The sequence below is a fragment of the Pinus tabuliformis genome, chromosome 1_1, assembly GCF_031772625.1.
Source record: "Pinus tabuliformis cultivar Carrire ecotype Pingquan chromosome 1_1, CPIR1, whole genome shotgun sequence".
NCBI lineage: Eukaryota > Viridiplantae > Streptophyta > Pinopsida > Pinales > Pinaceae > Pinus > Pinus tabuliformis.
This window is the reverse complement of record NC_142297.1, coordinates 689,109,846-689,686,561: the sequence shown is the minus strand read 5'-3', so window position 1 is coordinate 689,686,561 and position 576,716 is coordinate 689,109,846. Positions and strand designations below refer to the sequence as shown.

At 39.5% G+C, this 576,716-nt stretch overlaps 2 long non-coding RNA genes across 5 annotated transcripts in view; both read right to left on the bottom strand.

Moving 5' to 3' along the window:
* LOC149215290 (uncharacterized) overlaps positions 1 to 18,299 on the bottom strand; it is a 278,730-nt gene extending 260,431 nt beyond the window's left edge. The window contains exons 1-3 of the long non-coding RNA XR_016250469.1: positions 18,221 to 18,299; positions 18,063 to 18,141; positions 17,776 to 17,914 (exon numbers count right to left, since the gene is read on the bottom strand). This is a non-coding gene — a long non-coding RNA (uncharacterized LOC149215290). The remainder of the gene's footprint in view (positions 1 to 17,775; positions 17,915 to 18,062; positions 18,142 to 18,220) is intronic.
* A 223,211-nt stretch (positions 18,300 to 241,510) lies between these two features.
* Positions 241,511 to 534,387, bottom strand: LOC149215289 (uncharacterized). Of its 4 annotated transcripts, none has more exons than XR_016250467.1 (7): positions 534,080 to 534,387; positions 533,796 to 533,818; positions 533,583 to 533,672; positions 533,426 to 533,497; positions 533,263 to 533,341; positions 532,976 to 533,114; positions 241,511 to 241,563 (listed from the first exon to the last, which is right to left on the bottom strand). It is a non-coding gene; the product is annotated as an uncharacterized LOC149215289 (long non-coding RNA). The 4 variants fall into 4 exon arrangements; XR_016250468.1 differs by having other exon boundaries at positions 533,267 to 533,341; positions 534,080 to 534,386; XR_016250466.1 differs by having other exon boundaries at positions 533,421 to 533,497; positions 534,080 to 534,380.
* Positions 534,388 to 576,716: the final 42,329 nt, after the last annotated feature.

Sequence of the window (576,716 nt, the reverse complement as noted above, 5' to 3'; positions counted from 1 at the left end):
AACCCCTTGAGCCCCGAGCAGTTAATCAAAGAAAATCACAAAAAGGCAAAAGGTATTAAAGGAGGGTGGAAAAATCAAGGTCGAAGCACCTCATGTTCCATGATTGCTCCCTCCTACACATTATAAACCCAAGTGTGGGTTTCCCTCTTATTAGCTACCCTTGTACCCCAGCATGTCACCCAGGGCTACCCCTTCTCATTCATTCATTCTATTTGTCACGTGCCACCACCTCTCGAACAATGTACCTTGACTATATTACCCCCTTTAGAAGTAGAAACCACCTAATAGGATTATTGGTTAACCCCATTTGGAATTAGGAGGCATTGGCACATCTCAAAGCCCATTATGGAAGGGCAAGCCATTATGAAGTCCCCACCTGTGGTCCATGATTAGGTTGGTTCATTTACTCGATTTCTCCAATGACTTGTTGTACTGGAAGACTAGGGGACGCATTGCATCTTATGCAGGATTGCAGATGGTTTCCATCTTGGGTTTGGTCTCCCTATACGGGGTCCTAATCCTCCAAAGGGCTACATTGGCACATGTAGGGTGAGCGTTGAGAGCCATGGGCCTCCATAGCAGAAGATTACAATCCATGGATTCCCACATCCATTCAGAGATTGCTCATGGTTCACTTATGGGATGAGAAGGAAGCACTTGATCCATTATGCCCAGCCAGCTCCAAATCTACACCATACACTTGGGAGGTGATCCACAACTTCCACGATGATGTGGCATCACCCACACCATCATCCTAGCCCTTGAGGGAACCCTACAGGTATCTTCGATTTGTTTGGAGACCCATGAGGACACTTGTGTGCCCCCAGATGTTATTTCGAGCACCAGAGGTTATTACAAGGGGCCAACCCCTTGCACATTGCTTTTGAGGGTCCTTGTCTTCATTATGGCACCCATGGACCTCATTAGGCTTCTTAGAGGGCCCTACAACATGCATAGATTATTATTTGACCTCTTGAGAGTCTTATCTTTTCATTTATGAGCTAGTTTGGTGGGCTTGTCACCAAACGTTGTATTATTAGAACATTGTCTTATTTTTAGGGCTTATGTAAGCCAAGGAGGCTAATTCGAACTCCTAAGTTGTGTATAAATACAAGTGAGGTGAGATCATTTCTCATCATCACTTTGGATTGGATCACTCTCTTGTTCAAAGAATTTCGCACTTTTTTCTGGAGGATGAATTAGAACTTTTATGGATGAATTTTGATGTATGGTTGTTGGTCTATCTTCTCTTGGAGCTTCTCTATTATCATATTCGAATGGTTGGATATACTGTACTGCATGTAAGTAATGCAATACGCAATTTTGATGTTATTCTTGTTATTTTTTTCATATATGTTGGACTGGGATTTCAGTTGTTTTAGGGCTAATTGTTGCATGCAGTTATTGCTTAATATTGTGGAATTGTCTCTATTATAACGTTCCCTCCATGTATGGGCCATGTAGTGTGAGTGAAATATCCTAGGGGTAAAATTTGACCTCGGTAAGAAATTCCTCTTTTGCATTTGAAGTATAAAAGCTACAAGATTGCTTTCACTTGACCTAGAGGGTTTGTGAAGTAATTTTGAGGCCTCCTTGATTGGGAACCAAGAAATATTACACATAATCAACATAGACTCCATTCTCCCAAGGATTAGGGCATTGATCTGCCAAGAGTGGTCATCAAATTCTTATTCTTTCACCTTTTCCAAGTCTATTACCATCGGGATGCCTAGGGCATCAATTTCCTGACAAGTTAGGCACTAATAAAATTCGATCTCCCAGGATCTCCTGCGTTGGGACTTCCCCTAAGGACTTAGGGTTCTAGGAGGGGCACTACTTGAAAGACAGATTTGAAATAGCATGTCCATTCTCCCTTTACCATACATAGCACCTTCAACAACACATTATAAGCCCTTGATACTATCTCTATTCTTCGGGTTCAACTTCCATTGGTTCATTGGGATTTGGTGCTCTCTTATCTACATATTTGAGTAGGGCAAAAAAACATTGCCCTGGAGGTTCATGTAGCTAGAACAATGGAAAGGCATAATATGGCCACAATGAAAGAATATAAGGTCAACATGCAAAAGATGGTCGAGACATAATTTAGCACGTGGGCAAAAGCCAAGCATGATCTCCACCCTACTCATTAGCCATCACCCAGTTCCAAAGTACTTGATGCTCCATCTCATCAAAAGGAACCCTTGCATGTCCCAACCCTAATTAGTGACAAACCACCACATCTTAAGGGGTAAATTAAATGCTATAATATTTAAATCAAGCTTTGACCCTTGAGCTATGCACCAAAACACAAATCATTATAAAAAATGTAAAAGGTGCACCAAAGAGGTGGGAAAAGAAGGACAAGCAAGGTAATTCATGCATCCATGATTGCTCCCTACATTACATCTATGCACTCAAGATGTGGACTCTCATTAGTTGGTCTCCTAACCATGGCACTTGGCCATGAATGTTCTTCCTTTCCATTGTCACTTATTTATAGCATTGCCTATTGATTGAATGGTTAACCTTAGAAATGCCACCTCCACTTGGGGGCTAGAAGAACCTAATAGGGTTGAATGCTTAGCCACCCCTACAAAAGTAGGGAACACCTTTAATGGACTTGATCTAGTAAAATATTTCAAGGTGATCCTAGTTTGAAGTATTAATATGCCCTAAGCGCTTCAGTATGGTCCACTTAGATGCATTTATGATCTTAGTCTCTAATGAGTGGTTGCTTTCACTAGAATTTGAGTTGATTTTGATAGGTTATCCAAAGCATAAGAGGTCTTGAGGGCACCCCACTCCACATAATTCCCAAGCCATATCCTACATTCTAGAGAGCATGATGGCATAACAGACGCAATGTTGCCCACTTTTGGCAGAGCGTTATGCGTTTTGATGACTTGGGCAATTAATTTGCATCCCAGAGCAGCCCAAGGAGCTAGAACATTGGGCTTCGCTTGCCTAGCATGGAGGATCTTTGGTGATGTACCAATGGAAAAAACATGCCCCAAGTTGGCCATCACTCTACTTGATGGGCATGCCATGATCCAGGGCTCAAAGGAGGATAGTTATTCTTGGTATGGTTGAGGACGTCTTGTTGCACCCAATGGAGCCCTAACGCTAGAGATACAAGGCACCACATTTCTCACTTGAAACCCATGGAGATGATGTCTGGCACCCACAGCTGCATTTTCGACCCTTGGCGCTGCTTTGATGTGTGATTTGGGGATTTCCCTCAGATGGAGGATGATCATGATGCTTGAAGACATTTTTGAGCCTTGTCTTTGCCTTGATGGAGCATTTTGATCCCTAAAACAATATGAAGTCATCTCATCTTGAGGTCTACGTCACACACATTTATGCTTATCTTCGCATATTATATTATAAAGCTAGTGGGTTGGCTTGTAACCCGATTTTACTTTTGACCACTGAAAAATCAAACTTGCGTAAGGGCTTTTAATTAGAAATTAGAAGAAGTAGACCTCATATAAAAAGAGAATCACCAAATTCATTTTGTTTTTATTTGATTTCAAAGGATAAATAATTAAATTATTTAAGTGACTTAGAATATAATCTCAATTGAGGATTAGGATTTAATTCTAGCCATTGATCACTTAGGAGATTAGGGTTAGTGATTTTGTCTTAATGAAATTATAAAATAAGCCTAAGGGAAAGGTGAAGACACGACAATTGTTGAGGAAGCAAATTTTTTAGGAGAAAGAGGCTAATTTAGACTAAAGAGAAATAAGAAGAATTGCAACAGGGAATTTTAGAAGAAATCTAAGGGGAATCCAAGTTGAGGGCAAAGGGAGGCCAAGTCAGATGAATAGGAGGGCCAAATATATAGAGGCAAAATTTCTTAAGTGCGAAAGGGTCATACGAGGGAAAAGAGGGGCCAAATCGCTGGTGAGGGAGGCTTAATTTTCTTGAGGTTGAGTTTCTTCAGTAGTGCAAATTTCCACAGTCCCATTTTTCATTTTTCCCAATAGTTGTAATTTTCTATGTATTCTCTATTGGCGTAAGCCCAAATTTTGGGGAGGAAATTAATATGAAAGAAGATTGCTTTGAGAAACAATTTGATGTTGTAGCGTGATTGATTTCCCTAGTTTACTTCCGTTTCATTTTATTTTCCGAGTTAGTATACCATCATGTTTTATTTTATTAACAATTTCAAAAATATTTGAGATAAATATTTTCTGGTTCTTAATAAATTTTTAAAGTAAAGTAAAGTAAATTAGATCTGGGAAAAAAGAATTTAGCACCCTTCCCTTTATATAAAATAGGCAAGGGAGGAAAACATAAAACATGAACTAAGTCCATACAAGTAACCAATAAGGCAAACCCATATTGAGCACTATAGTATACACAATACAAGGATAACAAGTGTCATACTTGGGTTCCATTTTGTGGGTAATATCCATAGGAGAATTTTTTTCTCCAGGATGGTCCTCAGCCGACAGTAAGCAGCCCCTTGCAGCGATCAGCTAGCTCATTGTGCCATTTCTCCGCCACCTGAGCTAGCCATGTGGTCCTTCGACCATCTGCCATGATCGTATGTTTGAAGGTGGGCCTCTCGAATCTAAAGGTTTGCCTTGACATTTTGAAATAGAGTATTGTAGTTTGCTTGTCATGGACACTTCTGATCATGGATTAACAGGGGGATTCGGCTGAAAGGATGGGCTAGGTCCGTGCTTCTGTCCCCTACACCCCTTTTAGGAATTAACCGTGGATTCTAGTCCTGTGGGATCTCATTTACTGATCATTTTGTTTCAAGGATGGTATTCCACGAATAACCCTGATTTTGGTTGTGTGGTCCCACTCCCTTATCCGCTTATATTACCCTCTTTCTATCATTATCACCCCATCCATATTTTCTCCCACCTGGGTCCACATCCCTCCACCGAGTCCACATATGGTTAGCTTGCCCCTTCCCCTTGCCCACACCTTGGGTCATGGTCCAAAATGAAGCCCAAAAGTTGATGTATCTTAAAAGAAAGTGAAAAGTATATATGACCACATTCAACAAGAAAAGTACCACAAAATGCAAAGATGGTCGGGACAAAAGCATTTAACTCGTGGGAAAAAGCCAATACATGAACTCTACCCCATTATCATGGCCATCAGCCTGGTTCCTACAAGTTTTATAAGCCTCCCTCATCATATAGGAACCCATGATTGTCCCGACCCTTGGTGGGCAATGAACCACCCCACCTTAAAAGGGGGAATTCACTGTTATATCTTATACATCATGCTCTAACCACTTGAGCCCTGAGCAGTTAATCAAAGAAAATCACAAAAAGGCAAAAGGTATTAAAGGAGGGTGGAAAAATCAAGGTCGGGGCACCTCATGTACCATGATTGCTCCCTCCTACACATTATAAACCCAAGTGTGGGCTTCCCTCTTATTAGCTACTCTTGTACCCCAACATGTGACCGAGGGTTGCCCCTTCTCATTCCCTACTTCATTCACCTATCCGTCACGTGCCACCACCTCTTGAAGGATGTACCTTGACTATATTATCCCCTTTAGAAGTAGAAACCACCTAATAGGATTATTGGTTAACTCCATTTCGAATTAAGAGGCGTTGGCACATCTCGAAGCCCATTATGGAAGGGAAGGCCACTATGAAGTCCCCACTTGTGGTCCATGATTAGGTACGCTCATTTACTAGATTTCTCTAATGACTTGTCGTACTGGAAGGCTACAAGACGCATTGGATCTTATGCAAGAATGCAGATGGTTTCCATCTTGGGTTTGGTCTCTCTATACGGGGTCCTAATCCTCTAGAGGGCTACATTGGCACATGTAGGGCGAGCGTTGACAGCCATTGGCCTCCACAATAGAAGATTACAATCGATGGATCCCCACATCCATCAGAGATTTCTCATGGTTCACTTATGGGACGAGGTGGATGCACTTGATCCATCATGCGCAGCCAGTCGCATATCTACACCATACACTTGGGAGTTGGGAGATGATTCAAGACTTCCACGATGATGTGGCATCACCCACACCATCATCCTAGCCCTTGAGGGACGCCTACAAGTATCTTTGATTTGTTTGGAGACCCATGAGGACACTTGTGTTCCCCCAGATGTTATTTGGAACACCACAAGTTATTACAAGGAGCCAACCCCTTGCCCATTGCTTTTGAGGGTCCTTGTCTTCATTATGGCACCCATGGACCTCATTAGGCCTCTTAAAGTGCCCTACGACATGCATAGATTATTATTTGACCTCTTGAGAGGCTTATCTTTTCATTTATGAGCTAGTTTGGTGGGCTTGTCACCAAACGTTGTATTATTATAACATTATCTTATTTTTAGGGCTTATGTAAGCCAAGGAGGCTAATTCGAACTCTTAAGTTGTGTATAAATACAAGTGAGGTGAGATCATTTCTCATCATCACTTTGGATTGCATTTCTCTCTTCTTTAGAGAATTTCGCACTTTTCTGGAGGATGAATTGGAGCTTTTATGGATGAATTTTGATGTATGGTTGTTGGTTTATCTTCTCTTGGAGATTCTCTATTGTCATTTGTGAATTGTTGGATATACTCTACTGCATGTAAGTACGAAATTTTGATGTTATTCTTGTTACTTTTTGTCATATATGCTAGATTGGGATTTTAGTTGTTTTAGGGCTAATTGTTGCATGTAGTTATTGCTTATTATTGTGGAATTATCTCTATTATAATGTTCCCTCCATGTATGGGCCATGTAGTGTGAGCAAAATATCCTAGGGCTAAAATTTGAACTCGATAAGCAATTCCTCTTGTGCATTTGCAGTGTAAAAGCTGCAAAATTGCTTTCACTTGACCTAGAGGGTTTGTGAAGTAATTTTGAGGCCTCCTTGATTGGGAACCAATAAATATTACACATAATCAACATAGAATCCATTCTCCCAAGGATTAAGGCACTAATCTGCCAAGGGTGGTCACCAAAACTCTTATTCTTTCACCTTTTTCCAAGTCTAGTCCCATTGGGGTGCCTAGGGCATCAATTTCCTAACAAGTTAGGCACTAAACAAATTCAATCTCCTAGGATATCCTGCGTTGGCCTTTCCTCTACCCCTCCTCCAAATTTGAAGACGTTCCAACGGTGGAGTTGGGAGAAAATCCAGCCCTAGCTCCGAGACCAAAACTTGCCCTGCCATCCCCAAGGCTAGCACTTCCCAGGGTCAAACCAACATCTTGAGAAATTATGTTTTCTTTGATCCTCTCCCCACCTTGTCTAGGGTAAGAATATCATTGGTTGCTACATTCCTTCCTCATACCCTAGACTGGGTCCACTTAGCCCCGTGTGGTCCCACTCTTTTGAAAGACCATCCTTCAAGAACCATCCTAAATACCAATTCTAACAAGGATTTTAGGGATTGGGAAACTCCTTGACACTTCTTATCCCATAAACCTAACCCTCAAATCCTCTCCTCCTTTCCCTAGATTACCTAGTACCTTGTTTACAAAGCAACCAAACTTTATCCTTCAAATTCTGGAAAAGGGATATTTGGGTCCCTCATATCCATTGACTTATCCTTCATTAGTGACACCACACATGCCGAGTCTCCTCCCATCGGTGAAATTCCATAAATAGAAGGGAGCCTTAGTTGTGGTGACAATGGACTAAGACTCCATTTGTTGCCCTTGGCCTAGCGTTTGCCCTTTAGGAATTCCCTTTAGGTCCCCTGCTAGTTTGATCGGTAAGAGTACATCCAAGCATGATCCTCCTTGGGCCCAATGCCCCCTCCTCTAAGATGGTGCACTCTCCAACACATTGCTAGACCAACACCACTCCCTCCACATGGTGTTTCACTCTCCAAGTGTCCTCATTTAAGGCATTCCTCCCCTAGTTATGTATCACATGCCCTTTTCTGCCCAAAACACCTCAACATGTGTGTCAAGGTAGTTATTATGTGCCAATGCTTCTCAACATATGAGTCTAGGTCCACGCTCAACCTCTATGAAGTATGCTCCTCGACCCAAGCGTCCTCAAGTCTAGTCTCCAAACTCCATAGGGCTAGGTGCCTAGAACTCCTCCTTCGAGCTAGGTATCTCTCGTAATCAAGCAAATGACCTCCCCATTGTGTGCACCCAATGGATTAGTCATAATGTTGATTAGGATAACAACCTCCCAAGTAAATGCATCATGCTAGCACTCTAAACAAGGTCAATCATCCACCCAAACTAAGCCATCCATATGTCCATCAAGCATCTCCTAAGAACTAGGAGACCTAGCACTCTCCTAGCTATGTGAAAACACTTTTGGAATAACCCCAAAAGCTAACAAAGCACTAATGAAAGAATTTAGAAGGTCAAAAGACAGGCAAGGATAAGAAATCTCCCATGAAAGAAATAGAAAAAGGGTAAGAAGGGAATTTCCCAAGAGTAATTCAAATCCACTAACAGTGGCTTCAACCCAAAAGGAGCCATCCAAAGGATGAACTACATTGACACTCATCATAGAGAAATGACATAGTAACCAAAATTATAACAAAATAACGTGTGACCTAACCTACTTCCCACTCTTCAAGGGATATCTTGGCTAAAGAGATAACATAAATAACTTAGGGTCCAATGGAAATATGAAGAAAAGGAAAATTTTGGCCAAAAATAGAGGTTGACAAGGTTGTATTTGTTCTTGTTTTAGAGTCTCTAGCTACACGCTTCACATTTTTGCATATGTGATTCTAAAAGAACAGAAAATAGTTCACTTCCTTAATTCCATTCATGTGAGCCTTATTACACTATTCTAGCGCATAAAATAAAAATAGAGAGGTGTTACCCACCAAAATGGGTAACCCTAACAAATAAAATGTTCTCCTATTTTGGATATTTGACCAGCCAACAACCCTACACATTAGCTTGACGATGATGATATGTCAGCTCCTCCACCATCTGCACCAGTAACTATACTTGTCATTATCCAGCACTCCTCTTGAATGATGGGATACCACTCAACAAGTACTTTGATCATTTTGCAATTTGGTTCTTTTACTTAGTGTTCTGGGCATTTAGCATGGAGAAAGGGGTGATCTAGATGATTGACCAATATCGGCTATAAAGTTGTTTTCTCACTTTACTAAGGGGGTTAATTTGTATCCCTAGTCCAATGGGACTTCCCCTAAGGACTTAGGGTTCTAGGAGGGGCACTACTTGGAAGACCTAGATTTGAAATAGCATGTTCATTCTCCCTTTACCATACATAACACCTTCCAAAACACATTATAAGCCCTTGATACTATCTCTATTCTTTGCATTCAACTGCCATTGCTTCATTGGGATTTGGTGCTCTCTTATCTACATATTTGAGTAGAGCCAAAAAGCATTGCCTTGGAGGTTGATGAAGCTAAAAGAATGGAAAGGCATAATATGGCCACAATGAACAAAAATAAGATCAAAATATAAAAGATGGCCGAGACATAATTTAGCGCGTGGGCAAAAGCCAAGCATGATCTCCACCCTCCTCATTAGCCATAGCCCAGTTCCAAAGTACTTGATGCTCCATCTCATCAAAAGGAACCCTTACATGTCCCAACCCTAATTAGTGACAAACCACCACATCTTAAGGGGTAAATTAAATGCTATATTATAAAAATCAAGCATTGACCCTTGAGCTATGCACCAAAACACATATCATTATATAAAAAAGTAAAAGGTGCACCAAAGGGGTGGGAAAAGAAGGACAAGAAAGGTAACTCATGCATCCATGATTGCTCCCTCCATTACATCTATACACTCAAGATGAGGACTCTCATTAGTTGGTCTCTTGACCATGGCACTTGGCCATGAATGTTCTTCCTTTCCATTGTCACTTATTTACACCAATGCCTATTGATTGAATGGTTAACCTTAGAAATGCCACCTCCCCTTGGGGGCTAGAAGCACCTAAAAGGGTTGAATACTTAGCCATCCCTACAAATGTAGGGAACACCTTTAATGGACTTGGTCTAGTAAAATATTTCAAGGTGATCCCAGTTTGAAGTATTAATATGGCCCTAAACGCTTCAGTATGATCCACTTAGATGCATTTATGATCTTAGTCTCTAATGAGTGGTTGCTTTCACTTGACTTTGAGTTGATTTTGACAGGTTATCCAAAGCATTAGAGGTCTTGAGGGCACCCCACTCCACATAAATCCCAGGCCATATCCTACATTCTAGAGAGCATGATGACATAACAGATGCAATGTTGCCCACTTTTGGCAGAGCGTTAGGTGTTTTGATGACTTGGGCAATTAATTTGCATCCTAGAGCAGCCCAAGGCACTAGAACATTGGGCTTCTCTTGCCTAGCATGGAGGATCTTTGGTGATGTACCAATGGACAAAGCATGCCCCCAAGTTGGCCTTCACTCTACTTGATGGGCATGCCATGATCCAGGGCTCAAAGGAGGATGGTTATTCTTGCTATGATTGAGGACGTCTTGTTGCACCCGATGGAGCCCTAACGCTAGAGATACGAGGCACCACATTTCTCACCTGAAACCCATGGAGATGATGTCTGGCACCCACAGCTAGATTTTCAACCCTTGGAGCTACTTTGATGTGTGATTTGGGGATTTCCCTGAGATGGATGATGATCATGATGCTTGAAGACATTTTTGAGCCTCTCTTTGCCTTAATGGAGCATTTTGATCCCTAAAACAATATGAATTCATCACCTTTTTAGGTCTACGTCACACGCATTTATGCTTATTTTGGCATATTATGTTATAAAGCTAGTGGGTTGGCTTGTAACCCAATCTTACTTTTGTCCACTGAAAAATCAAACTTGCGTAGGGGCTTTTAATGAGAAATTAGAAGAAGTAGACCTCACATAAATAGAGAATCACCTTTTTCATTTTGTGTTTATTTGATTTCTAAGGATAAATAATTAAATTATCGAAGTGACTTAGAATATAATCTCAATTGAGGATTAGGATTTAATTCTAGCCATTGATCACTTAGGAGATTAGGGTTGGTGATTTTGTCTTAATGAAATTATAAAATAAGCCTAAGGGAAAGGTGAAGACACAACAATTGTTGAGGAAGCGGTTTTCTTAAGAGAAAGAGGCTAATTTAGACTGAAGAGAAGTAAGAAGAATTGCAACAGGGAATTTCAGAAGAAATTTCAGGGGAATCCAAGTTGATGTCAGAGAGAGGCCAAGTCAGATGAATAGGAGGGGCAAAATATACAGAAGCCAAATTTCTTAAGTGCGCAAGGGTCATACGAGGGAAAAGAGAGGGGCCAAATTGTTGGTGAGGGAGGCTTAATTTTCTTGAGGTTGAGTTTCTTCAATAGTGCAAATTTCCACATGCGCATTTTTCATAGTAGGATCGAGTTCCAAGTTACAAATAGTTGTAATTTTCTAAGTATTCTCTATGGCCCTAAGCCCCAAGTTTGGGGAGGAAATTAACATGAAAGAGGATTGCGTTGGGAACAAATTTGATGTTGTAGTGTGATTGATTTCCCTAGTTTACTTCCGTTGCATTTTATTTTCTGAGTTAGTATACCATCAAATTTATTTTATCAACAATTTCATAAATATTTGAGATAAATATTTTCTGGGTTTTTAATATATTTTTAAAGTAAAGTAAATCAGATCTGGGATAAAAGAATTTAACACCTTTCCCTTTATATAAAATAGGCAAGGGAGGAAAATATAAAACATGAACTAAGTCCATACAAGTAATCAACAAGGCAAACCCATATTGAGCACTATAGTATACACAATACAAGAATAACAAGTGTCATACTTGGGTTCTATAAAAACCCAATGTGGTACATGTTACCCACCATTTTGTGGGTAATATCCCTAGGAGAAATTTTTTCTGCGAGATGGTCCTCTACCAGCAGCGAGTAGCCCCTTGCATCCATCATCTAGTTCATTACGCCATTTCTCCGCCACTTGAGTCAACCATGTGGTCCCTCGACCATTTGCCATGATCATATGTTTGAAGGTGGGCCTCCCGAATCTAAAGGTATGCCTTGTCATTTTGAAATTGAGTATTGTAGTTTGCTTGTCTTGGACACTTCTGGCCATGGATTAATGGGGGGATTCAGTAGAAAGGATGGGCTAGGTCTGTGCTTTTGTCCCCTACACCCCTTTTAGGAATTAACCTTGGATTCTAGTCCCGTGGGATCTCTTTTACTGATCATTTTGTTTCAGGGATGGTATTTCATGGGAAACCCTGATTTTTGTTGCGTGGTCCCACTCCCTTATCTGCTTATATTACCCTTTTTCCATTCATTATCAACCCATCCATCTTTTCTCCCACCTGGGTCCACATCCCTCCATCGAGTCCACGTAGAGTTAGCTCGCCCCTTTCCCTTGCCCACACCTTGTGTCATGGCTTGGAATGAAGCCCAGAGGTTGATGCAACTGAAAAGAAAGTTAAAAGCATATATGGCCACATTCAACGGGAAAAGTACCTAAAAATGCAAAAGATGGTCAGGACAAAAGCATTTAGCATGTGGGAAAAAGACAATACTTGAGCTCTACCCCATTATCATGGCCATCAGCCTGGTTCCTACAAGTTCTATGAGCCTCCCTCATCATATAGGAACCCATGATTGTCCTGACCCCTGGTGGGCAATGAACCGCCCCACCTTAAAAGGGGGAATTCACTGCTATATCTTATACATCATGCTCTAACCCCTTGAGCCCCGAGCAGTATTACTTGCTTCATGGGTTTCATGAGCAAGAGATTTTATTTTTGAGTCAACACTCCCATTGAGAGTCTTCAGGAATTATTTGTCATCTAGTCATAAAATGATAGTCATTGTCATGTAATGAAGTCATGTTACACTTTGTAAAATTTCAAATTTGTCTATGTAAAGTATCCTCCAAGACCTTGTCACTTATCCTCTTCAAGTCGACCCAACCACAAGTGATCATGTCGACCTAAAGGACATGATGAAAGGTGTATATATAAGCCAAACTCTACCTCACTTGAAGGAAAGCAACTCAACAAGCATTTGATCAAGAAGAAGTGCGAAGAAGGTATAGCGAAGGAGATTCTTCTAGGTATTGCGAAGTAGGGTTTCTTCTGGGGTAAGCGAAGGAGAGATTCTTCTGGGGCAGCAAAGAGGAAAGGTTGCTTCTGGGCAAGCGGAGAGGAGGTTTCTTCTGGGCAAGCGAAGGAAAAGTTTCTTCAGGGGCAGCAAAAGAAGGATTCTTCTAGGTGACCGAGATAGAGATCTATAGATTGAGTTTCTCTAGAGAAGATCAGTGAAAGCCTAGAGACCGAGAATCTCTAGAGGAAACCGAGAAGGAGCAGTGTGAAGAATAGAGACCGAGTTTCTCTAAAAGGAGTTGAGGAAAGCAGTTCGAGATCAAGAAGAAAGTCGAGGAAGGGAAGAGGCAAAATATCAAGGTTAGTGACGAGGATACTAGAGTCAAGGTTCTGTGTCATGGTATCGATACATGTCAATTGAAGTTCTAGAAGAAGAATTTTGATCGGGTTTTCCTCTCAAGAGGTGAGAGGTTTTGGCCCTGGCTGATAAGCCTACATACTATGCCACTTGTCTTTTATTGTGCATACTGGTAATTGTCTTGATGAAAAAAACATTATAATAGCATAACAAAGAAAAGACTATAAGCTAAGAAGTAAAAGTATATCACAAGCAATTATCAACCAGAGAAATCCTTTAACTATCCTTGCCCTAGATTTCTCAACAAAGAGTCCATTGCAATGTTGAGATAGGAGAATTTGCAGTGGAACATATTTTAAAGTTAGACCCTGAAAACACTGATACTTATGTACTACTGTCAAACACCCATGGTGCTACAAGAAAGTGAATAATGCAGCAACGGTGATCCAGGTGGATGTTGGAGGCCACCCACCTATCCCATTTAGACCCCCACAACTGTCTCTTTCAGTTTTTCAGTTTCATTAGTTGTAGCACAATTTACTATTTTTAGCAGTTTTTCGGATCCTGAACTTCCGGAGCCGTTTTGAGGCCCTAAACGACATTTTTTGGGAAATTTGGGAGCAACATGGGTCCATGGATTGATGTTGCTCTTCCCAAAGTTGTAGTGCTCAGATAGATCTTTCTAACGAGCTATTGTACGCGTCAAATAATGATCATGTGCCAAAGTTACGACCCCGAGAAGTTGATGTACCAACTTACCCAAAATGGGCCCACAATTTGGCATTTCATCTTCTAGGGTTAGGTTTTGGGATGTTAAGGGTTTTCCATTGTTTCTCAACAATAAATAGGCCTTCGAGCCTCATTGTCACACAATTCAGAGGCATGTAGCTACCACATCTCTTCTCAAAGATAAGCTACCACCGCCCTAGCTGGTTTATTTCCATTTCTGTTTGTAAGCATATTTCAGTATTTTACATTAATGAAATGAAGTATTATTTCCACTGCATATCGGTATTTATGGTTATCTCTGTAATTTGATGCATTCCTATTTACATCTGGATCAAAGGGTGAGCAAAATGATGAAATCCAAGCATTTAAGAAAGACTCCTAGATGTGGCTGGATTGAGGTCAATAGAGGAGATGTGTCACACCCAGGGACTGAGGAAATATATGCAATGTTGGAGAGCTCAACTATGCAGCAGAAAGGCAACAAGATATGTACCTAACACAACCTTTGTTTTGTGTGAGATGGAACAATTGGAAAAAAAAACAAAATCCAAGACAAGGAACAATTGCTTTTGTTGGTGGTTTCAAGCATTTGGCAATTCAGGATGCAGGAATCCATAATATAAGAGCTTATATAAAGCTTTACAAATTGGCTTACGTTACTAAAGGCATTGTATGATGTTTGACATTTGTAGCTTCACAACGGGGATACATTACTCCATTGTACGAATAATTTGATTCGTTAGAAATCTACTACAATGATCGCTCATGCATATCAAATCATCTGGTTATACCCAAATGGATAGGGTGATGAGGCCTTGGAACTCTTTTGGTAAATGCAACACGAAAGATTGAGAACTAGTTTTGTTACAATTGTTGTTGTTCTCGCAGTGTGTGTGACTGGGGGGTATCTGCAACTTGGGCAGGACAAAGTAGTCATGAACATGTTTCGGAGCTTATGTTTTCATAGTGGCATTATGTGCAGTCTAGAGAAGTGAACAAAACGGGAGGTCCTACTCCTTGTATAGACTAGGTTGGGGTGCTACTGAAGGTGGATTTTGGTCAAAACAAGTGCTATCAGCTCAAGCAGATGCTACACTAACTACCACCTTATGTGAACTTTTTCCACATGTCCTTGGCAAAGATGCTTTTGACCTCAAAATCTCAATTTACAAAATGCTAGGAGAAAATGCTTTAAACAATTGTTTTAATGCAGCAATGTCTGGACATTTAAAAAAAAGTCACACATTTTAAAATATTAATACAGTGAAACTTGTTATTACATTGTGAATGGTCCAGGAGACCATAATCTCATGCAAGTAGCAAGAAGAATGAAACCCTATCCAAGGTTCTCTCTGATGAGCATTTTGGGTACTGAGAAGGAAGTCAAATATTTGAAGCAGTTTCATAGCTCAAGAGGCTCTTGATTCAATCAAGAAGAAGATACCAGCCATGATCATCAAACTGGACTTATCAAAATCCTATGATAGAGTAGACTCAGTTGTTGTTACTCCACATACAAGTTTTGAGCCTCTTAACTAACATCCTGATAGAGTAATGCTACTCTACGACCACTTACGTAGTATTGATAAATGGCTCTCCCACACATTTCTCTAAACCTGGAAAAGGATTAAGACAAGGTTGTCCTTTGTCTTACGTTTGTGGGTGGCAGAAGGCCTGAGAAGTACCTGAATAATCTAAAAGTAGACAGGAACTTCAAAGGAGCACAGTTAACACCATTCCCCAACAGTTCTCACATGTTTGTAGATGATTTTCTGTTTGGAATGGGAGCAGTCAAAGAAACAAAGTGCATAGGGAAAGCAATAGAACATTATTGCTTCCTAATGAGGATGGAAATCAGTCTAGACAAATTTACTATAATTATGTATCAGGTTAGTGATTATAGATAAGAAAGGATCAAGGCTTCATTGCATTACCATGTCAAAAAAAAATGATGATTCTATGAAGTACCTAGGTTCCCACCTAATAAAAAGGGATATAAAACTAAATCTGTGATGCAAAAGGTCCAGGACACTGACATTAATAAATATTGTGATAGAGGTAACCCCATTTCATTGGATGGCATGGCTATATACCTAAAGGGATCCTCAACAACATTAGGAAGGTCTTTTTTAGATATTTATAGGCTGGAAAAATAAACGGAGGTATTCCCCTAGTTTCCAAAACCCAAGAAAAAAATGGGGAAGTAGGGGATTGAAGGTAATACCCATTTTATCCAATGATCATGCTGCAAAAATATTTGGAGGATCATGTCTACTAAAGAGATTTGACAATCATTTATGGAAAAGAATATATTGACGATTGAACTGGGACAATTGATGGAAACATATTTGCTCCTAGGAGACAATCTCAACTAATTAGTAGGAAATGTACAAGGGGAGCGAATCAGAAGAGACCCTTGGATTGGAGGTCTAGAGGTGCCCAGGTTATCTCAACAAGTCATAAATTTCCTTCATGATAGAAACTTACACTTCCTAGCAGAGATGTTTATAGTCAAGAACAAGTTAATTGGTGGATAGTAGGCTAGAAGAAGGCTAATGATTTGGGGATTCAGGCAGATTCAGGCCCATATAATAGAGGCAAGATGCAAATGCACTAAATTAAACCTTCAACCAGAGTACATGAGCAATCTAACAGAGTTCTCTGGACAACAAACAAGGAGGTTTATATGAAGTGAAAGTTGGATATGATAGCCTTGAGGACCCATAATGATCAAATGTGGAGATGACACTTTATGGAAATTTCATGCTACTAGGATATTTCTATGGCTTTCCTTGAAGAACAAAATCTTAACATGGGATTATCTACAAAAATGATCATAGCAGGGTCCTGGACTTTATTTCCTCTGGAAATAGAATAGAGGAAACATAAATCATGTTCTCCTTAATTTACCAAGAAATGACAGGAGGAAAAGGAAAGTGAGAAGGAGAATTGGTATATGAGGCTCTGGAAGCATGGTTGGAGGATAAAAGGGTCCTACATAAATTTTGATAAGGCAGAGAAGTCAAAAAAGAGGGCAGTCAGGGAACCTACAGATCAACTCCAACAGTCCTTATGACTATTTTGACAGTGCTACTAACAAAAAAAATCCAAACACATGTGGGGCAGGAGGCAGCCTAGTGATCTCTAATAAGCATGGAATCATTTTGAATGTGATCTGGCACAGGGCACTAACAATTTCACAGAGATTACTGCATCCACCATTCTAATGACCATAGCATAAGAAACAGGATTAAATGATATCAACATTTATGGGAATTCCAAATTAGTGGTGGACCATGGAATCACTGAATGCAGAAGAAAGATAAGTTTTGGACTGCATGGCTGTCTTAAACTAGCAGAAGCTATGAAAACCAATTTTAACTCTATACAGTATCGGTTTCATGATACAACTCCTACGGCTCTATGCTATTCTCTACCAATGTGGAATCCCATTATCCACTATATAGACATGCATAACTAAAAGTTTAAAGCTCGCCTGAACTATATAAAAATTAGAAAAGAAAAATAACAACATCGATATACATAACTAAAAGTTTAAAGCTCGTCCGAAATATATAGATTAGAAAATAAATTCAACAACATACAAATTAAATCGCCTAGCCAATGGATAAAAATGAAAAGGGAAAAGACATCCAACCGAAAACATACAACCAAAACAATGTGTACATACATGACAGAGGCTCGTGATATTCTTCAGCAGGCTTGTATCCATGACTCCTTCCAAAAGCTCGAACGATAAGAGTACTTTTAGCGCTCCATACAAATTAGTGCAGCCTCTTAACTAACAAAACCATATCTGGTGATCTATCCTGAAAAAAGAATGCGAGCAGAAGAGGAAATATGGAAAAAATTAATGTTAAAAGTCATCATCTAATATGTACCAGCAAAGACTACGAGATACCGACATCAATGAATGTTTTCGTCTCTTTAGGAAAGCGAGAGTTGAAAGGTCCGTACCTTCCTTACTCCTTATAATGCACGAAAGGTGTACGAACAACTGTTCGCCGGATAAAAGACAAATCAGGTGCCTGTCGACCTGTTAACAATATTAGTAAACGAGATTAGTGAATGTTTTTTCTGTCTTGGAAACCGAGAAATAAAGGATCGTCGTTTACCTTACGTAATGATGAAGCAAAAGGCGTACGAGCATCCTCCAGCACTTTGCCTGTCCGGCCTGTCAAGCTGACTCCACCTGTTACAATATTGTTAAGTAAACCGAGAATGGTGAATGTTTTATGTCTTGGAAACCGAGAATTAAAAGACGTAAGTTGGCTTACCTTCCCTAATGATGAAACCAAAAGGTGTACGAGCATCCTTTGGCACGTTCGTATCCTGTCCTGCGTTGCAATCTTGTTTTCCCATATTCACAGCAAACCATATATACACCATTTAAGAAATATGTGAACACCGCCCCTGAGGCAGATTGAGTCAAATAAACATAAGACAGGTATAGAAACCAAAGTTTCTCGTGTCATAAGCCTTCCTTTCACCCGTTGCAAACCCTCCCTTTCACCTGTGGCAAAATTATTAACCAGATCAAAACCCAAATGCAAGAATTGCCAAAAGAAAAATAAAAGCATTATCTCTATGGTTAAAGGCCTTGCAATTCCCACAGCTTCACTGTGATGTAAAAATAATGAAGACAGTCGGTTTAATGATTAGGGCTCTATGCAGCTAAAACCAGAAGATAACTATTAACCATTATCTACTATGAAGCTTCTCACTGTACAGATTTATCAATAAAAACTACCTAAATTTAAAAACAAACCCATACCTGCCTTCCACTCCAATGGGCAACATTCTTTTTCAATTCTCCTGCTCTACATTACAACAACAAAATAAAATCACCAGGGCAATTGATGCAAACAAGCAGGGCAAAAGAAAGAAGGATGAATTACAATAAAAACATAAAAGAACACACAAATTACAGTCAAAAGGGAACAGCAAATTAAAATTATAAAATCCAAGATGCATGGCCATGCAAAAGAAACAAACATCCACAGAAATAAAATAAAATAAAAAAAGAGGCAAGCCAATGCAATGTAAAGAAGCAGAAGAAGAGATGAAAATCTGGACATGTTTGGCATGCGAAAACGTTTTATATAATCTTCCTTTCAAACGGTCAAGGCGCTTTGAGATGATAGCTTATAGCTTTTTGGTATGATAAGGGGTCAGGCATTCCATCCGCATGCATTTCAAATTTTCAATTGAGTACACAAAATAGAGGATCCTCTTGTAAATATTCCTTCTTTCTCTCTTTCAGCCAGCTTCTGTAAAAAAAACTTTTCCTCTGGTTTTGGTTTTGTTTTTTTCAGCGTCTCTGCTCCATTATTTGTTTTTCAATATATTTATTTGGTTTTAAATTATAAATATTTTTATTTAATTTTTTTATATTTTTAACTATCAATTTTTTTTATTAATTTTCATTTAGTTTTAAATTATAAATTATTTAATTTTAAATTATAAATATTTTATTTAATTTGTAATATTTTAATTAATAAAATGGTTTTTTTATTTTAAAACTTTTATTTAATTTTTAATATATTTAAACTTTCCAAAAATATTGTTAAAGTGTAAAAAACATTTTTAATATTTGAATTTATGAAATTATCATTAATAAAAGAAAAACCGAGTATATTTAACATTGTCGTAGAGGTATGTTTAATTATTAAAAATTGAGAGAGTTGTTTTATTTTTTTTTATAAACTATTTTGTATCTCAATAAAAATAAAAAAGTTTGTTTGTTTTTTTTCTTTTTCTTTTTATAGATGTATATTTATTTTAAATATTTGGAGATTAATAAATTAGATTTTTTAAAATATTTTGAAATTAACTAATTAGATTTTCTCAATATATTATTATTATAGTTAAGATGAATATAAAAACATTAAAATTGTATATATATATATATATATATATATATGCATTTTAATTTTTTGATATAGATTAAAAAAGTTTAGAAATCTTTTTTTAATAGTAATAAAAATAAGAGATTATAGATTTCCACATCATAATTTTAGAGGTCATTGCTGATTGTATTTTACCAGCATTGTATTCAAGGTTTCCGTGGACATTCTATCTCTTTCTAATGACCAATTAAAGCACAATGATTACAAAAGAGGGCATGAAAGTTTAAATAGGTATTTTCTAATTATTCTACTTCAATTGGTCTTTGGTCTTTAACTGGTTCAACTGGTCCTTGAGGATGGGTAGAGTGTCCCCTCAAACTTTGGACACAATCCTAGCAAAATGCATACAATAATGACCTCCAAAAACAACACTATTACAATAATAAAAAATTGAGAATTCATAATTTAGAAAGGATTATTGTCAGATATAATATGTCTGAAGAGACTCCAACCTATATATTGGGAAACAAATTATTCACTAAATCATTCAAACTAAAATCTTTCAACAAAATTTTAGAAATCTTAAAACATTTTAATTTGTATATTTATCATAAAAAATATATGTTTTTAAACTAATAAAGTTATATTCTAGTGTTTAAATTTAAAATAACAATAATAATAATAATTTATATATTTATAATTAAAAAAATCATATTTTTTATATAATAAAAATGTTTTAATGAGCATTATATCTATATTTATTTTTTAAATTTTATTAATGGATAAAAAACACTTTTTATATAAATTTATTAATCATTATGAAAAAGACATTTAAAAAAAATATATTAAAATAATTTGAGAATATAAGTATTAACCTTGTTATATTTTAATGTAGTTATTATTCCCTGTCAAGATAAGATTTTAGCAAGTGATTTTCTTGTTAATCACTATTAGTTTAGTATTGACCAATGCAATGTATAATATTTAATTTTGAAAAAAATATGTATTTTTCAATATATATATATATTTCAAAAATGGACTTGAAGGTCTTATTGCAACATTAACACACCATAATTTATAGATATGGTTGTAATATTTACACATGGTTTTTAAATATTTGTGGAGAAATTGTTTGTTTTTAAGCAATATAGAAAACCATCCAAAAATAAATCTTTGAAAATAGCTCATTCTCAAATAAATAACATGTTTAATATCAATTACTTTCCGTCATAATTTAAGTAAAATTTTACATTAAAAAAAACTTATAATGCAGAAATACAAAAAGCATGAAAAATGTAAATCAACACCTATTATTTAATATGCAAAAAGGTTATATATAATGAAATGAAATGATATTTCAAGGTCCATTAGACTAAAAATAGTCTATAAAACCATTAGTTCCCTGTTTTTTGCTTTTTGCAAATATTCTCATTACTTTTTCTGATGTGTTTGAATACATCGCATTCTAAAATGAATTACAAAATGAAATATTTTTCAATTCCATATATTTTCCGTTTCAAATAAGTCAAAACGCTTTAAACTAATAAATTATAACTTTTTGGTGATAACGGAGCCACCCATTCCATACGCATGCATTTCAAAGTTTGAATTCTCTGCACGATATAGATGAAAGCGCTCTTATAAATATCTTTGGCCAGCTTTTGTTGGGTTTGATTTTATTTTTGATATGAGAGTATTTATTTGGTTTTAAATTATTAATGTTTTAATTTAATTTTTAATATTTTTAATCGTAAAAAAACATTTTAAATTATAAAAAACAAATTTTTGTTTTTTAATATATTTTATTATTAAAAAAATTATAAATATTTTTATTTGATTTTTGATATTTTTAATATTAAAAATTTGTATTTAATTTTTAATTGTAAAAATTTATTTGATTATTAATATATTGGAATTTATAAAAAAAATGGTGCTAAAAAAGAAGACAAATCCAATATCTTGGTTGTAAAAAATTTATTTTATTTTTAATATATTTGAATTTATTAAAAGATTTATTGAAAAAAAAATTAAAATTTTTAAAGTTTTATTAAGAAAAAAGAAAAACCAAGTATGGATAACATTGTAGTAGAGATCTTGGATAGGGTGATCGGTATGCAAAAGAGGGGGAGGTGGGTTGCCACTACTTCTTTAAGTCAAATGGCTGAGGACGTGGCAACATGCTCCCATAACCAAACTTTATATGTTGTCACGTTGAGGAGCCTCAATCAAGGACTTAGTTAGCCCTAGTATTATGCCGATCTATGCCATTTGTATTGAATCTAGTTTGAAATGCTAGGCCATGGCTAGTCTCGCTCGTGCAAAGTGTAATTATCATTCCTTTTTATCTTCCACCTCCCTCCTGAAATTTTACTTATTCCCCTTCTCATTCTTGACTAGCTCAAGTTTTGGGTTGTTATGGTCATTACATTTTATGTGTGCCCATGCAAATCGTTTTGTGGGCACTAGTTGGCCCACTTTCGTGAGCTTTAGCTAGACCTAGCTCTCTCGCCCTGCTCCCCCTCCTGTTCTCCTCTAATTGGAAAATCCTACTTCCATGGACGACGACTCTAAAACATGGCACACTGAGCAATTGTTTCCATTATCACTCCAAAGTGCCATGCACGTTGTTAACCTTGTAGTGAATCCTTCAAGCGCATATGGGGTGAACCTCTCCAAACATCAATAAACTTTTGTCGGAATTGGCTTCTATTCTAATTTTAATCCCCTCCATAGTCTTATTTTCATTTTGGCTTGTGTTCTTTCTCCAGTCTCATCTTTGGATTCTCCTGAGTCTGATTTCATTCCCTACAACCTACCTTCTTTTGCGGCCTAGTTATCCTTCTTTGGCTTACCCTTGTTACTCTCATATACTTGTTGTGTATATCTATTGGTGTGTCAATCACGTCGCCCCTGACTTCTCCCATTATTGTCAAATTCAATCCTTTGGTTGGCTTCTGCCCACCCCTGCTTTTCATACTATGTAGTTATCTTTGGTCTTTAGCCACTTGCTCTTGTTCCCATCCTATTGTTGCCATTGATGTGTGTTGGATATGTGTTGTTGGTTGGAATTAATGTCAACCTGGTTGCTTGGGTTGCAAGTGAGTTGGTTATGCATGTGTATGTATGGTTGCAGATGGATACTAGCATGAATATGTGGGGATGGAGCAGTGATTTGCAAGTGATACATAAAGAGTGCGAGTAGAGGTTGTCATGGTCTTTATGTTCATGTTGTTGTTATTGAATTGGATGATGGTGTGTTGTAGTTGCCTTGATGATTAGTTGTGTAGTTGTGTTGCATGGTCAATACAAAGTAGAGATATGATGATCTCCTTGATCATCTTGTTGCATACAGGTGTTGATGGATGCTACAGGGTTTAGAGTTAAGGAGCCTTATTGATTAGGTCTCCATGTCCCAGAGTAGGTCCACATGTTGATGCTATGATATATAGGGCTTGGAGATGAATTGAGATGGTTATACAGGTGTTGGAGGATGTCTGATAGGTACTGGAGCTACATACTAATGGCAGAGATGTTCTAGAGAAGTTTGATGGCCCAGATGTTTAGTATGGATGTTGGTTGGCATCCTAATCAACCTAGTTTTACTTGTGATGGTGTTGGTGATATGGTAGTGACTTGGTGAAGTGTTGTAGAGGTGTGAGTGACTTTCAGAGGTCCTACTGAGGCTTTTCAAGCTTTGGAAGAAGGTTGAGTAGAACTTGAGCTGATTTCAATGATTTTTGACCATCGTCTACCCCAATCACATGGGTGATGGGTCATGGGAGCAACTGAAAAGCTTCAGTCACTGGAAAACATGCCTATGGGTGCTTCTGAAGGTTCCAGTCGCATGGAACCAATGTGACTAGGGGATTTCACAAGTTTTTCTCCGCATTCCTCGCGCTACTCAATTGATTTTTGTGTTGTGGCGGTGTTCTTGATCGAAATTTTTCGACGTATGGTCAAAAAAGTTCTTGGAGCCTCTAGAAGTTGAACAAGGTTGAAGATATCAAAGGGTTAGTGGAGTTAGTGGTTGATTTGGTCAAAAAGCCTATCTCAACTAAATCTGAAGCGTGTGAAAAGAATTGTTTAGTGATCCATAACCTGTAACATTTACTAAGTGACTTAACAAAGAAAAATGATAAATAGAGGAAGGGTTTGAGTCTATTGGGTTGGTGGTCTTGAGAGTGTGTGAGTATGCCATTGTGAGGCATTGTGAGAGAGCAGAGATTGCAACAACTGCTTACATTGTTTTGCAGAGTTTTATCAGAGAATTGTGTGCAAAAATCAGAGATAGAGTTGAGAAGAAGATTCAAAATTTGTGTGTTGTTTGTGGCAGAAAATTGGGAGCTTGTGGTGTATTTGAGAGCAGTGTTTTGGTGTGAGAAGAAGTGAAGAAATAACTCTCTCCAGGACAAAGTTCTTGATTTAGATTTGTTGTGAAAAATGATGGTGTTGTTGGGTTGCTCATGTTGGGTAGATTGAGAACCTAGTATGAAACATTTATGAAACGTGGTTTGCATGGATGAATTGAAGGAGTGGAAGCTTTAGAGTAGATAGTGATTTGGCAGATTCTGTAGAAGGAAGATATTTTTCCATCCAGTTGGAGTTGGATAGTCCAATAGTAGTTGGGAGAGGATCGTTGGTCGTGGGAGCTTCCAGCGGATATATTTTCGTAGATCTGTGAGAGAAACAATATTCATGTCTAATATGTGTCATCATATTGTAAAGGAAGTTGAGTCTACCGGCTAATGGATGTAATTTAATCCATGTAAAATTTGTTCAACATATTAATAAAATAATTGAGTAGTGCAACAGTAGTAGGGTGGTTTTCTCCCGAAAGGGTTTCCACCATAAATACTTGTGTTCTTATGTGTGCATGTTTGTGTTGATGTTTCTCATGTTTATTATTTTATGAGTTATTGTTGCTTTATATTTTTTATAAACTAATATGGTGGATGTGTGTGGCTATTTGATATTGTGGTAAAAAGTTTTTAAAATTGATATAAAGGCCATCACTACTGATTCACCCCCCCCAAGTAGTGAACACATTTCCAACACCTATGTGGTTGTTATTTCTTGGAATTCTGCTCTCCCCCTTTGCCTTGGACCTTTGGATTATATCCTGTTGATGCCTCAAAAATCGCTGCAACAACATTGGGGATAACCACCCGGTCCGGACCTTAGTACAGCTCCTTTTCCGTTTGGAATAGTGGCTCCGACTGGGGATAATGGGACTAGTTTCCCAAAAGTGGATAAACGGGGTGAATGGATGATTTATTAACTAAGCTAGTGATGGGCGAATAACTAAATCTATTAACAAGAACACAAGACTTATGACCTATCCCAGGAACCTATTGAGCTTTAAAGTGTAGCGCTTGATGGTCTGTGTCTATAGACAGGCATATAGATGACTCCATCTAACAGACATGGATATTATTTCATTCAAGATTACTGTGCCTAAATAGTTAAGCAAAGCGATTAAAGCGATATTACTACACTCATCATTTATATCATCGACACATACATGGTTAAAAGAAAAGAATACCATAAAACATCCAATAGTGGAAGGAATATAGAACTGCTGCTAAAGCACATGCATATAATCAATAATAGCAAGGATAATCAAATAACAATTCACATGAAATGAATGAATTCAGACATAGATAGAAATACCATATAAGCTGCTTTGACACTCCCAATATCAATCGCTACTTGTAATTCTTTCTTCAACGCAGAAACATTTTCCATACAAAGACAATAATGCACAATTGCATAAAAAGCTTCCTTATCGAATTAAGAACAACTAGTCCAGTTTCATAAAAGAATATGACTGAAGCACAATAGTGCAACTTCAGCCTTTAAGTCAGGTACAAAGCTTTACGACCCTTTCCAAAACAATGAAAGGGTCTATAAATACTGAATTAATCTATCTATCTATAAAACAGAAATCCTACTTAATTGGTATCAGTAAATCTTGATCCTATTTTTCTTCAGCGATCTGGCAGTCGGCAGCATGATTCATCAAGTAGGCTGCTTGCCTTTAAATATGAGCTGACTTATCGCAAGCATTGGCTCTACTTCAGGTGGTTTGTTGAGGCGCGAGCTGAGCTGGGTGGCATAGGTGGCATCCTGAATATCGGGAATAATATACCCGATTGCATCTGTTAGGCACTTGAGGGTGGCTCTCTGTGTGTGCGGCTTTACCAGGAAGAACCAATATGTGTCCCAAGTTAAACTGTTAATCCCAGCGATTAACCTCCCCTTTTCTTCCAAATCTGGATAACATGATTGCTCCAACGTTTTCATTGTTGTCAACTTTCCTGGTGTGCATTGGGAAATCATGTTTGATAAGTAGAGAGTGTTATTGACCAATTCAACTAAATTGCTAGAAGTTGATTTACATCTTGAAACCGCCCTCTCTGCTTTCATTAACTGGGACTGCCATTCAGTGAAGAGTATATCTTTGTGAGATTCTAAGATCCTGGGTAAATTGGCCATTTGTCCTTGGTCAGAATCTTTCCAGTCGAGAAATGCATCTATCGTTTCTTCAGCTTGATCCAATTCAGTCCTGGCCTTGTCTACTTGCTTACTTATAGATGTCGTTAATTCACATAGTGGCTCTGCCTGGGCTATTTGTTGACACAGAAGCTTAATTTGGGATATTACTGCAGTATTTATTTGTAATGCTTCTGCTCTAAATTCAGCCACTTGTGGAACGCCCTTTGTTTTCTCGAGTTGTGATGATAATTGAGCAATTTGCTCATCTTTTGTTTTCATCATTTGCTCGTTCGTTGCCTTCAATTGTGCCAATGCCTCTCATAATTCTTTCTGTTTTTGGATTGCGCTTTGGTCAATCCTTTGTTTTTCTGCCTGCAATTGTTGTGTTAGTTGACTGTTCACTTGCTGCTGTGTCAACAATTGCTGCTCTGCCTGCTCCGCTTTCTGCTTTGCTTCAGTTAACTGTGCCTGTAATGAGAAAATCTCCTGATCCTTTGTTTTCAGTAAAAGGCTTACCTCCGATGCCTTGTCTATTGTCGTTGCCGAATAAGCTCCTGCATACTGTGATAGTTTTGTCAGGTCATCAAAGGGGTCAAATTCCTCCTTCCAAACTACATTGCCCCTGACAGTTTGCTCTGGGAAAAGGGAAGGTTGATCAATCCTTCTTCTTTTCCTTTGTCGTTTAACCGCGCCTTTATGCCTTGGGCTGTAGAAAACATCCAGGGGAGGAATATCTTCTACCTGAAGAATGATTTGGTCGGAGGGGTCCTTTGGTATTACCTCTACCTCTTTAGAAATGGGTGGGCCACTCGTTCCACTTAGAACCTGTGGTGAAGTGATATCCTGTGTATCCGTTACCTTTGAAGTGTCTGTGTCCTTTGATCATTCCAAACCACTGATAATGGAATCAAATTGCTTCCATTCCTGGAGCAATTTAGGGTCAATATGAGTATCTATATTGACATCAATGGTGGTTTGTTTTTCCTTTTCACCTTGGGTCTCCTTCTGCACTTTTTCTTGCTCTCTCTTCTGCCTTTCCTCCTGCTCTCTCTTCTGCTTTTGCTCTTGTTCTTTCCTCTGCTTTTCCTCTTTCTCTCTTCTCTGCTTTTCCTCTTGTTCTTTCTTCCGATTTTCCTCCTGTGGCTTCTCTTGTTCTTTCGTTATAACTGGAGGTTCCTTTGACTATTGTCGATCAGGCTCGCTTGACGATGTCGCTGGGGTTGTTGCTAATAAATCTAGAGGCAGAGTTTGCAACCTCTGTTCTCTAAGTTTATTAAATTCAGTCAACCCTTCATCATTATATTTCACTTTGGCGAATGCTTTAACCGGATTTATTGTCTCAGCTGAAGAGAACAGGTCGTCAAACATATCTTCTTTATGATCAAAGTTTGTCAATTTGGTCTGTTCTAGTGCAGTATAGGAAACTTTGTTTGGATCAAACTGCCTATTTGGGAGAGTCGCTAGAGTTAATGATTTAATCTTTGTGGCTTCCTTTTTTGCATGTTTGAGATCATGCAAAGTATAGACACCACATCTCAAGGGAAAAGAGGGCCAGCCCTACTTCTTATTTTTCTTGAGAGTTTGTGTAACACTCTCAGCCATAATTTGGTAAGAGATTTCTCTTGCCAACAGTTTATCTGGTATGTATAAAGGGAGAACATAAGGTTCGTCTTGGCTACCGAAATCTCTTATATAAGTGAATTTCTCCTCCCCGAACCATCTACCTATTGAGGTTAAATCAATTCCGGCTTGATAAGAAATTTTTGGAGCGGGTTTATCAAAAATAGAATAATAAACAGGTAACATAAAGCCATTGCAGACTTGGTACAAATGGTGCTTATAAGATGATTTCCATAACTTATGATGATATATGTGAATAGGCATGGGGTCTTGTGGTTTCCACCTCCAGCCGAGCACGGGAAATTCAGAATTGAAACACAATGTATCTAAAATATATGCATTGTAATAGAATGGGGGGATTATCCTTTCGGAGATGCGAGTCTTACTCCTAAAGTCAAGAAGAGTTGTGGCTAGTTTATCTGAGAGAATAGTGGCCCAATCCATTATTACACTGTTGCATGCTGCTTCCATTAGGGGAACCATTTCTATAGTGAAATTAGCAGAGTCGTGCAATCCCCATAATCTACACATCATTATTCCAGCGTAGCAATAAGAAGAAGCTAGGGAATCAACCGAGTACTTACCAGAAGATTCATGTTTGTGCTTTGCCGGATTTTGTCTCCAATCCCGGATGGGTTCGGATTCAACTTCGTTCTCGATTGAGAATTTTTCCAGGAACGCCTTATTGTATATCTTCTCTGGCTCAGGCAAATGATACATTTGCCTTAGATCATCCGCCCTGAATGACCCGAAAATTCTCCCGTCTCTGGTGCTGAAGGTTCTATCCAGGACTGGGATTTCCTCAATTGCCCACCGCACTACATCAGTATATGGGAGAATTTGTTCCCTAGCTGCTATCCCATGAAGGAAAGAGTCAGCTAAGTCCTTTAGAGTACCCTCCGATTTCCGAGTTAAATCTACAGTGGCTTGTACTATTGTTGCTGCTGGTTCTTCGGCTTCAATCAGGTTGTAGGTACCTTGTCAAGTAGTTATGACGAGACCCGAACATGTAGTATTAGATATCAATCCCTTCTTTTTGTCAGCGACAACTTGTCCTGCAGCTGGCGCAATGGAAGCGCCTGTGGTCTTCTTGGATTTCTTCCCCATTTTGCTTGAGCTTTCTCCTTTGGATGAATTCTGCACAGAGGCGAAAATAAACGTAGCACAAAGAAATGGCAATGAAAACTTCAAAGTGATGAGATATATTGACTGATGCGTAAAAAAGGATTAGCTTTTAAAATGGGCGCATATACAATCCATGGGAGGATTTTAGGACTTACGATCACATTAAATGGCCATTTAAAACCTGCCAATCTTAAATGCCCATTATATCATTAATCGGCCAAATGATTCATTTAAGCGTGCTGTGGATGTTTTGGCGGTTGCGCGCAGGTGAATCATTGTTGGGCGGATCAAGCCTTTAATATGAAATAAATCGTAATATCCCTTTATTCCAACGGTTTTTTTAAATCTGCATTTTATCGCAATCGGCGATCGGGGCAAACTTAAACCTTTTATATTGCCATCTTTTGGAAACCCCGATAGCCGATAGCGATATCGCATCGCATCAGGAGTATTGGCATCATATGAGATATGTATTGTATATCGCCGATCGTCGATATCGCATCGCATCGGGGCCAATGGCATGGGGGCGCTTTAAAATGTGCATCGAGTATTGCTGATTGCCGATTGCGATATCGCATCGGCGGAAACCAATATGTCACTTATTTGTGTTCTCTATGTCATTGCGATATGCGATCTTGTGATCGCTTCATCGCAATGATAAAAGATTGTTTTATTTGATCAAAATGGGTTTTTCAAAAGGTTTTTATATAATGTTTTCATTTGGTTATCGGACCTTTTTGAATAATACAATATTGATACCAATTAACTTCTAAAGGGACCTATTTCATATGATAATTTTGTAAATAGAGATGATATGAAATGGGGGGGGGTTGTTGTAGAGCACAACAATTGGCGGTTCGCTGGAAGAACCAGTTATCTCTGAAAAGTATAGAAATACTTAAACTTTTTCAAAATAGAGTTCTAATCAAAGGGGAAAATTCTAATATAATTAGGTATATATGCATTCCAAGTAAAATGAATCTATTTTTGCTAATTTCCTCTCTTTTTTAAGAAAATAGATACATTCTAAGTTTTAAATAGGCCTCTATTGGTTTATAATGATAAAACAGAAAACTTTTCCAAATCAGCTTTATAGTGAACTCTTCTGTCATAGGTAGAGCCTCTGCTGCCAGCAAACGTTTATAGTTTCGACAAGGATACCTTTTAACCATGATATTGTCCATTGTTCCATCCAATTAAGAGTGTGATTAACAGAATGAATTCAAAACATGTTTTCATATTTTGTATTCCATTTCCTTTTTCTGTTATTGATAAGATAAAAAGCCATTGTCCTGGTTTGGTGGCCAGCTATTGACAATGCCATTCACTGGTAGTAATCTAACCGAACAAGTTGGCTCGTGATGAGACCCCTTGTCTTATAATTCTAAGCCATTACCCTGTTTTGGTATGCAGTATTGGTAATGTCGGTTAAACTATTTCCCTATGAACATGGTAAGCAGGCTTGTAATAAGACCTCTTATCTTTAATATCAGATATTTTAGAATTACACTCTGAGTAATCATAGACTTTAGTGAATGGGATGAACAATCTTCTCCTTAAGAGTAAATGGATGACAGGGTAAGAGTTGAAGATGCTGAAATTGGATTAGCTTCTATCTTGATATTGATAACCTTTTGAGACCAATTTGAAAACAGAAAATGATTTACAATACTTCTAAACTTTGAGAGGAGTTCACAAAACTTGAAATGTGGTTTCAGAATACAATGATACCTAATTTCCTAGAAATTATCTCTTTTGGTTGTGAGCTCTATTATTTAAAAGCAAATATCCATACTACTTCTGTGGGACAACTTTTCAAACGCAACAAAAGGTCAATGGAAGATACCTTACAACTTTATTTCCTAAAGATTCTACAAACTATAAAGCTCTATTAAACTAAAAAAAGGAGAAGGGGTTACCTTCTCAATTAAAGAATTTTTTCAAGATAAGGCCATTAACAGGGAGAGAATCTCTCAAACCTGATAAATTTTGCAATATAAAGGTCAAATGGCCTATCTTTTCACAGATCTGAAATGGTCCAAGCCACATCTTCTGGAACTAGGTGTGTTTACCCTTGTCCTCATGGGCTTTGTCCCATTTCAGAACTAAATCACCGACTTGGAATTGTTTTGAACCGGATGAGACTGAATCAAAAGCTGTTTTGATGATTTGTTGATGTTTGGCATGAGTAACCCTGACTTTTTCTCTTTCTTCTTCTAGTTTTAGAATTTGATCATGTCTAAGCTGAATAGAAGAAGAAGGAGTTTCTTCAATGAACTGTACTAGGGCTAAATAAGGAAGAACAAGATTTGTGGGTAGTACTGCTTCTTTTCCATACACAAGATTGAACGGAGGAGATCCTATAGAAGCTTTATGTGTTATCCTATCAGCCCCTAATGCAAACATTAAGGATTTGTGCCAGTTTTTATGATTCTGTTCGATAGTTCGCTTAATGATTTTGATCAGATTTTTATTAATAGACTCTGCTAAACCATTACCCTGGGGATAGTAATTAGCAGAATATTTTAATTTAAATCCTCTTTTAATAGCAAAATCAAACATATCATTTCCTGAGAAATAGGATGCATTATAAAAAACAAGAGCATTTGGGACACCAAACCTGGTAATGATGAATTGGTCTATGAATTCAATGATTGCTTCAGAATTTGCTGTCTTCAAAGGAATTGCCTCAACCCACTTAGTAAAATAATCGGTAGCAGTAAGGATATACTTATGCTGTTTGGAAGAAGGTGGAGTAATCTCCCCAATGATGTCCAATCCCCATTGCTCAAATGGTTGTTCAATGTTGACTGGTTGCAAAGGGAAAGCTGGTTTTCGTTGTCTTCCACTAGAAGTTTGACAATTGCGGCATTTCATTACATACTCGTGGGCATCTCTAAACAGAGTTGGCCAATAGTATCCAGCATGAATAATTTTGTGAGTTGTTGTGTCAGCTCCAAAATGTCCTCCTGCTGGTCCATCATGTAACTCCTGCAAAACCTTTTGTGCTTCAGGTTTCTCAAGGCATCTTAATAAGATTGAATCATAATTCTGTCTAAAAAGCACATCATCAATAATTGTGAAATTTTTCGCTTTTAACCTTATGGCCCTTTTTTTTTTGTAAGACAGGTTAGGAGGTGCATATCCATTTTTCAAATAAAATATTAAATCTGCATATTGTGACTCAGAGTCAGTAATACTTATCTGATTGATTTCTTCAGTTTGATCTGTATCACCTGATTCTGGGATGTTGGATGCTCTTGCCAATAACCTGCAAAAACCTTGGCCCCTAACAATCTATGCTGGCCTAATTTCCAAGTCGTATTCTTGAAGCGTTGTGACCCAATTTCCCTTTTTTCACCCAGTTCTTTTTGGATTAATAGTTTCCTAACTGCAGGGAAAGGAACTATAACTTTTGTGTGGGTTTTCAAAAGGAAGGGTCTATAATGTTTGACTTCTTTAAATACAGCAAAGGCTTGTTTTTCTACCTCGGAGTAATTCAATTCAGCACCCTGAAGATTTGAGCTAAAAAATGAAATGGGTGCTTCCAGATTGTGATCATTTAGTTGCGTGAGTACTGCAGCATAAGATAAGTTGGATGCGATGGTATACAATGTAAAATGATTAGAAAAATTTGGAGTATTTAAGGCTGGGGCATTGATTATTGATTGCTTGATTAGATCAAACGCTTCTTTTTCCGCTGATCCCCACTTAAAGACTGAATTCTTCTTGATCATAGTTTGAAGTGGCAAAATAATCTGAGAAAAGTCTGGAAAAAATCTTTTAACAAAATTGATTTGGCCTAAAAATGACTGCATGGATTTCTTATTATGCGGGAAAGGGATTTCGGAGATTTCTTTGATCCGATTAGGATCAATATAAATGCCATTTTTAGACACAATAAAGCCTAAGAGCTTTCCTTGGTCAAGAGCGAAGAAAGATTTTTTAGGGTTAAGAGAAATACCATATCTTTTGCAGCGTTGAAAGATTTGACTTAGGTCATGCAAATGATTAGACCTCTCTTTAGAGAATACAATAATATCATCTAGATAGACGACCACTGTTCTATTAATCATCCCTCTAAAAGCTGTATCCATCGCTCTTTGGAATGTTGCCCCTGCATTAATAAGTCCGAAGGGCATTTTTTGATATGCATATGTTCCCTATTTGGTTCTGAATGTGGTTTTAAGCTGGTCATCAGGATGGACCAAAACTTGGTTATATCCTGAGAAACCGTCTAAAAAGGACATTAATTCAGAGCCTGCTACTGATTGGAGTATTTGCTCCATGGTAGGTAATGGGAAATTGTCTTTTAAGCTTGCTTTGTTCAAATTTCTGAAATCAATACAAATCCGAATGTCGCCATTTTTCTTTCTGACTGGCACCATATTGGAGACCCAGTTTGAATGTCGGACTGGAAAAATAATCTTGGCTTTCAAGAGTTTGTTAAGTTCAGTATTTATTTGACTCTCTAAAATTGGATGTATTTTTCTTAACTTCTGTTGAATTGGTTTCTGATTGGGAAGCAATGGGATGGTATGCTGGATAATGGATGTATCATATGTCTTCAAATCATCATATTTCCAAGCAAAAACCTGTTTATTTTTCCTTAACAGTTTAATGAATGCCTCTTTCTCTTCGAAGGAAAGTCCTAATCCTAAATTAATATTTTGAGGAGCTTGCTCAGTACCTAGATTTATCAATTCAAACCTTAGGGTAGAGCTTTGGAGCTTTGCATTAGTCACAGGTTTAAACCTGTCTTTGATATCATAAAGATCCTCAAGCTTTACCACTGGCTTAGGGATTGAATTTTCCTGAGGCGTTTCTTTCATTTGTAGATCATGGTCATTTTCCTCAATAATTTGATCGTCATAGGACTTTTCAGAAGTTAGAAATTGTAAAATGTCCTCATCATGGTTGAATACTCTCCAATTAGTGACATTGTCAGGAATTGAGGGCCTAAAAAGCAATTCTACGGAAAATCTATCTGGGGTGTAGTCTTCAGAAGGTAGGAGATTGGAAGCTACATTGGCTAGGAGATCGGCTGCCGAGTTTTGAGACCTAGGGATGGAGGAAATGTTGAATGCGGAAAAGTGCGAGGTAAGTTCTTGTACTAGCGATTGATAATGCTTGAGGCGATTTGAAAGACAATGGATTGCATTTCTCACCTGTTTAACAATAATTTCAGAATCGCCGAATACTTTAAGATATTGCACTTTAAGGCCGATTGCTTTATATAGTCCCTGGACTAAGGCTTCATATTCAGCTGTATTGTTAGTGCATTCAAATTCTAGCCTACATGACAGCATTGTCTTTTCTCCTTGTGGACTAACCAAAATACATCCTGCTCCTGAGCCCTCACTAGACTTGGACCCATCGAAATATAAAGACCAAAATAAAGAAGTATTAACAATTGTATTTACAATTTTCTTAGTAACATTGAAACATCTTGATCGATCTGTTTGTGAAAAATTTTTGATCTGAGATGTAGAGTGGTTTACTGAGAACGGAGAGGGTTGGGCAACGAAGTTGCCAAAAAATGACTCTGATGAATAATTCCCCAAAATGTTGTTGTTGAATGCTACCGGCTGGTTTTCTTGTTTGAATTCTGTAAATGTATGGGTCATATGTTTTTCCCGATCGATCCTTATTTGATTTGGCTTACCCTTGTAGGGAAGCCACATATGTGACCAATCAGTGGAAATATACCCATGCAATTTTTCAGACCAATCCCTACTCAAAATTAAACTGTAAAATTCAGGTATATCGACTATTAGGATGTCAATCCTTTGTACTACTCTGGGATCAGCAGACAACCTGATAGTTACGAAATTAATTTCTCCCACAACCTGCACTTTGGTCCTGTCCAACTGTACAATATGGATAGCAGACTTCTGGGGTTCAATGTTCAGTTTAGAACAAACTGAAGCTGGCATTATGTTAGAAGATGCCCCAGAGTCAATCAAACAGTTGTGCAGGTTTCTGTTATAGATCTCATAGGTTAGAAGGAAGGGTGGAGTATGAGAACTTGATCTATCTCCAATCAGAACTGAATTGGTAGCTTCAACCATACCGAGGGGAGGTTGGCCTGAATCATTAGCAGCTTTAGCACTGGGAAGAGGTGTATAAGGAACAACATTCAATTCTTTAAGAAGTAATTTCTGTTGATGCTTTAATTTACTAAGTTCAAACATAGTAATGTTTGCTTTAGTTTTCTTCATGTCATCAACAATGTTATACTCCATTGAATCGGATACCACTAATGTTTTAGATGTTGAAGGAGTATTAGAAGTTGAAGGCTGGTTTTGGGGAACTGCTACAGGTGATTTCTTTGCAGGTATTTTTTCTTTGGTTGTAGCGGCACCTGCACTCCTTTTCTTTGACATTACCTGAACAGGTTCAGAAGTACTTTTGCTCCTAGTAGTGACCGGGAATGCTTCTTCTTCATTATCGGTATCGGAGTTGGGGAGTATAAAATCCCACATTCCATGACATTCTACTACTTCTTCTTCATCATCAGTTGGTGAGATTGTTTCCTCTTCCTCTTCTTCTTCTTGCTCTGAATCTGCATTAGATATGACATTTGGTGGCTTTGATTCATTTCTCTTATAAGTCCTAAAGGGTCTTTTGGTTGAGGTTTCAGCTACTTGTTTCTTTATTTCAACCATTTCATTTGATAAATTTTTTAGGACTTTTTGCAAACCCTCCATGTCGTATGGGTCTTTTGGGGTTTTCTTTCTTGAGTCCTCTTTGAAAGAGACTTTTTTGGCTTTTCTGTCTTCTAGAGCAACTTTCTTTTCTAGAGCATTAATGCGTTTCTCCACAGCAAGTGCTTCTTTCATGTTTTCGGCTAAGGTAGGTTTCCCAGCCCTATCTACAAAAATGGCTATATTGGCAGGTAGGGCGGTGATATACCATTCGCTTCGAATTTGTTCACTTGGTTTGGAGGCTGTAGGGATTTTATTCAGGAGTTTATTGAAGCGGGCATTAAATTCCTTAATTGGTTCCCTATGCTCTATTCCCAGATTGGAGAGATCGTTTATTAGGGTAGCCAAAGACCTATCATCTCCATATTTGGTAAGAAACTACTCTTGGCAAGTGTTCCAACTGGTAATTGAACCAGAAGGTAAAGAAAAATACCAGGATCCTGCTGATCCTTGCAAGGTATATGGAAAAATTCTAACAACAACATCTTGTTCTGTTACTCCTTTCAAGTTGACTGCCAACATGAAATTATTAATGTGTTCCTCAGCCTAGGTCCCATCATCTGGATTAAATTTGGGTAGCCATTTTTCAGGAGCATCTGGTAATGGATGCAATGGTGCAGGCATATTGACTGCACCAGGTCTGGTCCATGGGTCTGCCATTATAATAGCAATAGTGGTTGATACTACCGCTGGAATTCCAGATGTCTGGGAAGGAAACAATATTGAGGAGTTAGCAAGTTGGGATGTTATAGTACCTAATCCCTGGTGAACAACGATATGTAATGGGGAAGTGGACGGTTGACTTTGCAGAGGGGAAGATGCAATGGAGGATGTGGATGAAAGCTCTTCACTGTCAGATCCTTCAGTATATTTCTTTGCCTTTTTCCTTTTGGGTAAAGGGAACTCAGTAGGTTCAATACTGAGCTTTTCGCTCTGAAGTCTGGTGAGAGGGTGAGGTAAATTGAACTGCGAAGTCGCACTTCTTTGTGATACGTCAGATTTCTGTGGTGAAATCGAGAAGCTCTGAAGTTTGTGGATAAGAGACTGGACTTCAGGTGATTCAAGACTTAATTGTTCTGGAGTATGATGGGTTTGAGCAGTGGTAGTTGATTCCTCTTCTTCTCGTTTGGATACTGGAGAACCAGCATACAATTGGGAAGAACGAGGAGATATGGAGGGAGAATTACTCTTAGAATGGCCTGCAGATTTGGGTTTATTTGCCATTCACAGTTGAGGCCCTCCTTCTAGTGCCAAAAATGTTGATGCCTCGAAAATCGCTGCAACAACATTGGGGATAACCACCTGGTCCGGACCTTAGTACAGCTCCTTTTCCGTTTGGAATAGTGGCTCCGACTGGGGATAATAGGACTAGTTTCCCAAAAGTGGATAAACGGGGTGAATGGATGATTTATTAACTAAGCTAGTGATGGGCGAATAACTAAATCTATTAACAAGAATACAAGAATTATGACCTATCCCGGGAACCTATTGAGCTTTAAAGTGTAGCGCTTGATGGTCTATGTCTATAGACAGGCATATAGATGACTCCATCTAACAGACATGGATATTATTTCATTCAAGATTACTGTGCCTAAATAGTTAAGCAAAGCGATTAAAGCGATATTACTACACTCATCATTTATATCATCGACACATACATGGTTAAAAGAAAAGCATACCATAAAACATCCAATAGTGGAAGGAATATAGAACTGTTGTTAAAGCACATGCATATAATCAATAATAGCAAGGATAATCAAATAACAATTCACATGAAAGGAATGAATTCAGACATAGATAGAAATACCATATGAGCTGCTTTGACACTCCCAATATCAATCGCTACTTGTAATTCTTTCTTCAACGCAGAAACATTTTCCATACAAAGACAATAATGTACAATTGCATAAAAAGCTTCCTTATCGAATTAAGAACAACTAGTCCAGTTTCATAAAAGAATATGACTGAAGCACAATAGTGCAACTTCAGCCTTTAAGTCAGGTACAAAACTTTACGACCCTTTCCAAAACAATTAAAGGGTCTATAAATACTGAATTAATCTATCTATCTATAAAACAGAAATCCTACTTAATTGGTATCAGTAAATCTTGATCCTATTTTTCTTCAGCGATCTGGCAGTCGGCGACATGATTCATCAAGTAGGCTGCTTGCCTTTAAATCTGAGCTGACTTATCGCAAGCATTGGCTCTACTTCAGGTGGTTTGTTGAGGCATGAGCTGAGCTGGGCGGCATAGGTGGCATCCTGAATATCGGGAATAATATACCCGATTGCATCTGTTAGGCACTTGAGGGCGGCTCTCTGTGTGTGTGGCTTTACCAGGAAGAACCAATATGTGTCCCAAGTTAAACTGTTAATCCCAGCGATTAACCTCCCCTTTTCTTCTAGATCTGGATAACATGATTGCTCCAACGTTTTCATTGTTGTCAACTTTCCTGGTGTGCATTGGGAAATCATGTTTGATAAGTAGAGAGTGTTATTGACCAATTCAACTAAATTGCTAGAAGTTGATTTACATCTTGAAACCGCCCTCTCTGCTTTCATTAACTGGGACTGCCATTCAGTGAAGAGTATATCTTTGTGTGATTCTAAGATCCTGGGTAAATTGGCCGCTTGTCCTTGGTCAGAATCTTGCCAGTCGAGAAATGCAGCTATCGTTTCTTCAGCTTGATCCAATTCAGTCCTGGCCTTGTCTACTTGCTTACTTATAGATGCCGTTAATTCACATAGTGGCTCTGCCTGGGCTATTTGTTGACACAGAAGCTTAATTTGGGATATTAATGCAGTATTTATTTGTAATGCTTCTGCTCTAAATTCAGCCACTTGTGGAACGCCCTTTGTTTTCTCGAGCTGTGATGATAATTGAGCAATTTGCTCATCTTTTTTTTTCACCATTTGCTCGTTCGTTGCCTTCAATTGTGCCAATGCCTCTGATAATTCTTTCTGTTTCTAGATTGCGCTTTGGTCAATCCTTTGTTTTTCTGCCTGCAATTGTTGTGTTAGTTGACTGTTCACTTGCTGTTGTGTCAACAATTGCTTCTCTGCCTGCTCCGCTTTCTGCTTTGCTTCAGTTAACTGTGCCTGTAATGAGAAAATCTCCTGATCCTTTGTTTTCAGTAAAAGGCTTACCTCCGATGCCTTGTCTATTATCGCTGTCGAATAAGATCCTGCATACTGTGATAGTTTTGTCAGGTCATCGGAGGGGTCAAATTCCTCCTTCCAAACTACATTGCCCCTGACAGTTTGCTCTGGGAAAAGGGAAGGTTGATCAGTCCTTCTTCTTTTCCTTTGTCGTTTAACTACCGCTTTATGCCTTGGGCTGTAGAAAACATCCAGGGGAGGAATATCTTCTACCTGCAGAATGATTTGGTCGGAGGGGTCCTTTGGTATTACCTCTACCTCTTTAGAAATGGGTGGGCCGCTCGTTCCACTTAGAACCTGTGGTGAAGTGATATCCTGTGTATCCGTTACCTTTGAAGTGTCTGTGTCCTTTGAGCATTCCAAACCACTGATAATGGAATCAAATTGCTTCCATTCCTGGAGCAATTTAGGGTCAATATGAGTATCTATATTGACATCAATGGTGGTTTGTTTTTCCTTTTCAGCTTGGGTCTCCTTCTGCACTTTTTCTTGCTCTCTCTTCTGCCTTTCCTCCTCCTCTCTCTTCTGCTTTTCCTCTTGTTCTTTCCTCTGCTTTTCCTCTTTCTCTCTTCTCTGCTTTTCCTCTTGTTCTTTCTTCCGATTTTCCTCCTGTGGCTTCTCTTGTTCTTTCGTTATAACTGGAGGTTCCTTTGACTGTTGCCGATCAGGCTCGCTTGACGATGTCGCTGGGGTTGTTGCTAATAAATCTAGAGGCAGAGTTTGCAACCTCTGTTCTCTAAGTTTATTAAATTCAGTCAACCCTTCATCATTATATTTCACTTTGGCGAATGCTTTAACCTGATTTATTGTCTCAGCTGAAGAGAACAGGTCGTCAAACATATCTTCTTTATGATCAAATTTTGTTAATTTGGCCTGTTCTAGTGCAGTATAGGCAACTTTGTTTGGATCAAACTGCCTATTTGGGAGAGTCGCCAGAGTTAATTATTTAATCTTCGTGGCTTCCTTTTCTGCATGTTTGAGATCATGCAGAGTATAGACACCACATCTCAAGGGAAAATAGGGCCAGCCCTGCTTCTTATTTTTCTTGAGAGTCTGTGTAACACTCTCAGCCATAATCTGGTAAGAGATTTCTCTTGCCAACAGTTTATCTGGTATGTATAAAGGGAGAACATGAGGTTCGGCTTGGCTACCGAAATCTCTTATATAAGTGAATTTCTCCTCCCCGAACCATCTACCTGTTGAGGTTAAATCAATTCCGGCTTGATAAGAAATCTTTGGAGCGGGTTTATCAAAAATAGAATAATAAACAGGTAACATAAAGCCATTGCAGACTTGGTACAAATGGTGCTTATAAGAGGATTTCCATAACTTCTGATGATATAAGTGAATAGGCATGGGGTCTTATGGTTTCCACCTCCAGCCGAGCATGGGAAATTCAGAATTGAAACACAATGTATCTAAAATATATGCACTGTAATAGAATGGGGGGATTATCCTTTCGGAGATGCGAGTCTTACTCCTAAAGTCAAGAAGAGTTGTGGCTAGTTTATCTGAGAGAATAGTGGCCCAATCCATTATTACACTGTTGCATGCTGCTTCCATTAGGGGAACCATTTCTATAGTGAAATTAGCAGAGTCATGCAATCCCCATAATCTACACATCATTATTCCAGCGTAGTAATAAGGAGAAGCTAGGGAATCAACCGAGTACTTACCGGAAGATTCATGTTTGTGCTTTGCCGGATTTTGTCTCCAATCCCGAATGGGTTCGGATTCAACTTCATTCTCATTTGAGAATTTTTCCAGGAACGCCTTATTGTATATCTTCTCTGGCTCAGGCAAATGATACATTTGCCTTAGATCATCCGCCCTGAATGACCCGAAAATTCTCCCATCTCTGGTGCTGAAGGTTCTATCCAGGACTGGGATTTCCTCAATTGCCCACCGCACTACATCAGTATATGGGAGATTTTTTTCCCTAGCTGCTATCCGATGAAGGAAAGAGTCAGCTAAGTCCTTTAGAGTACCCTCTGATTTCCGAGTTAAATCTACAGTGGCTTGTACTATTGTTGCTGCTGGTTCTTCAACTTCAATCAGGTTGTAGGTACCTTGCCAAGTAGTTCTGACGAGATCCGAACATGTAGTATCAGATATCAATCCCTTCTTTTTGTCAGCGACAGCTTCTGTGGTCTTCTTGGATTTCTTCCCCATTTTGCTTGAGCTTTCTCCTTTGGATGAATTCTGCACAGAGGCGAAAATAAACGTAACACAGAGAAATGGCAATGAAAACTTCAAAGTGATGAGATATATTGACTGATGCGTAATAAGGGATTAGCTTTTAAAATGGGCGTAGATACAATCCATGGGAGGATTTTAGGACTTACGATCACATTAAATGGCCATTTAAAACCTGCCAATCTTAAATGCCCATTATATCATTAATCGGCCGCATGATTCATTTAAGCGTGCTGTGGATGTTTTGGCGGTTGCGCGCAGGTGAATCATTGTTGGACGGATCAAGCCTTTAATATGAAATAAATCGTAATATCCCTTTATTCCAATGGTTTTTTGAAATCTGCACTTTATCGGAATCGGCGATCGGGGCAAACTTAAACCTTTTATATTGCCATCTTTTGGAAACCCCGATAGCCGATAGTGATATCGCATCACATCGGGAGTATTGACATCATATGAGATATGTATTGTATATCGCCGATCGCCGATATCGCATCGCATGGGGGCCAATGGCATGGGGGCGCTTTAAAATGTGCATCGAATATTGCCGATTGCCAATTGCGATATCGCATCGGCGGAAACCAATATGTCACTTATTTGTGTTCTCTATGTCATTGCGATATGTGATCTTGCGATCGCTTCATCGCAATGATAAAAGATTGTTTTATTTGATCAAAATGGGTTTTTCAAAAGGTTTTTATATAATGTTTTCATTTGGTTATCAGACCTTTTTGAATAATAAAATATTGATACCAATTAACTTCTAAAGGGACCCATTTCATATGATAATTTTGTAAATAGAGATGATATGAAATGGGGGGGGTTGTTGTAGAGCACAACATGTCCTTATGTTGTTGCTTTTCCCATGGCCCGACAACGGGCACTTGTTCGCAAAGGTGAAGCATATTATTAGGAGTATGCCTCTTAGGGCCACTCCCGAACTCACCAACACTTGGAAGAAATTACTGCCAAATTCCAAGATCTCAACCCTAAACCCATTCAGGAAGAATTCGCCCGCCTAGAACATGAAGAAGCCTCGACATGGCAACAAATCTGACATAGGGATTCTCACTAAGCTAGCTGACTAGGTTCCAAATGTGGGCCACACTGGAGGTAACTTCAACCAATACATGTACACCATCAACCTATACTTGCACTTGAAGTTTCTCTTGGGTAGCATTTTAATGAATCGTTTTGAGCACAGAGAAAATATATTTCACTCTGTGGAACACCTCCATCGACACCCAATGCTTGGATCATATTAACCACCACTTGGGTATTCCTCCTCCGAATAGTAGAAACCCCAACAATAGTGAAGTCTCAATTCAAGTTGTCGCTACTGATTCAAATCCCTCTACTTAATTCCTCTATGGTAATTTTGTATTTTGATCTTATAATCTATTTTGTCGGCCTACTCAACCTGAATTAGTGCACTCATCTTATTCTTTTAGTTTCTATGACTATTTTCATATCTAACGTCTCTCCATGTAGAATGCAAATTTGGAGATGGTAGGCTAGCTGGTGAAATACTGACGTAAACTTGTTTACTCTTTCATGTACATTTCCATTTAGAAGGCGATAAAAATAAATGAAACAAACATGCTAGTACATTATCAAGGGAAGAGGAAGGGAGTGGAATAAGGTAAAACTTAGTATAAATAATATTGTAACAAAAGAATATTTTGTTATTAAGGAAAGAGGAAAGAGTGAAATTTTATTTTATTAATAAAATATTTTGTATTTAATTAAAAAAAAAAGGGGAAAAGGCTACCAATAAAATTTTAAGGAGTAAGGTTTGTTAATAGAAATAGTTATTTGATTTTTTACTATATATAATTTTATTATAGGTGAAAAAAGAAGAAGAAGAAGAAGAGAAAGTGTGTAAAGTATTTTAGTATCGAAGTGAACAAAAGAGAATTTTGAGTATTTATGTTGTACTCATTTTAAGATTAACAAATTACATGTTATCAATATTTTATTTTTAAATATTTGTTATAGTTAAGATGAATGTGAAAATTATAAATTCAAATTCAAATGTATTATTTTTGATATAATACAGTTGTATTTTACGTTTTTTTATATAGATTAAAAAAGAAATTTTAATGTTTAGAATTATATATATATATATATATATATATAATACCATGTTTTTAGTATAATAAAGTATTATCTATATTTTTGGTATAATAAAGTTTTTGTTTTTTGTTTTTTGTTTTTTTTTGTTTTTGAATTAGTCTACTTCTATATTGATACAAAATATTTTTACATAGAGGCAGCGGCCTCGAGAAGTCTAGCCCAGAGAGGTGGCGTACTCACATTACATAGCTGAAAATTGACCCAAAAAGACTAGCTAATGACTGACTAGAACCAGGACCATGACTAGTGCATAGAGACAGAATACAACATTGTCAAAACTGTAGACTGACCAGAGGACCAAAACGACTTGACTGAGCTTATACATATGAACAGGGGAGCGCTGCCCAGGTCAAAGCTGTAATCTAAGTCGTAAAGCAACTATACCCTTAACTTTGAACAAACAGGGAAACTACAACCAAAGAACGAAGACCTGGTTATGCATCATGAGCAGTGGAAGGCGCTTCTTCCACGATTCGACATCCAAAACTAAAGGGATCATCATCATCGGAGGGATGGCCCTCTTTGCTTGAGGAACCGCCTTCAATTGGAACACTCGGACTCGCCTGAGTTTGCATATCCTAGGAGGCAGTACCACCTGGAGCCTTATTCTGCTGGCTGTGAAACTGAGAAGAGCCAGGCGACTCTTCTGCCCTTGTCTCCATAGTCGCTCCTAGAGTGGTAGCCACCAAACCAACTATACCCTCGTGCAGCTCAATAGTAACAGAAGCAATGAAAGAGTGATTACTGAGAGTGCAGGGGATTTGAAAACGGGTCGTATGAGCGTGAGTACTATGAGAGATCGACGGTAAAACATGCTTCCCCCGACCTTGTCCATGACCTCTCCTAGTAGCTGGATGGCGATCAGAGCCGAAGCCTGAGGAGCAAGAAGAGGAGTCCGTGGTTGAGGAGGAGGGCTGGCGGATGGGTCGCCCACGGGAGCTTCCCCTTCTGCAGCCCATTCTTTGGCACAGTTTAGGCATGTTGAACAGAGCAGAAGGAGCAGAACAAGCAGCAAACCTTTGCAGGCCGGGAGAGACTGAAAGGGGGAGAGCAACCTCGCGCGAAGGAGCGCTGAGAATGACGGAGGACAAGCAGCACTTAAAGTTGCAGGAAGGACTTTGGAAAGCCAGAAGTCCCAGCTGAGAATCAACACCGCATTCCTGAGCGCAGCGAATTCCTGGACTGACCCGAGAGCAGAGCGTTGCGGCAACGAGGAAGCAAAACATTCGCGGGGGAGGAACAGTGAAGAACTGGAGGAGCGCCATAACATAAGAGCCAGAATGCCGGTATGGGATGTCGAGCTGCATTAACGCAACATTGAAGGAGCTTTCAGAGAGAACGAAGGCTTGTAGCATGTGAGGCCAGATGGTGTCGGGAATGAACCACGCGCCAGCCCATCCAGCCGTCTTCATACCATGATCTGTACTACACACCTGCATCCAGGATTTTGCTATAATAAAGTTATATTTTAATGTTTAAATTTATTTATAAATGTAAGGGATAATATATTTATATTTTGTTATTAAAATTATATATGTGAGAGAGGGTGTAAGCTTGAGATTATTTTATTTATCTTTATATTATTTTATTTTATTTTAATTATTAAAATTATATGTGTGAGAGTGTGCGTGAGTTTGAGATTATTTTATTTATATTTATATTATTATTTTTTAAATTTTATTGAAAAATATAAAATTTAAATGAAAAAAATATTAATGGATAAAAAAACAATTTTACATGTATGTTTTTATCATAGTATTTGTGAAAAATTACAATTTAAAAAAAATCAAAATCAAAATTTTATTAATTTAAAAAATTAGTTTGAAAATATAATTTTGTATTTCATTATATTTTAACATATTTGTTTATGAATCAAATTGTTTTATATTATTAATTTCTCAAGTGATTTTAATTTAATTAATTTGGTGAACAACTCATTTGTGGGTTAATCAAGTCTCTGAAAACATGTTGTAACTGAACCCTTTGTGACAATTGTTGGAAATAATACTGAGAGGGGGGGTGAATCAGTATTATCAGATCAATCAAACTTTTCAATGCTCAGAAACATATACGCTACTTCAGTTAGGTGAAACAGCGTGTACACGCTACTGTGATTAAGTAAAACAGCGTATAAGAAGAAAACTCATAATTTAGTTAGCTTATTCTTCAGTTAAGTTCATCAGGACATTATTCACCACATTAACAGTAAGCAGGTGCAGTATAACAGAACAGATCAAAAACCACACACATGAACACCAAGATATAAGGTGGAAACCCAATGTGGGTGAAAACCACCTGCTGCAAGTTGTCTCTATCTTTCTTTAATAAGAAACTTCAGTTTACAATATTTTTGTACTGGTGCAGCCTTGTACCAGTACGCAGGCTACAACCTGCAGAAGGCTACAACCTTCTCTCGTTCTCCAAACTTCCTTGGAAGGGAGCTCCAACCCCCTTTGCTCTTGTACTAGCCAAGATACTAGTACGTAGGTGCTGGCCTACAATCTTCTTTCTTTCAGGTACCACCTTTCATACATTTTCAGACTGGATATTCCTGAAGCACATCATTCAATCTGTAGAACCCAATTCATTCAACTTTCATAATAGATCCATGAAGCATAAAACAACCAATACTAGAATTATCAAACTTTGAATCACTGAACCACTGAACCCTGTCAATCACCAGATACCAGAACCCAGAGCAGTCTACAGAACTCTGCAATAACAGTCAGATCCAACTGCAAACCCAAAATTCAAGCTTTAAGAGATATACGCTACTTCAATGAGCGAAACCCGCGTGTACACGCGTTTTTACTTAAGCCAATCTGCGTACAGATCTAAAAATAGATTCTCTCAACTTGCAGCTGTACCAGACATCAGTTAGATCCAGAACATAATATTGCGACAGTATGCAGATCTAGAAATACGCATAATCAACCATATCATAATAGAGCATTTCAAACCATTAGATCCCGATTTGTTCTTAGATCTAGTCTTCCATCCGCCGATGTGATTTCTCCTTAGCTCATATCAAGCAACCCGAACCCTGCATATCAGATCTCTTTCTCTCTTAGATATTCAAGCCTTGTCGAAAGATGAAATTGCCTAATGATCTTCTTCTCCTTATATAGTCTTAGGCCTAGCTCAATACCAAGAGCCAAAACCATAGAAACACAATACCATCAACTTCAAAACTAGGGATCGACACGCCCGTCGAGACACAATGGTCCGAAATCATAGGCACAACTTCCAAGGACTAACCACCATGGACCAAAGATACTTTTCCACATACACGCGCTTTTTCTGAATCCAACTGGCGTGTACACGCGACTTGGGCTTAACGAACATGCGTATATGGACTTCCTTGGCATGCTGTACTAAGATCTGTCTTCTGATTAAGTTGCCATCACCTGTACCAACCTCTGAGCACCTGTACCATCCTCTGAGTGAGTTGCCATCAAGGACAACATTTGAATCATAATGCCAACAATCTCCCCCTTTGGACTTGATGGCAACCACCACACCAAGTCACTCTCCCCCTTTGACATCAAGGGCAAAGGGCTGTGCTCCCCCTGAGGACATGCTGATACCTCTGCTTGGCTGTGCTGATTCGTGCTCCCCCTGACAGTAGGCCAGATCTGCAAAAGATGTTCTTCAACAAGAACCAAGACTTATACACCATAAGGGACCGTCCTATCACCAAAAGACTCAATACATACATCCATACTCCCTACCAAGAGGGGACATATCAGAAACAACCAATTATATTACAGCATTCATCCCAGGCATAGTGGGGAAACCAACATAGGCCGTTACATGACCTTGACACTATAAAAGAAATATGACAAGAGAGATACATGACATAGAGACAACAGATCTAGACCAAGACTTAGGAAAGGCACCAGCAGCATCTGATAAACATCTTGTTAGATCAGCAACCAGGATTTCTTTCTGAGCTCCTTCTCCTGAAACCAACAACCAAAACATCTGAATGCCAACAATGCTTTATGAGACTTTTAAGCTGCTCCCCCTGAACCTGTGCCTGTTGCACTCCCTGAAACTGTGCCTGAAGAATTCTGACGTTCCCATTGCTGTTCAGAACTCCAGAGTTTTCCCTTGCTGTTCAGAACTTCATATACGCGATTTTTCCTGTATAAAACAGCGTATGTACGCGGATATACTTTCTGCAACAAGCGTCCAACATATACGCGACTTACCCATCATGAAACCGCGTGTATACGCGCATATCCCTTCCGTAACCTGCGTATACCAACTTTTCTGTAGAACAAACAAACTTCAACAACAGGATGAAGCATCAACTACTCCCAGCTTTTGTCTGAGATATTCAAAAGTTTCCCTGGGCAGTGGTTTTGTGAGAATATCAGCAACTTGCTCCTTAGAAGGAACATACTCCAACTTGACCTTCTGCTCAAGCACTTGTTCCCAAAGAAAATGGTACTTGATTGGTATGTGCTTGGTCTTTGAGTGCATGACTAGATTCTTTGAAATGTTGATTGCACTTGTATTATCACATAAGATAGAGACAGGTGGAGTGCAAGTGATTTGAAAGTCCTGCAAGGTCTGCATCATCCAAAGAAGTTGTGTGCAACAAGATGCTGCAGCCACATATTCTGCTTCAGCTGTAGATAAGGCAATCGAACTTTGTTTCTTGCTGAACCAAGATACTAATCTGGAACCCATGAAGAAAGCACCACCACTTGTGCTTTTCCTATCATCCACACTTCCAGCCCAATCTGCATCTGTGTAAGCATGAAGAGTGAGATCTGTATTTCTAGGATACCATAAGCCATAGTTTTGGGTCCCTTGAAGATATTTGAAGATTCTTTTGACTGCCTGAAGATGAGTTTCCTTTGGGTTGGCTTGAAATCTTCCAACCATTCCTACTGCATGTGTAATATCTGGTCGAGTACCTGTCAAATAAAGCAAACTCCCAATCATGGATCTATAAGTGGGTTGGTGAACTGCTGCTGATTCATCATTTGCACTGAGGCTGCATCCTGTAACCATGGGTGTACATACTGGCTTTGACTCTTCCATGCCATACTTCTTCAAGATCTGCTTGAGGTATTTGGTTTGAGACAAGAAGATACCTCCTTCATTTTGTTGGATTTGCAATCCAAGAAAATATGTCAATTCTCCAAGAAGTGACATTTCGAATTCTTTCTGCATAACCAAGGCAAAGTTCTGACTCATAGTCTCTTCATTGCTGCCAAAAATAATATCATCTACATAAACAACAAGAATTAGCAATTTGTTATTTTCAACTTTTATATAGAGATTGCTATCTGCTGATCCTTTTGAAAAGCCTTGTTGGTGAAGATATTTGTCCAACCGATAGTACCAAGCCCTTGGAGCTTGTTTGAGTCCATAGAGTGCCTTTTTCAATCTGCATACAAGGTTTGGATCATTCCCAAGAATGAAACCATCTGGCTGCTCAATATATACTTCCTCTTCTAAGTCTCCATTCAGGAAGGCTGATTTCACGTCCATTTGAAATACCTTGAAGTTTTGAAAGCTTGAGAGAGCAAGGAACATTCGGATGGCCTCAAGTCTTGCCACAGGAGCAAAGGTCTCTTCAAAATCTATTCCTTCTTGCTGTGCATACCCTTTACAAACAAGTCTGGCCTTGTTTCTAATTACTTCTCCATTTTCATTTAATTTATTCTTGAAGACCCATTTTGTTCCTATTACATTCTTATCTTTTGGTCTAGGAACTAATTCCCAAGTGTTGTTTTTTTCGATTTGCTCAAGTTCTTCATCCATTGCTTTGACCCAACATTCATCTTTGCATGCCTCTTTCACATTTTGTGGTTCAGTGGAGGAGAGTAATGCCAAGTAGCTTGAAGCTTCTGCAAGTGTCCTTCTTGTTTGTACTCCTGCTTCTTTCTGCCCCACAATCTGAGTTTCTGGATGATTCTTTTGAACATATCTGGATGGAGTCTTCTCTTCCGTTCTTGTCTGCTCCTCTGGTTCTTCTTGAGATTCTTCTTCTTCTTGAGGTTCTTCTTCTTCATTATTTTGCCTTTGAGAGTAACCTTCATCTTCTTCAATGTCTTCATGATGAACTTGCCTAGGAATATATCCCTTCTCATCAACCACTATATCAATACTGTCAACAATTCTGCCAAGTCTTTTATTGTAGCACTTGTATGCTTTGCTATGTGGAGAATAACCAAGAAGAATGCCCTCATCTGCTCTAGGTTCAAGTTTGCCAAGTTGCTCATCAGTATTCTTGATATAACATTTGCTCCCAAAGATTTTGAAGTGCTTCACGGAAGGAGTTTTACCACTCCAAAGCTCATGAGGTGTTTGAGTGCTGTTTACTCGGACATTTGTTTTGTTAAGAATAATAACAGCAGCATGTGCAGCTTCACCCCAGAAGGTTGCAGGAGTACCTGATTCATCGAGCATAGCACGAGCCATTTGTTGGATAGTTCTGTTCATTCTTTCCACAACCCCATTTTGCTGAGGAGTTCTAGCTGTAGAGAATTCTCTTCTTATCCCATGTTCATCGCAGAAATCGAAAAATTCATTTGATGTGAACTCCCCACCTCTGTCAGATCTGAGGCACTTAATTTTGTGTCCTGATTCATTTTCAGCCAATGCTTTGAAGGATTTGAATTTTTCGAATGCTTCATCTTTGTGCTTCATAAGCCCTAACCAAACAAACCTTGAGAAATCATCAATGAATAATATCAGATATTCTTCTCCTCGAGGTGTCCTTTTCCTAAATGGACCACATACATCTGTATGGACTAGCTCAAGAGGCAAGCTAGCTGATCCTTCCTTTTCTGGAAAGTTAGTTCTGGTTTGCTTTCCAAACTGACAAGATTTGCATATGGTGTTGTCTGGAATTTTGATATCTGGAAGATCGCGAACTGCCTGATATTTGCATGCTTTCCTTATTTGTGAGAAACTTAGATGTCCCAACCTTCGATGCCATAACCAGTGCTCTTCATCCTTGCTAAGATAGCATTGTTGTTGTCCTTCTTCAAATATGTACAGATTATTTGGAGTTCTTTTGCCCTTGAGAACTGTTTTTCCTGTATCAAGATCACGAACAAGACATCCATTCGATCTAAAAATAACCTCGGTTTTTTGATCACACATCTGACTGACACTTAGAAGATTATGCTTCAATCCATCAACATATAAAACATTTCCAGCCTTGACCTTTTCTTTCAAAGGAGCAATACCTTTTCCTTTTATAGTTGTAGGAGTATCATTTCCAAAAGAAACTTTCTTTCCCTTTTCTAAAGTAGAATAAGATTCAAGTTTTTCTTTATCACCTGTCATATGTTTCGAACATCCACTGTCAATGTACCATAGATTTTCCTGTCCTTCTGCATAAAATGCTATCCCACATCTTTCTGTTTGAGGTTCCTTTATTCTCCATGTTTTGGTGCTCGTGGCTTGTTCCTTTTTCTCCTGAAACCTGCTCCTGCATTCAGAGTCTTTATGACCAAAATTATTGCAAATAGAACATTCAACTTCATTTTCAAGAACCGAAAAGTTGTTATAGGTCCTTTTTGTAATCCCTGTCATACTTCTTTGTTTTTGAGCTTCCCTAGTCATGATTGTTTTATATGCAACACATTGAGCTGCTCTGTGACCAAAGTTGTGGCAAGAAAAGCATTGTCCATTGAAGAAGCTTCTGCGGTTATTGAATCTACCAGCCAACTGATTGTAATTTCTATTTTCATCTATTCTTGAGCCAAACTGAGAAGATTTTACCTGTGGTTGGTTGTAGCTTTTGTTCATCCTTAAGGAGGATTGTCCCTGATAGTTTCTGTTTGTAATTCGTCCCTGCTTTACCTGATTATCTTCATTGTTCTTCCGCTCATTTCTTCTTGCTGCATCAAGATAACTTTTTGAGGTGGATGCTTGAGAGGTTTCTCCATTGTAGCCCAAACCTGTCTTGTTTAGAGGAGACCGCTGCACACTGATAATCTCATCCAAAGTTTCAGATCCTTTGACAAATTTAAGATTAATAGCCTTTGTTTTCTCAATTTCTTTTCTGAGACCAACAATTTCACCTTCTAGTTTTTCAAGATGTTTTTCCTTTTCATCAATTTGAAATTGCAAAGTATCAATGATCACATTCTTTTCTTCTATGCCTCTCTTGAGTCTAGTGATTTCATTATAGAGATTATCCACATCTACAGCATCCTCATAATCATCATCTTCAAATGCCATTAACAGCTTATATTTATTACCTTGTTCATCTTCATCACTGTTTGATAAGCCATCACTATCTTCATGGGTGTAGTAGCTTTTCTTATTTGCACTTTGTTTCTTGTTCCATCTAGCAGGTTCTTTTCCTTTATCCTTATAAGGACATTTTGCAGCATAATGACCTACTCTCCCACAAGCAAAGCATTTGAAAGGTAGCTTACCTCTGAACCTTCCAGAACCCCTTTGAAGATTTCTGACAAAATTTGATTCTTCTTCCTCTTCTTCTGGAACATGGCTTGCTTCATAGTAATCTTCTTTTCCTGATGCCTTAAAAGCAGCTTCCCTTCTGTCAGATGGACCTCCCTTTCTCATTTCATAAGCGGTTAGAATTCCATGTAGCTGAGACATAGTGAGAACACAGAGATTTTCTTTTTCTTCTATTGCAGATACTTTAGATTCAAACTTGGGGGATAATGATCTTAGAATCTTTTGAACTACTATAGTTTCTCTTATTTCTTCACCCAAATTTTTCATACAATTAACAATCTCATCTACCCGAAGAAAATAATTAGCCACACTTTCATCATTATACATCTTGAGAGTCTCATATTGAATCCTGAGAGTTTGAAGTTTAGCTTGCTTTACCTGTTCATCTCCTTCATAGCTAGTGATCATTTTGTCCCATATTTCTTTTGCTGATTTGAAGTGCATGACCTTCATGAATTCTGTTTGAGATATACTTCCTAATAGAGTACTGACTGCTTTTGCATTTGTTTCATACTTCTTTTTCTCAGCTGGATCTGTAGGAGTAGCTGAAGGAAAAGCATAGCCTGTTTCTACAATGTTCCAAACTTCTGTACCAAGAGATTGAAGATATGCAGTAACTCTTACCTTCCAATAATTGAAATTTGTCCCATCAAAAATCGGTGGCCTGATTGATGCTTCTTTCTCGTAGCTGCTCATGATGAATGATCTACCTTCAAGCGATCAAGCTTCTCTGAAGGACCTGCTCTGATACCAATTGTTGGAAATAATACTGAGAGGGGGGGTGAATCAGTATTATCAGATCAATCAAACTTTTCAATGCTCAGAAACATATACGCTACTTCAGTTAGGTGAAACAGCGTGTACACGCTACTGTGATTAAGTAAAACAACGTATAAGAAGAAAACTCATAATTTAGTTAGCTTATTCTTCAGTTAAGTTCATCAGGACATTATTCACCACATTAACAGTAAGCAGGTGCAGTATAACAGAACAGATCAAAAACCACACACATGAACACCAAGATATAAGGTGGAAACCCAATGTGGGTGAAAACCACCTGCTGCAAGTTGTCTCTATCTTTCTTTAATAAGAAACTTCAGTTTACAATATTTTTGTACTGGTGCAGCCTTGTACCAGTACGCAGGCTACAACCTGCAGAAGGCTACAACCTTCTCTCGTTCTCCAAACTTCCTTGGAAGGGAGCTCCAACCCCCTTTGCTCTTGTACTAGCCAAGATACTAGTACGTAGGTGCTGGCCTACAATCTTCTTTCTTTCAGGTACCACCTTTCATACATTTTCAGACTGGATATTCCTGAAGCACATCATTCAATCTGTAGAACCCAATTCATTCAACTTTCATAATAGATCCATGAAGCATAAAACAACCAATACTAGAATTATCAAACTTTGAATCACTGAACCACTGAACCCTGTCAATCACCAGATACCAGAACCCAGAGCAGTCTACAGAACTCTGCAATAACAGTTAGATCCAACTGCAAACCCAAAATTCAAGCTTTAAGAGATATACGCTACTTCAATGAGCGAAACCCGCGTGTACACGCGTTTTTACTTAAGCCAATCTGCGTACAGATCTAAAAATAGATTCTCTCAACTTGCAGCTGTACCAGACATCAGTTAGATCCAGAACATAATATTGCGACAGTATGCAGATCTAGAAATACGCATAATCAACCATATCATAATAGAGCATTTCAAACCATTAGATCCCGATTTGTTCTTAGATCTAGTCTTCCATCCGCCGATGTGATTTCTCCTTAGCTCATATCAAGCAACCCGAACCCTGCATATCAGATCTCTTTCTCTCTTAGATATTCAAGCCTTGTCGAAAGATGAAATTGCCTAATGATCTTCTTCTCCTTATATAGTCTTAGGCCTAGCTCAATACCAAGAGCCAAAACCATAGAAACACAATACCATCAACTTCAAAACTAGGGATCGACACGCCCGTCGAGACACAATGGTCCGAAATCATAGGCACAACTTCCAAGGACTAACCACCATGGACCAAAGATACTTTTCCACATACACGCGCTTTTTCTGAATCCAACTGGCGTGTACACGCGACTTGGGCTTAACGAACATGCGTATATGGACTTCCTTGGCATGCTGTACTAAGATCTGTCTTCTGATTAAGTTGCCATCACCTGTACCAACCTCTGAGCACCTGTACCATCCTCTGAGTGAGTTGCCATCAAGGACAACATTTGAATCATAATGCCAACAACAATTATAGGAAAAAAACTCATTTTAATTATGTATTTAATAGTAATTATAAGATACTTATTTTTTTTAATGTAGCTATAATTCTCTCTATATAAAGAATATACATTTAAATACAAATAATATATATGTCCATTAATTAATTGAATATTATATAAATATGTAATAATGTATATGTTAAAAGATATTGTGAATATGTTTTCTATTTGTGCTTAAGAAAGTAACATTTGTATATGGTAAATATTTATTTTGATCTTACACATAAATATCAATCAAGAACCATTTACAATTCCTTTATTATTAATTTTCTAAATTACAAGTGTCATTATGTCCACATTTTTAAGGTAAGTATGTAGATAAAATTTGCACAAAATACTTACATGATATTATATTTATCATTTGTGGTTATTTATATCAGCAATGTATATTCTTTGGAATCATGGTTTTCAATGGTGTTTTACACAATTCACACATGCATTAAAAAATAAAAATAAAAATTATTTTTAAAATAATATTAATTTTAATATTGAATTAAATTGTTGTATTAAAGGTCCTTATATTATGTCCACACATTTTAAAAATTGAGTCTTCTTTTTTTGGCATTTTTTATTTATTTATTTATTTTCATGTTGAACTCTAAACATCTTGTCTCATCTCATCCTTTCATTATTTTATCAATTCCTCTCATTATATTTCCAGGGTTTTATGAACAAATCACTAAAAAAATTATAAGTCAAGCTTGACATTAAGAGAAGATGCTTTGGTAACATTTTAAAAAATCAACTTGCAAATGGATGTTTGGTTTCCTTACTTCTCTTCCACTTGGGTTTGACTTATACATTACTAATAATATCATCAAATCAAAGCTTATTATCCACAAATTTTGCACACTGCCTTATATAGCTATTTCTACATTACTAGTAATGTTATTAACAAAAGTCTCCATTACAAATTATTTTTATAGCTACAAGCCCACCCATAGTTTCAAAATTGTAGATAATTTCTAATATATCTTACTTATGATATTTTTGTACCAATGGAAATTATAACACAATTGTCGATCATAATATAGTCATTTAATTATGACATTTTTCATAATTTTAAAAGATGTAAAAGGCTATATTTACAATAAATTTGACAATTTTCAAAGGTTAATGCAAATCTATGTTGGAAATAAGGGAAAACCTTTAAATGGAAGTTACAACATGTAAACATTGTTGTTATGTTACATAAGTCCATAAAGGAAGGTGGCAGTTGTTGCAATGAGGTATGAGGAAACCCTAGCTAAGGAGGAGGAGGATGTCCAACTAGTGGACTGCTTTGAGCACATTAATGAAAGTGTCAAGTCTTTTGTACCCTAAAGGACTTTTAAACAAAGGCCTTGGAGTTATGTGTTAGAGTAATGTTGTTGGTGACCCAAGGGGTCCTACAAACTTGCCTTATAAAAAATTAGGCTTTGCAAACTTGATGGTAAAGCATGTCACAATAGTTTAATTGGTTAAAGTCAAAATGCACATTTTGTCATTAATGGTGGGAAGGAGGTGATCCATGTGAAGGAGTATCTTAGTTTTGGATCCAAACCTAGAGGAGTTAATGGAATTTCTAGCAAGGATGAGTTTTCAAATCATACGACCCTCTTGGCAGTCAAAGGGAATTTATTTATGGTGATCATATGTTGTGGATATCGAGAAAGGAGTCAAGTGCAATGTGAGCTATAAGACTCTAGTGGTAGTTGATTCTATGAGGGAAGGGGGTTTTGTTGGAGGTTGTCTAGATTTTTTTTGTTTTATTATAAGGGTACCCTTAAACTTGAAATTTTTTAGGAAGACTTCAGTTCTAGGGCCAAAAAATTAAAGAAGGTGATCAAGAAAAAATATAATAGGGTAGGGATGGTTGTTAGAGAGGATATATAAGTTAGTCAGGTCTTGTCACTTGTCAGGAAAGCCCTTATTCATCATTAAGTATGTATATACCAAAGGCTTCTTAAATAGTTGGATGCAAACATTTTAGGCTCTTATTATTAGGCATGAACCTTGATTCCATATCTTAATCAAATGTTGGATAAGATTTTTCAATTTAGAGGTGGATGCCATGATCATTTTAGGAAGTAAATGGTTTTGAGAATCACATTTTTTATCCATGAAATATTGGCTTCCACATTTTAACTTGCCGTTAAGTTGGCCAACGGGTCCCCACATGGGTCAATGTTTTTGTTTTTCCTTTAGAATTTTGGGATGATTAATTCCCAAGTGAAATGGGGAATTCTTTCGGTAAGAACATGATGGTGGATACATACATAAATAATGTTTCCTACATGGTTGCCTTGGTTTTGGTGGAAGTTGGTCTTAAGGAGGCTTTAGCTGACAACATGGACTTTTTTGTGGGTTATATTATATTTACACACAAACCATAAAATATTTTAATGTCCCCGTTTGTTATCTCCATTTTCATTGTTATGAATAAGTTGTTATAGATTACTCAATTACATGGCAAAGTCCACCCATAGTTTTATTTATTGGATTTATTTGGATGGTAAGGTCGCCTATGGTTTTGTTTATTTAAATAGAAAATGTGTAGTCTTAGAATTGAAGTACACATCATGATGCTTTTAAATTCAACGGTATGCAATTTAAAAATGGTAAAGTGGAATATTTTAGTGAAATGGTATCTATGCTAGAGCATTGAAAGTGTATGCACCTCCATGTAACAGAGTGACTCGAGGTAGGTTGTAAATAAATATAATATTTGATGAAATTTTTCATTTTCCTCGATGAAGGTGTATGGTATCATTTTTTCTATACCATTTATTAAATATTATGTGGGGTTGTGTTTGCATTTTCAAATTGAAGCAACTTAAAAGTAATTGTGTGTGTGTGTATGCCTATATGTAGGTCAAAAGGAATCACCATGAAATTAAAGGTATCATATTACATCACCATGTTCATCTTCACCTCATCTTCCTCTGAAATATGCACTTAATAAAACCCAAGCCTTAAATCCAACTTTGAGAGCACCTTGGCCTTACAAAATTCCTCAAAACAGCCATGAAAAGTGGTAGATGGATACCAAGTCCTTATTGTTTACTTGTAAGACGCCAAATAGTCTAGGTACATCCCCAATTCCTGTGTGTTCTTCTTCTAGAATAGTATCAAGACACCATATGAGGACCTTGAAGGTTGTATTAAACTTATATAAATTAACTTTGTCGATTGTCTTCTTCACTTATGGTTGGGTGCACTTTGTTGCTTAGCTTGGTTTATTGTCACCAAGTTGGACCAAGTGAACCTCCTATGCCTTCATCTCGGCCTTAATTCATTTCATCTCCCTTTGTTCCATGGAAACCTATGATCCATGTGCTTCTTGTTGAATCCTACTCTGATACCATGTGTCCCACCTACATAATTCTAGCTCAAGTCATCATGATACTTCATCTTCCCTAGTTGTGTGGCATGATGGTCATACATCTTAGTGACCTGGGTAGCTCAAGCCATACACACCTAGAATATGCCTCGCGCTTGCACTTAGTCTTATTACAAGTTTTATCTCTTATATTTACTTTCTTTAAACCTAATTTCTCACTGTAAAGAAACAAACATACACCGTGCAACAAAATATACAAAAGTAAATAAAGTTATTACGACTTGGGAAGTCCAAATTGGCCTAAAACCCATGTTTTTACAAAGAATATAGCAAGGAGCCAAGATCGTACAAATAATATAACCCTATAGTTATGTGACTCCCAAACACAAGTTTGTGTCATCAACAATGTAAAATTTGAAACGAGAACTGTAAACTCAAAATGAGAACTCTAGCCAAGAAACCTAGGAAAAACATGAAAAACAACACGAAAACGAAAAACATTGATAATGGAATAATATATATATATATATATATATTCAGGGTAATTTTTCAACATTCTTAAAAATGGCAGTAAAAGCTAATAAAAACCATATTTCTGTGCAAAAAACACCATGAAAACAAAAAGTGTTAATATTGAAATAACATCATTTTTCTTTAGGATTGACACAGACCTATAGGAAAAATAAAATAAAACAAAAAATTAAACAATTATTTAAATAAATAAAAATGAAAAATACAAAAAACAAAAATTTAAATATTGAAAAAATAAAAACACAAAAAGTTTCAAAAATAATAAGAAGTAAACAAAAATGTATTATATTAAAACAAAAATATATATATATATATATATATATATATATATATATATATATATATATATATATATATAATTTAAAAGTATGACAAAATAAAAAAACATATAATAATAATAATAATAAAATGATGCAAAAAAACACTTAATTTAAAAAAAAAAAAAAGAATACCCAAAATAAAAATTATAAAAAAAAAGATAATTTAAAAAATAAATAAATAAAAACATTAAAATAAATGAATAATACATTATAATAATATTAAAAAAAAAACCTACCCAATTTTTTTTAAAATAAAAGTAAAACATTACAAAAATTAATTATAAAAATTAAAAAAAAACCATTAAAAAAACACATAAAAATCAATAAAAAAACATTAAAAAAATAAAACATTAAAAAATAAACAATTTAAAAAAAATAATTAAAAAAACCATATAAAAAACTATAAAATTAAAATTATTGCTCTATGTGGCCGGGGCGAGGGAGGACCTCCCATGTCCTGCTGGTCTAACCGTCGGGGTGGGCGGGGTAACCGGAGCTGCAACCAACCCCCCCCCCCTTCCCTGCCCACTCCTCTGGCCCACCCCGACGACCAAACGGGCCTAGGGCGGGGAGGCTCGATTCTCTGAATCAGGCCTCCCCCACCCTCGCCCCACTGGGGCATAATTTCCCCCCTCCTCCCCTTCCCTGCCCACTCCATCGGCCCACCCAGTCGACCAAACGGGCCCAGGGCAGGGAGGCTCAATTCTCAGAATCAGGTCTCCCCCACCCTCGCCCCATTGGGGCATTATTTTTTTATTTTTTTATAAGTTTTTTTTATGATATATATATATATATATATATATATATATATATATATATATATATATATATATAACAAAGTCGATTACTGGATTTTTATTCCAAAAAAAAGAAAAGGAGGGAGACATGCTCCCATTACATCAAGCTAAAATGGGTGAAGGCATCTTGGAAGAGAAACAAAGGGGCCAACAGTCCTTAGCTTCCAAACTCTTCCCCTTTTGTTTATGAGATTACTAATTGTACTATCCTTATAAATACTTACATACTGATTCAACAACAATTTACACTTACAAAACATAAAGAGCTAGTAGCGGAAAGACTTAATAGTATTGATATGCTTGAGGCATTTATAATTTTTTTTTTTTTACTGCGGGTTCCTGATGGTGTTGAGGCCAATTCTTGTTGCTTTGAACGTTGGAGTTTTCTCTGATTTGACTAATAAGTAAGCTCTGCAGATAATTAATCGTTTCCTCCAAATGCGTGCATTTGTGTTTTAACGCAGACATATCTTTCCTTTGTTCTTATATTTGTCTCTTTAGAAAGGGATTCTCATATTTTGCTTCATATTTGTAATCTTTGACCGTTTCTCTGACCTGCTCAATCATGATTTTGTTTGCTCAACAAACTGCACACTTTTTGCACTTTGGAACATTTGCAAGCAGATTCTGGTCCATATTTTGGAGGAAGAGGGTTTTATATGCTTTTGTTTGTTTGTTATTTTTTAATTGTTTTATATGTTTTTTTATGTGTTTTTATTTTTACTTCAACTTTTTTACTATTTTTTTCTTTTTCTTTTTCTTTTTTTAATTTAAAAAAGTAGTTTCAATGTTTTTTTTAATGCTTGTATTACTTTTAATTTTTACTTTTTAGATTTAATGCCGATTTTTTATGTTTTTAGTTTTTGTTTTTAAGGGTTTTTTTGTTTTTGTCTTTGTTTTTTAATTGTATTTTTATTTTATTTTATTAATTTACTTAAAAGTTGATGTGAAACATCTTTTTTTTTTCTCGAAAAAAAAAACTTCAAATTTTATAACTTTTTGATATAAAATTCATAAAATTTCCTATTAAAAAAAAATAAAAAATTGTATTTATTTAACATGTCATTTTTAGTGAAAAGATATGCAAAGTTTATATTTTTCGTCAGTGTTTAAAATTATTATTTTAGTGACAATTATTTTATGTGTATTGAAGTATTAATTAACGATATATAAATATATAAAAAAATCCTAACCTCAAAATATTAATGTTAATGAAAAACACGAAGATGAATAAGACAACTTAAAAAATGATTAAATAATCAACATTTAGAAAGAAAATTGTGTATACTTAAGACATAAGAAAATTTAAAGTGTCAAAAATATGCCTTCAAATTTTTTATGTTTTTCAAAATCCAAGAAAGTCACCAACATTTAAAAAAAATAATCCACAATTAATATATTAGAAAATTTAACGTGTTAAAAATAAACCTGATAAAAGAAGTGGTTGATGTTTCATCAACACTTTTCAAAATCGGCATGAAAATCATCAACATTGTAAAAAAATTGTTCACATTTGATACATAAAAAAATTAGAGTGTCAAAAATATGCTCCAAAAAAAAAGATGTTTTGAATCAACACTTTTCAAAATAGATTGATTTTTTTGCTACCTCAAAAAAATGGATAATTGATACGGTTCCCATTTCAAAGTTTACATTGTTCATCTCTGATGTATGATACTCATACAAGATTGTTTACATGACCCCACAAGGCCAACTTGTACTCCACTAGGCTGGAGCACACAAAGAGGTTCCAAATGTGTGAACTTTCCCTCTCCTTCCTTCTTTGCTCATCCAAGACTCACACCATGTGAACTTAGCCTTCCTTTCTTATGGTCATGTGTACCTCTTGTGTGGGCCCTTGACTTGTGCAACTTGCCACTTGTGACTTGTTGAATGATCTCCTCACCACTCATTCCACTTACATATATACAAGTGTGAAGCTTGGTTGGAACAACCAATGCACCTCTTTCCATTTATTGATCGTATCACCTCTGCACACCCACATATTATTGGTTGTTGGATTTCTTTGACTAATGACCCAACATCAATTTTCAATCCGGGGTCTGTAGACTTCGAGGTGCAACACTGGAAATGCCAGAGAAAGACCTTGAAAACCTGCAAATCAAATCCTTACCCTGACTTGTTCATCAACACCCTTCTATGTTCTTGCAAACACTATCAAACTCTTGATCTAGTTCCTAAAAATAAATCTGGCATTTTATTAGAAACAAACCCTAATTAACAATCAACTGTAAATATAATCATTAACTTCTTAATTAACTGAGCAAACCAAACATAAAGATTGTCTTGACAAACTGGAAAAATGGAAGAGTGAAAACCCTATACAATCCAAGCACTTATAATGCTAATCAGAGCACTTAAATCATAATGAATGATAAAACCCTATTTAAGAATCTACCACTCTTGTTTTATCCCCACTCAACTCTATGTGAAATCAAAACAAATTCAAGGATGGACTCAAATATGCCTAAGGTACTATTGATTTAACCAAATGCATTAATTGGAAAGATAAATATTGTATGTATAAAGAAAAATATCCTACTCAAACTTGCAAACGCACTCCAAAAAATGGCCTACCTCAATCAATCATAAATGAAAAAAAACATATATTACCAATGCACATGCAAAGAAGGAACCAACGGAAAAGTACTATGAAACCCTAGAGATGCAAATAAATATCATGCAAACAACTATTCAAAACAAGGCTATAGGTATATAGTTCAAATGATTAAATATACAAGTGTAGAAATTCTCACTGTAGATAAACTGATTATGTAATGTATTAAAGAAAAATACTTAATCTACTTCTACAATCAAACTTGCAGAAGCTTAATCAAATTTGAGCAAGATCAAACAGAACACATATAACATAGAAGAAGATTCAATCACACATGAAACACAGAAGAATACTCTGGGGAAAGCCTCAACTACAAACCCCGCTATCTGTATTATCATACAAGTGGAAATATCTCAGGATTACACAAAGCTTTAGCTCTCAAGCTATCCAGCTCTCAGTGCAATCCCTCACTGTTGCTCATAGATAGAATAGACAACACATATGCCTTCTACTCTGTCCTCCAAACCTCCTATTTCCTTGCACAGTTTCTCCTGGGTCCTCCAGCTGTAACCTGTGTGATTCTCGCCTCACACACTACTCTAACCTCTGTAGTAATTTTGCAATCCTCAAGGAATGAATTCCTTCTGCATGCAAGAGATATTCACATGGGAATATTCTAGCAACTAATAGTACACTGTCTCTGCCTTTAATCTCAACTAGGTCTTTGTCTGAACTGACATGCATGAGTTATTTATGAGAGAATATTCAGTTATCTAGAGAACACTAGTTGCATGCATGCATGCATTAACTGACTGAACTCACAATTAGTTCCACAAATTGTTTGGAACTAATTTAATTGGACTTAACTCAGTTAACTGAGCTAACTAATTGCAACTCAAATACAACTCATCAATATCTCCTTAATTAAGGGATAACTTCCTCAATCAAAGGGATAACTGTTGCATGTCTTCCCAAAGACTTCATGTTTGAATTTCTTCAACTAATTAACTCAAGATGAATTAATTAATTATTTTTCAAACAGTTGGTGAGACTAAATTCGAATTTTAATTCTCAATTTTAATTCAAGGACAAATTAAAATTGGAATATATATTGAAATGTTATCTATAGCAATGTTATTTTTAGCATTTCTTATTGCTATTTTCAACACTTGCTCTAAAAAAGAAAGGGATTATTTGTCACCTTGATCCTATCTCTATGGAACTCGAATTTACACTTTGACAATGCCTTAGTCAAAGTGACAGTAGCTTGCTCCTCGGTCGAAATATACTGCAACAACATGATCCTCCTCGCCATACAGTCCCTGAGATGATGATACTAAATGTCGATATGCTTGGACCTGTCATGAAATACTAGATTCTTGAAGAGTTTGATACAACTCTGATTATCACAATAGATCACAGTTGGATCCATCCTCTAATTAAAAAAACCAACTAGAATTTTCCGCATCCAAATGGCCTCACATGCTGCCTGAATTGAATCCATGTATTCATCCTCTGTTGAGCTGAGTGCAACCGACCTCTGTTTCCTGCTGTACCAAGAAATTGCAGTTGAACCAAGGTTGAAAATTCCTCCTGATGTGCTCTTCCGTTCTAATGGACTCCCTGCCCAATCTACATCTGTGAAGCCCTGTAGCTTCACTCCCTCTGACCATATGTACCATAATCCATACTGAGATGTGCCTCTGAGGTATCTCAAAACATGCTTAGTTGCCTTCCAAAATAGCTTGGTAGGCTGAACCATAGCTTGACTTAGCTGGTTCACCACATAGCACAAATTTGGTCACGTGTTCACTAAGTACATCAGTGAACCCACAATTTGCCGATACACAGTAGCTTCGACTACTTCTCCTGAAGTAGCATCCTCCTTCCTCCAATTACCTGCTAGAGGAGTCTGCATGGGCTTGCACTTTCCATGTGGAATATCCTGAGTATCTCATTGGCATACTTGCCTTGATACACAAACACTTCCCCATCCTTCTGCCACACTTCCATGCCTAGAAAGTAGTGCATGAGACCCATGTATTTCATCTCGAACTCTCTTGCAAGGTCCTCCTTGCAAGACATGATCAACTAATCATCACCTGTCAATATCAGATCATCAACATAAAGACCAATGATCAACTGCTTACTTTCCACCATGATGTGGTACAAGTTCGCATCCGCTTCACTCTTTGTGAAGCCCAACTCGATGAAGTAGTTGTCGATCCTGGTGTACCAAGCACGAGGTGCTTGCTTAAGCTTGTACAAAGCTCTCTTGAGTCGGCACACATGCGACTCATGATTGAAGGTCTCAAAACCTTCTGGCTCCTCTATGTACACCTCTTCCTCAATCTTGCCATTGAAGAATGCAGTCTTCACATCCATTTGATGGATCTTCCAACCCATCTGTGCTGATAGTGCCAGCATCGATATGATAGATGAGTACCTTGCTACAGGAGAAAAGGTCTCATCATAATCGATCCCCTCGACCTATGAGAAACCACAGGCAACAAACCTTGCCTTATGTTTCTCCACACTGCCATCAACAGCATGCTTTACCTTGTAAAGCCTACGGGAACTCACAATTGACTTTCTCTCCAGCCTTGGGACAACATCCCAAACACTTTTCCAAACTATGGAATCATCCTCCTCCACCATAGCATCAGCCCAAACTGGTTGCTGCACTGCTTCCTCAAAGGAAGATGGTTCGGTCTCTACACATTCCCCACCAAGGGCCATGTAACCAGTGTACTGGTCAGGGGACCTCCTCTGTCTGCGATGAGAAAATGGCTCTCTCACAATCTCTTTCGCATCCATCAAAAATCTGTTAGCCTCCCTTGTGTGTTTCTACCCCTCTCTGGAAGATTCTGCATGAGTGGATGTCTCCACTCCTGGAACCTCTGCATGTGCCTGCTCCGCATCAGTCTGACGCTCCTCCTCCTTAGGAACCAAAAGCTCCTCCTCTGCCTGCAACTTGAGCTCCCTCTCAAGGGAAACTTGCATGGTCTTCAGCTCATCAAACTTAAGATCTCTGCGAACCACTGTCCTCTGACTGGTAGGCAAATACACCTGATAGTTGTGAGGAGTATCAGTGTACCCCACAAGTATCCCCAAATCTGCTGTCAGCTCTAGCTTATTCCGGGCATCCTTGGTCACATGGCAATAAACCGATGAGCCAAAGATTCTGAAGTGACCCATATCTGGTCTCTTCCCGAAGAAATCTTCCTCTGGTGTCTTCATCCCAATTATGCAATGCAGGCTTCTATTCTGCAAGTAAACCACTGTGTTGCATGCCTTAGCCCACAAATAAAGTGGTAGGCCTTGGTCATGCAGCGTCGCCTGAGCTGCCACAATCGTTCTATTTTTCCTCTCGGCCACCCCATTCTGTTGTGGGTTATGAAGTGGCGTCAACTCCTATTTAATTCCTTCTACTGCACAGAAGTCCTTAAACTCTTGAGAGACATACTCTCCACCGTTACGCAAGTTTACCTTTTGGAATTCTGGTAGAAATTTGCTGCATAATCCTCAAGGCCCCATGATGCAAGTGGCCCAACTGTCTATGCCATAACTCGCCAATATCTTGGCTTTGCACCAGTTCTTCTTTGGAACTCAATGCAGCACAGTCATCTACCTCCAGCTTGTAGAGATTCTTCACTCGAATCCCAATCCTCTTGGTCTAACCCGTGGCTATGTGTCTCAGGAATGCCTTTCCTTTACTGAAGACTACATCATAGCCTTTGTCTTCCAACATCGCAACCGATACCAAGTTTTTCTTCAGTCCAGGCAAATGCTTTACATCAGTTAGGGTGAGAGGAGCTCCATGCTCCCTCTGAAACACAATCGTACCTTCACCTGAAACACAATACTTTCCATCATCGCCCATCTCTATGTGCATTTGGAGGTCTTTCTCCTCCAAGGTACTAAATAAATCTTATCGTCGGTCATGTGGAATGAGGATCCACTGTTCAGGTACCAAACACAACCCACCATCGATGAAACCATGCATGCGATGAGGGTAAAATCCATTTCGAACTGTGAGGCCAGTGCCTCACCTTCTGATCCTTTCGAGGATCCCTTCTTGGATTTCTTCAATGGACAATTATTTGCATAAATGGCCCACCTCATGACAATTAAATCATCTCACTTTAGATTTGTCAATCTTCTTCTCTACATGGGAAGAACCCAATTTGGAATGGGAAGATTTCCCTTTCCCTTTCTGTACCTTACTTACTAAGGCTAGATTTTCTTCATCATCATGCTTAGATGAAGAACCATCTCTAGTGCTTCTTCTGATCTCCTCCTGCATCAGATCTAACCACAGTCGTTCCCAATCTGGCAGTTTCTCTCTTCCATTCACTGAGTCCTGGTAGCTATGCCAGCTCTTAGGAAGACCGAGGAGAGAAAGAATCACCATATCATCATCGGTTGTCATGATTCCTACACTTCCAATCTCATCTCTGTAGGTGGTGAGCTTGTTTAGACATGTAGAGATTGTGTCGCCCTTTTCACACTTGATTTTCCGAAGCTTGTCCTTCAGCGCTAGCTTCCTCTGGTCACTGATGTTCTGATATAGGTCCTTCAATGTCTTCCACATTGAAAATGGAGTCTCCTTCCCATGGAGACTCGAGACAATATGGTCTCGAACTCCCTCTAGAAGAATCCTCCTCGCTCTCGCCACACATTTCTTCCATTCCGCCAATTCTTGGGCATTAGTTGCTGCTAGCTTGGGAACTTCTTGATCAATGAAGTCCTTCAAACCATTGTCTTCTAATACCGCTTCCATTCGATCCTTCCATGCTATGTAATTGGAGTTGCCATCTAGGGAATACTCGAGTCTCAAGCCATTGAACGCCATTGGTGAACTTTGAGATGTGATAAGAAATCGATTTTGTACCTACAATCAAGAACTTCAAACATCTCCCTTCTCCCTTCTTTGTATATTGTTCTCCGCTTTGATCACCTTTGATTAGATACCATGTAGAAATTCTCATTGTAGATTAAACTGATTATGCAATGTACTAAAGCAAAATACTTAATCTACTTCTACAATCAAACTTGCGGAAGCTTAATCAATTTTTAGCAAGATCAAACAAAACAAATATAACATAGAAAAAGATTCAATCACACATGAAACACAAAAGAATACTCTGGGGAAAGCCTCATCTAAAAACCTCACTATTTGTATTATCATACAAGTGGAAATATCTCAGGATTACACAAAGCTTTAGCTCTCAAGCTATTCAGCTCTCAGTACAATCCCTCACTGTTGCTCATAGACAGAATAGGCAACACATATGCCTTCTTCTCTGTCCTCCAAGCCTCCTATTTCCTTGTGCAGTTTATCCTGGGTCCTCCAACTGTAACCTGTGTGATTCTCACCTTACACACTACTCTAACCTCTGTAGTAACTGCGCAATCCTCAAGGAATGAATTCCTTCTGCATGTAAGAGATATTCACATGGGAATATTCTAGCAACTGATAGTACACTGTCCCTGCCTTTAATCTCAACTGGGTCTTTGTCTGAACTAACATGCATGAGTTATTTATGAGAGAATATTCAATTATTTGGAGAACACTAGTTGCATACATGCATGCATGCATTAACTGACTAAACTCACAATTAGTTCCACAAACTGTTTGGAACGCATTTAATTGGACTTAACTCAATTAATTGAGTTAACTAATTACAACTCAAATATAACTCATCCTTATCTCCTTAATTAAGGGATAACTTCCTCAATCAAAGGGATAATTGTTGCATGTCTTCACAAAGACTTCATGTTTGAATTTCTTCAACTAATTAACTTATGATGAATTAATTAATTATTTTTCAAACAACTAGTGAGACTAAATTTTCATTTTAATTCAAGGACAAATTAAAATTGGAATATATCCTGAAATGTTATCTATAGCAATGCTATTTTTAACATTTCTATTTTTAGCATTTCTTGTTTCTATTTTCAACACCAAGCTCTTATAAATCGAATCAACAACTATGATTAGATATACAACATTAGTGAATTGAACAACCACACAAATAAAATATGCATGATTTGTTTCTTATCAATGCAAAATGAATCAAATAATATCATAGGGATTTCATGTAAAACTCAACTCAAATGGTGGTTCCAAATCACACTTTTAATATTTTGTAACTAGGGTTATTATGGTAACAAGCTTTAGATCAAATAAATATAAATCAAGACAGAATACTCTTCAACCCTCGATAGGCCTATTACCTCGTTCAATGATAACTGAAGGTCTTGTTATATCATTTCCAACCCAATGTACTATTTAGACAAAAGGTATCAAGTGCCCATAAATCTGCTCTACCTATACTGTGATAGAGGCTTTAGGGTTTGAGAGGTCTCTAGCTCTTGTGTCAATATTGACTCAAGAGTTGTATATCTAGATATTTCTTTACGATATCTTTGTATCACTACTTCATTAAAATACCACAAATCTTCAACAAGACTGAAACCTTAAGATAAAAATCACATCAAGTGTTGGAAAAATAAATCACCTCTAAGAATGCAAAAAAGTCTTACTATAACTTAAGGTTTATGTTCACATAGTTAAATATATATAATATTTTCAAAGATATTTATCACACTTATAAATTCAATCTTCTAGATCTCGTCGTCCTGATCGTAGTGGTGTGAACGGTTCGTCAAACCGAGTTCATATGTGAAAGTTAGAAGCAATCAAAGTTCGGTTGACTTTTGCTCACTGGGCAGGCTTAAGGAGGCCACAATTTGGACAAAATCTGGCCACCAGATTTCGGCCGACCTAGGCCATATTTCGAGTGAATTTGTGGCCTGGTTAGTTTGACTCATTTGGTCAAATTTTAAAATTTTCGAAAAAAAGGCCTTGTGATTAATTAATATATATATATATATATATATAAGGGAGGTGGTGGGCCACCACCCCCACCACCCCACACCTCATATAAAAATACATAATAATTTGAAGGGTGGGTGGTAGTTGGACCCACGGCCGGCGGGAGGGCTGTCCCCGCCCACATGGCGGCCCCATGTGACAAAAACTATGGTCAACACACTTAATGCGCCTCCCAAAAAAAACGTTTAAGCCACCACCAAATGCGCGTTGTTCCTCGTACCAACATTACTGGAGTTATGGGGGTGGGCCACCCAATGCGGACCCGACCTCCATTTCAAATTCATTTTAATCTAAAAAATAGTAATGTAATAAAAATAGAGTGGTGCGAGATTTGACCCCCTAACCCCTCCTCAACCATTTTCCATCTTTACCACTATGCCAAACTAACTACATGGGAATATCTGCCTGGAGAAACTTATATAAACCCACTTTTCTCAGTGCACGGGGGAGATGGAGGAACCAGGAGCGGGTATGGATTTTGAGACAGAGGAGGCAGAACCCTGACACGCATTTCAAGGCATAATATTCTTTGATGTTTTGTCATGTTATGTTTTGAGATCCCTTTGTTGTATGTTGATGGGATACTCATGTTGTCATCATGTATGTTTGCATTGAGGTCCCTTTTATGCCATGTTGGCAGGGTGCTCATCATGCATGAGTTTGTGTCATATTGATAGGAGTCTTTTGACTGAGAGTTCTTGTAGTGGAACATCTCTTGGAGCCACTCCTGCATGAGGGCATTTTCCTTGTATGATAACAACATCACCTCTATGTACATCATCACTATTGACAGCACTTAATGTAGCGCCCTACACCATCTTGACACCGGGGCCCCGAGACGTAGTCCCTCCTGGATGAACTTCATTATCAACGTCTTGTTATTTCATGTGCTGATGATTATCACGTTCCTCTTCTTAACAACATGCAAATGTATTCATTTATGTTCTTTTAAAAATGCAATTTAACACATCACGAAAGTCAAAGGTCTTGGAAGGTTCCTTTGTCAACCCGGACCTGGATCAAGTGGTATCAGAGCGGTCTTTGCATGGATGTGAATTGCAGCGTGAACACTGGAATATGCAGCGACAGAGGATGAAAAAGCGATGTACAAGACCATGCTCAAAATTTCCAAAAGGGTGGAAATAATGTATGAAACTCCACAGAAAGAGACAGAGGAAAAGGAGTGATTGCAACTTCAGTTGTGAGCCACGGAAGAGGCCTCGGAAGAACTGAAGCACAACAAACATAATCCTCAAACAGAGAACCTTGAATTGAAGATGCGTCTACATGAAGAGAAAGAAGAGAAACAAAGTTTGCTACGACAGCGACAAGCAAAGGACGAGGCCTTGGAAAAGCTGCAGCGTGACCCATGTGAGGTAAAATGTAATTCTTTGAATTCATATATGTGTCCTGATGATGATTTTGCTGTTTTTGAAAATCATACCATAGGAACTGGCTCCAAACTGTTGAAGAGAATGGGGTATGAAGGAAAAGGCTTGGGAATTAATGGCCAAGGCATTGTCAACCCCATCAAAGTGAAGGAATTACCTTGTGAGGCAGGACTTGGGTATGTCAGAAAGGAAGTTGGGGAATGTGCCGAGACAACTAGCGAACCACCAACAACAGATGATGAGAAGCCCTCATCAGTTCTTTCCAAATTGACAGAGGAGGTAAAAGATGTTGATTTCCTTTCGGTTTCATCTTCACATAGTATGATTTTTGTTGGATATTTGGAGATCCCAATTACAGGGACAAACATGAGGCTCCTTTCAAGGATGAGGCACGAGGAGGAAGAGCAACTTGGTTTTAATAACCAAGGCATAGCTCAACCATTGGAGGTTGTGTAGAGACCTCAATTTGCAGGCGTGGGATACACCAAAGGACAATGCTTGAAGGTGTCAGATTCTTCCGAGACATCGTCGAAATCATCGAGGAAAGAGAATGATGGGAAAACATCCCCATCATTCCATGACAGTTTCCATTGCAGGGAAAGAGTTGAGACAAGCTCTCATCGCCATCCTTACACCAGAGACAACAAGGAAAGGTATAACCACTCTCAACATTTGAATGTTCATTTCGATTATAATCATGTTTTTAATGATGAACGTAAAACATGGCATCAAAAAACATGTACCTTTTGTGGATTACATAAGCATACATTTTCTAAGTGTTGGAAAAGAATGGCAGCACACAAAAGGAGGAGGTGTGAAATACCCTCTCAACAACAAGTAAAGAAACATGTTAAACAGATATGGAGGAAGAATACCTAGTGCAGTCATCGTGACAGAAGTGGCCATCAAAGAGCCACTTGTTGGAGGCTCCATCCAGAGCAGCGCCTTAGAAAAAAAGTGTCGGTGCATGAACCAGGTGAAACAGTTTTTCGACTGTCGAATGCGCCACAAGGAGGCGACCCATTCACCTTGATAAGTGAAAAATGGTTTCCAAATTTGTTGTCTTGTCATGGTCATGCTTTGGTAAATCATTTGTTGCATTTTAAAATGTAAAAGTGATGATGTGTTTTCCATCACTTGTTCAACAGCAATGATGTTTGTTATTATTTTGAGTTGCATTTTACACTATGAGAGTGATGTTGTGTTTTCATCACGTGTCAAAGAAAATATTGTTTTGCCTTATTGTTGTAAATCATGTGTTGCAGTGATGATGTGTTTTCCATCACTTGTTGAAGCAACAATGGTATGTTGGCCTTGTTTTCGTAGCTGGGGTATTGCGTCCATCTTGTTGTAGATTTGACCACCGAGTATGTTTTATAAACTCGTGACAAGTCTGGGACGCTTGGGTCATTAGTTGGTCATGAAAGTCAAGCATGTATTTTGCAAAACAATGTACTAGAGGTTGCAGGTGTCGACTCATTTCTTAAGGCTCCGAAGAACAAAGGTGAAGGAGATGGAAGCGACACTGTTTAGGACGCTTGTGATGCAGACAAGGTACATAGAAGTTGCAGATTGTTTGTCATGATTTTGGAGGACTAAAAGCTCCTCAGTGAGGAGGATTGATCTAGGTGACTCCAAAGACACACACAAGACAAAGAGGGCTTATGAATGCTCAAAAATCAAAGTGATCAGAATGATTTCAGACCATGACCAAAGCGTAGATGTCGTCGTCCTAATCGCAGCAGTGTGAACGGTTCGTCAAACCGAGTTCGTATGCGAAAGTTAGAAGCAGTCAATGTTCGGTTGACTTTTGTTTACTGGGCAGGCTTAAGGAGGCTGCAATTTGGACAAAATCCAGCCACCGGATTCCAGCCAACCTGGGCTAGATTCTGGGTTAATTTGTGGCCTGGTTAGTTTGACTCCTTCAGTCAAATTTTAAAATTAAAAAAAAAGGCCTTGTGATTAATTAAAATTAAAAAATATATATAAAAGGGAGGTGGTGGGCCACCACCCCCACCACCCCACACCTCATATAACAATATGTAATAATTTGAGGGGCTGGTGGGAGTTGGACCCACGGCGAGTGGGAGGGCCGGCCCTGCCCACGTGGCGGCCCCATGTGACAAAAACTACGGTCAACACACTTAATGTGCCTCCAAAAAAAAATGTTTAAACCACCACCAAATGCGCGTCATTGCTTGTACCAGCGTTATGTGAGTTATGGGGTGGGCCGCCCAATGCGGACCTGATCCCCCATTCAAATTCATTTCAATTTAAAAAAATAGTAATGTAATAAAAATAGGGAGGGGCGAGATTTTACCCCCTGACCCCTCCTCAACCATTTTCCATCTTTACCACTATGCCAAACTAATTACATGGGAATATCCCCCCGAATAAACTTATATAAACCCATTTTTCGGAGTCCACGGGGGAGATGGAGGAACCAGGAGCAGGCACGAATTTTGAGACAGAGGAGGCAAAATATTCTTTGACGCCCGAAGATTCTCCAGGGAGGTAAAAATTATTTTTGTCAGAATATAACCAAGTTTATAGTCAATTTTCTCAGTTTTTTGCAAGGAAAGCTATGGCGAGGTTGGATTCGCCTTTTGTGCAGCAGTTTTACAGATTCCCAGCAGAGGATAATCTTTGTGGAATCTTCTAGATTCCTTGGAGGCCGAAATTCGCCAAAAATAGAATGCAGCCAACTTCATACTCATTTTTCTCAGAATTCTGCAAGGAACCCGATGGCGCAGTCAGTTTCCTGATTTGAGCAGCAGATTTGCAAAGGACCTGGAGGATGGAATCTTTGAGGAATCTAGGGGGAATCTAAAAGATTCCTTAAGCCCCAGATTCACACTTTCTCAGAATTCATAAATTCGACAGTTGATTTTGCACTATTCAATGCCACAAATCTGATGGTGTGTTCAGATTTTTCATTTTCTCATTCTATTCTTTGGCCACTTTTCTAAGTGGAGTGCAGGTGTCAGCATTTATGTGCGAGCAACCATTTCCATACGATTGATGTCGTGAGATCGATGGCACGAACAACTTTAGCAGTTTGACATTCGCTTCTTCAGATGGCCCCTGGATGTGAGGTATATGCAGTGTGTTCATGTACTTCTTTTGCTATGCATTGTGTTGCACAGATCCCTGTTGATGTTGGATGTGGGATCTTGTTTCTTACTTGTTTTCATGATTCCTGCTTGATGTGACACAGAATCATCTGTGTGATGTACTTGTTGTCATGATTCGTCATGTTATGTTTTGAGATCCTTTGATGGGATACTCATGTTGTCGTCATGTATGTTTTCATTGAGGTCCCTTTTATGCCATGTTGGCGAGATGCTCATCATGCATGAGTTTGTGTCATACTAATAGGAGTCTTTTGACTGAGAGTTCCTCTAGTGGAACATCTCTTGGAGCCACTCCTGAATGAGGGAACTTTCCTTATATGATAGTGACATCACCTCTATGTACATCATCACTATCGATAGCACTTAATGCAGTGGCCTACACCATCTTGACACTGAGGCCCGGAGACATAGTCTCTCTTGGATGAACTCCATTATTAACGTCTTATTATTTCATGTGTTGATGATTGTCATGTTCCTCTTCTTTACAGCATGCAGATGTATTCATTTATGTTCTTTTAAAAATGAAATTTAACACATCATGAAAGTCAAATATCTTGGAAGGGTCCTTCGTCATACCCGGACCTGGATCACTAAACCAACAACATGACAATACTATAGTATTTCTAGCTAGGCACAAGGTCGTAACTTACTTTATATAGATATTTCAATACATAACAGGTTATAACAAAGCTAATCCAATAAAAAACAAAATAGATGAAAGATCATAATAATTTTCCATTGATAGAAGTATGGTGTAGTCACGATCTGAATAAAGGAATCACAGATCTGGTGCATGAGAAACTTTAGCAAATAGTTCCTCTATCTTCGACCTAGAACTGACTATAGTCAAGGTAGGTGCACTTTTACTTCAAACTAACTTAAAAAATATCTCTAACAAATGTATACCATACTATTTAACCACTAGCCCTCATGGCACTTCAATGATCAAAGCATCCAACGTGTTGATTTCCTTAGTGCAAGATTTCTATAGAGAGTACAGGAATTGTGTAACCCCTTGTTAATGAATTGTAAAAATCATAATCCTTGGAAAATACACAGAAGCAAAGGAATTTTATTAAAAATACATATTTACCTTCTCACTTATAAATAAAATACAAGTTGAGCAAAAATATTCGTAATTGCACCAAAAAGGATGTGGAAGTGCGAGGTAAAGGTTCAAAATTAGTGGAATAAGGGAAGGAAGAAGGGTAGTGTAAGGAAAAACATACAACAATTTGTGGTCTTGACATCTCCCCTAGCATAATTCATTTGGGTGTCCTCACACACAAAAAAATTGTCGCTCCCATATAAAAACCAAAATTTGCAATTTCTCTCTCCTTTGTCATTTCTTTATCTGAATATTAATCTCTAAACCTAAGGATTGAATCTCCTTCAATTTTCTTTTAAGATTCTTTCTATTGGTCTTTAAGTAGGTAGAGTGTATCCTCTACTTCTTAGTCTTGTCCTTCAATTCTTCTAGTTCCTTCAACAATTCTTCATTCCCGGTTCTCAAGGTGGAATTTTTTGATTTCAGAAAACGGTCAAGGACTTCAGTCACCTTGACTTATTCTTCTAGATCCTTAATTGCACTTTTGTCTTTGGCTCTCCTTAATAAGAATTTAAATGGTATTGATTCTCCGTAATCTCCAAAGGGCTCACTCATTTGACTACCACCAAGGTCATCCATAGATAGTTGCATCCACCTGGTCTGAAAAATCTTCTCTCTTAGTCACAAACTCCTTCCTATGGACAGACATTTTGTCACTCATTGTACACTTCGCCTCCTTAGCCATAGGGATTTGTAGGATTTTCAATAAGGTTACTTTGTGCTTCTCCTGACATACATAATTCTTCATTCATGTGTGGTTCATGCTCTACATTAGTTTCATGACCTGACATAGAGATTTGGGGTGTCATATTTGATGATGGGATCTTTACAGAAGAAGAAGCATGCTCTGCTTTCAACTTTCAGCACCCCCCTAACTATTCTGCAAGTCAGATCTGGTGTCGATACCTTTGGTAGCATGCCCTTCTTTGCTCCTTCATCATTTAATTTAGAAGACCCATGTTGTCCTTTTACACTAACTTCTTTGTCTTGAACAGGATTCAAACTAGAGCTTCTCATTTTTAATATGGAACCCTCATCTGATTGTTTTTAAACATTAATGGTTTGAATAGGGTTTCCAAATTCATGACAAACAAGAAAATCACTCCAGCTTGAACCTATTTTGTCCAATTCATTTAGAAGCCAGTATTTTATTTAGACTATAATGATATAATTAGTACCGTACTTGCACAACAAAATTCTTCTGCACACCTCTTAGAATTTTTCTTAAGCTATTAAGAAGGAGGGAAAGTAATAAGTTGACCTAATTCAAAGTGGAGGAGTAGTTGAATATGGTACAAAGAGTTCATGGAGTAGTGACCCTCACACGTCAAGAATTTTTGTAGCACGTAGAGAATGTTTTCCATTTTTCGACGATGAAAGACCTTGGTACTCCCTATTTCCAATTAACTTTATAAGTCAGGTCGGTGATGAAATGTTGCCATGTGCCACATTCTACCTCTACGTTCTTAAATCATTCTTCACCCTCATAGGGACGCCCCATTTCCTAAGAGATAGATTGTTTAAAAACTCTCATCCCCAAATTCCCAATCATCTCCACCTTTCCATTGAAATTTTCGGCAAAGGCCTCACAATTTTTGTATCAGACCCATCAAACTTATGCAAAAAGGGAAACCACTCGACAACCTATAAAATAGTCAAACTATAATTGTATTTGGGAGTTTCCTCCAACTCCCTCGTTGACCATGGTTCTATTCTCAATTTCGTCATAGTGTCACCCTTCACATTTTACCAACAACTAAAAATAAAATAAGTGCAACAACAATCAACCACAATCATGCACTAAATATATCACTTTGAATATCACGACCACCAATAACTGGGAATAAACATGGTGACAATGGACCACGCTCTTGCACTATGGAAAACACAAGTCACATTGTTGGGATTGCAATATGGCACTATAAAAACAGAATTCATGCTATTGGGATCACAATTCGAAACTTATTAAAAATAATCACCACCAGAAAGCTTTGGTTGATAGGGTAGCAGTAATGATACAAGTATCAAATGATTAAGGGTAACGAGATAGTACATAGGAACAGAAGTGGATAGTGGGATTGTACATAGCAAGGGAAGTGGGTAGTATGGATAATCAAATTAGGGAAGTTACGATTATTCACATAACAACTTCTAGGCTTGATATAATGATGAAAAATGGACAGGGAGGAATCATTACCTTGCACCCTAGTCCTTAATGATTACAACATATAAATATCGAACAATTGTATTATTAAAGATGGAAATTTGATAAATGTTTAAGATTTTAATCATAATTCCAATGCTTTATGTATTATCAAGCTTTCATGTTAAAAAAACAAAAGTCACATGAGTTACCAAAATATTTAATGATGATAATAATCAAATTGGATGGAACCCTGCAAGCAATCTTGCACTGCCAATAATGTTGCTGCAGTCTGCTACACACATAGAAATGATAGAATTCTCTTTGCACTGATTGATTGTCTAGGAGAAAATACCTGTTGATTTACCTCTATGTTGGATCTTTTCTTATGTCATACTGATATTATTTTCCTTTCAAGAAAATAATTTGATGTCAGGGCTTCGAAAAGTGTTGTCATGGATTATAAAGGAGCACTAATATAAAAAGAATGGCAGAAAATTTAGAAATAGAGGGAGAAAAGATAAAGGGAATAGGGACAAATGTATAAGAATAGCAGGGTATAATTCAAGGAAATACAAAGGGGAAGACATGATTAGGGGCAAGGGAAATTTTAGATAAAGAATGGATGGAATATAAAAGATGGGTGGATATAATAGGGGCAGGGGTATAATGAAATGAGAAAGAGAGGAATATAACTAGGGAGTTACATATATATAGAGGGGAAGATATAATAGGGACAAGGTTAAGTAAAGAGAATGGGAGGAATATTGAGAGGGAAATATGGAGTGGACGAAAGAAGAGGGGCAAGGAAAGATTGACAAGAAAGGGAGTGTATTAAAAATGAAATAAGAGAGGAAGATAGAAAAGGGGAAGGGGTAGATTTGAATAAGAATGGGAAGAAATACATAATAGGTAGAAAGAGAGGGGAAAAAAGAAGTGAGTAGGGAATAGATCCAAACAAGGTTACCCAATTTTGAAAATAATGACTCCTCTATACGACAATAACGTTGATCACCCGTGAAAGAAAAATAACTACAGTGGGAGAATTATGCTAGTTGTATGAAAATAAGGCAGATTGACCGCCCCAGGGAAATATGGAGTGGACGAAAGAAGAGGGGCAAGTAAAGATTGACAAGAAAGGGAGTGTATTAAAAATGAAATCAGAGAGGAAGATAGAAAAGGGGAAGGGGTAGATTTGAATAAGAATGGGAAGAAATACATAATAGGTAGAAAGAGAGGCGAAAAAAGAAGTGAGTAGGGAATAGATCCAAACAAAGTTACCCAATTTTGAAAATAATGACTCCTCTATACGGCAGTAACGTTGATCACCCGTGAAAGAAAAATAACTACAATGGGAGAATTATGCTAGTTGTATGAAAATAAGGCAGATTGACTGCCCCAAACTTGGTAAGGGAAATATTCTTGTAGAGCAATGTAACTTGCCACTAGGATTAGCTTTATCTACCTGCTTCTTCTTAGTGACAAATCAAACTACATAGAAAATCAATTAGCTCTCCCATTTTATTAGATCATGAAAGAGAGATTATGCCCACTAGTGCCTTGGTTTTGAAGCAATCCTTTGTATAGCCACACTATCAAGATGGTTTTCATGATTACACATCATTTTTTTTCTCTTTACTTATTTTTTGTTTTCTTTTTTTAGATCATGAAAGAGAGATTATGCCCACTAGTGCCTTGGTTTTGAAGCAATCCTTTGTATAGCCACACTAGCAAGATGGTTTTCATGATTACACATTATTTTTTTCTCTTTACTTATTTTTTGTTTTTTTTGTTTTTTTTTTTTAAATGTTGTTGTTGTTTATTTATTTATTTGTTTTTATTTTTATTATTTTTTATTTATTTATTTTTTCCCGAAGGAAAATAAACAGGTCAAGAAATTCTCATAGTAGGTTGGAAGTCCTTCCTCCCCACCATTTCCAAATTTGATTTCTACTTGCTATTGGATGAACTTGTCCCTAGTAATGTGTTGCTAATAAGGTTTGAGTCTATGCCCATTTACCAGGAAAATGGTCCCCTGCTCATAAATGGTTTTTACTTCAACAACTCCTTTCTCAAAAGCTTGAACTACCTTGTATGGTCCCAACCAATGTGTATGAAATTTCCCTTTAAAATTTTTGAACTTGGAATCATAAAGGAGCACCCAATCACCTGGTTGGAACTGCTTTTTCTTTATTAGTTTATCATGCCATTTACTACGTTGCAGTTAAATTAAAATAGTCTGATGGAAAACACCTCTCCTTGTCCCATCAAGCTCACTAAACTGCAATAGATGTTGTTGTAGTGCCTCAGAGAGGTCTAATCCCAGCTAGACTACAATTCTAAATGTTTTGATTTTTAACTCTATTGGTAAAAATACATGCTTTCTATATACTAGCTTGTACGGTGTGTGCCCAATATTGTTTCTCCAAGTAGCTTTGTATGCCCAAAAATCTAAAGAAGTTTGACTGCCCAATATTTTTTATGAATACGCACTGTGTTTGTTGTTGAGATTTTCTGTTTTAAATAAAATAGGCAAAAATCCTAGTGTGTGACAACAATAGAAATTTGTTGTTGGATTAGCTCCAGGTTATTGGGAGAGAATTAATGCATCCTAAATTTGATGTGAGAGGCAGTTAGATTCTCCTTGCTATAAAATAGGTATCCATACGGATAGTTTGGTGTGGTGAGAGTTTCTGAGGATTTGATTAATTATGTAATCTCCTGTTTGATTAATAAAGATCGCCGATGCCTATGTTTGGTGGACGTAGCCCAGAATGGTTGGGTGAACCACGTTAAACCCTGTGTCTATTTTATGATGTATATTTGCTGTTGTTTGTCTTTTGGTTTAGCTGTAAACTCCAACAATTGGTATCAGAGCATGTTGGAGGCTTGGCGCAGCGGAGGAGGTCCTGCATGTAACATGTGTTTGTGTGGTTGACCGAGTGCTGCATACTGCGTGGAGGAGGAGCATATATAACCTGCGTTGCTGATCGCTGAGTTTGCTTATGCGTATGTCCTTTTGCTGCATGGAGAATGGTTGGAGGTGTGTTGGACCGCTGTTTAAACCTACATATAGTTTGCTGAGCCCGCGTATGACCATTGCATGCTGATGCGTGGAGTCCAGGTGCTGGCAGCAACATCAAGCGTTTACAGAAGTAGCGTTAATGAGTGGGACTTACACGGTTTTTTTTTTTAACTGTTCAAATACCAAAGCTGTTGATGGCTATTATAAATCCACGCTGTAATCGAATGTCATAGAGAAGCTGCGTGGAGCACTGGTGGTATTCGATTGATTGTTGGTGGTGGAGACCTGGTGGTGGAGACCTGCATGGAGGTTGTTTACCAAACCTGCGTGGAATTCCATTGATTGTTGGTGCGTGGTGCTGGCAGCGTGCGTGGATCATTGCTGGTGAGTGGTATTCCACTGGTGCGTGGATCATTGCTGATGCGTGGAGTCCCGGAGCTGGTGCTGCGTTGAAGAACGCTGGTATAAGTTTATTGTTTACTGCGCACCGTTTGGCTGCTGCTTTGGATATGTGTAATGCCAGAACACGCAGGTAACACAAATTGGTGAGTGCGTTTTTTTGTCGTTTTCTATTAGTTTCCTAATTGGCGCGGGTTATACCATAACAGTCGTGCCAATCAACTGAAATGGCGCAGATCCTATTAAATTAAGTGCGCCAATGTGCTGATCAGCGCGTATTTGAGAGGTATTCTTGCGCCATTTTGTCAACACTTAGAGTGTTTTTTAAAAGGCACGGTTCTTGTGGTCATCAACAAGCGCCATTTGTTTTTTAAATTGAAATCTGAGATTTAAACAGCAAAGAAAAGGGGGTTGTTTTTTTTTTTTAATAAAGGCGAAGGTAAACTGAGGCATAGGCATTTATTGAGATTCAATTTTAAAAAAAAAAAAAATTGAAATTGGAGATTCTTTGTTTTAGACGAGATGGCGAAAACTCAGAGTGCCCGATTTGAAATCGAGAAATTTAACGACAAAAATAATTTCGAGATCTGGAAGGTAAAGATGCATGATCTCCTGGTACAGCAGGGCGTGGCAAAGGCGTTGTTGGGCAGATCCAAACTGCCTTACCCCGTGACAGATGATGAGTGGAATGAATTGGATGGAAGAGCCTTGAGCGGAATTCGGTTGTGTTTGGCTGATGATGTTTTATTTAACATCGTGTCAGAGAAGACTGCAGCTGGTTTGTGGACGAAGTTGGAGAAGCTGTATATGACGAAATCCTTGAAAAATCGGATTCTCCTGAAGCGGCAGCTATACAGTCTGCGAATGAAGGAAGGTACTTCCATTACTGACCATTTGAATGTTTTTAATACTTTAATGGTGCAATTAGAAAGCATAGAAGTAAAAATTGAAGCTGAGGATAAAGCCATAACTTTATTGTGCTCGTTGCCTGAGTCGTGGGATCATTTTGTGATGTCTATAAATCTTAGTTCATCCGAAACCATTGAATTTGATGATGTCGTCGGAGCTTTGTTCTTCGAGGAGACCAGGAAGCGGTCGAATGCTGACACCTCTACATTAGAGGCAATGATGGCTAGAGGTCGTTCTAGAGAAAGACGCTCTGGTAAGCGCAGCGATTCGCGTTCAAAGTCCATGGGGAAGAAGAGTAAAGTCAAGTGCTGGTTCTGCGGCAAATCAGTGCATTTGAAGAAGGATAGCTGGAAGCGACAACAAACTTCTAAGGAAGCTTCATCGGCAGAAAAGAAGGAAGCGAACACGATTGATACAGGTTCAGCATCTGGTTCAGGTATGAGCGACGAAGTCTTATCAGTTAATTTGTCAAATCATGATCAACATTGGTTGCTAGATTCCGGTGCATCAAACCACATGTGTATTCATAGAGACTGGTTTAAGACATATAGATCAGTGAATGATGGAGTCGTGTACATGGGTAATGATGTCACATCTAATATTGTGGGAATAGGGAGTATACAGCTGCAAATGTTTGATGGGACAACCAAAATGTTAACTGATGTAAGACATGTACCAGATTTAAGAAAAAATCTAATTTCACTGGGGGCACTTGATACAAATGGATATAAAACTGTCATTCAAGGTGGAGTAATGAAAATTTACAAAGGTATTTTACTAGTAATGAAAGCTAAGAAAGTAGGAAATCTATTTCAGTTAGAAGGAAGAACAGGGTCAGTTCATGTGTCTACGGTGTCTGAACAGGACAGTAGTTCCATTCACCTATGGCATCAGAGGTTGGGCCATATGAGCGAAAGAGGGTTAAAGATTTTGGCTGATCGCAAGTTACTTCCTAATCTAAGATCTGGAAAGTTAGATTTCTGTAAACATTGTCTGTTTGGCAAACAAAGTAAACAAAAGTTTAAAACAGGCAAACATACTAGTAAGGGAATACTTGATTATATCCATTCAGATGTTTTGGGTCCAGCACCTACAACCTCGTATGGTGGCTTGTCTTATTTTGTATCATTTATTGATGACTTTTCTAGGAAAGTATGGGTCTACATGTTGAAAAGGAAGTCTGATGTGTTTTTAGTTTTCAAGCAGTTTAGAGCATTGGTAGAAAACAACATTGGTAGAACAATAAAATGTTTAAGAACTTACAATGGTGGTGAGTTTACTTCAAAGGAGTTTGACAGCTATTGCAAGGATGCAGGGATCGAGAGACATAAGACCACGGTTTATACTCCTCAGCAGAATGGAGTTGCTGAACGCATGAACAAGACTCTTCTAGAGAGAGCAAGGAGTATACTGAGTAACGTCGGGTTGCAAAAGGAGTTGTGGACGGAAGCGGTGGAAACAGCTTATTATGTTATAAACCGATCTCCATCAACAGCGATAGCCTGCAAGATTCCGCAAGAGGTATGGAAAGGACATCCTTGTGACTATTCTAAACTCAGAGTGTTTGGTTGTGATGCATATGCTCTAGTGCCTAAACATCAGTGAACTAAATTAGGTCCAAAATCGAAAAGGTATGTCTTTGTTGGGTATGGTGATGGAACAAAGGGATTTAGATTGTGGGATCCTACTACCCGCAAAATCATCATCAACAGAGATGTAAAGTTTGATGAATCCTCTCTTGTACAGTTAGATGTAGATAATAAATTGAAATAGGATATTGTATCTGATATTCAGCACATTTAGTTTGACAACACTTTTGATGATAGTCATGATGACCATAGTTCAGATTCTAGTCATGAACAGGTTTCAGAGTCAGATTATGAACAGGGTTCAGATGGAGGTCATGAACAGGTCTCAGATGGCGATCATGAAGAAGTTCCTACAGATGGTAGACAACCAATTGTGGAAGCACCAGAAACATCCTTAAGGAGGTCTACAAGGATCAAACGTCCTCCGAGAAGGTATGATGATTATGTTACTTCAGTTGCTTTGACCGCTAACGATGATGAACCTTTGTGTTATCAGGAAGCTGTAGAAGGTTCAAAGAGTGACAAATGGAAAGCAGCTATGAAGGAAGAAATGATGGTCTTAGGTAAGAATGGCACATGGGATCTGGTTGAAATTCCCAAAGGCAGGAAAACTGTGGGATGTAAATGGGTTTTCAAGGTGAAACGGGGTGTGAATGATTCAGAGGACAGATACAAAGCAAGGCTGGTTGCAAAAGGATTTTCTCAGAAAGTTGGCATAGACTTTCATGAGATATTTTCACCAGTTGTTAAAATTGTTTCAATTAGAATTGTGTTAGCGTTAGTTGCTTTGCTTGATTTAGAATTACAGCAACTAGATGTTAAGACTGCATTTTTACATGGTGATTTAGATGAGGAAATTTATATGGAACAACCGGAAGGGTTTTTTCAGCATCGCAATAAGAAATTTGTCTGCAAGCTCAAGAAATCATTATATGGCCTGAAGCAGTCGCCTCGGCAGTGGTATAAGAAGTTTGATTCTTTCATGTTGAGTCAGAAATATGTAAGAAGTGAATATGATCATTGTGTTTACTTTAAGCAGTTAAGTAATGACATGTTCATTATCTTAGTGTTCTATGTTGACGATATGCTTTTAGCAAGCAAAAGCATTGAAGAAATCAACAGGTTGAAGACTCAGATGGCAAGGACGTTTGATATGAAAGATCTAGGAGCAGCAAGACAGATTTTGGGCATGGAGATTTTCAGAGACAGGGGCAATGGTAAGTTGTGTCTATCACAACAGAAGTATGTTGAGAAAATACTTTTGAGGTTTGGTATGAACAATGTGAAGCCTGTGTCAGTCCCTTTAGCTTCCCATTTCAAGCTTTCTTCGAGTTTATGTCCTAATTCAGATGAAGAAAAGGAATTTATGTCTCAAGTTCCATATGCCAATGTAGTAGGATGTTTGATGTATGCGATGGTGTGTACGCGACCAAATATTTCACATGTAGTTGGGGTTGTCAGAAGGTATATGGCAAATCCGGGTAAAGAACACTGGTCAGCAGTGAAATGGGTGCTTCGGTATTTGAGAGGCACAAGTAGTTATTGTATTACTTACAATAAGAGTAGTGAATCTGTTTGCGGATATGTTGATTCTGATTTTGCAGATGATTTGGATAAGAGAAGGTCAACTTCAGGGTATGTCTTTACTCTTGCAGGTGGAGCTATTAGCTGGATGTCAAAGCTACAAAACATTGTTGCTTTATCCACTACTGAAGCAGAATACATTGCTACTTCGCATGCTTGCAAAGAGGCGGTTTGGTTGAAAGGTTTGCTTGGTGAATTTGGTAGGTTACAGGACAACATCAGGTTACTTTGTGATAGTCAAAGTGCAATACATTTGGCTAAGAATCCGGCCTATCATAGTAAATCAAAGCATATTCCAATTAAGTACCATTTTGTAAGACAGGTTATCATAGAAAGGGGAGTCTCTCTTGAAAAGGTGCATACAAAGGAAAACTGTGCAGACATGTTCACGAAACCAGTTTTGTTAGAGAAGCTACACTGGTGTTTGGCTTCTCTTGGCTTGCATAAAAGATAAAATAATAAACAAACAGTGCATCAGGCTAATTGTTGTCAAGGTGGAGATTGTTGAGATTTTCCGTTTTAAATAAAATAGGCAAAAATCCCAGTGTGTGACAACAATAGAAATTTGTTGTTGGATTAGCTCCAGGTTATTGGGAGAGAATTAATGCATCCTAAATTTGACGTGAGAGGCAGTTAGATTCTCCTTGCTATAAAATAGGTATCCATACGGATAGTTTGGTGTGGTGAGAGTTTATGAGGATTTGATTAATTATGTAATCTCCTGTTTGATTAAGAAAGATCGTCGATGCCTATGTTTGGTGGACGTAGCCCAGAATGGTTGGGTGAACCACGTTAAACCCTGTGTCTATTTTATGATGTATATTTGCTGTTGTTTGTCTTTTGGTTTAGCTGTAAACTCCAACATTTGTAAGGATGGCTCCTATCACCTTTATTGTAGACTCGACCTATGCATTGGCATGTGGATGATATAGAGAAGACTTAAGGAGCCTAGTCCCTTATTGATCTATAATGCATTTCACTAGATTAGAGGTAAATTGTGATCCATGGTTAGTAACAACCTCTCTAAGAACACCATATCTAATAAAATTTTCATCAAATAGAAAATTAAAAACAAACTTCTCAGTAGCACAAGGAGCAATTATATCTTCTTCCCATTTTGTTACAAAATCAGTGCAAACTAAGATATAACTCTTGTTTAATAATGTAAATGCAATGGTCCAATGAAATTAATGGCCCATGTTTCAAAGGGATTTATCATTACCTGTGGACACAAGGGAATTTCATCAACTTGCATGGTTCGACCCATTCGCTGACAATTGTCACATCAACTAGCATATTATTTGGCATCCTTGAGGAGTGATGGCAAAAAATAGTATGCATGAAGGACTTTGCATGACGTTCTTTTTTTTGTGAAATGACCCCCACAGGTTTCATCGTGGGCTTCTATCAAGTTCTCAAACACATCTTCCTCTCGTACACATCTATGAATAATCAAATCAGGTCCAACGTAAAATATCTCTCCTTGGATCCAGGAGTAGGAAACATTGTTTCTAACAATTCTCTTCTTTTCCCTAGTAGATAGGTGAGGTGGTGTCTTCCTTGTAACAAGATAATTTGCTATATCTAAATACCATGGTGAGTTAGTCAAAACAACAAATAAATGTTCATCAGGAAATGAATCATCTACAAGAATCGTTTGACCTAGATTATTTACTCTAGAAAGATAGTTAACTACAACATTAGATTTACCAAGTCTATAGTTAATAGTAATATTAAGTAACCCTACCATTAGTCAAAGGTTTATTCATTATATAGTTTATTGCAAAGTGATCAGTGTGAACGAAAACTTCATACCCTGTTACGTAGTGCCTGCATTGATTGATAGAAAAAAATACAACTAAAATTTCCTTTCTATTATCACGTAGTTTAACTCAGTAGGTGACAAATTTTTACTGGCAAAATACATAGCATAAGACAACTATTTTTCTTCTTGTCTTATGGTTTCTCCAACAACAGTATCCGAGGAATCAAAGGAGATTTGGAAAGGAAGGGACCAATTATGTCCCCTCAGGATGGGTGCCTTAATCAGTTTCTCCTTTAATTCCTTGAAAGCGCGTTGTCAAGCATCAACCTAAAGAAGTTAGTGTCTTTAACTAAAAACAAAAAAAGAGGAGAAGTTATCCTAGAAAAATACTTAATGAATCTCCAGAAATATCTCACATGGCTAAGAAAACCTATCACTTCTGTTTGAGATTTGGGCACTGGCAGGGGTATAATGATCTCAACCTTTGGAGAGTCCACCTGTATACCCTTACTATAAACGAGGTGTCCAAGGACTACCCTCTCTTTACACATTATTCTACATTTATTATTACTCCAAGAAGGGCATGCCTCTTAGCACATGATCGACACCTTCAAATTCCAAAGGGTGTTATAAAAAGAATCACCAAATACAGAGAAATCATCCATTTAAACCTCTACACAATCAAGATAAGCAAAGGTAGCTAAAATTTCTCGCTAAAAGGTAGGAGAGGAATTACACAATCTAAAAGGAAGCACCCTATAGGCAAATGTTCCCCACAAACAAATGAAAGTGGTGTTATCTTGATCTTTGGGCACAATCTATATTTTGTTGTAACCACTAAAGTCATCTAGAAAAGAGAAGTACTTATTTCCCACTAGGGAATCTAGTGCATGATCGATATATGGGAGTGGGAATTAATATTTGAGAGTGGCCTTATTTAATTCTCGATAGTCAACAAAATTTTTCCATATCCCATCTTTCTTTGAGATGACTACCAATGGGGAGACCCAATGGCTATCAAAAATCAGATAGATGAAGCAGGCATCTATGAGTTTTTTAAGCTCTTCCTTTACAATGTTGCGGAGCGCGGGGTTCATTCGAAGTTGAGGCTGTCAGACAGACCAAGATTGATCTTGAATATAGATATGGTGGGTGCAAGTATCAAGAGGGATTCCCTTCATGTATTCATACCTCCAAGTGAATGCACCTAAGTAATCTTGCAGCATTTTAATCGGCTGCTCTCATTGAGATGGTTCAAGTTCAAGATCAATATATATAGATTTTCTCGAACTCACCTAAACAAGTTCAACATTGGGCTTGTGAGTGTATGTGGTGGCTACTAAATTCTGTAGTGGTGACAAGGTTTGTATATCACAACTCTCTTGAAAGCTTGGACTAAAAATATGACAAAATAATCTATAATTTTTCATAGTGTCCTAGTTGAGAAGAAAGTCACAAGATGGACTCTCCTCAGTACACTTTTTAAACTAATGTACCTGATCTATAACAGAGAGAGACTGAGTTTCCTCGTCATTACTACTATGATCTAACCATAGAGTGTCATTAATCTCATAAATGGATCTAGCAAGCTACTAAAGGACGACCTTCTTCCTTGATTCCCTAAGTGAAATAAACATATCATTTGAGCAATAATCGATATAAGCATCAAGCGTGGCGAGCCATGGTCATCCCATAATCAAAGGATGTCCCTCGATTGAGATGGTTGATTAGATGTATACAGTGTATGGTAAGACTAATGTGATGGCATAGGGTATGAAAAATGAGGATGTGAAGGCCCTCTCCATCCTTGTTTCCAAGTGGGAGACTGGCCAAACTGTTGGGGATACCCTTGTTTCCATGGTAGAGAATAATTCCAATTTTGATAAGAGTGTTGTGGTGGACCATGAAAACTAGGAAAATAAGGTTCATGATATGAATGCATACATGTACTTACCAGTTGTCATTATTTCCTCACTCCCATCTCTGCAACGATTCAAGTATCAAATTCTCCTCCTCAAAAGTTGCTTTCAAACTAGGTATGGAGGGACATTCTTTCGTAATATTTTTACCTACATAAATAACACAACTTTTAGAGACATCTGCGGAGAAATAATGTAATGTATGCTTCTTTCTACATTTTGGGAAAAAAAAAATGCAACTTTTTCTTCTTCTATTTTCTTTTGAAATTTTGAAGTATCTAACTCCAAACTAAATTTTTGCATTAATTCAGCTCCAATATTATCCATTTTATGCTCAAATTCAATTCGAATAGCAACAGTGGCTCTAGATTTGATATCTATAAAATATTTTCCTCTTAATCCCATACCATATCTGGATTGATTGCGTGAATATTTCCTACATAAATCACAAATTTGTTTAAAATTTAGATGGGATATATCTCCTTGTCCCAATAAATTCAAAGTATTAATTGAATCATCCAAAATTCCATATAAAAATAGAGTTATGATTGTGCTAAAACCTAATATGTGTTTGGATCAATGGAGTTTATATAAGAACCTTTTGAGATAATCCTCAAAACTTTCATCGTCACATTATGTCATCCTAAAAATCTCATCCTGCAATTCACAATTTTTAAAATACTCCTGATATTTTCCAAAAAATTTCTCTTCATCTCATATCAGGTACATATGGTATTTCCCCCCAGCCCCATAAACTAGCGCAAGGTTGTGTCCTTAAGGGTAGTGGGGAAAATTTTTAATTCCTGGGCATCTAATGAATAATCATAACTCCTACACAATATATCAAATTTGAGAATAAAAGCATCCGGATCTTCATGCACCTTACCGTGAAAATGAGAGAGAACCAATGGCAGATTTTTTTTCCACTTTTAAAATAGCATCAGGATCCACGATAAAAAAATATAAAGGTGATCTCTCCCTGTGGGGTGTTCAATCCAACTCCTTCACCAATGCCATCTTCATGATCTTCCATATATTTTCCTCTAAGTAGATTGTACCCTGTATTATATGAAGGTTGATTGTTTTGTGAAGACCCAACTACATGGGGAGAATTAGCTGCAAAATGTACCTTATTTTCCCCTATTGGTTGAGAAATACCCAAACTATTGTTTCTGTAGTCCAAATGCAGAGTACCAACCTCGTTAGTTTAATTGTACCTGAAGTTTTTAACTATAGCATGTTCAACATGAGAAAAAGGGATTTCCAAATTATCAGTTTTTCCTCTACCATTCCTAGGTTTTAGACCTCTACCCCTCATAGTCATTCATATTGAAAAACAAAAATGCAATAAAAAATCTAAGTAAATACCGTAAAAACACTTGCTAGACTGCAGTAATTCAAATCTAATCAAATGTTGTAGCTATTTCAATAAAAAACATACCTACAACAATCCCTTAGCAATGAAAATTAACCCTCCTAAAGAGAAACAAACATAGGCACACCTACTGGAAAAAATAACACATAACCTTACCTCTAATGTTGAAAATAATTCACTCAAAATTTCTAGAATCTTTTCATAGTGCCTCCTCAATAACGATGCCAGCAATTTGGTTGTAGTATTCTTTTGACTAATGACCCAACATTAGCTGTCAATTCGGGGTTTGTACACTTCGAGGTATGGCACTGGAAATGACCAAGAAAGACCTTGAAAACAAATCCCTACTCTAACTTGGTCATAAACACCCTTCTAGGTTCCTGCAAACACTGTCAAACTCCTAAGTTCCTAAAAATCACTCTAGAAGTTTATTAGGAATAAACCTTAATTAATAATCAACTCTAAATCTAATCATTAACTTCTTAATCAACTCAGAAAAGCAAACATAAAGACTGTCTTGAAAAACTAGAAAATGCAAGAGTGAAAATCCTACACAATACAACAACTTCTAATGTCAAGCAGAGCACTCAAATCAAAATGAATGATAAAACCCTATTTGAGAATCCTACACTCTTGTTCTATCCCCACTCAACTTTGTGTGAAATCAAAATAAATTCAAGAATGGACTCAAATATGCCTAAGGTATTGTTGAATTAACCAAATGCATTAACTGGAAAGATAGACACAATATGCATAAAGAAAAATATCATCTCTCAAACTTACAAACACACTCCAACAAATGACCTACTTCAATCAAACACAAATGCAGAAAAATTTATATTACCAATGCACATGCAAAGAAGACATTAGAGGCAAAGTACTTTCTATCCCTAGAGATGCAAATCAATATCTTGCAAACAACTGTGCAAAACAAGGCTACATGTATATAGTTCAAATGATTAAAGTTTCCTTCTTCTAATAGTCCTTTTGTGCAATCATTGTTCATCAAATTCTATAAGTGCATTCCTCACATAAATGTAGATCATTGTTTTAAATTATCATGTTTAATTAATGAATTTTGTATCCATGGGATTGGAGTATGAATATATACACATGGAACTTGGAAGGATGGGTGTTGAATGAGACATACCATTCTATTGTGAACCATATGTCATTTATTGGTGAAGCTTCATCCTTAACACTTCTTATATATATATATATATATATATATATATATATATATATATATATATATATATATATAAGAGGAGCATTGCATATTTTAGTTGAATTTCAACCAAAGGTACATTGAGTTGGTTTACTTTTGTTATCCAAACATTAAATAATAAGTTGTTTATCATAGTTCAATTCATCTAAACACAAGTGCAAATATTTAGCAATCAATAACACCATCTCAGGAAGCCAAAGGAGGATGAATAGCTAAATTATCATTGTTCATATTTGAGCGTGGAGTTATAATTGCAATTCAAAGTTGAATTGGCTCATAATTTTTATGTTGAGTTTGTCACTATTATATTGGGTTGGTTCCATTGAGAATAGAGACATGAAACATAATGAATTTGAATATTCTATTAGATAAGTAATTCCAACATTGTCTACAAGTATAAAATTGATCATATCAGTTGTTGGAATCTTATATTGACAATAGGTATCCACTAGATGTGCATTAAGCACATGATAAAAAGGAATAGGGTGTATAGGTAACTGTGTGATTGGAAACCCATTAGAAGGAGTCAATTGGTAAGAAAATGAATTTTAATTAATTAATATTTTATTTGTTGATTGGAATATTGTAGATTATATAATTTTGCAGAGATATCTACACAAAAACTTATAATCTAAAATATATTCCTTAAATTAATTATAAAGGAAGAGAACTTGATGCTAGACTAAGAATATATATAAGAGGTTATTTTCATTGAGTATCCATGTCCATGAAGACAATGAGTTTTAATTCTACAATTTACAAATTGTATGGTATCAAATCAATTAAAACTAGAAAAACTTTGAAGAGAATGCAAACTCGACATGGATAAAATGAAAAAATAAAATTTTGGAAGATTACCAATCAAATAATGTTTAGCTTTAAGAAGTGAACAAACAATTGAAGAAAAAGGTATGGATTTTCCAAAAGAATGGAAAAGATGGAGAAGAACCTTGATATCTTTACAAGGATGTTTCCATTCCTAAATAACCAATTAGATGAATTCCAAGACTCCCACATTACTATTATGGTATATTGGGACAAGAGTAGAATGCAACTTGTGTGATTAGGGGAGAAGGTCATTCAATTATATATCTAGTAGGAGAATAGGCTCGCTTAGATGATGAATCGCCTATAACAATATTTTGTAGAGAAGGAAGAAGCATTAGAAAGGCTCTAGGAAGTTTCCAAGAACATCGACAAGTAAATCCACCTTTCATTACCACTACTAGAGCTAGCACCATAATGAACTATTTCCATGACCATTAGGCGATGTTTGTGACCAATATCTAAACCTGCAAAGTAGATAGAACCTCCACATCACCAAGTAGGTAGATTTTAGGAATGGTTGAGTTTTCCTTTGTCAAATGATCCAATCACAATTAGCTATTTTGATCTATTGTTAGACACTATGTGATTAGAATCCAATGTGTTATATCATTTATTAAATATTGTGTGGGTTTGTGTATGTATTTTCAAATTGAAGAAACTTAAATGTAATTCTCTGTGTGTGTATGCGTAGGTAAAAAAGGAATCACCAAGAACTTAAAGTTATCATATTGCATCACCATGTTTGTCTTCACCTTGTCTTCCTCTGCAATCTGCACTTAATAAAACCCATGCTTTAAATCCAACTTTGATAGCACCTTTGCCTTAGTCAATTCGTCAAAAGATCCACGAAAATTGGTAGGTTGATACTAACTCTTCATTTTATACTTGTTCAAATACCAATAATATAGGTACATCCTCAATTCATGTGTGGTATTCTTCTTCTATAATAGGAGCAGGGAACCATATGAGGACCTTGAAGGATATATGAAAATTATGTAAATTAACTCTATCGATCATCTTCTTCACTTATGGTTGGGTACTCTTTTCTAATTAGCTTGGTTTATTGTCACCAAGTTGGAAAAACTGAGCCTCATATGCCTCCATATTAACCTTAATTCATTCCATCTCCCTTTGTTCCCTCGAAACCTATGATCCATGTGCTTCTTGTGGAATCCTATTATGATACCATGTGTCACATCAATAGAAGTCTAGCTCAAGTCATCATGATACTTCATCTTCCCTAGTTGTGTGGTACAATGGTCATACATCATAGTGAGTTGGGTAGCTCAAGCAATACACACCTAGACTATGCCTCACACTCACACTTATTCTTAACAAGTGTTATCTCTTATATTTACTTTCTTTAAACTCAAATGTTCCATGAAAAAAACAAACATACACCATGCAACAAAATATACAATTCTAAACAAGTTCTTATGACTCGGGAAGCCCAAATTGGCCTAAAACCCATGTTTTTACAAAGAATATAGCAAGGAGACAAAGATCGTACAAATAATATAACCTTATAGTAATGCAACTCCCAAACACAATTTTGTGTCATCTCTCATGTACAATAATCATACAAGATAGTTTATAAGACCCCACACATCCAACATGTACTCCACTAGATTGGAGCACACAAAGAGGTGCCAAATGTGCGAACTTCCCCTCTCCTTCCTTCTTTTCTCATCCAAGATTCACACCATGTGAAATTTTCCTTCGTTTCCTATGGTTGTGTGCACCTCTTGTGTGAGATCTTGACTTGTGCAACTTGCCACTTGTGACTTGTCGAATGATCTCCTCAGCACTCATTCCACTTAGATACATGGGAGTGTGCAACTTGGTTGGAACAACATGTCGTTAAAAAAAAATGCACCTCTTTCCATCCATTGATCATATCACCTCTCCGCACCCACATACCTTCCAACCAACATTACATATTGCTTGGTCTTTTCATGTTAATGTTTGGTACCACCTCCTAGTGCGCTCCCATTATGGCAATGGTCCAACTTGGTAACTTCATGGTGCACCCATTGCCCAAGGTAATCAACATATCCAAACTTATCCCTAAGATGAAGTAAGAGAACCTAGTCCATGGAACTCACTCTCCCTAAATGTTTTGTGACTTTCCAATATTGTATGTTGTGTGGGTAGGAACCTGGACTTGGAGTGGGACGTCATACAATTTTCCTCTCATTTATGTTTAATTAATGAATTGTATATCCATGGGATTGGAGGATGAATATATACACATGAAACGTGGAAGTGTTAGAAAATTATATATTACAGAGCAATGGAACACATAAACACAAAAAACGCATAAAACAAGAGAGACACAGATATATGTGGTTCACCCAGTTTGGGCTACGTCCACAGAGAAACAACCAGTCCTTCTTTTATTATATTATCCAACAAACTAAAGAGATATAACCTACAACAGATCTGCTCTAACTGCCTCTTCTTTCTCAATCTCCTCTCTCTTCCTCACTCATAATACAGATATATATAGACGCAATACAATTCCCTCATATATAGTGAGGGGTTGCCTTCTAGGGAAAAAAACCCTAAATTAAACATAACTTCTACCGTCAGATCTCCGCTTAATGAACGGCCCAGACTGACTAGAAATTACTATACTTTTACAAGGCAATTTTACATCTATTCTTAGCTTCGGGGGCACTGCCCCTGAAACCCCCCACCTTGGGGGGGCTCCCCAAAGGTCGCAGTCGCCCCCACCTGGATGCCCCCTGCAGCGAACATTTTACGGGTGGCGTTGTCGCCCCATTTCAACTGGGGTCCAATGCAGCAATACCTTTGAGTACAGAAGATAATTAGGCTCCACACCCAACAATCTCCCACTTGGAGACTGATTATAGCAACTCCACCGCTGCTTCATTTGCCGGACAATGACTCCTCTTTGGACCTGGCTATTTCCCATCTTCTTCATCAGACTTGAAGACCAATTGAAACTGAGTAGATTCTCAGTTTCGCCCTGGTTACAACTTTTGTTAGCATATCTGTAGGATTCTGGCTAGTGTGTATCTTGTCCAGCTTCAATTGTCCATCTTCCAATGTTGACCGTATGAAATGGTACTTGAGCTGTATATGTTTAGTCTTGGAATGAAATGCAGAGTTCTTTGCAAGATGTATGGCACTTTGGCTGTCACTGTATAACCTGCCCAACTCCTTCTTCTTACCCAATTCATCCAGAAACCTTTGTAACCAAATCATTTCTTTACTAGCCTTTGTAGGAGCAACATACTCTACTTCTGTTGTTGAAAGTGCATCAACACTTTGGATTTTTGAAACCCAACTGACAGCTGTTCCACCTACAATAAATACATATCCTGTAGTGCTCCTCGTGTTATCTCTGTCACCTGCCATATTTGCATCAACATATCCCTGTAGAGCAATGTTTGAACCACCAAAACATAATGCTTGATTTGTGGTACCTCTCAAATACCTGAGAATCCACTTCACCGCCATCCAATGTTCTTTTCCTGGATTGGTCATGTACCTGCTTACAACTCCCACTGCATTTGCAATATCAGGCGTTGTGTAGACCATTGCATACATTAAGCTTCCAATTGCTGATGCATATGGAACTTTAGACATATGAGCCATTTCTTCCTGAGTCTTGGGACACGCCTCCTTACTTAATTTGAAATGGCTAGCCAAAGGTATACTAAATAGTTTTGCATTCTGCATATTAAACCTTTTCAACACCTTTTCTATGTACTCACTTTGAGATAATGTTAATTTTCGATTCTTCCTGTCTCTAGTTATTCTCGTACCAAGGATTTGTTTTGCAGCACCCAAATCCTTCATTGCAAATGAGTTTGTCAATTTCCTTTTGAGCACATTTATTTCCTGCATGTTATAACCTACAACAAGCATGTCATCTACATACAATAACAATATAATATAGCTGCCATCATTTTGCCTTTTGAGATAAAAACAATGATTAGAGTGACACCTAGTATAACCTTGTTCAGACATAAACCTATCAAATTTTAGATACCATTGCCTTGGAGTCTGTTTTAAGCCATACAAGATCTTCTTCAACCTGCACACTAGTTTCTCCTTCCCTTTTACCTCATATCCTTGTGGCTGCTGCATAGATATCTCTTCTTCCAAATCCCCATGGAGAAACATTGTCTTTACATCTAACTGCTCAAGATGCAAATCTTCAGCTTCTACTAGACTTAAAATAGTTCTGTTTGAAGTCATTTTCACAACAGGAGAAAATATCTCATCAAAGTCTATACCTTTCTTGTGTGCAAACCCCTTCACCACAAGTCTAGCTTTGTACCTTTGTTTTCCTCCATCTTCTTCCTTCAGCCTGTAAACCCATTTATTCTGCAATGTTGTTTTACCTGCAGGCAACCTGACTAAGTCCCAAGTCTATTTATGTCTTAAGGAGTCCATCTCTTCTTTCATGGCTTGCTCCCACTTCTTCCTGGTTTCTACCTGCACTGCTTCTTCATAACATTCTGGTTCATCAGAATCAGTCAACAATACATAATATAATGAAGGAGAGTATCGTTCAGGGGGTCTACTTATCCTGGTATATCTTCTAACACCACTTTCAGGTGTTTGAGGTGCTTGTTGCTATTGTGGTTGTTGTTCTAGTTGTTGATCATTATGATTTTCAGGCACCATCACTTTTCCTGTGATATCATCAAGCACTGTGTATTCTCTGTTTTCTTTTTCCTGTTTCTTTTCTTGCAACTGATTTTTATACAAGACCATTTAATTGAGTATTACATCTCTGCTCCTAATGATTTTGTGATTTTCATAATCGCATAAGCGATAACCAAAATCATTAACACCATATCCAATAAAGGTACATTTCTTTGATTTTGCCTCAAGCTTTGTTCCATTTTCTTTATTAATGTGGACAAAGGCTTCATAACCAAAAGTTTTTAAAAATGAGTAGTTTACCTTTTTACCTGTCCATGCCTCCTTTGGAATACCACCATCCAAGGAACTTGAAGGCCCTCTGTTTATTAGATAAATAGTAGTGTCTACAACATATGCCCAAAATTGTAAAGGTAATCTTGCATGCAATCTCATGCACCTTGCATGCTCCATGATTGCCCTGTTCATCCTTTCTGACACACCATTTCCTTGTGGTGTTCCTGGAACTGTCTTCTCTCTGTGAATTCCATTCTCTGAACAGTACCTATCAAACTCTTTGCTGCAATATTCACCTCCGTTATTTGATTTGAGACACTTCAACCTTTTCCCTGTCTCATTTTCAACCAAAGCTTTCCATTTCTTGAAAGTATCAAATACATTAGATTTATTTCGAATACAATAAATCCAGGTTTTTCTGGTTGCATCATCAATAAAAGTAACATAATAACGAGAGCCACCAAGAGATGATACTTGAGCAGGTCCCCATACATCTGTATGCACAAGCTCTAATTTTTCGCTCTTCTTTTCTTTCCCAACTCTAAGGAATCTAACTCTCTTCTGTTTTCCATAAACACAATTCTCACAGAATTTTAAATCAACATGCTTCAAACCTAGCAACAAATTTCTTGAGTGAAGAATCTGCATCCCCTTCTCACTCATGTGCCTGAGCCTATGATGCCACAATGTTGTATCTTCTCCTGTAGAGGTTAAAGCATTAACAAAATTAGAAATACCATTGCATAAATACAATGTACCAACCTTTCCTCCTTTCGCTATTACCAGGGATCCTTTAGTGACCTTCCAGGTTTAGTCTATGAAAGTAGTTACGCAACCTTCACCTCCCAACTGCCCTATTGAAATCAGCTTTTTCTTCAGATCTAGAACATGCCTTACCTCCTTCAATGGCCACTAATTTCCATTTTGTTGTTTTACGGAAACTGTACCCATTCCAATGATTTTATAGGGTTTATCATCACCCAATTGAACATGTCCAAAATCTCCTTGAGCATAATCATGAAAATGTTTCTTATCAGGTGTGGCATGGAATGAGGCCCCTGAATCTACCACCCAGGCATCAATAATATTTTCTAGTGAAAGAATCAAAGCATCTTGCAACACATCACCTGTTACATTTGCTTCATGATTAGTTTCTTGTTGCGCGTCTCCTTCTTTTCCCTTCCGAGACTTGCAGTCTTTCTTCAGGTGTCCTTTCTTCCCGTATTTCTAGCACACTATCCACGATTTGGACTTGGATCTTCCTTTTCTTGACTTACTGTGATATCCTGGGCTCTTTCCTCTTTCCATTTTTCTTCCCCTAGTCTCTGCAATCAAAGCATTACCTGATGTCTCATCGGAGCTTTTCCATCACATTTCCTCGCTAAGGATTGCACCGACAACATCATCAAACTTTAAAGTACTAGATCCAGAGACAGAGTTACTAATGGCCATAACTAAACCATTCCAACTTTCTGGCAATGAGCATAGAAATAACAGAGCCCTAACTTCATCATCAAAATTTACCCCTACAGAACTTAACTGACTTGTAACTGTATTAAAATCATTTAAATGGTCTGCAATAGATCCACCTTCTGACTTCTTCATATTAAAGAAACACTTCATAAGAAATACCTTATTTCAGGCCGAGGGTTTTTCATATAGTTTGGCCAATGCCGACATTAAACCCTCTATTGTCGTTTCCTTTAAAATATTAAATGCTACCGATGCCGCTAGGCACAGCCGTATTGTTCCAAGTGCCTTTCTGTTGAGAATATCCCATTCTGTGTATGTCATACTCATCGGCTTCTTTGTCTTTCCGCTCAATGGTAGGTACAGATCTCTCTGATACAAATAATCTTCCATCTGCATCTTCCACAACTGGTATTTTTGGCCGTTGAATTTTTCGACCCTAAACCTACCATCTTCTGCCATTGCTCCCACTCGAACCAGGAACCCTTCTCTCCTGCGAGTTTATCAGCCAAATAGACCTTCAACTCTGATACCAATTGTTAGAAAATTATATATTACAAAGCAATGGAACACATAAAATATTGCAGAAATATAAACACAGAAAATGTATAAAACAAGAGAGACACAGAAATACGTGGTTCACCCAGTTTGGGCTACGTCGGCGGAGAAACAACCAATCCTTCTTTTATTATATTATCGAGCAAACTGAAGAGATACAACCTACAACAGATCTGCTGTAACTCCCTCTTCTTTCTTAATCTTCTCTCTCTTCCTCACTCAAAATACAGATCTACATAGACGCAATACAATTCCCTCATATATAGTGAGGGGTTGCCTTCTAGGGCAAAAAACCCTAAATTAAACATAACTTCTACAGTCAGATCTCCGCCTAATGAATGGCTCAGATTGACTAGAAATTACTATACTTTTACAAGGCAATTTTACATCTATTCTTAGCTTCGGGGGCGCTGCCCCCGAAACCCCCCACCAGGGGGGGGGGCTCCCCAAAGGTCGCAGCCACCCCCCCTGGACCCCCTTTGCAGCGAATATTTTACGGGTGGCGTTGCCGCCCCATTTTGAACTGGGGTCCAATACGACAATACCTTTGAATACAGAAGATAATCAGGCTCCACACCCAACATGAAGGATGGGTGTTGAATGAGACATACCATTCTATTGTGAACCATATGTCATTTATTGGTGAAGCTTCATATGCATATTTTAGTTAAATTGCAACCAAAGGTACATTGATTTGGTTTTATTTTGTTATCCAAACATTATGTACTAAGTTGTTTATCATTGTTGATTTCATCTAAACACAAGGGAATAAATTTAGAAATCAATAACACCATCTCAGGAAGCCAAATAAGGATGAATGACTAAAATATCCTTGTTCATATTTGGGTATAGAGTTCCAATTGCAATTCAAAGTTGAATTGGCTCATCATTTTTATGTTGAATTTTTCACTATTACATTGAGTTGGTTTAGTGCATTTGAATATTCTATTAGATAAGTGATTTTAACATTGCCTACAAGTATAAAATTGACTATGAATCTTATATTGACCAAAAGGTCTCCACTAGATGTGCATTAAGCACATGAGAAAAAGGAATAGGGTGTGTAGGTAACCCATCTTATTAGAAACCCCTTTGAATGAGTCATTTGGTAAGAAATTGAATTTTAATTAATTAATATTGTATTTGTTGATTGGAATACAATATATAATGTTGTAGAGAGATCTACACACAAACTTATAATTTATAATAAAGCCCTCAAATCAATTATGAAGGGAGATAACTTGACGCTAGACTAAGGATATAGACAAGAGGTTAATTTCATTGAGAATCCATGTTCATGAAGAAAGTGGGTTGTAATTATACCATTTACAAACTGTATGGTATCAAAGCAATCACAACTGGAAAAACTTTGAAGAAAATGAAAACTTGGCATAGATAAAATGAAGAAAGAAAGCTTGGAATATTATCACTCAAATAATGTTTAGCTTTAACAAGAGAACAAACACTTGAACCAAAAGGTGTGGATTTATAACCAAATAATGGAAAATATGGGGAAGAACCTTGATATCTTCACAAGGATGTTTCCATTTCTAAAGAACCAAGTAGATGAATTCCAAGACTCCCTCATTAATATTATGATAGATTGGTATAAGAGTAGAATGAAAATTGTGCAATTAGGGGAGAAGGTCATTCAATTAGATAGATAGTAGGAGGATAGGCTCACCTAGATGATGAATCACCTATAACAAGAGTTTGTAGAGAAGAAAGAAGCATTATCAAGGCTATAGGAAATTGCTAAGTGCATCAACAAGTAAAGCCACCTTTCATTACCACTACTAGAACTAACACCATAATAAATTATTTACATGATCGTTGGGAAATGTTTGTGACCACTATCTAAACCTGCAATGTATATAGAACCTTCACATCTCCAAGTGGGTAGAGCTAAGGACCGATTGAGTGTTCATCGCACTAATATAGTTTATTTTTCCTCCGTCAAATGATTTAATCAATGATTAGTTGTTTTGATTTGTTTTTAGACACTATGTGATTAGAAGACAATGCACTCATTTATTCAAATAGCTCCCTATATGTTGTGTTAATTATTGTATGGATCGAATCCATACCCCTGTAGTGTAGTTTGTGTGACAATGAACTATGGTAATCTTGCTGGTATGTACGTATGCACAATATGTAATATGGTGTGATTTTAATTTTCATCTCATTTACAGAGAATAACAATGCAATTAGAGGTCGTATTGAGTGTTGTGCATACACCTATATGTGCAATATGCATACGAAAAACATAGCATAATGAATAAAATTCGATTAGTAGTGAGAGAAGCTCGATGTATGCACTTGTGTAGAGAACATTATGCAAAAATCTGTGTGGAATTTTCCAAGATATGCGAGAGTTGCAAATAACATAAGAATTGCAATGGCAACGGTGAAAGTGGAGTGACCAAGCTTCATGGATGGTTGACTGTGACAAAAATATATGTAAGTTTTTCCCTGTGGTAAGATACATTACTTGGAATTTGAAACAAAATGTGTCAATGAAGTTTTAAAACATAGAAAAATCTAGTAAGCCCTAGGGTCTATGGATAAAACACTAGAGCTAGACCTAGATCGATGATTCTGCGAAATGAAGAAACCATAGCTCATGCAAGGAAGGGAAGGAAAGAAACATGGATTAATGGCAATAGTGAGGATGAGGATGACGAATTTTCAGATGTATTTATATAATTTCTGCAGAAGGAAATGATTGAGAGGGAGTTAACAAATATCCTACAATCCTTATATCAAAAGATAAGTACCTTATACCTTTATTCCTTGAATTTTGGTAAGCATGTTGTATTTGTATCTTTTGCTTGATTTTAATTGTTTCTTCCATAACCTCCTAACAAGGGCTAGAGGTATATCATGAAGGATTCCAAGGCTCTAGTAGCAATTGGAAGCATTTGGAAGAACAAATCAAATTTTGTGATAAGAGGATTCTCACAAAGTGATTTGTGTTCAAGAGGAAGAAATTGTACTAACATCTATAATCGTTCTTGATGACCAGAAGGGCTGCCAATTCAAATGGATCAGGAATACCAACAAGTATGGAGGATTTCATCATGAAGAGTGATGTTGAGGCCAGAAGTTAGTAGTGAGCCCCAATTAGATCTACAAGATCAAGTATGAGGTATATGGCAACATAAAGAAGTACAAAGAGAGATTCAAGGATTCTCCCAGGAAGATGGAGAGGACTAGGAGGAGACATTTTTTCTAGTTGTTAGGTACAATTATATTAGAATGATCATTTCTATTGCTTCTATTATGGGTTGAAAATTACATCAAGTGGATGTGGAGACCACTCTCCTCAATGGAATAAATAGCAAGAAGTGTACATGGAAAAACCTCTAGCCTTTAATGTGCATGAGAGGGAGTCTCATGTTTTCAAAATAAAGAAGGTTTTGTATGGACCTCAAGCATAGTGAAATATTTCTTGGTCAAAGGAAGTATCTTATTACGATTCTTCAAAGATTTAGGATGATTGACAGTAAGTTTGTTGCCATTACCATGGTTACCAATATGAAGAAGCTGAGTGTTAGAGGAAGCACTCAGTCAAAGTGACCAGAAAGTAGGTTTTGTACATCGTATGTTGAGGTACTGACCTAGTACAATTGATTGAGATATGTTTCATATGATCACGTACAACTATTGGAATATATAAATTCAGATTGGTTAGAGAATGAAGAAGATAGGAAAAGCACATTAAGATGATGATTTAGCTTGGGTTTTGCTACGATGAGGAGAAAGTTGACAGTACTGAAGCAAGATATATCGCAGCTTGGTTGACGATTTATGAAGCAGTGTGGCCTCAGAAGCTACTCACAGGATTGTTTGATTTGGTCAAAGCACATGGTACCATTAAATCTAGGACATGGTATAGAAATGATTTCTTTGGATCCAATGTATTTATATGGTTAAGAATTTTGTTAACATTCTCATAAAGCCTCTGTCCCAGTATGAAGTTTGTATACGTCAAGGACAAGCTTGGACTAGTTGACAATGCTTCCCTTGGTTAAAGGAAGCGTTTATATTGTAGCATCAAGGGGTGGATATTCTCCTCATTTCATGTGTATTAGTTAGGATCCATGTAATGTGGCTAGGGAGATTGGCCTAGTGAGCATCAATGCTCAAACTTCTCCCTCAGTCGGGGGTTTTCTCACCATATTGCTAAGGGTTGCTTGGTTAGTGGGTTGAGTGAGTGTCTTATAGCATCAGGCGAGTGATTTTTCATTCAATAGTATGTAATGACATGTGGGAATGGTAAATGGGCCCAGGGTTTCACCATTTTATAGGGGGTGCCTGACATGGTTCCAAGTGATGACTTGGTGGGTTGGTGAAATAAGGACTAGTCTTGTGTTAGGGGGTGCCTAACTAGCCAATGGGTAATTGGTTCGTGGGTGAGTAGATCCTTTACAAAGGGGATGTGTTTAATGGGTGATTAGATACCTTTGCATGATGTTGATGCAGGATGTTTTCCACGTGGTTTTGGTATAGAACATGAAGTGGATGGATAAATCAACATAGCTAGCTCATTTAACCTTTTCTTCGGATGGATAAATTTTTCAACAACGAGGACATCTTAAGAAGTCAAAGTGAATACCTCCCTAGCTAAGAGGGAGTGTTGAATTTCGGTAGTTGCAGTCAATATTCATTTATTGTATAATCCCACAAAAGAAAAAGAAAAAGAAAATTACAAATTCAAATTCAAGTCAGCTCCAAATAATAGAGGGAAAAACTAAATTTTAAAAATATTTGACCACCAAAATTTCAAGTCGGCCAAGCTAGAGACAACTAATTCAACCTCCATCATTCATTATATATTTTCATTTGTCCTCAACCATCTGGACACAAAAAATTTGGATTATCTCAAGCTCTAATTTTTTTGTTCACGTGTGTGAAGGAGAGAGAGATAAACCTGAGGAAAGAGGCCGAGCTTCTCCAAGATGAATTTCTGTGGCAGATCACTTTTCTGACCAGTGTAGACCTCATAAGTGTGGCCCACAGGATTTAACCGACTGACCTAAATTTTTTGAGGAGGCTTCTAGGTAGAAGACTGAACATTCTTCTAGGAAGTAACAAGAGACCGAAATTCGATCGATCTTTGGCAGTTTAATCGTAGGTTGACTAGGGCATTTTTATGGGAAGTTTCACTAGGTTTTATGTGTGCTAATTAGTGGTCATTTTGACTTTGTTTGAATGGAATATTAGATTTTATCTCTTGTTGAATTGAACAATATCTCATAACAAAAGTTTGTTGGGTCTTTCCCTAGTTAGGGTTTTCCGAGGGTAAAAATTTGTGGCTCTTCTGTTTGGTTGTCTATTCATAATCCTACTCTCATTTTTATTTTATTGTTGTGATTCTCTATGTATAATTTATTAATGATGAATGTGACATGAGATGAATTGGTTAAAGAATCATTGGAAATTAATTATCAGATTAAGAAATCATGAAAAATCAACATGGAATCAGAGCCAGGTTGAAAAGCAACCAAGTTGGGAAAATTTTAAGATAAATTGTTTTAAGTTGCTGAGATCTGTAACTAGCTAATATCTATATTTTGAAAAGGATTCTACTCTAAAAGTAAGCTGATCTAACCAATAATGTTGGAATGGTTTGCGTAAAATATACAACTTAAGGAAAAGTTGAGTTTCTATTTCTTCCTCGGAGGAGGACGAAAGCGACAAGGTATGTGGTTGTTATGGTTCTATCTTGATATAGTTTGGATGCGAGTCTGGATAAGGTTTGCGACTCGTTAAATCGGGATTTGATATAAATGTGTTAAAATCAATGGCCTGGTTAATCACACATGGTGATTAATAGCTTAGATCAGATGTTTGGATCATTCTGGAGATTGTTCCCATAATCTTAATTTATTTTAGTGTAAATTCACATTGACCTGACTTTGTGGTATGTGAATACGTAATGTATCGATCAAGCGCAGTCTAATGATTCGATGCACACAGGTATTGATCTGGCTCAATGCTTCTTGTGGATTCCATTGGCACAACTCTTGAACTACGATCTTGTTGTAATGTTTTATGTCTCTATTCCACTGATTCCGAGGCATGATTTGGAAATGAAAATATACCAAATCTAATGAGTGATTAGGGTTTTAGTTTGTGTCGTGCAATGAAGTCAAGTGGAGGTGAGTGATTAAGTGCAATCATAATTCATTTTATCTCCCTTTGTTACTTCAAAACGTGTGATCCATGTGCTTCTTGTTGAATCCTACTATGATACCATGTGTCGCATCGACAAAAGTCTTGCACAAGTCATCATGATACTTTGTGTTCCCTAATTGTGTGGCACGATGGTCATACATCTTAGTGACTTGGGTAGCTCGAGCCAAACACACCTAGAATATGCCTCACACTCACACTTAGTCTTATTACAAGTGTTATCTCTTATATTTACTTTTTAAAACTAATTGTTCCATGCAAATAAGAAAACATACACCATGCAACAAAATATACAAAAGTAAACAAGTTCTTATGAATTGGGAATCCCAAATTGGCTTACAACCCATGTTTTACCAAGAATATAGCAAGGAGCTAAATCTCATACAAATAATATAACCCTACAATCATGTGACTCCCAAACACAATTTTGTGTCATCTATGATGTACAATAGTCATAGAAGATTGTTTACATGATCTCGTGCATTGAGCATGTACTCCAATGCAGTGGAGAACACATAGAGATACCAAATGTATGAAATTCCCCTCCCATTCCTTCTTTTCTCATCTAAGACTCACACTATGTGAACTTTGATTTCCTTTACTGTGGTCATGCTCACCTCTTGTGCGAGATCTTGACTTGTGCAACTTACCACTTGCGACTTGCCGAATGATCTCCTCATCACTTGTTTCACTTACATATATAGGATTCTATGGCTTGGTTGGAACAAAATGTTGTTACAACTAATGCACCTATTTCCATCCAATGATCGTATCACCTCTCCACACCCACATACCCACCAACCAACATGGCATATTGCTTGGTCTTGTCGTGTTAGTGTTCTATGCCACCTCCTAATGTGCTCCCATCATGAAAATGGTCCAACTTGGTAACTACATGGTGCACCCATGTCCCCAAGGTAATCAACATATACAAACTTACACCTAAGATGAGGGAAAAACACCTAGTCCATGCAACTCACTCTCCCTAAATTTTATGCAACTTGCAAACATGGTTTGTTGTGTGGGCATGCACTTGGACTTGGAGTGGGAGACCATACAATTTCCTCTCATTTATGTTTAATTAATTAATTGTATATCCATGGGAGTGGAGTATGAATATATACATAGGGAACTTAGAAGTATTGTGAGCAATGTGTCATTTATTGGTGAAGCTTCATCCCTAACACTTATTTTATTTTAGAATATATATATATATATATAGCATGAGGAGCATTGCATATTTTAGTTAAATTGGAACCAAAGGTTAATTGAGTTGGTTTTTTTTTTTATCCAGACATTTCATAGTAAGATTGTATCATTTTTCATTTCATTTAAACACAACTGTAAAGATTATGCAATCAATAACACCATCTCAGGAAACCAAAGAAGGATCAATGACTAAATTATTCTTGTTCATATTTGAGTGTAAAGTTCCAATTGCAATTCAAAGTTGAATTGGCTCATCATGTTTATGTTGATTTTGTCACTATTATATTGAGTTGGTTCCATTGAGTATATAGACGTGAACGATAATGCATTTGAAAATTCTATTAGATAAGTGATTCTGACATTGCCTACAAGCATAAAATTGACCATATGAATTGTTGGAATCTCATATTTGACCAAGAGGTATCCACTAGATGTGCATTAAGCACATGATAAAAAGGAATAGGGTGTGTAGGTAAACCATGTGATTGGAAACCCATTAGAAGGAGTCAATTGGTAAGAAATTGAATTTTAATTAATCAATATTGTATTTGTTGATTGGAATATTATGTATATAATGTTGTAGAGAGATTTGCACACAAACTTATAATCTATAATAGATCCCTTAAATCAGTTATGCAGGGAGAGAAATTGACACAAGACTAAGAATATAAATAAGAGGTTAATTTCGTTGAGGGTCCATGTCAATGAAGCAAGTGGGTTGTACTTCTACATTTACGAATTGTATGGTATCAAAACAATTACAACTCGAAAAACTTTGAAGAGCATGCAAACTTGGCATGGATAAAATGAAAAAAGAAAGGTTCAAATATTTTCAGTCAATTAATGTTTAACTTTAAGAAGAGAACAAACACTTGAAGCGGAAGGTATGGATTTATGACCAAATAATGGAAAATATTAAAAAGAATCTTGATATCTTGACAAGGTTGTTGCCATTTCTAAAGAACTAATTATATTAATTCCAAGGCTTACTCATTATTATTATGGTATATTAGGACAAGAGTAGAATGCAACCTGTGCAATTAGAGGAGACGATTATTCAATTAGATGGCTAGTATGAGGATAGACTAACTTAGATGATGAATCACCTACAACAAGATTTTGTAGAGAAGGAATAAGCATTAGCAAAGCTATATGAAGTTGCCAAGAAAATCGAGAAGTAAAGGCACATTTCATTACCACTACTAGAACTAGCACCATGATTGAGAGAACTTTGGTGAGCTCACTTTCCTTAGACATTTATCAAGTACCTTTTGGTGAGTTTCAAAATCATACCAAAGGAATTGGTTCCAAGTTGTTAAGGAAGATGGGATATCATGTACAAGGACTAAGTAAGAGAATACAAATAATCATTGTAAGGACACAACAATAACAATAGTGGGCTTCTATGGGGCATAAGAATAACAATATGAGGTCTACATGTGTACAACAATAACAACAGTGGGCTACACTAACAATACCAATAAAGGGGATACACTAGCATTATAGGGACCTAACATGCCCCTCTCCTTCAAAAAGGTGTTGTCCTCAATGCTTAAGTAGTTTTGGATGCTTCTATATAAAATTCTCATCCTCCCACGTGGAATATTCAACACGTAAGTTCTTCCACTTAATGAGATACTCTAAAATTTATTGATTTCATAGTTTTCTGGATCTTGTTTCTGTGACTTATTTAGGCTCCAATATGTTTTTTAATTCTTCGTCAAGTTCTGGAAATATTGTTTGAATTGGGAGATTGTCGCCGATAACCTTCTCTAAGCATGAAACATGGAAAACTGGGTGTACTCGGGAAGATGTAGGCAACTGCAATTTGTATGCCATAGTATCAATCTTTTGCAACACCTTGTAAGGAAAAATGTACTTGGGTGATAATTTATTATCTTTCTTAGTTTGCTTGAGGGACATTTGTTTGTATGGTTGTAGCCGTAAAAATACCCAGTCGACTAAATCAAAACTTCTTTCACTACGATGTTGATCAACCTGTTGTTTCAATTGATTATGCACCTGAGTGAGGTTATCCTTTAAGAGTTGGAGAACTTATTGTTGATGCTCGATGTGATCTTCCACTGGTTGAACCTTAGAATTTTCCCTTAAATATGATGTGATAGATGGTGGATGATATCCATAAAGTGCCATAAATGGGGTCATTTTTGCTACAGTATGGAAGGAAGTGTTATACCACCATTAAGCCAGAGGTAACCACTTTACCCATTGTGTTTGTTTATTAGATAAAAAGCAATGAAGATATCCTTCCAAACATTTTTTCACTATCTCATTTTCCCATCAGATTAAGGATGATAAGATGATCTATGAGCTAATCGAGTACCTAGACAAGAAAATAATTCCATCCAAAAATTTCCAGTGAAAATGGGATCTCTATCGCTTACAATAATCTTTGGGTTTGCATGTACCTTTTGAATTGTTTCCATAAAAGCAGTAGCAATTGTACTAGCTTTAAATGGATGAGATAATGCACAAAAGTGTGCATACTTGGTAAGTATATCAACTACCACCGTGATGACACTCTTTCCTTCAAACTTGGGTAATATTGTGATAAAATCCATTAATACCTCCTCCCAACATTGACTTGGAATGGATAAAGGTTGTAACAAACCTAGGGCATTAATTGTCTCAACTTTATTTTGTTTCAAAACCAAACATTCCACCACAAACTTCTAAATATATGATTTAAGGTCATCCAAAAAAAAAATTCTTGACCATGTGGTAAGTTTTTAAAAATCCTGAGTGCCCTCCTAAGGGGGAGGTGTGCAATTCCAAAAGATTTTTTTTTTCTAATTGGGAATTCTTACATAGATATAAGCGATCTATGTACCACAATGAATCATATTTCCAGATAAATGTATCAGATGTATTGGGATCTTGCTGCAACCTTTGAATGAGTATCCACACCTCTTCATCATTCTTCCATTCATCCCTTGCTTTAGTTATCCAATCAAGTTGGATAATAAAAATGGAACATAGCAATGTTTCCACATCCTCGTCCATTCTTGAGAGTGCATCTACAATAAAATTTTGCTTCCATTTTTTGGAGATAATTTCAAAGTCATAACCCAACATCTTGGTGACCCATTTTTTCTACTCTTCTGAAGATAATATTTATTCCAAAAAGTATTGAAGACTATAGTGATATGTTTTTGCCTTGAAGAATCTTCCCATTAGGCGAGTTAGCCATTTCTTTAGTGCATGTAGTATTTCCAACATTTCCTTCTCATAAATAGGCTTGTGTAAATACTTTCCCTTTATTGGAAGACTTTTAAAAGTAATGGGTATTCCTTCTTGCATTAAAACAACACCAATTCCATTTCCCAAGGCTTCACATTCCACAATAAAGGTTTTTGTGAAATCTAGTGTAGCTAAGACCGGTGCTTGGCACATTGCCTCTTTAAGATATTCAAAGGCCTTAGTTGCTTCTGGAGTCTAAGAAAATGCATCTTTCTTCAGTAATATTGTTAGAGGCGTTTCTATTCTCCCATAAATCTTAACAAACTTGTGATAATACCCTGTCAACCCAAGAAATCCTTGAAGATGATTTAGGGTTGTGGGGATTTTCCATTCCTTAATAGATTTAATTTTGTCAAGGTCTACCATAACATCATCATGAGATACAATATGACTCAAATATTCCACCTACTATACAACAAAGAAGCATTTGGATTTTTTTGCATATAATTGTTTCTCCTCCAATAGTTTGAGTACCCTGTCAACATGTTGAACATGATCCTTCCAAGACTTGTTGTAGATTAGTATATCATCAAAAAATACTAACACAAATTTTCTAAGAAAGGGTTTGAAAATGGAATTAATCAAATCTTGAAATGTGGAAGGTGCATTAGTAAGGCCAAAAGGCATGAACCAAAATCCATAATGACCTTCATATGTTTTTTGGAATGTCTTCAGTCTTCATTCTAATTTGATGATATCCTCAGCGAAGATCCAACTTGGTGAAGTAAATTTCTCCATGTAATTCATCCAAAAATTCATTAATGACAGGAATGAGAAATTTATCTTTAATAGTGATCTTGTTGGTCTCCCTATAATCTGTACACATACACCATGATCCATCCTTCTTGGGCACCAATACTACTGGAGCAAAGAAATAACTTTGACTAGGTTGAATTATATTGGCCTCTAGCATTTTTGCAACCATACGTTCAATTTCACTCTTTTGGGCATAGGGATATCTGTAAGGCCTTATGTTTGGAGGAACACTTTCTGGAATCAATTGAATAGCATGATCATAATCACAAATAGGTGGGATGCCTTTAGTAGTCTCAAATACCTTGGAATGATTGTCCAAGACTTTTTGGATATCTAGAGAAATAGTGATAATAATTGTGCAATTATGCCCCATTTCTCTTTCTTCAAAATATTTTTCATGCCATTAGAGCTAATTATCTTCCTTGGTTTCCCTGTGTTACCCCTTAATTCGATTTCCTTTCCTTCCCAAAAAAAATCATGAAAAGTTCTTGAAAATTAAAAGCTATTGTCCCTAAAGATTGTAACCATTGGACTCCTAGTACAACATCAACACCACCCATTGGAATGGAAAGCATTGAAATATTAAATATGTAGCCCCCCCATGGTTAGATTGATATTATGGCACTTTCCAGAGCAATTTATAGTTTCTCCACTAGAAACTATCACTTGACACTCTCGTGGTGGATATAGAAAGAAATTTACTTTCTTGGCCATCTTACAATGAATAAAATTATGGGTACTACCCGAATCAATCAACAATATTACCTTTTTCTTCTTGATGTATCCTTTTATCTTGAGAGTTTGAGGAGTGGTAATTCCCGCCAATGCATTAAAAGACATGTTTGGATTCATTTCTTCATTCTCTAGGGTTGGTTATTGGTGTATATCCTCTTCTTTTGATGTTTCATGTTACTTTTCTTCCTCCCCTTCACAATATATGTAAAATAATTCATTCTCAACACACTTATGACCTTTATTGTATTTTCTATCACAACTATAACAAAGCCCTTTTTCTCTTTCTTCCTCCAAAAAAATTGGTGTCAACCTTTTAGGTTGTGGAAGCCTAGAAGGAACAACACTCCCCTCTTTATAGTTGTGAGTGGTAGACTTCCTTGTTGCCATAATTTTGCTTTCAACTTTTCTTGTCACCTTGAATGCCTTCTCCAATGAATTAGGTTCCCAAAGGTGAGCCTCAGATGGATGTTATCCTTTAAAGTTCCTATGTAGACATCAATCCTATGCTCCTATGGAATATCATTTACCTTGATATTCACCATTGAACCCTTTTGTTTGAGATTTATCAATTGGCTAAAGAAGGTATTTCTCTTTGTATCCTCATAATGTGCTACCAATTCTTCCACAAAAATTGTCTAAGTGACAATTGATTTAAGAGAACAAAGCCATCGATACCACACAAATTTATTTTGTTCTAAATATAAAGATGCAATGCGTAGCTTTTGAGTGTTTTACACATTATGTATATCAAATAATTGCTCCATCTACAGTATCCATGTTACCAGATCCTTGCTATCAAACTTCCTCATATCAATCTTTGGAATGTGGTTAGTCTTCAACCCACTATTGGAGTCTCTAAAATCAAAATACGTATTCCTTTTATCATCATCATGATTTTCATGGAGTACCTTGTCACCACTAGGAAGCATTTCTTCCAGCAACTTTGTCAAACCTTCCTTCAAATCTTCAAGGTTTATTTTCATTTCTATTTTGAAACCATCCTTCAAACCTTCCATCTTAAGATGCATTCCATCCTTCAAATATTCCATGTCTGCTTTTAAACCATTCTTCAAGCCATCCATCTTAGCTTCCATTTCGTTTTTGGTTATTCTTTGCGAGAGCGAAATTTGTTTCACTTAGTCTCATAATTTTGATATATCATGTTGCATTTCTTCCTCTTCTTCATGTGTCATAGTAGAGTTTTCTGGTTTCTTAGTAGGTGTGTTCATTTTTTTGCTTTGAGGCATTTTTGAATCAAATAACGATATCTATGCTTCATTATTCCCTTTAAATCACTTCAAACTATTTTTTCAAACAAAAGTTATGCAAAATCTTAAAAAATTACACACATTTTTCTTGCTTTTTAGGAGTTCAATATTGAAATTATTGTATCTTTGTAATTTCATCTCTTTAAGGTCTGGAATTTCGTCCTGTGATATCCCTCTAAGTCTTCTTTCCAATGCCACAAGTTAGATCAAAATTTGATTCTTCAAGGTAAATTTATGCCAAATGTCCCACAATGGTCTGATTATGGACAGGTTCAATAGAGTGAACTTGTACGAAATTCCACGTGTCACTGTTTCCATTTTAGGCCCTAAATTGATACATGAGAAACTACAGTCCGTTCAATTTCTTTCGATTTTTACCAAATTCAAATCCGATGCTTGAATAGAAAGTTATGACGATTTTTCCTCACTCAGTTGTTTAAGACTAAATTTTGGAGCATGTAGAAACCCTAACTTCTTCGGCCCGTATCTCAGAAAATATAGAAACTGAGATCTGAAATTTCTACACGAAGTTCAATACAATTTTGGCTCCACGTGGTTTTAATTTCAGCTTCTAAAGCTTAGTATAAAAAAAGTTATAACAAAAATTTCAAGATGGCCTGTTTGAAGCAGCGAAACCCTATAATCCAAAGATTTGATACCAAATGTTGTGCAACCAGCTCACAAAATAGAATAAAAGATAGATCAACGACTTAAAAATTAGCTTCTTCGAGGGGGGTATCTCCTTTACATTACATAAATGAGTAATTCTTGAATGATACAAATTACTAGACCTCCTTGCTATATATAGGAGTCTAAGGGGTCACAATATAATTAAAGCCTAAATAACAATAATAATGTAAGGACAAAAGCATAACAATAGTGGGATTTTATGGGGCATAAAAATAATAATATGGGGTCTACATGAGTACAACAATAACAATAGGGGACTACATTGACAATAACAATAAAGGGACTACAATAGTATTATAGGGACTTAACAATCATAAGCCCCATTATACTTGAACTAAGGGTCAAACATGAAGGCCTACATTTTCGATGGTGGAAAGAAAAGAACATGAACAAAAAGACTACATTTGTGAAGGAAAAAAACGTGGAAAAATTTCCCTACCCATCAAAAGAAATGTAACAATAAATGAAGATGGCATCATATTACCACTTCATCCTTCTTGTTGTAGATTATAGAAGGGAAACAATGAGAAAAGTGAAAAATCTCAAGCTACACTATGACTCAGAAGGTGTGGCAAGCCAATCGACCCAAGGAGCAAGAAGAAAGAAGGAAAAGAGGTATGCCTCAAGTAAGACATCCTTTATTTGTCATTGCTACATGAAAAAGGGCCATATCATTGCTAGCAGTTGGTACTCAAAGCAAGGTTCCTTCTATGGGTAGAAAATCCATCATGTAGCATCTTACTGGGAGAAGCAAGCTACCTGCCACAACCTAAATTGATGCGTTGAGAGGTGCTCTACAATCCACTACGGGGGAGATGTGTAGGCATTCGATGTAATGTAAGAAAGATTGTATGTCAACATTTTTAAAATGTTCAAAAAATATATATAAATAGAAAAAAACAGAACAAAATTAAAACGTTGGATTCATATGTTTTAATTGCACTGAGTGGTCAACAGGAAAATCAAATATTGTAGTCTTATTTTGGAAGGAGCTAATAAATTGAGATTTGAAGTGGATGATTTTCCAGGCACAAGACTTGCATAAATTTTGGTGGGTAGTAACCACTAGTAAGTCTACACCTTCACAATTTTACTCCTATAGAAATGTCGAGGAAAACATAAATAATAGTGGGAGGTGGCTCCTGATAAGTATATTTATTTACATTTGATTTCTATCCATTTTTTATGCAAAGACTTGCTTAAATTATGGTGGGAAGTAAGTGATGGTAAATATGTTATTTATGCGAGTATGCTTTATTTTCAAAGATTTTATTTTTGGATTAAAAATCACTACACAAATATCTAAAAATCATGCATGAATATTGGAACCATATCCATAAAATATGTAATGCAATTATGTACCTGACATTATATTATGCAAAGACTACAATAATACCTTCAAGTTACGATCCAATAAATATGTAAAGACTACAGTAAGACATTTTTGTAGAGATGAAGTGTTGTGCTAGCACGTGCACCAATAGAGAGTTATTTTAGGCTAGAAGTAATTAATCCCAATGAAAAGTGGGTAGTCCCCACTTCATTTCATGGAATTGTTGTTGATGGCACATCCTTTTGGGATCTCACTGATCAAGAACACTAGAATTTGACTTGAGCTTCAATGGATACCAAGATGGACCATCTCCAAGTTTGAGAATGAAAGGGATTTGCATGTTGAATATGGGAATGAGTTCTAATTGAAGAGTTTAGATCTAGAGATTGCTCATAGTTGAGATCCAGTGAGTTGATTTATACATTGTGGGAATAAGCGAGCTAAGAACAAAAGTTGGAGATATATCCAGTATCCTTAGTCACAATCCAAATATTGAGCTACAATCAAAGTCGTGTTCTAGAGAAGTAGATAGAATGCACATTAATCCAAATTGGTCCTTTAAGATTTTGGAGACCAAAAGTTATCTTAATGTGGAGTGTGGTCTAAAATGAATCCAAACAAGCAAATGATTGTAAGAATTATTACTTGAAAATGTAATTTGGTAATTAAATAAGGTTAGATAAAATATAAAAGATAATGCAATGCAAAGTTAAATTAGATAAGTGTGCCCTGGATGCGGGTGTTAGATAGGATGGGACGGGCGTGGGCGGCAGGCCACATGTCGGCCACAGGCCATCACGTGGCAGACGTCGGAGGCATAGGTAATGCAAGCGGCTGGTATAAGGTGACGCTGCAGAGCATAGTAAATGCCCTGCACGGCAATTCGGCTCAAGCGGAGGTTGCAGTTATGGCGGGTGAGCTCCAAGGTAAGGCAGTTGAGGCTATAAACAATGTTGCAGCGTATGGTCAGGGAATGTTGATGGCTCTTCCTTCAGGTAGGTCTTTGCAATTCCGCTTTCCCTGCCTCTCCGTCTCCTCCGGGATATCCTCTGTTATGAAACCAGCTCAAGAAAAGATAGAAAAGAGAGATCAACGCCTTAGAATTCAGCCTCTTCGAGGGGGCAACCTCCTTTACATTACATAAATGAACAATTCTTGGATGATACAAATGAAAATACCTCCTTTCTATATATAGGAGTCTAAGTGGTCCCAATACAATCAAAGCCTACATAACAATAATATTGTAGGGCACAACAGTAACAATGGTGGGATTCTATGTGGCATAATAGTAACAATATGGGCACTACATGGGTACATCAATATAATAAGTGGGTTATACTAATAACAATAAGGGGTTACACTAGTAGTATAGGGGCCTAACATGCCCCTCTCCTTCAAAAAGCGTTGTCCTCAACGCTTGAGTAGTTCTTGATGCTTCTATATAAAACTCTTGTCCTCCCATGTGGAATATTCAGCGGGTAAGTTCTTCCACTTGATGAGATACTCTGAAATTGATCGATTTCGTAGCTGTCGGGTTCTTGTTTCTATGACTGCTCCAGGTTCCAATATGATTTTTCCTTCCTCTTCAATTTCTGGCAATATTGCTTGAATTGGGATCTTTTGCAACTTTTGAATAAGTGGCCATACTTCTTCATTCTTCTTCCATTCATCCGTTGCTTCGTTTATCCAATTTGGTTGGATAATATAAATAGCACAAAACAATGCTTCCACATCCTCATCCTTGAAGCATCTTCCGATTCGGTAAGGTCGCCATTTTTTAAGTGCATGTAGTATTGCCAACATTTCCTTCTCATAAATAGCTTGCTTGAGATGTAGGTGTAAAAATACCCAATCACTCACATCAAAACATTTTTCACTATGATGTTGATCTACCTGTTGTTTCATTTGATTTTGCACCGAAGTGGCGTTATCCTTTAAAAGTTGGAGAACTTGTTGTTGATGCTCGATATGATCTTTCTCTACTTGAACCTTTTTCTTCTTGATATGTACTTCTATCTTTTGAGGAGCGGTAATTTCTTCCAGTCCTTTACAAGATATGGTCGGATTCATTTCTTGATGCTCGATGTGATCTTTCACTTCTTGAACATTTTTCTTCTTGATGTGTCCTTCTATCTTGATAGTTTGAGGAGTGGTAATTTCATCCATTGAATTACAAGATATGGTTGGATTCATTTCTTCTTTCTCGATGTGATCTTTCACTTCTTGCACCTTTTTCTTCTTGATATGTCCTTCTATCTTAAGAGTTTGAGGAGTGGTAATTCTTGCCAATGCTTTACAAGATATGGTCTGATTCATTTCTTCTTTCTCTGGGGTGGTGTCCTGACGTATATCCTCCTCTTTTGATGTTTCTTGATCCTTTTCTTCCTCCTCTTCATATTCTATGTAAAATAATTTCTTCTCAGCACACCTATGACCTTTAGTGCATTTGCTATCACAATTGTAACAAAGCCCTTTTTCTCTTTTTTCTTCCAATTGTTGTGGTGTAACCCTTGTAGGTTGTGGAAGGCTAGGAGAAACAACACTTCCATCTTTATAGTTGTGAGGGGTATGCTTCCTGGTTTCCATAATTTTGCTTTCCATTATGTCACAAAGCCCTTTTACTCTTTCCAATTGTTGTGGTGTTGCTCTAAAGAAGGTGTTGCTCTTTATATCCTCATAATGTGCTATCATTTCCTCCGTGAAAATTGACCACGTAACAAGTTTTTTACGAGAACAAAGCCCTTTGTACCATAAAAATTGTTCTGGTTCTAAATATGAAGATGCAATACATACCTTTTGTAACAGTTGTACACCATGTATATCAAAATATTGCTCCATCTGAAGTATCCAATTTACTGGATCCTTGCCATCAAACTTCCTCATCTTGTTTTTTCTTGATTTTAGGAGCTCTACCTTGAAACGACTGTAACTCTGTACTTTCGGATCTTTAAGTTCTGAAATTGTGACCTGTAGTAGCCCTCTATGTCCTCTTTCCAATGCCACAAGTATGATCCAAATTGGATTCTCTAAGAAAAAGTTATGCACAATCTCCCGCAGTGACCTGATTATAGACTAGTTCAGTAGAGCGAACTTGTATGAAGTGCCACGTGTCACTGTTTCAACCTTTGACTCTAAAAAATATATAAACAGAAACTAAAGTCCGTCCTCTTTCTGTAACTTCTTACGAAATTTCAATCCGATGCTCAGAAAGAAAGTTATGATGATTTTCCCCAGGTCACCTATTTTGAGTGTAATTCAGGAGTCTGCAAAAAGACCAAATTCCGCAGATAATATCTTCGAAAATATCATGCGAAAAGATCTGAAATTCGGACCCAAGGTTCAGCGTCAATTCTTCTCAAATGGGTTTTTTTTTGCGACTTCTGAAACGTCACAGAAAAAAAGTTATAGCGAAAATGCCACGATGACCTGTTTGGAGCAGCGAAACCCTAGAATCCAAAGCTCTGATACCAAATGTTATGAAACCAGCTCAAGAAAAGATAGAAAAGAGAGATCAACGCCTTAGAATTCAGCCTCTTCGAGGGGGCAACCTCCTTTACATTACATAAATGAACAATTCTTGGATGATACAAATGAAAATACCTCCTTTCTATATATAGGAGTCTAAGTGGTCCCAATACAATCAAAGCCTACATAACAATAATATTGTAGGGCACAACAGTAACAATGGTGGGCTTCTATGTGGCATAATAGTAACAATATGGGCACTACATGGGTACATCAATATAATAAGTGGGTTATACTAATAACAATAAGGGGTTACACTAGTAGTATAGGGGCCTAACATCCTCTCTATTTGTCTGGCTCATTCCGCAATCTGTTCCGACAGCTGGTTGTTTGGATTATTTCGTGGTCTATTTGAATTTCCTCTCCTTGACCCCTGGAAGAATGGTGAGACCTCGACAACGCCTGCTTAGCCGTCGAGGCACTTCCAGAGGAGGAACCTCTCGCAGTCACGAGGCGGATAATTCTGTCCATTGTTGTCATTGCAATAACTTACGCTCCATTGGAGCTAATCCCCTTCACTCCAGTCAATTCATGGACGCGGGTGCATCGAGCTCGGCTGCCTTGCCTGCCTTTGGCTCTGCTATCTTCAATTTTAGCAGTTCCATGAATAACCCACAGATTAGTGCGCATGTTTCGGTCCTGTTCATTGAAAATTCCCAGGAAGACAATGACTCCCTGGATGAACATGGGCAGAGGAAGGCTAAGAGCAAGATGCAAGAAGCAAAGGTTCCTGAAACTAATCCGGAGAAGGAGGTTAAAGATCCTGTCTCAGACCTGGAAAATGTATTGAAAAGCAGGCTTGATCAGAGGGATAGAACCAGCGAAGCAAAAAACATTGCTCCCACTGCTGCTGAAAGGGAAGCTTACGGTTGGTGCCAGGTAGAGGAGGTGCAAATGGATGAATAGTGATGCCCGAGCTCAAGGTTCACATGGCTCTTCTGTCTGGTCTTCTGGTCTCTTTTGCTGTCTGTTTTGGCTTAGTTTTGGCATCAATGCTTTGTGTTGGTTACTGTTAGTCTCCCCTCTGAAAACTTCATTAATGGGTTGGTTACTGTTAGTCTCCCCTGCGTGGGATAATCTGGATTTCTGGTTGGCGCCCCTGCCTGGGCTAGCTCTTTTGGATGGTTTCGCTTCTCTGTTTGGTGCCCCTGCGTGGGCTAGTTTTTTTATTAGCCTCAACTGCTCTTGGATGATATTCCCAGAGCCTGGTTCTCTCTGTTTTATCATGATGTAAATTTTGTCTACTGTACATAATATATTAACATAGTTTTTACCGAGAAAAAAAAAATTAGATAAGTGTGAGGAAAAATAACGAATTAAACAAAAGTAGAAAATGGAAATATTAGAGAAAAGGCTAAGGAATTGGAAATAAAAGGTCAAGTTTGTTGGCTTCCCACGCTTCCCACTCTCTCTAATTCTTCTTGTAATTTCACTCTCAAAGGGATTTTTTTTCTATTGATGGATGGCCAAGGAGAGGAGGATGTGCAAAAAACCTACCTAATTGCATTGTAAATATGACTGTCAAAATATGACTAAGTAAACTATTTGATGTTGTTTCTATTCATTTGTTTCCTTTCATGTTTCCCCATGTGAAATCAAATGTCAATGTGTGATGGGAGTTCCTTGTGGCTACGTTGATTGTTGTTCTTGAGTTATTGGTGTTTCTTTGTGTCTAAAATGTTGTTGTAATTGGATCGATTGATGACAAAAATGAAATTTGTTTACCATATTACATTATATTTCGTTAGAAATTCATTTTCCATGAACATTTTGTGATAAACAACATGATCAGGTGCTCAAGTTTATGCTAAAAAGTCAAAGTGTTAGAATCTTGTTAAACTCGACTTCACATCAAAAATCCATTCATTCTAAATCCAACGGTTTGAACGACACTCAAATCTGATCTCATATGAAAACATTAGAGCAAGTAAAAGTTCAAGTTTGACTTGTCTACATGCCAGGATTGGATGACGTGGCAAAGGTCTTAGCGAATGAGGAGGCACTAAGTGGCAGGCTGCCATTGGCCCTTACATATCGCAGGTCGCAAGTGGATCGGGTTAAGAATTGGCCCTAAGCAGTGCTGATTGCGATTTGCGATATCACATACCACAATTGCAGAAAAGAAAGGTATTATAGAAATCAGCCTCGACAAGTTGGGTTGCGATGCGATATCGCAATCACATATTGCAAGAAAAACAAGGTCGCAATATTTAAGACCCTGGTTCTTTGCCGATTACGATGAGCGATAAGTTCCCAGACATAATACACTATAGGTTATGATTTAATATCTCATCGGATCCGCAATATTGCATTCGCAAATCACCCATTTCTACTCACAGACCATAAGAGCCCGCAACACTTGCTGATTGTGATTTACGATACGACCAACAGGTTATGGACCATGACGCGATGAAATATTCACTCAGTTAGTGGATTTTGGAGCGAATTTGTGGGTTTTTGTCAGTTTTGGAGCAATTTGTGGAACAAATAGTGGGAGAACTAGGAGAAGTCATAACTTCTTAGTTCTTATCCAAATTGGATGCAAAAAGAGGCTAGATGGCCATTTCTAAGTATTATGAACTCATTGAGACATGTTTTAGAGGCATTTGAGTATTGAAAACACACGTTTGTTGTCATTTCGAGCATAATAGAGAGGCCCAAGCATTGGAAGCTGGACCAAGGAGACTAGCCCAGGAGGGGTGAACTCCTTGTCAAATATCTGTGTTATGTGTTGTATTTTGATGTTCTTTATTGTTATTTTGTTGTTGTTCAACATATGTTTTATGTTAAATTGTTTATAACATTTACATAAGAACCTCTCATGGGAACCAGTTAATTAAGCAAACATGGTGAATCCTTAAGCACTTGATAATCAAATGATAAGAAAATGATAACCATATTGGGTTTTATTCTGAATGGGGAATTAGCACAACATTACTAATCTGCTCCATTTCAAATCAAGTTGGTATCAGAGCACTAGTTTTTGTTTACTAGATTTGCTTTGTGAAAGAAGGATTTAATTGTTTGCAAGTTTTTGTTAGGCTAACAAGGTTAAAACTCAAAAGAGGAGAAGGAAAGTTGGTTGGAAGCCCTGAAGTTGGGTTAAGTGGAAGAAGAGAAAGGTTTCCAAAGTCTTCTACACTAGTACATCCTCAAGTTGCAGAAGTTGTAGTTGATTCTTTAGAGACCATGTCTCATGAAGGAGAACCTACCATAACCAATGATGAAAGATCATTTAGAAAGTCTTTCTTTGATATGACAGAGATGGTGAAGGTCCTCTATGAAGAGAGGAATAACAGATTGCAAGGAGAAAGTTCCAAACCCCCCAAAGGAGAAGGTTCTTTAGGAGGAGGTAATGGGAATGGAGACAAGCCTCCACCTTCTCCACCATCTTCTTCATCTTCTACTTCAAAAGCTTCTTCACACTCTTCCACTAATACAACCCTTACTCATACTCATCATCATTCTGCAAAAGGAACTCATAAATCACCTTTTCTAAAGCTTGATGTTAAATTCGAGTTGCCTAAGTACAATGGAGAAGTGAATGCAGAAAAGATGGATAACTGGATTTTCCAGTTGGAGGTGTATCGTAGAATTCAGAACCTTCAAGAGGATGATGTCAAAATTCAGTTGGATTCATTGAGAATGGAGGGTGAAACACTTGTATGGTGGGAATCAAGGACTCAAGACGAGATCAAAAAACATGGTAATATCTCTATTACTTGGTCTGATTTCATTGTTGCTATAAAAAAATAATTCTACCCTTTAGCCAATATGCAAAAATCTATCATGAATTGGAAAAATTTCACACAGTTAAAAGGTAAAAATGTGCAAGAGTATACTCAAGATTTTAGGAGAATATCTCTTATGCTAGGAGTAGACTTGCAGTCACAAGATACTTTGCTGAAATATATAGGAGGTTTTCATATCTATCTTCGACACACCAGTCTTATGTTTAATCCCACGAATCTTGATGAGGTTTGTGTTCAAGCTACACACCTCGAAGAAATAGGGAAAAATGTACAAGAAGAAGGTAAGAAGAAGCCATTCCAGAGTGGTGGAAAAGGAAATAATTTTAAAGGAAAGTAGAAGAAAAATGCTTTTTTTAAGAAAGAAGGGGAGAAACCCATGTGCAAGAATTGTTCCAAAGAGGGTCATGATGAAGCACATTGCTGGAAGCTTCATCCTGAATTAAGACTGAAGAAATTTAACAATAAAGGGAGACAAAAGACCAATGTTGTTGTACAACAAGACTTGGGTTCTGACTCAGGTGATGAATCAAAGATTGCAGCCACAGTCACTAAGGGAAAAGTCGTGGCAAAAGCAAGAAAAGAGGAAGTTGTGGCAAGCACCAACGCAACAAATAACTCCAACAACATTTCAAATGAGGAAAACAGAATTGAGTTGTTCCATATCCGAGTTATTTCCAAACACACCAAGATTGATACGTTGTTTGACAGTGGATCTCAGGAAAATTTAATTTCTACAGACTTGGTCAAGAAATTGAATCTGGAAACCGTGCCTCATCATAAACCGTATCCATTGGGTTGGATAACCAAGGATGAAAATCTTCAACTCACAAGGAAATGCATTTTCAAGTTTGCTATTATTGCCAATTTCATTGATGAAGTCGAATTAGATGTAGTGCCACTGGATATTTTTGGAATTGTGTTGGGAAGCCCGTATCTGTATGACAGGAAAGTTGTTTTCTGTATATTTGAGAACAAATATTATTTGTTTAAAGATGGAGTGGAGTATATTGTGAGAGCCCATCACAGGAAGCTTAATCTGTCTTTGGCAAGCGCAGGGCAAATGAAGCGACTGGTCAATTCCAACAAGAATCTCGTGCTCCTTATGATCAAGTAGAAGAATGACACAGAGCAGGAATCCTTTGTAAGATGTGACGTGAACCTGAAAGCCGAATTGGTTGATGTGGTCAATCAATATGGAGACATGTTTCAAGAACTAAAGGGATTGCCACCAAAAAGGGGAATTCAACATGAAATTCAACTACAACGAGATTGTCCATTCCCAAACATCGGTATGTATCAAATGACAATTCTGGAAAGTTTAGAAATTAAGAAACAATTCTAGGAATTGTTAGATAAAGGTGTAATTCGTCCCTCTACTTCACCATGTGGTTCACCAATTGTTTTGGTACCCAAGAAAGATCGAACCTGGTGCATGTGTGTAGATTATCGAGATTTGAATAAAATTACCTTAAAAAATCGATACCCACTACCCAGAATAGATGATTTGCTAGATTAGTTGAAGAATTCAAAATATTTCACTAAATTAGACTTGAGAAGTGGATATCATCAAGTTAGAATAATTGAGGAGGATATTTGGAAGACTGCTTTTAAAACCAAACAGGGATTGTTTGAGTGGCTGGTTATGCCTTTCAGTATTTGCAACGCTCCAACTACATTAATGAGAGTTATGAATAATGTTTTAAGATCCTTTCTTGATGAGTTTGTAATTGTCTATTTAGATGATATTTTGATATTCAGCAAATCATAAGAAGAGCATGTCAAGCATGTGAGGAAAGTGTTGGATGCCTTGAAAAAAGGACAATTATTTATGAAGATGTTTAAATGTGAATTCAGGAAAACTTCCTTAGTGTATTTGGGCCACATAGTTGGAGGAGGTGAGTTGAATATTGACCCCTCTAAAGTTTCGGTCATTGTGAATTGGCTAATACCCAAATCAATCACAGAAGTAAGGAGTTTCCTGGGAGCAACACAATACTAGAGGAAGTTCATTTCCAATTTCTCTTCCATAGCATCTCCACTACATGCTTTGACTAGCGTGAGGGTTGTCTTCTAGTGGGGAGGCAAACAAAAAAAAATAATTCAATGCTTTAAAACAAAATATCAGTTCAACCCCAGTTTTAGCGTTACCGGATTTGAAACAACCATTTGAAATACAAACAGATGCAAGTGACTACACCATGGGTGCAGTTCTTTTACAACATGGTAAGCCCATTTCATTTCATTATGAGATTTTTAATGGTGTTGTTATTAATTATCCTACATATGATAAAGAGCTTTACACATTGGTGCAAAGTGTAAAGAAATGGAAGCATTACTTGATGGGTAAAGAAACCATTATTCAGACTAATCATCAACCTTTGCAATATCTGCAATCTCAAAGAAAATTGTAGCAACCAAGGCACTTTCATTGGATGGAATTTTTAAAGAAATTCCACTTGGTAAAAAGGTATAAGAAAGGTATAAGCAACAAGTTTGTTGATGTACTTTCTAAGCCTATAGTTTGTATAACTACTTTACTCAAGCATCATTTTGTTTTACATGAAAGTTATGTTTAGAAAAATACATGCTTTCAAGATGTATATTCAAGATTGAGTCAAAGGAATCAAGTGGAGGAATTTTTTTACCATTTGCATCATAATGTATTGTATCATCTTGGTAAGAAGAATGTTGATACTGATAGTAACATGGACAAGGCCAATGAGTTCATTGGACGACTCCAAATGGTACATCAAACAGTGCAAGAACAACTTGAAAAGGTTAAAGGCAAGTATCGTGGAGATCACAAGTTCCAATTCAGTGATCGATGGATCGAGATTGGAAAGGTGAGGGAATTGTACCCTCACTTGCTGGTCAATTGAAAGTGTTTTTTTGGGGTCCAAATGACTTCCAGTGGGGAGGAATAATCAGGTGTTAAAGTTTATTCTCAAATAACAAAGTGTCAGAATTTTGTTAAACTCATCTTTAGATCAAAGAGCTCGTCATTCTAAATCCAATGGTGCAAACGACACTCAAATCCGAGCTCATATGCAACAGTTAGAGCAAGTCAAATATCAAGTTTGACTTGTCTACATGACAAGATTGGATGATGTGGCAAAGGTCTCAGTGAATGAGGAGGCACCAAGTGGCAGGCCACCATTGGCCCTCGCATATCGCATATCGCAGGACACAGGTGGATCGGGTTAAGAATCGGCCCCCAGGCGGTGCCGATTGTGATTTGCGATATCACATATCGCAATCGCATGAAAGGAAGGCCGCAAACTTTAAGACCCTGGTTCTCCGCCGGTTGCGATGAGCGATAAGTTCCTAGACACGATACACTATAGGTTGCAATTTAATATCCTGTCGGATCTGCAATATCGCAATCACAAATCCCCGTTTCTATTCACAGACCATAAGAGGTCGCAACACTTTCCAATTGCAATACGACCGACAAGTTAGGCCCACAATGTGACGAAATATTTTGGAGCGAATTTGTGGGTTTTTGTCAATTTTGGAGTAATTTGTGGAACAAATAGTGGGAGAACTAGGAGAAGTCATAACTTCTTCAGTTCTTATCCAAATTGGATGCAAAAAGAGGCTAGATGGCCATTTTTTAGTATTTTGAACTCATTGAGACAGGTTTCAGAGGCATTTGAGCATTGTAAACACACTTTTGTTGTAATGTTGAGCCTAATAGAGAGGCCCAAGCATTGGAAGCTGGACCATGGAGATGTAGCCCAGGAGGGGTGAAATCATCATCAAATCACTGTGTTGTGTGTTGTATTTTGATGTTCTTTGTTGTTATTTTGATGTTGTTCAACATATGTTTTATGTTAAATTGTTTATAACATTTACATAAGAACCTCCCATGAGAATCAATTAATTAAGCAAACATGGTGAATCCTTAAGCTCTTGATAAGAAAATGATAAGCATCTTGGGTTTTATTTTGAATGGAGAATTAGCACAACATTACTAATTTGCTCCATTTCAGATCACAACAATTTTGTAATCACACTCCTCCATTCTTGTTGAATTTTGAAATCAATGAATGCGATAATTTTTTTTGTTTTAAATTCTTAGTTAAGTTTCCATTCTCAACCCTTGGATATAAAAATTCGTTGTTTAAAGTAAATAATTCACCATTCTATGAGGCTACTGGTTGTAAATTAATTAACTCAAGGAGATCATTAGTTGTTGGATAGTCAAATAGTTAATTCCCCAAGCTAGAGTGTCATATACATCACCCCAATCAAAATTATAGTTTCAAAATTGGCTAAAGGTTGATGGTGGTTGTCCATAAACTGTACATAGACTCAAGATATGTAGGTTATAAATAGGTGAGTAAGTTGTATTATATCTCATTCATGTCGGACAATATGGCTAGTAGTGTAAAGTTCACTATTCACTAATTGGTGGATGAGCCATGATTATCACTTCACAATTTTTAGTGTTTTTCATACAATTATATCAATGATGATATATTTTAATTAGTGCAACCATTCCATATGTTTAATCAGTGACCATCCCTCAAGGGTTTTATATAATAAAGCCAACTCATAGTATATGGTAATTTATATTCCTCTCTCATTATTTTAAACAATTACCATCTGAATAGGTATTAATTAGTTGCCATGGTTGACATGTTTTGAAACATTGTCTTTTTGTTTGCTTATGTAATGATTGATACAAAGTTGGATTGAAGTATGAGTATACATTTAAAAAAATAAAAATATCATTTTATTATGAATGCACTTTGAATTAAATGTCATTTATTTGCTTCATCTTTAGTATTTTTTATATATAGAAAGGAGTATTATTTCTATTGAAACTCAATATAATAATGGTACATTCAAGTTTAGTTTTTTTTAAATAGATCATAACATATTTAATAAGTTGGTAGTATTATTTATTTTGTGTGGAAACAATGAGTGATTGTGCAATCAATAAACACCATCTCAAGGATCCAAAGAAGTATGGATGACATAATTAACCTTATTCATATTCGACAGTAAAGTCATTACCATTTGTATTTGAATTTACTTGTCAATGTGATGTTAAACTTGTCATATAGTATTGAATCGATTCAATTTGTAAATTTCATTTAAGTTTAAAATATTATAATAGGTATATTTACAATAAATTTTAAAATTTGTTTATAATTAATGTTTATTTTTATTAGTTTAGGGTAGTTTAAATGGTAATTAAAATATTGTGAATTTCGAGAAAATTAAAAGATATGAGTTTTAAATTTGTTTAGTTGTGATATATAGTAGATCTTAAAAATTTATTAATAGCTACATGTCAAACACATTATTAAATTTTTATGGAATATATATATATATATATATATATATATATATAAAATTTATTATCTATATATATATATCTATATATATATATATTATATTTAAATTATTAAATATTTCCTTTATCAATATGGAAAAGAATAAAAAATAATTGAAATATATGTATGTTTTAATATGCGTATATGTTTTAATATATAAAAGATTTAACATCAAGATTAATTTAAATTATTATATTTTATGGTGTGTAATATAATTTGATACTAAAGATTGATTTTAAAATAGTCAAAGATTAATGTTAAAGAGATTTGGTTGATGAATTATTTTTTAATATTTATAAAAAACAGTAAATATTACTATTTCACATTAATTTGTAAAAAACGAGATATACAAATATTATAATTTTTTTAATATTGAATTATTATGTATAGTATATATATAAATATTATGAATTTTTTAATATTAAATTATTATGTATTTTATTTTTTTTAGTGCAATATTTTTGAAATTTGAAAAAATTATTATATAAGTATAAGAGGTTGTTTTTAAATTTTGTTTTGAATGTATAAATGGATTCAATGCTCTAAAAACTCTTGAACTTTTAAATTGTGTGGAACATATCTCATTAATCCGTGCAAGAAGTTGAGAAAATTAATTGGAAAATATTCCTTAGAAAAGAATGTAAATATAGAATAGTTAGACCATGTTAAGTAAGAGTTGTATTTTGTATTATGAAGTATTTCTAGCTTTTTTACAAGAAAGAGTGAGTAATCAACTTTGAACAAACCTAAGAGGAAATAAATGAAGAAATATAGTTTACAATAAGTAATCAATATCAATAAATATTTTCTTGAATAAGCATCACTAATCAATAGTTATGTGTTCTCATGTTGTGCATTTCCACGCTCCTTCCTTGTTGGGTGCACCTTCTTCTATGGGCATGGAATCCAAGGTTGTAGCAACTTCTTTATGTTTAAGTGAAAGTCTCCTCACTTTCTTCACTCAATTGGGGGAGTCTTAATGTAAAGATTGTTTATAAATGTATTTTGCTAGTGCTAGGAGGTGACCTTGGAATTTACTATTTATGTAGTAGTGACCTTGTGCATGATATGCTAAGAGATATGTTTTTTTTTTTTAACACAGTCAGTTACTTTTTATATATTGCAAAAAAGGGGAAAGGAAGCTAGTTCCTTGTACAATTTGAGGAGGGATGGGTCAAAGTAGAGCACAACAGGGAGCGCAATCCCCATAGCTACTTTAACAACCCTGTTTCTTAAAAACTTCAAACAATACAAAATGTGACTTGAAGAGACCAAACCTACACTTGACATTGAAACAACAGATTTAACCAAAAACCCGCACTTAAATTTGGAAAAGGCGGACAATAAAACATACACACGGGGCTAAAGTTCCGCTTTTCCACAACCTCGGCGCAGATATCGAAACTCACCTTTATTAGGCTCAATCTCCACTGAAGATTGCCTTCGTCAAATTTGACGGACACCACCTAGCACCGAGCTTTCAACCTACATGTCTCTCTACTGTCGTCGATCCCCACGCAATAGATCCAACGACGATCAAGGATTTCAGGTGGGCAAACCACGCGGATAATACCCGCTCGATAAAGCGGTATTCTCACCCCCCATGCTTGCTACGTGTCCAACAGTGAGTGGAATCGGGGGGTTCCCTCCTGAAACCACTTACCGCTTAATCACCTCCCGATAAACCACTCCTGCATATTCCCGCCTTTTCTCTTTGACTAAGTCTCGCACAAGTTAGCGCCCGATGACCCTTGATTTGCCTCCATCGAGTTCCTTTCCCGATACTTCTGTTGTCATTCCTTATCCGTTGATCTCCAGATCCAACGAATCCTGTGCGAGGGTTCTTCATCTGTCTCCTCATGCTATCATTGCGGCAAATCTTCAATGTTTTGTGGTTTTTGGTTCTAATGTAGTGGTCTCTGTTGAAGGGAAACTTGCTGCTGTTGAATGCCTTACTGTCTCAGGTTGCCTGGAAGCTTGGGTAGGCGAACTTGGAGACCTAACTGTTACTTGCAATACCTTTACGGTCCAGGCGTTCATGGTTGACACGGCTAAAGCCGACCTCACCCAAAAGAGGAGAACAGATGAAATCTTGTTTCTTCATATAGTGTAGCTTGTTGGGATTATGAGAGTCGAATGCTCTAAGCAAGGTTGATTACAGTTGAGAACCTCTGATGACATATATTCTCTGCTTTCCTCATGCAATCTCCATCTTGAATGATGTTTTGATTCTTCTTTTTTATTCCCCCCTGTAAAATTTCTTGTGATATTCTTCAAATCTATATCTTATTTCTCGATCCTCATACTGGGTGTGGGGTCATGGTATACTTTCTTCATAAACTTCATTATTGTCTTTGACAATCCCAATTGGTCTGTTAATTGCTTTATTGGCATGGCTATCAACGTCCTTATTTTGATTTCTTAGGACATGCTTTATGGTTATTTTTCCCAGGCTTTCAAAGCTTTTTCTGATCCTTTGATAGATTTTGTTGATGGCTATCTCTGCAACTTGGCTCCAAGTTTTCGCTAGGATCTTGCCTAGATTTCGCTTTTGGTCTTTGAAAATGCATTTGTTTCAGGCTAACCAAATTTGCCAACACAGGATTGAAGGGAGGCATTTCCATATCCTATTTATTGTTGCCTTTTTTTCTTTGTATATGGGTAGCTTTTATCCCAGTTTTTATGAAGAGTTGTCAACTGAATTGTTGGATTTATGTTTATTTCCAAAGGACTTGTTGCCTATTTCCAACACTCTCTCGCCACCATATAGTTAATGAAGAGGTGTTGGATTGATTCTTCCTCCTTTTGACACATGAAACTTTTTGAGGGCCCTTGTATTCCTTTTTTTTTTAATTTTCAGAGGTAAGAATTTTACCTTTGAGAAGTGTCCATGTAAAGAATTTAATTTTGGGCAGACTCTCTGAATTCCAAGCTGCCTTCCAAAGGCTCTAGTCATTTTGATTGTGGAGTTTTTGTAGGAGGTTGTACCCCGATTTCACTGTGTAATCCCCTCCATTTGGATCCCAAACAAAGTCATCTTGCTCTTCTATGTTTATGGGGGTGGCCCCTGCCAGCTTTTTCCAACTTACTTTTTAGTCTTGGTGGTGTTGCCAGCTTTTTCCATCTTACCCAGTTATTCTGATCCCAATCCGAAATAGAATAAAGAGTGTTAAAAGTTTTATCTTCCATCCATATCTGAAGTCCCCTTAACTTTTGTTGCTGATTTAAGGGATTTTCCCCCATTATTTTATCCTCCCAAATAGAAATTGTTTTTCCATTCCCTGGATTTTTGGATATTTGATCTCTAATGAGAGGAATTATCCTTTTAACCAATTTCCATATTTGGGTGCATGGCCTGTCTGGAATAGTTTCAGTGAGCATCTTTGTTCTATGACAATTTAAGTATTTCATTGTTAGTACTTTTGACCACCAGTGGCCATTCCCATTTATCATTCTCCATATAATTTTTGTCCCTAGAGCAATGTTCATTAGTCCTGGCAGTCATATTGCTATACCTCCTTTTTCATAGGGAAGAGTAACTTGCTCCCATTTAACAAGGTTATTCTTGCTTTCCTCCTTGCCAGAGAAAGCTTCTAATTATCAGTTCCATTTTCTTGTGGGCACTTGCCGGAGCCATAATGATTGCATACTTATATATAGGCAAGGCCGAGAGAAGTGCTTTAATCAAAGTCACTCTTCCTGCTAGGTTGAGCCACATCACTCCCCAATTCTGAATTTTTCCCTTCATTTTCTCTACTTGCTTGTTCCAGACTTCTAATTTTACCACTTCCTTTGCTAAGGGCAGCCCAAGATAAGTGAAGTGGCTCTAATTTATTTGTAGAGGTATTTCTAGTATTTGTGAGATACATTGCATTGTTTTTGTTGGGGTATTCCAGCTGTATATTCTGCATTTGGAGTTGTTTAAGATTCCTCCTGAAGCTAGAAGAAATTCATCCAAGACTTTTTTGAATCATTTTTCTATAATGCAGGATGCCCCACCTATGAGAAGGGTATCATCTGCAAAGAGAGAATGGTTTATATCTTTGACTCCTCTCGATATTTGGATCCCTGTTATTTTTTTCTCTTTTCTTTGATTTTCTAGCATAGCACTCAGCGATTCAGCCATGATGATGTACAAGAATGGGAAAAGTGGATAGCCTTGCCTCTGCCCTCAAGTGCTTTGGAAAAATTTACTTGGCTGACCATTGATTAAAGGAGCTATCCAAGGAGATTATTTTCGCTCTTCTCAAAGCAGCCCCCCACATTAAGGATTGGTGGGAAACCTACTACGGGCAGAAGGATGAAAGTATGACCTCACTATTTTCAGCCGCACCCACTTGGAATTCATTTTGGGATGCCGTCAAGGAGCAGTACTACCCTGTCAAAAGCTATGAGGACAAATACATAAAGTGGACCACGTTGCGGTAGGGAAGGGACCAAGATGTGCCGGAGTTCACCAACATTTTTCATACCCTTCGCACATAGTTGGGTATCAAGGATTATGAGCTACATTTGGTACTCAAATACCGTGGTTTCCTACACAGATACATCTAGGAAGAGATGGAGTTCATGAACATCTCCTTGCTCGACATGACGTACCGATACGCTGTCAAAATTGAGCAGAAGTTCAAACAGAAGAAGCGAGACTTTGGATCTGCGAATCCGAAGACCAAAGGACAAAGCCAAGGTGGGGTGACCCAAGACAACTCGTCGAAGCCACAAGAAAAGAACAACACCACGAAGTTGAAGAAGGACACCAGAAAGTGGTGCGAGTTCCATAAGAGCCCCACTCACAACACAAGTGAGTGGCGGACCAAGCAGTCGCTGGTGGCCGAATTGAAGGCTTCAAAATCAGTTGCATGTTCCGACACTGAGTCAGAACTAGACAAGGGGAATGGCAAAGGGAAGAAAATCATTGATGCGAAGCCCAGCGCCACTGTTGCCACGCCAAGGTCCAGAAGAATGAGCCCAAAGATCCAGAGGAGGGGGAGCGTCTTTTCCACTCACATATGTGGTGAAGGGTTCACCGTTGCAATTCATTGTTGATAGTGGGAGCCAAAAGAACCTCATTTTAGCAGAGGTCGTGTAGCGGTTAGGCCTACCGACTACACCACACCCGCAGCCATATAGTATCGGGTGGCTTCACCAAGGACGATATCTCCGAGTTCGCCAGCAGTGTCGCCTTCCTTATAGTATCAAACCCTTCACAGACGAGGTATTGTGTGATGTTACACCTCTAGATGTTTGTGATGTACTATTAGGCCAACCATACTTGTGGAGGCGACATGTTGTGTATGAGTGAAGGCCTCGTGCTATCATTATTTCTTTGTGTAATTCATTATATAGGATACCGGAGGTAGCCCCACGTACCACCACCTCTTTGATCACTGCCAAGAAAGTCAGCAAGCTCATCTACCAGACTAGGAAATTCATTTTCTATCTGGTTTTCTCCCAAAGTAAGGGGAAGATCATCACCACATCCATGAACCCCGCGAAGGTTTCCTCCACGCAACAACAATAGAAAAGGGATATATTCATGACAGAACATAGGAACAACTTCTCCTCACCCACAGGGGTACCACACAAGCTTCAGGTGGGCAACAAAGTCTGGTTGCATCTGTAGAAAGAACGCCTTACAAGAGCCCATCAGAAGCCTCGACCACACCGAGATGGTCCTTACACCATTACCAAGGCTGTGGGAAATAATTCTTTGGAGCACAACATTCCTCCATTCCTTCCTAAGGGGGGAGGAATGATCCAGGTGGATGTTGGTGGCCACCCACCTATCCCACTTGGACCCCCACAACTATCTCTTTCATTTTTTCATTTTCCGTAATTGTAGCACAATTTACTATTTTTAGCAGTTTTTTGGGTCCTGAACTTCCGAAGCCGTTTTGAGGCTCTAAACGACGTTTTTTGGGAAATCTAGGAGCAACATGGGTCCATGGACCGATGTCACTCTTCCCAAAGTTGTAGTGCTCAGATAGATCTTTCTAACAAGCTATTGTACGCATCAAACGAAGATCAGGTGCCAAATTTACAACCCCGGGAAGTTGATGTACCAACTTACCCAAAACGACGCCCACAATTTGGCGTTTCATCTTCTAGGGTTAGGTTTTGGGATGTTAAGGATTTTCCATTGTTTCTCAACAATAAATAGGCCTTGGAGCCTCATTGTAACACAATTCAGAGGCATGTAGCCGCCACATCTCTTCTCAGAGATAAGCTACCATCGCCCTAGCTGGTTTATTTCCATTTCTATCTGTAAGCATATTTCAGTATTTTACATTAATGAAATGAAGTATTATTTCCATTACATCTATGTTTTTATGGTTATCTCTCTAATTTGTTGCATTCCTGTTTAAATCCGGATCACTTATGAGACTGTGTTCAGGGCTGTTCTCACCATCAATTCCTGATCCGACCAACCAAGGAAGGTGTCGATCGGTTCTCCTTCTTCATCTGGTATGACCACCACTGATTTTCTAGTAACATCCTTCTCTGCACAGAAGTATGCTGGTACAATTTCTTTAGGGCCTCCCACATCTCATTTGTTGTTTCCTTCTCGACAATGTGTGGTACTCCATGGTCCTTGACCCCGTTAAGGATGATGCTCTTGGCCCTCGCCATTGCCTCCTCGTACTTGTCGCTATCATCTAGGTCAACTGGGATCGTTATTGTCCTCAAGGCGAAGTGCTTGACATGATTTCTGTTAAGTACGAAAAAGATTTTGGCCTTCCAGACTTCGAAGTTTGAGGCTCCATCTAGTCTGTCCTGGTCTCTTACTCCATGTAGTGCCATGCTGATCTTCTACTTCCCTCCTGGAATTTCTCGATGTGACTCCCTCTGAGCCTTGATTTCCCTCCTAGAAACCCTTCTACTGAGATGCCCCCTACTCTAATCATTTTTGCAACTGCACCACTGATCCAGATTTCATGGCTAGAAACCCTTGGTAGCAACTCCCTCCTCCTTGGCCTTGCCCTATTAGGTATTGTTTTGACTACAGTACCCCACCATCTCCACTCTGCAACTTACCCACAGCCTCCTAAACCCCAACAACCAGAAGGTGAGAGCTCCTAGGATTTGCGTAGTCCCGACACCGACAAACTAGCTCCCTCAGCCAATTGTGTCAGCCCTCCTGGCCTCTGTGTGAGCTTAACCTTGCCTCCTTCAGCATCTACATAGCCTCTTCTTGGCTTGAACTTGATGACATAGGCACTGCGTCACCCCTTCCTTGCTTCTTTGATACTAGGAACAACTTCTATCACTCGAGACAACTGTTTTCTGCTACTGCTGCTTTGCTCTACTGATGTCCTCAGTTCTCCTATGATCTGCAACCACACTCTGATACCATGTTGAAGTTTCTAAGTCTAATAGTTAGAAACCCTCCATCCACTTTACTGATTTATTCCTACCTACTTATCCTATTAATTAACAAGTTATTTACCATGTAAATACTAAAAATAAATACAAGTGCATGCTCAACACATTACAGATCATCAACTGAAGGAAACATAAACAAGCACACAAATGACACCGTTATTTTTGGACTAATGTCCCTGAAAAAACCCAATGCGGGAAAAATGGTGCAACTATTTGAGGGTTTTATTATTAAGCATTTCTTTTCTGAGTACACTAGGTGCCAAACTGGCTAACCCGACAGATATAAAAAATCGGCAGCAATACCTCTCTTCAGAAACAGGTATTCGAAAGCTTGCTCCACGAAATCCCTCTCCAGCCCAATCTAAAGCTCAGCATCAGCCTGAAACCTTATGCGTCAGCCTAGGCTCTGCGTAGCCTCTTTGGCTCTCTACGTAACTCCTGCAGGCTCTGCGTGGATGACGCAGGTCCTTCTGGCTTTGCGCAGTCTCTATTGCCTCTGTGTGGCTCCCTCTGGCTCTGCATCTGCCTCTCTCTACTTTTGTGCTGGTCTCTTGGCACTTTCCCTACCTCTCTGCCTCGTACTCACTACCCCTCGTTACAACTAATCACTAATTCTATCTCTCTTAGCAAACCCCTCTCTGGAGAATAGAATGACTCATCACTCTGGTGTGTTCTCCGGCTGACCCTCAAGCCTCTTCTTATACTTTTCTTACTAGCCATTACTAGCTGCTATGACTAGCTGCTCTGGCTAGAGCTTATAGCATAGATATATGATATTGCATTTCTACGTGTCACTTTTCGCATCAATACGTCCTCGCCCTCCTTATGTCAGGCGAGCCCTACGTCCTTGCCATAGAATCTGTAATTACGCTTTAGCATCGTATGGGATCTCCGCTCTCATAATGGATCGTACCAGAATCTCGTATATAGAGAATTTGAAAACATGACTATCAATTAAGGGCCATTCAAATACTTTCCTGGGGCTTCTCTTTGAGGGGAAGAATTGACAAATCAACGACCGAGATTAAGTCCCTAATCGATGGCTAAGATTAGATCTGGCTTGATCCATGTCTTTTGGACCATTCTAACACAATTTTATATTAATATTTTAATTTACCTAAGTTTAGACTTAGGGAGTCCTTTAAAAATATTAATTATTTAATATCTCCCAAACTGTTTATAATCTACCCAAACCCTTTCTGGTATTGGAGATCTCATGTGCCCTAATCTCTCCACCAAATTTCGTAGCTAGAGCACATCTGATGCTACCCCAAATCAACATTGTCCGCTTCTTATGTTTATCAATTTCCTTACAACACATTGTTCTGAAGGAGGCTTACTTTTTCCCATACAATTATCAATTAGCTCCTGGATTCCTTCTACTGCCTTCTTATCCCACAACACCTTCATACAAGTTTTCAAAAAAGTAGCCAATGGCAAGGGATCCACGTCCTGTACTTCACTATTTTCAGCCGATTTCTCTTTACTTCCTGATGTAGAAGCTTCAACAAATTCTTCTTGGCCTCCATAAAATTTTCTCTAGCCCTATTGAGATCAAAGATGACCTCCTTCTCAGTAGCCTTACGCATTCATCCTTTGGTTTCTGGCTGCTTTCCTTTATCTACTGATGTGGCCATACCACTTTGTGTTATGATATTGATGCTATGGTCCTCTTCGCGAGACTCCACCCTCATCATCTATATGTTTTGTGTAGGTTGTTGTGTCTTTTTCTCCTGCATTTTGGCTATCAGCACCATGAAGTCTTCTATCACATGATCAAATTGTCTGCAATATTGACATGATGGATGTGTTGGGTTCTGAAAGTCGTGTGCAAAATGTCCTGCTTCACCACAATATAACAAATGATTTGTCCACGACTTCTTCCAGCCCCCCCTCCTCTTCCTCTTCCACGGCCCTAGAATCCTTCACGCGCCACACCTGTACCCTGATCCTGAGGCCGATTTTCTGCTTGCTTTCGATATGTAGGGGTATGCTCCATCATCAATTCATAGCTTCAGAAATTTCTCTCATCATACCCAACCGATTTACAGAAAGTAAAGAGAAATTGTTGCGGAGTCTGTACAAACTTTTGTAAGAGGTGAAAATTGTTAGTTGCATGCTTCCTGGCTATCTTGTAGATAACAAACCATAATGGTACCCCCGCACTTGGTCTCGCAATGTTTTCAGGATTCAAAGGCATAAGACCTCCTCTGATCAAATAATTCTGATAAACAGGGTAATGATCCTTATCATGTCCCTTATCTTTACATTTTATGCACCAAACTTCAACGCGCACCTCAGTATGAGAATCCTTTCCGGTCTTCAAGCTCTGTAACTCCATGTGTAGACTTTCCAGCTGCGACTGAATCTGTTGTAATTCGACGTTCATATCCTGCACTGGAGAGGCTTCCAACCTCATCGCGATCTCCACAGCCTTTGCTTGCGTTCCTATCTTCTGCTGTGATAATGGTAATCTCAGATGAGGCAACAAAGAAGCAATGTACCAATCTCTGTGTTGATCATCCATGATCTTCATATTAGCCTGCCGGATTAGGAATTTTATCCTCCAATCAAAATCCCATGAGGACTCATTTACCCTCTATTGTATTTCCTTAAACTTGGTTACAAACTATGCCTGAGACTTAGGCTTTTTAAATTCATTGTTCAGAGCTCGTTGAGTCTCCGTTGTCATTGCTCCAGGTCTATCAGTATAGAACTTAATGTACCAAGTCAATGCTCTATCCTACAACGTTGTACCAATTGCGCTTTCTTCATATTATCATCTGTAATATGTTGCGCTGTCCATACAACATCCCTAACAAACCAGAATTGTTCAGGGTCTTCACTTACTACCCCTTTAAAGATCGACATCTTCATTGTGTTCGCCATGTTGAATGGTTGACTCGGAGGTGGAGGTGGAGGTAGAGGTGTAGGTGTAGGTGTATGTGGCAGAGGTGGGGGTGGTGGTGGAGTGGATGGATGGGGTATTCCTAGGATACCCTGGCTTACTAACTGTAGCGCACTTCATAGTGTACTCAGAATAGTTCCTTCGTTGTTGCTGGAAGAGGATCCTAATAGCGAACTGTATTCGTAGCTTGATTCTTCATTTCTTCTGAATGGTTTTCTGCTTCTGTAGTACCAAACATCAAGGTAATGGCATAAACAAATTTTCACACAACAAAGTCTTAATCCAAGTTTTTATGGATTTTAAATACTTATCTCGTGGTCCCTTGAAGAACTTGCGCTCTGCTTCACTATAGCTGATAGGTGTATCGATCGCAAGCTCAGTGATGCATCCTCCTAAGATATGATCAATCTAGTGATCAACGACCCGCGTGATGTTATTTTCTGAATCTTCCAAGCTCTTCTCCTGTTCTAGAGTCCACACAATAGGGTTGTCAAGCCTCCACATACGTTGACTGTTCACTAATTTGGATAGCCACTCGTGCAATTCACAAAGAAATAAACAAAAAAATGCTTTTGTCTCGTCTGTGTATAGGTATTTATTCAACCACTATTCCTTTGTTGTTCTCCTAAGCTGCAACTGAGTGCAACTTTTGATCGATCCACTTCTCGATTTCCTTCTTAGTAGAAAACCATTTATTCGACATCACACATTCCTTAGATAGATCCTGGTCCCAACAACAAACATTTTTTGGCTTGATGGGGCCTAACCCATGGTCAGCGTTATCTACACCAACCAACAAAAGCCTAACTATTGGCCCTTTCGGCAACAACCCGCGTAGTGCAGGCTACAATCTCACCCAAAGCAGTATTGGGGGATGCTAGAACTAGGTTTCTACATTCAGAGGCCTGTGTGATGTGTTCCTCCAGTCCTTATGGCTTAGATCTACCTTCATGCACCTTTAACCCTTTCGAACAGATAACTACTGCAAATATATCTAAATAGCTTCCAAATCTTCACGAAGGTTCCTAATTATACTTATCATGCATAAATATTACAGATCTAATACTTTCGCGTAGTAAACAAACATTAATTCATGTAAATCATAACACAAAGTGAAGATACATAAACTTTGAAAAAGTAAATAATAAGACACAGATGCATCGAAATCAACTCAAAACAATCTTTATTAAGTATAATTGTTTAATATAGACTTCTCTTCCTTGTGTACTCAGCTGCAGGGGCCCATGCACTCAGCCTGCGGACTTACCAAAGTCTTTTCGCACTCAGTTGCAGGAGCCTTCCCCTTTCGCCTAATTACAAGAAACATACCTTTCCTGTCTTAGCACCTTTCCCTTAAACAATTCTTCACGAAAATTTACCTTCTAAGACTCGCTATGACTCATCTATATATAACATTTGATTTACAATACCATGGTTCACGGACCATGGGCGGGTCTCAGAACCACTCTATCACCTACCCACCTAAGGGACTAAAGTCCCTTTGAATCATACTAGCTTCATGCTCTGCTTCCATATTTCACAGAGACTTTACATTTGTTACAAAAAGATATTCTAGATTAACCCAAAACTTGACCAAAATGACCCCAGGGACCCCATCCCAACAATTATATTCCCCCCACTACAATTGAAAGGTATGAACCTAGGAAGGAAAAACAAAGTAAATCTTGCTTAGTATAACTAGCCATAGGGACAGAAACAAAAGTAACAAAGATCAACAAAAAATGTCTAGGATCTAATGACGTACTAATTGGGATGGACTTGTTACAGTGCCATTAAGTAATTCTGTATTTTCTAGAGAAATCTTTTACTTGTATTAAATATGAGGGAGAGAACGATATGGTTAAAGGATTACCAAGAGTTATTTGAGTGAGGTATATTTCTACCTTGCAGCTGAAGAAATGTGCTTGTAAAGGTTGCCAATTTTTTTGTCAAAATCTTAGCTGAAAACAAGCAAAAACCATCCTTAGAGGACTACCCTATATTACAACAATTCAAAGATTTTTTTCTTGAGCACATACCAGGACTGCCCCCAAGAAGAGATATAGATTCTACTATTGGTCTCATTCCTGGAGTTGTTTCGGTGCCTAAATATCCTTACAATATGAGTGTTCCTGAGTTAACGGAATTGAAGATTCAATTACAAGAGCTGTTGGATAAAAGGTACATGAGGCCTAGTGTGACCCCATGGGGAGCACCAATGTTATTTTTCAAAAGGAAGGATGGGAAAATGAGGCTTTGTATTGATTATAGACAACTAAATAAAATCATAATTAAAAACAAATATTACCTACCAAGGACTAATGATTTGTTTGATAAAGTTCAAGGATCGTCAATCCTTTCAAAAATTGATTTAAAGTCAGGATATCATCAAATAAGGATCAAGGATGAAGACATACACAAGAAAACATTTATAACAAGATATGGATGCTATGAGTTTGTAGTACTACAATTTCGACTCACTAATGCAATATCAACTTTCTTGTGCTTGATGAATAGTGTGTTGAGTCCTTATTTTGACAAATTTGTTATAGCATTTATCGATGATATTCTAGTTTACTCTAAGATTAAATAAGAACATGATCAATGCTTGGAGATTGTTCTTCAAACACTTAGACAGAATGAGTTGTAAGCCAAGTTTATAAAATACTCATTCTATCAAGAACAAATTCAATATTTGGATCATGTGGTGTCAAAAGAAGGAATTGTTGAAGATCGAGAAAAAAATAAAGCTATTGTGGAGTTGTCAGTGCCTAAATATGTAGTTGATGTGAGATCATTTATGGGGATTACATGCTATTATAGAGGGTTTTCTAAGATGGTCTATCCTATTACTTCCCTGCAGAAGAAGGGAATAAAATTTGAGTGGAACAAAAAATGTCAGGACAACTTTGAGAAGTTGAAGTAATTATTAACAACAACTCCTATCCTAAAACTAGTTGATCCAAATAAACAATTTGTTGTGTGCATGGATTCTTGCAAGGAAGGTTTGGGAGGTGTTTTGATGCAGGATGGACTTGTAATCAGTTATGAGTCTAGAAAGATCAAGGACCATGAGAAGAATTATGCTACACGTGATTTAGAATTGACATCCATAATACATGCTTTAAAAATGTGGAGACACTACTTGATTGGGAGAAAATTTCAACTAAGCACAAACAAAGTAAGCCTTAAATACATTTATGATTAGCCTAATATAAATGCAAGACAAGCTAGTTTTTTATCCTTTATTAGTGAGTATGATTTTGAAATTGTGCACAATAAACATGAGGAAAAATAAAATTGTTGATGCCTCAAGCATAAAAGTACATCAGATTTGCATACTTTCAGAAACTAATTGGCAAATAGAACTTATTAAAATGATAAAAACATCCGTAGAGTATATAAGGAGTATTTATAGATCAAAAGGAAATTGTAGAAAAGTGAAGAATTAGGTGAAAATGAGACTGAATTTTCACTAAATAATGTAGATCTATTGCTGTTTAAAGGTATAATTTACATACCAAATGAACCAAAATTGAAATTTTTTGTGTTAGATGAATTGCATAAAACCCCACAACTGGTCACCCTAGTTATCAAAGGCTAATAACAATGTTAAAAGGAAATATTACTATTAGCCAAACATGAAGTTGAGACAACATAATACATGGCTAAATGTTTAGAATTCTAACAAGTAAAGGCATCTCACAACCATCCAATAGGTTTACTGCAACCATTACCAATTTCAGAATGGAAATGGGAAACCATATCCATGGATTTCATTACTAGTTTGCCGAAAGCCAGGAAATAACATGATTCGATAATGGTAGTGGTAGATAAGCTTAATAAAGTTTCATACTTTATTCCTATTAAGTCTACTTTCAAAATTATCAACATAGCATATATCTTTACGAAGGAGATATTTAGGCTTCATGGTATGCCAGAAATAGTAATTTCAAATCGTGATGCGAAATTTACTTCAAAATTTTGGAAGGGATTGTTTGAAGGAATTAGAATAGAGCTAAATTTTAGTACAACTTATCATCCTTAAACTGTTGGGAAAATAGAAAGGACTAACTAGGTTTTATAGGACACGTTGAGAATGCATGCTATGGACAAACCAACAAAATGAGAAGATTAGCTTCAGTTGGTTGAGTTTTATTATAACAACATGTACCAAACTTCATTAAATATGAGTCCCTTTGAGGTGCGTTATGGCAGAAAATGCAAAGTACCTTTGAGTTGGGAGCATCCTGAAGATCGATTAGTGTTATTGCCAGATATGTTTAAGGAGATGGAAAAAGTAGTTAAACAAGTCAGACAAAACTCGAAAACAACACAAGACCATCAAAAGAGCTATGCAAATTTCAAAATAATAACAAAAATTTCAATGTAGGAGATAATGTATATTTGAAAATGAAACCCAAGAAGAGCACACTTAGACTTGGAAGTTGTGCTAAGTTATCACATAGATATTTTTGGCCTTTTGAAGTCCTAACCAAAGTTGTACCTATTGCTTATCATATTTCCCTTCCAACAAACACGAAATTTCACAATGTTTTTCATGTGTATTTACTAAAGAATTATGTGCATGATCCAACTCACATTATTTATTGGAATGTTGTACATGTGGAACCTGAGGGAGAGTTTTTAGCAAAAACATTGTGCATTATATATGAAAGGGAAGTCATGATATAGAATAGAGATATAGCACAACTAGAAACATTTTAATCCAGAAGAGGAAACATGGCAGTTAGAGGATGCTTTCAAACAAGCATATCCATATTTGTTTTAATAAACTAGAATATGTTCCAGAAAGACATTGATCAGACACTGGGGCAATGTCAAATTTAAGTTGGGGAGGATGTGATATCCCCTAGCTCGATGTTATGTAATTAGATGTGCATTTGTGTTTTTCTGGTTTAATGTATTGGTCTAAAAGACATTTGAAAATTTTAATTATCAGTAATTTACTACCCATAATAATTGATTGTAAATTTGTAATTATGATGCTTTAATTTTATAAGTAAATAAAATATGGAAAATTAATTTTTGAGTACAAATGGATGAAAGGGTTGAGGCTGCAATGTAACATCCCTGAATAAAAACATGTAATTAATTAGATTAATCTTGCAATTTATAATCAACATGCAAGTTGTCAACTAATTAACATCAAAGTTCAAAACTATAAGTAGGGATACTTACCTGTGTTTTCCGGGTTGAATGCTAGTTGAAGTCTTCTAACTGCAACAAGGTTTTGGGGACGACTCTCCACCCAACCATAGGCTCAATTGCGCAAGGACTTGCTACAACTGGCCACCCTCGAGCCCTCAATCAACGTACTACTGCCAGTGACTCCTCTGTCTTAGAACACCATTCTCCCAAGAGAATGAATGATAGAATCTTAGAATGATGGATGCCTCTCATCTTCCTCACCATCTATTAAATAGAGCAAACATTAGAAGGGGAACCACATGCACCCAATCCATGTGTCAACATGCAACTTTATTGCTTTCTTGTTTTATTTCTTTTGTTTTTACTTTTTGATAGCTTTACTGATTTTTACTGTTTTCTTGTTTTATTTCTATTTATATTTATTTAGAGCTTTAGTATTGTTATTTATTATTTTATTATTATTTATTATTTATTTACTATTACTATTTTTTATTTATTTTCTTGTATTTTAATATTATATTATATTATATTATTATTTATTATTTATTATTAAGGGACATTACATGCAAATTGTTGTGGAATATTTATTTCCCATCAATAAGTCCTAGGCATCTAATCTGGATGATTATATTTATTTGAGGAATTATGATATTGGCCAATTAATTGTTTCCCTAAAAGATAAAGAGTTGTCTTTAGGAGTGGGAAACAAAAGCTTATTATTGATTTGATAACTACCTACCACCTGTTGGTAAGATGGAGGCAACTATTAACCACTAAAAGAAGTTGAAAAATATATAGGTTTGGTCTTCATCATGACATGTGTAATTGTTATTTTATGTAATTGATGAAAAGAAGAAAAACAAAAATTATTATAGTGCTTGTCTCATGGGTTTCATGAGCAAGGAATTTTATTTTAGTGATGGCTCCCATTGTGAGCCTTTAGGATTTGTCATCTAGTCATAAAATTAAATTTGAGTCCATGTCATGTATGAAGGACTCTTCTTGTGCATATTACACTTGTGTATGTGTCAATAGAAATGTCAAGTAACCCTCCAAGATCGAGCTCAAGAATTAACCTCAAGTCAGCTTCTAAATGGAATTAATTGTCTCCTCTAACAGTCATGTCGTCTCACCTACATGACAGGTCGACTAATTACCTTGGGAAACAACTATATATAGTGCAGTGCGTCTTCATTTCAGGGCAAAATATTTGGTGATCAAGTCTCAAGCAGAAAAGTACAAAGTAGAGTAAGGAAGTAAAAAGGATCAGTGAAGGAAGAAGGAAGGAAGAAGGAGGATCAACGAAAGTCTAAACTCCAAGCCTTAGGTCTCTTTTAGGGTATTGTAGCTTTCACATATGCGAAGAGAAGGGTAACCATATACTGTAATAAGGTTGAGTTTCAAAAGCAATTAGATTGAAGTCATAGGGAAGGCCGAGTTACCGATGAAGTATCCTCCACCTCAATTGTAGTAAATCAGGCATTGTCATCTACAATTGCAAGGGTTCTGATATAGGGCTGAAATGTTGCAAGCCTAAAACAGAGGAAAATAAGCCAAAATTTGAAAGGAAAACGAAGCGGAAGGAAGGAGCAGGAATTTGACCATAATTTGTTGAAGAGGGAAAGATAGGAAGCTTGGTATATTGGTCTTGTAGAGGTCTAATAGGTCGAGGGTCTTGGTTTTGGTATTCGTCAATTGGAACCTCTATAAGAAGAAGAATTTTGTTTGGGTTTTCCTCTCAAAGAGTGAGGGGTTTTGGCCCTGGTTGATAGCCTATATTTTGTGTCTCTTGTCTCTTTATGGTGTATGCATCAGTAGCTATTTGGTGAAGAGAACACTAATAACCTAAGTAAAAGAATATCCTAATCTAAAGAAGTAAAAATCACTCACACGAAGTTACTAATAGAAGAGAAATCACATAATTACTATGCCCTAGATTTCTTAACATGGTATCAGTGCTAGGGTGACTAAGTCAAGGAAGGGAATTTTTTCAAGGGACACTCAAGGATAAAATCTCAAGAAAGGCATCAAAGAGAAGATCATCTTCAAGTAAAAAAGTTTACAAAGAAGTATTAGGATCATCATCAAAGAAAAAAAGGCCAAAACCCTACGTCTATTGAAGTTGAAAGGATCTACAAATCAAGTTAAAGTTTTTTGAAGTCTATTCATCCAAAGGAATCTAGAGATGTTTTCATCAAGACTCTAAGGTGATCTCTCTCAAGCAAGATCCTTACCATTGAAGACATCATCATCATCAAAATATCCATGGGACCTCCCTCTCTGTAGGATCAAAGATCATTATTGAAGAAAACTATCTTCATCAAAAGGAAGTTTTTTATCCTCTATATCATCATCAACATCAAGGAAGAAACAAGAAGAAGGATCATTCTATCAAGTAATTATATCTGTCAAAATGTCTCTTGTTGGCATTATGATGAATGTGTTGTACTTGATGGCAACCCTCTTGTAGCAGGACAACTCACTTATACATGGTAACTAGATGAATCTTCACAAGAGATATCAGATGTGACATTAATACATGGTAGTTGTGTTAACAGATGTGATGCAAGGTTTTTTGTGGAGCAAGTTAACATTATAATATAGGTGTTGTCCTTGATGATGAAGATCAAAGTACTACAGGTTAACAGTATTGAATCATAGTTCAGGCTCACAGAATGGAAGAAAAAGAGTTATATGCAGGTTTACCTTGACCAAGATGCGTATATACGCAGGTTCATTGAGCAGAAGATGCGTATGCATATACACGCACTTTCATGCAAGGAAAAGCGCGTACATGTCGGAAACTAAGTTTTTGGTCCATGGTATTTGGACCATGGTATTTTGGTATTGGTCCATGGTATTTGGTCCGAGGTATTGACCCCAGGCATTTAGACCAAGGTATTGGTTCTAAGTGGTTTTGGACCATGGTATTGAGTAAGGCCTAAGACTATAAAAGGAGGAGAAGATCATTAGGCAAAGGCAATGAGAAAGTCTCGAATATCTGATAAAGTATGAGATCCAATATGCAGGTTATGGGTTTATAATGCTTTGCTTGATCTGAGCCAAGGAGGAATCTCAGCGGTAGATGGAGCACAAGATCTAATGATGGATCGGGATCTTATGGCTTGGAATGAATCATATCTATATGGTTTGATCATGCTTATTCTTGATCTGTATATTTACGCATGTAGTGTTCTGTAAATACTATGACCTGGGTATAACTCAAGTCTGGAATCACTGCAAATTATGAATGAATATTTACAGATGTATACGCTGGTTGAATTTGATAAAAGCGTGTATATACATAGGTTAGATACATCTAAGTAGCGTATACTATATGAACTATGATATTTGAAGTTACAGGTGGTTCTGGTTGTTGATGCAAAGTTCTGAGTTCTGGCGACTGTTTACTGGTGTCTGTATTCTGCATATTCAGATTGGTTGATTGTGTTGAGCTTTAGTATTGATGGATGAGGATCATAATGACTTATATTTATGTGATCTAATAGACTGGATCTGGTTGCTAACACATGTATTATCCTGTAGTATGTAAAGATCTGGGTATGTCTGAATTCGGGAAGTGCAGCGAAGTTACAAGTAAGTATTTGATGATATATACGCTGGTTCGCTTTGGTGAAGTTGCGTATACATGCTAGTTCGGCTCTTCCGAGTAGGGTATGCACTCTGATGCATTATTTTTGATGATATAGTTGGCTTTGAATATTGTTGCAGAGTTCTGTGTTCTGGTAACTATGTTTTGATGACAGGGTTTCAGTGATTCAGTATTGGGTGATTGGTTGATGCAGTAGTTGTGATTGATTTTGAGCTTCAATGTTGTTGATGGGTCCAGTATGTAAATTGGATGAAACATGGCCTTCATATTATGGTGTTATGCTTCAGGAGTATCCAGTATGAAAATTTATGAAACGTGGTCCCTGGAAGAAAAGAGAAGGTTGTAGCCTTCTGTAGGTCAGCACCTACGTACTAGTACATCAGCTAGTACAAGAGCTAAGGGGGTTGTAGCTCCCTTCCAGGAGAAGCTGGAGAACAAGAGAAGGTTGTAGCCTTCTGCAGGTAGAAGTCGGCGTACTAGTATAAGACTGCACCAGTACAGAAATATTGTAGAAAGAAGTTTCTTATTAAAAGAAGGTAGAGACGAATTGCAGCAGGTGGTTTTCACCCACATTGGGTTTCCACCTTACATCATGGTGTTCATGTGTGATTCTTATGTGTGATGATCTGTTCTGTTTTACTACACCTGTTTACTGTTCATATGGTTCTGATGCACTAATTAAATATCAACATTTAATGGATTAACTAAATCATAAGTTTACTGGATATACGCTAGTTGCATTAGACACAGTTGCATGTACACATGAGTTCCCTTAACTGAAGTAGCGTATATGAATCTGAGTATGGAAATGAAAAAGTAATTGATTTGATAATACTGATTCACCCCCCCCCCAGTATCACTTCCAACAATTGGTATCAGAGCAGGTCCTTTGGTAGAAGCTTGATCGCTTGAAGGAGATCCGTAGAATAATGGGAAAGAAGCTAAAGAAGAAAGCGCCTCATAAGAAGAAGACATCTAAGAGGAACTATGAAAATGGAAGAATCGATTGGGGAATATGTGGAAGCAACACTTCAGATTCAAAGTCATCTCAGAATGAAGATGAACAAGCAAAAGAACTATCAGGTATTGTTGGAAATAATACTGAGAGGGGGGTGAATCAATATTATCAAATCAATTATTTTTCATTTCACAATCAGATTTGTATACACTACTTCAGTTATGGGAAACTACGTATATACGCTACTGTGTCTAAAGCAACCAGGGTATATCAGTAAACTTATGATTCATTAAATGTTGATTTTTAATTAGTGCATCAGAACTTCATTAACCATAAGAACAGTAAACAGGTGCAGTAAAACAGAACAGATCACACACATGGACACAAGATATAAGGTGGAAACCCAATGTGGGTGAAAACCACTTGTTGCAATTCATCTCTATCTTCTTTTTAATAAGAAACTTCTTTTTACAATATTTCTATACTGGTGCAGTCTTATACCAGTACACAAGCTTATACTTGCAGAAGGCTACAACCTTCTCTCGTTCTCCAGCTTCTCCTGGAAGGGAGCTACAACCCCCTTAGCTCTTGTACTAGCTGATGTACTAGTACGTGGGTGCTGACCTATATAAGGCTACAACCTTCTCTTTCTTCCAGGGACCACGTTTCATAAATTTTTCAGACTGGATCCATCAATAACATTAAGCAAACATCAAATATATCTGTATCAACCAATCTCCTTTGCTTCAATCAAAACTGAATCAAACAATTACTTCTCTGAATGGTGTAACCAGAATACATTAAGTAGTAACCAGAAACCAATCCTGAACCCAGAACACTGCAGCAATAAACATAAGTAGCTAAAACATATTTCATGAGACGTATGCTACTTCAATATGTAGAAACCTGCGTGCATACGCTGCTATATTAAGGCCAACCAGTGTATACGATGTTTTGACTTACTAAACCAACGTGTATATGCACCTTTGATGTGCCAAACTTGCGTACAGATCTATAAAAGATAATTTACCCTTTTCACTTATTCAGACATCAGTTATACCCAGATTATCAGATTTATAGATCAAATCATGCGCCAAATATAACAGATCAAAATTACACAAAGATACTACTATTCAAGCCTTAAGATCTTGACCCATTAATAGAACTTATCCATCTTTTAGCGCTCAGGTTCCTCCTTGGTTCAGATCCAGCTATGCACCATAACCCAATTCTAGATCTTGCTATTCATAAGATATTCAATACTTGAGTGAATTTGCCTAATGATCTTCTTCTCCTTTTATAATCTTAGGCCTTACTTAATACCATGGACCAAAACCACTTAGAACCATTACCTTGGACCAATTACCTGGGTTCAACACTTCAGACGAGATACCATGGTGCAAAACCATAGGTTCAAATACCAAGGATTAAATATCATGGACCTGTTGTGCTCTACAACAACCCCCCATTTCATATCATTTTTATTCACAAAACTATCATATGAAATGGGTCCCTTTAGAGTTTGATTGGTATCAATATTGTATTATTTAAAAAGGTCCGAAAACCAAATGAAAACATTATAAAAAACCTTTTTGAAAAACCTATTTTGATCAAATAAATCAATCTTTTATCATTGCGATAAAGCGATCGCAAGATCGCATATCGCAATGACATAAGGAACATAAGTAAGTGGCACATTGGTTTCTGCCGATGCGATATCGCTATCGGCTATTGGCAATACTCTATGCACATCCTTTAAGCGTCCCCAGGCCATTCCCCCGATGCGATGCGATATCGCTATCGGCAATCGGCGATATACTATCCATGTCTCATGTAATGCCAATACTCCCGATGCGCTGCGATATCACTATCGGCGATCGGGGTTTCAAAAGGTGTCAATATAAGAGGTTTAAGCTTTCCCCGATGGCTGATTGCGATAAAGCGCAGATTTCAAAAAGCCGTTAAAATGGAGGGATATTACGATCAATTCATATTAAAATCTTGATCTGTCAAGCAATGATTCACCTGCGCTCAACCGCCAAAACATCTATAACACACTTAAACAAATCATTCGGCTGATTAATGGTATAATGGGCATTTAAGGATTGGCAGGTTTTAAACGGCCATTTAATGAAATTGTAAGTCCTAAAATCTTCCTATGGATTGTATCTGCGGCCATTTTAAAAGTTAATCTCTCACCACGCATCGGTCAATATATCTCATCACATTGAAGTTTTCATTGCCAATTCTCTGTGTTACGTTTATCTTCACTTCTGTGCAAAATTCATCCAAAGAAGAAAACTCAAGCAAAATGGGGAAGAAATCTAAGAAGACCACAGGCACTTCCGTTGCGCCAGCCGCATGACAAGTTGTTGTTGATCCCTCAAACAAAAAGAAAGGATTGATTTTCGGATACTACATGTTCCGGTCTCGGCAGAACTACTTGGCAAAGTACCTACAACTTGATTGAAGTCGAAGAACCTAAAGTGACAACAGTACAAGCTACTGCAGATTCAACTCGGAAATATGATGGCACTCTAAAGGACTTAGCTGACTCCTTCCTTCATCGGATAGCAGCTAGGGAACAAATTCTTCCATATACAGATGTAGTGCGGTGGGCAATTGAGGAAATTCCAATCATGGATAGAACCTTCAGCACCAGAGACGGGAGAATTTTCGGGTCATTCAAGGTTGATGATTTAAGGCAAATGTATCATTTGCCTGAGCCATAGAAGAAATACAATAAGGCGTTCCTGGAGAAATTCCGGAATAAGAACGAAGTTGAATCCGAACCCATCCGAGATTGGAGACAAAATCCGGCAAAGCACAAACATGAATCTTCCGGTAAGTACTCGGTTGATTCCCTGGCTTCTCCTTATTGCTACGCTAGAATAATGATGTGTAGATTGCATGATTCTTCTAATTTCACTATAGAAATGGTTCCCTTAATGGAAGTGACATGCAACAGTATAATAATGGATTGGGCCACTATTCTCTCAGATAAAATAGCCACAGCTGTTCTTGAGTTTAGGAATAAGACCCGCATTTCTGAAAGGATAATTCCCCCATTTTATTACAGTGCCTATATTTTAGATACCTTGTGTTTTAATTCTGAATTTCCCATGCTCGGCTGGAGATGGACGCCACAAGACTCCATGCCTATTCACATATACCATCAGAAATTATGGAAATCCTCTTACAAGCACCATTTGTATCAAGTCTGCAATGGCTTTATGTTGCCTATTTATTATTCTATTTTTGATAAACCTATCCCTAAGATTTCCTACCAAGCTGGGATTGATTTAACAGCAGTAGGGAGATGGTTTGGGGAGGAGATGTTCACTTATATAAGAGTTTTCGGTAGCCAAGCCGAACCTCATGTCCTCCCTTTATACATACCTGATAAACTGCTGGCAAGGGAAATCGCTTGCCAGATCATTGCTGAGAGTGTCACACAGACTCTCAAGAAGAATAAGAAGCAGGGCTGGCCCTCTTTTCCTTTGAGATGCGGTGTCTATAACTTGCATGATCTCAAACATGCAGAAAAGGAAGCTACGAAGATTAAATCATTAACTCTGGAAACTCTCCCTAATAGGCAATTTGATCCAAGCAAAGTTGCCTATATTGCACTAGAACAGGCCAAGTTGTCAAAATTTGATCATAAATAAGATATGTTTGATGACCTGTTCTCCTCCGCTGAGACAATAATGCAGGTTAAGGCATTTGCTAGAATGAAATATCAAGATGAAGGGTTGGTCGAGTTTAACATACTTAGAGAACAGAGGTTGCAAACTCTGCCTCTAGATCTATTAGCAACAACCCCAACAACATTGACAAGCGAGCCTGAACGACAACAGTCAAAAGAGCCTCCAGTTACAACAATAGAACCAGAAAATCCATAGGAGGAAACTCAGGCTACAGAGCAGAAGAAAGTGCAGGAAGAGACCCAGATGAAAGAGCAGAAACAGACCACCACTGAAGTTAATGTGGATACTCATATTGACCCAAAATTACTCCAGGAATGGCAACAATTGGACTCTATTATCAGTGGTTTGGAATGTTCAAAGGACACTGAAACTTCAAAGGCAACAGACACACAGGAAACCACTTCACCACATGTTCTGAGTGGAACCAGCGGCCCACCCATGTCAAAATAGGTAGAGATAATACCAAAATATCCTTCCAATCAAATCATTTTGCAAGTAGAAGAGATTCCTCCCTTGGATGTCTTCTACAGCCCAAGGCATAAAGTTGTAGTTAAACGGCAAAGGAAAAGAAGAAGGACTGATCAACCTTCCCCTTTCCCAGAACAGACGGTCACGGGCAATGTGGTTTGGAAGGAGGAATTTGACCCCTCCAATGACCTGACAAAACTGTCACAATATGCTGGAGCCTATTCGGCAGCGACAATAGATAAGGCATCGGAGGTGAGCCTTTTGCTGAAAACAAAGGATCAAGAAATTTTCTTGTTACAGGCACAGCTGACTGAAGCAAAGCAGAAAGCGGAGCAGCAATTGTTGACGCAACAACAATTAAACAGTAAACTAACTCAACAATTGCAGGCAGAAAAACAAAGGATTGACCACAGCGCAATCCAGAAGCAGAAAGAATTATCAGAGGCATTGGCACAATTAAAGGCAGCGAATGAGAAAATGGTGAAAACAAAAGATGAGCAATTTTCTCAATTATCAGCACAGCTCGAGAAAACAAAGGGCGTTCCACAAGTGGCTGAATTCAGAGTAGAAGCACTACAAATAAATACTGCATTAATAGCCCAAATTAAGCTTCTATGTCAACAAATCGCCCAGGCAGAGCCACTATGTGAATTAACGGCATCCATAAGTAATAAAGTAGACAAGGCCAGGACTGAATTGGATCAAGCTGAAGAAACGATAGCTGCATTTCTCGACTGGCAAGATACTGATCAAGGACAAGCGGCGAATTTACCAAGAATTTTAGAGGCACATAAAGATATACTTTTTAGAGAATGGCAGTCCCAGTTAATGAAAGCAGAGAGGGAAGTTTCAAGATGCAAATCAACTTCAAGCAATTTAGTTGAATTAGTCAATAACACTCTCTACTTATCAAACATGATTTCCCAATGCACACCAGGAAAATTGACAACAATGAAAAAATGTTATCCAGATTTGGAGGAAAAGGGGAGATTAATTGCTGGGATTAACAGTTTAACCTCGGACACCTATTGGTTCTTCTTGGTAAAACCACACACACACAGAGCCACCCTCAAGTGCCTTACGGATGCAATCGGGTATATTATCCCCGATATTCAGGATGCCACCTATGCCGCCCAGCTCAGTTCTCGCCTCAACAGACCACCCGAAGTGGAGCCGATGCTTGCGATAAGTCAGCTTAGATTTAAAGGAAAACATCCTACTTGATGATTCATGCCGCTGACTGCCAGATTGCTGAAGAAAATAGGATCAAAATCAATTGATGCCAATTAAGTAGGATTTCAGTTTCTTAGATAGTTAGATTAATTAAGTATTTATAGACCCTTTCATTGTTTTGGAAAGGGTCGTAAAGTTTTGTACCTGACTTAAAGACTGAAGTTGTACTATTGTGCTTCAGCCATATTCTTTTATGAAACTGGACCAGTGATTCTAAATTTGACAAGGAAGCTTTTATGCAATTGTGCACTATTGTCTTTGTTTGAAAGTGTTTCTGCGTTGAAGGAAGAATCACAAGTAGCGATTGATATTGGGAGTGTCTAGCAGCTCATATGGTACTTTTATCTATGTCTGAATTCATTCCTTTCATATGAATTGTTATTTGATTATCTTTGCTATTATCGAATATATGTATGTGCTTTAACAACAGTTCTGTATTCCTTCCACTATTGGATGTTTATGGTGTGCTTTTATTTTAATCATATATGTGTCGATGATATAAATGATAAGTGTAGTAATATTGCTTTAATCGCTTTGCTTAACTATTTAAGCAAAGTAATCCTTGAATGAAATAATGTCCATGTCTGTTAGATGGAGTCATCTATATGCCTGTCCATAGACACAGATCATCAAGCGCTACACTTCAAAGCTCAATAGTTCCCGGGATAAGTCATAGTTCTTGTATTTTTGTTGATAGATTTAGTTATTCGCCCATCATTAGATTAGTCAATCAATTATCCATTCATCCCGTTTATCCATTGCTGGGAAACTGGTCCCATTATCCCCAGTCGGAGCCACCATTCCAAACGGAAAAGGAGCTGTACTAAGGTCCGGACCGGGTGGTTATCCCCCAATGTTGTTGCAGCGATTTTCGGGGCATCAACAGGACCAAAAATAAGTTTTCCCACATGTACATGCTTTTCCTTGCATGAAATTGCGTGCATACATATACGCGCCTTTTGATCGTCAATCCCGTGTGTATATGCGACTTGGTTAAGAGGAACCTGTGTATATATCTTTTTCTTTCATTCTGAGAGCCTGAACTGTGATCTGTCATTTGAGTGAGTTGCCATCAAGGACAACACTTGTGTCATAATGCCAAAAATCTCCCCCTTTGGACTTGATGGCAACCCCAAGTCACTCAAATCCCGACGGCCTCCAAACCAAGTGAACAAATTCGAAGCGAATGGTATATAACCGCCCTACCTGCCAATATAGCCATTTTTGTAGATAGGGCTGGGAAACCTACCTTAGCCGAAAATATGAAAGAAGCACTTGATCTGGAGAAACGTATTAATGCTCTAGAAAAGAAAGCTGCTCTGGAAGACAGAAAAGCCAAAAAAGTCTCTTTTAAAGATGACTCAAGGAAGAAAACCCCAAAAGACCCATATGACATGGAGGGTTTGCAAAAAGTCCTAAAAACTTTGTCAAATGAAATGGTTGAAATAAAGAAACAGGTAGCCGAAACCTCAACCAAAAGACCCTTTAGGACTTATACGAAAACTGAACCAAAGCCACCGAATGTCATATCTAATGCAGATTCAGAGGAAGAAGAAGAGGAAGACGAAACAATCTTACCAACTGATGATGAAGAAGAAGTAGTAGAATGTCATGGAATATGGAATTTTATACTCCCCAACTCTGATACCGATAATGAAGAAGAAGTGTTCCCGGTCACTACTAGGAGTAAAAGTACTTCCGAACCTGTTTAGGAAACGTCAAAGAAAAGGAGTGCAGGAGCTGCTACAACAAAGGAAAAACTACCTGCAAAGAAATCACCTGCAACATTTCCCCAAGACCAACCTTCAACTTCTAATACTCCTTCAACATCTAAAACGTTAGTGGTATCAGATTCAATGGATTACAATATTGTTGATGACATGAAGAAAACTAAAGCAAACATTACTATGTTTGAACTTAGTACATTAAAACATCAGCAGAAATTGCTTCTCAAAGAATTGAATGTTGTTCCTTCTTCACCTCTTCCCAGTGCTAAAGCTGCTAATGGTTCAGGGCAAACTCCTCCAGGTATGGTTGAAGCTACCGATGCGGTTCTGATTGGAGATAGATCAAACTCTCATACTCCACCTTTCCTTCTAACCTATGAGATCTACAACAGAAACCTACACAACTGTTTGATTGACTCAGGGGCATCTTCTAACATAATGCCAACTTCAGTTTGTTCCAAACTGAACATTGAACCCCAGAAGTATGCTATTCATATTGTACAGTTGGACAGGACTAAAGTACAGGTTGTGGGAGAGATTAATTCCGTAACTATCAGGTTATCTGCTGATCCCATAATAGTACAAAGGATTGATATCCTAATAGTCGATATACCTGAATTTTACGGTTTAATCTTGAGTAGGGATTGGTCTGAAAAACTGCATGGGTATATTTCTACTGATTGGTCACATATGTGGCTTCCCTATAAGGGTAAGCCAAATCAAATAAGGATTGATCAAGAAAAACATATGATCCATACAGTTACCGAATTTGAACAAGAAAACCAACCTGTAGCATTTAATAACAACATTTTGGGGAATTATTCATCTGAGTCATTCTTTGGTAACTTTACTGCCCAGTTATCCCCTTTCTCAGTGAACCATTTTACATCTCAGATTGAGAATTTTTCACAAACAGATAGGTCTAGATGTTTCAATGATACTGAGAAAACTGTAAATAAAATTGTTAATACTTCTTTATTTTGGTCGTTATATTTCGATGGGTCCAAATCTAGTGAGGGCTCAGGAGCAGGATGTATTCTGGTAAATCCACAAGGAGAAAAAAAATGTTGTCCTGTAGGCTAGAATTTGAATGCACTAATAATACAACAGAGTATGAAGCCTTATTCCAAGGACTGTATAAAGCAATCGGCCTAAAAGTGCAATATTTAAAGGTATTCGGCGATTCTGAAATTATTATCAAACAGGTGAGAAATACAATTCATTGTCTTTCAAATCATCTTAAACATTATCAATCGCTAGTACAAGAACTCACCTCACACTTTTCGGCATTCAATATTTCCTCCATCCCTAGGTCTCAAAACTCGGCAGCCGACTTGCTAGCCAATGTAGCTTCCAAGCTCCTACCTTCTGAAGACTATAGCCCAGATAGATTTTCAGTAGAATTACTTTTTAGGCCATCAATTCCTGACAATGTCACTAATTGGAGAGTATTCAACCATAATGAGGATATTTTAAAATTCTTAACTTCTGAAAAGTCCTATGATAATCAAATTATTGAGGAAAATGAGCATGACTTTCAAATGAGAGAAACACCTCAGGAAAATTCAATCACTAAGCCTGTGGTAAAGCTGGAGGATATTTATGATATTAAAGACAGGTTTAAACCTGTGACTAATACAAAGCTCCAAAGTTCTACCCTAAGGTTTGAGTTGATAAATCTTGGCACTGAACAAACTCCTCAAAACATTAATTTAGGATTAGGACTTTCCTTGAAAGAGAAAGAGGCATTCATTAAACTGTTAAGAAAAAATAAACAGGGTTTTGCTTGGAAATATGATGATTTAAAGACATATGATACATCCATTATCCAGCATACCATTCCAGTGTTTCTCGATTAGAAACCAATTCAGCGGAAGTTAAAAAAAATACATCCAAGTTTAGAGAGTCAAATAAAAACTGAACTTAACAAACTCTTGAAAGCCAAGATTATTTTTCCAGTCCGACACTCAAACTGGGTCTCCAATATGGTGCCAGTCAGAAAGAAAAATGGCGACATTCAGATTTGTATTGATTTCAGAAATTTGAACAAAGCGAGCTTAAAAGACAATTTCCCATTACCTACCATGGAGCAAATACTCCAATCAGTAGCAGGCTATGAACTAATGTCTTTTCTAGACGGTTTCTCAAGATATAACCAAGTTTTGGTTCATCCTTATGACCAGCTTAAAACCACATTCAGAACAAAATGGGGAACATATGCATATCAGAAAATGCCCTTCGGACTTATTAATGCAGGAGCAACATTCCAAAGAGCGATGGATATAGCTTTTAAAGGGTTAATTAATAGAACAGTAGTCGTCTATCTTGATGATATTATTGTATTCTCTAAAGAGAGGTCCAATCATTTGCATGATCTAAATCAAATCTTTCAACGCTACAAAAGATATGGTATTTCTCTTAACCCTAAAAAATCTTTCTTTGCTCTTGACCAAGGAAAGATCTTAGGCTTTATCGTGTCTAAAGATGGCATTTGTATTGATCCTGATCGGATCAAAGAAATCTCTGAAATCCATTTCCCACATAATAAGAAATCCATGCAGTCATTTTTAGGCCAAATCAATTTTGTTAAAATATTTGTTCCAGATTTTTCTCAAATTATTTTGCCACTTCAAACTATGATCAAGAAAAATTTAGTCTTTAAGTGGGGATCAACAGAAAAAGAAGCGTTTGATTTAATCAAGCAATCAATAATCAATGCCCCAACCTTAAATACTCCCAATTTTTCTAATCATTTTACATTATACACTATCGCATCCACCTCGTCTTATGCAGCAATACTCACGCAGCTCAACGATCACAATTTGGAAGCACCCATTTCATTTTTTAGTTCAAATCTTCAGGGTGTTGAATTGAATTACTCCGAAGTAGAAAAACAAGCCTTTGTTGTATTTAAAGCGGTCAAACATTATAGACCCTTCCTTTTGAAAACCCACACAAAATTTATAGTTCCTTTCCCTGCAGTTAGGCAACTATTAATCCAAAGAGAACTGGGTGAAAAAAGGGCAAACTGGGTCACAACGCTTCAAGAATATGACTTAGAAATTAAGCCAGCAAAGATTGTTAGGGGCCAAGGTTTTTGCAGGTTATTGGCAGGAGCATCCAACATTCCAGAATCAAGTGATACAGATCAAACTGAAGAAGTTAACCAGATAAGTGTTACTGATTCTGAGTCTCAATATGCAGATTTAATATTTTATTTGAAAAATGGTTATGCACCTCCTAACCTATCTTACAAGAACAAAAGGGCCATTAGGTTAAAAGCGAAAATTTTTACAATTATTGATAATGTGCTTTTTAAGCAGAATTATGATTCAATCTTATTAAGATGCCTTGAGAAACCTGAAGCACAAAAGGTTTTGCAGGAGTTACATGATGGACCAGCAGGAGGACATTTTGGAGCTGACACAACAGCTCACAAAATTATTCATGCTGGGTACTATTGGCCCACTTTGTTTAGAGATGCCCACGAGTATGTAAGGAAATGCCTCAATTGTCAAACTTCTAGTGGAAGACAACGTAAACCAGATTTCCCTCTGCAACCAGTCAACATTGAACAACCATTTGAGCAATGGGGATTGTACATCATTCGGGAAATTACTCCACCTTCTTCCAAACAGCATAAGTATATCCTTACTACCACCGATTATTTTCCTAAGTGGGTTGAGGCAATTCCTTTGAAAACAACAAATTCTGAAGCAATCATTGAATTCATAGACCAATTCATCATTACCAGGTTTGGTGTCCCAAATGCTCTTGTTTTTGATAATGCATCTTATTTCTCAGGCAATGCTATGTTTTATTTCGCTATTAAAAGAGGATTTAAATTGAAATATTCTGCTAATTACTACCCCCAGGGTAATGGTTTAGCAGAGTCTACTAATAAAAATCTGATCAAAATCATTAAGCGAACTATCGAACAGAATCATAAAAACTGGCACAAATCCTTATGTTTGCATTATGGGATGATAGGATAACACAAAAATCTTCTATAGGATCTTCTCCGTTCAACCTTGTGTATGTAAAAGAAGCAGTACTACCCACAAATCTTGTTCTTCCTTCTCTAGCCCTAGTTCAGTTCATTGAGGAAAGTCCTTCTTCTTCTATTCAGCTTAGACATGATCAAATTTTAAAACTAGAAGAGGAAAGAGAAAAATCCAGGGTTATTCATGCCAAACATCAGCAAATCATCAAGGCAGCTTTTGATTCAGTCTCATCCAGTTCAAAACAATTTCAAGTCGGTGATTTAGTTCTGAAATGGGAAAAAGCCCATGAGGACAAGGGAAAACACACCAAGTTCCAGAAGATGTGGCTTGGACCATTTCAGATCTGCGAGAAGATAGGCCATTCGACCTTTATATTGCAAGATTTATCAGGTTTGAGAGATTCTCTCCCTGTTAATGGCCTTATCTTAAAGAAATTCTTTAATTGAGGAGGTAACCCCTTCTCCTTTTTAGTTTAATAGAGTTTTGTAGTTTGTAGGATTTTTAGAAAATAAAGTTGTAAGGTATCCTCCATTGACCTTTGCTGTGTTTGAAAACTTGATCCACAGAAGTAGTATGATATTTGCTTTTAAAATAATAGAAGTCTTAACCAAAAGGGATAATTTCTAGGAAACTAGGTATCATTGTATTCTGAAACCACACTTCAAGTTTTGTGACCTCCTCTCAAAGTTTAGAAGTATTGTAAATCATTTTCTGTTTTCAAATTGGTCACAAAAGGTTATCAATATCAAGATAGAAGCTAATCCAGATTCAGCATCTTCAACTCTTACCCTGTCATCCATCTACTCTTAAGGAGAAAATTGTCCATCCCATTCACCAAAGTTTATGATTACTCAGAGTGTAATTCTAAAAATTTGATATAAAAGATAAGAGGTCTTATTACAAGCCGGCTTACCATGACCATAGGGAAATAGTTTAACCGACATTACCAATACTGCATACCATAACAGGGTAATGGCTTAAGAATTATAAGACAAGGGGTCTCATCACGAGCCAGCTTGTTCAGTTAAATTATTACCAGTGAATGGCATTGTCAACAGCTGGCTACCAAACCAGGACAATGGCTTTTTATCTTATCAATAACAGAAAAAGGAAAAGAAATACAAAATATGAAAACATATTTTGAATTCATTATGTTAATCACACTCTTAAATTGGATGGGACAATGGACAATAACATGGTTAAAAGGTATCCCTGTCGAAACTGTGAACGTTTGCTGGCAGCAGAGGCTCTACCTATGACAGACAAGTTCACTATAAAAGCTGATTTGGAAAGGTTTTCTGTTTTATCATTATAAACCAATAAAGGCCTATTTAAAACTTAGAATGTATCTATTTTCTTAAAAAAGAGAGGAAATTAGAAAAATAGTTTCATTTTACTCGGAATGCATTTATACCTAGTTATATTAGAATTTTCCCCTTTGATTAGAACTCTATTTTGAAAAAGTTTAAGTATTTCTATACTTTTCAGAGATAACTGTTTCTTCCAACGAATCGCCAATTGTTGTGCTCTACAACAACCTCCCAATTCATATCATTTTTATTCACAAAACTATCATATGAAATGGGTCCCTTTAGAGTTTGATTGGTATCAATATTGTATTATTTAAAAAGGTCCGAAAACCAAATGAAAACATTATAAAAAACCTTTTTGAAAAACCCATTTTGATCAAATCAATCAATCTTTTATCATTGCGATAAAGCGATCGCAAGATCGCATATTGCAATGACATAAGGAACATAAGTAAGTGGCACATTGGTTTCCGCCGATGCGATATCACTATCGGCTATCGGCAATACTCTATGCACATCCTTTAAGCGCCCCTAGGCCATTCCCCCGATGCGATGCGATATCGCTATCGGCGATATACTATCCATGTCTCATGTAATGCCAATACTCCTGATGCGCTGCGATATCGCTATCGGCGATCGGGGTTTCAAAAGGTGTCAATATAAGAGGTTTAAGCTTTCCCCGATGGCCGATTGCGATAAAGCGCAGATTTCAAAAAGCCGTTAAAATGGAGGGATATTACGATCAATTCATATTAAAAGCTTGATCTGTCAAGCAATGATTCACCTGCGCTCAACCGCCAAAACATCTATAACACGCTTAAACAAATCATTCGGCCGATTAATGGTATAATGGGCATTTAAGGATTGGCAGGTTTTAAACGGCCATTTAATGAAATTGTAAGTCCTAAAATCTTCCTATGGATTGTATCCGCGGCCATTTTAAAAGTTAATCTCTCACCACGCATCGGTCAATATATCTCATCACATTGAAGTTTTCATTGCCAATTCTCTGTGTTACGTTTATCTTCACTTCTATGCAGAATTCATCCAAAGAAGAAAACTCAAGAAAAATGGGGAAGAAATCTAAGAAGACCACAGGCGCTTCCGTTGCGCCAGCCGCAGGACAAGCTGTCGCTGATCCCTCAAACAAAAAGAAAGGATTGATTTCGGATACTACATTTTCCGGTCTCAGCAGAACTACTTGGCAAAGTACCTACAACTTGATTGAAGTCGAAGAACCTAAAGTGACAACAATACAAGCTACTGCAGATTCAACTCGGAAATCTGATGGCACTCTAAAGGACTTAGCTGACTCCGTCCTTCATCGGATAGCAGCTAGGGAACAAATTCTTCCATATACAGATGTAGTGCGGTGGGAAATTGAGGAAATTCCAATCATGGATAGAACCTTCAGCACCAGAGACGGGAGAATTTTCGGGTCATTCAAGGCTGATGATTTAAGGAAAATGTATCATTTGCCTGAGCCAGAGAAGAAATACAATAAGGTGTTCCTGTAGAAATTCCGGAATGAGAACGAAGTTGAATCCGAACCCATCCGGGATTGGAGACAAAATCCGGCAAAGCACAAACATGAATCTTCCGGTAAGTACTCGGTTGATTCCCTGGCTTCTCCTTATTGCTACACTGGAATAATGATGTGTAGATTGTGGGGATTGCATGATTCTTCTAATTTCACTATAGAAATGGTTCCCTTAATGGAAGCGGCATGCAACAGTATAATAATGGATTGGGCTGCTATTCTCTCAGATAAACTAGCCACAACTGTTCTTGAGTTTAGGAATAAGACCCGCATTTCTGAAAGGATAATTCCCCCATTTTATTACAGTGCCTATATTTTAGATACCTTGTGTTTTAATTCTGAATTTCCCGTGCTCGGCTGGAGATGGACGCCACAAGACGCCATGCCTATTCACATATACCATCAGAAATTATGGAAATCCTATTACAAGCACCATTTGTATCAAGTCTGCAATGGCTTTATGTTGCCTATTTATTATTCTATTTTTGATAAACCTATCCTTAAGATTTCCTACCAAGCTTGGATTGATTTAACAGCAGTAGGGAGATGGTTCAAGGAGGAGAAGTTCACTTATATAAGAGTTTTCGGTAGCCAAGCCGAACCTCATGTCCTCCCTTTATACATACCTGATAAACTGCTGGCAAGGGAAATCGCTTACCAGATCATTGTTGAGAGTGTCACACAGACTCTCAAGAAGAATAAGAAGCAGGGCTGGCCCTCTTTTCCTTTGAGATGCGGTGTCTATACCTTGCATTATCTCAAACATGCAGAAAAGGAAGCTACGAAGATTAATTCATTAACTCTGGCAACTCTCCCTAATAGGCAATTTGATCCAAGCAAAGTTGCCTATAATGCACTAGAACAGGCCAAGTTGTCAAAATTTGATCATAAAGAAGATATGTTTGATGACCTGTTCTCCTCCGCTGAGTCAATAATGCAGGTTAAGGCAATTGCTAGAATGAAATATCAAGATGAAGGGTTGGTCGAGTTTAACAGACTTAGAGAACAGAGGTTGCAAACTCTGCCTCTAGATCTATTAGCAACAACCCCAACAACATTGACAAGCGAGCCTGAACGAAAATAGTCAAAAGAGCCTCCAGTTACAACAATAGAACCAGAAAAGCCACAGGAGGAAACTCAGGCTACAGAGCAGAAGAAAGTGCAGGAAGAGACCCAGATGAAAGAGCAGAAACAGACCACCACTGAAGTTAACGTGGATACTCATATTGACCCAAAATTTCTCCAGGAAAGGTAGCAATTTGACTCTATTATCAGTGGTTTGGAATGTTCAAAGGACACTGAAACTTCAAAGGCAACAAACACAAGAAACCACTTCACCACAGGTTCTGAGTGGAACCAGCGGCCCACCCATGTCAAAATAGGTAGAGATAATACCAAAAGATCCCTCCGATCAAATCATTTTGCAAGTAGAAGAGATTCCTCCCTTGGATGTCTTCTACAGCCCAAGGCATAAAGCTGTAGTTAAACGGCAAAGGAAAAGAAGAAGGACTGATCAACCTTCCCTTTTCCCAGAACAGACGGTCACGGGCAATGTGGTTTGGAAGGAGGAATTTGACCCCTCCGATGACCTGACAAAACTTTCACAATATGCTGGAGCCTATTCGGCAGCGACAATAGATAAGGCATCGGAGGTGAGTCTTTTGCTGAAAACAAAGGATCAGTAAATTTTCTTGTTACAGGCACAGCTGGCTGAAGCAAAGCAGAAAGCGGAGCAGCAATTGTTGACGCAACATCAATTAAACAGTCAACTAACTCAACAATTGCAGGTAGAAAAACAAAGGATTGACCACAGCGCAATCCATAATCAGAAAGAATTATCAGAGGCATTGGCACTATTAAAGGCAGCGAATGAGCAAATGGTGAAAACAAAAGATGAGAAAATTGCTCAATTATCAGCACATCTCGAGAAATCAAAGGGCTTTCCACAAGTGGCTGAATTCAGAGTAGAAGCACTACAGATAAATACTGCATTAATAGCCCAAATTAAGCTTCTATGTCAACAAATCGCCCAGGCAGAGCCACTATGTGAATTAACGGCATCCATAAGTAATAAAGTAGACAAGGCCAGGACTGAATTGGATCAAGCTGAAGAAACGATAGCTGCATTTCTCGACTGGCAAGACACTGATCAAGGACAAGCGACGAATTTACCAAGAATTTTAGAGGCACATAAAGATATACTTTTTAGAGAATGGCAGTCCCAGTTAATGAAAGCAGTGAGGGCAGTTTCAAGATGAAAATCAACTTCAAGCAATTTAGTTGAATTAGTCAATAACACTCTCTACTATCAAACATGATTTCCCAATGCACACCAGGAAAATTGACAACAATGAAAACATTGGAGCAATCATGTTATCCAGATTTAGAGGAAAAGGGGAGATTAATTGTTGGGATTAACAGTTTAACCTGGGACACCTATTGGTTCTTCTTGGTAAAACCACACACACAGAGAGCCGCCCTCAAGTGCCTTACGGATGCAATCGGGTATATTATCCCCGATATTCAGGATGCCACCTATGCCGCCCAGCTCAGCTCTCGCCTCAATAGACCACCCGAAGTGGAGCCGATTCTTGCGATAAGTCAGCTTAGATTTAAAGACAAACAACCTACTTGATTATTCATGCCGTCGACTGCCAGATTGCTGAAGAAAATAGGATCAAAATCAATTGATGCCAATTAAGTAGGATTTTAGTTTCTTAGATAGTTAGATTAATTAAGTATTTATAGACACTTTCATTGTTTTGGAATGGGGCGTAAAGTTTTGTACCTGACTTAAAGACTGAAGTTGCACTATTGTGCTTCAGCCATATTCTTTTATGAAACTGGACCAGTTATTCTAAATTTGATAAGGAAGATTTTATGCAATTGTGCACTATTGTCTTTGTTTGAAAGTGTTTTTGCGTTGAAGGAAGAATCACAAGTAGCGATTGATATTGGGAGTGTCTAGCAGCTCATATGGTACTTTTATCTATGTCTGAATTCATTCCTTTCATATGAATTGTTATTTGATTATCTTTGCTATTATCGAATATATGTATGTGCTTTAACAACAGTTCTGTATTCCTTCCACTATTGGATGTTTATGGTGTGCTTTTATTTTAATCATATATGTGTCGATGATATAAATGATAAGTGTAGTAATATTGCTTTAATCGCTTTGCTTAACTATTTACGCAAAGTAATCCTTGAATGAAATAATGTCCATGTCTGTTAGATGGAGTCATCTATATGCCTGTCCATAGACACAGATCATCAAGCGCTACACTTCAAAGCTCAATAGTTCCCGGGATAAGTCATGGTTCTTGTATTTTTGTTGATAGATTTAGTTATTCGCCCATCATTAGATTAGTCAATCAATTATCCATTCATCCCGTTTATCCATTGCTAGGAAACTGGTCCCATTATCCCCAGTCGGAGCCACCATTCCAAACAGAAAAGGAGCTGTACTAAGGTCCGGACCGGGTGGTTATCCCCCAATGTTGTTGCAGCGATTTTCGAGGCATCAACAGGACCAAAAATAAGTTTTCCCACATGTACATGCTTTTCCTTGCATGAAATTGCGTGCATACGTATACGCGCCTTTTGATCGTCAATCCCGCGTGTATATGCGACTTGGTTAAGAGGAACCTGTGTATATATCTTTTTCTTTCATTCTAAGAGCCTGAACTGTGATCTGTCATTTGAGTGAGTTGCCATCAAGGACAACACTTGTGTCATAATGCCAAAAATCTCCCCCTTTGGACTTGATGGCAACCCCAAGTCACTCAAAGTCATTCTCCCCCTTTGTCATCAAGTGCAAAGGGTTATGATCCCCCTGAGTACATGCTGAAATCTCTGCTCTGCTGTGCTGTCCATGCTCCCCCTGACTGTAGGCAAGGTCTGCAAGAAGATGTTCTACAAGAAGAACCATGACTTTATACATCATAAATGACCTTCCTATCACCAAAGACTCATACATACATCCATCTCCGAACCAAGTGGGGATATACCAATATTGACTCATCCACCCAACCAAGTGGGGATACACCAAAAGTTTACACATGATAAAACAAGAACATTACAGCATGCATCCTAGGCATAGTGGGGAAACCAAAATAGGCCGTTACATGACCTTGAAGAAATACATGACATAGAGACGAAATATCTACAACAAGACTATGATAGTCATCAACAACTATCATCAACAACATTTGTCAATCATCATTCAAACCAACAACCATGTTCTCCTTCTACACCTGTTCCACCTAAAACCAAAACACCGTGAACTTGAACCAAGATCTTCTAAGATAATTCCAACAATGCATTAATAGAAGTATATATGCTCCCCCTGAACTTGTGCCAGATGGTCTTTGTCAGACCCATATCAGACTCTTTTCAACCTGAGCCTGGCCCACTGTTTGTCTTCAAACCAACATATACACGACTATATCCACATAAACCGGCATATGTACAAGGATTCTCCTTATTAAACTTGCGTACAACCACTTTTCTCTGAAACAGACAAGTTTCAACAGCAAGATGATGCATCAACTACTCCCAGCTTCTGTCTGAGGTATTCAAATGTCTCCCTGGGCAGTGGTTTGGTGAGTATATCAACAACCTGTTCCTTGGAGGGAACATACTCCAATTTGACCTTTTGTTCAAGCACTTGTTCTCGGAGAAAATGATATTTGATAGGTATGTGCTTGGTCTTTGAATGCATGACTGGATTTTTTGAAATACTGATTGCACTTGTATTATCACATAAAATGGAGATAGGTGGAGTACAAGTGATTTGAAGATATTGCAAAGTTTCCATCATCTAGAGGAGTTGTGTGCAGCAAGAGGCAAAAACCACATATTCCGCTTCAGTTGTAGATAAAGCAATTGAACTTTGTTTCTTGCTGAACCAAGATACTAATCTGGAACCCATAAAGAATGCACCACCACTAGTGCTTTTTCTGTCATCTATGCTTCCTGCCTAATCTGCATTTGTATATGCATGAAGTGCGAGATATGTATCTTGAGGATACCATAAGCCATAATTTTGTGTTCCTTGAAGATATTTGAAAATCCTCTTAATTGCCTGAAGGTGTGCTTCCTTTGGATTTGCCTGGAATCTTCCAACTATTCCCACTGCATGCATGATGTCTGGTCGGGTACCTGTTAGATAGAGCAAACTACCAATCATGGATCTATAGGTTGGTTGATGTACTGCTACTGATTCATCATTTGCGCTGAGGCTACATCCTGTTACCATAGGGGTACATACTGGTTTCAAATTCTCCATCCCATATTTCTTCAAGATCTGCTTGAGATACTTGGTTTGTGATAGAAAAATATCATATTTGTTTTGTTGGACTTGTAACCCAAGAAAATATGTGAGCTCACCAAGTAAGGACATTTCAAATTCTTTCTGCATCACCAAAGCAAAGTTTTGACTCATGGTTCCTTCACTGCTACCAAAGATGATCTCGTCAACATATACAACAAGTATTAGCAATTTATTATTATCAATTTTTATATATAGATTGCTATTTGTTGATCCTTTTGAAAAACCTTGTTGATGGAGATATTTGTCCAACCGAAAATACCAAGCCCTTGGAGCCTGTTTAAGACCATAGAGAGCCCTTTTGAGTCTGCATACAAGTTTTGGATCATTCCCAAGGATGACTCCATCTGGTTTCTCAATATACACTTCTTCTTCTAAGTCTCCATTTAGAAAAGCAGATTTCACATCCATTTGATATACTTTGAACTTCTGAAAGCTAGAAAGAGAAAGGAACATTCTTATAGCATCAAGTCTAGCAACTGGTGCAAAAGTTTCTTCAAATTCTATGCCTTCTTGTTGAGCATACCCTTTACAAACAAGTCTGGCCTTGTTTCTAATAACATCTCCATTTTCATTCAACTTATTTTTGAATATCCATTTTGTCCCTATGACATTCTTATCATTTGGTCTTGGAACCAACTCCCAAGTGTTATTCTTTTCAATCTGGTCAAGTTCTTCATTCATGGCCTTGAACCAGCATTCACCTTTGCATGCTTCACTTACATTTCGTGGTTCAGTGGAGGAGAGCAATGCTAGATAGCTTGAAGCTTCTGAAATAGTTCTTCTTGTTTGTACACCTGCCTCTTTCTGCCCCAAAATTTGAGTTTCTGGATGATTCTTCTGGACATACCTGGATGGAGTCTTTTCTTCTACCCTTATCTGTTCTTCTGGTGCCTCATATGTTTCTTCTTCATCATAAGTCTGATTTGATGTTGAAGGATAGTCCTCATCATCTTCGAAATCTTCAGATTTTATCTGCCTAGGATTGTTTCCTTCTTCATCAACCACTACATCAATACTTTCAACAATTTTTCCAAGTCTTTTATTGTAACACTTATATCCTTTGTTGTGGGGAGAGTAACCAAGGAGAATGCCTTCTTCTGCTCTAGGTTCAAACTTGCCAAGGTTTTCATCAGTCCTTTTGATGTAACATTTGCTTCCAAAAATTTTGAAGTATTTTACCGTAGGAGTCTTACCATACCAAAATTCATGAGGATTCTGAGTGCTGTTCACCCGGACGTTTGTCTTGTTGAGAATAGTAATGGCAGCAAATGCAGCTTCACCCCAGAAGGTTGCAGGAGTTCCAGAATCATAAAGAATAGCATGAGCCATTTGTTGAACTTGTTAGTGTCAGTCTTTCTAGCCTTCCTATAGTGATCAAATATGCTCTTACAAAGCGTTCTCAGAGTGTCAAGGTCAAATTTTGTCATTTCAGTGAGTCTTCAAGCAAAATTTGGTCACTAGGCATTAGGTCTAGGGTTTGCCCAAATGTCAGTCCATGTCATCATTCAGCTGAGTCTATCATCATTCATAGGGTTTTCATTATCATGTCAGTGTCTAATGAGTCGTTTTACATCTTGTTCATGCTTCAGTTGTGCCTAGGCAAGGTCATTTCCCTCTCCTAGGGTTTTGAAGGCAATTTCTCTTGGATGGTCAAATCACCGGCAAAACTTGTTTCCTGATGTTCATACACCTTTCCCTATCCTTAAAGTACCTTATCAAACACTTCCCATCCCTTAGATCCGCCAAATTCCTCATTTTTGCACAAACCCTAGTTTCTAGCTACAACCTGGCAATTTTCTAGGTTTGGCCTGTGTTTTGCCCTTTTCGACCCCTTCCCCTCACTCAATCTCTGAGATTCCACTTTCCCCTGCTTCCTAACATCCCTCCCCACTCCCAAAAATTTCCCCAAGAATTTAGAAGCCCCCTATCCCCTTCATTTCGCTCCATTTCGACAAAATCCCTTGTTTCACACATCGGGACAAGTTGCACTCAAATGATGTTTCAGAGCAATAAAATATGAATTTTGGAAAAATGAGAGAGGTATTGTTCCATAACATGCCAAAGAAGAAAAACCTCCTTCACTTTTTGCACAGGTGTCATGGTTTTAGAGAAATGCCAAAATTACAGTCGCCGGATCCAAGGAGTTTGGCCAAGGCACAAAAACGGAAAAAGAAGACCAATCCACTCCGTATCTTGGCTGAGGCTTCACTCAAAGATCATGGAACTCAATAGCCTAGCCACAGCTCAAATCCCAAAAAAATTTGAGAATTTTGGGTAATTTTGGCAATTTTTGGAAATTTACAGGTTTTGGCTCCTCAACGGGTCTCACCCCCGGTGAGACCCTTTGTCATCGTAGCTCCGTTTTGCAAAAACTCAACATTTCTAGATTTTTCATGCAAAGTTACACATGCCTATGGATGGACTTGAGTTTTTATGGGGTTTTGGGCCTCCAGAAGGTCAAAATACATGCAAAATTTGACTTTCTGCCCCTTTTTGAGTTGCAGAAACCAGTCTTGGGAGAATTAAGTTTTGACAGGGCAAATGACCTCCAAATCCAAAATTTCTGGTTGGGTTGGAAAGTAGACTCATAGAACTTTCCAACGAGCTATCCTGCACCTCATTTTGACACCGGGAAGGCCTCCAAACAGGGCTCCAAATTGCGCGACCCGTTGAGGAAGATGTGCGCGACCCGTTGAGGGAACTTTGCCAGATTTGACCAGTTCAGCCCAGAAAACGCAGTTTAGCTCCAGTTTGACTTTCTGAGGTGGATGGTGATCCTCTTAACTGTACTTGTGGCACTTTTTGGATACTTTTACTCTTGTTTAACTCTTCTAGAAGATTCTCTCATGTAAAGGGTAAAAATTGAATGTATGGATTGGTTTCCTAGCTTATAGAGGCAAGTTGTTTTGACTGCCTAGATTTTAGTGCTCAGTTTAGAATTAGTTGAAACAGCTCCTAGAAGGATGAGCTCGACCCCTAGAGGCAAGGGAAGAGGTTGGCTTGCCTATATTATGTATTTTCTTAATCATTTTCAGAGGTTGGAAGGTTGGACTCTTGAGGGAGAAGCTATCACTGTATTATTTCACTTGTATCTCTGCAATTTTTGGCTAAGGAAGACCAGGGTTTTGCAGTCATCTTTGGGATTCTTGTGGACTCATGTGTTGATGGTGTGTTTCTCCATGTTATTGTAAGCTTTGTTATGTGATTCATTTCCTTTCTTTACTGCTGCACATTAAACAAATGAAGTGATAAGGTATGAATTCATGCTAGCCATGCTCTGCTTTTAAATTTGTTTAATTTCAATGTTTTCTACTGTCTAAAGGGAATTCAAATCCATTTTTTTCTCTCTTTAGCCTTCTTATCTTTCCTCCTTATCATCCATTTCAGTTAAAGACATCAATACATGTTCCTACCTTGCCCCAAAGACCCCCCTGCAGAAACTGTGTCAAATCCCCGCACCCTAAATTGCAGCTCCTCAATTTGCCACCAAAAACCCCAAAAAACCCCAAATCAACCTTCAAATCAGTTTACTAGCCTAATATCAGTGTTACCTTGATTGGTCATCTCTTCCTATTGAAAATTTACCGAGATTGACCGGAGAGAGCCTTCTCCTGCCCCGTAGGGCTAGCTACGAGGCTGAATGGTTTGATGTAGCTTTGAGATTTTCCTTTTCAGCCTGAGGTGAAATTTCAAGTGCTAACAGAACTGTTCTGTTCATCCTTTCTACGTCGTTGCAGTAGAGAATTCCCTTCTTATTCCATGTTCTTCACAAAAATCGAAAAATTCATCCAAGGTAAATTCCCCTCCTCGATCAGACCTAAGGAATTTGATTCTACGATATGATTCGTTTTCAACCAAGGCTTTGAATGCTTTGAAATTTTCAAAAGCTTCGTCTTTATGCTTCAGGAGTCTTATCCAACACATCCTGGAAAAGTTGTCAATGAATAATATGAAGTATTCTTCTCATCGAGGTGACCTTTTCCTGGATGGACCACATACATCAGTATGGACAAGTTCAAGTGGCTTACTAGCTGATCCTTCCTTCTTAGGGAAATTAGTTCTGGTTTGCTTGCCAAACTGACATGATTTGCATAGTGTATTGTCTGGAATTCTGATGTCAGGGAGATCACGAACCGCCTGATATTTGCATGCTTTCCTTATCTGAGAGAAACTTAGATGCCCCAATATTCTGTGCCATAGCCAGTGTTCATCATTCTTGCTTAGATAGCATTGTTGTTGTCCTCCCTTGAGTATGTATAAATTATTTTGAGTTCTTATGCCTTTGATCATTGTTTCTCCTGTATCAAGCTCACGAACAATACATTCATTTGATCGAAATATTACCTCATTTCCTTGATCACACATTTGACTGACACTCAATATATTATGCTTTAAGCCATCAACATACATAACATTTCCAGCTTTGACCTTTTCTTTCAAAAGAACAAAACCTTTACCTTTTATGAGTGCAGGGGTGTCATTTCCAAATGAGACCTTCCTTTCCTTTTCTAAGGCACTATATGGCTGAATTTTTTCTTTATCACCCGTCATATGTTTCGAGCATCCACTGTCGATGTACCACTGATTTTCCTGTCCTTCCGTGTATAAGGCTATACCACATCTTTCTGGTTGTGGTTCTTTCTTTTTCCATGTTTTGGGACTTAATGAAGCTTGCTCCTTCTGAGTTGTTTTCCGAAACCTACTCCTGCATTCAGAATCTTCATGACCGAAGTTATTACAAATAGAACATTCTATTTCATTTTCAAGAGCAGAAAAGTTATTGTAGGTCCTTTTCATGACCCCAGTCACACTCCTTTGATTTCGTGCTTCTCTAGTCATGATGGTCATGTAGGCAACACATTGAGCTACTTTGTGTCCAGAGTTATGACTAGAGAAACATTGGCCATTGAAGAAATTCCTGCAATTATCAAACCTACCATCCAGGTGTTTGTAGTTTCCATAGACATTCATTCTTGAGGCAAATTGAGAATGATTTACCTGCGGTTGGTTGTAGCTTCTGTTCATCCTTGAAGTTGATTGCCCCTAATTTACTTGGTGATCTATGTTCATCCTTGAAGTCGATTGACCCTGATTTACCTAGTGATCTGCTTTATGCCTTTGCTGTTGCTTGTCAACCTGTTCACTTCTCCTTGCTGCATCAAGATAACTTTTGGAGGTGGATGGCTTCTGTGCTTGAGACGCTTCTTCAGAATATCCAAGACCTGTCTTGATCAGAGGAGAATGTTGCACTTTGATAATCTCATTTAAAGTTTCATATCCTTTAGCAAATCTAAGATTAAGAGCTTTTGTTTTCTCAATATCTTTTCTAAGTCCCACAATTTCACATTCTAACTTTTCATTGTGTTTTTCCTTTTCAACAAGTTGGAATGTCAGAGTATCTATGATCATACTCTTTTCTTCTAAACATATTTTAAGCTTAGAAATTTCTTCATAGAGATCATCTTCATCTATAGCATCCAAGAAATCATCATCTTCATAAGCCATCAAAAGTCTATAATCATTACATTGTTCATCTTCATCACTAATTGAAAATCCATCACTGTCTTCATGAATATAATAGCTCTTCTTACTTACATTATGTTTTATGTTCCATCTAACTGGTTCCTTACCTTTGTCAAGCTTATCTTTATGAGGACACTTGGCTGCATAATGACCGACTCTTCCACAAGCAAAGCATTTGAAAGGTAGCTTACCTCTGAATCTTCCAGAACCTCGTTGAAGGTTCTTGACAAAGTTTGATTCTTCCTCTCCTTCTGACATATGTCCTGACTCATTGTAATCTCCTTTTCCTGAAGCTTTGAATGTGACTTCTGTCCTGTTTGATGGTCCCCCTTTTCTCATTTCGAAAGCAGTTAGGATTCCGTGCAGCTGTGACATGGTAATGCTCTGTAGATTTTCCTTTTCTTCTATGGCAGAAACTTTTGATTCAAACTTAGAAGACAAAGATCTTAGAACCTTTTCAACCAAGGTAACTTCTTTTATTTCTTCACCCAAGTTTTTCATATGATTAACAATCTCATCTATACGTAAGAAATAATTAGCCACACTTTCATCATTGTGCATACTGAGATTTTCATATTGAATTCTGAGAGTTTGAAGTTTTGCACGTTTTACCTGATCGTCTCCTTCATAGCTCAGAATGATCTTGTCCCATATTTCTTTTGCGGTTTTGAGCTGCATAACCTTGACGAATTCTGATTGAGATAAACTCCCTAATAGAGTATTGACAACCTTTGCATTTGTTTCATACTGCTTCTTACCAGTCATATCTATAGGAGTCGCTGATGGAAATGTGTATCCTGCTTCCACGATATCCCAAACTTCTGTACCAAGAGATTGAAGATAGGCTATGATTCTTACCTTCCAATAGACGAAGTTGCTCCCATCAAGGATTGGTGGCCTGATAGATTACTCTTTTTCATAGTTTCTCATGATGATAGATCTTCCTTTAAGTGATCAAGATTCTTCTCAAGGAACTTCTCTGATACCAATTGTTGGAAATAATACTGAGAGGGGGGGGGGTGAATCAATATTATCAAATCAATTATTTTTCATTTCACAATCAGATTTGTATACGCTACTTAAGTTATGGGAAACTGCGTATATACGCTACTGTGTCTAAAGCAACCAGTGTATATCAGTAAACTTATGATTCAATGTTGATTTTTAATCAGTGCATTAGAACTTCATTAACCATAAGAACAGTAAACAAGTGCAATAAAATAGAACAGATCACACACATGGACACAAGATATAAGGTGGAAACCCAATGTGGGTGAAAACCACCTGCTGCAATTCATCTCTATCTTCTTTTTAATAAGAAACTTCTTTTTACAATATTTTTGTACTGGTGCAGTCTTATACCAGTACACAGGCTTCTACCTGCAGAAGGCTACAACCTTCTCTCGTTCTCCAGCTTCTCCTGGAAGGGAGCTACAACCCCCTTAGCTCTTGTACTAGCTGATGTACTAGTACGTAGGTGCTGACCTACAAAAGGCTACAACCTTCTCTTTCTTCCAGGGACCATGTTTCATAAATTTTTCAGACTGGATCCATCAATAACATTAATAAAACATCAAATATATTTGTATCAACCAATCTCCTTTGCTTCAATCAAAACTGAATCAAACAATTACTTCTCTAAATGCTGTAACCAGAATGCATTAAGCAGTAACCAGAAACCAATCCTGAACCCAGAACACTGTAGCAATAAACAGAAGTAGCTAAAACATATTTCATGAGACGTACGCTACTTCAATATGTAGAAACCCGCGTGCATACGCTGCTGTATTAAGTCCAACCAGCGTATACGCTGTTTTGACGTACTGAACCAGCGTGTATACGCGCCTTTGATGTGTCGAACCTGCGTACATATCTATAAAAGATAATTTACCCTTTTCACTTATTCAGACATCAGTTATACCCAGATTATCAGATTTATAGATCAAATCATGCGCCAAATATAATAGATCAAAATTACACAAAGATACTACTATTCAAGCCTTAAGATCTTGACCCATCAATAGAACTTATCCATCTTTTAGCACTCAGGTTCCTCCTTAGTTCAGATCCAGCTATGCACCATAACCCAATTCTAGATCTTGCTATTCATAAAATATTCAATACTTGAGTGAATTTGCCTAATGATCTTCTCCTCCTTTTATAGTCTTAGGCCTTACTCAATACCATGGACCAAAACCACTTAGAACCATTACCTTGGACCAATTACCTAGGTTCAACACTTCGGACGAGATACCATGGTCCAAAACCATAGGTTCAAATACCAAGGACTAAATATCATGGACCAAAAATAAGTTTTCCCACATGTACGCGCTTTTCCTTGCATGAAAGTGCGTGCATACGTATACGTGCCTTTTGATCGTCAATCCCGCGTGTATACGTGACTTGGCTAAGAGGAACCTGCGTATATCTCTTTTTCTTTCATTCTGAGAGCCTGAACTGTGATCTGTCATTTGAGTGAGTTGCCATCAAGGACAACACTTGTGTCATAATGCCAACAGGTATGAGTTTGTTATCCTCTAGTGATACATTTCTCCATCCACTTGAAGATGATAGCGAAACAATTGAACTTGCTCTTATGGGTGAGGGTGAAAGATATCAAATAGAGACAAAATTTAAAAGGCTTACGGACAAAATTAAAGATCAACAAGATCTATTGGACAAAAGGGAATGTGCCTCCAAAGAAGAAGCTACCAAACTAAAGGCTCAACTAGAGGAAGGAAACAAAATAAGGAAGCTATTCAAGGAAAAGAAAGATCAATGTCAAAAGCTACAAGATGAAGTGACATCATTAAGAAATGACGTAAATGAAAGGAGTACAACAATCAAGAAACTCAGAGAAAGATCCAGTTAATATGAAAGTCTTGAAGCTAAGATCCTCTCGCTAAAAGAAGATCTTGAAGAATCAAATAAGCAGAATAAATAACTACTCGAAGCTCTTGAAAAACAAGAAAACGAAGTTCTTGAATTAAGACATCAGTCGGAAGAAGGAAGAAAAGCTGAAGGAATCATGAAGAAGCAGTATCTTGAAAAGGAAGAACAACATCAGGTTGAGGTAAATATTCTAAATGATAAATTAGAAGAAAAGGATAAGCTCTTACGATTTCAAGATAGTACTAAGATCTTGGATGATATTCTTAGTAGTCAAAGGTCTCCTACTACCAAAACTGGTCTTGGTTTTCATGAATCTGTTGAAGGTGAATCTAGTTCACAAAGTAAGACAAGGGACTCTAATGCAAAATCTGAAATTCTCAACAAGGAAATGAGAGGTCAATCCCATCAACAACCAAGGAAAGAAATTCTTCAAAGAAAATCTTTTACTCCTAACTATGGAAGTGACAGTCGGTCATTTCCTCAATTGAATAATGTTGAATGTTATGTATGTCATAATTTTGGACATGTTGCAGCCAGATGCAGAAGAAGAATGGTTCAAGACCATCACACAAAAGGATCATCACGCTCCAAGTACTTTAAGGGATATTGTTTTTCTTGCAATATGTTTGGTCACAAAGCCATTGACTACTATAGAAGGAATATAAAACATATGAGATGTTATGCATGTAACAAGCTTGGACATATAGCAAAGGAATGCAGGAACAAAGTACAGGCACCATACCAAAAGGAGAAAACATTATCACACTTGAAGATATGGAAGAAGAAGGAAGTACAGTCAGAACGATGTGGCACAACACAATGTACAGACATAACAGAATCAGAGGGAGTTGAAAGTGTGAAACTTCAGTGTTCTAAATCTCATACGCAAGTTTCATGAAGAGAAGCCGCGTATATACGCGAGTTAGTCACTGCACAGTCGCGTATATGATAGTTTGAGGAAAAACAGTGGGACAGGCTCAGGAGAAAGCGTCTGATATGATTCAGTCCATTATTTGCTCGGTTTGATAATGGTTACAATCTGTTGATGATGTGTGGAAATGTCTTGATGCTAACTTGATGATGATGATGCCTTGATACTTCTTGTTGATATATGCATAATCAGATTTGACAGTAAACAGATGGCACAGGTTCAAGGGGAGCTTATGCCTTGAATAATGCATTGTTGGCATTATGGTTAGAAGTCCTTGGTGACGATGCTTATATGGCTAAGTGATACGTCTTGCTATGATATGGTTATGAGTTGTCCATGACAAAATCTCATATGATTCTTGGGGTTACATACTTGGTGTTTAGATCAGATTTGTGGTTGATTCTCTGATGATGCATATATGTTGCTTACATGGTAATCTTCATAAGGATAAGGAGAAGTACAAAGCTTGAATACACAACTTCATTACTTGATGATGAGTCACTCATATGATGTTGTCATCATATGCATAAAGATCATGATGCAAGATTTCTATAGTTCTTATCAAGAAGTCTTGAAAAAAGATCTTGAGCTCAAGGTTTGCTAGATACATAGTGATATATACAGTATGCTAGATACATGAAGTTGCATTGTTGGTTGGCCAAGATAATGGAGTTATTGCAGATCACATGAAGACATAACTATTTGAAGACATGATGATGATGAGTTCTTACCTATATAATGATAGGTTGATACTCACATATGTTGATTGATGCTTATCAGATGTGGGATGTTTCCAAGTAATGATACATGGATGGTATAAAATATCATGCAGATCTTGATGATGATGTGATGACTATGATGTTTTTCACATATGATATAATGTGAATGATTTTGTATGACATATGCAGAATTGATTCATGGAAGGTTATGACAATGCTCAAGATCAAGAGGATGAATTGATGCAGACATACCTTGTCACAGGTTGATGTTACCTACACTAATGGACATATACAGGTTGTTGGTCTGGATGCTGTTGACAGATGCTTATGGAGCAGATCATACATTGTGTATGATAGTTGCTGATGATTATCATGGTCTTGTTTAGGTATTTGGTCTCTGTTATAAATGTCATGTATATCATTCAATGTAAAGGTCATATCAAGACCCATGATGTAATAGTTTGTCTCTGTCTATTGTAGTCATGTGTTGAATCCCTTTTGCTCATATGATGTAATTTCTACCCCCACTATGCCTGGGATGGATGATGTAATGTTCTTGTTTTATCATGCATAAGCTTTTGGTGTATCCCCACTTAGTTGGGTGGATGAGTCAATATTGGTATATCCCCAATTGGTTGGGTGGATGAGTCAAGTGTATCCTCACTTGATTGGGAAATTGATGCATGTATAAGTCATTGGTGATAGGAAGGTCATTCTCACTTGGTTGAGTTGTAGAATTGTGTTATTCTCTTGAAAAATATTTTTGCAGACTTGGCATGTGCTCAGGGGGAGCATGGACGGATTGGTACATCTTGGCACATACAAAGGGGGAGCTTAATCAGAGATTTCAACATTCACTCAGGAGTAGTATGGACAACAGAATGTATATCAAGGGAGAGAAGATCTTGGTCTGCCCTTTGCCCTTGATGTCAAAGGGGGAGAGTGACTTGGTGTTGTTATTGCCATCAAATCCAAAGGGGGAGATTGTTGGCATTATGATGAATGTGTTGTACTTGATGGAAACCCTCTTGTAGCAGAACAACTCACTTATACATGGTAACTAGATGAATCTTCACAAGAGATATCAGATGTGACATTAATACATGGTAGTTGTGTTAATAGATGTGATGCAAGGTAGTTCAAAGGAAATGACAGTTCTCAGTGGAGCAAGTTAACATTATAATACAGGTGTTGTCCTTGATGATGAAGATCAAAGTACTACAGGTTAACAATATTGAATCACAGTTCAGGCTCACAGAATGGAAGAAAAATAGTTATACGCAGGTTTACCTTGACCAAGTTGCGTATATATACAGGTTCATTGAGCATAAGACGCGTATGCATATACACGCACTTTCACGCAAGGAAAAGCACGTACATGTCGGAAACTAAGTTTTTGGTCCATGGTATTTGGACCATGGTATTTTGGTATTGGTCCATGGTATTTGGTCCGAGGTATTGACCCCAGGTATTTGGACCAAGGTATTGGTTCTAAGTGGTTTTGGACCATGGTATTGAGTAAGGCCTAAGACTATAAAAGGAGGAGAAGATCATTAGGCAAAGGCACTGAGAAATTCTCAAATATCTGATAAAGTATGAGATCTAGTATGCAAGTTATGGGTTTATAATGCTTTTCTTGATTTGAGCCAAGGAGGAATCTCAGCGGTAGATGGAGGACAAGATCTAATGATGGATCGGGGTCTTATGGCTTGGAATGAATCATCTCTATATGGTTTGATCATGCTTATTCTTGATCTGTATATTGACGCGTGTAGTGTTCTGTAAATACTATGACCTAGGTATAACTCAAGTCTGGAATCACTGCAAATTATGAACGAATATTTACAGATGTATACGCTGGTTGACTTTGATAAAAGCACGTGTATAGGCAGGTTAGATACATCTAAGTAGCATATACCATATGAACTATGATATTTGAAGTTACAGGTGGTTCTGGTTGTTGATGCAAAGTTTTGAGTTTTGGTGACTGTTTACTGGTGTCTGTATTCTGCATATTCAAATTGGTTGATTGTGTTGAGCTTCAGTGTTGATGGATGAGGATCATAATGACTTATCTTTATGTGATCTAATAGATTGGATCTAGTTTCTAACACACGTATTATCCTATAGTATGTAAAGATCTAGGTATGTCTGAAGTCGGGAAGTGCAGCGAAGTTATAAGTAAGTATTTGATGACATATACGTTGGTTCGCTTTGGTGAAGTTGCGTATACATGCTGGTTCGACTCTTCCAAGTAGGGTATGCACTCTGATGCATGATTTTTGATGATACAGTTGGCTCTGAATATTGTTGCAGAGTTCTGTGTTCTGCTCTGTGTTCTGGTAACTATATTTTGATGACAGGGTTTCAGTGATTCAGTATTGGGTGATTGGTTGATGCAGTAGTTGTGATTGATTTTGAGCTTCAATGTTGTTGATGGGTCCAATATGAAAATTGGATGAAACGTGGCCTTAATATTATGGTGTTATGCTTCAGGAGTATCCAGTATGAAAATTTATGAAACGTGGTCCTTGGAAGAAAAGAGAAGGTTGTAGCCTTCTGTAGGTTAGCACCTACGTACTAGTACATCAGCTAGTACAAGAGTTAAGGGGGTTGTAGCTCCCTTCCAGGAGAAGCTGGAGAATGAGAGATGGTTGTATCCTTCTACAGGTAGAAGCCTGTGTACTGGTATAAGACTGCACCAGTACAGAAATATTGTAAAAATAAGTTTCTTATTAAAAGAAGGTAGAGACATATTGTAGCAGGTGGTTTTCACCCACATTGGGTTTCCACCTTACATCATGGTGTTCATGTGTGCTTCTTGTGTGTGATAATCTGTTCTATTTTACTGCACCTGTTTACTTTTCAAATGGTTCAGATGCACTAATTAAAGATCAACATTTAATGGATTAACTGAATCATAAGTTTACTGAATATACGCTAGTTTTATTAGACACAGTTGCGTGTACACGCGGGTTCCCTTAACTGAAGTAGCGTATATGAATCTGAGTATGGAAATGAAAAAGTAATTGATTTGATGATACTGATTCACCCCCCCCAGTATTATTTCCAACATCTCATTCCAAGGAAAGCAACAAACTGGTTGGGGCTTCAAACTATCTTGCATGGAAGAAAAGGACAGATCCGAATCTCATTGAAAATGAGGTGATGGAACATGTCAAAGGATCTATCACAAAACCAAGAGAAGAATATGCTCAAGCTCTTGCCAAGTATATGAAAGGGGAATTTAGGGATTAAAGGATTCTCATAAAATCCATCAAGGATCCTCTCATCCCATAAGTTTTTAAACTCAAAACTTCAAAACAGATCTATGACAAACTCATAGAGTTGTATTCCGTAAGCACTGCTAGAGAAGTCATCTCATTAAGGAAATAACTCTACAAGTTGAAGATGTCTAGGGAATATGGAATAACCTCACACTTTATAAGGATATCTGAGATCCAGGATCAACTACAAGATCTGGGAGAATGAATTTTTGATAGTGGAATGGCTACAATGGTATTAAATGTACTATCAGAGGAGTGGGGTAACTTTACTTCAATTATTTATGGGAAGAAATAAGCTACTCCATTCCAGGATCTATGGTCACTATGTAAGATTGAAGAATCTAGACTAAAGTCCAAATTTGATATGGGAGTAGGTGAGAAAATCAAGCTTATGCTGCAATGACAAGAAGAAAGGGACAATTTGGAAAGTTTGGTCCTCATAAAAAGAAGAAGAGCATGGCTAAAATTCAATGTTATGGGTGTCAAGAATATGGACACTACAAAAGAGGTTATCCTAAGGTCAAGAAGGACAACGAGAGAGGAAGAGAAGAAGCCCATATTGCCAAAGAAGTAGAGAAAGATGAAAATAAAAAGTCCAAGATAGAAGAAGTAAGATATCTCTACTATGACTAAGATAGTCTTCCTCACCTAAGTTCTTTTCAAGTTCCTAAGTCTTCTATTGTAAGATATGGTTGTCATGGTTCACTAAATGGGATGCATCAAGGCATCATATAAGCATTGGAAGCAAGAACTCGAGACATCATCATAGAGAAGCATGAAAGATGGTTAAAATCTACGGACGTCAAGGATATAGCTCTTGGGAATCTCATTGGAAACAAAAATGGAAAGGTAATCTAGTACAAGGTTAATCATACATCCGTCAAAAGGAAACATCTACTGATGGGGATACTCTAAATCCTCAAGATTCTCTAGTGGAATCTTCATCGAAAGATTCATCAAGAATTCCAAACTTGTGGAATTCATGATATGATGGTATGATGACGTAAAAGTGAAGCAGATCAAGGGATTGAAGGTCTTTCAATCAAGGAAGCTGTTGTAGGGAGTCTGGATGACCCAAAGGAAAAATGAGGTATGTATGCTTACATTTGATATTGTGGAAGTCATTTCATATGGTTACATGTAACATGGATCAATGCTCTATATTGAGAAGCATAATCAAAAGAAAGGATATCCTCCCTCGAAGGAATGCAAGATTGCACGGGTCACACATTCACTAGATGAAATCAACATAATATGTACTCATATAAAGTATGAGGAAAACAATTGAGGAACTCTGATTGAAAGCTCCTGGGAATGTTGCGTCTGAAGAAAGGAAGGAAGAGATCATGAAATATGTAACCATGGTAAATAAATCAACATATGAAAGACCAAGAATATTTGACTAGGATATCTCCATGAAAGATATGAAGACTCTGATGGAGTTTGAAAAGGAAAGAAACCCTTGAAAATATATATCTTTGAGAGATGTATCGATATGTATGCAGGATGTTGATGCAAACTACAAGATGTCATGATGAAAGACCATAACAAAGGAAATTTTGATTTTAATGTTCATTCCTTTATTTTTGAACAAATATCTAGATGGGTTTATGTAGGGTTGTCGAGGCAAGATCTATGGATATCTTCCACCATCGATGCACATGCAATAGGATGAAATATCCTTAAGTAAACATGGCATGAAGAAAGCAACATGGAATGAAGGAAGGCCATATATGGACTGATGGACCACTTTCCGATAATGACATGGATGACTCATGGATGAAAGTGATGGATGGTCGATCCCCCATGTAGAAGTCCCAAACATGAAGATTCCTAGATAATGAAAAGAATTTCATGACATCATGAGGAGGAGTTCTTCAAGCAACTAGTTGTCCCATTATCTCCACCCGAGGAGTTGTTGTAGGTACCTAACTAAGAGGGAGCCTGGAAACAAGTCTCTTACTTGGAAGAATCTTGGAAATTCCTAATCCAAGAGGGAGCTTAGGTACATTCCTTCTATAGGAATGAGTACATTCCTTTATTGGAATAGATATGTCCTCCCTGATTAAGAGGGAGAGATAGACACATCATTCTTGTCTTCACTTGGGAAGACAAATTGGAGGATTGGGTAAACATCTGGCATCTGATACTCTTTGAGGATGAGTTAGGGTATCCAAGATAAGAGTAGTCGTATATGACTGATATTCTTTGAGGACCCAAGTGGGGTATGTTCCAAGAGATACAATGATGAGGGTGTCTATACATCATTGGTCTGTTCTTAGATCTCATGGAGAGATATAGTTGTTAGTCAAGGCCTTGCTATGTGACAATGTTGGTTGATATGATGCTATACATATGGCTTACCAATCCGACTCTTCTTATGAGAAATTATTTAGATTTAGAATGACCAAGTACCATTATGAATACCTCCTTAGTTAAGAGGGAGTGTTGAAAAGTAACTAGGTTCAATCTTCATAATGACATGTGTAATTGTGATTTTATGTAATTGATGAAAAGAAGAAAAATAAAAATTATTATAGTGCTTGTCTCATGGGTTTCATGAGCACGGAATTTTATTTTAGTGATGGCTTCCATTGTGAGCCTTTAGGATTTTTCATCTAGTCATAAAAGTCAATTTGAGTCTATGTCATGTATGAAGGACCCTTCTGGAGAATTATATACTTGTGTATGAGTCAATAGAAACGTCAAGTAGCCCTCCAAGACTAAGCAAAAGCATTAACCTCAAGTCGGCTTCTAAATGGAATTAATTGTCTCCTCCAACAATCACTTTAGCTCACCTAAATGACAGGTCAGCTAATTAGCTCGAGAAACAACTATATATAGTGCAGTGCGTCTTCATTCTAGGACATAATTTTCGGTGATCAAGTCTGAAGTAGAAAAGTGTGAAGTATATTAAGGAAGTCAAAAGGATCAACAAAGGAAGAAGGAGGATTAAAAAATGTCTAAACTCCAAGTCTTGGGTTTGTTTTAGGGTATTGTAGTTGTCACATATGCGAAGAGGAGGGTAACCATATGCTGAAATAAGGATGAGCTTCAAAATCAATCAGATTAAAGTCATAAGGAAGGCCAAGTTATCAAAGAAGTATCCTCCACCTCAAGTGTAATAAATTAGGGATTGTCATCTACAATTGCAAGGGTTCTGATTTAGGGCTGAAATATTGTAGGCCTGAAACAGAGGAAAAGAAGCTGAAATATGAAAGGAAATCGAAGTAGAAGGGAGGAGCAAGCAATTGACCATCATTAATTCAAGAGGGAAAGATAGAGAGCTTGGTGTCTTGGTCTTAGAGAGGTCTAATAGGTCAATGGTATTGGTGTTGGTATTTATCAATTGGAATCTCTATAAGAAGAAGCATTTGTTTGAGTTTTCCTCTCAAAGAGTGAGAGGTTTTGGCCCTGGATAATAGTCTATATTTTTTGTCTCTTGTCTCTTTATGGTGTATGCATTGGTAGTTGCTTTATGAAGAAGAACATTAATAACCTAAGTAAAAGAAGATCCTAATCTAAAGAAGTAAAAATCAATCACAAGCAGTTACTAATAGAAGAGAAATCACATAATTACTATGCCCTAGATTTCTCAACAATAGAGTGGTATATGGGAATGGATAAAAATCTTATGTTTTACTTTCTTTTGTATCATTATGAGAGCATAAGAGTTTGAAGGGAAGCAAGAAATAGAGACATAAATAAATTGCAGACCTATTATGCTCTCGGGGGGGTACTATCTGTTTAGCAGTGTCAAGGTTAGGAGGAGCCAAGTACTTAACTATTAATTTTCCAGATAAATATTTCAAGATGGTATCTCTACTTTCAACATTTATTTTTTGATAAAAGGAAATATTTGAATTCTGTTTTGTTTCTCAGATCATATCTAGTGGAAAAAGAAAGAAAAAAATCAATCGTATGTTTACCTGTAGTTTTTGGAAGTTGTTGTACTATGTAACAACCCCCCCATTTATAGGGAGTAATAGTTAATATTTGAAATATAAATGGGGACCCTTTTTAAATTTTAGCCTTTGAAAATAAATGCTAACTCTAAAAATTTTCCTTAAAACCTTTAGATTGCAACCCATACTTAAAACTTTCATCACAAATCGCATTTCACAGTTTTCCATGTGACAATTATAAACATCCTAAAGAAAATCCTGAAATGCGATATGCGATAAAGCCCCACTGCGATTTTCCGATCATGACACTCTAAGAATATGCAATCGCACTTCGCAAGTCGCAACTTAATAAAGCATTCCATTGTGTCATCCCTTAAAAATTGTGAACTGCAATATTGCGATGTTTCACAATCGCATTTTGCATTATCTCCAAGCAATGCTATATTGCAAAGTTCGAAAGTTGCGATGCAGCAAATAAGGCGTGAAGCATGGGAAGTTACTAAGTTTTAATAAAATATTAAGTGGGTTGACATAGCAATTATGGTTTAGCAACTCGAGGAGAGAAGTTGATGTTTTCAAGTTATGGCTAGTTAACACAGAGATTGCATTTAAAATCTTCCCACGATTCAAGTCATTTCAAAGAGTTCTCAGCCTTAATTGCCCTCTATTGTGTGCGCTGATATATCTCTGTTTCATTTCAAGGAAGCTTCAAGAGATGTCCTTATGAAAAGTAATGCAAAATAAGAAGCAACAGAGTGTTTCGGAGCCTGAGGTTTCAGAGATGTCGCCCATATTTGTTGATACAGTTTGCAGTGCTGATGGAGGAGTAAGAGCGTGGGAAGTCATCTACAACAGGCTTGAAGATGAACGGCCTAAAATTACAGTCACCAAGGCAACACACTCAATGTATGTTCATATATATGGACTTTCTAATCTCATGAATCTCCAAAAGTTATTGAAAATCATTCTAAGGTATTTGGAGAGATGCTTGGATCTTTTCCAATTACTTGAGATCATGACCTTGCTACTCATTTGCAACTAGGAGTTATAATACCTAACACTGGACCTTACGTATACACATATGCAGTTAAATTGAGTATATGATACAAGAAATGCTAGAGTTTGACATAATTCAACCTAGTGAAATTTATTTCTCTTCACCAGTTCTATTGGCTTATAAAAAATAAGATTCATGGCATATGTGTCAAGAATATAGAGAGCTCAAAAACATTACCATTGAATATAAGTTTCATATTCCTATTGTTAAAGACACACATAAATAAGCAAGATATGAAGATAAAACGTGACATTACATATTATTCACAAGGGTATACTGTTATACATTCTCTAATGACCCTTGGTTTCCATATTCCAAGTGGTCTCTTGGAGTCCAGTGACTATTCTTATTCCACACCAACCATTAGCGGATTAAATGTCCAACATTTCCCGCTTAATCTGAAGGGGTATATATGAGTCCAAGAAGAGAGTTGTAATACAAAAATGCATGGTACGAATAAGATTAATGTGATATATGAAATTATGGCATAAGGTGGGAGGACTCTAGGTCTCAATTGATAATGGTTTATGGATTACCACCAACATTGGAACACTTAGTGCAGTTGCTGGAACTCTTCCAGTTCTCACTAGAAGCTGAAGTATTATGTTAGAGGAACTGCTCCCTATTTTGTGAAAAGGAAGACTTTTGGGCCTCAAACTAGAATTCTTAGTGTGACTCCCAGAATAGTGCCAAATCTGACAAAAAGTCGTTAGTATTCTGCTAGAGGAAATGTCCCTAATGATTTGAAGAGGGAGACCATCAACTAGAAAATGGAAGTCTCAACCTGTGGAAAAAAGGGAGAACCTCAACCTAAAAAGGGAGGTCTCAACCTATGGTGGTGTAAGGAAGGCCACCAACCAAAGGCATGATCAAGGGATTTCGTGTCTCTGGCTACAACTTTGAATCTGGGTATCACTGACTCTAGTTGTAGGCTCAAGAAACAATTTCAGGTTGTGGCTCAAACTTGTTTCATATATCTTTTAAATTTGTAGATGACCATCAATTCCCCCAGTGTCAGATATAAAGTGAGAAGATGAAGAGATCTCAACTGTAAGAATTTTCAATATTCTAGTAACAATTCTATGGTATGATCAGAATATATTTTTGGTTGTTGAAGCCCATTACCAAGAAGTGATCCATCCAAGGTGAATCTTCATTCTTGCACGAGGCTTTTTTCTGAAGCATCTTTTTGAGTGATGAGTATGCTGACCACAATGCTCACACAAATGAAGATTAAAGCAATGATCTTTCACATGGCCAGCTCTGTGACAATGTTGGAATCTAACAATATGTTGTGGAGGAGAAAGAGGAGCAGATGAAGATGAGCCACTTTGAAGAAATCCGACACATTGAAATTAGATTGGCTTTGAGTAATTTGGAGTATGAAAGGATACATGCTTGTCATATCCAAGGCTAGTTTTGTTCCTGTTACTAACAACTTCTCCCTGAGGTCTAATAATGAGCTTGGGAAGTGAAACCTAAAATTTTGCATCTTTATGCAAAATCACTCCTAAAATTAGCACTTGTTGGGGATGAACCTCAACTTTACTGACTTGATCACTTGCTAGTTTTTTATGGGTGTCCGTTTCAACCTCAATTCGAGGATTTTTAGAACAAAACCAAGTTCAGAATTATGCCTTTTCTATTGTGTCTCATCTCACTAGAACTGATATTCTAGTTGCAAAAAAAAATCTCTTCATGTGCATTTTGGGGATGGACTTTAATGTTGAAAATAGTGTCTTTTCAAATGTTTACTTGTTAATTTTTCTTAGGGCTAGCTTGTTATTTGTTTTAGATAATTTCATTTCATTGTTTACACATTGAGTTCACCCCATAACATCACAACATTATTCAACAACATATGAAATTATATAGAAAGAACAGTATCATCATCAATGCAAAGGAACATAAAGGAACAATAGAAGAAAATCATTCACACATAGAGACACGAGGATTGGTTAGATACCAGGATAAAACCCACAATGGGGAAAACCCTTTCAAATTCTTCTTCTTATTAGATTGTCATCGAATGTTTCAGCAAAGAGAGAATACAATGGTCCATATCTTCAACCACAAACCTATCCAGCAAAATCAACTAAACAAAATCCTTGAGATGAACCCAACAATTCTAATAATCAAAACCCTGATTCAGAAGCCAGTGATCAAATTTCATTGTTTGCGGTCAACTGCTTAATTCTGCAGTCAACTGAAAAAATCAAACCCTAGTTTCAAACCACACACAGACAGTGTATGTGTGTGCCTTTGAAAGCCTCCAATAGCACTTATGAGCCTGTGTGTCTATGGTTGCAACTAAAATATGTCTTTGTCATCCCTGGAAATGGAAACCAAAACTCTAAATCCCATGTGCGAGTTTCAGACCCTGCAATTTTAGACCTGTATGAACCAATCTTTGTGAACTGCCTTAGACATGTGCAAGCCAAACCAAAGAAAGTATAATGATAATTTTGATGTCAAAATGAGGGTCTCTTAACTTGTATTTATAGCCATCCGAGGGTGTATAAACTCTCTTTTGGAATGACCTATCCTTTTGTGCATGTGTGGGTTTTTCTTAAAAAATACAGTTTCCCTTGTCCAAATTAAGCGCTTTAATGGTCAAAATTGGTCCTCTCGAAAAGAGGAATCTAGTCCCTTGGTTGGAATTTGTCACTAAGCTGCCAAAAATTAACATTAGCATCCCATCAACAGTGGAGAGTATCAAATATTAGAGGAAATTTGATTTTAAAAAGCTAACATTGAATTTCCAAGTCATAATGTGTAAGCCAATCAAAATCCTTTAAATTTTAAAAGAGATATAGGTATGACTAGGCACCAACAAATTTTTAGTAATATAATTTACCTACTTTAAGCGTGAATGGTGCCCAAGTGACTCAAAACTATATTAAATATTTAAAATAAAAATAATATATTAATCTATAAAAGTTATAATATCGAGAATATTTTTAATGAAGGGTAAAATGGGTTTAGTGGTTTTTATTGAAGGGTAAATCATGGGGTGTTAAATAAATAAATTTAAATGTAAAATATTAAATTTAAATTTTATTAAATCTTGTGTTAATAAATTAATTTAAATATAAAAAATATATAAACAATTATTTTAATAAAGGTGCATTTATTTGGGTAATTTAAATTTAAATTTAAGTGTTAGATCTACTTTTATTATTGTTATTAATATTATTATTATATTAAATCTTGTGGTAGAGTATATTTTTTCCCGAGGAAAATGGAGCGCGTAATTTCTATTAAAAAGAAAATAGAGATTACATGTTGTAGATGCCGTAGGCATATGCAGTAGTGTGGCAAAAAACCACTTACAATAACCAATACTTCAGGGAAGTATGCAGATAAAGCCCTCAGACAGGGCATCCAGAAACAGGGTATGTAAACCCCGACAGGAGTAAACTCCTACTCTAATCAAGCTAATAAAAACAGTATATAAACGGTAGTTCAAAAACCCTCAAACAGGGCAGCAAGAAGAATGAATCGTAAACCCCAACAGGAGGATACCCCAACCCATCTCAAGCAAAAATAAACAGAAAATAAAATAGAAAAATAACAATGGCATTTGGAGAATGTGTAGAAAGTTCAGAATGACCGCCAGGACAAAAGGAGAGGCACGAAATGGGAAGGGGCAGCCAAGGTAGCCACACCCCCCACCCCCTCAACTCTCCTGCTGTGTAGAAGCCAGAGGAAGATACCGCCCATGTCCAGAGTAGCCATAGAAAAACCAACCAGAAACAGCCATTGAAGAGACGGCACGAATCGGTGCAGAGACAAACTCCACACCACAGATCCCTCAACGCTTCCAATAACTGTCCAGGTAAGCCATCGAAAAACCAAAAAAAGAAACCCACAGCTCAGCAGGGGAGCCCATCAGGGCCCAACTAGAGCAGAGGCGTTTCTGTTCCGGGGGCAGAGGCGGCTGGGGCAGCCACCTCGCCCCCACTAGGCCAAGCAAGCCCCCGCCCCCGCACCAAAGTTTAGCACAGACTAGGAAGGTCCTTCAAACCGAGAGTCCGGAAAGAGCCGAAATCTGCCGAAGCCCAGAAGTGAAAGAAAGAAACTCCGCCTCCTCCCAAAAACAGAGCACGTAACCGGAACTTCTGCTTATAATGAAAGCAGGGCAGGCTCACCAAACCGGGGACAGCAGACAAAGAACAAATCCGCGCAGTGGTGAAGAGAGCAGCCTGAGTGAAAAGTAGCAAAGGTTGAAGACCGTCCGCACCACCGGCAACCGGAACCGTAACAACCCCTCCGACGCAGCAACCCCAGCAAAGGAGAGTCACCAAGCAAAGGGCGACGGAAGCCCCACCTGGGGCAAGCCCAGCCGCCGCAGGCGTAGCAGCAGAACCAGAGCCGACAAGAACCCTAGCTCCTCCCGCGCACCGTTCACTCAGCTCTGGTAGAGTATATATATATATATATATATATATATATGACTATTTTTTATAATAGTGAGGCTTATTTGGGTAATATAAATATAAGTATAAATTTAAATTTTATTAAATCGTGTGCGCATATATATATAAACATGACATTTATCTAAGTAATTTTGATAAAAGTAAAATAATAAAAATGATATATCAAAAAATTGTCAACATAGAGTTATTTTATTGATTTATTATTTTTTTTTTGGCTATTTTTGAGTTGAAATTTCCTTTAATGGTATTCACTAACTCTAATACTTCATCAAATTTGGCCATTGTGTTAGCAAAAATTAAAGGCCTCTCCTGAGAAAAATCTTCCCACAACGGACTTAATATAGAAGCAAAGTAGGCACATAACATAAATGTGGTTCTTAAAATCGTTTGACAGCGAAAAATAGGTGCAACAATGGAACTAAGACTTTCCAACTAGTATACAAAGGAATTACTATTTTTTCAAATATCACAATTGGAAAATTGAGAAATTTTATAGGATTACCCTTCTCTCAATAGTCTCAAATTTAAGTCCTATGAACTTTGGCATACCTAACATAGAAATAAATATGCATCTTGACTTGTAACAAGCTCCAACAACAAGAATATAGAAGACCTTGTACTTGAATAAGAAATTGAAAAATTATAATGGGACTAGCACCAAAGGGTAATCCTAATGAAACTATTGCTTCTCAATTGGAAAATGATGACCTTAATTCCATGGAGATGGAGACTGTAATGATGGTTGAATGATCTGATTTGTTGCAATATCCTTTTAATTTGATTGTTAAGGGAAAAGTTAACCATGCTAGTTTCCACTATTTGTTCCAATCTATTCTTTACATCCTCAAAATTATATCCCTTCCTTGTTACTGGTTTGTAAACAAGGTGTTTCAATTTGTCATTATGGAAGATCAACGGAGAGGACAACTCAATTTGTCAAACAATAAGGTTGTTGGGTGGCTGGCAACACGACGTACGAGATTAGCAGATTCTAGGAAGTAATCACCCAATGGATATTGCACACATATGAACTTCATGTTGGAATTTCTAAGTTTAACCTGTTAGAAATTCTTCTTGTACTATCTGATTTATTTCTTCCTACTTGTTCAATTACTTAACAAGTTATTTACCATGTAAATATTAAAAATAAATACAAGTACAATATCAACACATATAGATCATCAACTGAAAGTAAACAAGCACACAAGTGACACCATTGTTTTTGGACTAATGTCCCCGGAAAAACCCAATGCGGGAAAATTGGTGCAGCTATTCAGAGGGTTTTATTATTATGCAGTTTTAGAATACAACCTGGGTGCCAGAAATGGCTCACCCAACAGAGAATTCCCTCAGCAGTAGTACCTCTCAGTTGGAGATAGATATTCTGACTAAATCACCGGATGAAAAATCCCAAAGCAACAATGCAACTTTTTTTGCTCTGCGTTACTCTCTGGGCTCTGCGTTAGCTTCTGGAGCCTCTACGTCAGTCCTTAGACCCTCTATGTCTCACACAGTGGCCCTCTCTAGCTCTTTGCAGCTCCTGGATACCTCTGCGTGGCCATTGGTTGCCTCTGTGTAGCCTCTAACTGGCTCTGCGTCAACCTTTCCCAACTCTGCGTTGATCCTTCTGGTACTAACTTTTCCTCTCTACTATGTATTCACTTCCCTTCAACTGCAACTCAGATTACTCACTTGATTTCCTCAGCAAACTCTGACCCAGAAAATCGAATTCTTGATCTCCCTTGGTGTGTTCTCCAACTGACCCTCAAGCCTCCTCTTATACTTTTCTCGTTGGTCCATCAATGGCTGAGATTAAATCTCTAATCAATGGCTAAGATTATATTTGGCTTGATCCATGACTTTTGGACCATTCTAACCCAGTTTTATATTAATACCCATTAATATTTTATTTTTCCTAAGTTTAGACTTAGGAACTTCATTAAAAATATTAATTGTTTTAATATCTCCCAAACCGGTTAGAATATGCCCAAACCCTTTCTGGGTCTTGGATATCTCATGTGCTTTAGCCTCTCCACCAATTTTCATGGCTAGAGCACATTCGATGCTACCCAAAATCAACACTTCATGATTCAACACATTTCTTGGGCTTCGACTTCACAACTAGGAAACAACTATCAAGTCACTGCTTTCGGGTCTATACCGAAGTTCATAAACAATGTAAGGAATAAATTCACAAACAAAATGTTAGGCCCCTATACTACTATTGTAACCCCTTATTGTTATTAGCACAACCCACTTATTATATTGATGTACCCATGTAGTGCCCATATTGTTACTTTTGTGTCCCATAGAAACCCACTATTGTTATTATTGTGCCCTTACATTATTATTTTTATATAGGCTCTGATTATATTATGACCCCTTAGACTCCTATATAAGAAAGGAGGTCTTTTCATTTGTATCATCCAAGAATTGTTCATTTATGTAATGTAAAGGAGGTTTCCCCCTCGAAGACGCTGAATTCTAAGGCGTTGATCTATCTTTTCTATCTTTTTCTTGAGCTGGTTTCATAACATTCGGTATCAGAGCTTCGTATTCTAGGGTTTCGCTGCTCCAAACAGGTCATCGTGGAATTTTCGCTATAACTTTTTTTCTGCGATGTTTCAGAAGCTAAAAAAAAACCCATTTGATAAGACATCATGATTATCCTCGGGTCCGAATTTCAGAGCTGTTCGTGCTATATTTGCGGAGGTATGATATGAGGAAGTTGGTCTTCTTATAGACTCCTAAATTTCATTCCAAACAGGTGACCTGGGGAAAACCATCATAACTTTCTCTCTGAGCATAGGATTGAAATTTCGTAAGAAGGTACAAAAAGAGGACGGACTGTAGTTTCTTGTATATATTTTTCAGAGCCAAAGGTCGAAACAGTGACACGTGGCACTTCATACAAGGTCGCTCTTCTGGAAAGGTCTATAATCAGGTCATCTTGGGAGATTGTGCATAACTCTTTCTTGGAGAATCCAATTTGGATCAAACTCATGGCATTAGAAAGAGGAAATAGAGGTCTACTACAGGTTGCAATTTCAGAACTTAAATATTCGACAGTACAGAGTTACAGTGATTTCAAGATCGAGCTCCTAAAATCAAGAAAAATCAAGATGAGGAAGTTTGATGGTAAGGATCCGGTAAATTGGATACTTCAGATGGAGCAATATTTTTTTTTTTTTTAACACGATCGGATACTTTTCTATTATAAAAAACTGCTAATAGCAAGTGCTGATACAAAGAGTGAGGGAGGAAGAAGAAGAGAAGTCCAAAATGGGTGCGCAGACCCTGACTTCTTGAGAGTAAACTTAAAAAGGATTGATTGAAATAAGAAGCGGCTGTATTGCCTTACAAAAAGACCTGCGAGTAAGCAAAATTTACTGGACATTTGATTGATTACCAAAACTGGTTGACAGAGTCTTCGATCTGAGGTTCCTTCTTGATGCTTGCTTTGGTAGATGCCTCAGCTTGCATGCTCTGAGTGATATTTTTGATGTGAGATATGGCCTCTTCCATGTGATTACATTTTTCTTTTAGGCTCTCGATCTCGGCTCTTTGTTTTTCCAGTTTCTTTCTCTTTGATCGACTATCAGCCTGAAAGTCTTCTTTGAGTTCATTGAAATGTTTAATGAACCTGGCTATCATGAAGCAATGCTGTTTGCAGAGCGTGCAGGTGTTGTTGCCAAGCACACGGTCCAGCGGGTTCTCAGGTTGGTCTCTGCCTTCCTGATTCTCGTTCTGCATTCTGTTTTCTGAAGTCTCCGCCATGGCTAGGGAGCTGAAAGAGAAGAGGACAGCCGTGGAGGAGAAGAGAGTCAGCGACAAATAAACCTGAAGATAACAAAAGTTATACCTGAATCCTTTAGAGGGGAAGCGCGCTTCAATGATGCTCAGGGAACTGCCTCGCTTGTTGCAGAGCTTCTGGATCCGAGTGTGTGAAGAAAAAGAAGATCTCACTGAAGAAATGAGCTGGAATCGACCACTGTTGCTGCCAAACTCCTGAGGCTGGGTGCCAGAAGCTGATTCTTTCCTTTGCTGCCGAAGAGGAGGAGTGAATCTGAGATGGGCAAGATGGGGGAGGATTTGAAGCTTGGGGGGACAAGGCTGCTGTCTATTTCTATTGCAGTGAGTTTCCAGGAGCAGGGGGCCGAACACTACTCCTCTGCTTTGCTTCCGTGAGGGCGAGAGAGTTCTGGGATGAGCGAGGGGAGTGGGAAGTTTATAGAGCATCCAGGTGGGCTGAGCGAGCAGGTGGTACGGGATGTATTCATGGATTTGGGCAGGCTCTAAATCATACATAAGATCCTTGATGCAGTCAATAAGGATTGCGAAGGGACATATACCAGAATTCCCAGAGATGGAATCACGTGGTACATGATGAGATCGGATCTCTAGAGCGAGCCAGAATGCATACTGAGAGGGAGATGAATCACAGTTCTCGAGGGGGCGGGTTGAGATCAGTTTGTCCAGATTGAGGCAGAAAAAGTCTAGATATGCATGATAACTGAAGTGACTTGGGTTCAGAAGTGTACTGATGATGTTGTTCAAAGAATTTGTCGAACAGCTTAGACTGCTAAGGAATTGCTTTAACATAGATGCGCTCATTTTCTCTGATTTGTCCACTCTGTCTGCTGACGGCCTTAGAGGCTAAAAAATCCGCTTCAGTGTTGTTGTCCCTTAAAACATGCTTGAACGTCGTATCTCCCATATTTCTGAGATTGTCCTGTATCCTGAGCTTTATATTGTTAAGGGCTGCTTTATTAAAATCTGCTCCCGAGACCAAGGCTGCTATAATGATGGCCGAGTCCCCCAAAATAATTGCATTTCTGATTCCCAGCCTATTCAGAATGGAGGTGCCAAGGAGGCTGTACGCTTCAGCCACGTTGTTAGAAACTTTCCCCAGACCCCATTCGTAGCTTACGATAGTTTTTCCACAATGATTTTTTATGATACCCCCTGCTCCAGCCTTCCCTGGGTTATTCTTGGAAGCACCATCGAAATGCAGAGTAGGACGCTTCTGATCTACTATCCACTGGTTAACCTCTTCCTTGGATCCTCTGAGTTTCCAGTGCATCCTTTTCTTATGTGCTTTTGTTTGGAAATGTAGATTGTTGGTGTAACTGAGGCTGAATTTGTTGTACCAATCCATCTCTTCTTGATGCCAGCTTGACTGATCTGGGAGGGCGATGAGGTTTGTGCTTATTGTTTCAGAGATGATGGCTGTTGTTTTAGCTAGGATACTGGCCATGATAGGCTTTTTGTTGTTGAAGACGTAGTTGTTCCTAGCTAGCCAAATTTGCCAACATAGAGTGGCTGGAATGCATTTCCACAATCTGTTGATATTATGTTTGCCTTTCTTGGGGAAGGGATAACATTTCCCCCAATTTTTCTGAAGAGAGGAGATCTGGTCGAAGCTTTCACTGATTTCCATGGGGCTTGTCACTTGTTTCCAGCAGCTTTGAGCGAAGGGGCAGAGAAGGAAAATATGCTGAATGGTTTCCTCCTCGGCTCGACAGAAGCAACATATTGATGGTCCCAAAATACCTCTTTTTCTTAGGTTCTCAACAGTAAGGGTCTTACCCTTAAGGAGAGTCCAATTAAAATGTTTGATCTTTGGGAGACACTCTGATTTCTAGATAGTTGTGTAAAGGTTCCAGTTTGCTGTTTGAGTAGTGGCCTGTAAAGCTTTGTACCCCTCTTTTACCGTGAATTTACCTCCACTGGGATCCCAAATATACCTGTCTTCAACCCCTATATTAGTAGGCGCAGAACCAGAGAGAGAGGACTTGAGATTGGACCAGAGATCTCTGAGGTCGTTGGGAAGTTGAAGGTCCTTCCAGTCTTGCCAATTGTTATGATTCCATGTTGATATATCGAACAAGGTGGTTAGGTTTCTTTCATCCATCCAGATCTGCAGAGGTCGGAGGGCTTGGAGTAGATTTCTCGGCTTAGAGCCCATAATTCTGTCTGACCAAATATTAATATCCTTACCATTTCCAGGGAGTTTGGATGTGTTTTCTCTGAATTGGGGAAGCACTTTTTTAATGAGTTTCCACACCGGGGTGCAGGGTCTTTCAGCTATTGGTTCAGAAAGAAGATTAGAGTTCGGGCCACTGAGATATTTCCTTTTTATGACCTCCACCCACCACGATCCTTTGCCAGTTAGAATTCTCCAGATCAATTTAAAACCCAAAGCCTGATTGGAGAGGCTCGGGATTTTGATGGATAGCCCTCCCTTTTCATATGGTAAGGTTACCTGATCCCATTTGACAAGGCTAAATTTCTTGGTCTCCTGTTTTCCTCCCTGCTAGAGGAAACTTCGCAAGATGAGTTCCATGTGTTTATGAATGCTTGCCGGGGCCATTGTGACCACATATTGGTAGATTGGAAGAGCAGAGAGGATGGCCTTAATAAGAATCGATCTGCCTGCCAAGTTCAGCCAAGACACTCCCCAACTCTGAAGGAGGCCTCTCATCTTTTCTATGTGTTTGACCCAAATCTCAGCCTTGACTGATTCTTTAGCTAGAGGCAGACCTAAATAAGAGAAGAAACTCCAGTTCCTTTGCACTGGGATGTCCAGGATCAAGGATATTCTTTGCCGGATTTGGAGAGGGACATTCCAGGTATAGATCTTGCATTTTCTGTTGTTCAGCTTCCCTCCTGAGACTGCTAAAAATGCATCCAACACTTTCTTGAATCTTTTTGCCATTAAGCTGGAAGCTCCCCCAATGAGAAGGGTGTCATCCGCGAAGAGCGAATGGTTGATCTCTTTGGTCCCTCTTTCTATGCGAATTCCAGTGATCTCTTTTTGCCTGCGGAGGTTTTCTAGATGAATACTCAGAGTCTCAGCAATAATGATGTATAGGAAGGGGGAGAGAGGACAACCTTGTCTCAGCCCTCTAGAGCTTCTAAAATAATTGCTGGGGCGACCATTGATCAAGGGAGCGGTCCAAGGGTTGGAGATGCACCCATTGATAATGCTTATGAAGTTTTTTGAAATCCCGAATTTTTTGAGAACTGCTGTTAAAAAAGGGTGGTCGACTCTATCAAAAGCATTTGCCATGTCGAGTTTGATTATCATTCCTCTTTCTCCTCTGTTGAAGCTGTTGTGGATAGCTTCTTGGATCAAGATGACGTTGTCAGTGATTTGCTTGCTCGCGACGAAACCTCCCTGGTTCTCAGATATTAAGTGAGGGAGAAGATTTTTGAGCCTATTGGCTAGAATTTTGGTTACAATCTTGTAAGAAACATTACATAGGGATATGGGGCGGAACCTGTCAAAAGAGAGAGGATTCGCTTCCTTAGGGATAAGAGCTATGTGCGAAGACTTGGTATTTTCTCCCATCTTGTGATTTTTGAATACATTCTTTACCATCCGCACAAAGTCTTTTTTGATTGTTTCCCAATGATTTCGATAGAAGGCGACCGTGAACCCATCCGGACCCGGGGCCTTGTCCTGCTGCATACTGAAGGTTGCTGCTCGGATTTCCTCTTCTGTGATGTCCTGATCTAACTCTTTATTTTGAGAATCTGATATTTTTCTCTCTACTGCACTAAGAAAGTCGGAGCTGTCCGTTTGCTGAGGAGCAGTAGAAAGAAGAGATTTAAAATGGTTGTATGCTGCTTCTTTAATTTCTTCTTGGTCACTAATCTCTTTTCCCTCAACCTCTATTTTGTCTATCTGGTTTCCAGCTCGCCTGAGCTTTATATTGTTGTGAAAAAAAGATGAATTTTTGTCTCCGGCTTTCAGCCAAAGACAGCGGGATTTCTGTCTTTGATCCTCTTCCTCTGCTCTATTCTGTCGATAGAGTTCCCTGTACATTTCTTTTTCATGGTCTAAATCTTCACTTGTATATTGTGTGTTTTCTTTAGCCTTATTCCACTGCTCCATCTTCATGAGTAGATCTGATTTTTTTTTTTTTTCCAAAATCGTTGCTTCCTTTGCCCACTGTTTGATGGCTGCTCTTAGGAATTTTAACTTTGTTTCCCATATGTAGTAAGGCGATCCGTTTACTTCCTTGGCCCACTGATTTTGGATGAGAGTGCTAAATTCTTCTTGAAGATCCCATATTTTGTTATATTTGAAAGGGAGAGGCCCCAAGTTTCTGCCTTTGTCCAGATTTAAAATCACAGGTTTGTGATCGGAGGCCGAAGCATGAATTAATTGGCTCTTAATAGACTGGAAACTTGCAGCGATTCCTTCCTGAAGTAAAAATCTATCCAATCTCTCTTTAATATTGAAGGAGCCAGTTCTTTTGTTACTCCATGTATATTTCCCGTTGGATAGGGGAATATCCATCAGATTGTGTGACTGTATTATGGATTCTAGCATGTCTCTTGAGGGGTCTGCGTGGTAGTTTCCTCCCAACTTTTCTTCCACATTTCTTATTACATTCAGGTCTCCTCCAAGAATTATGTTCCTATTTTGCACGGATTGAAGGTCTGAGGATATGGAGTCCCAACAGCGGCCTTTGTCCCTGTAATGATTTGGGGCATATATGTTGTATATATAGTAGATTTCCTGAGATCCTTTGTTTTTCAAATCTGTTCTTACCCACCAGTTGCAAAATTGAGAATTGATGATTTCCCATTTATTCTTATTCCATATTGTTCCTATTCCTCCTGAGGCACCTTCTGAGCCTGTTGATACACCTGTGAAGTTTTTGAAGTTTTGGATTTGATTTTGAAAGTCTTGTGCCAAAAGTTTGGTCTCCTGGATGAGGAGAAGGTCTCGCTGCTCCTGTTTTAATAAATCCCTGATTGCTTTTAGTTTTAAGGGAGAGCCCATCCCCCTACAGTTCCAAGAGACCAAGATCATTATTTACCATTTGTTGGGTGAGGTCCACTCCTCTCCTTTGCTTTTTCTCCGCTTCCTTTCAGCTTGCCTAGGTATGAGTCCATTGGTTGCTGCGCTCCCGTTGCCATCTCTTTTGCAGCTGTTTCATCTCTGAGCTCTTTGTTTGACTTTCGGCCAGCTTTTCTCGGGGGATCTGTGGATTGACTAGCTTCTTTCGATTTATTTCTGGTGAGGATTCTCTCTATGGTTGGAGGGGGGGAAGGCAGGGGGATCATGTGGGTGGAAGAGGTAGTTGCTCGGGGGGAAGAGGGAGGGGAAGAAGGTTCTTCAACTGACAAGGATTCGAAGGGATTGGAGGATGAAGGGAATGCTGAGCTGGGAGGGGGAGGTGGAGGGGGAGGGAGGGGTTCTGGAGGGGGTTTAGAGCTGGGTCCTTGGGAAGAGGAAGGCTTTTTACTTTTTACTGGTTCCCATGAGCCTTCAGGATTTTCCTCATTGTCAACAGATTCATTTATTTTTGACTTACTACATCTATTTGCGAAATGACAATACTCGTGGCATACCTTGCATTTGAAGGGAAGCTGCTCGTAGTCCAGCTGCTGGATATGCGTCCATTGGTCTACCTTGATCTTGATGGCTTCCGGCAGACCTTTCCCTAGGTCTACTTCCACGCAGATCCTCGCACACGCATGCATGTTCTCCCTTGGCTCAGATCTGTCGATGTATTTGCCTACTGCGTTCCCTATTGCCTTTACTGATTCGTCTCCCCAACAGTGGAGCGGCAAATGGGGGAGCCGGACCCAAACTGGAACTGCATTTGGAATGTCCATTTCCGGATCAAAGTCCGGAGTCCATCTATTCAAGTAAAGACCTCTTGAATCCATGAAGTAGGGGCCGTTTCTGAATATGAGGTTCTTGTCTTCTTTCGTTTCAAAGAGGAATGTGAAATAGCCTCTTCCGCAGAATCTGATGGCTATCTTCCCTTGTATCATCGCGCTCCAGTTGCGCTCTACCCATTTCTGGACTGATCTCGGAGAGGGCCAGAGACCAGTGAACTGGCCTACTAGCCCTCTTTCCGCGAGTATTATTGCTGACTTCCTTGGAAGGGATGGGGGGAGATTTACCTCAGGAATTTCATCGAGTTTTTTTATGAACTTGGTCACTGTGGGACGGGGTCTGGGGTTAGCTGATTCAGAAAAGAGAGTAGCGAAGATTTCCTCATTGTTCTCAGAGTCTGGAGGGGGGGGAGCGAGCCCGGCCATTCAAAAGGTGAATGGCCAGCGGGGGATAGCGAAAGGAGACCAGCGCGGGGCTAGAGACAGGGGCTGGGCCCCAACGAGAGCAGGGACCAGCGAAACAGTCCAAGGAGGGGATCGAGCAGCCCTGCCAGGCAGGGCCTGGGGAGCAGGAACAGGCACGCGGGAAGCAGGTTCAAAAATCGCCAGCTTGACTACATTGTCTTTGGTAGTGTAGGAACACCCAGATGGAGCAATATTTTGATCTACATGGTGTACCACTATTACAAAAGGTATGTATTGCATCTTCATATTTAGAACCAGATCAATTTTTATGGTATGAAGGGCTTTTTTCTCGTAAAAAACTTGTTACATGGTCAGTTTTCAAGGAGGAAATGATAGCACATTATGAGGATACAAAGAGCAACACCTTCTTTAGAGTAACACCACAACAATTGGAAAGAGTAAAAGGGCTTTGTGACATAATGGAAAGAAAAATTATGGAAACCAAGAAGCATACCCCTCACAACTATAAATATGGAAGTGTTGTTTCTCCTAGCCTTCCACAACCTACAAGGGTTACACCACAACAATTAGAAGAAAAAAGAAAAAAAGGGCTTTGTTACAATTGTGATAGAAAATGCACTAAAGGTCATAAGTGTGCTGAGAAGAAATTATTTTACATAGAATATGAAGAGGAGGAAGAAAAGGATCAAGAAACATCAAAAGAAGAAGATATACGCCAGGACCCCACCCCAGAGAAAGAAGAAATGAATCAGACCATATCTTGCAAAGCATTGGCAAGAATTACCACTCCTCAAACTCTCAAGATAGAACGACATATCAAGAAGAAAAAGGTGCAAGAAGTGAAAGATCACATCGAGAAAGAAGAAATTAATCCAACCATATCTTGTAATTCATTGGTCGAAATTACCACTCCTCAAACTATCAAGATAGAAGGACATATCAAGAAGAAAAATGTTCAAGAAGTGAAAGATCACATCGAGCATCAAGAAATGAATCTGACCATATCTTGTAAAGGATTGGAAGAAATTACCACTCCTAAAACTCTAGAGATAGAAGGACATATCAAGAAGAAAAAGGTTCAAGCAGTGAAAGATCACATCGAGCATCAACAACAAGTTCTCCAACTTTTAAAGGATAACGCCACTTCGGTGAAAAATCAAATGAAACAACAGGTAGATCAACATCGTAGTGAAAAGTGTTTTGATGTAGGTGATTGGGTATTTTTACTGCTACATCTCAAGCAAGCTATTTATGAGAAGGAAATGTTGGCAATACTACATGCACTTAAAAAATGGCGACCTTACCGAATGGGAAGACTCTTCAAGGATGAGGATGTGGAAGCATTGTTTTGTGCTATTTCTATTATCCAACCAGATTGGATAAACGAAGCAAGGGATGAATGGAAGAAGGACGAAGAAGTATGGACACTTATTTAAGATCCCAATTCAAACAATATTTCCAGAAATTGAAGAGGAAGGAAAGATCATATTGGAACCTGGAGCAGTCACTGAAACAAGAACCCGACAGCTACGAAATCAATCAATTTCAGAGTATCTCATTAAGTGGAAGAACTTACCCGCTGAAGATTCCACATGGGAGGACAAGAATTTTATACAGAAGCATCAAGAACTACTCAAGCGTTGAGGACAACACTTTCTGAAGGAGAGGGGCATGTTAGGCCCCTATACTACTATTGTAACCCCTTATTGTTATTAGTACAACCCACTTATTATATTGATGTACCCATGTAGTGCCCATATTGTTACTATTGTGCCCCATAGAAGCCCACTATTGTTATTATTGTGCCCTTACATTATTATTTTTATGTAGGCTCTGATTATATTATGACCCCTTAGACTCCTATATATAGAAAGGAGGTCTTTTCATTTGTATCATCCAAGAATTGTTCATTTATGTAATGTAAAGGAGGTTGCCTCCTCGAAGAGGCTGAATTCTAAGGCGTTGATCTATCTTTTCTATCTTTTTCTTGAGCTGGTTTCATAACACAAAACTTCAAATAAACTCACAGAGAATATATACCAACGCATAGAGAATTCAAAGCAATCTGACATTCAACACTGAGTAATGAGGACTAGCATATATATGTAAATAGAAAAAATCCAATTCATTGCTCAAAGCATTCACAGGATTATGAATCAATGTCGAGAGTCTTCACACTTTGACTTTCAATAACACACATAGAATAGACAACATGTTATCCTTGTTAATGAGAGTTTGTTGCGTAGAGGGAATTCATACATAGAATACTGCTAGTCTCCTAGTCTTTGGTCGATGGCCATCAAGGTAAAACCATATATTATTTTATTTTATTTTTTGAAATTTTGTTCTTCTTTAATATCCAACTCATTCAGTGAGAAATTGGGTGGGTGACATTCTCCTAAAATGCCTCTCTTTCTCTATGTTAGTGTCTCTCTCTAACGTTCCCACTAAAGACACAAGATGTTAACTCTTATGATAGGGCATTGCTATGCATAGGAAAGATAGCAACAACTTTTATGAGGAACTTTTTTTAATACTATAACGCACACTGCAACAATTTTGATGAGGGGAAAACAAATGTTGCAGAGAAAGAGCATTGACAATGCAGGCACAAAATATTAATAATCCTAGGCATCATAGATTAATGGGAGCGAAGATTTCTCACGTTTATTGCTGCAGGAAACAAAGGTGCAAAGAGCTAGGCAGAGGGATGATCATATTTAGTAGAGGAAAATAAGCAAAGAAAGACCAAAAACCCATTCTTAGGAAAGATATGGTTAAGAAACTAATTGGATTTTTCAACAAACCTTGCACTCTGATACCATGTTAAACACACACACAGATAAGAAAGATATGAAAGATAAAACATGCCATTGCATACTTATTCACAAAGGTACATTTATACATTATCTAATGACCCTTCGTTTCCATATTCTAAGCGATCTCTTGGACTCCAGTGACTATTCATATTCCACACCAAATTTTAGCAGATTAGGTTTCCAACACCTACCATTGATGAATTATTAGATAAGTTGTAAGGAGCAATTTTTTTAACCAAGTTGTATCTTTAATTTGAATATTATCAAATCAAAATGAGGAAAGAAGACATCTCCAAAAAGAACTTTAGAACACATGAAGGTTACTATGAGTTTTCGGTGATGTTGTTTGACCTTACTAAAGCACCCTCTCATTTCAAAGCTTAATGGATTTTATTTTCAAACCCTTTCTCAGAAAATCTGAATTAGAATTTTCTAAAGATATACTAATCTATAACAAGCCTTAGGAAGAGCATGTACAATAGGTTTAAATGGCCTTAGAAGTAAAAGATAAACAATTATATGCAAAACCTTCCAATTGTGCCTTCAAGGTTCAAGAAGTGGAATATTTGGGTCATATTGTATCTCACGAAAGTATCAAAGTGGACCCTAACAAAATTAAAACTATGATGGATTGCCCTATTCCAAAATCCTTGACAAATATTATAAGGTTATTAAGATTGATGGGATATTACCACAAGTTTTCCAAGAATTATGGTCAAATATAAGCACCTCTAATTACGTTATTAAAAAATGAAGTATTTTCTTGAACTTAAAAAACAAACAAAAATTTTAAAAAAACTTGAGGCTATGTGTACTATTGTTATCCTAGTGATGCCTAACTTCAAAAAAACCTTCTTATGGAGTGCAATTCCTTAGGGCATGACATTGGTGTAGTTTTAATGTAATAAGGAAGACCCCTTACCTTTGGAAGCCATCAATATTAAAGCTTACTCATACCAATGGATGAAAATGAAATGTAGCACTGCATGCAGTTAAGAAATGACACTTTTAACTAATAGAAATAGAGAGTCAAGGTAACAATATATCATGATAATTTGAACTATTTCTTGAAATAATGATTATCTTCAAAAGAGAAACAAAAATGGGTTACAAAGATGTCACGTTATGACTTTGAAATTATTTACAAAAAAGGAAAAAAATGTGGTGACAAACATACTTTCAAGGAAAGAAAATGTAGAGGACATACTTTGTACTATTTCCATTCCACAATATGATTGAATGGAAGAAACAAGGTTAAAATGGAAATAGGATCAAAAGGCATGTGAGATCATTTAACAACTACAAAAGGACCCGTCTACATTAAATAGGTTTGTGTAGAAGAATGATTCACTATCGTATTAGGATCACCTATAATATGTAAAAAAACCTCAACTAAAATAGGTTATTTGAATTGCACACTTCCCCTATAAGAGGGAATTCAAGATTCTTAAACACTTACCTTAGGATCAAGAAAGATTTTTTCTAGGAAGTGTTAAGACTATGAGTCCCTAGACAATCACAAAGTTCGAGAATACACTCGTAGTTATTATCTTGATGAGGCATGATGATCCACTGATGAGTTGTCAATATGATCTATATCTAGATCTAGAAGATCTAGAATGGTCATTGATGTATTATAAATTCAGACATTAAGATAAATACAAAATAAAGGCTTTAAGCCTTTTTTTAGTTCACTTGTTTTGTCTCGCAGATATTAATTCTTAACATGGTATCAAAGCCATGGCAAGAAAAGATGTGATAGGATACAACTTAATATTTATCAAAGTGAGTTTCTAAGAGATAATGAAAATATTAGAATTGGATTGGTTAAAAATGGTTTGAGATATGATTTTCTTATTTGAGATCATGTTTTGTTTCAAGATCTATGGATGTGCAATAGATGTGAAGAATTGAGAATATGGACACCTTTATATTTTACAAGTTGCCTATATTTCTTGATCAAATGCCCCAGAGTCCTCGTGTTCTATACATTCGGCTACTTGGCACCATTTTGTAATCTATTAAGCTAGACTTCACATTTTTGGAATCAAATCCTAAACTACAAGATCAAGTCACGAGAGAGCCACATGAGTTTTTTGGCAACAACATGTGCCCACAGATCTACACTAACAATCGTCTAAATATGCATAACTGGATCATTGAAAAATGTTGTGATAGTCATTCATAATCATGGGTTTTAATGAAATCACTTAGTGTTGGGCACAAATCAAAACTTCAGGTTTAAGATATGATATTTGAGGGCATGAGAACTGAGCAAGAGATTTAACAACTGTGTTATTTCACTTGGTATGTGTGACAGTGGATCTGTGCATTACAAGGCCCCATGTTTTCCATCTGATAATTTCATGGATAGTACCATGCTCCATTTCTTAATCAGTATGTCAATGTTGTTACTTTACTTCTTGTTGCATAATTTACAAGAAGTGATGAGGTGTAATAGGTCAAGTAAAAAACAAGTGAAAGACAAAGTCTATTAAATCTATTGTGTGCACTAATTGTAATATCCCGTTTGAGAGATATTCCCAAAAATCCCAGTAAACTCCAACCAAATACGCACAAATAATATAATAATCGGGAAACTCAAAATGATAAAAATAACAGTGGTGCAACATGTAATAATGTAAACATGAGATATAAGCAGATACTCGAGAAATGCGGAGAGAAATGCTAAGCTATTTTATTATACTAAGTAATGGAATGAGTACAGGAGGTGATCAGAAGGATGGCACCTCGACTTGCACTAGGCAAGTGAAGAAATACACTCAGAATAGCAAAGGAATGGCCTCTCTCTGAACTACATGGATGTTACCGGAGAACCACCGTGCTGTTGCTAGTACTGGAAATCAAATGAGGATTTGGGGTTGTTCCTCTCCTTAGAAAATGTTGAAACTTTGGAATCTGCCTCTACTCAGAAAACCTAGAAAAACCCAGAAAGCTTTTCTGAAATGGCCGACCCCCGAAAATCGCCCCCTTGGGGAATCACGCAGTCCCTCAAGGCCCTACGCTGCCACTGAGTAGAATCCACCAAAATACTGCCTGGAACTTTGCCAAACTCCTCCAATATGCAAGAGCTGATCCCTTGCTCAATATGCCAGCTCAACTCCTCCACAAATCCTCAACCCAGAACTATCCCCAGAAGAATTGCGTCCCTCTCTCTCAAGTCTTCGCAGTCCTCCAATGCTCAACTCCACCCAAATGCCAAAGATCAAAACTACTGCAAAATATTGCTGAAAATACCTTGCCCAAGTAGGCACTCGTAGTCCCCCGGGGCTAAGGGTGAGATCTCTGAACGGAGACACTCTGTGCACTAAACAGTGTTGCAGACAGGCTAAACAACCATCGTGCTCCAAGTCGAAGTGACTAGCTCAAATGCTCATAATCGAATGACAAAATGAGGAGGCTCTTCTCTCCTTTATAGCATTGGCCTCTCTCAATCCCAAGGCTCACCTCCTCCAACGTAATCTCCTCTTGCCACGTGTTCCTTTTCCCATCTGCGTAGTCCCTCCAAGTGTTTACATGGGCCCCATCTCTGTGTGGTCCTTTGGCCCCCTTGGCTCCCCTTTAAGTCACAACGTTGTGCTACTAGGAAGTGAATTTTATTATAAAAGTGAGTTATGTCCCCTTTTCCTCACCTTTTTATTTACAAATAACTATAGAAGGCAAAATTGAACAAAATCGAATATTCCAATTAGCCATGGCTAATTAGGAATATTACAGTATTCCCCGGCGAAATGTTGCTTGTCCTCAAGCAACTGAAGTGATGGATGCTGAAAAATTTTCTCGCTCTCCCAAGGGGCATCCTCATCCGGCAAATTCTTCCACCTCACCAAGAATTCCCGGATTGACCTGTTCCGTAGCTGCCTCTCCCTGGTATCAATAATAGCCTCTGGCTGCAACACCAAATGCCCCTCATCACCCGTGGGTGGTAGCTCATCTGTCACTGTCACATGCTGCCCCAATGCCTTCTTTAGGCATGACACATGAAAGACGTTATGAATCTTGCTACCTTGGGGCAGCTCGAACTTGTACACAACCTGTCCAATCCTGCGTATCACCGTGTATGGCCCATAAAAGCGGGGCTTGAGCTTCTTAGCCCCATTCTTCTTCAGTGACGACTGTTGGTATGGTTGTAATCGTAGGTAGACCAAGTCCCCTACCTCAAACTGTCTCTCCACCCGACCCCTGTCAGCATACAGCGTTTGTTGGTTCTGCGTTGTAGCCATATTATCCTTGAGAGCTCGGAGAATATCCTAACTCTCTTGGATCCTGTTAGTGTCAGTCTTTCTAGCCTTCCTCCAGTGATCAAATATGCTCTTACAAAGTGGTCTCAGAGTGTCAAGGTCAAATTTTGTCATTTCAAAGAGTTTTCAAGCAAAATTTGGTCACTAGGCATTAGGTCTAGGGTTTGCTTTTACTCCTTCTAAAGTTGTCCAAATGTTGGTCCATGTCACCAATCAGCTGAGTTTATCGTCATTCATAGGGTTTTCATTATCATGACAGTGTCTAATGAGTCATTCTACACCTTGTTCATGCTTCAGTTGCACCTAGGCAAGGTCATTTCCCTCTCCTAGGGTTTTGAAAGCTAATTTCTCTTGAATGGTCAAATCATTAGCAAAACTTGTATCCAGATGTTCATACACCTTCCCCTATCCTTCATGTACCTTATCAAACACTTCCCATCACTGAGATCCCCAAAATTCCTCATTTTTCCACAAACCCTAGTTTCTTGCTACAACTTGGCAATTTTCTAGGTTTGGCTTGTGTTTTGCCCTTTTGGACCCCTTCCCCTCACTCAATCTCTGAGATTCCACTTTCCCCTGCTTCCTAACATCCCTCCCCACTCCCAAAAATTTCCCCAAGAATTTAGAAGCCCCCTATCCTCTTCATTTCGCTTGATTTCCACGAAATTTCTTGTTTCACACATCGGGATCAGTTTCACTGAAAAGATGTTTCAGAGCAATCAAAGATGAATTTGGGAAAACTGAGAGAGGTTTTTGTCCACAAGAGGCCAAGGAAGAAAAATATCCTTCTCTTTTTGCACAGGTGTCATGGTTTTAAAGAAATGTTAAAAATACAATCGCCAGATCCAAGGAGGTTGGCCAAGGCACTAAAACGACGGAAAAGGCCCGATCTACTCCAAATTTTGGCCAAAGCCTCTTTGATTGAGCATGGTACTTGATTGGGGATTCCCAGCCCAAATTTCAAGAAATTTGGAGAAAATTTTGTCACTTGTGAATTTTTGGGCAAAAAACAGGTTTTCTCCACCAACACGTCGCGCGCCGCGCGCGACCCTTTCGATGGGCAACTCCATTTCGGGAAAACTCAGCATTTTTGGATTTTTCATGCAAAGATACACCTGCTCAGCAATTACCAAGAGATTTCATCAAATTTTGAGCCTCCAGAAGGTCAAAAAACAAGCAAAAAATGACTTTCTGCCACCTTTTTGACACACAGGAAGCAGTCTTGGGAGATTGCAATTTTGGAGGGGCAAATGGCCACCAAATTCAGAAATTCCACTTGGGTTGGAAAGTAGACATCTAGACCTTTCCAACAAGCCCACTTTTGCCTCATTTGGACACCTGTAAGTGCCTCAAAAGCAGCTCCAAAGGCACGCGACGTGTTCAGGATCAGGGCGCGATGTGTTGGGCAGTTTTCACAGAAATTCACCTACAGCTCAGCAAAATGCAGTTTTGACTGGATTTGACTTTTTGGAGTAGATTTTGATCTTCCTTGTTGTAAATGATGTAAATTTATGATATTTTGACACTTATTTATCTCTTCTAGAAGATTCATTCATGAGATAGGCAAAAATTTAATGAATGAATTGGTTTCCTAGCTTATAGAGGCAAGTTGTTTTGACTACCTAGTTTTCAGTGCTCAGTTTGGAATTGGTTGAAACAGTTCCTAGGATAGTGAGCTCGACCCCTAGAGGCAAGGAAAGATGTTAGATTGCCTATATTATGTACTTTCTTGGTCATTTTCATGGTTGGACTCTTGAGGGAGAAAGCTTTCTATTGTATCGCTCATTGTATCTCTGCAATTTTGGCAAAGGAAGAAAGACCAGGGTTTTGCTGTCCTTTTTGGGATTCCTGTGGTTACATGTATTGATGGTGTGTTTCTCTTTGTACTTGTAATTTTTTTATGTGAATCGTCTCCTTACTTTTCTTTCTGCAAATTAGGCAAATGAAGTGTTAAAGTAGAATTCATGATTGTCATGCTCTGCTTTTAAGTTTGCTTAATATTTATGTTTTCATCTGTCTAAAGAGAACTCTTGAAGGTTTCTTGCTCTCTTTAGCTCCTCACCGGTCATTCCTATCCATTCACTTAATTCAAAGGCATCAATACAGTCTCCTACCTTTCCCCAAAGAACCTCCTGCAAAATCTGTGTCCAATCCCCGCACCCAAAATTGCCTTTCCCTGATTTTCCACCAAAATCCCAAAAATCTCAAATCAAACCTTTTTATCAGTTTACTAGCCTAAAATCAGTGTTTCCTCATTGGTTATCTCGCCCGTTGAAGATCTTTACCGAGATAGACCGGAGAGAGCCCTCTCCTGCCCCGTAGGGCTAGCTACGAGGCTAAGTGGTTTGATGTTGCCTTGAAGTTTACCTTTCTCAGCCTGAGGTGAAATTTCAAGCACTAACAGATCCAAATCTTGGCTCTCGGAGCCTTGCTAGCACCAAACATCACGTCATCAAAAGATAACGGATGATATCCATACAAAGCATAAAATGGTGACATACCAATGGACATGTGATGTGTTGTGTTGTGGCAGTACTCCCCCAGATGCAGCCACTTCAGCCATGCTCGATGTTTCCCACTGACACAGTTACGCAAGTATCCCTCCAGCCACTTGTTAACTATCTCTGTTTGCCCATTCGTCTATGGGTGATAACTAGTACTCGGTGTCAACTTCGTCCCCACCAACCAAAAAAGCTCATACCAAAATCCGCCCATGAAACGGTTGTCCCTGTCACTGGTGATGGTCTTGGGAAGACCATGTAACCTGAAAATCTCTCTGAAGAATAGCTCGACCACCTGTGCTGCTGTGTAGTGTGCGGATATGGCAAAAAAGTGTGAGTATTTTGTCAGCCGATCAACGACGACAAAGATGCAGCCCTTGCCCTGTACCATGGGCAACCTTGTGATGAAGTTCATCGAAATACACTCCCATTTCCCCTCCGGGATGGGAAGAGGCTGCAATAGTCCTGTTGGATGGTTCATCTCCCCCTTGTTCCTCTGGCAAACATCGCACTCCCAGACATGCTGGAGTACGTCCTCCTTGAGGCCCTTCCATGAGAACCTCTCTCTAATGGCCCTGTAGGTTTTGGTAAACCCGTGATGACCTTCCAATGGTGAATCATGTGACGCCTAAGGTATCTTCTTCTTGAGCTGAGATCCCTCAGTCAAGAAGATCTGGTCCCTGTAGTAGATGATCTCATCGACCACCCTGTACCTGTCATCCGCCACCTGCCCATCCAGAATCTCACATGCAAATCTATCCTTGGAGTACTCTACTAGGAGTCGAGCCCTCCAGTCTACGTCTAAGATCATAAGAGACAACGTGGCTGGTCTACGTTAAAGGGCATATGCTACCACGTTGTTCTTACCCTTGACATACTCAATGTCAAAGTCATACACTTGGATCTTACTGATCCACTTCTGCTGCCTCTCCTGTAGCTGCTTCTGCTCCAAAAAGAACTTGAGGCTGTTGTGATCAGTCCTCACCCTGAACCTGTTACCCACCAAATATTGCCGGTACTTGGCCAATGCATGCATGATGGCCAGCATCTCCTTGTCGTATATAGAATACAACCTCTCGCGCGGAAGGAGCTTCCAGCTCTCAAAGGCTATAGGGTGACCTCCCTGCATCAACAATGCGCCGATCCCCTCTCCCGACGCATCACACTCCAAAACAAATGGTTGCGTAAAATCCGGCAATGCAAGCACTGGGCAGCTGCTCATAACCTCCTTGAGCCTGTCAAAGGCTCGCTACGCTGTATTCGACCAACTGAATGCCCCCTTCCTCGTCAAATCTTTCAGGGGTGCAGCAAGCTGTGAGAAACCCTTGACGAACTTCTGGTAGTAAGTGCAAATGCCAATGAATCCTCGAAGTTCTGTCACGTTTCTCGGCTTCGGCCAATCTCTGATGACCCTGATCTTCTCCTCGTGGACCCACACTCCGTCCACCCCTATGATGTGTCCCAAGTATAACATCTCCATCAAACCAAACTCACACTTGGAGAGCTTGGCATAGAACTGCTGCTCCTCCAAGATGCGCAATACTGTCTCGATGTGCTGGGATGCTCCTCCCAAGTCCTGCTGTAAATGAGGATATCATCAAAGAATACCAACACAAACTTCCTTAAGTGACTGTGGAAGATGTGATTCATTCAAGACTGAAATGTAGCTGGGGCGTTGGTTAGTCTGAAGGGCATCACCAAAAACTCAAAGTGCCCATAGTGACACCTGAAGGTGGTCTTGGGAATGTCCTATTCCCTCACGCGAATCTGATGGTACCCAGATCTCAAATCAATCTTTGAGAAGAACCGTGCTCCTCTCAGCTCATCCATCAACTCATCGATCCTGGGTATGGGGTACCTGTTCTTCAGTGTCTTCTTGTTCAGGGCCCTGTAGTCAATGCACATCCTTAATGTGTCGTCCTTTTTCTTCACCAGCACCATGGAAGAAGCAAAAGGGCTTGTGCTCAGCCTAATGTGCCCAAGAGCTAGCAACTCCTCTATGTGTGTTGTCTCTGTATCTTCTCATGCCTCCCTGTCTTCTCATCATCCCACTCCATCTCTAGGGCCTTCCAATCTGTAGTGACCTTCCCTAGAGTGATAAGCCACTGAACACCCAATACTATGTTGTTGTCCGGAATATTGACCATGAAGAAGCGGTCAGTCAGTGTGTAGGTGCCCATCGTCACTGATAACTCTGGAACATAATGAGCACACACCATGGTATGATCTCCTGGGACCAAAACTGAAAACCCATCGAAGCTCTCTGTTGGTATACCTCTCCACTCAAACATCTGTGCATCGATGAAGTTGTGGGTGGCCCCACTGTCAACCAAAACTGATACTCGCTGGCCACGTACTGTCCCCCATACACGTAGCGTCAAATACTTGGGGACTCCTCGCAATGCTGCAAGGGCTCCTCCAGCAGGTGCAAAAGCTGCACCACCTGCTGCTGGTGGTGGAGGCAGCAAGGGGCCCTGCACGGCATGACTATCTCCTGCCTCCACATCATCCTCCTCATCCTCTTCCCCGCTACTCTCGGAGAAAACCTCAATAAAATGTGCTTTGCCAGCAGCACATCTATGTCCTGGTGCCCACGGCTCCTGACAGGTGAAGCACAACTGCTTCTTCTTCAACTCCCTCCTAGCGTCATCATCAATCTATGCTCATCCTGGATTCCCCTTCGGAGGCAGAATCCTCACATCCTTCCCCTTGGGCTGGAAAGCATGTCGCTGGGGGTAAGGTGTTCGGGTCCTGAGTAAGACATCCTGTAAGTCCGGAGTCCTGCTAATAGCATCCTGAAGTGTGGTTGGTCTAGCGGACCTGACTAGACCTCGAAGTGTCTCTGTTAACCCCTCAACATACATATAGATCCTCCATGCCGTGGATAGATCTGGCACCATCACTGAAACCCTCAAAAAGTCTTCTATGTAGGTCTTTGGGCTCCCTGTCTGTTTGAGCCTTGTCATCTCAACAAAGTGTTGTTCTTGATCCCTCCGGTCGAACCTCTCCATCAATCTCCTGGTGAACTCGGCGTACATCGTCACTGTGGAATGCCCGAGTGTAACCATCCCATGGAACCACCAATCCTGGGCCTCACCATCCAAATGTAATGTTGCCACCTTGATGGCCTCTGCCTCCGACATCTGGTTAAGCTGGAAATAGATGTCCAGCTTCTCCACCCAAGACCTTTCCGAACTGTTTGATGAACCATCAAACATAGGCAAGTGGAATCTACTAGTTGTGTGGTGGGTGTCTCCATCGTGATAATGTTGGTGTCCTCTATGATGGTGATGGGGTCTACTATCCCGCTGGAGCTGAACAAAATCTTTGAATGAAAGAGCATCCCTGAACTCCTGCCCATAGGCCTTGTACTCTGCAAAATAATCGCCCATATGACCGGGCTTTGCCTCCTGCTGGGCTCCAGCGCCCGTGTCCGCTCCTAGGAAAGTGGGCATGGTAGAGAGTGTAGGGGCATGTGAGGCTATCTGCGGAGTAATATCATGTTGAGTGGCACCCTGCTCTGGAAAATGGTGAGATGTACCCGATCCCTCACCAACGTGGAAAACCCGTGGGTTCTCACGCTGTCTAGCCTCCACTGTTGTGAATCTCTACCCCATCACGTCAATCTGCCTTGACAGATCCTGCATTGATTTGAGGAGCATGTCTGCAAATCTCCTCCCGTCCTCATCTTCCATCGGATCCTCCTGCTCTGCGTCCACCACAGGCTCCTCCTGTTCTGCGTCCACCACCGGAACACAGTCTCCCTCTCCGTAGGTGTTCTACAACCTACACCCAGTGTCTCTGTATCTCCTACCTCTATAACAGATGTAGGGTTTTTCCCTGGTGTCATAGATTGCTAGCTCCACAGGTTGAGCCAAATCTATGCTCTGATACCACTGTAATATCTTGTTTCAGAGATATTCCCCAAAATCCCAGTAAACTCCAACCAAATACGCACAAATAATATAATAACCAGGAAACACAAAATGATAAAAATAACAGTGGTGTAACATGTAATAATGTAAACATGAGATATAAGTAGATACTCGGGAAATGCAGAGAGAAATGCTAAGCCATTTTATTATACTGAGTAATGGAATGAGTATAGGAGGTGATCAGAAGGATGGCACCTTGACTTGCACCAGGAAAGTGAAGAAATACACTCAGAATAGCAAAGGAATGGCCTCTCTCTGAACTGCGTGGACGCTGCTGGAGAACTGCCATGCTGCTGCTACTATTGGAAATCAAATGAGGATTTGGGGTTGTTCCCCTCCTCAAAAAATGTTGAAACTCTGGAATCTGCCTCTACTAAGAAAACCCAGTAAAACCCAGAAAACTTTTCTGAAATGGCTGACCCTCGAAAATCCCCCCCTTGGGAATCACGCAATCCCTCAAGGCCCTGCGCTGCCACTGAGTAGAATCCACCAAAATACTGCTTGGAACTCTGCCAAACTCCTCTACTATGCAAGAGTTGATCCCTTTCTCAATATCCCAACTCAACTCCTCCACAAATCCTCAACTCGGAATTGTCCCCAGAAGAACTGCGTCCCTCTCTCTCAAGTCTGCGCAGTCCTCCAATGCTCAGCTCCACCCTAATGCCAAAGATCAAAACTACTACAAAAGACTGTTGAAAATACCTTGCCCAAGTAGGCACTTGAATTCCCCCAGGGCTAAGGGTGAGATCTCCGAACGGAGACACTCAGTGCACTAAACAGTGCTGCAGACAGGCTAAACAGCCAGCGTGCTCCAAGTCGAAGTGACTAGCTCAAATGCTCATAATCGAATGACAAAATGAGGAGGCTCCTCTCTCCTTTATAGCATTGGCCTCTCTCAATCCCAAGGCTCACCTCCTCCAACGTAATCTCCTCTTGCCACGTGTTCCTTTTCCCATCTGCGCAATCCCTCCAAATGTCTGTGTGGGCCCCATCTCTGCGTGGTCCTTTGGCCCCCTTGGCTCCCCTTTAAGTCACAACGTTGTGCTACTAGGAAGTGACTTTTATTCTAAAAGTGAGTTATGTCCCCTTTTCCTCACCTTTTTATTTACAAATAACTATAGAAGGCAAAATTGAGCAAAATCGAATATTCCAATTAGCCATGGCTAATTAGGAATATTACACTAATATGGTTGCAATTTGTGTATATTGAGCTCACCAATTAAATATTAGCCATCTCCTATTCAGAATTTATAATTCAATGGTTTAAAATATGTTGTTGTTATCATCAAGTTACATGAAGGACGGATTTAAGTTTCAATCAAACTAATTTCACTTCTTGATCCATTAATCAATCTACACAAGATATCTACCCATATTTGCAAAATTGATTTATGGAGAATCACATTGTTTGAAGATCTAAAGATATAGTCCCCCATTTTAGATCTATCTTGGTGTGTTGATGGGTCTATTCTCAATCTAGTCCATGAAAAATAGTTTTACATCTTGTAGGGCTGAGAAATTTAGAGCCATCTCTCCAAACCCCTTCTCATATATTTGTTTTTGGAGAGCTATTAATATGTTGTGTGATTTTTTCATTGGGTGTTGGTCAATGCTAAGGTTGGGAAGAAGTTGGCTGACACTCTCAAGCGAAAAAGAGAGCCATCGAATGGATCGTCCTTGGAGGAAATAAAATATTGTCAAAATAGGCCATGATATGGTACCCATAGCTAAGGCCACAAGATTGAGTAGGAGGAGGAACCAACACTCTATGAATTTCATTCAGTTTCTCTCCTCACAATTTATTCTCTTAATGCATCTATCAGCTGATTCTCCCATGTTCTTAACCACTATTATTGTTTCTTTGAACAAGCTAGATGAATTGCTAGGTGGAACTTGATCCAAGGCATCGAAAAAAGACAACAATCTACTCACCTATGCTGTCCAAAAACTACAAGTCATCCACATAGATTTGATTAAGGCTTGGTAACAACCAAACACATAAGAGGAGCTTCGCTATTTTTGGTGGAAACCTTTCGAAGTCATTAAAATTCAGTGTCTTAATGATATCAAATTCTGTCGTGGTGGCTAGTCCAAATGTTGGAGGTGCTCCAAAAGAATTAGAACTCGATTGCCTAAATGGGTCGTTTGACTCGTGCACTAATCAGATTTGATGTTGTTTGCTAATTCACTAGCCTGATATTTGATGAGTTGATTGAAGAATGGCAAAAGAACATGCCACAATGCAAGGTGTTCAAGGAACTATAATAAATTCATTGTAGTTTATAAATTTAGTTTGATCATGACATGTTCGGAATCTTTCTTTCCAACCATAGAAATTCACTTGCAGAATTGAAGCCAAACCAGGTATGTAAAATTCCCATGAGCAACATTTAGACTATTTTGAATTTCTCATACAGGTTCAAGTCTAGAGCCATGTAATGGGGAGGTAGTTCAGATCTGTGATTAGCCTAATAATGATTAAAAAAAGAGAAAAAAAAAGGAGTGTAAACTTTTGATATTGTCATAAGTTAAAGGTTGAAAGTTAGTTCAAGCAAATCTTGGAATAAAGATAGTAGAGATATGATATCCTTGTAGTCCTCTTATTATACATCATTGTAATATAATCATAATTTTATCTTTGCTCCTTGTCCTAGACCATCCCGAAACTGAATATGGGGTGTAAGGACATTTTTCATTGTGTACAAGTTTAGAGGAGTGATTGTGAATTTGGTTTAAGTAAGATGAAAATAAAATCAAAGTGATTGGAGCATTGTAGGGTAAAGCATCAAACCCTTTCAAGTCAAATGGTGATGTAACAAAAACTACCTGAAATAGAATAAGGGGGTCAACTAAGTCAAGTAAGTCATCGAACTTTAGGGTGCATGATTGAGAATGTTGATTTGGGGTAGCATCGGATGTGCTCTATCCATGAAATTTGGTGGAGAGGTTGGGGCACATGAGATCTCCAATACCAGGAAAGGTTTTGGGCAGATTCTAAACAGTTCAGGAGATATTAAAATAATTAATATTTTTAATGGAGTCCCTAAGTCTAAAATTAGGGAAATTAAAATATTAATGTGGATTAATATAAAACTGTGTTAGAATGGTCCAAAAGACATGGATCAAGCCAGATCTAATCTTAGCCATTGATTAGGGACTTAATCTTGGTTGTTGATATGTCAACAAGAAAATTATAAGAGGAGGCTTGAGGGTCACTTGGAGAACACACCAGATGATCAGTCATTCTATTCCCTAGAGCGGGGTTTGCTAAGAGAGATAGAATCAGTGATCGGAGTTGCAGCTGAGGGGCATTGAGTACAGAGAGACAGAGAGGCAGAGATAGTGCCGAGAGATCAATGCAGGAACCAGAAAGAGTGACGTAGTAGCAGCCAGGGCTCATGCAGGGCCACGCAGAGGCAGCCAGGAGCTGTGCAATTCTTCAGAGAGCCCAGCGTTGCTGACGCAGAGGGCCAGAAGGCTGACGCAAGGCCTCCTGAGGCTAACGTAGACCCATTCAGGGTGACGCAAGGCCAACGTAGGGCAGAGAGAGGGTGATGTTGGGGTTTCTGGGGCAGATTGGAGTTGAGGAGCTGCCGGAGGGTTTATCCGGGGTTTAAGGCGGGACATTTCTCTAAGACTGAGAGGTACTACTACTAAGGGAATTCTCTGTTGGGTAAGCTGGATTTGGCACTGAGATTGTACTCTGAAATTGCTTAATAAGAAAACCCTCAGATAGCTGCACCGATTTCTCGCATTGGGTTTTTCCGGGGACATTGTTCCAAAAATAACGGTGTCATTTTGTGTGCTTGTTTATGTTTCCTTTAGTTGATGATTTGTAATATGTTGAGCATGCACTAGTGTTTATTTTCAGTATTTACATTGTAAATAACTTGTTAAGTAATGGAACAAGTAGGTAGGAATAAATCAGTAAAGTGCATGGAGGGTTTCTAACTGGTAGACTTAGAAACTTCAACATATAATACTCAAGACCTAAAGTAACATAACATTAAATGAGTGTGATCAAGCGAGTATGACCAGCAAGCATGTCAAAGGAAAAATAGGTAAAGGTAGATTACATCTACTAAATGTCTCTCAAGAAATTAAATATTTGCAAGAGTGCAACCATGAATTGCACAATAAAATTAAACTAATTTAGTGGAAATTGCAACAAAATCCAAACCATAATTAAACAAATGGCTAACACGCTAGCAACTGTAGAAGATCCTGAAAGAAAAATAGATTTGAAGGATCAATTACTTGATTCTCTTCAAACTAAATCAAGCAAAAAACAAGATTAGATTGATGATATGATTAATGTAGCTTCTACAATGAAGGTGGATGCAATTTGTGATACAAAAGATCTAATAGAAAAGGTCAATATATCTTGTGATACACATGAATTCATCCAGACAATTGATGCAAGTTGTGACACAAAAGAGATCACAAGAAAGTGATGCAACTGTGATACATAGGACCTTATTCAAAAGCTTGATGCAACATGCAATATAGTTGAAATAATGGCAAAAGTTGATGTAACTTGTGATACTAGGTGATTGATGCACAAAGTGATACAAATGACTTAATTGAATCAATGAATCAGACAAAGGGTATTAACAAGAGTAGAAATTGTGAAGAAGAAAAATAACAATAAAATGGTATTTCTAGGATGGCTATCAAACATTGGGAAGAAATCCCATTGAAAAAAATTGATATGAATTGGGCTACACTAAAGATGATAACTTTGATATTCCAAATTACTCCAAACCAATTCAATTTATGAGTTCAGAATTTCTAGATGAAATTGAAAGTATTGATAGAAAGTGCCAACATTGTCAGTGTTAATTTGGTAGTCCAGGGACAAATTCCCTCCTTTGGAAAACCTTTCTTATCAATAAAGACCCCTTCTATCCCTTGGAATAATTTAATTTGGTTAAGGGAAAATACATTTTTAATGTGGAATCCCATATGTGCACAAAAGGACAGGTCAACCATAAAGAGAAATTGGACACCCTTAGAAGCTTATAAATACAAGTCACGTGACCCTCATTTGGACATTATCATCAAGCATATTCTTCTTCTCTCTTCTTTGGTTTGGCTTGCACATATCTGAAGTAGTTAGGGAAATTGGTTTGTATAGGTCTGAAATTGCAGGGTCTGAGATCACATGTGTGGTTTAGGGTTTTTGGTTTGTAGCCACAACATTGGAACAAAAAAATTTTGGTCGTAGAAACATGCATACAAGGTGCTCCCCGCGGTTGGAGCATTTCAGCCGCACACATGTTTTCTCTCTCCATGCGGCTAGGACCTAGGGTTTCTTTTGAGAGTTGATTGTAGGATGGGAATGTTAACTCTAATTAGTATTGTTGCTAGGCTCATATCTTGGATATTGTTTAGTTGATTTTGTTGGATATATTTGTGATTGAAGAATTGAAATATTGTACTCTTTGTTGAACATTTTATGATAGTCTAATAAGAAGAAGAATTCAAAAGGGTTTTCCCCCTTATGGGTTTTTTCCTTGGTCTTTGACCAAACCTGGTGTCTCTTATTTGTCTCTTATTGTTCATTGCATTTGTTGTTCTATATACAATTGCTATTGATCATTGGAATATTAAATTGTTTTTGAAAGATTGCTAATTAAAGATAAGAAATGGGCTAAAGTGATTGTAATAACATAGAATGGTGGTAAAATTAACAATAAGAGAAACTATCACATGAAGAATCATTGTTTTTCTCTCCATCCTCGTCTTCATTGTGGGAAGACAAATCACCTATCATAAAGATGTAAAAATCAAAAGAAGGCTAAAAATACAACCAATTATGGACGGATAAATTCCTGGAGATGGAATAAAGAAGTGAAAAAATTGCATTAGTCTTACAGTATAGGCAAGATAAAGGTAAATAAAAAGCTTCATGAAGAAATGAACAAAGCAAAAGTTTTCAACCAATTATTCCAATTTTTTTTTACAATACTCTCCACATTTGGGGGGGGGGGGGGGGGGGGGGAGGATGATAAAATAAACTCTCTTGCACCTTTAAAGGGGGGGATTAAATTGATGAAGTAAAATTGGTTAGCGGTCATCCAAAAACCACCACATTATTGAAAGAAAATTGGTTAGTAGTCATCCAAAAACCACCACTTTATTCAAAGTAGTTTGGTTAGTGGTAAACCATAAACCATCAGTTTCCATGGAAGATGGTTAGTGTTGAACCAAAAAAACCACCACTGAAACAATCCAAAGCCCCAGCTTGGATCCTTTCAAGAATCAACTATTGGAAAACTTCTCTCATTGCACTTGATAAGTGGAAACATCAATTATCAAGCTTCAAGTTTTGAAGTCTAATTAGTCAAATAGATTAACACCCAATCAACAACGAGGAATTCTAGCATAACAATTGGTTTGTTCAACAATCATTTCAATGTATATGTTCAGACATAATAGTTGGTCCCTTTTAGGTATTCAAATATTGGAATTTTTAAGGCATATCTTCATTAAAACTCAATTCAATAGTTTTATATTGAAGATGACAAGGATTATTGGTGCATGGGTTGTTCAATTATTCAAACTTGTGATTGAGGGGGGAATCTTACACTGTGAGCTCCTGGAAAATCACAAAGTTTGATAACACACTTGTAATTTTTATCTTGATGAGATGCCATGATGATCCACTAACGAGTTGTCAATGTGATCTAGATCTAGAATGGTTATTGATGTATTATAAATTTTCACATTGAGACCAATAAAGTATAACATAAGGGCTCTACACCATTTTCACTAGTTCACTTGTTTTGTCTTGCCCATGTTAATTCTTAACAGAAAGATCTTAAAACTAATGTCCAAAATTTTGTTACCGAATGTTTGATTTTCCCACAAAATAAGGGAAAGAAAATTGAAACCTCGGGTCATCTACAACCAGTAGCTATACCAAGAGGTCTTAATGGATTTTATTACAAGTATACGAAACTTTGAAGGAAAGAATGTCATTATGGTAGTAGTGGATTAACTCAGAAACTATGCCCATTTTTGCCCCCTTTCTCATCCCTTTTAAAGAAATTACAATAGCTACAACATTCATGAAAACAATTCAGAAGCTACATGAAAATCCCAAGATTATTGTAAGTATACATATCAAAATTTCACTAGTGATATTTTTATTGAATTATTTTCTTGTTTTGCTACTCAATTGGCTTGTAGCTCCTCTTACCATCCTCAATCTAGTGGACAAACTAAGATTGTAAATAAATGTCTAAAAAGGTATCTCCCTATCTTTGCATATGATAACATAATGGGTGAAGTGGTTACCTTTGACATAATGGTGGTACAAGACATCCTTCCACACTTCATAAAAATTTCCCCATTTATGTCATGTTATGGCTATCATTCTCTATCCATCACATCACCCTTGAGAGAGAGAAATAGAAGTTTCAAATAGTGGAAGATCACAAAGAGCATCAAAAAGAGGTTCTCCAACTATTGAAGGTCAACTTGGATAAAACATAAAATATGATGAAGCAACATACAAAATGTCACAGAGAAAGAGAATTTGAAGTGGGAAACTAGGTAGTTTTGTGGCTCTAACCATATAAATAGATGTCCCTCAAGCAACAAAAGACAATAAATTAACATCCAAGTATTATGGTCCCTACAATGTGTTGTAGAGGATTGGAAGTATGGCTTACAAATTGGAGTTGTCTCCATCTTCACATGTACATCTAGTCTTCCATGTTTCTTGCTTAAAGGTAGTTGGTGACCAGATCCCAATTTATACTATTTTACTAAAGATTAACGAAGAGGAGCATATCGTAATAGAACTAGAAACGATCCTTGAAACATGAATAAAAGCATTTGCAAAATTGAGCAATCACTAGACACCTTATCAAATAGAAGAACCTTCTAGTAGAAGAGACAACATGGGAAGATGAGTTCATGCAAAAATATCCACAACTAATCAAGTGTTGAGGGAAACACTTGTTTAAAATAGATGAGCATCTTAAGCCCTTGATATTGGATTACTACATTTCTATTGTTATATTAGTGTTGTCCTTATTCATCGGTTGGGCCCTTTAATAGTTGGCTAGACCCTTAATTGTAATTGTACCTTTTATCTCTTATATACCAAACAAAGTTAGCTTTAAAGATCATTTCATCTTATGCATTTTTTGTATTATAAAAGAGGGTTGGCCTCTCAAAGAGGTATATCATTCATTATTATATCTCCTTCTCTAGGTGTAGAGTTAGTTATCTTTCTATTTATATGCTATTTAAGTGTTTTGGGCATGGCATAAACTCTCTACTTGTGTCAAGATATATATCATACATATTGTTTCATTAGACCAATTTGGTTTGAGCCTCATAATGCAAAGTTGACTACTATAATAACTTTCATATATTGATGATAAGGAAAAGAAAGGGCGGTTAAAGGCATTCTAAGGCCCCTATCTAACAAACAAATTCTAGCCTTCATGCCAAGAAATGCTTCAACAAGAGTTGTTAGTTATTTGGGACACAAATTGAGCATCCAAGGTGAAGGGCTAAATGTTAAAACACTTTCTAGTCTTGCAAGGGTGTAAATGTCTATCCTAGATGAAGTGACAAGGTTCCTACCCCAATAGCAAGTTAGCTTTTCTGGCCTAGTATTATAGCCAATGGGCTAGCATGGTATGATTAAATATATTGGGATGGATTATGAAATAGCCTACATATTGACATAAGCCCTTGTTATCTCATAGCTTGGTGCAGACAAACCAACACAATTGACATAAAAATATATATTTATTAATAATGAATATAAGTTGACAGTTTACAGGATGAGAGGCCTCGACATGATCTCTTATCATGCCCCGTGCCTTAATTAACTAAATCGTTTACAAAACACAATTTTTTTATATAACATTGACTTCCTCCCAAAAAGATGCTTTTTCCTCAAAGCATACGTAACGACGGACGTTGTTGACGAAATGCTTCAGTTTCCCAAGAAGCTTCTTCTTCTGGTAAGTCCTTCCACTTGATCAGGTACTCTTTGATTACTTGTGATCAGAGCTTCTTTTCCCTGGTGGATATGATACCTTTTGGCTCTAAAATGACCCTTCCTTCATCATCTAAGGATGGAAGTGTTGTTTGTCTGATTGATGGTCACCAAGTGCCCTTTTAAGGCTAGATACATGGAAGACTTTGTGAACACGACTTTTATCCAGAAGGCTTAAACTATATGCAATTTGGCTGATCTTTTTGTTGATCTAGTATGGTCCATTGAACTTTGGTGCCAATTTAGTTTTTCCTTTTTGTTTCAAAGACAACTGTTTGTATGGTTGGAGCTTGACAAATACCCATTCTCCAACTTCAAATTCTCTTTTGATTCTGTTTCAGTCAGCTTGTTGCTTCATACGATTTCTTGCATTATTTAAATTTTCTTTTAGGGTTTGGACAATTTTTTGGATTTCTTCTAGTTGGTTTTTAATAGTTGGTAGATTTGTTTGGATGGTAGCTAGATCCTTCCATTTCAGAGGTTCATACCCATACAAAGCTTGGAATGGAGTCATTGTTGCTTAAGTATGGTAAGTAGAATTATACCACCATTCAACGAGATGCAACCACTAAAACCACTTATTTTGTTTTATTGTGGTGTAACAACATAGATAGGTTTCCAAACATTTATTGACAACCTTTGTTCATCCATATTTTTGAGGGTGGTAAGTGGAACTCATATTTAGGTAGGTTCCTATATTGTTGAACAATTCCTTCCAGAAATTACCCTTAAATTTGGCATCTCTATCACTCAATGATTTTCGGAAAACCGTGTAATTTATAAATATTCTTACAAAATATCTCAACGATTTGTTTACCCGAGTCTGATTTCTTCATTGCAATAAAGTGAGCGTCTTTGATGAGTTTGTCGACTACTATGAAAATCTTATCCTTGCCATTGGATACAAGTAATCCATCAATAAATTCCATTGATATTTCTGCCCATTTTTTATTCAAAATGTTTAGGGGGTGAAGTAATCTAAGTGTCATAATATTTTCACTTTTATTTCTTTGACATTTGTCACATTCTGCTACATATTTCTGAATATCGCAACTCATCCCCTTCCAAAAGAATGATTGACATGCATTGTAGTAAGTTTTAAAGAATCCTACATGTCTGATTGATAGTGAACCATGTGACTCCTTGAGTATATTGGATTTAAACTTGGAGTTTGAATTCAGATAGATTCTTCCTTTGTACCATAGAATATTGTTCTTCCATTCAAATTTTGAGTTGTCTGGAAGGTTATTAATTATCGCAGTTATTCTTGGATCCTTGGCATACTCACTTTGAATCTCATTAAGACATTCAGGAACAAAAACTAAGACTGCAAGTAATGTTGGTTCTTCGCCCTTCCTAGACAGGGCATCTACTACTACATTGTCCTTTCCCTTTTTATGCAATATCTCCATGTCAAAGGAAACAAAATTTTCAATCCATTTTTGTTGTTCTTCGGAAAGTGTTTTTTATTGGAGGAGGTGTTGGAGACTGTTATGGTCTATTCGAATGGAGAACTTAGTTCCCAAAAGATATTGTCTCCACTTTGCCAGTGCGTGCATAATAGCGGGCATTTCCTTGTTGTAGGTGGATTTAAGACGTTCTCGTTTATTGAGCTTCCTGCTTTGAAAATCTATTGGATGCCCCTCTTGCATTAATACTACACCTATACCGAACTCGGAAGCATCACACTCAATGATAATTGGTTTAGAGAAATCTGGAGTTGCCAATACCGATTCATTAGACATAACTTCCTTCAATTCTTCAAAAGACCTTCCTGCTTCCTCATTCCATTGAAATGAATTCTTCTTTAAAAGGTTTATTATAGGTGCAGTTATATGTGCATAGTTTTTAATAAATCTTTGGTAATATCCTGTCAATCCTACGAACCCTCTTAGCTTGGATATAGTAACTGGTTTGGTCCATTCCTTTATAGCCTTAATTTTATTAAGGTCCAATTTTACTCCTTCATGGGATATTATGAGTCTGTGATATTCTACTTCTTCCTTCCCAAAGGTGCATTTGGATTTCTTGGAGTAAAATTGATGCTCTTCCAGTAGTGTAGCCACTTTATCTAGATGTTGTAGATGCTCCTTCCAAGTTTTACTGTAAATTAAATATCATCAAAGAATACTAATACAAACTTCATAAGATATGAACATAATAACTTGTTCGTGGTGGCTTGGAAATTTGTTGGAGCATTGGTTAATCCAAAGGGCATTACTTTAAATTCGTAGTGACCTTCGTGTGTTCGGAATGCAGTTTTTGGTAAGTCTTCCAACCTGATTCTGATTTGGTAACAGCCTAACCTTAAATCCAATTTTGAGAAGTCTTTTGCCCCATGTAGTTCATTCAACATTTCATCTATAAAGGGAATTGGTAATTTGTTTTTAATCGTTATTTTGTTTAATCCTCTATAGCCAATGCATAGCTTGAACGATCCATCCTTCTTCCTTACCAATATAGCTAGAGCAACATACAAACTCTTACTTTTTGAGATGATCCCACATTTTAAAAGGTCTTGGATTAATCTCTCAATTTAAGCCTTTTGGTGATGCGGATATTGATATGGTTTGATGTTGACGAGGTCTGATCCTGCTTTGACTTCTATTGTATGCTTGATTTCCCTGTTAGGAGGCATTTTCATGGGTAGGTCTTGGAATATTTTTTTGTGCTTTTGAATTAGCTCTTGCACTTCTGGTGACTCTTTGATGAAAGGAGATTTTGGGGGTATACCAATTTCCTCTTTCTTTATAAATTTTCGATCCTGAGGCCTATGGGTTATGGACCACAAACCTATCGGAAGCGTTTATTTGAGGCCTTAAGCCTTTAAACCCATAACCACACTTCATATCGGAACCACATGAATACACGCGAAAACATGGAAACCTGAGTCGAAACACATAAGGCCGGATTTCAAATATTTTACATCCGCGTTCATAAATATTAGCGGGTCCGCTCTCGGTCCATCTCCTTTCCGCGGCACCGTCCTTCGCATTCCTTGATTGTCGATCACTGATCAATCAGGACCGTTGATCTTTCGCTCAATCCGACAGTTGTCGCTTAGCGTGATCAATCAACTTGCGCGACAATCTTCCACCATCGATCAACTCCTTTTGATTCGACAACTGTTAGGGATTTCGAGTGGACAAGTAGCACGAGGATTAACCTCCTGAAAAGCGGTTTCCTCTCTCCTCCTCGTTGCTACATGTCACTTGATGAGTGGAATCGGGTGCTCACCCTTCAATACCACTTACCACTTTTCGCTCACCCAAAATACCACTTCCACTGTTGCGAAACAACTTTCCTCGCGAATTAACTTCTATGCTCTTCCACCATGCGATGACCGTTGATTTCTTCCATCGGACAGTTCCGATGGTTCCTCTGTATTTTGATCTGGACCGTTGATCTCTGAGATCCAATGAATCCTATGCATTCTCTCATTCGTCCGCCATTTGATGGATTCTGCGCTTAAATCCAGTTCCTCTGCCATATACCATTTCATACACGACATAACAATTAATTCGTTTACCTTTAGATCACTGTCGATCCTCATAGTGATTGATGGTCGATCAATACTACAACATGCGTACTCAAACTGTTCAAGAAATACAACACACAGGCATACAATATCAACACTGAACACACTTTTCTATTATATACAGACGATTACAAGCTAAGGCATTATAACCTTAGAACAAACTCCCTCTCGACTACATTGTATCTATCTCTGTTACACAATTTCTACTATTCGCTATCTATCCCTCTCACACACAAATACTCTCTTTTTATAAGAAATTACAACAGTCGTGGATCATTTAAGATGCACAATTTCTTCCCACAATCACTCAACAAACCCCTAAACTCTCTATACGCATACATGCATATGGCATATTACATTTAATTAAGTCTTCAAGAGACTTTATCCATTCCATCATTTACTCTGTTTTGAACAAAATTTGTCCCCTATTTTGCTCCGATGGTCCACGTCCTCCTTGCTCCGCTTTGGATTCCTCTTTTAATTAAGAGTGCTCGGATGCTCCTGCATCAGACTCCTGAGGCAAAAAATTTATGACCTCTTGGTCATATGCTTCTCCTTATCCTTAGAAATTCTACCCACTTCTCAATGGAATTGCCTTCATGATCTTCTGTGAGCTGCAACCAACCTCTGCAGTAACAGTCTTCTCTGCTACATGATACCTCACCAAGCTTTCTCTTCTGAGCATAGTCTATTGGCATCCTTCTAGTTCTCTTCTCTAGAACCAATTGAGCACTCCTTGCTCTAGGTTGCTGCAAGTATTCTCACCTTTCGCTGCCGCTATCTGCACGACAGTAAAGCCCATAAATTCACCATACTTCAACAACTGTACCTCTTCTCCTTCTACTTGCAAAATCTTCCTCCTTCTCACAGGAAATCTTCTTCCCTTTCCCTGCTCTGATACCAAATGATGAAAGGAGATTTTGGGGGTATACCAATTTCCCCTTTCTTTATAAATTTTCGATCTTGAGGCCTATGGCTTATGGACCACAAACCTATTGGAAGCGTTTATTTTAGGCCTTAAGCCTTTAAACCCGGAACCACACTTCATATCGGAACCACAGGAGTACACACAGAAACATGGAAACCCGACCCAAAACACATAAGGCCAGACTTCAAATATTTTACACCCGCGTTCATAAATATCAGCAGGTCCACTCTCGGTCCATCTCCTTTCTGCTGCACTGTCCTTCGCATTCCCTGATTTCCGATCACCAATCAAATCAGAACCGTTGATCTACCGCTCGATCCAACGGTTGTCGCTTAGCGTGATCAATCAACTTGCGCGACAATCTTCCACCGTCGATCAACTCCTTTCAATCCGATGACTGTTAGGGATTTCGGGTGGACAAGTAGCACGAGGATTAACCGCCTGAAAAGCGGTTTCCTCTCTCCTCCTCGCTGCTATGTGTCGCTTGATGAGTGGAATCGGGTGCTCACCCTTCAATACCACTTACCACTTTTTGCTCGCCCAAAATACCACTTCCACTGTTGTGAAACCACTTTCCTCGCGAATTAACTTCTGCGCTCTTCCACCATGCGATGACCATTGATTTCTTCCATCAGATGGTTCGTACGGTTCCTTTAGGTTCCTCTGTATTTTGATCTGGGCTGTTGATCTCTGAGATCCAACAGATCCTATGCATTATCTCATTCATCCGCCATTTGATGGATTTTGTGCTTAAATCTAGTTCCTCTGCCATATACCATTTCACACACGACATAACAATTAATTCGTTTATCTTTAGATCGCCATCGATCCTCGTAGTGATCGATGGTCGATTAATACTACAACACGCATACTCAGACTGTTCAAGAAATACAACACAAAGGCATACAATATCAACATTGAACACACTTTTCTATTATATACAGACGATTACAAGCTAAGGCATTTTAGCCTTAGAATAAACTCCCTCTCGACTACATTGTATCTATCTCTGTTACACAATTTCTATTATTCGCTCTCTATCCCTCTCACACACATAGACTCTCTTTTTATAAGAGATTACAACAGTCGTGGATCATTTAAGATGCACGATTTCTTCCCACAATCACTCAACAAACCCCTAAACTCTCTATACGCATACATGCATATGGCAGATTACATTTAATTAAGTCTTCGAGAGACTTTATCCATTCCATCATTTACTCTGTTTTAAATAGAATTTGTCCCCTGTTTTGCTCTGATGGTCCACGTCCTCCTTGCTCCGATTTGGTTTCCTCTTTTGATTAAGAGTGCTCGGATGCTCCTGCATCACTCTTCGTTGATCACTTTTGTAGGTGACATTGTACTACATAGGCTGGTGCTTCTTTTCGAATCATTTTCATCATCTGGGATGATGACACAATTTGATTTTCTAGTGCTTGGAATCTGTATAACTTGTGCCTCTGCCCTTCCCATTTAAAGCTTATAAACTGCTTTTGATGGTTGGCAGAGTAAGTGCCTAGGGTTTGTAGCCATTGGATACCTAAGACCACATCTACTCCTAATGTTACAGTTTAGAATGAAGATTCTAAATTAAAGTCTTGAATCTGCAATTTGACCTTACGACATTTCCCTACCTTTTCAATCTTCTTACCGTCGGTTACCATCACCTTCATGTTGGACATGGGAAATGTGAAGATGTTGAGTCTCTTTGCCATGGTTGAGTCTTAAAAATTGTGGGTGCTACTGGTGTCGATGAGAACCATTACATTTTTCTTCTTGATATGCCCTTTTAATTTTAAAGTTTGGGGTTGTGATATACCTGTCATAGCCGATAATGACACTTGCGGAATGCTTTCGTCATCTAGATCTGGAGAGAATTATTGGGCATCTTCCATTCCTTCTATGTCTGATTCATCATTGTTTGAATCATTAGTTGCTTCACAGTTATATAGGTTCTTTGTCTCTTTCCCTTTAACACACCTATGTTTAGGGTCCCACTTTTTTCCACAGTGTTTGCACTTGCCCTATTTCATCCTTTGTATTTCCACGTTGGATTTTTCTCCTTCACGAAGATGTGGTGGAACATATTTTGTATTATCCGTATTTGCAGATTGGGGAAATCTTCGTCTCAAGTATACTTTTTCCGACTTTTACCACAGTATCTTTTCAAAAAGAATCAATGATTTTTTCTTTTTGTCTTGCTACTTCTATCGACGTAATATCATGAAGCTCAAGTTCTACTTGTAGATAGGTTTTAAGTCTAGAGATGTACGATTGGATTAGACGAGATTCTGATAACCCCAGTACTCGTGTTGCTAAGGTCTCCCATTCTCGAGTGGATTCATCCACATCTCCTTTTTGTCGCAATCTGATGAGTGTTAAAAAGAACTCTTCTTTTTTGACACCTTGGAACCTTTTAAAGAACGCATCCTTAAGTTTTCTCCAACTGATAGCGAGTGTCGTCTTCTTCCACCACTTATACCAATTATATGCTTCGCCTTCCATTTTCATGGAAGTGTGCCTAATATTTTCGTCAACATTGTCAATATCATAAATTTCAAAATATTCTCTTGCTTTATTGAGCCACATAATGCTGCATTTTTCGTTACCGTCGAACTTGGGTAGCTTGATTTTTTCTCTTCGTTGATACATTGCTAACAGTGGAATGAAAAGAGGGTATTGATTGTAAATGAATTCCAGAGCTGCTTATTTTGAAAATTCGCGTTACTATTTTCTTGATGGTGCATGGATGATTTTTTTGGACACTCAGTTTTTTCATAAGAATTCGCTGAATGTGATGAATTGTGTTGTTGATTACCTTCAACATCTTGGAATATTTGTTCAGGTGTAATCTTCATCCTGTCAGAAAATAGCGGTTAGTATTGTCATTCTCTGATTATGATTTATTTTGGATTTGGTATGGTTCTGTCCGAGATGTTTTTCAATCTGATTTGTAGTATCCTGAAGCTTCTTGATATTGTCGGAATGTCTGGTAACCTTACTCTTGAGATTGATAAATTTTTGGTTAAAATTATCAGAATGGCTAGTAATCGTATTCTCAAGATCAATTAATTTTTTGCTGAAATCAGTCATTGTCATCGACGACATTGAACGGGTTTGTGGGGGTGTATATTTGTCTGCTAGTTTAAGCTTTCTTCCTTAAGGCTTTTTTTTTTTTATAATATCTTTTTTTAAATATTAATAAATTGTATAGTTATAAACTATATAATAATTAGTTAAAGTTAATTTATGTATAGTCATAAACTATATATTAATCGATTAAAATTTAATTAATTGAACTATAGATGTAAACTATATATTTCGTACGGACATTAAGTGGAGAGGGACAGGGTTCTGGGCAGAAGGAAGTCAAAGGTGAATTGATGACGGAGAGCTGAAACCTGGAAGGCTTGACAACGGAGGAAAAAAAACGGGGAGGTAAAAATAACGAACAAGTATGTGAATGGGTTGGAAAATTGGAGGGGCCGACAGGGTCACGGTAGCACAACAACGAAGAACGTAGGAACAACGATCAACGTGAACTCATTGTTGACAGCAGAAGGCACGATGGATGCGCACGACAGGGGATGCTGTCAACGAAGCAGGAATGAATGCGGTTGAGCAGAGAAATAGAAAGCAGAGGTGTTTGTGAAAGCTAAAGAATCTGTGACTGCACAACAGTGAGCCAACGAGATACTTGCTCTGATACCAGATGGTGTAGACAAACCAACGCAATTGACATAAAAATATGTATTTATTAATAATGAATATAAATTGACCGTTTACATTTACAAGGTGAGAGGCCCGGGTGTGATCTCTGATCATGCCGTGTGACCTAATTAGCTAAATCATTTACAAAATACTAAATTTTTATATAGCATAGCCTCAACTCAACATGGCATTCAAACAAGAATATTTGTAGTTAAGTGGTGAATGCTCTATTGGCCAGTAATTACCAATATATAGATTTTGCTATGATGAGTATTTCATATCATATTTATGTTACTTTTATTTGATGAGATCATGTGTTTTAATTTTAATTTTTAAAATGTATCCACATGTGTTGAGGATTAGCATGTCAATTGTGCTTAGCATGAGTGATTAAAATAAATATTGTTATCCTCTCCACTTGAGTTCAATTCTGTAATATTCTTAACCCGAAAGATTCCTCAAACCCGAGCAAAAACTCCAACCAAATATGTGCAAATGATATAATAACCCAGAAATGATAAAATAACAGTGGAACAACATATAATAATGTAAACCAGAAATATAAGCAGATACACAAGAAATGCAGCGAGAGAATGTTAAGCCATTTTATTACACTGAGCAATGAGTACAAGAGGTGATCAGACAGATGGCACCTTGACTTGCACAAGGCAAGTGAAGAAATACTCTTAGAATGACAAGAATGGCCTCTCTGCGTGGATGTTGTTGCTATGCTGCTGCTGCTGCTAGGAAACAAATGATGATTTGGGGCTGCTCCCCTCCTCGGAAAAAGCTGAAACTTTGGATTCGGGCTCTACTCAAGAAACCCAAAAAAACTCAGAAAGCTTTCCTGGAATGGCCGACCCCCGAAAAATGCCCCTTTGGGGTTCTGCGCAGTTCCTCAATGCCCTGCGCTGCCACTGAAGAAAACCCCTCTAAACTCTGCCTGAAACACTGCCTGAAACCCGACCAAAAATCCTCCAATGAGACAAGAGTTGGACCCCTGCTCAATTACCCAACATAAATCCACTTGCAAAACCCCACTCTAGCACTACAACCAAAAAGAACTATGTCCCTCTCCAAGCGCTGCGTAGTCCTCCAAAACGCTGATGAAACTGCTGCGGAAATGTTGATAAAACTACTGCTGAAATCCCGATGGAAATACCTTGCCCGAGCAGGCACTCGAAGTCCCCCGGGGCTAAGGGTGAGATCTCCGAACGGAGACACTCAATGCACTAAACAGTGTTGCAGACTAGCTAAACAACTAGCGTGCTCTGAAGTCAAAACGACTAGCTCAAAATGCACATAACTGAATGATCCAAAATGAGGGGGCTCCTCTCTATTTTATAGCCTCTGCCTCTCACAATCCCTAGGCTCACCTCCTCCTGCGTGATTTTCCTCTTGCCATGTGTTCTTCCCTCCTGCGTAGTCCCTCCATGTGTCTACGTGGGCCCCATTTCTGCATCCCCCTTTGGCCCCCTTGGCTCCTCCTTACGTCACAACGTTGTGCTACTAGGAAGTGACTTTTTATTCTTAAAGTGAGTTATGTCCCCCCGTCCTCACTTTTTTTATTTATAAATAATTATAGAAGGCAAAAATTGGGCAAAATCGAATATTCCAATTAGCCATGGCTAATTAGGAATATTACAGTCTCCCCTGGAAAAATGTTGCGTGTCCTCAAGCAACTGAAGTGATGGATGCTGCAAGATCTTCTCACTCTCCCAAGTGGCATCCTCATCCAGCAAATTCTTCCAACTCACCAAGAATTCCCGGACCGTCCTGCTCCACGGCTGCCTCTCCGTGGTATCAATGATAGCCTCCGGCTGCAATACCAAATGCCCCTCGTCATCCATGGGTGGTAGCTCATCTGTCACTATCACCTGCTACCCCAATGCCTTTTCAGGCATGATACATGAAAAATGTTATGAATCTTGCTGCCTTGGGGCAGCTCCAACTCATATGCAACCTGTCCAACCCTGCGTATCACCCTGTACGACCCATAAAAGCGGGGCTTAAGCTTCTCAACCCCCTTCTGCTTTAGTGACGACTGTTGGTATGGCTGTAACCGTAGGTAGACCATGTCCCCTACCTCGAACTGTCTCTCCACCCGACCCCTGTCGGCATATAGCTTCTGCTGGTTTTGTGCTGTAGCCATGTTATCCTTGAGAGCTCGAAGAATATCCTGACTCTCTTGGATCCATATCTTGGCTCTAGAAGCCTTGCTATTACTAAACATCACGCAGCAAAGGATAAAGGATGATACCCATATAAAGCATAGAATGGTGACATACCAATGGACATGTGATGTGAAGTATTGTAGCAGTACTCCCCTAGATGCAGCCACCTCAACCATGCTCGTTGCTGCCCACTGACATAGTTACGCAAGTAGCCCTCTAGCCACTTGTTAACTATCTCTGTCTGCCCATCCATCTGTGGGTGATAACTAGTACTCAGTGTCAACTCCGTCCCCATCAACCAGAAAAGCTCCTGCCAAAACCCGCCCATGAAACGACTGTCCCTATCACTGACGATGGTCTTAGGAAGACCATGTAGCCTGAAGATCTCTCTAAAGAACAACTCGGCCACCTGTGCTGCTGTATAATGTGCGGATATGGAAAAAAAGTGTGCGTACTTTGTCAGTCGGTCAACGACGACAAAGATGCAATCCTTGCCCTGTACCATGGGCAACCCTGTGATGAAGTCCATCGAAATACTCTCCCATTTCCCCCCCGGAATGGGAAGAGGCTGCAATAATCCCGTGGGATGGCTCATCTCTCCCTTGTTCCTCTGGCAAACATCGCACTCTCGGATGTGCCAGAGTACGTCCTCCTTGAGGCCCTTCCATGAGAACCTCTCCCTAATGGCCCTGTAGGTTTTGGTAAACCTCTGATGTCCTGCCAACGATGAATCATGTGATGCCTGGAGTATCTTCTTCTTGAGCTGAGACCCCTCAGTCAAGAAGATCCGGTCCCTGTAATAGATGATCTCATCGACCACCCTATACCTGTCATCTGCCACCTGCCCATCCAGAACCTCACATGCAAACCTGTCTTTGGAGTACTCTAATAAGAGTCGAGCCCTCCAGTCTGTATCCAAGCTCATAAGAGACAACGTGGCTGGTCGACGTGAAAGGGCATCTGCTACCACGTTGTTCTTACCCTTGACATACTCAATGTCAAAGTCATATGCTTGGATCTTGCTGATCCACTTATTCTGCCTCTCCTGTAGCTGCTTCTGCTCCAAAAAGAACTTGAGGTTGTTGTGATCAGTCCTCACCCTGAACCTGTTACCCACCAGATACTGCTGGTACTTAGCCAATGCATGCATGATGGCCAGCATCTCCTTGTCGTATATAGAATAAAACCTCTCGTGCGGAAGGAGCTTTCGGCTCTCAAAGGCTATAGGTTGACCTCCTTGCATCAACACTGCGCCGATCCCTTCTCCCGACGCATCACACTCCAAAACAAAAGGCTGCGTAAAATCTGGCAACACAAGCACTAGGTAGCTGCTCATAACCTCCTTGAACCTGTCAAAGGCTCGCTGCACTATATCTGACCAACTGAAAGCCCCCTTCCTCGTCAAATCTGTCAGGGGTGCAGCAAGCTGTGAGAAAACTTTGACGAACTTCCGATAGTAAGTAGAAATTCCAATGAATCCTCGAAGTTCCGTCACATTTCTCGGCTCCGGCCATTCTCTGATGGCCCTGATCTTCTCCTCGTGGACTCTCACTCCGTCCACTCCTATGATGTGTCCCAGATACAACATCTCTGTCAACCCAAACTCACACTTGGAGAGTTTGGCATAGAACTGCTGCTCCTGTAAGATATGCAATACCGTCTCAATGTGCCGGAGATGCTCCTCCCAAGTCCTGCTGTAAATGAGAATGTCATCAAAGAATACCAACACAAACTTCCTTAGGTGACTACGGAAGATGTGATTCATGCAGGACTAAAATGTAGCGGGGGCGTTGGTTAGACCAAAAGGCATCACCAAGAACTCAAAGTGCCCATAGTGACACCTGAAGGCGGTCTTGGGAATGTACTGCTCCCTCACGCGAATCTGATGGTACCCAGATCTCAAATCAATCTTTGAGAAGAATCGTGCTCCCCTCAACTCGTCCATCAACTCATCGATCCTGGGTATTGGGTACCTGTTCTTCAGGGTCTTCTTGTTCAGGGCCCTGTAGTCAATGCACATCCTTAATGTACCGTCCTTCTTCACCAACACCACGAAAAAGCAAAAGGACTTGTGCTCGGTCGAATGTGCCCAAGAGCCAGCAAATCCTGGATAGCCCACTCAATCTCATCCTGATAGGCCTTGGGGTGCCTATAGTGGGTGGTGATTATTGCCTGGATGCCCTGCTCAAGCTCGATAGTGTGCTCAAACCCCCGATCCGGTGGCTGTCTTGGTGGAATCTCTCCAAACACTATGGCATACCGATCAAGGATGGACTGGATCTCTAGGTGTACCGTCCGCCCTTTAGTCCCTGCCTCTGATGCACGCAGCTCCACTGTGCACTCTATGTCTCCCTTCCGGAAGACTGCCTCCATCCAGTGAGCCGACACAGTCTGAGGCGGATATGTGTGCTGTCCTCGTATCTTCTCATGCCTCCCTGTCTTCTCATCATCCCACTCCATCTCTAGGGTCTTCCAATCTGTCGTGACCTTCCCTAGAGTAATAAGCCATTGAACACCCAGTGTCATGTTGGTGTCCGGAATATTGACCATGAAAAAGTGGTCAGTCAATGTGTAGGTGCCCATCGTTACTGAAAGCTCTGGAACATAACGAGCACAGGTCATGGTCTGATCACCTGGGACCAATATTGAAAACCCATCAAAGCTCTCTGTCTGAATACCTCTCCGTTCAACCATCTGTGCATCGATGAAGTTGTGGGTTGCCCCACTGTCAACCAAAACTAATACGCGCTGGCCATGTACTGTCCCTCGTATGTGTAGCGTCAGATACTTGGGAACTCCTCGCAATGCTGCAAGGGCCCCTTCGGTGGGTGCAAAAGATGCACCACTTGCTGCTGGCGGTGGAGGTGGCAAAGGTCCCCGTATGGCATGGCTATCTCCAGCCTCCACATCCTCCTTGTCATCTTCTTCTCCACTGCTCTCGGAGAAGACCTCAATAAAATGTGCTTTGCCAGCAGCACATCTATGTCCTGGTGCCGATGGCTCTTGACAGGTGAAGCACAACTGCTTCTTCTTCAGCTCCCTCCTGGCATCGTCGTCAAGATGTGCTCGTCTTGGATTCCCCTTTGGAGAAGGAATCCTCACATCCTTCCCCTTAGACTGAAAAGTCTGTCTCTGGGGTTAAGGTGTCCGGGTCCTGGGTAAGACATCTTGTAAGTCTTGGGTCCTGCTGATCGAGTCTTGGAGTGTGGCTGGTTTAGTGGATTGGACTAAACCCCGAAGTGGCTTTGCTAACCCCTCAACATACATATAGACCCTCCATGCCGTGGATAGGTCTGGCACCATCACGGAGACCCTCAAGAAATTTGCAATGTAGGTCTCTGGGCTCCCTGTCTGTTTGAGCCTTGTCAGCTCAACGAAATGTTGCTCTGGATCCCTCCGATCAAATCGCTCCATCAATCTCTTGGTAAACTCAGCATATGTCGTCACCGTGGAGTGCCCCAGTGTAACCATCCCATGAAACCACCAATCCTGGGCCTCGCCATCCAAATGCAATGTTGCTACCTTGATGGCCTCTGCCTCCAACATCTGGTTAAGCTGGAAATAAATGTCCAGCTTCTCCACCCAAGACTTTGCCGAACTGTTTGATGAGCCATCAAACGTAGGCAAGTGGAATCTACTCGCTGCACGGTGGGTGTCTCCATCATGGTAATGCCAATACCCTTTGTGATGGTCGCGGGGTCTGCTATCCCGTTGGAGCTGAACAAAATCTCTGAATGAGAGGGCTTCCCTGAACTTCTGCCCATAGGCCTGGTACTTTGCAAAATAATCGCCCATATGTCCGGGTTCTGCCTCCTGCTGGGCTACAGCCCCCGTGTCTGCTCCTAAGAAAGTGGGCATGGTAGAGCGTGTAGGGGCATGTGAGTCCACCTGCTGCGCAATATCACGCTGCTCTGGCAAGTGATGGGATGCACTTGATCCCTCACCAATCTGAAAAACTCGTGGGTTCTCACGTTGTCTAGCCTCTACTGTCGTGAATCTCTGCCCCATCACCTCAATCCGCCTCGACAGATCCTGCACTGATTTGAGGAGCATATCTGCAAATCTCTTCCCGTCCTCGTCGGCCATTTGTTCTGCGTCCACTACTGGCTCTCTCTGTTCTGCGTCTACCACAGGCTCCTCCTGTTTTGCATCCACCAAAGGAACACAGTCTCCCCCCCATAGGTATTCTCCAACGTACATCCAGTGTCTTTGTACTTCCTACCTCTGTAACAAATGTAGGGGTTTTCCCTTGGTGTGATAGATTGCTAGCTCCATAGGCTGAGCTAGATCTATGCTCTGATACCACTGTAATATTCCTAACCCGAAAGATTCCTCAAACCCTAGCAAAAACTCCAACCAAATATGTGCAAATGATATAATAACCCAAAAATGATAAAATAACAGTGGAACAACATATAATAATGTAAACCGGAAATATAAACAAATACACAAGAAATGCAGTGAGAAAATGTTAAGCCATTTTATTATACTGAGCAATAAAATGAGTACAAGAGGTGATCAGACAGATGGCACCTCGACTTGCACAAGGAAAGTGAAGAAATACTCTTAGAATGACAAGAATGGCCTCTTTGCGTGGATGCTGCTGCTGCTAGGAAACAAATGATGATTTGGGGCTGTTCCCCTCCTTGGAAAAAGCTGAAACTTTGGATTCGGGCTCTACTCAAGAAACCCAGAAAAACCCAGAAAGCTTTCCTGGAATGGCTGACCCCTGAAAAACGCCCCCTTGGGGTTCTGCGTAGTTCCTCAATGTCCTGCGCTGCCACTGAAGAAAACCCCTCTAAACTCTGCCTGAAACCTGGCCAAAAATCCTCCAATGAGACAAGAGCTGGACCCCTGCTCAATTACCCAGCATAAATCCACCTGCAAAACCCCACTCCAGCACTACAACCAAAAAGAACTGCGTCCCTTTCCAAGTGTTGCGCAGTCCTCCAAAACGCTGATGAAACTACTGCCGAAACGCTGATAAAACTACTGCTGAAATCCCGATGGAAATACCTTGCCCGAGCAGGCACTCGAAGTCCCCCGGGGCTAAGGGTGAGATCTCCGAACAGAGACACTCAATGCACTAAACAGTGTTGCAGACTAGCTAAACAGCTAGCATGCTCCGAAGTCGAAACGACTAGCTCAAAATGCACATAACTGAATGATCCAAAATGAGGGGGCTCCTCTCTATTTTATAGCCTCTGCCTCTCACAATCCCTAGGCTCACCTCCTCCTGCGTGATTCTCCTCTTGCCATGTGTTCTTCCCTCCTGCACAGTCCCTCCATGTGTCTGTGGGGGCCCCATTTCTGCATCCCCCTTTGCCCCCCTTGGCTCCTCCTTAAGTCACAACGTTGTGCTACTAGGAAGTGACTTTTTATTCGTAAAGTGAGTTATGTCCCCCCGTCCTCACCTTTTTTATTTATAAAAACTATAGAAGGCAAAAATTGGGCAAAATCGAATATTCCAATTAGCCATGGCTAATTAGGAATATTACAAATTCCTATATGAGACAAGTTGAGCTCATAATGAATATTACTTGTATTTCTCATATAGAATATAAAGATATTTCTCATGGAATATATATATATATATATATATATATATTCCATGAGAATATATATATATATATATATATATTCTCATGGAATATATATATATTGGGTGGTTGGAAGGAACAATTGTTATCTTCCCCATATAGATTTTATTTCCACAAGTGACATGTTGAACCCATGTCTTTGAAACTTGTTGTACATTCACGAACCCTATGAAATATCCTACCTTTGCTTATCAGCTGGAGGGTGAGGTGTTTTGTTACATGGAAAAAAATGGTAAGGAATAGTATACTATAATTATGTGTGATCACATAAAAATTGCTTTGTAATGTTTTCAGCTCTGGAAATTCGGGGAAACCTTACACAACACAGAGGCCTAGTAGCAAAGAAAATAAAATCCTAAGCTCGTAAAAAGAACCCCATTATTAAAAAAAACAAGCCAAATACATCACAAAGCATAAGCCAAATACATCACAAAACATATATTGAAGCTTGATGTCTTAATCATGTTAGAAACTTATCATATCTACTAATAATTGGCCTACAACCAAGAACAATAGATAGCACGAATTCTTGATGCCCATGCTCTATTAGATCTCGATTAGAAAATGACATATGAATTAGCATTTTATCAAAGTTATTTTGTAAGTTTTGAAGTACTTGTGAACAATCTTGTTATAAAGCAATGTTGTGAAAACCTTTTTCTTCACATTATATCCTCAGAAGATGGGTTATGTTGATACATCTTGATTTCCAATGCAAATAATGTGAAATATTGTGCAGTTCACTAAAAGCATCCTTAACTTATTTTCCATTTACTGTGATAAAAAGCAATTTAATGTCACATCCATCCAAAACTAAGGGTTATTGGCTGCCATTGTTTCCAGGATGGTCAATTATTCTTGGCAGTCTGCAGTTCACTAAACACATCCTTAACTTCGCTTCCAGGATGATCAATTATTCATGGTAGTGTGCAGTTCACTAAAAACATCCTTAACTTATTTTCCATTTACTGATAGAAGCAATTTAATGTCACATCCATTCAAGACTAAAGGTTATTATTGGCTGTCATTGCTTCCGGGATGATCAATTATTCTTGGCAGTAAGAAAGTTTTCTGATCATGGCCCACAGAAATTTCAGATCTATTTTATCAAGGAGAAAAATCAGGTTTTAGGTAGAATATAAGACCTCCAGGTGGGGTTCCATGTCTACTTCCTCCACTTGAGTTGAGGAACATTGGGTTGCAATTGTATTGGCCACCTTCCCAAGACAGAAAAAGTATTTAAAAAGTGCAAAATGACATTCTTCTACAACAGTTCCTTGGGGCTAACTACGGTTTCCATTTGTATAAGTACCTTGGATAAGGCAAAGAAGCACCAGAGCATATAATAGCCCCTTAGATAGCCGCAAAGTTTAGCTCCATCAACGCAACCATCCACCCAATGCATGTTGCAGATGGAAAGGCCATTAGTCACATAGTCAAATCCAATAAAGTCCCTCACAATACCACCTGTTATTGCAGCTAGCAGTTCGGTCGACCTCCATCCAGATATCTTCGAGGACACCTTATATAGTAGACATGTGATCACTAAAGCATGCACAGTACATTAGGCCATTTTTCTGCAAGTGAGCATTTTGCTGATTGCAAAGAAAACCATTTTAATAATTGTACACCGATAGTGTATATATAAAATTGTTTAGCCATGTAAATTTTCAAAACATTTTCCATTTAAAGAGCTAAGCTTTTTGAACAAGACTGATCTTGTACCAGAGACTTCCTCCCATCGTATTATCCTTGCCTCGTGAATATAAATCATCGTCATTCTATTGGATTGTCTTCAGGTTGTAAGCAATCTATAATTGTACAGGATGGAACTCTCCATAGCCAAAGCTACAATAACTTACAATATCACTCTTGGAAGCAAAGATATCTTGTGGGCCTCAGTCATTAATTTCAAAGCCATGATAGAAACCACAATCTTCTGTCACATAAGCTACCTTATCTACATTAGACTCACATAGTGAATCATGAATATGGGAATTAGCATCGACATTCTAACAGTAATACTCTCCTCTATAGAAACCTTCAGCTCCAAAAACCACCTTCTTTGATCTTCTTAATATAGATGAACAAATTCTAAAATGCTTATATTTCAAAAGATCATTTATTATAAGATTTCAATAAGCTTGCACATTAATCAATGAGGGCTAACAGAGGCTCCACCGTTCCTTTGTAACTTTTCTGCATCTACAGAATTCTGTCATGACTCATGCCTGTCATCACTGGTGTTCCTCCCACGAGACCAAGAAAGTGGATTTGATACCACTGTCATGAGTCCAAATTGTCATAGATGGTAAGATTATAGGAGCAACTGATAAATAGCACTACAACAGAAGGCGTAGTTAGGCCAAGTTTAACAGTGATATAAAAACAGCAGTAGATTAAACTGTGATGAAAGTAGATTCCATAACAACAGTAACTTCATTGATTACAACAGTAAATTAAACAAACAGATTAGAGAATACTTATCAGCAATTAGTTCAGCACCCAAAACAACTAAATGCTAGTTATTCCACATAGAGAACCTCCAAAATTGAACATGTATAGAAGAACATACATAAATATTGACCAAAAAACAGTTTGTAGTCTGATATCATATAACTAAAACAATCAACGCAGGACAAAGACTTCCCAAAGAAGGCATAACGGCAACAGACACCCATAATATCCAAGGGCAGCTTAGACGTCCAGTCAACCACAGTTTAGTCTCCCACCAGCTACCTCCAATAACCAAAATCCCCGCATAACTCCTATAAAACAAGAGGTCCTATTTAGAACTCATTGACTCCTTATGGATTCATCTCTTGCATGTGAAATAAATGGTTTCCAGATTAAATTCACCTAGTGGCCTTATTTATAACCTTAAGATTTATGTTTAACCCATTTCTTACTCCAGATGGGATATATATTATAACGGGGATTTTGGCTATTGGAGATCCTATTTAGAACTCATTGACTCCTTATGAATTCATCTCTTGAATGTGAAATAAATGGTTTCCAGATTAAATTCACCTATTCGCCTTATTTATAGCCTTAAGATTTATGTTTAACCCTTTGCTTCCGCCAAATGGGATATATATTATAACTTATTCTATAACTGTGGTTTAATATCCTTAGAGATATTCTACTCTAAGGCTACCGTATAGCCCATTCAACACAAAATTGGGCCGTCATAATTTATTTTATTTATCACAGCACACGGGCATTTGCATTTTATTTCAACCAGAAAACATTACATGGTCTTTTGGTATCATAGGAGATTAGATATTGTTGAAGATGCAAGTTACTTCGTTTTACTACTTATTGAGCATTCCTAATTACCAAAAACAAAACACAAAAGATTTCTTAAACAATTACATTTTACTAAACGAAAAAACATGAGACCTCCCAAGGTGTTTCTGCGTCCAAAATAGACTAAACTAAAAGGAGGGAGTTGTTCAACAATCAAACATACCTTGTGATAAAAAGAAACAGTATTCTTAATTGGTAGGCACAGTTTTATAATTCATGGTGGTTGTCATATGTAGGTTAAGGTCAAACGCTGGCAGGTGTATCATACATTGAACTTAAAAGTAATGCATGATAAATCATACACCTCTTTATCAGCTAGTACAAGTCTGTAGTCTAAAATATCACCCTTGACCTCAAGTCAGAAAAAGTGCTGACAATAAGGTCGTTGCATTATTATTTACTACATTTTCGTAACTCTATAATAAAAATGATAGTGCTACATCCTTCTCCAGAAAAGCCTGTTGCTGTGAAATTTTTGGAATAAGACACAAATTATGTTAACCTCCACTAGAGAGAACCCAAGAGTATGTCAAGTATTCATAGTATTCCAGCAGAAATGTGAATTACGAAAATTTTGCATACCTTCAAATTTGACCCTAACATACACAGATTTGATAAACAACATGAAGAGAAGAGTTTCATTTTTTAAGGTGCCGTGGCTTCAATCTTCAGTGGGATTTTGACCTTCCAAAAAATAACTGCTTTCCTGGAAATAATTTTTTTTCCTAGTTACATTTATCCTATTCACAGAAGTGGTCACAATGGATGATGCTCTAACTCAAGTTATCCTACATGATCACGCTGATGCCAAATGCACAATTTCCCGGCAATATAGGCATTCTCCACAAATTATAAGCCCTTCAGTCAGACAGCCAATGTGAAATCTATGGATGCATGGAAGGCATATAATTTGTTCCCCAGGCAAAAGCTGTTCCAAACAAACAGTGCAACCCTCCAGATCTGATTCTACATTTTCATTTCCAGAATCTTTGACTTTGGTTGACCTTGGAATAAAAGCTTCTCTCTGCAAGCTGCAAATGGCCATCTTTGTAAGCGCTGGTGGCTCTGAGCCACTCTGCAATGAAAAGTCCTATTCCATGAATTCCTCAGACGCACTAATCCTGGAAGCCAGCAAGTTTCTTACATCAGCTGGCCGGCTTTCTGCATCAGTAAAATAGATCTGTTCATCGATTGCAGCATAGTTATCAACTCTTCTTTCAGCTGAGGGAATGCTTCTCGTCCTGCTGACCTGGACAGTCATTATTTCCCATGTTAATAAAAAAATGTTACATTGATGAAAAAGGCACTGCGCTGTATTGCCAGCACAAACAAGATAACTACATTCTATCAAACGGTTTAGCTGACCTGTTGCTCAAAAGTGATGATGCTCTAAATTTCAAATTAAGGCGATCTCTGGCATGCATAATTTCTCCTGGTAAAATTTTGTATTTGATTGCTTACTCCGAAAATGTACTCAGAAGTCTGTGTGAGACACCATTTTTATGACTGGAAGCTTCTATGCTGGACTCATTATAAATCCTAGAATTGCTTGAACGTCCCTCACAAAGTGGCACTTAATGATCCTGCATATGAATTCAATTTAAATTTGAATCATCTATAAAAAATGGTCATGATAAATGTCATGTTCAATTCTATTAGTTACGAATGACAAGAAGCTACTCTGCTTGTTCATCAATTAAGAGATGGTTAAGTAAACAGGCACACTGTAATCATAAACACAAATATAGCATGTCATTAAACAGTACTGGATGGCTGTCTTCAGAAACATCATGGCAGGTGGAATTTGTGCTATGAATTAGCTGGATCACTTCTTTATTTGTTGGCAATAGAAAGCATCATAACAATTCAAGTTATATTTGTATGTGCTTTTTCTTTACTTTTGAGGTACACTCACTGAATGCAGTTAGCTTACATATTGAGTTTTGGCCACTCTCTGAGGAGCAGGGAAAAACATAGCCAGGATGTAGTCGCAAGTTTTTAAGAATTTCGCAGTAAAGCAAACTCAATCACGCATTTCAAACCATTAAGTATATACCATAATAACCATGTTCGCAAAGATAGAAAAATGATAGAACCAAAACAAGGTAACAAACCAACAGATAGAAATCTGGCCCAAGGGCTATGGCTGATAATCATTAAGAAAGAAGAAAAAAATGCCAAGGCACCAAATATCAACATCATAATGCTAAACGAAATGTAAATCGGTAATCCACTGAGCTAACTTGAAAAAGGAGAAACTGCAAGTCGACTAATTGAAGTCTGAAAGAGCCATCTCATTGCTACAGTGCTGCTGACTACAGCCAAAAAAATTATTCAAACGGCATTTTCTGGGCCAGTTACTCTCATTGGCTACCATAATATATATGTTGTACCTTGTATCTGTTTATGACTCCATTGGAGGTACATTTTTAAATCCATCTTTGCAAAAGGATGCTATTCAATATCTGGATGTTGCACGTAAATGGAATCAAAATGGTATGAGCGAACCAAATCTCTACATATTGTCATGGATTGCATTAATCACAATGAGCATCTTCCCTTATCTATGTATGTATGTAGAACATAAATTTTGAAATACCCTTTTTCTTCTTGTGCTCATATTTATAACCTGGAAGCATGGGGAGGAACCTAGCTTCCAATTAGTGACCAGGGTATAATTCAATCCATCCCATCCCCACCTGCATATTCCTAGACATCTCATCAGATTCCACTAATTTTAATGAGCATCTTCTCTTAACTTTCATCTTGTGCTCAGAAAAGAGTACGTATCTAGAACCTGGAAGCATGCAGAAAACCTACCTTCGACTTAGTGACCAGACTGTAATTCAATCCTTCCCATTCTCGCCTGCATATTCCTATAAGTCTCATCTGGTTCCACTAATTTTAGAGATCATCTTCCCTTAAATTTCATCTTGTGCTTAGGAAAATGTACATATTTAAAACATGGAAGCATGATGAAGACCTAATGTCCACTCCGTGACCAAATTGTACTTTAATCCAACCCATTTTAGTTCTCAAGAATAAGTGCTATTGGCTTCATTTTATAAAAACATGGCACCAGAAATGCTGTTGTTCAGGTCAATGTGAAATTTAAATGCAGCATCTCTATATATCGATCATAAATTTGTGAACCAAGTGTACCGCCTTCAAATGAGGAACATTCTGAAATATTGACACTTACAATAGTCCAGATTGTTCATTACAAGTAGAAAGTCCCTACGATAGTTGTACAAAAGATGTTTTAACTTTAGAGTTAATCCTCTGCATATTGAGACTGTCTTCAAGATTATTTTATGTCTGATAAGATTCAGATACATAGAGACAATCACATACAACTGAGATCTAGTTCTTCAATCTGCACTGGGACTAGACTTACAGGACATGAAGAAAGATAACAATGAGAATACAATAGGAGTGAAGTTTAAATGACAAAACCAAAACAAAGAGACAGAGACAAAGAGGTATTAGAATTGTAGTAAGTCTTGTGAAAAATAGGTGACCCGATTCCTACTGCAGCAAACTAATGATATTTCTCCTATTTGTTGAATTCCTTAAACAAATTACTAGCAGTTTTCTACAGCAAATATCAAAATACATACTCTGCAGCCTACAAGATAAATACTGTGGAAACTAAATACAACACTGGAGAGAAATAAACACACACACATTTAAACAGTTGTTTTTGGACAATGTCCACGGAAAAACCCAATGTGGGAAAACTGGTGCAGCAGCTGAGGGTTTTATTATTCAACAGTAGTTTTTGAGTACAAATCGTTGGATGCCCAAACTGGCTATCCGATACAGAGAAAAAATGGCAAAGAGTTAGTGAGAAAAATATCACACTGATTCAGGAGATCCAACACTGATCAAGGGCTGGTAGCAGGCTCCACGCTGCCTCTGCATAGCGTTTGCATCAATCCTACACAGATCTGTGTCACATTGGTTGGGCTCTATGTCACCTTCTCTGCTGATCTCCTACTATCTGGAAATTCGACCTTCTAGCCCTCTAGTGTCACACGGCTTCTGGCACTGGATCTCGACTCTCCCAGTTGGATTTCGAACTCCCTCTAAAGCTTTGGTTTGCCTCTGCGTGGCACTACGCTGCCTCACTGAACTGGTATATGCCCTCTCTTCTTTGCACTCTTTGGATCTGGAAAACTCTCCTCTGGACTACTATCTGTGCCCCTCACTGCAAGAAGATCACTCGATCTCACTCCGGCAACTCAATGCTGCTACTCTTGAGAAATTCGATCTCTGATCTCTCATTCGATGTGTTCTAGAAATGCCCATCAAGCTCCTTATAATCTTTCGTTGGAGCACCAATGGCCAAGATTAGAACATAATCAAAGGATAATATTAACTGGGAGTTGATCCTTCTCTTCTTCTAGAAGATACACACCAGATTTAGTTAATACCCTATAATTAACTAGATTTCCTAAGTTTACACTTAGGGAACCATTTAAAAAGAGTTAATTATTTTAATTAAACCATCTCTAGGTGGAATTTTCCCAAACGTTTTCTTGGTATTGGAGAATGCACATGTCTTAGCATCTCTACAAATCTCGAGGCAAGAGCACATCCGATGCTACAAAAATCAACACTCCCTCTTAGCGAGGAATGTGCTCTAGTGTTGCAACCCATTGAAGCATCACTCTGTCTCTACACCATCTCCTATTGCACTGCTGATGTATGACTCTACTGCCCACCAACTACTGCGCAACTTTGAATGAGTTACATTTGTATTGTTGTTGGCCCTACTGAACTGCTTCCAGCACTGCATCTACATTGCAACCCTCTCTAGCTGCTGCTGTTGCAACTGCAACAATTGCAATGGAAAAGCAACCAAAATACTGAACCAACTGTTTTCAATATGATGCATCAGTTGTCTGAGTTCTGACTGCTGGTAGCCTCTGCGTTGCTGTTGACTTTGCTATGTGCCAATTGCACAACTTCCAACTCTGTGTCGTGCTGTTTAAAATCTAAAAGCTACTAGCTATTGCATTTGTCACTCTGGCACCTGACTGCACCAACTGTCATTGTTCCATCCTGCTACTGTTGACTATGGGCTCCCGTAGCAAGGTCTTGATCCAAGGGTGGACTCCTCAAGGATCCTGGCCATCTTGTAGCTCTTTGGGGCTACAACTCCAGATCACCCCACCTCACCCATGGAGGCATCTTGACAATCACGACAAACTCTTACTCCAATCTCGAGGACAACCTGTCGATCTCAATGGATGCAGCTTGCTGATCCTACCTCTCCTATTTTTCCTTCTTTCCGAGAGGACACTGAGTGTTGTAGTGGCCCAACTCGCCACACCTGAAGCACTTGATCTTTGAAATGTCCTTTTTTATTCTGCATTGCTCTTGCTGCCCCTTTGACGTAAGGGCCACATCCTCCTCTTCCTTCACTTCTTTTGTCCAACTGCTACTACTGGCACTGATTGTGGCCTTCACTAGATCATGCCTCATCTCCTCCTGGTGCAGATCAGTCCACACACGTTCCCAATCTGGCAGTTGTTCTCTGCCTAGTATGCTTTGGACGAAAACTTGCCAATCTTCTGAAATGCTATTTAGCGCTAATTGTACAAACTCTGAGAGCTGGGGCGTTGTCCCTACTGAGCTGGTCCTAGACATCTTGAAGCCTCGTAAGGAAGGGATCCACACGCTCCCCTTTTTGCATCCTCGTGCAACCTTCATCACTGCGGCAAATTTGGCAAAGAAAACAATTCCCCCAGCAATAACTGCCCTTCTTTGATCCAGAAACTGCTACCGTTGTTGCTGTCGACATTGCTATGGCTGTTGCTCCCAATTTTCATCCTCCTGACGCTATTCTTCCAGTAATTGCTGCAAAATAACTGCATCCTAGTTGAAGATCTGCTCTGCAAAGAAAAATACCTTTCTCCCTTTTGCCTCTAGAAAGCTCGATCTGGAGAATCGAATTTCTCTGTCGCCTCAGAGAAATCGATCTCACCAAAACTTCGACTTTCTTGGCCCAAGGACTACGCTGCCTCGGGGTTTCAAACTTATGCCTCTGCAATAATTTTGAACTCCCTCTTCCTTTCTGCAATTGAGCTCTTCTGCTCACAATTTGTGCGTCCATACCATGTGAAAAATTTGTGCCCTGATTCCCACTGCAGCAAATTGATGATATTTCTCCTATTTGTTAAATTCCTTAAAGAAATTACTTGTATTTTTCTACAACAAATATCGAAATACATACACTGCATCCTACACAAAATAAATATTGCGGAAACTAAATACAACACTGGAGAGAAATAAACACACACACATTTACACAATTGTTTTTAGACAATGTCCCCGGAAAAACCCAATGTGGGAAAACCGATGCAACAACTAAGGGTTTTATTATTAAGCAGTAGCTTCTGAGTACAAATCATTGGATGCCCAAACTTGCTATCTGATACAGAGAAAAATTGGCAAAGAGTTAGTGAGAAAAATCTCACATTGATTCGGGAGATCCGACACTGAGAAGGAGCTGGCTGGCAGGCCCCACGCTGCCTCCGCATCCATCCTACATAGATCTGCGTCATACTAGCTGGGATCTGCGTCACCTTCTCTGCTGATCTCCTACTATCTGGAAATTCTACCTTCTACCCCTCTGGTCTCACACCTCGGCTTCTGGCACTAGATCTCGACTCTCCTAGCTGGATTTCGAATTCCCTCTGAAGCTCTGCGTTGCCTCACTGAATTGCTCTATGCCCTCTCTGCTTTGCACTCTTCAACTCTGGAAAACTCTCCTCCAGACTACTATCCCTGCCCCTCATTGCAAGAAGATCACTCGATCTCACTCCAACAACTCAACGCTGCTACTCTTAAGAAATTCGATCTCTCATTTGATGTGTTCTCCAAGTGCCCATCAAGCTCCTTCTTATAATCTCTCGTTGGAGCACCATCGGCCAAGATTAAAACATAATCAAAGGCTACGATTAACTGGGAGTTGATCCTCATCTTCTTCTAAAAGATACACACCAGATTTAATTCATACCCTTTAATTAACCAGATTAGGTTTAGACTTAGGGAACCATTTAAAAAAAGTTAATTATTTTAATTAAATCATCTCTAGGTGGAATTTTCCCAAACAATTTCTTGGTATTGGAGAATGCACATGTCTTAGCATCTCTACAAATCTCGAGGCAAGAGCACATCTGATGCTACAAAAATCAACACTCCCTCTTAGCGAGGAATGTGCTCTAGTGTTGCAACCCACAGAAGCATCACTCTGTCTCTGCACCATCTCCTGTTGCGCTCCTCATGTATGGATCTACTGCCCACCAACTACTGCGCAACTCTGATATGAGTTACATTTCCATTGTTGTTGGCCCTGCTGAACTGCTTCCAACACTGCATCTGCATTGCAACCCTCTCTAACTGTTGCTGCCGCAACTGCAACAACTGCAACGGAAAAGCATCCAAAATACTGAACCAACTATGTTCAGTATGATGTATTTGTCGTTTGAGTTCTGGCCACTACTAGCCTTTGCGCTGTCACTGAAGCCTCTGCGTTGCTGCTAACTCTGATTTGTGTCAACTGCACAACTGCTAACTCTGCTCTGCGCTGTTCAGAATCCGACCGCTACTAGCTACTGCATTTGTCACTCTGGCACCTGACTGCACCAACTGTCACTGGTCCATCCTGCTACTGCCGACTATGGGCTCCTGTAGCAAGGTCTTGATCCAAGATTATTATATGTGAGAGTTCTTGATTTCAGTAGCATCGGATGTGCTCTTGCCTCGATATTTTGCTAGGAAAATCATGGCAAACTCTTCCTCCAGTCTGGAGGATAACCTGTCAATCTCAGCGAATGCATCTTGTTGATCCTGCTTCTCCTCTTTGTCCTTCTTTCTGAGAGGACATTGAGCGCTGGAGTGGCCTAGCTAGCCACAACCTCAAGCACTTGATCTTCAAAATGTCCTTCTTTATTCTGTGCTGCTCCTGCTGCCCCTTTGACGCAAGGGACACGTCTTCCTCTTCCTTCATTACTTTCATCCCACTGCCACTGATTGTGGCCTTCACCAGATCATGCCTCATCTCCTCTTGTTGCAGATCAACCTACACACATTCCCAATCTGGTAGTTTTTCTTTGCCTAAGATGCTCTAGACGAAAACTTGCCAATCCTTTGAAATGCTATCCAGCGCTAATCGTACAAACTCTGAGGGTTGGGGTGTTGTACCTACTAAAGCAAGCTGGTCTTAGACATCCTGAAGCCTTGTAAGGAAGGGATCCACACACTCCCCTTTTTGCATCCTCGTGCAGCCTTCATCACTGCGGAAAATTTGGCAAAGACAACAATTCCCCTAGCAATAGTTTCCTTCTTTGATACAAAAACTATTGTCACTGCTGCTGCCGACATTGCTGCAGACTGCAGTCGCTGCTCCCAATTTTGCTCCTCCTGATGCTATTCTGCCAACAACTGCTGCAAAATAACTGCGTCCCAACTGAAGATATGCTCTGCAAGGAAAAATACGCTGCTTCCTTCTGCCTTTGGAAAGCTTCAATCTGTAGAATCAAATTTCTCTGTTGACTCACTTAGAGAAATCGATCTCACTCAAAGCTTTGACCTTCTTGGCCCAAGGACTGCGCTGCCTCTGGAATTTTGAATTTCTGCCTTTGTAGTAATTTCGAATTCCCTCTTTCTTTCTGCAACTGAGCTCTTCTACTCACGATCTATGCTCTAATACCATGTGAAAAATCGGTGACCTAATTCCTTCTGCAACAAACTGATGATATTTCTCCTATTTGTTAAATTCCTTAAGCAAATTACTTGTAGTTTTCTACAACAAATATCGAAATACATACACTGCAGCCTACACAAAATAAATACTGCATAAACTAAATATAGCACTGGAGAGAAATAAAAACACACATTTGCACAGTTGTTTTTGGACAATGTCCCCGGAAAACCCAATGTGGGAAAATCGGTACAGCTGCCAAGGGTTTTATTATTAAGCAGTAGTTTCTAAGTACAAATTGTTGGATGCCCAAACTGGCTATCCGATATAAAGAAAAACTGGCAAAGAGTTAGTGATTAAAATTAAACACTGATACGACAGATTTGACCCTGATTAGGGGTTGGTTGGCGGGCCCCATGTTGCCTCTGTGTAGCTTCTATGTCAGTCCTACGCAAATCTGCACCACACTAGCTAGGCTCTATGTCACTTCTCTGCCGATCTCCTGCTATCTAGAAATTCGATCTTCTGGCCCTCCGGTCTCACACCCAGGCTTCTGGCACTAGATCTCGACTCTCCCATCTGGATTTCAAACTCCCTCTGAAGCTCTGCGCTGCCTTTGTGTAGTACTGCATTGTCTCACTGAACTGCTCTATGCCCTCTCTACTTTGCATTCTCCGGATCTGGAAAAATCTCCTCCGGACTACTATCCCTGCCCCTCACTACAAGAAGATCACTGGATCTCACTCCGGCAACTCAATGCTGCTACTCTTGAGAAATTCGATCTTTGATCTCTCATTCGATGTGTTCTCCAAGTGCCCATCAAGCTCCTTCTTATAATATCTCGTTCGAGCACCAATGGCCAAGATTAAAACATAATCAAAGGCTAAGATTAACTGGGAGTTGATCCTTGTCTTATTCTAGAAGATACACACCAAATTTAATTAATACCCTTTAATTAACCATATTTCCTAAGTTTAGACTTAGGGAACCATTTAAAAAAAGTTAATTATTTTAATTAAATCATCTCTAGGTGGAATTTTCCCAAATGATTTCTGGGTATTGGAGAATGCATGTGTCTTAGCCTCACTACAAAATATCGAGGCAAGAGCACATCCGATGCTACTGAAATCAACAACTCTCACATATAATAATCAAGAGTAAACCCATAACACTATAAATGTAGGTGTCATTGCACCCTAACATTCATCATTTCAAAGTAACCCAGGAAATTACATTAGGTGGACAAATGATTACATGACATGGTGACTTTATGATCAAAATGGTTTCCAGACACCTCATATACATCGATGTTAAGAGCGGGAAATAATCATACATGACATGATGACTTTATGATCAAAATGGTTTCTAGACACCTCATATACATCAATGTTACGAGTGGGAAATAATCATAGGTTGGCTTCGCCATAAATGCTAACCTACATAGGAAGAAGCTTGACCCTAACACTAAAGAAACACTAACACGCAGAATAAGTCACTGCATTCGCCGAATTTAATCCATGATGTTCAAAATTAGAAAAAATTCAAGGGTAGCCGAATAAGTTCATTTAAATATAGTGATTAAATTCATTTGAGTTTGAAATTCAGTGATCAAACTCATTTAAATTCAAACGTAGAATTATATTTCCTCAAACTTACAGCTGGACTTTGTCCCAAATTTTATCACATCATTTGGCATTAACGATTTTCTTCCTAACTTCATGGCCATCAAACATGAACACAACCATGAACTATGTGACTTAGTCAATTCAACCACATGTCAATGACTAGAGGATCATTAACATGGCACCAAGTCAAGATTACCATCATGACACTAGCGCATCCCCTAAAGAAAGGGGGCGTGATAAGACAACTTTTGAGACCACAAGTCAACCACTAAAGGAATTAACAAATGACCACTTATATATTTGACCAAGTAAATATTACATCCTAAAATTCTTGTTATTAATATTCATATGGGAAATATGTTGTCAACATGGCCAAATAAATCAATGTTCCACCAAGTTTCCAAGATGGAGGGGTGTGGGAATGGGGAGACAAGTAAGGGGATGTTTCCCTAGACGCCCAAATTTTAGGGAAGTTTAGGTCAATGGGGGGACATCAGAGTGTGAGTGTGTCTATATATATATATATATTATGAACAAGATTCAAATTCAAATTCAATAATGAAATACATTGATTCATACATCATAAATGTTTAATGCAATAGAAATAGTAAAATATTGTATACATTGATTTAAATTCATCATTCATTATTCTAGAATCAGATTAGTACTAAGGAAATAACTAGATATGAAAGTCCAAAGACTTGAACAATAAACTGAAATTTTGTTGCAATACCCCACACCTGTACACAATGTTAATATAAGTACTTGTTATTAGGCTGGTGAATTGGATGTATACTACAGGCATGCGTGCCTATGTGTTTATGATATGCGGCCTGAGTGCCCATATGGATATGTTATATATTGTGGGGCCAATGTGCCTAGGCATAGGTGTCAACCTTGGTTAAGTGGCCAGAGGGCCTGGATTGTAATACAATGTATTTGTAACTATTTTAATAATAATAAAAGAAACTGGTTGCAGAACCTACTCCACAGTAAGAGTATGGGGGCGTGCAACTCCATAGAGACAGGCAATAGTGTGTTGGCAAAAAATTTGGGGAAAAGGGCACCTGGCGCCCACGTGGCTTCAGGAGCACCACATGGCAGAGAGAGCCATGCAATGGGAAAAGTATATATAAATACTTAACCCTAGCATTATGGGGATGACTCATTATCATTATGATGACGATTATAGTTCAAGACTTCCTGGTTGGCTCTAAGGCCCCCTAGAAGGTGGGAATTGCAAAGTGATTATAGGGTCCCGGGGAAGGATGTGCCACTTGGGCGCAAGTTCGGGCGAAGTAGCTGAAATGTTCCTGGATGGTTGTAAGGCGCCACTTGGGTGCAGTTTTGGGGGAAGCAACTGAGATGTTCCTGGTTGGCCATAAGGCGCCACTTGGACGCAAGTTCGAGGGAAGCAACTACGATGTTCCTGGTTGCTTTGTAAGGCATCATTTGGGTGTAGGTTCAAGGCTGTTAAATTGGCAACTAGGGCCAAACTCCATGTGGGTCAGCTTATTTATGGCAGGTGATATTTTTATTGGATCCCTCTCGTCGAGAGGTGTAGGATTGATCCAAAGATCATCCGATTCCGATAAGTATTTATGGAGATATGAATTTATTTTGTTTATGTAATTATTATCAAGCCGACCAACTCTTATGTAGGCTCTAGAAGCCCAGCCGACGTGTCTATTCAACCTCTACGTTTTTAGTATAAATAGAGGAGGATTTGAAGTCATTTGGTAACTCACTTCAAGTGATCTCCTCTCCACGTCTTGGGTTTTTGGAGAAGGAGATTCACACTAGATTACGCCGGCCTAGTATGATGCCCTAACGGAGAACGCAGTCATGAACTTATACGCTGTTCTAAGCAGCCCTAATCGCAGTTAATGGATGCCTTTATATAGAGGATCATATACGCTGTTCATAAAGGATTATATACGTTGTTGTCAAAGCGCAGTTCATAGAGTATCTTACACGCAGATAATGATGACACGCAGCCATACGCTGGGAACGCAATATATATATGCTTCACTGTAGAAATATTATGGAGCACAATATATATATATATATATATATATATATATATATATGCGTTGTTCTTAAGGAACTTACACACTGTAAGATAAATGGTGGACGCTGTAATAAAAGGACACAGTCAACCGCAGTCATAATTCCACAGTCCTGAGGTGTAGCTGGAGTTATGTATACGCTGTGCAATCATACGCTGGGTAGTCATGTCATACATTGCAGTTATGGTTATATACATTTGCTGGACAGTCCTGTACACATCGCAGAGGTTATATATATACACGCAGAGGTCCTGTACACATCACAGAGGTTATCTATATTCACGTAGAGGATGCCAAAGACTCTTATATATACTCACATGTCTCTTATGTATATTTGCTGAGGCCGCAGAGGTTTTTCGCTTTTGTATATGGTCTCGCATTCGTCTCTCTTTTGTATATGGTCTCGCATTCGCATGATATCCCTAGTTATAATGGCATATGATCACAATACTGTGATGGTATATGATATTGCTCTGGTGTGAAAACTGATACAAAGATGTATGGCATCAACGTTATATAACAGGTTCTCAATATGTATGATCTTGCTCCAGTTGTATATAGGGTCTTAATATGTATGTGGTCTTGATATGTATGGTCTTTATATATACGCTAGACTGTACATACGATGGGCAGTAATCGCTGGACAATATACGCTATAGTACATAAGTTATATATATACACTGGACACATATATATAACGCAGTCTTGGGCAGCAACATGATATATTGTGGATGGGCTATACAACGAATACATGGAGCATGGGCAGTAGCATGATGGGTAGCACTATGAGATCATGTGCATGGGCAGCACAATGATACGTTAGCAGGGGCAGCATCATGATGATGATGCACATTAGTTTGAGCAGTGTTATGATGGATAAGATCATGGACATGGACAGCCGCATGAGGTAGTATGCAGTGGTGCATCTATAAGACCAAATGCAGCACGATGATAGGTGAAGGAGTCACCTTGAGAATCAGTTGAAGCAGAATGTCTTCAACTGATCTCATCGCTATACGAAATGATCTATGCTAGATCTAGATAAGTCAAAGTGTTGACTTCTGTTGTAAATGTACTATCTCTCTCTCTCTCTCTCTGCTGAACTTTGAAGATAAAAGAAGATTTGATCAAAGGGTTTCCCCACACATTGTGGGGTTTGTCCCTGGCTCGCGCCATATCTTGTGTCCTCTTGTCTTGGCTTGTCTTCTGCGATTTTATATTTATGTTCTATCTGCAGTTTATTGTAATGTTGATGTGATTGCTAACTATGAAAATTTAAATAAATTGCTCTAGCATAGAACATACCTAAACTTAACATGGTATCAGAGCTGAGGTGAAGACAATGCCCAAGCAAGAGTGAAAGAGCAATCACCAAAGATAGTTGGGACAAGACAGAAGGATCAATGGGTTCCTCATAATTCACCTAGGGTGAAGTCAAAGCAGAAAATGTTATCAGAATGGCGCAGCGGAAGATTTTGATGGTCCATCTTAAGATCACTTCATTGGGAAGTTCGGATCTAAGGGTGGAAGAAAAGGCGGATGCCTTGTTGAAATAAGTTCGGCCGTTATACGAAGGAGTGTCCGCATGGCAGAGACACATCTCTTGATGAAGATAACAATCATTCCTGGGACATCTTCAATGATCAAAAGGAATGACTGGTAATGCAGGTCATCAAGGAAATGGTCGACTCTTCCACAAAAGCAAGGAACCCCTAAATCTCTTTTATGTACCTGATCGCAAGAAGAACCTGATGTCCATCTCAGAAATGGAAGTCAAAGGTTACAGGATGGCACTTATCAATGGAAAGGTACGTGTTTGAAAATAGATCTTTCAAAGATGTTTTTGAGTTCAGGGTTGTATCAAGTTATAGGAAGTCCACTGGGGACCATGTCCATTGACTCAGCACCGGAGGTCTGTGAGTCAGATGGTGACTTGGATGCCTGAATTCAAAAGGAAGCATGAAGGTACATGTCTGAAATGTACCGAAGGAAAATATTATAAGGGGACCATTCCCCTCATGCAGCAGGTCCACAGGCTTGGAACAACCCAAGGAGTTTGAGACTCATGATTAGGAATCTCATGTATACAGGTGGAAGAAAGCCCTCTATGGCTTGAAGCAAAACACCTCGGGCGTAGTATGAGAGGATTGATAGCTATCTAATGCAGCTGAGATTCACTAGGAGTGAAACCGATCCAAACCATTACTCGAAGGTTGTGGATGATACACCTCTCATACCGGCACCTATGTCTGACGGGTGCAGACCCTCTCATTTGTAGAAGACAGAGGGAGTTGGATTCTGAATATGGGAAGATAAACTGCTAGCCTGTGACTACCTCGAGGATCTTAACTTTCAAAGGTTATATGGTAGTGATGTCGGACTTGATTTGGGAAATGCCTCTGTGTTTCTAAAACTCATTCGTGTTGATGTTCTTGGTGAACTTTCGTCCAGACATATGTTTTGCAGTTAGCATGGTGAGCTCATATTTGGTTGAGCCTCACTGGATTGGTGCCAAGAATATTTCGAGATATCTTCAGGGCACAATCTCTCATGGATTGAGATACACTGCCAGAAATATGAAACCACATGATTATTCGAATGATGAGTGGGCAGTATGGAGGATCTCTAGAGCACTTCTCAGTGCTGTTTCTCTTTGAAATCTGCCTCGATATCCTGGATGAGCAGGAAGCAGAAGTCGGTGACTCTGAGCACCACCAAGGTAGAATACATTGCTGATAGTATGGCCTTCTGTGAGGCAGTCTGGTTGCTGAAGCTCTTCAGTGAGCTGTTTGTACACATGATGAATACCACTGTGATTCTCTGTGACAACCAGAGATGGGATTCGATTATTGAGGAATCCCGTATTTGACAATTGCTCCAGCAGATAGACATCAAATACTGCCTTATCTGGGATATGGTAAGTTGATGATCAAGGAAGCTCCATCGCACTGAGATGATGTACAGGACAAAGCCCTGAGGAAAGATCAAATTTGTGATTTTCCCGAACGACTTGGAGTCGTCGAGAGACCTTTGTAAAAGGGTCCTGCATGTTGCATACATTGAGCTCTGGGAGCTCTGGGGGCCTTGCAGTTCTACTAGAGCAACATACGACCACAAGGTGACTCACCCTCCCCTGGTGGTGCGCACTGGAACAAGATGATTCGCTCTCTTGTGGGACAAGATGATTCGCTCTCTTGTGGAACAGGATGATTTGCTCTCCTGTGTAGCAGGATTGATGTGTTCTCCTGTGAGGCCTGGATTGATGTGTTCTCCATGGCGGCCTGGATTGATGTGTTCTCCATGGCGATTGTAGCAGGATTGATGTGTTCTCCTGTGAGGACAAGATTGATTAAGTTCTCCTATCGAGGCATCCTACCCATGCAGTCTGGGACTCATGGGAAGTACCTCTCATCTGATCAATGAGCAAGGAAATGAAGTTAGGGACCATAGTAGTACCGATGGACACATCGTTGTATCTACCGTACTCCCTACGCTAGGATGTACTCCATTGATCTGGGATCAATGATACTAGTCTGGGACCAGTGGTAGGAGTTGTACATACTATGATGCTGACTTCGGGTCGGCTGAGACTGGTCTGGGACCAGTGGTACATACTCCGAGACTGACTTCGTGTCAGTGCAGGACTGGTCTGGGACCAGTGAGAGTCGTACATACTATGATGCTGACTTTGGGTCGGTTGAGACTGGTCTGGGACCAGTGTTACGCACTCTGAGTCTGACTTTGGGTCAGTGGAGAATGGTATGAGACATTCTCGATCAATTCTTCTTCTTCATAGTTCAGTAGAGCTGAGCAGAGCAGAGCTAGCAGAGCCAACAGAGCTGAGCAGAGCAGAGCTAGCAGAGCCAACAGAGCTGAGCAGAGCAGAGCTAGCAGAGCCAGCAGAGCTGAGCAGAGCCAACAGAGCTGAGCAAAGCAGAGCAGAGCTAGCAGAGCCAACAGAGCTGAGCAGAGCAGAGCTAGCAGAGCCAGCAGAGTTGAGTAGAGCAAAGCAAAGCCAGCAGAGCTGAGCAGAGTAGAGCAGAGCCAACAGAGCTGAGCAAAGATGGGCAGAGCAGTGCAGGGCACTGATGGCAGAGATAGTACAGTCGGACATATGGATCAACAGATGGAGTTCCCCCTAGTTGAGAGGGAGTGTTAAATTGGAAACTAGGGCCAAACTCCATGTGGGTCAGCTTATTTATGGCAGGTGATATTTTTATTGGATCCCTCTCGTCGAGAGGTGTAGGATTGATCCAAAGATCATCTGAATTCGATAAGTATTTATGGAGATATGAATTTATTTTGTTTATGTAATTATTATCAAGCCGACCAGCTCTTATGTAGGCTCTAGAAGCCCAGCCGACGTGTCTATTCAACCTCTACGTTTTTAGTATAAATAGAGGAGGATTTGAAGTCATTTGGTAACTCACTTCAAGTGATCTCCTCTCCACGTCTTGGGTTTTTGGAGAAGGAGATTCACACTAGATTACGCCGGCCTAGTATGATGCCCTAACGGAGAACGCAGTCATGAACTTATACGCTGTTCTAAGCAGCCCTAATCGCAGTTAATGGATGCCTTTATATAGAGGATCATATACGATGTTCATAAAGGATTATATACGTTGTTTTCAAAGCACAGTTCATAGAGTATCTTACACGCAAATAATGATGACACGCAACCATACGCTGGGAACGCAATATATATATGCTTCGCTGTAGAAATATTATGGAGCACAATATATATATATATATATATATATATATATATATCTGTGTGTGTGTTGTTCTTAAGGAACTTACACGCTGTAAGATAAATGGTGGACGCTGTAATAAAAGGACACAGTCAACCGCAGTCATAATTCCACAGTCCTGAGGTGTAGCTGGAGTTATGTATACGCTGTGCAATCATACGCTGGGCAGTCATGTCATACATTGCAGTTATGGTTATATACATTCGCTGGACAGTCCTGTACACATCGCAGAGGTTATATATATACACGCAGAGGTCCTGTACACATCGCAGAGGTTATCTATATTCACGTAGAGGATGCCAAAGACTCTTATATATACTCACAGATGTCTCTTATGTATATTCGCTGAGGCCGCAGAGGTTTTTCGCTTTGGTATATGGTCTCGCATTCGTCTCTCTAATGTGGTATGGCATTCGCATGATATCCCTAGTTATAATGGCATATGATCACAATACTGTGATGGTATATGATATTGCTCTGGTGTGAAAACTGATACAAAGATGTATGGCATCAACGTTATATAACAGGTTCTCGATATGTATGATCTTGCTCCAGTTGTATATAGGGTCTTAATATGTATGTGGTCTTGATATGTATGGTCTTTATATATACGCTAGACTGTACATACGATGGGCAGTAATCGCTGGACAATATACGCTATAGTACATAAGTTATATATATACACTGGACACATATATATAACGCAGTCTTGGGCAGCAACATGATATATTGTGGATGGGCTGTACAACGAATACATGGAGCATGGGCAGTAGCATGATGGGTAGCACTATGAGATCATGTGCATGGGCAGCACAATGATACGTTAGCAGGGGCAGCATCATGATGATGATGCACATTAGTTTGAGCAGTGTTATGATGGATAAGATCATGGACATGGACAGCCACATGAGGTAGTAGGCAGTGGTGCATCTATAAGACCAAATGCAGCACGATGATAGGTGAAGGAGTCACCTTGAGAATCAGTTGAAGCAGAATGTCTTCAACTGATCTCATCGCTATACGAAATGATCTATGCTAGATCTAGATAAGTCAAAGTGTTGACTTCTGTTGTAAATGTACTATCTCTCTCTCTCTCTCTCTGCTGAACTTTGAAGATAAAAGAAGATTTGATCAAAGGGTTTCCCCACACATTGTGGGGTTTGTCCCTGGCTCGCGCCATATCTTGTGTCCTCTTGTCTTGGCTTGTCTTCTGCGATTTTATATTTATGTTCTATCTGCAGTTTATTGTAATGTTGATGTGATTGCTAACTATGAAAATTTAAATAAATTGCTCTAGCATAGAACATACCTAAACTTAACATGGTATCAGAGCTGAGGTGAAGACAATGCCCAAGCAAGAGTGAAAGAGCAATCACCAAAGATAGTTGGGACAAGACAGAAGGATCAATGGGTTCCTCATAATTCACCTAGGGTGAAGTCAAAGCAGAAAATGTTATTAGAATGGCGCAGCGGAAGATTTTGATGGTCCATCTTAAGATCACTTCATTGGGAAGTTCGGATCTAAGGGTGGAAGAAAAGGCGGATGCCTTGTTGAAATAAGTTCGGCCGTTATACGAAGGAGTGTCCGCATGGCAGAGACACATCTCTTGATGAAGATAACAATCATTCCTGGGACATATTCAATGATCAAAAGGAATGACTGGTAATGCAGGTCATCAAGGAAATGGTCGACTCTTCCACAAAAGCAAGGAACCCCTAAATCTCTTTTATGTACCTGATCGCAAGAAGAACCTGATGTCCATCTCAGAAATGGAAGTCAAAGGTTACAGGATGGCACTTATCAATGGAAAGGTACGTGTTTGAAAATAGATCTTTCAAAGATGTTTTTGAGTTCAGGGTTGTATCAAGTTATAGGAAGTCCACTGGGGACCATGTCCATTGACTCAGCTCCGGAGGTCTGTGAGTCAGATGGTGACTTGGATGCCTGAATTCAAAAGGAAGCATGAAGGTACATGTTTGAAATGTACCGAAGGAAAATATTATAAGGGGACCATTCCCCTCTTACAGCAGGTCCATAGGCTTGGAACAACCCAAGGAGTTTGAGACTCATGATTAGGAATCTCATGTATACAGGTGGAAAAAAGCCCTTTATGGCTTGAAGCAAATCACCTCGGGCGTAGTATGAGAGGATTGATAGCTATCTAATGCAGCTGAGATTCACTAGGAGTGAAACCGATCCAAACAATTACTTGAAGGTTGTGGATGATACACCTCTCATACCGGCACCTATGTCTGACGGGTGCAGACCCTCTCATTTGTAGAACACAGAGGGAGTTGGATTCTGAATATGGGAAGATAAACTGCTAGCCTGTGACTACCTCGAGGATCTTAACTTTCAAAGGTTATATGATAGTGATGTCGGACTTGATTTGGGAAATGCCTCTGTGTTTCTAAAACTCATTCGTGTTGATGTTCTTGGTGAACTTTCGTCCAGACATATGTTTTGCAGTTAGCATGGTGAGCTCATATTTGGTTGAGCCTCACTGGATTGGTGCCCAGAATATTTCGAGATATCTTCAGGGCACATTCTCTCATGGATTGAGATACACTGCCAGAAATATGAAACCACATGATTATTCGAATGATGAGTGGGCAATATGGAGGATCTCTAGAGCACTTCTCAGTGCTGTTTCTCTTTGAAATCTGCCTCGATATCCTGGATGAGCAGGAAGCAGAAGTCGGTGACTTTGAGCACCACCAAGGTAGAATAAATTGCTGATAGTATGGCCTTCTGTGAGGCAGTCTGGTTGCTGAAGCTCTTCAGTGAGCTGTTTGTACACATGATGAATACCACTGTGATTCTCTGTGACAACCAGAGATGGGATTTGATTATTGAGGAATCCCGTATTTGACAACTGCTCCAGCAGATAGACATCAAATACTGCCTTATCTGGGATATGGTAAGTTGATGATCAAGGAAGCTCCATCGCACTGAGATGATGTACAGGACAAAGCCCTGAGGAAAGATCAAATTTGTGATTTTCCCGAACGACTTGGAGTCGTCGAGAGACCTTTGTAAAAGGGTCCTGCATGTTGCATACATTGAGCTCTGGGAGCTCTGGGGGCCTTGCAGTTCTACTAGAGCAACATACGACCACAAGGTGACTCACCCTCCCCTGGTGGTGCGCACTGGAACAAGATGATTCGCTCTCTTGTGGGACAAGATGATTCGCTCTCTTGTGGAACAGGATGATTTGCTCTCCTGTGTAGCAGGATTGATGTGTTCTCCTGTGAGGCCTGGATTGATGTGTTCTCCATGGCGGCCTGGATTGATGTGTTCTCCATGGCGATTGTAGCAGGATTGATGTGTTCTCCTGTGAGGACAAGATTGATTAAGTTCTCCTATCGAGGCATCCTACCCATGCAGTCTGGGACTCATGGGAAGTACCTCTCATCTGATCAATGAGCAAGGAAATGAAGTTAGGGACCATAGTAGTACCGATGGACACATCGTTGTATCTACCGTACTCCCTACGCTAGGATGTACTCCATTGATCTGGGATCAATGATACTAGTCTGGGACCAGTGGTAGGAGTTGTACATACTATGATGCTGACTTCGGGTCGGCTGAGACTGGTCTAGGACCAGTGGTACATACTCCGAGACTGACTTCGTGTCAGTGCAGGACTGGTCTGGGACCAGTGAGAGTCGTACATACTATGATGCTGACTTTGGGTCGGTTGAGACTGGTCTGGGACCAGTGTTACGCACTCTGAGTCTGACTTTGGGTCAGTGGAGAATGGTATGAGACATTCTCGATCAATTCTTCTTCTTCATAGTTCAGTAGAGCTGAGCAGAGAAAAGCTAGCAGAGCCAACAGAGCTGAGCAGAGCAGAGCTAGCAGAGCCAACAGAGTTGAGCAGAGCAGAGCTAGCAGAGCCAGCAGAGCTGAGCAGAGCCAACAGAGCTGAGCAAAGCAGAGCAGAGCTAGCAGAGCCAATAGAGCTGAGCAGAGCAGAGCTAGCAGAGCCAGCAGAGTTGAGTAGAGCAAAGCAAAGCCAGCAGAGCTGAGCAGAGTAGAGCAGAGCCAACAGAGCTGAGCAAATATGGGCAGAGCAGTGCAGGGCACTGATGGCAGAGATAGTACAGTTGGACATATGGATCAACAGATGGAGTTCCCTCTAGTTGAGAGGGAGTGTTAAATTGGAAACTAGGGCCAAACTCCATGTGGGTCAGCTTATTTATGGCAGGTGATATTTTTATTGGATCCCTCTCGTCGAGAGGTGTAGGATTGATCCAAAGATCATCTGAAATCGATAAGTATTTATGGAGATATGAATTTATTTTGTTTATGTAATTATTATCAAGCCGACCAGCTCTTATGTAGGCTCTAGAAGCCCAGCCGACGTGTCTATTCAACCTCTACGTTTTTAGTATAAATAGAGGAGGATTTGAAGTCATTTGGTAACTCACTTCAAGTGATCTCCTCTCCACGTCTTGGGTTTTTGGAGAAGGAGATTCACACTAGATTACGCCGGCCTAGTATGATGCCCTAACGGAGAACGCAGTCATGAACTTATACGCTGTTCTAAGCAGCCCTAATCGCAGTTAATGGATGCCTTTATATAGAGGATCATATACGATGTTCATAAAGGATTATATACGTTGTTTTCAAAGCACAGTTCATAGAGTATCTTACACGCAAATAATGATGACACGCAACCATACGCTGGGAACGCAATATATATATGCTTCGCTGTAGAAATATTATGGAGCACAATATATATATATATATATATATATATATATATATCTGTGTGTGTGTTGTTCTTAAGGAACTTACACGCTGTAAGATAAATGGTGGACGCTGTAATAAAAGGACACAGTCAACCGCAGTCATAATTCCACAGTCCTGAGGTGTAGCTGGAGTTATGTATACGCTGTGCAATCATACGCTGGGCAGTCATGTCATACATTGCAGTTATGGTTATATACATTCGCTGGACAGTCCTGTACACATCGCAGAGGTTATATATATACACGCAGAGGTCCTGTACACATCGCAGAGGTTATCTATATTCACGTAGAGGATGCCAAAGACTCTTATATATACTCACAGATGTCTCTTATGTATATTCGCTGAGGCCGCAGAGGTTTTTCGCTTTGGTATATGGTCTCGCATTCGTCTCTCTAATGTGGTATGGCATTCGCATGATATCCCTAGTTATAATGGCATATGATCACAATACTGTGATGGTATATGATATTGCTCTGGTGTGAAAACTGATACAAAGATGTATGGCATCAACGTTATATAACAGGTTCTCAATATGTATGATCTTGCTCCAGTTGTATATAGGGTCTTAATATGTATGTGGTCTTGATATGTATGGTCTTTATATATACGCTAGACTGTACATACGATGGGCAGTAATCGCTGGACAATATACGCTATAGTACATAAGTTATATATATACGCTGGACACATATATATAACGCAGTCTTGGGCAGCAACATGATATATTGTGGATGGGCTGTACAACGAATACATGGAGCATGGGCAGTAGCATGATGGGCAGCACTATGAGATCATGTGCATGGGCAGCACAATGATACATTAGCAGGGGCAGCAGCATGATGATGATGCACATTAGTTTGAGCAGTGTTATGATGGATAAGATCATGGACATGGACAGCCGCATGAGGTAGTATGCAGTGGTGCATCTATAAGACCAAATGCAGCACGATGATAGGTGAAGGAGTCACCTTGAGAATCAGTTGAAGCAGAATGTCTTCAACTGATCTCATCGCTATACGAAATGATCTATGCTAGATCTAGATAAGTCAAAGTGTTGACTTCTGTTGTAAATGTACTATCTCTCTCTCTCTCTCTCTCTCTCTCTCTCTCTGCTGAACTTTGAAGATAAAAGAAGATTTGATCAAAGGGTTTCCCCACACATTGTGGGGTTTGTCCCTGGCTCGCGCCATATCTTGTGTCCTCTTGTCTTGGCTTGTCTTCTGCGATTTTATATTTATGTTCTATCTGCAGTTTATTGTAATGTTGATGTGATTGCTAACTATGAAAATTTAAATAAATTGTTCTAGCATAGAACATACCTAAACTTAACAAAGGCAAACAAAGTTGTGTCGGTTTTATGGCCTGGAGGGTGCTTGGAACCCTGGAGTGACATGGATATGGGTTGGCACCTTGGTAGTTAGTCTGGAGGGTGCTTAGAACCTTCCATAGCATGACTGTTGGGTTGGCACCTTGGCCATGGTGTTTGGATGTTTTTCGGTTATTGTTACCCGTGGAGTTGCAACCCTAGCTCAGGGGTGATCCGTGGTTGAAATTGATGAACCACGTGAACTATGGCAGGGCGGAATGTGGAGAGCCCACAACTAGTCAATATTCTTACACACATAAGTGCTTTATTCAAATATATTGTGTCAAATATTGATTTTTTGTTTTGCAACCCTAGAATCGGGGTTCTGAATAATGGTGTGCATTTATGTGTTTGAGTATATATTTTTGTGTTTTTATGTTTATGCTTGAGTTTGTACTTCTATATATATGTGTGTGTGTGTGTGCGCACGTCGATGTATGTTTTTATGCTTCTGTTTGAGTTTGTACTTCTATATATATATTGTTGGGTATTCGTGAATAAAAGGTTACTTTGCTTGATGCAGAGTATTTTGGTTAATGTTTTCTTGATTTATCGAATTATGCATGGGAACCCTAGATTCAGGGGGTCATAATAATGTAATTAATTATTTATTAATTCCAATGTGCATCATAATTACGGGTTGTGTATTGGGTTTGCAATTAATTATAATGGTTAATTGTAATTTTAATTTTAATGGATTCGAGTTAGGGTTACTATCTAGGATTTAAGGGCTTTGGCTATGGGTTGGGGTTTGTCACTGAAAATCATGGACTAAATAAGCTTCCATAGGAATATCAGTAAAATTAAGTGATGGAATTCAAGTTGTGGAAACACAATGTTTCCTGGTTGGAGGCTGGGGACATTTCAAATGGTAACAAAGCCCAATTACAACACTAGGTTTGAATTGGGGCGAAATTTACAAAATGACTATCACATGCTTGATGAAAAGGTATATGCTGGAATGAACATAAATCTGGTATTTTTTCAGAGCAAATGCCATCAAGGAATAATTATCAGAATTTGAGGAAGTTATGGGTCAAAATTTGATGGTTTCGAGCTTGGTTGGGTCGAATTTGGGGGCCAGATTGAAGGATTACATGTTGTTAATCAACTGTTTGATAAAATCCCCAATGACATGAATGGTGTAAACTCACTTAGGAATCAGATTACAGGTACCAAGGAAGACTTGGTGGTAGTTGATTTGATTTAATTACAGAGTCATTAGATGAAATTGACTAATTCTAGCCTCAGAGGGCTACAAGTCAAGTGTCAACACCGTCTCCTGAATAGGGGGTTTAATTTTGTTAATATATATATATCTATATCTATATCTATCTATATATATATATATATATATATATCTATTAAAATATGGTTAGATATAAAAATTATGGAAACCTCCCCATAATATTGTAGCAACTGATGTTATTTATTCTATTTGTTAATTTAATTAAACAAATTATTTGTTGTGTGATACGACAAATATCGAAACAAATACACTGCAGACTTCATAAAAAAAATACTGCGGAAAGAATAAAAATGCTAGAAGAATAGATGCACACACACAAATAGACAATTATTTTTGGACTAAGTCCCCAGAAAAACCCAAATCGGGAAAACCGGTGCAACAACTGAGGGCTTTAAGATTATGCAGTAGTAAATCTGAGTACAAGACTATGGATGCTCAAATCTAGCAATCCATACAGAGAAATGACTAACAATAAATCTACTGAGAAAAATCTCACTCCCACAGGTGATCCGACACTGACCTTGGCTCAAGTTGAGCTGCTCTCTGTTGCCTCTTCGCAGTCACTGCGTCCCACAACTGGGAACTACTTCCCTCTTGCTATTTGATCAGCTGTTGTCTGGAAGATGGACTCTCTTGGCCTCTAGACTCTCTCTCCAGATTCTGGCTCGGAATCACTGCTTCTCCCTAGCAAAATACGAAATCCCCTCTGAAACACTGCGTTGCCTCTCTGTGGCACTCACTGCCTCTCTGCAATGCACTCATCGGAACTGGAAAATCTCACTCCGGCCTCACTATCCCTGACCCTCTCTCTTTGCTTCAAGCTCACAAGCTCTCTCTCCGGAAACTCAGTGCTGCTACTCTGGAAATCGAACTGCTAGTGTGTTATCTCCAAGCCCCATCGAGTTTCTTCTTATAATCTTTCGTTGAGACATCAACGACCACGATTAAAACTTAATCGATGGCTAAGATTAACTAGAACTTGATCCGAGCCTTTTTCTAGAAGATTCTCACCATGACTTAATTAATACCCTTTAATTACTCATATTTCCTAAGTTTAGACTTAGGAAACATTAAAAAACAATTAATTATTTTAATTAAGTCATCTCTAGGTGGAATTTCCAGAAATGATTTTTGGGTTTTGGAAATCTCATGTATTCTAGATTCTCTTAAAAATTTCAAGGTTATAACACATCCGATGCTACAAAAACTAACACTCCCTCTTAGTGAGGAATGTGTTCTAGCACTGCAACCCACTGAAGCAACACCCTGTCTCTGCACCACCTCCTGTCACGCTGCTGATGTATGGCTGCTCTGCCCATCACAACTGCACAACTCTGATATGAGCTGCATTTTTGCTACCGCCGACCCTGCTAAACTGTTGTCAACTATTGCATCTGCACTGTAACTCCCTCTCATCTACTGCTACTGCAATCGCAACATCTTCAGCTAAGAAATATCCAACACACTGAACCAACTGTGGTTTGTGTGAAGCATTTGTCACCAGAGTGCTGACTGCTGCTAGATTCTGTGTTGTCACTGAAGCCTTTGCGTTGTTGTTGACTTTGCACTATGCCAACTGCACTACTGCCAACTCTGCTCTCCATTGCTCAGTCTTAGACTGCTACTAGCTACTGTATTTATCACTCTGGCATCTGACTGCATCAACTACCACTAGTCCATCCCGCTACTGCGTGCTATGGGCTCCTTTAGCAAGGTGTTGATTCATGAGGTGGACCTCCTCTTTGTCCTTCTTTCTGAGATGACATTGAGTGCTGTAGTGACCAAGTTCCCCACATCTAAAGCATTTGACCTTGGAAAAGTCCTTCTTCCTTCGCTGCTCCTGCTACCCCTTTGATGCGAGGGCCACATTCTCTTCTTCCGTCACTTGCTTCGTCCCACTGCTACTACTGCTGCCATTGATGGTGCTCTTCACCAAATCTTGCCTCATCTCCTCCTACTGCAGATCAACCCACATCCGATCCCACTTTGGCAACTTGTCTCTGCTCAGAATACTCTGGATGAAGACTTGCCAGCCTTTGGAAACATTGTTCAAAGCTAACTGCACCAATTTTATAGGTTAGGGTGTTGATCCTACTGCAAATAGCTAGTCTCAGACATCCTGAAGCCTAGTGAGGAAAGGGTCTATGTGCTCCCCTTTTTGCATCTTGGTACATCTCAGGTTCTCCTCAAGATACATCTTTTGTTGCTCGGAAGATCCTTGGTATGGCATAGCAAGAGCTTCCTACATCTCCTTGGAGATATCTTTTCCAGCTATGTGAGACACCACATGATCTCGAACCCCATCGAGAATCAACCTTTTCCCTTTTCCCATCTCCTTCTTGTAGGCCTTCTTCTGATCTGGATCGTGGGGAATAGCTACCATGTTATCAATGTAGGCCTTGAGATCATATTCATCTAGAAGATAGGAAATTCTTGCCTTCCAAATCACATAGTTGGAGGCTCCGTCCAATAGATCCCGATCTCTCAGCCCTGTTGATGCCATCTCTACAAAAATTTGAACTCCTCCACTTCTCCTCTGCACAGCTGCTGACTGGCTCTACGCACTCCCTGTTGGAGTGGGCAAATGTGCTCCTAACTACTGCTGCTCTGCAGTGAGAAATCGAACTATTGGACTATAAGTTCTCTGAGGAAAGAATTCCCTTAGTGTGTGCTCTTCCTTCCTCTTGATGCCATTTTGCACCAGCAAACTGCTGCAAAATAATTGCGTCCCAGCTGAATATCTGCTCTGCAAGGTAATTACTACTTCTATCTCTGCCTCTGGTAGTATTTGATTTGGAAAATTTATTCTTTGTCGACTCTCTCAGAGAAATAAACTTTTCCTCAAAAACTGACCCTTCTGGTGTGCTACGATGAATATTGAAACAAATACACTACAACCTTCAAAAAAAAAATATTGTGGAAGAAATAAAAATGTTGGAAGAATAGATGCACACACACACACACACAAATACACAGTTATTTTTAGACTAAGTCCCTGGAAAAACCAAATGTGCTCCTAACTACTGCTGCTCTGCAGTGAGAAATCGAACTATTGGACTATAAGTTCTCTGAGGAAAGAATTCCCTTAGTGTGTGCTCTTCCTTCCTCTTGATGCCATTTTGCACCAGCAAACTGCTGCAAAATAATTGCGTCCCAGCTGAATATCTGCTCTGCAAGGTAATTACTACTTCTATCTCTGCCTCTGGTAGTATTTGATTTGGAAAATTTATTCTTTGTCGACTCTCTCAGAGAAATAAACTTTTCCTCAAAAACTGACCCTCTTGGTGTGCTATGATGAATATTGAAACAAATACACTACAACCTTCAAAAAACAAATATTGCGGAAGAAATAAAAATGTTGGAAGAATAGATGCACACACACACACACACAAATACACAGTTATTTTTAGACTAAGTCCCTGGAAAAACCCCAACTCGGGAAAACCGGTGCAGCAACCGAGGGTTTTAATATTATTGTTAAACACAATAATGGTAGGGACAAAATATGAAGGATAAGCATTCAATTGCGTCTATTATTCACATGATATACTTTTATAATACATTCTGATGACCCTTGGTTTCCATATACCAAGTGATCTCTTGGACTCCCTTTGACTATTTACATTCCACACCAACCCTTAGAGGATTAGGTGTCCAACATCCTATTAATCCAAAGGGGTATGTATGAGTCCAAGAAGAGAGTTGTAATACAAAATGTGCAAAAATGCATGGCAGCACTAGGCTGAATGTGCTCTCTGAAATGTTCGCATAAGGTGGTGGTTTAAGGATTGTAAAAATTCCTAATCCTCAAGGAACCCCTATTGCAGCAAATCTGAATCTACTTCACCTACTTGATTTTAATACATTATCAAGTTATTTTTCTGAATACTGAAGCAAATTACTTCTGCAGCCTACACTACTTATTTGATTACATGAAACAAGGAAATAGAGAAAAGAACAAGATACATAGGACACTTATTTTTGGACACAATAGTCCCTGGAAAAACCCAATGTGGGAAAACCTGTGCAGCAGTTCTGAGGGTTTGTTATTATGCAGGAGAAATATCTGAATACAAATCTAGGATGCTCATCTAGCAATCCTTTACAGAGAAAATACTGGTGGAAAATTTGAGTGAGTTTTACCGTAAGTTACCAGAAAACGGATACGGGAACAGGGTTTGAAACGGATACAACAAATTTTCATAAAATCTGGATACGATACGGCAGGAAACGACACATAATATATATATATATATATATATATATATTAAAAATAAAAAATTCATAGTACCATTCATATTTCAAAATTTAGATTATCATCTATGATCTATCATGATTCATCATCATCAATTCAAGTTTCAACATATGCCATATGCCATAGACATTCAACATTGCCATCATCATTAACGATTATTATAACATTCATGATTCAAGTTTCAAGTTTCAAGTTTGAATATATCATCAAGTTTTTGTTTCAAATTTCAAACATCAAGTTATCTAATATCAACATGACAAGTTACACAAACACCACCATTACCAAAATTAATAATGCATACTAATTACTACATAGTACAAAGTACAAAATGAACTATGACTAGTAGTCTACTATCATTACTCATAATTCATATGGTTGTTCAAAAGTTTAAAAGTTAAAACACCATCATAAATTACATTTACATATCATCAAATATGTCTTCATTCATGCCACTATAATGTTCCACTTCCACATCCTCTCTAGAAGTGGCACTGGGAACATTGCTGCCATGTCCACTTGAAGATCCACCTATTTCTGGTGATGGCTCCGAATCAAACAAGTTCATATGAGACATGGCATTCAATGTCATATCCAAGTCAGGCAACTCTGGTTCCACGTCCGATAATTTGGTGGGTCCAAATTTGTATTCATCTCTCTTGTGTGACAGAAGGCGAAGGTTTGAATGAACATACACTAGTTCCTCAGCCTTCTTAGAGCCCAATCTGTTTTGCCTCACTGAATGGATGAAGCCGTATGTACTCCAGTTCCTTTCTGCTGAAGAAGAACTAGCAACCTGTGACAAGATCTTGATGGCCAATTTTTGGATATGTGGAAGTGCCCCACCATAGAAGTTCCACTACTCAATTGGACTTAATCTGCTCTTGTCTCGCATACACTCAATATCACAACCCCAACCCTCTGATCCCACAAAATGAGAAAACTGTGCACGAATCCGAAGCCCAATTTCAGGATCTACCGAAAGCTTTCTAAAAGCATTTTTAATTCCTTCTGCGACTTCTAGGTCTTTGTTTGGTGTGCTTCTTTCTGGATCACGTAGCAACTTTGCAACATAATATTTTGGATTCATTGCATAGGCTAAAAGGTGCAATGGGGTGGTCATCTTGTTCCAACTTTTGGTCAATATATCTTTTACTTCTCTGTAAAAGATTTCATCTGGGTCATTCTCCTTGGCATTTATAACCAACCTTATCTTCTCTATCATGGAATCAATGCCCTCATACACCTCTCCCAGATTAGGCATATCTGTGTCAAACATACGGAGCAAATCCACAATTGGCTTAGTAAATGCCAAGAGGTACTCCACCTTATCCCACCATTCATCATCAACAACCAACCGTTTCATTGCTTGTGCTCTATCAGATTGGGATTGCCTCCATTGATTCCAAAGAGAACTGCATACCATTGATTGTAATGCATCTTTCACCTGCATGAGCCTTGTTAAGACTATGATGTGAGAAGCAAATCGAGTCTCAACAACTTGCAGGTGTCAAATTGCCAATGTTTCAAATTTCAATCAATTTGAAAAATCATAATTTGATTGAATAACCTATTATGATTCACGAATCATGACATTTGAGAATCCAATTTAGATATTTGAATTTAGAGTCAGAAATTAGAATTTATGAAATATTTAATAAACTTTAAACTTTAAAGTATAGGTACCTTAAGGAGCTCCAACTTAGCAAATTCCCTGTAGATGCCTTGGGACATGTGGTGGTTTGTGATAAAGGCTTGAATTTCTTTTGCCTCTTCAAAAATAACTCGAATCCACTCAATTTGCTTCCCCAACTTTCTCAACATGAGGTTCAATGAATGCACAGCACAAGAGGTCCAAAAAATGTGTTGATATTTGCCTTCAACAATTAGGCTTGCTGCTCTACACACCGTTGCATTGTCAGTTATTACCTGGACAACATTTTTAGACCCCACCAATTCAATTGCTTCAATCAAGATGTTAGCAATGAATTGAGAATCTTTCATCTGCCCCTCACAATCCACTGTCTTCAAAAACATTGCCCCATGTGGGCTCTGAGCAATCATATTGATCAAAGGCCTATTTCTTTGATCTTTCCATCCATCAGAAATGATGGACACCCCTGAAATGAGCCATGGATCACGAATGGGGGCTAATTTAGCCTTCAAATCTAACTTTTGAGCACTCAACAATGTGGTGCGTATCTTCTCATATCCAGGGCTCTTGTACCCTCTTAGGGCTTCATTCAAACTTTTTACCATCTTTGCCCAGTAAAGGAGATCACACAAGGTTAAAGGGAAGGCCATTTGCATAAATGCATTGGGCTACAACTATATCTGCTATCTCTCGAGCATCATTATTAAAACTTTTCTCAAGCGTTCCCAAATTTGACCGCTTTGACCCAACAATTCCATGAGAATAAAGTGGAGGCTTTGATGAAGATGCTCCCAACCTTGTTGGGTGTATTAAATGGGAGGCAGGATTTGCTTCATTTGCTTTAGCATCTGCCTCGTCTTGTTCTCTCTGATATTTTGCAATTTTTACCTTGCTTAAACCATTTCCATCTGTCCCGTTCCCTTTAGGTGGGCCACTACATATTCAAACCCCATTGTTTCTTAATGCAAGCAAATGTGCTTTAACCCGTGTGTATTACCCCTTAAACTCCTTTTTACACTCACTGCAAACCCATGCCAATGATCCACCTCCTTGGATCTTCCAGACAGTAGTCACATATTTCCAAAGTGGTGACTTTGGATCAACTTTATGGGTTGATTCAATTTCCTGCGCCACTTCCTCTGCCTCATGAATGGCTGAACTTGAAGTTGCCATGAATGATGATGATGTAAATGAAACTGAAAAAAGAAAATTGACAAATATCAGATATGTATTTAAAAAATTTTATTTGGTCATTTTTGGATGTTAATAAAATTATCTCATCATTTATTTATAATATATATGCCTTTCTCTTTACTCTGTTCCATCATTATTAGTTATTATTCCAATAACTACAAAAATGAGTGAAATCTGTGATAAACAGTTTGCAATTTCTAAGTCTTGAACGCAGTGAATTGTGACTGTGATTGAATCTTTTTTATGCCATTCTAACAACTGAAAACTTAAAAGTTATAAATCGTGATGACTCTGGAGTCTGGAGGCAATGCAACAGTCACTTTCCCTAGGAGGAACCAGCAGACAAAGATTCTGATCTCAAGCATGTTAAAAAAAAAGAAAGGCACTGGAATCTGGATCAAGGTTCCATGACATATATTTTGAATTTTCTATAAATAAACATATATTTATTTATGACATATTTGCAAGTCTAGGATAGGCTAGGAGAAAAGAGTGCAGACTCCAGAGTACAAGCAGATGCACACATAATGTACAAGTATTTATAGATGGTGATTTGGTCTTGGTGCATCTCATGAAAGAGCATTATCCCAAAGTAGCTTATGACAGGTTAAATGTGAAGAAGATCAAATTGTATAGAAACAAAATGAAGTTTGGTGATAATGCTTCCAAATTTAGTTGCTAGAGGAGTTTGATGTTTCACCCATTTTTGGTTTTGTAGATATATATGAGTATAGGGAAGGTGAGACTGTTCCAGAAGATGAAGATTCATTGGGTGAAGGAAGCACATGCATATTGGCATAGACAGTAGCTAGTTGAGATTGAGCGAATGCTAGATGACAAAGTATTTAAGATGTGCAGCAGGAAATACATTGTCTGGTGAAGTAGAGATATCCATAGTTGGGTGGTCTGATTTTAGGGAAAGCATAGGATTGCCAAACCCTGCTACAAACATGCATTCAAGATAGGAAATTGATCTAAAAGGAATCAAGGATATGTTTTATGATTAGAGTCATCATAAAAGAAGATTGCCACATTTAAATGCCTTTTTGAGAGAGATGACATTCTTGCAAAACTTGCTAAGCACAAATAGGATGGACAGTATTTTGAAAGTGATATATGACATATGTATTCTGAAGTATCAGTTGCCTGCAATTTTTAATAGCTTTCCTTTATCTGTGCAGATTTGTACATCAATTAAGGTCCTCATAAAGACTCTAAGCTGGAAACATTTTTCAAGTTTCAACAACTGTTTAAACTTTAGTGGGATGCACTGTACAGTGTAGATTAAATGTTCTATCTCATCTAAAACTGCAGAGTAGTTGTGTTCAGAACTGCAACAAGAACAGAAGCCTTGCTCTTAACAGAGCTTGACAAACAGTATGTTCAAACTTCAAACGCTTGCAGTATGAACATCAAAAAATTGCTAAATTCTATTAGGAGGCTGGAGAGTTCGACCCATATAAACTTTTTCCCCTTGTATGGGAAGTACTAAACTAGAGATATCCCCTACTAGATAAATGAATTGAAAAGGCTTATTTTACAAAATGCTTTACCATTGTTTGCAAAAAAGTTCAAAACTATCAGTTTCTTTTGTTGCAAAGATTAATGGAAAGTAACAAAATCCAAGACCTGAGTAAGATTCCAGGGATATATCATTCTTGTTCTTTAATCACTGCTCACACCACTTGCTGAACGCTGGTTTAGGCATGATGATTTTGATCCCTCTAACCCTAGTCAAGATCATTTTCCAATGTGGATTAAGTTTATGAATATGTTAGACAAGGCTAAATCTGTGTAAAGTCGATGGCAGAATTGTTGGGCAACGTTTCTCATATGTGATCAAGGTTTTCATCAAAAATGGGTAACCAGCCCCCTCCTGCCCCACCCAACATTGAAGCATTTAACTTGTTAATGGAGGTCAGAAATTTGTACCAAAGATGTTGTATTTGATTTATCATAAGACTTGTTTTGCCTATCAAGCACTTGATCACTATGGCAAGGATTGCCTCCACCAAAAGATGTTGAAAGTTATAAAGGCATTGAGTGGAAACAAATTTTGTAATGGGAAATTCCTGTGCCCAGCAATGGAAAAAATTCTATTAAATAGAATGCTTCCTTTAACTATTAATATCAGCAAATGTGCATTGGGCGTTAACGGTTACATACAACCAAAACAGGCTGCTAATGCCGCAGAAAGCAAGAAATCATTGCATTTAGAGATGAATCGAAAGATAGAGAGACAAAGATTATCAGTTGTGTACCAACGATGCCGGCAGGTTCAGTAACTCTCAGCGGCGGCAGTGAACTCAGCGGCGGCAGTGACTCAGCATTCACTCAGCAAACTTAGCGGCGGCAGTGAACTCAGCACTCACTCAACACTCTTGTCGTTTAAGAATTAGGTTAGGGTAGAATGAAATTATAAACTGTGACCCGTAAAGTTAAAAGTTATAACTTCAAAACTTAAAAACTTAAAAACTTAAATTCTGAAAATCTGTTCCCGGCAGGCAAGGTATCAGCGACCAAAAACGTTTTGAAATTTTGAAAAAACGTATCATGATTTGCTGAAACGTATTTTTTTTTAAACGGAAGGGTTTTTTCAGGAAAACGCCTGAAAAACGGCTAGGAAAAAAAGGCACGTTTCCAAATCAGAAAACGGCACCCGAAATGTTTTTCCCCATTTTTTTGCCGTTTCTGCTGTGCATACGTATCCAAAATGTAAAACGGCGTTTTGGCTGTTCAGGCAGCCGTTTCCGGTAACTTAGGTTTTACCTCACTTCACCCGACAGAATTCTAGCTAATCGGCACAAGACTAGCTAACCCTGACTATTTCTGTGATGGCTCTGCATCACCTTCTCTACCCTTTGCGTCAACTCTCCTGGCTGTTCCGACAGTTTAGGCAGTTCGGGCTATTCTAGCAGTTCTGGATTCTGCGTGACATGCAACTTTTCTGCGTCAACTCTCTTGGCTACTGCGCTGTCTCTGTGTCATCTCTCCCGATAGTTTCGGCTGTTCCGACAGTTCTGGATTCTGCGTGATAGGTAACTTTTTTGCGTCACCTCTCCCGGCTTCTGCGCTACCTCTCTGCAAGCTCTCTCTGCCTCTCTGTCAGTATTCTCCGGAAATTCCTTCTCCCAGATTCTCACTGCCCCTCTGCTGCAAGATATCCCAAATTGATTTTCCTCCTGAGAACTTCTCACCTCTGAAAATCGATTTCCTCAATCTCTCTATGTGTTTCTAAATGAACCCCAAGCGTCCTTCTTATACTTTTCCTGTTGAGACTTCAACGACCGAGATTAAGTCTCTAATCAATGGCTAAGATTAAAACATGACTTAATCCACCTTCTAGATCATTCTCACCCATATTTTGATTAATACCCATTAATATTTTAATTTTCCTAAGTTTAGACTTAGGAACCCCATTAAAAATATTAATTATTTTAATAAAATACAATCCGAGTGGAATTTCACCAAACAGTTTCTAGGTTCTTTAGGACTCATGTGCTTTAGCCTGTCCACCAATTTTCATGGCTAGAGCACATCTGATGCTACCAAAAACTAACACTCCCTCTTAGCAAGGAATGTTCTCTGGCAACAATGTCCAACTACATGTTGCTCTGTCTCTGAAGCACATCCTTTCCGCACTGTCGCTGCCACCAACACCGTGTTGTTGCTGCCCATGACACTGCCACTGCCACTGTTGGATCTGTAATACAACTCCCTCTCAAATGTTGCATCTGCTATGCTGCTAGCACTATGACCGCTAACATCCAAAATTAATTGAACTTAATTGTGTTCAACATAATACCATGAATGTTGGAATCTGAATGCTACTAGTCACTAACCATCTGAATCTCTTGCGCTGCTACCGACTTCTACACTGCTGCCAACCTTGCTCTGCGCTGATCAGTCTCTGGTCTCCGGCTACTGCATCTGACCTCCAAACAATCAACTGCATCATCTGACACTAAGTCCATCTCGCTACTGCTGAATCTTGGGCTCTCGTAGCAACAAATTGATCCAAGAGGTGGACTCCTCAAGGATCCTGCCCACATGTAGTCTTCCCGACTATAGCTCAATATCACCCCATCTCCCTCCTGGATATGCTGGGAACTCATGGAAAACTCGTCTTCATCAATATTTGTTGGGGAAGCCTTAAGATCATGTTTCTCATCCTTATCCTTTTTCTTCAAAGGACACTGGGATGCATAGTGGCCCATCTTGCCACAACTGAACCATTTCACCTTCGAAATGTCCCTTTGATGCTAGAGTTGTGTTCTCCTCCTCCTCCTTCCTCTTCGTGCCACTCCCACTGCTGCCATTGAGGTTGACCTTGACCAGGTCCCTCCTTAATTCTTCTTGTTGAAGAGCTGCCCACATCTCCTCTAATTAAGGTAGTCTTTCACTGCCCAATATGCTTTGGACAAAGACTTGCCATTCTTTCGAGACTTTATTCAAGGCTATCCTCACCATCGCGGTTGACTGAGGAGTGGACCCGCAAGAAGCTTGTCTCTGGTATCTTGAAGATGTTGAATATAGGAGTTAATCCCTTCTCCCTTTTGCATCAAAGTCCGCTTCAACTTTTGTTCTAGGTACATCTTTCGTTGTTCAGAAGAGCCTTCATACAGTGAAGACAAGGCTTCCCACATCTCTTGGGTTTTATCCTTGCCCTGCAAGTGTGAGACCACATGATCTCGAACTCCATCGAGAATGAGCCTCTTCGCCTTCCCTTGCTCGGCCTTGTACTTCTTCCTTTGATCGTTGTCAGCAGGAACAACTACAACACTTTTGACGTAGGCTTCGAGATCATATTCCTCGAGAACAGCTAAGATTTTGGTCTTCCATATGACGTAGTTGGAAGCACCTTCCAACCTGTCCTAATCTCTAAGCCCATGCGATGCCATCTCATCCAACTGTTGAACTGATTCCTCTAGTCACTGCTTAACGTTGCTCAGTTGCTTAGCAAGTGAGAAATTCGAACTTTCTGGTGGAAAGTTCTCTGAGGAGAAAATTCCCCTTCTACGTTTCTTCGTTCTTTTCTAGCAGATTTCTACCCTGACAGAAACTATGCCCTTCAAGCATTGCGCTGAGGCTCTGCGTCACTCCCTCTGCCTCTGCAAACTTTCACAAACTGGAAATCGTACCTTTGTCGTCTCACTCAGAGATATATTTCCTCAGATCTGCTTCCCAAAAAAGACTGCGCAATCCCTTCAAGGGGATTTGAATCGCTGCCAAGTGCAACTTTCGGCCTCACCAACACTTGATATGCTCATCCTGTTTCAAAATCAATGCTCTGATACCATGTGAAAATTCCTAATCCTCAAGGAACCCCTGCTGCAGCAAATCTGAATCTACTTCATCTACTTGATTTTAATACATTATCAAGTTATTCTTCTGAATACTGAAGCAAATTACTTCTGCAGCCTAGACTACTTAAATTTGATTACATGAAACAAGGAAACAAAACAAAGAACAAGATACATAGGACACACTTATTTTTAGACACAATAGTCCCTGGAAAAACCCAATGCGGGAAAATCGATGCAGCAATTCTGAGGGTTTATTATTATGCAAGAGAAATATCTGAATACAAATCTAGGATGCTCATCTAGCAATCCTTTACAGAGGAAATACTGGCGGAAAATTTGAGTGAGTTTTACCTCACTTCACCCAGTAAAATTCCTGCTGATCCGGCACAAGACTGGCTAACCCCGACTATTTTTGTGTTGGCTCTACGCTAGCCTTGTTTCACCTTCTCTGCCCCCTGTGTCAGCTCTCTTGGCTGTTCTGGCACTTCTGGATTCTGTGTGACAGGCAACTTTTCTATGTCGGCTCTCCCGGCTACTGCACCGCCTCTACATCAGCTCTCCTGGCAGTTTCGGCAGTTCCCAACAATTTCGGTTGTTCCGACAGTTCTGGATTTTGCGTGATAGGCAACTTTTCTGCGTTAGCTCTCCCGACTTTTGCGCTGCCTCTCTGCAAGCTCTCTCTGCCTCCTTGTCAGTATTCTCCAAAAAGTCCTTCTCCCAGATTCTCACTGCCCCTCTTCTGCAAGATCTCCCCAATCGATTTTCCTCCTGAGAACTTCTCATCTTAAAAAATCGATTTCCTCAATTTCTCTGTGTTTCTAAATGAACCGCAAGCCTCCTTCTTATACTTTTCCTGTTGGGACTTCAACGACCGAGATTAATTCTCTAATCAACTGCTAAGATTAAAACATGACTTGATCCGTCTTCTAGATCATTCTCACCCATATTTTGATTAATACCCATTAATATTTAATTTTCCTAAGTTTAGACTTAGGAACCCCATTAAAAATATTAATTATTTTAATAAAATACAATTCGGGTGGAATTTCACCAAACAGTTTTTGGGTTCTTTAGAACTCATGTGCCTTAGCCTCTCCACCAATTTTCATGGCTAGAGCACATCCAATGCTACCAAAAACTAACAAGGATGACCACCAACACTGGAACACTTAGTGCAGTTCCTGAAACTCTTCCAAATCTAGTAAGAAGCTGAAGTCTTCTGCTAGAGGAAGTGATCCTAATGTTTTGAAGAGGGAGACCTTCAACTTGGAAAGGGAGGTCTCACCCCGCATAAAAAGGGAGAACCTCAACCTAAAAAGGGAGGTCTCAACCTATGGTGGTTTAAGGATGACCACCAACTCTGGAATCTTTAATGCAATTCCTGGAACTCTTCCAAAATTGGCAAGAAGTTGAAGTCTTCTGCTAGAGCAAGTGTCCCCAATTATTTGGAGGGAGGTCTCAACCCTGCATAGATGGTTTAAGGTCGACCACCAACCGAAGGCATGCTCAGGGGAACCTTTGTCTCTGGCTACAACTCTGAATCTGGTATGGCAGGTTGTGGCTCAGGCTCGCTTGATTTGGCTTTGAAGCTTGTATATGACCATCACTTCCCCCCTGCAAGATACAAGGTGAGAAGATGGTGAAAACTCAATTGCAAGACTTTTCAATATTCGAGAACAAATCCTGTTGTATGAGAAAAATATCTTCTTGGTTGTTGAAGGCCATTGCTAAGAAGCGATCCATCCAAGAAACTCTTCCAAATCTGGCAAGAAGCTGAAGTCTTCTGCTAGAGGAAGTGATCCTAATGTTTTGAAGAGGGAGACCTTCAACCTGGAAAGGGAGGTCTCACCCCACATAAAAAGTGAGAACCTTAACCTCAAAAGGGAGGTCTCAACCTGTGGTGGTTTAAGGATGACCACCAACTATGGAATTTTTAATGCAATTCTGGGAACTCTTCCAAAACTCGCAAGAAGCCGAAGTCTTCTGTTAGAGCAAGTGTACCCAATTATTTGAAGGGAGGTCTTAACCCCGCATAGATGGTTTAAGGCTGACCACCAACCGAAGGCATGCTTAGGGGCATCTTTATCTCTGCCTACAACTCTGAATCTGGCATGGCAGGTTGTGGCTTAGACTCGCTTGATTTGGCTTTGAAGCTTGTATATGACCATCACTTCCCCTCTCCCCCTCGTCAGATACAAGGTGACAAGATGGCGAAAACTCAACTGCAAGACTTTTCAATATTTGAGAACAAATCCTATTGTATGAGCGAAATATCTTCTTGGTTGTTGAAGCCCATTACCAAGAAGAGATCCATCCAAGATGAATCTTTGTTCTTGCAGGAGGCTTGTTTCTGAAGAATCTGTTTGAATGATGAGTGGTTTTATGACAATGGTCACATGGATGAAGATCAAAACAGTGATCTTTCATATGGCCAGCTCGGTCACAATGTTGGCATTTAACAACTTTTGGCTGTTGTGGAAGGAGTAGAATCTAAAAGAGTTGAAGATAAACCATCATGAAGAAATCCATCGCTTTGAAATTTGATTGGCTTGGTATAGTCCGGAATATGAAAGGACACATCCCTGTCATATCCAAGACATGTTCTTTGTTTATTGCTGACAAGAACTTCCCAAGGTCTGATGATGGGCTTGGGAAGTGGGACCTGAACTTCTGCATATTTCTGTACATATTCTTGAAATGGGTACTAAATCTGAATTAACCTCGGGTTTATTGATTTGATGTAGCTGCTTGGATTCTCTCTCAATCTTACAAAGAGAATTGTTCTGAACAAAAACAAGTTCAAAATTATGTTTATGCATCTTGCACACAAATCTGAATGTCCGTCAAAGTAACTTTGCTCACTTTTAATGTATCAGGAGTAGTAGACGATATAAGAGTCTTTAGGAACTCTAATACTTCATTAATTTTGGCCATTTTTATTGAACAAATCATGTGAATCTCACAAATAATTTCTCACCCACGAGTAGCATATGGCCTGTAAACAATGCATCTTTATAAACAATGGCAACAGATCTCTATAAACAATCACACCATGTCTTACTTTCAACATATGACCTCATTTAATTTCCACTCATCGCAAGAATTAGTGCAAGACTTTAATCAAGATTTGAAAATCTTTGATACCAATGCGCTCTGATACCAGCACATTGTGTTCTTCAATTTCCAGCTCTACCTATGACTTTATTCCTTACACTAGTCCTCCAACTCCAACAATATGCAATATTGCACTCGACCTTCTGATGGGGACTTTGATTGCTATTCTCGCTCTAGTGGAGATTGCACGTTTTCCTGATGGGGAAAACCGATGCAGCTATTTGAGGGTTTTAACTATTAAGCAGTTTCAGAATACAATCTGGGTGCCAAACCGGCTCACCCAAAAGAGAAAAATATCGACAGTAGTACATCTCCTTTGGAGACAGATGCTCCGGCTGAAACCCTGGATAAACACTTCGGCAGCTACTCAGCTCCAATCTGCTCCATGAAAACCCCAGCATCAGCCTCTAGGGACTGCGTTAGCCCTTTCTGGCCCAGCGTCTGCGCAACGTCACTCTGGCTTGGCCTGCGTCAATCTCTGGAGGCACTGTGTCAGCCCTTAGAGCCTCTGTGTCACCCACGCTGGCTCTCTGAGGCACTACGCAACTCCTTGCTGCCTCTGCGTGAGCCCTGGCTGGCTCTGCATGAACCTTTGGCTCACTCTGCGTCCCTCTCTCCCAGCTACTGTGTTGATCCTCTCGGTACTCTCTCCCTCTCTGCTTCTGTATTCACTGCCCCTGCCCCTCAGATGCAACTCTGATCACTCTCTTAACCTCCTCAGCAAACCCTGCCCCAGAAAGTCAAAATCTTGATCGACTCGGTGTGTTCTCCAAGTGACCCTCAAGCCCCCTTTTATACTTTTCTCGTTGAGAATTCAACGGCTGAGATTAAGTTCCTAATCAACGGCTAAGATTAATTCTGGCTTGATCCATGACTTTTGGACCATTCTAACACAGTTTTATATTAATACGCATTAATATTTTATTTTCCCTAAGTCTAAACTTAGGGACTCTTTTAAAAATATTAATTATTTTAATATCTCTCAAACTCGTTAGAATTTGCTCAAACCATTTCTGGGTATTAGAGATCTCATGTTCCTTAGCCTCTCCACCAATTTTCGAGGCTAGAGCACATCCGATGCTACCCCAAATCAACATCCGACACTGACCTTGGCTTAAGATAACCTAGGAGATAGCTCAAACGGAGAGAGTCGGGATTAGTGTGACAGCTCCTTCTCTAAGTTCCCTGCCACCAACCACACCTTGTGGGGTTGAAGGCTTTTTCTCACTGACTTGTAGGTAGGTGCAGGCGGCAGGGTCAACAACACATAAATCACACTTTCGATTCTGACCTTTTTTTTATGTGTTAGTTTAGTTTTGTATTTATTAGGTTAGCGTATGTGCAAATTTTTTTTTTAGGTTTCATTTGATTTCTTAGATTTAGTTTATTTTTTGATTTTATTTTTGTAGCTTATGAATATATGTTTTAAATTTTATTAAATTAACCTTATAATCGTAAGTCATTAGATTTCATTTTTTCAATCTTTGATTTTCATTTGTGTGTTCATTTTTTTTAGGTAGGTAGCGTTAATTTTTGTTTTCATGAAAAGTGTTATGTTTTGATTTAATTAAAACCATAAAATTCTATAAAAATTTCTAAAAAATAAAAATAATAAAAAATAAAAATAGAAAGTTTAAGCTTATCACATTTAAAAGAAGTTCCATTGTCAAATTTAAAAAAATTTATTGTGCTAAGGTTAAAATTTGAAAGAAATTTTTTATGGTATCAGCATTTCATTTTACTATAGTTAAATGTGCTTAAATTTTTATCTGGAGTTTAACTATTGGAAAGTGATAAATTTCCTAGATTTGGAATTTCAAGCATAATCATTTTAAATTCTAGCTGGTTAGCATTTAAATTTTATGGTTATTTAAAGCATTTGCATCTCTTGAAATTTAATTGCTAAGACATTGTGCTTCTATAGAAAAATCTTTCGTTATTGCTTGAATTATATAATGCTCGTTACATATAAGATATTTTACAAATTTTTCAAGCAATCATTAATCATTTCATAAGCAGCAACAGCAGCTAATTGATTACCTTGGATCATTAACTCCATAAGGCACTGGTGTTAATCATTTAAAATTTAATCAAGTTCTAAGTTTCGCTAACCTTAATCAAGTATTCGATTGCTTTGCTGTGTCTCCCAAACCAACTGGTTTCCAGTTGGTTCTCTTTTATCCCATAGGGCCTACCCCCTTAGCCTACTATAGGGAGACGACTTAAACGGAGAGATCGGGGATCAGGGTGACAGCCCCCTGTCTGAGCGTTGTCGCAGTGCCTAAACACTCTGTGCGACAACAGGACCAACTAACTCTTAGTTTATAGAATCTAAAAGAGCCCACTATCTTTTTAATTTCTAAAGTCATTTTATAGAATATTTTACTTGTAGGGTTTTTCTTGGGTTTGTGCCTCTTTAAAATCTCAAATTTATTTCTAAATATTGTGCAAAAATTTGTTTAAATATGGCTAATAGAGGGTTGTTAGATCTGTAGAATATTATTGTAGATTTGTAAATATCAATTTTTTTTAATTCATTGGGCTTTTGGGTATTTCATATTTTTGTATATACATGCTTTGGGGTTTTTCTATCTTTTGTTTGTGTAGGAACAAATCTGAAAATTGTAGGTGAATTTTGTGGATTCCAGAGAGAGATCTAAGCCTCGGAGGGCATTTCTATTTTGTTTGCAAGTTGAAGATAAATTTCAAGAAGATCGTGGGCAAATATTTTTAGGGCCTTGAGGCCCTATGCTAGCCATCTCCAGTGTCTTTCTCGGCCTCCCTTTCAACCTTACGGCCTTCCCTCTTTCACCAAAATTCTTTCACTAATTTTTCCTAAATTTTTTCCTAAAAATTTCCCTAAAATAATTTAACAATTTTTAACAAAGTTTTTCACAAAAAAATTTTGAGTTGAGGATTTTCAGTGATTCGGGAAGCATATGTTCAGGTGTCTTCAAGCCCCTAGGGGCTGAATGGTGCACAACCTCTAACCTTTCCTCATTTCATTTTGAAAGCAAGGTTAATATTGGCATAGATTTGCAATTAGCCAGAGTTTAGAAACATATTTAATTTACATTTTTACCGCGTCGATCTGGAATAATTCTCACCCAGCCATCTGATACAGACATTCTCTTAATATTTCTTTTTGAATCGTCTACAGATGCTAGAGATTTATATTGAATATACCAGTCATTGGGTAAAGCTTCTTTATCATAATGAACACCTTCAACTTGAGCATTGCTCACCCCTACAGTAACACAATCTTTCAGAACTGGCTGTCTTTACTTAGGATGCTTTCCTTAGTCTATGACTGGTGGATGGGACCATCTGAAGAGGATAGATTTCCAGGTATTGTACCTATACGGGCATGTTCATAACTGTTATGCCTGGTATCGAAAATTTCTGCTATGCATGGAGTATTAAGACCATGACGGAATAACGGGGCTAATCCAATTCTTATAGAGGTTATCTTCGGTAACTTTTGCAAACAGATTTCTGAAAATTGTTTCATTGTTGTTCATTAATTTATTTATGAGTTTTTAGATCAAATACATCAACATATCAGAAAGAATTAAACTCAGAATTTTTCTGAATGTAGCAGCAGAGTTAATTTACATTTTCACTGTTGTATAATTGCAGAAATAGGAGTTAGCTACAATAACTTTTGCAAACAAATTTCTGAAAGTTGTTTTACTGTTGTTCAATAGTTTATTTTTGAGTTTTTTAAATCAAATACATCAATAGATCATAAAGAATTAAACTCAGAAATTTTTTGAATTGCTGTTATCCGTTTGTCATTTAAAATTTTCTGTTGTTATACATACAAATTTCTGAATATTGCATGGTTACAGGATTACTGTTTTAGAATATATTGTTGGTTTTAACATTTGATGTAAGAGCATATTACTAGACTGACATTTCATTAATGTGATTTGAGTTTAAAACATTTAGTTTAATTTCTGAAGTTCATTTGTTTTTTACATGCTTATGCAAGTAGGACTAATCTAGTTTTACTTATGCATCTAATGATCTTGATTGAGTATCTCATATAAATGAATTTTTAAATTTAAAGATGTTTTATTCCAACATTTTACATTTCAGTCCATTGTGCATTTAAGTAACTATTTGTGTTGCAGTGCTGGTATAAGTACCTGCTTTCACATTTAGATCACCACCTTTCTGAGCCTTAAGTAACATTTAAGACATATTTCAAAAATAATTTTAGGTCCTCATTTACCTAAAATTAACCAATTCCCTGCATTTCACATAGTTTTAAATTTCGCATTTGCATATGAGACAGTCGAGTCTTTTCAGCAGCAGTTTCTCATCCTTTACTTGAACCTTATTTTCTTCGCAAGATAGTTGACTCCACAAGGCACTGGTATCACTTTCTTCAAATCATTTTGGATCCTTAAAATCTTGCGCAATCTAAAACAAGTATTGGTTGCTTAGCTGTGTCTCCCAGGTTGGTTGGTTCCCCTTTAGTCTGCTATTGGGAAACAACTCAAATAGAGTGGTTGGGGATCAGTGTGATAGCCCCCGATCTGTGTTGTTGTCGTGGTGCCTAGACATTCTATGCGACAACAGGATCAATGATAAGGTATAAAGTGATTCCCAAGGCCCATTCAAGGAGAGGCTCAATTAAAGCTTTGAGAAAGAAAAATCTCTCCAAGAAGGACCTAAGAGGAAGACCTAGACCTAGGGTTAAAGATATTCGATAATAATAATGAGTATGCCTAAGATCAAGGCTTCCTAGGAGAGGCAAGACCTATCTCGGGGCTTTGCAAGGTGATTCTTTTTCAAAATAAGGTTTTCACTTCAATAGAGAGACCTAGAAAGAAATCCAAGCGAGACCTAGGGTTTTTGAATAATTTCGGGAGGAAGTCCTCCAATATGATCACTAGGTCAAGCAAGGGTAGAGAAAGGGTCAAGAATGATTGCTATGAAGGCGTGTTAGTTTTTAATGAGTTTGGTAGTAGTGGACAAGTGTTCTAGTCTATAATTGTGTCAAAGGGGCTAAGGAACATGAGATATTCAATGGAGATTAAATTGTGGACATTTAGACTCCAATGAGAGATAATAAGAGTAGGTTGAAGGGGATTGGAAAAGACACAGAAAACATTTGAGTAGTTCGTCTACCTAGTTGCAACATTCAGAAGGGCACAATTGAAGCTAGGAAAGCATCAAGGAGAGGGAGTAGAAGATATTTGGGAGCAGAGATTTCGGAGGAATATTTCCTCAGTATTTCCAGTGTCCAAGAGATAGGAAAGAGGAGGTCGTAGAGAGCAAAGTGAGTTAGCCACATTCCCAGTTAAGCAGAAGGAATTTCCAAGAAAGTACAAGTTGCTCAGAGAGGGCCACGTTGATTGTAGAGGGAGACATTTTGTCTCTAATATATTTCGCCAGTTGAGATTAGTATATTGTGGGAGGTATGACAGTTTGGCAACCAATTGTAAAATTTCTCAAGTGTTGCATAGTAATAAAACCCTCATTTGCTGCTTTGGTTTTCCCTTCGAGGTTTTTCTAGGGACAATTGTCCAAAAATAACGGTGTTATTTTTTGTGTGTGCATCTATTTCTCAGTTCCCTATTTTTATATTCTGCAGCGTTTGTAATTGTGAAAATGCAATAGTGATTTAATCATTATTTTCCGAATAATAATTCAGAAGAAAAATAATCTACAGTAGATAGAAGATTAAATTTCAGTGTATTGCATTCAAGGATTTTTCACATCAACGTTGATTGAAAGAAAACTTTTTTTCACACTCGATCAATCAATTGCTTGCTCAATCGAGTCAACTCTTTATCACTAATTCATTAGAGCAATTCATTATTAGAGATAGATCACCCCCCATCTTTTAAGGAACTTGTTTCATAGTAGCATATGTATATAGACACATATATAGTATTTTTTTTAAAGTAAAAACCCTACTACAATTTGAGATGATCAATGATCGTAGGGGGGAGGAGAAGGGGTAAAAAACTAATCGAGGATTTATCTCCTCCATATATGTGGGATATATAGTTTGTGACTTCTTTAAAATGGGAAATAAGGAAGGGTGATATTGACCACCACATGTCGTTGAGAATTCGGTAGTAGTTGTCATTTGTGTTACAAAGCTCACCTTGTAACACATTAGGATGACTTGGATAATGAGTTGAGTTGAATATTGGAAAATGGTTGTGGTTTTATAGTACACATACAAAATTTTCCAACATATGATGATCAAAACTAGAAGATCAACCAATGTTTCAAATACGTTGTGGAGCTACCTTTACAATGTTGAGAAATCTAGGGGCAGCAAGTGTAGGTGATTTCTCTTACTTTGATAACTGTTTGTGGTGTATTTTTACTTCATTAGATTAACTTCTTCTTTTGTTATTTACCATTAGTGTTTTCTTCATCAAACAACTACGAAACCATAAAGAAAAATAAGACAAAGTACACAAGATTTAGGGGATCAGCCAGGGCCAAAACCTCTCCAATCTAAGAGGAAAACCCACAAGAATTCTTCTTCTTATAGAATCTTCAATTGACGAATTCCAAGACCTAGACCCTTGACCAAGGCTCCTCCAAGACCAAGTCAATCTTGCCTCTTTTTTCCAAGTCACATTAGATACTTCTTCCTTGTCTTCAACTTCGCCCTTCCAATACCTTCACTGCAACTTCAACCTATTTTTCTGCAATTTTGACTTGCCTGAAACTTCTGCAATTTTCGGCCCTTGCTTTAGAAACCCTAGTACACACGTTTGCAATGATGAAGTCAGATTTAAGTGGTTTCTCTCCTTCGCTTGTGTTGGACACTTCTTGTGAATTCGGCTAACAAAAATACTCCTTTCTTGGGCTATATCTCGACTCCTTCAAGGTATGCAATACCTTACTGCAGAAACCCTAGCTGCAGTCACATGTGTGAGATGAATGACCCAAAAAATATGCTTGAATACTTCGATCTTGTTCTTCCTTTTACTCACCACTCAAGAGGCTTCCTTTCTTCCTTATTCAAAATTCTTTTCTTGACATGAATGCTTGATAGTTGCTCCTTGAATGAGGTCGAGTCCTCTTATATATATAGAATCCTTACCCATGCTTGTAGGCCAACTTGACATAGCACCTAGGCCAACATGTCCTTTTGATAAGTAGACTTGCCTCTTTTGGAGGTCAATTTGATTGTGGCCCATAGACAAGGTCTTAGAGGGTCTTTTTACTCTATCTTTGACTCAAATAATTTCTTTTAAATATGTAACATGCCCTAATTGGGTCTTTCATACATGACAATGACTTAATGACTTGTAGACCCAATCACAATCCCTAGTGTAATGTTCCCAATTTTTGTGAGTGCAAAATTCACTAAGGAGTTTTGCCAATTTTTTGTGATATTAAATAAAAGGGAGAAAATATTATTTTGTGGGAGAAAAGTGGAAATTATTATTTTAGTGAAGAATGGCGGCAAAGTAATATTTTATTAGTGAAAGGTGCGGACCACCAAGAGAGGACTAGCAATTATAAATAGAGCTTGGAGGCCTCCATTTGGTATCTTTGATCATTTGACAATACAACATTAGTTCGCTTGAGTTTCTTAGCTAAGACAACCATGTTGTTTAGCACAAGGAATTTCAGAGTGGGAATTCCACCCTCATTTCGGAGAAATTCGAGTCTCCCTAATGAGGCAATTTGGGGAGCTAAATTTAGAGTTTCCATTGGGCATATTTGCAAGTTATTTCAGCTGGGCTAAGTTGAGAGAATTCTTGGGGCCGAAATTCTACATTTCTGGAAGTGCACAGGGGTTGGAGGAATAGAGGTTGGGGAGAGATAAAGGTAGGAGATTGGAGGTATTGCTCAGGGGAGAATTTAGCCAAAGTTGGTAGAAATTTCCAGTGGTGAATTTGGGCTTAATTCAGCAGTATTAGTTTTGTGGGGCGTTCTTTGGCCAAATTGGGCAATTTGCACTTATTGGGGGTCACCGAGGATTGGTGGATTTGGCCAAAACCCTTTCTGGGTTTTTGTGGGTTTATTGAGAGGAGTCTATGGATAATTTTACAGAATTTTTCAGGCGATATTCAAACCTGAAATCCTAATTCTTATAGTAGGGCGAATTGCTAGTTCGCTGGGGAATTTGCACTATTTTGTGGGTTCGACTTTGGCTTGGAGATAGGCCAAACCCTTTCTGGTTTTTTTTGGGTTTTGGGCAAGGAGCACTCCCCTAATTTTATAGAATTTTCTAGGCACTCTAGAGTAGGAAAATCAGGGGGCGAAGTCAAGCAGCAGTGCAGTTTTGGAGCATCAACGCAGTTTTCTAGAAGAGCTTGCTATTATAGTTGTTGAGCTTTTTCATATTCATCACCTGGTGCTTGTAGCTTGCCTTGTGCAAACCCAAGTGCATTTTCTCCAACTCATTAGTACCACAATACTATTATTAATAAAATCTTGGCCAGTTTATGGATTTGCAGATATTTCTAGTTTATGTGTATGCATTTTTGAAAATTTCTCTGTTATTATCTTTGCTTGACTTTGTTATCATTGTAAAATTCCCATTAGGAATATTACAGTGGTATCAGAGCATGATCTTGGCCAGTTGTGGAGTATCCAACAAGATCATGGAATATTTGGGCATGTATGCAGTGTGATGGGTGAACTATAGACAAACCCATGGCTCAAGGAGAGTGAGTATCATTGAGGGAAAAATGACTCTCACCCACTTTGATGGTTCAGGTAGGAGTTCTGTCAGAAAATGGGTACAAGAATTGGACACATATTTCAAGCTAAACCCCATGAGGGAGGCAGAACTATTAGACATGCCACTTTGCACTTGGATGGAGATGTTAAAGAATTGTGGTACCGAGGGCTGATCCCTTTGGGTCATGTACGTATCACATCCTACAAAGAGTTCACAGAGAGGCTCGTGGAGAGATTTGACCAAAAGGACACCAGACCCCCTCAAAGGGAGTGGATAGGATGAGGAAAACTAGAGGATAAGACCAAGGGACATTTCTACTGGTGGAGACCGAGCTTTAGATGTCAGAAGTTCGAGTAGGAGGTTGAGCAGCAGGAAACGCAAGATGGTGAAGGCACATCGATATGTTGATTTGGGGTAGCATCGGATGTGCTCTAGCCATGAAATTGGTGGAGAGGCTAAAGCACATGAGATCTCCAATACTTAGAAATGGTTTGGACAGAATCTAACCAGTTTGGGAGATATTAAAATAATTAATATTTTTAATGGAGTCCCTAAGTCTAAACTTAGGGAAAATAAAATATTAATGTGAATTAATATAAAACTGAGTTGAATGGTCCAAAAGTCATGGATCAAGCCAGATCTAATCTTAGCCAGTTATTAGGGACTTTATCTCGGCCGTTGAATTGTCAACGAGAAAGGTATAAGAGGAAGCCTGAGGAGAGCCAGCGTGGGTGACGCAGAGGCTCCAGAGGCTTACGCAGGGCTAGTTGGGCTGATGTTGGGCTAACGCTGGGCCAGAGAGGCTGACGCAGTCCCTAGAGGCAGATGTTGGGAGATTTCGTGGTGCAGATTGGAGCTGAGAGCTGTGGGATTGTTCATCCGGGGTTTTTAGCCGGAATATCTGTCTCCGACTGAGAGATACTACTACCGAGAGCATTCTTTGTTGGGTGAGCCATTTCTGGCACCCAGATTGTATTCTAAAACTGTTTAATAATAAAACCCTCAGATCGCTGCACCGATTTTCCCGCATTGGGTTTTTCCGGGGACATTAGTCCAAAAATAACGGTGTCACTTGTGTGCTTGTTTTTCCTTCAATTGATGATCTGTATGTGTTGAGACTGTACTTGTATTTATTTTCAGTATTTACATGGTAAATAACTTGTTAATTAATAGAACAAGTAGGAAGAAATAAATCAGAAAGTACAGGAAGGATTTCTAACAGTTAGACTTAGAAATTCCAACATGGTATCAGAGCGTGGTTGCAGATCACAGGAGAACTGAGGGCATCAGCCGAGTAGAGCAGCAGCAACAGAAACAACTGTCCTGAGTGACAGAAGTTGTTCCTAGTGGAAAAGCAGCAAGGAAGGGGTGACACAGTGGCTGCGTCATCAAGTTTGAGCCAAGAGAAGGATCAACGCAGTGGTAGAAAGGAGCAAACCTGACCTATGCAGTGCCCGGTCATCTTTCCCAGTCAGGAAGGATTGATGCCCGTGGCTAGGAGGTGTGGATTTTTCTGATACCGGGATTGTGCAGAGTCTAGAGGCTCTAACCTTCAATTTGTTGAGGCATAGGAGGCTGTGGAGAAGTTGCGGAGTGAAGCTGGGGGGTACTGTGGTTAGAACAGTACCTAACAAGACAAGACCAAGGAGGAGGGAGTTGCTACTGAGGATTTCTAGCCAAGAAATCCAGATCAGTGGTGCAACTAGAATAATGATCGGAGTGGGGGCATCTCGACATTGGCAGAGGGATTTCTAGGAGGGAAATTGAAGCTCAGAAGAAGTCACACAAAGAACTTCCAGGAGGGAAGTAGAGAGACTCGAAAGAGTCGAAAGAGGAGTAGCAAGATGGTAGTGAATAGAGTAAAAGATCAAGATAGACTGGACAGAGCCTCAAACTTCGTAGTCTGGAAGGCCAGGATCTTGTCCATTCTAGATAGGAATCGTCTCAAGGACTTCGCCTTGAAAACGATAGCGATCCCAGTTGACCCAGTTGAGAACGATAAGTACAAGGAGGCAATGGCGAGTGCCAAGAGCATCATCCTTGACGAGGTAAGGACCATGTAGTACCACACATTGCCGAAAAGGACATGGCAAATGCGATGTGGAGGCCCTGACGAAATTGTATCAGCATACTTCCGTGCAGAGGAAGATGCTACTAAAAAATAACTGTGGTCATATCAGATGCAGAAAGGAGAACAGATCGACATCTTCCTTGGTCCACTGATGGAGATCCGGGATCAACTGACTTCCATAGGGGCCATGCCGAATCAGGAATTATTGGTGAGGACCGCATTGAACGTAGTCTCAGAGGACTGGGAGGTATTTGTCCAGAGCATACTAGGCAGATCGACCCTTCTAGATTGGGAGGAACTGTGGGTGGCTCTTCATCAGGAAGAGATCAGAAGGCTAAGTAAGGCAGGAAGCAGCGGCAAGGGGGTCAGAATCAAGGAGGAGGAAGAGGAGGATGTTGCCCTAGCATCTGAGGGAAAGTAGGAGAAACAAAAGAAGAAGGACCTCTCCAAGGTCAAATGCTTTTGTGGGGAACTGGGTCATTATGCGAGCTAGTGTCCGAGGAAGACGAACAAGGGAGAGGCTCTTGAGACCAAGGTTGCGCCAGCAAGGGCGGAAAAAGAAGTGGAGACAGATGATGACTATGCCATGAGTGCTCATGCACCTTGTGAGAGGAAGCGGGCAGACATCGAGTTGTAGTCAGATGGACTACAGGCGATGAGGGGCAGGATCATCGAGGTACCCAACCTCTTGGATTATACCTTGCGACGGGAGCCCCGAAGAGGAGTAGCAGAACTGACGAAGATGTCAGAGTTGGGAGATCAGTTACTTACTTCTCAGTAACTGAGTTGCAGTGCAACAGTTAGCAGTGGCAGCTCTATGGGCAACACGATGCGGCATGATGAGAGGGATTACAATGCAGATGCAGCAGTGGCAGTGGCAGGGCCATGGGTAGCAGAACAGATGCAGAGGGAGTTGTTGTACAAATGCAGCAGTGGCATTGGCAGGGCCATGGGTAGCAGTACATGATACAACAGTGAAAAGGATGTTGGGCAACAGGCCTAACATCAGTACAAGGACCGATGCCAAATGATCAGGGTGATGCTTAGTAAGGAGTATTACTAGAGCACAGTCCTCGCTAAGAGGGAGTGTTGATTTGGTGTAGCATCGAATGTGCTCTAGCCACAAAAATTGGTGAAGAGGCTAAAGCACATGAGATCTCCAATTCCCAGAAATGGTTTGGACAAAATCTCAGCAGTTTGGGAGATATTAAAATAATTAATATTTTTAATGGTGTACCTAAGTCTAAACTTTGGGAAAATAAAATATTAATGTGAATTAATATAAAACTGAGTTAGAATGGTCCAAAAGTCATGGATCAAGGCAGATCTAATCTTAGTCATTGATTAGGGACTTAATCTCAACCATTGAATTGTCAACGAGAAAAGTATAAGAGGAGGCTTGAGGGTCACTTGGAGAACACATCGAGTTGATCAAGAATTCGATTTTCTGGGGCAGGGCTTGCTGAGGAAATCGAAGGAGTGATTAGAGTTGTAGCTGAGGGGCAGTGAATATAGAAGCATAGAGACAGAGAGGGTACCGGGAGCATCAACGCAGAAGCCGGGAGAGAGGGATGTAGAGCCAGCTAGAGGCCACGCAGAGGCAACCAGAAGGCACACAGAGGTAGCCAGGGGCTGCGCAGTGCCTGAGGAGAGCCAGTGTGGGTGACGCAGAGGCTCCAGAGGTTGACGCAGGGCTAACGTTGGGCCAGAGAGGCTGAAGCAGTCCCTAGAGGCAGACGCTGGGAGATTTCGTGGGGCAGATTGGAGCTAAGAGTTGTGGGATTGTTCATCCGGGGTTTTTAGCTGGAATATCTGTCTCCAACTAAGAGGTACTACTGCCAAGAGCATTCTCTGTTGGGTGAGTCATTTCTGGCACCCAGATTGTATTCTGAAACTGCTTAATAATAAAACCCTCAGACCGCTGCATCATTTTTCCCGCATTGGATTTTTCCAGGGACATTAGTCCAAAAATAATGGTGTCACTTGTGTGCTTGTTTTTCCTTCAATTGATGATCTGTATGTGTTGAGAATGTACTTGTATTTATTTTCAGTATTTACATGGTAAATAACTTGTTAATTAACAAAACAAGTAGGAAGAAATAAATCAGAAAGTACAGGAAGGATTTCTAACAGTTAGACTTAGAAATTCCAACACGATATACCCGGTGTGGCAGATAAGTCACCATTGTTGGAGGCCTCTTTGGTAGCTCCAACTGACACCTCGGTTGAGGGAGTAGAGAATACACTCGGAGGGACATCTATTGATGCGCTCCCAACAATTGATGAGGTACCTAGTCTTATGAACTAGTTTCTAGATGATGGCTGCCCACATCAGGCTGATGAGGTGCCTGGAGGCACACTTGTCATTAAGGAGGTACCAGAAGAGACGGAGGGGTCCAAAGCGGTGACCGATTTTACAGAGGATAGATGCCCTCCACAGTTTCATCAATTCCGGGTTAGCCTTCTAGCATTGAGAAAGAAGGCCACGATAGTGTGAGAGGCCATTCTACAGCAAAACGAGGAGTTGGAGGGCATGAAAGAGATTTGTAATGAGTCAACGGCCAAACTGACTCGCGTTGGAGAACGGTTGGGTTCCCTAATGGTTCAGTTGGAGTGCACATTGGAGCAATGGGGCAACCATACTCAGACATTACAGGCCAATAGCACTAGCAGGTTACCACTACACATTGGAGAGGGAGAGGCAGAGTCACCTCGACATATTATATGTATTGACAAGGCTGGTGAGATGAGGTGACATGAGTTGCGCAGGGTCCATCTTTGGCAGGATGGAGGGTTAGTTCCATGTACGAGAGCTTATGCTCTTAATCCTTCCCTTGGGGTTGGATGGCGAGAGATATTGAGTTGGTATCTGGTGGAGCTGGCTAGGAGGTTAGATGCATCCATGGCCACTACTCAGCGGAGGCTATGGATTACCGGAGGAGCTCGAGGGCTAGACTGTTGTTGGGATCCAGGTGGGATTCTCCATCACATCGTAGAGTTGGTTGGTCATGGTAGCAACTACGTGATGGACTCGGTGGTTGGGTGCACACACCTTTTCATAGCCCCTTGAGAGTTCCTAACAACACTAGTGACAAGATGGATTGGCAGAGGAGCAGGCAGATTTCATGAGTTGTCATGGCATGTTGGGTTGACATGGGATCGTAGGATGGTTAGACTACTATGGAAGGAGTTGGTAGGAGGAGGTGGCATCGTCAGGCCACCAGACAGGGCATCATATGGAGATAGTGCTTTCTCGTAGATGTATTGAGCACTAGAGCTATTGAGGTTCGACATGGTAGCATTAGTCTCGATTGCATGTGAGGAGTTGAGCCACATAGGTGTACCCGAGAAGATGAGGAGGTGTAGATCACATCGTGGTGGGTGTACTAGCAGAGTGGTGGATGCATGGGCACATATGGGATGGCCTATGGTACATGGTGGCATGGCACGAAGTGTTGATATCTAGTGGTGCATGAAGTTGTGGCACGGAGTTCAAGGTTATGTAGTGGAGTGTTGGGGTGTGTATTTGTGTGCAGCAGAGCATGATGATTCACAACAGTTTATTGAGGTGTTTTCGCCAGAGAGATCTCCTGATGAGGGCGTCAGGAAATCCATTAGGTTTGGCACACTCAAATTTGGAGAGAGAGTTGATCATAGGATTGACCGTGAGCTTCCCTTTATCACTCACCAACATTGCAAAATGATTTCGGGGACTATGATACCGTTCCTTGATGCTCTCATTGCGAGCAACATAACCCAGGAGGTTCATCTCAGACAGTTGGATGGGGCACGGTGCATCATGAGAGAGGATTTCCAGTTGTGGAATATGGCAAGGTGCGGGTTGGTGGATGAAAGCTTGGGGGTATAGACGTAACACTTGCATGCACTTGAGCCCACACTCAGGGAGAGGCATGACCCCCTTTGGGTGAGACATTCCGAGGTGTCTCTGGTGCATCCACAACAGTTTGTGGACCTTACATGTAGGCGAATGTTTAGACTCCAGGCGGTGTTGGGGAGTGCTTTCAGGGGGAAGGATGATAGATCCCACTGCGTGGGATGGCCAACGCATGGAAGGTTCGTCTGCACCAGATTGGTTCATGATGTAAGGAGGCCATATATCAATTGCACGTAGAGGCTTGAGATGTGGTACGGGTTGGCGCCAACAGCTGTCAGGACCTTGGGTGTGACGCATGGGAGACTGTTGAAACCTCCATTGTATGGCAAAGTAGATTTATCCTGTTGTTGTTGAGGATTGAGATTTACAGTGCATGGGTAGACATTGACATCATGGAGATACCTGGGCAGGATAAGCTTGGCCTTCATAGATATCCCACCATCAGGTTTCGAGAGGGGAGGATATAGTATGAGCATGATGGGAAGTTTGTCATAGTCAGAGTGGCGCAGCGTCAACATCGTGGCACCCTTTTGAGACTAGCATGAGATCTGGGTACAACAGGATTTGGCGATTCATCTACCCTCAGGGGTAAGCTGCTTTCTACAGGGGGAGATCATTCAGATATTCCATTGGAATTTGGTGATTCGCTGTTGACATGGGGATCATCACTGGTATGGCAGGATGTTCAACAACGAGGAATGGTTCAGTGGCACATTTAGGACCTAAGTTGCACGAAACGGGAAACGCGGAAGCGAAACGAAACGGGGAAGCGAAACGAAACGCGATTTTGGGGGAAACGCATATATATGTGCAATCATGATTACATAAACATTTAAACATTAAGATTAAATTTACATCACATTTACTATGGTGTTTTTTTGGGGAAACGTGGCACGTACGGCCTGGAAACGCGTTTCCGGCCGTACGGCCAAGTTTCCGTTTCGGGAAACGTGGCCGTAGAAACGCGTTTCCAGTACGGTACGCGGAAATTCCGTTTCGTTTCCGTACGGAAACGGACTGTAGTTTCCTGCAACTTAGTTTAGGACCCTAGCATTGGCTAGGCCAATGTTTGGAGCAACAAGAAATTCATTGAGGACAAGCAATTTTTGGCAGAGAGGATTGTAATGTTCCCAATTTTTGTGAGTGCAAAATTCACTAAGGAGATTTGCCAATTTTTTGTGATATTAAATAAAAAGGAGAAAATATTATTTTGTGGGAGAAAAGAGGAAATTATTATTTTAATGAAAAATGGCGGCAAAGTAATATTTTATTAGTGGAAGGTGGGGACCACCAAGGGAGAGGACTAGCAATGATAAATAGAGCTTGGAGGCCTCCATTTGGTATTTTTTATCATTAGCCAATTCAACATTAGTTCTCTTGAGCTGCTTAGCCAAGACAATGATGGTGTTCAGCACAAGGAATTTCCGAGCGGGAATTCCACCCTCATTTCGAAGAGCTTGGAGTGTCTCCCTAGTGAGGAAATTTGGGGAGCTCAATTTAAAGTTTCCATTGGGCATATTTGCAAGTTATTTCAGCTGGGCTGAGTTGAGAGAATTCTTGAGGCCGAAATTCTACATTTCTGGAAGTGCACAGGGGTTGGAGGAATGGAGGAATAAAGGTAGGAGATTGGAGGTATTCCTCAAAGGAGAATTTAGCCAAAGTTGAGGAGATTTGCAGTGGTGGATTTGGGCTTAATTCAGCAGTATTAGTTTTGTGGGGCGTTTTCTGGCCAAATTGGGCAATTTGCACTTAATGGGGGTTGCCGAGGATTGGTGGATTCTGTTATCATAAAATCAACCCCTGATAGGCTGCTGACTAGGAAGACCTTGTGTAACTCTTTCAAACCAACTTTTGGTTGAGGCTTAGCCTCCTCAACCTAAGAGGGCTCTCTCACTAGGTTAAAGATTTTTGGTAAAGATTAGATGGCTAACTCTACGAAACAAGTGAAGCAATGTGAATGGTTGAACACAATCAATAAACATCCATTGGGCTTATGGAGTCAAGAAATGCTTCAGTATGACAATAATATTAACTTTGCATGGAAGTCAGGGCATCTGGAATTCAACATATCCGTAACACATCAGAAATATGTGGGAAGACATAGTCTACAAATACATGAAGGAAGTTAGAGCATTGCCAATGAGTTCTAAGTAATCATGCATTCATACTACTGCAAGCAAATAAAAAGAGGACAACCATAGGACAATTAAAACATTGAACTCTTTCTGAATCCTGAGAAGCAAAGCCAAATCACTGTATTATATTAAAACATAGTCTTACAGAATAGCACAGTATGAGTGTTCTTTGAAAAATTTCCAACCTTTAGTGCATTACATCTTCTCCCATATATAGAGTTCATTACATGACTTAGATTCCTTCCTCCAGCATGAGGGGAATTCGAATTCTACTTGACATGACACCTATTGACACTTTAAACAAACTATTAATTACAATTGACTGTTAACTGGCAGTTCAAGAGACCTAATACAACTAGGAGTGTAACTCCTTATTATGATTAAAACAACCTTATCTAGGAATTAAACATTCCTTTTGACACCTATAACTCCATGAATTCGAATTTGATGATGCCCATAACCCTCCAGCTGGCCTTTAATAACTTCTCCTTCATCTGTCCTGAAAACTAGGAGACTGTTCCCTGCTCTGTTCTGGATGAAAAATAGGTGTTGGGACAGAGCTCGTATCTCCTCATCAAAAATATATTTTGAAAAACTGAAGGAGGCTTTTGTAGACCACTCGGTGCTGAACAAAAACCTCTCTTGGTTTTTTGCAATACCTTTCCTACTGCCCAGAAACTGTCTTTGAATATCAGATGTAAACTGGAAAATTCTGATTTGTGAAAAACTGCTCCTACAGCAGTTTCGTAGCGCAAGTTGATTCATCAATTTCTCCCAGATCATAATGAATTTGAAGAAACTGAAAGAGGTTTTTGTAGTTCAGTATGTTAGGAATAAAAACCTTTTTCAATTTTCCAAAATATGCTTTCAGTTGCTCTAGAGACCTCCTGGAAGTTGACTACTTAAAAGAGTTTTTCTGCTGAAAAAGGTTGCTTCAGTGACTTTGTAGCGCAAGGTTTGGTATGTGTATATGTCTTCATTTCTTGAATTTACCTTTTGATTAGGGCTCAAACCTTCTCAAGTGATCTTATTACACCTCTGCAACAACATCCCTTTCAAAATAATCCCCTTTTTCTTTCAAGATAGATCCTCAAAAAACAAAACTGTCACCTTCAGCAGTTTCGTAGCGCGCTACGAAATTGCTGTGTGAGTCAAAAACACAGTTTTTTTTTTGTCTTTCTGGGGATTTTTCGACGGCTTCACCATATGCTAATAGGCCATACAAAACTGACATCATCCATCCAAAAACAAAAAGGTAAGTTCTACATCAAAATTGTATTAAGACTCCTCACTTACTGTGTGGTTTATTTTAGCTAAGGATGCCCTTCAGGTTTACTCAGTTGAATCCATGTCTTCAATTTGCCTCTTCATCACTTTGATGTTGGGTCTGAGCCTGTTATTAATCCATCTGATGTATCTTGCCTCCTTAATAGCAGGGACGGTCCAAGTGAAATATTGAGCTTTTCTGCTCACTGCTTGAGGTTTTGAATTTTTCTCATGTTCCCACTCAGCCTTCATTTTGTTGAAGTTGACCTTTTCAGTTGCATGTCTTCTTGCCCTTTTCTCAAGTCTGGCGATTTCATGCTTGGCAAGCTTCAACTTCTCCTTAACCTCCTCAAAGCTCCGTCTTTCTTCTTGAGTGCTAACTGCCTTGTTTCTGTCATTCTTGTGCATTGGTGATGATATTTCCTTAGCCCTAGGGCTAAGTCCTGTTTCAGCTCTTGTGATATCTTCCTTTCTTCTGACATTTTCTCCTTTGAAATCGCTTTAGATAAAACAAGCTGGAAGAAAATGCCTTGCTTAATTGAGGAGCTGCCTCGCTTGAATTTGATGAAGATTTTTGATCTCTGCTCACCATGGGCTTGTTTACTCAAACTAAGAATTGTATCAAATGTCTATTGCATGAACACGACCAAGATCAACATGAATATGTCCAGGATCAATTAACCCTTCCCTTTTTTTTGAAATTTGAAATCACTGTGGACAAATGACCCCTAACAAATCTAATGATGGATATGAATGGTTGCATGTAAGTGATAAGGTTCATGGACTGACACCTGATGATGAAAATCTAACAAATTCTAGTGGATTTGACAGCTAGACAAGATTTAACAGGAAACCCCGATTTCGTAGCGCGCTACGAAAACTCCTAGACACGAATCCCTGATTTCGTAGCGCATCCAGTGTATTTTCAGAGTTTTGTGCTACGAAAACTCTTAGACAGTTTCGTAGCGCCTTCCAAATTTTAAAATGACCAGATACACGAAATTTTTGAAATGATATGGGATTTATAAGGGGTAAAACAAGGTTGTTGACTTTTATTTAATAGTGGAAACAAGACTCCAACTCTATGATTTAGACTCTAAAACAAAAAACAATAAAAATGACTTGACCAAGACTAACACAAAAACTTTGGAAGCATGCGGGTTGTCCAAAATTTTAGAAAGCTTTTTTTAGTGATAACAGATTCAACCAAAACCCCTTCTAGGTTTTTGTGGGTTTATTAAGAGGATTCTATAGACAATTTTACAGAATTTTTCAGGCGATATTAGGACCTGAAATCCTAATTCTTATAGCAGGGCGAATTGCTAGTTAGCTGGGGAATTTACACCATTTTGTGGGTTCGACTTTGGCTTGGAGATAGGCCAAACCGTTTCTGGGTTTTTTTGGGTTTTGGGCAACAAGCACTCTTAATTTTCTAGAATTTTTTCTGGGTAATCTAGAGTCGGGAAATCAGGGGGCGAAGTCAAGCAACAGTGGAGTTTTGGAGCAGCAACGCAGTTTTATAGAGGAGCTTGCTATTATAGTTGTTGAGCTTTCTTGTATTCATCACCTGGTGCTTGTAGCTTGCCTTGTGCAAGCCCAGGTGCATTTTCTCCAACTCATTTGTACCACAACTTTTTTTTTTTTATCTATTAGACTAACCTAAGTACCCACGGGGGATTTGAACTGGTGACCTATCGCAAGGAATGCCTTAACAGCGCACCCATTCACCGTCAATCCAAAGCCCCATGGGCTGTACCACAACACTATTATTAATGAAATCTTGGCCAGTTTGTGGATTTGGAGATATTTCTAGTTTATGTGTATGTATTTTTGAAAAATTCTATGCTATTATTTTTGCATGACTTTGTTATCATTGTAAAATTTCCATTAGGAATATTATAGTGGTATCAAAGCATGATCTTGGGCAGTTGTGGAGTATCCAGCAAGATCATGGAAGATTTGGGCATGTATGTACTATGATGGGTGAACTATAGACAAACCCATGGCTCAAGGGAGAGTGAGTATCATTGAGGGAAAAATGACTCTCACCCACTTTGATGGTTCAACTAGGAGTTCTATCAAAAAATGGGTAAAAGAATTGGACACATATTTTTGGCTAAACCCCATGAGGGAGGGAGACGCTATTAGACATGCTACTTTGCACTTGGATGGAGATGCTATGGAATGGTGGTACTGAGGGTTGATCCCTTTGGGTCATGTATGTATCACATCCTACAAAGAGTTCACAGAGAGGCTAATGGAGTGATTTGACCGAAAGGACACCAGACCCCCTCAAAGGGAGTGGAGAGGACGAGGAAAGCTAGAGGATGAGGCCAGGGGGCATTTCTACTGGTGGACACTGGGCTTTAGATGTCAGAACCTCGAGGAGGAAGTTGAGCAGGAGGACATGCAGGATGGTGAGGGGCACATCAATATACCCGGTGTGGCGCATAAGTCACCATTGTTGGAGGCCTCTTTGGTAGCTCCAGCTGACACCTCGGTTGAGGGAGTAGAGCATACACTCGGAGGGCCATCTATTGATGAGATGCCAACAGTTGATGAGGTACCCAGTGCTATGACCCAGTTTCTAGATGATGGCCGCCCACAACAGGTTGATGAGGTGCCTGGAGGCACACTTGTCATTGAGGAGGTACCAGAAGAGACAGAGGGGTTCAGAGCAGTGACCGATTTTACAGAGGATAGCTGCCCTACACAATTTCATCAGTTCCGGGCTAGCCTTCTAGCGTTGAGAAAGAAAGCCACAATAGTGTGAGAGGCCATTCTACAACAGAACGAGGAGCTGGAGGGCATGAGAGCGATTTGTGTTGAGTCAATGGCCAAACTGACTCGCGTTGGGGAACGATTGGGTTCCCTAATGGTTCAGTTGGAGTGCACATTAGAACAATGGGGCAACCCTACTTAGACATTACAGGCCAGTAGCACTAGCAGGTTACCACTACACGTTGGAGAGGGAGAGGCAAAGTCACATCGACATATTTTATGTGTCGACCAGGATGGTGAGATGAGACGACATGAGTTGTGCAGGGTGCATCCTTGGCAAGATGGAGGGTTAGTTCCATGTACGGGAGTTTACGCTCGCAATCCTTCCCTTGGGGTTGGATGGCGAGAGATATTGAGTTGGTATCTGGTGGAGCTGGCTAGGAGGTTAGATGCATCCATGGCCACAACTCAATGGAGGCTCTGGATTACCAGAAGAGCTCGAGGGCCAGACTGTTGTTGGGATCCAGGTGGGATTCTCCATCACATCGTAGAGTCGGTAGGTCATGGTAGCAGCTACATGATGGCCTCCGTGGTTGGGTGCACACACCTTTTCATAGCCCCTTGAGAGTTCTTGACAACACTAGGGACAAGATGGATTGGCAGAGGAGCAGGCAGATTTCATGAGTTGTCATGGCATCTTGGGTTGACCTGGGATCATAGGATGGTTATATTACTCTGGCAGGAGTTGGTAGGAGGAGGTGCCATCGTCAGGCCATTGGGCAGGGCATCATATGGAAACAGTGCTTTCCCATTGATGTATTGGGCACTAGAGCTACAGAGGTTTGACATGGTAGCGATAGTCTCGATTGCATGTGAGGAGTTGAGACACATAGGTGTACCTGGGAAGATGAGGAGGTGTAGATCACATCGTGGTGGGTGTACTAGCAGAGTGGTGGATGCATTGTCACATAATTATGGCTTATGGTACATGGTGGCATGGCACTGAGCATTGATATCCAGTGGTGCATGAAGTTGTGCCATAGAGTTCAGGGCTATGTAGTGGAGTGTTGGGGTGTGTATTTGTGTGCAATAGAGCATGATGATGCACAACAGTTTATTGAGGTGTTTTCGCCAAAGAGATCTCCTGATGAGGGCTTCAAGAAATCCATTGGGTTTGGCACACTCAAATTTGGAGAGCGAGTTGATCATAGGGTCGACCGTGAGCTTCCCTTTATCGCTCACAAGCATTGCACACTGATGTCGGGGACTTTGATACCGTTCCTTGATGCTCTCATTGCGAGCAACAAAACCCAGGAGGTTCATCTGAGACAGTTGGACGAGGCACGGTGCATCATGAGAGAGGATTTCCAGCTGTGGAATATGGGCAAGGTGCGGGTTGGTGGATGCAAGCTTGGGGGTAGTCCAATTTTCTGTAGAGGTAACACTTGCAGTCCCACACTCAGGGATAGGCATGACCCCCTTTGGGTGAGACATTCTGAGGTGTCTCAGGAGCATCCACAACAGTTTGTGGACCTTACATGCAAGCCAATGTTTAGACTCCAAGCAGTGTTGGGGAGCGCTTTCAAGAGGCAGGATGATAGATCCCACTGCGTCGTATGGCTGGTGCAGAGCAGGTTCGTTTGCACCAGATTGGTTCGTGATGTAAGGAGGCCATATATCGATTGCACGCATGGGCTTGAGATGTGTTACGGGTTGGCACCAACAGCTGTCAAGACTATACCGCAGCCATTCTGGTTGTGGGATCCAGGGATTGATTTGATTGATGTGACACTCCATTCTATGATGAGTAGGTTCATGAGAGAGAGTGATCTAGTTCGCCTTAGGTGTGACACATGGGAGATTGTTGAAACCTCCATTGTATGGTGAAGTAGATTTATGCTGTTATTGCTCAGGATTGAGATTTACAGTGGATGGGTAGACATTGACATCATGGAGATGCCTGGGCAGGATAAGCTTGGCCTTCACAGATATCCCACCATCAGGTTTCGAGAGGGGAGGATACAGTCTGAGCATGATGGGAAGTTTGTCATAGTCAGAGTGGTGCAACGTCAGCATGGTGGCACCCTTCTGAGACTAGCATGCGATCTGGGTACAACAGGATTTAGCGATTCATCTACCCTCAGGGGTAAGCTGCTTTCTACAGGGGGAGATCATTCAGATATTCGATTGGAATCTAGTGATTCATTGTTGACATGGGGATCGTCACTAGTATGGCAGGATGTTCAACAACGAGGAGTGGTTCAGTGGCACATTTGGGACCCTAGCATTGGCTAGGCCAATGTTTGGAGCAGTAGGATATTGCTTGAGGACAAGCAATTTTTGGCGGGGAGGACTGTAATGTTCCCAATTTTTGCGAGTGCAAAATTCACTAAGGAGTTTTGCCCATTTTTTGTGATATTAAATAAAAAGGAGAAAATATTATTTTGTGGGAGAAAAGTGGAAATATTTATTTTAATGAAGAATGGCGACAAAGTAATATTTTATTATTGGAAGGTGGGGACCACCAAGGGAGAGGACTAAAAATTATAAATAGAGCTTGGAGGCCTCCATTTGGTATCTTTGATCATTTGACAATTCAACATTAGTTCTCTTGAGCTGCTTAGCCAAGACAACTGTGTTGTTCAACACAAGGAATTTTTGAGCGGGAATTCCACTTTAATTTCGGGGAACTTCGAGTATATCCCTAGTGAGGCAATTTGGGGAGCTCAATTTAGAGTTTCCATTGGGCATATTTGCAAGTTATTTCAGCTGGGCTGAGTTGAGAGAATTATTGGGGTCGAAATTCTACATTATTTGAAGTGCACAAGGGTTGGAGGAATAAAGGTTGAGGAGAGATAAAGGTCGGAGATTGGAGGTATTGCTCAGGGGAGAATTTAGCCAAAGTTGGTAGAAATTTCTAGTGGTGGATTTTGGCTTAATTAAATAGTATTAGTTTTGTGGGGCGTTTTCTAACCAAATTGGGCAATTTGCACATATTGGGGGTCACTGGGGATTTGTGGATTCAGCCAAAAAACTTTCTTGGTTTTTGTGGGTTTATTGAGAGGAGTCTATAGCAAATTTTACAAAAAAATTTGGGCGATATTCGTACTTGAAATCCTAATTCTTATAGCAGTGCGAATTGCTAGTTAGCTGGGGAATTTGCACCATTTTGTGGGTTTGAATTTGGCTTGGAGATAGGCCAAAGCCTTTCTGGGTTTTGGGCAAGGAGCACTCTTTTAATTTTATAGAATTTTCTGGGCACTCTAGTGTGGGAAAATCAGGGGGCGAAGTCAAGCAACAATGCAGTTTTGGAGCAACAACGCAGTTTTCTAGAGGATCTTGCTATTATAGTTGTTCAGCTTTCTTGTATTCACCACTTGGTGCTTGTAGCTTGCCTTGTTCAAGCCCAGGTGCATTTTCTCCAACTCAGTTGTACCACAACACTATTATTAATAAAATCTTGGCCAGTTTGTGGATTTGGAGATATTTCTAGTTTATGTGTATGCATTTTTGAAAAAATCTATGTTATTATATTTGCTTGAATTTGTTATCAATGTAAAATTTCCATTAGGAATATTACACCTAGGAGATCACAATGGGATCTTGACCTAAAAATAAATTTTCTTGAGCATTAAACCCATGCCTCAAGAACAACAATAAATTTATTTTCTCTCATTACATCAAATACATAAAATCATGATTACATATGTCATTATGAAGACCGAACCCAGTTACATATTTCAACATACAAAACTCTTGTTAGTGATATTTTTATCTCCTCTTCAAAACATGATCTCTCTTAGGAGAATGAAAAATCTTAAGAACACTTTTGAACAATCTCTTTTTAATAGTTAGAGTGTTATATATGAGCTCATGATTGCTTTCGAATAGTGAACTTTCAAATAATTAACTTGATGGACTAATCGAAACTAGACTGGAAGATAGACCTTGTGATCATCTGACTCACTCAAATGCTCATGATTTTTTTAGTTCTCTATTGAGAAGAGTAGTCTCTTGCTCATGATTGATCATCAAACCACTAAGCAGTTTTTATATTGCAAATATGTTATTAAAAGTTAGAACCCTACCAAAATTAATCAATAGATATATTTGTTTCCACAAAATATAGGGCTTTGGAAAGGGGTAGCCTACAAGGCTAGAACTAGACGAAGTGACAACAATGGGGTAGTGGCCCATTGTCATCATAGCCAAAGCCCCTTGATTTTTACTGATTTTCATCGATGAGAGGGGTCCCAATAAGTTAGAGGACCACCTAAGAGATATTGTAGGATTAAGGTGGAAGGTGGCCAAAGGCTTCCAAAGGAAATGATCAACTTAAGTACAACGTTCCACACAAGAAATGAGGCAATTCACTTTCCTTGCAAAGCCCTAGAAAAAGATATCTACAACCTAGGGTTTGATTGATTGGTTGAGAGTCGGGGTGACCCAAGGCTATGATGCTAAGAAAATGTTTCAAAGGATGATTTTCAACAAAACAAAGGTGCATAAAACCCTTAAATATGCCCCTAAGTTGAAGCAAGACTAGGCTAGGGTTTACCATAGGACAAACAACTACGAAAAATAAATTTATGGATAAGATTGAAGTGGATGCCCACCCAAAAGAAGATATTTTGTGGCAAATACACTCCTATGTTTATGTGACAATTCCTTGAAATGCAACAACCAGAATTAATTCTCCTAACTGATTATTTCGTTTATTAATTTTCTTATTAATATCGAATTAATCACATTGCAATTTCTTCACAAATAAAAATAAACGTTGCAGAAATAAAAACGTTGCAGACTGAGAATTGCTAGCACGTACACAAAAATTATTACACTATTATTATTGGACAAATGTCCCCAAAAAAACCCAATGTGGGAAAACCGGTGCATCAGTGAGGGTTTTTATTATTATGCAACAACAAAAATTTTGAGTACAATAAAATGTCGCCAAACTGGCGATTCTACCCAAGAGAAAAATATGAGAAAAATATACTGAGGGATTTTACCCTCTCCAACCTGTCCCGACACCTGAATTCCTCTGAAAAGCTAGTCGTCCAAACCTTCTGCGTAGGCCCTAGGTCACCTCTGTGCAGACCCTCTCACGCTCAGCGTGGAATTGTTGCCAATCAAGTCGTCCTTCCTATTGCTGACTGGTAAATTGTCTCTCTGACACTCTGGAAAATCTTCCCAGCCTCTTGAACAAAAAAATGACCTTCCCTTTAGCCCAATCGAATTGCTTTGCTAAAGCAACTACGCAGTTCCTATGCTGCGAAATGGAGAATAATTTCGACCTCCTCTTTTTTACTCTTCGGAACTAGAAACTCCTCCAAAATATTGCTATGCTGCCCCTCTACCACTTGCTACTCACCCACTGGCTCGATCTCCACTGTTGAATCACTCCTGCTACTGGAAATTTAAACTGCCTTGGCAACTGAGTATTTGCACTGGTGTGTCCACCATCTACCCATCGACCTCTTCTTATAATCTCTAGTTGGGACTCCAACGACCACAATTAAAACTTAATTGATGGTCAAGATCATCTCCAATTCTATCCGTATGAGCTTCTAGAGAATTCTCACATTTCTCAATCAATTACTATTAATTAACCATTTTTCCTAAGTTAGACTTAGGAAAATTTTCATTATGGTCAATTAATTTAATTGAGCCATCTCTATGTGGAATTTCCAGAAACAAGTTCTGGGTTTTGTAGAACTCATGTGTTTTAGCCTCTCCACAAATTTTCAAGACTATAACACCATCCTCTAGTGCTACACAATTGTCACAACACTCCGCCTTTGTAATATCCTCCAACCATTCTGCTGATGTTTGACAACTGTAGTTGCCTACTACAATTATCTGTCACTCACTGCTACTAGCCTCTGCACTGTACACTGACAAATTTGCGCTGCTATTAACTTTGCACCAAGCCTTCTGCTCTGCTATCAACATTGCTCTGCGCTTCTCAGCATCTGACTGCCACCGGTATACAACGATCAATCTGGAATTTGGTTACATCAACTGACACTGATCCTCCTGCTACTAAACACTGTGGGCCCTCATAGCAAGGTAATGATCCATGAGGAAACACCATCTGATGCTCGCCTCACCGAATCTTGCCCAAATCTCTACGCAACTCTAGGAATAAAGCTCCATATTGCCCCACCTCACTCCTGGAGGTATAGCTGCAAACATGGCAAAATCTTCTTCCAACCTGCACAACAACTTGTCTATCTCTGTGGATGCTGCCACTTGATCCTACTTCTCCCACTTGTCCTTCTTCCTTTGAGGACACTAAGTACTGTAGTGGCCAAACTCACCACAACTGAAACAATTGAACTTGGACAGATCCTTATTCTTCTTCTTCTCTCCCTGCGAGCCTTGTCCCTGACTGCGACCTTTTGTTTTCCCCTTTGATGTAAGGGCCACATTGTCTTCCTCCTTCACACATTTCGATCTCTTTCTGTTGTTGCCATTGATGGATACCTTCACTATAGTTCGCCTCATCTCTTCCTACTGTAGGTATGGCCACATCTTGTCCCATCTTGGTAATCTATCTCGTCCCAAAATGCATTGGACGAAGATTTCCCATTCCTCAGAGATACTATTCAGGGCCAAACGCAAAATCTCTGTATCTGGAAGTGCTTCTCCTACAGGTCCAAGCTCATCCTGAATATCCCGAATTTTGGTGAGAAAGGGATCAATGTCCTCACCCTTCTGCATCCTGGTGTTTATTAGCTTTTCCTTCAGGAACATCTTCCACTTGTCAAGTTTGGTTATGTTCTACGCTAGAGCAATTTATTTCAATTTTCACAGTTAGCTCAATATCTTTTCCAGATTAGCAATCACATCAGCATTAAAGTAAACTGCAGATAGAACATAAATATAAATCGCAGAAGACAAGCCAAGACAAGAGGACACAAGATGTGGTGTTGGCCAGGGACAAACCCCAATGTGGGGAAAACCTTGATCAATTCTTCTTATATGTTCTTCAATAGTTCAACAGAGAGAGAGAGAGAGATAGTAAATTTGCAACAAAAGTCAACACTTCGACTTTCTAGATAAGAGAATCGATCATCTCTACATGAGATCAGTTGAATACATGCTGCTTTAACTGATTCTCCAAGGTGACTCCTTCACCTATCATTGTGCTACATCTCATCCATGTTCTGCACCTCACCATGCTGCACCATCCCACAACATCATACCATGTTCCTTAGCCGCACCATGCTGCTCCACTGCTGAGTTGTACCTCATCACACTGTACACAACTTGCTGCTCTTAATCATCATGCTGCTGCACTAGCTATCACTGCTCATTCAATGCTCTTCCTTCATACAGTCAACAATGCAGGTCTTCAAGGTGAGGCTCTACCACTTGAGCGATCCTTAGATAAAACTGTGTTGCTGGCTATGGCCTACGACCTAGCCTAGTAGCAGGTTAAGCCTATGATTATTAAGTCCAACAAGATTGACTCAATCTGAATATACACAAGGACATTTTTCTTCATTGTAATGAAAACATTATAAATTGTCCTCATGAACAGCCTCATCACTGCACTGTCATCACATTTCTATGACACAGTCTTTGATGTTGTCATGATGACTGGTTAGGGCACTTCTTGGTTGTAGCTTAGGGATCCAAATAGCCCTAAAATAGCAACCTCTAGTTCCTCCTTATTGCAGATTCTACTGCCCCTCAAAAATAACATTAACTTGCCCAAATAGTCCTTAAATAGGCCACACTGTCACCTACAACAATGTGGCATTATGACAACTACTTAGATGACTGTAACAGGTCTCTTAGAGCTGCGTATAAGGTCTTCTTGATGCGGAATAAGGGTTGCACATAACAGTGGCTAGGGCATCATCCTAAATTGTGTCTAAGACCTTTCTGTGACAGCGTTTAGGAGGAGCTTCTTCAGGCAGCATATAGGTCCTCCCTTGACTCCGTATAAGTCTCCTTCAACTGCGGATATAGGGTTGTATTTAGACCTTCTTTTGCTGCGTAATAGGACCTGCGGTAGGGCTCCTTCCAATTGCGTCTATGCCTCTTTTGTGACTGCGGCTAGGGCTCCTTACAATTGCGGCTATGCCTCTTTTGTGACTGTGGCTAGGGCTTATTAAGGCCTCCTTTATACAATGTATAAGGATCCTCCTTGACTGCATCTATAGGGCTTGCATCTAGATGTCGAGTGTATCGCTGAAGCTTGATCTTCATTAGGGCAGGGTGGAGGTCTCCTTCATGACAGCGTATAGGATAGGGCATCCTCTAGGGCAGTATATCCTCTTTAGGTCTCTCCTCCCACCTTTAGATATGATATGTCCCAATAGTTTTCCCTCTTCCAGACCAAAGAGTATCTTTTTGGGATTTAAAGAAATCCCAAATTTTCTACATTTGATAAATACTCTTCGCAGGTGGTCTAGGTGTTCATTGTCATATTTAGAGAAGACTGTGATGTCATCTTGGTATACTACTAGGATGTCATGGATCTCCTTTGCAAAAGCTATATCCATAGCTCTTTTAGATGTGGCACCTGCATTCATTAATCCAAAAGGCATCTTCAAATACATGAAGGTACCCCAAGGAGTAGTAAATGCAGTTTTGGCTTGGTCCACTAGTTGAACTAAGATCTGGTTATACCTAGAGAATCCATCTAATAGTGAAATCCTGGATGAGCCTACTACCCTCTACAGGATATGGTCCATTTTTGGTAGAGGATAGTTATCTTTTAGTAAGACCTTGTTTAAATTTCTAAAATCTACACAAAGTCTAATTTCACCAGTCTTTTTCCTAGTAGTTACTAAGTTTGAAATCCAACCTGAGTATCTAATGGGGGCTATAATTTGGGCATCAAACATTCTTTTAACTTCTTTCTCATTAGAGGGCATAAGAACTGGATTTATTCTCCTAAGTTTTTGTTTGAAAGGTTTATGATATTTTTTTAGAGGTATTTTGTGTTGGATTATGTTGGTGTCATAAGATTTTAAGTCTTCATAACTCCATGCAAATACATTCTGGAACTCTTTAAACAGGTTGATGTATTTAACCTTTTCCTCTAGAGGTAAAGTTTTTGATATTTTAATGAGTTTTGGTTTATCCTCAGTTCCTATGTTAACCTCTTCTATGTCAGCTATCATAGGTTCCATTTTGGGTTTCCTAGCTACATCATTAGAGTCAAACAAATCTTCTAAAGGGACTAATCCCTTAGGCAAAAAATTATTTTTAAGATTAAGAATTTCGGGATCATCATTCATTATTTCTTCAATCTCTACATTCTCTAAACTATCTATTTCTACTTTAGTAAATTTAGTTTGTTTATCTATATCTAAAATATTTACATCTATGTTACTTTCTATATTATTGTCTACTGTACAGTCTGTATCTATCTTACAATTTTGAAACTCACCTTCATTGTCCATGAAACCATAAATCTGAGAATCCTGGGAGAAAATCTGCCAATACTTGAGGTTGTCTGGTATAACAGGCCTATGTCTGACTTTTGCAGTGTACTGATGGTTGGGTTGAAATGGCAATTTATAGGTGCTAGCAAAAGTGGCCAGACTGTGGGCCTCCATGTTTTGCTTTCTAAGAACGGCAACAAAGTTTGTTTCTAGGAGGTCTTTGATCAAGTCTAGCATAGTTTCCCTATATTGACCAAGTTTGAGATTGTTTACAGAGTATTCACCATTAATCTGTTTAATAATCAGCTCTGAGTCTCCCATGATGGATACTCTTTTGGCTCCAAGTTTTCTAACCAATTGTAACCCTAAAATTAGGGCTTCATATTCAACAATGTTATTGGTACACTTGAAGTTCAATCTGAAAGCATGTTACTCAGCATGATTATTCTCCATACTATGGATCCACACTCCTGCACCAACCCCTAACCTATTGACAGATCCATCAAATACTAGATGCCATATTGACTCATGAAAAATGTTCTCACTGTCAGTTGTTTTGTATTTCAAGTCTTGAGCTGTGATTTCCTTATTGTCATGTTCTACATTGTATAAGATAAAAGAGTCCATATCTAAATGCATGGAGTATAAGGGAAAGTTTTGTGGTTTTTCATCACTACTCACCATGTATTTCATCAAGGTCTCTCTATATAGTTTTCTTGGTTGGCCAAAAACAGATATAGTGGCATAAGACATATCTAACTACAAGGATCCCTGCAATTTTTCTCCCCATGAGCGAGATAGCAGTATTCCATATTTGGGTGGGATGTCTGCAACTACTATGTCCATTAGAATAATCTTTGCAGAGCACTGGACAAGAGTTACAGATAGGTCCTTGATCAAACCAAGGCATTTAACTTGGTTAGAGTCAAAAGAAAACAAATCCTTATATGGTCTGCTAATGTCTAGGTTCAGTCTCTCCATGATTTCCTTCGGCATCAAATTATGGGATGCCCCTGAGTCTAACGTAGCATTATGCAATATTTTGTCATGAATGTTCAGGCTAATGTAGAAAGGAGGAACTCCCTTGGCCTCAGGGCCAAACAATAATTCAGGGTGATCATCATTCAAGTTAACAACATCCTCTCCCTCTCCTATGTTTAAAGTTCCAGTTATCTATGACCTATAGGATTCATTCTTTACTAGTTCGGTCAAGGGAACTCATATCTTTAATTTTTCTATTTCAGTTTTGATGTTGAAAGGGAGATGACCTTTGTTTGTTTGATTTAGATCTTCCTTAACATGTGCAATTTGTGTGTTCTTATCCTGTTTCTCAGTACTAGGCATTTCAGTCTGTGCTTTTACTGTTTTGCCTTGATTTCTCTTATTTTGATTGATTTAAGTAATTGTCTCTGTTTGAGTTTTAGTGGAGGCTATATCTACAATTTTAGGGGTAGAAGTCTCTGGTGTTCCCCTAGGGAGGATTTGTAACACTTTGGTAACTGGAGCTTCTTTTATTATCGTAGTCTAGGTCTAGATGGATCTTTTAATGGGAGTCTCATTGTTCTTTTTACTTCTTAAGCTATATTGTTTGTGTACCTCATATATAGCTAACTCATATCCCTGTTTAAAATCAAAGGATTCACTAGATTCTAACTGCAATTGTTGCAGCATATATAACTCTTGTTCTTCTTGAGTAAGAAAAACAGTGTCTTCATCTTTGGTTTCTAGTAAGTTTATCTGGGTGTCATCCTCTCCTTCTTGGTCTTGTGGATCCTCAGCATAGTTCTCTTGGAAGGGGGGCCTAATCAGCTAATCTGGTATAGCATTATTTCTAGTGTTAGGGTTCTTCCTAAAGTTGGGGTTTCTTATTGGGGGTGGTTGTTGATTATCCCATTAATTTTTTCTCTCCATGTTTTCTAATCTATCCATTATTCTCTCTAAATTCTTAGCTAAAATATCTACCTTTCCATTTGAAGTGGAAGTTTCCTTTTTAAATACAACTTTCTTATCATTTCTCATTCGGGTTTTCTTGGCTAATAGGTTGGCCTCTACACTAATAGCATTTCTTTGCATTTGTTCCAGTGTTTCATGGTTTCTTTCCCTTAACTGGTATGACATGTCAGCGTCAAAACCATTAGGGAATTTAATTAATGCTAGGTCAGGTGGAGGCTTAATAATGGCTGGAATTGCATTGTAGATACTATTGAACCTAGTGTAATAGTCCTGAACTGACTCATTAGGAGCTCTTCTAATGTTTTCATATTCATAAGGTATATGCAATGGGTTTTTCTTTCTCTCCCATCTATCAATGAATAATCTATGAAAATTAGCTAAATCTGCAATATGGTTGGCAGGAAAGGCTTTGAACCATTTCTTGACATCCCCAGTTAAATTTTGGGCAAACAACCTCATTTGGACATCTTCTTCATCTATCTCGATTCTCATGCAACTCAAAAAAGTTAGACATCTTGTTTACATGCCGCTGGGCAATGTACTAACCAGTAGCGTCAAACAGGAAGATTTTACTCTAATAGTTTATGGGCATGGCATGGAGTTGTGCAGGTGAATCTAGAGGTGCATATCAGTTTGCCATAGCTGTGATTCTAGTTTGACTAGGGGGTAAAGTTGTGGTGCTTGAGGAAGGACCTGAACTGGATGGAGGTAAACGAGATGATGGTGAGGATGGTTGATGAATTACTGGTTTAGATGATTGGGCTGCGAATACTATTGGTGAGGTGGTAGTAAAATAAGGTGTATTTACAATGAGTGAAGTTTGTGCAGAAACTTCAGGGGCAGCAGTAGTAAGGGCAGTTATTTCAACAGATTGTTGAAGGTAAGAATCACCTATATTACTTATCAATTTAGAGGCCCAAGCTTCTATCTTGTCAAAAGTCTCGATGACAAATTTATCTAAATCTGAATGAATAATCCTTTTTGATTCAATGAGTTGAACAAACTCAGGGTCTAAGACCGTTTCATGGATTGCATTCTCAGATTTACTTCTAAATAATGAGAGGTCAAATGACAAATCAAAAGGGATTTCCTCTAAAGTTAACAACTCCTTAGGGAGTGAATTAGCTCTAACTAACTAGCTACTACTTGCATGAGTTTCTGCTCTTTTGGGTTTTCTTAGAATTCTGTCTGGCTCATCAACTATAGTTGCAAGGTTTGGATTTGGGTTTGCCCTAGTATAGTGAATCTTCTTGGGAGCTAGAATTCTAACATTTTAACTGTTTTTTATGAAATTTTTCGAGATTAACTTCAGAAGATGACCTTAAGGGGCTTAAGATGAAATTTAAGGTTTCCTTAAAGTTTTATGAGACTGAGGATCGAAGTCCCCAGTATGGTCGCCAGAAATGTTATCACTCTGATATTTCTTTCGAAGTTAATGAAGGAAGAAAAGTCAAAGGTAACCACAAACCACTTTTGGAGATCAGGACCTACCCTTCTTGATGTTAGAGAGGGCTTTATAATTTAACTTTGTTTTAGTTAAGATGATTTTAGGCTAGTTATTGTTTGCACTTGGGTTTTGGTTTGAATTTGGGTCATAAGATCACTTTACTTAGATGAAAAGAGGTATGTTTTTACCATTGGGCTATGGAGTCGAATGTCAGACAAACAAGACTGGATTCAGTTCTAAAAATAATGTCTACAGGGCAATATAGATAAGTTACTGCAGATCTCAAAGGCTAAATGGTGAAATGGTTTCAAATCGGATCTAGGGAGAAATTAAGGGTTCCCTAGGCCGGACTCTGGAAGGAATGAAAGAAGTCAACCGGGATGGGAGAGAAATTAAGGGTTCTCAAATCCGGGTATCAGAGGAAAACATGTAAATGACTAATTGTGCAAAACAGAGTGTACTTAAACAAATTCTGAGTGATATCTCTAGTTAATTCATTCAAATTTAGAACACATTTAAGATTATGAAACACATAAGAAGGTAACAAAATCAAACAAAGAAGATACTTCATTGCAAATGGCTCATCTCATGAATCCTGTAGTGAAATGCTTTTATTACTTGCTCCACTCTGTTGACTTGAAAATGGTACAATCACCCTTAGGTTTTAAGATCAAAATAACTCTACAAATGTAAAATAATCCACCATAATACTTCGAATTATGAAGTATTTATACAAAAAGGATTTACAAAATATCTCAAACTACATTGAGAACTAATCTAGGAAAAAGAAATATTTTCATGCAAGAAGATAGAGACAGCTATTGAACTGCTACTTGTTGTCCCCGTTATTTAGGTTTTGTTGGCTATGTTCATTGATCTTTTGCCCTTTAAGTTGCTTGGGTGTTTGGTCTTCACGCTGGATGTTCTGTTTTACTTTAACCTTTCATCTGATACACTCTAACCTTGCTGACCTGTCAATATCCTTTTACTGTGTTGTTTCACTTTTTACTGTACATTTATATTTTCACTGTGTATTTACTACATTAAATCATTGAGTTTTTCCCATATTTCCTCATCTGGTAATTGGATATTGATCATTTTTCGGTATATCTCATCTGCCTCTTTGTATTTGGCAAAAGTTGGTTTATTGACAAAAAGGTGTTTTACCTCATGTTGGAGGTAAAACAAGTTTTCAAAAGTTTGGTAAAGTACTTTGCCTATTTGTATACCCTTCATGGATGAAGTGTTTACCTGATCTCTGGCTATTTCCCTGATCTTCTTATTTTAATCCTCATGTGTCATTAACTTATCATTTATAACTAAGGGATTAGGTAATCCCTTTTCCTTAAAAAGTTCGAACTTAGCCATGAACCTGTCAACGGCTAGTTGCATGGTTTGACACTTATCCTCCAAGTTCAACATCAAATTCCTTTTGGTGAGGACTTTCCTGACTCCAAAATTGTACATGTCCTGTCAGGTATCTCAAGTTCTTGCAGCTTCCTTTGGCATATCTCCAATTTCTTCCATGACTTTCTGAATGGCTTCTGTATCCTGCTTTATCAAATCAATCTGTTCAAAAATAACCTAAATGGATGGCCAAATATCATTGACAGAGTTAATGATATTGGCCCACAGTTGCTCTTTAGGCTTACCTATAGGTTCACCCAGTGTCAGTTCTTTTTATAGGCTTTTGATTCTTTTAGTCATCCTTATAGCCTTTTGTTGTTCTTCTTTATGCATGATTTGGGCAAGTCTGCAATTTGTCTCTAGGCTGGTGACTTTCTCTTTAAGTTTGTTCATCTCATTGGTCTGAATGGATGTTTCTTCCATCGCTTTGACCAACTTGTTTGTTTCATCACTTGTGGAGGCTGTTGTTGTTGATATTGTTGCTGATGTAGACGGTGCAGATGTCGGTAGTGCAGTGGCCATTGGAGCAGTGGGAGCTAATGATGCTACCAAGGTAGAAGGTACAACTGTGGTCACTGTTGGAATGACAGTTGCAGGAGCATTATCCAGACTAGCTTGTTTGAGTTGCATCAAGCTATCTAATTTGTTCTCCATCTCCTTTAAATGGTCATTCAGTTGCAGCACTAAGTCCATCATTTCCTCATGATTGGTCTAGCTTTCGAAGACTTCCTTCCTTTGTGGGTGTTGTAAATGAGGCAATTTGAGTTGTTTCTTGAGAGCTGTAATGTCCTCATTCTTCTTTTTGATTAGTTTCTCTGTGGCCTTAACATCACTTGGGTCATGGCCAAGTTCAATGATCAAGTCCTCCAAGGATTTTATCCTGGTGTCTTTGGCCTGTGAGGAGGCCTTCTCCAGCTTGAATTGCGCTGTCATATTATCCAATGAATCTTTTAGCTTAAAAGCATCCATGGCCTTTTCTGTGAGCGTGGAGTGAATCATTTCTCCAACTTGTTTGTGAAACTCTATCTGATCAATTGGATGAACATCCCTGGCCAACACTTCAAAATTTGTCTTCTCTAGTCTGCTGAGGTCTTTGGTTGATGTACAGTGGGCTGCAAAAATGATACTTGCATTTTCCTTGATTTGATGTCAAAGGTTGACATCAGTCTGGTCTGATTTGGCAGTGTAAGCTTGACATATTGGGCATATGTCTCTGCCTTTAATTTTTCATTCCTCATCTTTATCTCTTTGAATCTATCTTTGATGTCCTTTTCCTTGTCAACTGGCTTGACATAGAAAGAAACCTCCATATTTTGTTGTTTCTCTATCATCTGTGTGTTGGAGGTTGATGGCCGTTGTGTTTCACCTGATGCAATTGTTTTAGTTGTTTACTTCTCTGCCCCATTGCGTCAGTGTCAGTTATTTCCTTTGAAGAAATGTTCTCCTTCTGTTCAAAGACAAGATTCAAATTGGGCCTCTTGCTTGGCTCAAACAGCTCATCAGTAATCTCCATAGTAGAGCTAGATGCCTCCTCCCTGTTCCTCTTAGGATTCTTCTCTTCATTGGCTGGGGTCTGTATGACAAGAGGAATGTTCATTGGCTCCCCTTGTTCTGGAACCCGCAAGAAAGAGTTGTGATCAAATTGTCTTTCCTGATCAATGAGTGCGTTCTCTACATCCACAACACTGTTGTCCATATCAATCAAGGTGTTCTCCACCCACTCATCTTGGTTAGCAAACTGTTCAATGTCAGGTCTTGAGTGGTGGATGTATGCTCCCAACTTGACCCTGAGTCTAAGCTTGTTTATGACTCCATGAGGGTCATAGTGCCACATGAAACTGTTTCTGAATTTCATTTGTTGAAGTAACTTGTCGGCCTCTGATCTAGCCTCTCTGTTGTTGCAAATGAATGGGCCCATTTGGTTTTTCACTTTGAACTGGGTTTTCTTCCTATAAGCTAGGAAGTGGACCTCATCAGAGTTGATGGTTTGTTTGAAGTATTCAAGAGCAAATATCCTCATAGGGAGGTAATTTGGAAAACTTATAGGGTGCTAGCTCCCAACCATAAATTCTGATCTCAGTGTGGTTTTGGTACAAGTAACAATCTCCCACCTTGCTGTTCCTGGCCAATTGCAGTACTCTCTTGATCTCTGGGCTGATTCTAGGCTGAGTCTTAGAAGTCAGCATGTTCATGACTGGGTACACAAAGGAGTCTATGAAATCTTTATAGGTGAATGTTGTGGAAAACTTATGGACCAAGGGTGTCCAGTAGATGATTGATCTCTCCTTTCCATTGGTGTCCAATTTCTGGATTCTCACAGGGAACTTGTCTGTCTGGTAATACAAAAACATATAAAACAACACTGAAGAATATTTGAAAACTCTTTCAGTGGGCAATCTGGTGAGTTGTTCATGCATTCTGTCTGCAATGAATTGAGCATAATTAATAGCAGGAGGCTTGCCTGGAGTGAAAATGGATAGGAAGGCCATGATGACCTCATCCACATGCTCATCTGATGTGTATCCTAGGATGCATGACAGCATGGTGATTATGTGCTTTCCAGTCTCTGAAAAAATAGTGGCAGCATAGGGTGGAGTGACTTTAGGAGTATGGCGTTCCTCAATGATGAAGTTCTGGAAAATATGTTTAATTTTGACTGGGTCTAGTGTGATGTACAGGTCCAACAGATCTCCAATGGAGAGAGGGGTTTGATTAGGGATAGGCTGGATTTGAAGCATCCGGTTGATTGACTCAGGTGTAATGGTGAATAATAACTCATGGTTTAGGGCAACAATAGCCCTTTGGCTAGGGATATAGTAGGCATGACAAAAATGTACAATTGTTTAGAAAATCTTCGACAAAATCACATAACCAATCTTTTTTCGACGCGTTTCGAACCAACCAGTGTGGCTCAACTTGTCCTGACGATGAGCCACACTGGTTGGTTCGAAACGCGTCGACAAAAGATTGGTTATGTGATTTTGCCGAAGATTTTCTAAACAATGTTATGGATCACAGAAGTCTAAATTCCTTAAAAATGTACAATGTCTGGGAATGGGTGAACTACTTGGGAAAATTGGATTCCCAAAGGTGAATGTCATCTAAATGGTTTAGAAACCTATCCTTACTCCAGCAGTGGATTTTTAGAAGGTGGCCTGGAGTAGCAGTGTCTTTAATTTGGAAATCCTTGTCTGCTAGGGACAAATGGTTGATGTCCAGGTGAGGGGTTGATATAGGTCTAACATCCAGAGAGGTCTGGGCATCCATCTTTGTGATAAAATGTGGGAATTGGGCTTATACAGCTTGTGGAAATGGAGTCTGGACAACTCTGGTACAGGGATAGGGTAATGGCAATTTGCAGGATAGGGATTTTGGTATTTGGGGGGAAATACTCTCAATTCAAGGAAAATTTATTAAATTCAATTACTTTAATGTTTGAATTTTCTATATACTTTTGAATTTGAGAGGGTTGTCTGTGGTTTGTTGTCAAATACTTGGAGTTTGAGGTTCAGACTGTAAATTGGTTTTGATGATGGCTGCAGAGGGTTCTATGGCTTCAGTCGCGCGTTGGAGGGCTGAACTGGGCTTTTAGTGCTTGTTCAGGAGGCAATTGGTGGTTAGAACGGGTTGTAGAAGCTAGGGGGGCACAGGAAAGCTTAGGATGCTTTAGCAGAGCAAATGAGCGAAAAGGGTGAAACTGGGGGTCTGCGGGCTTTTAATCAAGAATGGTTAGAAAATGGCGCGAGATTAAATTAGTGAACAGTGAGCGATTTTTGCTTTTGGTGGGGAGGTGGTTTCGGGGGCCATCGCACTGCTTTTGAGCAATGGATGGTTTTTTTCCCAAGAGCATGCGACTTAACGCGGTGCTGCCATGTAACCTAAGGGGGCCCGAGCAATACCGCCCACATCGCATGCTCTCAGGTAGGTAAAGGTCAGGAGATGAATGGATGACGGCCGTAGGATCTGGGGGTGCAAGATCCAACGACCATCGCATGGTGGAGTTGCGCGGCAGGAAATGGGGGCAGATATTAGCGGGGCCCAGGGGTTAATTACACTTAAGTGTAATTAATCAATGGATAATTGCAGTGTTAAACTGTAATGCGGGTTTATGGAGTAGAACCGGGGTTAAACTGCAGAGGGGTTTACTTAACCGCACCAAGGGGGTTTGTTAAAGGGATTATAATGAGAAAAGTGAATTTGCGGGGTTAGATGGGTTTGGTGGAGGTTTAACTTTATAAAGCGGAGGGGGGAATAATAATTAGGATAAGAGGTTTCAGTGGCTTTTTAGGAAAATTAATCAAGGGAAAGTGATTTTTTGCATGGGAAAGGATTTCACGCTAGGGAAAAAGGGTTCTTGGGTAGGGGAATGAGTTTGGACTCTGGAGGGTATTTTGCTAGGGAATTGTGTGAAACCAAGGGGTAGGAGTCAAAATCAAGGAAAAGGGGCTTGCATAAGAAATGAAGGGGTAAAAGGGGAAACTAGTAAGTATGTAGTGGGGGTGAAACGGAATGAGGGGAAGTTAGCGAAATGAACTTGTGAACATCCTTTTGCTTCCATAACTGCTCCTGCACACTGAAACACATAATTAAACATGATAAGTATGCTTTTGTTTAAATGAACTTTGTACTTTCTGCAACCTTCCTTCTACTTACCCTAACATTTTTTCTTCACTTTGTTGGGTGCATTTAAGCTAGCAGACCCTTTCCTTTCCTTTTTCTTTTGAAAAGTAAACTATCTACTTCTAACCTTATGTCTTCCAATGGCTCAATTAAGCTTATGAGCACATTTTATTTCTGTACCTATCTACTGATCTACCAAGATTAAATAATTTGGCCAGATCTTTATTCTCTAACTATAAAAAGGAAATTTAAAGCATGAAGTAGTTAAGATTAAACAGTTTGACTATCATGGGTTGTGGCATGTATGACAAGCTGCACACAACCATTATTTTAGACAGTAAAGTAAAGAGTAGTGGCACTTGGACTTGCACACTTTCATGATCTGTTTTTGTTTGGGGTTCATATTTCTTCATTTTTTGATCTTTTCTTATTCTTTTTGTCCTTTGATATTTCTTTTAGGACATACCCTCTTCACATTTTTTAATTTTAATATGGAGAACATTTGCAGAAAGTAAAGGTATGTACAATATTATAAGACTCAACCATAGTCAATTCAAAATTATGAATCCTATTATTATAGGACCCTAATAGGTGGAAGCGATGACCCCCAAGAGTTAGGAAACTTCGACCCAATATCTTTCTGCGCAGACCCATAAATTGGCAACTGTTGTTGCACTAGAAATATTGTGAATGACCCTCTCTGGTGCCCAAAATTGCCTGAAAATGCAACTGTAGTTTCTCCCAAAAATACTCAACCAAACCTAGAAAGGAATCTGCCCCAAAGCAACAACCCGAAAAACCCACAAAATGGTGCAATCACCCGTTGAATAATAAAATGTATTGTTGAATCAAAAGGGGATTTCTGTCCTGAATATTGCCCGGAAAATTCTACAAATTTAACCCCCAGACTCCTCTCAACAAACCCACAAAAACCCAGAAAGGGTTTTGCCTGGTTTTGACCCCAGAATTTCGGCCTCCCAAGAGACACGTCCTCCTCTAATTGCTGAAAGGTACGGTCTGCCTATAACTATAGAAAGAGCCCTCCAAAACACTCCAAAATAATTGAGATAATCTTTCCCAAACTACCCCTTATCTCTCCCAGCAAATACTCGCTCCATTAACTGACCCACAAATTCCCACGTGTGCCCAGTGAGAAGCTTCTGCACTAGCCCTAGGTGCTGCAACTCATACTACTCTCAAACAACAAGCTCTTGCTCCCAAAATCCCCCAAAAGACTAGTTTCTCCCTGTATTTCCTTCAAAATTTCCTCCCGCAATTGAACCCTGGAAGACCTTTAAAAAGCTCCTGCATGTTCCTCTACTACGGCCTTTTGAAGTACGCATTGGCTGAGTGACAATTGAGATTATTGCCCTGAATATGCTCTAGCACTCCTCTGGAATGGTAGAATGGAACGTCACTAGGGTGGCACTCATAGTCCATCGAAGAGAGGGTGAGTTCTCTGCTTGGAGAGCTCGTTGCTAAAAAACAAGTGACTCAGCTAAACCGTTCGAGCAACTAAGATTGAGTGCAATAGGCAAAAGACACTAAATGAGGATGGTCCTCCTCTATTTATAACTCGTGAGCCTCTTTTCCCATGTGGGCCCCCTCCAACTAGCAATTTGAACCTCTCTCTAGCCATTCAAACTTCCCTCTAAAGTGGTGCATATTTCCTCATGTGGGTGGCCCCCACGCTTGGCCAATAAGACATTTCGGCCCCCATTTTCCTCCGTGGGTCTCTCTCCAAAATTCCCATGGGTCCCATGCTCCCAAAATTGTCAAAATTGTAGAATAGATAAACATGTAACAAATTAATTTAAGAAGGGACATTACAGTCCTGCCCTCCCAAATGTTGCTTGTCCCCAAGCAACTTCAGTGCTAGATGCTCACGTATGTGTTCACCCTCCTAGGCGGCATCCTCATTTGGCAAGTTCCTCCAATGCACCAAAATTTGCTTGTCCTCAAGCAATGCCTGAACAAGAAAACTTCACGAGGGTACCAAATGTGCCATTGGATCGTCCTTGATCGTTGTACTATCCTATAGTGAAGGAGTCCCTTGATACTAGGATTCCAAGCCAACCTGATCAATGTGAAGAACCTCTTTCTCCACTCACTATCCTGCTAGATATGGGTGTTAGAACCATCTGCCTATCGCCAATAAGTAGAGCATCCTGACGATGTAAAACTCTGTCCAAATCCTCATGAAGTTGCTCTACCGAATAATCCACCTCATGCACTCTGATTGTGGGCCCTGTTGTCGCCCAGATTGTACAGGCACTGTGACAACACTCAAGACGGGGGTTATCACTCAGATCCCTGCCCACTCCGTTCTAGCTATCTCCCAACAACAGGCTATTGGGGGTAGTCCCTAAGGAAAGTAAGTTGAGAAATCAAATTACCTGCGAGACACAGATGAGTCGTGGCTATTGGGGGTAGTCCCTAAGGAAAGTAAGTTGAGAAATCAAATTACCTGCGAGACACAGATGAGTCGCCTAGCCAATTGGTTGGAATTAAGCAACATTATGATTTATGATTATATTAGATTTTCTATTATAAGACTAGTGCTTTAATGGAGTCACAAATTCTTGCTTCTTACGAATTGAAACCAAATGACTAGATGGACACCCGCTGCTTGAATGATTAACTAACTTATATGATGTGCAAATTTCAACAATATACCAAGATACCAAGATACTCAAGATGTCAAATTCCAATAGTAGTCAATAAAGATGTTGATCACAGATTTATAACAATGTATCTCAGCAATAAATATATAGAAAATTCAGACTTGAACAATGTTATAGCAGCAGTAAGAAAACGCTAAACCACCAATGCTTATGCTTTCTGAAGATATATCTTTCAGTAAAATTTGAGATCTGAAGTATAATTTGCAGCATTAAATTAATCCACAAATTAACAAATAGTGATGTTAGCACCAATGCCCAAAAATGCCTAAAAATAGTAAAAATTGCCAAACTTGAAAAAAATCAATTTTTAGGATTTTTTTAGGGCTTGACTAAGAAAATTTCAGATCTGATATACTTATTTCAGCAGTGAAATAGTGACAAATCAGCAAGATAAAATTGCCAAAAATAAATAACCAATATTTTCAGAAATGGCAAAATACACTAAAACTTGAAAATTTCCAATTTGAGGGGTTTACGAGAGTTTGAGGCAGCAATTTTCAGAACTGATAAGTTTATAACAGCGGTATATTTATGACAGATCAACAAACTAAAAATACTACAAAATATCACCACGATGTATAAAAATAGAATATTGCCGAAAAAAATGAAAACTCAAATCTTTTAGACTTTAATTAGGATGTGATTCAAAAATGTTCAGATTTGATTTTTTTACAGTTATGCAAAAATTTCCAGCAAGATAAAATGTCATATCTAAGTCAATGCCCAAGAGAAAAGAAATTGCGAAAACGAGGATTTTGCAATTCTAAACAATTTTAACCATATAGAATTTGATTTTAGGGCATAATTATTTGTGATTTAATTGTTGTAATGCAATTGAAGCAAAATGAAGGTTTGGAGGTCAAACCCTAGGCCCAAGGCCTTGAATATCCCACCGTTGAAATTTTGGGATTACTTTAACACTTACTAGATATAAATTTTGAGACCTTAATCCTGCAAAACCGTCAAGTATTTAACCTTAGAACTTCAGCTTAGGGTTTCAACTTTCAGGTCCATTTTGGGGCAAAAGAGGCCAAGAATTGGAGAACAAGGATAAGGAAAGAAAATTTGTGGGGATAAAAGGGCTGAAATGATAGACCAAGGACTGAAATGGCAAGATGAGGCCAAAAATTGAAAACCCATGTCTAAAAAATTTCTAGATCTGAATTTTGCCATCAAATCTTCAGTAAATGGAGCTGCAAAATTGTCTAGTGACTAGATCTTACCCTCAAGGGCCTAGATCTGGCTCTTCTCTCACTTGAACCATTTATCCAACCTGCAAAAAATGAAAATAAAAACACCCAAACCCCAAATATATACAAAATAGATCTAAAACCCCGACCCAAGTTTAAAAAATAATTTACAAAAATATACATGGGTTTTGAAATGGATTTTGAGAAAATTATTTTTTTAATACTTTTTTTACTTGAAAGAATCACTAAAATGCTTCAGAAAAATTATGATTCACTATAGCCCAAGCGAAGATTAAATAAAGCATATAAAAACTAGAGATCCAAGAAATAGTGATTCTTGCCCAAGTTTGTGAATTTGGAGGCCAAGGACTGAAGTACCTGCAAAGATTGTATTTATCTTAAAAAATAATCTGTTGGATCACATGGGAAATCAAACCACCTAATATTAGCTCAAAATTATCAATAGCATGATTTTATCTCCATCTAATGAAAAACAGATCTTACTGATATTCAACACAACATAGAGATGTCCGTAGTCAACACATACCACAAATCAATAAGCAAGAACACCTTGAATTGTACCCCAAAGTCTTTTATTATGATAGAAAAAATAGTTCCCAGCGGGACAATAGTTTACACAATGTTTCAGCAATAATTCTAGCCAGAGATCAAGATCACTAGAGACTCAAATGACTCTCTAATTTATAAATAAATTCTCCACATGGAAAAATAATGGCTAGTTTATTTGATCCTTGTCAAAATAATCTTGGCCGTTGATAAATACTTCAAGATCTTTTAATCTCGGCCCTTGATTTCTTACTTTTGAGGAATTTTCGAATTTATCATTTAATTTACTTTTAATTAGCTCAAAATTAATTATTTAGAGCTAATTTCCTCAAAAATTTGACGGACTTAACCACCAAAGTCCAAGGGTCTAATTTTTTTTGAAAAAGACAATATTCCCTTGGTGTCAGACCTTTAAAAATTGATTCTTTCAAGACCCATGAATTTTTCCATTTGGAGAATTTATTTTCCTAGACAATTTAATTTTGACTCTAATTAATTAATTTTCTAGTTTAGGATTTTAATTTTGTTTTTTCAACTGTGATTCACGGTTACTGAGTGGCCACTACATCTACAGATAATAATCCGACCATATCCACCTGAAGCGATCTACCCATCGGCTTATCTAGTCGGGCCTAACCCCAAGGGCATCGAGGAGATTTGACCCCGTGACCTCCCAATTGGAAAGGTACTTAGCAATGGGAACTTGACCAATTGAGCTATCGCTTGGGGCTATAGGATTTTAATTTTATTTTGCCAAAAAACAATTTAATTTACACATGAGAGGATTAATTATTTTTTCCAACCCTCTAATACATACGATTTTTCGTTTACAAGACTCAAAGAGGGAATACACATTCGTCTTAGACCCCCAGGACACATAACCCATTTGAAACTCAATATGATCTAGTAAACCAAGTGATTTGTAATAAAATAATTTAGCCAATTAGCTTAAAATATTCCCAACCCACTTTTACATCATACTCGACTAAAACACTAGGACTCACCTAATAATTTGACAATAAATTTCACCCTAGCTTTGGGGGCTTAAGCTGAAGGGTAAAAACTCTTCTGATTCGCCTATCGAAAAACACAAGTAATTAGTGATGTTAAAAAACCTCCTAGGATGGAATTCGTCATCAAATTATAGGCTTACCTAAGTTGTTACATAGACTCATGGTTTTACTAATATCATTTACAATATATAACTTGTAGAATGGGATGACTATGACACATAGACTGCTAATAAGTGATCTGATCCTTGTTGAAAAAATTGGTACTTCCACTTCCCCAAAACTTTGGCAATTTGAGTGCAACAGGTCCTTGAAGATACAACTCAATCACTATGCGGATGAAGTCTCTCATGCATGAGCTCCTCCTGAAATCCTCTTGTTGACCAACCTGCCATGCTAATGAAGTCTCCCATGCCATTAGTGAATCACTGAAACTCGATCGAAAATATGGATGACCCTCCCCTGTAGAAACCAACTCACCCCCATGGATAGTTGAACTGCTAAGTACTGTGACACTAGGGCTCCATGCCCATCGCAGCAAGAAACTATCGTGTTGACCCGACGCCACCCTAATCATCACTAATTGTCTAGCATGCAAGCCTCCTCTTGCATAACTCTCGGCCACAATCTATGCGATGATCGAGGTTAGGCCCAACCTGCCAAAGCGCCTCAATAGTACTAGCGCCTATCACTCCATGGCTGGCCCCAATTTTGATCAACAATCTGCCTCATCCTATGGTGAGGGCTTAGGTGACTCCCTATGTGTCTGCCTGTGAATGAATCAGTTCGCCTGTTATCCTGATAAGGCTCACTAAGGATTGGAGTATCCCACCAATCCACTGGATCCCTGGATCCCATAACCATACTGGAGGTCCACAACCCCCAATCCTCTCTGCCTACCGTTGTGATATGCTGCTAGCTGTTGGGACCCCTCTGTGTCCCATCTCTGACTCTTGTAGGTATCTAATAGGTAGGCACCGAGGGGTCACTTAGATCACACAATAGGATCTCCACCCCTACCAAATCACACAACAGGATCTGTTGCCAGCTCCTGATGATGTGCCCGAGTATTGCCGGAAGCCTAGGCACCATCTTGTGAACAAGGGCTACCATCCCCCACACCTCATGCTCACCTAATGCCTTGAGCCATCCAACTGAAAAAGCACCATGCAACTCCCTCTCGGTCACCTCCCCAAGTGTGAGCCCAGGGGTGGAACATAGGCTACCCCAACAATCAACCACGCCATCCCTAAGCTTGTATCCATCAACTTGTGCACCTACCAAATGTCTCAACTGGAGAGTCTCCTTCCACTGACTAGGGTGAGCCTCCCTTGTCCTGTTGCGTCAATGGAAAGTGTAAATGGGCAACAACGAAACACTCTGCGTATGTAAGCAACACCGAAGGAGGATGGTTATGATCAAGAGTCCGTCAGAATGCTCAAGAGTAATCCTACGGACGCCCCACTCTCTATCTCGGATCTGCTGATAACCCCCTTCAAGCCCTGTCTCCCTTAAACATGGTGTCCCCATATGCTCAACAATGTCCTCATCGATCTAGGTGGGCTGCATCCAATGGTACATGTAATGCCCCTGTACATAAGTCTCCTTGGAGGCAACGCTCCAAGCGCCCACTAGGCTGCATCATCTGCCACTGCATACCACCCAGTATCGTTGCACTCCTCCACATGCCCATGTACGCCACAACCTGTCCCTGTACACCACTGGATACTCCTAGCTATGGCTATACCATCCTGTACCGTCTTGTGTCACTGCACCTATCACTCCCCGCATGTACTCAATGTGATGTGAGGCACTCCCCCTCCACAACGCAGTGCAACATACTGTCACACTACCCCATGCATCCCCATGCCCATCTGTAGACCACTGCTCCACGCTATATTCTCCTACCCATCCATGGATGTGATGGCCTAAAGATGTGTCCATATGCGTCGGCTCACACTCGACATGTATCATCACCTCCACTGTTGCATCACCATGCTCTTCGATGAAGGGATCTCCCCTCCAAATCCTCCCTGAGGGGCCTAAGAAGTGAATCTCTCTAGGTACTGGTAGTGATGCCACTACTTCTCTGCTCCTCAGTGTCCTTTGTGCCCTACACAAATGTGAGGAATCCCCAGCGCCATACAAGGCATTATCTGGTGGGGCCTGCCAATGCCACCTCCTTTGACAAAACTCCTTCCAGAGTATGTTGGTCATCCTATGATCCCATGTACAACCATCATACCAAAACGACCTAGGGAGTCTGTCCATAAACTGGTTGGCCAGTAGTGTTGACTGAGACTCCCCTAGCTAATGTGTGTGCTCAACCGGTAGGCCAACTACACCACCATAGTCGTAGTCAACTGACATATCTAGGGAATGATAGATAGTCCCTTGTGGATCCCAATGCCAGTCTGGGCTTCTAGTATCCCCAATGCCTGAAATCTCTTGTTGAGCTTCACGCCGGTCCACTACCATCTCCATAGCCCACTCCACCGGGTACCAACTCAAAATCTCTTGCCATCCAACCCCAAGAGACGGATTGAATGTACAAACTCCCATACGCAGGACAAGCCCTCCATCCTGCGAATGCTGCACCTTGTGTCGCTCATGTCGCCTCATCTCATCAGCCCGGTCAACACATAAAATATGTCGAGGTGGCTCTGCCTCTCTCTCTCCAAGGTGTAAAGGTAAACTATTGATGCTACAAGCCCCATCTATGTATGTTTGAAGAGGGTTGCTCTGATGCTCTAATGTGCACTCTAGTTGTACCATTAGGGAATCCAACTGTTCCCCAATGCAAGTCAGTTTGGTTGCTGACTCGACACAAACCATTCTCATGCCCTCCAGCTCCTCGTTTTGCTATAGAATGGCCTCTCCTATTGTCGCGGCCTTCTCTCTCTATGCTAGAACGTTGACCTGGAATTGATGAAATTGCCATGGGTATCTATCACCTATAGACTCGATCACAGCTCTGGATACCTTAGCAACTATCGGCATCTCATCCAGGGGTGGCACCTCCTCAACAAAGGGCTCTATGTGTGTAGGCTCTATCCTCTCCACCAAGGTGTCAACTAGGGCTATCAAAGAGGTCTCTAATAATGGTGATTCGTGTGCCACACGAGTAGATTGATGTGCTCCTCACCATCCTGTGGGCTCTCAGCATCATGCTCAACCTCCTCCTCAGGCTCCTGATATCTAAAGCCAGGTCTCCACCAGCGAAAATGCCTGCTGGTCTCACCCTCTAACTGTCCCTGTCCTGCCCGCTCCTTTTCAGGAGATCTGGTACCCTGATTCTATCAAATTTCCCCACATGATGTAGATGGCTCATGGCCTACTCACCTCTAGAGTTTCTGTTGTAAGGGTGAGGATGGGTCTGGTCTGTCACCCTCCTCAACTAGGCCAACCTCTCATCGTCCCAATGGATTCCACCCCAGAATTTCTGCATACCAAATCTCCCTTGAGCCATGGGTTTGTCTCCAGTTTCCCCCGTCACTGGGAACTCATACCGAAGTCTCCCATGCTCTTGTTGGCTACCCATAGGAGGGAAAAGATCAAAGCTTTGATACCACTGTAATGTCCCAAATTGAATTTTATAGCTAATAACAGACACATGAACTAGGCTACAACAAATGGAATCACAAATATGCATGCACCATCAAAAACATCAAGAAACTGGGCAAACAAGCTGACCCATTTTATTAAATTATGAGTTGTAACTGTAAGGAGTACATATAGCAAGGAGTAAGTGAACCTGGGCTTTCATAAGCAAGCTAGAGCAACCCAAGTGGAAGAGATGACCCCTAAGAGTTAGGAAACTTTGGCCCATTATCCTTTTGCGCAAACCTAGAAATTGGTAGTTGTTGTTGCACTGGAAATGCTGAGACTGACCCTATGTGATGCCCGAAATCACCTGAAAATGCAACTATAGCTTCTCCAAAAAAAACTCAACCAAACCCAGAAAGGAATCTTCCCCAAACCAGCCACCTGGAAAACACACAAAATAGTGTAATCATCGGCTGAATAATAAAATGTACTGCTGAACCAAAAGCGGATTTTAAGCCTGAATACTGCCTAGAAAATTCTGCAAATTTAACCCTAGATTCCTCTCAACAAACCCACAAAAACCCATAAAGGGTTTGGCTTGGTTTTGACCTCAAAAATTCAGCCTCCCAAGAGCCATGTCCTCCTCCCAACTACTGAAAGGTACAGTCTGCCTATAATTCTAAAATAGCTGAAATAATATTCCCTGAACTACCTCTTATCTCTCCTAGCAAACACTCACTCCACGAACTAACCCACAAATTCCGATGTGTGCCCATTGAGAAGCTTTTGCGCTGACCTTGGGTGTTGCAACTCACACTACTCTCAAACAACAAGCTCCTGCTCCCAAAATCCCCCAAAAGACTAGTGTCTCCCTGTACTTCCTTCACCAAAAATTCCTTCGGCAATTGCACCTCGGAAGACCCTTGAAAAAGATCTTGCGTGTTCCTCTACTCTGTCCTGAAGTACGCATTGGCTAAGTGGCAACTGAGATTAATGCCCTGAACATGCTCCAACACTCCTTCAAAATGGTAGAATGGAACCTCATTAGGGTGGCACTCGTAGTCCACCGAAGAGAGGGTGAGTTTTCCACTTGGAGAGCTCATTCCTAAACCATTCCTAAACAACAAGTGACTCAGCTAAATAGCTCGAGCAACTAAGATTGAGTTTGATAGGCAAAAGATACCAAATGAGGTTGGGCATCCTCTATTTATAACTCGTGAGCCTCTTTTCCCATTTGGGATCCATCCAACTAGCAATTCGACCCTCTCTCTCTAGCCATTCGAACATCCCTCAAAAGTGGTGCGTATTTCCTCATGTGGGTGGCCCCCATGCTTGGCCAACAAGACATTTTGGCCCCCATTTTCCTTCGTGGGTCCGTCACCAAAATTACCATGGGTCCCATGCTCCCAAAATTGTCAAAATTGTAGAATGGATAAACCTGTAACAAATTAATTTAAGAAGGGACATTACAAAAATTTTTCTAAGAAGGCAAAAATCTAGATGCCCTAGCACCAAAATTCAAGTAATTATCTATGCAATGGATAATGGAATTTTCATGGGAAAGCTAGTAAAAGTTCACCACTAGGATATTCATTCACATGTTATTCATGAGCAATGCATGCAATGGTGATATATAGATAGCATTCAATAACTTATCAACAAATTAGGGCACATTAACAAGCCTTAGATTCGACACATTTCATACATTAGACATACAAGATAAATATTCAACAATAGGTACACTTACAAGATAACATGCAAAAAAATTCCATCCATTTGATCCAAAAAATAGCTCCACAGTTAAACAAATCAGCTCCAAATGTCAAAATGCATTAACTGATCTGAATTCTCCACAAGAAATAAAGGTCAAATTATTTCAAGATGCTGAATTACACAAGTTATGATGGTGATTTGCTACAACGAATGATTCCTCTACTTATATGAGGAATTTGACTTCTAATTTTAGCCAAATGTCCCACAAAATTATAAAATAATGCTACAACCACAAGCTAGGTTACAAGCCAACCTAGTAGCCAAGACAAAACTCATAAGTCAGCCCACACGTTTGAGTCATAGGGCTGACTTAGCTGACATCATCCATGTGTAGGATGCCATAAGGCATGCGTTGAGGGCTACAAGTTCCAAGATGTGAGCAGAAGCCCTCTAAAACTGTATCCTAAGGGTTGGCCCTTAGGTCTCTGTCAATGCTCCTTTGAGGACCCCAACTTTCATCTTGGGGCACAAAAATGGTCTCATGGGTTTCTAGGTGGTCAAAGCTCCTATCTCTACTCCAACATTAAGGGCTCCTAAGGTGGTGCAAGCCTCCATGTCTCAAGGTGTGAGACCATCCTACTTTGGGCCTTGGATCAACTACCATCCCTCTAAGAGTTCTAAGCTGGTTAGGGGCATGTTAGGTCCAGGTGCATCATCCCAAAATCTCATCAATGAAGGGAAAAGTGTTGGAATGTTGTGGGTGTTGGAGGTGCCCAAAGATGTGTACAATGCTCTACAACTGCTTGGACTCCCATGGCTCTCAATGCTTGACCTGTGGGTGTCAATATATCCCTCTAAAGGACCTAGTGATGTTGCATGAAGTGGGGACGAAGTGGGGACGTTTTTTTGAAAGCGAAGCGTCCCGGAAGAACCTATTATATATATATATCTATATATATATATATATATATATATATATATATATCATTGCATTTATATTTAAAAAACATCTAGAGTGCCAAATTAGTTGCTGAATATATCAAAGCATGCATATTGTACACAAATCATGATAGAAATGGCATGCATAGTACATTAATGATTAATTATTTGAGCATCAACCATCTAGAATCTAGATTCCTCTCCTCTTGTCTATCCTTTGCCTCTACCTCAATTCTTTCAGAAAATTAGTCAACATTGCCCAATTTTGATCAAAATACCTAATCCAAGACTTATAATATGGTAGAAAAATCTTAACATGCCTAATCAATGATTTTGACTAGAGTGAAGGGTACATTTTTGTTAAGGCCATGACAAAGGTTAACAATCAACACCACCAACACTGGGGTACATATAAGGCTTGGTGCTCTTGATTAAATGCCAATCATACACCCTCATACATAATATAATCTAATGGAATGCCACAATCCCATTAATCCTGAAATGATGAATACTGTTAAGTCTGTTGAATTTTGAATGGGATATGAAATTCTATTTTCTCCATATAAAGTTCGATGAGGTTCGAAGCACTCTCAGACATATTGATTCATTTCATGGTAGTGTTAAAAATTTATGTAAAAGGATGAAAATGAAAGAGAAAGTAGAATCCCACTTTTAAGAATTTATGTAACGGCCTATTTATAAAATTAATATTAAATAAATTTTAATAAATAAATTATATTAATCAAATTAATAAAATAATAAAAATAAACAAATGATAAAGTATAAGGAAAGTTAATTAAAAATCAATATACCCTTTTAAAAAAGAAATATACATGACACGACATGGGAAGGGTGTCATGAGGAAATGAAGCGGTGGGTGCTGGAGGAAGGATGGCCACCACCAAGAATCAGTTTATAAACCAGAAGGAAGAATTTGGGAAGGGGGATCGGAAGGAAGAAGGAAGGGGATACGGAAGAAGTAAACTTGAGTTACCTACGGAAGGAGAGCTGGTTGTTCTGAGGTTTCTGGGCACAAGGGAACAGTCTGCTTCAGCTGAGAAGCTTACTGGATTGAGTAGCGAGGTTCTGCTCAATCTGGCTGGGTGGTTTCGGTCTTTTGGTAAACAGGAGCAAACTGGAAGGGTTCTGAAACATTCTCATCTGCAGCAGACATTCGCAGCAGACCAAGTAAGTACTTATCATTGATTCAAGCAATTAGTTATATGAAGTTTTGCATAAATTAGAACAGAAATTTTCTTAAAGTTTCATACTCTGTTTAAAATAGATAGACAGTTTCTGTTTAAAATAGATAGACAGTTCAGTAAATCATTATAGAATCAGAAATGGTCCTTTACATCAGCTGAGACCTTACATTTGGTATCAGAGCCAGGTTAGAACCCTGTGAGACCTTACAGGCCCATTAAATATCGTTTTCAAACTTCTGTATTTTAACCAGCCCCAATTATTTTGTTTCTAATTTATGAAATGCAATTATGTAGTGACTTCTACATTTCCTTGTTTGTATTTTTTCTGTCACTGTATTACAGTGGAATGTCTATCAAAGAGGAGGACTGTATATAGAATTGTTGAAATTTTTCTGACATCTTAACTAGAATTATCATAACTGCCTTGTATATATCCGTTGGGCATGCAATAAGAAAATTTATATCGTTAATAAAGAAGCTTAGCTTTGGGAAGTGACCTTCTTCTATGTGACCAACTTATCAGAAACGAGAAACAAGCTCAGAATGGGAAATCATAACTCTGAAGTTTCACAATAAGCAACATTTTAGGGTTTTAATACGCCTGCAAGAATAAAGTAAAAATTGCAAAGCATTCAAATTTATAATATTGAAATGAGATAGCGTATTCATATTTAGAACATTATTCATATCCGCAACAGAAAGTCTTCAACTATGCAAATATCAAAATGTTCACTATTTAGTTGAACAGAAATAAAATCTTTCTCCCCCAACACTGGCGAAAGTTCATTTTCCCTCATAGCATCAATCCTTCCATGGTCGCTCTTTGGCTTCACAATTTCATTACAATGTTTCCTCTCCAATTCTTCTACGGGTTTCTGCGGACCCAGATTCTTTTGCTCCACTTCCAAGGTTTTCTGTGCAATTTTCTGCCCAATCATTCTTATCTTGCTTTTAAGGCTCCGCACATATTCTTGAACTTTAGCCTGATCTTCTATATGCCCTAACTTCAAAACTTCAGATCTCATTTCTAGAATTTCCAGATCATCCAGAGCATACTCCATTGTTGAACCTTTTTTTTTTGTCATTCCATTAGCTCCACAGTCATAATAAAGCATGCACCAAAGTAACCTAGCTTGACCTTGTGGAGTAGCGCTTCGTTCTGGTGGATGCCATGGATGAGATTGAGGCGTGCAATTTCATATGCCAGTGTCAATTCCCTCTCCTTGTGTATTTTTTTTCACTCTGTTCGTGTAGGAGTTTGTCAGACATCCACATGTCGTGTTGCAAATTTAATCGATGTCGAAGGAGATGAATCTCTGTCTCCTTCTCCATCTGAACTTCCATGACCCGCTTCAAGTCCGCGGCATATTTCTAAGAAGTCCTCGGTCTTGCGTATAGATGTTTATTCATTTGCCACGGTAGGCCGACCCACGATTGATTCAAGGTCTCAAGGCCACCGAAAGGACTCTTCAACTATGCTCACGCGGCTAATTGAACACACTACATATTTTCTGAAGGTTACCAGAATAACTGACCTATCTTAACATACTGCTCCGCATATAAAATACGAATGTGGAATGGAGACGCAGGGTAGAGAGGAAATGGAATTAGGGTTTCATCGCTGTCAGTCGTATCAGATGGCATGCCTACGTTTCAGAAGCAGCTCTCCACGCGTGAAGCCACTCTCCACCCGTCAAACGCTCATAAATAATAATCAAATTCTCGTTTCAAAAACAGCTCTCCACGCGTCAAACACTCATGAATAAGTTAGGTAAGATTCTCAGCGTTTTCAAAACCTCCTGGCTCATGGGGTGAGGCTAATATTAATAAAATTATATTAAAAAATGCTCTGACAACTATTAATTAAAAAAAACGATTAGGTCGTTTCGTTTCTGGTAAAGCTACGAAAGCCCACTTCCACACAACCGCACTATCGTTTTGGAAAGGAAAATAATCAAAAGTCAAAGCCATACTTACACTTGCAATCCATTCTAGTAGCCTACCACGTAGATACCTAAATTTTCAAGAAAATTACATTAAAAAAAAAATGTGACCAATTTTTCAAGAAAATTACATTTAAAAATTAACGTAATTATGAGATTGACCGTTGTAATTTATATCGATTAGAATCATAAATTTAACTTGTGTAATTTATATGTTTTAAAAATTATTTTTATACTATTAAATTTATTTATGTTAAAAAAAAAAAAAACATTACAATTTTATTATAATATTTCTATAAGAAGTTATATTTATTATAATTTAGTTATAAATTAAGAGCAAAAATAATTATTTTTTTTAGTGAAAGAATATAGAAAATTGTCAACATTGATGTAACAAATTTAATTCGGCCTCTTGATGATTTTAGCTAACTCATAATTTTTTTGTATGGAATTTATTAATGTTGGCATAATGTCTTGTATAATAAAATTTATATATATTTTATTTGCACGAGGCGATTTTGATTGTTTGATTATTTGGGGATTTTGATTTATGCCTAACTAAATAAAAACATAGTATAAATCTGATATACGAGTTAGTGGATAATGTTTACTAAGAGAATAAATATTATGAATGAAACTTAGAAAAATTTGCGGTTTATAAGGACTCATGCATTAAAATAAGTACTATTACGCATTAGGATAGAAAAACCCTGCATTAGGACAAGGAGGTCACGAGACCACCCTCCTTGACCTTGGTACCAGTAAGATCTGCCTAGTAGATAAAAATAGCAAAAAAAACTATACCCATTTATAAATGTGAAATTGCAAAAAAAAAAAAAAAAAAACTATATGTCAAATCCGAATATATACCTCAATTTTTTATAAAATTTTATTATGTATATAGGAAACATTACAATGGTAAGGACATATGAGCGACGACGACGTGATCAGGCAACATCACTGTCATTAATGCCACCACCATCGTCATCATCATCTCCATCGCCACCACCATCATCATCTTCATTGAGACCATCACCAATGCCAACGGCTCCAGCACCGGACTTGACCATGATAATGAACTCATTGAAAGCCTTATTGGAAACATTAAAAAGGTCAACCATGGCTAAGACCAAAGAAGAACTCCAACCCTTAGCAACCAATTCCGCTGAACCAAAGAATTTTGAGTATAAAGGATCAAAGGAAGATATTTCTAGGGAGCTTCAAAAAATTAAACTCCCAGAATTTTCAGGAGGTCGAGCTGGAGAACGTGCTGAGGCATGGTTAGAAGGAACAAACAGATGCTTTAAATTAAGAGAACATTCTTCTTCTGCAAAAACAAAAATTGTTGTATTTCAATTAAAGGAAAGCGCCTTGATTTGGTGGGGAAATCTGGAAAAACAACTACACCTCACAACGGATAATGTTCCTTGGGAAATGTTCGAGGAAAGATTCCGCGCAAAGTATTTACCTCCATACTTTCAACAACAACAAGCCAGAGCCTTTCATACATTAGTTCAAGGTAATAAAACAGTGGAGGAATATGAGATAAGGTTTATGGAACTTGTGAAATACATTCACTACTTAGATTCTGATTAACGTCAGGCTTAACGCTTCATATTTGGGTTAAGTCCTCGCATCAGGGCCTTGGTGAGCATGTGGAAACCATCATCAGTAGTTGAGGCGGTAGAATGTGGCCGTTATGCAAAAGAACATCTAAGAATCAAAAAGGATGTAGGGCCAGCAAAACCTTCACAACCAGGACTTCCAGGAAAGACTCCCCGAAATTTCTTCAGGGGAGGTAGCTCAAGGCCACCTTATGGTAATAGATTTATCCCAAGAAATGTTGGAACAAGAGCTCCCATGGCAGTTAATACTATAGCCACTGAATCATCAAACACCAGTCCATGGAAATCTCATGGAACTGCTAATAGAGGAAGAAATTTGAGAGGAAGCAACATAAGAGGACGAAGCTCTTTATCTAGAAATTCACGTCCTGATTCAAGAGGACCAACACAGGTTAACTGTTGGGGATGTGGAGGACCGCATATTCAACGTGATTGTCTAGAAGCTTCATCGAGTATATTACATAGGACTGGAAAGGAACCAATATCAAATAATCAAGGCAATCATAGAATTCATGCATTAGTCAACAACGACCAAGCAGCACATCAATCCACTGTAGTGGAATCTTCAGGTATTATTAATTGTATAAAACTCAAAATATTATTTGATACTGGTGCCATAGATAGTTTCATTTTGTCATATGCATTAAACAAATGTGGGTTGGTAACTCGCAGACAAAATGATTTCAGACAGGTAGAAATGGCCTCAGGAGACCTCCAATCCGTAGACTTAAGTGTGGATCAATGCAAAATTGACCTAGGGGTCTGTTCGACTAAATTAAAAGTTTATGTCACAGCCTTAGGAACTTATGATCTTGTCATAGGTATGGATTGGCTAGAAGCTCATCAAGCTTGGGTAGACTGTTATGGGAAAAGAATTCTAGGTATAAATGATGAAGGAGAAGCGATCCAAATTCAAGGAATCAAGAGAAAAGTATCTTTACGCTACATATCAGCAATGAAAATGAAGCGTTGCTTAAGAAAAGGTTGTCAAGCATATGTAATTCAAGAAGTAAGTAAAGAAAAATGACCATCCTTAGAACAATATCCGGTGTTAGCCGAATTTCCGGATGTATTTCCAAAGGAACTACCAGGATTACCCCCTGAAAGAGAGCTAGATCTCACAATAGAATTGAAACCTGGTACTCAACCAATCTCTAAAACACCTTATAGAATGACAGCTCCAGAACTTCAAGAATTACAAATTCAATTGAAGGAACTATTGGATATAGGACATATTCGACCCAGTATATCACCTTGGGGTGCTCCTGTAATTTTTGTCAAGAAGAAAGATGGATCCTTAAGATTATGCATAGATTATCGAGACTTGAATCGAGCTACGATAAAGAATTGATATCCTATGCCTCGAATTGATGATCTTTTCGATCAAATGAAAGGAGCTGCTGTCTTTTCAAAAATTGATCTTCGATTAGGCTATCATCAGCTAAGGATTTCTGAAAGTGATATTTCTAAGACTGCATTCCGAACACGTTTTGGACATTACGAATTTACTGTGGTACTATTTGGATTAACAAATGCACCAACGATATTCATGAATCTTATGAACAGCGTTTTCCGCAAATATCTTGATCAATTTGTACAAGTCTTTTTAGATGATATACTCATCTATTCCAAGAATGAGAAAGAGCATGAAGATCATTTACGAATAGTGTTGTCCTGCCTCAGAAAACATCAGTTGTATGGAAAATTATCCAAGTGTTCGTTCTTTCAAGAAAAGATTCATTACTTAGGTCATATCATATCAGGTGAAGGGATCTCAGTAGACCCTGAAAAGGTAAAAGCAATCATGGAATGGCCAATACCGAAAAACGCACATGAAGTACGAAGTTTCATGGGTTTAGCTGGTTACTACCAAAGATTTGTGGAAGGATTCTCCAAAATTGCAAAGCCGATTACAACCCTTCAACGTAAAGATGTTAAGTATGAATGGACTGAGGAATGTAATAAAGCATTCTCTGAACTCAAAAGAATACTGACCACTGAACCAATCTTAAGAGTCCCTGACATGGACAAAGATTTTACGGTATGTACCGATGCATCCAAACATGGGTTAGCTGCAGTATTAATGCAGGATAGAAGAGTAATAGCATATGTTTCAAGAAAGTTAAAGCCTCATGAAGAACTCTGTTATGAAACCAGCTCACAAAAAGATAGAAAAGAGAGATCCACGCCTTATAATTCAGCCTCTTCGAGGGGGCAACCTCCTTTACATTACATAAATGAACAATTCTTGGATGATACAAATGAAAATACCTCCTTTCTATATATAGGAGTCTAAGTGGTCCCAATACAATCAAAGCCTACATAACAATAATATTGTAGGGCACAACAGTAACAATGGTGGGCTTCTATGTGGCATAATAGTAACAATATGGGCACTACATGGGTACATCAATATAATAAGTGGGTTATACTAATAACAATAAGGGGTTACACTAGTAGTATAGGTATAGGGGCCTAACATGCCCCTCTCCTTCAAAAAGCGTTGTCCTCAACGCTTGCGTAGTTCTTGTTGCTTCTATATAAAATTCTTGTCCTCCCATGTGGAATATTCAGCGGGTAAGTTCTTCCACTTGATGAGATACTCTGAAATTGATCGATTTCGTAGCTGTCGGGTTCTTGTTTCTGTGACTGCTCCAGGTTCCAATATGATTTTTCCTTCCTCTTCAATTTCTGGCAATATTGCTTTAATTGGAATCTTTTCCAACTTTTGAATAAGTGGCTATACTTCTTCATTCTTCTTCCATTCATCCGTTGCTTCGTTTATCCAATTTGGTTGGATAATATAAATAGCACAAAACAATGCTTCCACATCCTCATCCTTGAAGCGTCTTCCCATTCGGTAAGGTCGCCATTTTTTAAGTGCATGTAGTATTGCCAACATTTCCTTCTCATAAATAGCTTGCTTGAGATGTAGCAGTAAAAATACCCAATCACTCACATCAAAACATTTTTCACTACGATGTTGATCTACCTGTTGTTTCATTTGATTTTGCACCGAAGTGGCGTTATCCTTTAAAAGTTGGAGAACTTGTTGTTGATGCTCAATATGATCTTTCTCTACTTGAACCTTTTTCTTCTTGATATGTCCTTCTATCTTTTGAGGAGTGGTAATTTCTTCCAGTCCTTTACAATATATGGTCGGATTCATTTCTTGATGCTCGATATGATCTTTCACTTCTTGAACATTTTTCTTCTTGATGTGTCCTTCTATCTTGATAGTTTGAGGAGTGGTAATTTCATCCATTGAATTACAAGATATGGTTGGATTCATTTCTTCTTTCTCGATGTGATCTTTCACTTCTTGCACCTTTTTCTTCTTGATATGTCCTTCTATCTTGAGAGTTTGAGGAGTGGTAATTCTTGCCAATGCTTTACAAGATATGGTCTGATTCATTTCTTCTTTCTCTGGGGTGGTGTCCTGACGTATATCCTCTTCTTTTGATGTTTCTTGATCCTTTTCTTCCTCCTCTTCATATTCTATGTAAAATAATTTCTTCTCAGCACACCTATGACCTTTAGTGCATTTGCTATCACAATTGTAACAAAGCCCTTTTTCTCTTTTTTCTTCCAATTGCTGTGGTGTAACCCTTGTAGGTTGTGGAAGGCTGGGAGAAACAACACTTCCATCTTTATAGTTGTGAGGGGTATGCTTCCTGGTTTCCATAATTTTGCTTTCCATTATGTCACAAAGCCCTTTTACTCTTTCCAATTGTTGTGGTGTTGCTCTAAAGAAGGTGTTGCTCTTTATATCCTCATAATGTGCTATCATTTCCTCCGTGAAAATTGACCATGTAACAAGTTTTTTACGAGAACAAAGCCCTTTGTACCATAAAAATTGATCTGGTTCTAAATATGAAGATGCAATACATACCTTTTGTAACAGTTGTACACCATGTATATCAAAATATTGCTCCATCTGAAGTATCCAATTTACCGGATCCTTGCCATCAAACTTCGTCATCTTGCTTTTTCTTGATTTTAGGAGCTCTACCTTGAAACGACTGTAACTCTGTACTTTCGGATCTTTAAGTTCTGAACTTGTGACCTGTAGTAGCCCTTTGTGTCCTCTTTCCAATGCCACAAGTCTGATCCAAATTGGATTCTCCAAGAAAAAGTTATGCACAATCTCCCGCAGTGACCTGATTATAGACTAGTTCAGTAGAGCGAACTTGTACGGCGTGCCACGAGTCACTGTTTCGACCTTTGGATCTAAAAAACACCCACAACAAACTACAGTCTGTCCTCTTTCTGTACCTTCTTACGAAACTTCAATCTGATCCCCAGAGATAAAGTTATGATGATTTTCCCCAGGTCACCTGTTTTGAATGTAATTCAGGAGTCTGCAAAAAGACCAACTTCCTCAGATAATATCTCCGCAAATATCGCGCGAAAAGTTCTGAAATTCGGAGCCAAGATTCAGCGCGATTTCTTCTCAAATGGGTTTTTTTTTGCGACTTCTGAAACGTCACAGAAAAAAAGTTATAGCGAAAATGCCACGATGACTTGTTTGGAGCAGCGAAACCCTAGAATCCAAAGCTCTGATACCAAATGTTATGAAACCAGCTCACAAAAAGATAGAAAAGAGAGATCCACGCCTTATAATTCAGCCTCTTCGAGGGGGCAACCTCCTTTACATTACATAAATGAACAATTCTTGGATGATACAAATGAAAATACCTCCTTTCTATATATAGGAGTCTAAGTGGTCCCAATACAATCAAAGCCTACATAACAATAATATTGTAGGGCACAACAGTAACAATGGTGGGCTTCTATGTGGCATAATAGTAACAATATGGGCACTACATGGGTACATCAATATAATAAGTGGGTTATACTAATAACAATAAGGGGTTACACTAGTAGTATAGGGGCCTAACAAACTCTATGCTACTCATGATTTAGAGTTAGCTGCTGTAATACTAGCTTTAAAGATTTGGAGACACTATCTAGTGGGGCGAAATTTTACACTTAAAAGCGACCATCAAAGTCTTCAATATTTATTCACCCAAAGAGACTTAAATTCCAGACAAAGACGATGGAGTGAATTCCTAAGTGAGTATGACTTTGGAATATCATATATTAAGGGAAAAGAAAATGTAGTAGCAGATGCTTTAAGCAGAAGACCACGAATATTTTCTCTCATACCTATCAAAGTAGACTTAAGGCAACGAGTACTAGAATATCTCATAAAAGATAGCTGGTATTTAAAGGTGAGATCTAGTCTTGAGAGTAAAAAGCCAAAAGAATCTAAGTTTGAAGGATATGAACTAGAAGATGATGGAATCTTACGATTCCATGGAAGGATGTATATTCCTGATAATAGGGATCTTCGAGACACTATCCTTAAAGAAGCCCACAGAGCAGTGTATTGTGCACATCTTGGAGTAAAGAAAATGTATGCGGATACCAAGAAACTCTTCTTCTGGTCGGGCATGAAACATGATATCGTTCAATTCATTGCAAGATGTTTGGAATGTCAACAAGTAAAAGCAGATCATTGTCATCTAGCGGGTCCTTTAAAAGCTCACAACATTCCTATGACCAAATGGGAGATTATTTCTATGGATTTTATCACTGGGCTACCTCTTACTTCTCAAAGACACAATGCCATTTTGGTAGTAGTGGATAAATTAACGAAAAGCGCCCATTTCATTCCCGTAAGAGATACTTATGACGTTACTGACGTAGCTCGAGTATTCATAAATGAAATTATCAAATTTCATGGAGTACCTAAGAAGATTATATCAGATAGAGATTCTCGATTCACTTCAAGATTCTGGACTTGCATGCAGTCAGCCTTAGGAACTCAATTAAATTTAAGCACAGCTTATCATCCTGAAACTGATGGGCAAACAGAAAGGGTAAATCAAATACTTGAAGATATGTTGATGATGTATGTTATGGATCAGCAATCACAATGGGAAAAGTACATATCCTTAGTCAAATTTGCGTACAATAACAGTTCCCACAGTTCAATTTGAATGCCTCCATTTGAAGCATTATACATCAGAACACCGTTAAGTTGGGACAGGTTAGAAGATCGAGTGATAACAGGACCAGAATTAATCCAAGAAATGGAAGAGAAGGTAAAACAAATTAGACAGTAGTTAAAGGAAGCACATGATAGACAAAAGAGTTATGTTGATGCTCACAGAACTAATAGGAAGTATGAAGTAGGGGATCAGGTTTTCATCCGTGTCAAACCAAATAAAAGTACTATCCGATTCGGAAAAGGGACAAAATTATCACCCCGATTTATTGGACCATTTAAAGTCATGGAAAGAGTTGGACCTGTCGCCTATCGTCTTGCACTGCCACCTCACTTGCATAAAGTTCATAATGTATTTCATGTATCCGTATTAAGACATTATGTAGTTGATCAATCTCATAACCTTCAATGGAAGGAACTGCAGGTATCGGACGAAGGTATCATATTGGTCGAACCATTACGTACACTGGAACGTAGGGTTCGACAGATCAGAAATCCTCTAGTAGACCAAGTTAAGGTCCAATGGGACAAGTATAGTCCTGGATCAACTACTTGAGAAGATACAAAAATTATATGTCAAAAATACCCCAACTTGTGTCAATTTTGAAGAACTTTAAACCATGTTTTTTATATATTTACTTTACTTTAAATAAGAGAGACTCAGAACCATTTTGAAATGATCATATATAAACGTAAAATTTTATGTTTGTTTAATTCCGCTAGTACGTGGAACATGTTATTGATCCTACTAAATTATAGTTATCAAAATAAAGTTTAAATATTTGAGTAATTTTGCTTCTGATGGGAATTAAGATATATTATTTTGTTTCATTATGCATATCAATATGATTGATGAGATAAGAAATCAAAGAATGATTACATTTTAATATGAAAGTTAATAACATGAATAGAATATGGCAAAGTATGTTACACTGTAATTGACATGTGTGAATTATACATAAGCTATTTGTTTTTTTTTAATATGTTAAATGCACATTTTATAAATGCATGTACAAGTGTTTATGATTGTAGATAATATCTGTTCCCAAAATGACTGTGTGATGACAAAAACCTCATAACAATTAAGGCTCAAAGAAATTCCATGATAGGGTATTAACCCTGATTCTACTGGGAGGGGTGGAGGTGTTGCCCACAGTGTATCCTCCGAAACTTGGAGTCATGAGAGGACTGTGCGAGTCACCCTCCCCTAGACATGTGATGATGACTGCCAGATGCCTACTAAGGATCAGGTTGATATAATCGACGTTGTCACCCTTGGAGTTTATAAATGGTTAGGCCAGTATAACTAACGCCATGACGTACTCCAGTAGAGGACAAATAGGATGGGAGCGGAAGAGATTAGGAAGGATAGGATGATTTTGTAATAGTTGGGGAACCTAATGAAATAAAACATGATCACTAAAGTTATAAACCTAAAGTATTCAAAACACCAAAATTTGTAGTGCTCTTACATTAAGTAAGAACTTAACCTCAACACATAATCCTAAGAAAAATGTACTAATTGCTATCATGAATATTCTTATAAGATAAAACTCTAATTTCAGGACGAAGTTTCCTGAAGGAGGGTGTATGTAACGACCTATTTATAAAAGTAATATTAAATAAATTTTAATAAATAAATTATATTAATCAAATTAATAAAATAATAAAAATAAACTAATGATAAAGTATAAGGAAAGTTAATTAAAAATCAATATACCCTTTAAAAAAAGAAATATACATGACACGACATGGGAAGGGTGTCGTGAGGAAATGAAGCGGTGGGTGCTGGAGGAAGGACAACCACCGCCAAGAATCAATTTATAAACCAGAAGGAATAATTTGGGAAGGGGGATCGGAAGGAAGAAGGAAGAAGGAAGGGGATACGGAAGAAGTAAACTTGAGTTACCTACGGAAGGAGAGCAGGTTGTTCTGAAGTTTTTGGGCATGGGGGAACAGTCTGCTTCAACTGAGAAGATTACTGGATTGAGTAGCAAGGTTCTGCTCAGTTTGGCTGGGTGGTTTCGGTCTTTCGGTAAACGGGAGCAAACTGGAAGGGTTCTGAAACATTCTCATCCGCAGCAGACCAAGTAAGTACTTATCATTGATTCAAGCAATTAGTTATATGAAGTTTTGCATAAATTTTAGAACGGAAATTTTCTTAAAATTTCATACTCTGTTTAAAATAGATAGACAGTTTCTGTTTAAAATAGATAGACAGTTCAGTAAATCATTATAGAATCAGAAATGGTCCTTTACATCAGCTGAGACCTTACAATTTAACATTACAATTAAGGAGCATCTAGGAAGCGTCTAAGGAGCATCAAGGGAGCACCTTGGGAGCGTCTGGGAAGCATGGTTCCTTTCATAATGGTTTGAAAATTTAGGAAAAAGCCTCATTGAACCATATGAGTGATTTCTAGAACCATCACAGTTTAGGTTTGCAGAACTATGGTTTGGAACTATCATAGTTCTAAAAGTCCAAGAATCCTGAATTTTGGTCCAAACTGTGGTTTCGCCTAACACTGCCCATGGATCCATCAGGGATGTGAATCCACCTCCTAAACTAGGGGGGTTACGGTTTTTGCAACACTGGGACCTAGACCCCTGTTAAGTTTCCTAGGCCATGATGTGGAACCACCTGTTAATCACACACAATATCTAGTGCTGCAACCTTCACCATTAGGTACAATAATCACTTTTGCATCCAAGTGACCAAGCCTATAAGTAAAGGTTAATTTAACACTTCAAATAAGGCTTCCCTTCCAAAATTAGGGCTTTGAACTCGCAATGGTGTTACCTCCCTAGGTTCTTTGGCTAATGGACAACCCTATTAGGTGTTTCCAGTCCCTAAGGGGAGAAGACATGTCCTTGGTCCACCCTTCAATCGATAAGTGTCATTCAATAATAATGATGGAATAGAGGGGAGAAAACTTCATGGCCAAGTGCCATGGTCAAAGGGACCAACATGATGGGTATCATCATCCTGAGCGTATATTTGTGAGGAGGGAGCAATCATGGATGCATGAGATACAACTCGTCCTTTGTTTTTCCACCCCTCTTGTGCGCCTTTTACTTTTTCTTGATTTTTATTTGTATTACCGCTCTTAACCCAAAGGTTAGAACTTGCTTTGTATGATGTATAGCAGTTATTACTCCCTTAATGATGAGGCACCTCATCGCTCATCAGGGATTGGGACATGCAAGGGTTCCTTTTCTTTTGATGTGGTAGGCCAACATTGTCCCAAGAATCAGGTGATGGCCATATGAGTGAGGTAAAGCTCATGCTAGGCCTTTGCCCATGTGCTAATATGTATGTCCCAACCATCTTTTGCATTTTAATATTCTTTTGTTTTACATTATGGTGAGGGAACAAGATCAAGGTCAAAACCCCTATTTCTTCCAAGTCACCCCATAATCCATGATAAATGCCCAAATACAAACAAGCATAAGCATCCAATTGCAAAATGAATAAAGTACCTTTTGATCAGAATCCCAACTTCCAACATGCGCTCTCGCCAAATGGGTGAGGAATATATGACTGATGTAGTTGGTGGAGATATGAATCGCACATTGTCATTGGCTAGTGTTGGCTTTCAGGGGCTACTGGCTAGCCGTCTCAAAGAGATGATAGAAGAAAATTTTCTTCTATTGGGTCACCCACTTTCGGTGGGTAACATTTGGCTCCAACTGGGACATGCGCTCACCGTAGAGCACGTGATCCATGTACTCGAACGGGGAGTTCATGATAACTTTAGCAATCTCCTGGGATGTAGACCTATAACCTGCACATTGCAACAAACTTGTTTGGGAGCATTTGCACTGGGCATAGCGTATTGCCCATGTTTTATATGAAAATAATAAATTCATATAGAAAGTAAATTTATGTAATCTAATCCATATGAGAACATGAGATGGATGATATTAGCATGCTTAAGAATATGCATAGCATCTACACTACCATGCATTACTAGAATACAATGCAAGAGTTAAGTATAGTCATGCAACCAATGTAACCAATATACCATTAGATCAATATAACAACACTTGCCCTGATGACTCATTATGAAGCTGGGAAACCAAATATCACTTCCCCTTTGCAAGATTTGTATGATGAATCATCAGGGTGGAAGTTGTTGCTTTTTCATAGGATCTTCTAACTGATAATTACATATGATTTCTTACTTCAATATTTTCTTGAATTTAAATTTATCATAAAGTAATTACACAAATATCTCAACAATAGAAACAAAATGCCAATAGGATCATAAAGAGACAATCAAACAAGAGACACAAGAATTTACCCGAGGAAAACCCACTTGGGGAAAAACTCAACAACATTTTTCTTAGAGCAATCATTAAGTTTAACAAAGATACATCTAAATATTCTAGCCAAGAACAAGGTCAACCTAACCAACAATATTGCTATGGTCAAACTTGGTCAAATTGCCCAGATATAGGTCTGCCCATAATTTGGCCCTCTATCAAAGATATAGGTATGCTCATATTCTGTCCTCTGCCCAAGAAATGAGTCTGCTAAGATTCGGTCCTCTGCCTAAGAACTCGTTTGCCTCAAAGATTCGATCTACTCATAAAATGACTATTTTCTACCTCAGAGATTTTAGTCTTCCTTAGATTTCATCCTTCTTCTCTACCTCAGATGATCTGAATTTCCTATACAGATGATGGTCGAACAATATACCAAGATTTTTATTATATAACAATATACCAAGACTTTTATTATAAAACAATATACCAATGCGCTAGAGCTTGGAAGTTTAAGAGTTTCAAGAACCCTTTTGTATTATGGTGGAAACAAAGCCTGTAAACCAACGAGAGTGGGAAACTTTAGAGGCCAATTGTGAAGGAATTACTCAACCTTTTTGCAAGCAGTCTTTTGCAGTGGATTCTAGAGAGTGAGTAGTGTTAGAAAACCAAAAAGGCAAAAATATTTTCATGTGTTAACAACTACTTGTGATATTATATATTCTTATTATCTTTCCTTATGTTCTTCTTTTATCTTCTTCTCAGCAAGCAATCATCAAACAAAAGAATGAATATCAATAACACCAGAGGTAGGAACTTAGCGAGGGCTAAAACCCCTAAAAAGGGGAAAATCCAGTCAAACTCTCCCACTAGAATATTCAAATCAAATTGAGACAAACCAAGACCTTAGACCTGACCAAAAGACCTTCCTCCACCAAGTCAACCTTCTAAGATGATTAACCAAGCACCAGAATTCAAACTGCTTCAAGTCAAAATTTTAGCCACTAACTTTAGAATTTCGGCCCTACTGCAGCCTTGCAACTTCGTCCCTCCAACAACTTTATAATTTCGCATGTGAGTCAAAAGAGAGAGAAAATAGTATCCAAAATTCTTCACTAGGGTTTCTTCTTCTTCACTAGAGTTTTTCTCCTTCTTCCAAGAATTTTGTACTCCCTTTTCCTCTCCAACAACTACAGATTGAACTTATTATGAATGTGTTCCAAATGAGGTCGAGTTGTTGCCTTTATATAGTGGATTTTGTCTTCTGATGAGATTGACTTGTCTATGCTGAGGCTGACTTGGTGGAGGAGGCCTAAATGGCTCTGTTGACCACTACGTGTCAACTACCCATAGTAGTACACCCCCTTTTTCGCGAAAGGGATAGTGCTTGATCGACGTGTTCGTGCCATTCGACAGTGATCGTCGACTCGATCATGTTATGTTGTAAACCCAGTCTGCATGTGTAAATTTGTAAATAATCTTAGCAGATCTGAGTCATGTATGTAAATTGCCTAGGCAAACCTAATTTTCTAGTGATAATCTATGTTCCAGAAGTTTTTTGTCTCACCAATCCATGATTGGCAGAGTTTTTCTTCAGCCTAACCCCAAAGCCAGAATGGCTTTTGTCATTGGAATCTTAGGGGAATCCTAGTGTGCTTTGAGTTTATGTAAAAGTAATTTGGAAATAATCCTAATTATTTGGTTAGGTTACTACAAATTGCTTGATCTGCTAGATTATAGTTGTGTGGCAGAACTGGGTGGTCTATGAGGGTCTATGTCAAATGGGTTTTCCCCCTTGAGATGTAAAATTGACAAGTCCTAAGTCCTAGGTCCTAGGTGATTTTTCCAAAGGCTAAGTTCGAGAATCCAAAAATAAAAAATTAAAATAATAAAAAAATTAAAAAATTAAAAATAACTAAAAAATAGAAAAATAAATTAAAAAATAAAATAAAATAATAATAAGTCAAAATTTTGAGAAAATAAATGCAAGTTTTTAATTTTTTAATATATTAAAATGCATTTAAAATTTTGACGGATGAGATTGAAAGGGATTTTGATCCTCATCGATGGTCGAGATTAGTTTGACATGGATCACTCGAACTAGTCATTGGGAATTTTTCCTTTAAATAGGGTGTTAGGAGTCATTTGAGATCATTCGATTTGTGAGTCTTGTGCTAAAAAAAGCTCTCTTGTAGTCATTTTTTGTGCAATAAAGAAAGACTTTGGGGTTGAAAATCTTGTTGGTGTTACTCTTCTGGAAATGTTGTAAGAGGTTTTATTTTTCTGCATAATTTTATTTTTAGCCATTGATAATAGCTTGATGAATATTGATTTAGGCACAGGTATCTTGTCTAGTCACTGGGGTCTAAATGATAGTTTAATTTCTGAAATATAATGGCAGGTATCTCCATTTGATCTGAATTTCTCTGTTGTTTTCTCCCTCTATGTTAATGGTTGATTTAAGTTGTGCAGGATATCCTTAGTTTTGAGTTTACCGGGCGTTAGGGGAAGTTCTCGGCTGAACCAGCCAACTCTCGGATTGCGTTTTCTGAAAGAGCCCAACCAGTTTATGATCCTGGGCTTATCATTTGAATTTTTCTGGTGAATGCACGAAGGGTTTTTTGAAGCACGTCATCTTATATTCAAAATCTTTAAAAAAAATTGTGGCAAACTGACAAATCTGGCTATTTAGATCTTTTAAACTGTGAATATTGTAATTATTTAGCTGGATTTTAGGGTTTTTAGTTTCATTCCTGCATATATTTTTCTGGGTGCTTGTTTTTGTTATTGCAGGTTGCAGGTTGGAAGAGAACATTTTATCTGAAGCCAGATCTAGGCCCTGGAGGGTAAGATCTGGCCTCAGGATCAGCTTTGGCAAGAATAGTTATCCCAAATTTTGAAAATTCTTCAAGGTTTCCATCAGGCAATCTGAAGCAGGAAGGGTTTAAAATTTCAATCAAGTTTCCGAACTACAAGTCTGCTACCTGCGTTTTCATTTTTTTACTGTTGCTTGGGGTTTTATTGAAAAAATCCAAAGTACTTGTGTGAAATCTGTTTTCTGGAATTCGGATATTCTTCTAAGGGTTTCAGATTGTTTTTATCGTTTTGGCAGATTTAGAAATTTTTGTTGAAATTTGGTACCGGAGGACAGGTGGTTCCCTTAGGCTTTGATCTTTGGCCTAGGGAAAAGTGTCCAAAAGAATTTAATTTTTCTCCTAAAGTGACTTTATAATTTTATAAAGTTAAATCTAATTTAAAAGTGATTTTAAGTGATAAAGTTATTAAGTCTAATTTTAAAGTGACTTATAAAGTCAATGAAAAATTAGAAAGGAAAAGTGACTTTGGAAATAAATGACTAAGTGGGTCTTTATTAAAGTGGGGTGAATTAAAAAATAGAAAGTGAGATTTAAATGAGCATTTAATCTCAGCCATTGATCTAAATCTATTTCAGCCATTGGATTTAGAGAACACCCAAAAGTCACTTGGATCACCCAAAAGTCACTTGGAGTTATATTAAAAGAGGAAAAGGAGGAAAAGGTCATTCATTCTTTCATGAGCAGATTGGGAGAAGGAGAGCAAGAGAGCAAGAGAGATTTCTGAGCAGGGAGGAGAAGAAGACAACAGCTTGGCACACATTCCAAGGCAGCAGTTGAGCAGATTTTTACAGCTGATTCAGCACATAGTGAAAGACAGATTTTTGCACAAAATCGAGGAGCAGTTTGCTGATTTTTCTGCACACAAAACGGAGGTCGTACAACATTTATTGCTGTCCTGTTTGCTGTAATTTCTAGATTGCTGTGAGGCACGAGAAAGGAGATAAGTTGTAAATTTGCTTGCTGATTTTTTGCTGAATAATTCTCACTGTAAAAAGGCAATTTTCAGAAATAAAGAAGAGCTCTCAAACTGGTTTTCCCCAAGAGTTGTAGGGGGTTTTTCTAGGGTCAAGTTGACCAAAAATATCAGTGTTTTAATGTGTTTTAATGGCTGTTTTTGATTGCTGATTTTTAATTCTGCAATTTCCAGCATTCTGAAAAAATTTCAGAATTTGTGTTTTCAGCAATATTTATTTTTTTCAGTCTGTTAAATGTATGGTTATAGGAATGGGCATTTAACTACATGGGAGAAATAAGGAGAAACTGAAAACCGGGGTGGGAAAACAGAGATTTTTACATGGTATCAGAGCTTGAGCGCTGAAGGGCAGTTTGGGACAGCAAAAGGAAAAATTACAGTTGCTGATTTTTCACTCAGAAAATTCCAGCAAGCTGATTTTTTCATAAACAACAGTTTTATCTTTACTACAACAGTGCTATTTTTCAGTTTTAGGACAGCAGGATGTCATTGGGACTGAGGGTGGAGGATAAGCTGGATGGGCATATAAATTACAGCGTTTGGAAGGAGAGAATGCAGAGTATCTTTGAGGAGGCAGAAGTCTGGGATATCATGGTGCATACCGCACAGAACCCTGTTGTTGTGCCCACTAATGTTACTCAGTTGGATGAGTATAAAAAGAAGAACAATAAGGGTAAGAGGCTGATTCTAGACGGAATCAAAGACCATTGCATTCCTCATGTGAGAGGAAAGAGCAATGCCCATGAGATGTGGACAGCATTGTCCAATCTCTACCAGAGTACCAATGAGAACCGGAAGATGGTCCTGAAGAAGAAGCTGAAGAACATTAAGATGGGGAATGATAGTGGAGCTGGATATCTCACAAAGATTACCAATGTGAAAGATGAGTTGGCAGCAATTGGAGAGGCCATTCCATCCACTGAGTTGGTGCGTATTGCAGTGAATGGCCTCCCCCGTTCATGGTTGAACTTTGCCGATGGGGTTTGTGCACGTGAGACCCTTCCCACATGGGAGAGGTTTTGGGATGATTGCATTCAGACAGAGATCAGGAAAGGTCAGCTTGGGGCAGCCAAGCCAGTTGAGCAGGATGAGGATGTAGCACTGGTGGCAGGAGGCAAGAAAGGCAAAGGGAAGAAGCAAGCTTCCACAAGCTGTGGTGGGGGCAAAGGCAAAGGTAAAGGTAAACAGGGGAACACACAGAAGGACTATTCCAAGGTGAAGTGTTGGAATTGTCAAAAGATGGGACACTATGCAGTTGTGTGTCCGGAGAAGAAGAAGAAGGGGAAGAACTAGGACGTGGCAGCTTCAGCAGAGATTGAGGACTTTGCTGGTCGTTTTGACCGAGAGTTTGCGTTCACTACGTGTGAGTCCTCTAGTGCAGGATCACCTGCCACACAGGTTCAGAGGGAGCATGCTTTTCCCTCGATTAGCGGAGCATCTACAGGTATCTGGTATGTGGACAGTGGGGCTTCACGTCACATGACAGGAGTCCGTGAGTACTTCTCAGAGCTTTCAGAGAGTGGTACTGATATTGAGGTAGTACTCGGTGATGACAGAGTTGTTAGAGCAGTCGAGGTGGGGACAGTGACATTTCAGAGGGAGTCCAAACCTCCCTTGAAGGTGTCAGAGGTTCTTTATGTGCCAGGGATGAGGAAAAACCTCATATCCGTCTCAGCTTTGGAGGACAGAGGATATGAGGTACTGTTCAGGGGAGGACAGGTGTTGATGTATCCCAGGGGCGCTCCAGCTGATTCAGCTAGAGTGATAGGTGTACACCATGCAAAGGTGTACAAGTTTGCATTTCACCCCCTTTTGGCATTGAGCAGTAGTACCGACAGCAGAGCTAGCAGTTCTGAGCTGTGTGATATTTGGCACCGCAGGATGGGACATATGTATCATGGAGCCTTGAGGACATTGCGGGAGATCACTACAGGTGTGCCAGATTTCAGTACTGATCACTTTGATACTTGCAGAGGTTGTGCAATGGGCAAGTTTGCCAAATCCCCTTTTCCCAGCAGTGACAGCAGAGCGACTGGGATACTTGATTTGATTCATTCCGATGTGAGCGGTCGGATGTCTCATGTTTCCTTGAGTGGATATGAGTACTATGTCTTATTCATTGATGATCACTCCAGGAGGACCTGGATTTATTTTTTGAAGACCAAGAGTGAGGTCTTCAAGCAGTTTCAGGAGTTCAGAGCTCTTGTGGAGACTCAGACAGGTCGAAAGATCAAGTCCTTGAGGTCGGACAATGGAGGAGAGTACACCCTTGGAGAGTTTGTTGACTATTGTGCGGAGGCAGGCATTAGGAGGGAGTTCACTGTTCCTTACAACCCCCAGCAGAACGGGGTTGCGGAGAGGAAGAACAGATCCATCATAGGGGCTGCCAAAGCCATGTTACATGATTAGGGGTTGCCATTGTTCTTGTGGGCAGAGGCCTACAACACAGCTGTTTACTTGCAGAACAGGAGTCTGCATCGTGCCTTGGGGCACATGACTCCAGAGGAGGCTTTCTGTGGGAATAAGCCTGATCTTGGTCATCTTCATATCTTTGGATGCATTACATACTCTTATATACCCAAGGAGAAGAGGACCAAACTAGAGCCCACCGCAGAGAAGGGTATCTTTGTGGGCTACAGTGAGACCTCAAAGGCCTTTCGGATTTACATCCCTGCACAAAGGAGAGTTGTTGTCAGACGGGATGTGAAGTTCGAGGAGGACAGGGCCTTTAGGAGGTCACGGGAGTTAGAGTATCTGGATCAGCCAGACCCTCAGCAGCAGTTGAGTCAGTCGCAGGGATCCAGTGGGCAGGGATCAGGAGGATCCGGAGGTACATCTATGAGGATGTCAGGTCCATCAATGAGCAGTGGCTCGCCGAGCTAGAGGGGTGGTGCTCCGGGCAGCATGCAGAGTAGTTCACAGAGCAGTTCACTAGGGAGTCCACTGATGGACAGTTCACACGGTACCTCAGCATCTACAGGTTCAGGTGCAGGCAGGAGGACAGCAGACAGACAGTCAGGAGTTTAGGCTACTGATGATGATGAGGAGGAGGAGTTTCATTCTCCGGTGGGAGAAGTGCGCTCAGGGAAGAGGAAGCCCAAGTGGCTTCAGGACACCTTGAGAGATGCCACATCTGTTGCTGAGCCGAAGAGGCCGGTCAGAGAGAGTAGACCACCTGAGAGGTTTTGTAGCTATATGGCGATGGTTACCAGCATCCTTGACTCTGAGCCTTCTAGCTATGAGGAGGCAGCTAGCCAGCAGGTCTGGAGAGAGGCCATGCAGGAGGAGTATTCTTCTATCATGAAGAATGATGTTTGGGAGGTGGTGCCGAGGCCTGAGGGCAAATCCGTGGTTACTTCCAGATGGCTTTACAAGGTAAAGCATGCTGCAGATGGCAGCATTGAGAAATTCAAAGCGAGGTTTGTGGCTAGAGGGTTCTCCCAGGTAGAGGGAGTTGATTATGAGGAGACCTTCGCTCCCGTGGCTCGATATACTTCGATCCGCTCCATTATATCGATAACAGCAGAGATGGGTTGGAAGATCCACCAGATGGATGTGAAGACCGCATTTCTCAACGGCTTCATACAGGAGGAGGTGTACATTGAGCAGCCACAGGGCTTTGAGGTGCATGGGAAGGAGTCCCATGTGTGCAGATTGAAGAAGGCCCTTTATGGCCTGAAGCAAGCTCCCAGAGCTTGGTACTCCAGGATAGATGCATACTTGCAGGGGATGGGTTTCACAAAGAGTGAGGCAAATCCGAACCTTTACTTTATTGTGATTGGTGAGGAGCCTCTCATTCTGGTGCTGTATGTGGATGACTTGATCATTACAGGTGCAGAGAGACTCATAGAGCACTGCAAGAGAGATCTTGCAGCGGAGTTTGAGATGAAGGACATCGGCTTGATGCATTACTTTTTGGGTTTGGAGGTGTGGCAGGAGGAGGGGCATTTCTTCCTGGGGCAGGGGAAGTATATTGTGGACATCCTTAGCAGATTCCACATGGAGGATTGTAGACCCATGTCGACACCGATGATCACCAACTGGAAGAAGCTTCATGCTTCGGATTCCGAGTTGGTGGATTCCACATTGTACAGGCAGCTGATTGGTTCCTTGATGTATTTGGTCAACACTAGACCAGATATCTGTTTTGCAGTCAACACGATGAGTCAGTTTATGTGTGAGCCTAGGAAGGTTCACTGGGTGGCTGCAAAACACATTTTGCGGTACTTGCAGGGGACAGTGGATTATGGTCTGGACTACAGGCAGGGAGATGGAGTGAGATTGGCAGGATACACTGATTCTGACTGAGCAGGTTGTGCTTCTGATAGGAAGAGCACTTCAGGGTGTTGTTTTGGGTTGGGTTCAGCAGTAGTGTCATGGTTCATCCGGAAGCAGCAGTCAGTAGCACTGAGTTCAGCGGAAGCAGAGTATATGGCAGCCAGTCTAGCTAGTTGTGAGGCCATCTGGCTTCGCAAGATGTTGTTTGGCTTATTTGGTCAGCCGTTGAGACCTTCAGTGATTTATTGTGATAATCAGAGTTGCATTAAACTCACGGAGAATCCAGTATTTCATGATAGGTCAAAGCATATCGGGATCAGATATCATTTCATCAGAGACTATGTTCAGAAGGGAGTTGTGAAACTTGAGTATATTTTCACTGATGAGCAGGTTGCAGATATTCTTACCAAAGCCTTACCACGGGGCAAGCATGTCTACTTCAGAGACAAGATGGGTGTGGTGAGGAACACCTTCCTCGGTAAGAGGGAGTGTTGAAATTTGGTACCGGAGGACAGGTGGTTCCCTTAGGCTTTGATCTTTGGCCTAGGGAAAAGTGTCCAAAAGAATTTAATTTTTCTCCTAAAGTGACTTTATAATTTTATAAAGTTAAATCTAATTTAAAAGTGACTTTAAGTGATAAAGTTATTAAGTCTAATTTTAAAGTGACTTTTATAAAGTCAATGAAAAATTAGAAAGGAAAAGTGACTTTGGAAATAAATGACTAAGTGGGTCTTTATTAAAGTGGGGTGAATTAAAAAATAGAAAGTGACATTTAAATGAGCATTTAATCTCAGCCATTGATCTAAATCTATTTCAGCCATTGGATTTAGAGAACACCCAAAAGTCACTTGGAGTTATATTAAAGGAGGAAAAGTAGGAAAAGGTCATTCATTCTTTCATGAGCAGATTGGGAGAAGGAGAGCAAGAGAGCAAGAGATATTCTAAGCAGGGAGGAGAAGGAGACAGCAGCTTGGCACACATTCCAAGGCAGCAGTTGAGCAGATTTGTACAGCTGATTCAGCACATAGTGAAAGGCAAATTTTTGCACAAAATCGAGGAGCAGTTTGCTGATTTTTCTGCACACAAAACGGAGGCCGTACAGCATTTATTGCTGTCCTGTTTGCTGTAATTTCCAGATTGCTGTGAGGCACGGGAAATGAGATAAGTTGTAAATTTGCTTGCTGATTTTTTGTTGAATAATTCTCACTGTAAAAAGGCAATTTTCAGAAATAAAGAAGAGCTCTCAAACTGGTTTTCCCCAAGAGTTGTAGGGGGTTTTTCCAGGGTCAAGTTGACCAAAAATATCAGTGTTTTAATGTGTTTTAATGGTTGTTTTTAATTTCTGATTTTTAATTCTGCAATTTCTAGCATTCTGAAAAATTTCCAGAATTTGTGTTTTCAGCAATATTTATTTTTTTCAGTCTGTTAAATGTATGGTTATGGGAATGGGCATTTAACTACATGGGAGAAATAAGGAGAAACTGAAAACCGGGGTAGGAAAACAGAGATTTTTACAATTTTTCTTTGCTGTTGTAACCACCCTCGTTTTCTACGCTAACCTGCAAACGAATTGCCAAACGATATCCACCTACCAAAACCAACCAGCGCTTCCCTTCTTTCCTCATGTGACCCTTGTTGTCTCCCTACCTGCGTGCATCCCTCCCATCCTCGGCCTTCAAGTCGACCCCGTAGCACATAGCCTCCTCGACTCCCTCGGCTCCCTCACGTTTTCTCTCCCTCACGCACCCCTGCATACAATAAGCAAACAACAAACTCGTTCCTTTTTTTTTTTATTTAGCGTATGTGTATTTGGGTTATGTTTAGTTTTCCATTTCTTTTATATATCCATTTTAATTTAGTTTGGGGTTTAGATATATTCAATTTCCATTTTATTTTTCTTAGATCTTTATTTGGTTTAGATTTAGATAAGATCAATATTTGGGGTTACAAAAAAAAGTAAAAAGTTTTAAATTTTAATGGGTTCATATTTTGTTTTGATTTTTTTAGATTTATTTGATTTTAGGATTTAATAATTTTAAGTTTCATTTAGTTTAGTTTATTTTAGTTTGAATAGTTTTAAGTTTCATTTATTTTAGTTTTATTAGGATTTTAGTTTTCTTTTATTTTTAGAAAATAAAAATAAATAAATAAAAATATTTAAAAATTAAACAATTTTGAAAAGCTTAACTAAAAAAATTGAACATTCATTTTTTGGAATCTCTTGTGGTATTTATGTTCCATTTCTCTATAGATAAATGCACTTAAATGTTTATTTAAAATTGGCTATATGAAAGTGGTATTTCGTTAGCATTTAAATTGTATGGTTGTCTAATGTATTCAATCTATAAAAAATTTAATTGTTGGATCATTATTAAAGCGTTGAGTTTATTGAACATCTTGCATTGCTTGGGATATTTCGATGATAAATGATTGTTTTACAAGGTTCATATTTCTTCATCATTTAATCATTAACTCCGTTAGGCACTAGTACATTAATTTCTAAAATCAATCAATTGTCTTGCTGTGTCTCCCAACCCAACTGCTCCACAGTTGGTGTTCCTTTATCCTATAGGGCCTACCCCCTTAGCCTCGGGAGACGGCTTAAATGGAGAGATTGGGGATCAGGGTGACAGCCCCCGGTTTGAGCGTTGTCGTGACAATCTGTGCGACAACAGGCTCAGTTTACATAAAAATAAATATCTTTCTTGATAAAAAAGCCCAAGCACGGCCTATTACATGATGAGATAGACAAGGACTCTTGACATAAACCCTAGAAGCCTACAATGAAGACTTTGACCTATTAATCATTGACACAAGCATGAAACCCATGCTTTAATAATTCAATTTCTTTTACGATAAAATTCCTTGTTTGTTTGACAAATACATTACATTATGACTCAAATGTAATTATGAAGACCGACACTAGTTACATTCTTCAACACTCCATATATATAGAGGTACATGGAAGATCTCAAAATGATATGCTATATGAAGATTTATAGCACACGTAGTGCTACAGATTAGATACCTGACCAGGGTATCTAATGGGTGGGACTAAGATGTGTTCCAAGCTTTGGCCACTCTAGGTACCATCAAGCTTCAACTCTATCACCAACCCATGGATCTAGGTGTGTATCCAAGGTCAGAGCTTCAAGACCAATGCCACCCTCCCTACTTCGGGAGACATCATCACAGGTCGGGAAGATGTCCTCCCAAGCATCTTGTCGCCCCAAGATGCTTCATCTCTCCCAAATATATTCACCAATCCAAGCAGCTTCAAAAGTTCAACCTTCTTACGGAAAGATCTTGTACAATCACAATCCTAATTAACAACAAACTTTCAAATATATATACAAGTTAGCACAAACCTTTGGGATTTTCAAATATATTGATGTTGTTTAGGTTATTATCAAACATATCTATGTCAGAAGTTATCTTCTTTGACTTCTTCTTCAACAACCAACTCAACCTCAATACTTCTTTCAAAACATCCAAGTTTTGTTCACAACTTTATTGATCATAAATAGCCATTAACAGTGATTCAAATATTCTCCGATTTCAAACATCCTCATGCCTCTTTATCGAGTCATTCACTTTTCTTCAAGCTCCTCAACCAGGGAGATATACACTTTCCTTTATCCAAGGACTAGTTCATCAACTATCTTATTATTCTAGTCATACAGGCTCTTCCTTTTGCATCAACAATTCAACGGAGCATTTAGATCTTTCAAAATTTCATCATTCCCTCACATGGTAACAGGATTATCTTTAATGTCATGAGGTTCTCATAATTCCCTCTTTTAATCATGCTCCACATCATTATCAAATTATCATCAAATATGAGGTAAGCATCTTCATCATTTTGAAGATTATGTACCTGTAAACCTTTAACAACAAGTACAACCAAACACAAATATGTATGTACAAGACCATGAAGTCAAGCATGTCATTATAATAAATCAAATTTTAGACATTCAAGACCTAAACCTAGTTAGGATTTATAATCAATCAAGAGTTTCATCCAATAGACTTCTTGCAGTGAAATTTACTAGGGTTTCTTCATAAACCCTTGATTTCATCATCAAAACTAAATCATATGAATAGTTGAAAACATGATGCTTCTAGGGTTTTATCATCATGCCCTATAATATCAACTACTAGGGTTTTGTTACAAAAACCTAGATTTCAAAAAATAGATCATGAATATCAACAATCAAGTTAGCATACCATCATTTCATCTTTAGGGTTCCATTATTATTTCCTAGAAACTTATAAACGAAGAGTACAAGATAGAGAGAGGACAGAAAGACGTCTAAAGGAAGCTTGATGTTGGCCCATGCATTGCTGACACAGAGGCAGCACAGTCCTTGAGGGGAAGTTGAGTTTCCTGCTAAGGGAAGTCGAAATTCAGTTGTTGTTGATTTGTGGTAGCATTGGATGTGTTCTAGCCATGAAATTTGATGGAGAGGTTGGGGCACATGAGATCTCCAATACCCAGAAAGGGTTTGGGTAGATTCTAAATAGTTTAGGAGATATTAAAATAATTAATATTTTTTATGGAGTCCCTAAGTCTAAACTTAGGGAAATTAAAATATTAATGTGGATTAATATAAAAATGTGTTAGAATGGTCCAAAAGAAATGGATCAAGCCATAACTAATCTTAGCCTTCGATTAGCGACTTAATCTCGGCCATTGATATGTCAACGAGAAAAGTATAAGAGGAGGCTTGAGGGTCACTTAGAGAGTACACCAGATGATCAGTCATTCTATTTTCTATAGCGGAGTTTGCTAAGAGAGATAGAATCAGTGATCGAAGTTGCAGCGGAAGGGCAGTGAGTACAGAGAGATAGAGAGGCAAAGATAGTGCCAGGAGATTAGCACAGGAGCCAGAGAGCGACGCAGTAGCAGCCAGGGCTCACGCAAGGCCATGTAGAGGCATCTAGGAGCTGCACAGTGCTTCAGAGAGGCTAGCGCAATGTTTTAAAACTCTGGCTCGGACTCCGACTCGGTCGAGGGTCGACTCCGACTCCGACTTCGACTCGGTATCGACTCGGCCGGCTCGATTTCAATGACTTTGTCGTTGTAAAAAATACATTAAATATTTATTTTTTATAAAAACACATAATTTTAAAGATTTTCATTCATGTTTCCAAACACACAGCATTAGAATATAGATATAAGGCAACATATGATCAAATTAGGCTCAAGAATATATCCATTATATTAAAATGGCACCCAGTGCATTGTCCAATACATACACGATGATGATATAGAGATCAAAACAAAAACACATAACCAAGGAGGCTAGAAATGGCCTCTACAACAAAAGTCTGTGACCAATACTACTGGCTACTGCTAGAGTTGCCAACATCATCTGGTTACTTGGGAGCGGGAGCGAAAGCGGGGAGCGGGAGCGAAAACGGAAGTGGGAGCGACATTTTCGAAAGCTCCCGGTTTGGGAGCGAATCCCAGAGGAGTTCGACAACCAATGTCACTAACATCAAGGTACATAGAGGGATTGGTGCTCTTGATGAAATACGAGTTCCATACCCTAATACATGACAAAATTCAATGGAAACATTGCAATCCCCCAATCTTGAAATCCTGAAAAACCGATAAGTCTGCTGGATTTTGAATGAAATCTAAAATTCTACTTTCTCCATATGAAATTCAATGAGGTCGGAACCACTCTCAAACATCCTGAGTCATTTCATGGTAATGTTAAAAATTTAAGTAAAATGATGAAAATGAAGATTAAGGAGAATGTCACTTTTACTTTAAGAATTTAACATTACCATGAATAGCATAGCCTTAGTAGGGCAATATGATCAAATAGTAGGGTTTGGGAGAGGGGAATGGACACCAAAGATTAGCAAACTAATTCATAAACCCCTTTGGAGTCCCCCACACTTAGAAAAAATTAAAAAAATAAAAAAAGGCATTTTTTTATGGTTCACTAGCCACTATCAGCTACCCGGCCGAGTAGTTATGGATCCGGCCGAGTCGGCCGACTTATGACTGACTCGACTGAGTCATGCTATGACTCGGCCGGGTCAGGCATAACTCGGCCAACCGAACTGATTTTCCTGCTAGGTTGAAATTTTTTTTCCTGGCTCGGACCAACTCGGCTGAGTCGGTTCCGAGCCGGCCGGATCTTAAAACAATGGGCCAGCGTAGCTGACATAGAGGGCCAGAAGGTTGACGCAGGGCCAGCGCTGGGTAGAGAGAGGTTGACGCAGTCCAAAAAGGCAGACACTGGGGTTTCTGGGGCAGATTGGAGCTAAGGAGCTGAGGGAAGGTTTATCCGGGGTTTTAGCCGGGACATTTGTATCAGATTGAGAGGTACTATTGCCAAGGAAATTCTCTGTTGGGTAAGCTAGATTTGGCACTCAGATTGTACTCTGAAATTGCTTAATAAGAAAACCCTCAAATAGTTGCACCAGTTTTCCCAAATTGGGTTTTTCCAGGGACATTGGTCCAAAAATAATGGTGTCATTGTGTGTGCTTGTTTATGTTTCCTTCAGTTGTTGATCTGTAATATGTTGAGCATGCACTAGTGTTTCTTTTCAGTATTTACATTGTAGATAACTTGTTAAGTAATGGAACAAGTAGGTAGGAATAAATCAGTAAAGTGTATGGAGGGTTTCTAATTGGTAGACATAGAAACTTCAACATGGTATCTGAGGTTGGTTGCAGATCATAGAGAACTGAGCACATCAACCGAGCGGAGCAATAACAGCAGAAAACAGTTGTCCCGAGTGACATAAGTTGTTTCTAGCAGAGAAACAACAAGGGAAGGGTGACGTAGTACTTGCTTCATCAAGGGTGAGCCAGGAAGACGCAACGCAAAAGCTAAGGGAGGCAAAGGGAGACTCACGCAGATCCACGCAGAAGCTAGGAGGGTTGACGCAGTTGGCTGAGGAGGTCGAGTTGCTGGTACCGGGATTGCGTAGGGCCTAGGAGCTCTCACCTTCAGGTTGCTAGGGTTTAGGAGGCTGTGGGAAAGTTGCAGAGTGGAGCTGGTGAGGCACTGTAGTCAGAAAAATACCTAACAGGGCAAGGCCAAGGAGGAGGGAGTTGCTACCAAGGGTTTCTAGCTGAGAAATCTGGATCAGTGGTGCGGTTGCACAGACGATCAGAGTAGGGGGCATCTCTACATCGGCAAAAGGATTTCCAGGAGGGAAATCGGGACTCAGAGGGAGTCTAGAAGAGAACTTCCAGACGGGAAGTAGAGAGACTCGGAGGAGTCGAACTGAGAACTTCCAGACGGGAAGTAGAGAGACTCAGCAGGAGTTGAACCGAGAACTTCTAGACGAGAAGTAGAGAGACTCAGCAGAAGTTGAACAGAGAACTTCCAGACGGGAAGTAGACTCAATAGAAGTTGAACAGAGAACTTCCAGACGGGAAGTAGACTCAGCAGGAGTCGAACAGAGAACTTCCAGGCAGGAAGTAGACTTAGCAGGAGTCGATAAGAGAACTTCCAGGAGGGAAGTAGAGAGACTCGGAGGAGTCGACAAGAAGAGTAGAGAGATGGCCATGAATGGGCTGAGGGATCAGGACAGGTTGGATGAGGCATCCAACTTTGTCATCTGGAAGGCCAGGATCTTGTCTGTTCTATGTGCCATGAGTGCACACACGCCACTTGAGCGGAAGTGGGGAGACATCAAGCTATAGTCAGATGGACTACAGGTGATGAGGGGCAGGATCCTCGAGGTACCCAGCCTCTTGGATTAGACCTTGCTACAGGAGCCCTGATGAGGAGTAGCAGGATTGGCAAATGTGGGAAAAGATAGATGCGGATGGAGCAGCAGAGAGAGCTACAGTGCAGGATTCCCAGGACAACGCGAGGCTAGCCGGTTGTAGTAGTGCAAAGAGGCACAGGAATGTTGCACCAGTGGAGGATGGCACAGAGAGGTGTGCAATGGCGCGAGATGCAGGGAGTTGTTGCAGCAGCGCAGAGGTCAGAGAGGGAGCACTTGTCAGCGGCAGAAGGAGCTTCAGCATCAGCGGGTGTCTCTATCCCAACAGAGAGGTCAGAGTTGGGAGATCAGTTACTTACTTCTCAATAACTGAGTTGCAATGCAGAAGTGGGCAGCACGATGCAACATGATGAGAGGAGTTGCAGTATGGATGTAGTGTTGGGAGAAAGGACCAGCAGCAGCACAGATGCAGAGGGAGCTGTCGTACAGATGCAGTAGTGGCAATGGCAGAACCATGGGTAGCAGTACAAGATATAGCAGTGCAGAGGATCGTGGGCAACAGGCCTAACATCAGCACAAGGACCGATGTCGAATGATCAGAGTAATACTCAGTGAGGAGTATTGCTATAGCACAGTCCTCGCTAAGAGGGAGTGTTGATTTGTGGTAGCATCGGATATGCTCTAGCCACGAAATTTGGTGGAGAGGTTCGGGTGCATGAGATATCCAATACAAAGAAAAGGTTTGGGAAAATTCTAAATAGTTTAGGAGATATTAAAATAATTAATATTTTTAATGGAGTCCCAAAGTCTAAACTTAGCGAAATTAAAATATTAATGTGGATTAATATAACAGTGTTAGAATGGTCTAAAAGACATGTATCAAGCCAGATCTAATCTTAGCCATCGATTAGGGACTTAATCTCGACCGTTGATATGTCAACGAGAAAAGTATAAGAGGAGGCTTGAGGGTCACTTGGAGAGTACACCAGATGATCAGTCATTCTATTCTCTAAGAGAGATAGAATCAGTGATCGGAGTTGTAGCTGAGGGGCAGTGAGTATAGAGAGATAGAGAGGGAGAGATAGTGCTAGGAGATCAATGCAGGAGCCAGAGAGAGTGACGCAGTAGCAGCCAGGGCTCACGCAGAGGCATCCAGGAGCTGCGCAGTGCTTCAGAGCGGCCAGCGTAGCTGATGCAGAGGGCTAGAAGGCTAACGCAGGGCCTCCTAAGGCTGACGCAGGCCTAGTCAGGGTGACGCAGGGCCAGGGTTGGGCAAAGAGAGGCTAACGCAGTCCAAAAAGGCAGACGTTGGGGTTTCTGGGGCAGATTGGAGCTGAGGAGATGTCGGAAGGTTTATCTGGGGTTTCACCTAGGACATTTGTCTCAAACTGAGAGGTACTACTACTAAGGAAATTCTTCGTTTGGTAAGCTGGATTTGGCACCCAGATTGTGTTGAAAATAATACTGAGAGGGGGGGTGAATCAATATTAGCAAGTCAATAATTTTTCATTTCCATAATCAGATTCATATACGCTACTTCAGTTAATCGAACTCGTGTGTATACATAACTGTGTTTAAAGAAACTTTTGTATGTTCTGCAAACTTATGATTCAGTTAATTCATCATATGTTGATATTTAATCAGTGCATCAGAACCATATAAACAGTAACCAGGTGCAGTAAAAAACAAAATAGACAGTCACACACATGAACACAAGATATAAGGTGTAAACCCAATGTGGGTGAAAACCACTTGCTGCAATCGTCTCTATCTTCTTTTTAATAATAAGAAACTTCTTTTTACAATTTTTGTACTGGTGCAGACTTATACCAGTACGCAGGCTTCTACCTGCAGAAGGCTACAACCTTCTCTCGTTCTCCAACTTCTCCTAGAAGGGAGCTACAACCCCCTAGCTCTTGTACTAGCTGATATGTTTACTAGTACGTAGGTGCTACAACCTTATTTTTTTCTTCCAGGGACCACGTTTCACAAATTTTCGGACTGGATCCGTCAATCACATCATTCAATCATCAAATATATCTGCATCAACCAATCTCCTTTGCACCATCCAAAACTGAATCAATCAATCACTTTGACAACCCTTCAATCTGATCTTTCAGAATGCTGTGACCAGAATACAGTAACCAGAACCCAAGCTAGAACCCAGAACACTGCAACAACAAACAAAAAAGCTAATACATATTTTATAAGGTATATGCTACTTTCATGTGTCTAACCTGCGTGCATACGCTCTTTTCTCAAGGCTAACCTCCGTACAGATCTACAAATCAACTTTAAGATGTATACGTTGTTCTGATATGCAGAACCAGCGTGTATGCATGACTTTTTTAAAGTGAACCTGCGTACAGATCTGTAAATGATGATTTAAACATTACAACAATTCCAGACTACAGTTATACCCAGATCATCATATTTACAGACGACAACATGCACCAGTTATTCAGATAAATGATCAAACGACATAAAGATACTTCACTTCAAGCCTTAAGATCTTGACCCATCATGAGATCTTCTCCTTCATCAAGTGCTAAGGTTCATCCTTGGTTCAGATCCAGCTATGCACCATAACCCAATAACCTGTACACTAGATCTTGCTCTTCATCAGATATTCAATACTTGAGTAACTTTGCCTAAGGATCTTTTCATCCTTTTATAGTCTTAGGCCTTACTCAATACCATGGACCAAAACCACTTAGGACCAATACCTTGGACCAAATACTTAGGGTCAATACCTCAAACCATATATCTTGGACCAATACCATGGATCAAAATACCATGGACCAAATACCTTGGACCAAAACTTAGTTTTCCAAGATATACGCGCCTTTCATTCTATGAAAGTGCGTGTGTATGTATACGTCCCTTTTGGTCTGTTAACCTGCGTGTATACGCTACTTTGTCAAGGTGAACCTGCGTATAGTTCTCTTTCCTCATTTTGTGAAGTCTGATTTGTAACTGTGAGTTGTTAACCTGATGAACTATGATCTATCATCCGAGTGACTTGTCATCAAGGACAACACTTGTGTCATAGTGCCAAATCTGAGTAATAATGCTAACAATCTCCCCCTTTGGACTTGATGGCAACCCCAAGTCACTCTCCCCCTTTGTCATCAAGGTAAAAGGGTCATGCTCCCCCTGAGTACATGCTGAGTTCTCTGATATGCTGAAGTGTGTTGATTGAGCTTTATGAATGAGTCTATGCTCTCCCTGAATATAAGCAAGGTCTACAAAAAGATGTTGTAAAAGAAGAACATGAATCTATACATATATCATAAATGACCTTCCTATCACCAACGACTCATACATACATCCATCTCCCAACCAAGTGGGGATATACCAATTGTTTATATATGTTAAAACAAAAACATTACATCATCCATTCCATGCATAGTGGGGTAACAAAATAGGTCGTTTCATGACCTTTTCATTAAAAGATATACAAGACATATAATAGAGATCAATAACAACTATCATCAACGACATTTGTCAATCAGCATCCAGTCCAGTAACCATGTTCTCCCAAGTCTTTTATTATAACATTTATATCCTTTACTTCAGGAAAAGTAACCAAAGAGAATACTTTCATCTGCTCTGGGTTCAAACTTACAAAGTTTTTCATCAGTCCTTCTGATTTAACATTTGGTTCCAAAAACTTTGAAGTATTTTATAGTAGGAGTCTTACCATTCCAATGTTCAGTTGGAGTTTGAGTGTTGTTTACCCAAACATTTGCTTGGTTGAGAATAGTGACAGTAGCGAATGCAACTTCACCCCAAAAGGTTGCAGGAGTTCCAGACTCATCTAGCATAGCACGAGCCATTTGTTGAACAGTTCTATTCATCCTTTCTACCACTCCATTTTGCTGAGGAGTCCTTGCGGTGGAGAATTGCTTTTTTATTCCATGTTCTTCACAAAAGTCAAAGAATTCATCCGAAGTAAATTCCCCTCCTCGATCAGATCTGAGGCATTTGATTTTGCGATCTGATTCATTTTCAACCAAAGCTTTGAAGGCTTTGAACTTTTCGAATGCTTCATCTTTATGCTTTAGAAGTCCTATCCAACACATTCTGGAAAAAACATCAATGAACAATATAAAGTATTCTTCTCCACGAGGTGACTTTTTCCTTGATGATCCACATAAATCAGTATGAACAAGTTCAAGAGGCTTACTAGCTGATCCTTCCTTTTCAGGGAAGTGCGATCTGGTTTGCTTACCAAATTGACATGATTTACATATTGTATTTTTTGGAATGCTGATATCAGGCAGATCACAAACAGCCTGGAATCTGCATGCTTTTCTTATTTGAGAAAAACTTAGATGCCCCAATCTTATGTGCCATCGCCAGTGTTCATCAATTTTGCATAGATAGCACTGTTTTTGTCCTCCCTTGAGTATGTATAGGTTGTTTGGAGTTCTTGTCCCTTTAATCACGGTTTCCTCTGTATCAATCTCATGAACAACACATCCATTTGATCGAAACACTACTTCATTTCCCTGATCACACATTTGACTCACACTCAATAGATTATGCTTTAAGCCATCAACATACATAACATTCCCAGCTTTAACTTTTTCTTTCAAGAAAACAGAGCCTTTAGCTTTTATGACAACGGGAGTGTCATTTCCAAATGAGACACTCTTATCCTTTTCTAAGGCATTATATGAGTGTAGTTTTTCTCTGTCACCTGTCATGTGTTTTGAGCATCCACTGTCGATGTACCACTGGTTTTCTTGTCCTTCTGCATACAAAGCTATACCACATCTTTCTATTTGCGGTTCTTTCTTTCTCCATATTTTAGGATTTAATGGAGTTTGCTCCTTTTGAGCTATTTGCCAAAATTTACTCCTCCATTCAGATTCTTCATGGCCAAAGTTGTTACAGATCGAGCATTCCATTTCATTTTCAAGAAGAGAAAAGCTATTATAGGAACTTTTCTTGATCCCTATCACATTTCTTTGATTTCGTGCTTCTCTGGTCATGATAGTTTTGTAAGCAACACATTGAGCAGCTTTGTGTCCAAAATTATGACATGAGAAACATTGACCATTAAAGAAGTCCCTGCTATTATTGAATCTACTGACCTGATGATTGTAGTTGAAGTTCCTTCTACTGACCTGTTCATTGATATTCTTTGAAGCAAATTGAGTGTGATTTACCTAAGGTTGATTGTGGCCTCTGTTCATCCTTGAAGTAAATTGAGCATGATTCACCTGGTGATCTGCTTTATGCCTTTGCTGATGATTGTCGAATTGTTCACTGCTCTTTGCTACATCACAATAACGTTTAGTGGAGGTTGACGCCTAAGGATCTTTGCCTAAGGATCTTTTAATCCTTTTATAGTCTTAGGCCTTACTCAATACCATGGACCAAAACCACTTAGGACCAAATACTTAGGGTCAATACCTCGGACCATATATCTTGGACTAGTACCATGGATCAAAATACCATGGACCAAATACCTTGGACCAAAACTTAGTTTTCCAAGATATACGCGCCTTTCATTCTATGAAAGTGCGTGTGTATGTATACGCCCCTTTTGGTTTGTTAACCCGCGTGTATACGCTACTTTTTCAAGGTGAACCTGCGTATACTTCTCTTTCCTCATTCTGTGAAGTCTGATCTGTAACTCTGAGTTGTTAACCTGCTGAACTGTGATCTGTCATCTGAGTGAGTTGCCATCAAGGACAACACCTGTGTCATAGTGCCAAATCTAAGTCATAATGCCAACAGATTGTACTCTGAAATTGCTTAATAAGAAAACTCTCAGATAGCTGCACTAGTTTTCCCACATTGGGTTTTTTCGGGGACATTGGTCCAAAAATAACAATGTCATTCTGTGTGCTTGTTTCTGTTTCACATTAATATTTTATTTTTGCTAAGTTTAGACTTAGGGACTACATTAAGAATATTGATTATTTTAATATCTCCCAAACTATTTAGAATCTGCCCAAACCATTTTTGGGTATTGGAGATCTCATGTGCTTTAGCCTCTCCACCATTTTTCATAGCTAGAGCACATCCTATTCTATCCGAAATCAACACTCCCTCTCAGTGAGGACTGTGCTCTAGTAATACTCTTCACTGAGCAACACCCTGATCATCCGGCATCGGTCCTGGTGTTGATGCTAGGCCTGTTGCCCAACATCCTCTGTACTGCTACCCATGGCCCTGCAACTACCACTGCTGCATCTGTACGATAGCCCCTGTCATCATGTTGCATCGTGCTACCCATAACACTGCCACTGCTAACTACTGCACTGCAACTCAGTTATTGAGAAGTAAGTAACTGATCTCCCAACTTTGACATCTCTGTCACGCTAGAAACACCCAGGATGCTGACTGTCGCTGACAAGTGCCCCTTCTCTGACCTCTGCATTGCTGCAACAACTCCATGCATCTTGCATTGCTACCTCACGTTGTCCTGGTAATCCTGCACTGTAGCTCCCTCTGTTGCTCCATCCACATTCGTCTCTACTAACATCCCGCCAGTACTGCTACTCCTCTTTGAGGCTCCCGTAGCAAGGTATAATCCAAGAGGCTGGGTACCTCGAGGATCCTGCCCCTCATCGTCTGTAGTCCGTCTAACTACAGCTTGATGTCTCCCCACTTCCTCTCATGAGGTGCATGAGCACTCATGGCATAGTCATCATCTGTCTCCACTTCTTTCTCCGCCCTTGTTGGCGCAACTTTGGTCCCAGAAGCCTCTCCCTTTCTCTTCTTCCTCGAACACTGGCTTGCATAATGACCCAGTTCCCCATAGTGGAAGCATTTGACCTTGGAGAGGTCATTCTTCTTTCATTTCTCCCGCTTTCCCTCATATGCTAGGGCAACATCCTCCTCTTCCTCCTTGATTCTGGTCCCCTTTCCACTGCTTCCTGCCTTAGTTAGCCTTCTGATCTCTTCCTAACGAAGAGTCGCCCACAATTCCTCCCAATCTGGAAGGATCGTCTACCCAGTATGCTCTGGACAAATACCTCCCAGTCCTCTGAGACTGCGTTCAATGCAATCCTCACCATTAATTCCTGATCTAGCGTGGCCCCAATGGAAGTCAGTTGATCTTGGATGTGCTTCAATCGACCGAGGAAGATGTCGATCTGTTCTCCCTTCTGCATTTGGTATGACCGCAACTGATTTTCTAGTAGCATCCTCCATTGCACGGAAGTATGCTGATACAATTTCTTCAGGGCCTCCCACATCGCATTTTTCATTTCCTTTTCGGCAATATGTGGTACTACATGGTCCTTGACCCTGTCAAGGATGATGCTCTTGGCCCTCGCCATTGCCTCCTCGTACTTGTCATTTTCAACTGGGTCAACTGGGATCACTATCATTTTCAAGGCGAAGTCCTTGAGACAATTCCTGTCTGGAACGGACAAGATCCTGGCCTTCCAAACTACGAAGTTTTAGGCTCCGTCCAATTTTTCCTAGTCTCTTACCCCGTTCACTACCATTTCGCTGCTTCTCTACTTCCCTTCTAGTAGTTCTCGGTGTGACTCCCTTTGAGTCTCGATTTCCCTCCTAGAAACCCCTCTGCCAATGTCGAGATGCCCCCACTCCGATCGTTAGTGCAGCTACACCACTGATCCAAATTCTTGGCTAGAAATCCTCAGTAGCAAATTCCTCCTCCTTAGTCTTGCCCTGTTAGGTACTTTTCTGACCATAGTACCCCACCAGCTTCACTCCGCAGCTTCTCCACATCCTTCTATGCCCCAACAAACTGAAGGTTAGAGGCTCTAGACTCGCACAATCCTAGAACCAGCAAAATCCGCACCTCCTGGCCACGGGCTTCAATGCTTTTCTGACTGAGAAATATGATCGGGCACTGTGTAGGTCAGGTGTGCTTCTTTTCTGCCACTGCTCGGATCCTTCTCCCAGCTCAAACTTGATGATGCGGGCATTGCGTCACCCCTTCCTTGTTGCTTCTCTGCTAGGAACAACTTCTGTCACTCGGGACAGTTGTTTCTACTACTATTGCTCTGCTTGGCTGATGCCCTCAGTTCTCTTGTGATCTGCAACCACGCTCTGATACCATGCTGGAATTTCTAAGTCTAACTGTTAGAAATCCTTCATGTACTTTCTGATTTATTTCTGCCTACTTGTTCTGTCTAATTAACAAGTTATTTACCATGTAACTACTGAAAATAAATACAAGTACATGCTCAACACATTACAGATCATCAACAGAAGGAAAACACAAGCACACAAGCGACATCGTTGTTTTTGGACCAATGTCCCCGGAAAAAACCCAATGAGGGAAAACGGTGCAGCTATCTGAGGGTTTTTATTATTAAGCAGTTTCAGAATACAATCTGGGTGCTAGAAATGGCTCACCCAACAGAGAATGCTCTCAGCAGTAGTACCTCTTAGTTGGAAACAGATATTCTGGCTAAAAACCTTGGATGAATAATCCCACAGCTCTCAACTCCAATCTGCCCCACGAAATCTCCCAGCGTCAGCCTCTCTAGCCCAGCGTCAGCCCAACTCGCCCTGCGTCAGTCTCTTGAGGCACTGCGTTAGCCTCTAGAGCCTCTGCGTCACTCTCTCCTAGCTTCTGCGCTGATGCTCTTAGTACTTCTCTGCCTCTCCGCTTCTGTATTCACTGCCCCTCAGCTGCAACTCTGATCACTCCTTCGATTTCCTCAGCAAGCCCTGCCTCAGAAAATCGAATTCTTGATCAACTCGGTGTGTTCTCCAAGTGACCCTCAAGCCTCTTCTTATACTTTTCTCGTTGACAATTCAACGGCCAAGATTAAGTCCCTAATCAAAGACTAAGATTAAGTCTGGCTTCATCCGTGACTTTTGGACTCTTCTAACACAGTTTTATATTAATTTACAATTATATTTTATTTTCCCTAAGTTTAGACTTAGGGACTCCATTAAAAATATTAATTATTTTAATATCTCCCAAACTGTTTAGAATCTGCCCAAACCATTTATGGGTATTGGAGATATCATGTGCTTTAGCCTCTCCACCAATTTTCGTGGCTAGAGCACATCCAATGCTACCCCAAATAAACACATATGGGCAGGGTCCTTGAGGAGTCCACCTCTTGGATCAATACCTTGCTATGGGAGACCACAGTATTCAGTAGTAGGATGGATCAGTGCAACTTAATGCAGTCAAAGACCGAGTTACAGTTGCATTAGATGTGAAAATTCCTAGACTCGAAGGAACCCCTACTGCAACAAATCTGAATCTACTTCACCTGCTTGATTTTTTAACATTAACCAAGTTATTCTTCTCAATACTAAAGCAAATTACTTTTGCAACCTACACTAATTAAATATTTGATCTCATGAAACAGAAAATAGAGCAAAGAACAAGATACATAGGACACACTTATTTTTTGACACAATAGTCCGCAGAAAAACCCAATGCAGGAAAACTGGTGCAACAACTCTAAGGGTTTATTATTATGCAGGAGAAATATCTGAATACAACTCTAGGATGCTCATCTAGCAATCCTTTACAGAAAAAATAATAGCCGAAAATCTGAGTGAGTTTTACCTCACTTCACCCAGCAGAATTCTGGCTGATCCAACACAAGACTGGCTAACCCCGACTATTTCTACGTTGGCTCTATGTCACCTTCTCTGCCCTTTACGTCAGCTCTCCTGGTTGTTCCGGTAGTTCCCAATAGTTACAATAGTTTTGGATTGTAGGTGACATGCAACCTTTCTACGTCAGCTCTCTCGGCTACTGCGTTACCTCTACATTAGCTCTCCTGGCTATTGCGTTTCCTCTGCGTCAGCTCTCCCGGCTGTTCCCGTCAGTTTTGGTTGTTCTAGAAGTTCTGGATTCTGCGTGACAAATAGCGTTTCTGCGTCATCTCTCCCGACTTCTGTGCTTCCTTTCTGCAAGCTCTCTCTGCCTCTTTGTCAGTGTTCTCTGGAAAGTCCTCCTTCCGGATTTTCACTACCCCTCTGCTGTTGAATGATCACTTAGTTCAAATTTCTCAGCTTCCTAGCCCTCGAAATCAAACTCTAGATCAATTCTCTCCCTCTGTGTGTGTTTCCAATTGAACCCCCAAGCCTCCATTTTATACTTTCCCTGTTGAGTCTTCAACGGCCGAGATTAAGTCTCTAATCAACAGCTAAGATTAAAACATGACTTGATCCGCCTTCTAGATCATTCGCACCCATATTTTCATTAATACCCATTAATATTTTAATTTCCCTAAGTTTAGACTTAGGAACTCCATTACAAATATTAATTATTTTTATAAAATACATTCCGGGTGGAATTTCACCAAACGATTTCTGAGTTCTTTAAAACTCATGTGCCTTAGCCTCTCCACCAATATTCAAGGCTAGAGCACTTCCAATGCTAACAAAAACTAACAGTTGCTAGTAGCAGTCAGAGACTTAAGAGACAGCTGCATCATACTGATCACAGTTGATTCAGTATTTATCATGCTTTTCAATTGCAGATGTTGCAATCTCAGTAGCAACAAATGAAGAGTGAGTTGCAGTGCAGATGCAGTGTTGGCAACAGTGAAGCAGGGTCAACAGCAACACAGATGCAACAAATATTAGAGTTGCGCAACGTGACAGGAGATGACGCAGACATAGGGTGCTGCTACAAGATGTGCACTAGAGCACTAGAACACATTCCTCACTAACAAGGAGTGTTTGTTTTTGTTGCATCAGATTTGTTTGTGGAGAGGCTAGAATACAAGAGATGCCCAAAAGCCAAAAATCATTTCCTGGAAATTCTACCTAGAAATGACATAATTAGATAATTAGCCAGTTTTTAAATATTTCCTAAGTCTAGACATAGGGAAGATAGTTAATTAATCATAATTAATTAAGTCAAGGCGTGAATGATCTAGAAACTCACAGAGATAGACTTCAAATTAATCCTAGCCATTGACTAAGATTTAATCTTGGTCGTTGGAGTCCCAAAAGAGGATTATAAGAAGAAGTCGATGGGCACTTGGAGAAGACACTTGAGAGGTTCGATTTCATGAGAAGATCAATTTCTAGAGTAGCAACAATCAGTTGTCAGAGAGAGAACCTGTGAGATCAAACCAATAAGTGGGGCAAAGACAGTGATTTGGAGGATTTTCCACATTCGGAGAGGCAGCAGAAAGTGCGTTGAATTATCCGAGAGAGGCAATGCTGATGGGCAACACAGTTGCTTCAGTCAGGTAGTTCGATATGGAGAGATGAAAAATCGTTCTCAATTCCAGAGGCTGGGAAGGAGTCCCAGAGAGCCAGAGAGACGATTTTCTCAACATCCATAGGCAGAACGACTTGATTAGAGCCCAGTCCGAAGCAAGTTGTCCAGTTAGCTACACAAAGCAACGCAGAGGCTGACGCAGTGCTCTAGAAGGCCGAGTTTTTGATAGGGGAAGTTGAGCCAAAGATTGATTGTGGGAGAAGGGTAATTCCCTTCAGTGTTTTGATCAGTTTTGCTTTTGTTTTGGATTTCTAGTTGGGCTTCCATAGATGTACTCAGATTTCATTGTTGCATAATAAATAAAACCCTCACTGCTGCACCGATTTTCCCAAGTTGGGTTTTTCCGGGGACATTGGTCCAAAAATAACTATGTAAATTTGTATGTGCACTAGCATTTCTTCCAGCGTTTATTCTTCCACAGTTTTATTTGTGTAGGTTGCAGTGTGAGTTATTAAGTATTTGTTGTAGGAAAGAGTAAATAAATTATTAATTAAAAATAAAAATTAGGTGAATAATTTCCAGTTGCTGCAATAGGATTCCGAGTTACGGAATTTTCAGACTTTAAGCACTGCCAAGGTCAAATATATTGTAGCTAGTATGGCCTATTGTGAAGTGATTTAGGAAGCTCTTCAGTAAGCCATTTGAGCAATTGCTGGAAACCACCGTTGTATGTTGTGATAATTAGAGTGGGATTCTCCTTTTAGAGAATCCTGTGTTCCATGACCGCTCCAAGTTTACTGCCATCAGGGACCACTTTATTTGGATATGGTACAACGAGGAGCAATCAAGCTCCATCATTTCAGGATGGATGTGTAGGTTACAACATCCTCACAAAGCCTTTTGGTAAGGTCAAATTTATCTTCCTTTAGAGAGAATAGCATACAAGTACAACCATCGTCATCAAATTATCATCAAATATGAGGTAAGCATTTTCATCACCTAACAAATCACTAAATAACTTCATTCCCTCAGGGCTTCCATAAATATTAATATGGCTTCTCCCTCTCCTTTTTTGAAACAATCTCAAGGCCTCCTCAAGTATTGTTTTTCTTTACAAATGCCACAATAATGACCTTCCAAGAGAATATATTTGGCTGATGGATTTTGAAGAGAGAATTGAGGGCTGAATAGTAATGGGTAGGTCTTCTCCCCTACCATGGATGTTTCTCAACCAAAATGATGGGCATCTTTCCAACGACCTCAATATTAAAGTTTCGATTTTCTTACTGCAATTAGGATTAGCACAATATTTATGAAATTCTAATAATTAATTTTGATGTAGATCTTCTTTTAACTTATTCCAATATATCATTCAGTAATTATACTTCAAAAATTCAACCATAAAGAACATTAGAATAGTAGAGATCACAACACACAAAAGACGAGAAGATTTGCCTTGAGAATGTTAGAAAATTGAAAAGGCAGAAAGATTTTCTTATGTTGACAATTACTTGTGATGTTCTTGTATTCTTATTCACTTTCTTTATCTTCTTCTTTTATATTCTTCTCATCAAGTAATCATCAAATCAAAACATGAATATCAATGGCACAAAATATATGCAATCAACAAGGGATAAAACCCGTAAGAAGGGGAAAACCTAGTCAAACTCTTCCACTAGTATATCCAAATCAAATTGAGACAAACCAAGACCTTAAACTTGACCAAAATACCTTCCTCACTCCACCAATTCAACCTTCCAAGATGATTAACCAAGTACCAAAAGTCAATTTTAGTCAAACTCCTTCAACCTAGTCTCAACTCAGAATTTCGGTCCTCTAGCTTTAAAATTTCATCCCTACTGTAGCCCTGCAACTTCAGCCTTCCTGCAGCGTCATATTTTCACACTTCTGAGACAAAAGAGAGAGAAAATGAGGTTTTTCCTTCTTCACTTAGGGTTTATTCTTCTTCGCTTCGTCTTCTTCCTATTTCGCATTTATTTTTGCCCTTCTGGAAATACAGATTGAATTGCTTGATTGACTCTGCCAAATGAGTCGAGTAGCTGCCTATTTATAGTGGTTTCTGGTTCATGTTTGAAGCCAACTTTTAGAACTTGAGGTCGACTTGGTGGAGGAGGCCTAATTGACTTATTTTACATCAAAATAATTTTCTTTCTTGATTGATAAAGTCCAAGATGGGTCTAATACATAATGACAAAGTCTAGGACTCAAGACATAAACCCTAGAAGCCTACAATGGAGGCTTTGATCTAGAAATAAAATAATAAAGCATGAAACCTGTGCTTAATAAATAATTTTTTTTCACAATAAAATTTTCTTTCCTTGTCTTTGAAAAATACATTACATTATGAATCAAGTCTCAAATACAATTATGAAGACCGACACTAGGTACATTATTAAACACTCCGTCTTAATTAGGGAGGTATTCATCATATCATATATACATATGTACATGGAAGAACTCAAAATGATTTTCTCTATGAAGAGTCACAACACATAGTGCTACATATTAGATACTTGACCAAGGTATCTAATCGCTTGGGACTAAGGATCTAGGTGCGTATCCAAGGTCGGAGCTCCAAGACCAACACCACCCTCCCTCCTTCGGGATCTAAATGTCATCAAAGGCCGACCAAATGTCCTCCCAAGTGTCTTGTCGCCACAAGAAGCTTCATCTCTCCGTGTAAACTAAATCAGATATGTCCATCAATTACAGTATGCTTCAACATTTTCAACCTTTTTATGGAGAGATTGACATGTACATTCACAATCCCAATTAGCAATAAACATTCAAATATATATACAAGTTAACAAAAACCTCTGGGATCTTCAAATACACTGATGCTTCTTAGGTCATCATCACATCAAACACATGTAGTCAGAAGCTTTACTTCAATTTTTTTCAGCAGCATCCAACTCAGCCTCAACACTTCTTCCAAAAACATCTTGTTGACAACTTTATCAATCACGAATAGCCATCAATATTACTTCAACTATTTTCCGATTTCAAAAATCCTTATGGCCTTTTCATTAAGTCATTCACTTCTCTTCAAGCTCCCTCTCAAGTATGGAGATACACTTTCCTTTATCCAGGAAACTAGGGGACAAGTCCCTCAACTATTTATTCTAGTCACACAGGCTCTTCCTTTTTTCATCAACAATTCATCTAAAAATTTTGGACCTTTCAAAACTTCTTCATTTCTTAACATGGCAACAAGATCACCTATTGACTTTAATGTCATCGAGGTTCTCACAACTCCCTTTTTCCATCGTGCTCAACATCGTCATCAAATTATCATCAAATATGAGGTAAGCATTTTCATCACCTTGGTTGTACTTGTTGCTTGTACTAGTGGAAGAGTTTGACTAGGTTTTCCCCTTCTTACGGGTTTTATCCCTTGTTGATTGCATATATTTTGTGCCATTGATATTCATGTTTTGATTTGATGATTACTTGATGAGAAGAATATAAAAGAAGAAGATAAAGAAAGTGAATAAGAATACAAGAACATCACAAGTAATTGTCAACATAAGAAAATCTTTCTGCCTTTTCAATTTTCTAACATTCTCAAGGCAAATCTTCTTGTCTTTTGTGTGTTGTGATCTCTACTATTCTAATGTTCTTTATGGTTGAATTTTTGAAGTATAATTACTGAATGATATATGGGAATAAGTTAAAAGAAGATCTACATCAAAATTAATTATTAGAATTTCATAAATATTGTGCTAATCCTAATTGCAGTAAGAAAATCGAAACTTTAATATTGAGGTCGTTGGAAAGATGCCCATCATTTTGGTTGAGAAACATCCATGGTAGGGGAGAAGACCTACCCATTACTATTCAGCCCTCAATTCTCTCTTCAAAATCCATCAGCCAAATATATTCTCTTGGAAGGTCATTATTGTGGCATTTGTAAAGAAAAACAATACTTGAGGAGGCCTTGAGATTGTTTCAAAAAAGGAGAGGGAGAAGCCATATTAATATTTATGGAAGCCCTGAGGGAATGAAGTTATTTAGTGATTTGTTAGGTCCACATCATTTCTATCAAATTTTAAACTAATGTATGAGGAAGCTAATTGCAAGCCTTAACAACTAAATTCACATCACTTACCAATAACTAAGCCCAAGGGAGAGGAATAGTATGAAAGAACATCGGCCATGGAAATCACACCAATATTCAAGAGTTAATTGCAAGGAGGCAGCCTTGTTCTTTAAAAAGAGCTTCAGATTAAGGACCAAAACACTAGAACTAATATAATTACAATTGAAGACAATATGTACATTATCTATCCTAAAGATGCAACAACATTTTGTAAACAAGGCCTAACAAATGAGGCTTTGTTCATTTTACATGTAATAGGTAAACTCGTGTGCTTTTCTACATATGATTTTCTCTTACAAGTCTATCTTAACAATAAAACCCTGACAAAAGGAAAACTAGTACATGCCCACATGATCCAAATGGGATTTCAATGGAAAGACATTGTTTTGGGAAATAAGCTTGTGAGTTTGTATGCTAAGTGTGGCAGTTTGGTGGATGGTTATGTAGTTTTGAATGAACTACCTATGCAAGATGTTGCTTTCATGAACGATGATGATCGCTATCTATGCCAAGCATGGTATTTAAAGGAAGCTTTGAGATTGTTTAAATAAATGTGAAAAGCAGGACTTCAGCCTAATAATTTCATGTTTCCCTGCATTCTTAAGAGAATGCATAGCAAGTGTTTGAAGAAATGCCTATATACAATGTGGTCTCCAAGGATGTAATGATACCAGCATATGTCATAAATGAATCTGGTGGCAAGGCCTTGAACTTATTTTACCAAATCATTTTACCATTGCTAGGGTTCTCGCAGCTTGTAGTATTTTGGTGAATTTAGGTGCATGGAGGATGCCTGTGATTTGTTTAGAAAAATACCTATACAAAATGATGATATGCATGGTGTCAACAAATTAGTTAACTGGCAAGTTGTTCGGTTATATGCACTTGGTATGGAACCAAGACTTGTTTTGACACTAAGAATAGGCATGTTGGCTAGCCAATTGGGCTCTTCAAAGAAATGTGGTTGGGAGGAGTAAAATTGGACCCAATTAAATGAACTTTGATTATTGCAGGCTATGCCCACAGTGGGAATTGCATTGAGGCCTTGATATTTTTCTCACCATGTAGTTATCACGCATTAAGCCTAATGTTATTTCATGGACCGTTATTATTACAGGTTATGCCCAAAGCAGTGATTAGGACAAATTCCCTCTTTGCGGAAGAATTTTATTTGGTCAAAGAAGACCCACATGTGCACTAAAAGTACAGGTCGGCTTTAAAGATAAATTGGGTTTCCTAAAGCCCGTATAAATACACCTCAAGGCACATCACCTTGGATCATCATCAACACATTCATTTCTTCTCTTCTATGGTTCGTATAGCTCTAAAAATTGCAAGTTCTTTCCACACATGTGAGGAAGAGGTCATCTCTTTCTATTTACCGAAGTTTGACTTCTTTTTGGGATGGTTTGACCAACTTTGAGCATGGAAAGTTTGACTTGCTTTGACCACATTTGGACTTGTTCTAGAAGGCCGCGTTGACTGGCACAAAGATTGATATTTTTTTAGCAATTTGACCTCTGTTGATCGTTTACTTTGACCTCTATAATCTAAAGTTGATTACTTTTGTTTGGGATGGTTTGACCAACTTTGAGCATGGAAAGTTTGACTTGCTTTGACCAGATTTGGACCTATTATAGAAGGCCAAGTTGACTGGCACAAAGATTGATATTTTTTTAGCAATTTGACCTCTAAAATCTGAAGTTGATCACAACTTTTTTCTCTCTCCTTTGTCTGCATTGGACCAAGTTGTTTGGGACTATTTTACCTGAAGTTTGACTAGCAAGGAAGGCCGAGTATTTTGACTGTTGACCGAGCTCCTTTGAGGCAGTTTGACCGTTGACTTATAGACTAGTTAGGGCATTTTTTATTGTTGTTGATTGTGGCAAAATTGCAGACTTTGACATGTTGACCAAATTTGACTTTAAGGCTCATCTATTGGATATTGGTTGGTTGATCTCTTGGATAGTCAAAGAATTGACTTTGACTCTTTTGTTGATGAATTGAATCATTATATCTCTCTACTGAACATTTAATGACAATCTAATAGAAGAAGAATTTGGAAGGGTTTTCCCCCTTGTGGGGTTTTTCCCTGGGCTTTGACCAAATCTTGTGTCTCTAGTCATTGATCTTGATTGTCTTACATTGCATCTTGGATATACAGTTTTGTCGACAATTGCCCATTGTTATTGGAAGATTAATTTTGTTTAAAAGTGATTGCTAATTGAACAAAGAATTGGGCTAAGTGATTGTAATAACATAGAACAGTGGAAAATTAATATGGTATCAGAGCCAAGTTGAAGACAAGCCCAAGGAGACGAGACTAAAGCAATCATCACTGGAAGAAGTCAAAGGAGCCTATTTGACTTGGTTGAGATGTCCACCTCTTACTTTAAGGATTCTGAGAAGCTAGGTGACTCATCAAATTTTGTTGCTTGGAAAATTGGGTTGGAAGTGGTATTGGATGAAAATGGCGTCTTGAAATATGTGGAAGGAAAAGTAATTGGGCCACCGGAAAATGCTCCCACTGCTGCCGAGTCCAAGTATAAGAACGCTGAGATCAAAGCCAAGAAAATTCTTATTAATTCCTTGAAAAATCCTTTGCTTACTTATGTTGGAAAATTGAAGAAATCTAAGTCCAAGTATAAGAAAGGCGAGATCAAAGCCAAGAAAGTTATTATTCATTCCTTGAAAGATCATTTGCTTACTTATTTTGGAAAATTGAAGAAGTCTAAGGACATCTATGATAAGTTGGTTGAGATGTATGAGGTCAACAATTTGAATTGTATCCTCTCATTGAAGAATCAACTCAAGGATTTGAAGATGAACAAGGGGGAATATGTGCAATCCTATGTTATGAGAGTATTCCAAATAAGGGATCAATTGCAAATTGTTGGAGAGCCTATATCTAACAAAGAGTTGGTGCTTGTTACTCTTCAAGGTCTTCCTCCTATTTGGGAAACCTTCATTACTACTATAAGAAACAATGACAAGTTCCCATCATTTGATGAGCTTATTGGCAAGTGCACTCAAGAATAATCCACCATGATCTCGAGAGGGAGGATTCAAAAGCATGAAGAAGGAGAGCCTTTTGCATTTACTGTGCAAGACAAGAAGACGAAGAACATCTAACTCTTGAAAGCTTGCTCCGAATTCCATGGATGCCAATAGAAGATTCATAAAGGAATTTTCAAAGTTGAATGCCACAACTACCACAAGTATGGTCACTATGCACGAGACTGCCCGGAAAAGAGAGATGCTCCAAGGTCCAACCGTGGCTTCAACAACAACAGGTTTAATGATAGCAGAAGAGGTGATGATAGAAGAAGGGGTAATGATAGAAGGAGAGATGATGATCAAGAAGAGATGTTCTTGAAGATCGTGAAGAAAGCTATCGTCTACAAAAGAGATCAAGGAACTCAGGATAAGAAAATAATGCAACTGCTACTCAACTTGAATATATTCTTATTTTTGCTCTTTCTAGTTCTTCTCGTCCAGATTCATATGATAGTTGGTTGGCAGATAGTGGGGCTTCTAGACAATTCTCTGGGTACAAGGAATTCGGTGACAAATCTAAATATCATCCTTGGAGACAACTCTACTCATCCTATACGGGGATTTGGTTTTGTCAAATTTCATTTGGAATCTAGGGAATTTGTTCTTCTTCACGATGTTATGTATGTTCTGGGACTAAAGAATAACCTAGTATATATATTTGCCTTGGAAGACAAAGGGGTGAGAATAGCCTTCATAAGAGGAAAGGTCCTCACCTAGTCTATGGAATCTCGCATGAGGGATGCTTTCACTTTGGGATTTAGAATTAAAGGACTCTATAGCGTCAATGGAAGACCACTATGAGTTATGGTCCACAATATCAATCATCAAAGTGAGCTATCGCACCAAAGGTTGGCACATCTACATTATGAAGCCTTTCCTAAAGAGAGTTGGTTTCTAGGATGCTTGATGTTCAAGCTAGTTATGATGGAGTATGTTCGGGATGTGCCAGTGGAAAGAAGTCAAGGGGACCATTCCACTCCAGCAAAAGCAGGACCGGTGATATTCTACAACTCATTCATTCCAACTTATCTGGACCCATGCCAGTGTACTCCCTTGGCAGCCATCTCTAATACATAATCTGTATTGATGACTTCTCTAGAAAGACATGGATATTCTATTTGAAGCAAAAGGATGAAGCATTTGACATGTTCAAAGACTTAAACGAACTAATAAAGAATCAATCACAGAAGAGAATCAAATTTTTCAAATCCAATAATGGTGGAGAATATACCACAAATGAGTTTGTTGAATTTTTGGAAGGAGGCTAGAACCAAGAAAGAGAATATTGTACCATATAATCTTGACCAGAATGGTGTGGCTAAAAAAAAGAACAATTCTATCATGGCATTTGCCCAGGCCATGTTACAAGATCAAAAGCTGCCAAAGTTTCTTTCGAGAGAAGCCACAAATACAATGGTTTATGTTCAAAATGGGGTTCCTCATCAAGCCCTGGGTAACAAAACTCCCAAAGAAGTGTTTGCATGTGCGAAGATTGCTATTGGTCATCTAAGAATATTTGGTTGCCCCGTGTACTTTCATGTGGTGAAGAACAAGAGGAACAAGCTAGAAGGCACCAGAAAGAAAGGTACATTTGTTGGGTATTGTGATAATTCTAAAGGTTTTAGAATACATGCGCAGCATCAAAGGAAAATCAACTTTAGCAAGGATGTAAATTTTGATGAAGATGCTACCCTTGGAAAAGCAAGGGACCTTCCTCTGCCTCCCCCTGTTGAAAAGAAGGATGATAACATCAACCCACTAGAAGGTCCTTCTTGTTGATTTGTGTAGCGTCGTTTGTGTTCTAGCCACGAAATTTGGTGGAGAGACTAGAATACATGTATTCTCCAAAACCCAAAAATCGTTTTTGGAAATTCCACCTAGAGACGACTTAATTAAAATAATTAACTTTTTTTTAATGGTTCCTAAGTCTAAACTTAGGAAATTTGGTTAATTAAAGGGTATTAATTAAGTCATGGTGAAATCTTCTAGAGGAAGACATGGATCGAGTTCTAGTTAATCGTAGTCATCAATTATGTTTTAATCTTGGTCGTTGAAGCCTCAACAAGAGATTATAAGAAAAACTTCGATGGGGGTTGTAGAACACACTTGGAGCCACCAGGGATTCGATATTGCTGGGAAATCGAATTCCATAATTGTAGTTGTGAGTTGCTTGAGGTGATTCAGTAGTTTCGAAGCAGTGAGAGAGGGGCAGGGATATTAGGGTCAGAAGGAAGTTTTTCTAGTCCGGTGAGTGCATAGAAGGGAGACAACGTACTCCACACAGAGGCTGACACAGTGCAAAGATGCATTGCAGAGCTTCAGAGGGAGATTCGTATTTGATGAGGAGAAGTCGAGTTTCAGAGGCAGGAGTCGGAGTGGGAGCCTGGAGAGCCAAAAGATCGAGTTTCCAGAGCAGCAGTTGATCAACAGAGTGAGAGAGACGCTGGTCTCTGCAAGCTGACGCAAAGGCAATGCAAAGGCAGTTAGGGGTAGCTCATCTTGAACTAAGGTCAGTGTCAGATAACCAGTGGAAGTAACAACGATGTATTTGTGTGTGTGTTTATTTCTCTCCAGTGCAGTATTTAGTTTCTGCAGTATTTTATTTTGTGTAGGTTGTAGTGTATGTATTTCGATATTTGTCGTAGAAAACTGCAAGTAATTTGTTCAAAGTAATTTAACAAATAGGAGAAATATCATTAGTTCACTGCAGTAGGAATCGGGTCAGTTAGGGGAAGCTCATCTTGAGCTAAGGTCAATATCGAATCACCAATGGAAGTAAGATTTTTCTCACTAGACGTTTGTCAATTATTTTCTCTGTATGGAAAGCTAGGTTTGAGCTTCCATAGATTTGTACTCAGATTTACTATTGCATAATAATCAAACACTCAGTTGTTGCACCGGTTTTCTCGAGTTGGTTTTTTCAGAGGAAATTGGTCCAAAAACAACAGTGTAATTGTGTGTGTGTTTATTTCTCTTCAGTGCACTATTTAGTTTCCGCAGTATTTTATTTTGTGTAGGTTGCAATGTATGTATTTTGATATTTGCTGTAGAAAACTGCAAGTAATTTGTTCAAAGTAATTTAACAAATAGGAGAAATATCATCAGTTTGTTGCAGTAGGAATCAGGTCACTGATTTTTCACATCGTATCAGAGCACAGATCATAAGTCAGAGAGCTCTGCATAGCCAGCAATTCGAAACCCAAGGGGCAACGTATTTCCTTGGCTAGAAGATTCATTTTTTGGTGGAAAGTTTACTTCTCTGAGTGAGTCGACAGAGAATAAAATTTTCTAGATCGAAGAGTACCAGAGGCAGAGGAAGTAGCAGTAGTTTCCTTGCAAAGCAGATCTCTAGCTGGGACGCAGATTTTGCAACAGTGTGCTATTGCAAATAGCGTCAGGAGGAAGGAAGAGCACACACTGAGGGAATTCCTTTCTCAGGGAACTTCTAGCCCATAAGGAGTGTGAAAATCCGGTCAGCCGCTATGCAGAGGAGAAGAGGAGGAAATTGACATTTTTGCAGAGATGGCTACAGATGGGCAGGATCCATGGAAGAGCAATAGATTAGATTCAGTTGCTGCAAATTTCTCACATGGATCAATATCCTTGCTACAGGAGCCCAACAAAATTAGTAGCAAGAGGATCACACTGTTAGCAGACGCAGCTAGTCATTCAAATGATAGTTGCATAGCTAGTTGTAGTCAGTTTCTGGAAGACAGTTGCAGAACTAGTTGCAATGACAGAGGTAGTGTGAATTGCCGAGTTGCGGTATGCAGTGGCAATTCCAGCCAAGGGATTCCCAACATAGAGCTTTTTAGTCCAGTTTCCAGTACAGAAGGACTGTGTGAGTTTCCAGGAGGGATTAGAGAGATTTCCCTTAGGGAGATCTAGACTCAGAGGGAGTTTAATTTCAAAGGGAGTAGCCCTATGGAAGCTACTACTTTTGGATCTAGGGAGATCAAACTCATTATTGCAGTAGTTGCAACAGCAGTGTAGAAGCATCAATAGAGCAGTAGTAGCCGCAGTATGAGTAGATCATATTTCGCCATGTTGGCAGCCATACCTCCAAGAGTGAGGTGGGGCAATTTGGTTTTGTAGCCCCAAAGAGCTACAGATCGACAGGATTCTTGAGGATATCCACCTCCTGAATCAATAACTTGCTACAGGAGCCCATAACATGCAGCAGCAGGATGGATCAGCGGCAGTTGGTGCAGTCAGGTGCCAAAGTGACAGATAAAGTAGCTAGTAGCAGGTCAGATTCTAAGCAACGCACAACAAAGTTGGCAGCAGTGCAGTCGACATGGTGCAGAGTCAACAACAACGTAGAGGCTTCAATGACAGCGCAGAGTCTAGCAGCAGTCAGGACTCGGGTAACGGATGCATCATAATGACCACAGTTGGTTTAGTATTTTGGATGCTTTTCTGTTGTAGTTGTCGCAGTTGTAGCAAGAATAGTTGGAGAGGGTTGTAATGCAGATGCAGTGTTGGCAACAATTCAACAGGCCCAGCAGTAGCATGGATGGAGAAATCAGAGTTGCGCAATAATTGGTGGGTTGTAGATCCAGACATCAGCAATGTAACAAGAGGTGTTATAGAGACAAGGTGTTGCTTCAGTGGGTTGCAACACTAGAATGCATTCCTTGCTAAGAGGGATCGTTGATTTGTGTAGCGTCGATTGTGTGCTAGCCACGAAATTTGGTGGAGAGGCTAGAATACATGTATTCTCCAAATCCCAGAAATCGTTTCTAGAAATTCCACCTAGAGACGACTTAATTAAAATAATTAACTCTTTTTTAATGGTTCCTAAGTCTAAACTTGGGAAATATGGTTAATTAAACGGTATTAATTAAGCCATGGTGAAATATTCTAGAAGAAGTCATGGATCAAGTTCTAGTTAATCTTAGCCATCAATTATTTTTTAATCTTGGTCGCTGAAGCCTCAACGAGAGATTATAATAAGAACTTCGATGGGGGTTGGAGAACACACTTGGAGCTACTAGGAATTCGATATTGTTGGGAAATCGAACTCCAGAGTGGCAGTTGTGAGTTGTCAGAGGTGATTTAGTAGTTTCAAACAGTGAGAGAGGGGCAGGAATAGTGAGGCCAGAAGGAAGTTTTTCCAGTCCAGTGAGTGCATAGCAAAGAAATTGTGTACTCCACAGAGAGGCTGACGCAGTGCAGGGAGGCAGTGCAAAGCTTCAGAGGGAGATCTATATTTGCTGAGGAGAGGTTGAGTTTGAGAGGCAGGAGCCATGAATGGGAGCCCAGAGAGCCAGAAGGTCGCGTTTCCAGAGCAACATCTGATCAGTAGAGTGAGAGAGACGCTAGTCCGGGTAGGCTGATGCAGAGGCAGCTAGGGGCAACTCATATTGAGCTAAGGCCAATGTCAGATCACCAGTGGAAGTGAGCTTTTTCTCACTAGAAGTTTGCTAGTTAGTTTCTCTATATGGAAAGCTAGATTTGATCTTCCATAGATTTGTACTCTGATTTACTACTGCATAATAATCAAACCCTCGACTGCTCCACCGATTTTCCCAAATTGGGTTTTGTCGAGTTGGGGTAGCATTGGATGTGCTCTAGCCATGAAAATTGGTAGAGAGGCTAAAGCACATGAGATCTCCAAGACCCAGAAATGGTTTGGGCAGATTCTAACCGTTTGGGAGATATTAAAATAATTAATATTATTAATCTAATCTTAGCCATTGATTAGAGATGTAATCTCGGTCGTTGAAGGACCAACGGGAAAAGTATAAGAGGAGGCTTGAGGGTGAGTTGGAGAACACATCAGAGTGATCAGTGATTTGATTTACTAGAGCGAGGTTTGCTAAGTAAAGTTGAATCAGTAATCAACAGCAAGGGCAGTGAGTACTGGACAAAGAGGCAAAGATAGTGCCGAGAGACCAACGCAGAGGCAAAGAGTCAGACGCAGAAGCCAGTGCAGGCCACGCAGAGCTTAGCAGAGACAATGCAGAGGCTAGAGGGCTTGTGTCATCCACGCAGAGGGCAACAAGAGTGATGCAGAGGGTCCTAGAGGCTGCGCAGTGCCTTAGAGGGCTGACGTAGAGAGTTCTGAGGTTGACGTAGAGAAGCAGAAGGTTGACATTGTGCTTCAGAGTTGCTGGAGAGGGTTTCGTGAGACAGGTTTTCTAAATACCTATTTCTGAATAGAGAGGTATTACTGCCGGTTGTTTTTCTTTGTCAGGTGAGCCAGTTTGGCACCCAGTTGTACTCAAGGATATACTGCATAATAATAAACCCTCAGAATTGTTGCACCAGTTTTCCCGCATTGGGTTTTTCTGGGGACGTGTTGTCCAAAAATAACGGTGTCACTTGTGTGTTTGTTTTCTTTCAGCTGTTGATCTATAGATGTTGAGACTGTATTGTGTTTATTTCGTTATTTATATGTTTTAAATAACTTGTTCGAAATTAACAAGTAGAAGAAATAAACCAGAAGAATATAGATTAAATTTCTAACAGATAGACTTATAAATTCAACAGGGTTTTCCAGGGATATTGGTCCAAAAACAACGGTGTAATTGTATGTGTGTTTATTTCTCTCCCTTGTGTTTATTTCTTTGGCTTCATGATACTTTACAGGATACCCTAATCTCATATAGATCCACGAGAATACCCCTCTAGCTTCGTGAATAGTCTTGGAGAATACCCTAATCTCATGTAGGTATCAAGAAGAATGAAACCCTATCAAGGGTTCTCTTTAATGAGAACTTTGGGTTTTGTGAAGGAAATCAAATTTTTGAAGCAGATTGCATAGCTTAGGAGGCTCCTGATTCGATCAAGAAGAAGATACCAACCATGGTCATTAAACTAGACTTATCAAAATCCTATGATAAAGTAGACTTGGTTGTTGTAACTCCACATATAAGTTTCGAGCCTCTTAACTAACATCCTGATAGAGCAATGCTACTCTACAACCAATTGTGTAGCATTGATAAATGGCTCTCCCACACATTTCTCCAAACCTGGAAAAGGATTAAGACAAGGTTGCCCTTTGTCATGTCCCTTCCTAATAATTTTCCCAAGGTGAGGAGAAAATCAATTTTGGCAATTTTGATATGATTGGCTTTAGGCAAATATGTGGGGAAAACTTAGAAAAAGGGGGTCGATGTGCTTTTAGTGGATTGTGGGGGCCACTCACCCACCCAAAAATACGCACCCCATGAAGGCAATTCGAATTTCCTAAGTGGGGTTCGAAATATTTGATGGGGACCCACGTGGGGCCCAAGGGAGCAAGCATAAATAAGATGAAGTGAGCAGCATTTGGGGCTTTTGATCATTTGAAGAATTTCATTGTTGCTTTGGCTGTTTAGCTAAGCTACAAAGTGTTGTTCAGCACAAGAGCTTCCCAAGGAGTGAAGCTCACCCCTCTCTTCAGTGGACTTCGAGTGCCACCCTAGGAGGACATCCATTGCCCATATCGAATTGTAATCTTCTAGAGGAGAATTTGTTGTAGTAGACCCAGCCATACACCCAATTCAAATTGTAGGTTGGAGGGACTGCGTCATCCCCACTCTGGAATGCGCAGTCACTAGAGAGGGACATTTTGGTTGGAGGTTTAGCAGGAGGATTTGGGAGCTGGGTTGCGGAGAGATTATTGGGAGTCTGATTTGGGATGGTTTGCAGCCTTATAGAAGCAAGTTACAATAGTTCTAGCTGCAGGCAGTGAGCACCAGCATTGGAGGAGGGCCAATCCCCAAGGGGTCGAAATTGGAAAGTCAAAACCAGGCAAAACCCTTCCTGGGTTTTTATGGGTTTTTGGAGAGGAGTACATCCCCAACGTTACAAAATTTTCTGGGTTGTTTTGAGGGGGTAAATCAGAGCCAGAAGTCAGCCATAAGAGGAGTTTTGAGGGGACAACGCAGCATTTTGGAGACAACAAAGATTACAACAGCTAGTCACTATTTTATCATCCACTTGAGCCTTGTAGCTTGCCTTGTGAAAGCCCAAGTGCACTCCTTCCATCTCATATTGTACTCCAGTAGTTATGATTAATAAAAATTGGACAATTTGGTGTTCCGGGCAAATTTTTGTTAACATGTGTGTTTACTCAGAAATTTCTATCACACCTGTCAGCCTCCACACACCCCACAACATGGGAAAGTTGACTGCCCCACGATGCCTCATTTCATGGAGGAGGCTGAGCCAGAGAGAGACTCGGACCCAGTTGCGGATTTGGTGCATTATGTCACATCAAGCATTGATGAGTACGAGGGGTTGGATGGCCGGATCAAGAGAGTGATGTCTTTTGGAGAGTAAATTCACCTCAAGGAGAGGCGCGCTACTGGGGATGGAGGCCACTATAGAGGAGAAGCAACAAAGATGTGCAGAAGCTATCGGGGAATATCACACTCCCAAATTTTGATGGGTCAGCAAAGAGATCAGCTAGGGCATGGATCCAGAAACTCAATACATACTTTCACCTGAATCCCACGAGGGAAGCTACTGGCATGCGCTTTTCCACCCTTCACTTGGAGGGTGATGCCCAAGAGTGTTGGTATCATGGGTTGATCACGTTGGGGCACCTTCACATCACCACTTATATGGAGTTCACCAGGAGATTGTTGGAGAAGTTTGAAAGGAAGGACCCGGAGCTACACCTCCGGGAGCTCGCCCACTTGAGACAGACTGGCAGCACAGAGGTCTACATTACAGAGTTCCAGAGACTTGCAGTGATGGTGACAGATATTTCAGAGGCACGACTGATCATGTTGTTTGTGGCGGGGCTTGCTGAGCCTCTACGTTGCTAGGTGAGAGCTTACAAGACCACATCACTACAGGATGCCATTTCTAGGACCCAGCACATGATTGACGCAGTGCCCAAGAACCAGGATTTTATCCCCATAAGACCCACAACTCCGTCGGGGAACAGAGATGCGAGGCCACCACAGAGAGATGGAGGACATAGCCATCTGGACAATGACACCTAGAGGGACCTCAAGAGGAGGAGGTTGTGCTTCACATGCCAGGAGCCTTGTGCACCAGAGCACAAGTGTACCAAGGGAAAATCCCATTTCATCAAGGTGTTTTCGGATAGTGAGCCTGAGGAGGAGGAGGCTGAGGCAGGAGAGGAGCCGAGAAATGGGGGGGTGGGCCATCAGCAAGAGGGCCACCACCACCACCACCTAAAGGAGGGTCGTTTGCCCCAATGGGAGAAGTCCTTATTTCACTTCAGGGTGTGCTGAAGTATTTGACACTCTGGATCAGGGGGACCATACAGGGGCAACATGTGTTAGTCCTAGTTGACAGTGGGGCCACCCACAATTTTATTGATGCCCAGATGGTGGAGCATAGGGGCATCCAGACAACTACATTTGAGGGGTTCTCAGTTCTGGTACCCAGAGACCAAACCATGCAATCTACCAAGTATGTGATCGGGTTGACCTTGAAGATGGGGAACTACTCACTCACTGACCATTTCTTTATGGTTGATGTCCCAGACACCAATGTGGTGTTGGGTGTCCAGTGGTTGTATGCATTGGGGAAGGTCACGACTGATTGGTAGAAACTCGAGATGGAGTTCCAGGGTCCGGATGGGAAGCTGGTAATACTGAGGGGCACACACTTTTATCCCCCTCAGATAGTTTCAGCCCACCAGATGGAGGCAAATCTGCACCATGGAGATGTGGAGTGGGTAGTTGAGCTACGGATTTCGAAGTTGGGGACAAAGACACAGGTCACACATCCAAATATACTAGCCATGATAGAGAAGCACCAGGGGGTTTTTGGGGATGTCCCAAAAGGTAGACTGCCAGACAGGGGTTTTGAGCACACCATTGAGCTAGAGGAGGGGGTGAACACAGTCATCGCCACCCCTTATAAGCACCCAAAGGACTATAAGGATGAGATAGAGCGGGCCATTCAGGAGTTGTTGAGGTTGCGACACATCAGGGCTAACTCGAGTCCATTTGCTTCTTCTGTGGTGCTGGTGAAGAAGAAATATGGGACGCTGCTCATGTGCATAGACTACCAGGCTCTCAATAAAAAGACCTTGAAGAACAGGTACCCCATTCTATGCATAGATGAGCTGATGGACGAGCTTAGGGGAGCTAAATACTTCTCTAAGATAGATCTGCGATCAGGGTACCACCAGATTCGCATGAGGGAGCAGAATATCCCAAAGACTGCCTTTCACTGCCATTACACACTTTGAGTTCTTGATGGTGCCCTTTGGGCTAACCAATGCCCCGACCACATTCCAGTCCTGTATGAATCACGTGTTCCATAAACAGTTGAGACGTTTTGTTCTAGTCTTCTTCGACGACATACTCATTTATAGCAGAACATGGGAGGAGCATCTTCAACATTTGGAGGAGGTGCTCTGCATACTTGAGGAGCAGTAGTTGTATGCGAAGTTGTCCAAATGTGAGTTCGGGCTAACAGAGATGTTGCACTTGTACTTAGGGCATGTGATTGGGGAGGATGGAGTAAAGGTGAATCAGGAGAAGATTCGGGCAAAATTCTAGATTGGCCCATGCCCAGGAACATGACGGAGATGAGGGGTTTCCTGGGAATTTGTACGTACTACCAGAGATTTGTGAGAGTGTTCTCACAGCGTGCGACACCTCTTACGGATTTGACAAAGAGGGGAGATTTTGGGTGGACGCAGGCAGTAGAGGAGGCATTCACACACCTCAAGAGGGTCATGAGAAGTTGTTCGATCTTAGCCTTGTCGGATTTCACACAGCCATTTTGTTGGAGTGCGATGCGTCCGATGAAGGGATTGGGGTCATTCTGACACAGGGGGGCAATCCTATTGTGTTTGAGAGCAGGAAATTGTAGCCTCACGAGCGGTTGTACTCTGTGTACGACAAGGAGATGTTTGCAGTGATGTATGCGCTAGCCAAATTTAGACAGTATTTGGTGGGCAGCTGATTCAAAGTGAAGACGGATCACAATAGTCTTTGCTTCCTTCTTGAGCAGCAGTCCTTAGAGGAGAGGCAGTAGAAATGGGTGAGTAAGCTCCAGGCTTACGATTTTGAGATAGAGTACGTGAAGGGAAAGCACAACGTGGTAGCTGATGCCCTCTCCAAGCGACCCACAACTCTATCTTTGATGGATGTCACACATGATTGGAAGGCTCAACTATTGGTTGAGTACTCCAAGGATAGGCAGGTCAATGACATTTTGGATGGCATGCACTGAGATGACCGATTCTGGGTGATGGACGATGTGATCTATTAGAGGGGCCGGATTTATTTAGTGTCAGGATCTCAACTGAAGGAGAGGATCGTGCAGACAACCCATGATTCTCCACTAGCAGGGCACCCAGGTTTCCTCAAGACATACCGTACCATCAGGGAAAGGTTCTCCTAGTAGGGTCTTAAAGGGGATGTGCTGAAACATGTGAGACAGTGTGTGGATTGCCAAAGGAACAAAGTGGAACTGAGTCACACAGCTAGTTTGCTACAGTCGCTCCCATTCCAAAGAGCAAGTGGGAGAGCATATCCATGGATTTTATCACGGGGCTTCCAACAGCACAGGGGTGAGACTACATCTATGTTGTGGTCAACAGGCTAACCAAGTTCGCCCACTTCTTTTCTATTCCCACGAGATCTTCAGCTTCCCAGGTGGCCGAGATGTTATTTCGGGAGGTTTTTCGGTTGCACGGTCTCTCCAAGACCATTGTGAATGACAGGGACAAGAAGTTTACGGGGGCCTTTTGGCCGGAGTTATTCCATTTAGTGGGTACGGAACTTACACCCAACACTAGCTATCATCCACAAATTGACAAGAAGACAGAGATCGTCAATAAGTGGCTGGAAGGGTACCTACGCAACTACGTGCCTGGAAAACAAAGAGCATGGGTCAAGTGGTTACACCTCGGGGAGTTCTGCTACAACACTACGTATCACATGTCCAACGGTATGACCCCTTTCCGAGCACTTTATGGGTATGATGCACTTTCTTTTTTTGACATGGTGTTTGGAGATAGCAGGGACCCAGGCGAAAAGGATTGGTTTCAAGAGAGCCAGGAGATTCTCCGAGCTTTCAAGAACAACCTGCAGGTGGCCCAAAATCAGCAAAAAGTCTATGCGGATAAACATAGGGTGGAAAGACACTTTGAGGTACGGGACATGGTCATCTTACGCCTACAGCCATATAGGCAATCTATGCTCAAGCAGAAAGGGGTAGAGAAGCTTTGCCCACGGTTTTATGGGCCATATAAGGTGGTCCAGAAGGTGGGAGAGGTGGCCTACGAGTTAGAGCTACCTAAGGAGAGCTGGATTCACAACGTGTTCGACGTTTCATGCCTGAAAAAGGCATTGGGACAACATATCACAGCAGCAGTTGAGTTGCCTCCTTTGGATGATGAGGGGCACTTGGTTTCTACACCAGAGATCATCTTGGAGACCCGGGAGAAGAAGTTGAGGAACAGGGTGATCCAGGAGTACCTGGTCAAATGGAAGGACTTGCTAGAAGAGGATGCCATGTGGGAAAATGAACAGACCTTGCAGCATCCAGTTTCACAGTTGCTTGGGGACAAGCAACATCTGGGAGGGCAGGACTATCATGTCCCTTCCTAATAATTTTCCCAAGGTGAGAACAAAATCAATTTTGGCAATTTTGATATTTTTGGCTTTAGGAAAATATGTGGGGAAAACATAGGAAAAGGGTGTCGATGTGTTTTTAGTGGATTGTGGGGGCCACTCACCCACCCAAAAATACGTACTGCATGAAGGCAATTCGAAATTCCTAAGTGGGGTTCAAAATATTTGATGGAGACCCACGTGGGGCCCAAGGGAGCAAGCATAAATAAGATGAAGTGAGCAACATTTGGGGCTTTTTACCATTTGAAGAATTTAATTGTTGCTTTGGCTATTTAGCTAAGCTATAGAGTGGTGTTCATCACAAGAGCTTCCCAAGGAGTGAAGCTCACCCCTCCCTTCGGTGGACTTCAAGTGTCACCCTAGGAGGGCTTCCATTGCCCATATCGAATCGTCATATTCTGGAGGAGAATTTGCAGCAGTAGAGTCAGCCATACACCAGTTCGAATTGCAGGTTGGAGGGACTGCGTCATCCCCACTCTGGACTATGCAGTCACTAGAGAGAGACATCTTGGTTAGAGGTTTAGCAGGAGGATTTGGGAGCTAAGTTGCAGAGGGATTATTGTGCGTTTGATTTGGGATGGTTTGTAGTCTTATAGCAGCCTTTCCTCTAGCCCTACTCCAAATTTGAAGGCATTCCAACAGTGGAGTTGGGAGAAAATCCAAACCCTAGCTCCGAGTCCAAAACATGCCCTGCCATCCCCAAGGCTAGCACTTCCCCGGGTCAACCAACATCTTGAGCAATTATATTTTCTTTGATCCTCTCCCCACCTCGTTTAGGGTAAGAATATCATTGGTTGCTACATTCCTTCCTCATACCCTAGACTGGGTCCACTTGGCCCCGTGTGGTTCCACTCCTCTGAAAGACCATCCTTCAAGAACCATCTGAGGTACCAATTCTAACAAGGATTTTAGGGATTGGTAAACTCCTTCACAAGTCCTATCCCATAAACCTAACCCTCAAATCCTCTCCTCCTTTCCCTAGATTACCTAATACCTTGCTTACAAACCAAGCAATCTTTATCTTTCAATTTCAAGGAAAGGGGTATCCAAGTCACTCATATCCATTGACCTATCCTTCATTAGTCACCCCACACATACCGAGTCCTCCCATAGGAGAAATTCCATAAATAGAAGGGAGTCTTAGCTTAAGTGAGAGTGTACTATGACTCCATTTGTTGCCCTTGGACTAGCATTTGCCCTTTAGGGATTCCCTTTAGGTCCCCTGCTAGTTTGAGCGGTAACAGTACACAATCCAAGCATGATCCTACATGGGCCCAATGCCCCCTCCTCTAAGATGGTGCAGTCTCCAACACATTGCTAGACCAACACCACTCCCTCTCCCTGGTGTTTCACTCTCCAAGTGTCCTCATTCAAAGCATTCCTCCTCTATTTATGTATCGCATGCCCTTTTCTGCCCAACACGCCTCAACATGTGTGTCAAGGTGGTTATTATGTGCCAATGCTTCTCAACATATGTGTCTAGGTCCAAGCTCAACCTCTATGAAGTATTCTCCTCGACCCAAGAAAATGACCTCCCCATTGTGTGCACCCAATGGGCTAGTCATATTGTTGATTAGGATAACAACTTCCTCGGTAAATGCATCATGCTAGCACTCTAAACAAGGTCAATCATCCACCCAAACTAAGCCATCCCTATATCCATCAAGCATCTCCTATGGACTAGGAGACCTAGCACTCTCCTAGCTCTGTGAAAACACTTTTGGAATAACCCCAAAAGCTAACAAAGCACCAATGAAAGAATTTAGAAGGTCAAGAGATAGGCAAGGATAAGAAATCTCCCATGAAATAAAGAGAAAAGGGGCAAGAAGGGGTTTTCCCAAGGAAGAGTAATTCCAATTCACTAACAATGGCTTCAACCCAAAAGGAGTCATCAAAAGGATGAACTAAATTGACACTCATCATAGAGAAATGACATAGTCACCAAAATTATAATAAAATAATGTGTGACCTAGTCTTCTTTCCACTCTTCAAGGGATATCTTGGCTAAAGAGATAACTTAAATCACTCAGGGTCCAATGAAATATGAAGAAAAGGGAAATTTTGGCCAAAAAGAGAGGTTGACAAGGTTGTATTTGTTTTTGTTTTAGAGGATCTAGCTCCATGCTTCACATTTTTGCATATGTGATTCAAAAAGAACATAAAATAGTTCACTTACTCAATTCCATTCATGTAAGCCTTATTACACTATTCTAGCGCTTAAAATAAAAATAGGGGAGAGATGTTACCCACCAAAATGGGTAACCCTAGCAAAAAAAATGTTCTCCTATTTTGGATATCCGACCAGCCAACATCCCTACACATTAGCTTGACGACAATGATATGTCAGCTCCTCCACAATCTGCACCAATAACTATACTTGTCACTATCCAACACTCCTCTTGAATGATGGGATACCACTCAACAAGTAATTTGATCATTTTGCAATTTGGTGCTTTTACTTAGTGTTTTGGGCATTTAGTATGGAAAAAGCGATGATCTAGATGATTGACCGATATCGGCTATAAATTTGTTTTCTCACTTTACCAAGGGGGTTAATTTTTATCCCTAGTCCAATGGGACTTCTCCTAAGGACTTAGGGTTCTAGGAGGGGCACTACTTGGAAGACCTAGATTTGAAATAGCGTGTAAATTCTCCCTTTACCATACATAACACCTTCCATAACACATTATAAGCCCTTGATACTATCTCTATTATTCGGGTTCAACTGCCATTGGTTCATTGGGATTTGGTTCTCTCTTATCTAAAACATATTTGAGTAGGGCCAAAAAACATTGCCCTGGAGGTTGATGCAGCTAAAAATATGGAAATGCATAATATGGCCACAATGAAAGAAAATAAGATCAAAATGCAAAATATTGTCAAGACATAATTTAGCGTGTGGGCAAAAGCCAAGCATGATCTCTACCCTACTCATTAGCCATCACCTAGTTCCAAAGTACTTGATGCTCCATCTCATCAAAAGGAACCCTTGCATGTCCCAACCCTAATTAGTGACAAACCACCACATCTTAAGGGGTAACTTAAATGCTATATTAAAAAAATCAAGCTTTGACCCTTGAGCTATGCACCAAAACACAAATCAATATAAAAAAAAGTAAAAGGTGCATCAATGGGGTGGGAAAAGCGGGACAGCAAGGTAACTCGCGCATCCATGATTGCTCCCTCCATTACATCTATAAACTCAAGATGTGGACTCTCATTAGTTGGTCTCCTGACCATGGCACTTGGCCATGAATGTTCTTCCTTTCCATTGTCACTTATTTACACCAATGCCTATTGATTGAATGGCTAGCCTTAGAAATTCCACCTCCCAGTTTGAATTACTAATATGCCCTAAACGCTTCATTATGGTCCACTTAGATACATTTATGATCTTAGTCTCTAATGAGTGGTTGCTTTCACTTGACTTTAAGTTGATTTTGACAAGTTATCCAAAGCATTAGAGGTCTTCAGGGCACCCCACCCCACATAATTGCCAGGTCGTATCCTACATTCTAGAGAGCATGCTGACATAACAGATGCAATGTTTCCCACTTTTGGTTGAGTGTTAGGCCTCTTGATGACTTGGGCAACTAATTTGCATCCCAGGGCAGCCCAAGGAGCTAGAACATTGGGCTTCTCTTGCCTAGCATGGAGGGTCTTTGCTGATGTACCAATCGAAAAAACATGCCCCCAAGTTGGCCTTCACTCTACTTGATGGGCATGCCACGATCCAAGGCTCAAAGGAGGATGGTTATTCTTGATATGATTGAGGACGTCTTGTTGCACCCAATGGAGCCCTAACGCTAGAGATACGAGGCACCACATTTCTCACTTGAAACCCATGGAGATGATGTCTAGCACGCACAGTTGGATTTTCGAACCTTATAGCTAGTTTGATGTGTGATTTGGGGATTTCCCTTAGATGGAGGATGATCATGATGCTTGAAGACATTTTTGAACCTTGTCTTTGCCTTGATGGAGCATTTTGATCCCTAAGACAATATGAAGTCTCACCTTTTTAGGTCTACGTCACACACATTTATGCTTATCTTGGAATATTATGTTATAAGGCTAGTGGGTTAGCTTGTAAACCAATTTTACTTTTGTCCACTGAAAAATAAAACTTGTGTGGAGGCTTTTAATTAGAAATTAGAAGAAGTAGACCTTATATAAATAGAGAATCACCTTTTTCATTTTGTTTTTATTTGATTTCTAAGGATAAATAATTAAATTATTTAAGTGACTTAGAATATAATCTCAATTGAGGATTAGGATTTAATTCTAGCCATTGATCACTTAGAAGATTAGGGTTAGTGATTTTGTCTTAACGAAATTATAAAATAAGCCTAAGGGAAAGGTGAAGACACAACAATTGTCGGGGAAACGGTTTTATAAAGAGTAAGAGGCTAATTTACACTGAAGAGAAGTAAGAAGAATTGCAACAGGGAATTTAAGAAGGAATTTCAGGGGAATCCAAGTTGAGGGTAGAGAGAGGTCAGGTCAGATGAATAAGAGGGCCAAAATATACAGAGGCCAAATTTCTTAAGTGCGCAAGGGTCATACAAGGGAAAAGAGAGGCCAAATTGTTGGTAAGGGAGGCTTAATTTTCTTGAGGTTGACTTCTTCAGTGGTGCAAATTTCCACTGCCCCATTTTTCACTTTTCCCAATAATTGTAATTTTTTATGTATTCTTTATGGGCCTAAGCCCAAATTCTGGGGAGGAAATTAATATGAAGGAAGATTGTGTTGGGAACAAATTTGATGTTGTAGTGTGATTGATTTCCCTAGTTTACTTCCGTTGCATTTTATTTTCTAGGTTAGTATACCATCATGTTTATTTTATCAACAATTTCAAAAATATTTGACATAAATATTTTTTGGATTTTTAATAAATTTTTAAAGCAAAGTAAATCAGATCTGGGATAGAATAATTTAGCACCCTTCCCTTTATATAAAACAGGCAAGGGAGGAAAATATAAAACATGAACTAAGTCCATACAAGTAACCAACAAGGCAGACCCACATTGAGCACTATAGTATACACAATACAAGGGTAACAAATATCATACTTGGGTTCTACAAAAACCCAATGTGGTACATGTCACCCACCATTTTGTGGGTAATATCCCTATGAGAAATTTTTTCTCCAGGATGGTCCTCATCCGATAGCAAGCATCCCCTTGCAGAAATCAGCGAGCTCATTGCGCCATGTCTCCGCCACCTGAGTCAACCATGTGGTCCCTCGACCATCTGCCATGATCGTATGTTTGAAGGTGGGCCTCCCGAATCTAAAGGTATGCCTTGTCATTTTGAAATAGAGTATTGTAGTTTGCTTGTCACGGACACTTTTAGGCATGGATTAACGGGGGATTCTGCAGAATGTATGGGTTAGGTCTGTGCTTCTGTACCCTAAACCCCTTTTAGGAATTAACCTTGGATTCTAGTCCCGTCGGATCTTTTCTACTGACCATTTGGTTTCAGGGATGGTATTTCACGGGAAACCCTGATTTTGGTTGTGGGGTCCCGCTCCCTTATCTGCTTATATTACCCTCTTTTCATTCATTATCACCCCATCCATCTTTTCTCCCACTTGGATTGACAGCCCTCCATTGAGTCCACATAGGGTTAGCTCACCCCTTCCCCTTGCCCACACATTGGGTCATGGCTTGGAATGAAACCTAGAGGTTGATGCAGCTGAAAAGAAAGTTAAAAGCATATATGGCCACATTCAACAGGAAAATTACCACAAAACGCAAAAGATGATCGAGACAAAAGCATTTAGCATATGGGCAAGAGCCAAAACATGAGCTCTACACCAATATCATGGTTGTTAACCTGGTTCCTGCAGGTTCTATGAGCATCTCTCATCATATAGGAACCCATGATTGTCCCGACCCCCGGTGGGCAATGAACCACCCCACCTTAAAAGGGGGAATTCACTGCTATATCTTATACATCATGTTGTAACCCCTTTAGCCCCAAGCAGTTAATCAAAGAAAATAACAAAAAGGAAAAAAGTATTAAAGGAGGGTGGAAAAATCAAGGTTGGGGCTTCCCTTTTATTAGCTACCCTTGTACCCCAACATGTGACCTAGGGCTGCCTCTTCTCATTCCCTAGTTCATTCACCTATCTGTCACATGCCACCACCTCTTGAAGGATGTACCTTTACCATATTATCCCCTTTAGAAGTAGAAACCACCTAATAGGATTATTGGTTAACCCCATTTGGAATTAGGAGGCATTGACACATCTCAAAGACCATTATGGAAGGGCAGGCCATTATGAAGTCCCCACCTGTGGTCCATGATTAGTTAGGCTCATTTACTCGATTTCTCTAATGACTTGTACTGGAAGGCTAGGGGGCGCATTGGATCTTATGCAGGATTGCAGATGGTTTTCATCTTGGGTTTGGTTTCCCTATACAGGGTCCTAATCCTCCAGAGGGCTACATTGGTGGAGGAAACTGAAAAACTAAAAGAAACAATGGTGGAGGTCCAAGTGGAATAGGCAGGTGGCCACCAATATCCACCTGGATCATTCCTCCCCCCTTAGGAAGCAATGGTCCCCATTGCGTTGAGTTCCACCATGACATGAGGAAAATTCTGTTGAACTTGGTCCTTGGTGAGCCACTCTCCCTAGTGAAGGAGTTGGCTTGCTTTGACAACTCGATATAGTTGGATCCTTCGTGTTGGTCACTTTAATTGCTTATTAATTCAAACAACAAAGTGCTACATAAATTGTCAACCCAGGGAAGTCTGTTTATTTCAAAGGCAACTACACACTGTATGTGCTCAATCTCAAAAGTAGTAAAAGTTGTAGTAATAAATATACTAATCACACCTTGCCCTAAGCAAACTGAAGTTCTACTCTGAGTTACAACAAAAACGATCTATTGCAGACAATTATCAAAGAATTCTTGATTACATTAAAAAGAACAACCTAGTAAAAGAAATCAATCTGCAAAAGAAGGGACTAGCTATGCTGTAATAGAAAACAGGCCCTATTCCCCAAGCAGGAATCTTCAGCACCTGTTTCTGATTACTATGCTCACCAACTCACTCTGTAAACTCAATTACCAATAAAGCACTCACTGATTAACTGTGAATGAATTCAAGAAAGTGATGCAGCAATCAATTGGAAAACAGAGTTTCAACAATAACGCATAAACAATATTCAGTAAACAGAACTTAACAAGGTATGGATAGAAAACACGCTTAACACACTACATGAATGTAATGGGTGAATCTTGTGATGAAGGTGGGCCCTGTCCTTTTCACAAGATTCCCCAGAAAAAGGAACTAGAAAGGAATGTTCAGAACAATATTTTATTCATCCGTTAATGTATCATATTACAAAAGATTCCAGTTCTTTTCCTTCAGCTAGACCTTCCCGTAATCTGTCCGTAGTCCCTCTAATGTAGATGTCTCCTCTTTTTAAAGAGGAGACATCTATTACAATTGATTACATTATAAATCCTATCTTTAATCCAATATGCCAAAATAGGGTAATCAATGCTTCCATTAACAAAATGTTGTTACAATGGTTATGGTAATGTTGACTTTAGAATGTAGTTGTTACGGCCAGTGTAGAAGCTCATTCGATGATCTCCTTTTGTTGCTGCCGAATCTAAAATGCAAATCACGGGCTGTCTCAGCAATGGGATTTGCGCACTGTTCTAACTGTTTCAGCAACATAAACTGTAATGATAACCCTGCAGTCCGCACGATGTTTCAGCAACGTAGACTGCAATGATAAACTGTTTCAGCAACTATCCGATTCAATGATTAACTATGAAGATAATGAAATTATATGTAAAATAAATTAAACGTATAGTAATGAAAAAAAATATTGTATACCTTCGGAAAAATGGATTAAAGTAATAACATAGACTTTAAATATGGGTTGGAAAAGGATGACATAATAGCAAAATATATTGTCAAAAAGGGACAATGTAGGGTCCTAACATCCCCCCCAACTGAAAGGGTTGCATGTCCTCATGCAACTTTACTCTGAATCTGAGTCCGGGTACTGGGCCTTGGAGTGTAAATTACTTAGGCAGTAAGTATAGAAGGTACCATCAGCCAGATCTCTGAAGCAGTGAATATTCTGTAACCTCTGCCATGCTGCTGCTTCCTCTTTTTTGGACAGCCTGTAATGAGCCCTATACTCTCATGCTGGCATCCATAGAAGAGGGAAATGAAAATGATATCCTACCCATTTTTCAGCACACCGTTGAACACATTTGACATAATTAGGTACCCGTGAAATCGTTGCTTCAACATTGGAAGGACTGAAGGGATGATACTCCTGCCTCTCCTTAGAAGACTGTTGCCAAAATAAGTTGTTTGCTTTTAAGGAAAGAGCTCCCTTAGCTTTAACATAATGTTGGGAGTCTTCTAACACTGCTGCTTGTAGCTGTCTGATGTGTTCACCCATTCTTGGTTCCTTCAAAAACTGACGATATTCAGCAACAAAAATGGCAAAATTCTGTGGCTCGGATCGAATCCACAGAAGATGATTGTCCTCATTATGCCTTGCTGAAAGAAAGGCATTCTGCCACGTGAGCTGATTAGCAAGGAAAGAGACAAAGGCCCTGATCTGAACATCACCAACCAAAGGGTTCAGATTGAGCTTCCTATCCTCAGGGATGGCTTCATTATGGAGGTATAATTCACAGAGTAAATTTTGTTCACCGGTAGATGCTTCTGTGAAAGTTTTCACAAACTGTTCAGGTCCAGATACCTCATGAGGTCTCCCATCTCTAATTGCCTTTATTTGAAAGAACGCTAAGCATTCTACAAGAAAAAGAGTGTAATTGAAGGATGGTTTCCTGGTGGCTAATAATCTTTGAACCAAATCAAAGATGAGGAGCAATCTAGTTTTTAGCTGTTTATTCTCCTTCTTCTGGGCACGAGAGTGTTGGAGTACCTGTTCCAAAAATTACCAGTTTGAATATATATGATTTTGCCATAATGATTTATGCTCCTGCAAGATCCTATCTTGCGAAATAACATATTCGTTCTTCCATTTATCCATTTGTGCTTGAGTGTTGCTGGTCTGAGTAAAATCAGTCTTTGTAGGCCGAGGTTCAGCCTGAGTGAACACAATTTTTGTAGACCGAGGTACAGGACTTTCAGTTTTAACAGTCACAGTAGGCCGAGGTATTTATGGTTTAACCTCTTTTTCAAAAAAAATTGAAGGCCCTGCTGGTTCTTGTGTGACAGCAGGGCGTTCCTCTTTAATTTCCGTAGAAGTGGATGCAGGGGTGGCTCCAGGCAGTGGAATTTCAACTATTTTATAACCGGCTTGATGATAAATGTTACAACATTGGCTGCAAATATATTTGTTATACCAGTCTTTCTCTGTACTCTTCTCAGTTGTGGATGCTGCATGAGCTAAAGTGTACAAATTAAGTTCTCTGTCATAGGCTTCCCTTGCCATTATTAATTCTTGCTTATAAGCTTCGAGTTCTGATTTTAGAAACTCATTTTCTTGTAGAAGGGAAGCCAGGGTGACTGGGTTCTGTGTAGCAATCACAGTCTCAGTAGCTGGTTCTAGTGGATGAGTAGCTTGTTGTTCCGTAGTAGCTACATCGTTTGCAGCATCAACAGGTGGTTCTTGTGTGGCAACTGCTGAATCAGTAGCAGGTTCTATAGCAGCTACATTATTTGCAGCATCCTAAACATCCAGATTTTGCATATCAGCAGGTGGTTCTTGTGTGGCAGCTGCTGACTCAGTAGTTGGTTCTTGTGTAACAGCTACGTGTTGTGCAACATCCTGGTCGTCTATGTTTTGTTCATCCGCAGGTGGTTCTTGTGTGGCGGTTGTTGAATCAGTAGCTGGTTCTTGTGTGGCAGCTACATGCTGTACAACATATTGGTCGTTTGTATTATGTTCATCAGCAGGTGGTTCTTGTGTGGCAGCTGTTGAATCAGTAGCTAGTTTTGTGTGGCAGCTACATGTTGTACAACATCTTGGGTATCTAAATTTTGTGGATCAGTGGTTGGTTCCTGTGTGGCAACTCCTGAATCAGTCGCTGGTTCTTATGTGGCAGCTACTTTTTCTTAAAGAAATGATGTCACAAAATCCTAGGCATCTATTTCTTTCGTTTCAGTGCCCAAGGGTGAGACAAGTAAAGATTCAGGGACTTGGGACTGTGGTGGAGTATGGGGTTTTAGACCAATAGGTGAGTAATTTAGGATGGTAGCAACAGCGGTTGCTTCAGTTGATGCCCTCATATGTCTTCATGGTAAAAAGGCAGGGAGAGTAGTAATTTTTCTTTTATGAGTGGGTTTTTTTTAGGGGGAAGGTTATCAGGGATGGTGGCTTCTTTGGTTGAGGGCATCGTTCGTCTTTTTGGTAGGGAAGCAGCCTTATCTTGCCTTTTTCTTTTTAGCATAACGATGGGAAGGTTATCTTCAGAATCATCACTAGGAATGTGGACAGTAGGATTAGATGATTCTGCTAAATTATGGGATGGAGTTGATGTGGTGGAAGGGTCAATTGGGTTGGCTGATGCTGCTGGTGGGATTTCTGGGGGATCAGGAATGCTCCCTGGTTGCTGTTCGGAAGGATTTTCAGCTTGCTGAGGGATTCCACGAGCTTGTTGAGGAATTTCAGGAGCTGGTTGAGGAACTTCAGGGGCTGGTTGAGGAATTTCAGCGGCTTCTTGGGGAATTTCAGCTACTGCTTGAGGAATTTCAGCAGCTTCTTGAGGTTCTAGGGGTGGGTTGTTAAGAGGGGGAAGATTCTGTCGAGCCAAACCCCTTTGAATTAATAGCTGGACAAGACAATGATGGGTGAGGGAAAGGAGTGGGTATTTTGCATGCCTACAGTAATGTGACATATTCTTTAGACACCCAAGTAGATAATACGACATATTCAACAGTCGACCATGTCTCAAATGATTTAACAAGACAAAATCATGCTGATAGACTACCTGGTAGCGACCTTCGCAGGTGAGATAGTGCTTGATGAATTCAGCAACCGTCGGCCATGGAGGCGGTAATGAATGAAGTCAGACACCCCGGCCTTTGGGCTCAACTTGCTCTCCTGGCAGAAGAAAGTCCTGTTGTGCATTCAGAATGATGTGTTTACAAGTAAACCATCGAGTGCCAGTGACCGGTAGACCTGAAACCTGTGCTATATCATACTCTGATACCGGAATTCGAACTCCTTGGACAGTAGAGTAGCCATCCCGTAAATTACGTGCAAATTCAAGGACTTGTTGTGGATCAAATCCCTGAAGTCTCTGAAAATAGTCTACCCAGCCTGCCCGCTGAAAAATCTGATACACTTCTGGGTGTAATTCTAGTAGAGCTATCGAGTCGGGCTCATGTCGAATAGCAGGTCCTCCCATAGTTACCAGCTTCAGTAAAATGCACAGTCACAAACCGAGTTACCGCACTCCAGACAGAGTAAATTTTGCAAATGAGATCATGGAATAACAGGACAGAGACGGGGTGATAAGACATAATCGTGGGTAAAAAAACGACGATGATTGGCTTGTTGTGAAATGATGGCATATAAATTTGGTATTCCCCCAACTACGACTGAAATAATAACTTTAAATGTACGGGGATCGTGGTAATAATGACATAATCTTCTCATTTAACTATAGTTTAATAATATTTACACATAATAATCACATACCTCATGTTTACCTTTGATTCATATTTGGAAAATATAGTGCACGTTGCTAATAGATCATCAATAGTTATGGAAGAGGGTTTTGAAATATGAGGGTGATTATATGAAAGGCCTGTATAATCTTAGGAGAAGGCAGTGAAAGAGCAGAATTATAAAAGTAATGAAAGAGGTGATTCTCATAACGGGAAGTAGTGTATGGTAATTCTTTAAGAAGAAATAGTGTTTCAGCAACCGGGAAAATGGGTAAAGGTTGGTGTTTCAGCAACGGGAAAATGGGTGGAGGATAGTGTTTTAGCAACGGGGAAAGTAAGGAAAAATGTTGTTGTAAATGGGAGAAATAGGGAAAATGTTGCTAAGGTATACTTATTTCATTATTGATAAGAATGGGAAAGATGTTGCTGAAAAATAATGGGGAACATTGGGAGGAGAAAAAGGGGGAAAAGATGATAGAAATGGGGAAATGAATTGTGAATTGAAATGAGATGACAGTGCATCACAAAATGAAGCTTAAATCTACCTGCAGTAGGATTGTTCTTTTCAATCAGCCTCTCCTACATCTGGGATCTGCAAAATAATCAATTGTAACATGCCAACCCTTGACAAGGATTATTAGTTAAGAAATCTAATCTAATGCTAAAAAGTACAATGCAGAAATTAAATGCAATGAGGGGCAGTAGGCTCCCCCAAAATATATAATGTGAATCTGCCATGTAGATGGCCTTAAAATCCTCTTTAGAAATGGGTTGCTAGTACAGACGAAGCCGATACCCATTTACTAATAATGGTGTTCTAGAATCATCAATTGTTAGGAGCCTTACTATTCCATTGGGAAAAACAGTATCTATTTCGTAAGGTCCTAGCCATCTTGTTCGTAATTTCCCTTGAAAATTTTCAAACCAAGAATCGTACAATAAAGCCCAATTACCTTTTTGGAACTGCTTATGCCTAATGGTTTTATCATGCCACCTAGTTCTTTGCTATTGATTCATTGAATCATAGTTGTTTGATGTATGGCATCTAACCTCTTTTCATCCAATTCCTGACGCTGCTACAACCTGGTTGTCTGTGCATTAGTCAAATCAAGGTTAACAGCTAAAGCAGTTCTAAAGGTTTTAATTTCAAATTCCACAGGAAAAACAACACTTTTACCATAAACCAATTCATAGGGAGAAAATCCTGTAGTATTCCTCCAGGTAGTTCTGTAAGCCCATAATGCTTCAGGCAGCCTTTGGGACCAATCCTTCCTATTTTCCTTCACTGTTTTTGTTAAAATGGCTTCTATAACTTTGTTTGTACTCTCCACCTATCCATTGGCTTGGGGTGGTAAGGTGTAGTCATTTTATGATGAATATGATATTTTTGAAGGGTGGCTTTAAAACCATGAGAGTTGAAAGGAGGTTCTCCATCTGTAACTAACTCTCTAGGCACTCCAAATCTAACAAAGATTTCTTCAAATAGAAATGTTAAAACAAATTCTTCATTAGCTCTAATGAGTGCCTTATCTTCCACCCATTTAGTCATATAATCTATTGAAACGAATATGTAAATTCTCTGATTGGATGGAGGATTAATGGGTCCTATAAAGTCTAGAGCCCATCTTTCAAAGGGTTCAAGTATTACCTGGGAATTCAATGGCATTTCATCTCTATGATTAGGTTGACCCATTCTCTGACAGCTATCGCAGGCCCGAACATATTTCTTTGCATCTTTGAAAAGTGAGGGCCAATAATAACCCATTCTGAGAATTTTGTGCTATTCTCTTATCAGCAAAATGCCCTCCGCAAGGGCCATCATGATAAGCCTTCAATATATCATAAACCTCATCTTCTCTAATGCATCTTCGGATTTCATGATGAAATCCTGTATGGAAAAGACACCCACTTATCCAGCTATACCGAGCACTTTGTTGAATGATCTTTCTTTTCTCCCGATGTGATAGGTGTGATGGTAACTTTCCTGCAACCAGATAATTGGCAATGTTTGCATACCAAGGTGAGTGAGCAGATACTGCAAATAAATATTCATCAGGAAATGAATCATCTACTAGAGTATTGTCATCAGCTTTTAACCGAGAAAGGAAATCAACAACTACATTTTCTTTACCTGGTCGATCTACAATTGTAATATCAAACTCTTGTAATAACAATAACCACCTGGTAACTCGATCATTTGTGACAGATTTGTTCATTAAATACTTAATAGCCGAGTGGTCAGTATGAACAAAAGTAGAGTAACCAGTAATGTAATGTCGAAATTTATTAAGAGCATAAATCACTGCTAAAAATTCCTTCTCAGTAACTGTGTAATTAAGCTCAGTAGGGGTCATATTCTTACTAATGAAATAGATAGCATAAGGAAGATGGTTTTCCTCTTGTCCCAAGACAGCTCCAATTGCAGTATCCGAAGCATCAGAGGATATATGAAAGGGTAGTGCCCAATCAGGTCTCCTTATAATAGGAGCTGTAGATAACTGATGCTTGAGTTCATCAAATGCTTTCTGGCAAAAATCAATCCATTTAAATTCAACATTTTTCATAAGTAACACAAACAAAGGAGAAGCTATTTAAAAAAAAAAATTGATAAATCTTTTGTAGTATCCAGCATGTCCTAAAAAACTTCTCACATCAGTTTGTGTTCTAGGGATAGGAAGGGTCTGAATTACTTGTACTTTGGATGGATCTACCTGGATCCCTTGAAATGAAATGAAGTGTCCAAGTACAATTCCTTCATTCATCATCATATGACATTTTTCAGTACTTAGGGAAAGGTGACCTTGTACACAACATTTAAGTACTTTCTCAAGGTTTTGTAATGCATCTTCAAAAGTCACACCATAAGAGGTAAAGTCATCCATAAATATCTCCATAGAGTCATGAAGCATATCAGAAAATATTCCTATCACTGCTCTTTGAAAATTTGTTGGAGCATTACATAGTCCAAATGGGAGAACTCTGTAAGCAAAAGTTCCCCATGGACTAGTAAAGGTGGTCTTGTCTTGGTCTTGGGGTGCAATTTTGATTTGGTTATATCCACTAAACCCATCTAAAAAGGAAAATAATTTCTTCCTTGACAAACTATATAACACCTGATCAATGAATGGCAAGGGGAAGTGATCTTTTTGAGTGGCTTTGTTTAAGGCTCTATAATCTACACACATTCTCCATTTCCCCTTTTTCTAAGGTACTATCACCAATGGAGAAACCCTTTCACTGTCAGATATGGGGTATATAAACCCTGCATTAAACAATTTTTGAAGTTCTTCTTTAACAATTTCCCTCAAATTGGGATTCATTCGCTGCTGGGGTTAACAGATTGGTCGACACCCTTCCTTGATATAGACATGATGAGTACATAATTCAGGAGAGATCCCCTTCATATCTGTATAGTCACGTGCGAATGCTTCCTTATTTTCACAAAGTAACTTCATTAGTTGTTGTGTTTCAGCATCTATTAAATTGGGGTTTATGTTCAACGTTTTGCCAAGTTCGATTTCTACTGTTATGCTTTTAGAGGAGATAGCAGTTGATGTTTGAGGTAAATTTTCAGATTTAAGCTTTTCCTAGGTTTCAAATTCCAAAATTGCAGTCAACTGGTTATATGTTTTAGAAGTGACCGAGGAGGGTTCAGAAATAAAATTACTAATTACACGAACACGTAGATCAGGGGTTGTGCCATCCAGCAGTCATCAGCAGCTTGATCATTTCAATTGTAAACCCAGTCTGCATGTGTGAATTGTAAATAATCTAAGCAGATCAGAGTCATGTATGTAAAATTGCCTAGGTGGACCTAACTTTCTATGATAATCTATGTCCCGGAAGGTTTTTCGTCTCACCGATCCATGGATCGGCAGAGTTTTCCTTCAAACCTGACCCCAAAGCCGGGATGGATTTTGTCATTAGAACTTTAGGAGAATCCTAGTGTGTTAATCTGCTAGATTATAGTTGTGTCGCAGAACTGGGTGATTTATGAGGGTTTGTGTTAAATGGGCTTGTCCCCTTGAGATGTAAGTTGTAAAAGTCATGATGTAATATGTCTTGAGGGTCGAAAAATGTTTTAAATCCCCTCGTGAGTCCTAAGTCCTTGGTCCTAGGTGATGTTTCCAAGGGTTTAATTCGATGATCCATTTAAAAAATGAAATAAAATAATAAAATAAATAAAAAAATTTAAAAATTTAAAAAATGAAATAAATAATAAATAATAATAAAAAAAAATTTAAAATTTAAAAAATAATAATAAAAAATTAATTGAATAAATCGACGGATGAGATCAAGAGATGTCTTGATCTTTATCAACGGTCGAGATCATTTCTACATGGATCATTCGAACTAGCCATTGGGATCATTTCCTTTATATAGGGTCTTAGGGAGTCATTTCAATTCATAGGATCTGTGAGTCAGATACTGAAGAAGCTCTCTTGTAAATCTGTTTCTGGTTAATAAAAGAAGACTTTGGGGTCCATATCTTGCTGGTGTTACTCTCTTGAAATGCTGTGAGATTGTTTCATTTTCTGCATATGTTATTTTCAGCCGTTAATAATAGCTTTTCGTAGAGTATTGTGAGCATAGGTATCTTGTTCACTTGCTGGGGTTTGAATGCTGTTAGGGTTTCTGAAGTAATGGCAGGTATCTCCATTACTTCCTGAGATCTTGCAGCGTTTCTGCCCTCTTTATTGACAGTTGTTTTGAGCTGTGCAGAAAACATCATTGAAGTAAATTTTGTGGGCGTTCGGGAAAGTTCTCGGCTGAACCAGCCAACTCCCGCAAGCATTTTTTGCTGAGCCCAGTTGGATTTGATCCTGGGTCTATCATTCGGTTTATTTATTTGATTTGCATGAGAAATTTTCTGAAGTTCTTCACAGTGACAAATCTGAAATTTTCGTTTCGTTAAAATATTTCCGTTCTTATTGCTGAATCTGGCTGTTAAGGGGCCAAATCTGTAAATTTATTAGCTGTCTTAGGGTTTCAAATTTTTCTGTTCTAGGGTTTCAAATTTATTTTTTGCAGTTTTCATTAGGGTTTTTTTTCTGAATTTTTGATTAAGGTTTTCAGTGAGCTTGTTCTTTTCAGGTTGCCAAAAGATAATGACATGAACCTGTGAAAGCCTGCAGCACAGTGCAAAGGCCAGCCAACCGTCATACCACGGGTCAGGCTCAGTTCAGCGCATCATCTGCATCAAAAATTTTTGTGGCTCCGCACCTGTTCAAGCAAAAAATCGTTCCAAAGACGAGGCTGTATAGAAAAAGTCCCGCCTCAAATTTCAACCATTCTCTGCTTTTACCACACATACGTCTCTAGCCAGCGTTCATGCATCTCTTCACTGACGGGTCCTCACTGTAGCCATAATAGATTTCGATTCCTTTCCTTCTGCGTATTTTGCTGCCGGCTTCCCACGCGGATCACACAGAGAGAGATTTGTAATCGGATGCAAGCGTTTTTGGCATAGCTTTAATCAAAGGAACGCATACATTTTCCATGCGTGTGGTGATTTAGCAAATTTGGGCCTTCCATTCCGCAAATCCTTGCCGTATGAATGCATAAAATCACTGAAGCCGTTATTCCTCATCAAAATCGACTGTGAAATTGCTCGTGACTGTCACTGCGTCCAGCGTGAAAGGCTTCAGGTGAAATAGCGGATTGTATCTTGCGTGGAAGCTTCAGGTTACGTGAAAACCAGGTAACAACTGCAATCATATGGCTGTCCACCATTTTCATTTACGGACCAGGTAATTTCTGCGTAAGTACGTGTAATTTTTCAGCGTAAATGGTAAGTCGGGTTTCGATTTGAGTTTGGTTTCATTTTGAAGGGTAGCGTAGGTTTTAGTTTATTTTTAGTTTACTTTAAGGTTTTGTATAGTTAGGTTAAATTTTTTTTATTTAGTTTTGATTTTTTAAAGTTACGCTTTAGATTTTTACACTTTATTGATAATAAAAAGAAAAAAATCGAATTTCGTTTGTTAGGAGTTAGGGTAATTTAGTTAGATTTTAATTTATTTTTTTTAGTTTAGCTTAAAACTTTTTATTTTTATTTTAGTTTATATAGTTAGTTTTCATAAAAATAATAAAAAATGCAACTTTGCCCTTTTAGACTTAGGCTTTAGTTCGATTTTAAAATTTTAGATCTTAAATTTTCATAGTTTAAATTTTTTAGTTTTTAAAAAAAAAAAAAAAAAACACATAAAAAAATAATTTTTAATGAGTTTTTTAGGGTTTTAGGTTTTTTTAGTTGAAAATTAAAAAAAGATATAAAAAAATTTCGAAAAAAATATAAAAATTTTGTGGAAGATTCTCTTCGTCAGATCCAGTCATTTTCAGGAATTGTCGTATCTTTCATGCTGAGATCTAAATTTTCAAGTCGAGATGCGAAATTGATATCTGGTTATGATTCTCGTGGTGGTTTTAAGCATTCATCTTTTCGAAGTTTTCAATTGCTGGATATCGTTTTGGTCATGTGATGATAGATGGTTGCTGTTCATGGTCCATGTTTCTATATCATTTAACAAGTAATCGTTTCTACATCAATCTCTTAAGGCACTGGTCTGCTCAATTAATCAAATCCATCGAGTGCTTTTTTATATCGTATCTCGTGTCTCCCAACCAACTGGTCGACAGTTGGTCTCATCATCTCACAGGGACTACCCCCCTTAGCCGCGGGAGACAGGCTTAAACGGAGGGATCGGGGATCAGAGTGACAGCCCCCAGTCTGAGCGTTGTCGTGCCAATCCGCGCGACAACAGTATCTTTAAGAGTTAAAGCTTGTTCGATAGTCAAAATGGGTTGAGTGGCATTATCATCGTAATCCAACCATACAGAATCATCATTATTAATCATAGGTGTGGCATGAGGATAAAGAGTAAGCTGCTTGGTTTCACATCCATTAGAAATTGTCATTGAACCTGATCTACAGCTGATAAAGGCATCAGTTGTGGCCAGCCAGGGTCTTCCCAAAATTAGAGGATGTCCCCCCAACTTTGTTTTAGTCTGCAGTACCACAAAGTCAGCTGGGTAATTCCAGGATTCAACTGAAATGATTAGGTCTTCAATAACTCCTTTCGATTTGATTGTGGAACGGTCAGCTAACTCCAGGATGGTTGGTGTCTCTCTGATCACATTCTTCAGTTGTAACAGTTGTGAAGTTTCAAGAGTCATAATATTTATAGCAGCACCTAAATCTACCAGAACTCGTGAAATAATAGTTTTTCCAATTTGTACTGTAACCGTAGGATGGTCGGGATCACCATATTTAACAGGAGGAGTTTTTCCAGACATTAAAGCAGATAGATCACCCATAACATGAACTGTAAGGGGATCTTTAGCTTTCCTACCAGGTTTCTTAATACAAATATCTCTCATAGTTCTGGCATAAATTGGTACATCTCTGAGCGCTTGTAAGAGTGGAATTTTAACATAAAGATTCTGTAATTCCCCTAAAAGATTAAAGGCAGGCGGCTCAGGTGTCTTAGTCAGAGCTAAACGCTCAGGGAATGGTGGCTCTGCTGTTTCAACACCTTTATTAGAGGGTGGCTCTGCTGTTTCAGCACCCTTATTAGGTAAATTATTTCTCTCTGTCTCTTCTTTGTCAGAGTCAGAAGAGGTAATATCATCAATAATAGGCTCAACTATTCTCCCAGATCGTAAATGAATATCATTACACTGCGCAGGGAAAATAGGAGGTATAGACTGGTTCTGAATATCAATGACTTGCACAGCTTTATTATTAGGGTTAGGGTTTGGTTGTACAGGTAGTTGGGGTCTTATTGTTTGATTATTTGGTGGAGCACCTGATGGTAGAGGGAGTGGTTGCTGAAACTGAGGAAATTGGTTTGGGAACGGGATTTGTTGAGCTCTCCAGTTTGGGTTCCATTGATTAAAATAAGATTGTTGTGGAGGCCAAGGAGTCCACATTGCAGGGTCTACAAAGGGGGGGTTTGTTTGTTGCATGGGTGGGTAATTCATTTGATTGAAGGGTGGGTATTGCATCTGGTTAACGCGCAGGTAGTTTGCTTGATTAAAAGAAGGATAATTATTCCAACGATTAGAAGATGTAAATGGCATATTAGAGTTCATACCTTGTCCTCATGGTTGCCATTGCCTTCTCTGTGTCAGCAAATAGACTGCTTCAGCTTCCTCTTCGGTTGGTTGCAATGCTACTTTTATTCCTGGTAAAGAAGGGCATTGTTAAGTTTCATGATCCTTTGTTATGTTCTTAACCTGCAAAGTAATACCGAACATAGAATATGCGAAGAAAAGATACCCAGAACACAGAATATGCGAAGAAAATATACCCAGAACACAGAATAGCAATGATTTTATTACTCAGAGAGAAATGTTCACAGGCCTCTTCGAGGGGGAAACCTCCAATAGAGCAGAGCTCGATTACAAAACAAGACACGATACTCCTCGCAGGGAGTCTCTATCCTTTATATATGACTCATACATGCAATACCACGGGCCGATACCGTGGGTTTTATTAATACCATCTATCTAATACTACCGCCCATTTGCAACTAACTGTGGTCCCGTCATTAATTGCGGGTTAACCACTTACAAATATTAATATGGGCTTTATTGACTCTTGACTATGACGTGATCCCATGACATAAATAAGGGGGTTAGGGTGGGACCCTAACATCCTTCTCACAAATGGTGCAAATTGGTACTTTGTCCAATGGGCATTCCCTTAGTCGATGTTTATCACTGCATTTGGGACAAAATATAGCCAAAGCAGCTTCTGCTTCTGCTTGTTTCTTTTTAACCTGCAAGGTGTCAATCTGTGAAGCAAAAGAGCTTAACATTTCAGTTTTGAATTCCTCAAGTAAATTACCTATTTCAGCTCTTATTGCTCCTCCACTAGCTGATTTTTGGACTCTTGAATATGTATTATCCCTGCTATTTGATCTATTCCATGCAGCTCCTCTTGAACATCTTTTGCAGAGGTTAACAATTTCATCATATGATTCTTTAGATATGTTCCCTTTACCAAGCATATTTAGCATGTCTAAACAATCATCCCTTACCCCTTTCAATAATATTGTTTTGAAAATATCTTTACTTACATCGGGATGATTGGATCTTTGCAGATTGTATTTTAGTATTTCCACGAAGTCCTCCAGATTTTCGTAATCCTTTTGGACCATCTTAAATAGTTCCTCCCTTTTTTCTCTTGTCCAGGAGTAGTCTTGATATTTGGTCAAAAACTTCTGCTTCATTTGTTCCCGCATTGTGATTACATGGCCTCCCAAACTCATAAATCATCTTAGTGCATTTCCTTTTAGTGTTGCTAGAAATAGCTTCAATTTCTGAGCATTAGTAACATAATCATAGCTTCTACACAATACATCAAACTCAAAAAGAAACTCATCAGGATCTTCAAAAGATAAACCATGGAAGCTAGGTAAGGCTGAAAGTGGGATATTCTTCATGGGAGTTGCCCCTCTGAGAACATCCCCAATAGGAAATCCCAAGGTAGAGAGAGAATTCTCATCTCTTCCCTCTCCTACTTTTCCTCCACCAAAGAGTCCTTCCATTGGTTGTTCTCCTGTTGCACTTGCTCGGTCTTCAATGTTTTCCGTTGGCCCTTCAATGTCTTGAATTGGTTCCTCAATGTCTTCTACTGGTTCCTCAATATTTTCTACTATTTCTTCAACCTTTTTAGGGCCCACAACTTCCTCTGTTTCGTAGTTTGTTTGAAGAGAATGCTGAGTCTTTGAATTTTGAGAGCTTATCCTCTGAGAAGTTTCAGCTTTTGATATAATCTCATCAATAAAGGTTTTTCTTCCTCCTCTTCCTTTGCCCTTGCCACCTGTAGGGTTAGTTTTCTTGCGTCCTCTCATGCATTCTACACATCTAAAAGAAAAACATTAATGCTTTTGAAATCTATGATTGCCTTCCCCGGCAACGGCGCCAAAATGTTGGTCACTTTAATTGCTTATTAATTCAAACAACTAAGTGCTGCATAAATTGTCAACCCAGGGAAGTATGTTTATTTCAAAGGCAACTACACACTGTATGTGCTCAATCTCAAAAACAGTGAAAGTTGTAGTAATAAATATACTAATCACACCTTGCCCTAAGCAAACTAAAATTCTACTCTGAGTTACAGCAAAAACGATCTATTGCAGACAATTATCAAAGAATTCTTGATTACATTAAAAAGAGAAATCTAGTAAAAGAAATCAATCTGCAAAGGAAGGGACTAGCTATGTTGTAACAGAAAACACGACCCTATTCCCCAAGCAGGAATCTTCAGCACCTGTTTCTGATTACTATGCTCACCAACTCACTCTCTAAATTCAATTACCAATAAAGCACTCACTGATTAACTGTGAATGAATTCAAGAAAGTGATGCAGCAATCAATTGGAAAACAGAGTTTCAGCAATAACACATAAGAAATATTCAGTAAACTGAACTTAACAAGGTATGGATAGAAAACACGCTTAACACACTACAGGAATGTAATGGGTGAATCTTGTGATGAAGGTGGGCCCTGTCCTTCTCACAAGATTCCCCAGAAAAATGAACTAGAAAGGAACGTTCAGAACAGTATTTTATTCATCCGTCAATGTATCATATTACAAAAGATTCCAGTTCTTTTCCTTTAGCTAGACCTTCCCACAGTCTGTCCATAGTCCCTCTAATGTAGATGTCTCCTCTTTTTAAAGAGGATACATCTATTACAATTGAATACATTATAAATCCTATCTTTAACCCAATATGCCACAATAGGGTAATCAGTTCTTCCATTAACAACATGTTGTTACAATGGTTATGGTAATGTTGACTTTGGAATGTAGTTGTTACGGCCAGTGTAGCAGCTCCTTCGATGATCTCCTTTTGTTGCTGTCGAATCTAAAATGCAAATCACAGGCTATCTCAGCAACGGGATTTGCGCACTGTTCTAACTGTTTCAGCAACATAAAGTGTAATGATAACCCTGCAGTCTGCAGGCTGTTTTAGCAACGTAGACTGCAATGATAAACTGTTTCAGCAACTATTTGATTCAACGATTAACTATGAAGATAATGTAATTATATGTAAAATAAATTAAACGTATAGTAATGAGAGGAAATATTGTACACCTTCGGAAAAATGGATTAAAGTAATAACATGGACTTTAAATATGGGTTGGAAAAGGATGACATAATAGCAAAATATATGGTCAAAAAGGGACAATGTAGGGTCCTAACACTTTGCTCTCGGGTGTTCTTGATCGGCGTGGCCATGATCCAATCAATTGTGGTTTGCTCCATGCAATTTGGATTTAACTCTGTAGGTGTGAGTTGTTCTGCAATGTCTGATGTGTCCAACAATAGCGGGAAGTATGGTCAAAGGCGGTCCACATTGAACACTGGGTGCAGGCCAAGGAATGGAGGAATGTTGAGCTCAAATGCATAGTCGCCCACAACCTTGGTAATGGTGTAAGGATCATATCAGAGTGGTCTGAGTTTACAATAGGCTTCGGTAAGGCGTTTCTTCTACAAATGCAACCAGACTTTGTCGCCCACCTGAAACTTGTGTGGCATCCGTTGTTGATCATGTCGCTACTTGTACTTGGCATTTGATTTCTCCAGAATGTCATGGACCTGTTGGAGGATATATTGGATGTGCTCAATGAAGTTGTTTGCCTCATCGGATTTCGACAGGGCATGAGCCCAATCTGCCTGAGTAGCTGCAAATGGTATGGCCCCATCAATGGGACATAGTGGTTGGAATCCCAAGCCCACCTGAAAAGGGTTGCAACCAGTCGAAATGTGGAGAGCTCAGTTATAGCTGTGCTAGACATAGGGAATGATCTCATCCCATGTGCATGGATGCTTTGAGTTGTACATGCGCAAAATGTGTATGATCATCCTACTGATGACCTCTGTCTGGCCATCAATTTGGGGATGGAAAGATGTGGACTTAGTGAGCTTGGTGTCCAGCATCGACCAGAGACTAGACAAAAATGTACTGAGGAACCCGTTCTCCCGATCTGAGATGATAGATTGTGGGATCCCAAAGTGTACCCACACTCGTTCAAAGAAGAGTTTAGCAGTGGCTTCTACTGTGATATTCTTCTTGCAAGCCGCAAGAATGGCCATCTTCGAAAATCTGTCAATGATCACAAAAACACAGTCGTTGCCATGCTTAGTAGAAGGAAGGCCTGACATGTAATCCATGGAGATGGATTCCCAAGGTCGACTAGGGGTAGGCAGCGGAGTATAGAGGCCTTGCTTCTTGATGGTCAGTTTGGCAATGGCGCAGGCAGTGCAGGATCTGATGTACTTCTCGACATCCTGTCAAATATTCGGCCAGTAGAAATACTTCTGCAGTATGACCATTGTTTTCTCGACCCCGAAATGCCCAACGGCCCGACTGTAGTGTGCTTCCCAAATCATCTTGGCTCGCTCGCTTGAACGAACACAAAGGTGTCCCAGGTGGCATAGCAAGACATCCTGGAAGTGAAAATCTGGAACTTGTTGACCCACCAAGAGTATCTCGTATGTGTGGCCGAACTCTGGGTCACTTTTGTAGAGAAGTGGCCAATCAGAAGTCTCGTGCCCACAAGAGTTGAGCACAGTGGTCAACGCCATGATCGGTGATCAGCTGAGGCAGTCTACAACATTATTGGTGCTACCCTCTTTATACTTCATATTCAAATGGAACTGTTGCAGGTATGTGGACCACTTTTGATGGCGATCATTTTGCAAAATTCCCTTGCATCTGTATGAACTGCAGGGGTCGGTGATCTGTGTGGATGACCGTTTCCTTCCCCAAAATGTAATGCTTCCATTGTCGGCAGGCCTGCACAATGGAACACATCTCTTTGTCATAAGTGGGATACTTTCGGACTGTGTCTGAAAGTGTCTCACTGTGATATGCCACTAGATGACCCTGTTGAGTAAGGACTACCCCAATAGCATAGTCAGAGGCATCTGTCTTGATCTCAAATGGTTGTTGCAAGGCTGGCAAAGTGAGCACTAGTGCAGAGCAAAGGCAATGTTTTAACTCTGTGAATGCCTTCTGTTGAGATTCAGACCAAAAGAATTTTTCTTTCGCTCCTCCCTTGGTGACTTGACTCAAGGGCCAAGTGATATGAGAGAATCCCAACATGAACATGTGGTAGAAATTGGCAAGACCCAGAAAGCTATGGAGCTCTGTTAGAGTGGTTGGGGCTGGCCAATCTCGAATGACTTGGATCTTGGCTGGATCCACATGCACCCCTTGTTCATCAATAATGTATCCCAGATACTGAACCTGGGTCATGCCAAAAGTGCATTTCTCCAAATTGGCACACAGCTTGTGTTGCCGCAGTGTTTGGAGAACCTGTCAGATGTGGTGGAGGTGCTCTTCCCAACTCTAGCTGAAGATCAGGATGTCATCCAAGTATACCACTACAAATGAGTTGGTGAATGGTCGCAAGATGTCATCCATCAGCCTCATGAAGGTTGCAGGAGCATTTGTCAACCCAAAAGGCATAACCAACCATTCGAAAAGGACCACCTTGGCTTTGAAGGCAGTCTTCCACACATCGGAGAGTTTGATTGGTACCTGGTGATAGTCGAACTTCAAGTCGATCTTGCTGAAATATTTTGCCCCCTTTAGTTGGTCCAAAAGGTCATCAATCTGTGGGATTGGGTACCTATTTCGGACAATGATCTTGTTCAGTGCCCGATGGTCAATACAGAGTCTCCAAGTCCCATCCTTCTTCTGTACCAACACGAGCAGGATCCCACAGGGTGATGAACTCAGACGGATGTGACCTTTTTGCAGCTACTCCTAAATCTGCCTCTTGATTTCATCGTTCTCTAGAACGGAGTGCCGATAGATTGGTCCATTGGGCAGTGGCGCACACGGGGACAGATTGATGGAGTGCTTGCCCTGACAGTGCAGAGGCACCCCTATGGGGGAGGTGAAGATGTCCTCGTACTTCTCCACAACCTTGTCCATCTGTTGTTGTCGTGCGGAGGGGCCCTGTCTGGAGGTCGTGGCCACCATCTTCTTCTTTCCCTGAGGGCATATCATCAGGAAAACAAATTTCCCGATTTTGGAAATGAGCTTACTGCATTGTTTTGCAGTAACCAAAGAGATGACAGTAGGCAGTGCTACCTCCGGTATCCTGTACAACTTATTTCCCAAAGTAACAATAACAACACAAGGCCTTGAATCATACACAGCATGTCGCTTCCATAAGTATGGTTGGCCTAATAATACATCACAAACATCAAGGGAAGCAACGTCACATAATACCTCATCCGTGAAGGGCTTGATGTTGTATGGAAGGCGGCACTGCTCGCTCACGCAAAGATCCCGTCCTTGGTGAAGCCACACGATGGTGTACGGTTGTGGATGTGTTGTGGTCGGTAAGCCCAGCTGCTTCATGACCTCTGTCGAAATGACGTTATTTTGGCTCCCGCTGTCGACAATGAATTGTAGCAGGGAACCCTTTACCCACATCCGGGAGTGGAAGAGGCGCTCCTCCTCCTCTAGATCTTCGGTTTCCTCCTCCTAGATCTTCTTGGTGGAAACAGTGGCATTGGGATTAGCATAAATAATCTGCTTCCCTTTATCATTCCCATTGTCGGGTTCTGAATCAGAGTCGGAACATGCATGTGATTCCGAAGCCTTTAGCTCGGCCACCAGTGACTGCTTCGCCTGACACTCACTTGTTTTGTGAGTGGAGCTCTTATGGAACTCACACCACCTTCCCGTGTCCTTCGGCTTCGCGGCGTTGTTCTTTGCTTGCGGCTTTAGCGGGTTGTCCCAGGTCACCCCGCCTTGGCTTTGTCCTTTGTTCTGCAATTTGGGGGCACCTTTCCCTTGCTTCAGAATCGCAGATCCAAAGTCTCGCTTCTTTTGTTTAAACTTTTGCTTGATCTTGACGGCATATCACTATGTCATGCCGAGCAAGGAGATGTCCAGGAATTCAATCTCGTCCTGAATGTACCTGTGCAAGCAGCAGCGGTACTTGAGAACCAAATGCTTCTCATAATCCTTGATACCCAACTTCGTGCGAAGGATATGAAAAAATTGGTAAACTTCGACACATCTTGGTCCCTTCCCTATCGCAGCATTGTCCACTTTATGTATTTATCCTCATAGCTCCTTACAAGGTTGTACTGCTCCTTGATGGCATCCCAGAACGAGTTCCAAGTGGGTGCGGTTGAAAACAGTGAGTTCTCACTTTCATCCTTCTGCTCACAGTAGGTTTCCCACTAGTCCTTGATGTGGGGGCTGCTTTGAGAAGTGAAAAATTGATCTTTTCCCGGCTGGAAAAATCATGAACAGAAAAATATCCTTCTGGAAAATTTAACCATTTATATACAACGTCTGCATCTATCTGACCCTCAAATATGGGAATGTCAAAGTTAACTTGTACCTTAAAGGGTGTAGCGCTTCCAGAGTAGCTGCCAGAAGTAGATCCGTCGCCCTTGGGTAGCCGCTGAAGGATCTGGGCAAAGTTGTGCATCATCGCGTTCCTTTGTCGCTCGAGAGCTTCTTCAAGCAAGATTTTGATAGGATCTCCTGCCCCCTCGTCTTTCTTTTTATTCGCCATGGGAGGCCGTCAGGATTTTCGAGGCTGCTCTAACATAGAGAAAGAGCAAACCGCTCCGATACCACTGATCCGGATTTAAATAGGAACGCAACAAATTACAGATATAACCATAAATACAAAGATGCAGTAGAAGTAGCATTTCATTTCATTAATATCAAATACTGATATATGCTTACAAACAGAATCGAAATAAGACTAGCTCGAGTGATGGTAGCTTATCTTTAAGAAGAGATGTGGCGGCTACATGCCTCTGAACTATGTTACAATGAGGCTTGAAGGCCTATTTATTGTTGAGAAACAATGGAAAACCCTAAATATCCAAAAACCTAAATTCGTATATCAACTTCCCAGGGTCGTAACTTTGGTATACGAACTCTGTTTGACGTGCACAATACCTCGTTAGAAAGATCTATCCAAGGACTACAACTTTTGAGTGAGCAAAATCGTTTGATGACCCATATTGCTCCCTGTTTTCCCAAAAAATGTCGTTTACGGCCTCAAAACGGCTCTGGAAGTTCAGGACCCGAAAAACTGCCAAAAATAATAAATTGTCTTACAAATAAGGAAATTGAAAAACTAAAAGAAACAATGGTGGGGGTCCACGTGGAATATGTGGGTGGCCACCAATATCCACCTGGATCACTCTGCAACAGAAGATTACAATCCATGGATCCCCACAGCCATTCAAAGATTGCTCATGGTTCAATTATGGGACAAGGAGGATGCACTTGATCCATCATGCCCAGTCGGCCCCAGATCTACACCATACACTTGGGAGATGATCCAGGACTTCCACTATAATGTAGCATCACCCACACCATCATCCTATCCCTTGAGGGCAGCCTAAAGGTATCTTCGATTTGTTTAGAGACCCATGAGGACACTTGTGTGCCCCCATATGTCATTTGGAGCACCACAGGTTATTACAAGGGGCCAACCCCTTGCCCATAGCTGCTTTTGAGCGTCCTTCTTTTCATTATGGCACCCATGGACCTCATTAGTCCTCTTAGAGGGCCCTACGACATGCATAGATTATTAATTGACCTCTTGAGAGGCTTATCTTTTCATTTATGAGCTAGTTTGGTGCGCTTGTCACAAACATTGTATTATTAGAACATTATTTTATTTTTAAGGCTAATGTAAGCCAAGGAGGCTAATTCGAACTCCTAAGTTGTCTATAAATACAAGTGAGGTGAGATCATTTCTCATCATCACTTTGGATTGGATCTCTCTCTTCTTTAGAGAATTTCGCACTTTTTTCTAGAGGACGAATTGGAGCTTTTATGGATGAATTTTGATGTATGGTTGTTGATCTATCTTCTCTTGGAGCATTTCTATTATCATTTGTAAATTGGTTGGATATACTCTACTACATGTAACTAGGAAATTTTGATGTTATTCTTGCTACTTTTTGTCATTTATGTTGGACTGGGATTTTAGTTGTTTTCGGGCTAATTGTTGCATGTAGTTATTGCTTAATATTGTGGAATTGTCTCTATTATAAAATTTTCTCCATTTATGGTCCATCTAGTGTGAGCGAAATATCCTAGGGCTAAAATTTCACCTTGATAAGCAATTTCTCTTGTGCATTTGAAGCATAAAAGCTGCAAGAATTCTTTCACTTGACCTAGAGGGTTTGTGAAGTAATTTTGTGGCCTCCTTGATTCGGAACCAAGAAATATTACAAATAATCAACATAGACTCCATTCTCCCAAGGATTAAGGCACTGTTCTGCCAAGGGTGGTCACCAAAACTCTTATTCTTTCACCTTTTCCCAAGTCTAGTCCCATTGGCGTGCCTAGGGCATTAATTTCTTGACAAGTTAGCCACAAAACAAATTCGATCTCCTAGGGTCTACTACGCTGGACTTTGCTCTAGCCCTCCTCCAAATTTGAAGACATTCCGACGGTGGAGTTGGGAGAAAAGCCAAGCCCTAGCTCCGGGACCAAAACTTGCCCGACCATCCCCGAGGCTAGCACTTCCCAGGGTCAAACCAACATCTTGCGCAACTATATTTTCTTTGAACGTCTCCCCACCTTGTCTAGGGTAAGAATATCATTGGTTGCTACATTCCTTCCTCATACCCTAGACCGGGTCCACTTAGCCCCGTGTGGTCCCACTCCTTCAAGAACCATCCGAGATACCAATTCTAACAAGGATTTCAGGGATTGGGAAACTCCTTCACAAGTCTTATCCCATAAACCTAACCCTCAAATCCTCTCCTCCTTTCCCTAGATTACCTAGTACCTTGCTTACAAACCAAGCAATCTTTATCCTTCAAATTCTGGGAAACGGATATCTGGGCCACTCATATCCATTGACTTATCCTCCATTAGTGACCCCACACATACTGACTCTCCTCCAATCGGTGAAATTTCGTAAATAGAAGGGAGCCTTAGCGAGTAAGACTCCATTTGTTGCCCTTGGCCTTGCATTTTCCGTCTAGGGATTCCCTTTAGGTCCCCTGCTAGTTTGATCGGTAACAGTACACAATCCAAGCATGATCCTCCTTGGGCTCAATGCCCCCTTCTCTAAGATGGTACACTCTCCAACATATTGCTAGACCAACACCACTCCCTCTCCCATGGTGTTTCACTCTCCAAGTGCCCTCATTTAAGTCATTCCTCCTCTAGTTATGTATCACATGTCCTTTTCTACCCAACACACCTCAAAATGTGTGTCAAGGTGGTTATTATGTGCCAATTCTTCTCAACATATGTGTCTAGGTCCATGCTCAACTTCTATGAAGTATGCTCTTCGACCCAGGCGTCCTCAAGTCAAGTGTCCAAACTCCATACGGCTAGGTGCCTAGAACTCCTCCTTCGAGGTAGGTATCTCTCGCAACCAAGAAAATGACCTCCCCATTGTGTGCACCCAATGGGCTAGTCATAATGTTCATTAGGATAACAACATCCTAGGTAAATGCATCATTCTAGCACTCTATACAAGGTCAATCATCCACCCAAACTAAGCCATCCATATGTCCATGAAGAATCTCCTATGGACTAGGAAACCTAGCACTCTCCTAGCTAAGTGAAAACACTTTTGCAATAACCCAAAAAGCTAACAAAGCACCAATGAAAGAATTTAGAAGGTCAAAAGATAGGCGAGGACAATAAATATCCCATGAAAGAAAGAGAAAACGGGTAAGGGGGGTTTTTCCAAGGAGGTGTAATTCCAATTCACTAACAATGGCTTCAACCAAAAAGGGGCCATCAAAAGGATGAACTAAATTGAAACTCATCATAGAGAAATGGCATAGTCACGAAAATTATAACAAAATAACATGCGACCTAGCCTACTTCCCACTCTTCAAGGGATATCTTGGCTAAAGAGATAACTTAAATCACTCAGGGTCCAATGGAAATATGAAGAAAAGGAAAATTTTGGCCAAAAAGAGAAGTTGACAAGGTTGTATTTGTTCTTCTTTTAGAGGATCTAGCTCCATGCTTCACATTTTTGCATATGTGATTCTAAAAGAATAGAAAATAGTTCACTTCCTCAATTCCATTCATCTCAGCCTTATTACACTATTCTAGCGCATAAAATAAAAATAGAGAGGTGGTACCCACCAAAATGGGTAACCCTAGCAGAAAAAAAGTTCTCCTATTTTGGATATCTAACCAGCCAACAACCCTACACATTAGCTTGACGATGACGATCTGTCAGCTCCTCCACCATCTGCACCGGCAACTATACCTGTCACTATCCAACCCTCCTCTTGAATGATGGGATACCACTCAACAAGCACTTTGATCATTTTGCAATTTGGTGCTTTTACTTCGTGTTTTGGCCATTTAGTATGGAGAAAGGGGTGATCTAGATGATTTACCGATATTTGATATAAATTTCGTTTTCTCACTTTACCAAGGGGGTTAATTTTTATCCCTAGTCCAATGGAACTTTCCCTAAGGACTTAGGGTTCTACGAGGGGCACTACTTGGAAGACCTAGATTTGAATTAGCGTGTCCATTATCCCTTTACCATACATAACACCTTCCACAACACATTATAAGTCCTTCATACTATCTCTATTCTTTGGGTTAAACTGCCATTGGTTCATTGGGATTTGGTGCTCTCTTATCTACATATTTGAGTAGGGCCAAAAAACATTGCATTGGAGGTTGATGCAGCTAAAGGAATGGAAAGGCGTAATATGGCCACAATGAAAGAAAATAAGATCAAAATGCAAAAGATGGTCGAGACATAATTTAGCATGTGGGCAAAAGCCAATCATGATCTCCACCCTGCTCATTAGCCATCAACCAGTTCTAAAGTACTTGATACTCCATCTCATCAGAAAGAACCCTTGCATGTCCTAACCCTAATTAGTGACAAACCACCACATCTTAAGGGGTAAATCAAATGCTATATTAAAAAAATCAAGCTTTGACCCTTGAACTATGCACCAAAAGACAAATCATTATTAAAAAAAAAAGTAAAAGGTGCACCAAAGGGATGGGAAAAGAAGGACAAGCAAGGTAGCTCATGCATCCATGATTGCTCCCTCAATTACATCTATACACTCAAGATGTGGACTCTCATTAGTTGGTCTCGTGATCATGGCACTTGGCCATGAATGTTCTTCCTTTCCATTGTCACTTATTTACACCAATGCCTATCGATTGAGTGGTTAACCTTAGAAAAGCCACGTCCCCTTGGGGCCTAGAAGGACCTAATAGGGTTGAATACTTAGCCACCCGTACAAAGGGAGGGAACACCTTTAATGGACTTGGTATAGTAAAATATTTCAAGGTGCTCCCAGTTTGAAGCATTAATATGCCCTAAACGCTTCAATATGGTCCACTTAGATGCATTTAGGATCTTAGCCTCTAATGAGTGGTTTCTTTCACTTGACTTTGAGTTGATTTTGGTAGGTTATCCAAAGCATTAGAGGTCTTGAGGGCAACCCACTCCACATAATTCCCAGGCCATATCCTACATTCTAGAGAGCATGATGACATAACAGATGCAATGTTGCCCACTTTTGGCAGAGCATTAGGCCTTTTGATGAATTGGGCAATTAATATGCATCCAAGAGCAACCCAAGGAGCTAGAACATTGGGCTTCTCTTGCCTAGCATGGAGGATCTTTGGTGATGTACCAATGGACAAAAAATACCCCCAAGTTGGCCTTCACTCTACTTGATGGGCATGCCATGATCCAGGGCTCAAAGGAGGATGTTATTCTTGGTATGATTGAGGAGGTCTCGTTGCACCTGATGGAGCCCTAACGCTAGAGATACGAGGCACCACATTTCTCACTTGAAACCCATGGAGATGATGTTTGGCATCCATAGCTGGATTTTCGACCCTTGGAGCTGCTTTGATGTGTGATTTGGGGATTTCCCTGAGATGGAGGATGATCATGATGCTTGAAGATATTTTTGAGCCTTGTCTTTGCCTTGATGGAGTATTTTGATCCCTAAAACAATATGAAGTCATCACCTTATTAGGCCTACGCAACACACATTTATGCTTATCTTGGTATATTATGTTGTAAAGCTAGTCAATTGTCTTGTAACCCAATTTTACTTTTGTCCACTGAAAAATCAAACTTGCATAGGGGATTTTAATTAGAAATTAGAAGAAGTTGACTTGATATAAATAGAGAATCACCTTTTTCATTTTGTTTTTATTTTATTTCTAAGGATAAATAATTAAGTTATTTAAGTGACCTAGAATATAATCTCAATTGAGGATTAGGATTTAATTCCATCCATTGATCACTTAGGAGATTAGGGTTAGTGATTTTGTCTTAGTGAAATTATAAAATAAGCCTAAGGGAAAGGTGAAGACACAAGAATTGTTGAGGAAGCAGTTTTCTTAAGAGCAAGAGGCTAATTTAGACTAAAGAGAAATAAGAAGAATTGCAACAGGGAATTTCAGGGGAATCCAAGTTGAGTGCAGAGAGAGGCCAACTCAGATGAATAGGAGGGTTAAAATATACAGAGACCAAATTTCTTAAGTGTGCAAGGGTCATACGAGGCAAAAGAGAGGGGCCAAATTAACGGTGATGGAGGCTTAATTTTCTTGTGGTTGAGTCACTTCAGTAGGGCTTATGTAGGCCAAGGAGGCTAATTTGAACTCCTAAGTTGTGTATAAATACAAGTGAGGTGAGATCATTTCTTATTGTCACATTGGATTGCATCTCTCTCTGCTTTAGAGAATTTCGCACTTTTTTTTGGAGGATGAATTAGAGCTTTTATGGATGAATTTTGATGTATGGTTTTGGTCTATCTTCCCTTGGAGCTTCTCTATTGTCATTTGTGAATGGTTGGATATACTCTACTGCATGTAAGTACGAAATTTTGATGTGATTCTTGTTACTTTTTGTCATATATGCTGGACTGGGATTTTAGTTGTTTTAGGGCTAATTGTTGCATGCAGTGATTGCTTAATATTGTGGAATTGTCTCTATTATAATGTTCTCTCCATGTATGGTCCGTGTAGTGTGAGCGAAATATCCTAAGGTTAAAATTTGACCTCGATAACCAATTCCTCTTGTGCATTTGAAGTATAAAACCTGTAAGATTGCTTTCACTTGACCTAGAGGTTTTGTGAAGTAACTTTGTGGCCTCCTTGATTTGAAACCAAGAAATATTACACATAATCAACAGAGACTCCATTATCCCAAGGATTAAGGCACTTTGGGAGGTCACCAAAACTCTTATTCTTTCACCTTTTCCCAAGTCTAGTCCCACTGGGGTGCCTAGGGTATCAATTTCCTGACAAGTTAGCCACTAAAAAAATTCGATCTCCTTGGATCTCCTGTGCTGACCTTTCCTCTAGCCCTGCTCCAAATTTGAAGACATTCCGACGATTGAGTTGGGACAAAAGCAAAGCCCTGTCATCCCCAAGGCTAGCATTTCCCAGGGTCAAACCAACATCTTGAGCAATTATATTTTCTTTGATCCCCTCCCCACCTTGTCTAGGGTAAGAATATCATTAGTTTCTACATTCCTTCCTCATACCCTAGACCGGGTCCACTTGGCCCCGTGTGGTCCCACATGGTCAAACTTGCGTAGGGGCTTTTAATTAGAAATTAGAAGAAGTAGACCTCATATAAATAGAGAATCACGCTTTTCATTTTGTTTTTATTTGATTTCTAAGGATAAACAACTAAATTATTTAAGTGACTTAGAATATTATCTCAATTGAGGATTAGGATTTAATTCTCGCTATTGATCACTTAGGAGATTAGGGTTAGTGATTTTGTCTTAATGAAATTATAAAATAAGCCTAAGGGAAAGGAGAAGACACAACAATTGTTGAGGAAGTGGTTTTCTTAAGAGAAAGAGGCTAATTTAGACTGAAGAGAAGTAAGAAGGATTGCAACAAGGGATTTCATAAGAAATTTTAGGGTAATCCAAGTTGAGGGCAGAGAGAGGCCAAGTCAGATGAATAGGAGTGCCAAAATATACAGGGGTCAAATTGCTGGTGAGGGAGGCTTAATTTTCTTGAGGTTGAGTTCTTTCAGTAGTGCAAATTTCCTCAAGCCCATTTTTCATAATAGGATCGAGTTCCAAGTTCCCAATAGTTGTAATTTTCTATGTATTCTCTATGGGCCTAAGCCCGAATTTTGGGGAGGAAATTAATATGAAAGAAGATTGCGTTAGGAACAAATTTGATGTTGTAGTGTGATTGATTTCCCTAGTTTACTTACGTTGCATTTTATTTTCTAAGTTAGTATACCATCATGTTTATTTTATCAACAATTTCAGAAATATTTGAGACAAATATTTTCTGGGTTTTTAATAAATTTTTAAAGTAAATCAAATCTGGGACAAAAGAATTTAACACCCTCCCCTTTATATAAAATAGGCAAGGGAGGAAAAGGTAAAACATGAACGAAGTCTATACAAGTAACCAACAAGGCAAACCCACATTGAGCACTATAGTATACACAATACAAGGATAACAATTGTCATACTTGGGTTCTACAAAAACCCAATGTGGTACATGTTTCCCACCATTTTATGGGTAATATCCCTAGGAGAAATTTTTTCTCCGAGATGGTCCTCGGCCGGCAGCAAGCAGCCCCTTGCAGCCATCAACTAGATCATTGCGCCATTTCTCCGCCACCTAAGCCAGCCATGTGGTCCCTCGACCATCTGCCATGATCGTATGTTTGAAGATGGGCCTCCTGAATCTAAAGGTATGCCTTGTCATTTTGAAATAGAGTATTGTAGTTTTCTTGTCATGGACACTTTTGGGCATGGATTAATGGGGTGATTCAGTAGAAAGGATGGGCTAGGTCTATGCTTCTGTCCCCTACACCCCTTTTAGGAATTAACCTTGGATTCTAGTCCCGTGAGATCTCTTTACTGATCATTTGGTTTCAGGGATGGTATTTCACAGGAAACCCTGATTTTGGTTACATGGTCCCGCTCCCTTATCTGCTTATATTACTCTCTTTCCATTCATTATCACCCCATCCATCTTTTCTCCCACCTGGGTCCACATCCCTCCATCGAGTACACATAGGGTTAGCTCGCCCCTTCCCCTTGCCCACACCTTGGGTCATGGCCTGGAATGAAGCCCGAAGGTTGATGCAGTTGAAAAGCAAGTTAAAAGCATATATGGTGTAATATCTCGTTTCAGAGATATTCCCCAAACCCTAATAAATTCCAACCAAATACGCACAAATGATATAATAACCGGGAAGCTCAAAATGATAAAAATAATAGTGGTGCAACATATAATAATGTAAACATGAAATGTAAGCAGAGACTCGAGAAATGCAAAGAGAAATGCTAAGCCATTTTATTATACTGAGTAATGGAATGAGTATAGGATGTGATCAGAAATATGGCACCTCGACTTGCACCAGGCAAGTGAAGAAATACACTTAGAATAGTAAAGGAATGGCCTCTCTCTGAACTGCGTGGATGCTGCTAGGAAACTGTCGTGCTGCTGCTACTGCTTGAAATCAAATGAGGATTTGGGGTTGTTCCCCTCCTCAGAAAATGCTGAAACTCTGGAATCAGCCTCTACTCAGAAAACCCAGAAAGTTTTTCTGAAATAGCGGACCCACGAAAATCGCCCCCTTGGGGAATCACGCAATCCCTCAAGGCTCTGCGCTGCCACTGAGTAGAATCCTCAAAAATACTGCCTGAAACCCTGCCAAACTCCTCCAATATGCAAGAGTTGATCTCTTGCTCAATCTCCCAGCTCAACTCCTCCACAAACCCTCAATCTGGAACTGCCCCTAGAAAAACTGTCCCTCTCTCTCAAGACTGCGCAGTCCTCCAATGCTCAGCTCCACCTCAATGCCAAAGATCAAAACTACTGCAAAAAAAGACTACTGAAACTACCTTGCCCGAGTAGGCACTCGAACTCCCCCGGGGCTAAGGGTGAGATCTCCGAATGGAGACACTCAATGCACTAAACAGTGCTGCAGACAGGCTAAACAGCCAGCGTGCTCCAAGTCGAAGTGACTAGCTCAAATGCTCATAATCCCCCATTCAAAATGAGAAGGCTCCTCTTTCCTTTATAGCATTGGCCTTTCTCAATCCCAAGGCTCACCTCCTCCAACGTAATCTCCTTTTGCCACATGTTCCTTTTTCCATCTGCGCAGTCCCTCCAAGTATCTGTGTGGGCCCCATCTCTGCATGGTCCTTTGGGCCCCTTGGCTCCCCTTTAAGTCACAACGTTGTGCTCATAGGAAGTGACTTTTATTCTAAAAGTAAGTTATGTCCCCTTTTTCCTCACCTTTTTATTTACAAATAACTATATAAGGCAAAATTGAGCAAAATCGAATATTCCAATTAGCCATGGCTAATTAGAAATATTACAGTCTCCCCCGGAAAAATGTTGCTTGTCCTCAAGCAACTGAAGTGATGGATGCTGCAAAATTTTCTCACTCTCCCAAGTGGCATCCTCATCCGGCAAATTCTTCCACCTCACCAAGAATTCCTGAATTGTCCTGTTCCGTAGCTGCCTCTCCCTGGTATCAATAATAGCCTCTGGCTGCAACACCAAATGCCCCTCATCATCCATGGGTGATAGCTCATCTGTCACTGTCACATGCTGCCCCAATGCCTTCTTCAGGCATGATACATGAAAGACGTTATGAATCTTGCTGCCTTGGGGCAGCTCCAACTCATACACAACCTGTCCAATCCAGCATATCACCTTGTATGGCCCATAAAAGTGGGGCTTGAACTTCTCAGCCCCCTTCTGCTTTAGTGATGACTGTCGGTATGGCTGTAATCGTAGGTAGACCAAGTCCCCTACCTCAAACTGTCTCTCCACCCGACCCTTGTCAGCATAAAGCTTTTGTTGGTTCTGCGCTGTAGCCATATTATCCTTGAGAGCTCGGAGAATATCCTAACTCTCTTGGATCCAAATCTTGGCTCTTGGAGCCTTGCTAGCACCAAACATCACGTTAGCAAAAGATAAGGGATGATATCCATACAAAGCAGAAAATGGTGACATACCAATGGACATGTGATGTGTAGTGTTGTAGCAGTACTCCCCCAGATGCAGCCACTTCAGCGATGCTCGCTGTTGCCCACTGACATAGTTACGCAAGTAGCCCTCCAGCCACTTGTTAACTACCTCTGTCTACCCGTCCGTCTGAGGGTGATAACTGGTACTCGGTGTCAACTCCGTCCCCACCAATCGGAAAAGCTCCTGCCAAAATCCACCCATGAAACGGTTGTCCCTGTCACTGGTGATGGTCTTGGGAAGACAATGTAACCTGAAAATCTCTTTAAAGAACAGCTTGGCCACCTGCGTTGTTGTGTAGTGTGCAGATATGGCGAAAAAGTGAGTACTTTGTCAGCCAATCAACGACGACAAAGATGTAGTCCTTGCCCTGTACCATGGGCAACCCTGTGATGAAGTCCATCGAAATACACTCCCATTTCCCCTCTGGAATGGGAAAAGGTTGCAATAGTCCTGTTGGATGGTTCATCTCCCCCTTGTTCCTCTGGCAAACATCGCACTCCCGGACATGCTGGAGTACATCCTCCTTAAGGCCCTTCCATGAGAACCTCTCTCTAATGGCCCTATAGGTTTTAGTAAACCCCTGATGACCTGCCAATGGTGAATCATGTGACGTCTGAAGTATCTTCTTCTTGAACTGAGATCCCTCAGTCAAGAAGATCTGGTCCCTGTAGTAGATGATCTCATCGACCACCCTGTACTTGTCATCCGCCACCTGCCCATCCAGAACCTCACATGCAAATCTATCCTTGGAGTACTCTACTAGGAGTCGAGCCCTCCAGTCTGCGTCCAAGCTCATAAGAGACAACGTGGCTGGTCTACGTAAAAGGGCATCTGCTACCACGTTGTTCTTACCCTTGACATACTCAATGTCAAAGTCATACGTTTGGATCTTACTGATCCACTCTTGCTGCCTCTCCTATAGCTGCTTCTGCTCCAAAAAGAACTTGAGGCTGTTGTGATCAATCCTCACCCTAAACCTGTTACCCACCAAATACTGCCGGTACTTGCCCAATGCATGCATGATGGCCAGCATCTCCTTGTCATATATAGAATACAACTTCTCGTGCGAAAGGAGCTTCCGGCTCTCAAAGGCTATAGGGTGACCTCCCTGCATCAACACTACGCCGATACCCTCTCCCGACGTATCACACTCCAAAACAAATGGCTGCGTAAAATCTGACAATGCAAGCACTGGGCAGCTCATAACCTCCTTGAGCCTGTCAAAGGCTCGCTGCGCTGTATCCGACCAACTGAATGCCCCCTTCCTCGTCAAATCTGTCAGGGGTGCAGCAACCTGTGAGAAACCCTTGACGAACTTCCGGTAGTAAGTGCAAATGCCAATGAATCCTCGAAGTTTTGTTACGTTTCTCGGCTCCGGCCAATCTTTGATGGCCCTGATCTTCTCCTCGTGGACCCTCACTTCGTCCACCCCTATGATGTGTCCCAAGTATAACATCTCCATCAACCCAAACTCACACTTGGAGAGCTTGGCATAGAACTGCTGCTCCTCCAAGATGCGCAATACTGTCTCAATGTGTTGGAGATGCTCCTCCAAGATGCACAATACTGTCTCAATGTGCTGGAGATGCTCCTCCCAAGTCTTGCTGTAAATGAGGATAACACCAACACAAACTTCCTTAAGTGACTGCGGAAGATGTGATTCATGCAAGACTGGAATGTAGCTAGGGCGTTGGTTAGCCCGAAGGGCATCACCAAAAACTCAAAGTGCCCATAGTGACACCTGAAGGCGGTCCTGGGAATGTCCTATTCCCTCATGCGAATCTAATGGTACCCAGATCTCAAATCAATCTTCGAGAAGAACCATGCTCCTCTCAACTCATCAATCCTGGGTATGGGGTACCTATTCTTCAGTGTCTTCTTGTTCAGGGCCCTGTAGTCAATGCACATCCTCAATGTGCCATCGTTCTTCTTCACCAACAACACGGAAGAAGCAAAAGGACTCGTGCTCGGTCGAATGTGCCCAAGAGCCAGCAACTCCCAAATGGCCTGCTCAATCTCATCTCGATAGGCCTCGGGATGCCTATAGGGGGTAGTAATTACTACCTGTATGCCTTGCTCAAGCTCAATGGTGTGCTCAAACCCCTGGTCCGGTGGCTGTCCCGACGAAATCTCCCCAAATACTGTGGCATACCGGTCAAGGATGGACTGTATCTCTGGGTGCACTGTCTGCCCTGTAGTCCCTGCCTCTGATGCACGCAGCTCCACTGCCCACTCTATGTCTCCCTTCCGGAATACTGCCTCCATCCAATGAGCCGAAACAGTCTGAGGCGGATATGTGTGTTGTCCCTGTATCTTCTCATGCCTCCCTGTCTTCTCATCATCCCACTCCATCTCTAGGGACTTCCAATCTGTAGTGACTTTCCCTAGAGTGATAAGCCACTAAAAGCCCAGTACTATGTTGGTGTCCAGAATATTGACTACAAATAAGTGATCAGTCAGTGTGTAGGTGCCCATCGTTACTGATAACTCTGGAACAAACCAGCACATGCCATGGTCTACTCGCCTGGGACCAAAACTGAGAATCCATCGAAGCTCTCTGTCTGTATACCTCTCCTCTCAACCATCTGTGCATCGATGAAGTTGTGGGTGGCCCCACTGTCAACCAAAACTGATACTCATTGTCCACGTACTATCCCCCGTACGCGCAGCGTCAAATACTTGGGAACTCCTCGCAATGCTGCAAGGGCTCCTCTGGGTAGGTGCAAAAGCTGCACCACCTGATGCTGGTGGTGGAGGCAAGGGACCCTGCACAGCATGGCTATCTCCTGCCTCCACGTCATCCTCCTCATCCTCCTCCCCGCTGCTCTTGGAGAAGACCTCAATAAAATGTGCTTTGCCGGCGACACATCTATGTCCTGGTGCCCACGGCTCCTGGCAGGTAAAGCACAACCGCTTCTTCTTCAACTCCCTCATGGCATCGTCATCAATCTGTGCTCATCTTGGATTCCCCTTTGGAGGCGGAATCCTCACGTCCTTCCCCTTAGGCTGGAAAGCCTGTCTCTGGGGGTAAGTTGTCCGGGTCCCAGGTAAGGCATCCTGTAAGTCCCGGGTCCTGCTGATAGCATCCTGGAGTGTGGCTGGTCTAGTGGATCTGACTAGACCCTGAAGTGGCTCTGCTAACCCCTCAACAAACAGGTAGATCCTCCGTGTCATGGATAGATCCGGTACCATCACTGAAATCCTCAGGAAGTCTGCAATGTAGGTCTTTGGGCTCCCCGTCTGTTTGAGCCTCGTCACCTCAACAAAGTGTTGTTCCGGATCCCTCCGATCAAACCTGTCCATCAATCTCCTGGTGAACTCGCATATGTCGTCACTGAGGAGTGTCCGTGTGTAACCATCCCATGGAACCACCAATCCTGGGCCTCACCATCCAAATGTAATGTCGCCACCTTGATGGCCTCTGCCTCCGACATCTGGTTAAGCTGGAAATAAATGTCCAACTTCTCCACCCAAGACCTTGCCGAACTGTTTGATGAACCATCAAATGTAGGCAAGTGGAACCTACTAGTTGTGCGGTGGGTGTCTCCATCGTGATAATGTCGATGTCCTCTATGATGGTCGCAAGGTCTACTATCTTGCTGGAGCTAAACAAAGTCTCTGAATGAGAGAGCATCCCTGAACTCCTGCCCATAGGCCCGGTACTCTGCAAAATAATCGCCCATATGACCGGGCTCTGCGTCCTACTGGGCTCCGGCCCCCGTGTCTGCTCCTAGGAAAGTGGGCATGGTAGAGCGTGTAGGGGCATGTGAGGCCATCTGCGGAGTAATATCATGCTAAGCGGCACCTTGCTCTTGAAAATGGTGGGATGTACCTGATCCCTCACCTACGTGGAAAACCGTGGGTTCTCACGTTGTCTAGCCTTCGCTGTCGTGAATATCTGCCCCATCACCTCGATCTGCGTCGACAGATCCTGTACTGATTTGAGGAGCATGTCCGCAAATCTCTTCCCGTCCTCATCTACCATCGAATCCTCCTGCTTTGCGTCCACCCTAGGCTCCTTCTGTTCTGCGTCCACCACAGGTTCCTCTTGTTCTGCATCCACCACTGGAACACAGTCTCCCTCTCCGTAGGTGTTCTCCAACCTACACCCAGTGTCTCTGTATCTCCTACCTTTGTAAAAGAAGTAGGGTTTTTCCCCCGGTGTCATAGATTGCTAGCTCCACAAGCTGAGCCAGATCTATGCTTTGATACCACTGTAATATCCCGTTTCAGAGATATTCCCCAAACCCCAGTAAACTCCAACCAAATACGCACAAATGATATAATAACCAGGAAGCTCAAAATGATAAAAATAATAGTGGTGCAACATATAATAATGTAAACATGAAATGTAAGCAGAGACTCGAGAAATGCAGAGAGAAATGCTAAGCCATTTTATTATACTGAGTAATGGAATGAGTACAGGAGGTGATCAGAAAGATGGCACCTCAACTTGCACCAGGCAAGTGAAGAAATACACTCAGAATAGCAAAGAAATGGCCTCTCTCTGAACTGCGTGGATGCTACTGGGAAACTGCCGGGCTGCTGCTACTACTGGAAATCAAATGAGGATTTGGGGTTGTTCCCCTCTTCAGAAAATGTTGAAACTCTGGAATCAGCCTCTACTCAGAAAACCCAGAAAAACCCAAAAAGCTTTTCTGAAATGGCCGACCCCCGAAAATCGCCCCCTTGGGGAATCACGCAATCCCTCAAGGCTCTGCGCTGCCACTGAGTAGAATCCTCAAAGATACTGCCTGAACCCCTGCCAAACTCCTCCAATATGCAAGAGCTAATCTCTTGCTCAATCTCCCAGCTCAACTCCTCCACAAACCCTCAATCTGGAACTGCCCCCAGAAAAATTGTGTCCCTCTCTCTCAAGATTGTGCAGTCCTCCAATGCTCAGCTTCACCTCAATGCCAAAGGTCAAAACTATTGTAAAAAAGGACTACTGAAACTACCTTGCCCGAGTAGGCACTCAAAGTCCCCCGGGGCTAAGGGTGAGATCTTCGAACGGACACACTCAGTGCACTAAACAGTGCTGCAAACAAGCTAAACAGCCAGCGTGCTCCAAGTCGAAGTGACTAGCTCAAATGCTCATAATCCCCCATCCAAAATGAGGAGGCTCCTCTCTCCTTTATAGCATTGGCCTCTCTCAATCCCAAGGCTCACCTCCTCCAACGTAATCTCCTTTTTCCACGTGTTCCTTTTCCCATCTGCGCAGTCCCTCCAAGTGTCTACGTAGGCCCCATCTCTGCGTGGTCCTTTGGCCCCCTTGGCTCCCCTTTAAGTAACAATGTTGTGTTACTAGGAAGTGACTTTATTCTAAAAGTGAGTTATTTCCCTTTTTTCCTCACCTATTTATTTGCAAATAACTATAGAAGGCAAAATCGAATATTCCAATTAGCCATGGCTAATTAGGAATATTACAGTCTCCGCCGGCAAAATGTTGCTTGTCCTCAAGCAACTGAAGTGATGGATGCTGCAAAATTTTCTCACTCTCCCAAGTGGCATCCTCATCCGGCAAATTCTTCCACCTCACCAAGAATTCCTAGATTGTCCTGTTCCGTAGCTGCCTCTCCCTGGTATCAATAATAGCCTCTGGCTACAACACCAAATGCCCCTCATCGTCCGTGGGCGGTAGCTCATCTGTCACTGTCACATGCTACCCCAATACCTTCTTCAGGCATGATACATGAAAGACATTATGAATCTTGCTGCCTTGTGGCAGCGCCAACTCATACGCACCCTATCCAATCCTGCGTATCACCTTGTATGGCCCATAAAAGCGGGGCTTGAGCTTCTCAGGCCCTTCTGCTTTAGTGACGATTGTCGGTATGGCTGTAATCGTAGGTAGACCAAGTCCCCTACCTCAAACTGTCTCTCCACCCGACCCCTGTCAACATACAGCGTTTGTTGGTTCTGCGTTGTAGACATATTATCCTTGAGAGCTCGGAGAATATCCTGACTCTCTTGGATCCAAATCTTAGCTCTCGGAGCCTTGCTAGCACCAAACATCATGTCAGCAAAAGATAAGGGATGATATCCATACAAAGCATAAAATGGTAACATACCAATGGACATGTGATGTGTAGTGTTGTAGTAGTACTCCCCCAGATGCAGCCACTTCAACCTTGCTTGTTGCTGCCCATTGACATAGTTACACAAGTAGCCCTCCAGCCACTTGTTAACTATCTCTGTATGCCCGTCCGTCTATGGGTGATCGCTGGTACTCGGTGTCAACTCCGTCCCCACCAACCGGAAAAGCTCTTGCCAAAATCCGCCCATGAAACGGCTATCCCTGTCACTGGTGATGGTCTTGGGAAGACCATGTAACCTGAAAATATCTCTGAAGAATAGCTCGGCCACCTGCGTTGTTTTGTAGTGTGGATATGGCAAAAAAGTGTGTTAAGATTAGGTATGTTCTATGCTGGAGCAATTTATTTAATTTCTTTTCCATATTAGCAATCATATCAACATAAAGTAAATTGCGGATAGAACATAAATATAAATCGCAGAAGACAAGCCAAACAAGAGGACACAAGATGTGGCGTAAGCCAGGGACAAACCCCACAATGTGTGGGGAAACCCTTTGATCAAATCTTCTTTTATCTTCAAAGTTTAGCAGAGAGAGAGAGAGAGAGAAATAATACATTTACAACAGAAGTCAACACTTTGACTTTATCTGATTCTGAGCATAGATCATTTCCTATAATGATGAGATCAGTTGAAGACATTCTGCTTCAACTGAATCTCCTAGGTGATGACTTTACCTATCCATTTTGTTCATCTGCTGCACCTTACCGTGTAGCATCATCATGCTGCATCATGTATCTTCATGTTGCTCATGATCACTGTGCTGCCCATACATCAAGTTGTCCATGACTTCATACTTCAGCTGCTCATGCATCATCATTCTTCATGCCACCCATGCCACCCATGATCTCACCAAGCTTCATGCTGCCCATGCTGCATCATACTGTTCTATTGCTGAGTTGTTGTACACAACTTTAGTGCCCTCCATCATCATGCTATACATATTTTGCTGCTGTTGATATCAGCCTTAGCTGCTTGCTATGGCTTGCATCCTAGCAGAGCAGCTAGGCTATAGTTCACACAATCTCATTATACACAACATATTGGTATTCCTCCAATACCATGACTGGGTTTACCTCTTCATCACTGCGGCTTGATGACAGTGGCATCCTTGTCTTCTCAGCGTATATATAAGACCATGATGCCAATGTATATATAATATCATGATGCAGCGTATATATCAGACCATGATGCCAGCGTATATATAAGAACGTATATATCAGAACATGATGCAGCGTATATATAACTGCCCAGCGTTCAGCGTTTACATTTAATGCCTAGCATCCAGTGTTTACATTACTGCGTATGACTATCCAGCGTTGACATGTATGTTTTCCAATGAATGACTGCGTTCCAATGTCTATGTTTCATGTATAATGCGTATGACTGTCCAGTGTTGACATGTATGTGACGTTTACATGTATGCGTTTCAATATATCTTCATTCCCATATCAGCGTATTGGTCCACGCATCTTATGCTGCCAGATCTATGACAATCACGCTGCCAGATCTAGGGTATGACAACGTTCCATACCCATACACAGCGTATTATATGACCGCGTTCCATCATTGCGTTTGCGTTCCATATTCCATGACCGCGTGGTATATTAGCTGATGCGTATCTATATATAGAATTGTTGTGCTTTTGCTGTGCGTATTATATGTATGACCGGCGTTGCTGCATTTGCTGATGCGTATATATATATATAGAATTGTTGTGCTTTTGTTGTGCGTATTATATGTATGACCTGCGTTGTTTCATTTGCTTGAGTGCCCAGCGTATTACTCCATGAAAGAACAGCGTATACATTCATCACGTTGCTTAATTAGGGCATCATCTTTTGGATCTTTTCTCAATGTCTACAGATCTAGCCTTATCCAAGCCTTCCTTTGTTACGGATAGGGCCTTCCCTTGGCAGTGGCTAAGGAACGTCTAAACTGTGGCTAGGGCATAGCTGAACTACGGCTAGATCATCATCTCCACAACGTACAACAGCTAGGGCATCATACAAGGCCAACGTATGTGTTTCTCTTGGTGTCTCACTCTTTCTCCAAAAACCCAAGACGTGGAGAGGAGGAGATCACTCAAGAATACATGTTCAAATGACATCAAACACTCATCTATTTATACTAAAACGAGGATGATGAAGAGACACGTCGGTTGGGCTTCTAGAGCCTACATAAGAGTTGGTCGGCTTGATAATAATTACATAAACAAAATAAATTCATATCTCCATAAATACTTATCGGAATCGGATGATCTTTGGATCAATCCTACACCTCTCGACGAGAGGGATCCAATAAAAATATCAGCTGCCATAAATAAGTTGACCCACATGGAGTTTGGCCCTAGTTGCCAATTTAACAGTCCCTTTCAACTAGGGGGAACTCCATCTGCTGATCCATATGTCTGACTGTACTATCTCTGCCATCAGTGCCCTGCACTGCTCTGCCCATCTTTGCTCAGCTCTGCTGGCTCTGCTCTACTCTGCTCAGCTCTGTTGGCTTTGCTTTGCTCTGCTCAGCTCTGCTGGCTCTGTTAGCTCTGCTCTGCTCAGCGCTGCTGGTTCTGCTAGCTCTACTATGCTCAGCTCTGTTGAACTATGAAGAAGAAGAATTGATCGAGAATGTCTCATACCATTTCCACTAACCCGAAGTTAGACTCAGAGTGCGTACCACTGGTCCCAGACCAGTCTCAACTGACCCAAAGTCAGCGTCATAGTATGTACGACACTGGTCCCAGACCAGTCCTGCACTGACACGAAGTCAGTCTCGGAGTATGTACCACTGGTCCCAGACCAGTCTCAGCCAACCCGAAGTCAGCATCATAGTACGTACAACTCCTACCACTGGTCCCAGACCAGTATCATTGATCCCAGATCAATGGAGGACATCCTAGCGTAGGGAGTACGGTATATACAATGATGCGTCCATCAGTACTACTATGGTCCCTAACTTCATTTCCCTGCTCATTGATCAGATGAGAGGTTCTTCCCATGAGTCCCAAACTGCATGGGTAGGATGCCTCGACAGGATAACTTAATCAATCCTGTCCTCACAGGAGAACACATCAATCCTACTACAATCGCCATGGAGAACACATCAATCCAGGCCGCCATGGAGAACACATCAATCCAGGCCTCACAGGAGAACACATCAATCCTGCTACATAGGAGAACACATCAATCCTGCTACACAGGAGAGCAAATCATCCTGTTCCACAAGATAGCGAACCATCTTGTCCCACAAGAGAGCGAATCATCTTGTTCCAGTGCGCACCACCAGGGGAGGGTGAGTCACCCTGTGGTCGTATGTTGCTCCAGTAGAACTGCAAGCCCCCCCAGAGCTCCTAGAGCTCAATGTATGCAGCATGCAGGACCCTTTTACAAAGGTCTCTCGATGACTCCAAGTCGTTCGGGAAAATCACAAATTTGATCTTTCCCCCGGGGCTTTAGCAACTTGTATATCATCTCAGTGCGATGGAGCCTCCTTGCTCATCGACTTTCCATATCCCAGATAAGGCAGTATCTGATGTCTGTCTGCTGGAGCAATTGTTGAATACAAGATTCCTCAATAATCGAATCACACCTCTGGTTGTCACAGAGAAAAACAGCTAACATAAGAAATTCCGCAACCATGCAGCTTCATACTAGATCATACTCATAGCCATGTATTCGGTCTTGGCGGTGCTTATAGTGACCGACTTCTGCTTCCTGCATCGAAGCAGAATCCAAAGAGAACCAACACTGAAAAGTGCTCTAGTGATCCTCCACACTGCCTGCCCACTCATCATTCGAATAATCATGTGGTTTCATATTTTCGGCAGTGTATCTCAATCCGTGAGAGATTGTGCCCCTGAAGATATCTCCGAAGATTCTTGGCACCAATCTAGTGAGGCTCAACCAAATATGAGCTCACCATGCTAACTGCAACACAGATGTCTGGACGGAGGTTCTCCAAGAACATCAACGTGAATGAGTTTATGAAACTCAGAGGCACTTCTGGTCCGACATCATTACCATATAACTTCTTGAAAGTTAAAATCCTCGAGGTAGTCACAAGCTTGCAGCTTATCTTCCCACATTCAGAATCCAACTCCCTCTGTCTCCTATAAATGAGAGGGTTTGCACCTGTTAGACATAGGTGCCGGTATGAGAGGTTTATCATCCACAACCTTTGAGTAATTGTTCGGATCGGTATCACTCCTAGTGAATCTCAGCTGCATTAGATAGCTATCAATCTATGTTGCAGGAAACGTGGGGGGGGGGGGCCGTTTCCGACTGGAAACTGGGACGAAACGCGGAAACGCGTTTGGTACGGCCAGGAAACGCGTTTCCGGCCGTACCGCCACGTTTCCCGAAACGGAAACGTGGCAGTACGGCCGGAAACGCGTTTCCCGGCCGTACTGCCACGTTTCCCGAAACGGAAACGTGGCAGTACGGCCGGAAACGCGTTTCCCGGCCGTACAGCCTGCGTTTCCCAATTGAATTATGTTTTTTTTTATTTTATTTTTTTCAAATTTTTTTTTTAATTTTCTAGATGTGTGTCTAAAGTTATAAAAGTGAATTTTTTCCCTAGTGTTGATATGCAGTTCATGGTAATGTTAAATTCTTAAAGTAAAAGTGATATTCTCCTTTATTTTTCATTTTCATCCTTTTACTTAAATTTTTAACATTACCATGAAATGACTCAGGATGTTTGAGAGTGGTTTCGCCCTCATTGGATTTCATATGGAGAAAGTAGAATTTTAGATCTCACTCAAAATCCAGTAGACTTATTTGTTTTTCAGGATTTCAGGATTGGGGGGATTGCAATGTTTCCATTGGATTTTATCATGTACTAGGGTATGGAACTTGTATTTAATCAAGAGAACCAAGCCCTCTATGCAAGGGAAACTCCCAATAATCAAGATCATGTAGGGTACTAGGGTATGAAACGTGTATTTAATCAAGAGCACTAAGGTCGTTCGACTATGTAGGAGGAGACTCCCAATACAACAGTGGTCCTTCTAAAGAATGGGATGTGGATGCAGAAAATCCTAATTTGGATCTCTTTCTTGCAGCCTTATAGTCTTTATTGTACTTGCAGCCTCATATATTAATATAAATAAAGGCTGATTTTGAGATTTGGATATCTAATAAAGGTTGATTTTGGATATTCTGATATTTTTATTTTCATTATGTGATCATTCATGAGTAAATGTGATGTAAATTAAATCTTAATGTTTAAGTGTAATAAATTATAATGTATCATTTATGCTTTATGATTGCACACACACACACACACACACACACACATATATATATATATATATATATATTTAAATATTTTCTATATATATATATATATATATATATATATATATATATATTCGCGTTTCCCCGTTTCCAAAATTTGGGGAGATCACGTTTCGTATCGCTTCCCGTTTCGGAAACTCGTACCCGTTTCCCCGTTTCGTGCAACTTAGCTATCAATCCTCTCATACTCTGCCCGAGGTGTTTTTCTTCAAGCCATAGAGGGATTTCTTCCACCTGTACACATGAGATTCCTTGATCATGATTCTCAAACTCCTTGGGTTGTTCCAAACCTGTGAACCTGCTGCATGAGGGGAATGGTCCCCTTATAATATTTTCCTTCAGTACATGTACCTTCATGCTTCTTTTTGAATTCAGGCATCCTAGTCACCATCTGACTCACAGACCTCCGGTGCTAAGTCAATGGACATGGTCCCTAGTGGACTTCCTGCAACTTGATACAACCCTGAACTCAAAAACATCTTTAAAAGATCTATTTTCAAAACACGTACCTTTCCATTGATAAGTTCCACCCTGTAACCTTTGACTTCCATTTCCGAGATGGACATCTGGTTCGATCAGGTACATAAAAGAGATTTTGGGGTTCCTTGCTTTTGTGGAAGAGTTGACCATTTCCTTGATGACCTGCATTACCAGTCATTCTTTTTTATCATTGAAGATGTCCCAGGAATGATTGTTATCAAGATATGTGTCTCTGCCATTCAGACACTCCTTCGTATAACAGCCAAACTTATTTCAACAAGCCATCCGCCTTTTCTTCCACCCTTAGATCCAAACTTCCCAATGAAGTGATCTTAAGATGGACCATCAGAATCTTTCGTTGCGCCATTCTGATAACATTCTCTGCTTTGACTTCACCCTAGGTGAATTATGAGGAACCCATTGATCCTTCTATCTTGTCCCAACTGTCTTCGGTGATTGCTCTTTCACTCTTGCTTGGGCATTGTCTTCACCTCAGCTCTGATACCATGTTAAGATTAGGTATGTTCTATGCTGGAGCAATTTATTTAATTTCTTTTCCATATTAGCAATCACATCAAAATAAAGTAAATTGCAGATAGAACATAAATATAAATCGCAGAAGACAAGCCAAACAAGAGGACACAAGATGTGGCGTAAGCCAGGGACAAACCCCACAATGTGTGGGGAAACCCTTTGATCAAATCTTCTTTTATCTTCAAAGTTCAGCAGAGAGAGAGAGAGAGATAATACATTTACAACAGAAGTCAACACTTTGACTTTATCTGGTTCTGAGCATAGATCATTTCCTATAATGATGAGATCAGTTGAAGACATTCTGCTTCAACTGAATCTCCTAGGTGATGACTTTACCTATCCATTTTGTTCATCTGTTGAACCTTACCGTGTAGCATCATCATGCTGCATCATGTATCTTCATGCTGCTCATGATCACTGTGGTGCCCATACATCAAGTTGTCCATGACTTCATACTTCAGCTGCTCATGCATCATCATTCTTCATGCCACCCATGCCACTCGTGATCTCATCAAGCTTCATGCTGCCCATGCTGCATCATACTGTTCTATTGCTGAGTTGTTGTACACAACTTTAGTGCCCTCCATCATCATGCTGTACATATTTTGCTGCTGTTGATATCAGCCTTAGCTGCTTGCTATGGCTTGCAGCCTAGCAAAGCAGCTAGGCTATAGTTCACACAATCTCATTATACACAGCATATTGGTATTCCTCCAATACCATGACTAGGTTTACCTCTTCATCACTGCGGCTTGATGACAGTGGCATCCTTGTCTTCTCAGTGTATATATAAGACCATGATGCTAGTGTATATATAATATCATGATGCAGCGTATATATCATACCATGATGCCAGCGTATATATAAGAACGTATATATCGGAACCAATGTTTTTAAAACCGTTTTGAAAAACCGGTAACCGGTCAAACCGGCCGGTTAGATAGCTGGCCGGTCCGAACTGGCCAAAAAACCCGGTCCAACCTTGCATTTTGCCATATTTGAGGCCCTAACCGGTGAAAACCGGCCGGTTTAGGACGGAACCGGCCGGTTTGTATCAAACCGGCCGGTTCCGTCCTAAACCGGCCGGTTTATGGCATGCCCACCGATTCATGAAAAAAAACGTTGGTGGTTTGTGGTTTAGGGGTTTTGGGGGGGAGGTAAAGGTATTTTCCCTCCAAAAACACCCTCTCCAAGCTATAAGAGACCCCTCTCACTCTCATTTGTCTCACACAACTGATTTGGAGTGTGTTGTCGCGCGGTTTGGCACGACAACGCTCAGACCGGGGGCTGTCACTCTGATCCCCGGTCTCTCCGTTTGAGCCTGTCTCCCGCGGCTAAGGGGGGTGGTCCCTGCGAGGTGATGGAGGCCAACTGCCAAACAGTTGGGCTGGGAGACGAGATGCACGATAGGGATAAGCACTAAAATGATTTGATGAATTGAGGAGACCAGTGCCTTATGAGATTGGTGCCTAAATGATTACTTTCTAGATGGTATAAGAACATGAATCATAACAGCAATCATTTATCAACAAATAATCAGAACAATACTTTAAATACCCAGTAAAAACCACAAAGTTCATCAAACAACGATATCCAGCAAACCAAGAGAAATAAATTGCTTTGCATAACAGAGACACCAGATATCTATTTTGTGTTTAGATCTCAGCGTGAAAGATATGCAGTGATAAGCAACTGAAGATTGTAAAAGTAATTCTCCACCTAAAAAAGAAAAAAAATTTATGCTTTTCAAAGATTTTTTTTTTTTAATAAGAAAATAAAATGAACTACTTAAAATAAATTAAAATCTAAATCTAAAGCTCTAGAATTAAAATTAAACTCTAAATAAAATAAATCCTAAAACATGAATCCAAAATCTAACTATGAAAATAAAACTTAGGCTAAAATAAATATTTTTGTTTTTTTTTTTTTTTCACAAAATTTAAAAAAAAAAAAATCCTAAAAAAAAGATTAAAACTAAAAATAAAGAAACTAAATTAAAATCTAAAACAAAACTAAAATCGTAACTATGTAAAACAAACTAAGGGAAATCATTTAAAATCGAATTATAAACCATATGCTACCCTCTCTTCTTCTTTTTTTTAATATAATTTTTAAAAAAAATCCTAAGGCAAAAAGAATAATGAAACTAAAAAAAAAAAAGGTGAATCGAAACCCTAAGGAAGAAAACGCATGCCGTAACTACGACTACGCTGCTATGGACAAGACCGGCCTCATAATTTAAATCAATTTGCCGACTGCAAAAATGAAAACCGCAGACTTACGACAAAACGAAAGAACCCACGCGATGTTTCTCAGCATGAATTCGAAGGCAATTTACGTTGTTACCTGAGACAGCGATTTGACTGCAAAATTTCGACGGGAGACAAAATGCGGAGTTGCTTAACGCTTACCTGAGGATTGGTGAAACGATTTTTTCCCTGCGGCTTCCAGTTTTCAGGCGGCTGGATGATTTACTTGCGCTGAGCGTCTGAATGATCCACGCATCAGAAATCACCAACAATTGGCCTCCGGAGATTAACGTGCTGCAACGCTGAAGCTATCAACGGCTTTATGAAAACCTGTGACCCTGGTTCATACAAAGAAAATCTCACGCAGGAAAAGGGTCATACGTAGGACCTTTCAAATGTTGAGATACACATTTAATTTAATTTCCAGATTGCAGAACTGAATGTGATCACAACAGTGAAGTTCGATTTAGCTGTCATCGTACGTAAATTTCGGAAAATGCGGACTGAGGAGATCTCAATATATAAATCAATTCACTCAGAGATATTCCATTACTCAGCGGATATCGAAAAAAGTTGTTTAGGATTTTTACCTGGCCCGGCGGATGATTTGCAGATACCTGAAATCTTGAAGCTTTCGTGCTGAATAGAGATACGTAGATGCTACCTCTCTCACAATGCTTGCAGAAGCTTTGACTGGTACGATGTACGTTGTGCGTTCTCACCACTAGATGATTCTGAGGATGGCAGAAAGGCGAACAACACACATGTAATGATACTAAGGTTCGGCTATTTTCTTGAAACATGCGGCCTCCAGCACTTTCTAAAATACTGCGTCCTTCAATCCTTTGCACAGGTTTACAATGATTTAATCCTTTAGCCGTAATATCAGCAGACCACGATACTAACGCTTCAGCACCTCCCTTTGCTGGCAAAAAGTCACACAGCTGAACTGCAAGTTCTCACAGTTTCATGGCAACCTGAGAAGTAAAAGATCACTGAAAAACCCTAATTAAACCTACATGAGCAAAACCTCAAAATAGCTGATTAATCTACAAATTTTGGCCCCCTTTCAGCCAGATTCAACAAATAAGAACAGGAATATTTTAGAATATCAGATAATATTTGAACTTTGCTGTGAACAGAAAGAAAATCTCTCATGTAAAACAGGAAATAAACTCTTAATGATTAACCCAGGGCCAAAATCAGCTGGGCTCTGCACAGAATAGCCTGTGGGAGTTGGCTGGTTCAGCCCAGAACTTCCCCAAACGCCCACCAGTATCCTTCACCTAAAGATTTCCTGCACACTTCAAGCAGCCATCAGTAAAGAGGGCAAGAAATGCTGCTAGATTTCAAGAGATAATGGAGATACCTGCCATTATTCCAGAAACCCTACAACACTCAAACCCTAGCACGTGAGCAAGATACCTGTACTCACAATACTCTGAAAACAAGCTATTATTAACTGCTGAAAACTGAAATATGCAGAAAAACAAACATCTCACAGCAATTCCAGAGAGTAACACCAGCCAGTATTGAACCCCAAAGTCTTTTTATTAACCAGAAAATCAGATTACAAGAGAGCTTTTTCAGTCCAAACTCACAGATCAGATAAACCTGTAAAATGACCCCCTAAGACCCTATATAAAGGAAATGATCCCAACGGCTAGTTTTGAGTGATCCATGTTGAAGCGATCTCGACCGTCGATGAGGGTTAAGACATCTCTTAATCTCATCCGTCGATTTTATTAAAAAAGATATTTGCATGCATTCACAAAAATATTATTATTTTATTGTTTAGGGTTTTTGCTTTATGTTTTTTTAATTTTTTATTATTTTTTTTATTTATTTCATTTTTAAATTTTTTATTTATTTTATTATTTTTATTCATTTTTTAATTCATTTTAAGATGGATCATCGAACTAAGCCGTTGGAAACATGACCTAGGACCTAGGACTTAGGACTCATGAGGGGATTTACAACATTTTTCAACCCTCAAGACACATTTCATCATGATTTTTACAATTTACATCTCAAAGGGATGAACCCACTTAATACAGACCCTCATAGAACACCCAGTTCTGCGACACAACTATAATCTAGCAGATTAACATACTAAGATTCTCCTAAAGTTCTAGTGACGAAATCCTGTCCCGACTTTGGGGTCAGGTTTGAAGGAAAACTCTGCCGATCGTAGATCGGTGAGACGAAAAACCTCCCGGGACGCAGATCATCATTAGAAAGTTAGGTCCACCTAAGCAAATTTACATACATGACTCTGATCTGCTTAGATTATTTACAATTTATACATGCAGACTGGGTTTACAACAAAAATGATCAAGCTGTTGATGACTGTAGGCTGGCACGGACACGTCGCTCAGGAGCTACCCCTCTCTGCCAACAGAAAGGAGGTGTACTGCATGGGCAGTTGACCGGTAGTGGCCAACAGAGTGTTTGTGAGTTTGTTTGTGAGCTTGGAGAGTGTGGAGTTTTTGCTGAAGTAGTCATCTTGGAGTTGGAGTTGGAGCTATTTTGGAGATAGTGTGTAGCTGTCAGTGGAGTTGCCATCTTCAAGAGGAGGCTAAGGGAGCTAGTTTGCATTTCCAGGTAAGGATTTGCACTTGATAATTCCTCATTTGAGTCTTCTGTCCATGAATTTTTTTTTTATGTGTTATAAACTTCTCACTTCTATGATCTATCATGTATGCTATAAACTCTCTAGCTCTATGCTATCAAATTTTGTAGCTTGAGCCTTGCATGTGCATTTGTTTTCCTACATTTATCTTTGGTTTTCCATTTTGCGTAGCTGCAATTTTTTTTTAAATGGCAGATTTCTTTGCAAATTGTTATTATTTCAAGCAAACATGGCTCCAAAAGGAAAGGACAGTGCATGGGCTCATTGTGATGTAATTGATGGAAAAATGATATGCAAATTATGCCATAAATCTATTGGAGGTGGGGGTATTCTTAGGTTGAAACAACACTTGGCTGGGATAAGAGGCCAAGTAAAGCCATGTGATGCACCAAATGCACTGTTAGGTCCTATTAGGGCAGAATACATTTCCAAGCTTGAAAAATTTTATGAGGATAAGGCTAGGGAGAAGGCCATCCAAGATGACATTGCAAGGAAGAGGGAATTAGTTGAAGCCATGAAAGAGAGTGGGTATTGTTAGCGCTTGAAATTTCACCTAGGCTGAGATAGACAAATCTCAAGGCTACATCAAACCATTCAGCCTCGTAGCTAGCCCTACGAGGCAGGAGAAGGCTCTCTCCGGTCAAACTCGGTAGATCTTTCAATAGGATGAGCTGACCCAATTAGGAACACTGATATTAGGCTAGTAAACTGATAAGGAGGGTTGATTTAAAGTTTTTTGGGGTTTTTGGTGGCAATTGGAGGGAGTGCAATTCAGGGTGCGGGGATTGAGCTCAGTTTTTTGCAGGTGGGTCTTTGGGGCAAGGTAGGAGTTTGTGCTGATGCCTTTAGCTGAGATGGATGATCAAGGAGGAAAGAAGAGAAGCTAAAGAGGGCAAACAATGACTTTGAATCCTCTTTAGACAGTGGAAAACATAAACATTAAACAAATTTGAAAGCTGAGCATGACATGCATGAATTCAAACTTTATCACTTCATTTGTTTAATTAGCAGCAGTAAAGAAAGGGATGGAACACATAAACACACTTACAATTACAATAAGAGAACACACCATCAACACAAGAGTCCACAAGAATCCCAATGATGTCTGCAAAAACCCTGGTCTTCCTTTTCCTCAAATTGCAGAGATACAAGTAAAATATACAATAGGAGCTTCTCCCTCAAGAGTCCAACCATGAAAATGAGCAAGAGAAGGCATAATATAGATGATATAACTCCTTTCCCCACCTCTAGGGGTCGTGCTCAGCTTCCTAGGAGCTGTTTCAACTAATTCTAAACTGAGCACTAGATAATAGGCAGTCAAAACAACTTGCCTCTAAAACTTAGGAAACCTATCCATGCATTAAATATTTACCATTTACATCAAAGAATCTTCTAGAAGTGATGAAGGAGAGTAAAAGTATCTAAGTGCCATGAAAATTACACAAAAATCCATCATTTACATGCCTCAAAAGTCAACCAAGATGAAAACAGTGTTTTGCTGGCCGAACTGGTCAAAACAGGCAAATTTCCCTGACAGGTCGCGCACATCACTCTGACAGGTCGCGCACATTCACAGCTCTGTTTGAGGGCCTTCCCAGTGTCCAAATCAGGTGCAAGATAGCTCGTTGGAAAGGTCTGCGAGTCTACTTTCCAACCCCACCGGAATTTTTGAATTTGGAGTTGATTTGACCCCTCAAAAGTCATTTCTCCCAAGACAGCTTTCTGCAACTCAAAATAGGGGCAGAAAGTCAAAATTTGCATGTATTTTGAGCTTTTGGAAGCCCAAATCTCCATAAAATCTGAAACCCATCCATAGGCAAGTGTATTTTTGCATGACAATTCCAAAAATGCAAAGTTTTCCCCGTTTTGAGTTGCCCCATGTAGGGTCGCGCGCGGGGTGAGACCCGTCAAATGGCCAAAACCTGTAAAATTCCCAAAAATGCCAAAAATGCTTCAAAACTCTCAAAATTTCTTGGGTTTGCTGCTAGGAGGATGCTAATGAGTATCATGGTGAGTGAGAGAGGCCTCAGCCAAGATACGGAGCGGGTTGGTCTTCTTCTTCCTCTTGCGGGCCTCGAACAACCTCCTCTGGAATATCTTCATCTTTGCTTTGCAAACATGCATCCTCGCCCAGTAATGATTCTTCATGTTCCGTAGCAGTCTCTTGTCCTGGTTGGCCTTCTCCAACAGCCTCTGCAAGTGTGCATTCACACGGATAAGCATGGATTCCCTCTCCTTGGGCAGCAAGTCACCGGGCCTCCTACGGTTGATGACTCGGTCACTTCGAATCCTCCACAGCTCATCCAACTCTTTCTCATCCTCAAGTTGCTTGTTGCGCTGCTCAAGATAGTTTATTGTCCATTGGGCCATGTCGAGCTTCTGTTGTAACAAGCGGTTTTCCGCCTCTCTCTGTCGGATGATCTCATGCAAATCTGAAGTGGGGGAACGAGCATCAAGGTCAATGATGTCAACCTGTGTGTCACCGGCTCTCTCCTCCTCTGTCATGGGCTGTTTGCCCTCCCGTACTGCTGATGGAGAACGCGAGGCCCCTTCCACCTGGTGTGGAGATAACACTCGCTGACCTGTAGATGATGATGGCGAGACCCCTTGCACCTGCTGTGGAGATATTACTCGCCGAGCTGCTGCAAACAAGGCCCTCGGGCCTTTCTGATAAGTGAGCTGAGGTGAGGAAGCAACATGTCTCAGAACAGTGATCTCAGGCTGGTGTGACGGACCTCCCTCCTCATAAATGGCCTCTGGCTCTGGCTCTGGCTGTGGTGGCACTGTAAAGAACTCATGAGAAATGAAGTCTGCCCATGGAATGCCCTGCTGACTCAACTGATGGGAAACAATGAGCTGGATGAGACCATGATGGCACAAACTCCTATACTGCTGAGCTGGGGACCGCCTCTGAAACACGGACACCATCCTCTGAATGTCCTGGAAGAAGAAAACCGGGATGTTCATCATCCTCACTCAGGTAAAGTGCATCAACAGGCGAATGTGATAAGAGAAGACCTGTGAAAATCTCCCCTCACATGTGAAGTAATGCATGATAAGCCGCATGATCGGAGCATACTCCCCCCGGAGGAATCTGAAAGGAAAGACCCCCGACAAGTGGCTCATGAATGCTGGCCTGACATATGGCTCAAAATAAACATAATCCAGCATTTTGTGCTTGGGCCACACCTCACCCACATTTGGTATCCCGATAGCCTCTGAAATCACCTCCGGAGATAGCACAAAATTCACCCCTGCAAGAGTGACCTGCCCATCCTGAAGGTGCAAAACAAATAAGCGGGCCAACTCCCTGTGGTGCTGAATCTGGGCAAGCCTCTCACAGAACTGAAAACATGACATATAACGGAAACAATTCACTGCCATAGGACAGGCCTGCAACTCTGCCAAAGAGGTGGGCTCCTCTCTTTTATGATGACCACCTTTGCCACCCCTACGAGGCCTCCGCTGTACCTCAACCTCTGTGGAAGAAGACCGGTCATCACCTTGCTCACAGGTTTCAGTGGTTGACATGGTGCTTTTGAGCAAAGTGGAGAAAATAGATAAAGTAGACTGCTGCCCTTGCCTGCAAAAATGCTGAGTTGTATGCTCGATTGATTTGGCAAGCACGAGGGCGATTGAGCAAATTTTGAAGCGGTTTTGTGAGTGACAGGTTGACGGGTCGCGCACAGGCTTTGACAGGTCGCGCACGGGCTGACAGGGCGCGCCCGTTATGTTTTTGCACTGCGGAGAGGCGCCTGACAGGTCGCGCACCGCCCAACAGGTCGCGCACAATCCCTGACAGGTCGCGCACCTGAAAAACGACCAATTTCTCTGCACTTCGCCTTCGTTCGCCTCTTCGCCCTATCTCTTTGCCTTGCAAGCTCTTAGATGCACAATGAGGGTGTTTTAGAGGGAATTTGACTCTTTATAGGCCCAATTTGAAAAAATTTACTTACCAAACCCACTTTCTAATGTTTTGTTTTGGCATTCACTTTTAACACTGATTTGAGTTTTTTTTGTCCTGAATTTGGCTCTTTGAGTGCTTTAACTCCGTTCTTTTTGCAAGTAGACCATCTGATGGACTCTGGCGAGAAGACCAGGGCTATTGCCGACATTTTGACGAATTTTTGAAATTTCCTTATTTTTTGCAAAATTGACATGACCTTGGCTTTAAAAACAGGGTTTTTAAATCCAAGGTATAAATGAGCTGTACCTGATGAAAATATCAATGAAACATATTTACATACCTCCTTCTGGCTTGCTGGGGACTCATGGACTTTTGACTCATGACATTGCAAAGACTTTTGACCGAAACCCTAGACCTAAGACTTTGGACTTCAAGACAAAGCAAAACAAATGTGACACAAGCTCATTAACTGATATGACCTGATCCAGCAAAGCCAAGAAGGGAACAAGGACCAGCTCCTCCATCAGTTTTATCGCATGCCTAACGAAATGCAAAACTGACATTGATGAGACACCTACCTACGCATAATGCAAAGAGCTTTTGATCACCGATGGAGGGCATCATGACCGACACTAACAAGTATGATGATTATGAGATTCAAGACTCCACTTCTATCCCTTCCACCAATGACCCCTTTCGCTATGTTCATCCTTCTATTGGCCAACCATCAAAAGGAACAAAGAGAACAAACATCCAAAGTTATTTCTCATCTTTTGCCAACATTGCCTCTTCTAATCCCACTTCCTCCCAGCCAAGTTCTCAACCCACTTTGGATCAACATTGGAAAAGACAATGCAAAGAAACTTCTCACCAATACATTGCTAGATGGTGGCATGATTCAGGTATCCCATTTAATGCTGCTCGCTCACCTTATTACCAAGCTATGTGGGACTCTGTTATAGCTGCAGGAAAGGGCTTCAAAGGCCCTAGTATGCATGACTTGAGGGGAGCTCTTTTGCAAAAAGAGATATCTTCCATTGATGATTATTTGGTTGATTTTAAAGATTCATGGGTCAAAACAGGTTGTTCCATTATGTCAGATGGATGGTCCGATGGAAAGAACCGCACTATCATTAATTTCCTTGTTTCTTGCCCTCAAGGAACCATGTTTTTGAAATCAGTTGATGCATCTGATAAGGTAAAGGATGCAATCCTTCTATTTGAGCTTTTGGATAATGTTATTCAGGAAGTTGGGGAGCAGCATGTTGTGCAGGTCATCACTGATAATGCCTCAAACTATGTTCTTGCTGGAAAGATGGTTGAGGCCAAATATAAGACCATATTTTAGCCTCCATGTGCTGCACATTGCATAGACCTCATGCTTGAGGATATAGGCAAAGGGGAGTGGGTAAAAAACACTGTAGAGCATGCCAAGTGCATTACAAAATACATTTACAGCCACTCATGGGTATTGAACGTAATGAGGAAACACGCTGGAGGCAAAGAGCTTGTTAGGCCTACAATTACGAGATTTGCAACTCACTTCCCAACGTTGCAATGTCTCAATGGTCAACATAAAAACTTGCAGAAAATGTTTTCCTCTGATGAATGGTCTGAATCTCGGTGGGCTCGTAGACCAGATGGAAAAGACACCAAAAAGAAAGTGTTAGACACTTATTTTTGGAAAAGGTTTGTAGAGCTTGTGAAAATTACCGAGCCCCTTGTTAAGGTGCTAAGGTTGCTGGATGGGGAAAGATTGGTCATGGGCTACATTTATGAAGCTATGGATCAGGCAAAGGAGCAGATACGGGCAGCTTACAAGGACAGGTTAGCTAAATATGGCCGTATATGGGAGATCATTGATAACAGATGGAACAATCAACTCCATCGTCCTATACATGCAGCCGGGTATTTTTTGAACCCAAGGTATCACTATAAAAATTGGCTAGGAGATCAGCATGATGGGGAGGTCAGAGCTAGATTGATTGATTGCTTGAAGCGCATGGTCCCTAGCCATGTAGACCAATTGGAAATACATAGATAGCTTACTATTTTCAATATGGCAAGTGGTACTTTTGGCAAAAACTTGGCAAAGATGGCAAGAGATGTGGACCAACCAGGTAAGCAATTCCAATTTCCATTTTGTTTTTCATTTCAAGTTAAAATTGTTTACGTTCTTGAATCTTTACAATTCAAATTATAAACTAAGTTACTAATTAATGTCTTTTTCTTTGCAGCACATTGGTGGGAGTCATTTGGTGGCCAGTGTCCTCAATCGCAAAGGTTTGCAATTAGAGACCTCAGTCAAACTTGCAGTGCTTCAGGTTGTGAGCGCAATTGGTCTGTTTTTGAGCGCATACACACGAAGAAGAGAAACCGTTTGGAACAAAAACGGTTAAATGATCTTGTTTTTGTGCAATACAGCCTTCGACTGAGGAGGAACCAAATGATGAGCAGATCACCTGATCTAGATCCCATTGTGTTGGACGATATTGATCCAACATCAGAATGGGTGGAGGAGACTGAAGATCCTGTGTTTGAGGCTGATTTTGATATCGACATGGCTTTAGCGGGGGATGAGGCAGATGATGTGGCGGCATCAGAACCAGGATCAGTAGCAGCGTCAAGGAAAGGCAAGGAACCAATGGAAGGCACTAGTCGTGCAGGTCGACAAACTCGTGCTTCCATTAGGTCCACTTCTATTGTCATTGGTGGCATTGATATTGAGGTTGCAGATCAGGCTGAGGCATCCTCAGACTCTGAACCAGATGATGTCTATGTAGCTCCTGATGATGATCCTGTGTCTAGTAGTGGTGATGGACTTGATGATTGATCATGTGTACACTGTAGACTTGTAGTAGGCCAATGGCCTCATAGCTTGCAGCATTGTTTTTGGACTTTATAGGCCATTTAGAGCCTCATTTCTTATGTATTTTGCTATTTTGTCGATGATATGTATTGTACTCGGTGCCATTTTGATATATTCACCTTTACATGGTATATAAATGAGCAAACTTTGCATATTTTGTCTCTATTGGCTTGGAATCATGGTTTTACATCTTAAAAATAGTTTTGTTTCATTAAAAATTAATTATTTAATGTATTTTTTTAAAACCGGTTCTTTTAGACCTAACCAGTCCCGGTTAGACCGGTTCCGATCGATAAACCGGTTCATTAGGTGGACCGGTCCGGTCACCGGTTCCGGTTTTAAAAACATTGATCGGAACATGATGCAGCGTATATATAACTGCCCAGCGTCCAGCGTTTACATTTAATGCCCAGCATCCAGCGTTTACATTACTGCGTATGACTGTCCAGCGTTGACATGTATGTTTTCCAATGAATGACTGTGTTCCAATGTCTGCGTTTCATGTATAATGGGTATGACTGTCCAGCGTTGACATGTATGTGACGTTTACATGTATGCGTTTCAATATATCTTCATTCCCATATCAGCGTATTGGTCCACGCATCTTATGCTGCCAGATCTATGACAATCACGCTGCCAGATCTAGGGTATGACAGCGTTCCATACCCATACACAGCGTATTATATGACCGCGTTCCATCATTGTGTTTGCGTTCCATATTCCATGACCGCATGGTATATTCGTTGATGTGTATCTATATATAGAATTGTTGTGCTTTTGCTGTGCGTATTATATGTATGACCGGCGTTGCTGCATTTGCTGATGCGTATATATATATATAGAATTGTTGTGCTTTTGCTGTGCGTATTATATGTATGACCTGCGTTGTTTCATTTGCTTGAGTGCCCAGCGTATTACTCCATGAAAGAACAACGTATACATTCATCACGTTGCTTAATTAGGGCATCATCTTTTGGATCTTTTCTCAATGTCTACGGATCTAGCCTTATCCAAGCCTTCCTTTGTTGCGGATAGGGCCTTCCCTTGGCAGCGGCTAAGGCACGTCTAAACTGTGGCTAGGGCATAGCTGAACTGCGGCTAGATCATCATCTCCACAACATACAACAGCTAGGGCATCATCCAAGGCCAACGTATGTGTTTCTCTTGGTGTCTCACTCTTTCTCCAAAAACCCAAGACGTGGAGAGGAGGAGATCGCTCAAGAATACATGTTCAAATGACATCAAACACTCATCTATTTATACTAAAACGAGGATGATGAAGAGACACGTCGATTGGGCTTCTAGAGCCTACATAAGAGTTGGTTGGCTTGATAATAATTACATAAACAAAATAAATTCATATCTTCATAAATACTTATCGGAACCGGATGATCTTTGGATCAATCCTACACCTCTTGACGAGAGGGATCCAATAAAAATATCAGCTGCCATAAATAAGCTGACCCACATGGAGTTTGGCCCTAGTTTCCAATTTAACAAAGTGTGAGTACTTTGTCAGCCGATCAACGACGACAAAGATGCAGTGCTTGCCCTGTACCATGGGCAACCCTATGATGAAGCCCATCGAAATACACTCCCATTTCCCCTCTGGAATGGGAAGAGGTTGCAATAGTCCTGTTGGATGGTTCATCTCCCCCTTGTTCCTCTGGTAAACATCGCACTCCCGGACATGCTGGAGTACATCCTCCTTAAGGCCCTCCCATGAGAACCTCTCTCTAATGGCCCTATAGGTTTTAGTAAACCCCTGATGACCTGCCAATGGTGAATCATGTGACGCCTGAAGTATCTTCTTCTTGAGTTGAGATCCCTCAGTCAAGAAGATCTGGTCCCTGTAGTAGATGATCTCATCGACCACCCTGTACCTGTCATCCGCCACCTGCCCATCCAAAACCTCACATGCAAATCTATCCTTGGAGTACTCTACTAGGAGTCAAGCCCTCCAGACTGCGTCCAAGCTCATAAGAGACAACGTCGCTTGTCTACGTGAAAGGGCATCTCCTACCACGTTGTTCTTACCCTTGACATACTCAATGTCAAAGTCATACGCTTGGATCTTACTGATCCACTTCTGCTGCCTCTCCTGTAGCTGCTTCTGCTCCAAAAAGAACTTGAGGTTGTTGTGATCAGTCCTCACCCTGAACCTGTTACCCACCAAATACTGTCGGTACTTGCCCAATGCATGCATGATGGCCAGCATCTCCTTGTCGTATATAGAATACAACCTCTCGTGCGGAAGGAGCTTCTGGCTCTCAAAGGCTATAGGGTGACCTCCCTGCATCAACACTGGGCCGATCCCCTCTCCCGACGCATCACACTCCAAAACAAATGGCTGCGTAAAATCCGGCAATGCAAGCACTGGGCAGCTGCTCATAACCTCCTTGAGCCTGTCAAAGGCTCACTACGCTCTGTCAGACCAAATGAATGCCCCCTTCCTTGTCAAATCTGTCATGGGTGCAGCAAGCTGTGAGAAACCCTTGACGAACTTCCAGTAGTAAGTGCAAATGCCAATGAATCCTCGAAGTTCTGTCACATTTCTCGGCTTCGACCAATCTTTGATGGGCCTGATCTTCTCCTCATGGACCCTCACTTCGTCCACCCCTATGATGTATCCCAAGTATAACATCTCTGTCAACCCAAACTCACACTTGGAGAGCTTGGCATAGAACTGTTGCTCCACCAAGATGCGCAATATTGTCTCAATGCGCTGGAGATGCTCCTCCCAAGTCTTGCTGTAAATGAGGATATCAACAAAGAACACCAACACAAACTTCCTTAAGTGACTGTGGAAGATGTGATTCATGCAAGACTAGAATGTAGCTGGGGCATTGGTTAGCCCGAAGGGCATCACCAAAAACTCAAAGTGCCCATAGTGACACCTGAAGGCGGTCTTGGGAATGTCCTATTCCCTCACGCGAATCTGATGGTACCCAGATCTCAAATCAATCTTCGAGAAGAACCATGCTCCTCTCAACTCATCCATCAACTCATCGATCCTGGGTATGGGGTACCTGTTCTTCAGTGTCTTCTTGTTCAAGGCCCTGTAGTCAATGCACATCCTCAATGTGCCTTCTTTCTTCTTCACCAACACCACGGAAGAAGCAAAAGGACTCGTGCTCGGCCGAATGTGCCCAAGAGCCAGCAACTCCCGAATGGCCCGCTCAATCTCATCCCGATAGGCCTTGGGATGCCTATAGGGGGTAGTAATTACTGCTTGTATGCCTTGCTCAAGCTCAATGGTGTGCTCAAACCCCCGGTCCGGTGGCTATCCCGACGAAATCTCCCCAAATACTGTGGCATACCGGTCAAGGATGGACTGTATCTCTGGGTGCATTGTCTACCCTGTAGTTCCTGCCTCTGATGCACGCAGCTCCACTGCCCACTCTATGTCTCCCTTCCGGAACACTGCCTCCATCTGATGAGCCGAAACAATCTGAGGCAGATATGTGTGTTGTCCCCGTATCTTCTCATGCCTCCCTGTCTTCTCATCATCCCACTCCATCTCTAGGGCCTTCCAATCTGTAGTGACCTTCCCTAGAGTGATAAGCCACTGAACACCCAGTACTATGTTGGTGTCCAAAATATTGACTACAAAGAAGTGGTCAGTCAGTGTGTAGGTGCCCATCGTTACTGATAACTCTGGAACATAACGAGCACACGCCATGGTCTGATCGCCTGGGACCAAAACTGAGAATCCATCGAAGCTCTCTATCCGTATACCTCTCCGCTCAACCATCTGTGCATCGATGAAGTTGTGGGTGGCCCCACTGTCAACCAAAACTGATACTCATTGTCCACGTACTGTCCCCCGTACACGTAGCGTCAAATACTTGGGAACTCCTCGCAATGCTGCAAGGGCTCCTCCGGTAGGTGCAAAAGTTGCACCACCTACTGCTGGTGGTGGAGGCGGCAAGGGACCCTGCACAGCATGGCTATCTCCTGCCTCCACGTCATCCTCCACATCCTCCACCCCGCTGCTCCAAGTCCAAGTGCCTAGCTCAAATGCTCATAATCCCCCATCCAAAATGAGGAGGCTCCTCTCTCCTTTATAGCATTGGCCTCTCTCAATCCCAAGGCTCACCTCCTCCAACGTAATCTCCTTTTTGCCGCGTGATCATTTTCCCATTTGCGCAATCCCTTCAAGTGTCTGCGTGGTCCTTTGGCCCCCTTGGCTCCCCTTTAAGTCACAAGGGTGTGTTACTAGGAAGTGACTTTTATTCTAAAAATAAGTTATGTCCCATTTTTCCTCACCTTTTTAGTTACAAATTACTATAGAAGGCAAAATTGAGCAAAATCAAATATTCCAATTAGCCATGGCTAATTAGGAATATTACATATGGCCACATTCAACAGGAAAAGTACCACAAAATGCAAAAGATGGTAGGGACAAAAGCATTTACCACGTGGGAAAAAACCAATACATGAGCTCTACCCCATTATCATGGCCATCAGCCTGGTTCCTATAGGTTCTATAAGACTTCCTCATCATATAGAAGCCATGATTGTCCTACCCCTTGGTGGGCAATGAACCGCCCCACCTTAGAAGGGGGAATTCACTGCTATATCTTATACATCACACTCTAACCCCTTGAGCCCAGAGCAATTAATCAAAGAAAATCACAAAAAGGCAAAAGGTATTAAAGGAGGGTCGAAAAATAAAGCTTAGGGCACCTCATGTACCAGTATTGTTCCCTCCTACACATTATAAACCCAAGTGTGGGCTTCCCTCTTATTAGCTACCTTTGTACCCCAGCATGCCACCCAGGGTTGCCCCTTTTCATTCCCTACTTCATTCTCCTATCCGTCACGTGCCACCACCTCTTGGACAATGTACCTTGCCTATATTAACCCCTTTAGAAGTAGAAACCACCTAATAGGATTATTTGTTAACGACATTTGGAATCAGGAGGCACTGGCACATCTCGAACCCCATTATGGAAGGGCAGGCCATTATGAAGTCCCCACCTGTGGTCCATGATTAGGTAGGCTCATTTATTCAATTTCTCTAATGACTTGTTGTACTGGAAGGCTAGGGGACGCATTGGATCTTATGCAGAATTGCAGATGGTTTCCATCTTGGGTTTGGTCTCCCCATACGGGGCCTTAATCCTTGAGATGGCTACATTGGGACAGGTAGGTCGACGTTGAGAGCCATGGACCTCCACAGGAGAAGATTACAATCCATGAACACCCACAGCCATTCAGAGATTGCTCGTGGTTCACTTATGGGAGGAGGAGGATGCACTTGATCCATAATTCCCAGTCGGCCCCAGATCTAAACCATACACTTGGGAGATGATCCAGGACTTCCAAAATAACGTGGCCTCACCCACACCAACATCCTAGCCATTAGGGCCAGCCTATAGGTATCTTCAGTATGTTTGGACACCCATGAGGACTCTTGTGTTCCCCCAAATGTTATTTGGAGCGGCACAGGTTATTACAAGGGGCCAACCCCTTGCCCATTGCTTTTGATGGTCTTTCTCTTCATTATGGCACCTATGGAGCTCATTAGGCCTCTTAGAGGGCCCTACAACATGCATAGATTATTATTTGACCTCTTGAGAGGCTTATCTTTTCATTTATGAGCTAGTTTGGTGGGCTTATCACCAAACGTTGTATTATTAGAACATTATTTTATTTTTAGGGCTTATGTAAGCCAAGGAGGCTAATTCAAACTCCTAAGTTGTGTATAAATAAAGGTTAGGTGAGATCATTTCTCATCATCACTTTGGATTGGATCTCTCTCTTCTTTGCAGAATTTCGCACTTTTTTCTGGAGGATGAGTTGGAGCTTTTATGGATGAATTTTGGTGTATGGTTGTTGGTCTATCTTGTCTTGGAGCTTCTCTATTGTCATTTATGAATGGTTGGATATACTCTACTGCATGTAAGGACGGAATTTTGACGTTATTCTTGTTACTTTTTGTCATATATGTTGGACTGGGATTTTAGTTGTTTTAGGGCTAATTCTTGCATGCAGTTAATTCTTAATATTGTGGAATTGTCTCTATTATAACGTTCTCTCCATGTATGGGCCATGTAGTGTGATCGAAATATCCTAGGTGTAAAATTTGACCTCGATAAGCAATTCCTCTTGTGCATTTGAAGTATAAAAGCTGCAAGATTGCTTTCTCTTGGCCTAAAGGGTTTCTAAAGTAATTTTGAGGCCTCCTTGATTGGGAACCATGAAATATTACACATAATCAACATAGAATCAATTCTCCCAAGGATTAAGGCATTGATTTGGCAAGGGTGGTCACCAAAACTCTTACTGTTTCACCTTTTCCCAGGTCTAATCCCATTGGGGTGCCTAGGGCATCAATTTCCTGACAAGTTAGCCACTAAAAAAATTTGATCTCCTAGGGTCTCCTGCGTTGGCCTTTCCTCTAGCCTTCCTCCAAATTCGAAGACATTTCGACGTTGGAGTTGGGAGAAAAGCCAAGCCCTAGCTCCGGGACCAAAACTTGTCCTGCCATCCCCAAGGCTAGCACTTCCTAGGGTCAAACCAACATCTTGAGCAATTATATTTTCTTTGATCCTCTCCCCACCTTGTCTAGGGTAAGTATATCATTGGTTGCTACATTCCTTCCTCATACCCTAGACTGGGTCCACTTGGCCCTGTGTGGTCCCACTCCTTTGAAACGCCATACTTCAAGAACCATCCGAGATACCAATTCTAACAAGGATTTTATGGATTGGGAAACTTGGTCACAAGCCTTATCCCATAAACCTCACACACAAATCCTCTCCTCCTTTCCCTAGATTAACTAGTACCTTGAATAGAAAGCAAGCAATCTTTATCCTTCAAATTCTGGGAAAGGGATATCCGAGTCACTCATATCCATTGACTTATCCTTCATTATTGACCCCACACATACCAAGTCTCCTCCCATCGGTGAAATTCTGTAAATAGAAGGGAGTCTTAACTGAGCTAATAATGGACTAAGACTCCATTTGTTGCCATTGGCCTAGCATTTAGGTCCCCTGCTAGTTTGAGCAGTAACATTACACAATCCAAGAATGATCCTCCGTCGGCTCAATGCCACCTCCTCTAAGATGGTGCACTCTCTCCAAGTGTCCTCATTTAACGTATTCCTCCTTTAGTTATGTATCACATGCCCTTTTCTTCCCAACACGCCTCAAAATGCGTGTCCAGGTGGTTATTATGTGCCAATGCTTCTCAACATATGTGTCTAGGTCCATGCTCAACCATTATGAAGTATGCTCCTCGACCCAAGCATCCTTAAGTGAAGTGTCCAACTCCATAGGGCTAGGTGCCTAGAACTCCTCCTTCGAGGTAGGTATCTCTCGTAATCAAGCAAATGACCTCCCCATTGTGTGCACCCAATGGGCTAGTCATAATGTTGACTACGATAACAACCTCCTAGGTAAATGCATCACGGTAGCACTCTAAACAAGGTCAATCATCCACCCAAATTAAGCCATGCATATGTCCATCAAGCATCTCCTATGGAGTAGTTGACCTAGCACTCTCCTAGCTATGTGAAAACAACTTTGGAATAACCCCAATAGCTAACAAAGCATCAATGAAAGAATTTATAAGGTCAAAAGATAGGCGAGGATAAGAAATCTCCTATGAAAGAAAGAGAAATGGGGTAAGGGGGGGTTTTCCTAAGGAAGAGTAATTCCAATTCACTAATAATGGCTTCAACCCAAAAGGAGCCATCAAAAGGATGAACTATACTGACCCTCATCATAGAAAAATCGCAGTCACCAAAATTATAACAAAATAATGTGTGACCTAGCCTACTTCCCACTCTTCAAGGGATATCTTGGCTAAAGAGATAACTTAAATCACACAGTGTCCAATAGAAATAAGAAGAAAAGGAAAATTTTGCCCAAAAAGAGAGGTTGACAAGGTTGTATTTGTTCTTGTTTTAGAGGATCTAGCTCCATGATTTACATATTTGCATATGTGATTTTAAAAGAATAGAAAATATTTCACTTCCTCAATTCCATTCATCTCAGCCTTATTACACTATTCTAGCACATAAAATAAAAATAGAGAGTTGTTACCCACCAAAATGGGTAACCCTAGCAAATAAAATGTTCTCCTATTTTGGATATCCGACCAGCCAACAGCCCTACACATTAGTTCGACGATGATGATATGCCAGCTCCTCCACCATCTGCACTAGTAACTATACCTGTCACTATCCAGCGCTCCTCTTGAATGATGTGATACCACTCAACAAGTACTTTGATCATTTTGCAATTTGGTGCTTTTACTTAGTGTTTTGGGAACTTAGTATGGAGAAAGGTGTGATCTAGATGATTGACCGATATCAGCTATAAATTTGTTTTCTCACTTTACCAAGTGGGTTAATTTTTATCCCTAGTCCAATGGGACTTCCCATAAGGACTTAGGGTTGTAGGAGGGGCACTACTTGGAAGACCTAGTTTTCAAATAGCGTGTCCATTCTCCCTTTACCATACATAAAACCTTCCACAACACATTATAAGACCTTGATACTATCTCTATTCTTCGGGTTCAATTGCCATTGGTTCATTGGGCTTTGGTGCTCTCTTATCTACATATTTGAGTAGGGCCAAAAAACATTGCCCTGGAGGTTGATGCAACTAAAAGAATGGAAAGGCATAATATGGCTACAATGAACGGAAATAAGATCAAAATGTAAAAGATGGTCGAGACACAATTTAGAGCATGGGCAAAAGCCAAGCATGATCTCCAACCTCCTCATTGGCCATCACCTAGTTCCAAAGTACTTGATGCTCCATCTCATCAAAAGGAACCCTTACATGTACCAACCCTAATTTGTGACAAACCACCACATCTTAAGCGGTAAATTAAATGCTATATTATAAAAATCAAGCTTTGACCCTTGAGCTATGCACCAAAACACATATCATTATAAAAAAAAAGTAAAAGGTGCACCAAAGGGGCGGGAAGAGAAGGACAAGCAAGGTAACTCATGCATCCATGATTGTTCCCTCCATTACATCTATACACTCAAGATGTGGCCTCTCATTAGTTGGTCTCCTAACCATGGCACTTGGCCATGAATGTTCTTCCTTTCCATTGTCACTTATTTACACCAATGCCTATTGATTGAATGGTTAACCTTAGAAATGCCACCTCCCCTAGGGGGCTAGAAGCACCTAATAGGGTTGAATACTTAGCCACCCCTACAAATGTAGGGAACACCTTTAATGGACTTGGTATAGTAAAATATTTCAAGGTGATCCCAGTTTGAAGTATTGATATGGCCCTAAATGTTTCAGTATGGTCCACTTAGATGCATATACGATCCTGGTCTCTAATGAGTGGTTTCTTTCACTTGACATTGAGTTGATTTTGACAGGTTATCCAAACCATTAGAGGTCTTGAGGGCACCCAACTCCACATAATTCCCAATCCATATCCTACATTCTAGAGAGCATGATGACATAATAGAAGCAATGTTGCCCACTTTTGGGAGAGCGTTAGGCCTTTTGATGACTTGGCCAATTAATTTGCATCCCAGAGCAGCCCAAGGAGCTAGAACATTGGGCTTCTCTTGCCTAGCATGGAGGATATTTGTTGATGTACCAATGGACAAAACATGCCCCCAAGTTGGCCTTCACTCTACTCGATGGGCATGCCATGATCCAGCGATCCAAGGAGGATGGTTATTCTTGGTATGATTGAGGAGGTCTTGTTGCACCCAATGGTGCCCTAACGCTAGAGATACGAGGCAGCATATTTCTCACTTGAAACCCATGGAGATGATGTCTGGCACTGTTAATATTAGGTATGTTCTATGCTTAGTGCAGTTTATTTCAATTTTCACAGGTAGCTCAATATGTTTTCCAGATTAGCAATGACATCAGCATCAAAGTAAACTGCCGATAGTTAATAAACATAAATCGCAAAAGACAAGCCAAGACAAGAGGACACAAGATGTGGCGCTAGCCAGGGACAAACCCCAATGTGGGGAAACCCTTGATCAATTTTTCTTATATGTTCTTCAATAGTTCAGCAGAGAGAGAGAGATAGTATGTTTACAGCAGAAGTCAACACTTTGACTTATTTAGATAAGAGCATAGATAATCTCTAAGAAGATGATACATGAGATCAGTTGAAGACATGCTGCTTCAACCGATTCTCCAAGGTGACTCCTTCACCTATCATTGTGTTGCATTTCGTCATCATGTTTCACCTCACTGTGCTGCACCACGCTGCACCCATCATCACTATGTTGCATCTCATCATGCTTCATTAATCATGACTATACCCATCACTGTACTACATTATGTGCCATTGCTGCAACATGTTGCCATAATGACCTATGTGCTGGTTGCATCTTGCTTGCTTGTTGTCCCTAGCATGCTTGTTGTTGCATGCTAGCTATCCCTTGCATGCTAGCTGTAACATTGCATGCTTGGTGTATTTGCTGCTAAGTACCATACAACTGTCCCAATGTTAGTTAGTTGTCCCTTTCATGCTGCTCTCCTTCGGAGACAGATGCTCTAGCTGTTCTGGCAGTTTCGGCAATTTTAGCTGTTCCCGGTAGTTCCGGCAATTTCGGCTATTCCTGACAGTTCCGGCTTTTCCCATCAGTTCTGGCCGTTCCGGCTTCTGCCCTCTGCATTAGCTTTCTGGGCTGTTCTGACAGTTTCGGCTATTCCTTGCAATTCCAGCCATTCTCGGCAGTTCGACAGTTCTGACTATTCCTGGCGATTCCCGACAGTTCCGGCAATTTCGACCATTCTGGTAATTCTGACTATTCCCAGCAGTTCCAGCAGTTCCGGCAGTTTCAGCTTTTCCCAGCAGTTCCGGCAATTTCGGCTATACCCAGCAGTTCCGGCTATTCCCGACAGTGCCAGTTCCGGCAATTTCAACTATTCCGGCAGTTCTGGCAATTCTGGCTATTCCCGACGGTTCCGGCAGTTTCGGCTTTTCCCTGCAATTCTGGCAGTTCCCAGCAGTTTCGGCTTTTCCGGAAATTCCGACAATTCCCGGCAATTTCGGTAGTTCCAGCTATTCCTGGGAGTTCCGGCTTCTGCCCTCTAGATTAGAGCAGCGTTATCCCTTAGGATCTCTCCTCCTACTAAAACCCAAAGACAAGTAGAGAGGAAGAAATCCCAAGTGTTTTGAAATGACTTGAAGGCCACCTCTATTTATACTAAAATGTTGAGCACAAGTGGGGTTTATTTGGTTGCTGGCCGACCTTGACGATTTGTCCCATAACACAAATAAATTCATATCTCCATGAATACTATCGGAATCGGATGATCTTTAGATCAATCCTACACCTCTCGATGAGAGGGATCCCAGAAAAATATCAGCTTCCATTAATAAGATGACCCACATGGAGTTTGGCCCTTGCCAATTTTAACACTCCCTCTCAACTAGGGAGAACTCCATCTGCTGATCCATATGTTCGACTGTACTATCTCTGCCATCAATGCCCTGCACTGCTCTGCTCTACTGAGCTCTGCTTTGCTCTGCTCTGCTGAACCATGAAAAAGAAGAATTGATTGACAATGTCTCATACCATTCTCTACAACCCACATTGAGCACTATACTATACACAATACAAGGATAACAAGTGTCATACTTGGGTTCTACAAAAACCCAATGTGGTACATGTTAACACCCATTTTGTGGGTAATATCCCTAGGAGAAATATTTTCTCCGAGATGGTCCTCAACCGACAACAAGCAACCCCTTGTAGCCATAAGCTAGCTCACTGCGCCACTTCTCCGCCACCTGAGCCACCCATGTGGTCCCTCAACAATCTACCATGATCGTATGTTTGAAAGTGGGCCTCCCAAATCTAAAGGTATGCCTTGTCATTTTGAAATAGAGTATTGTAGTTTGCTTCTCATGGACACTTTTGGGCATGGATTAATGGGGTGACTTGGCAGAAAGGATGGGCCAGGTCTATGCTTTTGTCCCCTACACACCTTTTAGGAATTAACCTTGGATTCTAGTCTCGTCGGATCTCTTTTACTAATCATTTGGTTTCAGGGATGGTATTTCACGGGAAATCCTGATTTTGGTTGCAGGGTCCCGCTCCCTTATCCGCTTATATTACCCTCTTTCCATTCATTATCACCCCATCCATATTTTCTCCCACCCGGGTCCACATCCCTCCATCGAGTCCACATAGGGTTAGCTCCCCCCTTCCACTTGCCCACACCTTGGGTCATGGCCTGGAATGAAGCCCGAGGTTGATGCAACTCTAAAGAAAGTTAAAAGCATATATGGCCACATTCAATAGGAAAAGTACCACAAAATGCAAAAGATGGTAGGGACGAAATCATTTAGAACGTGGGCAAAAGAAAATACATGAGTTGTACCCCTTTATCATGGACATGAGCCTGGTTTCTACAGGTTGTATGACCCTCCCTCATCATATAGGAACCCATGATTGTCCCGACCCCTGGTGGGCAATGAACCGCCCCACCTTAAAACGGGCAATTCACTACTATATCTTGTAAATCATGCTCTAACCCCTTGAGCCCTGAGCAGTTAATCAAAGAAAATCACAAAAAGGCAAAAGGTATTAAAGGAGGGTGGAAAAATCAAGGTCGGGGCACCTCATGTTCCATGATTTCTCCCTCCTACACATTATAAACCCAAGTGTGGGCTTCCCTCTTATTAGCTACCCTTGTACCCCGGCATGTCACCCAGCGCTGCCCCTTCTCATTCCCTCCTTCATTCACCTATTTGTCACGTGCCACCACCTCTCGAAGGATGAACCTTGATTATATTATGATTTATCCCCTTTAGAAGTAGAAACCACCTAATAGGATTATTGGTTAACCCCATTTGGAATTAGGAGGCATTTGCACATCTCGAAGCCCATTATGGAAGGGCAGTCCATTATGAAGTCCCCACCTATGATCCATGATTAGGTGGCTTATTTACTCGATTTCTCTAATGACTTGTTGTACTGGAAGCCGAGGGGATGCATTGCATCTTATACAGGATTGCAGATGGTTTCCATCTTGGGTTTGGTCTCCCTATACGGGGTCCTAATCCTCCAGAGGGCTACATTGGCACATATAGGGTGAGCGTTGAGAGCCATGGGCCTCCATAGCAGAATATTACAATCCATGGATTCCCACAGCCATTCAGAGATTGCTTGTATTTCATTTATGGGACGAGAAGGAAGCACTTGATCCATCATGCCCAGTCGGCTCCAAATCTACACCATACACTTGGGAGATGATCCACAACTTCCATGATGATGTGGCATCACCCACACCACCATCCTAGCCCTTGAAGGAACCCTACACGTATCTTCGATTTGTTTGGAGACCCACGAGGACACTTGTGTGCCCCTAGATGTTATTTGGAGCACTAGAGGTTATTACAAGGGGGCAACCACTTGCCCATTGCTTTTGAGGGTTCTTGTCTTCATTATGGCACCCATGGACCTCATTAGGCCTCTTAGAGGGCCCTATGATATGCATAGATTATTATTTGACCTCTTCAGAGGCTTATCTTTTCATTTATCAGCTAGTTTGGTGGGCTTGTCACCAAATGTTGTATTATTAGAACATTATCTTATTTTTAGGGCTTATGTAAGCCAAGGAGCTTAATTCGAACTCCTAAGTTGTGTATAAATACAAGTGAGGTGAGATCATTTCTCATCATCACTTTGGATTGCATCTCTCTCTTGTTTAGAGAATTTCGCACTTTTTTCTGGAGGATGAATTAGAACTTTTATGGATGAATTTTGATGTATGGTTGTTGGTCTATCTTCTCTGGAGCTTCTCTATTATCATATTTGAATGGTTGGATATACTCTACTGCATGTAAGTACGAAATTTTGATGTTATTATTGTTACTTTTTGTCATATATGCTGGACTGGGATTTTAGTTGTTTTAGGGCTAATTGTTGCATGCAGTTATTGCTTAATATTGTTGAATTGTCTCTATTATAATGTTCCCTCCATGTATGGGCCATGTAGTGTGAGCGAAATTCGAGTAAAATTTGACCTCGATAAGCAATTCCTCTTTTGCATTTGAAGTATAAAAGCGCAAGATTTCTTTCACTTTACCTAGAGGGTTTGTGAAGTAATTTTGAGGCCTCCTTGATTGGGAACGAAGAAATATTACACATAATCAACATAGACTCCATTCTCCCAAGGATTAGGGCACTGATCTGACAAGGTTGGTCACCAAATTCTTATTATTTCACCTTTTCCCAAGTCTATTATCATTGGGGTGCCTAGCGCATCAATTTCCTGACACGTTAGCCACTAAAAAAATTTGATCTCCTAGGATCTCCTGCGTTGGCCTTTCCTCTAGCCCTCCTCCAAATTTAAATACATTCCGGCGGTGGAGTTGGGAGAAAAGCCAAGCCCTAGCTCCGGGACCAAAACTTGCCCTGCCATCCCCAAGGATAGCACTTCCTAGGGTCAAACCAACATCTTGAGCAATTATATTTTCTTTGATCCTCTCCACACCTTGTCTAGGGTAAGAATATCATTGGTTGCTACATTCCTTCCACATACCCTAGACCGGGTCCACTTGGCCCCGTGTGGTCCCACTCCTTTGAAAGACCATCCTTCAAGAACCATCCGAGATACCAATTCTAACAAGCATTTTAGGGATTGGGAAACTCCTTCACAAGTCTTATCCCATAAACCTAATCCTCAAATCATCTCCTCCTTCCCCTAGATTACCTAGTACCTTGCTTACAAAGCAAGCAAACTTTATCGTTCAAAACCTGCGAAAGGGATATTCGGGTCACTCATATCCATTGAATTATCCTTCATTAGTGACTCCACACATATCGAGTCTCATCCCATCGGTGAAATTCCATAAATAGAAGGGAGCCTTAGTTGAGGTGACAGTGGACTAAGACTCCATTTGTTGCCCTTGGCCTAGCATTTGCCCTTTAGGGATTCCCTTTAGGTCCCCTGCTAGTTTAAGCAGTAACAGTACACAATCCAACCATGATCCTCCTTAGGCTCAATGCGCCATCCTCTAAGATGGTGCACTCTCCAACACATTGCTAGACCAACACCACTCCCTCTCCCATGGTGTTTCACTCTCCAAGTGTCCTCATTTAAGTCATTCCTCCTCTAGTTATGTATCACATGTCCTTTTCTACCCAACACGCCTCAACATGTGTGTCAAGGTGGTTATTATGTGCCAATTCTTCTCAACATATGTGTCTAGGTCCATGCTCAACTTCTATGAAGTATGCTCTTCGACCCAAGCGTCCTCAAGTCAAGTGTCCAAACTCCATACGGCTAGGTGCCTAGAACTCCTCCTTCGAGGTAGGTATCTCTCGTAATCAAGCAAATGACCTCCCCATTGTGAGCACCCAATGGGCTAGTAATAATGTTGATTACGATAGCAACCTCCTAGATAAATGCATCATGCTAGCACTCTAAACAAGGTCAATCATCCACCCAAATTAAGCCATCGATATGTCCATCAAGCATCTTCTATGGACTAGGAGACCTAGCACTCTCCTAGCTATGTGAAAACACTTTTGCAATAACCCCAATAGCTAACAAAGCACCAATGAAAGAATTTAGAAGGTCAAAAGATAGGCGAGGTTAAGAAATCTCCCATCAAAGAAAGAGAAAAGGGATAAGGGGGGGTTTTCCCAAGGAAGAGTAATTCCAATTCACTAACAATGGCTTCAACCCAAAAGGAGCCATCAAAAGGATGAACTAAATTGACACACATTATAGAGAAATGACATATTCACCAAAATTATAACAAAATAATGTGTGACCTAGCCTACTTCCAACTCTTCAAGGGATATCTTGGCTAAAGAGATAACTTAAATCACTCAGGGTCCAATGGAAATATGAAGAAAAGGAAAATTTTGGCCAAAAACATAGGTTGACAAGGCTGTATTTTTTCTTGTTTTAGAGGATCTAGCTCCATGCTTCACATTTTTGCATTTGTGATTCTAAAAGAAGAGAAAATAGTTCATTTCCTCAATTCCATTCATCTCAACCTTATTACACTATTCTAGCGCATAAAATAAAAATAGAGGAGAGGTGTTATCCACCAAAATGGGTAACCCTAGCAGAAAAAATGTTCTCCTATTTTGGATATCCGACCAGCCAACAACCCTACACATTAGCTTGAGGATGATGATATGTCATCTCCTCCACCATCTGCACCAGTAACTATACCTGTCACTATCCAGCACTCCTCTTGAATGATGGGATACCACTCAACAAGTACTTTGATCATTTTGCAATTTGGTGCTTTTACTTAGTGTTTTGGGCATTTAGTATGGAGAAAGGGGTGATCTAGATGATTGACCAATATCGGCTATAAATTTGTTTTCTCACTTTACCAAGGGGGTTAATTTCTATCCCTAGTCCGATGGGACTTTCCCTATGGACTTCGGGTTCTAGGAGGGGCACTACTTGGAAAACCTAGATTTGAAATAGCATGTCCATTCTCCCTTTACCATACATAGCACCTTCAACAACACATTTTAAGCCCTTGATACTATCTCTATTCTTCGGGTTCAACTGCCATTGGTTCATTGGGATTTGGTGCTTGCTTATCTACATATTTGAGTAGGGAAAATAACATTGCCTTGGAGGTTCATGCAGCTAAAATAATGGTAAGGCATAATATGGCCACAATGAAAGAATATAAGATCAACATGCAAATGATTGTCGAGACATATTTTAGCCCGTGGACAAAAGCCAAGCATGATCTCCACCCTGCTCATTAGCCATCACTCTGTTCCAAAGTACTTTATGCTCCATCTCATCAAAAGTAACCCTTGCATGTCCTAACCCTAATTAGTGACAAACCACCACATCTTAAGGTGTAAATTAAATGCTATATTATTAAAATCAAGCTTTGACCCTTGAGCTATGCACCAAAATACAAATCATTATACAAAAAAGTAAAAGGTGCCCTTAAGGGGTGGGAAAAGAAGGACAAGCAAGGTAACTCATGCATCCATGATTTCTCCCTCCATTACATCTATACACTCAAGATGTGGACTCTCATTAGTTGGTCTCCTGACCATGGCACTTGGCGATGAATGTTCTTCCTTTCCATTGTCACTTATTTACAACATTGCCTATTGATTGAATGGTTAACCTTAGAAATACCACCTCCACTTGGGGGATAGAAGAACCTAATAGGTTTGAATACTTAGCCACCCCTACAAAGGTAGGGAACACCTTTAATGGACTTGATCTAGTAAAATATTTCATGGTGATCCTAGTTTGAAGTATTAATATGCCCTAAGCGCTTCAGTATGGTCCACTTAGATGCATTTATGATCTTAGTCTCTATGAGTGGTTTTTTTCACTTGAATTTGAGTTGATTTTGGCAGGTTATCCAAAGCAAAAGAGGTCTTGAGGGCACCCCACTCCACATAATTCCCAGGCCATATCCTACATTCTAGAGAGCATGATGACATAACAGATGCAATGTTGCCCACTTTTGGCAGAGCATTATGCATTTTGATGACTTGGGCAATTAATTTGCATCCCAGAGCAGACCAAGGAGCTAGAACATTGGGCTTCTCTTGCCTAGCATGGAGGATCTTTGGTGATGTACCAATGGACAAAACATACCCCCAAGTTGGCCTTCACTCTACTTGATGGGCATGCCATGATCTAGGGCTCAAAGGAGGATAGTTATTCTTGGTATGATTGAGGACGTCTTGTTGCACCCGATGCAACCCTAATGCTAGAGATGCAAGGCACCACATTTCTCACTTGAAACCCATGGAGATGATGTCTGGCACCCACAACTGGATTTTCGACCCTTGGAGCTGCTTTGATGTGTGATTTGGGGATTTCCCTGAGATGGAGGATGATCATGATGCTTGAAGATATTTTTGAGCCTTGACTTTGCCTTGATGGAGCATTTTGATCCCTAAAACAATATGAAGTCATCTCCTTTTTAGGTCTACGTCACACACATTTATGCTTATCTTGGCATATTATGTTATAAAGCTAGTGGGTTGGCTTGTAACCTAATTTTACTTTTGTCCACTGAAAAATCAAACTTGCGTAGTGGCTTTTAATTAGAAATTAGAAGAAGTAGACCTCATATGAATAGCGAATCACCTTTTTCATTTTGTTTTTATTTGATTTATAAGGATAAATAATTAAATTATTTAAGTGACTTAGAATATAATCTCAATTGAGGATTAGGATTTAATTCTAGCCATTGATCACTTAGGAAATTAGGGTTAGTGATTTTGTCTTAATGAAATTATAAAATAAGCCTAAGGGAAAGGTGAAGACACAACAATTGTTGAGGAAGCAGTTTTTTTAGGAGAAAGAGGCTAATTTAGACTGAAGAGAAATAAGAAGAATTGCAATAGGGAATTTCAGAAGAAATTTAAGGGGAATCCAAGTTGAGGGCAGAGAGAGGCCAAGTCAGATGAATAGGAGGGCCAAAATATATAGAGGCCAAATTTCTTAAGTGCGCAAGGGTCATACGAGGGAAAAGAGAGGGGCCAAATTGCTGGTGAGGGAGGCTTAACTTTCTTGAGGTTGAGTTTCTTCAGTAGTGCAAATTTCCACAATCCCATTTTTCATTTTTCCTAATAGTTGTAATTTTCAGATTCTAGGGCCACATCCTCCTCCTCCTACTTGACCTTTATCCCTTTGCTGTTGCTACCTGTCTTTGACTCCCGTCTGATCTCTTCCTGGCGAAGAGCTACCCACAGCTCGTCCCAAGGTAGGAGAGTCCCTCTGCCTAGGATGCTTTGAAAAAACACTTCCCACTCTTCTGAGACAGCATTCAGGGTTGTCCTCACCATAAGCTCCTGATCCGGTGTCGCTCCTATAGCAATCAACTGATCTCAGATCTCATTCAATCCTCCGAGGAAGGAGTCAATCGTTTGATTCTTCTTCATCTGATACGACCTCATTTGGTTCTCGAGCAGCATTCTTCTCTGCACAGAAGTATGCTGGTACAGGTTCTTAAGAGCCTCCCATATCTCAATTGTCGTTTCCTTCTTGGCTATATGTGGTACCACATGATCCTTGACCCCGTCAAGGATAATGCACTTGTCCCTCACCATTGCCTCCTCGTACTTGTCATTATCATTGGGATCAACTAGGATAGCTATAACCTTCAAGGCAAAGTTCTTGACACGATTCCTGTCAAGCACTGATAAGATTCTGGCCTTCGAGACTGCGAAATTCGATGCTCCGTCCAGTCTATCCTGATCTCTTACCCCGTGTAGTGCCATGACGCTAATCTACTTCCCTCCTGGAAGATCTCTATTCGACTCCTTTGAGTCTCTACTTCCCGTCTGGAAGTTCTCTTCTGGACTCCCTTTGAGTCTTGATTTCCCACCTGGAAATCCTTTTGTCGCTTGTCGAGATGCCCCCTACTCTGATCGTCTTGTGCAACTGCATTGTTGATCCAGGTTCCTCAGCTAGAAACCCTCGGTAACAACTCCTCTAGCCCTGCTCTGTCAGGTACTGTTCTGACTACAGTACCTCACCAGCTCCACTCTGCAATATTCCTGCAGCCTTCTAGACCCCAGCAACTGCCTTTCTGTGAACTGCGTCAGCCCTTCTCTGCCTCACGCTAGCTCTATGTCACCCTGGATGGGTCTGCGTCAGCCCTGGGATGCCTTGCATCAGCCCTCTGGCCCTCTGTGTCCACAATGCTAGCCTCTCTGAGGCTCTGCGCAGTTCCCGACTTCTTTTGCCTGGCTCTGGCTGGCTCTGCGTCACACTTCCTTGGCTTCTACGCTGCTAGAAACAACTTCTGTCACCTCGGGACAGTTTTCTATTGCTATTGCTCCGCTCGGCTGATGTCTCTTAGTCCTCCTGTGATCTGCAATCACGCTCTGATAACATGTTGAAGTTTCTAAGTTTACTTAGTTTAGAAACCCTTCATGCACTTTTTCTGATTTATTCCTACCTACTTGTTATTTCTCCTTTAACAAGTTATTTACAAAGTAAATACTGAAAATAAACACCAGTGCATGCTCAACATATTACAGATCAGCAACTAAAAGAAACAAGAACAAACACACCACATGACACCATTATTTTTGGACCAATGTCCCCGAAAAAACCTAATGCGAGAAAACCGGTGCAGCTATCTGAGGGTTTTCTTATTAAGCAATATCAGAGTACAATTTGGGTGTCGAAACTGGCCTACCCAACAGAGAATTTCCTTAGCAGCTATACCTCAGTTTAAGAGAAATCTCCTGGCTGAAACCCTGGAAAATCTTCCGACAGCTCTTCAGCACAAAACTGCTCCTACAACCCCAATCTGGACTGCGTCAACCCCTCTCTGTGTCACGTTGGCCTTGCGTCAACCTTTCTTGGCCTGCGTCAGCCCCAGGAGGCCCTGTGTCAGCTTTCTGGGCCTCTGCGTCAAACACTCTGGCCTCTCTGGTGCTCTGTGCAACACTTGGCTGCCTCTGTGTGGCCCTGCGTGAGCGCTTGCTGGCTCTGTGTCATTCTCCTTGGCTGTTGCGCTGATCTCCCGGAACAATCTCTGTCTTCTCTGTACTCAATGCCCCTCAACTGCTCTCCCGATCACTGGTTCTATCTCTCTTAGCAAACCCCGCTCTACAGGATAGAATGATTGATCACTAATGTGTTCTCCAAATGACCCTCAAGCCTCCTCTTATACTTTTCCTGTTCACATATCAACGACCGAGATTAAGTCCCTAATCAACGGCTAAGATTATATCTGGCTTGATCCATGTTTTTTGGACCACTCTAATACAGATTCATATTAATACTCATTAATATTTTATTTTCCCTAAGTTTAAACTTAGGGACTCCATTAAAAATATTAATTATTTTAATATCCCCTGATCTATTTAGAATTTTCCCAAACCCTTTCTAGGTATTGGAGATCTCATGTACCCCAACCTCTCCACCAAATTTCGTGGCTAGAGCACATCGGATGATCCCCAAATCAACATTTGAGCCTTGTCTTTGCCTTAATGGAGAAATTTGATCCCTAAAACAATATGAAGTCATTACCCTTTTAGGTCTACATCACACACATTTATGCTTATCTTGGCATATTATGTTATAAACCTAGTGAGTTGGCTTGTAACCCAATTTTACTTATGTCCAATGAAAAATTAAAATTGCGTAGGGGCTTTTAATTAGAAATTAGAAGAAGTAGACCTCATATAAATAGAGAATCACCTTTTTCATTTTGTTTTTATTTTATTTCTAAGGATATATAATTCAATTATTTAAGTGACTTAGAATATAATCTCAAATGATGATTAGGATTTAATTCTAGCCATGGATCATGTAGGACATTAGGGTTAGTGATTTTGTCTTAATAAATTATAAAATAAGCCTAAGGGAAAGGTGAAGACACAACAATTGTTGAGGAAGCGGTTTTCTTAAAAGAAAGAGGCTAATTTAGATAGAAGAGAAGTAAGAAGAATTGTAACAGGGGATTTCAGAAGAAATTTCAGGGGAATCCAAGTTGAGGGCAGAGAGAGGCCAAGTAAGATGAATATGAAGGCCAAAATATATAGAGGCCAAATTTCTTAAGCGCGCAAAGGTTATACGAGGGAAGAGAGAGGGGCCAAAATGTTGGTGAGAGAGGCTTAATTTTCTTGAGGTTGAGTTTCTTCAGTAGTGCAAATTTCCACAGGCCCATTTTTCATTTTTCCCAATAGTTGTAATTTTCTATGTATTCTCTATGGGCCTAAGCCCAAATTTTGGGGAGGAAATTAATATGAAAGAAGATTGTGTTGGGAACAAATTTGATGTTGTAGTGTGATTGATTTCCACAGTTTACCTCCGTTGCATTTTATTTTCTAAGTTAGTATACCATCATGTTTATTTTATCAAGAATTTCATAAATATTTGAGATAAATATTTTCTGGGTTTTTAATAAAATTTAGAAGTAAATCAGATCTGGGATAAAGGAATTTAGCACCCTTCCCTTTATATAAAATAGGCAAGGGAGGAAAACATAAAACATGAACTAAGTCCATACAAGTAACCAACAAGACAAACCCACATTGAGCACTATAGTATACACAATACAAGGATAACATGTGTCATACTTGGGTTCTACAAAAACCCAATGTGGTACATGTTACCCACCATTTTGTGGGTAATATCCCTTGGAGAAATTTTTTCTCCGAGATGGTCCTCATCCGACAACAAGTAGCCCCTTCCAGCCATCAGCTAGCTCATTGCGCCATTTCTCCACCACCTGAGCCAGCCATGTGGTCCCTCGACCATTTGCCATGATCGTATGTTTGAAGGTGGGCCTCCCAAATCTAAAGGTATCCCTTGTCATTTATGGACACTTCTGGGCATGGATTAACGGGGAGATTCGGCAGAAAGGATGGGCTAGTTCTGTGCTTTTGTCCCCTAAACCCCTTTTAGGAATTAACCTTGTATTCTAGTCCCGTGGGATCTCTTTTACTAATCATTTGGTTTCAGGGATGGTATTTCACGGGAAACCCTGATTTTGGTTGCATGGTCCCGCTCCCTTATCCGCTATATTACCCTCTTTCCATTAATTATCACCCCATCCATCTTTTCTCCAACCTGGGTCGACATCCCTCCATCGAGTCCCCTTCCCCTTGCCCACACCTTGGGCTATGTTTGGAATGAAGCCCAGAGTTTGATGCAGCTGAAAAGAAAGGTAAGAGCATATATGGCCACATTCAACAAGAAAAGTACCACAAAATGCAAAAGATGGTCAAGACAAAAGCATTTAGCATGTGGGCAAAAGCCAATACATGAGCTCTACCCCATTATCATGGCCATCAACCTGGTTCCTACATGCTCTATGAGCCTCCTTCATCATATAGGAACCAATGATTGTCCCGACCCTTGGTCGGCAATGAACCGCCCCACCTTAAAAGGGGGAATTCACTACTATATCGTAAACATCATCCTCTGACCCCTTGAGCCCCGAGCAGTTAATCATAGAAAATCACAAAAAGGCAAAAGGTGTTAAACGAGAGTTGAAAAATCAAGGTTGGGGCACCTCATGTACCACAATTACTCCCTCCTACACATTATAAACCCAAGTGTGCTTCCCTCTTATTAGCGACCCTTGTACCCCAACATGTGACCTAGGGCTGCCCCTTCCCATTCCCTACTTCATTCACCTATCTGTCACGTGTTGACACCTCTTGAAGTATGTACCTTGACTATATTATCCCCTTTAGAAGTAGAAACCACCTAATAGGATTACTAGGTAACCCTATTTGGAATTAAGAGGCATTGGCACATCTCGAAGACCATTATAGAAGGACAGGCCATTATGACGTCCCCACCTATGGTCCATGACTAGGTAGGCTCATTTACTCAATTTCTCTAATGACTTGTTGAATTGGAAAGCTAGGGGACGCATTGGATCTTATGCAGGATTGCAGATGGTTTCCATCTTGGGTTTGGTCTCCCTATACAGGGTCCTAATCCTCCAGAGGGCTACATTGGCACATGTAAGGCGAGTGTTGAGAGCCATGGGCCTCCACAGCAAAAGATTACAATGCATGGATCCCACAGCCATTCAGAGATTGCTCGTGGTTCACTCATGGGACGAGGAAGATACACTTGATCGATCATGCCCCGCTGGCCCTAGATCTACACCATACACTTGGCAGATGATCCAGGACTTCCACGATGATACAGCATCACCCACAACGTCATCCTAGCCCTTGAGGGCAGCCTACAGGTATCTTCGATTTGTTTGGAGACCCATGAGGACAGTTGTGTGACCCGAGATGTTATTTGGAGCACAATAGGTTATTACAACAAGCCAACCCCTTGCCCATTGCTTTTGAGGGTCCTCTACATTATGGCACCCATGGACCACGTTAGGCCCCTTAAAGGGCCCTACAACATGCATAGATTATTATTTGACCTCTTGAGAGGCTTATCTTTTCATTTATGAGCTAGTTTGGTGGGCTTGTCACCAAACGTTGTATTATTAGAACATTATTTTATTTTTAGGGCTTATGTAAACGAAGGAGGCTAATTCGAACTCCTAAGTTGTGTATAAATACAAGTGAGGTGAGATCATTTCTCCTTATCACTTTGGATTGGATCTCTCTCTTCTTTAGAGAATTTCACACTTTTTTCTGCAGGATGAATTCGAGCTTTTATGGATGAATTTTGATGTATGGTTGTTGGTTTATCTTCTCTTGGAGATTCTCTATTGTCATTTGTGAATGGTTGGATATACTCTACTACATGTAAGTACAAAATTTTGATTTTATTCTTGTTACTTTTTGTCATATATGCTAGACTGAGATTTTAGTTGTTTTAAGGCTAATTGTTGCATGCAGTTATTGCTTAATATTGTGGAATTATCTCTATTATAACGTTCTCTCGATGCATGGGCCATGTAGTGTTAACGAAATATCCTAGGGCTAAAATTTGGCCTCGATAAGCAATTCCTCCTGTGCATTTGAAGTATTAAAGCTGCAAGATTGCTTTCACTTGACCTAGAGGGTTTGTGAAGTAATTTTGAAGCCTCCTTAATTGGGAACCAAGAAATATTACACATAATCAACATAGACTCCATTCTCCCAAGGATTAAGGGTGGTCACCAAAACTGTTTTTTTTTCACCTTGTATCAAATCTAGTCCCACTGGGGTGCCTAGGGCATCAATTTCTTAACAAGTTAGCCACTAAAAAAATTCGATCTCATAGGGTCTCCCGCGGTGGTCTTTCCTCTAGTCCTCCTCCAAATATGAAGACATTCCAACAGTAGAGTTGGGAGAAAAGCCAAGCACTAGCTCCAGACCAAAACTTGTCCTGCCATCCTTAAGGCTAGCACTTCCTAGGGTCAAACCAACATCTTGAGCAATTATATTTTCCTTGATCCTCTCCCCACCTTATCTAGAGTAAGAATATCATTGGTTGTTGCATTCCTTCCTCATACCCTATACCGGGTCCACTTGGCCCCGTGTGGTCCCACTCCTTTTCGTCCTTTCCCTAAATTACCTAGCACCTTGCTTACAAAGCAAGCAATCTTTATACTTCAAATTCTGGGAAAGGGATATTCGTGTCACTCATATCCATTGACTTATCCTTCATTAGTGACCCCACACACACCGAGTCTTCTCCCATCAGTGAAATTCCATAAATAGAAGGGAGCCTTAACTGAGGTGACATGGAGTAAGACTCCATTTTTTGCCCTTGGCCTAGCATTTTCCCTTTAGGGATTCCCTTTAGGTCCCCTGCTAGTTTGAGCGGTAACTGTACACAATCCAAGCATGATCCTCCTTCGGCTCAATGCGCCCTCCTCTATGATGATGCACTCTCCAACACATTTCTAAACCAACAACACTCCCTCTCCCATGGTGTTTCACTCTCTAATTATCCTCATTTCAGGCACTCCTCCTCTAGTTATGTTCCTCTAGTTATGTATCACATGCCCTTTTCTGCCCAAGGTGCCTCAACATGTGTGTCAAGGTGGTTATTATGTGCCAATGCTTCTCAACATATGTGTCTAAGTACATGCTCAACCTCTATGCACTATGCTCCTCGACCCAAGCGTCCTCAAGTCAAGTGTCCAAACTCCATAGGGCTAGGTGCCTAGAACTCCTCCTTCGAGGTAGGTATCTCTCGTAATCAAGCAATATGACCTCCCAATTTTGTGCACCCAATGGGCTAGTCATAATGTTGATTAGGATAACAACCTCCTAGGTAAATGCATCATGCTAGCACTTGATACAAGGTCAATCATCTACCCAAACTAAGCCATCCATATGTCCATCAAGCATCTCCTATGGACTAGGAGGCCTAGCACTCCCTAGATATGTGAAAACACTTTTGGAATAACCCAAAAAGCTAACAAAGCACCAATGGAAGAATTTAGAAGGTCAAAAGATAGGCGAGGATAAGAAATCTCCCATGAAAGAAAGAGAAAACAGGTAAGGGGGTTTTCCCAAGGAAGAGTAATTCAAATTCACTAACAATGGCTTCAACCCAAAACGAGCCATCAAAAGGATGAACTATATTGACCCTCATCATAGAAAAATCGCAGTCACCAAAATTATAACAAAATAATGTGTGACCTAGCCTATTTCCCACTCTTCAATGGATATCTTGGCTAAACAGATAACTTAAATCACAGGGTCCAATAGAAATATGAAGAAAAGGAAAATTTTGCCCAAAAAGAGAGGTTGACAAGGTTGTATTTGTTCATGTTTTAGAGGATCTAGCTCCATGATTTACATATTTGCATATGTGATTCTAAAAGAATAGAAAATAGTTCACTTCCTCAATTCCATTCATCTCAGCCTTATTACACTATTCTAGCACATAAAATAAAAATAGAGAGGTGTTACCCACCAAAATGTGTAACCCTAGCAGAAAAAACATTCTCCTATTTTGGATATCAGAGCAGCCAACAACCCTACACATTAACTTAACGATGATGATATCTCAGCTCCTCCACCATCTGCACTAGTAACTATACCAGTCACTATCCAGCACTCCTCTTGAATGATGGGATACAACTCAACAAGTACTTTGATCATTTTGCAATTTGGTGCTTTTACTTAGTGTTTTGGGCATTTAGTATGGAGAAAGGGGTGATCTAGATGATTTACCGATATCGGCTATAAATTTGTTTTCTCACTTTACTAAGGGGTTAATGTTTATCCCTAGTCCAACGGAACTTCCCCTAAGCACTTAGGGTTCTACGCGGGGCACTACTTGGAAGACCTAGATTTGAAATAACGTGTTCATCAAACCTTTACCATACATAACACCTTCCACAACACATTATAAGCCCTTGATACTATCTCTATTCTTTGGGTTCAATTGCCATTGGTTCATTGGTATTTGGTGCTCTCTTATCTACATATTTAAGTAGGGCCAAAAAACATTGCCCTAGAGGTTGTTGCAGCTAAAAGAATGGAAACACATAATATGGCCACAACGAAGGAAAGTAAGATCAAAATGCAAAAGATGGTTGAGGCATAATTTAGCACGTGGGCAAAAGCCAAGCATGATCTCCACCCTGCTCATTAGCTAGCACCCATTTATAAAGTACTCGATACTCCATCTCATCAAAAGAAACCCTTGCATGTCCCAACCCTATTTAGTGATAAACCACCACATCTTAAGGGGTAAATTAAATGCTATATTATAAAAATCAAGCTTTGACCCTTGAGCTATGCACCAAAACACATATCATTATAAAAAAAAAAGTAAAAGGTGCACCAAAGGGGTGGGAAAAGAAGGACAAGCAAGGTAAATCATGCATCCATGATTGCTTCCTCCATTACATGTGGACTCTCATTAGTTGGTCTCCTGACCATGGTTCTTGGCCATGAATGTTCTTCCTTTCCATTGTCACTTATTTACACCAATGCCTATTGATTGAATGGTTAACCTTAGAAATGCCACCTCCCCTTGGGGGTTAGAAGGATCAAATAGGGTTGAATACTTAGCCACCCCTACAAAGATAGGGAACACCTTTAATTGACTTGGTCTAGTAAAATATTTCAAGGCGCTCCCAGTTTGAAGTATTAATATGCCCTAAATGCTTCAGTATGGTCCACTTAGATACATTTAGGATCTTAGTCTCTAATAAGTGGTTGCTTTCACTTGACATTGACTTGATTTTGACAGGTTATCCAAAGCATTAGAGGTCTTGAGGGAACCCCACTCCACATAATTCCCAGGCCATATCCTACATTCTAGAGAGCATGATGATATAACAAATGCAATGTTGCCCACTTTTGGCAGAGCGTTAGGCCTTTTGATGAATTGGGAAATTAATATGCATCCAAGAGCAACCCAAGGAGCTAGAACATTGGGCTTCTCTTGCCTGGCATGGAGGATCTTTGGTGATGTACCAATTGACAAAACATGCCCCCAAGTTGGCCTTCACTCTACTTGATGTGCATGCCATGATCCAAGGCTCAAAGGAGGATGGTTATTCTTGGTATGATTGAGGAGGTCTTGTTGCACCCAATGGACCCTTAACGCTAGACATATGAGGCACCACATTTCTCACTCGAAACCCATGAAGATGATGTCTAGCACCCATAGCTGGATTTTCGACCCTTGGAGCTGCTTTGATGTGCCATTTGGGGATTTCCCTGAGATGGAGGATGATCATGATACTTGAAGCCATTTTTGAGCCTTGTCTTTGCCTTGATGGAGCATTTTGATCCCTAAAACAATATGAAGTCATCACCTTTTTAAGTCTACGTCACACAAATTTATGCTTATCTTGGCATATTATGTTGTAAAGCTAGTGGATTGGCTTGTAACCCAATTTTACTTTTGTCCATTGAAAAATTATTTAAGTGACTTAGAATATAATCTCAATTGAGGATTAGGATTTAATTCTAGCCATTGATCACTTAGGACATTAGGGTTAGAGATTTTGTCTTAATAAATTATAAAATAAGCCTAAGGGAAAGGTGAAGACACAACAATTGTTGAGGAAGCGGTTTTCTTAAAAGAAAGAGGCTAATTTAGATTGAACAGAAGTAAGAAGAATTGCCACAGGGAATTTCAGAAGAAATTTCAAGGGATCCAAGTTGAGGGTAGAGAGAGGCCAAGTCAAATTAAAAGGAGGGCCAAAATACACAGAGGCCAAATTTCTTATGTGCGCAAGGGTCATACGAGGGAAAACAAATGGGCCAAATTGCTAGTGAGGGAGGCTTAATTTTCTTGAGGTTGAGTTTCTTCAGTAGTGCAAATTTCCATAGGTCCGTTTTTCATAGCAGGATTGAGCATTATAGTATACACAATGCAAGGATAACAAGTTTCACACTTGGGTTCTACAAAAACCCAATGTGGTACATGTTACCCACCATTTTGTGGGTAATATTCCTAGGATAAATTTCTTCTTCGATATGGTCCTCAACCAGCAACAAGAAGGCCCTTGTAGCCATCAACTAGCTCATTATGCCATTTCTCTGCCACCTGAGCCAGCCATGTGGTCCCTCGACCATCTACCATGATCATATGTTTGAAGGTGGGCCTCCCAAATCTAAAGGTATGCCTTGTCATTTTGAAATTGAGTATTGTAGTTTGCTTTTCATGGACACCTTTGAGCATGAATTAATGGGGGCATTCGGTAGAAAGGATGGACTGCGTCTGTGCTTCTATCCCCTAGAACCATTTTAGGAATTAACCTTGGATTCTAGTCCCGTGGGATCTCTTTTACTCATCATTTGGTTTCAAGGATGGTATTTCACGGGAAACCTTGATTTTGGTTGCGTCGTCCCGCTCCCTTATCCGCTTATATTACCCTCTTTCCATTCATTATCACCCCATCCATCTTTTCTCCAACCTGGGTCGACATCCCTCCATTGAGTCCACATAGGGATAGCTCGCCCCTTCCCCTTGCCCACACCTTGAGTCACGGGCTGAAATGAAGCCCAGAGGTTGATGCAGCTAAAAAGAAAGTTAAAAGCATATATGGCCACATTCAACAGGAAAAGTACCACAAAATGCAAAAGATGGTCGAGACAAAAGCATTTAGCACGCGAGCAAAACAAAATACATGAGTTGTACCCCATTATCATGGCCATCAGCCTGGTTCCTATAGGTTCTATGAGCCCCCCTCATCATATAGGATCACATGATTGTCTCGACGCTTGGTGGGCAATGAACTGTTGAAATTTTTAAGTCTAACCCGTTAGAAATTTTCCTGCACTATCTGGTTTATTTCTCCTACTTGTTTAATTACTTAACAAGATATTTAACCACATAAATATTGAAATAAGCACAATGCAGTCTCAACAATCTACAAATCATCAACTAAAAGAAATAGACAAACACACAAGGGACACCGTTATTTTTGGACAATCGTCCCCGAAAAAGCCCAACTTGGGAAAATCGGTGCAACAGTTCTAAGGGTTTTATTATTAAGCAACTTTTCTTGAGTACAATTGTGTGCCCAACTAGCTCACCCAAAAGAGAAAATAATCTGGCAGTAATACCTCTCATTGGAAGCAGATATTCAGTAATTTTGCTCAATGAAAATCTCTCCAACGCCTCTCTAAGGCTCTTCGTCAGCCCTCCTGGCCTTTGCGTCGGCCTAGAACCATCTGCGTCAGCCTAAACATGCTCTAAGCTAGCTCTGTGGCCCTCTGCATCACTCACGCAGGCCCTTTGGCCCTCTGCACAGTCACTCTAGCCCCTCTGCATGGCTCATGTTGGCTCTGCGTAGCCTTCTCTACATCTGCGTTGGTCTTCCGGCACTATCTCTACCTCTCTGCTATGCACAAACTACCCCTCGCTGCAACTCTGATCACTAGTTCGATTTCTCTTAGCACACTCCGCACTAGAAAATCGTACTGACTGATCAATCTGGTGTATCTCCAACCAATGTTGCACGAAGCGGGGACGCAGAAGCGTCATTTTCCAAAAATCTAGGAAGCGAAGCGTCTGCATATATATATATGTATATCTATATATATGTATATATGTATATCTATATATATGTATATATGTATACATATATATCTATATGTATACATATATATGTATATAGATACATATATATGTATATAGATATATATATATATATATATATATATTTGCATTTATACTCAAAACAAACATCCCAAATACCAAATTAGTTGTGGAAGACATGAAAACATGCATATTTTTGCATAAATCAAGATAGATATAACATCCATTGTACATTAACGATTAATTATTCAAGCATCAACCATTTAGATGCATCAACCATCTAGAATCTAGATTCTTCTCCTCTTGTCTAGCCTTTGCCTCTACCTCGATTGTCTAAGGATATAAGTCAACATTGCCCAATTTTGATCAAACTACCTAATTCAAAACTTAAAATATGGTAGAAAAAGCTTAACATGCTTAATCGATGATTTTGACTTGATTGAAAGGTAATTTTTTGCTAAGGGCATGCCGCGTGACAAAGAAGTTCAACAATTAACACCACCAACACTAGGGTACATATAGAGCTTGGTGCTCTTGAATCTTGATTAAATGCTAATCGCATACCTTCATACTTGATATAATCTAATGAAATGCCACAATCCCATTGATCCTGAATTCCTGAAAACTGTTAAGTCTGCTGAATTTTGAATAGGATATGAAATTCTATTTTCTCCATATGAAGTCCAATGAGGCTGGAACCACTCTCAAACATCCTGAGTCATTTCATGGTAATGTTAAAAATTTAAGTAAAAGGATGAAAATGAAAAATAAAGGATAATGTCACTTTTACTTTAAGAATTTAACATTACCATGAGGGAGCATCTGCTTTATTTATATTTTTTTTGCCTTCATTCCTCACCCTAACCCAAGGTGGACCCACCCCCAACAAGCAAACTCACCTAAAATTTAAAAAAAAAAAAAAATTGAAAAAAAAAAACGATTTTCTAAACAGCGCGGTGCTTTTCCGGAATTGTACGGAAGCGCCACGCTTCCAACACCCGAAGCGTCGTACGAAGCGCGCTTCGGAGGCCTGGAAGCGGCACTTCCGACCCACGCTTCCGAAATTCCAAGAAGTGGCAAAAATTTTCGGAAGCGCGCTTCCGCGCTTGGAACTAGGGCGGCGGGGGGGGCGCTTTGTGCAACATTGTCTCCAACTGACCCTCAAACCTCCTCTTATACTTTTTCTGTTGAGTATTCAACGATCGAGATTAAATCTCTAATCAACGGCTAAGTTTAGATTTGGCTTGATCCATGTCATTTAGAACCTTCTAACCCTGTTTTATATTAACACCCATTAATATTTTTATTTTCCTAAGTTTATGCTTAGGAACCCATCAAAAATATTAATTATTTTAATATTTCCTTCACCGGGTAGAATTTCCCCAAACCATTTATGGGTCTTGGAGAACTCATGTGCTTTAGCTCTCCACCAATTTTCATGGCTAGAGCACATCCGATGCTACTCCAAATCAACATTAACCGCCCCACTTTAAAAGGGGGAATTCACTGCTATATCTTATACATCATGCTCTAACCCTTTGAGCCCCAAGCAATTAATCAAAGAAAATCACAAAAAGGCAAAAGGTATTAAAGGAGGGTGGAAAAATCAAGGTCGGGGAACCTCATGTACCATGATTGCTCCCTCCTACACATTATAAACCCAAGTGTGGGCTTCCCTCTTATTAGCTACCCATGTACCCCAACATGTGTCCCAGGACTGCCCCTTCTCCTTCCCTACTTCATTCACCTATTTGTCACGTGCCACCACCTCTTGAAGGATGTACCTTGACTATATTATCCCCTTTAGAAGTAGAAACCACCTAATAGGATTATTGGTTAACCCCATTTGGAATTAGGAGGCACTGGCACATCTTGAAGCCCATTATGGAAGGGAGGGCCATTATGAAGTCCCAATCCTGTGATCCATGATTTACTCGATTTCTCTAATGACTTGTTATACTAGCAACCTAGGGGAGGCATTGGATCTTATGCAGGATTGCAGATGGTTTCAATCTTGGGTTTGGTCTCCCTATACGGGGTCCTAATCCTCCAGAGGGCTACATTGGCACATGTAGGGCAAGCATTGAGAGCCATGGGCCTCCACAGTAGAAGATTACAATCCATGGATCCCCACATCCAATCAGAGATTGCTCGTGGTTCATTTATGGCACGAGGAGGATGCACTTGATCCATCATGCCCAGCCGGCCCCAGATCTACACCATACACTTGGGAGACGATCCAGAACTTCCACGATGATGTGGCATCACCCACACCATCATCCTAGCCCTTGAGGTTAGCCTACAGGTATCTTCGATTTGTTTGGAGACCCATGAGGACACTTGTGTGCCCCCATATGTTATTTGGAGTACCACAGGTTATTACAAGGGGCCAACCCCTTGCCCATTGCTTTTGAGGGTCATGGCACCCATGGACCTCATTAGGCCTCTTAGAGGGCCCTACAACATGCATAGATTATTATATGACCTCTTGAGAGGCTTATCTTTTCATTTATGAGCTATTTTGGTGGTCTTGTCACCAAACGTTGTATTATTAGAACATTATTTTATTTTTAAGGCTTATGTAAGCCAAGAAGCCTAACTTGAATTCCTATGTTGTGTATTACAAGTGAGGTGAGATCATTTCTCATCATCACTTTGGATTGGATCTCTCTCTTCTTTAGAGAATTTAGAACTTTGTTTCTGGAGGATGAATTTTGATGTATGGTTGTTGGTCTATCTTCTCTTGGAGCTTCTCTATTGTCATTTGTGAATGGTTGATACACTCAACTGCATGTAAGTACGAAATTTTGATGTTATTCTTATTACTTTTTGTCATATATGCTGGATTGGGATTTTAGTTGTTTTAGGGCTAATTGTTGTATGCAGTGGTTGCTTAATATTGTGGAATTGTCTCTATTATAATGTTCTCTCCATGTATGGGCCATGTAGTGTGAGTGAAATATCCTAGGGCTAAAATTTGACCTTGTTAAGCAATTCCTCTTGTGCATTTGAAGTATAAAAGCTACAAGATTGCTTTCACTTGACCTAGAGGGTTTGTGAAGTAATTTTGAGGCCTCCCTGATTGGGAACCAAGAAATATTACACATAATCAACATAGACTCCATTCTCCCAAGGATTAAGGCACTAATCTACCTAGGGTGTTCACCAAAACTCTTATTCTTTCACCTTTTCCCAAATCTAGTCCCATTGGGGTGCATAGTGCATCAATTTCCTGACAAGTTAGCAACTAAAAAAATTTGAACTCCTAGGGTCACCTGCGATGGCCATTCCTCTAGCCCTCCTCCAAATTTGAAGACATTCCAACGATGGATTTTGAAGAAAAGCTAAGCCCTAGCTCCGGAATCAAAACTTGCCCTGTCATCCCAAGGCTAGCACTTCCTAGGGTCAAACCAACATCTTGAGCAATTATATTTTCTTTGATCCTCTCCCCACCTTGTCTAGGGTAAGAATATGATTAGCTACTACATTCCTTCCTCATACCCTAGACCGGGTCCACTTGGCCCCATGTGGTTCCACTCCTTTAAAAAACCATCCTTCAAGAACCATCTGAGATACAAATTCTAAAAAGGATTTTAGGGATGGGGAAACTCCTTCAAGAGTCTTATCCCATAAACCTAATCCTCAAATCCTCTCCTCCTTTACCTAGATTACCTAGTACCTTGCTTACAAAGCAACCAATCTTTATCCTCCAAATTTTGCGAAAGGGATATCCAGGTCACTCATATCCATTGACTTATCCTTCATTAGTGACCCCACACATACCGAGTCTCCTCCCATCGGTGAAATTTCGTAAATAGAAGGGAGCCTTAGCTAAGGTGACAATGGACTAAGACTCCATTTGTTGCCCTTGGCCTAGCATTTTCCCTTTAGGCATTCCATTTAGGTCGCCTGCTTGTTTGAGCGGTACCAGTACACAATCCAAGCATGATCCTCCTTGGGCTCAATTCCCCCTTCTCTAAGATGGTGCACTCTCCAACACATTGCTAGACCAACACCACTCCCTCTCACATGGTGTTTCACTCTCCAAGTGTCCTCATTTAAGGCATTCCTCCCCTAGTTATGTATCACATGCCCTTTTCTGCCCAACATGCCTCAACATGTGTGTCAAGGTGGTTACTATGTGCTAATGCTTCTCAACATGTGTCTAGGTCCATTCTCAACCTCTATGAAGTATGCTCCTCGACCCAAGTGTCCTCAAGTCAAGTGTCCAAACTCCATAGGTCTAGGTGCCTAGAACTCCTCTTTCGAGGTAGGTATCTCTCGTAAACAAGCAAATGACCTCCCCATTGTGTGCACCCAATGGGATAGTCATAATCTTGAATAGGAAAACAACCTCCTAGGTAAATGCATCATGCTAGCACTATAAACAAGGTCAATAATCCACCCAAACTAAGCCATCCATATGTCCATCAAGCATCTCCTATGGACTAAGAGACCTAGCACTCTCCTAGCTATGTGCAAACACTTTTGGAATAACCCCAAAAGCTAACAAAGCAATAATGAAAGAATTTAGAAGGTCAAAAGATAAGCGAGGATAAGAAATCTCCCATGAAAGAAAGAGAAAAGCGGTAAGGGGGGGTTTCACCAAGGAAGAGTAATTCCAATTCACTAACAATGGCTTCAACCCAAAAGGAGCCATCAAAAGGATGAACTAAATTGACACTCATCATAAAGAAACAACATAGTCACCAAAATTATAACAAAATAATGTGTGACCTAACCTACTTCCCACCCTCCAAGGGATATCTTGGATAAAAAGATAACTTAAATCACTCAGGATCCAATGTAAATATGAAGAGAAGGAAGATTTTGGCCAAAAAAGAGGTTGACAAGGTTGTATTTCTTCTCATTTTAGAGGATCTAGCTCCATGCTTCACATTTTTGCATATGTGATTCTAAAAGAATAGAAAATACTTCACTTCCTCAATTTCATTCATCTCAACCTTATTACACTATTCTAGCGCACAAAATAAAAATAGAGGAGAGGTGTTACCCACCAAAATGGGTAACCCTAGCAGAAAAAATGTTCTCCTATTTTGGATATCCGACCAGCCAATAGCCCTACACATTAGCTTGGCGATGATGACATGTCAGCTCGTCCACCATCCACACCAGTAACTATACCTGTCACTATCCAGCACTCCACTTGAATTATGGGATATCACTCAACAAGTACTTTGATCATTTTGCAATTTGGTGCTTTTACTTAGTGTTTTGGGAATTTAGTATGGAGAAAGGGGTGATCTAGATGATTGACCGATATCAGTTATAAATTTGTTTTCTCACTTTACCATGGGGGTTAATTTTTATCCCTAGTCCAATGGGACTTCACCTAAGGACTTAGGGTTCTACGACGGGCACTACTTGGAAGACCTAGATTTGAAATAGCGTGTCCATACTCCTTTTACCATGCATAAAAACTTCCACAACACATTATAAGCCCTTGATACTATCTCTATTCTTCGGGTTCAATTGCCATTGCTTCATTGGCATTAGGTGCTCTCTTATCTACATATTTGAGTAGGGCCAAAAAAATTAACCTGCATGTTGATTCAGCTAGAAGAATGGAAAGGCATAATATGGCCACAATGAAAGAAAATAAGATCAAAATGCAAAAGATGATTGAGACATAATTTAGCGCATGGGAAAAAGCCAAGCATGATCTCCACCCTCCTCATTAGCCATCGCCCAGTTCCAAAGTACTTGATGCTCCATCTCATCAAAAGGAACCCTTGCTTGTCCCAACCCTATTTAGTTATAAACCACCACATCTTAAGGGGTAAATTAAATGCTATATTATAAAAATCAAGCTTTGACCCTTGAGCTATGCACCAAAAGACAAATCATTATAAAAAAAAAAGTAAAAGGTGCACCAAAGGGGTGGGAAAAGAAGGACAAGCAAGGTAACTCATGCATCCATGATTTCTCCCGCCATTACATCTATACACTCAAGATGTGGACTCTCATTAGTTGGTCTCCTGACCATGGCACTTGGCCATGAATGTTCTTCCTTTCCATTGTCACTTACACCAATGCCTATTGATTGAATGGTTAACCTTAGAAATGCCACCTCCCCTTGGGGGCTAGAAGCACCTAATAGGGTTGAATTCTTAGCCAACCCTACAAAGGTAGGAAACACCTTTAACTGACTTGGTCTAGTAAAATATTTCAAGGTGATCCCAATTTGAAGTATTAATATGCCCTAAATGCTTTAGTATGGTCCACTTAGATGCATTTATGATCTTATTCTCTAATGAGTAGTTGCTTTCACTTGACTTTGAGTTGATTTTCACAGGATATCCAAAGCATTAGAGGTCTTGAGGGCATCCCACTCCACATAATTCCAAGGCAATATCCTACATTCTAGAGAGCATGATGGCATAACAGATGCAATGTTGCCCAAATTTGCCAGAGCATTAGTCCTTTTGATGACTTGGGCAATTAATTGTTGCATGCAGTTATTGCTTAATATTTTGGAATTGTCTCTATTATAACGCTCTCTCCATGTATGGGCCATGTTTGTGAAGTAATTTTGAAGCCTCCTTGATTGGGAACCAAGAAATATTACACACAATCAACAGAGACTCCATTCTCCCAAGGATTAAGGCACTGATATACCAAGGGTGGTCACCAAAACTCTTATTCTTTAACCTTTTCCCAACTCTAGTTCCATTAGGGTGCCTAGGGCATCAATTTTATGACAAGTTAGCGTCTAAACAAATTTGATCTCCTAGGGTCTCCTGTGCTAGCCTTTCCTTTAGCCCTCCTCCAAATTTGAAGACATTTCGACAGTGGAGTTGAGAGAAAAGCCAAGCCCTAGCTCCAGGACCAAAACTTGCCCTACCATCCCCAAGGCTAGCACGTCCCAGAGTCAAACCAACATCTTGAGCAATTATATTTTCTTTGATCCTCTCCCCACCTTGTCTAGGTTAAGAATATCATTGGTTGCTACATTCCTTCCTCATACCCTAGACCGGGTCAACTTGGCCCCATGTGGTCCCACTCCTTTGAAAGACCATCCGAGATACCAATTATAACAAGGATTTTAGGGATTGGGAAACTCCTTCACAATTCTTATCCCATGAACCTAACCCTCAAGTCCTCTTCTCCTTTCCCTAGATTACCTAGTACCTTGCTTCCAAAGCAAGAAATCTTTATCCTTCAAATTCTGGGAAAGGGATATCCGGGTCCCTCATATCCATTGACTTATCCTTCATTAGTGACCCCACACATACCGAGTCTTCTCCCATCGGTGAAATTACGTAAATAGAAGGGAGCCTTAACTGAGGTGACAGTAGACTAAGACTCCATTTGTTGCCCTTGGCCTAGCATTTGCCCTTTAGGGATTCCCTTTAGGTCCCCTGCTAGTTTGAGCGGTAACAGTAAACAATCCAAGCATGATCCTCCTTGGGCTCAATGCCCCCTCCTCTAAGATGGGGCACTCTCCAACACATTGCTAGACCAACACCACTCCCTCTCCCATAGTGTTTCACTCTCCAAGTGTCCTCATTTAAGGCATTCCTCCTCTACTTATGTATCACATGCCCTTTTTTGCACAACACACCTCAACATGTGTGTCAAGGTGGTTGCTATCTGCCAATGCTTCTCAACATATGTGTCGAGGTCCATGCTCAACCTCTATGAAGTATGATCCTTGACCCAAGCGTCCTCAAGTCAAGTGTCCAAACTCCATAGGGCTAGGTGCTTAGAACTCCTCCTTCGACCTAGGTATCTCTCGTAATCAACCAAATGACCTCCCCATTGTGTGCACCCAATGGGCTAGTCATAATGTTGATTAGGATAACAACCTCCTAGGAAAATGCATCTTGCCAGCACTCTAAACAAGGTCGGTCATCCACCGAAACTAAGCCATCCATATCTCCATCAAGCATCTCCTATGGACTAGGAGACCTAGCACTCTCCTAGATATGTGAAAACACTTTTGGAATAACCCCAAAAGCTAACAAAGCACCAATGAATGAATTTAGAAGGTCAAAAGATAGGTGAGGATAAGAAATCTCCAAAGAAAGAAACAGAAAAGGGGTAACGGGGGGTTTTCCCAAGGAAGAGTAATTCCAATTCACAAACAATGGTTTCAACCCAAAAGGAACGATCAAAAAGATGAATTAAATTGACACTCATCATAGTGAAATGACATAGTCACCAAAATTATAACAAAATAATGTGTGACCTATACTACTTCCCACTCTTCAGGGGATATCTTAGCTAAAGAGATAACTTAAATCACTCAGGGTCCAATGGAAATATGAAGAAAAGGAATATTTTGGCTAAAAAGAGAGGTTGACAAGGTTGTATTTGTTGTATTTGTTCTTGTTTTAGAGGACCTAACTCCATGCTTCACATTTTTGCATATGTGATTCTAAAAGAACAGAAAATAGTTCACTTCCTCAATTCCATTCATGTCGGCATTATTACACTATTCTAGCGCATAAAATAAAATAGAGGAGAGGTGTTACCCACCAAAATGAGTAACCCTAGTAGAAAAAATGTTCTCCTATTTGGGATATAAAACCAACCAATAGCCCTACATATTAGCTTGACAATGATGATATGTTAGCTAGTCCACCATCTGCACCAGTGGCTATACCTGTCACTATCCAACACTCCTCTTGAATGATGGGATACCACTCAACAAGTACTTTGATCATTTTGGAATACGGTGCTTTTACTTAGTGTTTTGGGCATTTAGTATGGAGAAAGGCATGATCTAGCTGATTGACCGATATCGGCTATAAATTTGTCTTCTCACTTTACCAAGGTGGTTAATTTTTATCGCTAGTCCAATGGGACTTCCCCTAAGCACTTAGGGTTTAGGAGGGGCACTACTTGGAAGACCTAGATTTGAAATAGTGTGTCCATTCTCCTTTTCCATACATAACACCTTCCAAAACACATTAAAACCCTTGATACTATCTCTATTCTCTGGGTTCAACTGCCATTGGTTCATTGGGATTTGGTTCTCTCTTATCTACATATTTAAGTAGGGCCAAAAAACATTGCCCGAGAGGTTGATGCCGCTAAAAGAATGGAAAGGCATAATATGGCCAAAATGAAAGAAAATAAGATCAAAATGCAAAAGATGGTCGAGACATAATTTAGCGTGTGGGCAAAAGCCAAGCATGATCTCCTTCCATAATGGTCTTCGAGATGGGCCAATGCCTCCTAATTCCAAATAGGGTTAACTAGTAATCCTATTAGGTGTTTTCTACTTCTAAAGGGGATAATATAGTCAAGGTACATCCTTCAAGAGGTGTTGGCACGTGATAGATAGGTGAATGAAGTAGGGAATGGGAAGGGGCAGCCCTGGGTCACATGTTGGGGTACAAGGGTAGCTAATAAGAGGGAAGCAGACTTGGGTTTTTAATGTGTAGGAGGGATAAATTGTGGTACATGAGGTGCCCCGACCTTGATTTTTCCACCCTCCTTTAACACCTTTGACCTTTTTGTGATTTTCTCTGATTAACTGCTCGGGGCTCAAGGGATCAGAGCATGATGTATACGATATAGCAGTGAATTCCCCCTTTTAAGGTGGGGCGGTTCATTGCCGACCAGGGGTCGAGACAATCATTGGTTCCTATATGATAAAGGAGGCTCATAGAACATGTAGGAACCAGGTTGATGGCAATGATAATGCGGTAGAGCTCATGTATTGGCTTTTGCCCACGTGCTAAATTCTTTTGTCTCGACCATCTTTTGCATTTTGTGGTGCTTTTCCTATTTAATGTGGCCATATATGCTTTTAACTTTCACTTGACTTTGAGTTGATTTTGACAGGTTATCCAAAGCATTAGAGGTCGTGAGGGCACACCACTACGCATAATTCCAAGGCCATATTCTACATTCTAGAGAGCATGATGACATAACAAATGCAATGTTGCCCACTTTTGGCAGAGCGTTAGGCCTTTTAATGACTTGGCCAATTAATTTGCATCACAGAGCATCCCTAGGAGCTAGAACATTGGGCTTCTCTTGCCTAGCATGGAGAATCTTTGTTGATGTACCAATGGACAAAACATGCCCCCAAGTTGGCCTTCACTCTACTCGATGGGCATGCGATGATCTAGGGCTCCAAGGAGGATGGTTATTCATGGTATTATTGAGGAGGTCTTGTTGCACCCAATGCAGCCCTAACGCTAGGGATACCAGGCAGCAGATTTCTCACTTTAAACCCATGGAGACGATGTCTAGCACCCACAGCTGGATTTTCGGCCCTTGGAACTGCTTTGATGTGTGATTTTGGGATTTCCCTAAGATGGACGATGATCATGATGCTTGAAGACATTTTTGAGCCTTGTCTTTGCCTTGATGGAGAATTTTGATCCCTAAAACAATATGAAGTCATCAGCTTTTTAGGTCTACGTCACACACATTTATGCTTATCTTGGCATATTATGTTAGAAAGCTAGTCTGTTGGCTTGTAACCCAATTTTACATTTGTCGACTGAAAATAATTTCAGAAATATTTGAGATAAATATTTTCTACGTTTTTAATAAATTTTTAAAGTAAAGTAAATCACATATGGGGTAAGAGAATTTAACACCTTTCCCTTTACAGAAAATAGGCAAGGGAGGAAAACAAAAAACATGAACTAAGCCCATACAAGTAGCCAGCAAGGCAAACCCACATTGAGCACTATAGTATACACAATACAAGGATAACAAGTGTCATACAAAAACACAATGTGGTACATGTTACCGACCATTTTGTGGGTAATATCCCTAGAGAATTTTTTTCTCCAAGATGGTCCTCAGCCGGCAGCAAGCAGCCCCTTGCAGCCATAAGCTAGATCATTGCACCATTTCTCCGCCACCTGAGCCAGCCATGTGGTCCCTCGACCATCTGCCATGATCATATGTTTGAAGATGGGCCTCCTGAATCTAAAGGTATGGCTTATCATTTTGAAATTGAGTATTGTAGTTTGCTTGTCATGGACACTTCCGGGCATGGATTAATGGGGTGATTCAGCAGAAGGTATGGGCTAAGTCTGTGCTTCTGTCCCCTACACCCCTTTTAGGAATTAACCTTGGATTCTAGTCCCGTGGGATCTCTTTTACTGATCATTTGGTTTCAAGGAAAACGGCAAAAGGTATTAAAGGAGGGTGGAAAAATCAAGCTTGGGGCACCTCATGTACCACGATTGCTCTCTCCTACACATTATAAACCCAAGTGTGGGCTTCCCTCTTATTAGCTACCCTTGTACCCCAGCATGTGACCCAGGGTTTCCCCTTCTCATTCCCTACTTCATTCACACATCTATCACGTACCACCTCCTCATGAAGGAGGTACCTTAACTATATTATCCCCTTTAGAAGTACAAACCACCTAATAGGATTATTGGTTAACTCCATTTGGAGTTAGGAGGCTTTGGCACATCTCGAAGCCCTTTATGGAAGGGCAAGCCATTATGAAGTCCCCACCTTTGGTCCATGATCAGCTACACTCATTTACTCGATTTCTCTAATGACTTGTTGTACTGGAAGGCTAGGGGACGCATTGGATTTTATGCAGGATTGCAGATGGTTTCCATCTTGTGTTTGGCCTCCCTATACCGAGTCCTAATCCTCCAAAGGGCTACATTGCGACATGTAGGGCGAGCAATGAGAGCCATGAGCCTCCACTATAGAAGATTACAATCCATGGATCCCCACAGCCATTGAAATACTACTCGTGGTTCACTTCTAGGACGACGAGGATGCACTTGATCCATCATGCTCGACCGAGCCCCAGATATACACCCTACTCTTGGGAGATGATCTACGACTTCCAAGATGATGTGGCATCACCCACACCATCATCCTATCCCTTGAGGGCAGCCTACAGGTATCTTCAATTTGTTTGGAGACCCATGAGGACACTTGTGTGCCCCCGGATGTTATTTGGAGCACCACAGGTTATTACAAGGGGCCAACCCCTTGCCCATTGCTTTTGAGGGTCCTTCTCTTCATTATGGCACCCATGGACCTCATTAGGCCTCTTAATGGGTCCTACGACATGCATAGATTATTATTTGACCTCTTGAGAAGCTTATCTTTTCATTTATGAGCTATTTTTGGTGGGCTTGTCACCAAACATTGTATTATTAGAAAATTATTTTATATTTAGGGCTTATGTAAGCCAAGGGGGCTAATTCGAACTCCTAAGTTGTGTATAAATACAAGTGAGTTGAGATCATTTCTCAACATCACTTTGGATTGGATCTCTCTCCTCTTTAGAGAATTTCACACTTTTTTTCTAGAGGATGAATTAGAGCTTTTATGGATGAATTTTGATGTATGGTTGTTGGTCTATCTTCTCTTGGAGCTTCTCCATTGTCATTTGTAAATGGTTGGATATACTCTACTGCATGGAAGTATGACACTTTGATGTTATTCTTGTTAATTTTTGTCATATATGTTGGACTAGGATTTTAGTTGTTTTAGGGCTAATTGTTGCATGCAGTTATTGCTTAATATTGTGGAATTGTCTCTATTATAACGTTCTCTCTGTGTATGGGCCATGTAATGTGAGTGAAATATCCTAGGGGTAAAATTTGACCTCGATAAGCAATTCCTCTTGTGCATTTGAAGTATAAAAGCTGCAAGATTGCTTTCACTTGACCTAGAGGGTTTGTGAAGTAATTTTGAGGCCTCCTTGATTGGGAACCAAGAAATATTACACATAAACAACATAGATTCCATTCTCCCAAGGATTAAGGCACTGATCTACCAATGGTGGTCACAAAAACTCTTATTCTTTCAACTTTTCCCAAGTCTAATCCCATTGGGGTGCCTAGCGCATCAATTTCCTAACAAGTTAACCACTAAAAAAATTTGATCTCCTAGGGTCTCCTGCGCCGGCCTTTACTCTAGCCCTCCTCCAAATTCGAACACATTCCGACGATGGAGTTGGGAGAAAAGGCAAGCCCTAGCTCTGGCACCAAAACTTGCCCTGCCATCCCCAAGGCTAGTACTTTCCAAGGTCAAACCAACATCTTGAGCAATTATATTTTCTTTTAAACTCTCCCCACCTTGTCTAGGGTAAGAATATCATTGGTTGCTACATTCCTTCATCATACCCTAGACCGGGTCCAGTTGGCCCCGCGTGGTCCCCTCCTTTGAAAGACCATCCTTCAAGAACCATCCAAGATACCAATTCTAACAAGGATTTTAGGGATTGGGAAACTCCTTCACAAGCCTTGTCCCATAAACCTAACTCTCGAAACCTCTCCTCCTTTCCCTCGATTACATAGTACGCAATCTTTATCCTTCAAATTCTGGGAAAGGGATATTTGGCTCACTCATATCCATTCACTTATCCTTCATTAGTGATCCCACACATACCGAGACTCCTCCCATCGATGAAATTCCGTAAATAGAAGGGAGTCTTAGCTAAAGTGACAGTGGACTAAGACTCCATTTGTTGCCCTTGGGCTAGCATTTGTCCTTTAGGGATTCCCTTTAGGTCCCTTTAGGGGTGCCTAGGGCATCAATTTCCTGACAAGTTAGCCACTAAAAAAATTTGATCTCCTAGGGTCTCCTACGCTGGCCTTTCCTCTAACCTTCCTCCAAATTTGAAGACATTCCGACGTTGCAGTTGGGAAAAAAGCCAAGCCCTAGCTCCGGGACCAAAACTTGTCCTGCCTTCCCCAAGGCTAGCACTTCCTAGGATCAAACCAACATCTTGAGCAATTATATTTTCTTTGATCCTCTCCCCACCTTGTCTAGGGTAAGAATATCATTGGTTGCTACATTCCTTCCTCATACCCTAGACAAGGTCTACTTGGCCCCGTGTGGTCCCACTCCCTTGAAACATCATACTTCAAGAACCATCCGAGATACCAATATCTAACAAGGATTTTAGGGATTGGGAAACTCCTTCACAAGCCTTATCCCATAAACCTAACCCTCAAATCCTCTCCTTCCCCTAGATTACCTAGTACCTTGATTACAAAGCAAGCAATCTTTATCCTTCAAATTCTGGGAAAGGGATATCCGGGTCACTCATATCCATTGTCTTATCCATCATTAGTGACCCCACACATACCAAGTCTCCTCTGATCTGTGAAATTCCGTAAATAGAAGGGAGTCTTAACTGAGCTGATAGTGGACTAAGACTCCATTTGTTGCCATTGGCCTAGCATTTGCCCTTTAGGGATTCCCTTTAGGTCCCTTGCTATTTTGAGCGGTAACAGTACACAATCCAAGCATGATCCTCCTTCAGCTCAATGCCACCACCCCTCTAAGATGGTGCACTCTCTCCAAGTGTCCTCATTTAAGGTATTCCTCCTCTAGTTATGTATCACATGCCCTTTTCTGCCCAACACGCCTCAACATGTGTGTCAAGGTGGTTAATATGTGCCAATGCTTCTCAACATATGTGTCTAGGTCCATGCTCAACCTCTATGAAGTATGCTCCTCGACCCAAGCATCCTGAAGTTAAGTGTGCAACTCCATAGGGCTGGGTGCCTAGAACTCCTCCTTCGAGGTAGGTATCTCTCTTAATCAAGCAAATGACCTCCCCATTGTGTGCACCCAATGGGCTAGTCATAATGTTGACTACGATAAAAACCTCCTAGGTAAATGCATCATGCTAGCACTCTAAACAAGGTCAATCATCCACCCAAATTAAGCCATGCATATGTCCTTCAAGCATCTCCTATGGACTAGGAGACCTAGCACTCTCCTAGCTATGTGAAAACACTTTTGGAATAACCCCAATAGCTAACAAAGCACCAATGAAAGAATTTATAAGGTCAAAAGATAGCCAAGGATAAGAAATCTCCCGTGAAAGAAAGAGAAAATGGGTAAGGGGGGGTTTTCCAAAGGAAGAGTAATTCTAATTCACTAACAATGGCTTCAAACCAAAAGGAGCCATCAAAAGGATGAACTAAATTGACACTCATCATAGAGAAATGACATAGTCACCAAAATTATAACAAAATAACGTGTGACCTAACCTACTTCCCACTCTTCAAGGGATATCTTAGCTAAAGAGAAATTAAATCACTCAGGGTCCAATGGAAATATGAAGAAAGGGAAAATTTTGGTCAAAAATAGAGGTTGAAAGGGTTCTATTTGTTCTTGTTCTAGAGGATCTAGCTACATGCTTCACATTTTTGCATATGTGATTCTAAAAGAACAGAAAATAGTTCACTTCCTCAATTCCATTCATGTGAGCCTTATTACACTATTCTAGCACATAAAATAAAAATAGAGGAGAGTTGTTACCCACCAAAATGGGTAACCCTAGTAGATAAAATGTTCTCCTGTTTTGGATATCCAACCAGCAAACAACCCTACACATTAGCTTGACGATGATGATATACCAACTCCTCCACCATCTGCACTAGTAACTATACCTGTCACTATCCAGCACTCCTCTTGAATGATGGGATACCACTCAACAAGTACTTTGATCATTTTGCAATTCGTTGCTTTTACTTCATGTTTTGGGCATTTAGTATGGATAAAGGGGTGATCTAGATGATTGACCGATATCGGCTATGAATTTGTTTTCTCACTTTACCAAGGGGGTTAGTTTTTATCCCTAATCCAATGGGACTTCCCCTAAGGACTTAGGCTTGTAGGAGGGGCACTACTTGGAAGACCTAGTTTTCAAATAGCGTGTCCATTCTCCCTTTACCATACATAACACCTTCCGCAACACATTATAAGCCCTTGATACTATCTCTATTCTTTGTGTTCAATTGCCATTGGTTCATATGGAATTGGTGCTCTCTTATCTACATATTTGAGTAGGGCCAAAAAACATTGCCCTGGAGATTGATGCGGCGAAAAGAATGAAAAGGCATAATATGGCCATAATGAACGAAAATAAGATCGAAATGCAAGAGATGGTCGAGACATAATTTAGCGCGTGGGCAAAAGCCAAGCATGATCTCCACCCTCCTCATTACCCATCACCCAGTTCCAAAGTACTTGATGCTCCATCTCATCAAAACGAACCCTTACATGTCCCAACCCTAATTAGTGACAAACCACCACAACTTAAGGGGTAAATTAAATGCTATATTATAAAAATCAAGCTTTGACCCTTGAGCTATGCACCAAAACAGATATCATTATAAAAGAAAAAAGTAAAAGGTGAACAAAAGGGGTGGGAAGAGAAGGAGAAGCAAGGTAACTCATGCATCCATGATTGCTCCCTCCATTTCATCTATACACTCAAGATGTGGACACTCATTAGCTGGTCTCCTGACTATGGCACTTGGCCATGAATGCTCTTCCTTCCATTGTCACTTATTTACACCAATGCCTATTCATTGAATGGTTAACCTTAGAAATGCCACCTCCCCTTGGGGTCTAGAAGCACCTAACAGGGTTGAATACTTAGCCACCCCTACAAATGTAGGGAACACCTTTAATGGACTTGGTCTAGTAAAACATTTCAAGGTGATCCCAGTTTGAATTATTAATATGGCCCTAAACACTTCAGTATGGTCCACTTAGATGCATGTATGATCTTAGTCTCTAATGAGTGGTTGCTTTCACTTGACTTTGAGTTGATTTTGATAGGTTATCCAAAGCATTAGAGGTCTTGAGGGCACCCCACTCCACATAATTCCCGAGCCATATCCTACATTCTAGAGAGCATGATGACATAATAGATGCAATGTTGCCCACTTTTGGGAGAGCGTTAGGCCTTTTGATGACTTGGCCAATTAATTTGCATCCCAGATCAACCCAAGGAGCTATAACATTTGGCTTCTCTTGCCTAGCGTGGAGGATATTTGTTGATGTACCAATGGACAAAACATGCCCCCAAGTTGGCCTTCACCCAACTCGATGGGCATGCCATGATCCAAGGCTCCAAGGAGGATGGTTATTATTGGTATCATTGAGGAGGTCTTGTTGCACCCAATGGAGCCCTAACGCTAGGGATACGAGGCAGCGCATTACTCACTTGAAACCCATGGAGACGATGTATGGCACCCGCAACTAGATTTTCGGCTCTTGAAGCTGCTTTGATGTGTGATTTGGGGATTTCCCTGAGATGGACGATGATCATGATGCTTGAAGACATTTTTGAGCCTTGTCTTTGCCTTGATGGAGAATTTTGATCCCTAAAACAATATGAAGTCATCACCTTTTTAGGCCTACGTCACACACATTTATGCTTATCTTGGCATATTATGTTATAAAGTTATTGGGTTGGCTTGTAACCCAATTTTACTTTTGTCCACTGAAAAATTAAACTTGCATAGGGGCTTTTAATTAGAAATTAGAAGAAGTAGACCTCATATAAATAGAGAATCACACTTTTCATTTTGTTTTTATATGATTTCTAAGGATAGATAATTAAATTATTTAAGTGACTTAGAATACAATCTCAATTTAGTATTAGGATTTAATTCTAGGCATTGATCACTTAGGAGATTAGGGTTAGTGATTTTGTCTTAATAAAATTATAAAATAAGCCTAAGGGAAAGGTGAAGACACAACAATTGTTGAGGAAGCGGTTTTCTTAAGAGAAAGAGGCCAATTTAGACTGAAGAGAAGTAAGAAGAATTGCAACAGGGAATTTCAGAAGATATTTCAAGGGAATCCAAGTTGAGGGCAGAGAGAGGCCATGTCAGATGAATAGGAGGGCCAAAATATACAGAGACCAAATTTCTTGAGTGCGCAAGGGTCATAAGAGGGAAAAGGGAGGGGCCAAATTGCTGGTGAGGGAAGCTTAATTTTCTTGAGGTTGAGTTTCTTCAGCATTGCAAATTTCCACAGGCCCATTTTTCATTTTTCCCAATAGTTGTAATTTTCTATGTATTCTCTATGGGCCTAAGCCCAAATTTTGGGGAGTAAATTAATATGAAGAAGATTGTGTTGGTAACAAATTTGATGTTGTAGTGTGATTGATTTCCCTAGTTTACTTTCGTTGCATTTTATTTTCTAAGTTAGTATACCATCATGTTTATTTTATCAACAATTTCAGAAATATTTTAGATAAATATTTTCTCAGTTTTTAACAAATTTTTAAAGTAAAGTAAATCAAATCTGTGATAAAAGAATTTAGCACCCTTCCCTTTATATAAAATAGGCAAGGGAGGAAAACATAAAACATGAACTAAGTCCATAAAGTAACCAACATGACAAACCCACATTGAAAACTATAGTATACACAATACAAGGATAAAAAGTGTCATACTTGGGTTCTACAAAAACCCAATGTGGTACATGTTACCAACCATTTTGTGGGTAGTATCCCTAGGAGAAATATTTTCTATGAGACGGTCCTCATCCGACAGCAAGCAACCCCTTGCAGCCATCAGCTAGCACATTGCGCCATTTCTCCACCACCTGAGCTAGCCATGTGGTCCCTCGACCATCTACCATGATCGTATGTTTGAAGGTGGGCTTACCAAATCTAAAGGTATGCCTTATCATTTTGAAATAGAGTATTGTAGTTTGCTTGTCATGGACACTTCTGGGTATGGATTAATGGGCAAATTCGGCAGAAAGGATGGTCTAGGTCTGTGCTTCTGTCCCATAAACCCATTTTAGGAATTAACTTTGTATTCTAGTCCCGTGGGATCTCTTTTACTAATCATTTGGTTTCAGCGATCGTATTTCACGGCAAACCCTGATTTTGGTTGCGTGGTCCCGCTCCCTTATCTGCTTATATTACCCTCTTTCCATTAATTATCACCCCATCCATCTTTTCTCCCACCTGGGTCGACATCCCTCCATCGAGTCCACATAGGGTTAGCTCGCCCCTTCCCCTTGCCCACACTTTGGGCTATGGTTGGAATGAAGCCCAGATGCTGATGCATCTGAAAATAAATTTAAAAGCATATATGGCCACATTCAAGAGGAAAAGTACCACAAAATGCAAAAGATGGTCGAGACAATTTCTTTTGGTGGTGGAATGAAGTCAATCCGACTGTCGGTTTGTGAGATATGGTCTGCCCTAGTTTGATAATGAAGCCGCTAATGCTGATGCTACTGATCTAGGGTTTGCTACTGCTGATATGAATCAGATTTATTGTACTATTTCTCTCTGCTGAATTATTGAAGATAAAAGAAGATTTGATCAAAGGGTTTCCCCACACATTGTGGAGTTTGTCCCTGGCTAGCCGCCACATCTTGTGTCTCTTGTCTTGGCTTGTTTTCTGTCGATCGTTTAATGTTCTATCTGCCCTTTACTTTATGTACATGTGATTGCTAATCGGTGGAATATAATAAGAAAAAGAAGTAAATTGTTATAAGCATAGAACATACCATAACTTAACATGGTATCGGAGCTGAGGTGAAGACAAAGCCCTAGCAAGAGCAAGAGCAATCATCGAAGAGAAGATTGGCAAGGCTATCCTAAAAGAACCATGGGGTCCTCAACACTCTTTCCTACTAAAGACAAGCTCCGTGAGAAAGCTAACTATCACGGATGGAAGATGTCTATCGATCTAACCCTTGAGAATCAAGGAGTGTTGGATCATGTGAGAGGCAATATTGTTGAGCCTTCATCAAATGCATCCGCTGCTGCCTGGAACAAATGAAAAAATGGAGAAGTCAAAGCTATAGAAGATCATCCGGGACTCTATCGACAAGCGCTTGGTGGCCTACATCTCTGATCTAGACACCTCCAAGGAAATCTACGACAGACTGGACTCACACCGGGACAATGATCAAAATCCCTCTGATGGCAAATCAAAGGAATGACAAATTCAACAGCAAAGGTAAGAGGAGAGCTGGGAATCAAGGAAGAGGACAAGCATTCAAGAAGGCCAGAAATTCCAGGATGTATTAAATGCACCTAACCTCAACAAGAACCTAGTGTCCATCTCGGGAACAGAAGACAAAGGCTACAAGGTAACCTTCAGCGATGGCAAAGTATGTATATGGAAAAATAATGTTAAAGATGCCTTTACTCTGGGTTTAGTGTTGATTCATTATATCAGGTCGATGGAAGTCTGCTAGGTGTCATGTCTTATGACACATCTCTTCAGTCCGAACTTTGGCATTAGAGGTTTCCCCCCTTCATTATAAAGCTATACTCGGTGTAAGACAAATGGTGATAGGGATGCCCGAATTCTGAATAGAGAATGAAGGTATATGTCCAGGATGTGCTGAAGGAAAGCTCAAAAGGGGACCATTCCCCTCAAGCCAAAGCAAGACCTCCGATATATTACAATTGGTTTACTCAGGCATACCTGAGGTTGGCATTAAGAGGGAGACTACTACACCATATACTCCTGAACAGAATGGTGTGGCAGAAAGGAAAAACCGCACAATTATGGAAGTTGTCCGGGCCATGCTACATGATCAAAGACTTCCAAAGTTTCTATGGGCAGAAGCAGCAAACACTGTCGTATATGTACAAAATCAATGCTCTCATCAAGCATTGGATTCCAAGACTCCTGAAGAAAAGTTCACCGCAAGGTGAACAATCTTCCGACTTTGAGGAGCTCTCAAGAAGCCGACACCAGGGAACCGAAAGAAAAGGATGATGAATCAATGCCTAATGTAGAAGAACCCATGGATCTGATTGATTCTCATCCACATGAGCCTTCCTCTTCTAGGGAGAGGCCTTCATGGCTTAGGTGGATACTTGATGATGCTGAAGGACATGCTACACCCTGAGGAACCTTCCATCAAAGTAAGAAACTTAACAGGTATCAGGGATACCTGACCATCATGAGCACGATCATACAAAATGAACCTTCATCATTCTCAGATGTCATCAAGCATTAACTATGGAAGGATGCTATGACCATAGAATATGAGTCTATTATGGAGAATGATGTCTGGGAAGTAGTTCCCAGACCCTGGACAAGACAATTGTTACTTCAAAATGGCTTTACAAGATAAAGCATGCAACAAATGGAAGTATGGAAAAGTATAAGGTTCATTTTGTTGCTCGTGGTTTATCCCAGAAGGGAGGTATAGACTATGATATTTGCACCTATTGCCAGATATACAACCATCCACTTGATCATAGCCCTTGTGGCTTCACAAGGATGGAACCTACATCAGATGGATGTTAAGACCGCGTTCTTGCATGGTTCTATCAAAGAAGAGGTCTATGTGGAGCAACCTGAAGGTTTTGAGATTTATGATTAAAAATCTCATGTATGCAAGTTGAAGAAGGCTCTCTATGGGCTGAAGCAAGCACCCCGAGCATGGTATGAGAGGATCGATAGCTACTTGATGAAGCTGGGATTCACTAGGAGTGAAGCTGATCCTAACCTTTACTTTAAGGTTGAAGATGACAAGCCTCTCATACTGGTGTTGTATGTGGATGACCTCTTTCTAACAGGTGCAGACCCTCTCATTCACTAATGTAAGAGGGAGTTGGCTTCTGAATTTGAAATGAAGGACCAAGGACTTGAAGTGTGGCAGAAGCCAAGGGAAATTTTCCTATCTCAAGGAAAATATGTGGTAAATATATTGGAAAGATTCGGTATGATGGATTGCAAGCCTGTGACTACCTCGAGGATCTTAACTTTTAGAAGTTATATGGTAGTGATGTCGGACCAGACTTGGGAAATGCCTCTGAGTTTCAAAAACTCATTCGCATTGATGTTCTTGGTGAACCTTCGTCCGAACATATGTTTTGCAGTTAGCATTGTGAGCTCATATTTGGTTGAGCCTCACTGGATTGATGCCAAGAATCTTCTGAGATGTCTTCAGGACACAATCTCTCATGGATTAAGATACACTGCCGGAGATGTGAGACTACTTGGACATACTGATGTTGATTGGGCAGGCAGTGTGGTGGACCATAAGAGCACTTCCGGGTACTGTTTCACCTTGGGATCTACTTCGATATCCTGGACGAGCAGGAAGCAGAAGTCGGTGGCTTTGAGCACCGTCGAAGCAGGATATATTGTTGCTAGCATAACCTCGTGTGAGGTAGTCTGGTTGCGAAAGCTCTTCAGTGAGCTGTTTGGATTTACATTGGATACCACTGTGATTCTCTATAACAACCAGAGGTGGGATTCGATTATTGAGGAATCCCGTATTTGTCGATTGCTCCAGCAGATAGACATCATCTTGGATATGGTAAGTTGATGAGCAAGGAGGCTCCATCACATTAAGATGATGTACAGGTTCATATACCTTGTCAAAGCCCCGAGGAAAGATCTAATCTGTGATTTTCCCAAACGACTTGGAGTCGGTAAGAAACCCTTGTACAAGGGTCCTGCATGTTGCATACATTGAGCTCTGGGAGCTCTGAGGGCTTGCGGTTATTACTGGAGCAACATACGACCACAGGGTGACTCACCCTCCCCTGGTGGTGCACACTGGAACAAGATGATTCGCTCTCTTGTGGGACAAGATGATTCGCTCTCTTGTGGAACAGGATGATTCGCTCTCATGTGTAGCAGGATGATTAGTTCTCCTATGAGGCCTGGATTGATGTGTTCTCCATGGCGATTGTAGCAGGATTGATGTGTTCTCCTGTGAGGCCTGGATTGATGTGTTCTCCATGGCGGCCTGGATTGATGTGTTCTCCATGGCAATTGTAGCAGGATTGATGTGTTCTCCTGTGAGGACAGGATTGATTAGTTCTCCTGTCGAGGCATCCTACCCATGCAGTCTGGGACTCATGGGAAGTACCTGTCATCTGATCAATGAGCAGGGAAATGAAGTTAGGGACCATAGTAGTATCGATGGACGCATCGTTGTAACTACCGTACTCCCTACGCTAGGATGACCTCCAATGATCTGGGATCAATGATACTGGTCTGGGACCAGTGGTAGGAGTTGTACCATACTATGACGCTGACTTTGGGTCGGTTGAGACTGGTCTGGGATCAATGGTACATACTCTGAGATTGACTTTAAGTTAGTGGAGGATGATATTGGTCTGGGACCATTGCAGTTGTACTCACTATGACACTGACTTTGGGTTGGTTGAGACTGGTCTGAGACCAGTGGTACATACTCTGAGACTGACTTTGAGTCAGTATGATACATCCTCGATCATTTCTTCTTCTTCATAATTCGGACAAAAGCAGAGTAGAACAGAACAATGCAAGAGCAAAGCAGAACAGAACAAAACAGTACAGATCAGTGCAGGGCAAAACAAGACAAAGCAGAACAGGCAAAATAGAGCAGAGCAGGGCAAGGGTCAGGCTGTACAAGGCAGTGCATTTGATGGATGAATAGTAGCGACCGATAGACAGATTGCAGATGAAGTTCTCCATGGTTGAGAGGGAGTGTTAAAATTGGCAACTAGGGCAAAACTTCATGTGGGTCATCTTATTCATTGCTAATAATATTTTTATTTGATTCCTCTCGTCGAGAGGTGTAGGATTGATATAAAGATCATCCAATTCCGATAAGTATTCATGGAGATATGAATTTATTTTGATTATGGAATTATTATCAAGCCGACCTACAACTCACGTAGGCTCAGAAGCCCAACAGTGGCATCTATTCACCCACCTAAGAGGACTTTTCCTCATTTAGACTCACTCGTCTCATCACATCTCTCTCTCTCTACTGCGCAAATATGAGTCTCTTCTCTACTGCGCTGAAATGGGTCTCTCTCTCTCACACATTTGAAGCCAGAAACTGCTGAAACTGAAGCTGCAACTGCAGAAGTAAAGAATGACTTGCGTGGCCTAGAAGATCTCTTCTTTGGAACTGCGTTGTAGGTTCATCTGAACCTCCTTTGAAAGCCGCAACTTTTGGTGGTGGAATGAAGTCAATCCGACGAACGGTTTGCAAGATATCGACTGCCCTAGTTTGAAGCCAGAAACTGGTGAAACTGAAGCTGCAACTGCAGAAGTAAAGAATGACTTGCGTGGCCTAGAATATCTCATCATCTGAACTGCGCTGTAGGTTCATCTGAACCTCCTCTGGAAGCCGCAACTTTTGGTGGTGGAATGAAGTCAATCCGACGAACGGTTTGCAAGATATCGACTGCCCTAGTTTGAAGCCGAAAACTGCTGAAACTGAAGCTGCAACTGCAGAAGTAAAGAATGACTTGCGTGACCTAGAATATCTCCTCATCTGAACTGCGTTGTAGGTTCATCTGAACCTCCTCTGGAAGCCGAAACTTTTGGTGGTGGAATGAAGTCAATCCGACTGTCGGTTTGTGAGATATGGTCTGCCCTAGTTTGATAATGAAGCCGCTAATGCTGATGCTACTAATCTAGGGTTTGCTACTGCTGATATGAATCAGATTTATTGTACTATTTCTCTCTGCTGAATTATTGAAGATAAAAGAAGATTTGATCAAAGGGTTTCCCCACACATTGTGGGGTTTGTCCCTGGCTAGCCGCCACATCTTGTGTCTCTTGTCTTGGCTTGTTTTCTGTCGATCGTTTAATGTTCTATCTGCACTTTACTTTATGTACATGTGATTGCTAATCGGTGGAATATAATAAGAAAAAGAAGTAAACTGTTATAAGCATAGAACATACCATAACTTAACAATTAGTGACCCCACACACACAGAGTCCCCTCCCATCGGTGAAATTTCGTAAATAGAAGGGAGCCTTAGCTGAGGTGACAGCGGACTAAGACTCCATTTGTTGTCCTTAACCTAGCATTTGCCCTTTAGGGATTCCCTTTAGGTCCCCTACTAGTTTGAGCGATAACACTACACAATCCAAGCATGATTCTCCTTGGTCTCAAAGCCCCCTCCTCTGAGATGGTGCACTTTCCAACATATTGCTAAACCAACACCACTCCCTCTCCCATGTTGTTTCACTCTCCAAGTGTCCTCATTTAAGGCATTCCTCCTCTAGTTATGTATCACATGCCCTTTTCTGCCCAACACGCCTGAACATGTGTGTCAAGGTCGTTATTATGTGTCAATGCTTCTCAACATATGTGTCTAGGTCCATGCTGAACCTCTATGCAGTATGCACCTCAATCCAAGCATCCTCAAGTCAAGTGTCCAAACTCCATAGGGCTAGGTGCCTAGAACTCCTCCTTCGAGGTAGGTATCTCTCGTAATCAAGCAAATGGCCTCCCAATTGTGTGCACCCAATGGGCTAGTCATAATGTTGATTAGGATAACGACTTCCTAGGTAAATGCATTATGCTAGCACTCTCAACAAGGTCAATCATCCACCCAAACTAAGCCATCCATATGTCCATCAAGCATCTCCTATGGACTAGGAGACCTAGCACTCTCCTAGCTATATGAAAACACTTCTCGAATAACCTAAAAAGCTAACAAAGCACCAATGGGAGAATTTAGGTGGTCAAAAGATAGGCTAGGATAAGAAATCTCCCATGAAAGAAAGAGAAAACGTGTAAGGGGGGCTTTTCCAATTCACTAACAATGGGTTCAACCCAAAAGGAGCCATCAAAAGGATGAACTAAATTGACACTTATCATAGAAAAATGGCATAGTCACCAAAATTATAACAAAATAATGTGTGACCTAGCCTACTTCCCACTCTTCAAGGGATATATTGGCCAAAGAGATAACTTAAATCACATAGGGTCCAATGGAAATATGAAGAAAGGGAAAATTTGGAACAAAAAGAGAGGCTGACAAGGTTGTATTTGTTCTTGTTTTAGAGGATCTAGCTCCATGATTTACATTTTTGCATATGTTATTCTAAAAGAATAGAAAATAGTTCAATTCCTCAATTCCATTAATCTCGGCCTTATTACACTATTCTAGCGCATAAAATAAAAAGAGAGAGGTGTTACCCACCAAAATGGGTAACCCTGGCAGAAAAAATGTTCTCCTATTTTGGATATCCGACCAGCCAACAACCCTACACATTAGCTTGACAAAGATGATATGTCAGCTCCACCATCTGCACCAGTAACTATACCTGTCACTGTCCAGCACTCCTCTTGAATGATGGGATACCACTCAACAAGTACTTTGATCATTTTGCAATTTGGTGCTTTTACTTAGTGATTCGGGCATTTAGTATGGAGAAAGGGGTGATCTAGATGATTTACCGATATCGGCTATAAAAAAAATTCTCACTTTACCAAGGGCGTTAATTTTTATCCCTAGTCCAATAGAACTTCCCTTAATGACTTAGGGTTCTACGAGGGGCACTACTTGGAAGACCTAGATTTGAAATAGCTTGTCCATTATCCCTTTACCATACATAACACCTTCCACAACACATTATAAGCCCTTGATACTATCTCTATTCTTCGGGTTCAACTACCATTGGTTCATTGGGATTTGGTGCTCTCTTATCTACATATTTGAGTAGGGCCAAAAAACATTACCCTGGAGGTTGATGCAGCTAAAAAGATGGAAATCCATAATATGGCCACAATGAAAGAAAATAAGATCAAAATGCAAAAGATGGTCAAGACATAATTTAGTGCGTGGGAAAAAGCCAAGCATGATCTCCACCCTGCTCATTAGCCGTCACCCAGTTCTAAAGTACTTGATACTCCATCTCATCAAAAGGAACGCTTGCATGTCCCAACCCTAATTAGTGACAAACCACCACATCTCAAGGGGTAAATTAAACGCTATATTATAAAAATCAAGCTTTGATCCTTGAGCTATGCACCAAAAGACAAATCATTATAAAAAAAAGTGAAAGGTGCACCAAAGGGATGGGAAAAGAAGGACAAGCAAGGTAACTCATGCATCCATGATTGCTCCCTCCATTACGTCTATACACTCAAGATGTGGACTCTCACTAGTTGGTCTCCTGACCATGGCACTTGGCCATGAATGTTCTTCCTTTCCATTGTCACTTATTTACACCAATGCCTATTGATTGAATGGTTAACCTTAGAAATGCCACCTCCCCTTGGGGGCTAGAAGGACCTACTAGGGTTGAATACTTAGCCACCCCTACGAAGGTAGGGAATACCTTTAATGGACTTGGTCTAGTATAATATTTCAAGGTGCTCCCAGTTTGAAGTATTAATATGCCCTCAACACTTCAGTATGGTCCACTTAGATACATTTAGGATCTTAGTCTCTAATGAGTGGTTGCTTTCACTTGAATTTGAGTTGATTCTAACAGGTTATCCAAAGCATTAGAGGTCTAGAGGGCAACCCACTCCACATAATTCCCTGGCCATATCCTACATTCTAGAGAGCATGATGACATAACAGATGCAATGTTGCCCACTTTTGGCAGAGCGTTAGGCCTTTTGATTGATTGGGAAATTAATATGCATCCAAGAGCAGCCCAAGGACCCAGAACATTGGGGTTCTCTTGCCTAGCATGGAGGATCTTTGGTGAGGTACCAATGGACAAAAGATGCCCCCAAGTTTGCCTTCACTCTACCTGATGGGCATGCCATGATCCAGCGCTCAAAGGAGGATGGTTATTCTTGGTATGATTGAAGAGGTGTTGTTGCACCCAATGCACCCCTAACGCTAGAGATACGAGGCACCACAATTCTCACTTGCAACCCATGGAGATGATGTCTGGTACGCACAGCTGGCTTTTCGACCCTTGGAGCTGCTTTGATGTGTGATATGGCGATTTCCTTGAGATAGAGGATGATCATGATACTTGAAGACATTTTTGAGCCTTGTCTTTGCCTTGATGGAGCATTTTGATCCCTAAAACAATATGAAGTCATCACCTTTTTAGGTCTGTTGACCACTACTGGTCAACTTCCCATGCAGTACACCCTCTTTTCTTGGCAGAAAGGGGTAGCACCTGAATGACGTGTCCGTGCCAGCCTACAGTCATCAGCAGCTTGATCATTTCAATTGTAAACCCAGTCTGCATGTATGAATTGTAAATAATCTAAGCAGATCAAAGTCATATATGTAAAATTGCCTAGGTGGACCTAACTTTCAATGATAATCTATGTCCCGGAAGGTTTTTCGTCTCACCGATCTATGATCGGCAGAGTTTTCCTTCAAACCTGACCCCAAAGCCAGGATGCATTTTGTCATTAGAACTTTAGGAGAATCCTAGTGTGTTAATCTGCTAGATTATAGTTGTGTCGCAGAACTGGGTGATTTATGAGGGTATGTGTTAAGTGGGCTTGTCCCCTTGAGATGTAAGTTGTAAAAGTCATGATGCAATGTGTCTTGAGGGTCGAAAAATGTTTTAAATCCCCTCGTGAGTCCTAAGTCCTAGGTCCTAGGTGATGTTTCCAAAGGTTTAGTTCGATGATCCATTTAAAAAATGAAATAAAATAATAAAATAAATAAAAACTAAGAAATTTAAAAAAATTTAAAAATGAAATAAATAAAAAATTTAAAAAGATTTAAAAATTTTAAAAATAATAATAAAATAATAAATAATTAAAAAAAAAAAATTTAAAATTTAAAAAATAATAATAAAAAATTAATTGAATAAATCGACGGATGAGATCAAGAGATGTCTTGATCCTCATCAACGGTCGAGATCATTTCTACATGGATCATTCGAACTAGCCGTTGGGATCATTTCCTTTATATAGAGTCTTAGGTGGTCAATTTAGATTCATTCGATCTGTGAGTCAGTACTGAAAAAGCTCTCTTGTAATCTGTTTCTGGTTAATAAAAGAAGACTTTGGAGTCCAAATCTTGCTGGTGTTACTCTCTGGAATTGCTGTGAGATGCTTATTTTTTTTTTTTTGCAGATTTCAGTTTTCAGCCATTAATAATAGCTTGTTTTCAGAGTATTGTGAGCACAGGTATCTTGTTCACCTGCTAGGGTTTGAGTGTTGTTAGGGTTTCTGAAATAATGGCAGGTATATCCATTATTTCCTGAGATCTAGCAGCATTTTTGCCCTCTTTATTGATGGTTGCTTGAGATGTGCAGGAAACCTTTAGGTGAAGAATATTGGTGGGCGTTTGGGGAAGTTCTAGGCTGAACCAGCCGACTCCCACAGGCTTTTCTTTGCAGAGCCTAGCTGATTTTGGCCCTGGGTTAATCATTAAGATGTTTCTTTTCTGGTTTATATGAGAGATTTCTGAAACATTACATGATATTCTAAATATTCCTGTTATTATTTGCAGAATCAGGTTGTTAAGGGGCCATATATGTAATTCTTTTGCTAGATCTAGGGTTTTATTTATTTTTATTTTTTTTAGGGTTCTGGTTGCTTGATTCATCGCTTTCAGGTCGCAGGTGCAGTTTTTGTGGTGAGTTTCAGTGGCCTTTTTTGAGTACTCCGTTCCATCTCTACGTTGGCATAGTGGTGCATACGGTGAAATCATCAGTTTTCTTCTACGTGAGACGATTTCCGAATTGGCTGTAGCATGCTTTTCTGTTCATCGATGCTTTTGCTTTTACGTGGGTTCCTGTTGGATGCTTAAAGAATATCTTCACCAAAAAGAAAAAGCTCTCGAATTTGAATTCTCCTTGCTCACGGTTTATGCGTAGCCTTTTCCGATCAGAGTAACAGCAAGTTAATTTCTGTGGAGGGTGGATTTGTAGTGAAGCCCATCTGCGTCCCCTGGATATGACTGTTCTTGGCCCAATCGTATAGATCTTTGTCATCAGGTGAAATATTCCAGGAAAAGAAGTCCGGCTTCACACGACTCGTTTCGGGCCAAAACTCTCAGATAACAATTTTCTCCCTTCAGCTCTCGAATCGGTGTAATGTCGTAAGCATTGCGTAGAGGGTATCCAAACTAATCGTCGTGACTCACGGGTTTGCGTGAGGAGATTTCTGAACGTGTGTTTTCCTCCATCGAATGAGCTCAACCGAAATCGCCCATGTAATTTCTTGAGTCTACTGCGTATTATCAGTCCATGCAGGCCAGATATCTCACGAGTTTTGGCGTAAGTTCTCATCTTCTTGTGCTGGCCGAGGTTCCGCGGACATGCGTGGAAAATGACCAGGTCTGTTACGCTGGTAAATCTTCCATCCGAGGCTCAGTGAATTCGTTCTGATCTTAAAACTGAGTTTCATTTAGGTTTCGTTTTAAATTTTTTGGTAGACTTATTGTTTTAATGTTTGATATCACGATTTTATTTTATTTTTATACATATAGCCGGTAATTTAGATTTTGCTTTAGCATCATTTTGTTTAAGCTTAGGTATATTTTTAGTCTAATGTTAGATTTAATTTAATAAAGAGTTTTAATAAAGTTTTTTTTTTAGTTAGATTTTAATAATTTGACTTTTAGTTTAGCATTTGTTAGGTTTTATTTTAATTTAGTTTTAAAAAAAAAAAAAAAAAAATGAAGGGAAAAGTATAAAAAATTTTGTGGTGTCAGCTGCCTTTCTCGGGAAATCATTATTTTCATGCTGAGATTTAAGAAAGTCTGCACTTTTTAAGGGTTAGCTGCATAGGGTATCTAGTCAGTGATTGTGTGGTTGTTTAAAGCATTCATCTCTTTTAATTGCTAGATATCGATTTGATCATTGCAAGAACTCTGTGGTTTTACTGGATACTTAAGCATTGCTCAAGTTTGATGATAAATGATTGTTGTTTATGGTTTATATCCTTACATCGTTTAACAAGTAATCGTTTTAACCACAATCTCATAAGGCACTAGTCCACCAAAATTAATACAATCATCTTAGTGCTTCTCGTCTCCCAGCCCAACTGCTTGGAAGTTGGCCTCCATCACCTCACAGGGTCTACCCCCCTTAGCCGCGGGAGACAGGCTCAAACGGAGGGATCGGGGATCAGAGTGACAGCCCCGGTCTGAGGGTTGTCGTGCCAATCCGTGCGACAACATTTTTTGGCGTCGTTGCCGGGGACAGAGTTTTTTTGTCCTTGGTTCTTACATTTCAAGATTTTCTGTGTCGAACTTCTTGTTCAAGTGGCGACTCCACTTCCTATATTATCTGCAAGAGTGTACACTAGAAGACATCCAAGCAGTCTGTGCAACCCCACTCCGGATCCTGAAAAGGTTTACAGGGTGCGATCACACAAACTTGCTTCTCGTACACTCCTTGCAAATCTTGGACAAGAAGCCCTTTCCGATATTCATTTGCTCTTTAAGGGTCAAGTTAGGCACAGCACCATGAGTCTGTATGCCCCATGAGGACACTTGTGTGCCCCCAGATGTTATTTCGAGCACCAGAGGTTATTACAAGGGGCCAACCCCTTTCACATTGCTTTTGAGGGTCCTTGTCTTCATTATGGCACCCATGGACCTCATTAAGCCTCTTAGAGGGCCCTACGACATGCATAGATTATTATTTGACCTCTTGAGAGGCTTATCTTTTCATTTATGAGCTAGTTTGGTGGGCTTGTCACCAAACGTTGTATTATTAGAACATTATCTTATTTTTAGGGCTTATGTAAGCCAAGGAGGCTAATTCGAAATCCTAAGTTGTGTATAAATACAAGTGAGGTGAGATCATTTCTCATCATCACTTTGGATTGGATCACTCTCTTGTTCAGAGAATTTCGCACTTTTTTCTGGAGGATGAATTAGAACTTTTATGGATGAATTTTGATGTATGGTTGTTGGTCTATCTTCTCTTGGAGCTTCTCTATTATCATATTTGAATGGTTGGATATACTGTACTGCGTGTAAGTAATGCAGTACGCAATTTTGATGTCATTCTTGTTATTTTTTTCATATATGTTGAACTGGGATTTCATTTGTTTTAGGGCTAATTGTTGCATGCAGTTATTGCTTAATATTGTGGAATTGTCTCTATTATAACATTCCCTCCATGTATGGGCCATGTAGTGTGAGTGAAATATCCTAGGGGTAAAATTTGACCTCGGTAAGCAATTCCTCTTTTGCATTTGAAGTATAAAAGCTGCAAGATTTCTTTCACTTGACCTAGAGGGTTTGTGAAGTAATTTTGAGGCCTCCTTGATTGGGAACCAAGAAATATTACACATAATCAACATAGACTCCATTCTCCCAAGGATTAGGGCATTGATCTGCCAAGAGTGGTCATCAAATTCTTATTCTTTCACCTTTTCCCAAGTCTATTACCATTGGGATGCCTAGGGCATCAATTTCCTGACAAGTTAGGCACTAATAAAATTCGATCTCCCAGGATCTCCTGCATTGGGACTTCCCCTAAGGACTTAGGGTTCTAGGAGGGGAACTACTTGAAAGACATAGATTTGAAATAGCATGTCCATTCTCCCTTTACCATACATAGCACCTTCAACAACACATTATAAGCCCTTGATACTATCTCTATTCTTCGGGTTCAACTTCCATTGGTTCATTGGGATTTGGTGCTCTCTTATCTACATATTTGAGTAGGGCAAAAAAACATTGCCCTGGAGGTTCATGTAGCTAAAACAATGGAAAGCCATAATATGGCCACAATGAAAGAATATAAGGTCAACATGCAAAAGATGGTCGAGACATAATTTAGCACACGGGAAAAAGCCAAGCATGATCTCCACCCTACTCATTAGCCATCACCCAGTTCCAAAGTACTTGATGCTCCATCTCATCAAAAGGAACCCTTGCATGTCCCAACCCTAATTAGTGACAAACCACCACATCTTAAGGGGTAAATTAAATGCTATAATATTTAAATCAAGCTTTGACCCTTGAGCTATGCACCAAAACACAAATCATTATTAAAAAATGTAAAAGGTGCACCAAACAGGTGGGAAAAGAAGGACAAGCAAGGTAATTCATGCATATATGATTTCTCCCTCCATTACATCTATACACTCAAGATGTGGACTCTCATTAGTTGGTCTCCTAACCATGGCACTTGGCCATGAATGTTCTTCCTTTCCATTGTCACTTATTTATAGCATTGCCTATTGATTGAATGGTTAACCTTAGAAATGCCACCTCCACTTGGGGGCTAGAAGAACCTAATAGGGTTGAATACTTAGCCATCCCTACAAAAGTAGGGAATGCCTTTAATGGACTTGATCTAATAAAATATTTCAAGGTGATCCCAGTTTGAAGTATTAATATGCCCTAAGCGCTTCAGTATGGTCCACTTAGATGCATTTATGATCTTAGTCTCTAATCAGTGGTTGCTTTCACTAGAATTTGAGTTGATTTTGATAGGTTATCCAAAGCATAAGAGGTCTTGAGGGCACCCCACTCCACATAATTCCCAAGCCATATCCTACATTCTAGAGAGCATGATGGCATAACAGATGCAATGTTGCCCACTTTTGGCAGAGCGTTATGTGTTTTGATGACTTGGGCAATTAATTTGCATCCCAGAGCAGCCCAAGGAGCTAGAACATTGGGCTTCTCTTGCCTAGCATGGAGGATATTTGGTGATGTACCAATGGAAAAAAACATGCCCCCAATTTGGCCTTCACTCTACTTGATGGGCATGCCATGATCCAGGGCTCAAAGGAGGATAGTTATTCTTGGTATGATTGAGGCTTGTTGCACCCAATGGAGCCCTAACGCTAGAGATACGAGGCACCACATTTCTCACTTGAAACCCATGGAGATGATGTCTGGCACCCACAGCTGGATTTTCGACCCTTGGCGCTGCTTTGATGCGTGATTTGGGGATTTCCCTCAGATGGAGGATGATCATGATGCTTGAAGACATTTTTGAGCCTTGTCTTTGCCTTGATGGAGCATTTTGATCCCTAAAACAATATGAAGCTATCTCATCTTGAGGTCTACGTCACACACATTTATGCTTATCTTCGCATATTATATTATAAAGCTACTGGGTTGGCTTGTAACCCGATTTTACTTTTGACCACTGAAAAATCAAACTTGCGTAGGGGCTTTTAATTAGAAATTAGAAGAAGTAGACCTCATATAAAAAGAGAATGACCAAATTCATTTTGTTTTTATTTGATTTCAAAGGATAAATAATTAAATTATTTAAGTGACTTAGAATATAATCTCAATTGAGGATTAGGATTTAATTCTAGCCATTGATCACTTAGGAGATTAGGGTTAGTGATTTTGTCTTAATGAAATTATAAAATAAGCCTAAGGGAAAGGTGAAGACACGACAATTGTTGAGGAAGAAAATTTTTTAGGAGAAAGAGGCTAATTTAGACTAAAGAGAAATAAGAAGAATTGCAATAGGGAATTTTAGAAGAAATCTAAGGGGAATCCAAGTTGAGGGCAAAGAGAGGCCAAGTCAGATGAATAGGAGGGCCAAAATATATAGAGGCAAAATTTCTTAAGTGCGCAAGGGTCATACGAGGGAAAAGAGGGGCCAAATCGCTGGTGAGGAAGGCTTAATTTTCTTGAGGTTGAGTTTCTTCAGTAGTGCAAATTTCCACAGTCCCATTTTTCATTTTTCCCAATAGTTGTAATTTTCTATGTTTTCTCTATTGGTGTCAGCCAAAATTTTGGGGAGGAAATTAATATGAAAGAAGATTGCTTTGAGAAACAATTTGATGTTGTAGCGTGATTGATTTCCCTAGTTTACTTCCGTTGCATTTTATTTTCTGAGATAGTATACCATCATGTTTTATTTTATCAACAATTTCATAAATATTTGAGATAAATATTTTTTGGTTTTTAATAAATTTTTAAAGTAAAGTAAATTAGATCTGGGAAAAAAGAATTTAGCACCCTTCCCTTTATATAAAATAGTCAAGGGAGGAAAACAAAAAACATGAACTAAGTCCATACAAGTAACCAATAAGGCAAACCCACATTGAGCACTATAGTATACACAATACAAGGATAACAAGTGTCATACTTGGGTTCTACAAAAACTCAATGTGCTACATGTTACCCACCATTTTGTGGGTATTATCCGTAGGAGAAATTTTTTCTCCAGGATGGTCCTCAGTCGACAGTAAGCAGCCCCTTGCAGCCATCTGCTAGCTCATTGTGCCATTTCTCTGCCACCTGAGCTAGCCATGTGGTCCTTCGACCATCTGCCATGATCGTATGTTTGAAGGAGGGCCTCCCGAATCTAAAGGTTTGCCTTGACATTTTGAAATAGAGTATTGTAGTTTGCTTGTCATGGACACTTCTGAGCATGGATTAACGGGGGGATTCCGCTGAAAGGATGGGCTAGGTCTGTGCTTCTGTCCCCTACACCCCTTTTAGGAATTAACCGTGGATTCTAGTCCCGTGGGATCTCATTTACTGATCATTTAGTTTCAAGGATGGTATTTCACGGATAACCCTGATTTTGGTTGTGTGGTCCCACTCCCTTATCCGCTTATATTACCCTCTTTCCATCATTATCACCCCATCCATATTTTCTCCCACCTGCGTCCACATCCCTCCACCGAGTCCACATATGGTTAGCTTGCCCCTTCCCCTTGCCCACACCTTGGGTCATGGTCTGGAATGAAGCCCAAAAGTTTATGTATCTTAAAAGAAAGTGAAAAGTATATATGACCACATTCAATAAGAAAAGTACCACAAAATGCAAAGATGGTCGAGACAAAATCATTTAGCACGTGGGAAAAAGCCAATACATGAACTCTACCCCATTATCATGGCCATCAGCCTGGTTCCTACAAGTTTTATAAGCCTCCCTCATCATATAGGAACCCATGATTGTCCCGACCCTTGGTGGGCAATGAACCACCCCACCTTAAAAGGGGGAATTCACTGTTATATCTTATACATCATGCTCTAACCACTTGAGCCCTAAGCAGTTAATCAAAGAAAATCACAAAAAGGCAAAAGGTATTAAAGGAGGGTGGAAAAATCAAGGTCGGGGCACCTCATGTACCATGATTGCTCCCTCCTACACATTATAAACCCAAGTGTGGGCTTCCCTCTTATTAGCTACTCTTGTACCCCAGCATGTGACCGAGGGTTGCCCCTTCTCATTCCCTACTTCATTCACCTATCCGTCACGTGCCACCACCTCTTGAAGGATGTACCTTGACTATATTATCCCCATTAGAAGTAGAAACCACCTAATAGGGTTATTGGTTAACTCCATTTCGAATTAAGAGGCGTTGGCACATCTCGAAGCCCATTATGGAAGGGAAAGCCACTATGAATTCCCCACCTGTGGTCCATGATTAGGTACGCTCATTTACTTGATTTCTCTAATGACTTGTCGTACTGGAAGGCTACGAGACGCATTGGATCTTATGCAAGATTGCAGATGGTTTCCATCTTGGGTTTGGTCTCCCTATACGGGGTCCTAATCCTCAGAGGGCTACATTGGCACATGTAGGGCGAGCGTTGAGAGCCATTGGCCTCTACAGCAGAAGATTACAATCGATGGATCCCCACATCCAATCAGAGATTTCTCATGGTTCACTTATGGGACGAGGTGGATGCATTTGATCCATCATGCCCAGCCAGTTGCATATCTACACCATACACTTGGGAGATGATTCAAGACTTCCACGATGATGTGGCATCACCCACACCATCATCCTAGCCCTTGAGGGACGCCTACAAGTATCTTTGATTTGTTTGGAGACCCATGAGGACACTTGTGTTCCCCCAGATGTTATTTGGAACCCCACAAGTTATTACAAGGAGCCAACCCCTTGCCATTGCTTTTAAGGGTCCTTGTCTTCATTATGGCACCCATGGACCTCATTAGGCCTCTTAAAGTGCCCTACGACATGCATAGATTATTATTTGACCTCTTGAGAGGCTTATCTTTTCATTTATGAGCTAATTTGGTGGGCTTGTCACCAAACGTTGTATTATTATAACATTATCTTATTTTTAGGGCTTATGTAAGCCAAGGAGGCTAATTCGAACTCTTAAGTTGTGTATAAATACAAGTGAGGTGAGATCATTTCTCATCATCACTTTGGATTGCATTTCTCTCTTCTTTAGAGAAATTTCGCACTTTTTCTGGAGGATGAATTGGAGCTTTTATGGATGAATTTTGATGTATGGTTGTTGGTTTATCTTCTCTTGGAGATTCTCTATTGTCATTTGTGAATTGTTGGATATACTCTACTGCATGTAAGTACGAAATTTTGATGTTATTCTTGTTACTTTTTGTCATATATGCTAGATTGGGATTTTAGTTGTTTTAGGGCTAATTGTTGCATGTAGTTATTGCTTATTATTGTGGAATTATCTCTATTATAACGTTCCCTCCATGTATGGGCCATGTAGTGTGAGCAAAATATCCTAGGGCTAAAATTTGAACTCGATAAGCAATTCCTCTTGTGCATTTGCAGTATAAAAGCTGCAAGATTGCTTTCACTTGACCTAGAGGGTTTGTGAAGTAATTTTGAGGCTTCCTTGATTGGGAACCAATAAATATTACACATAAATAACATAGAATCCATTCTCCCAAGGATTAAGGCACTAATCTGCCAAGGGTGGTCACCAAAACTCTTATTCTTTCACCTTTTTCCAAGTCTAGTCCCATTGGGGTGCCTAGGGCATCAATTTCCTGACAAGTTAGGCACTAAACAAATTCAATCTCCTAGGGTCTCCTTCGTTGGTCTTTCCTCTACCCCTCCTCCAAATTTGAAGACGTTCCGACAGTGGAGTTGGGAGAAAATCCAAGCCCTAGCTCCGAGACCAAAACTTGCCCTGCCATCCCCAAGGCTAGCACTTCCCAGGGTCAAACCAACATCTTGAGAAATTATGTTTTCTTTGATCCTCTCCCCACCTTGTCTAGGGTAAGAATATCATTGGTTGCTACATTCCTTCCTCATACCCTAGACCGGGTCCACTTAGCCCCATGTGGTCCCACTCTTTTGAAAGACCATCCTTCAAGAACCATCCTAAATACCAATTCTAACAAGGATTTTAGGGATTGGGAAACTCCTTCACAATTCTTATCCCATAAACCTAACCCTCAAATCCTCTCCTCCTTTCCCTAGATTACCTAGTACCTTGTTTACAAAGCAACCAAACTTTATCCTTCAAATTCTGGAAAAGGGATATCTGGGTCCCTCATATCCATTGACTTATCCTTCATTAGTGACACCACACATGCCGAGTCTCCTCCCATCGGTGAAATTCCATAAATAGAAGGGAGCCTTAGTTGTGGTGACAATGGACTAAGACTCCATTTGTTGCCCTTGGCCTAGCGTTTGCCCTTTAGGAATTCCCTTTAGGTCCCCTGCTAGTTTGATCGGTAAGAGTACACAATCCAAGCATGATCCTCCTTGGGCCCAATGCCCCCTCCTCTAAGATGGTGCACTCTCCAACACATTGCTAGACCAACACCACTCCCTCTCACATGGTGTTTCACTCTCCAAGTGTCCTCATTTAAGGCATTCCTCCCCTAGTTATGTATCGCATGCCCTTTTCTGCCCAAAACACCTTAACATGTGTGTCAAGGTAGTTATTATGTGCCAATGCTTCTCAACATATGAGTCTAGGTCCACGCTCAACCTCTATGAAGTATGCTCCTCGACCCAAGCGTCCTCAAGTCTAGTCTCCAAACTCCATAGGGCTAGGTGCCTAGAACTCCTCCTTCGAGCTAGGTATCTCTCGTAATCAAGCAAATGACCTCCCCATTGTGTGCACCCAATGGGCTAGTCATAATGTTGACTAGGATAACAACCTCCTAGGTAAATGCATCATGCTAGTACTCTAAACAAGGTCAATCATCCACACAAACTAAGCCATCCATATGTCCATCAAGCATCTCCTATGGACTAGGAGACCTAGCACTCTCCTAGCTATGTGAAAACACTTTTGGAATAACCCCAAAAGCTAACAAAGCACCAATGAAAGAATTTAGAATGTCAAAAGATAGGCAAGGATAAGAAATCTCCCATGAAAGAAAGAGAAAAAGGGTAGGGGGGGTTTCCCAAGGAAGAGTAATTCCAATTCACTAACAATGGCTTCAACCCAAAAGGAGCCATCAAAAGGATGAATTAAATTGACACTCATCATAGAGAAATGACATAGTAACCAAAATTATAACAAAATAATGTGTGACCTAACCTACTTCCCACTCTTCAAGGGATATCTTGGCTAAAGAGATAACATAAATAACTTAGGGTCCAATGGAAATATGAAGAAAAGGAAAATTTTGAACAAAAATAGAGGTTGACAAGGTTGTATTTGTTCTTGTTTTAGAGTCTCTAGCTACACGCTTCACATTTTTGCATATGTGATTCAAAGAACAGAAAATAGTTCACTTCCTTAATTCCATTCATGTGAGCCTTATTACACTATTCTAGCGCATAAAATAAAAATAGAGAGGTGTTACCCACCAAAATGGGTAACCCTAACAAATAAAATGTTCTCCTATTTTGGATATCTGACCAGCCAACAACCCTACACATTAGCTTGACGATGATGATATGTCAGCTCCTCCACCATCTACACCAGTAACTATAGTTGTCACTATCCAGCACTCCTCTTGAATGATGGGATACCACTCAACAAGTACTTTGATCATTTTGCAATTTGGTGCTTTTACTTAGTGTTCTAGGCATTTAGTATGGAGAAAGGGGTGATCTAGATGATTGACCAATATCGGCTATAAAGTTATTTTCTCACTTTACTAAGGGGGTTACTTTGTATCCCTAGTCCAATGGGACTTCCCCTAAGGACTTAGGGTTCTAGGAGGGGCACAACTTGGAAGACCTAGATTTGAAATAGTGTGTTCATTCTCCCTTTACCATACATAACACCTTCCAAAACACATTATAAGCCCTTGATACTATCTCTATTCTTTGCGTTCAACTGCCATTGCTTCATTGGGATTTGGTGCTCTCTTATCTACATATTTGAGTAGGGCCAAAAAGCATTGCCCTGGAGGTTGATGAAGCTAAAAGAATGGAAAGGCATAACATGGCCACAATGAACAAAAATAAGATCAAAATGTAAAAGATGGCCGAGACATAATTTAGCGCGTGGGCAAAAGCCAAGCATGATCTCCACCCTCCTCATTAGCCATAGCCCAGTTCCAAAGTACTTGATGCTCCATCTCATCAAAAGGAACCCTTACATGTCCCAACCCTAATTAGTGACAAACCACCACATCTTAAGGGGTAAATTAAATGCTATATTATAAAAATCAAGCATTGACCCTTGAGCTATGCACCAAAACACATATCATTATATAAAAAAGTAAAAGGTGCACCAAAGGGGTGGGAAAAGAAGGACAAGCAAGGTAACTCATGCATCCATGATTGCTCCCTCCATTACATCTATACACTCAAGATGTGGACTCTCATTAGTTGGTCTCTTGACCATGGCACTTGGCCATGAATGTTCTTCCTTTCCATTGTCACTTATTTACACCAATGCCTATTGATTGAATGGTTAACCTTAGAAATGCCACCTCCCCTTGGGGGCTAGAAGCACCTAAAAGGGTTGAATACTTAGCCATCCCTACAAATGTAGGGAACACCTTTAATGGACTTGGTCTAGTAAAATATTTCAAGGTGATCCCAGTTTGAAGTATTAATATGGCCCTAAACGCTTCAGTATGATCCACTTAGATGCATTTATGATCTTAGTCTCTATTGAGTGGTTGCTTTCACTTGACTTTGAGTTGATTTTGACAGGTTATCGAAAGCATTAGAGGTCTTGAGGGCACCCCACTCCACATAAATCCCAGGCCATATCCTACATTCTAGAGAGCATGATGACATAACAGATGCAATGTTGCCCACTTTTGGCAGAGCGTTAGGTGTTTTGATGACTTGGGCAATTAATTTGCATCCTAGAGCAGCCCAAGGCACTAGAACATTGGGCTTCTCTTGCCTAGCATGGAGGATCTTTGGTGATGTACAAATGGACAAAGCATGCCCCCAAGTTGGCCTTCACTCTACTTGATGGGCATGCCATGATCCAGGGCTCAAAGGAGGATGGTTATTCTTGCTATGATTGAGGACGTCTTGTTGCACCCGATGGAGCCCTAACGCTAGAGATACGAGGCACCACATTTCTCACCTGAAACCCATGGAGATGATGTCTGGCACCCACAGCTAGATTTTCAACCCTTGGAGCTGCTTTGATGTGTGATTTGGGGATTTCCCTGAGATGGATGATGATCATGATGCTTGAAGACATTTTTGAGCCTCGTCTTTGCCTTAATGGAGCATTTTGATCCCTAAAACAATATGAATTCATCACCTTTTTAGGTCTACGTCACACGCATTTATGCTTATTTTGGCATATTATGTTATAAAGCTAGTGGGTTGGCTTGTAACCCAATCTTACTTTTGTCCACTGAAAAATCAAACTTGCGTAGGGGCTTTTAATGAGAAATTAGAAGAAGTAGACCTCACATAAATAGAGAATCACCTTTTTCATTTTGTGTTTATTTGATTTCTAAGGATAAATAATTAAATTATCGAAGTGACTTAGAATATAATCTCAATTTAGGATTAGGATTTAATTCTAGCCATTGATCACTTAGGAGATTAGGGTTGGTGATTTTGTCTTATGAAACTATAAAATAAGCCTAAGGGAAAGGTGAAGACACGAAAATTGTTGAGGAAGCGGTTTTCTTAAGAGAAAGAGGCTAATTTAGACTGAAGAGAAGTAAGAAGAATTGCAACAGGGAATTTCAGAAGAAATTTCAGGGGAATCCAAGTTGATGTCAGAGAGAGGCCAAGTCAGATGAATAGGAGGGGAAAAATATACAGAAGCCAAATTTCTTAAGTGCGCAAGGGTCATATGAGGGAAAAGAGAGGGGCCAAATTGTTGGTGAGGGAGGCTTAATTTTCTTGAGGTTGAGTTTCTTCAATAGTGCAAATTTCCACAGGCGCATTTTTCATAGTAGGATCGAGTTCCAAGTTACAAATAGTTGTAATTTTCTATGTATTCTCTATGGCCCTAAGCCCCAAGTTTGGGGAGGAAATTAACATGAAAGAGGATTGCATTGGGAACAAATTTGATGTTGTAGTGTGATTGATTTCCCTAGTTTACTTCTTTTGCATTTTATTTTCTGAGTTAGTATACCATCAAATTTATTTTATCAACAATTTCATAAATATTTGAGATAAATATTTTCTGGGTTTTTAATATATTTTTAAAGTAAAGCAAATCAGATCTGGGATAAAAGAATTTAACACCTTTCCCTTTATATAAAATAGGCAAGGGAGGAAAATATAAAACATGAACTAAGTCCATACAAGTAATCAACAAGGCAAACCCATATTGAGCACTATAGTATACACAATACAAGAATAACAAGTGTCATACTTGGGTTCTATAAAAACCCAATGTGGTACATGTTACCCACCATTTTGTGGGTAATATCCCTAGGAGAAATTTTTTCTGCGAGATGGTCCTCTACCAGCAGCGAGTAGCCCCTTGCATCCATCATCTAGTTCATTACGCCATTTCTCCGCCACTTGAGTCAACCATGTGGTCCCTCGACCATCTGCCATGATCATATGTTTGAAGGTGGACCTCCCGAATCTAAAGGTATGCCTTGTCATTTTGAAATTGAGTATTGTAGTTTGCTTGTCTTGGACACTTTTGGCCATGGATTAATGGGGGGATTCAGCAAAAAGGATGGGCTAGGTCTGTGCTCTTGTCCCCTACACCCCTTTTAGGAATTAACCTTGGATTCTAGTCCCGTGGGATCTCTTTTACTGATCATTTTGTTTCAGGGATGGTATTTCACGGGAAACCCTGATTTTTGTTGCGTGGTCCCACTCCCTTATCTGCTTATATTACCCTTTTTCCATTCATTATCAACCCATCCATCTTTTCTCCCACCTGGGTCCACATCCCTCCATCGAGTCCACGTAGAGTTAGCTCGCCCCTTTCCCTTGCCCACACCTTGTGTCATGGCTTGGAATGAAGCCCAGAGGTTGATGCAACTGAAAAGAAAGTTAAAAGCATATATGGCCACATTCAACGGGAAAAGTACCTAAAAATGAAAAAGATGGTGAGGACAAAAGCATTTAGCACGTGGGAAAAAGACAATACTTGAGCTCTACCCCATTATCATGGCCATCAGCCTGGTTCCTACAAGTTCTATGAGCCTCCCTCATCGTATAGGAACCCATGATTGTCCTGACCCCTGGTGGGCAATGAACCCCCCCACCTTAAAAGGGGGAATTCACTACTATATCTTATACATCATGCTCTAACCCCTTGAGCCCCGAGCAGTATTACTTGCTTCATGGGTTTCATGAGCAAGAGATTTTATTTTTGAGTCAACACTCCCATTGAGAGTCTTCAGGAATTATTTGTCATCTAGTCATAAAATGATAGTCATTGTCATGTAATGAAGTCATGTTACACTTTGTAAAATTTCAAATTTGTCTATGTAAAGTATCCTCCAAGACCTTGTCACTTATCCTCTTCAAGTCGACCCAACCACAAGTGATCATGTCGACCTAAAGGACATGATGAAAGGTGTATATATAAGCCAAACTCTACCTCACTTGAAGGAAAGCAACTCAACAAGTATTTGATCAAGAAGAAGTGCGAAGAAGGTATAGCGAAGGAGATTCTTCTAGGTATTGCGAAGTAGGGTTTCTTCTGGGGTAAGCGAAGGAGAGATTCTTCTGGGGCAGCAAAGAGGAAAGGTTGCTTCTGGGCAAGCGGAGAGGAGGTTTCTTCTGGGCAAGCGAAGAAAGAAGGATTCTTCTAGGTGACCGAGATAGAGATCTATAGATTGAGTTTCTCTAGAGAAGATCAGTGAAAGCCTAGAGACCGAGAATCTCTAGAGGAAACCGAGAAGGAGCAGTGTGAAGAATAGAGACCGAGTTTCTCTAAAAGGAGTTGAGGAAAGCAGTTCGAGATCAAGAAGAAAGTCGAGGAAGGGAAGAGGCAAAATATCAAGGTTAGTGACAAGGAGGATACTAGAGTCAAGGTTCTGTGTCATGGTATCGATACATGTCAATTGAAGTTCTAGAAGAAGAATTTTGATCGGGTTTTCCTCTCAAGAGGTGAGAGGTTTTGGCCCTGGCTGATAAGCCTACATACTATGCCACTTGTCTTTTATTGTGCATACTGGTAATTGTCTTGATGAAAAAAACATTATAATAGCATAACAAAGAAAAGACTATAAGCTAAGAAGTAAAAGTATATCACAAGCAATTATCAACCAGAGAAATCCTTTAACTATCCTTGCCCTAGATTTCTCAACACAGAGTCCATTGCAATGTTGAGATAGGAGAATTTGCAGTGGAACATATTTTAAAGTTAGACCCTGAAAACACTGATACTTATGTACTACTGTCAAACACCCATGGTGCTACAAGAAAGTGAATAATGCAGCAACAGTGATCCAGGTGGATGTTGGAGGCCACCCACCTATCCCATTTAGACCCCTACAACTGTCTCTTTCAATTTTTCAGTTTCATTAATTGTAGCACAATTTACTATTTTTAGCAGTTTTTCGGATCCTGAACTTCCGGAGCCGTTTTGAGGCCCTAAACGACATTTTTTGGGAAATCTGGGAGCAACATGGGTCCATGGATTGATGTTGCTCTTCCCAAAGTTGTAGTGCTCAGATAGATCTTTCTAACGAGCTATTGTACGCATCAAATAATGATCATGTGCCAAAGTTACGACCCCGAGAAGTTGATGTACCAACTTACCCAAAACGGGCCCACAATTTGGCGTTTCATCTTCTAGGGTTAGGTTTTGGGATGTTAAGGGTTTTCCATTGTTTGTCAACAATAAATAGGCCTTCGAGCCTCATTGTCACACAATTCAGAGGCATGTAGCTGCCACATCTCTTCTCAAAGATAAGCTACCACCACCCTAGCTGGTTTATTTCCATTTCTGTTTGTAAGCATATTTCAGTGTTTTACATTAATGAAATGAAGTATTATTTCCACTGCATATCGGTATTTATGGTTATCTCTGTAATTTGATGCATTCCTATTTACATCTGGATCAAAGGGTGAGCAAAATGATGAAATCCAAGCATTTAAGAAAGACTCCTAGATGTGGCTGGATTGAGGTCAATAGAGGAGATGTGTCACACCCAGGGACTGAGGAAATATATGCAATGTTGGAGAGCTCAACTATGCAGCAGAAAGGCAGCAAGATATGTACCTAACACAACCTTTGTTTTGTGTGAGATGGAACAATTGGAAAAAAAACAAAATCCAAGACAAGGAACAATTGCTTTTGTTGATGGTTTCAAGCATTTGGCAATTCAGGATGCAGGAATCCATAATATAAGAGCTTATATAAAGCTTTACAAATTGGCTTACGTTACTAAAGGCATTGTATGATGTTTGACATTTGCAGCTTCACAACGGGGATACATTACTCCATTGTACGAATAATTTGATTCGTTAGAAATCTACTACAATGATCGCTCATGCATATCAAATTATCTGGTTATACCCAAATGGATAGGGTGATGAGGCCTTGGAACTCTTTTGGTAAATGCAATACGAAAGATTGAGAACTAGTTTTGTTACAATTGTTGTTGTTCTCGCAGTGTGTGTGACTGGGGGGCATCTGCAACTTGGGCAGGACAAAGTAGTCATGAACATGTTTTTGGAGCTTATGTTTTCATAGTGGCATTATGTGTAGTCTAGAGAAGTGAACAACATGGGAGCTCTTGCTCCTTGTATAGGACTAGGTTGGGGTGCTACTGAAGGCGGATTTTGGTCAGGAAAAGTGCTTTCAGCTCAAGCAGATGTTACACTAACTACCACCTTATGTGAACTTTTTCCACATGTCCTTGGCAAGATGCTTTTGACCTCGAAAAGCTCAATTTACAAAGAGCTAGGAAAAAATACTTTAACCAGTGGTTTTAATGCAACAATGTCTGGACCAAAAAAAAGTCACATTTTAAAATATTAATATAGTGATGCTTGTTATTACATTGTGAATGGTCCAAGAGAATACCATAATCTCATGTAAGTAGCAAGAAGAATGAAACCCTATCCAGGATTCTCTCTGATGAGCCTTCTGGGTTCTGAGAAGGAAGTCAAATTTTTGAAGCAGTTTGCATAGCTCAAGAGGCTCTTGATTCAATCAAGAAGAAGATACCAGTCATCATACTGGACTTACCAAAATCCTATGATAGAGTGGACTCAGTTGTTGTTACTCCACATACAAGTTTTTAGCCTCATAACTAACATCCTGATAGAGTAATGCTACTCTACAACCACTTGTGGAGTATTGATAAATGGATCTCCCACACATTTCTCCAAACCTGGAAAAGGATTAAGACAAGGTTTCCTTCTGTCTCACATTTGTGGGTGGCAGGAGGGCTGATAAGTACCTGAATAATCTAAAAGCGGACAGGAACTTCAAAGGAGCATAGTTAATACCATTCCCCAATAGTTCTCACATGTTTGTAGATGATGTTTTCTTTGGAATGGGAGCAGTCAAAGAAACAAAGTACATAGGGAAAGCAATAGAGCATTATTGCTTCATAATGAGGATGGAAATCAGTCTAGACAAATATACTATAATTATGTATCGGGTTAGTGATTATAGATAAGAAAGGATCAAGGCTTCATTGCATTACCATGTCAAAAAAAAATGATGATTCTATGAAGTACCTAGGTTCCCACCTAATAAAAAGGGATATAAAACTAAATCTGTGATGCAACAGGTCCAGGACACTGACATTAATAAATATTGTGATAGAGGTAACCCCATTTCATTGGATGGCATGGCTATATACCTAAAGGGATCCTCAACAACATTAGGAAGGTCCGTTTTAGATATTTATAGGCTGGAAAAATAAACGGAGGTATTCCTCTAGTTTCCAAAACCCAAGAAAAAAATAGGGAAGTAGGGGATTGAAGGACCCATTTTATCCAATGATCATGCTGCAAAAAATTTGGAGGATCATGTCTACTAAAGAGATTTGACAATCATTTATGGAAAAGAATATATTGACGATTGAACTGGGACAATTCATGGAAACATATTTGCTCCTAGGAGACAATCTCAACTAATTAGTAGGAAATGTACAAGGGGAGCGAATCAGAAGAGACCCTTGAATTGGAGGTCTGGAGGTGCCCAGGTTATCTCAACAAGTCATAATTTTCCTTCATGATAGAAACTTACACTTTCTAGCAGAGATGTTTATAGTCAAGAACAGGTTAATTGGTGGATAGTAGGCTATAGAAGAAGGCTAATGATTTGGGGATTCAGGCAGATTCGGGCCCATATAATAGAGTAATGGAAGCAAGATGCAAATACACTAAATTAAACCTTCAACCAGAGTACTTGAACAATCTAACAGGTTCTCTGGACAACAAACAAGGAGGTTTATATGAAGTGACAGTTGGATATGATAGCCTTGAGGACCCATAATGATAAATATGGAGATGACACGTTATGGAAATTTCATGCTACTAGGATATTTCTATGGCTTTCCTTGAAGAACAAAATCTTAACATGGGATTATCTACAAAAATGATCATAAGCAGGGCCCTGGACTTTATTTCCTCTGGAAATAGAATAGGGGAAACATAAATCATGTTCTCCTTAATTTACCAAGAAATGACCGGAGGAAAAGGAAAGTGAAAAGGAGAATTGGTATATGAGGCTCGGGAAGCATGGTTGGAGGATAAAAGGGTCCTACAGAAATTTTGATAAGGCAGAGAAGTCAGAAAAGGGGGCAGTCAGGGAACCTACAGATCAACTCCAACAGTCCTTAAAACTATTTTGACAGTGCTACTAGCAAAAACAATCCAATCACATGTGGGACAGGAGGCGGCCTAGAGATCTCTAATAAGCATAGAATCATTTTGAATGTGATCTGGTACAGGGCACTAACAATTTCGTAGAGATTACTGCATCCACCATTCTAATGACCATAGCATAAGAAACAGGATTAAATGATATCAACATTCATGGGAATTCCAAATTAGTGGTGGACCATGAAATCACTGAACGAAGAAGAAGATAAGTTTTGGACTGCATGGCTGTCTTCAACTGGCAGAACCTATGAAAACCAATTTTAACTCTATACAGTATCGGTTTCATGATACAACTCCTACGGCTCTCTGCTATTCTCTACCAAGGCGGAATCCCATTATCCACTATATAGACATGCATAACTAAAAGTTTAAAGCTCGCCTGAACTATATAAAAATTAGAAAAGAAAAATAACAACATCGATATACATAACTAAAAGTTTAAAGCTCTTCCGAAATATATAAATTAGAAAAGAAATTTAACAACATACAAATTAAATCGCCTAGCCAATGGATAAAAATGAAAAGGGAAAAGACATCCAACCGAAAACATACAACCAAAACAATGTGTACATACATGACAGAGGCTCGTGATATTCTTCAGCAGGCTTGTATCCATGACTCCTTCCAAAAGCTCGAACGATAAGAGTACTTTTAGAGCTCCATACAAATTAGTGCAGCCTCTTAACTAACAAAACCATATCTGGTGATCTATCCTGAAAAAAGAATGCGAGCAGAAGAGGAAATATGGAAAAAATTAATGTTAAAACTCATCATCTAATATGTACCAGAAAGGACTACGCGATACCGACATCAATGAATGTTTTCGTCTCTTTAGGAAAGGGAGAGTTGAAAGGTCCGTACCTACCTTACTCCTTATAATGCACGAAAGGTGTACGAACATCTGTTCGCCGGATAAAAGACAAATCAGGTGCCTCTCGACCTGTTAACAATATTATTAAACGAGATTAGTGAATGTTTTTTCTGTCTTGCAAACCGAGAAATAAAGGATCGTCGTTTACCTTACGTAATGATGAAGCAAAGGGCGTACGAGCATCCTCCAGCACTTTGCCTGTCCGGCCTGTCAAGCTGACTCCACCTGTTACAATATTGTTAAGTAAACCGAGAATGGTGAATGTTTTATGTCTTGGAAACCGAGAATTAAAAGACGTAAGTTGGCTTACCTTCCCTAATGATGAAACCAAAAGGTGTACGAGCATCCTTTGGCACGTTCGTATCCTGTCCTGCGTTGCAATCTTGTTTTCCCATATTCACTGCAAACCACATATACACCATTTAAGAAATATGTGAACACCGCCCCTGAGGCAGATTGAGTCAAATAAACATAAGACAGGTATAGAAACCAAAGTTTCTCGTGTCATAAGCCTTCCATTCACCTGTTGCAAACCCTCCCTTTCACCTGTGGCAAAATTATTAACCAGATCAAAACCCAAATGCAAGAATTGCCAAAAGAAAAATAAAAGCATTATCTCTATGGTTAAAGGCCTTGCAATTCCCACAGCTTCATTGTGATGTAGAAATAATGAAGACAGTCGGTTTAATGATTAGGGCTCTATGCAGCTAAAACCAGAAGATAACTATTAACCATTATCTACTATGAAGCTTCTCACTGTACAGATTTATCAATAAAAACTACCTAAATTTAAAAACAAACCCATACCTGCCTTCCACTCCAATGGGCAACATTCTTTTTCAATTCTCCTGCTCTATATTACAACAACACAATAAAATCACCAGGGCAATTGATGCAAACAAGCAGGGCAAAAAAGAAAGAAGGGTGAATTACAATAAAAACATAAAAGAACACACAAATTACAGTCAAAAGGGAACAGCAAATTAAAATTATAAAATTCAAGATGCATGGCCATGCAAAGGAAACAAACATCCACAGAAAGAAAAAAGAGGCAAGCCAATGCAATGTAAAGAAGCAGAAGAAGAGATGAAGGACATGCTTGGCATGCGAAAACGTCTTATATAATCTTCCTTTCGAACGGTCAAGGCGCTCTGAGATGATAGCTTATAGCTTTTTGGTATTATAAGGGGTCAGGCATTTCATCCGCATGCATTTCAAATTTTGAATTGAGTACACGAAATAGAGGATCCTCTTGTAAATATTCCTTCCTTTGTAAAAAATCTTTTTCGCCGATTTTGGTTTTGTTTTTTCAGCGATTTGTTTTTCAATATATGGTTTTAAATTATAAATATTTTTATTTATTTTTTTTATATTTTAACTATCAAATTTTTTTATTAACTTTTATTTAATTTTAAATTATAAGATTTTTAAAGTATTAAACAAAATTATTTAATTTTAAATTATAAATATTTTATTTAATTTGTAATATTTTAATTAATAAAAACCGTTTTTTATTTTAAAATTTTTATTTATTTTTAATATATTTAGAAAGCATTTTTAATATTTGAATTTATGAAATTATCATTAATAAAAGAAAAACCGAGTATATTTAAAGTCGTGGTAGAGGTATGTTTAATTATTAAAAATTGAGAACGTTGTTTTATTTTTTTATAAAATATTTTGTATCTCAATAAAAAGGAAGGAAAAATGGAGTAAGGTTTTGAGAGGGAGTAAGGATTTTTTTTATAAATAATATTTATTTTATTTTAAAGTTTATATAGATATATATATGTATAACTTAAAATAGTTTATTAAAAATTTGAATTATAAAATATTTTATAACAAATAAAAATAAAAAAGTTTTTTTTTATAGATGTATATTTATTTTAAATATTTTGAGATTAATAAATTAGATTTTTTCAAAGTTAAAATATTTTGAAATTAACTAATTAGATTTTTTCAGTATATTATTATTATAGTTAAGATGAATGTAAAAACATTAAAATTGAATATATATATATATTAAAAAAGTTTAGAAATCTATTTTTAATAGTAATAAAAATAAGAGATTATAGATTTTCACATTCTATAATCATAATAGTGTTGTTTTTAGAGGTCATTGCTGATTATATTTTCCCAGCATTATATTCAAGGTTTCGGTGGAAATTCTATTTATTTCTAATGACCAATTAAAGCACAATGATTAGAAAAGAGGGTATGAAAGTTTAAATAGGTATTTTCTAATTATTTTACTTCAATTGGTCTTCCTTGAGGATGGGTGGAGTGTCCCCTTAAACTTTGGACACAATTCTAGCAAAATGCATACAATAATGACCTCCAAAAACAACACTATTACAGTGATAAAAAAAGCAGAATTCATAATTTAGAAAGAATTACTAAGAAGTCAGATATAATATGTCTCAAGAGACTTCAACCTATATATTGGGAAACAAATTATTCACTAAACCATTCAAACTAAAATCTTTCAACAAAATTTTAGAAATCTTAAAACATTTTAATTTGTATATTTATCATAAAAATATATGTATTTAACCTAATAAAGTTATATTTTAATGTTTAAATTTAAAATAACAATAACAATAATAATTTAAATATTTATAATAAAAAAATCATATTTTTATATAATAAAAATGTTTTATTCAGCATTATATTTATATTTATTTTTGAAAATTTTATTAATGGATAAAAAACACTTTTTATATAAATCTTATTAACCATTATGAAAAAGACATTTAAAAAAATATATATATTAAAATAATTTGAGAATATAAGTATTAACCTTGTTATATTTTAATGTAGTTATTATTCCCTGTCAAGATAAGATTTTAGCAAGTGATTTTCTTGTTAATCACTATTAGTTTAGTATTGACCGATGCAATGTATAATATTTAATTTTGAAAAAAATATGTATTTTTCAATATTATAATTATATATATATATATATATATATTTCAAACATTTTATTGGACTTGAAGGTCTTATTGCAACATTAACATGCCATAATTTATATATATGGTTGTAATATTTATACATGGTTTTTAAATATTTGTGAAGAAATTGTTTGTTTTTAAGCAGTATAGAAAACCATCCAAAAATAAAATCTTTGAAAATAGCTCATTCTCAAATAATAACATGTTTAATATCAATTACTTTCTGTCATAATTTAAGTAAAATTTTACATTAAAAAAACTTATAATGCAGAAATACAAAAAACATGAAAAATGTAAATCAACATCTATTATTTAATATGCAAAAAGGTTATATATAATGAAATGAAATGATATTTCAAGGTCCACTAGACTAAAAATAGTCTATAAGACCATTAGTTCCCTGTTTTTTACTTTTTGCAAATATTCTTATAACTTTTTCTGATGTTCTGAATACATCACATTCTAAAATGAATTACAAAATGAAATATTTTTCAATTCCATATATTCTCCGTTTCAAACAGTCAAAACCCTTTAAACTAATTATAACTTTTTGGTGATAACGGAGCCACACGCATGCATTTCAAAATTTGAATTCTCTACACGATATAAATATCTTTGGCCAGCTTTTGTCGGGTTTGATTTTTTTTTTTCCAGCACTCTGCTACCTTATTTATTTTTCAGAGTATTTATTTGGTTTTAAATTATTAATGTTTTAATTTAATTTTTAATATTTTTAATTGTAAAAAAATATTTTAAATTATAAAAAACAAATATTTAATTTTTAATATTTTTAATTGTAAAAAAATATTTTAAATTATAAAAAACAAATATTTAATTTTTAATATTTTTTATTATTAAAAAATTATTTGATTTTAAATTATAAATATTTTTATTTATTTTTGATAATTTTTAATATTAAAAATTCGTATTTAATTTTTAATTGTAAAAATTTATTTGATTATTAATATATTGGAATTTATAAAAAAAAAATGGTGCTAAAAAAGAAGGCAAATCCAATATCTTGATTGTAAAAATTTTATTTTATTTTTAATATATTTGAATTTATTAATAGATTTATTGAAGAAAAAAAAAATTAAAGTTTTATTAAGAAAAAGAATAACCAAGTATGGATAACATGGTAGTAGAGATCTTGGATAGGGTGACTGGTATGCAAAAGAGTGGGAGGTGGGTTGCCACTACTTCTTTAAGTCAAATGGATGAGGACGTGGCAACATGCTCCCATAACCAAACTTTATATGTTGTCACGTTGAGGAGCCTCACTCAAGGACTTAGTTAGCCCTAGTATTATGCCGATCTATGCCATTTGTATTGAATCTAGCTCGAAACGCTAGGCCATGGCTAGTCTCGCTCGTGCAGAGTGTAATTATTATTCCTTGTTATCTTCCACCTCCCTCCCGAAGTGTTTACTTATTCCCCTTCTCATTCTTGACTAGCTCAAGTTTTGGGTTGTTATGGTCATTACATTTTATGTGTGCCCATGCAAATCGTTTTGTGGGTACTAGCTGGCCCACTTTTGTGAGCTTTAACTAGGCCTAGCTCTCTCGCCCTGCTCCCCCTCCTGTTCTCCTCTAATTGGCAAATCCTACTTCCATGGACGGCAATTCTAAAACATGGCACACTGAGCAATTGTTTCCATTATCACTCCAAAGTTCCAGGCACGTTGTTAACCTTGTAGTGAATCCTTCAAGCACATACGGGGTGAACCTCTCCAAACATCAATAGACTTTTGTCGGCATTGGCTTCTATTCTAGTTTTAATCCCCTCCATAGTCTTATTTTCATTTTGGCTTGTGTTCTTTCTCCAGTCTCATCTTTGGATTATCCTGAGTCTGATTTCATTCCCTACTACCTCCCTTCTTTTTTTGCGGCCTAGTTATCCTTCTTTGGCTTGCCCTTGTTACTCGCATATACTTGTTGTGTATATCTATTGGTGTGTCAATCACATCGCCCCTGACTTCTCCCTTTATCGTCAAATTCAATCCTTTGGTTGGCTTCTGCCCGCCCCTGCTTTTCTTACTATGTGGTTATCTTTGGTCTTTAGCCACTTGCTCTTGTCCCCATCCTATTGTTGGCATTGATGTTTGGTTGGCATTGATGTCAACCTGGTTGCTTGGGTTGCAAGTGAGTTGGTTATGCATGTGTATGTGTGGTTGCAGATGGCTTATGTATGGATGATGTGTAGATGGTCTTTGGCATGTCTACTAGCATGGATATGTGGGGATGGAGCAGTGATTTGCAAGTGATACATAGAGAGTGTGAGTAGAGGTTGTCATGGTCTTTATGTTCATGTTGTTGTTATTGAATTGGATGATGGTGTGTTGTAGTTGCCTTGATGATTAGTTGTGCAGTTGTGTTGCATGGTCAATACAAAGTAGAGATATGATGATCTCCTTGATCATCTTGCTGCATACAGGTGTTGGTCGATGCTACCGGGTTTAGAGTTAAGGAGCCTTACTGATTAGGTCTCCATGTCCCAGAGCAAGTCCACATGTTGATGCTATGATATATAGGGCTTGGAGAGGAATTTAGATGGTTGTACAGGTGTTGGAGGATGTCTGATAGGTACTGGAGCTACATACTGATGGCAGAGATGTTCTAGAGAAGTTTGATGGCCCAGATGTTTAGTATGGATGTTGGTTGGCATCCTAATCAACCTAGTTTTACTTGTGATGGTGTTGGTGATATGGTAGTTACTTGGTGAAGTGTTGTAGAGGTGTGAGTGACTTTCAGAGGTCCTACTGAGGCTTGTCAAGCTTTGGAAGAAGGTTGAGTAGAATTTGAGATGATTTCACTAATTTTTTACCATCCTCTACCCCAATCACATGGGTGATGGGTCATGGGAGCAACTAAAAAGCTTCAGTCACTGGCAGACATGCCTATGGGTGCTTCTGAAGGTTCCAGCCGCTGGAACCAATGCGACTAGGGGATTTCACAAGTTTTTCTCCGCATTCCTCGCGCTACTCAATTGATTTTTGTGTTATGGAGATGTTCTTGATCGAAATTTTTCGACGTATGGTCAAAAAAGTTCGTGGAGCCTCTAGAAGTTGAACAAGGTTGAAGATATCAAAGGGTTAGTGGAGTTAGTGGTTGACTTGGTCAAAAATCCTATCTCAACTAAATCTAAAGCATGTGAAAAGAATAGTTTAGTGATCCATAACCTGTAACATTTACTAAGTGACTTAACAAAGAAAAATGATAAATAGAGGAAGGGTTTGAGTCTATTGGGTTGGTGGTCTTGAGAGTGTGTGAGTATGCCATTGTGAGGCATTGTGAGAGAGTAGAGATTGCAACAACTGCTCACATTGTTTTGCAGAGTTTTATCAGAGAATTGTGTGCAAAAATCAGAGATAGAGTTGAGAAGAAGATTCAAAATTTGTGTGTTGTTTGTGGCAGAAAATTGGGAGCTTGCGGTGTATTTGAGAGCAGTGTTTTGGTATGAGAAGAAGTGAAGAAATAACTCTCTCCAGGACAAAGTTCTTGATTTAGATTTGTTGTGAAAAATGATGGTGTTCGTGGGTTTCTCATGTTGAGCTGATTGAGAACCCATTATAAAACATTTATGAAATGTGGTTTGCATGGAGGAAGTGAAGGTGTGGAGGCTTAAGAGTAGACATTGATTTGGCATATTCAGTAAAAGGAAGATATTTCTCCATCCAGTTGGAGTTGGATAGTCCAATGGTAGTTGGGAGAGGATCGTTGGTCGTGGGAGCTTCCAACGGATATATTTTCGTAGATCCGTGAGAGAAACAATATTCATGTCTCATATGTGTCATCATATTGTAAAGGAAGTTGAGTCTACCGGCTTATGGGTGTAAGCTAATCCATGTACAATTTGTTCAACAGATTAATAAAATAATTGAGCAGTGCAACAAAAGTAGGGTGGTGTTCTCTCGAAAGGGTTTTGAACATAAATACTTGTGTTCTTATGTGTGCTTGTTTGTGTTGATGTTTCTCATGTTATTATTTTATGAGTTATTGTTGCTTTATATTTTTTATAAACTAATATGGTGGATGTGTGTGGCTATTTGATATTGTGGTAAAAGTTTTTAAAATTGATATAAAGGCCATCACTATTGATTCACCCCCCCCAAGTAGTGAACACATTTCCAACACCTATGTGGTTGTTATTTCTTGGAATTATGCTCTCCCCCTTTGCCTTGGACCTTTGGATTATGTCCTTATGTTGTTGCTTTTCCCATGGCCTGACAACGGGCACTTGTTCGCAAAGGTGAAGCATATTATCGAGAGTATGCCTCTTAGGGCCACTCCCGAACTCACCAACACTTGGAAGAAATTACTGCCAAATTCCAGGATCTCAACCCTGAACCCATTCAGGAAGAATTCGCCCGCCTAGAACATGAAGAAGCCTCAACATGGCAAAAAATCTGACATAGGGATTCTCACTAAGCTAGCTGACTAGGTTCCGAATGTGGGCCACACTGGAGGCAACTTCAACCAATACATGTACACCATCAACCTATACTTGCACTTGAAGTTTCTCTTGGGCAGCATTTTAATGAATCGTTTTGAGCACAGAGCAAATATATTTCACTCTGTGGAACACCTCCATCGACACCCAATGCTTGGATCATATTAAGCACCACTTGGGTATTCCTCCTCTGAATAGTAGAAACCCCAACAATAGTGAAGTCTCAACTCAAGTTGTCACTACTGATTCAAATCCCTCTACTTAATTCCTCTATGGTAATTTTGTATTTTGATCTTATAATCTATTTCGTCGGCCTACTCAACCTGAATTAGTGCACTCATCTTAGTCTTTTAGTTTCTATGACTATTTTCATATCTAACGTCTCTCCATGTAGAATGAAATTTTGGAGATGGTAGGCTAGCTAGTGAAATACTGACGTAAACTTCTTTACTCTTTCATGTACATTTCCATTTAGAAGGCCATAAAAAATAAATGAAACAAACATGCTAGTACATTATCAAGGGAAGAGGAAGGGAGTGGAATAAGGTAAAACTTAGTATAAATAATTGTTAGGATATTCCGACACATAGGAAATAGTTAAGTACAACTTGGTCTAGTATAGAGTTAGGTAAAGTGTGTTTCATTACTATGTACATTTTGTAACTTACAATCCGACGGTCACGATATGTAGTGATCCGACGGTTCATTCTCTCCTCGGTATTACCGACACTTAATCCGTGGCTTAACACCCGATTGTTCCATGATCTCTATTTAAAGAGCATGGAGGGTCATTTGTAGGTTAACCGTTCATGAGAGAAGCTTATGTAAATTTTCATTCTTTTATTAATAAATTGCCTGAAGTGATCGCGTTGGCTCAGGCCGTGGATTGTTTCCCTCTTTGAAGGTTTTAACCACGTCAAAAGTACTGGTGTATTGATCTGTGATCTGTTTGTGAGCGGTGTCCTTTGGTGTTCTGTCTGAGGAACTTACCCTGTAAATTCCTACATGGTATCAGAGCTATTTGAGGGCCGCATCCGTTGGTGATCCAAATCTGAAGCCGGTAGAACTGCATCCGACTACCGTTTCCTAGATCTACTGTTTCTGACTGCTTTCGGGCCGAGAGGACTGCTCTGTTGTGTTGGGAGCATCTGTTCCAGTGAGGAACCCCTTTCGTTTCACGCGAAAAGGTTTCCGGTAGCCCTAGTTGCGTCATTTTTAAGATCTGGAGGTATACAGTGTTTATTTGCAGTTTACAGTTATTTTCTCTCTGTTTATTTCGGTTTTCTGTTTATTTAGCTTTTTTTTATTACCGGATCTATACCTTTCATTTCTACGTATGCTCTTTACCCTGCGACTATGTGCGATCTAGGCAAATCAGAAACATAAAGGAAGGATTTTTCTCATGCGTATGCTCTTTTCCGCTGCGCCTTAGTGTGATCTCGGAAAATCAGAAACATTGAGGAAAATATTTAGTTTCCGGCTAAAGCTAACTTCGAGCCGCAAGGTTCGTTTTTGAAAATATCTAGTTTCCGGCTAAATCTAACTTCGAGCCGCAAGGTTCATTTTTTTTGTATGTCCGTGTTGGGTTTTGTGTTTTTTGTTTTGTAGGGAAAAAGAGCTTTCTCAAAGCAAGCACGCAACCCAAAGCATCAACCCCTCTCTCTCTCTCTCTCAAACTTTTTGTATAGCTCACTTGGTGCAAAGCTAATTTATGAGAGTATAGGTCTTGGGTTCAAGTCTCCATTTTATGGGAGCGTATTTTTCATTTCTGCACATTCCCGCACTTCGTCAGCGACTTCATCAAATTTTCTTCAAAAAGCCATAACTTCATCCGGAAGCCGTTTTCAGAACCATTTTTTTTGAAACATCCTAAATTTTCGAGATCTTTCCATTGAAACACTTAGTTTCAACATCTATAGCTTCAGTTTTTAAAAAATGGAAAGTCCATGCCAAGCTATTCTTGACAGCACCAACTACTTCCAATGGTGGTCCTACATTGTGGATTTACTTAGAAGTAAAGGTCTTTACAGAATAGCCACAAGCCAAGAGACCAAATTGAAAGATGAAGACAAGCCAGCTAAATGGGAAAATAGACAAGACCAAGCATGTGGGTTGATAGGGATGTCTATTTCTCCAGATCTTAGATTCCATATTGCAGAACTTGATACTCTTGATGAAGCAATGAAAAATATTACTAAAGTATTTGGAATTAAAAATGAACTTAAAGCCCATCAACTTGAAAATGAATTGCTTACATTGGACCCCAATAATTTTTCTTGCATTGAAGATTTTTTGTCCAAGTTCAAGACCCTTAGACTTCTCTTGGAAGGTGTTAAGGTTAAGAAAGAAGATAGTAGCCTTATCTACTCCATTCTTACTAAGTTGGGACCAGCCTATTCTGTGTTTGTTTCCACCTTCCATTCTAGAAGAGAAGCCTTCATTTCTCAAGGACAAACCTACAATCCCCTTCCTTTGATTCCTTTTGTGATTCTTTAATAAGAGAACAAGAAAAACTCTTACACCTTGGTCTTCTTCATCTTGGAAACTCTTCTAAGAAAGCGTTAGCCGCCCACCAGCAACCAAATCCTAAGAAGTTGTATCCTAAAAAGAATGGTCCTAAACCAAACAAGGGTCCTAAGCAATTTCAGCCTCAAAATGAAAAATCATTTCAACAAAATGATAAGACAAATAAAAACAAAGGGAAGAAGACTGATAGACATTGCAACTTTTGTAATCGAGATGGCCACTTAGAATCCAAATGCTTTAAGAAGATGGAAGCCTTGGAAGCAGCAATGAAGAAGCATAACATCCATTTGGAGCACTCTTCAACTTCAACTTCATCTTCAGGAATGGCACTTTCTGCATGTGGTTGTCAAGCATCTCGATCTGGCTATGCACTAAATGTATCTTCTTCTTCTCATTCTCATGAGTGGCTCATTAATTCTGGAGCTTCTTATCACATGGCCAAAAACAAAGCCATGTTTTCTTCTTTAAATGATTGTAACACCAAAAATATATATGTTGGTGATGATAGATCTCTTAGTGTTGTAGGGACTCGAACTGTTCATCTAGACAATGGTCAGTTTAATGATGTATTATGTGTTCCAACCTTATCCTGCAACCTTCTATCTGTATATCAGATAACCCATTCAGGTGAAGGTAAAATCGTTGAATTTTCACCTCACGATGTTGTAATTAAGGACCTAAGAGATCCTAGACAGATTTTAGCTACTGGCATTGCTGATGATTCTACAAGGTTGTATAAGTTTCACAACTTTGGGTCATCAAATCTTCCCTCAGTATTTGTTGCTCATAATGATGAAGTGAGCAAACTTTGGCATGAGCGATTTGGTCACTTAAACTATCGCTCTCTTCAGAATCTATGTAAAGAAAATATGGTGACAGGTCTTCCAATGGTATCTTGCAGAGATGGTGTTTGTTCCGGATGTGTACTCGGAAAACATCATCGGGACAGTATTGAAAAACGTGCCTCTTGGCACGCCTCAGCCTCTTTACAGCTCGTGCATAGTGATTTATGTGGTTCACTTCCAGTTGCTTCATTCTCTGGCTACAAGTATTTCTTAACTTTCATTGATGATTTCTCCAGACGCACTTGGGTATACTTCTTAAAACTCAAGAGTGAAGTATTTAACATGTTCTTGGCCTTTAAGGCCTTTGTTGAAAAACAATCTGGACATCAAATTCTTAAGCTAAGATCTGATAATGGCGGAGAATATGTTAAAAACACATTCATCAACTTTTTCACTGAGAATGGAATTCAAATGCAACATACTGTTCCATATACTCCACAACAAAATGGTGTAGCTGAAAGGAAGAATCGCACCTTAAAGGAAATGGCTAATTGTATGCTTCAATCTAAAGGACTTAGTCTTAATTATTGGGCAGAAGCAATTAACTGTGCAAATTACATAGTAAATCGCACTCCTACCAAGGTTTTAAAGAATATCACTCCAGAAGAAGCATGGAGCTCAATCAAACCAGATGTAAGTCACTTTCGTGTTTTTGGAAGTGAAGCATGGGCCCATATTCCAGATGAGAAACATAAAGCTTTAGAACCTAAGAGTGAAAAATGTATTTTTGTTGGATATTCTGAAGATGTCAAAGGATATAGACTTATTCCACTTAAGTCCAAAAATGTTATCATTAGAAGAGATGTAAAGTTTGCTGAAAATATATCGGCCTACGAGCCTAGTTCAGCGGATGTGCCACCTCTCCCTATCTCTTCTACTTTTGAAAATATTTCTTCTTCAGATGATGAAAGCAAGGATGAAAATCCTCCCCCACCTTCTCAGGATCCTCCTTCAGCTCCTCTGCTTCCAAAATGGGTCCGTGCTACTCGGGATGCAGCAGGTGATCTTGTCGGTGATCCTACAGATCAGCGACGTACACGTTCTCAGTTCGAGAGAGCCTCTTCTTTACTGGCTCAAGCTTCAGTGAATTATGATCCTGACACCTTTGCAGAAGCTTCAGGCCATCCAGATTGGGAAGCAGCTATGAATGAAGAATATCATTCATTATTGGCAAATGATACATGGGATCTTGTTCCTCTACCAAAGGGACGAAAACTTGTTAGATGCAAATGGGTTTATAGAACCAAGTATGGACCAGATGGGAAAGTTGATAAACATAAAGCTCGTCTTGTTGCTAAGGGTTTTTCACAAGTTGAAGGCATTGACTATACTGAAACCTTCTCCCCTGTTGCCAAAATGAACTCTATCCGCCTTGTTCTTTCCCTTGATGCCTCTTTCAAATGGGAAGTCCATCAGATGGATGTTAAATCCGCCTTCTTGCATGGGGACTTACATGAAGAAATCTATATGGAACAACCTATTGGCTTTATACAAACAGACTCCAGCCTTGTATGTCGACTTAAGAAATCCCTTTATGGTCTCAAGCAAGCTCCTCGAGCTTGGTATGCCAAAATGGATAACTTTCTTTTAGAAAATGGCTTTTCTAGGTGTCATTCTGACAATACTGTCTACACCAAGAAAGTGGGCAAGTCTCTTATCATTCTTGTTCTTTATGTTGATGATCTTATCCTGACTGGTAGTGATCCCAACCTTATAAACCATGTGAAGTCTAGCCTTAAAAGGAAGTTTGAAATGACAGAATTAGGACACTTACATTATTTTCTTGGTCTTCAAGTCTTGCAATCCAAGGAAGGTATTTCCCTTTCCCAATCCAAGTATGCATGTGATATTCTACGCCATTTTCACATGGAAGACTGTAAGCCAGCCCCTTCTCCCTTTCAGTCTGGAGTCAAACTTTCAGTCACTTGTACTTCTCCTGAAGTTGATGCTACCTTATACCGTCAACTTGTAGGAAAACTTTTGTATCTAACCCATACTCGTCCTGACCTTTCCTTTGTTGTTGGCCTTGTTGCTCGGTTTATGCAAAACCCACATGAAAGTCATTGGAAAGCAGCTAAAAGAATACTTCGTTATGTTCGAGGTACAGTTCAGTTTGGGATTCATTACAGTGCCGAAGCAGCTCCTCTATTGGTTGGTTTCACTGATTCCGATTGGGCTGGTGACCCTGATGATCGGAAGTCTACTGCAGGTTATGTGTTCACTCTTGGTTCAGGACCTATTACTTGGGCTTGCAAGAAACAAGGTGCCATTTCTCTTTCTTCAGCAGAAGCAGAGTATCGTGGTGCCGTAGAAGCTAGTAAGGAAGCCTTGTGGCTTCGTCAGATCCTGTCAGAGTTTGGCTTTCAGCAGCAGCATCCGACTACACTTTGGTGTGATAATCAAAGTGCCATTCATCTATGCAAAGATCCAGTCCAACATCAGCGCATCAAACACATTGAACTGCACATGCACTTCATCAGAAAGCTCATTCATGACCATGTTCTTAATGTGCAATATTGTTCAACAGATGATCAAGTTGCAGACATCTTTACAAAGGCTCTCACAGAGGCGAAGTTCACTAAACTTCGATTTATGGTTGGAGTTCAGGAAGTTGTCACTAAGGGGGGATAGGCTCTAGTGCCTCCTTCCTTCTCCTATTGTGTCATATTTGTAAATCCTTCAATCCTATCCAAAGTTGTTCTTAAGGGGGGATGTTAGGATATTCCGACACATAGGAAATAGTTAAGTACAACTTGGTCTAGTATAGAGTTAGGTAAAGTGTGTTTCTTTACTATGTACATTTTGTAACTTACAATCCGACGGTCACGATATGGTTCATTCTCTCCTCGGTATTACCGACACTTGACACCCGATTGGTCCATGATCTCTATTTAAAGAGCATGGAGGGCCATTTGTAGGTTAACCGTTCATGAGAGAAGCTTATGTAAATTTTCATTCTTTTATTAATAAATTGCCTGAAGTGGCCGCGTTGGCTCAGGCCGTGGACTGTTTCCCTCTTTGAGGGTTTTAACCACGTCAAAAGTACTGGTGTATTGATTTGTGATCTGTTTGTGAGTAGTGTCCTTTGGTGTTCTGTCTGTGGAACTTACCCTGTAAATTCCTACAATAATATTGTAACAAAAGAATATTTTGTTATTAAGGAAAGAGGAAAGAGTGAAATTTTATTTTATTAATAAAATATTTTGTATTTAATTAAAAAAGGGGGGGGGAGGCTACCAATAAAATTTTAAGGAGTAAGGTTTGTTAATAGAAATATTTATTTGATTTTTAATATATTTAATTTTATTATAGGTGAAAAAAAAGGAGAAGAAGAAGAGAAAGTGTGTAAAGTATTTTAGTATTGAAGTGAACAAAAGGGAATTTTGAGTATTTATGTTGTACTCATTTTAAGATTAACAAATTACATGTTATCAATATTTTATTTTTAAATATTTGTTATAGTTAAGATGAATGTGAAAATTATAAATTCAAATTCAAATGTATTATATTTGGTATAATACAGTTGTATTTTAAGTTTTTTTTTTTTTTTTTTTATATAGATTAAAAAAGAAATTTTAAAGTTATATATATATATATATATATAATCATGTTTTTAGTATAATAAAGTATTATCTATATTTTTGGTATAATAAAGTTATATTTTCATGTTTAAATTTATTTATTTATATTTTTGGTATAATAAAGTTATATTTTAATGTTTAAATTTATTTATTTATAAATGTAAGGGATAATATATTTATATTTTGTTATTAAAATTATATATGTGAGAGAGAGTGTAAGCTTGAGATTATTTTATTTATATTTACATTATTTTTTTAATTTTTAATTATTAAAATTATATGTGTGAGAGAGTGTGTGAGTTTGAGATTATTTTATTTATATTTATATTATTATTTTTTAAACTTTATTGAAAAATATAAAATTTAAATGAAAAAATAAAATTAATGGATAAAAAAATAATTTTACATATATGTTTTTATCATAGTATTTGTGAAAAATTACAATCTAAAAAAAATCAAAATCAAAATTTTATTAATTTAAAAAATTAGTTTGAAAATATAATTTTGTATTTCATTATATTTTAACATATTTGTTTATAAATCAATTTGTTTTATATTATTATATTATTAATTTATGATGTAATTTTAATTTAAGTAATTTGGGGAACAACTCTTTTGTGGGTTAATCAAGTCTCTGAAAACATGTTGTAACTGAACCCTTTGTGACAATTATAGGAAAAAAACTCATTTTAATTATGTATTTAATAGTAATTATAAGATACTTATTTTTTTTTTAATGTAGCTATAATTATCTCTATATAAAGAATATACATTTAAATACAAATAATATATATGTCCATTAATTAATTGAATATTATATAAATATGTATAATGTATATGTTAAAAGATGTTGTGAATATGTTTTACTGTTTGTGCTTAAGAAAGTAACATTTTTATATGGTAAATATTTATTTTGATCTTACACATAAGTATCAATCAAGAACCATTTACAATTTCTTTATTATTAATTTTCTAAATTACAAGTGTCATTATGTCCACATTTTTAAGGTAAGTATGTAGATAAAATTTGCACAAAATACTTACATGATATTATATTTATCATTTGTGGTTAATTATCTCAGTAATGTATATTCTTTGGAATCATGGTTTTCAATGGTGTTTTTCAATGTTGAACTCTAAACATCTTGTCTCATCTCATCCTTTCATTATTTTGTCAATTCCTCTCATTATATTTCCAGGGTTTTATGGACAAATCACTAAAAAAATTAAATTGACTAAAAAATTATAAATCAAGCTTGACATTAAGAGAAGATGCTTTGGTAACATTTTAAAAAATCAACTTGCAAATGGATGTTTGGTTTCCTTACTTCTCTTCCACTTGGGTTTGACTTATAAATTACTAGTAATATCATCAAATCAAAGCTTATTATCCACAAATTTTGCACACTGCCTTATATAGCTATTTCTACATTACTAGTAATGTTATTAACAAAAGTCTCCATTACAAATTATTTTTATAGCTACAAGCCAACCCATAGTTTCAAAATTGTAGATAATTTCTAATATATCTTACTTATGATATTTTTGTACTAATGGAAATTATAACACAATTGTCGATCGAAATATAGTCATTTAATTATGACATTTTTCATAATTTTAAAATATGTAAAAGGCTATATTTACAATAAATTTGACAATTTTCAAAGATTAATGCAAATCTATGTTGGAAATAAGGGAAAAGCTTTAAATGGAAGTTACAACATGTAAACATTGTTGTTATGTTACTTAAGTCCATAAAGGAAGGTGGCAGTTTTTGCAATGAGGTATGAGGAAACCCTAGCTAAGGAGGAGGAGGATGTCCAACTAGTGGACTGCTTTGAACACATTAATGAAAGTGTCAAGTCTTTTGTACCCTAAAGGACTTTTAAACAAAGGCCTTGGAGTTATGTGTTAGAATAATGTTGTTGGTGACCCAAGGGTCCTACAAACTTGACTTATAAAAAATTAGGTTTTGCAAACTTGATGGTAAAGCATGTCACATTAGTTTAATTGACTAAAGTCAAAATGCACATTTTGTCATTAATGGTGGGAAGGAGGCGATCCATGTGAAGAAGTATCTTAGTTTTGCATCCAAACCTAGAGGAGTTAATGGAATTTCTAGCAAGGATGAGTTTTCAAATCATACGACCTCTTGGCAGTCAAAGGGAATTTATTTATGGTGATCATATGTTGTGGACATCGAGAAAGGACTCAAGTGCAATGTGAGCTATAAGACTCTATGGTATTTGATTCTATGAGGGAAGGGGGTTTTGTTGGAGGTTGTCTAGATTTTTTTTTGTTTTATTATAAGGGTACCCTTAAACTTGAAATTTTTTGGGAAGACTTCAGTTCTAGGGCCAAAAAATTAAAGAAGGTGATCAAGAAAAAATATAATAGGGTAGGGATGGTTGTTAGAGAGGATATATAAGTTAGTCAGGTCTTGTCACTTGTCAGGAAAGCCTTTATTCGTCATTAAGTATGTATATACCAAAGGCTTCTTAAATAGTTGGATGCAAACATTTTAGGCTCTTATTATTAGGCATGGACCTTGATTCCATATCTTAATCGAATGTTGGATAAGATTTTTCAATTTAGAGTTGGATGCTATGATCATTTTAGGAAGTAAATGGTTTTGGGAATCACATTTTTTATCCATGAAATATTGGCTTCCACATTTTAACTTGCAGTTAAGTTGGCCAACGGTCCCCACTTGGGTCAATGTTTTTGTTTTTCCTTTAGAATTTTTGGATGATTCATTCCTAAGTGAAATGGGGAATTCTTTCGGCAAGACCATGATGGTGGATACATACATAAATAATGTTTCCTACATGGTTGCCTTGGTTTTGGTGGAAGTTGGTCTTAAGGAGGCTTTAGCTGACAACATGGACTTTTTTGTGGGTTATATTATATATACACACAAACTATAAAATATTTTAATGTCCCCGTTTGTTATGTCCATTTTCATTGTTATGAATAGGTTGTTATAGATTACTCAATTACATGGCAAAGTCCACCCATAGTTTTATTTATTGGATTTATTTGGATGGGAAGGTCACCTATGGTTTTGTTTATTTAAATAGAAAATGTGTAGTCTTAGAATTGAAGTACACATCACGATGCTTTTAAATTCAACGATATGCAATTTAAAAATGGTAAAGTCGAATATTTTAGTGAAATGGTATCTATGCTAGAGCATTGAAAGTGTATGCACCTCCATGTAACAGAGTGACTCGAAGTAGGTTGTAAATGAATATAATATTCAGTGACATTTTTCATTTTCCCCGATGAAGGTGTATGGTATCATTTTTTCTATACCATTTATTAAATATTATGTGGGGTTGTGTTTGTATTTTCAAATTGAAGCAACTTAAAAGTAATTATGTGTGTGTGTGTGTGCCTATATGTAGGTCAAAAGGAATCGCCATGAAATTAAAGCTATAATATTACATCACCATGTTCGTCTTCACCTCGTCTTCCTCTGAAATATGCACTTAATAAAACCCAAGCCTTAAATCCAACTTTGAGAGTACCTTGGCCTTACAAAATTCATCAAAACAACCATGAAAAGTGGTAGATGGATACCAATTCCTTATTGTTTACTTGTAAGATTCCAAATAGTCTATCTACATCCTCAATTCTTGTGTGTTCTTCTTCTTCTAGAATAGTATCAGGACACCATATGAGGACCTTGAAGGTTGTATTAAACTTATATAAATTAACTCTGTCGATTGTCTTCTTCACTTATGGTTGGGTGCTCTTTGTTGCTTAGCTTGGTTTATTGTCACCAAGTTGGACCAAATGAACCTCCTATGCCTTCATCTCGGCCTTAATTCATTTCATCTCCCTTTGTTCCATGGAAACCTATGATCCATGTGCTTCTTGTCGAATCCTACTCTGATATCATGTGTCCCACCAATAGAATTCTAGCTCAAGTCATCATGATACTTCATCTTCCCTAGTTGTGTGGCATGATGGTCATACATCTTAGTGACCTGCATAGCTCAAGCCATACACACCTAGAATATGCCTCGCGCTTGCACTTAGTCTTATTACAAGTTTTATCTCTTATATTCACTTTCTTTAAACTTAATTGCTCACTGTAAAGAAACAAACATACACCATGCAACGAAATATACAAAAGTAAATAAAGTTATTAAGACTTGGGAAGCCCAAATTGGCATAAAACCCATGTTTTTATAAAGAATATAGCAAGGAGCCTAAGATCGTACAAATAATATAACCCTATAGTTATGTGACTCCCAAACACAAGTTTGTGTCATCAACAATGTAAAATTTGAAACGAGAATTGTAAACTCAAAATGAGAACTCTAGCCAAGAAACCCAGGGAAAACATGAAAAACAACACGAAAACGAAAAGCATTGATAATGGAATATATATATATATATATATATATATATCTTCAGGGTAATTTTTCAACATTTTTAAAAATGGCAGTAAAAGCTAATAAAAACCATTTTTTTGGTGCGAAAAACACCATGAAAACAAAAAGTGTTAATATTGAAATAACACCATTTTTTCTTTAGGATTGACACGGACCTGTAGAAAAAATAAAATAAAACAAAAAAAATAAATAATTATTTAAATAAATAAAAATGAAAAATAAAAAAACAAAAATTTAAATATTGAAAAAATAAAAACACAAAAAGTTTAAAAAATAATAAGAAGTAAACAAAAATGATTATATATATAATGTAAAAGTATGACAAAATAAAAAACATATAATAATAATAATAATAAAATGATGCGAAAAAACACTTAATTTAAAAATAAATAAATAAATAATAATAATTAAAAGATTACCCAAAAAAAAGAAGAAGATAATTTAAAAATAAATAAATAAAAACATTAAAATAAACCAATAATACATTTAAAAAAAAAACCTAACCAATTTTTTTTAAAATAAAAGTACAACATTACCAAAAAAACAAAATTACAAAAATTAATTATAAAAACTATATAAAAAAAAAACATTAAAAAAACACATAAAAATCAATAAAAATATAAAAAAAAAATAAAAAATAAAACATTTAAAAACATAAAAAAAATAAACAATTTAAAAAAACTAATTATAAAAAACAATAAAATTAAAATTATGGTTCTACGTGGCCAGGGTGAGGGAGGACCTCCCATGTCCTGCCAGTCTAGCCGTCTAGTTGTCGGGGTGGGTGGGGCAGCGACCAAACCCCCCCCCCCCCCCCCCCCCCCCCCCCCCACGACCAAACGGGCCTAGTGCGGGGAGGCTCGATTCTTAGAATCAGTGCTCCCCCACCCTCGCCCCATTGGGGCATAATTTTTTTAAATATTTTTTTTTTTATATATATATATATATATATATATATAAATAACAAAGTCAGTTACTGGATTTCTATTCCAAAAAAGAGAGAGAGGAGACGTGCTCCCATTACATCAAGCTAAAATGGGTGAAGGCATTCTGGAAGAGAAACAGAGGGGCCAACAGTCCTTAGCTTCCAAACTCTTCCCCTTTTGTTTATGAGATTACTAATTGTACTATCTTTATAAATACTTACATACTGCTTCAACAACAATTTACACCTACAAAACATAAAGAGCTAGTAGCGGAAAGACTTAACAGTATTGATATGCTTGAGGCATTTATAATTATTATTTTTTACTGCGGGTTCCTGATGGTGTTGAGGCCAATTCTTGTTGCTCTAAACGTTGGAGTTTTCTCCGATCTTCAGATAATTAATTGTTTCCTCCAAATGCCTGCATTTGTGTTTTAGCGCAGACATATCTTTCCTTTGTTCTTATATTTGTCTCTTTAGAAAGGGATTCTCATATTTTGCATCATATTTGTAATCTTTGACCGTTTCTCTTACCTGCTCAATCATGAATTTGTTTACTCAACAAACTGCACACTTTTTGCACTTTGGAACATTTGCAAGCAGATTCTGGTCCATATTTTGGAGGGAGAGGGCTTTATATGTTTTTGTTTGTTTGTTATTTTTTAATTGTTTTATATGTTTTTTTTATGTGTTTTTATTTTTACTTTAATTTTTTTACTATTTTCTTTTTCTTTTTTTAATTTAAAAAAACAGTTTCAATGTTTTTTTTAATGCTTGTATTATTTTTAATTTTTACCTTTTAGATTTAATGCCGATTTTTTATGTTTTTAATTTTTTTTTTAAGGGTTTTTTTTGTTTTTGTCTTTGTTTTTTAATTGTATTTTTATTTTATTTTATTGATTTACTTAAAAGTTTATGTGAAACATTTTTTTTTTGGAAAAAAAAAACTTCAAATTTTATAACTTTTTGATATAAAATTCATAAAATTTACTATTAAAAAAAATCAAAATTTTTATTTATTTAACATGTCATTTTTAGTGAAAAGATATGCAAAGTGTATTTTTTTTTTGTCTAGTGTTTAAAATTATTATTTTGGTGACAATTATTTTATGTGTATTGAAGTATTAATTAACGATATATAAATATATAAAAAAACCATAACCTCAAAATATTAATGTTAATGAAAAACAAGAAGATGAATAAGACAACTTAAAAAATGATTAAATAATCAACATTTAGAAAGAAAATTGTGCATACTTAAGAAATAAGAAAATTTAAAGTGTCAAAAATATGCCTTAAAAAATTGTCATGTTTTTCAAAATCCATGAAAGTCACCAACATTTAAAAAAAATAATCCACAATTAATATATTAGAAAATTTAAAGTGTTAAAAATAAACCTGATAAAAGAAGTGGTTGATGTTTCATCAACACTTTCCAAAATCAGTATGAAAATCATCAACATTGTAAAAAAATTGTTCACATTTGATACATAAAAAAATTAGAGTGTCAAAAATATGCTCCAAAAAAAAAGATGTTCTGAATCAACACTTTTCAAAATCGGTTGATTTTTTTGCTACCTCAAAAAAATGGATAATTGATACGGTTCCCATTTCAAAGTTTACATTGTTCATCTCTGATGTTTGATACTCATACAAGATTTTTTACATGACCCCACACATCCAACTTGTACTCCACTAGACTGGAGCACACAAAGAGGTTCCAAATGTGTGAACTTTCCCTCTCCTTCCTTCTTTGCTCATCCAAGACTCACACCGTGTGAACTTAGCCTTCCTTTCCTATGGTCATGTGCACCTCTTGTGCGGGCCCTTGACTTGTGCAACTTGCCACTTGTGACTTGTTGAATGATCTCCTCACCACTCGTTCCACTTACATATATACAAGTGTGAAGCTTGGTTGGAACATCCAATGCACCTCTTTCCATCCATTGATCGTATCACCTCTGCACACCCACATATTGTTGGTTGTTGGATTTGTTTGACTAATGAACCAACATCAATTTTCAATCTGGGGTCTGTAGACTTCGAGGTGCAACAATGGAAATGCCAAAGAAAGACCTTGAAAACCTGCAAATCAAATCCTTACCCTGACTTGTTCATCAACACCCTTCTATGTTCTTGCAAACACTATCAAACTCTTGATCTAGTTCCTAAAAATCAATCTGGCATTTTATTATAAACAAACCCTAATTAACAATCAACTGTAAGTATAATCATTAACTTCTTAATTAATTGAGCAAACCAAACATAAAGATTGTCTTGACAAACTGGAAAAATGCAAGAGTGAAAACCCTATACAATCCAAGCACTTATAATGCTAATTAGAGCACTTAAATCATAATGAATGATCAAACCCTATTTGAGAATCCGCCACTCTTGTTTTATCCCCACTCAACTCTATGTGAAATCAAAACAAATTCAAGGATGGACTCAAATATGCCTAAGGTACTATTGACTTAACCAAATGCATTAATTGGAAAGATAAATATTGTATACATAAAGAAAAAAATCCTACTCAAACTTGCAAACACACTCCAAAAAATGGCCTACCTCAATCAATCATAAATGAAAAAAACTTTATATTACCAATGCACATGCAAAGAAGGCACCAGCGGAAAAGTACTATGAAACCCTAGAGATGCAAATAAATATCATGCAAACAACTATTCAAAACAAGGCTATAGGTATATAGTTCAAATGATTAAATATACAAGTGTAGAAATTCTCACTGTAGATTAAACTGCTTATGCAATGTACTAAAGAAAAATACTTAAGCTACTTCTACAATCAAACTTGCAGAAGCTTAATCGATTTTGAGCAAGATCAAATAGAACACATATAACATAGAAGAGGATTCAATCACACATGAAACACAGAAGAATACTCAGGGGAAAGCCTCAACTAAAAACCCGCTATCTGTATTATCATACAAGTGGAAATATCTCAGGATTACACAAAGCTTTAGCTCTCAAGCTATCTAGGTCTCAGTGCAATCCCTCATTGTTGCTCATAGACAGAATAGACAACACATATGCCTTCTACTCTGTCCTCCAAACCTCCTATTTCCTTGCGCAGTTTCTCCTGGGTCCTCCAGCTGTAACCTGTGTGATTCTCACCTCACACACTACTCTAACCTTTGTACTAACTGCGCAATCCTCAAGGAATGAATTCCTTCTACATGCAAGAGATATTCACATGGGAATATTCTAGCAACTAATAGTACTCAGTTAATTGAGCTAACTAATTGCAACTCAAATACAACTCATCCTTATCTCCTTAATTAAGGGATAACTTCCTCAATCAAAGGGATAACTGTTGCATGTCTTCCCAAAGACTTCATGTTTGAATTTCTTCAACTAATTAACTCAAGATGAATTAATTAATTATTTTTAAAACAACTGGTGAGACTAAATTCAAATTTTTATTCTCAATTTTAATTCAAGGACAAATTAAAATTGGAATATATCTTGAAATGCTATCTAAAACAATGTTATTTTTAGCATTTCTTGTTGCTATTTTCAACGCTCCCTCTCAACAAGAAAGGGATTATCTGTCACCCCGATCCTGTCTCTATGGAACTCGAATTTACACTTTGACAACGCCTTAGTCAAAATGTCAGCATCTTGCTCCTTAGTCGAAATATACTGCAACAACATGATCCTCCTCGCCACACAGTCCCTAAGATGATGATACTGAATGTCGATATGCTTGGACCTGTCATGAAATACTAGATTCTCGAAGAGTTTGATACAACTATGATTATCACAATAGATCATAGTTGGATACATCCTCTGATCAAACAAACCAACTAGAATTTTCCGCATCCAAATGGCCTCACATATTGCCTGACTTGCATCCATGTATTCAGCCTCTGTTGAGATGAGTGCAACCGACCTTTGTTTCCTGTTGTGCCAAGAAACTGCAGTTGAACCAAGGTTTAAAATTCCTCCTGATGTGCTCTTCTGATCTAATGGACTCCCTGCCCAATCTACATCTGTGAAGCCCTGTAGCTTCACTCCCTCTGACCATCTGTACCATAATCCATACTGAGATGTGCCTCTGAGGTATCTCAAAACATGCTTAGTTGCCTTCCAAAACAGCTTGGTAGGCTGAACCATAGCTTGACTTAGCTGGTTCACCGCATAGCACAAATCTGGTCGTGTGTTCACTAAGTACATCAGTGAACCCACAATTCGCCGATACACAATAGCTTCTACTACTTCTCCTGAAGTAACATCCTCCTTCCTCCAATTACCTACTAGAGGAGTCTGCATGGGCTTGCACTTCTCCATATGGAATATCCTGAGTATCTCATTGGCATACTTGCCTTGATACACAAATACTTCCCCATCCTTCTGCCACACTTCCATGCCTAGAAAGTAGTGCATGAGACCCATGTCTTTCATCTCGAACTCTCTTGCAAGGTCCTCCTTGCAAGACATGATCAATTGATCATCACCTGTCAATATCAGATCATCAACATAAAGAAAAATGATCAACTGCTTACCTTCCACCATGATTTGGTACAAGTTCACATCCGCTTCACTCTTTGTGAAGCCCAACTCGGTGAAGTAGTTGTCGATCCTGGTGTACCAAGCACAAGGTGCTTGCTTCAGCCCATACAAAGCTCTCTTGAGTCGGCACACATGCGACTCACGATCGAAGGTCTCAAAACCTTCCGGTTGCTCTATGTACACCTCTTCCTCAATCTTGCCATTGAGGAATGCAGTCTTCACATCCATTTGATGGATCTTCCAACCCATCTGTGCTGATAGTGCCAACATCGATATGATAGATGAGTACCTTGCTACAGGAGAAAAAGTCTCATCATAGTCGATCCCCTCGACCTGTGAGAAACCATGGGCAACAAACCTTGCCTTTTGTTTCTCCACACTACCATCAATAGCATGCTTTACCTTGTAAATCCAACGGGAACTCACAGCTGACTTGCTCTCCAGTCTTGGAACAACATCCCAAACACTCTTCTGAAATATGGAGTCATACTCCTCCACCATAGCATCAACCCAAACTGGCTGCTGCATTCCTTCCTCAAAGGAAGATGGTTCGGTCTCTACACGTTCCCCAACAAGGGCCGTGTAACCAATGTACTGCTCAGGTGACCTCCTCTGTCTACGCTGAGAAAATGGCTCTCCCACAATCTCTCTCGCATCCATCAACAATCTGTTAGCCTCCCTTGTGCGTTTCCGCCCCTCTCTGGAAGAATCTGCATGAGTGGATGTCTCCACTCCTGGAACCTCTGCATGTGCTTGCTCCGCATCAGTCTGAGGCTCCTCCTCCTTAGGAACCAAAAGCTCCTCCTCTGCCTGCAACTTGAGCTCCCTCTCAAGGGAAACTCGCATGGCCTTCAACTCATCAAACTTAAGATCTCTATGAACCATTGTCCTCTGACTGGTAGGCAAATACACCCGATAGTTGTGGGGAGTATCAGTGTACCCCACAAGTATCCCCAACTCTACTGTCGACTCTACCTTATTCTGGGCATCCTTGGTCACATGGCAATAAACCGATGAGCCAAAGATTATGAAGTGACCCATATCTGGTCTCTTCCCAGAGAAATCTTCCTCTGGTGTCTTCATCCCAAGTATGCGATGCAAGCTTCTATTCTGCAAGTAAACCGTTGTGTTGCATGCCTCAGCCCACAAATAAAGTGGTAGGCCTTGGTCATGCAGCGTCGCCCAAGCTGCCCCCACAATCGTTCTGTTCTTCCTCTCGGCCACCCCATTCTTCTGTGCGTTATGAGGTGCCGTCAACTCCTGTTTAATTCCTTCTGCTACACAGAAGTCCTTAAACTCTTGAGAGACATACTCTCCACCATTATCGCTTCTTAAGGCCCTGATCTTCTTCCCTGATTCTTTCTCAACCAAAGCTTTGAACTCACAAAACTTTGAGAAGGTTTGATCCTTCTTCTGCATGAAATAGATCCAGCATTTACGAGAAAAATCATCAATGAAAATCACATAATACCTTTGTTTAGCGGTGGAGGCTATCGAGAATGGTCCACACACATCTGTATGAACTCGCTCCAAGATTGCTTCAGCTCGACTGTCTCGATCATGAAAGGAAGATTTTGCATACTTAACCAAAGTACAACCTTTGCATGTGTCCACTTACTCAAGTTTACCTTTGGGAAGTCCGATAGAAATCTACTGCATAATCTTCAAGGCCCCATGATGCAAGTGGCCCAACCGTCTATGCCATAACTCGCCAATATCTTGGCTTTGCACCAACTCTTCTTTGGAACTCAATGCAGCACAGTCAACTACCTCCAGCTTGTAGAGATTCTTCACTTGAATCCCAATCCTCTTGGTCTGACCCGTGGCTATGTGTCTCAGGAACGCCTTTCCTTTACTGAAGACTACATCATAACCTTTGTCTTCCAACATCGTGACCGATACCAAGTTTTTCTTCAGTCCAGGCACATACTTTACATCAGTCGGGGTGAGAGGAGCTCCATGCTCCCTCTAAAACATAACCGTACCTTCACCTGAAACATGGTACTTTCCATCATCACCCATCTCTGTGTGCATCTAGAGGTCTTTCTCCTCCAAGGTACTGAATAAAATCTTATCATCAGTCATGTGGAATGAGGCTCCACTGTCCAGGTACCAAACACAACCCACCATCGATGAAACCATGCATGCGATGAGGGTAAAATCCAATTCGAACTGTGAGGCTAGTTCCTCACCTTCTAATCCTTTCAAGGATCCCTTCTTGGATTTCTTCAATGGACAATTAGTTGCATAATAGCCCACCTCATGACAATTAAAGCATCTCACTTTAGATTTGTCAATCTTCTTCTCTCCATGGGAAGAACCCGATTTGGAATGGGAAGACTTCCCTTTCCCTTTTTGTACCTTACTTGCTAAGGCTAGATTTTCTTCATCATCATGCTTAGATGAAGAACCATCTCTAGTGCTTCTTCTGATCTCCTCTTGCATTAGATCCGACCACAGTCGTTCCCAATTTGGCAGTTTCTCTCTTCCATTCACTGAGTCTTGGTAGCTATGCCAGCTCTTAGGAAGACCGAGGAGAGAAAGACTCACCATATCATCATTGGTTGTCGTGATTCCTACACTTCCAAGCTCATCTCTGCAGGTGGTGAGCTTGTTCAAATATGTAGAGATTGTGTCGCCCTTTTCACACTTGATTTTCCGAAGCTTGTCCTTCAGCGCCAGCTTCCTCTGATCACTGATGTTTTGATATAGGTCCTTCAATGTCTTCCACATTGAAAATGGAGTCTCCTTCCCATGGAGACACGAGACAATATGGTCTTGAACTCCCTCTAGAAGAATCCTCCTCGCTCTCGCCACACATTTCTTCCATTCCGCCAATTCTTGGGCATTAGCTGCTACTGGCTTGGGAACTTCTTGATCAATGAAGTCCTTCAAACCATTGTCTTCTAATATCGCTTCCATTCGATCCTTCCATGCTATGTAATTCGAGCTGCCATGTAGGGAATACTCGAGTCTCAAGCCATTGAACGCCATTGGTGAACTTTGAGATGTGATAAGAAATCGATTTTGTACCTACAATCAAGAACTTCAAACTTCTCCCTTCTCCCTTCTTTGTATATTGTTCTCCGCTTTGATCACCTTTGCTCTGATACCATGTAGAAATTATCATTGTAGATTAAACTGATTATGCAATGTACTAAAGAAAAATACTTAATCTACTTCTACAATCAAACTTGCGGAAGCTTAATAAATTTTGAGCAAGATCAAACAGAACAAATATAACAAAGAAAAAGATTCAATCACACATGAAACACAAAAGAATACTCTGGGGAAAGCCTCAGTTAAAAACCTCACTATCTGTATTATCATACAAGTGGAAATATCTCAGGATTACACAAAGCTTTAGCTCTCAAGCTATTCAGCTCTCAATACAATCCCTCACTGCTACTCATAGACAAAATAGACAACACATATGCTTTCTTCTCTGTCCTCCAAGCCTCCTATTTCCTTGTGCAGTTTCTCCTGGGTCCTCCAGCTGTAACCTGTGTGATTCTCACCTCACACACTGCTCTAACCTCTGTAGTAACTGTGCAATCCTCAAGGAATGAATTCCTTCTGCATGTAAGCGATATTCACATGGGAATATTCTAGCAACTGATAGTACATTGTCCCTGCCTTTAATCTCAACTGGGTCTTTGTCTGAACTGACATGCATGAGTTATTTATGAGAGAATATTCAGTTATTTGGAGAACACTAGTTGCATGCATGCATGCATTAACTGACTAAACTCACAATTAGTTTCACAAACTGTTTGGAACTAATTTAACTGGACTTAACTCAATTAACTGAGCTAACTAATTACAACTCAAATATAACTCATCCTTATCTCCTTAATTAAGGGATAACTTCCTCAATCAAACTTGGGATAATTGTTGCATGTCTTCACAAAGACTTCATGTTTGAATTTATTCAACTAATTAACTCAAGATGAATTAATTAATTATTTTTCAAATAGCTGGTGAGACTAAATTCTCATTTTAATTCAAGGACAAATTAAAATTGGAATATATCCTGAAATGCTATCTATAGCAATGCTATTTTTAGCATTTCTTGTTTCTATTTTCAACAACAAGCTCTTATAAATCGAATCAACAACAGTGATTAGATATACAACATTAGTGAATTGAACAACCACAAAAATAAAATATGCATGATTTGTTTCTTATCAATGCAAAATGAATCAAATAATATCATAGGTTTTTCATGTAAAACTCAACTCAAATGGTGGTTCCAAATCACACTTTTAATATTTTGTAACTAGGGTTATTATGGTAACAAGCTTCAAACTAATCAAATAAATCATAAATCAAGACTAGGGTTATTATGGTAACAAGCTTCAAATCAAATAAATATAAATCAAGACACAATACTCTTCAACCCTCAATAGGCCTATTACCTCGTTCAATGATAACTGAAGGTCTTGTTATATCATTTCCAACCCAGCGTACTATTTAGACAAAAGGTATTAAGTACCCACAAATCTACTCTACCTATACTGTGATAGAGGCTTCAGGGTTTGAGAGGTCTCTAGCTCTTGTGTCAATATTGACTCAAGAGTTATATATCTAGATATTGCTTTACAATATCTTTGTATCACTACTTCATTAAAATATCACAAATCTTTAACAAGACTGAAACCTTAAGACAAAAATCACATCAAGTGTTGGAAAAATAAATCACCTCTAAGAATGCAAAAAAATCTTACTATAACTTAAGGTTTATGTTCACACAGTCAAATATATATAATGTTTTCAAAGATATTTATCACACTTATAAATTCAATCTTCTAGATCTCGTCGTCCTGATCGCAGTGGTGTGAATGGTTTGTCAAACCGAGTTTGTATGTGAAAGTTAGAAGCAATCAAAGTTTGGTTGACTTTTGCTCACTGGGCAGGCTTAAGGAGGCCGCAATTTGGACAAAATCCGGCCACCGGATTCTGGCCAACCTAGGCCATATTCTGAGTGAATTTGTGGCCTGGATAGTTTGACTCCTTTGGTCAAATTTAAAATTTTCGAAAAAAGGCCTTGTGATATATATATATATATATATATATATATATATATATATATATATATATATATATATATATATGGGAGGTGGTGGGCCACCACCCCCACCACCCCACACCTCATATAACAATACGTAACAAATTGAGGGGCCGATGGGAGGGCCGGCCCCACCCACATGGCGGCCCCATGTGACAAAAACTACGGTCAACACACTTAATGCGCCTCCCAAAAAAAACGTTTAAACCACCACCAAATGTGCGTCGTTCCTCGCACTAGCATTACGGGAGTTATGGGGCGGGCCGCCCAATGCAGACCTGACCCCCCATTCAAATTCATTTCAGTCTAAAAAAATAGTAATGTAATAAAAATAGGGTGGTGCAAGATTTGACCCCCCAACCCCTCCTCAACCATTTTCCATCTTTACCATTATGCCAAACTAATTACATGGGAATATCTGCCCGGAGAAACTTATATAAACCCAGTTTTCTCAGTGCACGGGGGAGATGGAGGAACCAGGAGTGGGTACGGATTTCGAGACAAAGGAGGCAGAACCCTGACACGCATTTCGAGGCAGAATATTCTTTGATGCCCGAAGATTCTCTGGGGAGGTAAAAATTATTTTTGTCAGAATATAACCAAGTTTATAGTCAATTTTCTCAGATTTTTGCAAGGAACGTTATGGCGAGGTTGGATTCGCCTTTTGAGCAGTAGTTTTATAGATTCCCAATGGAGGAGAATCTTTGAGGAATCTTGAGGGAATCTTCCAGATTCCTTGGAGGCCGAAATTCGCCAGAGTCAAAATGCAACCAACTTCATACTCATTTTTCTCAAAATTCCGTAAGGAACCTAATGGCGCAGTTAGTTTCCCGATTTGAGCAGCAGATTTGCAAAGGACCCGGAGGAGGGAATCTTTGAGGAATTTAGGGGGGATCTAAAATATTCATTGAGCCCCAGATTTGCACTTTCTTAAAGTTAAAAAATTCGACAGTCGATTTTGCACTATTTGACACCACAAATCTGATGGTGTGTTCAGATTTTTCATTTTCTCATTCTATTCTTCGGCCACTTTTCTAAGTGGAGTGCAGGTGTCAGCATTTATGTGCGAGCAGCCATTTCCATGCGATTGATGGCATGAGATCGATGGCATGAACAACTTCAACAGTTTGACATCCACTTCTTCAGATGGCCCCTAGATGTGAGGTATATGTAGTGTGGTCATGTACTTCTTTTGCTATGCATTGTGCTGCACAGATCCATGTTGATGTTTGATAAGGGATCTTGTTTCTTACCTGTTTTCATGATTCCTGCTTGATGTGATGCAGAATCATCTATGTGATGTACTTGTTGTCATGATTCGTCATGTTATGTTTTGAGATCCCTTTGTTGTATGTTGATGGGATACTCATGTTGTTGTCATGTATGTTTGCATTGAGGTCCCTTTTATGCCATGTTGGCAGGATGCTCATCACGCATGAGTTTGTGTCATACTGATAGGAGTCGTTTGACTGAGAGTTCCTGTAGTGGAACATCTCTTGGAGCCACTCCTGCATGAGGGAATTTTCCTTGTATGATAGCGACATCACCTCTATGTACATCATCACTATTGACAACACTTAATGCAGCGGCCTACACCATCTTGACACCGGGGCCCGGAGACATAGTCTCTCCTGGACGAACTCCGTTATCAACGTCTTGTTATTTCATGTGCTGATGATTATCACGTTCCTCTTCTTTACAACATGCAGATGTATTCATTTATGTTCTTTTAAAAATGCAATTTAACACATCACGAAAGTCAAAGGTCTTGGAAGGGTCCTTCGTCACACCCGGACCTGGATCAAGTGGTATCAGAGCGGTCTTTGCGTGGATGTGAATTGCAGCGTGAACAATGGAACGTGCAGCGACAGAGGATGAAAAAGCGATGTACAATACCATGCTCAAAATTTCCAAAAGGGTGGAAATAGTGTATGAAACTCCACAGAAAGAGACAGAGGAAAAGGAGCGATTGCATCTTCAGTTGTGAGACATGGAAGAGGCCCCAGAAGAACTGAAGCACAACAAACATAATCTTCAAACAGAGAACGTTGAATTGAAGATGCGTCTACATGAAGAGAAAGAAGAGAAACAAAGTTTGCTACGACAGTGGCAAGCAAAGGACGAGGCCTTGGAAAAGCTGCAACGTGACCCATGTGAGGTAAAATGTAATTCTTTGAATTCATGTATGTGTCCTGATGATGATTTCGTTGTTTTTGAAAATCATACCACAGGAATTGGCTCCAAACTGTTGAAGAGAATGGGGTATGAAGGAAAAGGCTTGGGAATTAATGGCCAAGGCATTGTCAACCCCATCAAAGTGAAGGAATTACCCTGTCAGGCAGGACTTGGGTATGTCAGAAAGGAAGTTGGGGAATGTGCTGAGACAGCTAGTGAACCACCAACAACAGATGATGAGAAGCCCTCATCAATTCTTTCCAAATCGACAGAGGAGGTAAAATATGTTGATTTCCTTTTAGTTTCTTCTTTACATAGTATGATTTCTGTTGGATATTTAGAGATCCCAATTACAGGGACAAACATGAGGCTCCTTTCAAGGACGAGGCACGAGGAGGAAGAACAACTTGGTTTTAATAACCAAGGAATAGCTCAACCATTGGAGGTTGTGTAGAGACCTCAATTTGCAGGCATGGGATACACCAAAGGAGAATGTTTGAAGGTGTCAGATTCTTCCAAGACATCGTCAAAATCATTGAGGAAAGAGAATGATGGGAAAACATCCCCTTCATTCCATGACATTTTCCATTGTAGGGAAAGAGTTGAGACAAGCTCTCATCACCATCCTTACACCAGAGACAGCAAGGAAAGGTATAACCACTCTCGACATTCGAATGTTCATTTCGATTATAATGATGTTTTTAATGATGAACGTAAAACATGGCATCAAGAAACATGTACCTTTTGTGGATTACATAAGCATACATTTTCTAAGTGTTGGAAAAGAATGGCAGCACACAAAAGGAGGAGGTGTGAAATACCCTCTCAACAGCAGGTAAAGGAACATGTTAAATAGATATGGAGGAAGAAGACCTAGTGCAGTCATTGTGACAGAAGTGGCCATCAAAGAGTCACTTGTTGGAGGCTCCATCCAGAGCAACGCCTTAAAAACAAAGTGTCGGTGCATGAACCAGGTGAAGCAGTTGTTCGACCATCGAATGCGCCACAAGGAGGCGACCCATTCACCTTGATAAGTGAAAAATGGTTTCTAAATATGTTGTCTTGTCATGGTCATGCTTTTGTAAATCATTTGTTGCATTTTAAAATGTAAAAGTGATGATGTGTTTTCCATCACTTGTTCAACAACAATGATGTTTGTTATTATTTTGAGTTGCATTTTACACTCTGAGAGTGATGTTGTGTTTTCATCACGTGTCAAAGAAAATATTGTTTGGCCTTATTGTTGTAAATCATGTGTTGCAGTGATGATGTGTTTTCCATCACTTGTTGAAGCAATAATGGTATGTTGGCCTTGTTTTCGTAGCTGGGGTATTGCGTCCATCTTGTTGTAGACTTGACCACCGAGTATGTGTTATAAACTTGTGGCAAGTCTGGGACGCTTGGGTCATTAGTTGGTCATGAAAGTCAAGCATGTAATTTGCAAAACAATGTACTTGAGGTTGCAGGTGTCGACTCATTGCTTAAGGCTCCGAAGAACAAAGGTGAAGGAGGTGGAAGCGAGACTGTTCAGGACGCTTGTGATGCAGACAAGGTACAGAGAAGTTGCAGATTGTTTGTCATGCTTTTGGAGGACCAAAAGCTCCTCAGTGGGGAGGATTGATCCAGGTGACTCCAGAGACACACACAAGACAAAGAGGGCTTATGGATGCTCAAAAATCAAAGTGATCAGAATGATTTTAGACCAGGACCAAAACATAGATCTCGTCGTCCTGATCGCAGCAGTGTGAACAGTTCGTCAAACCGAATTCGTATGCGAAAGTTAGAAGCAGTCAATGTTCGGTTGACTTTTGTTTACTGGGCAGGCTTAAGGAGGCTGCAATTTGGACAAAATCCGGCCACCGGATTCCAGCCAACCTGGGCTAGATTCTGGGTGAATTTTTGGCCTAGTTAGTTTGACTCCTTTGGTCAAATTTTAAAATTTTCGAAAAAAAGGCCTTATGATTAATTAAAATTAAAAATATATATATATATATAAGGGAGGTGGTGGGCCACCACCCCCACCACCCCACACCTCATATAACAATATGTAATAATTTGAGGGGCTAGTGGGAGTTGGACCCACGGTGAGTGGGAGGGCTGGCCCTGCCCACGTGGCGGCCCCATGTGACAAAAACTACGGTCAACACACTTAATGCGCCTAAAAAAAAAACGTTTAAACCACCACCAAATGCGCGTCATTCCTCGTACCAGCGTTACGGGAGTTATGGGGGTGGGCCACCCAATGCGGACCCGACCCCCAATTCAAATTCATTTTAGTTTAGAAAAACAGTAATGTAATAAAAATAGGGAGGGGCGAGATTTGACCCCCTGACCCCTCAACCATTTTCCATCTTTACCACTATGCCAAACTAATTACATGGGAATATCTGCCCGGATAAACTTATATAAACCCATTTTTCTCAGTGCACGGGGGAGATGGAGGAACCAGGATCGGGCACAAATTTCGAGATAGAGGAGGCAGAACCATGACACGCATTTCGAGGCAAAATATTCTTTGACGCCCGAAGATTCTCCAGGGAGGTAAAAATTATTTTTGTCAAAATATAACCAAGTTTATAGTCAATTTTCTCCAATTTTCGCAAGGAACGCTATAGCGAGGTTGGATTCGCCTTTTGAACAGCAATTTTGCAGATTCCCAACGGAGGAGAATCTTTGAGGAATCTTGAGGGAATCTTCCAGATTCCTTGGAGGCCGAAATTCGCCAAAAACATAATGCAGCCAACTTCATACTCATTTTTCTTAGAATTCCACAAGGAACCCGATGGCGGAGTTAGTTTCCTGATTTGAGCAGCAGATTTGCAAAGGACCCGAAGGAGGGAATCTTTGAGGAATCTAGGGGGAATCTAAAAGATTCATTGAGCCCCAGATCCGCACTTTCTCAGAATTCAGAAATTCGACAGTCGATTTTGCACTATTCAATGCCACAAATCTGATGGTGTGTTCAGATTTTTCATTTTCTCATTCTATTCTTCGGCCACTTTTCTAAGTGGAGTGCAGGTGTCAGCAATTATGTGCGAGCAACCATTTCCATATGATTGATGTCGTGAGATCGATGGCATGAACAACTTTAGTAGTTTGACATCCACTTCTTCAGATGGCCCCTGGATGTGAGGTATATGCAGTGTGTTCATGTACTTCTTTTGCTATGCATTGTGCTGCATAGATCCCTGTTGATGTTTGATGTGGGATCTTGTTTCTTACTTGTTTTCATGATTCCTGCTTGATGTGACGCAGAATCATCTGTGTGATGTACTTGTTGTCATGATTCGTCATGTTATGTTTTGAGATCCCTTTGTTGTATGTTGATGGGATACTCATGTTGTCGTCATGTATGTTTGCATTGAGATCCCTTTTATGCCATGTTGGCGGGATGCTCATCATGCATGAGTTTGTGTCATACTGATAGGAGTCTTTTGACTGAGAGTTCCTGTAGTGGAACATCTCTTGGAGCCACTCTTGCATGAGGGAAATTTCCTTGTATGATAGTGACATCACCTCTATGTACATCATCACTATTGACAGCACTTAATGTAGCGGCCTACACCATCTTGACACCGGGGCCCAGAGACGTAGTCCCTCTTGGACGAACTCCGTTATCAACGTCTTGTTATTTCATGTGTTGATGATTGTCATGTTCCTCTTCTTTACAGCATGCATATGTATTCATTTATGTTCTTTTAAAAATGAAATTTAACACATCACGAAAGTCAAATGTCTTGGAAGGGTCCTTCATCATACTCGGACCTGGATCACTAAACCAACAACATGACAATACTATAGTATTTCTAGCTAGGCACAAGGTCGTAACTTACTTTATATAGATATTTCAATACATAACGGGTTATAACAAAGCTAATCCAATAAAAAACAAAATAGATGAAAGATCATAACAATTTTCCATTGATAGAAGTATGGTGTAGTCACGATCTGAATAGAGGAATCACATATCTGGTGCATGAGAAACTTTAGCAAATAGTTCCTCTATCTTCGAACTAGAACTAACTGTAGTCAAGGTAGGTGCACTTTTACTTCAAACTAACTTAAAAAATATCTCTGTCAAATGTATACCATACTATTTAACCACTAGCCCTCATGGCACTTCAATGACCAAAGCATCCAACGCGTTGATTTCCTTAGTGCAAGATTTCTATAGAGAGCACAGGAATTGCGTAACCCCTTGTTAATGAATCATAAAAATCATAATCCTTGGAAAATACACATAAGCAAAGGAATTTTATTAAAAATACATATTTACCTTCTCACTTATAAATAAAATACAAGTTGAGCAAAAACATTCGTAATTGCACCAAAAAGGATGTGGAAGTGCTAGGTAAAGGTTCAAAATTAGTGGAACAAGGGAAGGAAGAAGGGTAGTGTAAGGAAAAACATACAACAATTTGTGGTCTTGACATCTCCCCTAGCCCAATTCATTTGGGTGTCCTCACACAAAAAAAATTGCCGCTCCCATATAAAAACCAAAATTTGCAATTTCTCTCTCCTCTGTCATTTCTTTATCTGAATATTAATCTCTAAAGCTGAGGATTGAATCTCCTTCAATTTTATTTTAAGATTATTTCTCTTGGTCTTTAAGTAGGTAGAGCATATCCTCTACTTCTTAGTCTTGTCCTTCAATTCTTCTAGTTCCTTCAACAATTCTTCATTCCTGGTTCTCAAGGTGGAATTTTTGGATTTCAGAAAATGGTCAAGGACTTCAATCACCTTGACTTATTCTTCTAGAGCCTTAATTGTTCTTTTGTCTTTGGCTCTCCTTAATAAGAATTTAAATGGTATTGACTCTCCATAATCTCCAAAGGGCTCACTCATTTGACTACCACCTAGGTCATCCATAGATAGTTGCATCCACCTGGTCTGAAAAATCCCCTTTCTTAGTCACAAACTCCTTCCTATGGACAGACATTTTGTCACTCATTGTACACTTCACCTCCTTCGCCGTAGGGATTTGTAGGATTTTCACTAAGGTTACCTTGTGCTTCTCCTGACATACATAATTCTTCATTCATGTGTGGTTCATGCTCTACATTAGTTTCATGACCTGACATAGAGATTTGGGGTGTCATATTTGATGATGGGATCTTTACAGAAGAAGAAGCATGCTCTGCTTTCAACTTTCAGCACCCCCTAACTATCCTGCAAGTCAACTCTGTTGTCGATACCTTTGGTAGCATGGCCCTTCTTTGCTCCTTCATCATTTAATTTAGAAGACCCATGTTGTCCTTTTACACTAGCTTCTTTGTCTTGAACAAGATTCAAACTAGAGCTTCTCATTTTTACTATGGAACCCTCATCTGATTGTTTTTAAACATTAATGGTTTGCATAGGGTTTCCAGATTCATGACAAACAAGAAAATCACTCCAGCTTGAAGCTATTTTGTTCAATTCATTTAGAAGCCAGTATTTTATTTAGACCATAATGATATAATTTGTACCGTACTTGCACAACAAAATTCTTCTGCACACCTCTTAGAATTTTGCTTAAGCTCTTAAGAAGGAGGGAAAGTAATAAGTTGACCTAATTCAAAGTGGAGGAGTAGTTGAATATGGTACAAAGAGTTCATGGAGTAGTGACCCTCACACGTCAAGAATTTTTGTAGCACGTAGAGAATGTTTTTCCATTTTTCAACGATGAAAGACCCTGGTATTCCCTATTTCCAATTAGCTTTATAAGTCGGGTCGGTGATGAAGCGTTGCCATGTGCCACATTCTACCTCTACGTTCTTAAATCATTCTTCACCCTCATAGGGAAGCCCCATTTCCTAAGAGATAGACTGTTTAGAAACCCTCATCCCCAAATTCCCAATCATCTCCAACTTTCCATTGAAATTTTCGGCAAAGGCCTCGCAATTTTTGTATCATACCCATCAAACTTATGCAAAAAGGGAAACCACTCGACAACCTATAGAATAGTCAAATTATAATTGTATTTGGGAGTTTCCTCCAACTCCCTCGTTGACCATGGTTCTATTCTCAATTTCTTCATAGTGTCACCCTTCATTGTTTACCAACAACTAGAAATAAAATAAGTGCAACAACAATCAACCACAATCATGCACTAAATATATCACTTTTAATATCATGACCACCAATAACTGGGAATAAACATGGTGACAATGGACCACACTCTTGCACTATGGAAAACACAAGTCACATTGTTGGGATTGTAATATGGCACTATAAAAACAGAATTCATGCTATTGGGATCACAATTCGACACTTATTAAAAATAATCGCCACCAGAAAGCTTTGGTTGATAGGGGAGCAATAATTATACAAGGATCAAATGATTAAGGGTAACGAGATAGTACATAGGAACGGAAGTGGATAGTGGGATTGTACATAGCAATGGAAGTGGGTAGTATGGATAATCAAATTAGGGAAGTTACGATTATTCCCATAACAACTTCTAGGCTTGATATAATGATGAAAAAAATGGACAGGGAGGAATCATTACCTTGCACCCTAGTCCTTAATGATTACAACATATAAATATCGAACAATTATATTATTAAAGATGGAAATTTGATAAATGTTTAAGATTTTAATCATAATTCCAATGCTTTATGTATTATCAAGCTTTCATGTTAAAAAAACAAAAGTCACATGAGTTACCAAAATATTTAATGATGATAATAATCAAATTGGATGGAACCCTACAAGCAATCTTGCACTGCCAATAATGTTCCTGTAGTCTGCTACACACATAGAAATGATAGAATTCTCTTTGCACTGATTGATTGTCTAGGAGAAAATACCTGTTGATTTACCTCTATGTTAGATATTTTCTTATGTCATACTGATATTATTTTCCTTTCAAGAAAATAATTTGATGTCAGGGCTTCCAAAATTGTTTTCATGGATTATAAAGGAGCACTAATATAAAAAGAATGGCAGAAAATTTAGAAATAGAGGGAGAAAAGATAAAGGGAATAGGGACATATGTATAAGAATAGGAGGGTATAATTCAGGGAAATACAAAGGGGAAGACATGATTAGGGACGAGGGAAATTTTAGATAAAGAATGGGAGGAATATAGCAGGAATATAAAAGATGGGTGGATAGAATAGGGTCAGGGGTATAATGAAATGAGAAAGAGAGGAATATAACTAGGGAGTTATATATATAGAGAGGGGAAGATATAATAGGGACAAGGTTAAGTAAAGAGAATGGGAGGAATATTGAGAGGGAAATATGGAGTGGACGAAAGAAGAGGGGCAAGGAAAGATTGACAAGAAAGGGAGGTGTATTAAAAATGAAATCAGAGGGGAAGATAGAAAAGGGGAAGGGGTAGATTTGAATAAGAATGGGAATAAATACATAATAGGTAGAAAGAGAGGGGAAAAAAGAAATGAGTAGGGAATAGATCCAAACGAAGTTACCCAATTCTGAAAATAATGACTCCTCTATACGGCAGTAACGTTGATCACCCGTGAAAGAAGAATAACTACAGTGGGAGAATTATGCTAGTTGTATGAAAATGAGGCAGATTGACCGCCCCAAACTTGGTAAGGGAAATATTCTTGTAGAGCAATGTATCTTGCCACTAGGATTAGCTTTATATACCTGCTTCTTCTCAGTGACAAATCAAACTACATAGAAAATCAATTAGCTCTCCCATTTTATTAGATCATGAAAGAGAGATTATGCCCACCAGTGCCTTGGTTTTGAAGCAATCCTTTGTATAGCCACACTAGCAAGATGGTTTTCACGATTACACATTATTTTTTTTTCTTTACTTATTTTTTGTTTTCTTCCTTTTAAATGTTGTTCTTTTTTTTTCTAAGGAAAATAAATAGGTCAAGAAATTCTCATAGTAGGTTGGAAGTCCTTCCTCCCCACCATTTCCAAATTTGATTTCTACTTGCTACTGGATGAACTCATCCCTGGTAATGTGTTGCTGATAAGGTTTGAGTCTATGCCCATTTACTAGGAAAATGGTCCCCTGCTCATCAATGGTTTTTACTTCAACAACTCCATTCTCAAAATCTTGAACTACCTTGTATGGTCCCAACCAACGTGTATGAAATTTCCCTTTAAAATTTTTGAACTTGTAATCATAAAGGAGCACCCAATCACCTGGTTGGAACTGCTTTTTCTTTATTAGTTTATCATGCCATTTACTACGTTGTTGTTAAATTAAAATATTCTGATGGAAAACACCTCTCCTTGTCCCATCAAGCTCACTCAACTGCAATAGATGTTGTTGTAGTGCCTCAGAGAGGTCTAATCCCAGCTAGACTACAATTCTAAATGTTTTGATTTTGAACTCTATTGGTAAAAAGACATGCTTTCTATATACTAGCTTGTACGATGTGTGCCCAATATTGTTTCTCCAAGTAGCCTTGTATGCCCAAAAATCTAAAGAAGTTTGGCTGCCCAATATTTTTTATGAATACGCACTGTGTTTGTAAGGATGGCTTCTATCACCTTTATTGTAGACTCCACCTATGCATTGGCATGTGGATGATACAGAGAAGACTTAAGGAGCCTAGTCCCTTATTGATCTATAATGCATTTCACTAGATTAGAGGTAAATTGTGATCCATGGTCAGTAGCAACCTCTCTAAGAACACCATATCTAATAAAATTTTCATCAAATAGAAAATTAAAAACAAACTTCTCAGTAGCACAAGGAACAATTCTATCTTCTTCCCATTTTGTTACAAAATCAGTGCAAACTAAGATATAACTCTTGTTTAATAATGTAAATGCAATGGTCCAATGAAATTAATGGCCCATGTTTCAAAGGGCTTTATCATTACCTGTGGACACAAGGGAATTTCATCAACTTGCATAGTTCGACCCATTCGCTGACAATTGTCGCATCAACTAGCATATTATTTGGCATCCTTGAGGAGTGATGGCAAAAAATAGTATGCATGAAGGACTTTGCATGATGTTCTTTTGTTTGCGAAATGACCCCCACAAGTTTCATCGTGGGCTTCTATCAAGTTATCAAACACATCTTCCTCTCGTACACATCTATGAATAATCAAATCAGGTCCAACGTAAAATATCTCTCCTTGGATCCAGGAGTAGGAAGCATTGTTTCTAACAGTTCTCTTCTTTTTCCTAGTAGATAGGTGAGGTGGTGTCTTCCCTGTAACACGATAATTTGCTATATCTAAATACCATGGTGAGTTAGTCAAAACAATAATTAAATGTTCATCGAGAAATGAATCATCTACAAAAATCGTTTGACCTAGATTATTTAATCTAGAAAGATAGTTAACTACAACATTAGATTTACCAAGTCTATAGTTAATAGTAATATTAAGTAACCCTACCATTAGTCAAAGTTTTATTCATTAGATACTTTATTGCAGAGTGATCAGTGTGAACAAAGACTTCATACCTTGTTACATAGTGCCTGCATTGATTGATAGAAAAAAATACAACTAAAATTTCCTTTCTATTATCGCGTAGTTTAACTCAGTAGGTGACAAATTTTTACTGGCAAAATATATAGCATAAGACAACTATTTTTCTTCTTGTCTTAAGGTTGCTCCAACAACAGTATCCAAGGAATTAGAGGAGATTTGGAAAGGAAGGGACCAATTATGTCCCCTCAGGATGGGTGCCTTAATCAATTTCTCCTTTAATTCCTTGAAAGCACGTTGTCAAGCATCAACCAAAAGAAATCAGTGTCTTTACCTAAAAACAAAAAAGAGGAGAAGTTCTCCTAGAAAAATACTCAATGAATCTCCAGAAATATCTCACATGACTAAGAAAACCTATCACTTCCCTTTGAGATTTGGGCACTGGCAGGTGTATAATGATCTCAACCTTTGGAGAGTCCACCTATATACCCTTACTATAAATGAGGTGTCCAAGAACTACCCTCTCTTTCCACATTATTCTACATTTATTATTACTCCAAGAAATGCATGCCTCTTATCACATGATCGACACCTTCAAATTCTAAAGGGTGTTCTAAAAAGAATCACCAAATACGGAGAAATCATCCATTTAAACCTCTACGCAATCGAGATAAGCAAAGATAGCTAAAATTGCTTGCTAAAAGGTAGGTGAGGAATTACACAATCTGAAAGGAAGCACCCTATAGGCGAATGTTCCCCACAAACAAATGAAAGTGGTGTTATCTTGATCTCTGGGCACAATCTGTATTTTGTTGTAACCACTAAAGTCGTCTAGAAAAGAGAAGTACTTATTTCCCGCTAGGGAATCCAGTGCATGATAGATATATGGGAGTGGGAATTAATATTTGAGAGTGGCCTTATTTAATTCTTGATAGTCAACAAAATGTTTCCATATTCCATCTTTCTTCGAGATGACTACCAATGGGGAGACCCAATGGCTATCAAAAATCGGATAGATGAAGCAGGCATCCAGGATTTTTTGAAGCTCTTCCTTTACAATGTTCCAGAGCGTAGGGTTCATTTGAAGTTGAGGCTGTCAGACAGACCGAGATCGTTCTTGAATATAGATATGGTGGGTGCAAGTATCAAGAGGGATGCCCTTCATGTATTCATACCTCCAAGTGAATGCACCTAAGTAATCTTGCAACATTTTAATCGGCTGCTCACATTGAGATGGTTCGAGTTCAAGATCAATATATATAGATTTTCTCGAACTCACCTAAACAAGTTCAACATTGAGCTTGTGACTGTATGTGGTGGCTACTAAGTTCTGTAGTGGTGACAAGGTTTGTGTATCACAACTCTCTTGAAAGCTTGGACTAAAAATATGACAAAATAATCTATAATTTTTCATAGTGTCCAAGTTGAGAAGAAAGTCACAAGATGGACTCTCCTCAATACACTTTCTAAACTAATGTGCCTGATCTATAACAGAGAGAGACCTAGTTTCCTCATCATTACTACTATGATCTAACCATAGAGTGTCATGAAGCTCATGAATGGATCTAGCAAGCTAGTAAAGGATGACCTTCTTCCTTGATTCCCCAAGTGAAATAAACATATCATTTGAGCAACAATCAATATAAGCATCAACCGTGGCGAGCCATGGTCGTCCCATAATCAAAGGATGTCCCTCGATTGAGATGGTGGATTAGATGTATATAGTGTAGGGTAAGACTAATGTGATGGCATAGGGTATGAAAAATGAGGATGTGAAGGCCCTCTCCATCCTTGTTTCCAAGGGGGAGACTGGCCAAACTGTTGGGGATACCCCTGTTTCCGTGGTAGAGAATAATTCCATTTTTGATAAGAGTGTTGTGGTGGACCATGAAAACTAGGAAAATAAGGTGCATGTTATGAATGCATACATGTACTTACCAGTTGTCATGATTTCCTCACTCCCATCTCTTGCAACGATTCAAGTATCAAATTCTCCTCCTCAAAAGTTGCTTTCAAACTAGGTATGGAGGGACATTCTTTCGTAAGATTTTTACCTGCATAAATAACACAACTTTTAGAGACATCTGCGGAGAAATAATGTAATGTATGCTTCTTTCTACATTTTGGGAAAAAAAAAATAATGCAACTTTTTCTTCTTCTATTTTCTTTTGAAATTTTGAAGTATTTAACTCCAAACTAAAATTTTGCATTAATTCAGCTCTAATATTATCCATTTTATGCTCAAATTCAATTCCAATAGCAACAGTGGCTCTAGATTTGATATCTATAAAATATTTTCCTCTTAATCCCATACCATATCTGGATTGATTGCGTGAATATTTCCTACATAAATCACAATTTTGTTTAAAATTTAGATGGGATATATCTCCTTGTCCTAATAAATTCAAAGTATTAATTGACTCATCCAAAATTCCACATAAAAATAGAGTTCTGATTGTGCCAGGACCTAATATGTGTTTGGATCAATGGAATCTATATAAGAACCTTTTGAGATAATCCTCAAAACTTTCATCCTCACATTATATCATCCTAAAAATCTCATCCTGTGATTCACAATTTTTAAAATACTCTTGATATTTTCCAAAAAAAATTCTCTTCATCTCATATCAGGT